The sequence below is a fragment of the Siniperca chuatsi genome, linkage group LG6 (assembly GCF_020085105.1).
Source record: "Siniperca chuatsi isolate FFG_IHB_CAS linkage group LG6, ASM2008510v1, whole genome shotgun sequence".
NCBI classification, from domain to species: Eukaryota; Metazoa; Chordata; class Actinopteri; order Centrarchiformes; family Sinipercidae; genus Siniperca; species Siniperca chuatsi.
The window spans coordinates 12,365,049-12,941,764 of NC_058047.1; the positions used below are offsets into that span (position 1 = coordinate 12,365,049).

The window sequence follows — 576,716 nt, forward strand, 5'->3', positions numbered from 1 at the left end:
GATGTGAATCGATTTTCTTGGTGCAGACAAATATAAGATTCTAGTTTGCTAAAATGATTAAATACTTTCTTTTGGCTTGTTTGGATGTTATGGATATTCATTTATGGATATGAGATGTGAAATATATATTAAATATGTCTTGTGTGAATGTACATACCTACAGTATTTACAGTATGGATGGCCGTGTCTGTGTAGTTATATACAATAATAAAAGAAATAGAGAGGTGGCATATGTGAATGTAAGTGTATGTATGTATGTATGTGTGTGAGCAAGTAGCGTTATGGTTGCAGAAGAGAGGGAGAGAATGTGTGTTTGTGGTGGAGTTAAAAAATTGGGAGAGATACGAGATTGGGTGTCAGTTTTCCTACTATGGTCAGGCCTGATTCTACATAATGTTGAGGAAATCACTCAGAATCCTTTTATGGTGTTACTGTGAGCTTACAGACACACAGAGTGGGTCTGAGTAGGTAAGCTACAAAGAGGAAATGGAGCAGAGCATCTAATTTATACTGTGAACAGAATGGTAGGAAGTGATGCATACAAATTAAATCTGGTCTGTAGTTAAACAATGGATCCAATATTCAGTTTACGATGACAAAGAGAGAGTAATGAAGTTGACATGATGAGATCAGAGGAGGTTAGATTGCAGCTACGAAATCACAAAAGCAGAGGACAGTACGCTTCAAGGTGTCTCTTATGAGTCTGCACTTATTCTTAAGTTGTATCTCCCAAATGCGCCTTTTTTCTCTTAATCGCATGTACAGATTCATGTACACAGAGAAGTGGGAGGGAGAAGAGGAGGGAAAATAAAAATGCAAATAATCACCACCGCTGAGACTATGTTCAGATATATAGATACGCAGTGAGAAAATGTGTTGGGTTATACTTAATAGGTGCTAAAAGACTTTTCATGAAAGAACTGACCATCTACATACAGTTTGTTCACCGGAAGTATTTAATGTTTTCTTCCACCAGTAAATGCTTCCTAGTTTTCAGCTTCTAGCATCTCTCCACAGTAGGGGGACTTATTACTTAGCCCACTGAGTTTGTAAAATATGTCCCATTTTTCTCACTGATGGTATAGCAAGTTATTTACAGTTAGCCATAGCGTCACCCAGCGGCTTATTTCACTCAACAGCAGGAGCATCATCTTCGTCGTAACGCTTGTGGAGGTTCGTGCTAGCTCTCAGATTTCTCTGCTTGTTTTCCTTGTTAAATTTTGCTGAGGTTTTTTTCAGTGTGTTTGGTGAGCTGTTCCTGGCTGAAATTGAGACTGTCCTTCAAGGGCCGGAGCTCTTTTTCTAAAGACTTCAATAAAATGTAATTCTGGAATCAAGAATGGAAAGTTTTAAGTCTGAGGAAGGATTTTATTGGGGCATTGTTTCAGGAAAGATCTAGTGTCAGTCAGTGAGTTATAGCTTTGTGTCTGGCAACTGCAAAATCTGTGGTAGATTGAAGTCAGTCAGATATTTTGTTTTTAAATAGACCTTTAAGTAGAATATCAACAATAGTGGTCTCATGAAATTCAACATTGATGCTATAAGGCTAAAGAGTATTAAGGAAATAAAAACAGAAGGCCTCCCTTTTGTCATGTTTGCCCATTTGTCACAATTTTGGCACTTTGTCTACACTGGCTAAAACGATATAATTTAAAGGGAAAAGTTAGAAAAGAAAAATAGTGTTGGATAATGTGATAAATGAATGTATCCTTTAATACAGCAGAACATACAGTATGTGCATGTGTACTATAGTTATATGTGTAGCTGTGGGCTCATGTTCATCAGAATCATGGTTTGAGGCCATTAAGGTGACAAAAAGTCAAAGTCCAAGTTTGCAAAAATTTGTAATTTGATTATTAGCAGAGACAACAATAGATATTCTATAGGCAAACACTTTTTGCACTACTTATTTTTTTCCCTTCACTTTCCATTTAAGAATGATAATTTTCTTCTTGCAGTACAGGTAGGGTTGTGCCAAGTCACTATAATCTATGGAGCGATTATGGAATTCAGGTGGTGTGGAGATGGCAATCGGGGTTGTTCTGTGTGCATTGTGGATAGATGTCAGATTCAGATAAATCCATATTTATGGGGAGGTATGGTGATATTTTTTCATTTTCTGTTTCCATTCAGTGCAGTACTGTGATGGATGGGATAGATTGATAACAAAAATACTTGAATTTGCTTGTGGATGAACATAATACTAGTGATTCAGTTTGTATCTCAATGAATCAAAAAAATGAAAGATACAGACCATCCTCCCCAGAAATACAGCCATATAGGTCATCTGTGCAAGCAGCTTATTGCGACCCATATTTATGTTTATTATTATCTAGTGGCCGTAGTAATTATGATAGAAGCAAAGGAGAAAGTCGGGTGACATAGTATAAAAAGCGAAAAAAGCTGGCGTAGGGAGGAGGTTGGGGTGGTTGGATGGGTCAAACACAGGACTTTCTCCCAGGAGACCGCTGTTTGTGCCCCATGTGAAACCAAAAGTGAACGGTGACTTATTTACTAACTTCATGTAACTTCATGTAACGTCACTTGACTTACGTAACGTCATGTGACACTTACTTACTTACGTGACTTATGTAACTTAACTTACGTATGTAACATACTTATTTTAACCCAAACCATGATCTATTCCTAAACCTAACCAAGCAGTTTTGGTGCCTAAATCCAACCAAACGTTTCGTAAGTCACGTGACATGACGTAACTTAACTTACTTAACCATAACGATGAATGTCCAGTACGTCTGTCGCTGATACTCTCCAACGGTCATACATGTCGTTTTCTCCAACGATCATATATGTGGTTTTGGGAGTCACTGGAAAACGACCTATTCTGTCGTTTAGATATGAGGATGTGTTGGAAAGATGGTAATATTTTAGAGCAGTTTATTGGGAAGTCTGAGAGTTTTGAAAAGCTGTTAATGGCTTATTATTGTGACTATTGGATTTTATAAATAAAATAATGTATAATCTGTATATAGGCTGATTTTGTGGTTAGTGGTTAGAATTAGGGTTCCTTTTGTATTGGTGTTTTGTAAAATTGCAGTGGCTAATGGCTCAATGCAAATAGCAAACAGGGACAGAGAGACTAGACACCTTTGCCTGGTCCATGTGTGCATGGTGAAACTTTGTGAAGTTAATCTACAAAGGATGATGCCATCAGATATTTTCAGTTCACTTTATCAAAAGCTTTTTGTGCATCAAGTGACGCTCTTTCATATGGAGAAAAAGAAGTTGGTCAGAAACCTTCCCTTTTGTCCATGATGTTTTATAGACCTTGCAATTTGTCTTTGAAAAATATTTGTAATTTACTTTGTGTTTGCCTTCTGATTGTAGTGTGTAAATGCTTCTTTGATGTGCATTGCTGTGATAGGTGGGTGTGCACTGTCATGATGAAGCCAGCTTCTCTGGTGAAACGTTGGTTTAGTGTGCAGCTGTGTTTTCTGAGTTTTGTAGCTTTAATGGCCCGTGTGTCTGCACCACAAATAGTCAAGAGTGCACTTCTTCTGCCCTTTTGTTCTTAACAGGCAACTCAACTTTATATATTTTAGTGTACAGACACAGATTACATGCACAGTATGTTGTTTCTAAGATTTTATCTGTGTTCAAAAAAGACTAATTTATTGTCTCAAACAAGACCCTCTTGAAATCAAGAAAAAATTCTTCTTTAAAATCATTGGTGGGTCAATAACCTATAACCTCCACCGTTGTGTGCTTCATCTTGCCAACTAGCTCTGAGCTGACAAACTAGAGTGGCAACCTGTGGATATTAGCACTTAACCCATAATGCAATTAGTTGCCAAATGGACCAGTCTGGAGTTCAACTAAGCAGAACCTGTCTGTTTGTTCCCAGCAGCTGGACGTTTCATTTAGAGGCAGGGGGGAACAGCAAAGCCACTACAAACAGTGATGCTTTGCAGATTGCTCTGCTGGTGATAACGTCATACTTCTGGTTCTTGTTTGTCTTTGTCTTCTTCTTCGTCTTCTAACTGGAGGCTGGAGGCTAGATAGCCTCCAGCCTCCAGGCTCCAGTTAATATTTTTGTCTTGGTTCAGACAGGGTTTAACAATAAGGAGACAGTATGAGGGAGGCACAGGAGAGAATGATCTGCCAGTGATACGTACAGTGGTCCTGAGAGCTCAATGCACTGCAACCTAAGGAAACACATGCAAATAGACAAAACAAAAGAAAATGAATAAAACATCTTCATCAATTTTACAACACATGTGCAGCATTAGAAAAAAATGCTGCAAAGTGAGAAAACACAACCTAATACAGAAATGCACTGCAAATAGAGAAAGCACAACCAAATAGTGCTGCAAATTCAGACAATACAACCAAGTACAGAAAACAACCAAAAGCTTGGAAAAGCTCAGTTTTCCTTGTACACTAAAACATGAGGCAAGTATTTTCAGATGTATCCACTCTGTAAATCGCTGTGTTTTAGGTGTGAGAAATACCAGCTTAGTGTGGAAGGAAGGTCAAACACAGATAAGATGCAACATTTAGATTTAGCCATCTTAGTGTGAACATGGGCTCAGAGGTCATAACATTCACAAAACATCAACAAAGCATTATATGTGACCTAAGCACTATAAACTTGAAATGGTATCCAATACATTAGATATATGTATATGATAGTAAGAGAAAAACTGTGTTTGCTCTCTAATCTTGGCTTCTTTCTGCACTGCATCTGTTTTCTCTCAAAAGTCTTCACTCACATACCTAGTGTATAAAGTCCAAAGGATTGCTTAAGTGGAATAAATTGTAGCTATTCGGACACCTACCATTTCATTCCTTATCTCAAACCCTTTCATCTGCCACATGGGGAATAGATGAGGGAATATGAGTAGTGCTCTTGTGGGAGGAAAACATCCATACTGCCCTAAAGCTTGGCTGTAGCTTGGTAAAGTCAATTCAGTACTGTGTTGTACTTCAGTGCTTCAGATTGTGTGCTTTATTAAAATTGTCACCATACCTGTTATCCTGTTTTTGGTTGAGTTTTGTATTTTACAGTTTATTGTCATTTTTAATATTAAAATGTTCATGACACAAAATCACACAATTCATGATGTAAAAACTACCTAATTTGTATAAAGTGAGAAATAAATGTCAGGGAATAAAGCAAATGTAGTACAACACATTAACTGACAAGAAAAACTGAACAATTCATTATAGGGTTACTGTATTGGATTACAGAACACTGGATTGTACCTCACAAAAAGAGAAACCCATACTCCCATTACATTTTCACATGAAAGCAACATGTATTCATCATATTCTTTTGCTGGTAGCCTCATCACTGACATCAAGCTGCATAGCAGTGAAACCACATTTTCACCACAAGATTTATTAAGGGTCATTGGTGGGACATTGGACCTTTTTTTAGGCATAGAAGTACAAGAATTTGACCCTAATCCTAATCCTGACCCTGATCCTATCCCAAAAGTGCAGCACACATGCACTGCATATGATGCGCGTTAAAGCACCAGTACTCACTAAGACGGTGTAGTCCCTCATTCGTCCAGGAGTGTTCTATCGTAGAAAAGGTTTCAGTCGTAGTCATCTGGACACTGTTTTCAGAATCAAGACGTTTCGGCTCCCATCCGGAAGTCATTCTCACTTCCGGATGGGAGCCGAAACGTCTTGATTCTGAAAACAGTGTCCAGATGACTACGACTGAAACCTTTTCTACGACCAGTACTCACTGTTTCCTAATTGATGTATGTCAAATGATGTGACACGAAGCAGCAGACCTTAACAACAATTCCAAAACCAGTGAAGGGCAGTATTAACAGGTGTAACATGTTTTTTGCTTTTACAGTGTGTTACAGACAGAGCTGCTAATTTAGATTTATTTCTGCTGCTGAGCCCTGGATAAAGGAAGTTATTATAACTGAGCATGGAATAAATAAAAGCATGACACGTCTCCAGGTCAGCATATGAAAGAAAACACCTAAATCTTGGTAATTTGCCTCAGCTGAAGTTGCACCACTTTTGCTACTTAAGCATCAAATGACAGGTCAGAGATCACACCAAAATTACAGGCCTCTGACTTCAAATTGGTAAAAGGCAACCCAAACTAGAAGTAAGATCTCTCAAAGTGCAAGTGATGGGCATGGGCGGTGGTTCTTGTAACTTTGTGGTATTGTAATGCAAATGTATTGTAGAATGTGGTTAATCACTTCCTCGTAGAAAAGGTTTCAGTCGTAGTCATCTGGACACTGTTTTCAGAATCAAGACGTTTCGGCTCCCATCCGGAAGTCATTCTCAATTGTGAAAAAATTGGAACGGGAACTGGAAATTTAAGCTAATCTGAGTTACATAAGCCCTGCCATCAGGAGGAATCTGCCTGAGTATCTGTTAATAGCTAGTTTCACCTGAAACTGACCTAATAGTTTCAAGATGGCCCAGTGATCAGTAATCAGGCCTATTGTTCTCTGGCTGCATCTACTTCATCACTGTTAAGTGCCTGATTAGCATGTGATAGGCGTGACCAAGGTGATAATACACTCTGATAGACTGGGCAGATTAAATCTCAGACCACCATTTCTGTTCAAAGAGGGGTTCTCTTTCTTCACAAAAATGGCTTCCTTGACGCCCCGTTCAAACCAGCTCTTCTCTCTACTAAGAATCTTCACCTCGCTGTCTTCAAATGTGTGGTTTGTAGCTTTTAAATGCAAATGCACGGCGCTCTGTAATCCTGAGTTAGCGTGTCGTCTGTGCTGATAAAGTCTTTTGTGAAGTGGCTGTTTGGTTTCGCCTATGTACCGTTCTTTGCAGTTTTCCTCACTGCACTGAATGGAGTAGACAACATTAACTAATGTAACTCAGATTAGCTTAAATTTCCAGTTCCCGTCCAATTTTTTCACAAATGAGAATGACTTCCGGATGGGAGCCGAAACGTCTTGATTCTGAAAACAGTGTCCAGATGACTACGACTGAAACCTTTTCTACGATAGAACACTCCTGGACGAATGAGGGACTACACCGTGTTAATCACTTCCCATACTTCTTTCACCACAATTGACAAAATGGAAGATACTGACAATAATAGTCAATATGCTTCCTTTTAATACTCAATGGTGAGTGTGTGTGTATGCATGTGTGTTGGAGTAGAGCAGAGCCAACGGAAACTATTATTCAGTCATTATTGTTAGACCTTTGTGGATAGAAATTAGATAGAGGAATAGACAAACAATATTTTATCCATCCGCCTAGTATCTTGTACAGAGCTTCTCTGTCATAGTGCTGGTTGAATGGCACTTTGCTGGCTGTTGCTGGTCAATAAATAGTTATACTACGCAACTCCACCTAAAACCACAAATTGTCATTTTTACATTTTGGTTTGCGTATGGATTAAACAAACAAGATACATGTTAATGTCATATGTAGAGTTGCTGTCAGGCGTATTTTCGAACTTTGGACAGAGCCAGACTAGCTGTTTCCCCCTGCTTCCAGTCTTTATGCTAAGCTAAGCTAATTGCCTCCCAGATCTAGCTCCTTGCTTAACACACAGACATGAGAGTGGTAAGGCACAGCAAGGCAACTTTATTTATATAGCACATTTCATACACTTAGGCAATTCAAAGTGCTTTACAGAATAAAAAATACAGTAATGGTAAAACAGTTTACAATTAAGAAATGCAAAAGAACTAACAAGAGATCGACAAGATAAAAGTTCTAAAGACATTAAGACTAAAAAAGTGAAAATGAAAAGTTAATTAAAAACACATTAAAAAGCATTTACAAAAAGCACTGGCGAACAGAAATGTTTTAAGGCATGATTTAAAGTATTGTAATGTGGGGGTAGACCAGATTTTATGGAAGTTTATTCCTGGGAACAGTAAGCAGACCAGCACCTGAAGACCTAAGAGGTCTAGTGGGTTCATAACAATGAAGAAGATCATAAATGTATTTTGGTCCTAACCCAATGAGTGCTTTATAGACAAGCAACAGAAGCCAATGCAGTGATCTTAGCACTGGTGTGATGCGGTCCATTTTCTTGGTCCTGGTTAGAACTCTGGCAGCTGCAGTTGTCTAATAGCTTTTTTTTAGATAGACCTGTGAAGACACTGTTATAGTAGTCAAGCCTACTAAAAAAATGCATGAACAAGTTTTTCAATGTCCTGCTTGGACATTAATTCTTTAATTCTGGAGATATTTTTAAGGTGATAGTAGATAGATCTTGCATTTGCGTTGATGTGTCGGTTAAGGTTTAGATCAAAATCCATAATTACACCTACATTTCTGACTTGGATTTTAGCCACTTCACTTCTTTTTAACTCTGGGGATAGACAGGAGCCCTGTATTCTGAGAGCAGAGAGCATGGGATGGGTTACAAGGTTTAAGGAGATCAGACATGTATGAAGGGGTTTGCCCATTTACAATTTTGGAAGTCATTAGAAGCACCTTAAAGTCTGATCTGACATGGAGAGGGAGGCAGTGAAGGGAAGCTAAAATTGGTGTGATATGATCAAATTTTGTAGTTTTAGTTAAGATCCTAGCTGCAGCATTCTGAACCATTTGAAGTCTTTTAGTGTTAGCATGTGGTAGACCTGACAACAAAACGTTACAATAATCAAGTCTGGATGAAACAAAAGCATGAATTAGGATCTCTGCATCAGCTAAGAACAGAAAAGACATCATTTTAGCTATGTTGTGTAGGTGCCCTCCAGTTGTTTGTGCTTGGGCTTTTGTACAGGCCTCACCCCATTCCTCAGTTGATATTTCTACATTTAGGTCCCCCTTCTATGCCTCAAATGTTAATTCTGAGGATACTGTGGAACCCGATGTAAGCCAATTATACATCAATTAAATTAAACCCCTATTATTGCAATTTCTATTCATTAGAGTGTTGTTTAGAAAAGATAAAGCTTCTTATCTGTAAAAACTTTCAGATAAAGTGTTTCCTTGGGATGGTGTGTCTAGCTGATAATTCCTCGAACATCATTAAGATGTCTTGTGATGTGTATTGATAGAGCTTGAGTCCATAGCCATCCACACAGGGGAATCTGTTGAAAAGTAAAACATTATTGTTCTCAACTGTGCTCCCAGTAATACCATAGGAGGTTTGGGCATTTCAGCCCCCATCTATCAAATGCGAGATACAGTATATTAGTGAGAGGCAAATTCTAGGGTACCTTGCGTTCCATATGAACTGAAAAGTTTTCTCATTCTTGAGAATATATAGATAGATGGCACCAGGAGAATGATCTGAAACAAGTAAATAACTTTTGGTAATGTGTTCATTTTTAGTATATTTATCCTTCCATTAAGAGAGACAGGTAAAGACATCCAACGGTCTATAGACTGCGTTACAGACTGACATGTTCATAATTAAAGGTGGGGTATGCTATTCTAATCCAATACACTTCTTTTTGTCAAATTCAGCAAATATCTCCTCACAGTTTGCTAGTTGTCTGTTCAGTGTGTGCACTGAAAAAAGGTGTTTGTACACAGTCCTGGCTCTGTAAATGCTAAACAAACAAAGTGGTTCAAACAGAGCTACACAACACTATTCCAGCCATTCCAGCCATAATTTGTGTGTCAGGTAACGTTAAATGACTTGCCCTCGGACATTCAGCTTACTTTCTAGTTTGCCAAGATATGCTGTTGTTGTGATGTTTGCTATAGTAGCAGGAGAGTTGTGAGTATCGCTGTCTGGAGCTGGTCTGCTGGTTCTGGGAAACATCTCGTCCTCTCTGGCTGTTAGCTTTGCAGCAACAACTGTAGGGACAGTTTGCTAACCCACAACCTAGCTAAGCTAACCCACAACGTTAGTTACATTACTTGCTGCGTCGTTGTTCGCTCTGTATCATGGTATTTGTCATGGTACTGGTTTCTCCAGAATCGCATACCCCACCTTTAATGGATACAATTTTTTCTAGCTGTCGAGCAATATTAATGCCAATTTAAGTTAATTTCTCTGAAAGTTTACATTTAAGGACATGTACACTTGGGTTCTGTTCCTCTTCCTCATTGAGTATCATAATTGAAGATTTTGACGCATTTATTTTATAACCAGAGTGTGGAGGTGGGTATGGGTAGCTGTCAGCTGCAGAGGGAGAGGTGGGGGAGTTGCTCAGGTGAGCAGCATCAAGGAGAGATAATTGGCACAGCTGAACACGGTTAACTAATTATTCTCTCCTTAAATACAGTAGCACGCTGGACACAACGGAGAAGAGAGAAGGAGAGGTGGTCGGAGGAACGACGGATGCAGAGAGAAAGCGTGTATGGACAAAAAGAAAGAAAGAATAAACTGAAAACCTGGTCTCCACGTGGTGTCTCAGGGCCAAGAGGAATTCATGGTTGCACGATTACACTACACAGAGATCTTGCCAAAAAGTCTAATGAGTTCTAATAGAGTAGGGATGGAGGAGTCTAGTCTTTTTAAAAACAAGATGACATCATCTGAAAAGGTGACATTTTGTTATCTATGCTTCCAATCTGAATTCCATGAATTCCTTTGTGCATTCTGAATGCTATAGCCAATGGTTCTATCACCAGGATAAAGAGGAGTGGTGATAAAGGTGAGCCTTGAGTGCAACCCCTGCTAATTTTAAAAACCTTAAATACCACATTGTTAGTTAGCACTTCTGCTGACAATTGTTCATGTAATAAAACTTTACTCCAAACCCAAAACCGGTGATGCTGTTAAATAGATATGGCCATTTGACTCTTGTATCTTCATTCCTGCTAGATTCTCCTTGTTACTGATTTACAGACCTGTGCTTAGCTGAATATATTTGGCAGTCATGGGCCACATCTGCGCTGCATATGTCTATCTGAACAAGTCATTCAGTTATGCAAACTGTGTAAAAGTCAGATTCTTTATAAAACCTAAAACCAGAAAATAAAAAACATCTGCTGAAGGCATGTCCAGCTTTTACCACTTGTTCCACTGTTATGAATCTAATGTCAGTGTCTCAAGTCAACAAAAGCCTTGCAACATTCATTTGCATTAGAAACATTATTGTCATACAGCTTTTTTTCACTGCTTTATGTGAAGAAATTATAGCTATAATAATAAGCATAATATACTGTCTGTATACAACTGCCTGTTGTGATGATATCAAAGCAGTAGACCAGTGATGCTATGGAGGACCTTCAGGCGTGCTTGGACTGACTGGGATGTTTTCAGGACTGCTACCAACATCCTGTACCATCACGCACCAGGATGAGTTATTACAATGACAAAAGCTGGTTCACAGCTAAGAACATCAGCACACACACACACACACACACACACACACACTTATAGTACTCATAATGTAAACTGTTGCACATTAAAATATTTTTTAATATTATTTAATATCTTATTGTCAATTTAATATTTTTTATTTATGATTCTTGACCTGCAGTACTTGCACCAAAATACCAAAGCAAATTCCTTGTATGTGTAAACCTACTTGGCAGTAAAGCTGATTCTGATTCTGAGGTCCTACCAACTTTAATTTTCTATTTTATTTTATTTTATTTTATTTTTTGGCATTTTAAACAGTGTAGCAGTTCATACTTGTATGTGTTCAGTGCAACAAAAAAAACACCTTTCTGCAGCCTTTAGAGACAGCAACATTATCAACATGCTTTCCGCAGCCCCCGGCTCCACCTCACTACCGCAATCACACACACGAACACATGTAAAACAGAACATGAAACAAATGCCCTTGTCCCCAGCATTGCACCACTTACTAAATCTAGTTTAATGCTGTACAACTTGCCTCTGTTGCTCATTCTTCTGCCTAAAATGCTATGTGGTGCCTTTCCAGAGCCCTTCCCCTTTGTCTTCCGGGGTGGAGTGAATTGAGCAAAATGAACAGCGACTGGTGGGGAGAAATTAGTATCTAAGTTGTGGAAAAAGGGAGTGGAGATGATCGGGGTGACTGCTAACAGTCTGCTGTAGGACTTTATTTCCATCAGATAGGACCTGGTGTGTGTGGCATGTTTCCCACCTATTTCTGTGATTATTTACGTTATCATAATTAATCTTGCGAGTGCAGAATGACGGTTTGGATGGAATAGTGCAAACTGAACTGAGAGACAGCTTGGTCCTTGAAAGAACTTATCTGATGGTAAGACACATTTTAATTACTTAGTAAACTTGCATACCTTTTGTCAACAGCAACCTTTTAAAATAACCGCCATGTTTGACACTTCATATCAACATTGGGAATACGATTGAATGAAACCTGGAATTTATCATTTAGCATGTCTAGACTCTAGAGAAAACCAAAAGATTTAGATGCCTATAAGGGCTCCAGTCCACATCAACACCCATCAGTGCTAAATGAATAATACAGTTAATTGGGAATAGGCCTTACTTTAAATCAGAACAGAGGCCTGAGTTTTTTTCTGATTTTTGAGTTAAAGTAAGTGAAGTTTATGATATTGTGCCGCCACACTTCGGTGGCGATGGCACGAATAGCATGCATGCCGGTCTCTTTATTAAAGTGAATTATTGATGAATCACCCTAATGCATAAATCATACATCAATAGCCTAATTTTACGGATGACCCGTGAGGATGAAAATACAGAAACAGAAATCTATGGCAAAAATAGCTTATTGTCAATATTTTAGAGACCCACAAAAATTTCACAAATCAGGTTTTCAGGGGAGCTCATGTTATATTAAGAGGAGCCAAGCTCCCCCTGGCTCCCCAGTAGTTCGCACCCTGCTTGTAATGGATAACCCTCTTGGGCACTACCCCTGGTATTGTAGGATGTGGTTCCTGTGTAGTTCAATGGGTAATACATGACACCAACATTGGCCAGGCTTCATGAATCAACTCCCACTGATGGTGCACATGTTTAAATAAACAGCAGGTTGACCCCTTAGGGAGACGCTTCCTCAGTTCTGAAAGTCAGAGGGGCATATCAGCACATTGTCAGTGTGTTGGCCACTGTCTTATGACCCATGTAGTTGGTGTGCCATAAAATATTGAATCAAACACACACAATAGTAGACTATGTATAGAATATCATTGTATAGTCTATGAAATGTCAAAACATAGTAATACCCATCACAACTTCCCAGAGCCTAAGGTGATGTCTTAAAATGTCTTGTTTTGTTCAAACAACAAGTCCAAAACCTTAAGATATTCAGTTTACAGTGAATTATGACAATGAAAAGCAAATAATCTCATTTGAGAAGATGGAACCAGAGAATGTTTTGCATTTTTTTAATATTTTTGCTTGAAAAATGTCTGAAACGACTGATTATCAAAATAGTTGCAGATTATTTTTCTGCTCTAGACAACATTTACCTGTCTCATGAGTTAGGTTGATATACTGGGTCTTTTATTTGAAAAAATGAATTATCAGAAGATCTATTTAAACCAGCAGGCAGTGAGGGTTCTGTTTTTTGTTTTTTTTGTTTACTTCATTGAGAGCACAATGCCAAACCCACTTAATTAGCAAAGTAGACTAAAGGCAAAGGAATTTGGTTTAGTGACACTGGTGCAGAGAGCCAGATTCCTTTGAGATGATCACGTTCTTCTTGCTTTTTATTATCTCCCATATTTATTGCTCACTTTCATGTGCATTTGTGCCTTTTGCCTTGATGATAAAAAAATGCATGACTTCATTTTTTTATTAAGGGACACTATAAATATATTTGATTAAGTGGTTTGCAATACGAACATGGAAAACAAATCATCATATACAGTACTAATGGACTTAGCAGGTTGTTTTCATTTCATGCAACTACAAGTGCAGTAGCTAATGTTTGTTTTGCAGCAAAAACCTGTAGCCAATCTGTTTAGCATTTGAAAAAATATGAACACACTCAGCATTCTCCAAGCCATACAGTACACACACCTCATGATTACGTTTCTGTGGTTTCCCATTAGTTTCGATAGGAAACCATTGAACTGCCACAGTGAAGCAATTATGAATATAACATATTGATTTTAGACGCTAACAGGCACTTTTGGCTAATGGTACACTCAAAAGGTTTTCAGGGTCACTCAAGAGCTGGCGCCAAGCAACGTCTGTCTCATTCTAGTATTCCCGAAGGGATGGAAGGACCTGATAATAGTGTAATTAGCTTTTAGCAGAAGATCCAAAGGTTTCTTTCAATTCATGTATCTTTATGTTTTCTGCCTTTTGGGAAAATTTGACAGACACAAAAACTGCTGTCGTGGACTTTGGGTATTATGAAAATTGTATTTACAAAATTATACCATTTGAACAATGTGCACTGAACATCACTTAACATAACAATTTTTTTCTTAACTCATGCCCACTTTGTTAATACCAGAATAGAATCAGAGATAAGATCATTGTGCCAAAAGTTTTTTCTTTTCCAGTTTGTTCTTCAGTTTCTTTAAGTTTGACACTAATATTACAGGAAAATATGAGAGCAGTAATAAGTGTAGGAACAAAAAACAGGAGCACATTAAAATGACAGATGGTGGCGCTGAAAAGTCAACTAATGAAATAATGTCTGTGCTGATGAAAATGCTGATTATTTATTTCCCATATTTGATTTCACTTGACTATCCAGCCTGTACCTCCACTTTATTTGAAGCCAGTTTCATACAATCTGACTATGATGGACAGTATATACGGGGACAGACCACTAGGGACAACATCATAGACTGATTGTAACACTATGTGTTAATTTCCTGTTTCCTGGCAGTGTCTCTGCCAGGACTGTTCATATAACTGCATTTCCTGCCAGGATATGCCAGCTCTCTTACTCTCTGTCTATTTCGGTCTCAGTCCATGCTGTTACTGTCTGCATGTGTTTTGTGTGGGTGTTATGTACGTGCTGTTACATTGACTTTATATGGTTTATATGGCCATCCTAAAAATGCACTTACTGTACCCCAATATGCTTTGGATTACAACAAAGACTTTAAAGGATCATTCTGGTTTATTATTTTTATAGTTTTAGCAATCATTCTTATTGGTAACAATAATATTGTACCTACCAAGTAAATTGCTGAGATCTAGGAACATTGCTACATCGGTAAAAAGACGTCAGACAGGGAAAACAAACAGCAAGAGCAGTCAGGTGATCAGACAAGTTTTAAACCCCCAGGTTAGAAAGAGAGAATGACGGGAAACAGTGAAATAATTACAGAAACTGTTCTTGGTAACCATCCATCACAGTTTACAGCCCAATTACCTGGTTCAACTGTGACTTTCTGTAGTTGTACGTGCACAGTTTTCCTGTACAATGAGGAACTATCTCCAACATTTTGGATGCACTTACTTTCAGTTTTACCTCCAAATAAAGTGGTTTAGATAATCTGGCTTCCCTGTTGGCTTGTTTACAACTTGTTTAATCATCTGACTAACTCCTGTTTCTTGCATTGTCAGACATTGTTGTAGCAATATACATAGCCATGTTCCCAGATCTCAGCAAATACTTTGGTGAATACAGTGTAAAACCAATTGAAATGATGGCAAATCTAGAGACTGTGCTGGACTGCCAACCTATAAAGGGTGTTTTCTTTGGATGGATGAGTGAATAGAAACCAATCAGCACCAGCAGTTTTGCAACATACTCATTCTGACTAATGAGTTGGACCATTTAGCATTGAATCCACAAGTGTAAACAAAAATGTACTGCTTCACATAGGCTTTGGCAAAACCAGCCCGAGTCTCACAGTAGCTGGCTAGTTTTTTGTATTGCTCTCTCTCCCTTTGCTCATTTCATTTGGCTTGCATATTTCAATGTATTTTTAATATTTAAGTGTTCTCTGTCTTGCTGCAAGCCAAACTTTTTGAAGAATGTCTTGAAAGTCAACTTTTCTCTTTTTACTTTTGAGGTTGAAGAGAGAAATTGAATTCCACACACTGGTATTGTCTTTCCATCTCTGAGTCATCTGAAATCAACGACCCCACATCAGCTGACCACCATGAATGCCTCAGCCCTGCCACTCGCCAACAACACCCCACTGTGCTACTCTATCAACAGCACTCCATTCAAGTACCACCCCACCATCGCCTCTGCCTATTTCTCATCCATCTTTGCCACTTTGGGTCTTACCTCCAATCTCATCGCCTTTGTGGTTCTCATCAAGTCCTTCCAGCGGTCACATAGCCGCTCACGTGCCTTCCTGATCTTCCTGGGTGGCCTGGTGGTCACTGACTTCATGGGTCTTCTGGTCACAGGCTCCATCGTGATCTCCTTCCATGTTACGCATTTTAATTGGCGCCTGTTAGATCCGACCTGCCACTTCTGCAACTTCATGGGCATGTCCATGGTCTTCTATGGACTGTGCCCACTGCTGCTTGGTGCTGCCATGGCTGTGGAGCGCTTCATTGGCATCAACTGTCCATTTGCACGCTCCACCAGCATGTCCAAGAGACGCACAGTCTCCATGGTGCTGATGGTGTGGTTGATTGCAGGCTGCATAGCTTTGCTTCCCCTAACAGGTGTTGGAAGCTACCACATACAGATGCCCGGCTCCTGGTGTTTTTTTAACATCAGCTCTAAGGGAAATGACCTGGCCTTCTCCCTGCTCTTTTCTCTGGTTGGGTTGATGTGCATCACTGCGTCATTTTTGCTGAACACAGTGAGCATCGTGACCTTGATCAAGGTGTGCTGCGGACAGGACAGGAACCAGCGTCGCAGAGACCACGAAATAGAGATGATGGTTCAGCTCATCCTCATCATGGTCATCGCTTCTACCTGCTGGTGCCCCCTCCTGGTGAGTTTGCACATTTTAAATTAGTAAGCCCTATATGTGTGGATGTGATATGTTAAGCTCTGGTTTTATGAAAAATTATAAAGCCACAATGAAAAGCAAATTCCTGTTTGAGCAGTAGGCCTACATTGTAAGAGTAATCTAAAAGTGTAGAAATATGAATTAGCCAACTTCACACAAAGATAACAATTGCAGTAAGTAGCAGCAAGATTTAGAATTTATTTCATAAATGTTTGAGCAACTTTTTTACTCTGAAATATTTTACAAAAAGTCACTAAATTGATTCTTCTGCTTAGAGGATTGTGGAGGAAGCATTTACACCATATGTGCTGTATTTCTTTTACTCAGTCAAAAAATAACATAACATCTTAAAATTTAAACATTTAAAAGGACAGTTCACCCCAAAATCAAAAACATATATTTTTCCTCTTACCTGTAGTACTATTATCCATATATATATCCTTATATCCATCTACACTCTTAGAATTAAGGGTTTCAAAAGGTTTCTTCCTGAAGGGGTAAGGTAACACCCGGAACCATTTGCTTTTGAAGAACCTTTTTTTTTGAAGAGGAAGAATGGGTTTTTCAAGAGTTCTTTGTAAGACTAAGTGTTCCATTAAGAACCCATTCCATCCAAAGAACGTTTTTTGGAAGAAAGAGTTCTTCAAGACTGTTGAAAGCATGGGTGTTAAAAGATCCTCACCCTCAATTATCGGTGTGACTGCTCACATTTCCCATCATGCCTTGTGCTGGACTGAGTAGTTTGTTAAGTTAGCTGTTTCATGTTCCAAAATGCAAATGTTACTTTTTGTTAGTGTTTGTAATGTGTCTGTTCAGTACATGCAGTGGTTTGTGTGGTTTATGTTGGTATTGTCATTGCTGTGTTGGTTTATAGTTATTATAACGATTAGTGAGGTTCTTACATGAAACTGCTCACAACAAGGTTGTGGATTATCTTGAGTAACTGGATCATGATTTCTGGAAAGAGACATTGCCATTGAGTTTTTCAAATCTATTTTTTTTGGTGCTTTGAATGCCACAAGCCAAGTGCCATCTAGTTCCATTATATTTAAAAAATATCTCAGACATCTCTACGGTTGATACCTCCAAAACTCTGCAACTCACACCAAAACAATCTAGATGGATAAATAGCACTACAAGTAAGAGGAAAAATATAATTTTTTTATTTTGGGGTGAACCGTCCCTTTAAGTCTAATTTAAGGCTGTTTAAGGTTGATACAGTTTGCCTGATGAGACTTTTTCCATCTGAATTCAGTCAATGAGACAAATATTATTATCTCTGCATATTAACTCCTGCACAACAGTTATCTTTTGCCAAAAAAACTTTCATATGCAGTACTCTGGACTTATGTGGATCACCACTCTTTTTCTGAGAACCCTCTAAACCAACTGACAGGAAGTTGCAGAATAAATTGAGCACTCTGATCTATTAGGCCAGCACTCCACGGGAAGGTCTCTGACCCTGTTTCAACTTGTGTGAATGAGTGTGGGCCTCTGTAATTATAGTCTGAGGTCTGTGACAGTGTGTGTGTAGTGACAACACCCATAGGCACATGTGCCTTCTTTGGCTACAGGCAGGAGGGGAATATATGATCATGTATCATTACATTTCACACATTGCCTCCATATGTTTTTTATCATACACAGATCTTGATTCTAATTTGTTAAATACTACAGAGGAAAAAAAATGTGTGATCTGATAGACTAAACTTTGACAAAAAGTATCAATGAAACACCATCACCTGTAAGGTGGCTGATGGGACGTAAAAAATACATTCAGTCATTATATTGCAAAACACTATAAGTAATGGTGTCCACCAAGTTATGGGTTTTTCAGGTATCTGACAGCACTTACCCCAGACCCTATCTATCCAGCTCTTGTTGTTATCAGCGCTGCCCTTCAACAGTTTGAACCATAATGAGGCATCACAAGGTCTGAACCTCTTTTTCTCCACTTCCCCTTTATGTGCTCCTTAGCAATGCAGCTTCCTAAGTAGTTGATCTGAAAGCCTTCTGGTCTTCTCCTGGATGAGAGAGCCCCTTAATCATCACATCTCAGCTTTAGAGCATGGGTGAAATCAGTGCCTTTAAAGGAAAACTCCAGTTTGTTACAACTTGGATGTTACTTTTGTAGCACCAGCTATCAGTGGTGGGGGTGCCAGTTGGGTTGAGAGGGAAAGAGAGAGAGAACAGGAGGAAAGAGAGCATACAGTAGCACAATGCAAATTTCACATTGAATTATAAAATAATAATAATGTAATGGTAGTGGTAATATTAATATTAATAAAATAATAATGATTGGAATAATAATGATAATAATAATAAGACTAATAATAATAATTGTAGTAGTGGGTGTTGAGCAGGAACATGGGGGCAGTAGGTGGTTTGCAATCATAGATCCAGACTCTGCAACTCCAGAGGCAGAAATACCTGCTGAATGAAGGAGAGAGGAGAGAGACAAGAAAGCACAAAACTATGGGAGAGAGAAGATATCGATTTAGGAACATGCATTAATGGGATAAAAATGCATACAGGTGGCGAGGGAGCGGAGGAGAGAGGAGCTCAGTGCATCATGGGAAGTCTCCTAGCAGTCTAGGCCTATAGCAGCATTCTGGGAGCACAGTGTTCTAGTGTGATAATAGGGTACTATGAGCTCTTTAAGATACGATGGTGCCTGACCATTAAGAGCTTTGTATGAGAGGAGAAGGATTTTAAATTCTATTCTGGATTTTACAGGGTGAATATGATCTCTTTTCTTAGTTCTTGTCAGTACAGGTGCCACAGCATTCTGGATCAACTAGAAAGTCTTATGGGATTATTGGGGCAGCCTGATAATAAGGAATTGCAATAAACCAGCCTAGAAGTAACAAATGCATGGACTAGTTTTTCTGCATCATTTTGAGACAGGATGTGCCTGATTTTTGCAATGTTACATAGGTGAAAAAAGGCAGTCCTTGAAGTTTGTTTTATGTGGGAGTTAAAGGACATATCCTAATCAAAGATAACTCCGAGATTCCTTACGGTGGTGCTGGAGGCCAGAGCAATGCAAAGTAACTATATCTTTAGATAATGAGTTTCAGAGGTGTTTGGGGCCAGGTACAATAACTTCAGTTTTGTTAGAGTTGCAAAAAATTGCAGGTCATCCAAGTTTTCATGTCCTTAAGATATGCTTGAAGTTTAGTTAACTGATTAGTGTCATTTGGCTTGATCGATAGATATAATTGGGTATCATTTGTATAACAATGAAAGTTTATAGAGTGTTTCCTAATAATATTGCCTAGAAGAATATATAAGATGAATAGAATCGGTCCAAGCACAGAACCTTGCGGAACTCCGTGACTAACTTTGGCGTGCATGGAGGACTCACTGTCAACATGATCAAACTGAGATCAATCTGATAGATAGACCATATATAAACCAGCTTAGTACGGTTCCTTTAATGCCAATTAAATGTTCCAGTCTCTGTAATAGGATGTGATGGTCAATGGTGTCTACTCCACTACATTTCAGAGGGAAATATTGTACTTTTTACTCTGCTACATTTATTTTAAAACTTTAGTTACTAGTTACTTTGCAGATTCAGATTAATAATACAAAATATAATCAACAAATAAATTATACTTCTCTTCTCTTTGTACAATACTTCCACTAGGAATTGCCAAGGTCAACTCTAAACATAGGGACTTTACATTGCACAAATCAGAGTAAGGAATAGAAAGGTCAAAGCCACCTGAGATGAACACATATTTTTCTGTAGTCCTGTCTAACCTCAGTTGTGTGACACCCTGCACAGATATATATTCTGATGAGTGTGGTGACTGCTGATCCTGTAAGAGATGAAAATGTTTTGTTCTGCATACGAATGGCCACCTGCAATCAGATATTTGACCCCTGGATATACATCATGTGCCAAGTGTCCCAACTAAGGCGAGTAAAAATTAAAACAAAAACATCTAAAGGTTGTGACAATAACACAGCTTCCCTATAGTAACTGCTCACCCCCATCATAACTCTGGGCTGTTGGCCGGCTACCTCAGCATGTCCTAAACATCTGCCAATGAAACTCATGGATGGACTCATTCATACATCACCCATCAATCTCAAAGTATCGTTGGGAGTTTGCCATAAACTATATAAAATAAGTGGACGTAGCCACTGTGACGTCACCCACTGGTTTGTGAACTACCGTTTTGAAACCTCAAGTTTGGCATTTTGGCCGTCACCATTTTGTTTTTTTGGAGCCAGAAGTGACCATATTTGGACAAGAGGGTGGAGCTGGGGAGGAGTGAGGGTTTCTACCTAAAGCAAACGCCATATAATACCTTAAGTTATTAGTTAACACTAGTGCTAGCTAGATAGCTTGGTTAGCAAGGTGCATCCGCAATTTACATTAAAAGTGATATTAATTTGGATGCTAATTTTGAATTACTTACCTGGGAAAAAAACAGCCAACTTCTTCGAGTGTCTTTTAGATCAATCGAAAGCTGAACAAGACATTTTTAGACGACTAAAATGTTACAGTTAGCTAACTTTCATGAACTGAAAACACACTGTGAAAGGGTCAAAGTTCTAAGACGAAGACACAGACAACACCCAAAAACAAGTTCATGGCTATTTTTATATGTACACAATGCTATGGATACGCATTGCTATGCCTCTTTCCTGATTGACAGGTTGCAATGGTAGCGACTTGTCAATCACAAGGTAGCCACACCCTAAAGCATACCCTTTTTTATTGTTTTATTTATTTTATTCTAAATGGAACCATAATTTACAAAATGAACTGAGGTAATAAATCAAGTGAGAAATTAATTTTCTCATAGACTTCTATACAATCAGACTTCTTTTGCAAACAGTGGAGTTGCACCATGCTGGCTGTGCAGGTTTAAGGCACTTCTGCATTGGCTTCACTTTTCAGACCCTGAAGCTACTATGTCCACTTCTTTTATACCGTCTATGGAGCATGCTTCATTGTGCAGCCAGTGTCCCATCTTGCTTTTGCTGCTGCTATGTACACTTCATTCCATTCCTAGTAAGTTAATAAACATTTCACTTAAACAAATGACAATGGGCTGAAACTATTTATTTTCCTTGTGCCTGCTTTCATTCCCTGAAACTAACACAGATGGTTTCTCATCAAAACCCAGATAGCTTAATGATCTGCAGATTGTAGTTTTATTTAGTTACTCAAACATTTCTTTGAAGCAGAGCAGCAGAAATCCTCACAGATAAGAGTTAAACATCAAGAAAGTTGTTCAGGCTCAGTAATTAAACTGCTTCTAAAAGTGGAAGCCACTAACCTAACTTGAACCCTGGAAAACTGTGATTCTTTGGTTGTTTCAGTATCTGCCTCTGAAAAAAAAGCCTAACTAAAACTATGGTTTGCACTTCATGTCAACACTTGCATGCAACAGTTTTAGAACACTATGTAGTGGATCTTGGTAAGTGTTTTCCTTGCACTGCTTGTAAACCACAGGAGAACAGTTTTTGGCACCAGCTGAATTTGGAACAGACACCACAATAAGCCAATTTGTGATTCCTAAAGGAGCTTGTTAGCATGTTTTGCCCCCATAAGAGACTGTTGGGTTAATGTTAATAAGGCTATGCCTCATACAATGCTGCAGCTTAACTAAAGCAGAAAGGGATTATTGTGTTGCAGCAGCCACTGCCTCAGGAGGGCTGTGGCGAAATTAACCTAGCCATTCCCTCAGTGCACTTAACACATGTGTGTCATTTTTTATATTAACCAATTTTATTGTTTCCTTCTCGTTCCTTATTTCTAATCTCTCTTTCCAACTCTTTTCAAATATAATTTGCTGTCTGTTGTAATTGGTGTCTTCCCCTGCAACTATTTGATTTCCTCTCTTTAAACCTCCCATCCCATGTCATCTCATCCCTCCCCCACACTTTTCCTCCATCATTTTTTCCTCTCTTTGCCTCTTCTTTACTTTATCCCTCTGTCTCTATCCTTATCCCCACTTTCATCCCTCCACCAGGTCTTTATTGCACAAACTGTGCTTTCCGGAGGTCCTCTCCAAGTGAAATACCTACTTATATGGATACGCTTTGCCACCTGGAACCAGATCCTGGATCCATGGGTATACATCTTGTTCCGCAGGGCAGTTCTTAAGAGAATCTACCCCAGCGGCAACTGGTCAAGGGGCTCCATCAGGGACACAGTCCGCAGGTTCACACACTCTTCAATTGCGAGCACCCTGGGCTCTTATGGAGCAGAAGAAACGGGGAAATGAAATGTAATAGACACATCTACATTTAAGCCACCACCTCCTTCTCCACGATTGGTTGGATTTTAGTTGTTGTCGCAGCTGATGAGTTTTCATGTGAACTGTGATATGAAGCAGGATTGCATCTGAAAGGAGTGAGTCTTGTTATTTTATTGCATACCATTGAAATGTTTAACAGTATTCGCAATGACACTTTACTTTAGAGCAAAGTATAAAGAGAGAGCAGATTCTGATTGGACACTTAACCTACTAGGGATCAAACCTGTAATGGATAAAGTACAGTCTCTTTAAGTTAGAAATCCCTAAATGCTAAATAAAAACAATGCTAGACATTAGCTGTTCAGTATTACTGATATAAAGATCTGAGAAAGTGTAATTGTTGTCAAATGAAAATTTAAGTTGCCTACTATCTTAGACAGTGTTGTAGCAGTATATTATATTACTATAGAAATGTGTTACTTGTTATGGAATGTTACCACTTTACTGATTACTCACTGCATCTCTGGTGTGGTTAGGCTCTCTTAATTTTTAAACTCTCCCATCTTAAACTGTCAGATCACCCAAATCCAAAAACAAATATTTTCTCACCTATCGCTATTGGTGTCATGAAAATAGTTTTGGCAGGTTTTGAGATATCATAACATTGATATCATTGAAGGTGAAAGGAAATGAATTTGTGCTGCTCAAACTGATGGAAAATTATGTTTAAAACATTCAACTGAAACATGTCTTTAAGTAAGAAAAAGTTTAAGTGCAGAAGGTTAAGTGCGGGTAAGTAAGGGTAAGTGGGAAAATACATATTATGTAATTTGGGTGAATTGATACTTTTAAAAAAACAGGCTTACTTAGTTGTTTTACTTGTCTTTGAATCAAGTGAATGACTGGGGAAGCCAAACAATATTGAAGTCCAATATTTCCATCTGGAGAAGGTATTTTCTTATCTGAACTAGCATATGTGTGCCTACCTCGGTTTAAGATTTGTAGAATATTACCTGTGCAAATATTTCTTAGACCCAGAGTTGCTCAGGAAGTAGGAACATTCAAAACAATGAATGGTTTTCAGGGAAAAATTGGAATAAAAATCAGCTTTGCTAACCAGCACAGACCAATACAGAATCTTAGTATGGGTTCATAATATCGGATTCCCCCTCTCTCACCTCCTGCCTTTCCTCTGATATTTAGATAGATATTTAACTAAAACTTCAAGTTGCTGTCAACTGAGAAGGTGTTTATGACAACAGTGAACAGGGAGTGGGGGATGATTTAGTTGTTGGATAATTCAAATTCAGTTTGATAATTTGGGCAGTGTAATGACAAACATTGTAACTAGTATTGTATAATATTATAATTGTATTATAATATATAATATAATGACACTGAAACTGTGATATTGCTCTACTTGATTACTCAGTCACCCAGCTATTCACACTGATCTTGCACACTGTTTGTTTTGAACATTGTATTATCAGTCAAGGTCACTCAATTACAAAACAAATCACTGAACCAATCACTGATAATGGCTTAGATGTGTCTTGCTTTAACTCCTTAGCAGTATCATCCAGTGAAAATGAAATGTAAATGTTCAATGTTCTTGACAGAAATGGCATGTGATTGTGTATATAAATAAAGGATTAGTAAAATGCAGAAAATCAATAATATTTTAAATATTATTTTCTGTTAAACAAACACACGGCCTTGAAAACTATGATTTCAACCCTTTTACTTACAATTTAAACATCTGAAATGTGCCATATATTTCAGGTCTTCATAAAGAGGTGCAATCATATACAAAGTGTTACAACAAAACATCGATACCAGACAAATACTGATGTAGCTGAAACCGCGTAGCCAGAATGAGTGAAGTCGAGTCAAACTGGATTTTAAAACTTGCCAGTTCAGTGTTTGCTTGCTTACATGTATGCAAAGAAAATGACTTTATATCTTGTTCACATTGTTTGGTCAGCCAGAAAACATAACTGTCAAACTCCAATATGTAGTTTGATGCTTCCTTCATTTTACAGTAAATACTCTCCAATGCAGAGACAGAAAGAGAGAGCATCACATAGAAACTAAGAACAGTGATACTGAAGTGTAAAGACTGCAACAAACTGATCCAGTATATTTACATTCTCTCTTTGAAACAAAAAGTTTCCTGTGAAGTGAGAATTTTAATATTAGTGAGCATGAAGACCTTCATTTTTTTAAGGCAAAATTGATGCTGGGAACTCCAGCCCAGATCTACCACACCAGACAAGACCCAAGGTGTAGGCTGTGCAAAGAGGCCCCTGAGACAATCCAGCACATAACTGCAGGGTGTAAGATGCTGGCAGGAAAAGCATACATGGAGCGCCATAACCAAGTGGCTGGCATAGTGTACAGGAACATCTGCACTGAGTATGGACTGGAAACCCCAAGTCAAAGTGGGAAACACCTCCAAAGGTGGTAGAGAATGACCGAGCCAAGATCCTGTGGGACTTCCAGATTCAGACTGACAGAATGGTAATGGCGAACCAACCAGACATGGTGGTGGACAAACAGCAGAGGAAAGACGCTGTGGTTGACGTGGCAATACCAAGTGATGGCAACATCAGGAAAAAGGAACATGAGAAACTAGAGAAATATCAAGGACTCAGAGAAAAGCTGGAGAAGGCTTGGAAGGTGAAGGCAACAGCACTCGGGGCAGTGACCCCCAAACTGGAGGAGTGGCTACAGCAGATCCCTGGAAGAACACCAGACATCTCAGTCCAGAAAACTGCAGTACTAGGAACAGCAAAGATACTGCGCAGAACACTCAAGCTCCCAGGCCTCTGGTAGAGGACCCGAGCTCGAAGGATGAGACCACCCGCGGAGGGTGAAGGACAAAGGTTTTTTTTATATATATATGTTGATTTTGTTATTGTTGGTTCCAGTTTGACAGTAATGATCATGTGGGAAAATATGAATTGCAGAACAGTGCCAGTTAGCTTATCCCCTTGGCACTCTTTCTCAGATGATTCCATTTTCAGATGTTTGAGTAATGTCTTAAAACAATTTTTTATTTTTTTTTAAGTGCAGATCAGTTACTACCTCAATAGGATAAATATAGTGACAATCTGCTTGCAAACATTTTTATAACTTATAAATCATGCACACAGTTCTCTAGCTTGTATAGGTTATTGGTAATAGAGAAGTAGACTAATATATTGTGAGTTTGAGATGACCCAAAAATGTCTCCTTGTTCCTCTCCTGTTTTTCCCAGTGGGTCTTCATCAGAGGAAAAAGGTTTACTGTAGCTTATCTAACTTCCTTGATTCCTAGATGGCTGGATGATTGTCCACTGTTTTGCAGTTGTGTTTCCTGACACATTGTTTACATATCCTTTACATAATGGTCTATATGTATGCAGAGAGAGCCCTCAAAATATTCCGTAAACTTTTATCTTTAATCAAAATGGGGATAAGTCAGCAATTTTTACTGTCACTGTTTTGCACCCTGAACAAGATCACCAGCTAAATGGCTACACTGTAAAGGTTCATTTCAATCTTTGATTTCAATACAATCGTATTTTTAAAAAACTGCACTGCAATTTTCTGTGTTTTGTGTTTGTCAAAATTCAGAAAAACATTAAGAGTGATGATCTACTTTGACTGTTCAAAGGGTTGAATTAATTGCAGTCCCTCTCGTGGTTTTAATGGAAATTATTAAAAATGTATGCAAGGACTGTGAAGGCAACATTAAAAGCTTCTACAAATTCTTTTTTTCCAGTTGGATGTACCAGAGAACAGAGCTCTTTCTCTCTCGCTGTTATGGATATGGTAAATGTCTAAATTCTACCATTCTTGACGTCTCCAATAGCTCCCCATACATCAAACAAAAACACATCAGGGAAAGCAAAATCTCCCAGAACTGAGTCCAAGGCCTCTGCAAAGTCATCAGGGTTCTTCTTGTCTTTGCCCGCTTCCACGATGGTGGTTGCTGTAGAAGAGATGGGTTGGGACAGATTTGAATCAATCCAGAGTTAACTGTTGATAACTTCTGTCACATGCTGGTAAGTTTTGACTGTGGCTAGTAAGTTTTCTTTCTCAGCAGCCAAATCCAAAACAACAGGCACCAAAAATTTATTTAGAGGTCCTATTCTAGTCTTTTACCTCATAAAATTGGACTATTATATTCAAAAATATCCCCTTTTAAGATTGTAATTTTAAATCAAATGTTACTGTAACATACAGTGCAACCCTCTCAAGAAACATTCACGCTGCTATTCTGTTTAATTCAACAAAAGCAGACAATGACAAATACACTGGTAGTTCTGTTGGACAGGTGTGGGGATTCAGGAGCAGCCTTGATGATGTCAAATTGTGTTTATGAACCTCTGCCATTGTTAATATGGGTCAAAATATTCTTAGACAGGCATTAATATATTTTGGTGGGACACCTAAGTAAAGCTTACGTGTGGGAAACACTGAAAAAGATGAGATGACCATGAATATTATATCTCATAGTATCTTCCAATATCTACTATATCTAGAATATTTTTGCATTAGGGCTTTTAAAAACAACACAGATTAAAATGTGCACAGCCCGTGTCTTCATGTGCAGGAAATAAATATAATCAAACATTTCTCCCTAAAACTGTGTATCTTGATATTATTTTGATGTTTGAATGACATAACAAACCAAATCAGTTAATCAGCAAGCAAAATGAAATGTAATTCTGAAGCTTAATGCACTGTCAGACTATTTAAATCTGCTCTCATTCACAAATCAGTACTTTCTCAGTATGTACATATTTTTCCCAAACAACAGGAGTTTATATGCTAGCCAGATTTCTATGTGCCTGAAGATATCTGAATGAAAGGATGGCTTGGATCCTTGATATATAGCTCAATGTTGTAGTAAACCTTGTCTTGTCTCTCTAAACAAACTGTCTAGTAAATCAAATATTCTCACCATTATTCTAAAAATGACCATCCTTCCTCAATACTTGGATGAAAATATGCAACAACACATATTTTTATAGGCTCAAATCCAAGCAAACAACACATATTTTTATAGGCTCAAATCCAAGCAAACAACAGAGCAGATTGAGACACCATTAATCAATTTCAAATGAGCATTTTATGGCCAAATGTCCTTATCAGGCCACTGGCCTTGGAAGTCTGTGAAAGGGCAAACACATATCACAACTTTAAGTTTGTGTCCAACTGAAATTCCTGATTCTTCCAAGGACCTTCAGCATAGAGAAACCTCTCTCCTGTGCTGACAACACAATAAACTACAATTCTTAATTTTTCAGTTGCGATATTCAGTGGAGATGAATACAAATAGCCCAATAATGATGCTGCCAATTGCTTGTTATTTCTGCTTACACTATTGTTATTGATTCTTGTTGTTGTTTATTCTTAACCTAACTCAATGTCCACTTTTCTATGGTCTTCCTCAACAGGTGGAGTTTGCTCAGTTGAGCATGAAATGACATGCATGACATCTCCATGACATAAGAGCAAACTTCATCCACAGAGGATGACTGTGAGGTTACAGATGAAAGCGTTGGAAAAAGCTAGTAAACTGACCATGAGTGGAAATATTTTTGTCAAACTGCTATCGTTATTGCTTCCTCCACCAGCACTGAATGCTAAAGATCCAGACATACTCTCTGGGGGTTGTCAGACGGCATTTTCAAAAATGCAGGAACTCACCAGCCGAAGTCAAATTAAACGTCAAAAATGTTAAATAACCACACAGTATAAAATCAGAGGAGGAATTTTCATTTAATCCATCCAAGTCTTGAAGTGGGCTGGTCTATCCCAGCATGCCAGAGAGGCAGTGAGGCACCATGGACAGTCTATTACAGCCCACAGTAAACACCACTGACTCCTGGGTTTGTGTGAGAACATCCATTCAGCAATGGCTCGCTTTCCTTAATTCCAAAGGACTCAAAGGTAATGTCTATTTTAAGGACTCAAGTGTTATGTGGGTGGTCTTACCCAGCTCCAGATCTCTGATGCCCATGTAGCTCTCCAGTAGGTCGTCCACTTTCTTGGTGGCCTGTTCTTCAAACTCATTCTGCTGGCAGAGCAAATAGCAAAATACAGACGTGTAATTTAGTGGTGTTCATGCTCTAAATATGGTGATACATACTCCGTGAGAGCATATCTTCTCATGCCAAAACATGTAAGAGCCAAGAATAGCTTGGGCTATTGTTTATCACCTATCATACTGTTATATACATATATCAAAGTTTATAGATGATGAAACCGAGTATTGCTGGTAGGTGTAAACTGTTTGCTTGTCAAGTGTTCTGAATTGGTTGCTTCTTGAAAACCAGTGAACCTTTTTGGCCTCCAGACTTTCTCTAAGTTATATGGTCTGTGGATTCATTTCATAATAGTAATGTGAAACATCCTGCCTTGAAGTGTCAGAAGTAAGAATGCCTTTATTTACAAAGGTCACTTCCGACGAAGCTGAGAGACATTGTTCAGTAATGAACAATGGATATTGTGTGACTATGTGTGTGCATGCATTTATGTGTGACTGGAGTCAACTGGGGGTGTTCAGTTCAGTTAAGGTCATTTTGTGTCCCACATGGGAATCTAAGCTTTTGGCATGACTCAGTACATAAAAGATAAAAAGGATCTAATCAGCTGTAAATGAAGACATTTGTCAGTTATCTGAGTTCATCAGGAAGTTCAGCAGTCAATGTCCAGCATAGCGTGTGAAACTCACCACTTCCTGAACTGTAGCAGCACCCTTGGAGCGCAGACGCAGTGTCTCCCTTCCGTTCACCATCTTGCCCTCATTAGATTTTGGTGCCTTGGTCCTCATTCCAATCATGTCTAACAATACACACACAAACAGGATGATAACCATTAATACAATTAAAGAGTGAAACTGTGGGGTTTATTTAGCTGTGACATGGTGTTTTTTTACACAGCACTTTGTCCCAGTGGTCACCTGTCCTTTCAACTTGGATTTTTTGAAGTTTGAGTTTCTGCAGCTGGCACTCTTTTGTGTCTTTTCAACCATTGTGGTTCTCACTGCTAGCTACCATGTTCTTCCTATTATCATATCCCAAGACACTGCTGTGCTGCCAGAAACCAAAACTCCCCCCAATGCAGTATATTATTCCTGTGAAAGACACATTTAACACACCATAATTCAAATTCCCTTGTTCTGATGTGTACTTTTTGTCTCACAAATGACAAACCATTAAACTATTTTTAACTGGACAGACTGTTACTCATCCTCAGTCAATTTTTATAGAGGTATGTTGCTTGTGAGCAAGAAGTTCCAAATCAAGTTTGTTGTGATGTTGTGTCCCATTTACAGAACAACCAGTAATAAAGCCAATTTAACATGTTTCCGAAGTTCCAGTAAAGGAAGAGTTCTGTAATAGAGTGAATGTGACTCATAGATTTCCAATCCATCTGTCCATTTAATTGATACGCCTAATAACTTTGTTTGTGTTAACAATACAGTTGCTAACTGTGAATCAGCTGAGATCTTGGGAAAACAAAGCCACATCATCATGACCTTTTTAGTCACACTGGCACAGTGGCTCTAGGAATGGCAATGTCAGTCTGTCGGTTGGTCGCTTCACCACTTTGGTCCAGATTGAAATATCTGAGGATGAATCCTAATGACTTTACTGAACCTTTGACTTTTAATATAGCACCACCAGCAGATCAAAGCTTTCTCATCCAATTAAATATCTCAACATCTCTTACATGAATTGGAACAAAAGTTTGTACAGACCTTTGTGTTTCACAGACAATGCATTTTACTGACTTTGATGATCCCATGACTTTTTCTTCTGGTGCCACCATGAAGTTGAAATTTTTGTTTTTGAATGAAATGCCTCGACAACTATTGGATGGATTGCCATGAAATTTGCTACAGACCTTCATGTCCCCCTCAGGATTAAAAAACTTTGGTGATCCTTTCATTTTTCTTCTACTGCCACCAGCTGTACTTTGTGTTTAGTGATAATTAACAAATGTTAGCATGCTAACACGCTAAACTAAGATGGTGCACATGAACATAACTAACATAACTTTGTGAGCATGTTAGTAATTCTGATGTTAGCATTTAGCTCACAGAGGCGCTAGCGTAGCTGTAGCTCATAGTCTTGTTATGACATGTTGATCTGCTTAACTGTGTTACTCAAATAGTTATTTTGAACACACACCACAGGGCCTGTGTGAAAATGAACATCTGTATTCAGTATTACACATCACTGATTCCAAAGGGAAATTAAACCCTTTACTGAGAGATGTCAGAGGTCAGCATCAGCTATGTCACACTAACAGTGTTCGTGGCTGATACTCAGGAAGTACTGTTTGTCCCTCTGTAAGTTACTTTATGTGATCTTAAAAACTGACACTATATATAACTTTTACTTAATCTCAATAGTGTAGAATTAGTGACATCAGACCTAAAGCTTCCACTGATCATTGGACTTGAAGTTTATACGTGCCAGTTGTACACCTGCATTTATAATTGTGGCTTACCTAGATGCCACCTGAATTGCTGTCACTTCAGTCACAAACACTGTAAGATTATGTAGTGCAGCAAGTGTGAAAGTTTAGTTGTAAATAATCATGGCTTAGAGTAAACCCTAGAAAACACACACAACTGAGTGAAAGACACTAAACACTATGTTTTTGCTAAACAACACAACTGAGGACTTGATTATGAGCTTCACAAAGCTGTTTTTAATTCCAAAACCAGGTTGTGGTTTGATAATAGACACAGATAAAAATGTTCAACAAATATACAATATGCGATATTTTAGCTAGACTATATTTCTATTGAGCTTGACAGCTTGATCTTGAACACAGCAGCTAGCAGGAAAAACAAGTTTTATGTTGACATGGATGAGTTTGAACACCTACAGTTCCAACAATTGAGCAAACTCAATCTGCTGATGAAGACTGACTCATACAGTGGAAAGCTCCAGAACAAGGGAGCAAATAAGTGGACTTTGACTTGAGAGTGTTTGTCAACTATTTACGTGTTTCTCAATATCATCAGTAGGCATGGTACCAATATACTAAGAGATACTGATTGTTAACAGGAAGTCAGCCCATTGTCTATGGATTTAGTTTCATGTCTAATAAGTGAGGTTGTGGACAGCTGGGCTCTAGTCTGCTACATCCACTTAGAAACTCCCTTCCTTCTTCTCCATTGTCTAAACCAGATACAATAAAAAGCCATTTATTGTATTTTTGACAGGTAAAACATTTTTTGGTAGGGAAAAGAGAGGACGACCTCATGGTGAAAGGGAATGCTCTGAAAAAAGGTCACAAGTTCAAAGTGCACAAAAATTTGCTCTGTGTAAGAGCAGATTTTGGTAATCAACACAAGGCTGATATAAGTTGATGTCACCTAATATTAAAATTAAATAAACCTCTCAGACCATTACTAATCTTTTCTCAGTGTAACTTGGCATACAAATACATTAATGTAACACTGTAACCCAATGAATTTGTTCACCCATTTTTATTCCTGGCATAACAAATGGCTGAAATGTAAATAAAAAGTGCCTTTCAGGTTCTCTAGCAACAGAGAAAGTACAAGAAATACATTTGGATAAAATATTTACAGTTTCTTTGGCACTGACTGCTATGTGACTGCAAAGCAAATGAAAAATTGACATACTACGCATGCTCTCTCTCTCTCTGTTAGTGTTTTCATCACACTGGACTAAACAGTGCTCACACTGTTACATTGTGGGTACTCCCTTCCCATCTGTGCACAAAAATTCGGTCCACATAATCTTGACCGTTTATTTTTGGTACTTGGTTATGGAGGTTAAAGGTTAAATAATAATAATAATAATAAAACTTTATTTATGGAGCACTTATCAAAACAAAGTACAAAGTGCTTCACAACAAGATAAATAAAATACCACAGTGAATGACGAAATATAAAGAAATAAAACACACAAAAGCAATAAAATAAACAATAAAATAAACAGCAAGTTCAGGTAGAATCAGGATATGCTTTCAGATAAAAATGTGTTTTGAGAAGAGACTTAAACGAAGACTCTGACTCAGACAACCTAATTTTTTCGGGCAAGTTGTTCCAGAGCCTCAGGGCCCTGATGGCAAAAGCTCTGTCCCCCTTAGTTTTCATCCTGGACCCAGGAACAGACAGGAGACCCCTGCCCGAAGATCTCAAACTACGTGAAGGTTCATAAGGGATTACAAGGTCTAAAATATTGTCTGGAGCCAGGCCATGAAGAGCCTTAAAAGTAATCAACAACATCTTATAATCAATCCTAAAACAAACACTAGCAGCTGAGACTTGTAGTCTGCAGTCGTGTCAAAGTTTTTTGATTAAGACAAGTGAACAGGCTGTTACAATAATCAAGGCATGAGGAGATAAAAGCATGTACAACAGTTTCTGCATCACTAAGAATTAAAATAGATTGGATTTTTGCAATATTTCTGAGGTGATAAAAACATGATTGGACAAGCTTAGTGATATGTTGCTCAAAACATAAATTGTTATCAAACAGGACACCAAGATTTCTTGTAACAGGCTTGATATGTTGTGACAGGTTACCAGTAGATGGCAGTATTTGTTTAGTGATGTGTTGGGGCCCAATAATAAGGATTTCAGTTTTATTTGAGTTGAGATGAAGAAAATTTATCAACATCCAATTTTTTATGTCAGTCAGGCAGTCCTGCAGAGAACTCTACTTAAGCATACTAAGATCAGTGGACTTGACAGGGAGGTAAAACTGTGTGTCATCCGCATAACAATGAAAAGAAATACCATGTCTGCGGATTTCATCACCCAAAGGAAGCATGTATAAGGAGAACAGTATTGGTCCCAGAATTGAACCTTGAGGCAAACCGTACTTGATATGGGAAAAGGATAACATGAAGTTATTAATGCTGACACAGAATTTCCTATTGGACAGATAAGATGAGAACCAGTCTAGTGCAGTGCCAGATATACCCACCCAGTGCCTCAGTCTATCTAAAAGAATGGCATGATCAATTGTGTCAAAGGCAGCACTTAAGTCCAACAGCACAAGAATTGAACACATGCCTGCGTCTGCATTCATTAAAAGGTCATTGGTGACTTTGAGAAGGGCTGTCTCACTGCTGTGATGTTGACGAAAGCCAGATTAGAACTTTTCAAAGGTATTATTGTTTTCCACAGCAGCAAGAAGCTGCTTAGATACAAGTTTTTCGAGAATCTTCTAAATAAAAGGTAATTTGGAGATTGGGCAATAGTTATCCAGGAGGGTGGGATCAAGCCCAGGTTTTTTTAGGACTGGTTGGACACTAGCTGTTTTAAAGTAATCAGGGATGCAGCCAGTAGACAGTAAGCTGTTAAAAATAATTTGTAAAAGGGGCGCAATACCATCCATAACTTCCAAAAAAAACTTAATTGGGATTTTGTCCAGAGGGCTGGTGGATACTCTCATGAGCGACATGATGTCTGCGAGTTCAGGCAGCGTAACAGCAGAAAAATTGCTCAAAGAATCCCTGAGCAGGTGATCTACATCTAAAAAGGCAGGATTGGGGGTGATATCAGATCTTATTAACTCCACCTTTCCAGCAAAGTGCAAAAGAAACTTTTCACAATCAGCAGGGGCACAAGGAGAGGCAGGGTTAACTAACTGATCCACAGTCTTAAATAGGAATCTGGGGTTGTGCTGATGGGCAGAAATAAGTGCAGAGAAATGACATGTTCTTGCATCCTTCACCAAAGGCGTAATAACCCTTTCATGGCCACAAAGTGGACCTGGAGACCTGATTTCTTCCATCTGCGTTCTGCTCTTCTGCATTTCTTTTTACAGCTTTGAATACTGTCATTTAACCATGGCTGTTTTCTAGTCTTTGAGTTTGGTCTATTTTTCAGAGGAGCTATGAGATCTAAATGTTGGGGTTAAGAATGCAGTTGTGGGTGAGGTTAGGGTAAGCCTCCATGCAACGATTATCCATACAATGTTCTCACAAGTACAATAATAGTAGTATAAATGTGTGTGTCTGCTCTTGTACTATATTTGTGAGGACCAATTTGAGTTTTAAAATTTGAGAGTGAGGACATTTTGGCCAGCTTTTTAAGGGATTGAGACATTTTTAGCATTAAGGTTGGAATTGGGTTTAGGTTAAGGTTAAGGTAGGCAATTATAGGTTAGGTATGTAGTTGTGAGGTTAGGATTAGGGGTTAGGGAAGGTATTATGTCAAAAAGGGTCCTCATAGAAGTACAAACGTGTGTGTGCGTGTGTGAGTGTGAGTGTGAGTGTGTGTGTGTGTCTGTGGAGGGTGCTTCTAGGTTGTTTCTGTATTCCAAAGGGTTTGCTTCATTTCTGTTCTGCATGTCTTATGCCTGGAGTTGAATTGTAAACCAAAAACAAACCTTAAAATTTTGAAATGCATTGCTGTGCAGTATCCACTTTTGAAGAGCCTCAGTTTCTCCTGTGTTTGCGATGTGATAAAAGAATTAATTGAGAATGAAAAATTATTTCAGAATTTGAAGAGTTGATTTAATGCCCTGCATTTTTTTTTTTTGACAAAAACTGTAACCAAAATGCTTCAGTTTCTCTGTATCATCACAGACTCTATACCGACTCTCTCAGTCTATAAACAAGAACTGAATTTACTTACAACCAAAAAGATTTATTTTGCTTCTATTTTGCTAACACTTTTTCAGACTGTGAATATCTTGTTTTAAAGTTTAGTTTATTTGATTATTGAAATCAAATCCTAACAGAGTCACCTTAGAGCATCTACTGTCACACAAGATCCTTCGGGCTGAGGCTTAACAGCCACTGCCATAATACTGGTCAATGAAATGTAGCTGCTAAGTTTAATAATTCTTCCAGGCAGATAGCCAGTGATCTCTAAAATGTCCCTGTCTCCTCTTCCTGTTTGGCTGATAAGATAAGGAAAAGTACGAGGGAATGCTGAAAGCCATCAACCACTGGGGCCAACTGTGGACAACAAAGGCTTCCTATTTGTAGGAATCAGCTGTTTGTGCTAAACCTTGCAAGGACAGTCCTATCATAAAAAATATACCCTGGGAGCAGTTTTTGGTGCTAATGATATTAAATGTCAGTATTATGAATGACACACACCGACATACACTTCTGCTTCCTATGTGTGCTGCAAGCTTAAGATAGCAATGATGGCCAGCTCCTTATTCCTGTGCTTTCACTTCCTGGTTCTCAGTAAGAGCCCAGCTGGTTTTTATTCTATAATGAATTTAGGAGTGGATTTATACCGAGGAATGCAAGTGATTACAAGGTGCAGGATTCGGATGGGAAGGAATGCATACTGACATTTTTTGTCCAAATGTGTACAAAGACTACTGAGTATTAATGGTATCGGTACACAGATTCAGTGTTGACTAATGCAGTAACACCAGTACATACAGGCATGCAAGGAATAGGGACAGCAGTTTCTTACTCCAGATATCTGTGAAAGTATTTGTCAAATATAGGCTAATGATATTGAGCATCATGCCAAATTCATCCTATCACACCATGTAACATGAAACACATTGTAATGTTTTTTTGGAGTAACCTGCCTACCAAAAGCAGAAATGTACTACAAGGTGAACCCCAACTGTAGATAATATTATGTTTACTTTTAACCACCATTTTTTAGGAGTGTTTGTTCAGAAACTTCCACTCTCCATCTGTTCTACACATGACAGTGAAGCCCAGTCATCAAAAAACATTTTCCACTCACCAAAGGCCTTCTTGGGCCCCACCAAGCGGAGCGTGAAGGGTATGCCTCTCGGTTGCTCTTTTAGCATCTTAGCCACCTCGTAGTGTCGACACCCTACAATGCTCTGGTCATTGATGGCCTCAATGTGGTCACCAACACATACTGTCTTCAGCTGGTCTATGGTGCTGCTTTCCTTTATCCTCTGAAAGAAACAGATTTTTTTTTACTTATTTTACAGAATTTTTTACATGCGTGCAGATTCCCAGTTTGCATACTTCTACAAATTAAGACGACAGACCTTCCTTTCAGAACTGTACATATTTGTTTTAGGAAATAGACAAATCAAACAGAAGTTCTTTGGTCAATATTTTTTTAATTTAGAAATTCCTGTGCAGGTGTTGTCAACCATAGACTGAAATTGCTTGATAATCTACTCATATAAAATGAGCAATATCACAGAGCTTTCTTGGTGATACCTATGTAACCTAAATCCTTGTTTAACAAAATAAGAGTGTAACAAATTAATTTTCTATGTGACAATACTGATGAAGAACAGCCTAGGCTGTTTAAAAATGTAAACCCTCTTTTGAGGGTTTACATTTTTAAACACACAGCCCCAGAGTTTGACTGACCAACTGAAGACTCTTGAGCTATTTCACTGATGTTGTCTTTGTTATTCTTCTGCAATAAAACTCAAAATTTTGCAAAGCTATAGGTAATAAGAAATCTAAGTTTTCTGTCCTTCAGCCTGTTTTGGTCTCCCACTTGTTCACCTTGATGAAAGCATATCCAGCTCCATTGTCTGTGATAGTGAGGCCCAATGCATCTTCCGTCTTTGTCACCTCCACCTCCTTGGTCTCCCCTCTGACGTGAGCGAAGATGAAGTCTTCCAGTCCGATCTGCCCCCCCAGCAGCTTCTGCATGTCCACTTTATGTGAGTTGAGGGTGCAGAACAGGATCTAAGGGGAGGAAATGGACCAACACCCATGCAAAAGTGAAACACTATACCCTGTAATATAAAGTAATCCAATACAACAACACCACAAACTGCAGCTTCAAAATGACCACAGAGTTGAATCACCAGCACATAAAAATGTAACATCATGAGTTTTGTAAAGATATTATTTATCACTGGGATATCGGACTGTTTATGATATGATGTCCACACTCTGTAGTAAACAAGCTTAAGACTCCATTAGGTTTTATTTTTAGCCGTATTACTGTATGAAAAATAATTAGTCGTAAAACTATTAATATTTCCAACATATCTTTAAACTGGACAATTGAAGTGTAACAATTTTTTGTTGTAGAAACAAAAGCCAACTAAAACATGTTCCATTGTCAAGATTATGTAAATGGCAGTTTAGGAAATGGGCACAGAAGGTTGTATTTTAGTAATAATGTGCAAGTTCTCACAAGGGCTCACAGAGGTAAAACAATGACTAGCAGTTATCATCAATACTACAAACTGTCTTTTCATGTGATACCAAATTAAAAGTTTGATTTTAAAAATACATTCACCATTTTAAAGTGGCCCCTAAATCTTTGATAGCACATTGTTAAAAAAAGGACACGATTTTACTTTTAAATAATGTCAGTGACATTGCACAAGAATTTACTTCAACTTCAATTTGCTTTTAGTGAAAACTTCGAGTGGATGTAGTTTTTCAAAACTTATTTCATTCATTTTATAAAAAGTAATTTGCTGGGGATGATCAATCCATATGTTAAAAATAAGTATAATTTTCTGCCTATTTACAGTATATGTGGTTATAGTTTCTTTGGCAATCCTGTGACTTTCCCTGGTGTTTCAATTTCTTCATCAGAATTTCTTTAGCTGTGCTGTATGGAGATTTAACAGCAGAGGGCAGTAGAGCCTAACAATTAGATTTTGCTATTGTGGCATTTTGTACTGAGCCATGAATGTGATAAGTCATTAAGAGCCTTTGCATATTTTAAAATTAATGTTTAAGCCTAAAAGTGACAGTGTCTCAGCACACAGACTATTTGATAATACAGTTCTGTGTTTGTTTTAGGAGTTAAGAGTTTAAATCCCATGATTTAACTCTTAACTCCTGTTTTCAAAGGTTAGTGGTTGAATTCAAATGATAATAAGTAGCTGATAGTAATATACACTTGCAATTAAGACCTTTTCTCCAACATCTAGAAGTTATCAAATCTGACTAATTCTCAGGATCACACCGTCTAATATCAGCCATGTATTAGAGCATATGTGTCTTAAAGAACAGCATTTGCACATTTGATATTGCTGCCTGAACATGTGACTCTCTGATTACATCTCTTCAGACTCTTTATAGTTTAGAACAGAAGATAGTGAAGTCTTTGTTTTTAAAAAATCTGAAGCTGAAACCTGAAATCTGAAGTTAAAGTTCAAGTTTGACTTAATAATCCATAACGGAAATTCAAGATAACCTGAGTAAACTGTTATCTCACTTTGGGACAGCAGTTCCTGTTAGATATTGCTCATGGTAATGCTCTTGGTAAGTGGAACAGTCTGACTGCAGTCCAAGGTCTTCATTGGTCTATTATCCATTCATCTCCAGTCATTTATGGTTGTGATACACAGATAGGAAAAGCCTTCATGGTGGACTTCATAACGCTATTGATATTATATAATGTTGAATATCTATTGTTCTGTTGCCGAGTGTGTTTCCATAATATATTGGAGAACGCTGCAGAACAGCATCATACATGCCCATCCTTACTTAATAATTCAAAGAGGTAAACTTATTTTACAATTTATCATTGTAGCATAATATTGACCTGCACAGACAACAGGCAGCATTTTTTCAATTATGAAATACTGTGATACCAGTTGTGAATACGCTCAATGATGCTTTAGGTTTCATTTACCACAGTTTAGTTCAGTAAACCAATTTCTGCAGACAAAAAGAAAGACACAAAATCGGTTGCCTACACTTAAAGCTTTGCTACAGTCTTTCCACAACTATCAATTTCCGCCTACACATTCTTTGATCACTCTGCTGTTGCATCTACTTCCAGCTGCTCTGGATAAATGTAATCTAAAATACAACAATTAAGTGTAGCCACAGATATCTTTCTCAGACAGCCTGTGGCCTTTGGTTGGGTTGAGTATTAAGAGCAGTATCAGGCTGCAGTGTGGTTTGGCCAGCCCTGACCTACTAAAGGTTTAGTGACTCGACTTCTTCTCAAGGATTCTGGCCTTGTGAAGCAGCTGCCTGCTATAACCTAACCCCACTTTTGATCCCCTAGAGTGCTATGAATTAACTGTTTAGTCCCATAATGTTATAAAACCATTTTGGAAATACTGGTTACCTGTCACTTGTTACAGGGTAATGTTACTTCTAGGAGTATTTTAAATGGGGACTCCACCATTTTTACACACAAAGGTCAGTTTACTAGTCATGTGGAGCACTAGTCAGACTATGAAAACATCTCACATGGCTTTGGAGGAGCTTCATCAAGTCTGAGAAAATAACCCTTGTGATGTCATCGGGGGATTATCTTGGATTGGGTTTGGACGCCACCACATTATGAAAGAAAGCCTGTGTTTCAAACTGAGTCTGAAAGACAGGAAGGGTCTAATTAAATATTTCTAATGTTTGCATTATGGGAAATGTAGGATCCAGCAATTTTGGAGCTTCTCCCATACCTGGGACTATCTCTGCCTCTGCCCCTTTAAAAAGGCTGTTTTCACTTGAGTATTTGACCATTTTGCCTTGGTTTCTGTATGAACTGAAATGAAGCACTGCTGGATTTAGTGCTGATAATCATCCATCAGATTATTCCCAATGAATTAGGCAAAATAGGTACAGTAATTATCTGTAACAGGTTGGAATTTTGAGGATATTTGCATTAATATAACTAAGCACCTATTTTCTATTATTTGAATAACTTTCAAAGCAAGATTTCTATTATCTGGTTTTGTTTTACTCTAATGTCACATCCATTACTGTGACTTGTTGTGTTATATGTGTGGTGTCTCATAACATTTCTATTATTGATCCTCATCAAGGCCCAGATGAGTACAAAGTCTGGCAGACAGTAGTGAGGCTAAATGATCTTCAATAGTGCATCATGGAAAAAAGCCTAGAATGGAAACCTAATACCTACTTGCAGCTGGCCTGCCAGACCAAAAACATGCAAGAAAGGAATACCACAATCATTTTCCACAAAACTGGAAATGCAACTAATTAGCCTAATCATGTTTACATTCATTGTTGGGTTTGTTTTGTACCTCTGAGGGAGAGATGTTGAATACTTCAGCTATCTTGGTGTACAGCTCCTTGACGTTGGTGAATCCGTGGATGCGGCCTGTGGGACTCCCGTGAGCCAGCTGGGTATGGAAGATGAGCCTAGGTCTCGGGTATTCTGGTGGCCCTGTTTGTGGTGGTAAAGGAGGAGGAAGCTGAGGCGCTGTGGGCTCCACAAACCCCTGATTCTGGCTCTGGTTCTGGGCCTTCTGCTCCTCCATGGCCTCGGCCCCTGTTGCCTTGGAGTCCTGCGGGCTCATAGCCTCACCGTTCTGCATCGGGCTCCAGCTCAGGTATGGTCCTCTTCTAGGAGCCCTGATGGTGCACTGTTCTGGCAAAGAGAAAAACTTTGTCCTTCCCCCCGTTTAATCGACCAACCACCCAACCAACCAGCCACCCAGAGCTTAGGGGCGAAGAGCGCAGATGAATTAGTGATGAGAGTAGCCTGGTAACCGTAGCTGGAAGAGGCCAGCCAGACCCTGCTGGGTAGAAACCCAACACCCTTTGAGGTGAGGATTGAATGTGTTACACCTGAGCCTCTGGCAGCTCACGCATAGAGAACACAAACAAAACACATCAGGTAAAGGTTTCTTCATACACATGACATGGTTAAGACTAATCCCCCATATCAGTCTGGCTGCGAGACATGTTGCACACACATGACCCTTCTGAAGTGTGAAAATGCCTGCATATCTACAAAATGATTTCCAGAGTGGGCAGCTTGTAAGATGGCAACAGACAATATCCCAGTGTTACAGGTAAAATGATATCATTGGGTAGGGAGTAAGGTGCCCCCCCCTCGCTGGCCTCATTGAATGAAATAGGCTGTTGGTGGGGTGAATCCTTGGTGATGCACTGACCTTTTTGACTTCACAGACAGCCCACAGATACAGAAGATGACAGTTAAAGCCGATGCAATTTTAAAAAGTCACATAGGTCACTCACTATCCTAAATTCAATTATATAATGGCGCTAATTAATTATGAAAAGTAAACATCCCTGTGAAAAGGAGTCAGAACAAAATGCCTGATATACTAGTGACAAATAATAGAAGCACTGCAAATGTACTATATAATGTATGATGACACACACATTTTCTCTACGTTCTATATCTGAGACAGATAGATTGAAACAGATAAAAGACCTAGATAGCTTCGATAGAGCCAAGGGGATTTCCACTCATCATCCAAACCCGAAGCTTGACTGGATGCCTTGACAGAAAGCCACGATTTGATCAACATAATACCATTTTGTTCTGCCATGATGATCCGTTAGCCTTAACAATTTTATTTGTCGCACTTTGTCCCATGTGATGCATTACTAAGGTGTCAGGACACAAAAAGCTATCTATCTCTCTTTCTGGATCTGGAAATTCCACAAAAATCACATTTTAAAATGCCAGCTGGGAATGTGTCACCAGCATTACAATCCCATTGTAATTCTCCTACAAATATTCTTTCCAGTACAGGTATGCATGGTATGTACTAAAAGAGGGTTTGAGATGCTCAAATACTTGACTGATTTAAATGCCTCAAGTTAAAAATCTTTCCTATTTGAATGGTCATAATATAATGCTTTACTATTGTTAATACATGTTTACATCTCTGCAAAAATGTTATTTCTGACATGTATAATTCTGAGTGATACTGCCATATATTGGGCTTTGTTTGGAAATAGAACATTTTTTGACATGTATACCCCAAAACTTTACATTGCATCATTGTACAGGAGTGCAGCCTGTGATGTGTTTTTTATCCTGCTTCATAAGCATTCCAACACACCTGTGCTCTCACGTGCAAAGCTGCAGCTGTCTGTGCGTCATGGCCTCGTTTTTCCAGGCCAAGGTGTTGCTAGCCTCCCAAGGTCAGTGTTTACTCCAGCAGCTGATAATGAGGATCTCTCTGGTAAAACATTCCTTTTGCAACAGATAATAGGCAGTCTAAGCAAAAAACATCTCACTTTGTCTTCTTGCAGAGACATACATGCTAACCTCTATCTACAGTATATTTCTTTAAAGCAAACAGATCAGTCTGACTTTGGCAACATCAGAGATAACAGACTGGCTCAGATTTCCCAGATGTGTAACTGGCCGTACAAGTACAAATAGATTGTTGAAACTCAGCTAGCATCAGATTCATTGAACAAGAAAAAACCTTCATTTGATCTTGTTAATTTCCTAAGTGACTGTTGCTCACTTCGGAAGGACATGCACCCACCAAGATCTTAGCATAAAGGTCTTCATTGTTCACTGGCTCATAAACAAAACAAAAGGTTGATTTAGCTCACAGTTGTGTCTGGAAGTATGAAAGCCCTATTATACATTTTCTGAAATATTTGAAATGTAATTTGTTTACACGCTTTACATCGATACTTTTCAAAAGGTATACCCTTCTTATGTCATTTGCAGCTACTGATTCAGTATAGGTTGAGGCAAAGCCTTTGCTTGCAAATTTTGTAGATAACCGAAAGACAAAGTCTAATCTGTAGGGATGAATGCATGTAAAACCGAAACTTTCAAATAACAGCTAATCAATTTTAGATGCAAACAATAATGAAACATGCTAGATTCATAACAATAACCTTCAAAAACTTCCTGACTCTGCAGTGATTATGTATAAGAGAAGTACAAAAGAAAGTAATAAGTAAATGAAATGAAAGCTAAAAGAAAGTATTTTACTGTCTCCAATATGCTTATGCTTCTTATGTGACTCAGCTCATTGACTCTGAAAAGATGGTGTATTTTTTTGTTTGTTCAACATTATTTTTCAATAATGTTGAAGTCATTTACAAATATTGACCAAGGGTGAGTAATTCAAGCTTCATGACTCAGACTGTTAATATTAACAGAACGTGAGGTCTTAAAGGCCTGAAAACATTTACTGTGATGATGATTCCTATTTTCTTATTTGTTTTGGTTTGGGGTTTTTTTTACATTTGGAAATACAGTTTTCATTCCGCAGTGATGGTCTAGTGTGCTGAATTTGAAGTTCACTTCAATTTCATGTCTCACTGACTCTCAAGACAGACAGAGCCTCAACGCCATGGTATTGTGCATGGTTTATATTCCCAGACAAATTTGGGAATAATCAAATTACCTCAAACAAACTGACACACCATGAAGCTGGGGCTTTTGTGAGTCATGGGTCCTTGCGTAGTTCCCCACTTTGCCCAATTCTTAATTCAACTGTCATACTGATGAATCAACACAGAAAAGCCTGTTATTGCCTACGCTGCATCAACACCCTCTCATTGCATCATAAACTTCATTATGAAGCGTGATTTCCTCCTCTCTAACTGCTTTGTTTCCTGCCAGAGGAGACGGAAGGGAAGGCTGGCTGGTGTAGACCAGATTGCGTGAGGGTGGTGTGTTTGCTGTGTCATGTGGCAGTACACTGCCTCTTCTGTTCCTGGTGGCGTGGTGGCGCCTGAGCTGCCTGGTGAGAAAAAAAGGCTTTCAGTGCTAAGATTTGTGCGCAACTGCTTCCTGATAATGATTGTTTTTCTTTTCTTTTTTTTTTAAATGTGTTCAAGGTCTCTATCAACAGAGTAGTGAAATACTCTTGAGAAAGCTGTTTTGTAATCAGTGAACTGTTTTAACGGTAACTCTCTGATTTGTCGTGATGTGACGTATCCAGACAAATTCTGGGGCTATTATTGTAAGTGACTAATATAGTCACTCTCCCTAAAAATGTAATTCCTAAAATGTCAGTGTTAAAAAACATGAATGTTCAGAGTACAAACGTTGGAGGAACTGAGAGAAGCAGCATCCACCAGCAATGCCATGATCTGTGTTGTGCATTTTTACTTTTTAAAGGGAGGGCCTCCTCACATGGAGGTCAAGGTACAGGGTCACAGCTACAGAAAACCCTCACACAACTTGCTGTAAAACGTAGCTCAAACTCAAGCTTTTAACATCAAAAGATGCGCCACCCTTCTGGAGCATATTCCATTTTTTTAAACACTTAAGGTAGTCACAATTAACACAGTTGGTCATCCAGTGTGAGTAAAGTGTGACTTAGATGACAATTTAAACTTTGGTCTTGTGGCCTTGGTCTGCTGATTGTACAGTAGGTGTGTGACTTTGCCATTTTTGCTGCAGTTGTTGCCTTTGTGTCCAGTAAGGGGGGAGGGGAGAGGCTTGGCCCTTTATTAGCTGCATGCACAGCGCTGGCCTAAATGAAGTGTTTTGTGCTGTGGCATTAAAATAAAAGCCACCAACTGAGCAACTGACTAGCCTTCTGGGTCGCTGGCCTCCACTTCCCTTCATGAGGTTATGAATGAATGCTCATTGGTTTCTTGGCTCATTATGATTCATGAGATTAAAGAAATTTCACTTTTTAACTTTATGGGAACTGCCAGCTTTTGTAGTTCATCAAACCAAAATACTCAGTACTTGTTCTGCAACTGCTATTTTTAAAGAATTATTATTCTGGTGTAAAAGCCTAAATGTTATTTATCAAAGATAACTGACACTAGCGGTACACCTTATTCAAATGAACATTTGTGCTATTTTCTGTTACTATTAATAATATTAGGGTGTAGCATTACATTTTGGGTATAGGTTTACCCTCATACAATAAAATTCAGCTTTCTGTCTGTGGATGTGAAGCAGTACATAAAAGACCCTAGTTACTGCCCCACCCTGGTATACCAGAACAGTCATTTTCTCTGTAAGATTACCAGTAAGTTGTGTGTTCAGTTCAGTGTGATGTGGCACATGACAAACTGTTGTTGAAACACAATGTGTTTTCCCCATTTTGTTCACACGTTCAATGTCAAATGTTAATTATTGAATGGACCAAACTGACACAATGATAACGCAGGCCCTGCCATTTATAGGTCTCAAGACAACCTGACTCCCATATAAGGTAATGGGCGGTCGGTACAAGCCAACTACCCCGTTCTGATTGGAGAACCGATCTGACATGACCGTTTTTTCCCGAGTCGACCCGACGCTGATTGGTCGGCTGACTTGGTCCGATTTATGCTCATCAGCCGTAGATGAAGTGAGAAAAAAAAAGCAGAAGCCTAACGGTGGGGCTTGTCGTGGAGTTTGGCGTGGAGCGTCGTTTCTGCTCGAACCGACGACCACTGGCTGAGGGAAGAATGCTTGAAAACAAGAGGGAGAGATTGAAAACCTTCCTCAGGAAGATCGACGAGAAGGCCATAGTCAGAATCAAGCATTTCATGAAAGAGAGGTGAGCGGAATGAATGTGGCTTTCGGAACCGCTATCTGTACCGGGAGCGACATCAACAGGGTGGATGCTAACGGTTAGCATTCTTGGATGATAACAACCTGTCCGATACGATTTAATTGTTTGATCTCTTCTTAATGTAGTATTTAACACAGAACCAGGAGATATGTTTTAGGAATTCCTTTTAACTGAAATGTACGTAAATTAAGGGGCGAATACGTCTTTCAGTCAGTGGGTAACGTTAGATCATGCTAGCAGGCTAGTTATCCCCCTGGCTGAAGATGTGTTGGCATTAAAATTAACGTTAACTTAAGCTAACGTTACAGTGACTCAGTCAGTTACACTCACTGACACTGAAATTAAACAGTCATTGTTGGCCTCTGAATTAAAAAGCAGTCAGTAACGTTAGCTGTAGACGGTGGCTGTTGCGAGTATCTTTGCAATATTAGTGTACATAAGCACAAGAATCTACACTGTTTTAGCATAAGATTAACGTTACGTCGTTAGTTTAGCTAACGTTAGTCATTGATTGAGCTGCTGATGAGCTAAGCACCTGACATTGCTGATATAGCATGCTTAAAGACAGACTAGGATAAAACCCTGAGTAAAATGCTTTCCAGTGTTTTACAGTGTAATTACTTGTCAGCAGAATGATGGGAAATATTATCTTGGAAATATTGTTATGGGTTAGGATTGTCAAGTTTAATTTCAGGCTTTTCTGTGAAGCGTTTGTACAGATACAGTGCAGGGGGTTTCATTTCTAATCTAGTTTGTTTTCCTATTGAACCTTTTCCAAGAACACAATGATTGATCCACATTAAGTTAGCCCTATAAAGTGTGGTGTTATATGTGTGTTGTTTGTGGCTAGTAGCTGGCCAATCTATTCCAGTTAGCATAAATAAATAGCATTAAATGTGGTAGAGTGACATAAAGGAAAGCTAGTCCAGATTTGGTAGGTTCTTAATCTCGCCTGTGTCACCTACTCAGAAATCATGACTTTATCCACTGGCCTATGTGGGTCAGATTGCCTTCACTTATTGTCCTTCCATCATCATCATGGATGATCCAGCCTTGTTGAGATGCAGAGCAGACCTGCCTGGCAGAGGTGCATGTATGCACAACCTCACACACTCTTTTAAACATGCACACATATATTGTGTTTCCCTCTACCCCCAGGGAAACACACACACATGCGCTTGTCACACATGGGACTAACAAGCCTATGTTTTCTCAGAAAAGCCTATTTTTAGCTCCCATGAGTCGACCACACACAGGTGGTACATGGTGTTATATAAATGCTCCCTGTTTCTCACTGTTAGAACTCCTTGTCCTCTGAGCTTTGCCTTTCACTTTCCTCCCCATAGATAGCCCCACCAATCAGACTTGGCCTTCTGGTTATCAGCATAGCTATGATGTCTCTGTAGTATGGTATGTGGGGTGGTTATCTGTTTCCACAACACCCGCACACATATATAGATATAGTGTTGCGGCAGTGTCATGGCCTTGGTGAGCCAGGGCTGTGAGCATGTAATCTAACTTATGAAGGTGAAAATGCCACAAAAGGTATTGCAGAGTAGCCAAGTAGTTCAAGGTAGCAAATACACCACACCCCATAACACCTACTTGCTAGCTAGCTCATTGTTAGTCGCTCTGCATACAGGTTTGCAATGTACACAGTGGCAATATATGAATAGCCTTGGTTCAATAGGGAAGAACCTGGTATAGCTGCAAAGTTTGTTGAGATGGAGGAGCCTGGAATAGGCTGGGTGGGGCAGCTTTGCAGGCGTTCTGTTGGCTCTAGGAAGATGTTCCCAGGACAGAGCTTCCTTGCCGCTGTGGGTAGTGAAGACCTTGTAGGTCAAAATTATGAGATGTGCCGCAGGCGTAGAGGAAAAGCCTAAGTTAGAGGATGAAAACTACATCTGCAGGACTGTTTATCACTAAATGAAGGGTTTGTTACTAACCAGCTGGTCACTGTTGAAGTTATGTGTTGCCTCTCTCAGGCTAGTGCTAATGACCACTCCTCTGCCCTTGTCACAGAGCCAAGAAAAAGACTATATTCTTCTTGTCTGTTTCACCTTTGGTACTCACAATAGCCTAGTGAATTCCACCTAATGTAGTTAGATAGTTCTGTCAAATTTCAGACACATGAGGCTTTATGCAATCTTATCTAATAGTGTGAGGCAAAACTTGTCAGTGTTCTGCTCACCTTTGAATAGCAGGACATTTGATATGTTTTTTATTTTACTTTATTCTTTTTCTTTTTTTAAACAGTATCTTGATTTCAAGATAAATCTAGTCCTTTGGAAAGTGGGAACACTGCCTTGGCATCACTGTGTCAAGGTAAACTGCTCATTGAAGGCTGGAGTATTTGTTGGAAAAACAGCCCACCCCCCTAAATGCAATGCACTCTTCTCAGAGAAAAGTTTCACCCTCAGGAGAGTCTGTCTCTACCACCATACTACACTGTATTTCTGCCATCCATACAATGCATTAGCCTTTTTTTTTTGTTGTTGTTTGTTTTTGTTTTTTCAGCTGAAGAATGCCATGGATTTTTTTGTACTTTCCAAGCACAGTGAAAACTCAGTGTGGATACACAATGAGAGAAAAAGGGCAAAACCTCATTTATCCAGACCTGTGTGATAGTTGAATTATTCAATTAATTGACATTTGATTATGTATATTGACTCAGAAGTATAGGTATTTATGGGCAGGAAGTATTGAGCAGGAAGTTACTAATCAATGAAATCACCTGCTGTAGAGTTTGTTTTTTAGATAGTTTACGGCTGAAATACCATGTGTCTTGTACCAGGTGAATGTGAAATTAATTTTGAACTCAAAATGCCTTAGGCACATGTTGTAATTTTGGATATGACTATTCACCCAGACAACCTGCTGTTCTGAGGAGCTGAGATCAACAAAATTCTACTGTAGATTAAATCCAAGCCCCCCTTGTATACAGTAGCGTGGCCTACTTTTGCTTTTACTTTTAACAATTCTAAAGTCAGATGGGATTTTCCAGCCACCACCACACCACGCCAGCAAACCCTACTCACATGCCTGGTTGCTGAAAGTACTCTGAGTAGCCTTTAATAAAGACCCTCTGTCTCTGCCCAGTTAGCACAGATGAAGTGGAGGGAGATGCTGCATGCACAAGGCCACATGACTTCCCACTCAAACACACACACACTTCTGTAACACATGCACACAGACACATTCTCTGTTCCACTTGGCACACATGCGCGCACGCACACACACACACACACACACACACACACACACACACACACACACACACACACACACACATGCAGCAGTTTTCCTGCAGACTGAGCCCTGGCAGGGCACCACAGACTGCATGTTATTTTGCCATGACCGCTGGCTTGCTTCCATGCACCTCCTGACTGCTCTATTGAAGCTCACACACATTATACCCACATACATGCGCAAACACATAATCCCTTTCAGTCCAACCCAGAATAATATTTTGGGTTGTCTTAAATTTTCTCATTTTGGCAATAATTTGTTAGTTTCTGGTTATGAATCAATCAATCTTAGTTGTCATAAAGTAGGTCAAATGTAAACCATGCTGAACAGTGAAATTAGTTTTAATTGTTGTGGCACACTGTGCTAAAGCTAGATTATCACGTATTAGGACTCTCAGATGTTGTGTTGCATGGTTGATTTTGAAGTCAGTGGTTTGGTTTGCAAAAACTTTAATATCTTTACTGTCCCATTTGGCTCAATAAAGCACAGCTGCAACAATATGTTGTTTTGCTTTGGACTAAACAGATTTTCATTGGATGATGGGGAATCAGCAGTTCACATGACAAAAATGATCCACGCCTCTCCAGAAGATGGTGCTCTCACGCTATCTGGTTTCGAGAATTTTCACCTGATCTCAGAGATTACATGGATGTAAAACTTTTTCCAGTCTCACATGTGAACATGGGGGTCATGTTGTTATAGCAGTAATGTTGACTGTGGGAAAGCTTTGACATAAGTATTATATACAGAAGCAATTTTGTCTCCGTAGCACTGAAGATCAGCTGATATATGGCTGACATCAGCAGCAGGACTCCTGGCAACATCTGTCTCATCTCGGGACAGCAAATGAAAGCATCATAACTCTATACCCAGAGGAGTTCTTTCTCTAGTCAGCCCCCACTTGAGTCAAAGTTGGTGTCCATTTAAATATATTCACTACTATTACTTATATAATTACATTGTACTGTACACTTACTTAGCTTTATACTTCATACCCACTTATTTTGATTAGGTGTATTATAGTGTATCATTTCGATTTGCTTGCAGACTTTTTTATTATTATGTATATTTCTATTCTATTAGTACTTCTTCTCCTGTGTGACGTGATAGTGAGCATCTGTAACAAAGAGATTCCCCTCGGGGATCAATAAAGTATTTCTGATTCTGATCTTATAAAAGCCCAGTGTTGATTTGATAAATAACTTGCCGGTGAATTTGAGTTATTTATTAATTATTTAAAAACTATGATCATTGAATAGAAAGAGGCATTTCCTGCCTTGTTTAATACCATAGAAGGTCAAGTGCCAGCCTTGTGCACATACATTTTAATTTGTGCAATTCCATATCTTTAGACTGTCAACCCAACATACCACAGTAACAATTCAGTTTACTAAAGTTTATCGCACAACAAAAATATTGCATCAAAATGTCAGTAACAATTTTTGCATTTTAATACTCAGGTGGTGAAGGTAGTTGTCTAATTTGATGATAAAAAGAGTATTTTAAGTATGAGTGCTTTTTCTGGAACAAAGATGAACGCGACTAGCGGGACAAGTGCCTTGCACCTCCTCATAAGCATTGTGCAAGTCTTATCTATAGATAAAATGGAGAGTGACAAACATAAGGAGGAATGGAAAAGCTCAAAGTATGTACACAGCTAGTGTATGTGGAATTTATTCTGTAAGGTGAATGAATAAGTATCCCCCTTTGTCCATTTAGCAGCATTTTGAAGCAGAAATGTCCTCTGTTCACTTTGTATTAAGTGATTATCTAACTGACCTGACCAAATAAGGGAACCCTAGAACACCCTTTTCCTGCTTAAATGTCACCAGAATGAACTTGATTAAGATGATTGTTGTGTAAGCTATATGTTGTGGAATGTTGTGGAATGTTTGCAATATCTCTGAAGAGGTTTAGGAAGTGACTGTATGCAATTAGGGTTAGCAGGGTTAAATGATACAACAGTGGCCCATTGCCCCGTTGAACCTTTGACATCAGTTGAAAGCCTGCAATCCAACATTGACAGGTTATATTGTTGGTACACAGGACAAATGTGTAGCCTGTTGGGGAGCAAGCATGAGGTTCACTTTCAGACTCAAGAACTCCGAGGCCACATGGCTGTAGCAAGGATCATACCTGTACCATTTTGATTATGGCTAAATCTATTTATAACAGTGTTCATCCTGCAGCTCAGCGGCAAGAGGTTTACAGTGAAAACATGGCAAGTGGTGGTTGGACAGGACAGGTAAGGAGTGATATATGGTGGCTAAATTAGGGCTGATGTCACAAGTGCAGTTGGACTTCATCTGTCTGACTGAATTTCCTGGATGGTGATGTCATAGGTATAGAAATAGACTATTGATGAACAACAGCTCTCAGCTGAGGTTTGTGAATGACACAAACAAGAGTCTGCTACATTTACAGTACACTACATTAATCTATTACCTGTTTCCTCATTATATACATTACCGCTCAAAAGTTTGGAGTCACCTGCCACAAAAGCTTGATTCGTCACAGTCAGATGGCTGAGAGGAATACGCTATATTTTTGAACGGTCTTTCGTGCTTTTAGGTTGTAGAAAGTCCTCTTTACAAAAAGATGTTTTGTATGAAGGGTTTGCAAAAACAGTAATGGTTTTGTACAATACCAATACTTTACAATGGTTCTACCAGACTGACAACTGAAAGGGCAGAAAGAGACAAAAATACCTCTGAGTAACAGTTAAATAAGAAGAAGAAATCAGCAGTCACTGGTAAAAGAAATTGAAAGCTTAGCATTAAAATCTATGCAGATTTAAATAGGAGCAGGTTTCTGTTTCAATGTCAAGTGCACAGTAATGCCCATAACAAGCTGGAATTAACAGGTGTGTTGCTTTAGCAAAGCCATTCCTAAAACTTAAAAATAGAAATAGTAGGTTAGTCTAGGGTTAGCACTTTTGGAAATGGATCATGGAATAGCATCTGAAGTGGACTGAGAAATCACAGTTTAAACCTATTCAGTCTAACTACTGAGTAGACTACAGAGGGGCCAAATAAAAACAGGTGCCCAAAATATTTAGTATATTGAGTATTTGGAGGGGAAAATGGTTACAACCGTATTCTCCCGTCATGCAACACTGTGGGCACATCGACTAAACGTTAATCATTTAATTATTCTAAAACTCTTTCAGAATCAGAAATACTTTATTGATCCCCGAGGGGAAACTTTTTTTTTCCCAAATGTAATGTAATTTTTTACAGCTACAGCCATGTGGCCTCAGAGTTCTTGAGTCTGAAAGTGAACCTCATGCTTGCTCCCCAACAGGCTACACATTTGTCCTGTGTACCAACAATATAACCTGTCAGTGTTTTTTTCAAATGTAATGTAATTTTTTTCAAATGTAAATGATACATTTGTTGTATAATTATACTGTTAAAATAGCCATTATTGAAGGAAATAAGAAAAACATCAATATAACAGGTGACTCCAAATTTTTAAGCAGTAGTGTATTCTGAGTTTTTCTCCATTTTCCCTCCAGTCAAACATGGCCCATTTACATCATCCACAAAGAGTTTGAGCCAACCATTGTCATGCACATTGCACAGGCTGCTTTTAAAGCCATCTCCTTGTTGTTGTTATTGAGAACAGGCTATTGAATGTTGCTGTTAGGCCTTCTAAACTGAGAATAGCCTGGCAATGTTTCTCTCACCCCCCACATTTCCAACATTTACCCCCCAGTGTTATAACTGTTTCCACGACAACACAGGCTGAGACTGCCTCAGAAAGGACAAAGCTTGGGAGGGCAAGGCTTGAACCCCAACCAGTTTTTTTTTGTTACTCTTGTCACCCTCCTCTTGGCTGCTGTGTTTCTGCCAGTGGCACTATCTTCATGTTAAACTCTTTGTTGCTTTAAAGCATTGCAGTAAAACAGACCTTTACACCCTTTCGATTTGGCTGTCAACGCTCAGGGTCTAAGTGCAGAAGGTACAACTGCCATACTCATTTGGCTGCCTTGACCAGTGGTGGCTACAAGCTTTTCAAGATCGTGGAAAACGTGGAGAGAAAACTCTGTTGGTCATGGAGAGAGGGAAAGGCTTGTTGAACCAACAGGGTGCTCTGGCCAATTCTCATTGCTTTGAGGATCTGGGAAGGTAAGGCGAGCAAACATACCCAGTTTCTAATTTCAGCCAGTACTTCTCAAACTCTCAGATAAGGCAGGGCTGACTTGAGCAACATTGAGTAAATGTAGGCTCATTGTTTGGCTATATTTTACTATAGTACTACTTTAAAACTAAGTCTGGCTACTTGTATGTTTTTTCCGTCAGCCTGTGGGAAATAATATTGAGTTTGTAAAACCTTTTAGTCGCACTTCTATCATGTGGTCATCAGTCTCATATCTGTGCTTCAAAGAAATTGTTTTTTATGATCAACAGCCCATTTCCCTGAAAAAGTTGAACTGATTTGTTTTTTCTCAATAGAGCCTCTGTAAATCCAGGAAAACATGCTAGCATTGTAGTGGTTTATAGATCTGAGCTAATGACCATTGAGGCGCTGTGAAGTGATTTTGTCTGGTCTCCTAAGATAACACTAAAACAAATGCAGATAAAGAAATGGATCAAACTGATGTGTTTGTCAGTAATCTCTATTTCTCAGAACATGTCATGATTCATGATATGAGGTTGCTTCCCCCCGAGACAAATTGTAATCTGGAGCGAGTCCAGATAAATATGCCCCTATAACAGGGCTATTCAGTTACACATTCAATTGGGCCAGATTTTAAAACGAGGAAATGTTCATGGGTCAGACATTTTCATTTTTGGTAATGACAGATTTTAAACAAACGCAAATAAATCTAATACAAAATAGCAGGGGTTTGGAGGTAAAATAAACATAATGGCCATTCCAGGCAGGGTTAAACTGAATGTTTTCATTGTCAAATTTACGTTTCAGCGAGACATATTTTCAGTAGAGCACTTCCCTACTTGTGACTGTTAATAGATATTTTGAAAAGCTACTAAGCGTGGTCGGAACTCTCGTGAGAAATGATTGATTTATGAAAGATATGACGGTGGTGGCGGTGTAGCTACATTCGTAAACATCCTGCCCGATCAGTACTGTACATGTGGAACTCTCAACAGAGATGAGATGGAAGCATTAGCTACTTCCATACACTATATATGTAGTTTACTTATTTTGTCATACATCAGATTTATGCATGCTGGGCCACTGAGGTTGCTTCTGGGCCGGATGTGGCCCTCAGGCCACCATTTGAATAGGCCTGCCCTATAAACTTGTGCATGTCCATTTTAATCCGCAGCTACCAAGAATTTGATATGCTTGGTTTGAAATGTCCAGCGTGCTAGGCCCAACATTGATTTTGTCAGGTGGTATGACATAGTGCTCCAACAAGGAAGTAGGTCAGAGGTCAAGGCTTCTGGCTGGCCATTACATACCCATTTCAGATAGGCCCCCTCCTGCTTTATATATACAAAGTGATCATTAAAAAAGATCACTTTTATGCAGTTCATTTTCTAAGTTGTTTTTTTTCCCACATTGTAACCTTTTGGTGATTGATTTGATTGGATTTGTTTTACACTGGTTTTTGTCACGCACCTGATCGGCCTTCATGGCTTCAGCCTTGAACAATTTTATAGGCTATTAAGCTGACTATTAAGCAGTTTCCTCCATCGAGACTTGGCATGAAATGTACTTTTCACAGAAACATGAATGTTTCACTGTTATATTAGATTCTTGGGGGTTTTTTTCTACCCCATGTCCATGTTTCTAAACAGTACAGTTTCAACCTGAAACTGCAGAAACATGATGTTCATAAGGATACAGATAATTGTAGTTTGGGGTCTGTCATCACAGTAATACAGGGACTTACCTGTGACAACATTACCAAGGAATTCAATTTTCTGAACTTCCAGCATCTGTGGGGGAAAAATACAACCTTTAACCTGAGGTTTTGATTTGAACACCGCTTACTAAAACAAGTGCTTGTAGCATCCTGAGTTTTACAGGAAGCAGCTTCAACGTGACCTTTTTACTTGTTAATGGTTACGTTTAGTCTTGAGTAAAACGAGGAAGTTGTTGAGAAATAGTTGATAGTCTCTGAATACTGCCTATATTACCTTGCAGCTTTAACCCCCTGCCTGGTGGAAATAGGTCAGGTGAGCATATTTGAGCACAGACAAACACCTGGTCAATGGTGCAGCGCTGATAATGAAATTGTTCTCACAGTGCGTTGCCTTTGTCTAAACACCAGCCACAGTAGCTTACTTGCCCCAAAGTTTGCTAGCTGCTTTGAATATTTTATTTAAGTATTTATATTTTAGAACTGTATAAGGGTTTACCTGCTAAGTTTCTGGATTAGAGAATTTATATGCTACAGCTACAATTAACCTACCACCAGGGGTTTTACTCAATGGTTAATTACTGAACATTCAAAAACAGACTTAAGCTTTCATGACATTCAAGAATGTTAAAAAAAATCCACAGGAAAACATCTCTTGAATGTTTTTTAAAGCTCTTTTTGTACTGATATGAGTGTTCCTGTCACCATTTTAATAGTCAGTTAAGACTAATTACAGGGTAGGCATCCAGCTGAAGCTGCATTTCATGTTTCTCTTTTTCTCTCTGACCTTTATCCCAATTACTCAGGTGACACACAAGAGAAATTATTCAGTTATGAGACAGGGGTTTCTGACCAGGGTAAAAGAAAGTTGCACAAACTCCTTTATCAAGCATCCAGTTTGAAAAAAAGTTAAATGTCCAAGCAGTCCAACACCCTATGTACTGTAATTAATATTTATTTTATTTATTTATTTATTTTATTTTATTGTGCTGCCAGTTGTTGAGTCGGTGTCACTTTTTTCAAATATCTGACTTCTTTTTAGAGAAGTTCTTAACATACTGAGTGAGTTTAAGGAAGACGTTTGATGTTGTGGCTATCTCCTTGGTATGATTCATTACCTGAGGGGAGACGTGGACAATGCACCACTCCTAGACTGAGCCAGGTGGGCCAGTCTGAGCACCTCACAAGTATTTTACTTTCTCACTCACTTGCCCTACCAAAACAAATCCCATCATGCCAGGATTTTGATATTGGATGTTTGTCAGTGGAAGATTTTATGGGATAGGCCTTGTTTTCTTAAACATGTCAGTTCCTGTGTTGCGCTCTGTTGACTCTGTGAGAGAGAGGGAGAGGGAGAGAGAGTATAAGTTGCTCTGGGGGAGTGGTTGAGTTTGACGTCACCCACTACGGAGTGTCACACCATTCTCAACACAAAGTGGCTTCCTCTTACTAGCACATTCGCACTGCAGCGCAGCAACAGTTTTTTTTTTTCTGGCACGGTGTTGTGAAGGACCCTGACTTAACTAGGACTACAACCTTTGGAGCACACATTCAGAACATTAAGAGGACTATAAAAATCTTTTTTTTCAGGCATTTTGTTATCTTGGTGTCTATTTTTTTTTTTTTAACTTCTCAGCTTTGATGGCATGAGGCCAGTGAGTATATCTTACAGATAATAGCGTTTTGAGTTGAGTTTTTTTTTTTTTTTTTTTTTTTTTATAAGAAAAGGAAATGCCTACTGTAAGTAGGTATATGAGTTTTCGTTCATCAAAGCGATTTAAATTGACCAGGTAAGTTGTCTTTGTTGTTGTTTGTCTTTTAGTAGTTTTGTTAAGTTGAAGTTGTTTTGGGGTTTTTTTTGTTAGTGTTCAGCAGGCTCCTTTAGTCTTTCAATGAATTTGTGTCTTGTTTGTTCTTGGGCAAGGACAGGCCAAGGCCTTTAAAGAGCTCATTGGCTGTTGTAAATCATGCAACTTTCCTTTTTACAGGTTTGTTTTTTTACAGTTTATTGAAATGGCATATTTGCATAGGCTTGTCAGTTTTAGAGCATGAGCCTACGTTGATCAGCTTATAAAACAGCCAGGAGGTGTACGGTGCTGACGCAACATATCAGTAAAACTGTCTGATTTGGAAAAAAGTAACGTCCTAAAGATAAGCCCATTGTCTGCCAAATGTCAGTCCAGTCATCACATAGCCTTTCATTTGAGTAGAAATTAAGTGATTTAGTTAGTAAGACCTCTAAACAGTGATTGATAAATAATCAAATCCCAAACTCAAGTAAAAGTAAAGCCTGATATGTGCTGTTAAAATGCAGAGTATTTAACTATGCTGTTCTTTGGTGCTAGATGATGACACTCTGTAGAGTGCAGGGGATTGTGGCAGGCATCTTGTCACAATCTCTGAATACATGTTTCGATAGAGGTGAAGAGTTTTATCAGTGGGGTGTTTGTTTTTGTTTTTTTGGCTGTGAAATTGCAAATAATGGTGCTGTGTTATGTAATGTCCTTGCTACTCCTCCAATTGTATGTGCACATGAAAATTATATTCATGTAAAATAATATTTTGCATGTTGCTAAATCTGTGTTTTTGTTTTGTTTTTTCCCATATCCAGCAGCTACCCAGTAGAGAGCAGTGGTGGCGGGCTGCCAGCCAAAGTAAAGAAAAGCAGGAGCAGCTTTAGCAATGGCAGCATCAAGAAGGCAGAGTCCAGGAAAGCCTTGAGCTTGGAGGAGTCCCAGCACGAGATCCAGCAACAGCACAAAACCCTCACCAGACAAGTAGCCATCAGGTAAGACTGATGGGGAAAGAGTGGGAGTTATACAAAATTATCTAAAAATAAAGGTTTTTAGGTGTTAGATAGATACTAATAAATATAATCCTTTACACACACATACAGAGGTGCTAAATTATATTCTGATAGGCCAAGAGATGGTTTTACTTTCACATTTAATACCATTTTTAAAATAGTTTTTTAAAATCTAAAAACTAAAATGTAAGTGATTCATCCCACAAACTCTTAAATTCTTATTAGATATTGGGAAAATAATATTTCTCAGTGTTCACTGAATGCTTAAAATCACATATTGAATGTAGTGGAGACTCACTGCTATTCTGAACATGTATCACAAGACCTGACCTAACTCTCAGCTGCTGTTCAGTTGTGACACACACATGACTGCACAGCCGTTGCAGACTGACTGTGTTCTCACATGATTCAAATGTTCGATGTAGATATTGTGATATTGGTTTGTGTGAAGATGAATCTTCATCCCTTCTGCTGCATATGTGACAGTGTGATAACCTAGCCACTTAAAACAATAAAACTTTTGCAGTTTTGGGCTACCAATGTCAGAGAAAACCTAATTACAAAACAAATATGGAACCGTTCTGTTTTACATGAAATGATTTTATCGTCAAATACTCATCCTCCCCTGCCAAGAACGTGATATGTTCATGTAATTTTGTGTTGGGTATGTTACATTTTCAGTTAAAATCATACCATACCATTTTGGACTACACGGTAACACCATCTTGATTGCCATTTAAGGATCGGGCATCTAAGTTCTATGACGCTTTAGTCACTTCTGAGGACTGAAATTGTACTTGTAATTATTTGTACTTATGTTGACACCAGATCACATTTTAAATTCTGATGGCCATTACTTTTTTAACATTCAACTGTTTTCTCATGCTATTGAAACTTATCAACTGTAGCAGGTTTCTTTGGCAACTCGGAGGGGTTTAGAGAGTTGTGATGAAAGTGCATATCCACCATAGTGTTAAAGTGTACAGTCCTGTAGTGTCTCTGTATCTTCTCACATTAACTTTAACCTGCTGAAGCCACAGACTTCCTTTTAAATTGGCATCTGTGCTCTTTGTCTCTGCAGGTCGCAGACATTCGATGCTGACAGCAGAGGCTTTGAGAGGACGGAGGGCACTGGCACACAAAGCGTAAGTCCACTGTAACTTTTAAGTTGAACATTTGAAGAAATAGATTATTATACTTGTCAGGTGGAAGTACAGACATTTGTGATACTTTGATATTAATGTTGTTTGGTGAATGGGTGTGTACCCATTCACCAAACAACATTAATATTATGGCATCAAACTAAACCAGTGAATTGGTTGAAAGCTGCTCTTGAGCCAAGACAGACTCTTTGTCTGCTCATCAAGTGTCTTGATTTTTACTTCTCTCTTTTAGAGTTTCATAAAGCACAACAAGACATTCCACAAGTTGTTTCCAGACATTCCTAAGAGTGAAGACTTGATACATGGTAGGTAAACAAAAATGAAAGAGAGAATGAATGACTTAATGAATGAACCACATAAAACTAAAAGTATTTCTGCTCCTCTCTTCTCCTCTCCCAGCATACATCTGTGCCCTGCAGAAGGAAGTGCCCTACCATGGTCGCCTGTACATCACTGACACCCATGCCTGTTTCTACTCCTCAGTTCTGCTCAAGGACACTAAGGTAGGCTGCAGCTCTGCCCTGGCTTCCTACCCCCTATTGCTTTTTACTTATTATATACACTTTTATTATATTTGTTATATTTTTAATATAATAAATTATATTCATGTTAATGCCTCAGTTTTAATCTATTTCTTATTGTGATTGGTATTTCACCATGTTGAAAATCATAATCTAAAACACAAGCAGACTTTTCCTGACTTTTTCTGTTTATGGATGTGTGCTCTTGCAGGTAGTGATTCCAGTTTCCTGCATCCACATAGTGAAGAAGCAGAACACAGCTTTGCTGGTACCCAACGCCTTGTCGATCCGCACCACAGAAGGAGACAAGGTCAGTTTCTCACCTCCAGCCCCACACAGTCATCTTATTAAACATTTGATAAGGCCATACACTTTTTTAAACTAGAGATGTTTAAAGTCAAATGTAAGCCTTCCTCGACCTTACTGAACTCTGCTATAGATGTAATCTAATCAGTGACTGAGTGTATTTTATGGTTCAGGTTTGCCAGCAGAGCAGATGGCTAATATTCCTGCCTTTTTTTAATTCCTTCTCATTGCTTAGTACCTGTTTGTGTCGCTGCGGAACAGAGAAGCATGTTATCAGCTGCTGCGTTCAGTATGTCCTATAGAGGTGAGTTGCTCAGGTCAAATGTTTTTAGATTTTCAGAAGTTATGCCATGGAAAAAGTGATAAAACTGTAGGGAAAACAGTACATGCCTGTAACACTTGTGCATAATTGCAATCCGGTTATAATCCTGTTGATCCTATATGGAAATAACAGAAAATGGCATTGCTTCATCAAATCCATTCGTCAGAACTAACTTCATGATAATACTGATGATACTTCTCAAAAATACAATTTTTATATGTAAAATCTATCTTTTTCTCTGTTACAGGATGGCAGCACAAATAGTAGCCCGGTCTTCTCCTCAGCTGAGAACAGCTTTGATAAGAGCAAACTTGTGGTAAGAGACCTTTTTTATATTGCAAAATTATGTCTCACATTATTGTCATAGGGCTCAAAGGTAACATTTTTGCAAGGGGCACATAATGTCCCTATTTTCAAATATCTAGGAGCACAGAATTGTGGATATGGCTGACTTATAAGATAGACCAGTTTGTGATGGCATTCCTTGCTCTCTTGTCCCGACAGAACTCCAGTCAGTCCAGTTTGGACGACAGCTTCGACCAATTCGATGGCTCTGAGTCACAATCTTTACAGGACCAGCCTCTGCACAGACCACACAGAGGTGAGACGTCAACACCAGTTGTTAATCCTTGCTAAACAGCAAACCTAGTTAATAAAACAAATGTCACCTGCACCTAGACTCATCATGTATGATAGAGAAATCTAAACAATATTTCTAAGTAACCCATGGTGCATTGTAGTGCCTGAAAGAATGTTTTTTGTGAGTTGAAAGTAATGCTAATCCTCAGCTGACAACAGCCAAGCGTAGATGGGCTACAACTGTTGACAATTTGTTTTGGTGCCGTTCTCTCATTTCTGTTCTAGCCAGTTGACATGGAAGTCCAAGGTCTAATAGCAGGCTAACATTGATTTCTTTTCCCCCAACTCTCTTCCATCTTCAGAGGCAGTGCCTAATGGGAACGCTTTCAGGAGCCTACACATGCAGCGGCGTGATAGCTCATCCTCAGAGGAGCTGTCAGTATCAGGTAAGACACACACACACACACACACACACACACACACACACACACACACACACATATATATGGATTGCCATTTAACATAAGTTACCAGCTAAGTCCTGGAGAACTCTGTCTATGGTTTGCTACTTTATTTATCAAAGTGGCTGGTAGAGTAGACAACTCACTTAGGCAGTTCAGGTGCCTGCAATAAAAAGTGGCAGAGAAACCCATCATTTCCTTTTTAATAAGAATGGCTTTCATGATATTGAAATAATTTTTCTGTTTGCTCATTGTTTCATTTTGCATATCACCCTCTGCAATCATCTACAAAATATGTAACATATCGTGCATAAGTAAAAACGTGCCAGAAAATAAAGGTACAATCTACCAACAGGAGAACCTTGATATTCATATTATCTTTTCTTTTCCAGGTTCAGGTGGATCGTGGGTTTGGAATGTGACAGAAAAGGCCAAGTCCCTGCTGGTTCAGAGAGAGGCCAGCACCCTCAACACTCTACTCTTCATTTACTTGATTTTGTGAGTAGCACTCCGTCTCCATAGTATGTTCTGTCTTCACCTCTCTCCCTCCCTTCTTCCTTTAATCCAATGTCTTATCTTTTTCGTATGTGATAATCTAAATCTGCTTCTCGCTGTCGAAGTCACACTCCTTAAAGGAAAGGCTGAGGAATTTCAGAAACCTGCCCTGGTAGTTACACACTAGGTGATCTTGTAGGATCTCCTTATGTAATAGGAGATTCAAGCTTGCCAACTTTTTGTGTGTTTTTGCAAACCAGTTTTTGATCGCTGACATAACAAACATACAGCATTCCCTTAGGTTTAATTAATGTTAAAATACAGTTTAATACTTTTTCTGCCTTACAATAAGGAGTCCTCCAGTTTGAGGGGTTGTAAACTGTAATGTTTATTTGCAGTGCAGTTTATTGATATGCAAGTGTGATACGCAGTCTTTTTAGTGCCCTCTAAAAGGATATATAAAAATATAGGCGTGAATTAAGTATTTAGCTGTTATTATTTCCTCATGTAGCTGCTATAAGCTGATATCATTGACCTTTATCGCAGTGAATAAATAGGCGGAGAAAAGGTAATAAATGTGACTTGTCATTTTTTTGTGCTACAGGGTTGTGCTGCTGCTGCTGTCTTCCGGCTACATCGGTTTACGTATCGTGGCCCTTGAGGAACAGCTGACGTCCCTAGGGGCATTGCCTGAGTTCACTTTACAGAGCGGGTAAGAAGTCTTTTTCTTTTGATTTCAGTCTTTTATTCTTCATGGCCTTCTTTCTCTGAATATAAACCTACATAAACACCCGTTACAGCGTGGTTGCCACAGAGATTGAAAGGTTTGAGTGCGCAGTTTATATCTACCCAGCACAGGAGCTCTGCCTCACAACTACACTGTGCCATTTAAGACAAATTCAGTAAAGTCAGAGAGAGAGAGGGAGAGAGAGAGGGAGAGAGGTAGTTAACTACATTGATATTCCCTTTTAATTTGGTGTTGCATAATTGGTTTTCTCTTTAAAGGAAACAGGGCAAATTAATTCCTGTAATAGGTGTAGCCTTACTGCCAAGAAACTAAATATTTGAGTATTATTAGGTGTGTATTTAGTTTGGTTTCGAAATGCCGCTCTCAACTGGTTCCCTCTTGTCTTTTTCATAGGTACCACCAAGACACATAACACTCAGCGACTGAAGTAGAGATTGGTTGACTCATGACTGGACGATTATTTCTGCCTCTTTCAGCACAAGACACCGTGGGAGAAATTTCATGTACTCAGACTGTGCTCCCAACATGGCCTCTGCTGTTGGCTAGAGGAAAAATGGCCAACCTGTGCAATTTCAGAGACAACTTGTTAACTTGAAGGGCTATACTTCCTCCTAGTGCAGTAGACAAATGGACATGCCTCGACTTAGTCACTCCGAGCCGAGCCAAAATGCATGCACACACTGCCTGGTTGCAGCGTGTTTGCCGTTCAAACCAAAGCCAAACGGCTCGAACTTAGCAATGTGCCACACTAGCAAAGTTGACGGTCACTTTCCTGACAGAAACTGTTCCACATCTGTGAACTACTTGTTTTGTCCTTCATATTCATACTCTTCTCCCTGAGCATGCAGTCTGAACAGGGCTATACCAATCAGCATTAGCCTGCTCTAGTGCTTATTATTGCACCTCAACACCAGAAACTATGCATAGCCAAAGATGCACACAGTGCACGTCTTTTGCATGAGTGCACGGAGATGACTTTTACATGATTTTCTATCTCTTATTTACCTTTCCATCTGTCAGCGGTATATACAAATCTGTCCTTGTCCTTAAATTCAGTAACTGTCGGGTACTTCTCTTCGAATTATCTTCCAAATCTGCTGTGGGTTGAAATGATGATTGCTGAAATCTCAAAATCAGATCAGCCCATGGAGGCTTGATACTCTCCTGATGGTCTTATCCTTTCTCTCTTTCGCCAACCAGCAATGATTGCAGTATTACTTTCCTCGTCTTTGGCATGATTTAAACCAGTTTAATGATCAATGCTCAGAGGTTATTTTTCTCTGCAGTCTCAACTGGATGAATTAATAAACAATGCACAAATATTTAGTACAATAGGACACGAGGATGTTGTCTCAGAGGCATCGATGTGTTTTTGTGTAAGACTTTTCTATGACTTTCGTCTTCAAAAGCAGATTTGCTGTCTGTTTCAGATGTCTGATGTACTGTCTACCAGGACACATTGTGTTAAAAGTACAAACCTCTCTCTTTGACAGGCCTCTTGAGGACCAAGTGGCATTTGTAGAATTTTCAGGTTATTTTAAAGTAGCACCAATAATGTATTTCTAATGTTCATGCATGTGTCTGCAATATCGACACTTGACTGATACTGTATATGCATTCTCACTCTTTTCACCCGAAGAGGAGAATTTGCAACCATACTTACTGTAAGGTCCAAGTTTTCAACAGCAAAACAGGTGGTCCCAAAAAGAAATTTCATTATGCAAAAAGTTATAATGCATGGCAAAATGTAATTTGTCTTTTGTGTGCTGTTTTTTAAATGGAGCTTGATGTTTGTGGAGAAGAAATTGTGAGCTTGATGTTTGTGGGGAAGAAATTGTGTAAGAAACAATTGTTTGTAAAAACAGACAAAACAGGCATGAGTGGAAGGAACAGCTCAAGCGAGCGAGCGCACTTTAAAAAATGTGTTGTGCCTGTCACAATCCAAGACTCCGTTTTTGGATTCAGAAGAAATGGCAAAGCGAGCGTTCTGTGGTATTGACGGTGCTAAGACCTTTTTATTTTAAATTGTTGTCACTCAGGGGTGGTGGGCACTACCTGCCACGTGGTTTTAGGTTGTCATCTTTTCCTTTGTCTAGTGCTTGTGATGGAGTTCACATTCTATACATCCTGGCTTTGGTGGTTTCTCAAATGTCCCTTTTGAGAAAGAACACTACTTTTCATTGAGATTCACTTGACTTTGCTAAGTGATGTTGTTATATTCAGCTTCTCAGAATGGTTGCTCCCCCCCATGACCCTTTTTAACCTAACCTAACAATGCATATCCACACCACATCTCAATGAGTTAACATCACCCTTGTTGTGGAAGCTCTTCTTGACAAGATGTAGCGAGTGGGTTTACTTTTTCTACATCCTGTTTCAAGATAGACACGTTCTTATGTTTAGCTAAGGTGTTTGTGAACATGCCATATACAGTACTGTCAGTTCTTATAACCCCCCACCAGGGGGCAGCACACACATCCACTGTCCTTGAATGGACTTAATGTAAGAATCTCAATGATGAGGGCAGTATTTGTGTGGTTTTGCACTATTCAAAGTGTTGTAAATAATTTTGTATCAATTGTTAATGTCCTTAATTCTACTATGGTCCCATATATATATTTATTTGCATTCTGTGTAATTCAAAGTAGTCTCTGTGAGATGGCTTTGCTATTGTTCAAAATAAATCAAATGTTGCAAAGTAAATAATGTTTTGTGTATTTGCTGTTACGTTAACTGTTCCTACACAAGATTTGATCAAATGGATGGAAAATTAACTTGACAAGTTTGGGAGTAGCACAGGTCAATTCGAAAGAAATGAAAACAGTCACAAAACACATAACCGTTTGCATTTCACACCAGTGTTTTTGAGGTATTACATATACAGAAAGCAAAATAAAATCTTCATATTCAACAATAAGATCTAGAAATTTTGACAGAAAAAATACAATTGCTGCAGAGTGTTTCCAGTGCTGATTATCCATGGTTTAACATAAACCTGTTAGTTTTGAATGTCTAATTTGATGGATTTAGGGAGCATTAAAATTAAACTGCGAATCAGATTTAAATCTAGACAATAAGACTTTGTTGAATATATTCATTCACCTCTGCCTGCATCTACTGACTGCATACAAAAACTTAGTGAATACTTTAATACTAATTTATACACTATTGCTTTTAATATTATTGTTGTTGTTGTTGTTGTTATTATTATGCCTGTGATCAAGATCATAGGATATTTAGAAGTGAAAAGTCAAAGGCAACTATACTATTTGGAGATTTCTTGAAGACATTTCTCCTGTAATGCAAAAAAGATTCTTCAGTTCTGAGCTGAAGCAATCTGCAGCAAGTCCAGTTGCCGTTGGTTAATATTACAACATCGAAAAGTCCATTTCTTTTGCTTCTTTTTTTATTCTAAAGATGTACTTGCATTCTATCAATGACCTAGAGTATAGTTAAACTTCATCTACTATTAAATCTGCTGCTCCTGAGCTGTTGATTGTGCTCACGATTGGTTATTTGTTCCAAACCCTGCCTCACTCATGTAAATGAGCTCATAGTTGGGTTGGTAAGTCCAGGGTCAATAGAGCCAACTGCTAACCAGTTTTTAAAAACTAGTCAGCCAGACTTTTCATTGTTAGGTGAGTAAGTGAAACCAGATAACTCTGACAGCGCTAGTGTGTGTGAACTCACTTTGTGATACAGGCCTTATCTTTCAGCAGTGGTGTTTTGTGCCTCCTGTTTGTGGCATAAGACCACCATCTAGTGGAGAATCTCTTGTACACAGACATCGCTGTAGAAAACTACACTACATTCAGAATGGACATTTTAATTTTCATCAGTGGCCCCCACCCCGAGGCACACACCACCCAAGGAATTTTACAGGAGGTTCTTGGGTGCAAAATCAATGGTAGCTCGTGTTATTTCATTCAGTGAAATTAAAAGTAGTATTATGATGAAATGTTCCTCACTTTCCATTGTTGTCTATACCTAGAGACAATAAAAATTGCTTTCAAATAGAATAAAAATAATTTAAAAAAAAAAGATCAGTGGCCTAACAAATTATTTTTCTAGTATTGTAGGGTTTGGTGGTCCTGGGTATGATATGGTGTGAGAGTTTTTTTTCTTTTTCTAGGTGATGTATGGTGTCAAATTAGCTGACTTGATGTTTTCTAAATGTTGGGGTCAAGATAAAAAAAATATTGCTGTCAGTGAATCAAAGTTGCAGTAAAACCACACAGTCTATGATTTCTATTTATTCCATTCTAGGTATTCAAAAGCAGCAGTGACATCCATTGCAACAGTCCCCGAGCTAATCAGTGTGTTCAGCTGTCCGGGTTATTGGAAGGAGCAGGTTCTGCAGTGGTCCGCTGGTAAGCACAGAGCTGAAACACACCTGAAAGAAACCAAAGACAGAAGAAGTCTTTATTTTGTCAGAAAGTTAAGTAACACAGTAATCTCCAAATGTAATAATATAGTTTAATTCCTAAATCACATATTCATCATTTAAAATGACCAATAATTGTTGTCAAAGAGAAGCACATGTTTGTTACTATGGAAGTTGTGGATCATTGTTGGTTATGTATCATTGTTACTGAAGACTGAAATTTTCATATAGTGGCTTTACATACTTGAATTACTATAAAACAAGAGAAGGAGGACCAGAAGACATTTTAAAATGTTGCTTATTTGGGAGCCCACTGGTTTAATGCAGAGCCATAGGCACTATCTTAATTCATTTTTGCCTCTGGGCTGCTGTGTAACCATCTAATCCGAGGTACTTTTGCCACTGCACAACATAAAGCGTGATTTTTGATAGGTCCAAGATGCACAATACAGTTATCTGGCACAAGCACTAAAAGTGTGTGTTTACTCACTTCAGAGTATGGAGATCCATGTACAGGTTTTGTTACTGACCAAAGAAATGTGCAATGTTACAATGCACACCTTTGGATACTCTTATCCAGGCTGCTGACAATGATTGCAGTCCCTGTAGTTCACTCACAATAAACATTTTTACAAAATAAATAAACAAAATACATAACTAAATAAATAAATACCTGCTGCAAAAGCCAAAATGATGGCCACCCAGCCGATGATGTAGGACCATGAAAAGCGCCAGTCCAAGAAGCGTTTGCCAAAGAAAGTGACAGTCACTCCGGTGTAAATTGCCAAAGCCAGCAGAGCAAGAAAACCTGAGAATGGAGGGTTAGAATCCACTTAGTAAAACATGAAAAAAGCAGATCAGATACATGTAAGAAACTCCAACCTATATAACATACTTAAAATGCACTCAACAAGAGTTATCTATCAAAGCATGGCACAGCTTTTTAACCTAAACCCTGGGTGTCCACTGACCTAAGACCAGCTGCTGATGTAAGCCCATTGCAAAAAGGTCCCACACAAGTCCAATGCAGGGAAAATGGCAACCATAGTAACACGGTTTTGGAACTGACTGTTGATTTCACTGCAACTACTCTGCAATCTTATAATCACTTTGCCTCGAAGAAGTACAATCAGGTTTTTAATCAGATGAACTGAGCTACATTGATCAAACCTACAGGATAAATTTACAGGACATCTCTGTAACCACCGGGTCACCCTGTAATTCTGTGCGTTACCTGACAGGACCAGGGCGATGCCGCCTGTATGGACCCTCCTGTTCTTGGTTCCATTAGTGAAGGCGCTCAGGCCGAGCACCACGCCGGCGAAGCAGCTCAGCACCGCCAGCAACATAAAGGCCCGTGTGGCATCCCAGAAGGCTGGACACAAAAAGGTCAGGACCACATACACATCAACAGATACTTACACTCAGGCCTGAATTTGCCAGAAATACTGGTATTTTAGTTTGTATGTTTACGTCACAAGAGTTCCTCTGCAGTGTGCAGTTGGGACTTTTTCACTATTTGATTTATTATGGTGAATCTTCTGCTGAATCTTCCTTTAATCTGCTCTTCTTTTCCTTTTTCTTTTCTTTCAAACACTAGTGGTACAATTTTAGTACGTGTTCCTTCCATCAATAAAAAAATTAGGTTGTCATGTGCTTAGACAGCCTAATTCATGTCACTAGTAAATCTATCTACATAATTTTCTGAACAGGTGTAATGTGCTTTGGCTTGCAGAAATCATCAACAAATTGTTGGTTGTTTTCTGGATAGACCAGTTTGCTGACAAATCTACATCATATTGGTCTTTAATTAAAAATGAGCTGTGCTGTCAGTGAGTCTGATATTAATTGATTTCATATTTACTGTGTAATTGCTCAGTAGGACACTGGATTTGATCAGACTGTATAAATTAATGGGTTATGATTAGAACATTCTAAATGAATAACTTAAGCCCAAAACATATTTTTGGAACCTTTGTCTTGTCCAAATGTCACCTCTGAAGTACTCACCTACAGTTATGGTGTGGGCATGGCATTTGTGGTTGATGCAGAACCTCCAAAGCCCCTGATTGGCTGAGCTACCCGAGTATCGATACTGCATCCAGAAGTCTGTTGCCGTAGAAACGATGAGAAGCACGAGGGCAGCCACACCACAGAGCGTGCCTCCTCCCGCCAAAGTATACAGCATCGTGGAGAAGCCGGGGGAAGCGCTGTCCTCCTAAACATTCAGCAACTGTTCAGAGAAGAGAGGACAGGGTGGAGAAGGGGGCATCCTTTAGACCTCATACCCCAGCATTTACTGAGTCAAGTTATCCATGTAAATTGTCAACTACAGAGTACAGATGCTGAACTAAAAATGCATCAAGTTATAATACAGTACACTGATTTGAGAGTCTGCATCAGACACTTTAGCCAAAAATATCCATTATACATTATCATCTATGTTCGCTCAAGATAACAAAGGTCACGTTTCTTTGCCAGTTTCATATTCCAGTATACGACCTTTCTCCCATCCTTCCGTATCCAAATTAGGCACCTCGGTTACTGTAGGCTGGAGTGGTCATGACAGAACTTATTCAGCTTCCTGCATGTGCTACAGATCGAAATCAGTAAAACATCTGTAATGGGAGGTGTCCATGATAGCTCCACTGACCTGCTGCAAACCTGCTGCCTCTCTTTTGGTATCTGAGCCAGTTTTAGGTGCTCGCTGTAGTTTCAGAGCAGACAGAATAGATTAATCACATCTTTTAAACTGATAAACACTCTAAAACTCTAAATGCGCAAGAAGAAACCAATGCACTTTAAAACAGTTTAAAAACAATAGCAAGAGTCAATTTTTTTGGTTGTTAAATATCACCAGATAATCCTTATTAAGCATTTTTTTTTTTAAATAAAGAGAGAGATTTGAAAGGAACATGCCCGCACATTAGACAAGAAAGTGAGTCATTCTTCAGTGATGCTGTCAAATTGGTCATAGCCAGCAAAGCACTTGAGCCAAACCGCTGTATGACAATAAGCTTGCCTATCAGGCAGTTCAGAGCCATTGTTCACTGCTAATTCGCCAATGCACCACAAACTAACCTTTCAACACTGAGCAACTGAACTGTCAGCAGTGTTGCTCTCTGTCACACAGCCAGCAAACCAATGATTTCATACACTGATTACAACTCCCGTACTCCTCACTGCAGCTCTTAACAACCCCCAAATTCCAATTTCACATCCAAATTAGACCTCTACATCTGAAACCCAGATGCGTCTGACAATATTGTTCATATTTGTCAAGCAACATGAACAAACATCAGGGTCCCAGGCCCAGATTGTTAGCTTTCTTTTCCCTGGACAGGTCTCCAAACTTCATCTCTTCTGTCTTTGTCTTTGTAGTTCCAAAAGCAGGGTCTCAGTTTGTGAATTGGCTTTTAAATTTTTGAAGAAAGTAGTATATTCCTGGAAGTACAGTAAAAACAGATTCTATGTAAGTCCAAGTTTTTTTTCTGATACCTCTGGGTTGGTTGGTGTCTCTCCAGGGTTGCTGGCTGTAACAGTGTGCGTATCCTTTTTAAGCCCTGTGCCGCTGGCTCTCATTGTCCACCTCACAAAAGAGGGAATGATCGAGCGCAGCATGTGAGTAATGGTAAATCTCCCCCCCCCCTTGCTCTCTTCTCTGCACTTACCTCCATCCCTCTGTCTCTTTAACCTCTTGCACTTTGTCCATCTCTTTGTGTCCTGCATGACATCTTCTCATTCCTCCCCGTCTATATATATTTTTCCAATTTCTTTCTCCATGTTTTCTCAAAGTAGCTGATCATACCTGGCACCTACAGTAAGTGCATCATGAGATTATTTTCTGCCAAAGGCCACGAACAAATCCCAATCCCCCCAGTATAGCCATGCCAGTGATGGGACTATGCAGGACAGGCATTAGCAGCACTCTTATTCTAAATAAACACAGGCAGTTGCCTGGAACAGATAGTAAGCGTTTGTGCACCCTGCGCCTTGCATGTGTCTACAACCTGTGTGCACAGGCGTGTGTGTGTGGCCCTAAAATGCTTTTTCAGCAATCACTGATAGTACACACAGGGAAATAAATAACACATTTGCATTTTTCATTTTAATTTGTGTCTTCTATTTGGCAAAACAATTTATTAACATTAACGAGCAGTGTGGTGGCACTTTGTATCTTTATTCCATCAGTTAACTTATAGCTCTAAAGTTTAACTTAAAAATCCCTTTATTTATTCAAAAGCAAGAACATGTAGTGTTAGACAGCCACTATTTTATTATTTTAACAGTTTAAACCCCATTGACCCCTTGACAGTTAATTTATTGTTTTGTCATTACACATTTGTGTGTGCACAAACATTGTTTAAAACGATACAGAATATTCCATTGTGAGCCACAGATAATGTAAAATATGATGCATAATAGGATAAGTCATGACATACATTCTCTCCCACGTCCATCAGGTTTCTGCATAGGGGCTCAGTAAAAGTGAAGATAAAATCAGATCCTTATTTGTAAAAGTTAAAGATGTGACCAGATTTGTCATTTCACATTGTGCAGTGAAGAGCATTCCTATCTTTCAAGTGCCTCATTACCATTGTCTTGACTTTAGCCTGCCAACACTTTCTGTCATTTCTTTGGTCGTTGTGTATAGGAGATAGATGTTGTCAGTCTGAGACATTCTGTCCATTTTAAAGTTTACTCTATATCCCTAACATTCCTCAGGACCACCCTGTTCTCATGACTCCTTACTCTCCATCTTTGTTTTAAAAATCTGGGTTGTTTTGGGGGCAACGACTAGATACTATGAACTTACACATCAAGTGCCAGAATCCACAAAAACAGGTTTCTAAAACTTCAGACCCAAAATTGACTTATCCCCATGTTTATCAATTTATCAATTAATCTATTTAGTCTGTTTGGAACACAACATTGATATAAAAGTTTTTGTCTGAGACACATTTACAAATGACTTTGTTCACCACTGAAATTCCAAACTTGATCATAATGTATTTTCAACATTTGTGTAAAGCGCTAATTACTCTCACTTTTTCAATAGTAACAGACATAGTGAAAAACACTTTGGGAATTTATACAAGTGTGCACAAATGCCAATGGGTGATCATTTTCAGTGACATTACACACATTTACAGATGACAAGGCCTATGAGAAAATACCAAAATAAAGCTGCAAATAAATAAATCTCTCAATCAATCCACACATCCAAAAATCTCTACAAATGTTACAAAAAGGCACATTATGATATGCATAACCAAACATGGCTTCTTTCCACAACATAGAGTCCAGCTCACTGCTTCCTATAGAAACAGCAGTGCTATATGTTGCACCAACATCCCCTCTAAAGTGACCTTCATGTTTTGTACCAAGGTCTGACTATGGCTGACTAAAATGTAGTTTGGCATTGTGAGAAAAGAACTAAATAAACTTGAAGGTGTGCTTGCAGTGAACTTACCTCATGCCTTTCAATACAGGCATTATCAGTCATCTTTATATTCTAACTACATGTGTGTAGGCTCCAAAGAGTTCATCTTTATGCTCTACTTACAAAAGCCAAAAGCATTTAGGTATTAAGTGAATACACACACTCACACACACCCTAAATAGGTACTGAACCTCACATGAATTCTGAATAGAAACATTAATGCTCCATCTTTCCTATTTTTATGGCATTTGTAAAATATTCGTATTAGTCTCCTTTAATTTGTTTTACTTTAATTACACTCAAACTGCAAAGCCAAATACAAACACATATTTCCAGAATGCTGCGTTTGCTTGCACACACGCCGACGCATACTCACAAAGACATAAACAGTAGTATGCAAACACACGCACAATCAAGACTGTCATCTTTAAAGTGACCTCAAAAACACATCTGTCACACAATTTATATACACACACATATGCAGACACACACACACAAACACACATACACAGTTAACTCTAAACTGAGCAGCATAAACAGCTTGATGCTCACGGTATGTATGCACATGAACACACACATACACACACCCTGCAGCAGTTAGTGATCCCCTGCTGGGATGTATTCGGACGCTGTGCTCTTGTGCTTCCTGCTGCTGCTGCTGTTGTTAACCAGTGTTTCTCTGGTGAATAACTCAGGGGCCTGGTGCCCAGAGGACGACAGTTCGATCTGCAGAGGAGGAGAGGAAGGTCTGGTCATGGGGGTGCCACCTGCACTGGATCACCTTGTCCCAGTGCTCCCCTGCCACCGTCTGAGGGAGGGGCTTTGTTAGGTCACCTGGGGTCAGAGAAAAGAAACGTTACACAGGAGTGGCACACAGTGGGATCAAACACCAGACATTAAAGGCATTGTGTCACATTAATATAGTGGCCAAATGATCAAATATATCAGAGTATATGACTTTTTCAAAGGTGAAAATCTTGAAACATGAAATAATGGGTCAATATCAAGTAAGTTTAACCTTTTCAAATTGGATTTTATAATAATTTATTTAAATGATTCATCTTTTTTTAACCCTTTGTGTACAGCATGTGTACTTTGTGACACATACATGTACAGTACTTATAACTTAACTTACAGTATAACTAGAAGAGTCCACTCAGTAGAGTGCAGATCTCTGCCAGGCCTGGTATCACCACATGGAGTATGAATAATACGGCAACTTCTAAAGTCATTTCGCGTGTTATCGCAATGCCTTTTTTGCTTTTCGCATGTCATTTCACGACATTTAGTCTCTATTGACTTATATTGTGAAAGTCATTTTATGTGAGAACGTCATAGAGAAAAAAAAATGTCAGGTGATGTCGTATAAAGAGCGATAAAGTCCGCGTAGGGACGAGGTCGGGGTGGATGGATGGGTCACACCTATGGGTCAAACAAACACAGGACTTTCACCCAGGAGACCGCTGTTCGTGTCCCGTGTGAAACCAAAACTCAATGATGACTTTAACTTATGTAACGTATTTAACTGACGTCACGTATGTATTTATCGGTTAAGAGGAGTGAGGAGTCAGCAGTCAATGGCAGTATAAAAAAGAGCAGACAATAAAATTGTTTTTTCAAAAATTGTGAATCACCGCAACCACGAGAGGTCCTTGAGCATACAGTCATAAATGTGCACAAAAAATATTAGGCTGTTGGGTCCAGTAGTATGCGACATTAGCTGCGGACAGGTACGCACACACAAACGACCAAATGCATAATAACTTGTCTTATTTTGTAGTGTTGTTACCTTGAAGGTCACTGATGATAATTTTGTTGTCATAAGAGCCGGTGAGGAGATTATGGGCTCCAGGTGAGAAGCGCACTGAGCGAATGTCACTGCTGTGGGGGCGGTATGTCTGGACTATGCGGCCTCCTCTGATGTCATACAACATGCAGGTACTGTCCTCCTGACCTGTGGCCAGCAGGCGGCCGCTGGGATCCACTGCCACTGAAGCAACTGCACTTCCTGTGTGAGACAAGGTGGTAGTAAGTAAGATGTTTGCTGTGATTGGCTGCCTGCCTACTATTTGTTTTTCTTTACCAAGATTTTAACTCCTAGGGATTTGTTTGTCTCATTGAGGACCCACTGCTAGATTTTTATGCAAACAAGGAACAAGTGATCGGTTTTAGGTACAAATCTGCATCCAGCTTTGGAGGATGTGTGCTCTCTCGAGTGGTTGTTTTAATTAGTTTTTTTTTTGTTTTTTTTCTATGGCTCATTAACTTTGACTAAGACTGATCTGAAGTGTCTAATTTAAAATATGTTTAGTTACTGGTAGCTATGCTGTGTTGCAGAAATCTTTATGAAGCATTAGTGCCTTCTTGTGGGTTAACTGTGATACCACACTAACCTGTAGCAGTGTGGTACAAGTTAATTTGCAGCCGCATGAAGGATCTGCTCTAATGAGAGTCATGATGTGACTCACCTGAGCCGTGCAGAGTTGTGCCCACCACCCTGACACAGCTGGGCACCCGCAGGTCCCAGAACCGGACTGTCTTGTCCTGGGAGCCAGAGGCGATCATCCACCCTCCCCATGTGTACAGAGTCAGAATGTGACCTGTTCAAACAAAATGGTGAAGTCTTAAATACTGTACATGCTATATTTTTACCTTGTTGTACTGACTTGTTGGGTTTACAAGCCCTGTTTATATGATTATAACTATCTTGTGGTACTGTTCCTAAGAGTTCATTGTTTCTCATTAGGGAACAATTTAGAAATAATAATCTTAAAAAATGATCTACCATGTCTGCAACCTGATTTCAAAACATTTTTTCAAGTTTTCTTACAGGAAGAGCTGTTGCTAACGTACCGGTGTGTCCACTCAGGGCATGAAGGCCCTGTCCTCTCTGACAGTCTGTTGTGTAGATGTTGCAGTCTCCAGCCCCGGCACTGATCAAGATGGATCCTCCACTCTCAGGGCCCTCCATGAAAGCCAGGTCCCTGATGGTACCGTCATGCATGCTAAACTCCAGGTCTGGGCCTGAATCAGAGGCGTACATTTGGGGGTGGAAACACTAAGTTACCTCAATATCAAGAGAAAGATTAATTGCCATCTCTCAATTATTCTTCTTGAAACTGTATTTTACTTGTTCTGCATTTTTTAAAGCACAGTTAAGCTTTACAAAATCACTTTGACCACAACAGCAGCAATGTGACAATTTTTCAGTGGTAGAAATATGCTTATAGGTAGGCAGGTGATCATTCAAACATAGGTCATAGTCTGGAAATATAGACATTACTTATCACATACACACTAAAACACAAAATAGTACCTGTGGCATTGCAGCTGTCTGCATTGAAAGGCAAGACTTTGACGTATTTATCATTGGAGCCAGTAGCCAACAGTTGTCCACAGTGGCTCCAGGCTACACAGTAGATTGAGCCCTTGTGATGTTTGTTCCTCCTGAAGCGCACCACTGGCTGCTTGACTGCACCAGAACCACTGATCGAGCCGAGAAAATACAACTTAACTTCAAACATTCTGCTGTAACATGCAAATTAATTTGAAGATACAAAACAGGAATTTAGCAGTTTCTCCCTTTTGATTTCCTTGGTCATGATCAAAATTGCTCACAAGATGCACAAATCCCCAAACTGCCACCATAAGTTAAGTTAAAACACTTTTTTGGCCTGTTACGTTTTCTGTCATTGTTTTCTGTGAATGAGCAAACTTAAGTAACATTTTCTAAGAAGCCATAATTTCTTTTTCTAGCACATAAATGATCATCTTGTAAGAATACCTCATAGTTTGGATGTGTAGGTACCTGTGAATGGTTCCTACCTGGTGGTCAGTGTTTCGGAGTAGGCACAGACTCTCAGGGTTTTTGAGTTGGAGCCGACAGCATAAAGTGCTCCAGAGGGATGGAAGGCCACTGCACGCACTGCCTGTGTGTCCTCGAGCTGGCTCACTTTAACAAACTGTGTTTTGGACTTCCCTGGCTGTACAAGATCAGAGAAATAATTCTGAAGTATGATCTGCATGTACATCAGCATAGATTTTACACAAATACCCTTCAGGCTAACCTTTAGAAAACAGGTCAAATAAATGTGTAGATATTTTATGGCATTTATTTTGACTGGTTTTGACAGTCAAAGGTTTAGGTGGTTACAACAATGCAACGCAATGGACCCACTAATACTAAAATAACTAAGAAAATAATATAATAATAATAATAAAACTTTATTTATAGAGCACTTATCAAAACAAAGTACAAAGTGCTTCACAACAAGATAAATAAAATATCACAGTGAATGACGAAATATAAAGAAATAAAATACACAAAAGCAATAAAAGAGCCAGTTCAGGTAAAATCAGGATATGCTTTCAGATAAAAATGTGTTTTGAGAAAAAGATAAAAAGAATACTTTAAAAGTTTGTTGGCAGTTTGCTGTACCTCTTGTGAGTTACGTGTTGCAGAGCAGCCAGAATCATCTTGTACTGTGGGACAAGACCCTCTGATCCTCTCAGCACTGATAATAAAAATACACACACACACACACACACGCGCGCGCGCACAACTAGAGAGGTTAATTAATTCTATACCAGTGTAATTTATTTTGTACACTCATGACTCGATATAAAGATCAGCATTTTGAAATGCTGCAGGAATTTATGTTACCTGCTTACTGATCAATATTAAATGTTATCATTTTTGCTTAAGGGTTTGAAGCTAGTCAACATCAAATTACTCAAGCATGATTTTGACAAAAAAAAAGAAAAGAAAAAAAAGTATCCTATCAAAAATTAAGCCAAATATGACACTAGTTCTTAGGAGTTGATGTTTTGGTACTGACATGACCAGGAACTCAGCAGGCTCTTACCTCTGACTGGCAGGAACTGGGGACTCGCTGAGGGAAGGCAAGCTGGGGTTCCCGGTCCTTAACGGGGTGCTGCTCACTCCCCCTCCTGGCTTGTCCTTTGGCGGCCTGGTGTCTGGGGTGTGGTGGGTGTTGGTGGTTCTAGGACTGGAAGTGCTGGTGTTCCCTGTCAGTCCGTTCCACTGCCGGCCTAGATGTGTCATCCCCTCATCTCCTCTGTGGTCAATGCCCACATTCATCTCCTCCAACTTCTGAATGGATCTAGACAAAAGCAAGATCTCTTTGTCTGCACAAGGTAGCACTAAGGTTGTGTTTCATTAATTGAACCACTGATGTTGAATCTTTTAATATGACTTCCTTACCTGCTGAGGAAGGTCTCAGTGAGGTTGTTTTGGGCTCCGTCCTGCGGCTTCACCCCTCCCTCCAGCAGCATCTGCTGGTAAAGCTGTCTCTGCTGCTGCTTCTGCTCCAGATGCTGCTGCACACGGAGACGGTGCCTGTGATACTCCTGGATGTGCTCTGTGGAGTCAAGATGCTGGGCAGACACACATGCACGCAGTGAGTCAACATGAAAAAAATAAACACACTGTTTTTGCAGAAGATGTAGAAAACTCTGCAGCAAAATTTCGACAGGATTTGCTTTACCTGAACAGGCCCTGTAACCTGAATGACAGAATATTTATTATTGCCTTTCAGTATTCTCTGCTTCAACGCTTGGCAGTGCTCATTGCCACAACACACACACACACACACCCAATTATAATAGACAAACTCTCTCCCAAGAGCCACTACTGACAACCCTTCAACTCCCAAGGCCTCATCCTCCATCATCCATCGCATAAAAAGTTTTCAAGGACCTCATCATATCCAGTGGGTCTACAGTATATTCCCCTTCATCTCTCTCATCACTTTTCACACACACACACACACACACACACACACACACACACACACACACACACACACAAAACAATCCAATCTCAAGCTACTTTGCGCCTCTAAATGGGACCTGGGATGCATAAAGATGAGCGATGATGGAAGCAGCAGGCCATCTTGGGTGTGAACGCACATCAAACCAGATTATCTGCCTCCAGTGTCCATGACCTCCACCCTCCTCACTGGGACAGGGGGCTGGAGGACGCTAGTGCCCCTTGGACAGGTGTGGTAGAAAACTGGGGAAGGATTTATGAGGCAGTGGTGGTGTGGAGACGAGGTGGTTCAGGGGGTCAGGGGGAATCTATTCTAAATCTCTTAAATCTGGAGTAATGACTATGGAGGGAAGACAGACTGAAAATCTCACTTTGACTTTGACTCAAGTGACCAGACAGACAACCATGGCTATTTCCTTTTACAGTCTTCACAAGAGTCATGAAACCAATTCAGCCTGAGCAACCAAAGGTGAGACACTCCACTCCTACATATCTCTTTGTGCTTATCATTGATCTACTGACTATGTAAGGTCTATAATGTATGTACCATCACCACACATACAAGGCACTGCTTACAGTGTGCAGTTCTTATTACCTCATTTGTTTCTGTGCTGCAGGGTGGCCCACCATCTTTTCCAGGGGTCAGAGGCATGCGTGTGGTGTTGGGTCCATCCAGCCCTTGTGGGTGCTTCCTATAGTCAGGAAAATTTATATTTATTTTGCAATTCAAATTGATTAGAGCTGAAGTAGGAAGTAAAACAATACAATGCAAGTAAAAAAAAATACAGTTCATGCATATTCAACTTGAGGATTTTACTGTATGTAGCAAAAGGAAAGAAATGGTATTAATGTGGGCTGCTCATTTTGTTACAGTGTCATTAAACAACAGCAACAAGATCAAATGCCAACGCACAGCACCTCAAGAAAATGAGACATGAAAAATGTGTTTTTATTTGTTTAAATTTAAAGAATAATTTTGTTGTTTTGCATATTTAATTAATTGTAAGCATGTATAAATTTGCGCACCATACTGCAAGACAAATTCCTGTTAAGGATGATAAACTCTTGAACTTGATCTTAGCGATCTAGCTTTGTACCAGTTGTGCACATTAATTACGTCCAGCAGGTGGAGCCAGAGGGAACCTGGCAACATCGAACAGTCAGACAAACTGCTTAGTTTACAGTACAGGGATTTTTTTTGCTTGCAATGTTTGCTCTCTGTGGGTAGCAGACAGAGGAGAAACTGGCAATAAAGAGAGAGTGATGGCATGACTACGGTCCTGAGGCAGACATGAACCCAGGAGGCTGCAGTAATGGCTCAAGGAGTCATGGAGACTCTAATAAAACAACGTTTAAGCAGTTAAAACATCAGACTTTTCATAAGGAAAAGTAACTTCAGCTGAGTCATTAGGTGAAGGCTTTAGATTATATTGCATCCATCAACACTCAGCTGCAGTTTAATATGCTTTGTGCAGCACTGTAGGAGATGACAGACGAGGCAGTATGTCTCTGTTAAAGCAGGGCTAATGGGATTAATGGAGCTACAGATTGTGTAGATCTACTGCTGGGTAATACCTAAAGTGGCACATGGTAAGGGAGAAAGCTTGGTAAGAAAGCTCAAGGAAAGATTCAAAAAAAACCCAGATGGCATGTATCAATATAAAAAAATAAATGTATTCAATTCTACACAATATAATAATGACACGATGGGATATCAACAGAATAGTCTCAAGTGTAAATCATTTTGTTCTCTTGTCAAACTAATACAGGTGCTAAATATATCCCTTTCCAAGACAGCTGTCAGATTAAGATGCCTTTTTTATGGCTTTGAGTATATTATATTTGTGAGTGTAATATTATTATATTATATAAGAATACTATATTTTATTATGCCATATATTACAGTATTTTTATATACAGTAAGTGCAGCTATTAGCTGACAATATGTGTAGCTCAATTTGCCAGGATCTCTTGATTTGATTAAAGCATGCTGCATATATACATTAATACTGAACAAACTGAGGCTTGAAAATCCTGGTTCACTTATTTAAAACAGAGGTAACATCTGCTAAACTGCAAATCAATCCATATCTCTTATGTGTTTTAAGACTCAGATGACTGAGGTTTGTGAAAGATACATGATTGTCAGAACATAGCAATAATTACGGGAAAGTATGTGAATACTTTTTTTTCTTTTAGAAGACAATACAATGAGTTAATGATACAGAGGAAGATTTGTTTTGCAGTGATACAGGCACATAATAGTTTTGTAAAGCAAGGGTAAGGTATGCTTTGACTTTGACATGTACTGTGCAGTGCTGCAGACATATGTTGTGTTAAACTCCACTTATAGCACTTATACCTTACTTACACCAAAAAGCATTTGTTCTAGGTGTGCTCAAGCTTTGACCCTTACCTCTCAGGTGAATCATCCTGCTGATGCACATTATTCTCCACTAAGCTCCTACTGAGGGCAGACTTCATGTTTGCCTCCATGCCTCTCTTGTCATGGGCTGCCAGACCGTGGGACAGGCCGTCCAAAGCCGGGTTGAGGGATCTGGACATGTAGGTGTCTGCGGAATGAGGCCTCTGGTGGAAGGGTGAGGTAGGGCAGGGGGACAGGCGGTTGATTAATGGAGTGAGGAGGTCGGCGTGGCCGGCCTTGCTGGGCTTCACCAGACGGTCCACGTGGATGTTGAGGGTCTTTTGCTCGAAGGCGCAGGAGAAGGCACCTGGAGAGAGGTTCTGCAGCCAGGAGAGCAGTGACAAATCCAGTTCATCACAGCCATTCCCACAAAGCAAATCCACGCCGAGCAACACCTCACCCTCTGTGATCTCCTCACCAGTTGCTTTACTCTAGAAAACAAAAACAGAAGGGTTTTGAACATCAACCATGACTGAAATTGTTGAGTTTTTTAAAAACATTCAGATAGGATCTAATATGCATTTAAGATTACATTAGAGCTAAAACCAGTCAAACAACGGTTGAACAAACCTTGCATTAAAATGTCTTTCAATGGATTTTCAAGTATCTCTACAGGTTTGGAGAAGTAGTATTAGGTTTTAGTTTTCTTGTAACCCTTTTAACTTTTAGGGTATCATGTTACCTGACAGAACTCGACACAGCACTCATAAAGGATCCCTTTGATCAGCAGATGGAAGAGACGGTTCCCGCTTGCCCTGAAGCCTGCCTCACTCAGCTTCCTGTCTGCAGGGATGAACTCCGCTACCATGGCACAGGCTTCCTCGAAGCAATGGACACGTGCCGTGCTTGGGTTCCAGTCTTTGAACTCTGCGTGGTGGGTGAGGCGTGGCAGGGTGAGGAGGAGACACAGCTTGCTGTAGTCCTCCTTAGTCGGACAGAACTCCTCCAGATTGTGGAGGCACTTGACTGCCACTTGCATGGTGAGCTCCAGCTGTAGTTGACAGAAAATTCAGAGTGGACAAGTGAGTATGTGTTTGTTAAGATGCTTTCTCTGAATCTGAGGTTTGTTTTTTGTAGAACCCCACTGGTATGTGTTTGATGATAAAGGATGATATTGGCTGTTCAAAAAATGTAGCATATCAGATAATGTTCAAAAGGCTTTAAAAACATCACCTGCTGTGAAACCTGCTTCACACTGGCTTAAGGAGCTTCCAACCTACCTGAATATTTTATTTATTTGGGTTGAAGTGGACAGCTCATGTGCCCCATGATAGTCTAATGTTTTTAAGAAATTTTAGAAGAAGCTTCATATCCACAAAAAGCTTTATCATCTCAATTTAATCACAAGCGTCTTCTAATGATCATTGAGCAGCTCCATTGGAGATATTAGGTTGCTATGCTCAAGGGCATTTTGAGTGTATTTGGAGTCCCAGCTAGTGGCCTTTTAGTTGTGAGCTCAATCTAATAACTTCCAGGCTACTGTACCTTTGTTCATCTTATCTAGTGAGACTATTTTCAAATTCATACATACTCATTTCCTAATTACATATTTACATACATTCTGAGGGTCTTCGGCAGCAGACATGGCATTATTTACACACAGAGCTTCCAGAAACTTCTGCTTCAGAATGATGTAGCGGAACCTGGAAACACAAATCTCAGTATTAACTTTATTGGACATTTATAGGAACTGATGACCCGTCATGTAACATTTCCTGGATTTAGTTATTTTTGATAAACTTGCTATTTAATTAGGGAGGATAACTGAGTTTAAAAATGTTCTTCATTTGTGTTGAGTGTTTGGTGGTTGATAAGAAACAGAGGCTGTCAGTAATTTGACATGACCATGCCACTACAGCACTGGGACTTGACCTAATTTAGCTCCTGAGGCTACAAGTCTACTGCTTTACTGGGTATTCCAACACAGTCACCAGTGAAGGGAAACATCATCAATACTGTACTTAATATTATACTTGAAATACTTCATATTATACTTAAAATATAGACAAACAAGCTCGACTCCAGCCGGCAACCTTTGTTGCATGTCACGATGCCCCTCTCTCTCACCCCATTTCCTGTCTGCCTCTTCACTCTCACTCTGTCCAATTAATGTGAAAAAATGCCCCCAAAAATATCAACAAATGTTTTTTTATGATTTTAGATGTCAGGTTAGAATAATCCCCCATTATCTCTCTCACCTTTTCTTGTCAAACGTGTCCATTCCTTCTAGAGGCTGAATGAACTGCATCACCTCCTCCCACTGGCCGTCCAGAATGAGTTGCCTGTTGAAAGCAGCAAAAGAACAATTTAAGAGGCTTCTGAAAACCTTGTTCCCATCACAGTGGTTTAGTCAACCCCAACAATCTGAAATAAGATAACGCTGGCATCAGGCCTGTCAAAAATAATGTAACATAAGAAAACAAAATGGTGAAAACAGGCACCTGAGGAGACTGAGACATGTACAAACAGCTCTGTCCGCTACAAATGTCTATAAAACTGACTGTCTAATCTAAAGTCCAACCTTCCCTTTCAGGACACTATGGTCTTCTCCTATCTGCCACATGAGTCTGCTGTACAGTCATACCTGAGGAAGAGCATGTCATCAGAGTAGAGTCCATTAATGACGCCGCTCTCCTTCTCTAAGGCCAGCATGCTGATGTGCAGCTTCCTGGAGTTCAGGAAGTCCAGCATCACCTTGATCACCTCCGCCTCCTTGATGCTGATTGTCTCCTCTGCCGTCATGATGACAGATCTGTGGTGGCAGTTTAAAGCTGGCTGGAATACAGACTGAGGGAAGAGGAGATGGACATGCTGTTGACAAAGTTGCATCAAAAAAGAAAAATGCTTATGGTTCATATTAACCTGAATTAAAAGAGTTTCATTCTAAAATGACTGTACATATTCACAATTTAAGGGAAATGCTACCTACTTCCATTAAATTACTTGATGTTACACCAAAACAATGTTCAAAATTCATTTGTTGAACCAACAACAACAAGATTTCGTGTTTTTGCTTAAAGACAATCATTTTCAAATTGCGGAAATCTCAGATCATTATTAACATGCAATAAGTTGTCTATGTTTTCAGTTCTGCTGACAAATTGTATGAAAAGGTAAAAACACCAGCTTCTTATTGGATAAAAGAAACATGGTAGGCAAGTTATTTGTTGACCAAAGAATAATAGATAGTAGACATATTAGACTTTTTTTTTATACACAGCACTTAATATACAGCATTATCTGTCCACTGTGTGGACAGAGATGTGTGTGAGAGGAGAGGGTGCCCAGACAGCTTAACAGTTTAAGATCAATGTTAATGATGTAAACACTGACAAATACTCATGCACATTTCTGTTCCACACTGACGCCTACTGGTTTACACACTAAGGACCAATTACAATATATTCCTACAGGAGCTTCTGGTGTACCTGTGCTTCTAAATAGTTTCTTTAAAGTTTAGTGTGCTGTCTGGTATTTTTTCAACTCCTTTGGCACAGCATATCTGAATTGTAGCATTTTTGTAATATTCCTATAGTTTAACAGTATGTTTAAAGTGATCTTATATGGTGCTGCAGGATCCCTAACATTCCTATAGGTGCTTGCAGTGTCTATTCCACAGTAAACATTTAAAAATGACCTTATTTCACAGTAATATTCATATAGGGTGGATATTTTTCCTATGATACTCGTAAGAAATATCTTATGTTATTTAGGGACGGGCTGTAAATAGTTAATCATAGCAGCATCACATAGGCAGCTATAACAAGACATAAAGGGTCTTTCATTTTGCATGATCCACTCCTCGCCCTGTGTATGTAAGTGCAGTAAGAGGCTGAGAGAGCAGTGATTCCTCCGGGTGTCCGTGCTGGAGGCAGAGCAGCCGGTGACACCGCCCTGTCCCTGCCTGCACACAGAAACAACATCCAGCTCTGGTCCTGGATGTGACAGCAGGTCTGCGGCCCAAACCTGACAGTCTCAGCACTTTATCTGCGCTCAGACACACCTTGTTTACTTGAGCATGACAGTCACACACGCACAGCCGTTCAATGGACTGGCACGCAAAACAAAAGAAGCTAACAATGTCACCCATTTTCCCTCTAATGTGCAAGACGTCGTGCAAGACTGCGCCGGTGGTAACAGGCTAACACGCCACCGTGAATCCGTGCCAACCCCTCACCTGTCAGTCTGCGCCAACAACACGCCGCATTAAAGCCGTCCCAATCCGTCTGCAGACTCTGCAGTCTCCAAATGTAACAGTATGTACGAAGAAGAGCACGGGACCCGGTGTTGGGATGTTGAAATCTCAGCCAGCGTCTCCAGAAAGGTCACTTCTACCTTCTTTCTTGTACACAGCTCGCGGTTGCCATGCGGACGCAGCCGCAAACCACCAATCAACTGTGGCGACGACGCCCGATGGTCACACCTACAACACGGCGATGCAACTTTCAGCTGTAGAGGGAAAGTAAAGACCGTCACTAAGTATCGTAAACATTATTGAAAAGAAACTAATAACCTGTGTTTTCTGCTTTCTCTTCCGACATTTAACTACATCAATGGATTTAGTAAACCCCATTAATATGCTAGTACAAATAGTATTTAGCCTGAACGTTAGCATATAGCTAATGGTTGATATCCCAAGTTAATCTGAATTCTGGTCAGTAAAAATCATGAAAAATCACTCTAAAAGGTCTGGATTCATTAGCTGCAAATGCCATAAATCACATCACCCTAAGGTGGTAAATTAATACGAACTCATCAATTGTCTTTATTGTTTTAATGCTGTGGTGGACAATAAAGTTCCTAACTTTACTGTACTCCACATTCCACAATCATTTGATAACAGAAAGGGATGTGAAGCTTTTCTAAGAAACTTACCATTTTAGTCCAACTAGACCCTAGTGCAAAACCATAATCAATGTAGATCCCAATTCATCATACTAAGTACTGCTGTACCTTGGAATAGCTGGCTTGGGCATTAACAGGTTTAAAAAGTACCTTTTTGAACAGTTATTCCTCCACATTAGGTATAGCTTCATCTCCTGCTCTGCCAAACTCAGCTAATGTGGCCTGCTCTTTCCTCAGGATATAGCCATTTTTTCAATTTGTATGTGGATGATACATAATTTTGCATTATAATCTTGTTATCAATAGTGACATTAGTAGCCTGATTACTCTTACCTAATGTTGGATGTCTCATAACTTTCTCCAGCTCAATGAGGATAAGACTGAGGTTATGCAACTGAATGCCTTTAATTTGACACTGATGCCTCACACAAAATCTCTGATATAGTCCCTCTAAAATGTCTATTCTAAAACTGTAAACAACAAAAAAAGAATAAATACTTAAATAAATAACAAATAAATCAAATTAATATTTCCATAAATGTTGCAGGGTTAAAGGTGTGACACCCCATGTTGTCAGACCACAAGACTGTCTTTACGGCTCCATAATAACTTCTATATAAATAATATCAACCCTCCTGACTTTTCTTTCAATTTGCACATGGTGATTGGCATACTCTTTCCTCCTTTGAAATAGACATTTTATTTTTACAATTAATGCACATAAATGCTGAGGCCATGCTTAGTTTTATTTAATGCAAAAAAGAAAAAAAACAAAATGAAACTACATGTTCAGCAATACGTTGAATGACAGCACAGCGTCTGACAAACAAAACAAAGTCATCATAGTGGATAGGTATAAGCTCACATGAACACACTGTACAATATCATTACAGTTTAAATAATCATTTACCTTGGCCTTAAGCAGCCAACAGCTGGTGGACAGAGCTTCTGTGGACAGATCCTTCCAGTAAACAGCAGAGAAACACTTCTTCACTCTGTCATACTAGATTACATTTTCAAAGACATATACATGCTCTCTTTTGGTCATAAATATCCCCCCAGCTGAAAACAATGCACCACGTTCGCAGATTTTGTTTTTGTTGGAAATCGTACCTGCAAATGGTGTTGATTTGACATTCGGGGGCAAAAGGAACATGATACTGACACCAATGAAACTCTGTGGCGAGTCTCTACCCGTATGCAGCAACAAAGATCTTCCCTATTCTGCCTTGCATTATTTTGTGAAATTGGTTTTCCTAATAATTGAAAAAATATATATAAATCTAACAAAATTATTAATTATTTTAGGACATGTTGCATCTGTAGGCAACAGACAAATATTCTGCTAATACACACTCTTCACATAATGTTACGTAAGAGCAACAGTTGAAAGTGACACAACCATAGTAATAGCGTAGCCATTCTAATGAATCAGGCAATACTTGCTGTGATGTATGACTGGCTTTATTAAATAGCAGAGCAATTGATTTTTGAACTAATCAGCAATCTAAACTTTGTATATGCACTATGTTCACTACATTTGGTGTTTGGTGGATGCTTTTACCAGAAGTGCCTTAGAGTATCAAAAGTGCAGACTTTGTTAAGATGAGTAAGCCAGGTGTAAATCTGAAGAATTTAATACTGTCAAGAAAGTACTAGTACAACAGTTTAATTTGAAATCCTGAAATTGATATAAAGAGAAATACTTCTTGGGTGTCATTATGTCTTGGAATTCAGTCATATTCCTGATACCAGTGGGTGAGAGTGTAAGCATACATTATATTAATATACTGCAAAGATCCTACATGGCAGCATTTCTAAATAAAAACAAAATAATACTGAGCTGTTTTATTTGTTCACAAATCCCCTGTAAACCAGCAGCAAAGTGATCTACAACACTGGTTCTCAACCTGCTGAAGCAATGCCTCCTTGTAAAACCCATGTGTAAGCAAACCAGAGGGTTCACTTTTACCCTTAAGGGATGATTTTTATTTTCAATGTTTCAATTAATTTTACTAAATTATTGAAATACATCTTGAGCTTGCAACTACTTTTGTATATTACGGGAAAAAGGATTTTGACACAACAATTACAAACATGACAGCATATTTGCATATTAGAAATATTTTTTTTCACACATCATACATTACAGCTCAAATCATCCGCAGGTGTCCTGACCCACAGGTTGAGAACCAGTGATCTAGAGTAACGTCCTGCATTCTTTAAAATCACTTTCTCAAAAAGGGTTCTGAAAAAGCTGAAACTTCTTGGCTTTGTTGAGCTGAACACACGTGTACCGTGTGGCTAACACTAGCTGTATGCAATTAGTTTTTTGGCCCTTTGTAGTTTTACGTACCTTAATATACAAACTGTTTTACCCACAGAGATGAAGAAAAAAGTGTTCTTCCAAGTACAAAAAAACCCCAAACCCATCTGTATACGCTGTTTTACAATCACCTCATTGCACTCACACGCTAAAACAAAACGCGCATAAGGCCACACATTAACAGGATAATGCAAACACAAATCAATCTGTACATGAATTAAAAACATTCAGTGCTTCAGTGTACCCAATAAAATGTCCTTGCATTCATACTGTCTCTTTTTTGACGTTTGGCACATAGGAAACAACACTCACACATGCCTTCATAAACTGACTCAAACATGACAATCTCTAAAAACACAGAAGTGATAAGCATTTGATAAGCAACATCATTCTTCAACAGTGGCATACATTCCAGTTGTTCATAATCTTTGAATCCTATCATATCCAGTCCAGAGTAAGTAGGAAAAACAAGGATAGGAATGCAATGAGAGGAAAAACGAACAAACATAAAAAAGACAAATATGCATTCATCTAACTGGCATTGCAGGTGCTTGAATCTTCATGGATATGTACAGTGAAGTGCAAATTGAAATGGGTATGTTCCATTTGAGGGGGAAATGGTGGTGTTTGCCGTATCAAGTTCTATTAGGACTGGGCAGGCACTACTTTTTTAGGGGTGGCTGGCTTCTTGGTTTGCCAGAGATGGTTGTGGATCGTCACCGCGTCCACGCTGGCCGACATGGTCTTGGCTGGTATCTGGCTGAACTGCTTCTTGTCCGAGTTATACTTGTAGAGGCCGTCGATCATCTTGCGTGTGATGCTCTTGGGGCCGATGCCTGTCAGCTTGTTGATCTCCTCTGTCTCGGGGCAGTAAGTGTAGAGAGAGCGGAACTGGCAGCCGGCATCTCGGAACAAAACCAAGAAGTTGTTGGCCTCCGATTTCTCCATTTGCTGTAAAGGTCAGAGGAGAAAAGCTCATTAGATACAGTATGAAGGTCATGTATACTAAAGGTTTTGGTTATATTTGGCTCATTCTTTGGACTCTTAAGCATAAATTTAGCTATTTAAAAGTGTGTCTGTCCTGTGACTTAGATTGGCTTAAATGCTAAAATGTTTTTTATAAAATATAGATATTTCTTTGACTAGCCATTCTTGTGACAAATCAAACCTTTATTCATACAAACAGTTAAAAAAAAAATGTAAATCACTGTGATGGATGTTTTGAAATTAAACCCCTTTTATTTACTTCGATGACAGAGAACCAGGCCAGAATCTGTTCCCTGGTTAATGCAAACTCAGAGGCTCAATTTTTTACCTTTTGTCTTGATAAATTCAGTATAATTGTACATTTCATCATTACAACAACACATTCCTATCATACTACTCTGCTGTTTTTCCTTTTAATTTAAATACTATTTTCATTCACAAATTAATTCCACTTATTCTACTTTGCTGGGGGGGGTTTTTCCAGTCAATGTTCAGCCAAGGTAAATTACATTTCCTGCAGAATTTTACATTAAATGTCTTGCAGCCTCAACTTCATTGGGGAGCTTTTATTGTGAAACTCCACCATTACTTGAATACCTGCTTTTATTTGAGAATTTACAGTATATATATTTTTGGGATGTATGTGCCTTTATTTCATACCAGTAAAAACTGACGGTAAAATCGGAAGAGAGACAAAGGTCCCATGTCAGCTTTTAATCCATAATGTTGAAGGTATGTGGCGTGCATCATCAATAGAGCCACCAGGACACCCCGACCCATGCGAGTGAATAAAACAATATCTTAAAAGCTCCATGCTGTTACCTCCAGGATCTTGTTCTTTTGCCCCTCATTAACCTTGCCTGCGAGGCAGCAGTGGGCCAGAGCGTTCTGGATGATGTGCTTGTTAGATTTGGCACTGGGCTCCTTGTATAGCTTTGGCCCTGAATGAGAACAGAAGAGTGAACATCAGGATAAGACTGTTGTCATGGCAACTCCTTCAGTTATGTCAAAGAAAAGACTTCCCTCCTTATTTTTACTCTTTCTTTTGATAAATCATGTATGAAGCTGTCTCCTAGTAGCATATCCATGTGTCAGTGGGTAGACTGCCAAAGGAATGTGAGCTATGAATGCAGCATTTAGATGACAAAAAACATGTTCACGCAGCTGATATATTTGGTTTACATTTTACATCTACTGAGGTGGTACAGCCTACCAAGAAGGCAGTGAGACAAGACGATGACTTATCTTTGGACAAAAATTAAAAACAATATTAATAAAATGATTAAAACACTGGTTTCAGTATTAGAATATTAGCTGCACTGGATACAAAAATGACCCATGATGGTCTAAATTAAACACTTCAGAAACTGATAACTAGGTTTATAATGTTATTCCATAACATTAGCTCATGTTACCATTTACCTTTATGATGTTAATATCACGTTTCTTCTCCAAAGAATTTAGGCTGTACTAAAACTGTCGCTGGCAGCTAGTTTTAACTTTTGCACTGACAACGTATGCTGCAGAAGATATGTGCTAAGTTGTCCTACCGGTGTACTCTGTGTTGGATGTAACTGAGGAGGTTGTGGATCCATTTTCCCAGTCCTTTTCTCCATTCCTGCTGCTGGAGCGACTCGGGGACAGGAAGCCATCTGCAGAATCTGGCCTAGAACACACATATACACGCAGAGTATTAGATCACCTTTCTGCATGGGCGCTGCTTCACAACACTCGACAAATTAAACTGTAGACAGGGCAGGTAACCACTGTACTATTATACAAGCCAACTAGATATTTTGAAATACAGTGCCATCTCCAAAAATGAATCCTTCCAGCCATTACAAAACAGCAGCATTAGGATGGTGGCTGGTGTCATTTCCCCATAACTGTGTGAAACAGTGTGTACTATTTCAGCGCACAGTTTGGACTTGGTTTGGGTGTGTGTTGTACATCCTTACAGTAACTAGCAAAGTAGCAAAGCTTGCAAGCACAGGCAGTGAGTGCAGTGATGTGAAGCAGTCTGGCACATTTATGGTCAATAAAAGAGGTCAATCAATTATAGTGCAGCACTTGGCATTTACTTGGACTGCAACTGCATTAGGTGTCCCCTCTACACATTGGCATTCTCTTTTGAGAATTGATTTCCAAATATACAGAGTGAATACCGCTTATTCCATAGGGATTTTGATGCATTTATAATATACACTATTCTGTGAAAACCAATGAGCACAGGAAATATACAGTAAGAGCAACTAAAGCCAAACTTAACTCAAACGTGCTTGTAGTGCTTTATTTCTGAATGTAAACTGCCCACGTTAGCAAGTCATTTTAGCTTTCTTTAATTTCTCAAAAAGGCAAAATCTTCCAAAAAGGATATAAAAGTCTAATTTTGATTAAATATATCTTCCCATGATATGATGATATGAACTGATATTAAGTGACTATCTTGAATATCTTAAGAAACAATATCAGGTTAAATGACTTGATAAGATGGATGTGTTATGCAGGGTGTGTTCTACATAACTGGTCTGTGATGTAGTGACTCTGAACAAAAGTAAACAATTTTCTTGTGTTGATGTTTTATCGGGTGTGAAAAAGCCAAAGCAGGAGTGTAAATTGGTGAGGAAGGCACAGCAGAAAGGTAAATGGAAGAAGAGAAGCGGTTGTTTTGTGGTGGAGATGCTGCTAAAAGCGTAGCATTAGACCAGTGCTTTGAAGTTAATCATAAGGAAATATGTTGCTTTTCCCATAAGTGCTCGATCAATCCATAATAAAACCCAGTGTGGGGACAGGGTTTCAGTGCAGGATTGAGCTCAGGACAGCATGAAGTGCCATAAGGTTTAACTGCCAAGCAGAAACTAACCTTCTCCTTCTCAGTTTAGGAGAGCTCAGAAAGTAGAAGAGACTGCCAGAGGCTAAACTAGTACTTCTGACAGGTGTGAAACAGCAGGAAAGAAAGTATTACAATAAAGAAGATATACAGGAGAAATGTTAGACCTGAGAACTGGAGTAAGTCTGGAGAGCTTGGCTTAAAAAAACAAAACAACAAAAGGTCAGAAAATATCACCATTACTGCACATGATGAACAGTTAAAGACTTTTTAAAGTTAAGTTAAACATTTACTCCAAAGTCAAAGTTTTCATATTTTCAGGTTTCACATGAATCTGTATGACCAGAGAATTCAACCTAATTTTGTGCAGATGTTTTCATGTATTTTTCAAGATTTATATTTACAGTTTATAACATGAATTTAGTTAATGCTTGTTTTATATTATTTTTATTTGTGTGGTGTTTAATCACCTATATTGAACAGAAAACTCTGTATTTCTGTGCTTCTCTCCCTCTGTTTTGTCTGTTCAGACTGAAAGCAGAGGAGGAGCGCACCAGTGTGCATATACTCTATATATTATGCGTGGATTTAATGCTCATTTACTGTGGCTTAGTAACTGTAATTCTTAAAGCAAGTGAACCAGGTTAAAATGATTAATTATTCCCAACATTAGCAGTGTGTGTATTTTTGTTCCTATTTTTGATCATCCAGCAAACAACAAACTGGCATGAATGCACAGAGGTTTTCACATTTATCATATTTTACTGAACATATCCCACTGCTTTATTCCTGAACAAATCAGAGTTATGTATCCGAAAGTATGAAATCTTGTAAAAAAATAAATAAATCCCACCCTTTTTATTGCATTTCACATGACATGTTACACCAGAGTTATAAACATCTCACCTCGGCGCTCTCTTCTCAGAGTGAACACTGTCGCTGTCTCCCAGGTTGAGGGAAGCGAGGGACAAGCTGGAGACTGAAAAGACACGTTGGCGTGAACCTGGATGTGAGACGAGATGTGGCACAGCACGACACAGTTACACCGACACCACAAACAACAACACCAGGCTGTCCGCTATGTTTTGTACCAACCCTCTCACAGAGCAATGCAGGTGTGTTATGACTAAAATGAACTCTCACATCCAGTAATACACACAAAATTCATATGGACACACCCTATAATACAAATATGTATTAATACACATTATATAATACTTCATTTAATTGACATGTTAAAAAAAATACAAACACACACTAGTATTGCATTGCTCCTTCAGTATATCATGTTAAATTTCAATTTCTACTGTATAATTTTAGATACAACACAAAAACATTGTTGCTTGTTATTATTTCCTGTTAGATATAATGTCGATAAGGCTATGAATATATACATTTATATAATGTAATATCAATGCCAATATTAATACAAATATTACAATTCACCCAGTTGAAAGCTAAACTTGACCAAATTAGATAAATATTTTTGTATTTTACTATATAAAAACAAGAATAACTTATTTGAGGAGATGTCAGGAATGTGATACGTAAAACATTCCTGAGTGGCACAAAGCAAAGTGGCAGCAGGACACAGATTCGACAGATGGAATGAGCTTGACCTCTCTCAGTGGGGGTCATCTCCATGGTTACCTGTGGCAGCTTTGACAGGGGTTTTGGGGGAGTCCATGCTGTCGCGATGCATGGACTTGGGGCGACCCCGCCTCTGCTTGGCCCCACTAACTGGTCGAGGTTTAATGACGGTGTCCATGTCCTCCATCAGTTTTAGCTGCTTCCTCCTGAGATATTCCTGCTTGATGAACTCCCTCCTGGCCTTGTCTTCCTCCTTCCTGGTGCGCTCCTCCTCTGCTTTCAGTCTGAACAGACAAAACGGAGGGAGAGAAGCAGAGAAATACTGAATGAGTTTTCTGTTCAATATAGGTGATTAAACACCACACAAATAAAAATAATATAAAACAAGCATTAACTAAATTCATGTTATAAACTGTAAATATAAATCTTGAAAAATACATGAAAACATCTGGCACTGCGGTCACACTTTCTTTACTTTCTGATGCAAATGAACTTGATAATTTTCTGGACAGTAGTGGAGTGATCTAACATATATGTCTTTTTTAAGATTTAAAACAGCAAAAATAAAAAATAAATCAAGTGACTTTTAGAATAAGTCTTCAATATTTCTAATGGTGGATATTCATTTAATAACAATCTGCGTAAATAAATTAACTTTTGCCAGAATAAAGAACAGACCACACAACACTGCGTTCTGCGCTCTTAAAATGTGTATGGACTTATTTTCCAGATGTATTAACATACCGAGCATCCTCTTTCTTCTGCTCCAACTCAGCCTCCAGCTGCATCTTCCTCTGCTGGCTCTCCTTTTCCCTTCTCATCCTTTTCTCCAACAGTGCAGCCCTCTTCTGAGCCATGTTCTCATCGGCCTTTCCATCCGCCTGAGTCACGAGGGAAACAGAGTCAGTCACCTCACACTGTTCGAGGTAAAGTGTGTTCTAAGCAGAATGAAAATCCAGTAACATTTAGTGAATATTATTCATTAATGTTTTGTAGCTGCTGTTCATTGAGCAAAGCTGACCTTCCACGGTTGTGACACAGATCAAGAGCCAGAGCTGAGTGTTATTATAGTGCGATACTCCTTAAATTTTTTCATTCATTTAATCTGATATAACAGAAGGAGATAATCGAAAACCTGAGCTGTTATTGTGAAAGGTTGACTCTCCTTTGTGTAATTAAATATAGTAAAAAGGCTGGCAGAGGCAACAGAGTAGAGAGCGTACATTCCTCTGTATTCACTTTTATTATGCAATTTTATGTTATTATTCTGTTCTTCATATTCTTTGTATTATGGGACTACAATGAAACCTTAAACAAATCATTATTTAATGGATATTTGTGGCCACATGTCACTGCAGTTAAGATAGTTTGCATGAAACATTGACTATAGCAAGAGAGCAGGAGACTATTGAAAACATGATTTGTCAAATGTCAGAGGTCAGACCTTATACACACTCCGAATTAGGGCTTTTACGATTGCAATATGATTCACAATAAGTGGGAATGATCATTTTTGCATCACACTTTTCATTTACACTGAAAAAACTATTAAAAATCGTGATGATGTGACATTTGTTGGTGTCTGTACCAAACAAACATGTTTTCTTACATCTGGAGAACAAGATTTGTTGGCCAGGGCATCTTTGTAGCACCACAGTACTTCATTATAATGCTGTTTTGTCACACATTTTAATTTTATCAAAAAAGTGCAGCTTCTGTGATTTGGATATTACACTTGGCCTTATTGCTATTTTGATAATATTTCGATTAACTGTGCATCCCTACTCCGAATGTATTGTAAATATAAAATCATGCTTTTATACCACTACAATAACAAATTTAATTTGAATTCAGTTGTTTCCAATATAGGCACACCAAGCTGCTAATTGCAGTACAAACTGGTTTCATCTGGAGGTTTATTTCATGTGAACATCCTTTGCTCATCTCTCAGCATCCACCCTCACAATCTATTCAACCTTTCTCCAACCCCACATTTCCACAGCTGTGCCTGAATTATTCACAGCAGCCCCAGTTTTATGACCTATATTGAAGCCCAGACTGCAGCTAGCAAGCTATCTTACAGCCCATAAATGGGAAGATGACGCTGTTGACTGGGCACATTTCCTGAACCATTCATCATCTTATGTTAGGAACAAACATGGCTGCCCCAGGTTCAAATGTAATTGCCCTTTTTCCAGAACTCTGCCACTGCATTTTAAAGCTTCCAGTTGCGCTACATGGATGCGACCCGGACTCTGCATGCTATGGTTTTTGTGATTTATGCTGCTTTTTCTTTGTTCTTATGGTTTTTATGATTGATGATCTTATTGCCTGTGTTGTTACTCTGCACTGTTTACTTAATGACTCCGCACTTGAGTTCCACTGAGTCAAAACAAATTTCCCATTGGGGACAAGTACATCTTATCTTATCTAAAGAAACATTGAGTGGTAAATTTACATTACGCATTTGGGCTTTCTGCAAATCCACTTTTTATTTATTATGAGAAAGTGCTCATATATAGACAATGGTCACATGAATGAACGTCAAAATGAATGAAGGAGTTTCAGTTATTGTTTGTGTTATATGGTGACAGTTCTTTGAATTAACAGCCTACCTTGAAGAAGAAACCACGACACATCTTCTGTTCGTAATCCGAGCCTTCCACATTACCCTGCTGCATCTCCAAATCATCACAAAGTGTCAGATCCTCCAGTGGCTTGATGACTGACAGAGGAACCTCAATCAAGCTGCTCTTGACTTGGCCTGAGGCTTCTGACTGGGGAAGAATCTCTGTAGGTGTCAGCGTGAAGGTCTCTACCACAGGGTGGGCCAGAACCTCAGGAAATGATGACTCTATGGTAGGTTTGAGATCTGCAACTGACTGAACTTTCTGGTCATCTGTTTCCACGTCAGTGATCTTGGATTGGCTGTGAACCTCTGTTTCCTGGGTTTGGCATTCGAATATTTGTTCTCTTTTGTTCTGCAGGTTGGGGGAGCTGGGGGGTGAGTTGGCTACACATATACTAGCAAACTCCCTCTCTGGGGAAAGGAGTGACTCCGTCTCCTTGTTTTTATCTCCATCTGAGGCTACTGTTGCTGGATTGGCGGTTGCTGGTTTCTCCCCCATGTAAACGAAGGAACTTGCCAAGGGGTGGCAGGGAGAAAATCGGCGTAGCCTGGGGATGCTATCGACAGATTGCGGGGCAGTTAGGACTCGATTGTAAGGGGCCAGCTTTAGCTCGCTGGGACGAGTGGTGCGAGGATTACGTGAGTGGAAGGAGGCAGATTTGCGTTTGATGCTGGTTGGAGAGCGGTGGGTGGAACGAGGGGAGTCGGCAGGAGAAGAGGGTCCTGAGGATCGGGTAACAGCCCCTGCTCGACTGTGTTTTTGTGGTGATGGGTCTGTATGTGGAGGAGGGATGACCCACGCCTGCTGATGTTGTTGCTCCCTCATGGCCATGATCACTTCTTGCTGCTGAGCAAGTCGCTGCATCTCAGTCTGAAGGAAGGCTAATGAATGGTTAAGTTTCTCAATAGAACGTGTATACTCGGTGAGATCTACCTCAGTTAGCTGAGCATGGCTTTGCCCACCTTCCTCTCCTGCACCAGGTGACTTTGTCCAACAGGAGCCTGTGCTGCTTTGCTCTGCCCCATCAGGTGTGTCTGCCTTGCTCCTCCCAAATTTGAAGGTGGGACTTGTGCTTGCTGCCTTGCCTTCTCCCTCGATTTTCCCTCCTTCCTCTCCACTGGCGGCCCCATCTCCTTTTCTCTTCACCACATTGAGAAACGCTGAGTGACCCATCTTTTGCCGATGCCTTGTAAAAGCAGCCTCCACTTTCTTCTTTTGTGCTTCGATGGCTTTACGTTTCTCTTCCAGCCTCATCCTCAGCTGTACCATCTCTGTAGCCATGACCTGAGCGGGGTCATTGGGTGGAAGTTGTACAGGTGTGGACGATGCTTGAGCAGTGAGGGGTGGTGTGGTTTGTTGATGGATGGGGCTGTGCTCAGGGGTCGGGGCCCAGGAGACAGATAATGGGAGGCCAAACTCAGAGCCCTCAGGAGTGGTCTTAAGGGAGCTGCTGCTACACCTCCCTGAGTCTGGCGCTGATGGAATGTGCTTCCTCATCTTCTGTTCGGCAAAGCTGGTCATCTTCATTCCTGAGGGGGATTTGCTCTGACTACTTGGGCAGGGGCTTGGCGTGTCCATATCCAGGTCCATGTTCACAGAGCAGTCTTTCAAAGAGGAATCCTCATCCAGCATGTCTTCTGTTTGGATATGGATACCAGTGTCCACCTCGGTGGTGTCTGTGGTGCTCAGAGGCCCTTGGGAGTCCAACTCTGACACAGGCTCCAAGCCAACACCACAAGTGGTCCCGTGATCCTGACTGTGCAGGAAGAAACCATTGTTGATCCGCTCCGCTGGGGGCTTATTCGGGCTGTGGATTATCTGGAGGGCTTCCTCCACGGAGGGAGTTGTTGCCATGACACTTCCATGTCCGTTGGGGTACGCTCGCCTGCCAGGCTCCATACCAGCCAGGCTGTCTGGGCAGCCCTCCTCCTCAATGCCGACACTCTGACCGTTCACTGGCTGGAAGGACAGGTTACGCTTCATTCCACGGGGCAGGTGGTGGACCCTGAAGCCAGAACCATCATCAGTGCTGACGGACCTGACCATGCCACGTGTGGAGGAAAGAGAGGCTGGAGCAGAGTCCTCTTTGTCAAAGGGGATGTCAAAAGACACCCCATAAGGCCCAGACCTTAATAGAAAAAAAAAAACTCTAATTAAATTTTCAGATATTTTTTTGTATTTCTAACAAATTTTAAATGGTTACTTGATGATTGGGGATTGGATATTTTCAATGAGCAGCACACGAACAGGACAGCTATATTACCAACCTTTTCTCTTTGGGCCAGGTGCCGAGGTTGCCATCGACAAAGGACATTGAGGTTGACCTCTTGATCTCTCCTGAATGACACAAGTAAGCAAAGTAAAAAACAAAACAGAAGTTGTTGTACCTACAAGTTTGTAGATTACAAGTAATCCTATTTTGATATTCATATCTAATACTACAATTCTAGTATAAAAAAGAAACATTAATAAAAATCACCTGAGTTTCGAGGCTGGGGTCGGAGGGGCAAACTAGAGAATAAGAGAGAGAAAATGTCAGACATGTTATACATTGTAATATACAGTCTATTTTCATTGTCCTTTTTAACTTTAATTTGTCCAGCTGATCTTATTTGGCTTAATTTGTCCCATATATTCATACCTGCAAGCTGCCCACCAACCAGTGTAAACTATTAGCCAATGAGCAGATCCACTCAACTGGAATGGAAATGCCTTGCTCATGCACTTTTGGAAGTACACATATCACATGAAAGTCATGTTTCATGTTGAAAATACCATCATTTGGACTAGCGTACCTGGGTCTTTCAGGACTTGGGGGTCTTTCCATGAAGCTCCTCTTGGTTGCCTTGGAGATGGGGATGGCTGGCATATTCTTCAACAAGGATGAGGGCTCTGAGGTGACAACAGAGATAAACGATCAACCTGTACTTAATACATACATAATACTGTACATCAATTTCACCATAATTACTTTGCTTTGTGTATGTTTCGGATAAAATACACCTACGGGTACCTCTAGGACTACCATTACTTCTAGCACTTACCACCACTTCTTTCTGCACATGACACTACAGTTGCTATTGCTACTTTGAAAGCTATCGGAAATTCAGAATTTAAGACCTGCCTGTGCCTTCGTTGTCCAGCATTCTTGGTTTCACAAAAGATGGCTTGACCACCTCAAACCACCAAAACAGCTCTGCCATGAACACCAGGTAGTTATTCTGTGGAAATATTCAAACAAGTCTAAGATTAAAAACATGGGATTGGGTAACATATAATCACTCAGTACAACAATACCTTAAAAAAAATGTCTGTTACAGTGAACAAATTCTGTGTGTCCTCTTGTCACTTTATCCACAATACCACCTGCCATAAACTCGCATTGTACTTATTTCTCCAGCAGGTGTCTCTGTTAACCCTTACAGAGAACCTGAGGTGATGAGTATTACTTGTCTTCCAGTCTGCATATAAATAATTCACCAATCTTGCTCTATTTCACAGAGTATCCTCTTAAGAGAACGATGTTTCATAGTTCAACCTTCAAAGGAGTAATTTACAAGGGGATCTATATTCATCATCCTATTCACCGACGCATTTTCCAAAAATGAGTGACTTTTAAGTAAAATAAAGAAGAAGAAGACTTATTAAGAGTCAGACTTTTCATACCGCAAGAATATATTAGCTAAGCTAATGTAACCAACATCATGGCTTTTCAGATGCTACATAAGCTAATCTTCCACTTACATAACAATGTCAATAGTACCTAGGGTAGTAAAGAGGAGTGATTAAGGCATTAACCTAATTTATAAAATAGAGGTCAGCTATTTTTTTCTGTTCTCAATTACCAGTATACAATCCACCAGTCAACCTGAATTAGATCGCGTAAAAATGTGGGAGGGTGTTTGCCACTGCTGTGCCAGGTCCATGTCTGAATCAGGTCAACATACAGTGGGAGGTCAAACTGCTTGAGGACACTGCACTGCAAAAATATCCATCTGTGGACTAGTGCAAATGCATCTATTAGAGCTGCACTGTATTACAAAGGTAAAACATGTAGCCTTTATCAGATATTACTCAAAACACCACATGGTTCAACCAGTATGGCTGACACTGTAGAAAAATCCATTCAGTCTCTTTTCAGTCCAAACACTGCATTTTTAATGAGTCAAGATTTGTGCCATCATAAGTGAAATAAAAACTTTAAAATGAGTGTCATTATCTTGAAACAAAGCAAAGAATAAGTCAAATTCCTTCAATCAAAAACAATTTATTTTGCATTGTAAACTGAATCCAGGCTGATTTTTTCCACTTTCACATATTTCAAGAATCAATATTTAATCAATTATTATGCCAAGTTGGGTGTTTTTTGCACTGAGAATGCCGGCACTCACTTACAAACGCACACGTGCACGAACGCATATGCAAAATGAGTGCGGTGAAGCAGGGACGACCTTGAGGAAACACGCCCCCTCCCGCCCTCAGTCCGTGGTCTCCAGACAAAGACAATGCTGCATGGCCCAGCTCTAAAGATACCTGATTCACCTCATCAGCAACATTTTGCTCTACCAAGCACACACCAGCGAACACACACACACACACACACACACACACACATCAGACATACACCCCTTAAGCCCCCCAACTACAGCTCGAAAGCACACCAGGAGGGGCAGAGGCAATTAAACACCAGTAGCAGTGGATTCCCTAGAGTGTTACTGCAGCATTTTACGTTTTTTTGGAGTCCTTTGTGTTTTTACCTCATGCTAAAAAGCAAAGCTGCAACCGTGTGAAAAGGTGTGTCGCTATGACAGAATCTAGGCGTGAGAAGCTGTAGTGCACATGGTTACCAAAGCAATTAAAGTAAGGCAGAAAAAAATTTAATTATCAACTTTACATGCAAACTGAACAATTGCTTCCTACAGCTAGAGTTTTTCATCAATCAGTCAATTAAAAACGTTAATCTTTTCCATCATCTTTTTCAACCTATGTTTTGAGTTACATTTACCCTTCTTATAACTCTGGGGTTAAATTGCACTTTAGCATAGAATTACTAACAAACAGCTAGGTAAATACCAAAGTGCTGGTTACCTTCAGGTGTGTTCAGCACGTGAAGCATTCCTCAATGGGTTAAGACGAGCAGAAGAAATAAAAAAGAAGGAAAGAAAGAAAAAGGGAGAGACAAAGATCTTCCATCGTCCACTCAGCTGAGACTGGTGGCAGAAAGCCCAACCTGACTTCTCTCTTCCCATCTGCCCATCTGACTACTACTGACACACCAGGTGTGAGTGTTATCACTAATACCACCAGTCAGCAGTCGCACACACTCACACAGATCCTCAAACAACCAACCGCTGCACCACCACTATGCCTGTCTCCCCACTGACTGGAATTACTACCTCTGCCAGGTCTGCAGTGTTGCCAGATCTGTCTGTTTGGAGATTTGAGTGTGTCACTCTCAGGATGATGGGGGTGGAGGGAGTTAATCCACTCTACAGGGATGGGCACAAACAGCCCCTCCTGCATGTACTACACATGCATACACTCACACATGAATAGTGTAACATTTAAATGCACTGGCAATGTATAGGGTGTGCATGCATAAAAATGGCCACTGCAGGTCACACATGAACACCCTACAAATGTCTTTATCCAGCTCAGCAAGACACTAGGCCTACACACACACTGAGCATTCACTGGGCATTAATGTCAACAATCATTGGGCCAGAAGGTTGATTAAAGGATCTAGGTCCTGCAGCCAGCCAGCCAGACTCACTCCAATCTGGAAAACCCACCCTCTTGATTTACCGCCAAGTTTATGAGGCTGCCCTGACTTGCCCGTAGAAAAACCTGGGCTTGCGTTGTATTTCTAAAAGTAGAAAACGAAATCTAAAGAAGAATGAGCTTTCATGCTCAAATGTCTAAACGTGGCCACACACAGACATCAGACACCAACACTTAAGTTAAGAACGTCAGTACAAACACTGATGAAAGGATCACTACTTGAATGTGATCCTTGCACTCTTTACCTGCTGGTGGTCTAGGAACTGAGGCTTATCCTAGTGCAACACTCACTGCAAATCACTCTGTCAGCTGATGAATCAAATGCAATGTAATTCAGTATCTTTAAATCAAGCACCATAAACCCAGTCTGTTTAAGATATTTATAAACTTTAAAAAACATATATCCTTTGTTGCTGATTTCAAATGATGACAAATGATCAACCAACTTAAAGCCATGTTGAAGAGGCAGCTTATGAATGTTAATTGCATTCCTCAGGGCAACCTCAACATGTCTGCTACAAACCTCCCGGTAAAGAAGAAGAAGCAAACGCTGGCAAAAACCCAAAGCTGGCGAACTTAATTTCTCCTTTTTGGATCCACAGATGGTAATTTGGATGTGCTGTGAATTAATTAAATGAAGAGCCAGTAAATAGGAGTGGGCTGACGTGATTTACTATCCTGGTGTCCAGTAGGAAAGAATAGCCCTAAGTAATGAGTGCATTCTATGGCTTTGGGGGTTGGGTACTAAAGGCTAGTCTATTGTCTCTATAAGAGACTTACTGAATATAATGTGGACTGATCCCGTCTTCACCAAACATACAAAATTTTGTGTTTTATACTGAATTTCACCCCGAGTCTTTTGTTTCCTTGAGAGGGAAGGGAACAGACCCTTAACTCTGGTGATTTTATGTGCAGTGCTCTACATATTCAGCCACAAAGAAGCTCATGGAATCTGCCATGGAGATGTGTGTGTGTATGTGTGTGTTTGTGCAGGCATGAAACACTCACTCAGCTGTCAAATGTTCAGGCTGTGAAGCTTCATGCTCAATTCCAATTTTCTGCACATATAGACTGATTTCTTTGGATGACTGATAATAAATATTAAAGTAACCCACACCAGCTACAGTCCAGCCCTCAAGTTTAAACTGAAGTGAGGTATCTCCTTTTATACTTGTCAGGTTTTGTCTTTCTTTCCATTACTGTGTCTTGATGTCCTCCATGTTAATGCTGCTCAGCCAAGCTGTCAAATTTATGACCTTTATCTCATTGGTCTCAAGATTTACTTAATTTTAACTTGCAACACTTAACAGCTTATGTATTGACATTAGAGCTGAGACAATTAGTCTATTAGTTTTCGACACAAAATTTATCAGCAACATTTTGGATAATAAATTAATTATTTTTCAAGCAAAAATACCAAACATTCCCTTGTTCCAGTTTCTCAGAGGTGAGGATTTGTTACTTTTCCTTATTATACACGATAGTTAACTGAATATTTATGATTTTTAGACTGTTGGTTGGACAAAACAAGACATTTGAATATGTTATATATAAGCATAATTGAGAAATTGGAGAAAATGAAAAACATCAGATCTAAATTGCATCTGGTGGAAGGATTAGCACAGCAACACTTTCAGTTAATTATGATATGTGCCTCCCTGTTTGTCTGTGTGCATGCTTCAGTGATGGGCATGTCTAAACACATCATCAAGTTCCCATCTGATGCTGTCCCTCTTTCTCTCTTTCCCCACCTCGGTCTCTGTCATCTCCTCTCCAACCGTTTCAGACTCTCTGTTGGTGTAAGTGTTATCGCTCCTCCCCGTCTCTTCTCTCCTGTTTCCATTTTCATCCGCGTCAACACCTCTCTCACTTCACTTCCCCTCTAATGTCTCGGCTCAATCTCTATAATAAGGTCTCCATTAGTATGACGGGCCACGATGTACAGCTACTGAGGGTGTGACTGCTTGGAAACTGGGTCAAGGTTACTGAGTCTAACTGGTTCTGTGTGCAGTTCTGGCTGCACTGATGCTCTCAGGCAATCACTCTGCCCTGCTAGGATTTTTTTTTTAATCCCTCATGAAATCAGTGTCAGCGAAATACTGCTACTGGCTGGTTCACATGACTCAATTTTTTTCTTTTTTGATGCTGTGTGTTTAGTAGATGTGTGTGAGCTTTGGGCAACTTGTGAGTGTGAGATAATGTTTTCATGTTATCCATCACGTTATCCATCTCACAAGAGCTGTATCCCTGATTTATAATATTTTATATACTGTATATTACTAGAATATTAGTACAAATACTGTATCTATTACTGTTGATAGAACCTGCATTGGTCTATTTTCACATGCATGTCTCTATTTCATAACTGAATCAAGTGAAATTCTTCTCCTTTGTGTCTTTCTTTTAGCTTCATTTGGAAACAAGAAATATTATTTGCCAGAGCAAAAACCAATTCCATTTATATATTGAAATATTATTTCTATTACTATTACAAAAGTATTTTATCAGTGTCTAGGAAGTCCATGTCATCAATGCAACTCAGCTGACAAATGTATTTAATTTAGTGTGTTTTTTTTAAGTTTAAAGTGCCTTGAAAGCTGGTGTTGAATCAGATTAGACAGTCTACTGATGTTTGTCCTTTTAGTGACCTGTGTTAAGTCTGTGCGGAGAACAACAGTTCTATGTCAGAGAACATGCTGAGGCAAAGTCAATGTCATCCAGACACATCAACTTTTTTACTGCTTATGCAGTTCTCAGGCAAAACATCAGGGATGGACACATCAGGGACAAACACAAACACACAGCACGGACGGAAAGTTACACCAAACCACCAGACAAATTGTAGTACACTGTCTTTGTGGTGGCCATTCTGCCTTTTGTGTGGCAGAATACTGGGAGTCACTGTTTTGGGATGTTGTGAGAATTGTGGACTCCAGTAGCCACTGTGGCTATTTGATGAAAAGGTTTTTTGCGCCGACAAAAATACACATATGAACACAACTAGAAAACAAAAATAGAACTGGATATGTTTGAGAGGCAACATAGACCTTTTACAGAAATACAGTATTAGTCATGCACACCCACACAATGCATAAATGTCTCATTTCCAATAAATCCTGTAGCACAACACTGGCTTTGAGCAAGAAGAGCTGTTAACAACCAATAGCAGCCCTGAGCAAGTAACACAACCTGAAGCTGAAACTACATGAACAGTAGAACTAGGAAAAAGTTGCGTATTACTAGTCAGGGAGAGACAGAGAGAGAAAGAAAATGACTGATTGAGAAAGGTCGGAAAACAGAGAGACAAAGTATGACAGGAGAAAATTAGAAAAATCACATGTAGTCAAAAGCACAAAAGGAACAAAAAGAAAAAAGAAAGAAAGACAAGGAAAGAGTGTGTGAGGAAAGAATGAAAAAACACATGCAGACATGTTGGGAGAGCAGGGTGATTGCAGCTCTCCAGAATTGTGGTTGGTGAAGACAGATAGTTTGGATTGAATGGTTTTTCCACAGCATGACTCACCACACTGGCTTACAGAGCTGCTCATTTCTCCTGTTTCATGCCTTTCTCTCTGGATAGTACCACACCATATGGTTTTCTAATCTGTTTTGTTGAAAAACTCATGAATGAATTAACACATACAGGAAGTGTATCAGTTTATGGAAACAATCATTAACTTAAGTATAACTCGACATTTTGATTTGTCTGTAATTTTGTAAATGCGCAAACTAAGATCTGACATTACTCCTAGGTTTTTTTAAAAAAGAACCACCAATTTCTACAAGGTCACATTTTTTCAGATGGTGGTTTTTCTACTAACTAACATTCTTCCTGCTGGCAAACTCTGGACACATTTTAAAGGCTAAGTTTCAACAAGTCAGTAGTGCAGCAGTTAAAATTCTGACAGATATTTATCCAAGACTGTAACGACTATTACACCCTTACTGTAACTTTAGAGTGGAGAATTGGTTTGCAGCGAGAAGATTTGGACATCAACCAAACAGGATCAGTATCACAATACAACCATCAAGTCACTCCAGAGATTTCTATTCTGTGACATGTAGCATATTTTTGACTGAAAGTCTTTAAAATTGTCATTGACCTTAATTTATGAGACCAATTTCTAAAAACCATCAAGCTTCTTTACGCACACTCTCATAAAGGACAATTAAAAATTATTTCACTTACAAATAATATCTATACATTTGGAAAAATAAAATAACTGTTGCTCATTAAATAATTCTAAAATAGAGGCTCCAGTCTGTGCAAGTTTTAATATTTTGTTAGTCAAAGACTAAAAATAACTTACTGACAAAACTTTACAAGTACCATAAATGGTTTGATACAGAAGTGAGGGTCAAAGTATTTAATTTGTAAGAGCAAATATCTCATTTTGGAAATGAAACTCTGAACCTTGGTGTTGAATGCAGCCAGGTTTGAGCAGTACCTTGATGGTGGAGGAGGCATAGAGCATGTCCTCCAGGCTGAAGTGGCAGCAGCTGTTCAGGTTGTCTTTGCAGAAGTCCTGTATGAGCTGCAGGTTGTACAGCCGATCAGCCAGCGTCATGTTCACCTTCAGGCAGACATCTAGGAGGGCAGAGGGAGCCATCAGGTGTCAGGGTCAGGTTCTGGTTGTAATACACACTTCAGTGGTTTTCAGCGTACTGAGATGAGTGCAGTGTGTACAAGTACAAGTACGTGTGGGTGGAGCTGTGTGTTCATACATTTAAAGAGTAAACAGTGTTGAGTAAGGCCCACTATCAACACCTTTCAGCAAAGTGATTTGATTATGTTGCATCTTTTGTTTGTGACTGATCTTTGATCTATTGAATAAAGCATTCAGGGGCAGGGGACACATTGACACAAATCTATCCCCACTGTACTTATAGGTCTTTGAAAATAAAAATAATAATATCTTTTCAAATTTTTTCTGAAAATTTGTGAGGAATAAAAATAAACAACATATGTAAAAAGAGAGAATCACTGTGCTCAGAGCTCAGCTATTTTCTTTTTTGGTTTGACTTTTTTTTAAGCATGAAGTTGAAATGTGTTCTGAAAACAGATGTTTACCATTTCAGTTTCAATGGGCAGAAACAGTTTAAGGACCAGAAACTTTTCAAAGTTGGAAACATTCAGCATTTTCAGCATATTTTCTTCTGACTTATTTATTTTGGTCAACAGAGCTCTTAAACTCCTGCTGATAAATTATGGTCACCTTGTGCTATGTTGCAGGACATGCAGGCATCCTGCCCCAATCCAACACACACGACTCGACTTCAGCCCACACTAACTGTAAGCTCCTTACCGTCCAATGATAGCAGTTGAGGGCAGTAGAAGTGCAGCAGAGCACCCAGGGCTGAGCCGTCCGTGCTGTCTTTCAGCAGGTTGTCCACTGGGGGGATCCAGGGAACCGGCTGGGTTGAGGCCTGCTCCTTCCTGTAGCGAGCCTGCATAACATAAAATACATACCTATAAACCATATTGCATTGTGCAACATTAAGCTGCCTACATCTACAGTACCTATTGAGCCAGACTTGTCCTATTGTTTATTTTTTCATTAATTACAGCTGCAAAATTAGTTATGTATAATGGTGCAACCATAACAGCAGCTGTATCTTTATTGTCTCTTTAAAGCAACAACAAACACTTTACAACACATCAAGGCTTCATTAGTTTTAATCGTGTATGAAGGTAACTGAATGACTCTGGAGCCTTACAGAGTATGTAGTAAAATGTTCTAATTGTTTGAAAGAAACATGTTATGGTAAGCCCACTGAGAGGGAATAAAACCCACTATGGTAAATATAACCCACTATGGTATAATATCAGTGCTGCACAAATACAAATGAAGCGACTCACTGATTATTTTTCCAGATGTTGTGATCTTCGTTAGGCTTAGTGGTATAATGCCACATAATTATTCCCTACACGTTGAGAGCATTCTAAATGAAAAACTTGCCATTTCAATGTGCAGCCTAATGGCATGAATATATAAATGACTTTCCACTAAAACACACACAATGTTTGAGGTGAAAAGAGACAATGTTACAAGAGGATCTACAGTGAGAGCTGGCACAGGGACTCTGAAACTGTTTCATGCCAAATGCTCCCAGACGTCCCATCTCTGAAATAAAATTCTAATAAAGTTAATCTTTCTTCATTTTTTTTTGGCTAATCCCTTGGGACCCATTCAGTGATTCCCCATGAGGGTTAGTTAGGACCTTCACATTAGCAAATACAAGGAAGCCTGTTAGAGAATCTGAGTTTAAATACGCATGTCCCTAATGTCTGTATGTCATGGATTTCAATCAACTTAACAACTTTATACTAAACTGCAGTTCATAGAGACTGTAGAGAATAAAGAACTGAACTGATTTATAATGTAATTCACACGCTACGGTTTTATCTTAATGGCAAATAATTACAGCTACAGTTTCAGAATTTAATTTCATATTTTTGCTGTACAATAAATCACATGGATACAGCACAAGGGAACACTTGTTAATCAAAACAGGGTCAGAGAAAGAAAAGCTGTGTTTATGTAACAGTGAAATCACAGGTTGAAACACATGTGTGATAAAATTATGGCAATCAAGACAGAGAGAGGCAGGAGGGAGCAGAGACGGTCACTATGGATACATAGATGAAAGAGCATAGGACTGATTAGTTGACTTACAGGCACAAGCTTCATGTACCACTTGGTTGGAGACTGCAGCAGCACAGCAAAAGAAAAAAACAACAACAAAAGACATACCTGTTAGTGAGATTAGTTAGTAATGCGATTAGTAATACAAGGAAAGACATGACAGCTGTGAGATCAAAGGGAGAGAACCTGCGTGTAATTGAGAGTGCAAGAGAAGCAGCCCACACAACCCAAATAACCCTGAAATTGTGTTTAGTGTAATGCGGTGTTGAGTTTTGAGCGTGTATCTTAGTCTTTTGGTGCTCATATGTCTAGAGAATAAGAATTTAGCTATGGCCAGTCCAAATATAGGGGATCACAATTTCTCTCAAATAAAATGGCGCAACTGAATAATGAACAATAACAGAAGAAACATTTCAAACCCCATACGAAACAAATGCGTGACAAGAAATTGGATCATTAGACCTACATGCAGTCTGTATTGAAGCCTAAATGGAAATGACACTAGTGTAAGATTTAGGCAACTCACACCATCCACCAGAGACAACTGTTGCATTTTGGTAGTCACAGTAGCTTGACTGAGCCAGTGTCAGAGTGGAATCTAAACCTGTATGCACAAACTGCATCAAAACAGGAGAAGCAACAAACAAAAAAACGGCGAGGCCTTTTCTGCCAGTTGTCAGTTCACAGTTTCAGTTGTTAGAAAAATACTTCTGAACAATAATTTAAAAAAATCCGAAATGAGCTGCAATTTTTAAGTGAAAATGAAAGAAAATCTGTTTAATGTATACAGGTTTGATTCCTCTAACGGCTAATGTGCCCATCAATAGGCACGCATCCTTCTTTACTGTCTTCGAAGATACACTGTGTTAGAGTGTTCAGTGTCCCTAAATCCCCAAAGTTCATCTAAGTTCACTGCTGATGTGTTGAAACATAACTGTGAATTTTGCTGAGTTTGAAAAAAACAAAAACTTAGTTGAGATGAATCTTAGAATCAAGGGGAACTGTGTGGCACAAACAAAATCAGGAAATGCATCTTATTTTTGCTAAACAGAAGAGCATCAGCTAAATACCTACAGTAGCTAAAAGAAACCAAATAACAATCCCACTGCATAAATGTAACCAAACTGTCAGCTATCCACTGACTGTAAGCTGATTCCAAAAGAGGAGAGGCTTGCCTCAGTTAATAGCTAATTCCCACACTACCTAGAAGCATCAAAGAACCAAATGTGAGTGCCACTCAGAGTTGCTGGCAAGTGCTCAACTTCAAAGGCGAGCCATGACTTGTGAGAAAATACAGCCACTTTGTCCCGAAAACCCCCGAAAGAAATAACAAAGACAGCAAGAGGATGAATAGATCAGTTGTAGCTTTCTTGGATTTTCCTGATTTGATTAACAGTTAGCTGTAGTGCACTGAAATTCAGTGACATTACAAAGGGTATTTGTAGGCAGAGAGGGAGACAGACAACAAACTCTGCCCTTACTTCACCTCTCCAGGCCAAGCGGCTAAAAATCTGCAGTCCCCAATACATGACCTCACAAAGTCAATGCAGACTCACAGGCCAAGTTGAACATTTGTTTGGCAGGAGGAGAGCATGGCATGAGACAGAGGCCAAAAGTCAAAATTTAGTGAAAAAAGATAGATCTATCTGTCTATCTAGACTTATCTAATGAAATTCTGCTTCAATCCATATTTGTTGGCATTTAGCCTTTCAAAAACAACATTTAAGCCTAAGAGCACGATTATTTATCATCATTTTATGCCCTTATTGGATTAGCCTGCTGCCTATATGTATTTATGTTGACAAAACTGACGAGTTATAGGCTATTTATTAAAGAAAGTTGATTTTAAAAAAGAGACTCATTTAATCCTATGAATCACTTTATTCAAATCAAGGATTTTGTTCGAGGATTTCTTTTTTTTAGGATGCTGACGTCCTAAAATATGACGACAGACATTTGAAGCTTCATTCGAAAACCTCAGTAGAAGCTTCAAATGTAAAAAATGACATTCGGTACAGCCCTACTTCTACGTCATATGGTGTCTGCGAACCACATTCAATACATTAGGTATCTTGTTTTTACCTGTTTAAAATGACATTAAATATCCTAATGGATACCAATGCGGGACTAATATCCAAACAAAAAAAGTTTAGGTCATCAAAAACATTTATGATAACAGCTCAACAGATACCTATAAAACAAATTTTGCAACCCTGTTGATTTCAAACTGTATTTTTATTCCAATCCAACTGTTTCGGCTTATGAAGGATCTTTCAACATTTTTATTTATATCCACAGACATTAACAATGAGTAAGCAGGGGGTGAGTTTGGAGTTTTAATAAAGGGTGCTCTGATGAAGCAAATGGCTACTAATGCCCACAAAATCGCCCATTAAGGGGTCAACCTGAACTTTCAATGACAGGTTATTCTGAATACACAACTCCCAACCATGCTGCCCCAGTTTGAGAATAAGATGGAGGAGATGAAGACTGTCTGCATCTAATGTAATGATCTAAGACTGTGGGCTAAGCAGGGTCAAACAGAGTCTGTAAAAGTCTGTAAAATCCGTTATAACCACCAATCAAACCCCTGGGGAGAGGTAAGGCCCTCGTCCATCATCTCCTTACAAAAGAGCACACACACACACGCACACAGACACACGTATTATACTCATATGTTTGTACACATACATGCACCCCACCCATCTCCACTTCAATCATCCTGCGACTCTCCCTCTTCCCATCAAAGTTCATCCTCTGAAGCCAGACATGTCCAGTTGAGCTGCAGCTCAGTTTTTGCAACTTAAAAGGTCGCCCCCCTCCACCCACCCTCACCCCTGGGTACAGTACAGTAGGTTAAAATAAAAACACTGTTGCCCTGTTGAGCTCTACAGGGTTGTCCTAGGAGGGTACGTATCTGTCTTGGTCAGACTGAGACAGAGGCTGCCTGCGTGACTCACACTGCAGTCATACAGCAAAGACAGAAGGGGGGATTTCTGGGGAGGTGGGGAGTGATCGAGGGATAGAGGGAGGATATATGGAGCTGCTACATATCAACAAAAAAAACACTAGTGCGCTACTTTTTGCATATTAGTGCAGTTTGAATTATTTTGTTTTCTTCTTCTGTAAAATTGTCACCTCCCACAAATGCTAATACATTCCCCACCTTGTTCTGACTGACTGATTGGGTGGTTCTAACTAAGTGTTTTGAAGCAGACAATGCTTAGGCTTTGATTGATCTGATTGAAAAATAGACTAAAATGAGTGATTTTCTCTGACACAGAGGAGTCATAAGCAATACAGAAGACCAAAATGTTATTTCTCGCAGAAAATACTGCAATTTTTTTGCCTGTTTGGCAACTGAAGAAATATATACTTTTAGTCTGAATGCAGAAGCAGAGGAGGGACAGAGAGAGTCAGAGAACAATCTGGCGGTTTTATGACCACCCAGTACAAATTATACTCATAATAGCCATTTTATAAGTGATACACACATAAAAATTGTATACACTGAAACATTGAAAGGCAGAAGACAAAAAAAAAACTAGGATGGAGGCAAAAGTCATTATTAAATTGAAAAAGCCAAGATGCTGACTGTGCCTTCGTCTGCCAACACAGCAAGCAGTTGTTATGCAACGTCTCCTGTCTGAGGCAGCAATACCTTGAAGTTCAAGACTGTCCTGACTGAACAACATGCAGAGTGGTTTTAAAAGGGGCCAATACAATTCATTATTTCATTATTAAGTCTTCAGTTGGCTCAGATTTCACAACTACAGTGAAATGCACAATACTGTTCTTTCTGATATCTGTAAAAATGACTTGAAATGAAAACATAGAAATTTTAAAACAGACAGAAGCACAATATCTCTGTTTAAGCAGCACCAAGCAGACTTACTGACTGATTTAAGTGTACATTAATTCATCTGAAAGCGTAGATCCGCATCATCCAATGACTTTAATCACAGTTCAGACCGGAAGAATGTCACCCATAAGCAAGAGAGAGAGACGGTCACCATGAGGACTCACAAACACTCTCTCACAACACACACACACACACACACACACACACACACACATACATATGCGTTGGGCTGCCCTAAGGTTAGGAATGATGCTACTGAAGTGCCAACTCTCAGGCTTGGGGTTGGGGCCCAAACAAACGGATGTGTTAACACATCATCAGTCACTTATTTTTGATGCAACTTCACCAGTTAAACGTGTGTGTGTGTGTGTGTGTGTGTGTGTGTGTGTGTGTGTGTGTGTGTGTGTGTTCATGAGGGATAACTGAGGCATGCAGTGCTGCGTCTGCACACTGACTGGTCAGATCAGCATCAAACACAGTGGGAGTCTGCACAACTCTGGGACTGGGATGGGAACCACACACACACGTACTCACACACACACTCACACATGGCATTTCTCCATTTCAACTCTCTGCAGGCTAAACCACATGGGACAGGGTTGCAATATTTTCCCTTAGGTAGACTGTCTAACTCTCTAAACATTTCTACAAAGGAGCATCACTGACAGTGTTGTGTCATACTGTGTTGCCTGACATAACCTGTGACAGAGAGGAACCTAGGAAAGGAGGCATGACCCAGCAGAAAGTATGAAGATGGGTCTGAGGAGGAGAAGATGGAGAGTCTAGAGTGGAGGAGTGGAGTAGAGATCAAGGGCAGTTGAAATGTAGAAATGAGAAATTAATGAGAGAAGAGATAGGAGACTACTGGTGATGAAGGTGAACTGAAATTTCTCATGGTCATCTAACTAGTTGAGGGGATTCATAACGTTCAGGGATCACTGACACCTGCATTATTCAAAAACACACAAACTGAAAAACTGCTGGTGGTGCATAATAAATGATATGAAGGTGAGAAGCAGAATCAAAGCATGAATGATGAGGCTGGAGGTGGAGACATGAGTGTGACATCATCCACCTGCTCCTCCCCCTCCTCCCTCTTCTCTGATCATCACTCTGTTGTGTCAGGCTGATGGGTAGTGGTTGCCATGCCAACTCTGACCCTCACTGCCAGACCACAATACCAAATGTAGCTTGACTGGTATCTCACACACTCACACATACAGACGTTACAGTTGGAAAATGTGTTATATTTTTATCGCTACTGTTATATGAATTTCCACATAAACACATCATAAATGGCTGCAATATTGGAGCGGCTAAGATCCATGAAGCCATAAGCATCTTGCTGTACTCTGTTGGAGTACTCTGTATAAATACTCCGTTAGGGTACAGTATTGTATTGTACAGGTCCATTCCTCCTGTAAAATGTTTCAAACTGATTCTTCAAAAGAAAAGTTCCGCAAAATTGACAGACACAGATTTAGACCTTTAGACTTTTATTGAGCAGTAAGTTGGCATTTAGGCTAAGTCAAACATCTCTGCATACTTTCTGTGTGCAGCTGCTTCACAGTGAAAGCCCCCCAGTCACTACAAATCTAATCAAAGCATGGGAATTATTTGAATTAGCCTGGAACGCTGACATGTAGCTTGATAAAAGCTGGTCTAAATCTGTATTTGTTTTTTGTTTTTGTGACAGTTAGATTTTATTAGAAAATCTTTTTTATGTCAACAACAGCACATGAGAACAGCAACATTATTGCCAGGAACCATGATATCTATATCACAAACAATATATATTATGGACAGAAAGTCTACATAATTTGCATATAATTATCCATGATTGGTAAAGCTTACAGCAAAAATAAGAAGGTGACTGAAATTTTAACGAGGGAGAATGAGAGAGGCAAACCAAACAGCTATATTTATTATTCCAACAAATATATTACCCAGTTTCTCCATCTTGCGATGTATAAATCATTTATAAATTTTGTGGCTAAGTCAGTCTTTCAATCGCTAAATCTGAATTTGTAATTATATTGGTGTCAGAACGAGATATTACTGAATGCATATTGAATATATATAGAATATTATTATTGTTATTTGCTGTTAAAGCTGAAAATAAGTGAAAATGAAAATGAAATGAAAAAAAGTAGAGATCATTACACAGCAAACACAGTCTATCTATATGGTCTATATCTGCAGCACACCAAGCAAGACACAGAAAAATTGCATACTTAAATCTTTGTTTTATGTCATATTACCAATGAAATATCACAGCACCCAGCACTTATGCACTCTCACAGACACATGCTTTAATGTGGTATTTTTTGAGATTTAAATTGATTTATTTTCACCAGTGAGTGAATACATTATTCAGTGGATCAGTGAATGATTTATTGCAAATGCAACTGGTTACTCCAGTTACTCAAATACATAAAATATACACAGATAAACAGACACACACACACACACACACACACAGCCACACCAGTTAGTTATATAACAGATCTAGACTGCAGGCAGGACCCTGAACATGGGTGACCTCACACTAAATGACTGCTGGCCTAATTAACCAGAGAGCCCTAATCTGCTGGTTATGGCACAAATGAAGTGAGTGAAGCTTGTACAGTTGTCAGGGTAGATAAACTCGTTATGATGTTGAAGATGTAGCCTGGCCTTCTCTCTCTTTCTCATTTAACAAATACAGACTGAGCTTCATCTAAAGCTCAGACTTATGTGAGTGAGATTTTCTTCGATGGTAGCTGGGTTTTAAGAGCTTAAGATCTGTCGAGGAAACCGGTCCCAGATATTAAAGCGACACAGAGGTCTGGGATAAATATTTGTCAATCAAAAGGAGAATGTTGTGGTAAATCCATTAAGTGGAGCCAAGGATTTCACTTAGCTTGTTTGAAACTGTCCATCAGACTGGTGACAACTGTATGTTCATGTGTAGTGTTAAAGCTGGAAGAGAAGAGAAAAATAGCTGAGAGAGAAGAGAAAAACCCACCCGAGGACTCCCAGCAGGCTCGGCGCTCTGCGTCTCCCTCTTCCTCTGCTCCTGAGCCACGGTGTCTTTCAGATACTCATTTACCTGAAAGAGAGAGGACAAACAAGATTAATATTCACTGAGCTGGCAGCAGCATCAATGAGCAAAATTCAATATATGTAACAGACTATGACTAATATTTCATCTTCAGCTCATATTGCTCTCATATAAAAAGTAATAGCCTCAAATGCAAAATCTAATTTGCTTTGTTACTTAAAGTGAGGCTCCATAGTTAATTGTGCAAAAGTTGATATTGAAATTTAATTTCCACAGTAATAACATTAGTGTATGGGCAATGCTGAATTATTTAATTTTATTTGGTTATAAATTATACAATAATTATGCTTGCACTGTGACCACAACAATCCTTTATTTTTTATCATTACTTTAGCATTATGGTTTAAAGAATAAAACTATTTCATTGTGCTTTTGTGTTCTGTTTCTTCCATAAAGGAACAAGTCTGTGATTAAAGGCATACATTTTAGTTTTTGGATTTTCTGATCAGTTGAAATTTGAATCTAATCAGACTGAAGTCAAGTCGAGTGGAGTTAAATTTAATCAGATCTAATCTCACTGAATCCTGCACTTTGGACGACTTACAGTATGTCTCCTCAAGTTCATATGGCTCAACTTAGAGCAGGATTCAGCTGTTAAGCTGGTAAATTTTGGACCTTTAGAACACAAAGGGACTCTAGCAGAGAGCCATATGTCTGACCAGTAGGACTCCATGACCACACCTGTTAGCTATTGTGTGTGTGTGTGTGTGTGGGTGTGTGTAAAGCTCAGAGCTGGCAGCAGCCCAGTGTTCCTGATAAAAGAATGTAAACAGACTGGGGCCTGTAGCACTGTATGGACGAGCCAGAGCCATCTGAACATGCAGGCCATGTAGCAAACCACTTAAAGGCTAACTTAAAGGCTAACTTTAACTTATTTTCTGATGTGTAGTATGTACTGTAGTAATACATTTTATGGAATGTTTATGAAGATTTGTTTCCTTGTACCTCCTACAGAGACTTTACACACAGCATATGTAACTTGGACTAAACCCAAATATTAAATATTAGTTTGTGCACATAAGAATGTGTTTTGTTCATTAAAGTGATAGACCACCCAAAAAACATTCACCATCTACAAGATGGAAGGGTGGCTGTAAAAAGTTGTTTAATTTTGTCAACATTTGGCTGCAGAACATTCACTGCTACAGACTGTCTCTGTACTGCACAATCGTGCTCTGATGACAAGGTGACAAGATTCTGCCAAAAACTTTGTCTTTAAACATTTGATTGGTGAAAATATGACTGTTTAGAACACAGTAAGCATACAGATAAAACAGCTGACGTGTATTAGAATACAGGTCTATAGACATTCTTGATACTTCTTTCAGCCATGAAAACTTTTCAACTTTGGAATCTATTGTAGATGACTGAATTAAAGCTGACCACAACTGCTATACTAAAATAATTTAATTTGTGTTTCAGTGGACATTTTTATTTTCTTAGGGTCGTAATATAGCCTGAAAACCAGACGAATCTGCCGAGATCATGTTTCATTTGCTCTGGCAGGTATGTCTGGCCCCTCTCCCATTCAAACAGATTTGCACCCGTCGGGCCAATCACAGCCGTTTATCTAATAAGGGGTGGGTTTGATACGATGACTGACAGAGTAGCTTTACTGTTCCAGATTTGAAGTCACACTTTTCGCTGCTCTGATTGGTTGATACAGCGCAAGGCATCAGGCTCACAAAACTCAGTTAAAACTGTCAAACTAGGCAGTGCTGATCAAATATGAATCAAGATTATGTTATTGCATTGCATATTTCCCACCTCAAATGTTTTCAGAAACACATTTTAGTGTACCGTTTAGCTGTAATTTGTGACCAGGCCGCCATCTTTTTCCTGCTTGAAAGTGGACCAAGCACCGACCCAACTTGCATGTGTCGCTCAGCACGTTTCGTTGCTCTGATTGGTTGTAGGTCTTTCCAAATGCGTTCAGATGAATTTTGGTCTGTGCCTGTTGATAATGCCCCTTGGAAATCGAAAAAGAACTGAGAGGTTCCAGACTAATACACATTTGCGAATTAGTCTGGCTATGCCAGGATATTCCTAATACATAACAATTCTCTGATTGGTTGAAATAACAGTAAATGCTAGTTCATGGTAATGTATAAGGATATGGATGCAAAATATTCCTTAACAGCAGCCACTAAACAATATTATTAGTACTAACCTTTAAAGCCCTTGTCAGAAGTGCAAGAAGACTATAACAACAAAAGGGGACAATACAACAAACTTATTTCACCACCTAAAGCAGAAGCACCCGGTTGAGTACGAGGAGAGCCAAAAACCCTGCTAGGAGATTTTGTCATATTGTCAAGAATATCATTATCGCAGAAATACCCTGAAATATCGTGATATTATTTTAGGGGCCATATCGCCCAACCCTAGTTGAAACATAAATGTGTGTTTTAACTGTAGAGTTCAGAGGGGAGGGCCAGTAGCCATGAGGAGCTGGCATTCAGTGCCTTGTGTCATAGCTAATGAGAACAGCCACCTCTTACATGCGATACTCTACTGCATATAAGATGTGGATGATGTTAAATTACGCCATCATTAAAGAAGAAAGCACAAAGATTTCATGTGACTTAACCATATTCTCATGTTTCTGTTTCCTTCATTTCTGTTAGCTTGCACATACAGAGAGTCATGAACATGCTTTACATGACAATCTTTGTATCAACTCTTAAAAGGTTATAAAGGCAGTGAAAGTAGCAAAGAATTGGACAATCCCACCTTTATTATACCCAGGAGGATGTTTTCTTGTGTGCTGTGAGTTCACCTGTACACGTCATATGGTACAACCTCAGGGCATGAAGACAAAGTGCTGTTCATGTAACAGATTTGATGGTATTTAGGTCAGTGTTTTTGACTGTAATATCTTGCAACCCCACTGAGTACTGGTGAAATGCCCCTGAGCCAGGGTATCTACAGTGTACAGTATGAGCACTAGCCTGAGTCATGTTATGACCTTTGCTTCCACATGACTGCTTTTTGTGACAAAATAAAATTTTCAAACATTGACTCATTGGGCGGCTTACAGAGATCCAAATGACCATGCTATGAGAACCTTGTTGGTGGTATAGTTGTTGTTTGCTAACAGAATCATGTTTTTTTTTTTTACTTTGTTAAAATGAAGATCTGCTGAAATAGTAGATTCACATTTACCTGAATATGGACACAACACCCTGGTATCATATATCAACTTCAGGATAAAAAGGCTAGTGGAACATAGGCTGATTTAAATTGGGGCAGAACTTCATCTGTCAATAGTGTAAAAAAAAACCCACACAATTTACACAGACATACACACTCAAATATACCATTACCTACCTTGTTGATCCAGGTGGTGACTGCGTCCTCTGTGTCATAAGGTGTTTCCACCTCAGGGTCGCAGGATGAATACTGACGAATGCAGGTCATCACCTTCTCCACGCTCATCGTCTCCACTGTGTACGCCATCATCAGAGTGTCGATCATTGCCAGGTGAGCACTCTGGAAGAGAAAACAGTACAGAGAAAGATTTAGAGGGTGAAAACAAGTACCCAACTGCAATGGTCAACACCATGGCCAGGTGTATCATAAGAGAGTGTGAGATGAGAAAATAAGCCCAGTTTGTTTCCTTGGCACTGCATCAAAGACGACAGGGAAACAGCAAAATATTTGTAAAGGCCTGCAAAGAGTCTTATAACTCTGTTTTCATCTGTCAAAAATTGCCAGAGGAGTTGTCCCAGTTTTTACCAATTTTTACAAAAATTTAATTGAAAGTTAAATTTGAAGTAAAAACGAATCACCACATTAGCATAATACTGCAGGTGAGTGGGGAGCAAGGCAGTGATATATAGGATTGGACCAGGACTCCAAATCCTCCACTGTACTGTACATCTGAAACTCTGTCTTCAATCAGATATTCCCTTGTGACTGTTGCCCTGGAAACAAGTACATTCATCCCTGGTTACAAGACCCAGTTTGCTCACAGTGACTGCTAGCCTTTGAGAAGCCAGAATAAGACATCTTCCTGACAACAGAGTCCAATTAATAGAATTGGTGTCCATTATAAGATGCTCTACTTATCAATTATCACTGACTGGAGGGTTTTATTTTGAAAAGCTTCAACTATAAATCCATTTTTGGACAGATAATCATGAAGTTTATACAATGTCACAACAGTATGTAACTGTGAACTTTTTTAACCAACCTACGTGGTCTACGTTTCATTGTGTAAGACTGTGGATGATTCAGTTTTGTGCTATCAATCAGTTTGTAAAAGTATGTCAGTTAATTTAAGACAAATGTCAGACTCCAATACAATATATTTGCTGCATGTTGTATGACTACTAAAAGGAACTGTTTAGCAATATCATGTTTCAATCTCTTTTCTGACATTTAAAGGAAACAAGGAACAGAACAAGGAAAGGTGTGGTTACCAGTTCTACGCTGAACTGAAATATAGCAATAAGTGTATGAGAACGTATGCCATACCTTAACTACCTCTAACCATGGACGGACCAGTCATTTATTAATTACGGTGTAGGCATCTTCTGAACATAATAGCATAACATTAATAGGTTTTTTCAACATGTTTACATGGAGACATTCTGTATTAACCTATTCATAAAAATAAGTTGCAAAAGAAACCAACCTCAACTTACAGTAGCTTGTGTAGCATTCCACATGTTACTCATCAGGCAAATCAAGCCAATCTTTCCACAGTATCAACAATCTAAAACAACTTAAATGGTAATTCCAGTATTTTTAAACCTGGGCCCTATTTTTACATATTTTGGGATCTAAATGACTAATTGGTACATACATTTTTGGAATTGGTCCAGTAGATTGCCTCAGCCAAAACAGGCTGCAATGGCTGCAATGAGCGCAATTGCCCAAAGGATTACATAGGGCCCAGGTTTAAAAATACCGGAATTACCCTTTAAGGAATTGTGTTACAGGTATGAGACAAGTTACACGTGTTGGTGTGTTTGCCCTAAGGTAAAATAAAAAATAAAAGTATAATAAAAATCTAACTGGAGTCATAGTTTAGTTCCCCAGCATCACTCTCTTTACAAGGAGCAACATGTTTTTTTATTATTATGAAATACACATTACAAAGACGATGTCAGTGTCTGTTCCACAATATTGAGGGAGAAAGATAAACTGTGAAACAAATAAGTGAAACAAAAAGAATGATTTTGATTAAAATAGAAGCAACAAGGAATTTACAGGCAATTCAATTGTGAGCAAAATTTCTATTTGTCTGTTGCATTAAATAGTATTAGGTAGGAGTTAGAAGTATTAGGGCACTCAAACCCATATATCTTTTGTGGTTCAGTCTGTATATTTATTTGTATGTATACAGATTTAAAGCAAGGTGAGCGAGTTAGTTTGCCTGGAACGTGCGTGTTATTAACAATAATTGGAGACTATATTCAAGAAGAATGGCATTGGTGGTTCGTTTACATGTGTACATTCTCTGTCAAAGCAAGAAAATATGCTACGTTCTCATACTGCAGCGAAAAGTCATAGGGAGGAAGTTGTGGTGTTGGATGAGTGTACAACGCATGGCTTTGACACCTGAGACAGGTGTTCACTCCTACCAACAATCAACCTTTGCTTCCTTTAACTACAACTGATCTTTTGTGTCCAGGATCTTTCCCCAAACTTAACTTTCCAATACATGACCACAGTTTCTACAATCATAGACTTGCTCAGTGGCTAGACAGGTCCCTATTGTACCAGTGTAAAATATAACTGATGAGCTTTTGCTTGGCCCCTTTCTGTCTGCAGATACTGTATATATATATATATATGATCAAAGATATATGATATCTTTGTTTGTTTCTAAATTTACTTTTGAAGACTGATACCTAATTAGCCCATGCTAACTAGACTAATAGAGAGGTACAGAGTTGTGCAACAGCTGGAAAAACCATGACACCAACATCGATGCTGAGATTTTCTTTCCCCAAAATATAGCAAGATATGGTGATATTTGGCAAGACCGGCTGTCAAGTTAACAACTATAAGTGCATGTTTAACTCTGAAATTAATTTGCTGTGTGACATTGCGTTAGCTTAATGCTTAATTTCTCATCTGCCAACCCAGCAGCAAACCAATCCCATTTAATAATACACTGTCAAGATGTTTCCTATTGGCCTTCATTTAGCCTGTACAAACATTGTAAAACATTATCCCAGAGACACACAAACAACCAAATGAACACACATACACATCCTGTTATCGGTTTGCAGAGCACAGTTACAAATCAGCCCTGTACTCCCACAACAAACGATCAACTCCAGGCAAGACCAATTTTAAAAAGGCCAAGGGATTCCTCGTCATTCCTCAAAGGCCTCTTTTCCCTCCTGTTTCATCCCCTCTGCTGAGCAATTTGAGGATATTGACTTGGATCTGCTGTGGTCTGATGGGATAAAATGACAACAAGGAGAACTAATCTTGTTTACTAGACCACAGACCTGCAGTCTCTAATCATATTGAATAACACCAGGCCACTGTTTGGGAGGAAGAGGCTAGTGTAAGAACACATCCAGGATTTGGGTGTTTTTGACACTGGGATCATGCTTACTTTATGGGATCATGCTTTACTAATGTGACAAAGCAACTTCTTTCAGCACTTACAAGTCAGAGATGTTAGCAATTAGCGGCAGTTTGGATAAATTGTATAAACTTTTTTGACACAATACTTAGAGTGTGAAACTCACAGTTTCATTCCCCCTGAGCAAACTCCACCAGTTTAAAAATGTCTTATTAATTAATTAAATGGATGAAGAGAGCAGGGGGAGAAGGTATGTCCCTAAACATCTAATTATGTTTACCTACATTAAATTACTAGAAATCCAGAAACAATGTACAATTTAGAGCATCATTTATGAAAGTATTGCTAGTATTTTTTAGTGTTTAAAACAAATATCAACAAACCGCTTAAAACCTGCTTTAGTATTTGGAACTGCTTTGAATCATGGGGAATGGAGTTTGAATGACACATATTTTCCTATTCCAGTTGACAAAAAACTGTCACGGTCAACATTTCAATTGTGATATTTTAACATCAATTTTGCGGTCTCTTGACACAGCCTCACAGAAGCATCATGGTGTTGAAGAACTCAAAAGGCATCTATGGATCATACTAAAGTGTGTAATGAGTTTAACTCTTGAGATCAGAAAGGAAAAGTGTTTGAGCTGCACTCAAGTTGTTGACTTGCACTTCAAAGTGCTGCAGAGACATTGCAACAAACATGGGTTTCGGAAGGCTGATGGAGAGGCTGACATTTATGCATGTCCATTTTTATGCTCCAAATTTACAAAACTTTACATTATTCAGCATTGCAACCTTGGACTTTATAGCAAGACAGAAAGTCTTAAGGCTAAAATGGCACCTGAGACACTAAAACTCCTCACTAATAAGATCTATAATAGCAGTGGTGCCATAAAAATCAATATCAAGGCTTCCAACATGATGTGTTACTGATGTGTCGTAATAAAGAGTCTGTAAGTAAACAATCTGCAATATCATCATATGACTTGAAAAGGTCATATGACACTAATAAACTCATAACATCAGTTTATCAGTTGACCCTATAATATAGCTCCTATGTTTCCTTGTTGCATCAAAATAGATGTAACCGTCTAATTCTGCTTGAATAAATGTGGAAAATGCCTCTTTAAAGGTCCTCTGCACTCAGTGCTCACGAAGCATATATATGTAACAGGTAGTGTGCTGCAAATGGAATGAGTTCTGAGTAAGAGTTGCTGTACTGTGTAACGCTCACAGAAATGGACAGTCAGTGAAGGATCAGCTGACCAAGTGTAAATGTCAGAGGAAAGCAGGAAGGAAGAAGAAAGGCTTCAGCAACTGGATGGATGCAGAGCAGTAGTGGTGGTGAGATGGAGAAAGGGGGTAGAAGAAGAGAGGGAGGAAGAATGGAAAGCAGCAAAGAGGTAGATTCTTCACTGCCAAAAGAAAGGGTTAACATTCCTCATTAGAGTAGACCTGCCTGTCATTTGCAATACAGCTGTTTTCTCTGTAATATCCCATGCCGTCATGTTTTCTAACCTTTAGGTTTGCTGAGCACATATGCTTTCCTTCAGAATCCTTTTACTTCATATACATTCAGTTGCATATATCCATACCTTGGAGCTGCCCAGAGTGACCTCTGTCTTCTACTGTTGGCCACTGAGAAGCTCCACAGGAGCATTCAGAAATCAAATGCCTTGCTTAAGGGTATCTAGACGGCTGCAAGAGGGGAAAATGTTGCTAATTCACTCCATTTGATTATTTTCCCAGGATTCAAAATGGTGACTTTCTGATTATAAAACTGCTTCTCTAACCTGTAGTTTCTCCTTCCCCTAGATACTGCCTTTATCATGCTGACTATGAGTATACTAATGTTTAGTTATTTTAATAACTTAGTGATTAAAATAACTAAACATTAGTATAGTTATGAACCATTCTGTAGACACAAAGACAAACACACACACACATTTTTTGCTTTCTCATCTAAGCTGATTATGTCTATAAATCTTGTTTTGATTTCTCATGAGGTAAGAAGATGCTCCTTCATGGTCAATATCCTGTTTTTATTATACCGCTACATTGCTGGCTCTCTGTATTTCCACCCGGGGAGATATTGTTCATCTTTAATAAGGCTTCTTGGTGAAAGAGGAGACATGAAAATCCACCGTAGAAGCCTGATTTAACATGGCACAAAGGAAGTGCAAAAACAAACCGCAGCGTGGGAACGGAAAATGACCATAAACTGAACAAACCTAAATCACCAAATTTCTTAACTGCAGTCTCTTGGACCTCCTCAGGACTGAGGAAACACACACACACACACACACACACACACACACACACACACACACACACACACACATCATTGTACTTCTATCTTTGTGAGGACCATCATTGACAGAATGCATTCCCTAGCACCTTACCCTAACCTTAACCATCACAAGTAAATGCCTAACCCTTAAAACCAAATCTTAACCTTCAAACAGCCCTTTGAAGTTGTGAGGACTGGCCAAAATGTCCTCACTTTCCAAAAATGTCCTCACTCTGTAGGTAAAAAACGTGTTTCAGTCCTCACTATGTAGCAAGTACAAGTACTCACACACACACACACACACACACACACAGAGTGATTCAACATTAGCTCAGGGGTGATGTAATATTGAAATGCAGTCTGCTTTTAGTATTACAGCTCTCCTGTCCAGGCCCAGAGACTAAAAAGATGTCTAAAAATTGAATATGTCTTAGCTTCAGGTAACTTCACGCCAACTCAGCTGGACATGGAAAAGCTCTCAGCTGTAACTCTCTCTGGTCTCTATTGCTGGTCAGCACAACTACTGTAAAGTTAAAGGAAAATACAGTACCTCTGAAATCTATAAATATTTATTCTTTGATTTAGTGAAAAAGAAAGAGATGATAACATAGTGCAAAGTTCAAGAGCTGATCTTTTAATAGTTTGTTTCATCTTTACTGGTTGCTGGATGGATTGGGTTTTTTATACATGGCAACATAACATAACAATTCAGATAATCACAGGAAGGTATTTGATAGCCAACACAGAACACTGTTCTGTGGCATCTTACTTAAGAATAATCCATAACATTTTTTTAAAATTAACCTTTATTTTACCATTAGTCTGTAGAGATTGAGGTAACTCTCCTTCAAGAGAATGAAAGCCAAAATAGCAGTACAGTTTACTGACAATACAAACAGCTCAATAAGAAATGCTGTAAAAACAAACAAACAGAGAAACCTCTATTTTATGAACTTGCGTGTGCCAGCTACAGCAGAAAATGCTTAAGTTTAAATCTTTCAAAAGTACAACTAAATTTTTTAGGTTTTTCTTAAAGATTTAAGAAACCTAGAGGTGAAATTCAAACTGAATTGAACTGAACCATTTAACTGACTGAATCATGACTGTTCCCAGAGAACACAGTTAACCAATCCCCAGTCACACAGGTAATGCTGCATTTCCCCTAAACTGTTTGAATGACAGAGAACTGCATTTTGAATTTGGACAAATTCTCCCACAATTATCAAAAATCCTTTTGGAAATATAAAACCTTCCCTTTTTCTGTCTTTTTTGCTCCCATAAACCATTGCACACATGGCCATGCACACTTTTGGATGCACAAAATACCAACTGTGAGGTCTGGCATCAGTTGTGGGAATGGAGCTTTTAAGCAGCATACCTTCCTCCTCCATATGCTCCAAACCCAACCTAGCAATTATATGGAAACCTCAAAGCTAACCTTAGAGCACTATCTGGGGACAGGATCGTGGCTACCAGCCAGTGTCGACCTACCCTGGAGATATGGCTGCACTCCAAATCCTTCCATCATGTTTGAAAAGGCCCTCTGGTTGATACTGAGTGTTTTACTTAATTTTAAGGGAAATACCACTCACGTTACATAAACGTGCTGGGCATTTACCTGGTGTTCAGACTAAATCTCTGTGAAGATGCAGATCGGATTTCAAAGACCCACAGAAGTGACCACAGAAGGAAATTTGCTATGAGCTAAATCTGGTACAATGCATAATTCCTCATTATTTCTAAAAGTTATGTATTCTCATATAGTGTCTTTGTTAAAAAAAAATAATAAAAAAACTTTCTTTTCTCTTTATGTCATAGTCTCCATTTCATACTATATGAGATCTCACTGCAAGCACCCTAAAACTGGGTCTTCAACAAAGCAGAGTGCAGTGCTGCAGATTTTCTGCGACGCCAGATTATACGAGTTACCAGTTCAGGATCATGGTTCTCTGTCTGGCTGCACACTGACTGTGCTAAACATGTACTTAAGAGAGAATTGTATTCTATGAACAATTTTATGCAACAATCAAAGCCAATACAGCGAATGTATTGCTCTCTCCAACACTAGTTGTCTTGCACTGAAAAAGACATCATTGTTAATTGGTTAGTTAGTTAGTATTTACCGCAGTAAGCAAAAAAATCTGTGTTTGGTTGGGTTACTTCTTCAGGCTGAGCCACAAGGCACTCACCTGCAATCTCGCCTCCCAGGCCTGGCTCTAAATGAGACCGAAGATGCTGATCCATGCATGCAGTAGATGTCTTTGAATCATTCTTAGTCTGGAGTCCTGGTGGGTCAACTTGCCTTGGGTAAAACTACAAGAAGCTGTTTCCTCTGAAAACAAAGCTCCCAGGGGCACACAATCTCTTTCACTACAATAGACAGTTTTTACTTACAGCCTTTTGAAAATTAGACTGACAAATTAATTATCAAGGTTTTTTTCAGTGCAAAAGACGAAACACATATAAGTACTGAGTTGAAAAACAATCACTGGCTACTGACCTGTGTTGTATCAGCTGATATGGAACATTAGCTTAAGCATATTTTCCTCTCTGCACAGTTCAAAGGCCTCTAGACAAATGTGCTCCTGTGTGCAGGGTTGAGAGTAGAGGAGCATCCCTACGATGGTTCTGAACCCTCAGCAAGTGGACTCAGCATTACTAGTTTTTCTTTGCAGATAAAAAAACCCTATATATTAAATTAAAAACACAAACAAAAAAACATATTAGCCTAAAACACAATCTAACTCTAGCCAGAAGAGAAAGATGCTCAGGACATCACATGATGTGCTCGCTGCCTACCCATCCATATCGTGCTGCCTGGGAGCCGCTGGCATTGAGCATAACACACTGGCTATGACTTTGCGGAAGCCCATGAGGACAGAAAGTACATGGATGGGCTTCCCTTTCAGCTCTTCTTTGTTCACAAGATCAAGGACAGAATAAGGACAGAGGAAGCTAGTTTGATGTTGAGAAGTATTTTCTCTGCCTGGCACTCAGGTTAGCTCTCTGTACTTCACCTTATGTCTGTGTGGATGTGCGTCTTTGTGTGTGAGGCAGTGTCTTAGAAATGCTGTCTGCCTGCTTCTAAGAATCCAGCACTTCAGGATTCTTTGCCGATACAGTCCATAGCTGCACATACACACTGCACATACAAGCATACATTGTGCATACGACATATGCAAGCATAAGCACCCCCACTTTTGCACCCACCTACACACACACCTACACACACACACACACACACACACACACACACAACTGCCTACTGGAGTGTAACCATGGAAACGGACCGCCTGCCCAATAGGGGTTGTGATGGAGGCAGCAGAAGAGAGGGAGACTAACAGGAGGAAGTGTATTCACCTCTATTCATCCATGCTATACATGAGTTGATGAATCAGTCTGTCACACAGTAAAACTGAAATGACAAACACTTTTTTATCATTATAGAATGTTAAATATCAATATATTCATCTTTATATATTAAAAAGTATATGTAGTGTAGTTTAGATATATGTTTACATATCCAACACATACTATTACAACTGTTTGATGAATATAGACTGATGCTTACATTCATCTTGATGTGGGTGGAAATCTTAAAACTGTGTAGTGTGAGTGTAGGACAATGCTTTTGTTACACATAAAAGCATAATCACTGCTTCATATAATAATGTGTTATTACATTATCTAACCAAGAGTATTAAAATATCAATTTTTTGTGAATTTAGATTTATTTATGGCACATTGTTCTTGTTGATAGCTTTCTATAGTCTCGACCGTAACACAAAATGATGTTAGTGTATGTTAACAGAACAATATCATGTCTATGGGTGGAGACTTTGTAGTGTTATACTTTTTTTTTTTGCCCTTTACAATATTTCAGTGTTTCTTTTCATAAAGCCTACAACTGTATTTTTGATATTTTTTTATATATTTTTAAAATATTTTATGTCTTTGTACTCCTACTCTTTGGGATTAACGTACCTTTGATTGAGTTTTCATTGTATACTACTTGAATTGTTAATCGTTTTGAGATGCTTGGATTGCTGGGTTTGATAATAACCACACCTGCCATCACAGAATTGGTGTATATCTGCATATACGGGTGTTGTAACCTTTTTAACAATATTTTAACCTGACAAAGATCCAACTGGGATCACAATGTTGTCTATTTAGACAAATGTATGGTTTGTAGTCAGTTTGCAGGCATTACTCTTTTTCACCTCTGCCTTTTTTGCAGCATATTTCATTAAGAAACTTCTATTAACTTTGTTCCTTGGTTCCTTGTTGTTTTAGCAGTATTAAAAAAATACCTATGTAGGGGCACATCCGCCAAGTCATAACATCATAACAACAGTAACAATAACTGCTGCATAATCAGTTGCAAGAGGGACTGGTTGATGATGGTCTTATCGGGAGCTGCTGCAGTGCTTGTGTACACATGTTCTGTTTTGTGACGCAGCTAATGTGACAGTCCTGTGTTGTAATATGTCAGCAACAATTAACCAGGTCATACTCCTTTTTTGGCATGGTCCTCACCAGGGCCCAAATTAACAAGTAAATGTTTTGGAGTTCAAATAACTTAAGACATCTTTTGTGTGAATCCGACCAGTGAATTAAATGTACTATAATTGGGAAACAACTGAGTAGAGAGCCAGCATTAGAGTTGCTTCCACATCACAATAGTGCTGTAATTAATTTGCCATAAGGCTTACAATACATTCAAAAAATCCACAAATTGACAGTAAGTTGACAATTGTAAATGCTTTCACTCACTAAAGCAGCATGGTTTCAACAGGAACTACAGAATAAATCTGTTCATGTACACATTAGAACTGCATTTGCCATTAAGGTTGGATTTGAAAGCATTCTCTAACATAAGTGCTACAACAAACCTGTCTGTTTTATGGCCCTTCTGACATACAGTCACAGACACAGCATCCATATAGCACAATAAAGCAACTCAGAAACCATATAAGGTGATATGCCTCTTACTCTCACAGCATACAGTTCACGGCATACAGCCATGATAGAGTCTGATTTATACAGTACATTAAAAACCCTTGGCAGCAACGTGACCTATTTACTACAGCTTTATTAAATATTAAAGCTATGACATTCAAGGTTCGGCAGCTTGGAAGAACATCGATCTTTACCACGATGAGTTTTGAGATTATTCTAGTAGGGCATATATGTTTTTGGCATCTAATACATCCCCAAGTTACTATCCTGTGGATGATCTACAGGCTTTTCCACAGGAAATCATTAAGCACAGCTTCAGATCCTGACGCATTTCGTAACGTGATCAATGTATTTAGTAGATGATGGCTTAAACAATAGCCACACTTATTACATTATTGGTATTTGATGTGTGAAATAGTGCCTCTGTTCTTTCTTCTTAAATATTTATGCTTTATTTCAGAAAAATGTATTATTTTAATTTGATATGATGTTAGCAGATGTGGTCTTTATTCCAAGTGAGGTCACCCAAATCTATTCTGTGAAATCCTGCTATGATTTCCTGAGAAAAGGCTGGATTTACTCTCTTGTACTTAAAGTATTAGGGGACGGACAAAATTTCATGAATACTTATACCATCTACTGAACTCTAAAACGACAATCCTGCATTTTTGTAATGGTAATTTGAACCTGGGGAAGGGAAAGTGCAGTGCTTGTCCCTTTCTCATAATCAACACTGAGGTGCCCTTGAGCAAGGCAGTTAACCATCAGTGCACCAGTGGGGCTGCTCTGTATCCAGCAGATTATATAAATGTGGATAAATAAAGAATAAATAAGGTACAATACTAAATGCCAACCACTGTTTCTATACATTAGCCACCTTCTCTGTACACCAGCCTTGCTGCAGGGATGCAAGGAGCACTTCTGTGCCACTCTACAGTGTGCAGTTAGGTCTTTAGATACCTACATGCACTACACAACACACTTACACACATGCTCAAGTGTGGACACACATGCAGGCACAAACACACAGAATGTATTTTCATTCATCATCTAGATTCCTTGGCTTTTTTGGATATTGACGTCATTCTCATCCCACTTAGTGTAACGTCTCCGTAGCAACAGGGTTAGACAGTATGTCGATTCAACAAGCAAAGATATTGGTCTTTAATTCAGTAATGTTTATCAGCTGGTTATGTTGTCTAACTTCGAGATTACATTTTCTCCCTGACCACAGCTGCACAGAAACAAGCTGAAGAAACTGACATGCAATTCATTTTCTTGAGCGATTTTACTGTACGCAGTTATTTGATTGTTCATTGGATGTTTTGGAAATGAGTTTCCACTCAATCACCACGAACAAAGCTGAGCACACAGCACTGACACAATTGAGAACTAGTATTATCAAACTTGGCAATTAAAGCCTTTTGATAATGAATTTTAGCAATTATCATGCTCGCAGTGGTGCTTCACGTGGGCTGTAATGTGTAATGCTAGAATCATATTTTCAGATCCTCTGCCCACCTCCACATTTCTCCCCTTATTCTCTGTGAGCACTACAGGTGGAGGAGAGTGTCAGTGATGCAGAATGTGTGTAGGCGGCCGAGTGGGCGGTAACTGCGATTTGGATCCCGCGTCTTCACATGTGGGAATCCGTCACATGGTCGAAGACAGAAGGATGAGTATGCAGAATGGTGACAGAAAGGGAGAAGGTCAGTTTGGCAACCTAGTAAAAATGTCAATAAATGTGCTTGGTTATAACGTGTCAGAAAAGACATGAGCAGCATGTCAAACATCCTCGAACATCCACTAAATTTGTTTATTCTGAAAATTATTGTACCTTATGCAAACTGCTGAGTTATGCTAAATGCTTAACTTAAAATTAAGCAGCATTTAATGACATTGCTGGTGCGCTTATCCAGAGCAGCTTACAGTTAGAACTGTAAGTAGGTGCTCAGTCTCCTGCTCTTTTTCTGCTTCAGGAGTAAAACTAGTGCTGTTTTCCTTTTAGGGAAACTTGTCAAGCCATCAAATAACCCTCTTTAACTCTTCCAGAAGAAATGTTTTTTTTCCTGTGCCTGTTCTTCTTGCAGACTCTCCACACCCCCAGAGCTCAGTCTGGACAGCTTCTGGTCACCTTGTCAACCCTTTGTTAGATGTTGAAGCAATTTCTAAATAATAGGTGATCCCCCATCTGAGCTGTCATTCCACCGTGCAGCAGGTAATCCACATGAGCTGTCTTAAGTGTGCCAATATTAAGCAGTGTTGCATCTTTTTTTGCTTTCCTAAAGCTCATTAAAATTGATTTTCATCAGTTAGGTTACTACAATTAAACCTTCAGCATTTATCTGATCGTGATGCTGTAGATCTCATGCTATATGATGTGAGTGAAGATAAATTAAATTTTTCAGCAGTGACCTGTAAAATGTGTGAAATATCTTCAATGGCGTTGACAGCTACAGATAAAGTGGTGGGGGGAGCAGAGTAAGAAAAGAAAATGGAAGAAGGAAGGGAAGATGGCAAGGCAATTGAGGAGGAATGCGCAATGGAAGGGAAGTTGACTGAAAAGGGTAAAGGGAAGGGAGAATGGGGATGATGGATAATAGAAGAAAAGATGAATGGAGGAATGCTAGAAGTGGAGGAATGAGTAAGGACAGAAGAAGGAAAGTGTTTGGGAAATGTTAAGGATTGAAGGGCAAGGTGGGTGGAAAGGGAGACAGATGAAAGATGAAAGACAGATGGAGGCAAAGAACGAATGATGTTAGGGTGATGGCGAAGGGGAAGAGTAAAAGGATGGAGGCAGGATATATAGATGAAAGATGGAACAATGGAGGACAGAGAGAAGAAGGAAAGTGAAATGGCAGGAGGTAGTTTCACACTCCTCTAGCAGTTCATTTTCACATTCACACCAACCTGCTCAGTCATGCGCGCACACACACACACACACACACACACACACACACACACACACACACACACACACACACACACACACACACACACACACACACACACAAACACACATTGTCACTTTCTGGCAAACCATTCAGTCATGAACTGTGCCAGGTTACAATCAAGTGTAAAACCCTTATTCTGTACTAGAAAATAAACTATAAAACACAGAGAAAATAAGTTTAAAAAAATCAGTAATCCTGCAAACCAGATAGTAATAGAACGAGAATCCCTCAGGTTCATGGCACAAGCTGTGGGTGCTGTTGTGTTAAAAAGCTAGAAAACATGGCGAAATCACACATAAGCCCACACACACATACACAAAATTACACTTACATACAACATCAAATTCCACTTAGTTTAGCTTTAAATTACATAATCTAAATTTAATTTTGTGAGATTGTTGTGAGCAGCAAAGAAGTGCTTGAAATGTAAAACCCAACAAAACTTAAATAACTTTTGAATTAGCATAGAAGGGAAATTAAAAACAGCAAGAATCTACAAACAGACTGCATGGCAAACTGTGTGCTAATCGTGTCTGAATTGAAATTCACTGAAGCAATAAAGCCTCCTATTGAGACTTTGCCCCCAAATAATGAAGATCCCTCATTCTCACTCAATAGGATGCCTGCAAAGTCATATGTGTAGTGAGCTCCAACACAGACATCTAGAGATTAGCTATAAAGATGGTGAGAGATGACAGAGACATGCAGAGCAATGGATGCCTTGAGGTCTAATTCAGCTTGTACTGTTGTTTTTTGTTGGTTTGAATCCCCAGGCAGTCTTTCAAAATCTATATGGGAAAAGTGAAGAAGTAACACCCCTTCTGTCTTATTGTACCTTTTCACTAGTTTGCCATTGTTGCTGTGTTGGTTTGATGCACTTGTATATTGGGTTGTAGTGGTTATGTATTATCTTTTTAAATAAATGTGTATTATAAAAATTGTTGCTCTTATCCGCAGTTATTGGCCATTAAAAGACAATGCGTATTCTTTACTACTACAGTGATTTTTTTAAAGACTGCTGTCCGGCAAATGCAAATAAAAGGTTATAAAGGTTTATTAAATTCAATTTCTATTTCTATTTATTCAGCTCAGATATCTGTGCTAACGTAGAAAAGGTTTCAGTCGTAGTCATCTGGACACTGTTTTCAGAATCAAGACGTTTCGGCTCTTAATTGTATCAATTGAGAATGACTTCCGGATGGGAGCCGAAACGTCTTGATTCTGAAAACAGTGTCCAGATGACTACGACTGAAACCTTTTCTACGATAGAACACTCCTGGACGAATGAGGGACTACACCGTCATATCTGTGCTAACTTTTCAAAATGAAATCCCTTGACTAAAATCAACACTCAAAATAGAGAGTTGGATAAGTTCCTAGATGTGATGACCACTATGACATAATAATAACTCGATGCTCACAAGGCAGGAAGTCGAGTGTTTTTGCTTACAAGCCATTATTATTATTGCATATCCCAACCACAATCTTGTCACCACCCCTGAGATTAAAAAAAAAAGGATTAAAAAAATCTCTCTTACCATTTGCAGAGGCCTCTTTCGAAGGTCCCTCTCAGTGACCAGTCTCTCCTGGTCGGTGATGTAGAGTCCACGCTGAGCCAGCGCCTGAATGACAGCATCGTGGCCCAGCAGGGGCTTGGCAGCGTCACTCTTCAGGATGAGGCTGCCGGCCCTGCAGTAAAGGTCTGCAGACAGCAGGAGGCTGGCCACAGGAGGCTTCAGGTGCTCCTGCTCATACTGGTCTGTGTAGAAAGGGTCCTTTAAGTCTGCCGGGATGCTGTCTGTATGATGGAGGAGAAAAAGTAAGATTTTGGATAAGAGAGATTAAAGAGATAAAGAGATTGCACTTTAGATATTAACATGATGGCAACTAAGACCACCACAGTAGCATGTTTCTAATTTCCTACATCAACAAATCACTGAGAAGTGTAAAATAAAGGGGTAGAAATACTGTAAGTAACAAAAAAGAAAAAATCTGATGCTATTAGAAGATAAAGGCAGGAAAACAGGATGAGCATTTTCCATTCATGTTCTAAAATATGGAAAACAGAATAACTTTGTCATATTCACCCATTTCTCACAAGGAATTGAATTCTGTAGCAGAATTATGGAATAAAAAAGTGAAAAATCTGGTAAACTTGAGATGAGCTGCTGTATACTGTTTGACAGAGTTTGTCTTTACTGAAGAGTTTCCCACTCTTGTGCACCGATTCTCTACCATTACTTTTCATTGCCATGCTTTGACAATGTCTTGACATGGGTATGTGTGGATAGACCTCAGCGTTGCTATAGCAACTGCAGGAAGAGTGGAACCCGATCGATTCAACTAGTCTGTATCTCTGCAGCTCCCTGGGAACACCCCTCTCACTGCCTGCCTTATAAAAGAGAGAGCCTGCATGTGTGTGTGTGCCCATCACCTCAAGCAAGTCCACTGCAAGGGGATAGTCCACAAATAATTTAAAAACATTGCTTTTTTTATTGCTTTTGTCACCTTTCTTGCCAGTGTTTGCTGAGCTGGGAAGCATTTTTATAAACCATTTCTTGAAAAAGAAAGTATGGCTACTGTACAGAAAATATCAGTGAGAACCAAGCCAATGCAAGTCCTTCTTTTTCCACAACAGATTAAACAATACACTCATGATTAATTGGTTTTAAATGAGATGCTGCTTTTGTGTGAAAGCATTAAAATACATCTGCACACACTCCAGATGCAGAGCTCATCACTGTGTCAGCAGCAGGAGAATATATGTAAATTTTGATGACTGCCTGTGTGCATGCAGGCAAAAGTGTGGCATGTGGTGACAGCCTTAGACTCCCCGTCACTGCTGCCCATCCTCCAACACACCCACCCACCGACACAATCAATGAATCACCTGCTTAGACTGACCATTATCAGCAAGGTCATCTACAGATGGACGCTGTGTTATTATGGAACCTAAATGCAGACAGCAGCAGTAGCAGCTATCTCAGTTATATGCTTTTCCTGTACGTACTATGTTCATGTTATTGATCCCAACAAAGAAATTAATCTTTTCTCTAGCCCTCCCCCTTCATCCTCCACAGGGAGGTCAGAGGTCAGGCTGAGCTACAGAGCAACACCCCTGAAGCTGGTAGTATGTCAGCATCTTGCTCAGGTAACAATTACAGCTTATATTTAATTATTTATATTTCGTGTTATTTTTCAACATGCAGGCTTTTCTGAAGTCTCAATTGTGTCTTGTGTATCCCACTATTTTCTGTCCCTGGTTCCTGTTGTTACTGTAATGCACCTGCTTATTAAAGAAGAAGAGTTTACTGAGCTTAAATATCCCATTTGATCAAACATTATATAGAAATTGTACTCCACTCGTTGTGTATCTTCCAATATTTAATTACATTTGTAGTATTTTAGCTTTTACTTATGCATGGGAAGTGTGTGAAACCTTGCTTCGCATTCACAATATTCCAATCTTCAACTGTTGACAAGAAAGCAGAACCACTGCTGTTTGGAGTTTGATGCACTGAAAAAGTGCACTTGTTAAGGGAATGCGGAGAGAATTACACGCATTTACTTTCACCCCAACATTTTATCGAGCATTCAGACAGGACAGCGTCTGGTCACAACGAATCTTCTCTGAGCTCTGCTTATGAACCAGAGTTGTATCGTACATTAAACACTGGTATCGGTTTGTGCTGTCTGTTTGATAGTATTTTTTAACAGCAGATGATCTGCTGCATAGGCTACGTCTTGCATCTACTAGATTGCATATTCTTCATGCACTCCTGCAATGGTGTAATGAGGCAGATGCATGTGAAGTATTCAGAGCAGTGTAGGCAGGGATCTGGAGATGAGCCTACTCTCTCTTTCTTGCACTCTCCCTACCTCCCTCACTCTCTCTTTCTCTCTCTGGAGGGCTGTATTTTTGGAATCAGCCCATTTCTATCAGTCCTCATTGAAAATACACAGAGGATCAGCAAGGAATCTCATGTTTGCAGGGCTTATACAACACAGTGGAAGGAATAATGTGCTCTGCTCTGTGGCTACAGCAGTAGCAGAATACCGTTTTGTGTGCACTGTTCAGACAAAATGAGCTGTATTGGTTATTTTAGAGCTGATCTGTTTAAGCCCATGTAAACATTACAGAAATAGCAGTGGAATACCTACAATAATACAGATCAAAATGAGTAAAAGAATGGGAAAGAACCGAACACAGAAGAAGAATCTAAAATACAGTTGTATTGTATTTGGTTTATTTTAGGTCTTGAAAATTGAAAAGCAAAGTCTCCCTGTTCTTTATTTCACTTTGTGCAGCAACTCCCTGATAAGAATGTTTTTTGGGTGGCCTAACTAAACAGATGTTTTTGTGTTGTTGTTATCTTTTGTCTGTAATTCTTCCTTTCAAAAGGTCTGGTTGGAGATATAGAATGCAATCATAAACCAAAGAAAAGACTCCCCACAATGTATTCAATGTAATACTATTTTCCCACCAACAGGGTGTTTGCCACAGGGGCCAAGCATCTCAAATGTATTCTCTACCTGTGGGAAGGTTTTTGAATGAAGTGATTCTGTTCTTGAGGTAAGTCTGGTCAAACAAATTCTGATAGCAAAAGATGAATAAGGCGTCAAAATGATTCAGGCACAGATAATGAATATTTCATAGCTCCCACTTACACTTTCAAAACCCAGTGTAGAATTGAAACGTGATCTGCCTCAGACACAAAATCCTGAGCTGAGATTTTCTAAAACTCAGCTTTAGAACAAAATCGTTGTGAATGGAGCAAAGCCTAATTCATGTCATGTAAGCCCAAGCTGATGCTCTTTTTTTATCTTTTAGTGGAGCATATTTAGTTTCTGGTATATTAAATCAAACTTATAACTCTGATTCAGGTAAACGTTTACATTACGGTAACATTTAGTTACTATAATGTAAACATTAAGTTCATATCTAGTGGTGTGATTCACATGCCTCAGGATCCAATATGTGTCACATGGGAAATAAAAGCAAAATTGGGACACAATCAGTGTTGGGAAACTCAGCCATAGTTTGAACATAGCGACAGTAGCCTCAGTGTGACACATAGGTATTGTCTTTGAGCTACTTTAGATGTTATGAAAGCATTTATTGAGATTTTGAAGAATTAAATATTTCATTGTACTTAATGTGAAATTAGGTTTTGTCTCTTAAATAAATACATAGAAAATTGTAAATTACTTTTAATTTACTCAGAAGTGGCTTAAATTCATGATTGTGGTGAAATACTTTTGAATCACTTGCTGGAAATGTGGGTAGCATCTTTTCCTTTTGGCCAGGAGCCATGCATTACAACTTTAACTATAGCTCTAGAACTATGCATGGTAGAAGCATGCTGCCAATCATACAAGTTTTTCCACGTTAATGGTCCAGAAGAAAAGTGATCTTGTTCTGCCTCCCATTCAGTGATGCCACCTTATCAGCCCTGGCTGCGTCACCTAGTGTAGCATAAGTGTCATGTGGGTATGTCAAGTGGGATATTTGTCCAGGGCTTTAAGAGACTGTCCAGTAAAAGAACTGCACACTTGCTGGAATTTCAAAACACTCCCAGTTCCCACTCATAGTTTGTGCATTTTGAACTGCTTATGAGTAAAAAACGATGCCATAACAACATGACAGACATCACTATTTAGCACATTTCTATTCTGAAGGTTAAGAAGTCTCAAGTGTTAGATGGTGATGTATTACCTCTTCACCAGACACTTCTGTTGAATCCCTGCTGCTTGCATTCTGAAAAATGTGACTTTAATGTGTGCGTCTGTGACATACCACCATAGCACAAAGTCAAAATGATATAAATGGGGTTGTGAGAGAGATGTTGGTGGAAGGAGATGAGTTACTGTTACTGTAAATCCATGTTGTTGTAATTCCTACTGATGGACAACAGAGGGTGATAAAAGTTATACTACATTACACAAAACACTTTTAATTCCAGCATGAGCAGCCTAAATCCATCAATTCTGAGCAATAAATGTGATTCACATGAATCCCAGTCAAAATTGAAGAAATGGCAGTTTGTGGACATCCACAAACAACACATTTGGTAATTTATAAAAGAGCACATCCATCGAAGTTCAAATTGATACAATACTGCGTACATTTTACATGTTAAGTACAAAAAAGGCTGCATGTGAATGTACAGTAAAACTTCATAAAAGCAGAATTTTTGATAATTCAGAATGTAACAAATTAATTTTGAGTGGTTTCTCAGCAGCAGTGCTTTGCAGTAAAGTCAAACAAAAACAACTAGATGTGGTGGCAAGAACAGGATATTTCATCAGCACCACACTGATCCTTTTGAATCAATTTTGAACCCTAGGATGATCTTGTGCGAGGTGAGCCTCTGAGTCACCGTGTTACAACCCTCCTATCTGTCTGTATTATTCATACTAGCCGAATAATCAGACTGAATTGCCATTTTGTTTTCACTGCACTGCTTGAAAATGTGGGTGTCGATTCAGAGGTACATAAACAACATTCCTTCTCTCTCTAAGATGAAAGCAGGTTTAAAAATCGATTAAAAACATATAAATGTGTTCATCATGTTAGTTCATTTTTTAATACTACTAAAAAGAATGTATTGGCGGTGTAAACCCACTTCTGACTACTTTTTCATAGCGAAACCGATTTTACCCTTTGATACGATATTCTGAGGTAAATCCAGAATAGCATATATGTCATATATAAGAATCAAGAGTGACAACAACTAAGGCAAGATAAAGGTCCATGAGGATAAGCATTAACTAATAAGTACTGTAGATTTTTGTTTTATGATGGTTACAGACTGTAGCCTACAAACCTTTTCACTGACCTCATATTACTGTTAACTAGTAGTCTACACCCTTTGTGTGATATATACCCTGCTGACAATGTATAATAAATCCCACATGTGATGCCTCTCTTTCTAAATTTGGATGCAGTAGCCTACCCTGCAGGTGACATCATTTGGGACACCTTTATACCTCCATGTTTTTACATTGAATACTCCCTTTCAATTAAGTAGGACAACATATTTATTGATCACTAGGATCCAGCACAGGAAACTGGTTGTATCTGTCCTTATGGGATAGTATTTATTGTCTATTTATAGGCAATTCATTTAAGATGGTCTGCAATGGGCAACAGCAACAGAACACAATGGTGTTTGTGAATCAAACATATTTTACTCTGATGGAAAATCACTGTGCTATTTCTGCAGGGAAACAGAGAATACTGCCTCGGGTAATCAATGATGAGTCCATAGTAAATATCTATAGTCTATGACTTCTCTACAGTATACGGCAGATAAGGATTAGTTTTGAGTATTGTTTTGGTGCCATAGCCTTTTAAAGCGTACTACAGGCACATTTATTGCATCAGGTTAAAATCAGGACAAACATGCATTTGAAAAACAAAAATATTCATGCAGAGTGCTAACTATACCGAGGTACAGTAATGCACCTACCTGTCCCGTATGCTTTGGCCACCAACCATGTGAGGCTGCAACAGATTTTGGCTCGGGAGAAGTCATAGTGCTCAAAAGACTTTATTGCTGGAGCAACGAAGGTCTTCTTAACATCCCTTACGTCCTGAACTTCACCCATATTCCTCCCTGAATTGTGTTCTTGAACCCTATGAAGCAACACAACGCGAAAGCATCCCACTACTGGAATTTGGTGGAAAACAATAAATAAACGGCTGAAAAATGATAAGATGCGGTGTCTTTCCGGAGACTATTCACACGTTCTTTCAGTCATAAAATGCTAGATTGGCTGCGGTTTATCGTCTTATTCAGTCTCGTTGACACAATGAGTCGCTAGTCTTGGTGTTTTTCATCCATTCTGCTGTCTACCAGTTGAAATGGGCTTCGTCGGACCAAGCTGGGAAGGTTTCGTTGGATTTCAGAGGAAAAACTGCTCTTTAGCTGGAATGAAAACAGAACTATTTCCATTATTTGGGTTCGTTGGAAGCAGACGGCTTCTCCCTTTCATGTCCATGTATTTTTGTATGGATAACCTATGTGTTTAGCATTCCCTCCTCTATTCAATCTCTTGGTGCGGTTTTCCTGCCGCACTGTGGCTCTCCAAGCCCTGCACCTTTGTTGCGCAATGCGCATGCGCGGATGGTGCATTCAAATGCTGTCGGAAATGTTATCACATTTGTTTGAGGGGTATGTTGCTTTGGCCCTGCATTGTATTTTCCTGCTATAAGTTTAAAATGTTATATTCTTGAAGACTGCACCGTATCTCTGTGACATATGACAGCAGGCCAATTTAAACCTCACCATCCAATATCCTTATATCATGTGACTGCACGACTTAGGTTTAATGTTTGTGTTTTCGATGAGCATTTGAATGCATGAAAATAGGACAGCTTGCATGCAGTTAGCGACAAGACATAAAGCTAAAGGCTTTTAATTACACAAATCCACGTTGTCAACTTGACAGACTGACCTCGTTTTAAGTAACTGACACTGTACTTATTCCATAAGTTTAATTACCTTGTGGGCTGCCCCGTTCAATTATCCAGCCACACCCAAACCCACAATGTAAGGCATTTCAGTTTCTATGAAGCTAAAATGTTTAATCATTTTTAGCATATTTAGTCAAAAAAACCGTCAAGAAGGTATGTTATAAAGAAGCCTAATGATCACGAGGCATAGCAGAAAACCGCTGTTCTATGAACCACATTTCCCGACGTGCAAAGCAACATTTCGTCATTAGTTTGCGTCGGTGATTGTTTTGAACCGTTGAAGGAAGACGCGAGGAGGTATGTGTAATGCTTTTAATTTATATGAAACATTTATTTAAGATACTCCCCGGCAAGTATGAGTCTGTTATGCCCGAACTGTGGTTTAAAAAGCTATATCATAATACACGAAAATGCGAAAGCTTTATTTGCCAGGAGTTATATTTGTTTGTGTGAAACTGTAACTTCGTTACTATACGACAATGTCGGTTTGCAGAAGGAATACGCAGTTAAGTGCTGTAACGTTACAAGCTCAAGCCCGAGTTTCCACCATCTTGAGAAGTTGCTTTTACCATTAAAACGAAGACCCCTAAATCCTTGACATTAACATAATGTTTACATCTGTTTTTTCTGATGTTCACAGGTTAACAGTCGATAAAAATGTTTATGCCAAGAGCCCTGAAAGTGAAGAGACCTGCCCAAGGCTCAGGCCAAGTTTTGAATAAGAAAAGCAAGGTCGGTCAGGAGGAGAGAAAAGATGAAGGTAACGTTAGTTCAGCGACATCTGTTCAGAAGGAGGAAACACATGAAGACACCAAAACACAGGATGAGACAATACAAGCAGGCGGAGGCTCTGCAGGTTTGACAGAGAGCTTACTGAGTGAAGATGGACATAAGTCTGCTTCAAGTGAGGATGAGGAAGAGGAGGAGCCTGTCAAATCATTCAAAAAGAGCCAGAGATGGCCGGAGCCAGGAGAGCCTGTTTGTGTGATGTGTGGTCGCTATGGGGAGTACATTTGTGACAGCACTGACAATGATGTTTGCAGTCTTGAGTGCAAAGCCAACCATTTGGCCCAAATGGGGATAGGAACTGGGGCAGGTGTGTTTAACCTTAAGGACAAAAATGGAGATGAAAGGACTCAACCTCAACAGCCAGCAGTTGACACTGGTGTAGTGGGTGAAAGTGAGGCAGGCTATTCCTACAGGGAAGATCGGTTCATATCAGGCTTAACAGATGAGCAGGTGCAGCGGATTAAACAGGAGCTGGGCATTGAAACCCAGGGGAGCAATGTCAGGAGACCCATCATTGAGTTTGAACACTGTGGCTTCCCTGCCAAGCTGAGTGGCAACCTGAAAAAAGCCGGCTATGAGGCACCCACACCGGTCCAGATGCAGATGGTGCCTGTTGGTCTCAGCGGCAGGGATGTGATTGCCAGCGCTGACACAGGCTCAGGGAAGACTGTAGCCTTCCTGCTGCCAGTGGTAGTGAGGGCACTGGAGGTACAGTAATGCGGATAACATCAGATTCATTCATTTCAATTTATTTAAATTCACACCTTGAAACTGCCTATTTATACCCAAAGAATGGTACTTTTTAATCTATAGGAAACCTCCATCGGAACTGTATTCTATAGGAAATTTAATCTAGAGTAAACAAATACAAACAAACACCGGCAACCTGAAGTCCACCATTTTATTTTTATTTTAAAAGCCTGATTTCACCTTTACATGTTTGCTGATTGTAAAGGTAAAGGCTTGTGTGACACAATATATAAGGTACAGGTATGTTGGCCATCACATAACCTTAAGCTGGTTTGAATTAATGTATTTATACACCTTGTAAAAACCAAATACAGTTACAGTCTAGCAGCTAAGGTTCTTGTTAGCAATGAGAATCCATTGATCACTTAGGCTCACTGATGTTGGATGGAATGTAAATGAATTTGCACACCATCAACATGATTGAGGTGGACAGTATAAATAAAAGAAGAGATGCTTTTATCAGAAAAGCCTGGAGTTTTAATGCTTATAATTTCATCAAGTGCTTTTTGTTGCATGGTACATTTCTGTCCTGGTATAGGACAACTCCAGGAGAAGGACATATTTGTGGAAAAAGATCAGGTTTTTGCACCATGAGCCTTTTGACTCTCTTGCCGTTTGAAAACATTTGTTGGAGCAGATGTACTAGCTATATTGAGAGCTGTGTTGTAACCAATGCCATGCAAAGTTCCACCAAAATATTGCATTGACTTTTTTTGTCCTCTTCATTTATTTCAGCTGTTTTATTCTTTTTTTAACTTACAGACGTATAACAATAGACTTTTCTTAAGTTCCTTAATTACCAATATTAGAAGCGACCAACAGTAAGGAAAACACAGGTCATGTCAATTTATTCTTTTGGAAATCAAAAGGAACTTACAAAGTTTAGATAATTATCATCATTATTATGCAGGAGAGTGTCTGCATTTTAAGTGGATAAACAACAGAAAAGATTGGATTCAGACTACTTTTGTAGCAAGCATCTCCCCTGCTGCAGTATCCTTTAGCAAGACACTAAACCGCCACCAACTAACAGAGGAGTTGTCCTGTAGCTGGCCATGATATTCCTGTGCCCTTGTTCTCAAGGGGAACAACTTAATCTCACAAAAATAAATTATTTGTAGTATTTAAATATTCTTCACAAAATGTCTCTAGAAGACACAGACTCTATAACATTACTTGCTAACTAATGGCTTTTAGGCTTGCATGTGTATTGAGATGTTGTACGTTTTTGTTTTTTTTAGAAACCAGCACACAGTGTGGGTAGCCCTGTGGCTCTCATCCTGACCCCCACCAGGGAGCTGGCCATTCAGATAGAGAGACAGGCCAAGGAGCTGGTGATAGGCCTCCCCAACATGAGAACCGCGCTGCTGGTGGGCGGCATGCCGCTTCCCCCACAACTCCACCGCCTCAAAAGCAGCATCAAAGTACAGTCTCTGTTTTTACAGTCATTTCATCCTCCCCCTTTCCACATCATCATGTTCTTCTTCTGTTAATCCCCTGTAGATAGTCATTGCCACCCCTGGGCGACTCCTTGAGATCTTGAAGCAGAAGGCAGTGCAGCTGGACAAAGTGAAGGTTGTGGTGGTTGATGAGGTATGACAAACACAGTGCAATTCAGATTTGCTGGAAATTCAGCACTTAAAGGGTTTCCAATGTTGAAAAAAACTTGGAATTTTGTGGCGTTGAGAACAAAAACAGACTAAAAGGTTAAATGAATGAATTTCATTAAAAGTACCTGTACTTTTAAAAATGTATCTACCAAAGACAATAATGTTTCAGCTCTTACAAGTTCTCTACATCCAATGATCAATGCTTAACATCCTCCAGAAAACCTTCATTTTTGTTGTGATAAAGCAGACGTTTTGAAATTATTTCACTGATTTAAATTTGACATTAGGATGAGCAAACAATGAGGATTTTATGATATCTAATTTTGACTAAAGTCATGTCATATCCCAAAAACATGCTGTAAAATTGAGGATTTTACCAAACAGCATAATAATAGTTGATAATGTAAGTGGGGTCAAGTATTCAATTATGTGCTATGTAATGTGTAGAAATCATAGTTTTGAAGTGGAGAAAGTCCATTTGTGGTGTATCCTGTAGGTCGACACTATGTTGAAGATGGGCTTCCAGCAGCAGGTGCTGGAGGTTTTGGAGCAAGTCTCGGAAGAACACCAGACTCTGCTGGCCTCGGCCACCATCCCAACAGGGACGGAGGAGCTGGCTGCCCGACTGGTTTGTGACCCCGTCCGCATTGTCATTGGAGAGAAGAACCAGCCCTGTGCCAATATAAGGCAGATCCTGCTATGGGTAGAGGAACCCTCCAAGAAGAAGAAGCTGTTTGAGATTCTCAATGTAGGTTATAGACTTGAGGTTTTGATTTTTAACAGTGATTTTAACAGTCTCCTTTTTGTCAGCAAGTCTGGTTCTCACTTAAAGTCTCAAAAGAGTTTGGGTGGTGTATCACTTTAAGCTCACTTCCACTGCCATTATAGGCTTTCTTTAAGAGGTCAGCAGTTTTCTTAGTTTTTGTGTAAGACCAGGTCTAATTGTACTCTGGAGAATCAGAAAGTGCTTTGGTAGGGACAAACACAGAAAGTGGGTTATTATCTCAATTTTAGTTTATAGTGAATTTACCACTCAGTCTCAATACGCACTGGTACCAGCTTGGTATTTTATTAACTGCCTGTTTAAAGGTGGTAAGTGCTTAAGCTCCAAGGACCAGTCTCCCCACTACACCATATTTAGAAAGCCATTGCTGCAGCCCTGGACCCCGTCTGGAGGAAATGGGTGGGCCCTGAGCCATGGCCCCACTCCAGGAATCCCAGCAATGGCTTGCACCATTTATACAGGGCAGGGCAGGAAGAGTCTGCTTTAGTTAACCCAGTGAAGAAGTGTTGTTAGACCATTGTGAGAGTAACAGGAGCCACTTCTCCGTGGTGGTTGTGATGTCGATCTTTTTTTAAACAAAGTTATTTATGACTTGTGTTATTTAATGGCTACGGTCTCTGAACAGGGAGAAGTGGTGGGTCTTGCCGGAGTACTGTGGAATTTGAGAGCTGTTAGAATGGGAATTGGATGGGACACCCCAAGAAAACCAAAACATTGGAGTGGACATAAGTCAGAAATCACCCAAAACAGTCGTTTCACATGTTGCAGCTCTTACAGCATTGTACATGAAAATTCGCTCAAACTAAAGTCAGAAAATCATAGCATGTTCTCACAAACTGGAGCTAGAACAATAGACCTAGAGCTGACAAAAGCCCCATCATTATCACTTTACCTACCCTGCTGCACTAGGCAGAAACAAGTCAATGTGGGAAATAACTATTTGGATTTGAGAAGAAAGGACAGATGCAAACAGTCTATGCTGTTCCTGCTCTGTCCAGGTATGAATGGCAAGAAATACATTGGGACCGGGTAATAGGGGACATTTTCACTCATCTGTAAGAGTACATGCTGTCATACTTAAGCTCTGTTACATCTGCTGGTAGACATTTTTTAGTTGCAGCAAACCAAAAATAGCCAAATAGGTGAATGTGATCTTTTTTTAAGCACATCAGCCAGCCCTGCTATGGTACTTTTTTCCTCGAAATTGAGTGTTGCTGGCTGGAGAGTCATGACTGCCATCTGCTGGAGGATTTTAGATTTGTTTAACTTTAGCTTTATAACATAATCATAAATCAAAGTTTAAAACTCAAATAGTCAGTATACATAGTAGCTCATTCTGTATATAGAGTTACTGAAATATCTGTATGTAGAAATATAGAAATGCAAATGTAAAAAATAAAATCTCACCTTGCTCTTATGTTTCCCTTGTGGCTTTTCAGGACAGTAAGCTGTACCAGCCTCCAGTGGTGGTGTTTGTAGACTGTAAACTGGGGGCTGATCTGCTGTGCGAGGCGGTCGCCAAGGTGACAGACCTCAATACTGTGGCAATCCACTCTGACAAGAGCCAGTGGGAACGCAACCGCATCCTCAGGGTGAGGCCAGTGGCAGCCAGAACATGCACAGTCAAGTGAATAAATAGCAGTTCTCCAATGTTTGGTGTCCAAGAGACCACTGACACCAAGAGCTGAGACTTAACAGTTTTTTATCAGTATATTGAATGTAGAAGAATGCTGTCAAAACCAGAACTACTGTAGGTAAAACAAACCCTAAAAGACAAGAAAAAAGAAAAGTGGAGAAGTAAAACCATAATAGATGTAATTTGACAAGACCCAAAATGATCAAGATTTATTATGGATGACTGGATTTTCCTCTTAAATCTCCCTGTTAAGTTTCTTTGAATTTAGAAGGGGAAAAAAATTATTCCTCACTGCATGGCAATACTGCATATATGTTCTGTCTCTGCTTGTTCCAACACGTCATTGAAGCTATTTATACTGACACTGAGGGAATATTCAAGCTGGTCTAATTTTTATATGGCAGCACCATTACATCAGATGGAAATATACTAGGTGTCTTTTTCATAATTTTATGGTAATTTTGCAGTGATTCAATGTATATTGGGTATTTTTGGGATCTCCACTATAATGTCAAATACATTTCTGAGGTTTGATTGTTTATAAAGACTGACCAACCATTAGATCCAGCAGGGTTTATAGTTCAATTTGTTAAATCCTGTAGCATAAATATTGTTTTCTTAAACATTTAAGTCCTAAATATGCTAATGTTTATGTGACTAATGTGTGTAATGCTAAACATGTCTAACAGTGTAATATTTGCTCTGTTGCGTCCTCAGGGTCTTCTGGAAGGAGACTTTGAAGTGGTGATCAGTACAGGTGTGCTAGGCAGAGGACTGGACCTAGTCAACGTCAGACTGGTGGTTAACTTTGACATGCCAAACACAATGGATGAATATGTCCATCAGGTTAGTAATACCCAGAGTAGAAAAGTGGTTGAACTTCAGAGTGTATGTGTGCCTTTTTTTTCTTTTTTTTAGAGCAACATTGTTGGCACTTCCCAATAATAAAGATTCATTAATTAGTAATTACTAATTAGTACATTAATAATGAGTAATAGTTATTGAATCCCATTTTTCAAACTTAAGTAAATATCTACTACTTTTGTCAGTCACAGCTAAGTTAGGGAATTCATTGTATACAAATGGTTGGTTAGGCAAATTATTATATTTTTCCCTTCATTTCTTCCCATCCAGGTGGGCAGGGCAGGTCGGCTGGGACACAGAGGAACAGCCATCACCTTTCTCAACAATAACAACAAGCGGCTGTTCCTGGAGGTGGTGAACCGGGTCAAACCCACAGGGTCCATCCTTCCCCCTCAGCTCCTCAACTCACCTCACCTCCATGAACAGCAGAGGAGGGAAAGACAGAAAGCCAAGCTGGAAACTGACGATGTGCTGGTCACTAAGAACAATCTATTGGACATCATAAGAAAACACGACCGTCGCAAAAAGTAGCAAGTTCTTCCGAATATTGCCTGCAATGGTGCTGTCTATTTATTGAGTAAATGTTTAGTTTGTATATTGTTTTATCAAAAAAATAAATGTAATGTTGATATTCTGAATAAATGTGTTGCGTTATTAATGTTAGACAATTAATTAAAATAGAGGAATTATCCTCTCTAATTCTTCAACCCAGGTCCTCCAACTGAGGGACAATCTTTCTTGTCACTGCTTTGGTGCACTTTGGTCCAGTAAAAAAAAAATAATACTGCTTTAAATTCCATTGTTTTTATTAAGTTTTTGGACAGCAGGTCTTGATATCAAAAATACTCCTCAAATGGGTGGCTCTTGGTCAAGCCTAATGTTGATACAAAAAGTGCCCTTAAGTGCCATGATCTTTGGGGTTCATGATCAGCTTTGCCACTGGGGGCCAAGAGAAAACAAAACTTTTTCAACTTAAAGAAGTATCATATCACATACTCTACAAAGTCCAATAAGTCTGTGATTGCCTTAAATTTTTCTAACCTCAAATTGAGTGTAAAAGTTCATCCTTGACAAGAAAACAACTTAACCCAAGATCCACTTACTATCTTTTCCTTGAGCTTTTTCAACTTCCTCAGCAGATTAAATTTGAGATATTTTGTTTTTGTTTAAACTATGGAGTGTACGTCACTTTTTGTAACGGAAGAGAAAACATAAGTAGCACAATTTCTTCAATGGGATACAACCTTAGAGCTGGTTACACTACGTAACAGTTGATTCTGTGCATCTACTACAAAGTAGGATACTCTTGATTGTGCTGCCACCTAGCGTCAGTCTCAGGAATCTACATGTCTCGGCCATGACGTGGCGCAACGATTTCCGAGAATTCAGCCAATCAGCTATCACTGGCGGAGACGGTTTGAAATTGAAGCGGGCGAAGGCGGAAGAGACGATAATAAACAAAAGTAGCTCCGTTCACTTGGACACAACTCATTTTATTCAAATGGATTTATATTCACTTTTAACTAACATAACGAGCTATACTAACGTCTCTCTTACATATGTTTCATGTCGTTTATTGTAGGTAACGTTAGACCAACCTGAGTGGAGTTGCCGTTTGCTAGCTAACCCGTAAGCTCATTTTAACGTTTTTGTTTTTAGCAGCCGACTGCCATGTCGTTATTCAGCGTACAAGCGAGGAAGCATACAGCTTATTATGACCATCTAATGTCAACATCAACATCCAGGACTCCGCTAGGCAAAAGTGAGATAACATCCGGAGACTCTGCGTGTGAAAACAGCAGGTCATCTGATAAAAGCCGACACGTAAACAGGACGTATGTCCTCTCTGCGCTGTCAAAAAGCGGCAGCGGGCAGCAGACTCCTTACCGTGGCCGACTCACTCTGCAGAGGAGGTCAAGAAGGAAGACCGGGGTTGAAACAGCGGAGAAAACGATGGTTGAAAGCAGCCAGAATACTACACCAGTTCCGGAAAAGAGACTGACCCTGCAGCGCAGGACCAGGACTCCCTCAATGGATAAAAGCGCACACGGGGTCAGCGGCACTAGCCTGCAGCCAATGCCGAAAGTTCTCAGTGAGCCAAACGGCAGGGCACCTGGTTTATTCAGGACTACGAGTTTAAGAGAAACTGCTGCTAGTGTGGATACCCAGGTGAGGCCGGCGCACAGCAAGACGCCCTCCTCTTCTTCTTCCTCCTCCACAAGTAGGTACCTAGAGGACCAGGCCCAAACCTTTAAAACCCCTACTAAAAAGACCCCGTTTGAGAAAATCGCCGCCAAGAGAGACGTGTTCGAGAGACTGGCAGGGAAAGAAGCCCCTAAATCAGTGGCAGTCAAATCTGCAAGTCTAGAGAGGCCCAAATCCCGAGCACAGCGAGCGGAAGACACAAAACCTGTCCCAGTTCCTCGGGTCAGCAAGGCGTCCGCAAGTATTCACAAGCTAAACGCCGCGCTGCAGGTGAGGAAGACATCCACCTCAAGCCAAAAGGGAGGCGTGACCCAGGCCAGGACCTCCACTCCTGCTCCAGCACCTACTGAGCAGTCCTTGTCCCGCCCCAGTGAGGCTTTGAAGCAGCAGGATTCATTTAAGATGGAAAACAGTGCAGTGACTGTTGCAGTCCGTGTACGCCCTTTCAGTGCCAGGTTTGTGATGCAATATTTGCCCTAATTGACGGGTAAATTGTGCAGGAGTAGATGATGTCTGTTAGCAAGGATCTGGATCTCCAAAAGTTACTCCTGAGCCGTCTGAGTGTCATCTGCCTAATTCAAACAAACATCAATATATACCAATAATGAGAAACCAAAATTTGATCAGATCCTGTGTGATTAAACTATTCTTTAATTCGTCTGGAAGCAGGGCAATAAAGTGTATCCTGAACATGCAAAGACAATGAATTTTATAATTTAAACATTCAAACATTGTCTGCATGAAATGATTCTGTTTACCCCAGCAGAGCTGAACCATTAGTCAATTAGTCAGCTTCTCAATTGTGAAATTTGTCAAATGTCTTTCTGGTAGACAATATCAGTTTCTGAAATGATGTTTGTAAATATTTCTGCTCTGTTACAGGGAGAAGGCAGAGGAGGCATTGCAGGTCATCTTCATGAACGGTCAGGAGACAGTTGTCCAGCATCCGGACTCCAAACAGAGCTACTCCTTCACCTATGACTTCTCCCTCTGCTCAGTGGATGAGTGTGACCCCACCTTTGTCAGCCAGCAGATGGTGTACGAGACACTGGCCAAACCTCTGCTGCTGAGGGCCTTCGAAGGATTCAACACCTGTCTGTTTGCTTATGGCCAAACAGGCTCAGGGAAGTCGTACACGTGAGTATTTTTGGTTTTAGTTTATTACACTCAACCTTGCACCGCTGAAATTCTTCACCTCTGCTCTATTTTTTGCTCTTAAAAAAACCTACTGTGTAAAGTGTATGTATATTGGGATGTGTATTTTAAATCAGTTAACCATCAATTTGATTTGTTTGAAATTATTGTTGTCTAGGATGATGGGCTTTGGAGAAGAGGAAGGGGTAATCCCACGATTCTGCCAAGAGCTTTTTTCTAGACTGGCATCTATGGAAAATGAAGAGGTAAAATCTCTCTTACAAAGATTTATCCCTGGTTAAATGTTTCTAACCTATTTTATTGTCTTTTACTCCTTTTTCAGTTAATTAATTGTTAGAGAATGTCTTAAGGCTGCAGATTTTCTGCAGAAAACACTCCAATGTGAACATTTATTTTTTCTTGTTGCATAACTCATCAGGTTATCCTTTTTGGGTTGTTACATTTCAGGTCAAATGTCATGTAGAGATGAGCTACTTTGAAGTGTACAATGAGAAGATCCATGACCTGCTGGTGACCAGAGATGAGCCAAACCACAGGAGGATGCCCGTAAGTAGTTTGCAACTGGCTGAAATACACTCCTGGCAAATTTTTATTGTAAACTTGTAATTTTTTAATTGCCACTATGTCACATTACCCATCCTAATTTTAAGGTTTTATTGAAAAATTGTATTTTGCTTTTAGTGAAATTGGCTGCTGCATTTTCAGATAAACAAGGTACTTTCGTCAGAGAACGGAAGGTTCTTGGAGTTTCTTGTAATTGTCTATGAAGATAGCATGGGACATCTCCCGATAATTGCAAATTTTAGAGATGCTGATGCACCCTTGCTCATAATGCCATTGGGACATATTTTATGGTCATTGGTAGGGATGAATAATCTGAGATTATGTACAGCCAAGATAAAATCCTGTTGATTTGTGTTTCCAGCTGAGGGTGAGGGAGCATCCAGTCCATGGTCCCTATGTTGCTGATCTCTCTGCGTAAGAAACCTTTTTATTTCTTTTGCTATATTACTCTTCAATAAAGGCCAAAGGAGCATTCTTGAATGGTGTGATTTGCAGAATTGCTCACTTTGTTTTTTCTTCACAGGAATATTGTGAGCTCTTACAATGACATTCAGGTAGGTTGAAAGATATTTTCTTCTTTTAGATCATCAAGGCCATGATTAAATACAAACATCAACGTTTGAATGAATATTAATGTCTTGAAAGTGCAGTGCAGGCACACCATGGAGATAAGTGCTGAGCATCAAAGATATATCCAAAGTGTAGCGTAGAAAACAATAATGCTGCTTATAACCACAAGAGAGATTTCACACTTAAGAGATTCAGTCATAATACACAGTTACCTTCTTTAGGGTTGGCTGAAGCTGGGTAACAAGCAGAGAGCCACGGCAGCTACAGGAATGAATGACAAGAGCTCCAGATCTCACTCTGTCTTCACCCTGGTTATGACCCAGACTCAGGTATGGCCTATCAACTTCCCCCCAAACAAACACAAAAGGAACATCCCCTAATAAATTCTTAAATATTTATTAAAAGATACTGTGCCACAAGATATGGCACCAAGTTTGCTTTTGCAAGTATTTAATAATTTGGAGAGTGTATAAATTTAATGAAGTTAATTCTGAAATGACACACTAATAAACTTGGGGGGGTCATGTCTTTCAGCTCAATGTTAATCAGTTGTTCCAATCAGTTTTCATCAGTTTTTCTGTGTGTGCTTGTGTACAGACTGAGTTTGTGGAGGGCGAGGAACATGATCACAGTATCACCAGCAGGATCAACCTGGTGGACCTGGCAGGCAGCGAACGCTGTAACTCGGCCCAGACAAGTGGAGACCGACTCAGGGTACACGCACACACGCACACCCCATGCTATTCTTGGTTAGTGCTGTTCAAACGTGAAAATTAGCTTTTCTCCATTTTATATCATTGTTAATTGAATATCTATATCATTGTTAATTGAGTATCTTTGTTTTTTTCCCCTTTTGCTCAGATAGTATAATCAAACACCATATGATATGATGTGATGGCATGGATAATATATTAGGTCTTTTGTCGTTATAAGACTTCACTTTGGGGCCTGCAATTTGTGATGGCCATATTTCATTTTGACATTTTGAAACCTACACAATAACTTGCAAAATGGGCTACATGAATCAATAACAATCAATGAATCATTAGTTGTATCCTCAGTTGATTTTTTTTTTTAGACTGAGATTTCGAAAAGATCTGGTTGTATTCGGACCCATTTGCTCATTAATTGCTCCTCTATTTATCATGCAGAGGATGATTTTTGCATTTTTATAAAATAAAAATATGTAATTATTCAAAACAAGAAATACCAATTTTACTGTGTCATTATAGGAGGGCGCTAGCATCAACAAATCCCTGTTTACCCTCGGAAAGGTCATCTCTGCCCTGTCAGAACAGGCACTGACCAGAAAGAAGGTCTTCATACCATACAGAGAGTCTGTCCTGACATGGTGAGACATCAGAATGCTTGTACACTGTATCTGTTGTAGAAATCAATTTTTATTTTTGCAAGCTCTATTAGTTTTTTAATAAAAAACATAAACAAAACTGGTACACAATTTCATGCAGTGTATCAGAGTTGTGTGTGATTATATGCACATCTAAGACTTCTATGAGCAAGAAAATTGATGCATATACAGATATTCACAGTACTAAAATGGAAAATAGAATAGATTAACTGGTTAAAGATGGGGTGCATATAGAATTTGTATAACTGAAAAGACAATATTGACAAAATATTTTTTACATTTTCTCTAACCCACATTTTAGAGAAGTTGAGCAGATCTCATTTCCAATTTAGAAGGATGATCCTGACCAAGTCACATTTCTTTCTTTCTCAGGCTGTTAAAAGAGAGCCTCGGTGGTAACTCCAAGACGGCCATGATCGCCACACTGAGCCCAGCAGACAGCAATGTGGAGGAAAGCCTAAGCACTCTCCGCTATGCCCAGCAGGCCCGCACCATCATTAATGTGGCAAAAGTCAATGAAGACACCAGTGCCAAGCTCATCAGAGGTCAGACACTCAAAATATCCACAGTCAAAAATCTATGTTGGACTTAATTGAGCTCTGGCCTATTTTTATTGTGTTATAACGGCAATAAACTTTTAAACCTGTTTTTTTTAAAGACCCTGCTTATCTATCTAAACCTAAATAGTAGTAAAAAAAAATGTACATGCCTTAATCCCCCCACTTACCTGTAGCTGGGTTTTCAGTGATTTAAGTACATACACTTAGCACGCTCTTACTGTGGATGTTGTCAGTTGTGAGGTACATGTGGCCGAGGTGAGTCCTTGGATACATTGAGTGTAAAAAAAAAAAAAAAAACCCAACAACAAATAAAATGATTTTGTCTCTGTGACATCAGCTGAGGGGAAAGTGGAGCAAACACCTTGCTTCCTCGAGAAAACTATTTTGATTTTAAAGATTTTTTTTTCCACTGTGCTCATGCATATATAGCAGTATTATGTTCTTTGTGAACCTGAACATCTGCCATCCTACACAAACAAGACCACGCATGTATGTCCTTATTCACAAGGAAAACCAAAGATTGCTTTTCTATACTGAGCAGTGTTGTTACCTTAGCATCACAGGTGTGAACAGTATTTGTGCACTGGGAGAACCTCCATAGTACAAAATCATGTTTTGAAGCAACAGATCATATTTCTTAACAATATCTATCCTCAATTAATTACATGCATACACACAAACTCATTAGAACTGTTATTCACTGTCTTGGTTGTCTGTCTGTCTTTCCATTACTTCCATCTTCATTGGCCTCTCTTTGTATCAGTCTCACTGTCTCTGTCTGTATGTTTCTCTTTATATGTGAATCTCTATCTTTCTATTTGTGTCTTGCTCTTGATCTCCTTTGCTCTCTGTCTCTCCCACATACCCTCCTGTCTGCCCATCTATCCATCACCACCTTATTCACTACCCACTTCAATTAATGCCTGGCCCTAACCTTGCCTCCAGGCCATATTTATGCACTGTCAGCTGCACATGATGGCTAAGTGTCATGCAAGTATTATTTTTCATAAGATGATCATGCTGCTATTTGACGTTTTTAGCAGTAAGGGGAGCTCTTGCTGTTGATTTCTCTCACATCGCCTGTCAGTGTGTGATTTGACTCAAACATTACAAATCAGGTCAATGTTGCTCAGTAAATTGTCTTCAATAAGTGACATTGTTGGGCAGTTCACTGACAAAATCTGAATATTTCTGTAGACTCTGTAACTCCCTGCTATTTCATATTGACTGGTATTCATTTAAGTGTATGTTTGGTCTAAACTTCTATATATATTTCAGGTTTACAAAGCATTTTGGACAAACTTTGTGTGTTTTCAGAGTTGAAGGCTGAGGTGGAGAAGCTGCGAGCAGCCCAGATGAGCTCCCAGGGCATTGAACCAGAGAGGGTCAGGCTGTTCCAACAGGAGATTGCCGCCCTGAAGAACACACTCTGCCAGCAAGAGAGAGAAATGGTTGAGGCTAACCGGTCAGTATTACTGCAATAATTCTAACTTTTTCATTCTATTTATCTGACACAACAGACCCAGATATTATCAGTCTCCTTTTTGAAGTCACAAAGTGATTCTTCATATTCTTTGTTATATATTGTATGTGCAGATATTTCTGTCTTGGACACACTGTTGCATAGACTTAAACATCAACCATTTAAAATGTGAAGATGGAATGGTACTAAAATCTAATTCTTACTTATTATATATATGTGAGGGGAAAAAGCGTCATGTTCAAATATTTTCCCTTTTTAAGTTTAGTCAATGGCAAGGTTTATAAGTGGTTAAGTAGGGGATACATCTGAGAGCAACATGGCAGAATTTGATCTTAGGTGATTTGATTTTTTGTTATATTTTATCTTATTTTCTGGCAGGGCATGGAGAGAGAAACTGGAGCAAGCTGAAATCCGCAAACGTGAAGAGACCAAAGAGTTGCAGGTAATTTGTTTGAGCATATTTCCATTCTATTTTTTTACCTTCCTACATACAGTACTTTTGATTTTACTGTGTCAAGGCTCTCATCCACTGTGTCCAACAGTACAAAAATCTCTTCACCGCACCCACCCTAAATGGTCAAAGTAACAAACCCGGAAACAAGCTGTAATACATATTCATGTGTATGTACACTAATAATAATGTGTGAAAGAAGTGTTTGGAAACTTTCTCTGTGTTTTCAGAAAGCATTCAAAGTGGACAATCGTCTTCCGAATCTGGTGAACCTGAACGAGGATCCTCAGCTGTCTGAGATGCTTCTCTACATGATCAAAGAGGGTCGAACCACAGCGGGCAAACTCAAGTCTGAGTCCAGCCATGACATCCAGCTGACAGGAGCCCTCATCGCTGACCAACACTGGTAAAACAAATCGCTGGAGGGGTTTGAAAATGCTAGTGGCAGGAGTGATTGCACTTTATATAATAATAAATAGTATGTAGTCTGTTTGCAGTCTTGTATGTGTTCTTATCGAACAGAGGTGCACCACTGCAGTGAGATGTCGTTTTAATACTTGACATATAGTTTATTAATCGTGATTATTGTTGTTAATGATTTGTGGAACAATGTCTTCTTCTTTTTTTTCTTTTTTTTTTTTTTGGCTTTCTGATCTGTCTTGCTATCTTTCTAATCTAGCTATCAGCTATTATCTATTTTATTTTTTTAGCTACAGCAGGCATTCAACATGAAAGCTATATCTGTGTATTTTTTCGGTTTGTTTTAGTGTTATTACCAACATCCAGGGTACTGTCAGCATCACTCCCATGGAAAACGCCAAAACCTTTGTTAATGGAAACCTCATATCTGAATCCACTGTCCTACACCATGTAAGTAGACCAGAAAGAACTCCTAACAAATGAAGTTTAGCATTATACTTTGGAGTAAATCATAGTAGATATAATATAACATATAAGATTTGTGCAATGGCTTTCTTTAGGCTAATTTATCCATTTTATTAATCAATTTAACTCTTCTCATCTCTGTGGTTATGGTTTCCAGGGCGACAGGGTGATTCTTGGTGGAGACCACTACTTCCGCTTCAACCATCCAGCAGAGGTGCAATCTGGGACGCGGGTGTCATGCTGGACAGGTGCAGGCGATGGCCACAAAGACTTTGAATTCGCCAAAAATGAGCTACTCGCAGCTCAGAGAGCTCAGTGAGTGCAAAAGACCAAATAAAAAAGCCAGGTCTTTTTAAAATGTTTTTTCAGGGCAACATTTATTTGCGCAGACTAATAATAAAAATCAAAACTCTCTTAAGCCATATTTGTGTGTCCCAGGCTGGAGGCAGAAATTGAAGAAGCCCATTTGAAGGCGAAAGAGGAGATGATGCAGGGAATCCAGATGGCAAAAGAGGTGGCCCAGAAGGAGCTATCTGACCAGAGGGTGCTTTATGAGGACAAGATCCGAGCCCTGGAGAGAGAGCTGGTACACAAAACTTTCACTTCTTGCTTTTTAATGAAAAGATGAAACATTCTGCTTTCTCTCCGTGGTCTGGTTACCTGGTATTTCTCTTCCATTTATAGTCATTTTAGGGGATCGTGACTATTAAGATGTCCATTCGATGTCCAATGCACTCTTTGTACTGTATTGGTGATGTGTTGACATTGTACAAATCTTTAGCTGTAGTGCTATTGCAGTTATTGGAAGTCAGTTTGCATAAAGGTGTTATTGAAACTGGCAGAGCTATGATCACAAATTGAATCAGTAGTAAGTATATTTTCTTAAACCTTGTGTACTATATTGCATTATTACAGAACCATCAAATAGTTTGTCATGTATAATCTTTTGCTTTTCCTTACAACCTGTCAATTTATGCAACCAATACCAAGTAATGCCAAAATATAATTTATTCAGAACGGGCAGAATAAGTGGAAGCGTCAACAGGAGTTAGACCAGCAGAGGGTGGCCAGCCAGATGGCAGAGCTGAAAATGGCCAAGCTGGAGCTGGAGCAGGAGGTGGACACCCACAAGAAACGCCTCCGCCTGCAAATGGAGGCCCAGGTCAGGACCTAGAACAACACCTGGGAATGTTAAATTTCCTTCTCACTTTAATGACGTTGACTATTTTAGGTTCCTGGAAAGGTTTTGTTCTGTCAGAAAAAATAGAAAATTACTCCCACACAAACAAAGTTGGCTCTGCTTTATTCTGCTGTCAATGTCTATCTGCCTTTTCAAAATATTTGAATATTAACATTTTTACAGGTCTCTTTTATTGCCCTCACCCTTTTCCCCTGGAAGAGACTGTGTATAGTCAAATGACTTGGTCTAAAATCATTGATACAGAGTAGTGGGCAGTAGAGTAGTAGTATCTAAGAGAAGAGAAGTAGGACATTTTAAAGATATCTTATTTCAGTCAGTTTTCTGCATTTTTACCCTTTCTTGATTCTCAGAAGTCAGTCTACAGGAAATCTGGATTGTTCCTATAACCATAAATGACATCATCTCCCTCATTTGCTCATTCTCATGATTTCTGATGATCTAAAATGAACTTGAGAAGCTTAAGCAAATATGCTGACGCTGGGTTTTATGTTTAACTGATGGGCCATTTTGGATTGTTTTGAGTCATGGAGGAGCTTGGCTTTAGGCATCGTGTCTTGGCCTGCTGGTTTTTAATATTGTGTACATTACCACGATACACTCCAGGTGATGGAGGAACATCGTGTGCGTCAAGCGAGGATTGTTGAGGCCCTGGAGGCAGAGAAGAGAAAGATCAGCAAAGAGCTTGAGGAGATGCAGAAGAAAAGAGCCTTAAGAGAAAACCACACTCCCCGAAATGGTGAGAGCTTTCAAGTCACTATTACTAATTTATTGTGAGGTGATATACAACTCTCATATGGATGGTGATTATTCTGCAGTACCACGATACAATGTATAGAAAGAATTTAAATCTCACTTAATTGCATACTTATTATGTACTGGATAAAATAAATATTCAATATTTTCAATGGCACCAAACAGTACAATGTATTTTTGTATTGTACTCTTGTATTATTTTTTTTACTCTTCTCCTCCCCTGTACAGACATGTCCCTATAATACCTTATATGTGTCACTCACTCTGGCCAATGAGAGCAGAGGCGTCAAGGATTTCTTATTACTTCCTAGCCACATTTATAGATGTTTTTGTTCCAGAGTCTGACTATAATGCTATCTTGTATTTCCATTTCATTTAGTGTTGGTATAAAGGGAGCTAGGCATCCTGTTTCCTCATGAGCAGCATATTGGCAGTGATAAAATCAAAATCAGCAACGTAAGGTGATATGCATCTAGAAGCTGAGAATTTAGGGGCCCCTCTACCTTCACCAACAGAGTATAGAGAATTGATTCAGAGACTGACTGACTGACATTTTAGAGTCACGGGTGAAATGTCTTTGAATAATGTCCTTGAAAATCAAAAGTTACAGTAGGAGTAGTATTACTTTTGGTACTGGGTAACCTGTCTAACATTATTCAAACAGTTCTTATAAGGTGAATCACTTCCATCCAGTGCTATCAAAGCAGGCTGAAATAAAGACCATCTAAGCCAGATGCTCCTTGACTCGGGGCTGTGGTGAAGTTAATGTGTTTCATTTCTGTATTGCAGTCTCTCCACAGTGGGGTGCCATGAAGTTGTCTCTGATGATTGAGGAAGCCAATAAGATCAGTGCTAAACTGAAGAAAAACACAGTCTTCAGCAGGTATGAAAAGACAAGATTGGGCCACAGTTTACATATGATATGATTTATAAGACAGGTTACAAACCCATCAAGAATTAATAAACCTATAGAGGTGTCACATTCATTTTAAGATTTATTTGCATTGTGATTGCCTTCATTGCTCTCATTTTCAACAATTCAGTGAAACCAAAACATCAGCTGCAGGCTTTATTTGGAAGCAGGTATCATCGTCATTAACATAAGCCAAATATCATTTGACTCTCCTCTGTTGTAGACATGAAAGCTCTGACGATAACAACCTGGAGCAGGGTGGTCTGCTACAGGTGCGGGTTCAAAACACAAAGCTGGGGATCTCCACTTTCTGGAGCCTGGACAAGTTCCAAAACAACATCGCTGCCATGAGGGAATTCGAGCAGGTCTGCCTTAAATCAGTTCTGCCTTTCAAGTCATACATTTAATAAGTGCATGTCTTGTTGAAGTATCTGACACTATTAAAGTCGTATTCTAATTAAAATTTAAATTAGAGTAAAAGAGAGCTGATTCCTGATGTGGAAACAACCTGGACTTTTGTAATGATGGTTTTCACCAAATTATAAATAAACATACACTCAGTGCCTCAGTGGTGAGAACCCTCACCTTATAGGAAGATCCCTGTGTGGTTTAGCAGTTTCCTCCACCTGTCTAAGGACACTCCAAACTTCCATTACGTGTGAATGTCTTCTGTCCAGAGTGTTTCCGAGTCTTGTAGCCAATTTTGTCTCAAGTTACCTCTGATCTTTATTTAGAATAAGGCATGCAGAGAATATATGGCTGGATAGACTGTTTTTATGGAATTGTATTGGTTGGATATCGTGTATAGAATTAGATTGATTTTGGATGTAATAAAATCATAAACATTTATACCCTTAAGGATCTCATACCAAGGATCTCATGATGAAGAATTTGCAATGAGTAGACTCATGATCAAGCTGATAAACTATCTCATAAACTATAGGTACCAACAAAATGCTTGGAAATTCATAGGAAGCTTGAACATACTTGCTTATTTAATTTGACTACATGACATTACATTTTTATTTGATCAGTGCACTAATAAGCTGATGTATGATGCCTGTTGAGTGAAGCATATTTAACCAGCCAGCCTGTCTGTTCTTCATTCTGCATATTCAGAGTCTGACATCAGCTCAAGTGCAATTGCCAATTTCCCAGGCGTTTGACCTTATTTACAGTCCAGAATGGGTTGTTTTATGCCTGACAGAGGGATGCTGCCTCACTTTGCTTTGCTTTTCTCATTAAGTTGAGTAAATGAGACTGTGTATGTCAGCAGTAGTTTACTCTCCGCAGGGGGATTCCACCTCTAAAGATGACGATGTGTTTTATGACCCTGATGATGAGTGGGAGCAAGATATATCGGCCTCCTCTGCTTCCACCTCCTCCTTCTCACGCCGAAGGTAATTATCCAGCTCTTTCTCTCTCCTTCTATCCATCAATCCCTCTTTCCAGCACCTGACATTTACATTAGATTTCAGGGCCTTAATTGGTATTCTTATCCAATTACTTGAAATATGTAAGTAGGCAAGTCGGACGTGCAGGACAGTCTCTCTGCAAGTGTCCACCTTACTGTTGTTTACAGTGCCAGGGCTTGGCATGGACAATGCTTTTGCCTTACAGTGTGTGGGTCTTAAACCCGTAGCCCTCATGCTCAACTGAACTCACAGCCTCTTGCACTCTTTTAATGTGAACAATGTGTCAGACAAATAGATGTATATGGAAAGTTGAAAAGAATGTGGATGGAACATGGAAATCATTTTTTGGTTGTTTTCACAAAGTTCTCCTAGTTTCCACCAATGTGATTTATAACCTGGCACATATTTTTGACATTCAACACATCCTTCTGTCTTTCATGAAAAGTTGATGTGAAGTTGCTGCCCTCAGAATATTTCCCTCTTAATTCTTTTTCCTCTGTTTATTAATTTCATTTCCATGAAGGCCAGGCGAAGGGTTTTAGAAAATGAAAGGTCACTAAGGGTCTCTGTTTTTCTCATTCTGCAACCCAAACACACATGCGCACGCACACACACACACACACACAAACACAGCACTTATGGTACTTGCAGAGCCCCCAACATTTTCCCCTCACATTGTTGTTAATCTTGTCAAGCATGTTTATGGTGCTCCTGGTGGTGCCTGAACTACCAGTAGACCCAGCCAAATGAAACATGGCACAGACTGTGTGGTTCCTTCATCCCTTCTCTCTCTGACTCTGTTAGACCCATGCCTAAGCCTTATGGCCACAGTCATAGCTGTTTACTGACCTTCCCTCCTCTAGGTTGTTCATAATAATGAAAACATATTCTGATATTCTGCTGTTGAACTCATTTAACCCTTTTATACATGAGTTGAACATGCATCTTTGCAAAATAACACCAAACCCATATCCAAATGTACCATTACACACTTACAATCAGATTACCTTAACCATGTCCAGAGATAGTTAGAGAAGCACTGTCCACAATGATAGGGGTAAATGTAGTGTGTCCCTACATTTATAACAGCAAATAAATTATAGCAGTCAGGTTTTTAAGCCCGACGCTGTAATAAACAGCCTTTGAGAACACACCAGATTCATTCTAAGTACACAGGGGCACCAAGTCATTCTGAATGAGAGCGTCAACATGCCCAATATTTATACATGTAAATATAAAATGTTGGCAGGGTACTCACAGGGTTTTGCTTCTCGTTTGTTTGGCATCAGGAGCAGGAGCTTTTTGAAGAGCAGGAGAATCTCAGGGCGTCTCTATGAGATCCGGGTCCATCCGATTCAGAGCCTCCACAACGGCTCCTCACAGTCTGCTGGTAAGGCATTGAACAAAATTACTTGAATATTTTCAGCTTTCTGATTGACTCTAGCCATTTTCATGTCACACTTAATTTTTTTTAACAAGTGTTTGGATCTAATTTAGTCCAGTACTGGGGAAATTGAGATGGGAAAATGTATAGTGTCAGCACTCAACATACAGTATTTACCTGTAACCTTTTGCTGTTAAGCTTTGGTGAGCACCCACAGTACACAGAAACCTGTTTTTGATGTTTGGAGGGGCAGAAGGGTACAAGTTGTTTTATCTGCACAAAAAAAACCTTTAGATTAAAAGTTGGGGAAATAATTGCAATGATGAAGTGTTACTGCTGTTAAATAAAGATTGGGTGATTTTGCGACAAATGAATTTTTACCATGACACGGTGTTGTAATAATGAGTTCTCCACACACCCCAACTTTTCACTGTGTCTGTCCCAGGCTTGATGGGTGTGGTCAAACCACCCTCCACCCATTCCAGCGGCACAGACTCTGCCACTCCTGGCATCTGCAAAGAGTTGATTGGCCAGTCAGTGGCCCTTCTGCGTGGTTGTAGTGGGACAGAAGAGAGCATGGCAGACAGGCTGGCCTCTGATTTACAACTGGTGTATGTGGCGGTCCAGACTATATCTGACCTATACGACAGTCTGGATGATGATAGCCAGGAAAATGGTGAGATTCAACCTAAAATTCAATCTTTTATGAGTGAGAAGATGAGCAGCTAATGGGGACCCAAATAAATAAATAAGCTGTTGATTTTGTTTCAATATTTAATTTGTTAGTATTCAAAGTTGATAGTTAACTATAGACTAGTAACAGAAAAATAATACCCAATGTAATTTTTTTTCTAGCTATGTAATTGTCTGACACTGCGCAAAAAAACAAATAAGTTGTTCATGGTTTTGGGATGAGATTGGAGATTCTTCCATTTATTCAGTTTCAGTAAAATTTACATATTTGTAAAGAACAAACTAAGTGTCTAACTAATTTGCAGACTATTCTAAAAGGCCTTTGAATACCTTCTTTCTTTTTCTGATTTACTGTGTAGGTGAACCAAACTGTTATTATGGCTTTTTCTCCTGCAGTGTTTGTGTGTAACTTGGTGGCCCAGACTCAGCTGGTCAAGGCCACCACAGCCATAGAGAGTGCAGTGTTTGTTACCATGCAGTGGTTGGCCAGTGTTAAACCCTCCTCCGGCCTGCTCTACACCGTTGCTGAGGAACTCAAGAGCCAAGTCAAGAAGATGGGAGGATTCTTCCAGCTGCTCATTCAGGTAAACACAAACAATTACCACATTGCATTACAGGCCATGCAGCAACATTATATTGTGCTTTTCGTGGCATTTGCAATATAGAAATGAGGTGAAAAGAGTGCAAAATCTGAGCTGAATTCTTTTTGTCAATTTAGTGTATTTTGGACAGGGGGTGGATAATCAAAATGCAGAACATTAATTGACGTGTCTTAGCTCTGAGCTGTTTGAGCTGTGTCTATGGAAATGGCCAAGCGGAGGGAATTCTCAACCTTGAGCTCCAAACAGAACATGAATATATGGAAAATAAATCTAAATTCCTTACCAGCCCTAGCACCTAAACACACAATTTTCCTCTCTCACTCCTCATTTTTCACACTCTCTAGCATTTTTCATTTATTTTCTGACCCTTCAAACTATGGTGACCATTTTGTTGGCTTGCTTGCATTGATTTACTCTTATATAAATTTTAATTCAACCTGTTTGTGCTTACTTAAAGTTGACTGATAATGGAAATGTTCTACCCATCCAGGGTTGTGAATCTGAGATCACATCAATGGTGACTGAGGCACGGAGGAAGAGCAGTCAATGCCTGGATGCAGCATTGCTTGCACTTGGCCACCTGGCGGCAATGACAGGCATGCCGCTGAATCCTGTGGAGCGGGGTGCCCAGGCCACAGGCAAGGTAACACCACCATTAATACCGCAGCAGCTACTATGTCTGTCAAAGCTCTGGAGTCCACTATAATCAAGCCCCCACTCCACAATACTGGAGAATGGAATATTAGCTGTGTGGATCTCAGAGCACGGAGGATATTAGAGGATGGGGAATTATTGAATAAAGATATGGCATGTTTGGTTTGTTGATGTGCAAGTGCAGTGGTATCTCATTATGCTGTGTAAATGCATGGTAAGTAAATGTTTAGAATTGTCAGTCTTTTAACGGTGCACAGCATTTAGTGTGAAGGGGGCGGTGAAGGAGTGGACATAATAAGATTATATTATATTGTGTTCTCTTCTGTTCAGGTTTGTTCAGCACAGTGATTAGCATATATCTACACATATTTTTATACTTTTATAAGTTTTTACTTTTACCCTTTTCTCAAAAAAACTGAAAACAACCACAGGGTATATCATAAGCAGTGATAACCTGCATGGCTAAACTGACAAGTTTATTTTTACACTGTAAAATGTACCGCTTAATATGTATCTTCACAATTATTTAAAAAATCAAAATAAAAAAAATAAAATGTATGGAATCCGTATCAAGATTATGTTATTTTAAAAGAAAATACTATCAGCTGATATATGAAAATATGATTTATGTAATTATATGATTACATCTTTTCAGCAATCACTTGGCATATGTCTGCTGAAGGGGATCAATAAGGGCATCCGCTCTCTCTTAGAGGAGAGCCTCACCATCACCAGAGAAATGCTGAGAGAGGCTCAGCTAGCCTACCCCAGGGACCCAGTAAGAGATCTTAACCTGGTTGTCATTTTTTTTTTTTTTTTTGAAGATTGATATTAATCCTATCACACAAGTTGTCATGGTTATATAATTAGATTTTGTGTTGAGAATTTACTTTCCGCAAAGGTGTAGGTAAATATTCTTAAAATGAGGTGTCATCATTGATAATCCATCTCTGCTTACAGGTCCTGCAAAGCCTAAAATCCAAGACGCTTGACTTAGCCCGTGCTCTGCAGAACTACATGTATTGCCATATCACGGTGAGTTTCAACAGCACAACCAACTGCAAACTACTAGTTACAGTAACATTGTAAAAAGGCTTCTAATTTCTGCACATCTTTTGAAGGTTTTATTAAAGTTTTAGGAAATGAAATCTTGATATTTGCAATTACATGGGTGATAATTGGCCCCCTAGAAATGTCATCAACTCCTCCTCAGCACTTTCCTTCCATACTTTCTCTTTTTTTATTTCCTGATGCCAACATGTGATCTGAACAGCCATGAATTTTGCAAAATCAATTCAAATATGGACCACTATGTTGTATTATGGTATTCCTTTTGATGTGGGGTTGAGAGGTTTATTATAGAGGTAGTCAGACTTCACAGAAAGTTGACATGATGAAGCTGTAGTGTGACATAAATACTTCTTCCAACAAACAACAGGAATTATTAACTTAAAGGATTCAAAAGGCTTGGAATTCAATTAATGAGAAAACCACACTACAACACCACACATTTTATTGTCAGAACTGTAGTTTGTGTGGATGTAACTCACCTTAAATATATATTACCCTTTACTGGTTCATGATATTTCATGTTCTGTTTTGCAGAGAATTTAATTCTAGATAAAAATTCTGAACGTTGGCATTAAAAATGGTCAAAATTAAAAGAATTTGATTAATGGCATTAGCTATCAGCTATCTGCAGCTTCATTACAAAAACTACTGGCATTTGTTTGGGTAAACTGTGGCTGACAGACAGTATACATGCTCAGGAAAGCTTCCCTGGATATGTAAAGGTTAAAAACAGTCTTCCATCTTGACACAGGCTTAAATGTTACAGATTAATACCCACACCCACAGCAGCCCTGTTAAAGATGCCACTCAGCCTTTATTGCTCCTGTAAAGCTCAATGCTCTGTAGGCTTATCTTGCTGCAGTTGTCCCTTGGCCATAGTTCAGGTAATGAATGTGTTGAATGAAGTGGCATCAGTCACAGCTAACAGGCTTGTTTGCTGTTATCTTAGCCACACAAAAAAGCAGTTTTTTTTTTTTTTTTTTTTTTTTGTTAAAACCAATCATTGACACATCTAGGCACAGGGGCATTTTGCTGCTCACAGTGTTATTGTAGTCAAATAAACCTGAGTTATAGCCTGAGGCAACTACTTTCATGTAACCAAGGACTGCACATGTGCATGATTGTGGATGTACACACATTTATAAATGTGTACTATAGCAGACATTGTCATTTATTGAACCAAAAAAGTTTTTTTTTATATAGTTTGCGGCTCTTCAGAAAAGGGTGATGATTCAAAAGTTGGTATTCATGCTAAAGAATTAGATTTTCAAGGAGTTATGGAATTGTCATTACAGTTACTGGTCAAAATGCAAGTATATGAATGTGCATATGTTATTTAGGGAAAACGTGGGGACAAAAACAACTTAAACCTGATAATTAATAATTACACACAGGAATTAGTATTTGCAGTAGTTAAAGAAGTTAAATGTAGGTTAAAATAGCTTGTGTACAGAACTGTGTGCTGGAGTAAATGGCATGGCACAACAACATTTTCTGCTGTACAGTAGTGAAGAGTAACACTCCCTCAAGCAGTTACTATTGAAGTGTGTTTGAGCAAAGATCTCAACTGCCCTACCGCACAGACCTGCTCTGTGGTTAACAATTGAGTGATTTTTTTAATAAATAGTTTGTTGTCCGGTGGTATGATCTTGTATATTTGTTAGTGATGTAATTGTTGATTGTGTTACATTTAGTACTGTTTATTTGCCCTGTCTTGTATTCATTTTTTGGGTGTGTTCATGTTTTCAAACAGGAGAGGGAGACTGACCCAGAGGAGGTGGAGGAGGGGGAGGAGGAGGGGGAGACCTCAGCTTCCCATTTACAGAGACTGAGGACTACAGCAACTAAGCTGTTCCAGCTGAACCAGGCCATCAGACAGCTGCATTCCTCTCTGTTTACCGCCCTGCGAGGTGAAGCTTCTGATATAACAAGCCTAGATGTTTAGCTGAAACTCTTACCCAGTGTAACTTACATTGTACAGCAACAGTATATATATCCCTTGGTCAAAAGCACTAGAAGAAACAGTATGTCAAGAGCCGAAGCCAATTGTTCTTGCTTTATTTCTTTCACTATTTCAATTCATACGGATGATTTTCTAAATGCTCAGTTATAGTATAATACACCCAAGAGGCCATTTCAGGAAAAAGCTGATTCGTAAAACTTCACTAATACATCATTGTGTTAAAGAAAATGTATGTTACCATATTTTACTTTCATCACTAAAAACAAAATCATCAAAAATGTTGTTCTTGCATCAAGTATGTAGTTCTTTACCAACTGAACAACAACTGAAAAACCTCATTTAATGTTTTGTCAGAGTATCAGTATGCATGATATAGCTTTTTTTTAAAAATTATCATTGCTGTAATACCTGTGTTGATTTTTGGGGGGGATAAATGCGGTAGAGTATAAGATAAATACTGTAAGTATAAGTTTTTGAGATTTGATGGTTGGTTAGTTGGCAAAGTGGCTGGCAGCATGGACAAAACCACCCTCAGCCAAAATGAACCAGATTATTGTTGTTTTAGGTGTGACTTTTTCTATCTCACTGTCATCCTCCTTCCAGGAAAAGACAGAGACTCCAACCTCAGCAGCTGCAGAGAGCTGATCTCCTCCTCTGCCAAGGCTGTAGATGAGCTGATCACTAGTCTGTCCAAGGAAGGATCATTGACGCTGTCCCTGCAGCTTCCCAGTCCTCAGAGCGTCATGACTGTACGAGACGAGCTCCACTCTGCCCTGCAGTCCCTGTCCTCCTCCTGGAGCCAACAGGGGGCAGGAGAGAGCAGAAGCTCTTCTGCTTCAGATAAGAGCACAGCGGAAATCTTAACTAAAGAGAGTGCTACCACTCACAGTGCTGTTAGAAATCGAGTCGTGAGCAAGATAGTATACCACTTCCCTCCAGGTGAATCGTCCAAAGGCAGCCCACACTGGGTGTGATGTGCTTTTATACTATGTGTTATTCTTTGTGCTCACATCATGTACAATGTACTGTAAAAATGAACTGCTGATATCGAGAAAACTTTGAAGTGAGCCTCCTTCAAGTGGGTCGTGCGGCAGACACTGCACAGACTTCTTTAGTGTTGCCATTCAAGTTAATTATTTTTTTGTTATATTCACATAGAACCGAATGTGAGCACGAGCTGTAGATTTTCATGGACTATTTTTCGGATTACAAAGAATATAATAAATGCGGCAGACAAATGAATTCAATATGTGGACGCTTCAAAACTACAGCAATAATTCCTATCATCATGTCATTTCTGATATGGTGTAAAAAGCGCTGCTGTCAAGGTGTGCTGTAGGTTCTTTCAAGTCTAGTAATAATTGGCTACTAAGAGCTTTAAAGGTATTTTGGATACAAGTACTGGGACAAAGACTTCAGTCACCAGAATGTGTAGTCATTCATGATGGATAAACACAATTAGGAATTAGGAGTAATTGGCTGTTAGGAGAATGTTCACTTATGCTGTACCAGTCCCTCTCTGTTGTACTATATTTTTCAGAGGCCACTAAATTATTCTTTGTTGCATTTTTTTATTAATTCATACATGCAAGATTTCAATATGCAGCAGCTCAGGTAGTGTTTTATAAAAAAAAATAATGAAAGGCTTTCTCCACATTCTCCATATATGATTTCTTTCTTGTATGATTGCATATTTTGTTCTCATATTTGCATGAAGTTTTGCTCTTGTATGTTGTATAACACGTACTGCAATTTGCACTCAGGAGAGACTTGTCTACACAGTGTTGCTTCTTAATACAAGTACTTTCACAAAGCAGTGTTTTATGTCTTTTGTATCACTTTGTAAACATTTTATATGTCAAAATAATAACTACTTGTACTGCAATAAATTCTTGTGGCTTGTTTTGACAAGGACCCAAACCTTTCATATTGCAGGTCACTATTCAGTAGTCAGGTGAAGTCAGGTGTCCTGGTGAAGACTGCACCTGTAATGAGAATATTTTTTATTAGTTGTGAATTGGCACTGGAATACAATACAGTCTACATTGTAAGTGGGGAAATGTTTAACATGTTCATCAAAACATTCATATACACATTCCTTAATTGGGCTATCTTGTACTGCATTAAATACTACAATTATTTGACAAGAATCCACAGATTTACACATACATTTTGTTCTTGGAAGATATTATTTGTATGTCTCTATTGTAAGGCCAGTGACATTGTGAAGGTGGAGCTTAACTCCTCCCTCTAAGGGTTAGTCTATATGACCCTAGGTCACTAAACTGGACATTGATCATTACATCTCTGCCATAATTGAATAATTGTGCAATATCCGTGTAATACTCATGTGCAATATTTAGCTTTGTTCCTATTTATTATTCATACCTCCATTACTGCTGTTGCAATACTACTTATATTATTACATTGCATTATTATACTGGTAAACCCACTTGGTACTTCACACTTATTTTATTTTATACTTATACCCACTTGGTACTTAATTTATTTTCTGACCTGTTTTTATAGTTTTTATAGTGTATTATATATTTTTTTGCTAGTACTTTCTCCTGTGTACACTGACATAAAGGCGAGGTTCTGTAACAAAGAGTTTCCCTTCGGGGATCAATAAAGTATTTCTGATTCTGATTGTAGGTGGACAGTTAAACCTGTAAATTAATATTTTATACATTCATCTCACTGTTGATTTATAGGAAGTTAATTATTGTATTACTAATATTGGTCGGGGACTGCCTGGTGGTCCCTGTACTCTAAGAGAACTACTGCATCAGACTAAACGATCCGAAACTTTTGGGAACTATTACGTCATGAGCTCCCAGTTAATACACTTGCGGCTGCATCCATTAACTTGATTAATGGATTCACATTCATTGGTGCAAGTCTCTAGCTTGACTAGACACCCTGGAACCCACTCAAGGGCCCCTGAAGGTGCATGAACCCTACTTTTGGTAACCCTTTGCTCTGCTCGCTGCAGGTTACACCCACTCCTCCCTGCAGCCTCCCTTCATGCTCTCTGGAGCCAGCTAACCACCAGGGTTCGTTCTGTACTTTAGTGACGGACTGATAGAGTACAGCTGAGAAGAAATACTATGATAAACTTTACACTTAGTGGAATTTAAAAAACAAACAAAAACAAAAAACGTCGCTTTAAGGAGTGGTTGCATGCTGCGTTCACAGACACGACGCGATTGGAATGAGAAGACGCGCAAAAAAGTTTTAAGACGAATGATTCAGGTAAAACAACCGATTCGTTTTTCTTTTTATGTTTGAACATAATAAAAAAGCATAGTACGATGAAACCGCATTCCATTCTCAGCTAATACAGATGTTTTTTTTCAGGATGCACTGGTTATTGTTCCCCAAATTAGGCCTGCTTGTAAGTACTTTGTATTTAAGTTTTCACTGCTGTAGGATATTTTAGACAAACACATGTCGACTTTTAAATAGGCAGTTTTTCCGGTGTTGTGTAAAACGCCTATATCTCAATAGCTTCCATTTTCCTAAATCATTTCTCCTAAATCACTGTTCCGTATTTTGCACTTATTCTGTATTATTTTATTCCTGGACTAAATTCCAAGATTGTCCTGTTCCATAATAGGCTAGTCATTTGTTAGTTGTTAAATACTGGCTTTTGATTGGCTAGAAAGTTGATTAAGATTAAGGATGGTCAACGTTCAGTGTACTAAATTAGTGCGCGATGTAAAATTACAGGCAATTAAGTTCTCTTTCATGCTACATCGCTCACTGTTGAAATGAATCATGGATTAAACTTTATACAAACATTTATTAGTAGATAACCATGTGAACGTCTGTCTATTTTTCAACGTTTGATGTAGGATAGCGAAAATACATGGTGAGGTGTTCATTTAGGGCTACGGAAGGAAATGCAGGTGTTCTTCGCCCCTTGTGTTATTTTTCGTTAATCAGGACATCTGTTGTGTATTGCGTTATCTTATTAGTAAAGAAGACTATGTTGTGTCACTGCATACATTCAGCAATGAGCTAAACTTAAACTTATGTTTCAGGTTTGTTTTCACAACTATATCTCAGGTGAGTCACTTTCTATTTCTCTTTTCAGTTAAACACCATTTAATTTAAGACTGTCGGACCAAGGTGGTGGTGGGACCAAGTAGCTAACGTTAACCTAGCTAGTCTGCCTGACCTAGCAAGTAACCTTAACCACCAACTAGTAAACTAAAGGTTTCACTAAAGCTAAGAGGCTAACTAGCGTTAATGCTAAAGTGCTTTAAAGCGTTGTCATCGAAATTACGCACTTTCTCATGTAACTAATGGTATCTAGCTGAACTTTGATTCATAGGTCAGCTAAATCTGAATTTTAAAACAGAAAAAATAAACTCCAAGAAAAATTCAAGTTTATTTTATTTGTAGCTCACTAACATGCATGTGCATACACACACATTTGACAGAGACATTTGTGTAAGAAGCCTTGGCAAAGTCAAAGATGGATTCCTCAGTGGGTTGCCTGAGTGTTTGACAGGTGCCAGTGTTAAACAGCATCTCACTTGCCTGTGTGGAAAAATATTTTCCTTGATATAGACATATGTAGACAATCAAGTTCAATAATCATTCAGGTTGTGCTGCTAAGTGAAAGCACCGGTCTGCTTGTACTGCACCTACATTCCTGTGGAAGGGTGCCCATTGTATGAAGAAGTTCTCTCCCTCTCCCGTGCAATGGTACTCCTAATTGTGTACACACTCTGGCGCACATGTGGCAGAGTGACCTTCCCCTTCCCTGTGTTCCTACTGCATGAATTAGCTCACTCTTTGTCTGCAAGTAATGTTTCCTGATTAATACATATAGTGTTATAACAAAGCCTTTAGTATTAGTATAAAGTTTGTATTTCGCTGAACAGAGTCTGGGAAGTTTTGTGATAAACTCTTTCTGTCTAATTAAGAGACAGAAAAGACGCTCTTCCCAGGAGTCATATATGGACCAATAGGGAGCATCCCAACAACCCGCCAGGAGGACACAACTGAGCCTGTTCAGTTGCTTCATGAACCAACTTGGTTTTACGTGTACTTTGTTTTAATATTACAGTAAAATCTATATTGCATTGGACTCTGTTCAACTGAAGTGTTTTATTGAAGAAGAATTAAACAGTGTGTGAGAGGACCTGAAGACATCTGGCCGAGCTGAAGGTTTTTTCTCCCACACCTGTCATAGGTGAGCAGAAAGGGATGGTATATTTACATCATCATTTGGCTTGGCTGAGGTGGACTAGTGTGTGTATCGATAAAAACAAAATGCGACAAAGTACAACGAAAACAGACTTACTGACGCACATGAAGCACGTGACCAAAGCATCACCACTGCTCCACTGATGAGACGAGAAATGGTGGCAGACAAAAACATACACAGATCTGTGTTCACTGATGAGGAGACTGTAATGTTCCTCAAATTAACACATGAAATAAACTTAAATGCTATAGTTTGTTCGAAGTCTGACCAATGCCCTCTTCTACAGTGGTTCACTGGTACTGGAGAATTAGCACCACCAACTGTTTATCTTGATGCGCCCAACTCTTAATATTTGCATAACAGTAGTGGATGGAAATGCAGATTACTTCACAGTTTCTTTTGCAGATTTTCTGGAAATTCTATTAAAATTTGCACTAGATTTGGATGGAGATTCGACTTGAGTGTGTGACAGGTGCAACAACAGCGTGTTACTTGTTTGTCATAGGTGAACAGAAAGGCTTGGAACATTTGGTGGCTGGCTGTAAGTTCTGAATGAAAACCTGACGTGAGCTTTCTCTAGATGTCACTAGTATCATTTGCATGGTAAAATATTTTACTTGGAAAATGTAGCAATCTGTCTAACATGTTCTGACATTATTATTGTCATTTTATTTTAAGTTAAACTGTGGCGCTGCTCTGCCACTGGTTGTAATACAGATGCTAAAAGCATTGGTTATAGCATGAAGCCCCAGATATGATCTGAACATGATTAAAATGTCCTTGGGGTATCAGAATCAAATCAAAACACCATCAGCCATTTCAGCCTGAATTTTGCTGTCTGGTAGGGATCTCTCCACTAATTTCTTCTTTTGTCTTTGTTGAACAGCCTTTACACTGGAAACCAGAACCTTGACATACGATGAGTCCTACTATGAGTATGTGCCTGATCGCCTGCAGTGGAACAGTGCAGGAGAGCTGTGTAACCAGCGCTCTGGGGCCTTAGCCAATGTCTCCAACTCAGTAGAGAACCAGGAGCTAACCAGCTTTTTAAAATCCTTGAACATCTCTCAGCCTGTGTGGATTGCCAGGAAAGTCATGACACATCTGACAAGTAGGTTCAGTGTGCAATTTGTGACACTTTATATTAATAAATTAGCACCCTGTCTTTTTAAATAATAGGCTCATTTTATGTCCTAGACACCTTTCCACCCACTCACTGACTTAACAAAAAGGGTAATAGAATACAAAATGGGCCTGACGATGCTGCCATACAACACTCTTAACCACAGTGAATAATGTTACCCCAATGTTTACAGTAGGAATAGGACCACAAAGTGGAATTTTATAATTAGATTCCATCATTTGTGAGAGCTGTGCCAGGATTTTTCCTTCATAGTAATGCCTCTTTCTTCTCTCTGTGTGGGGTGAAACCAAAGGTTCCTCCGAGACCCTGATTCTGGAGTTCACCGGGCGCTCGGATAGGAAGTATGCCCGTCTCCTGCACAAGTTCCCCTCCATGGGCTCAGTGACCGTTTGCACCCGTCTCCGCTTCGATCCAAATTGCTTTGGAATTTCCACCATATTCTCTTATTCCATCCAGTCATATATTAATGAGTTCCAGCTTCGCGCGAACCTGATCCAGGGCAAGCCTGTGCAGCTGGCTCTGCTGGTCCATGGCATTCACGGACCTTACCAAGAAGCCTTCGACCACGACGACTCCTGGCACTCGGTGTGTGTTTCTTGGAGCCAGAATGGTGGACGCTGGGCACTATTTACTCATGGCCTTGTGGTCTCTAGGGGCGATGGCCTAAACAGTTCTGACAGCATTGGACGTGACGGGCTTTTCATTATTGGGCAGGAGCAGGACACCTTTGGGGGCTCATTTAAGAAAGATGAGTCATTCTCAGGGAGCATCACAGAGCTGCACATATGGGATCGAGTACTGTACAGCAGCGAAATCCACATAATGGAAAAGGAGTGTTCACCCATTTCCTCTGGGCTGGTTTTCAAGTGGAGTGGAGCAGCCATGGAAATAGAGTCCTCCCTTACGAAGCTGTGGAGAGACAGCCCATGTCAAGGTACATTTGTTAGGATGCAGCATGAGGACAGGGGAAGAAGCCAAAGGGTTACCAGAATCTAAATCAAGCTAATTTAATCACCAAGTAGAGGGAAGTTCAGGAATTTGTTTACACCATAAAAGACAGGTGAGACGCCAATATATCCACAAGGTCCAATGGTATAGTTAAGCATTACTTTCAGATGCTGTTTACAATTTAGCTAACTTGGCACTAGGACTGGCTGGGGTTGCTATGCAGACAAAAAACAATCACATAGAGACCATTTGAGAGTCATTTTGGACTACTCACTTTTTACTAACATGCCAAGATCTGAGCTGGCCTGATGTGGTACTCCACCCATCTGGCAAGCAGGGTAAAATAACTGCTATGAATAAATTGCAGATACAGCTAGACCCAGATCTGCTCTGTCTCTGCTTCATCTTCCTCTACACCCATGCTCCTCTCATCTCTCTGATCAGGCCCAGTCATTATGTAATTTACATAGATTTTGGTTGCAGCTAAAAGATGGTCTTCAATTCTTGAAATAACATGCTTTAAGTACTAGTCTTAAACAGTGGGAAAGCATCACTGAAACAACTAATCTAATTGAAACAGGGAAACCGTTAAATAGTTCAATCAAAATATATATTGAACTCTATGAGCTCAAAGTGTGAAATTACATGACTGCAAGAACATTTTATTGCAAAAGACCAAGATAAGAATTTTCTTCCAGACTAACTTAAGAACATTTCTGATCTATAGCTACAACACCCCAGTCTTTGAAAAGACAGGTGAACTGCTAAGAAATAAAAGTAATTTTATTATATTATGTTATAAATTCTTCAACCTGACCCTCACATTTATTTTGGAGCTTCTCTCCAGCACATAAATGCACCAAACTGGTAGCTTTTCAAATCAGTCTGCACTTTCAACTGGATAAGCAAGAATTGAATAAAAAACATAATTTAAAAAACAAAACAAAAGAACAATAATTGTGTTTACTATGATAAATTATCCATATCACACAAGTTTATTGTATATGCAAGCAGAGGCTGCTATGTAAATTATGTTTTATAATTGCTTCACACTACCCCACTTATTGTGCACTGTGCAGCTGTATTATGCAGGAAAATATAAAAATCATTTTAGGGCTCGGTATTGGCAGATACTCATAATTGAATGATTCAGATTGCGATTAGCAAAAAAACTTGATCAGGATTTGTGCCATGCGTTAGCAAGGTTACATACACACAGTAAACAAACACACTTATATGCACGCAAGCGTGCACATACACATGCACACACACTCTTTTCCTTTTCTTTAAGCACTACTGGAAGTTTAATGACACTGAAGGAAAGCGGAAATCTCTCTCTCTCTCTTGCTCTCACCCTCCAATGAATAGCAGAGATGGTGACCAAGTTGTAGTAAGCAAATGGTAGGGCTCCTAATGGTTCTTGTAAATTTTTTGTGACTCACGTCATTCTGAATCCCACCCTTCAAAACACTTCTCCCATTCTGACATCATGCTCCCCAGTGACCAATGAGAGTCCAAAACACTGAACTGGAACTGAACACGCAGAAAGGATAGTGTGCTTGCACTCCTTCAGTGATTTTCAGTTACAGTGTGGGAATCTTTTAAAGATTAACTTATAGACTCTTAACTTACAGGGTATGTGTACAGTAGCTGTTGAAGGACTGGCTGTTGCCAGGATTGATCCTTCGATTTTTCAGTTATAGGACTTTAACCAACATGGCAGTGCTTGGTGCTCTGTCAAACTCCTCAAGTTTTCCCTTCCTCTTTCTCATCAGACCAGTTCAGACATACACATATACGCCACACTAGTCCTGCAACTGATCTGCCATAGATTCAATCATTGTAACAGCTAGTCTTCTGATCAGAAGCAATTTCTACCAAAGTGTCCTCGACCAAGACCCACATTCTGTTATCTGTTCATCTGTAAATGTCAGCCTGATGCTTACAACCACACCAAGGCTTTTAACTAAAAATAACACCTTTTACTTGACAGTGACATAGATCTTTCTATAACCATGACCACGATTGTTTTTATAACTTTAACCAAGTGTTATCATTGCTGAAACTTTACTGTATGTTATTTGCCATGACCACAAGCTTTTCCTAAAAATCTTTAACTGAGATAAGATGAGCCTTAATTGATCTTAATTGATACAATAATATCCAATATAATATAGTATAGTATAATGTAGTATATGATAAATAATAAATATATTATAATATATAACAGAATATATAAATCAGTCCAACAGAGAAACAGGGGCTGGCTGGTCAGAGTGATTGCAATAGTCTTTGACAGCAGTGGGCACAAATCTAATGCTGTTTTGCAGCTAGGTGGGATGATCCGGTGGCTGTGAACACGTGAAGTTTATTACACTTTATAAGTGGTGCTGTGAAGTGTTGACATGACATCATATCTTGGAGATCTTGTGGCTAATGAAACCCCCCTGATTCACCTGCCTTGAATTACATGTTGATGAGCTGTTTTCATTTTTTTCAGTGAACAAGTGTAGCATCATCCACACTACTGTGACTGGACATGACATTCAGTCTTGATGTGTCCTGCTTTGATTTTCAAGAATTTAACACTAAGAATAACCTTCACCATTTCCTTCACTAGGAAACTTCACTGTCTTAACAAATTCGTTCTTGGATTCCCTCCTGGATGGAAATTCTTTGCAGAATCAAACGTTATCCTTTGAGTTGTTCCACAGCCCTCAGTCTGATGAGGATTGTGGCATCTTTGACCCTGTTATTGGCAGCTGGGGCCAAGCCAAGTGTCAATCATTCAGAGGGGCTGTCTGCCAGTTTAAGAAAGGTACCAGTAATAATAATGTAAATGAATTTTTATGCATTTTATTCTTGATGTAATGATTTGGTCTGCTGTATCTAATCCTGACCGACCATGAAAATAGAGCATTACCTGAACATTGCCATGCAATCCATTACAATAGTCCTGTAATAAATACTACCTTTTCATAATTTAAAATTTTTAGTCGTCTACACTGTGTCAACATAGCAAAGAATGTTGGATCTATGGAAATTTCTAAAGCTGTGTGTGGTCTTACTATAATAGATTGCATTATATTGTATTATATTTGTCTCTGTTTCTGTCTGCAGAAGTGCTGGGTGCTATGACTTTACCAAAGACACCATTCTTCAGTAGATTGAGCAAGGATCCTCTGACCAAACCTGTGAGTTGGACAGTTAAGCTGTCTGTAGCACATCATCACTAGTGGTACAGTACTATAAATGAACAAGAACTCATCTTGGTGATATTGGTGCAGAGGCAGCTCAGCAACACACTGCACACTGATATAGTAAAAAGATAAAAGAATTTCACAACTTTGCATTATGAAGTTTAATTTAGGCTGTGTAGTGGAGGAAATGTTGGCCATGTTTAAGGTAGAATTAAAGCCTTTCAATCAAACTCAGATGTACATGTCTAATACTAGACATGCAATTATTGGCATGCCATAAAGGTATTAAAAAATCATCTTGTTACAATTTTAGAAGAATAATAACTTATTCTGAGGAACTTCCCCAACACTGGATATTTGTCAGGACTAACTTACTGGGTCAAAGTCCTATAGAATTATTTGTACTTGGTGAAGGGAAGTGATTGTGATCCTGAGGTGTGTAGACAAGGAATTAGTGAATTAGTAGCATTGCCTTGCTACCACCTTTCCCCAGGTAAATAAAGTTCAAAATCTTTATCCATCCTTCTTTTCCTCAGGTGATGGAGAAGCTGAGCATTAACACCTCCAGGGACAGAGATCTGACCTTGCTACAGCAGCTGACCCAGGCTGTTCTGCATACGTTGGAGAACGGTGGCCCGAACCTCCTCACCTCCAGTGATGTCCTCTACTTTACCCAGATGATTGAGATGGACCTGACTGCACTGGCTAGCACTCACTCTGCTGGAGCTGACGCAGCAGAGCTCATGGTGTCCATTGCTACCAACTACGTAAAGGTGGCAAGTTTGATGCTGGAGCCCCACATGGCTTCACAGTGGATGGGCCTGACAGAGGATGGGGTGAGGGGGTGACATGTGTTTATCTGTTCCCCCCCCAAAACAGTTTGATTTTTTTTTTATTTACCCCCCCCCAAAAAAAATAACAGTGTACCCTGGGAAGTAGTTATTATTATATTATAAAGTATTTCTGATTCTGATTGTAGCCAAGCAAACTGTGGAAACCTTCTCTAACCAGTCAGAAAAACAAACCAAAGATGTTTCTGGGTTGTATGGAAGAACCCTATTTGTAACTCAGATTCAACCCAACATTTGCTTATATCTTAGCAAGGTCTCCTCCCATGTTTATGTTGCATATTTGGTCCCACTTTAAAGGATGAGGTAAAATAATTGTCTCAACTTTCTTAAGCCAGGAAAGTCGTCCTTTCTCCTCTATGAAGCTGACTTTTTGTTGTTGGGTCTGTATTTCTTATACAGGTCAGCATGGGGCCATTTACTATTGTCAAGAGCATTGACAGTCTCACTGAAACTCTTGCAGACATGTTATCTGCTGAGGGGAGAGGCTTCACTCTTTCTACAAAGAACATAGGTAATAACAGCATCTTCAAAGAAAAAATTGATTATCCTTCAGTGCTTAGTTCGAAGTACAGGCAGCACAGTTTCAGTGGTGATCAAAGTTGATGGAGAAGTTGCTGAAAGATGAAAAAAGGATTTTACAGCAGACCATTATATTCACAAAACTGTCTACAACACATTTCACTTGAAGAAAAAAGGCCAGCATTCTTGTGATGTGGAGATTGCAACAATCAGTATTGCAATTTCTACTTTTTTCTTGTTTGCTTATATTTAGGCTATTCTGACTTTTTTTAGTTATATCGCACTCCATCTCCTTGTTTTTTGCAGTGGTTACGTGTTCAGAATTTAGGGAATGAATTTTAATGCATTGATAAGTCTACCATATATAATGTTATTGACCAACAGATAATAAAACAGGTAAATAAAAATGTTCTTGCATTTCTACTTATTATTAGTATAATTGTTAATCTGCCTCTATTGTCTGGATGTCCTCTGCTGTCTTTGTTGCAGATGTGTACATGAAGTGGCAGAAGCTGTCTGAAGAGAGCTGTAGTCAAGTCTTCAAGCCATCTGCGGTCAGCTCTCACACAGCCAGCAGCAGCGGTCAAGATGGGTTGCTTATCCCTGACATTGAGCTTCAGAGGATACACACACTGGGTAGGAAACACACACACACACACACACACACACACACACACACACACACACACACACACACACACACACACACACACATACACACGGAAATTGTGCCCATGCATGCAGATTTGTAGATGTACAACTGCTATGTACACACATATTACACGTGTACACGTTACATAATTTAGTACGTAGACGACATGCACGTGATCACATAAACATCTTCCTACTGCTGCAAATTACACAGTGTGGTTCTAGGTATGAATCTTGCCATGCTGCTGAATACATGCGTGTCTGTTCATTCTTTGGTGATTAAATTGAGATTTAAAAAAACCTGATTATAGCGTATTGTTATGGTAATCTTAATAATGTGTTTTAGTTGCCTAACCATAACTATACCATAGCCATACTGTAGTTGCCTTATGCATATTTTGTAGATAAAATATAAAACAAGCGTTAGCTGAAATGTTCTGCCTGGCGATAGGGTTGTTTAATTAAGGTACTGTAGCTACACTATGTGGCATGATGAGGCATGCATATTTGTGCAGCACCAGGTCATTCTTAAAAACAAACTAATAGATATAATGAACATGCCATTTTTGCTACTGTCTTATGGCTAAAGGATTTTAATCAACTTCAAAATAAAGTCCTTATACTGTTACTGTAACTCAGGAAAGTCTGTAGTCACATTTAAATTGTATTTGATACTTATTTGAAAATTAAAATAAAATAATAACTGAATCACTTGATTCTGTTAATTGTGTTAATATCAAAAATACTACAGGGTACAATACAGTATATGGTTAAATCATGTTAAACAAGACACAGTTTTTGCTGTAGAGGTTTTGCTATGAGAGTTTGTCCAAATGCCTCCAGAATATGGGGACTACAAAATAAAATGAAAATATAAAACAATTGGCAGACATTTTGGAAACAGAACTTCGAGCAGATGGGTAAATAAAACTCCTTGTAACTGAACAATGTGTTTGCATTAGGCAGCTATCGGGTGTGAATGTGTGCAAGTGGTGTGACATTGTGAAATTGAAGTGATGACTCAGCGAAGTATTTTGTATCACTAAAGGATAAAAATAAATCTGCTCTTCTCCTTTTGCTCTAATCAGGATATGAGGATGTGATGTTTATTCATACCCACTACAGCCATCTGAGTGAGATTGTGTCTGGAGCACAGGAGCCTCCATTGAGTCACCAAGATAAAGTAAAAAGGTTGGCTGTAGTTTGTCTGTTATCTTCTCTTATGTCAACCCACAGACACTCACAGAAACAAACAAGCTAAGTGTCAGTAGCACATTTTATTTGAATCTCAGCCTTACTTTAGGGGCTTACTTCTCACTAAACAAAGCACCGCCACCATAGAATTTGGAAGCATTTTACCAAATGTCACATTGCTTTTAACACTTGCCACATTTAAAGTTAGTCTGGAGAATTGTCACTGCCTCTAGCCATTCAGCTACAGAAATGAAAATTTGCATTCAAATTGCAACACTGTTGAACTATGAACACATTATGACAAGATTGTACTGATTGACAGATCACCAAAGCTCTGTAAACAACCTTTTCATACATTCCTTTATTCTCTAATAATAGATTAAAGTTAAACCATATACAAAACTCAATCAAAAAGTGAACTTGTCTGAATTGATTTCAACCAAATAAGGTGTGCTTGCACTTTACTTTCATCATTTTGAGAGAGTAGGGATCATTCAGTAGTTTGGATTTTAAGCTTTTCATGTATTTATGATCTTTAAGTTGTAAGACAGATGTAAGTGGTAACCATTGTCTGCCATCCCAGAATTCTCCCAGGTCACCTGGTTTCTGCTGTCATATCAGCCACTGTCCGTGATGCCTCCCAGGCCCAAACCATCCCCGTGGCCGTCGAGTACACCCTTTCTTCATCACACGTGGTATAGTCCATTGTTCAGGAGGGGTGATTATTAAACCCACACTATCAGCTATATATATTTGGACATCATGACTGATTGGTCAAGGTTAGACCAAATCCATGATGGTCTGTAGCAGCCACACAACCTGTTGACAGCCGAGTGATAAAAAGGCATTTTGTAAAAAGCAACCATTCTTTGGGAATAGCAGTTGAGTTATAGTTAAGTTGTTGCCCAAATGCAGTATGTCACTGCACACAAATTTTCATCTCTTATCAAGCAGCACATGGTTTTTATCCATGTTGCTTTTGGCTGGTTAGATTCCATGGTAATATATTAAGAGAGAAATGAACAGAGAAGAAAAACAAGTGCAAACATGTGTTTTGTTTATAGGTGGAGTATTCACAACGTGTTACTCCTGTTTGTGCCTTTTGGAATTTCAGCTTGATGTAAGTTTGACCAACAACACAGTCACATAAACAGCCCTGATAAATGAAGACTATTGGGTAAATTATTTTTTTAGGGCTTTCGATGCTGTGTATCTTAATCTTGAACACAACAATCAAATATCATATAATATAATATAATATGACGTGTTTCATTACAAAATTAGATATCCTTAGACAGATGGATATGAAACCCTTATATATGTAATTCTTCATGTTTAATAATAAATGTATCTGCTCTCTGAAACTAATTGATGAGTGTGTGTCTGTGCTTGTGTATTGTGCTGTATAGGCAAAATCATACCGATAGCTGGTCCAGTGATGGTTGCAGGGTAACTGTTGCTGGCTCTGGTGTCACTTCCTGTCTTTGTAACCACACTACCAACTTTGCAGTGCTGATGAATTACCTGGAGTCGAAGGTAACTCATGAGATGTGTTATGATGTAGTGAATTAAATCACACATACTGAATTAGAGGTTGCATGATGTAAAATGGAAACCCTCAAATTTAAACTGTGGTCAAGGTTATGAGTGGTATGGTGACATTTTAGAACTTGTGTCCTATTACACACATTATGTGATAGTTGTTTTTTCATTCTTGTGACAAATTATTACAGCAATTTACATCTAAATCTAAATGTTGCTGTTGTGAAATCTAAATCCATGTCATGATCTTTGGTCTCTAAAATTGTGGATAGGATTTGTTGTACACTATACCGGTGTGCCTATCCATTTGAAAAGTGCATTGGTAGAACTGTTCGTTCTGTCTATCCAAAGTATATAAAAGATAGTAAAACAAACAAAAAACAAGACCATCAGCAGTACTTGACATTTTTAAATTGTATTTTTTTGGCATTTAGCTGTTGCACAAATTCAGCTATGAGGTAGGAATTCAGTGTCTTTGAGAAGGCATCAGATGGATCAAACCTGTGATATTTTGACAATATTCTCCTCTCTCTCTTTTTCTCTCTCTTCCTCACACAACTACCTTTCCCCTCTGTCCCAGTGGAGTCCTGAGGAAGAGCTTATTTTGACCAAGCTGACGTTCATTGGCTCTGGAGCGTCTCTGTGTGCGCTCGTGGTGACCTTGATGCTGTTCACTGTGCTGGAGTGAGTAACTGATTTTCCTGTCCCGCATACGTATGATGACAACATACAGTAACTGCCTGGTTTCTGTCTCTTTGAGCCAATGCACACAATTCCTCCTCAGCCTCTTTTTGTCTTGCTAAATACATGTTACATATTTACAGTAACACAAAAGTTTAATTAAAATCTATAGTGTTTCTGAAGATACTAATAGCTTAGAAATTGGGTTGATATTTGGATTATTTCTGTAAGAACATGACAATTGTTGAGTATTTTCAAAGAATTTTATTCTTGTCAGGGAAGAGAAGCTCTCAAAATCAATTAAACTGCTATCAGTAATAATAACAATGTGACACTACTAACAACATTTGGGCATACTTATGTGGAATCAGATCAACTGTTAGAGTCAGTTCAAGGTAAGGGCTTCCCATTGGCCAATGTAGGACTTTCCAATTAGTTTATTCACTTGGGAAATTTGGCTCTCAGTTGATCCGCCAATCTAACTCCATCAATAAAATTTTAATCCAGAAATGAGTTCTTGCTGTCACCCATCATGTGAATACATTACATTTTGTTTGTATTTGTAAACCACTTGTGAAGTTTATAGTATTTTTTAAACATAGGTACTGTATGCTGAAATTAACCATGCACCCTACCAATTTAGATGATGTCTAAAATCATGTTTTATAAGGTATATAGGTTTGCTGATAACAAAGTCAAGATTCCACTGTCAGATCTCCTCATGGGATTTTATGTGACATTCTCTACACTAAAAAGAGAGAGATAACTTATTGGCACTGTATTGCTCGTTCTCCGTTCTTAAGGCTGCTATGAGTATTGACTAGTGCTAATCCAGTAATTACTGTGGTCTAAATGTGAGTCCACTCTGAAGGTTTATGGCAGCATCCTGCAGCCGTTAATTAACATAAGGGTCACTGAGGGATCACAATCAGCTGGAGAGGAGCTGCCCTGACGATTTATGACTGTCCTGAAATCAGAGAGTGCAGCCATGCATTTCACGCACATGCATCACACACACAACACACACACACACACAGATTAGAAGTACACATGTCCATAGATGCATACATAATCACACCATGAAATTATGGTGGTCACAAGCAGTCATGCAGATATGAAATTAGTCTAAATAGGCTGAATCCATCAGGAGGTAATGAGAGGCTCTTCAGTTCATTTACCTCTCTAAAGCAGATTAAGCTGTCTGTTTCATTTATGTTATGTAAAACCCTGAAATGGAAATATTGAACCTATTGATGCCATTTAAAGACAGAATATGTTTGTTTCCAGAGTTACTGTAATGTGAGACTATCTGATACATGAGCCATACATACACTACCTTTCAGTATAATATTGATCAGATATCAGCCCAACAATGAAACATACTGAAAAACAAATTGAAACAGTAGTTGCAAATTGTAAGTTTAAGTGTGACATGTTAAAATCTCTTAGACACATCTCACCCTCAAACCAAAAATAGTATGAAAGGAATAAATGACAAACTACATAAATCTGTTATGATACAGCAACACAATCAACAGGGTGGCAGTAGAATCCATAAACTGATTCAAAGCACTCAAAGCTAATCAGAGTCAGGTCATTTTATAGCCTTGGATATTACTGATTTTTAGTCACTCAACAGAAATATTGATCAATTAGCCCGTCCATTAGTCCAACACTGTGGTCATCGATTGCTATGAAGTTTGGTACAGATGGTCATGGTTGCCAGAGGATGAATCCTATTTTGTGATCCCCTCACTTTTGCAGGGCTAGCAGCCACCAGCACTACAAAATGAACACTTGTCTATTAATTCAGTGTATGACAGGATACTAACTAACTGAATTATTGTCAGCCTCAGCTTTGCTTTGAGAGTGTTACATGCAAAATGTCCACATGCATGTTAACATGCTAATAATACTCAGCTCAAGGCATAGCTGAGAATAAATACAGCTATAATTTTATTAGATAACATCGTGGCCTTTCCTTTTCCATTTTTCATTCATCCATCATTTTGTTTTAATTGTTTTCAACCTCAGTTGGTTGCTTGCATTTGTTGTTTACATTTTTGTTATCACTGTGTTGTAATACTGTCACTAACCCTAACCATATCTCATTTTAAGACAAGATCTGTCAAAAAATTTTAAGTTATCCTTGCCTCTGTCCATAGTATCCCCAAATCTGACAGGACGTCCATCCATAAGAACCTGTTCATTGCTCTGATCTGTGCCCAGGTGATTCTGCTCTGCAGCGGCTCAGCCATTCACAACAAGGTACTGGCAGACAACTAAAACATCTGATTTTATTTACCAATACATGGGTTTTAATGTTATACCAAGGGGCAGACAGGGGACAAATTAAGGTGAATTACCAACAGTAACTGTTGATGCATACAGTATGTTGGATTTTGTCAGTCTGTGCATGAAAAATAGATCGTCAGTTGAAGTTGGAAGTTTAAAATGGGAGCAACTTCACAACTTATTTTGTTTAGATACAAGTAAGCACATTTTTTTAAAAAAAAATATTAAAACAACAATTAGTAGAAATATTTTCATAATAAAATAAACTCAAGTAATATAAATCAAGACTTCAAAAACAATTTTAAATATTATAATCCTCTCAATACCCATTTTTTTCACTATCCATGGCATGTGCAGCACAAGCTTTCTTTGGCTAGATAATGAAATTTGAAATGGCTTTTATGCTATTGTGTACCTTCCTATACATTGAAATGTTAACCCACAGCACTGTGTTTTTAATAACTACCTTAATGAGACCTGAAATCCAAATCCATACTGGGGTTCCTAGTAAAACAAATGCTTTTGCATTGGATGTTACATGAATGGCCACTAATGTCGTATCCATCAGCTAAAACACATGGTTCAGTCTCTCAGTAGTCACCCAATGGCCTGTAGTTGGTTTGACCCCTGGTCCTTTGACCCCAGGTCATGTCAGGGTGGGCTTTACCCCTGGGGGCAGGTGGTCGCTTGTTGAAATTTCATCAAATGGTTTCATATGTGTATATATAGGCTGACTGACCATCAAAAAGGCAATTTTTCAGATTTAACAATGTTTTTAACACATGGTTTGGGCCAATCCAGAGCTATTTACAATGAATTAATGAATTAATATGGATGACCTCAGTGTTTTGCAAAGGATGCTTCAATGGGATATATTGATGTTGCTTGACATATTTGGTAGTTGCAGGGACTTAATCTGCAATATAATAGATATTGTATGGTCATTCTTTCATTATACCAATGATATTGGTTCTATTTGATATTAACATTTTTTCTACTCTCCTACCATTGTCCTCTTTATCCTATATATATTCATCTAATGATGATGTCACATTAGAATAAACATACTGTAAAATCTGTTACATAATGAATAAGATTTGGAGATGGAAATTTCCTTAACATAGAATCCATTTCCTAAAAGCATCCATCAACAAACAGTAATTTCTACATTTGGTGTTGTAAGTGATGTAAATGGGGTACTAGTGACCACTGCCACCTCATTCATCACCCACGATCATGAGCTGCCCTTAAACAATCCATCAGCAACATATAGTTATTTAACCTCTGACATTTTGTATTTGTGTGTGTGTTTCAAGACAGAAGCCACGCCTATCTTTTTTTTGGCAATTGAAAGTGAAATGCTTCCCATCCACTCTGCTCTAAATTGTTCTTCTAGTGTGTGTGTGTGTGTGTGTGTGTGTGTGTATATATATATATATATATATATATATATATATATATATATATATATATATATGTGTGTGTATACATATATATATATATATATATATATATATATATATATCCAGGATGAAACATCCAAGATCCACAAGTACATCAAAGATAAGGCCCCAACAGATGATGTGCTCAGTGAATGTCTCAGGCAATGGGGAACAGAGGAAGAGGTGCTGGAGGAGGGACCATTATGGGAGGACAAACCCCTACATGGGATGTACCACCGGAACATAACTGAAGTGGCTGATATCAAGAAATCCTACCAATGGCTAGAGCAGGCCGGACTGAAGTACAGCACAGAGGCACTCATCATGGCTGCGCAGGAGCAGGCCCTGAGCACCAGAGCAATAGAGGCCCAGATCTACCACACCAGACAAGACCCAACGTGTAGGCTGTGCAAAGAGGCCCCTGAGACAATCCAGAAAGCATACATGGAACGCCATAACCAAGTGGCTGGCATTGTGTACAGGAAAATCTGCACGGAGTATGGACTGGAAACCCCAAGGTCAAGACGTGCCCGTGCCCGTGCCCGTGGTCATCGGAGCACTTGGGGCAGTGACCCCCAAACTGGAGGAGTGGCTACAGCAGATCCCTGGAAGAACACCAGACATCTCAGTCCAGAAAACTGCAGTACTAGGAACAGCAAAGATACTGCGCAGAACACTCAAGCTCCCAGGCCTCTGGTAGAGGACCCGAGCTCGAAGGATGAGACCACCCGCGGGGGTGAAGGTTTAAGTTTTATATATAGTAGTGTCAGACGAGTAATTTGTGACATCTATAGAGTTGATTCTCATTTGTTTGTGGAACACGTCCTTTTATTTCTGAAAACCTAATTATTTTCAGTTTCAAAATATACATGTATAGATCTTAGATGTGTATTTGCATATATTAAAGTGACCCTTGCAAATGATGTGAATATTGGTAAATCCAGAGTAATGTGCAATAAACCAATCCTCCCTTATATGCACTACCAAAAAGGAGACTAGTTGCTTGGTATGTTTGTGAAATGGCAAGTGTAGGTTAATTCTACTTACTTTACTGTTAAGGCGTGTGCTTCAGGAGCCGAACCTGAATGCTTGAAATGTAACATGTATCTGTCTACATGACTGTATTGGTGTGTTTGTAGGTGGCGTGTACACTTGTGGCGGCACTGCTTCATCTTTTCTTCATGGCAGCATTTAGCTGGATGCTGGTGGAGGGTCTGCTGCTCTGGAGCAAAGTGGTCGCAGTAAACCTAAGCGAGGACCGACACATGAAATATTACTATCTCATCGGCTGGGGTACAACGTCTTAACAATAGCCAAATCACTCTCTTCACATGTGCAGTGAATGTCCATCTATGTCTTGCTACTTTTATTCCTCTCCTTTATTCTCCTCCTGTTTTCCTTTTTTCCCCTCCCTCCCTCCAGGTCTGCCGGTGCTGATAGTCACCATCACGCTGGCATCAGCCTCAGGCAAATACTCAGCCGACGGCTACTGTTGGCTCAGTGTCCAGAATGGCATTATCTGGGGCTTTGCTGGGCCTGTCATCTTCATCATCATGGTCAGAAAATGAAATCCTAATCATATCATATAGTCTGTTCAGGCTGAACTGGTTAAAACACAAAATACAAGGTGCATTCAGCCATTGTGTACTTTTAATTCTGTCCTGTAGAGCTCCACATTAGGTTTGAATATGGAAACTATTATCAACAAGAAATGGTATGATGTATCCTATCGATGTTGCATAAGTTTCTCTATTTGTTTACTCTTTCCTTTCCTCTCCCATAATCTCCTACCCATAGACATGTCAACATGTATTTCTCTCCTCCTCATCTTTTTTTCACTGTTTTGATTTGTATTTTCTTTACTCTCTCATCTCAGTGCACCCCTTCTCTGCTCATCTCTCCGTCACTTTGCCATTGCCACCTCTCATATCTGTATCCTCCCTTTTTTTCAGGTGAATATCATGGTACTGACCAGGGTGGTGGTCATCACCATCTCTACAGCCAAGAGAAGGTCCATCATGTTGGCCATGGGCACCAGTCCTGTGGAACAAACATATGAGCAAATCAGGTACAAACCACAAGGAGGCGCCATTTGTCCTCTTTTTTAAGATTATTCACCTGGGCCCCAGGCCTTCGAACAGACAAGCTGTAGTCACTAGGCGTCAAATAAAAAGTAGCTGGAAGATTTTATATTGGATTTGTCATTTTAAAACCGCATGCCTCATTTATCAAACAAGATAGGATTTTGAATGGTTGTGGCTTCAAGCGTCAACCACTCGTAATGCTTTAAATATCTCAGGTCTTAGTGTTGTAATATCTTTCAGTGTTGACAAGATACAAAAATTATTCAGATGTGAGTTTTTTGATGTGTTATTGGCTTTTTCAAATTTAAAACGTCTTAATGACCTGTCATTTAATTTAGTTCCAATGTTTTGGCACAGTATTATTTCTGAAACATTGCATAAATATCGTAGAATTCATCAAAACTGTTTTATCTGTCTCATCCTTATACAGATTTTCTTGCAGTAGTAGGAATGTTTGATTTGAAAAACATTATTACTGTCAGTAATAGAAATAGGGGCAGTGGCAGTTGTAGTGGTGCATATTATTATTATGAAGATGATTATTATTACATTTTAGGAGGGAAGTCTCTGAGAATGAGTTGAAGATGTATAATATCAATGTAAAATATCTCTTAGCAGCTGCAGTCCAAAATTAGCAGCACTTTTACTGTCCTTCAAGGAAACCATATTGATCAAGCCCTAATTCGAATATTGATATTCCAAAATGTTCTCTAAAATATTTGGATTGAAGAATTTATGATCCCTTGCAATGGTGGGATGCAAGCATATATATATATTATTTTACATTTTATATATATTATTTAATCATCAATTACTTGTTGCTGCCTAGGGCTGAATGATAATGAAAAATAATATAACAATATAAAACCACATATTTTTTATATGTAACATGTAACTTCTGTAGCTCCATATGAATTCACATAATACACTTGTTTGATTGCTTTATATATATTATTTAATCATCAATTACTTGTTGCTGCCTAGGGCTGAATGATAATGAAAAATAATATAACAATATAAAACCACATATAACAATATAAAACCACATATTTTTTATATGTAACATGTAACTTCTGTAGCTCCATATGAATTCACATAATACACTTGTTTGATTGCTTTATTTTTTCTTTGTCTGTCTGTGGAATGATTGAGAAGGATTGTGGTTAGTCATTTAAAGTGCAGGCAGAGTTAGCATGCAAAACCAGTAATCAAAATGTAATTCAATCAGCCTAAGTTATTTATCAGATAGACTAGACCTTGGCCATGGCTAAACTTGTTACATTGCGTTCTTTGTGACTATTGCACTGCAATGTCTATGCAGAAACAATACCAAGCCCTATCACTACTGTCTTTATCATTGTCTTTCGCTTCCTTGTTTTGGCACTAGTGTAAGCTCATCAGTATGAAACGCTGCTGCGTGTGATCCAGTAGATTTCCCCCAGTAGGCTTGTATATGTATATCCTATCAGTGAAAATCATGTTAAAGTGTATGATGTTTTTTCACTACCTTAGCCCACCGGGGCTCACAGTAGGTGCTTTATGAAAGTTTTCAAAGCAGGCCTTGAACCATTTGGCACCCCTGGGTGGCAGCCGTCGCGGAAACTCAAACACATTCCTCCGCTGAATAAACTAGGGCTCGCCGCCCACCATGTCACACACACACACAAACACACACACACACAGCTGGTGCGGTTTGGCGGTCACCTGAGCGGGAAGATAATTCCACTCTAAACAGAATTAAGGCGGATTTAAGGTGGGAAGTTGTCACCCCATGAGCCTTCCCAGCCGCACAGTGTTGTATATGGAACAACCAGCCTGCCAAAGCCGCTCAGTTTTGTCCAAAAAGAACTGAAAAGTTGAGAAACCCAGAACTGAGCTCAGGACAGTCAGGGAGGAAGGAGAATTTTAGGGAATACTTCAATTAATTTTATCTGGTGTGGTGTAAGTTCAGCTCAGTCAGCCAGTCAATCAGTTCAGAGTCTTTATGGTGTGTGCTTGATTCTAATTTTATGTGTTCGTGTTTGTATGTTTGCCAATATGCATGTGCATATGCTTACATTTCTATGCTGTGAATTGTTTCTGTGTGTGTGCATGTGTGACCACAGGGCTGCAGTGAAAGCAGTGTTGGTGTTGCTGCCTATCCTCGGATTAACATGGCTGTGTGGCGTCTTGGTGCCTTTCTCCATTGTCATGGCCTACATCTTCATCCTCCTCAACTCCCTGCAGGTACACACACACACAGATTGAGTGTAAATCTTGAAACGTAAGTAATATTCACATTAAAAAAAAAAAAAAACGAGGGAGTTCTGTGCCCCTTTCAAAAATTTTAAAACCTCTACAAAGACAAAAAATAAGTTTAACAGTCATATGAAGGCAAAATTATTTTAGCCAATTATTTGAAAGATTGACTTTTTGGTCATACAAGGTCTTTACCTGATTACAGAGAAATGCAAGAATCAATAGAAAAGAAAAAATAATAGCATATATTTAAGGGCACAATCTGTGATCCAAATGTAAACATACCGGTGGCCCAACTACTAAAATTAAAAAAATGCAGTATGTAAGGGATAATGCACAGTGAGACGGTCATTATTGCAAAATGAACCCCGACAGGGTGATTCTAGACCTGCAGCACCCTGTTGGGATTAATTTTACAATAATGACTGGCTCGCTGTACATTATCCCGCTTATTACACAGATACTTACTAAAGAAATCAATAATTTGACACCAAATATTGATTTAAAAATGATTTTAAAATGTTTTTTTGCCACAGGACTTCTTTCTGTGGATTGATATGATTGGACTCCAGAGTCAGTCATGATCAGAACTGCGTCCATAGCAACAGTCTGTTAGTCAAAGCAGCTCTCTGCTCTTCAGAAATAACAGACTGTAGAATACCAATCAGTAATTGACCAATCAGAATTGAGTATTCAGCAAAGCCGTGTAACAATGGAACTTATCATTATTGATTTATTTTAATACAAAGTCTAACTATAGGGAAACTAGAGAAAGCAGTATATATATGTATATAATAATAATTATTATTTTTTTACAAATGTTAATATACTTGTGATTTATATTGTAAAAAATGACTAACTGGGCTTTTGAAATACATGAATCATCCAAGCATGCATCACTCTCTCTCAGATGTAGCACTACTGATAACAGAAATACAACTTGAATTTTGCTACCTGGACATTCTTCAAAACAACCATTCATCTGAAAATATTTAAGACAAAATATTTCCACAGCTAAAACTTGTGAGCAACTTAAAAAAACTTCCATAGTTTATAGACTTAACAACTGCTTTTTTTGTCTTCAATGAGAAACAGAAAGGTTTTCCATTATACATTGTAATTCTGCCCTTCTCTCGTGGTTAGGGTACACAGACTGTCAAGGTTTTTATTTGTCAGTGACAAGGCTGAGGCAGAAAAGGGGAAAAAAAGAGCCTTGGTCTGGCTTGTGTTAAGCAGGTGCTTCATTTTAACAAGGAAAGTCGATTTGTATTGTTTTTTTGATTATTTCTGCTTAATGTATTCAGAGGTCAGCATTATTTTTGTTTGTGGCTTATCAGCGTTGATTTTATGCTTTTAGTGCTGAAATTCAATGGGTCGTTTTGTCACAAGTAGTATATTTGTGGGCATCACAGCTCCATTTGAAAATGGTTACAACTTTGAGAAATATTGGCTTTCACATGGAAAAAGAGTAATACCTGTGTAGTCTAATTTCCCACAGCACTGCAGTGATGAGGGAGAAGAAGAGGGTGAAATCATGCAATTCTCTGGCTGTGGCAGGCGGCCTCACATTACCCCAGCAGGTCGAGATCCACCGTTGCGATTTGTAGTCGTCTTTTAATCAGCTGTATCTTTAATTGAGCTGTATATTTAACAAGAAAATCAATAGAGGTTTTAGCTGCAGTCTGATCATTAAGCGAGGCCCCTTGGTTGCCATAAATAGTTTCTGTTTCCCTCTCATATCGAATTATATTTTTTCCATGTCGACAGTAATTAATACAGAAGGTTTTTCTGGGCTCTTATTATATGACTTCACTGCTTCACATGTTAACACATCATATGGATTTCTATTCTGTTTCATATATCTGTCTGTCTGTGAGTCTCTGTTCATTCAGCTGTCCACCTGTCTGTCAGCAGTCTTTGTGTTTGTTTATCTGCCTACCTCTCTTGGTCTGTTATTGGTCTTGGTCTGTTCATCTGTCTTTCTGCCAATCTGTTTGACTCTCTTGACTTAATTGTAACAGCGGAAAACAGGTGTGTTGATTAATCATTATCTTTTCTTATCCTGTTAGTCACATCACTTGCCTCGTCCCTTTTTTAAAAAAATATGCCAATTACAGTATCGGACAACAATACAGCAAAATGCAGATGATGTGCTTATATAAGATACAATTGTATTTGTGGAGATGTGTCAAGTCTGGTGATTTCTGTTTGGTTATGTGGTTTTATTTTGAAAAACAGTCATCCAACCAATAATAATATGCACAGTTATTGTCTCTGTTTTAGGCTATAACAAAATTATACATTTCCATTATTTTGCTGGTGGCATTTATTTTGTTTTACTGATGTAATACATAGAAGTGACATTCAGTAGTGATGCCACTATTGCCAAAACCTTGAGTGTAGCAAAAGTTTGCAACTGATGCCTCCTTTTTAAGACCTGGTCCTCAAACATCTCTTCTCAGCAACATTTCTTCTCAGAAACATTAACAACCCAATTTTAAGAAAATACCTCTTTTGCATGCTACTCTCCTGTTGTTGTACTGCTTATTCCATCTTTTGGTAATGCATGCTGCACAAAGGAAGAAAATGCCAATAAATTCCTCAAATAGGTAAAATATCCCAGATTATTTAACATGTGTTTTGTGTGTGTGTCGGTTTGTGTGGGTTGTCTGGATTTCTGCGTAGCTGTAGGAAGCCCCTGGTAATAACCAGCTGCTCTGGCATAATACAGCCATGTAGTATGTCTTTAATAAGCCTCAACAGGTCAGGACACAACAGGAACCCTACCAGGCACCAAGCTGCTCCAATGACACACTCTGTTGACCCCACTGCTCTCTGGTCTGTGTAGGGTGTAGTGACACTTAAAGTGGTAATCCTCAAGATCCTGTGTGTGACTGACGTTCTCCTTTGATTTTATGTAGCTATGACATTTCTGTAGGTAGGATTCTTTTCTTTGCCTGTTCAGCCATGATTGGTGACAGGGGGGCTTCTAATTACAACTACACAAGATCCTTTTCAACTTTTTCTTAACATAGTGGAAGTGTAAAACACACATTTTTAGGATTTCTCCCATGAAAAGATCTACCAGACACCATGCCAAATAGAAGGAAAAATATATAATCAAAATGGGTTAGAATATAAACTTTTTTGTTGCTTTAGTAGGTCATTTTGTTTAGCAGCTAGAGGAAGCCTACTGACTTTGGTGATAATAATAATAATAATAATAATAATAATACACATAATTATAGAGCACTTATCAAACTAAGTACAAAGTGCTTCACACAGAGAGAAATAAAATACCACAGTGAATGATAAAATACATAAAAACACATAAAATCCCCTGACTTTTCCTCTAGCACCACCTTGAGGTTGATATTTGTGGTTCAGTGTGAAATATCTTGACAAGTATTTGATGGATTGCAATGAAATTGGCTACAGATAGTCAAGGTCCCTAGAAGATAAATTCTAATGATTTTGGTGATCCTCTGACATTTGCTATAGCGGCACCAGTAGGTTGACGTTTTTGGTTAGAGTGAAATGTCTCAACAACTATGGGATTGATTGCTGTATAATTTGGTACAGAGATTCATGGCCCCCTCAGGATCCTACTGAATTTGGTGATACCCTGACTTTCCCCTAGCGCCACGATGAGGTTGACATTTTAGTTTTTTATTGAAATATCTCTTTTGGATGGATTGCAGTGAATTCATGGTCCCCACAGGATGAATTGTAAAAACATTGATCCCTTAACCTTCCATCTAGCTAGTTTCATCCATCTAGTTTGTCCAATACTTAGGTTGACATGACATTCCCATCAGCCTCAGCGGTAAGGCTAAGTGCTAATTAGCAAATGTTAGCATGCTAACACACTAAACTGAGATGGTGATGAACTAGACTAAGATACCTATTAAACATCAACATGCTATCATTATCATTATGAGCATGTTAGCATGCTGATGTGAGCATTTAGGTCAAAGCATTGATGGGCTTAAGTACAGCGTCACATGGCTGTAGACTCTTAGTCTTGTTGGAACATGGGCCATTTTTTCCTTATCCTTAATGATCCAATACGTTAATTAGACCCTGCATTACAATAGACCACTGTTGTCCTGAAAAAGACAGTCTTGCCCTCTTCAATGCCATTGATCCATTTGGGACGGAGAGCACAGTTGAACATACTGTAGTCTCACCATAATGGCTACTCATAAAGATGATGAAATGTGTGAAACCTTAACAATAATGCATGCAAATCCTGAGCTGGTAGGCAGGAGATAAAAATAAATAAAAACGCTCAAGTTTTTTAGGAAATCGTTTTTTATTTGCAGCTGTTATATTTTCAATGGGCCAAGCCAAAGCAACATAAAGCTTAAGCGGCAAGCCTTTACTGTTAAATCAATAAAACAGATAATGTTGACAAGCCTTTTTCATTGTACTCCCTCATGCCCTCCCTGCTCCTCTTTCCCTCCATTCAGACAACACTGTCTGAAGTGTCTCTACTGTTGCTGTTATTTCTCTAAATAGACCTGAGCAGGCCCTTTTGAGCAAACATACTGTAGACCTGGCATAAATGGATGTCTGCTGCACTGACCTTAGCAACCAGTGCTTTTGATTTTTATTTGTGCTTCATTAATTGATGGCAGATGATGCTCAGTTTGAGTGAAAGTAGTATCCAGAACATATATGGATCTATTACACTTTACCACTTCATCACTGATATGTAGATGTTGTTTAAGTTGTTTAATGTTTGGCTGTGACAAAACAAGAAGTCAAAAGAGCATTTTGACATTTACTTTTTTCATAGTCTGCTGGTCATTTTGAAGCACCTTATTTGTGCGTCTGTAGTTCATGCAGCTAGAGAGATATGTTGTTGTTATTTTGATGTTTTAGTATTTTCACCAAACTCAGTTTTGATCGAGGCAATAACGTTGAACAGTCAAACAACACTGTGTTTATCATGAAGGGGTGAAATATTGATTTCACAGATTTTGTCAAAAACAACCATGCATCTTTGAAATGAATGTTGTCATGTCACGCTTCATTTCAACCAAGAACATCAAAAATACAAAATTGTATTAATGTAGTTTGCATTGGACAGCTACAACAAGGTGCATACAGAGTTTTGAGTGGATATGCTGTTCCCCTGAGTCGATTCCAACTTCCTACTCTGAGCCAGTAGTTTTTATAACAATCTTCACTATAAATACAGGCATGTCTCATCTGCTTCCTTATCAAGCTAGAAATAAATAGCATGGAGTGGTGTTTGTGTGTGTGTGCATGTGTAAGAGAGAGAAGGGGGACAGGGGGCTCTTTGGGTAGCCCATAAATCGCTCCACCCTTTGTCATCCAATCTCTGGGCAATGTCATTCAAAACCCCCGCACTATCCATTACCTGGGTATAATAGGCTCCTGGCCATGCAGTGTCCATCTTATTATTAGCCCATAACTTTAAACTATCAATAACTTTGAGCTGTAGAGGGAGGCAGTGGGGGAAAGAGAAAGAAGGAGAGGGAGAAAACAAAGTAGAGAGGTGAAGGAAGTTAAGGAGTTGGAAAGAAAATGTTAGGGTAACAATCGTCGACCGCAAGTTGTTGAGAGCACAAGTGAGTCCCTGTGGTTTTGTTTTGGTAACTTTGCAGGCAAGGTATTTGTCAAGAATGTATGCTTTTATTTCTGTTATGTCGGTTTGCTGCCTGTGGAGGGCAACCCTGTCCCTTGTCATTACAGTGTGGAAATAGAGAGAAATCAATGAACAAATTTATCCGAGCCATTTCATTCTTATCGCTTTAAGGTTTTTTATATCACAGGAACTGATGACGACAATGTTTTTGCTTTTCTTATGAAATGAACAGACTGGTGAGTGGTAATAAGATTTTACAGGCATTCAGTAAAGCTTTAGAAGTGAAATTTATCATTTCACTCAGGGTTAACTCTTACTTTAGAAACGAAATACTGTAAATGTCTATGAATAATGCAGTAATTGTATATTAGTTTAGTAGTTGATAATTTCAAAAGAAAGTGGTACAAAGTTTTGACCGCACTCTCTGATGTCACCAGCTTGAAGTGGAATAGCTCTCTTTCAGGTTTATATAGGACCTTTTCAGACAAACAAGTACATTCTGTCAATCTGTGTAATTATTTTACACCCCATCTGAAAGTCCCACCTCTTAAAATGTACTTTCATTTATTAATAACAACATTGCATTACAGTTTGTTGCATATTGCATCTGTGCATTCTTTGCATTTCCATGAGGTTGTCTGTAGTCACAAATTCAATTTGGGGGTTAAATAATGCAACGATTCACATCAGAACATCCAAAGCCGTATTAGACACCCAATAATGCACAGAAAAATTACCTGAGGCATAGTTTTAATACAGCTTAAGGCTTCAAAATGAATATTGTTTCCGTTGAAACAAATACAGCACCCTCTTACTTCCATAAACACCCTCACACACTTGGCTGGTGGAGCATGACATCAGAGTGTATCCAAGATATAGATATGATCAATAGAGTGTTGCTCTACTTATTGATTTTTGCCATATGGGAGATTTGTTGTGTGGGTAAGCAATGCTTTACATCATCTGAAGTGATTGTTTGAGAAGGGGTGGTTTTTCTTTTTTGTCGGTCCTGTAGCTCAATTACTACAAAATTGTATTTATACTACTGGAGCTAGTGGTTCTATTCCCAGTTTAGCTTAATGCATAAAGCATGGCACTACAAGATAAAGGTAAGCTCAGGCTGAGTTTATCAGTCTTTTATTAAATATTACATTAAAGCCAGTTATATTAACTATCACTAACCGAAGCTGGAAAAAGCTATCTGTAAAATCTGAGATAAAATTAGATCTTTGCATTTAGTTCGTCATTGAATTTCATTGACTGTGTTTATTTTATATGGGTTGGGTGATTATTTAATATTATTGTTAATTGAGTTACAGTGGACTTGTATTATGATGATCATATTGTGATATTGTTTGATTTCCAATCAATCATTGATTTGGACCACATTGTAGTTGTGTTGCTGAAGTTTTAGTTTTGCATGTGAGACTTTTTTTTTTGTGATGTGGTGGGTCACCCTGCTTTAAAGAGCTCCTGACCAACCTAATCTTCACAGTCAGATCTTGAGTAACTAAAAAGAATTGTTGGCCCACTTGCTCTTTCAGAGGCTTTTCTACTAAATAGAAATTGGGGGAAACTTCAGTCAGTTTTGACATGAAACTAGTTAACTTATCAGTATCAGCCTTCTGCAACCCATAACCATTCCCACTTCGAAGATCTGCCCCCTCATGTATGCATTCTAGATCTCACTGCGTTCCTCCATACGTGAGGGGTAGAGCGAGGGGAGACTGTCCACTATCGCGGATACTTTGTCTGACTGACTCGTGGTTAGAAATGCTTTGCCGAAGCAACGGTGCAAAACGCAATGTTAGAGATCTTTATATGTTATTATGAGAAGTGTAAAACAGTCTAGGTAATTAATGTGAAACACTGGATACACATGATATTAGACCACGCTCAGACCCATCTCCATTGTTAAGGAATTGTTCTGCCCCTGCAGAGGTAAAACAGAGGTGGTCTGCACATTGAATTTTACAAATGTTTCAAGCAGCAAGGGCTTTTCAAGATCAGTCTTGATTCCAAAACATTTTCACATGTATAAGAACAAGTCAGTGATCTGTACATGTTTCACGAATCAGATGTAGGATTTTTTAAGTAACATTTTTTAAGTAACAGAGAATTCTGTTACTTAAAAAATGGTTTTTGCAAACAGAGTAAAAATAACACAACATCTATGAATGAGGCCTGATGGTTTTTACGGGGAGCTCTTATTTAGGTGTTTAGGCCTTAACAGGTGGTAGGCAAGAGTAAAAACTTTCCTATATACTATAAGTGGGAGAAAGTGTGCCCTTAATATTACCTTGAGTCAACCTGTAGTTTTGAGGCTCTTGTAAAAGCCAGAGTAAAGCCATCTCCATACTTGTTGTTGAACTAGAAAACTAAATAAATCACATGTAAGTGGATCCATATTGGGGTCTCTGTTTTGCCTAACACTATCACTTATTAATCAGGTGTGATTTGCTGTTGCTGCTGTCTCGTAGCAGTATGGTTCATGCGTCCTAAAAAGCTGGTGCATCAAAAATATTCCCCCTACAAATTATAATTTCAACCTTTGCTTTAACTCTAACCCCATACTGTCAAATATAGAATTAGAGAGCATTCACTGTTAAATTGGCCAGGTAAGAATAAAAAAATTCTGAGAGCAAACAGAGAACAAACCAGTGGATGAAAAGCAATTTTAGCTGGCTTGTTCTAAGCATAAGCCAAAAGCCTCCAAGAGGTGATGGTGGGGTTTGCGTGTCTGTGTCCATGTGTGATCCTGTTCTTCCAGTCTTGTGAAGACCAGCTTGAATTGTTTATGTAATGCCCTCATAAGTATTGTAAATGTGTGTGTGTGTGTGTGTGTGTGTGTGTGTGTGTGTGTGTGTGTGTGTGTGTAACCACTTGTCACCATTACCCACAACCCCCTACAGACCAAGGAGTTAGAAGTTATTTTAATTTCTCATTTGGCAGAAGAACAAAAACAGCAGAACTTGGATCCAGTTTCCCAGTCAGTCATCTCCAGTCCACTCATCTGGTCCTGCACAACCGGCCCATTCAAAGCCAATTTCTTCCTTTCCCGCTTCCCCTCCCTATTTCTTTTTTCCTGCTGTACCATGTTGTAACTGAGGCTCGCCCGATTTTTGAGGATTGATAGTAATAATACTTCTGTAAATGAGCTACAGTAGCTGATATTTTGCCAATGTTTAGTATTTTTTAATGTGATTTATTTAATGCTCAGAAATTACAAGGATTCCCCCACTATGTCATTGCTGACAGGGTAGAAAAGCCAGTGAAACAGCATTAAGACCATAATGGACATGAAAACTCCACACTGAGACACAGCAATGTTATTTTTGAAGCGGTTTTTTTGTGTGTCATTTTTTAAAATGATTTTAAGGTAAACAGTTGCTTCAACAAGGTAAACCAATACAACAATTCAATGACAGGAGGAATATGCTTACTGCCAGTAAGCAAGAGATGAAACAAAAAACATAAAACAAGAAACAATAAAATGAAAGAATGACAGGCAGGTTTTAACGTATAAGGAATATAATTTTGATGTGAAAATCCACTAGGATTTTGTACATTGGTAATTTTGGTGTATTCACTGATATAGGTGATTATAGTAAGTAAAGTTACCACACAAGGAGAAAAGATTATTTTTCATTTAAATGCCCAATATCAGCAAACTTTATATCAGTATAACCTTGGTTGTAACCCAGTCCTTGCTGCCTACTCACACACTGTACAGGCATACATACACATACAAGAACGCGTGCAGGAGCATACTCACGCACACATGGCAAACCTCTCACCGCTCAGATTAAGGAGGGAAATGTTTTTCATTTTTGATTGTTTGAGAAAGCAGGAACTATATTCCCTTGACGTCCTCATTCAGAGTCGGCTGTATCTCACATCACACGCAATTTAAAACAACAGCCATCTCTCCCAGTGGAGTAGAGTTTACTGGATATACTGGGACAGTAAGCAATAATATGCTGGATAATATGCTCTTGTCTGGGGGATGTCTATCAAAAGTAAAGACACATTTTAGCTGTTTTCTGTTGACATCATGTTGTCAAAGGTGATTAATACTCTGACAAACTGATTAATAGGACAATTTTCAATCTTTCAAATACAATGTTTATGTACTATATAAATACTTATATACATACATAAATAAATAATATATATATACACACTCACACAGTATATACGCTTCATACACCAATAATGACTTCTGAAAAGTTTTTAGTTTTTCAAAATTGAAAATTCCAGAACTTGAACTAAATTAGCTCATTCATCTTTCTTATACTACACAAATTAATTAATAGTAGCCCATAGTTACACACCAAACACTTATATTTCTTCTATATTTTAAAATACATAATTTAATAAGGTTATTGCAATTAAGATTTGTCAACAAGATTTTCACGGGTTTGCTTAAGGAATTAAAACTGTGCAATGGTGATGAAGTTAATGTAGTCATAGGTAAAATCATGGAGATTTATTTATAAATCCATATTTTAATTAGTGTCTTGGATAATTATGAGGTGGGGTTGAAAAACAAACAAATAAATGCACGACATGATTGTTTGCATTCCCATTGCCTGGGAAAATAACTTTCCCTTTGAAAAAGAGTCCACTGTTTGCGTTGCATCCTCAATTACCAACTGCAGCATTAAAACAATATTCAAACGGGATACCAAGGTCAGCGCTGACTCCCACCACGCTTCTCTGAGATGGCACTTATAATGAGGATGTAGCACAACTTTTTTAAGTAGTGTATTTATAGTGTGTTTTGTCTTAACTTGTACTTATTTTTTCCCTTTTGTCTCTTTTCATCTATTGCTGTATTTTTGCTGTATATATTGTTGTTTTTTTAAGTTTGAACATTAACAGTAAAGCTCTGTTTCATTTCATAATGCTGTATGTTCAGCTATTTGTAGGGAGGATTTCTTACAGAAGTATTAATTAAAAATATTTGCATCTAGGTTTGTACGGAACAGCCCTCGTAAAAATGGTCACCTAAGTACCCTTGGAATTAATTGAAAAGGAGTCAGTGAAAGAAGCTGTAAAAAATCTATATTCTCTTCTACTGTAAATATTAAGTCTGGGAGTGACGAGCTGGACAAGCAAAATTGAGCAAGGAGCGGCGGTAATTCAGATGAGGAAGGACTGATTTTTAGGGGGGATGAAATACTATCAGAGAGATCAGTTTTTATAAACTGGCCTAGGAAAATAAAGTGGTGAGAATAATAGGCTTCCTGTCAAAAGAGGCGAGAGAATTCCTGTCATTGCTCACGCCGGCACCCCTAAGACCTCTCCTTGTGTTAAATCTGCTGGCATTTATTTGCCTTAGAATTACCTGCCAGCTCAATTTAGTAATAGCCTGTGTCATAAGAAAGCAAACCATCCCCTTTGCCCGTGCCCTACAATACCTGTATGTCTGCACTTGTGTGTGTGTGTGTGTGTGTGGGTGTACGTGTGTGTGTGAGGGAGAGAGAGATGGAGAAAAAGAGAGAGAGTGTATTCTCATTTGCACATTTGTATTTGTATTTTCTTCTGTGCTTTGATGCATTTAGTGATGTGTGTGTCTATGGTTTTATGTTTGTGTGTGTGTGTGTGTGTGTGTGTGTGTGTGTGTGTGTGTGTGCGGTGTTATCCCATCAGTTGACTCCCAACTTCATGACCTCACTCCTCCACATCCCTTTCTCCCACCTCATCCAATCCACACAGCCGACAGTGTCAGGAAAAACTCTGACACCCGAAATTACCCATGTCGAAACAATGACCATTCTATTTATAAGTTCACTGCCTTGCCTTTTGTATTGGCTGACATCACTTCACATGTGCACACACACACAAACACACACACACAAAGCAGTGATGGCTAGTGGTGACTAGGTTTGGGATAGTCCTGGTTTCCCTTACCCTGCCACGTTGCAGCAGATCTGTAGATTTGCCCAGCTTTGAAGTATACTTTGCGGGTAATTAGTGAGAACTGGGTCAGCACAGGGCAAGAAAGCAAAACCCTGTTGTTCTTCTAGTGGGTGGCAGGGAGGTGGTTGGATGGGGTGGAGCAGGGAGGTGAGGGTGTCGGGAGGTTAAAAGGCTGTCAAATATTGGTTCCAGTTTACATATGAGCCATTTTCTTTTTGCTGCATTAAGGTTAAAGCAAATAAACTCTGCTCTGCTACGTCTCTCTTCTTTTTTTAAATAATTTCAATAGATGGAAAATATGATTGTGTTGTGCTGCTTTTTATCAAGTTAGGAGATAGTTAATTGTCTTGCTAGCTGGTTTATAAAATGATAGAGGCAGTGCAGTTTAATTAAACACGGGGCCACCCTAAAAACAAATAAAAGCAGCTGAATTGATCCCCATTAAGGTCTACTGTTGTTAAATCCCATATTACTCCGTTTTTATGATTTTTATTGTCAAATCTACTGCTGTTCAAGGTTAAATTAATATTAGATGGTTTATAACAAATATACTTGAGACAAATTAATATTTATTCAATTAATTTGAAAACTTAGTTTAGACTATTATAAACTAATAACTTTTTTTTAGACTGGCCACTTGGATCAGTTGTCTCTACTTCTAAAGAGAAGTGGGTTATAAGTGTTGATGTGCATATAGAAATTTAATGTCTGGAATTGTCAAGGACTGTCACACAATTTGATTTGATATTTAGTTGCTATGAAAATACTTTGGACCTGCTTAAAACAAAGCTGGCAATACAAGTGAGATGATATTGCTGACTAATCAAAAAAAATTGATTTCTTTTTACTTTTATGCCTGTTTATGAATGAAAAGGTACAACGTTGGAGAGGTTAAGTGGTGCAAGATGTGAAATATCATCCTTTGTTTAGAGGCTGCTGTCAAGAGCATCAAGCATAAATTAAGCTTATATCCTCATGTACAGAATAGTCAAAATACTAAATCCTGATTGACTGATAGTTTTCCAAATGATTGATGAGTGTACAGTACATCACAACCAAACCCAATCATGGGTAAGTAACTCCATTTGAAAATGACAAGGGCCCCTTTAAAACTTTGATTTACAGTACTAGCGTTAGACTATAATCAAGACAACTACCTGTAAACATGGGCAGGTCATTAAGAGACCATTTAGCACAATGTAAATTCCATGCAGAGAGGATTTATGGGCAGTATGTGGAGGTGTCTTGGGAGCAGGGCGGCTACCTGTGTATTTTACTACCATTATAGCATTGTGTGAAAGTAAACAAAACAGTGGCGATGGGAGCTGGGGAACAACAGCTCTGGCAGCAGGACACTGATTGGGATGTTGATGTTGATTGTCCCCAATGGCCTCTTGCCCTTCCTGCTGTGGCCTCTGGCTTGTCACCGACAGATACCCTGGGTCATTTCCTATGCGCGTCAATGCACACAGATATACACTCTTCCCGGTGAGTGTTTACAGCCACATGCTGATTCCTATTAATCTGCTTCTTGTCGGGACAGGGTGGAGGGAGGGTCCTGGTGGGCTTGTGTTGGAATGGGAGGCCGCTGATGGTGGGTAAACCATTCACACACAACCTGAAAGCCCTGTCTGACAGATTGCACCAGGCCTGGGCTTCTTTTTACACTGAGCAGATGTGGTCTCCCACTTGTTTTCCTTAGTAATTATCCCTCATTAAGTGAAAGCATGTGCCAATCAAACAGCTTGAGAGCGAGAGCAGGGCCTGGGCCAGGGCAGAGAGAGAGGGAGGGAGGCAGAGAGACCTATAGCCTCATCTCAACAGTTTTTTAACAAAGTGTCATTTCAGAGTCATTACTAGATTAAAGGCAAGTCTTGCTGTGGTGCGAGAAAGTTGCTGCAGCACTGGCATTATTATGGCTCATTTGACTTTCTAGTGGTTACAAATTTGATTATCACATTTAACACTTGCCATGTTCAATTATAGCTTAATGCCATGTAGACTTTTACATTCATTCATTCATTTTACATCCATCATTCGTCATTCACTGCATTACTATCAATCATTTCATCACCATTGTTTATTTTTTGGAAATTGTGAGGTATTCAGAAATAGTGAATATGTTCAGATAAAATTTTATCATATTCACAGTATTACACTTAATTGACATTGAAGAGCATTTTTTTCTTTTTTTAAATATTTAAAGCTTAATTAAATGTATTTTAACTTCCTGTGATGTGAAAGTGAAAAACAACAGTCAAGTCTTCAGTCAACCTAGCCTTCAATGACTTTGGGTTTATTGTTAAACTTAAACACAAGTTTTTTGTTTATTGGTCTGTCTATCTGCCATTATATTAGTTTAAGTTTTTTGGTTTTTACACCTGGTTAAAGATTAAAATCATAGGCAGCCACTCTCAGCTCACAAGCTCACAAATGTCAATTGTACATTAATAGTCAAGCATAATATGGTGGAGAAATCAAATATCTCACAAGAGACATATTTTTCTTGTGAATTTGCAAAAAAGTTAAAATAAAAAAAGGCTAAATGCAAGTGAATAAAAAAAAAACAGACTAACATCGGACTGAAATTCGACATGTGGTAATAAATAGGATTGCACTGGGATGCCCATGTTTCTCTGTTTCTGTTTAGTCAAAGAACTTGATAAGGTGATGTAGTATCATGACCAGGGCTGGGTATCAGTACTCGATACCTTTTAAGGTACGCAGCCCTAATCATGACTCATTGCTGAGTCTTTGTGCCCTCTAGTGGTCACACAAAAACTAATGCAGCTTTAAGTCCACCACAACTTCCCTCATACATTCTCTATCCCATATGTAAATGTGATCTTAATTGTGAACTGTGACTGGAAATATGGGGAAAACAATTCCTGAAAACCTCTTTATGCAACTTGTCAGATTTGAGTGAAAACCTGTGAGTTACAGATTTTAAATTACCCGATAGAAATGATGGATGAAAGATTTCTTCTTTTTTTTTTTTTAAATCCATATGTCCCACCATGCATTTCAGACAGTGACAAAAACACAAGTGATCCTCACAACAAAAGGGGGCTGGGAGAAAAGAGACAAGTCTCCTCCAAAAAATAAAAGAGAGAGAAAAGCAAAAAAACGAAGATATATGAAGTCTTCATGTCAATGAACTACCATTCATTTTCACTTTGAAGTCCTGCGAACCGTAGTGAAGTGTGATTGCATGTGACAGTCGCCGAGTCTGCCGGTTTATCATGATGGATACACCCTGCCACCATGGTGGCACACATGTATGCACATGCGCACACTCATGTACGCACACACATACACAAATACATAGATATGGATACACACAGAAGTGGGTTTATGCAGGCATGTGTCTGTACACAAACAGACACAGAACCACACATACGATCCAAATATTACACTCACACAGAAAAAAGGTTATTTCAGATCCTCTTTTAAATTGTACATTTTCGTAAATGTCAGGACTTCATTTTTCATTCAGTATAGTTTTCTGAGCTACATTTTACATTTTAGTTTAAAAGTTTTGTGAATTATTTAAATTCATTTTGATTCTAGAAACCTTTTTGTTTTACTTGTACCTAATTTTGGGGGAAAAAAGAGAACAAAAAATTTACAGCACTGGACATTTTTAATTTTGCCTCAAGAAGTTTTGAAGATAAAACATATGGTTTGGGTATTATTTCGACTTTTTCAAAGCTACAATACAGAAGCAGATAGACAGTGACACTAGAGGTGCATAGAGCTGCTGCATTGTGAGGGTACTAAGCGATAAAAGGGGTTGTTTTGCAATTTCTTATTTCTGTTTTCTGCTTGCAGTTATCTAGTCTATAAAAAACAACAACTTTGTGACAGGTACACGCACTGAATTAAAAACATGATATTACCGCTCACATTTAGAAATAATTTGTATATGTGCATCATTTCTTCATATCCAAATAATGTATCTCTAGTCATTTACATTCCTAACAAATACAAGGTCACAGATATAGCACAATAATGTATTACAACACACACCCATTGACAATTCACACCACTAAATAAGTTAAAGATTCTCTCTCACACACACACTCACCTACACACTTCTTGATCTTGACACTTCATTAACCTCAGCTCGGCTCACCTCAGCTGGGAAACAGGAGAACAAACGCATCCCATAATGGTACCTGGAGCAATCTTTTTCCTGTTTTGTGCCCAAAAGCAACTTGTTCAGACTTTGCATATTGCATCAATTTGTCATTGTTAGTCAAGGGCACTGCAACACAGTCTTGTCAGCAGTGCAATTTTAGGTATTGTGTTCAAACGTTACTGTGTATGTGTAAGGTGTGTGTGCTTATGTGTGCACATGTATCTGTCAGGTGATTTTAAATTTGTTTTTATGCCTACGAATGTATACATATGAATGACTGGACACACTGCACACCGGCTCAAAAAGAATAGACCAAGGGTAAAACAATCCATTGTTCCCTGAGCAAAGCGTACACTCTTTATACAAAAAAACATCATTCCACAGGTTAGACACACTTGCATAGAAAAATGGTAAGCTGAGACGTGTGTACAGGCAGCACAGGGGCAAATGTGTTACCCACCACCACCACAGAAACCTGAGTTTGATTCCTGGAAACTGGATTCCTAAAAACACAATTAGTGTTTGCAGGTGGGTCTTAGGGGGATAGTGTGTGTTATGCCTTCCCAGTAACGCTCCTCACTGCCAGTTGAAAGAAACGTGGTTGGCAATACCATATGTCACAAAGGTAGCACATGTCTGTCTACAGCCTTCTGCCAGAGTGTTAGTGGCAGGCTAGCAGCTGTCTGTTAATGTAGAAATACCCTTACATTCCCAAATTAATAACCTCACATCAAAAGCATTATCACCTTAATCTCATTTGTCCTTGTCCCCTCGACCTGCTCCTCCTCATACAGTTTTGATGCTACATTGGATGTTGCTTCAGCATGGCTTGTTCAGCCTTTGCCGGCCACCTGCGGTTGCCCATGCCACTGTGTACTGTAGTGCAAAATAACATTAAAAAATAAATTATGTAATTTGTGCACACTTATTATTAATTGAGGGTGCAAATCGATAATTGCATATTACATTTTATGAAAACATATCTGGTATTTGCTGGACTGCAGCGCTTTAAATGGTAGGAAACAATTGAAAGATTTCATAGGTTCTTAGGTGTCAGGTGATATATGTGCTGATGATACTAGGAACTGATTTTGCTGGAGAAAGAGCCACTGTTTTTTCTCAGAACTGTGTGTACCTGTTGTATATTTTGATGGATGCATATGAGTCCATGAATTTGTGTGAGTCTGTGTGCAGTTGCTGTATAATGTATATACATTATGTTTTGTTTATGTATGCATGCTAGTGTGTGCATTTCTGAAAAAGTATGGCTCTTCACATATGTGTGTTGCCTTTGCATATGCAACTGTGTGTCTTGGCAAACATACATGTGTAGGTGTATTTGTATGTGTGTAATTTTAGGTGTGTGTGTCTGAATGTGTGCTTGTGTATGTGTGTGTTTCTTTCATAGCCCATATTTGGGAACAAATGTTGGACTTTCCCACCAGTTGATGTGGGGAGAATTACCTGCTTGGGGATAGTGTCATTGTACCCAGTTTAAATTCAGTGCATTCATGATTTAAAATGAATTCTTTCTTAACATAGTTTAGGTTAAGGCTTCTGTATGCTGCAAATTAAATTCAAGGTATAAGTGTGAATCAGACTGGAAGTGTTTGTGGATGGAATAATATTTATATATATCTGATTGTTGCATTGTACTACATTTGTATACATATCTATGTGTATACACTGATATGGTATCCACATCTATGTGTATGTAAATGTCAGTGTCAGTAACTTGAGCACCTTATGTACAACGTAACAGTGCGTGTGTGTACGCATGTGTGTGTCCATGTGTACAGTTACTATAAACCAAACCCAGTCCCCAGCTGCTGTTTCCCAGGACTTGTTCTCTTCCAACATTTTTTTCCTCTCTGTCAGTGGAAAACTATGCGATTAGAAAACACCCAGTGCGATTGACAGCAGGATCACATACAATTTGACAAGGGGGCGCCACAGAAAGGCCCGTTGGATACCTAAGTATTTTTAATTAAACAGCTCTCTGCACTGGCAGCGTGCTTTCCCTCACCAGTTCAAAGACTCCTGCTTTGACCCATGTGTTAAAAGTTTGTATCAGTTTTCCATGGCTGTGTTTTGCTTGGCGCCTAAGACACGCAACCCTAAATTGTCTTGTTTAAAAGCTAGTTTGTTTACAGTCCCCCCCCCCCAATTACATTACCACATGTGTGCAGTGTGATCAGGTTCAGGATATAGTTACCCACTCCCAACAGATCCAGTTTGTGTAAACGCCTCAGAATTTAGTTAATTTTAAAGAATTATTTTTAAAATCACGTGTATTAGCGAATGGAAAGATCCGCTACAGAAGTCCATCACCCCCCATCATTCTGGTTTATTTAAACATTAAAACAAGTAAAATAGAGTGCTCATCTGTTACTTGGGCGCTTCATCAATAACATTTGTCCATCTGATGTAAAATCGATATGACATACACTGACACAATGCCAGAGCAATGGCAAATGTGCCATCATTTGTCATCGACTGGCAATAAAGATATGTCAGAATTGATTTTAGCCCCTTTACCCAGCCTCAACCCCCCCCGATGCTCTTTTGCAGTAGCGGTAATAGAAAAAAAATAAATGAATGTTATTATGACTGAGACATGGTCAGCCTTGCCAAACTCAATTAATACTGGAGCAAGGGGCTGTAATGATTTGAGGGCATGCGTGTTATGTTTTCAGTGGAATGCCCTGCCAGAGATGTTAAAAAAGAAGATGGATGGATGGTTGGGTGGGTCTATTCTCTGGGGGGAATGTTTTGTTTTGGCGTCCGCTCACTGTAGATGTTTTTAACAGACTTGCAAACTCTTACCTGATTTTATTTATTTATTTTACTTTTCTTCTTTATTCCATTTCTGGGTTAGCTGCCAGAGTGTTTTGTGCTCATGAGCTATGAACAAAAAATTCTCACTAACCTTGGATTGATAGAGTTTATGGATCCTTAAATTATGTTTAAACTGGAGGGAATGCCCAGTGTGTGTGTTTGTGTTTTGTCGTTGGGGGGGTGGGGGGGAGTGTTATGTTTAACCTGTATGATCTTGTTTTATTTTAATTACATTTTTTTAATGTAATTTATTTTTTATTATATTTTATATTATAGAAATTCTCTTTATGAGGGGCTTTAGAGCTCATTATATTTGTTATTTATTTAAAAAACAGATGATACAGTAGTATTTTGTAATATTAAATAATTGTGATAAACTGGATTAAAACATCAATAATACAAATATCAGGATGAAAGTCAGATTGTACATATGGCAGTTGCAACACAAATACTGGAAAGAGCTCCAAGAGTGAGCTTTACAAATTATTACTTGTGTGCATTGTGTACAACATATGTGTTTATGGACATTTCTGGTGCTGCTTTTTTTCACTTGTACAGTTATTGTACAGTTTCATGTGGCTCTACAGTATATGTGTGTGCGCGCGCTCCACTCGGTGTCCGCTGTGTGTATGTTTGTGTGTCAGATTTGCCATTGTGGTTTGTTGCCGTTGGGTTGTGTGTACCCATGTTGTGCCGGTGGTAGCGAGCAACATCTGTTTCGGGGTTGTTGTTCCTCTTGGCTGCTTTTCAATTGGATTTCCTCAAGCAGGGCCAAAAGCTGTCACCTCTGCCAGGCTCTGTTAGCAATCACCGCCGGCCCCTATATTAAGTAGGTGGTTCAGGGCTAAGCTAATAACTCTCCCTCCTCTCCTGAGCCATCACACACCAGGACTGGTGTTGCTGCCGGCCTCAGTGTGTGCCTGTTTGTGTGTGTGTGTGTACACTCTGTTTTCCTCTGTAGCTATACACCCTGTAGAGGCAGGCTGGCTTGGGGGTCCCCTCCTCAATGTGACAGCCCAAAGCCCAACTGACTGGATGTGTGTGTGTGGGAAAGAAACAGGGAGAGTCCTAATAGCTCTTCTTAAAGAATGACTGATCCTCTTTCCCAAATAATGTACAACAGGATGGAAAGAGGAAGAAAACTTTGACCCCTACCCCACCCTCACACACAGACTATAAACTCTAATGCGTCATTTTGAAGAGAACCGAATAAAGAATTGAATTATACTAGATGGATTATGGCCTGTGCATTATGGCCTGTGCATTGTAAAACGCGTAGAAAATAAAATGCAGCCAATTCCAGTTTGTCAGGATTGTATGTATTTGCTTGCAATTTTACCAGCAATGTAAACTTTTGAATGCACAAACATTAGGATTCAAATTAAACATAAAGCAAATATAAAGTTGTAGTTTGACCATAGAAATTCCTCTCTTTGACGATTTAGTAGTTGGCAGACTGCACAAGCAAACTTGTAATTGAGAATGTGGTGATCAGTTTTTAAACTCCATTGATAGGCCTTGTACAGTATGCCATCAGATGCTTCACTGTTTATTTGCACACAAATAATAAACACAGCAGAGCTTTTTTTGCATGGGTTTATTATACACTAATGTTGAAAGACCTTGGCTGCACTTAGGCATTATTATGCATGTTCATATTTACTTGAACAGTATGGTATTGCTTCAGTTGTAGAAAAAAAAATCATTTTTTTTTCTTGAATGTTTATATGGTCAATAACGTTGCTGTCACCAGGATTAAAACCTATTAGACTAAATAAAAAGTTACATCGAGTTCCTCTATGTTTGGTTTGTATTTTGTTTTTCCACTGAAAACATAATGTCTTGCCTCCTGCTTCAGTTTACCTCATCAAACTGACAGAGTGGCAGCCTGTCTACCTACCTGTCTGTCTGCCTTCATGTCTTATTGCCAGCTTCTCTGGCCAGCTGGAGCAGTTACACAGAGCTGGATTTGAACTGAGGACCTGCAGAGTATCAACTCCCTGTTTCACAGCTTTGACAGACACTTTGATTTGACATGCCATGAGCAGTTAAAGTGAAAGTTATGTATACATGTTAATTAAACTGTTTATGCGTGGAGGGGTCAGAGACATTAGCAAGCCCCTGCGCAGAAGTGTGAATTTCTTTTCTTTTTCCCCCATCACAGCGTTATAACCTCTTCTGTCTCTCATTTCCGTAATGATTACCAGGTGCGAGGGCAGATTTTTTCCTCCCCTTTTTTGCCAAGTGGGGATGCAGATAGCTCTATTTGTGAAAAGTGTCTCTGTGTGTTTGAATTTAGGTTGAGATATTTGACGTCGGGTCCAACTTGTTCAAATAGTTCTCATTTTTGGCATTGGGTGACACTGAAGCCTGGAATTCTCTAAAAGGATGTGGAGGTTGTGGTCTTCAGCTACTTAAGAGAAAGCTGTCGGTCTGATTGAAGGATGTCATTTGTGAAAAGTATATCTATTTAGATTTTTGATGTAGGGTTAGACAAGTATAACTCATTTTTGACATTGAGAAATGGCAGTGCCTGAAGTTCTCCTAAAAACTATGTGGAACATGTGGTTTACAATTACTGAAAGTAACCAAATACAGCTTTCTCGTTTATGAAAGGTTTCTGTATGTTTTTTTATTTAGTTATGGAACGCTGAGATGGGGTGAAACTTTTTCAAGCAGCCATAACGTTTTACTTTCTGCCATACCAATGGAGTACATTCTTTTGAATCATGGTTTTTAGTTTTAGTGCTTGTCCTAGAGCAACCAAATTTATGCAGTGTTGACATAATAACTTGCCTAAATGACTAATTTCTGACATTGTATGTTTGTAAAGGCTGAATTAATTTTGCCTAAGAGACAATGTAAAGCTTGAGCTTTTTAAAGACCATGCCTGTGCTTTTGAATGTTTTCGCCCATTTACTACAAATCATATATAGATGTCCATTACTGCAAACCATATTGTACTGCTAACCAAATCATATTGAAGATGGGCCGATGATGAAATTTAAGTCACACAGACTCTCACAGCTACGTAGACAAGTAAACTTTGAGCTTTAACCATAAAGGTGGCCAATCACCAAACACTGAAGGCCTGTCTGCAATGCAGGACAGTCACCAAATTCAACATACTGTAACTTGTTTTGAGATCCATATGTGGAAATAAGTGTATTGCTGGCAAAAGCAAGTACCAAACGAGCACAGGCGTAGGGGCTCAAGGGGTGAGGGGGCCCCATAGCCAGAGCCCCTGTGTACATTCCTTGTTTGAGAGTCAAAGGGCTCAGTCTTTGTGAAAAATTAAATAAAATAGTCCGTTACTATCCTGCACTACTGGATTGACATTGTAGACATCTTATTAGATGTGGCCATAGATGGCTACAGGCCTAACACTAGTGTAACATTTCTTTTGATTAGTGAATCTCATGACATTATGACATTGTGTTAGTGATGGGAGTGACTGCCAATATAGACTTAAAGGATAATTCCGGTTTATATCAACGAGTCGTGCTAACTTTGCTCTCGTCACCTCCATTGTAGAGATGTTTTTTAATTATTAATTAACTGAAAAACAAAAAAAGCGGTATTACACTAATGTCATTATACCTCTTTGTTAACTTTATCCTCCCCTCATACAAAAGGGATCGCTAAGCTGACAGCAGCAATATATTCCAGCAATTTTCATATCTTTACATTGAAAATTTGTTTCCCAAGGACAATGTCATAAATTTGTTGTTTTCTGAGATTTTTACCTGCCATTGCTGCACTCCCATTTGGAGTGATGGAGATGGGGAAATAGGGTGTGCTGAAAGGTAAGGGAGGGGGGTAAATACAGAGGCATTGCTCACTGAGAATTTGTTATCATTTGTAACACAAAAAGAAAGGTGGAGCGACTACTCTCGATGAGCATTTGTTTGTGTTGGTACTGCAGTAGAGTGTCAGGGGGAACATGTATAAAGCAGGGCAGGTGAACTTCTCAAATGAGAAGTAAAATTTCTGCTCAATGTCACAAAATAATGAGGAGATATGCCATTTTTACATAGTGCTGCTACAGTGAGCTCATTGTCAAAATAAGGACTATATACAGTACGTGCTGTGGAAGCTTGGGGCTGCTGTATGGGATTTAACAGAGATTTATCAATGTTCACAGCTGAGCTTGTTGTGGAGGTTTGTGTGATTGCTGGACATATGCAAGGATCAATTCTGTTAGCCCTGACACTCTTTTTCTGCCATAGTATCATTGCCAGGAACCAACCAACAATGGGGTAAATTTGCCCATCCAGAATTTCTGAGTATCTATCTATTGCTGTCTCTTTATTTTTCTCTCTAACTCTGGTGACACAGGACTAGTTATATGTGGAGGTCTAATGTAATGAATTAATTAAAGCAAGTTATGTTCTTGATTTTATTAATTTTTTTGTGGCAGATTAAAATAACCTTTAGTGTTTTGTAGTTTTTATGAAAAGCACATTGCATTTCATAGTACACGAAATGTGCTTAAAAATAATAACTTTACATTAGTGATGAAAATAAAATATCATATGCTGCCCATTATATGTTGGTTGTTACCTGCCACTGACATAGACCATAATAAATACAACATAATTGTAGCTAAAAGGTCACAGGCTCAATCTTGGCAGTCTCCTTGTACAATTAAATAACTTAAAATGTGAACTGCCTCCAATCAGTTCTGCTCTCTGGCAACTGATTCAGTTAAGTGAAAATGGAAATTCAAACTGCATTTTATCTAATAATACAAGAGCTGTCCGTCTAAATAGACAGCCTGTAAGAACCTCTTTATTTGTCAAAGATCTCTTGCTTTTGACATTTGAGGAAAATAAGTTTAAAAAAAATTAATAAATTAACTTAAGTTTTTCACATACATTGAACCTATAAAGTACTTACACAAACACTGGATTAAAGCTTTTATTACAAATATTAGCAGTGGTTGATGGATCACCTTAAACATTTAATGCACTCAGTTGATGCTTTTAGGAAGAGTGAGTTACAAGGACAGCAGAGGTAAAACATGGTAAATTTCTAAAAGGAGGTTGTCAACATCACAAACAGCCAGTAGTAAACGATGGTTAAAACCACAGCATCCTGGTTTAATTGAATTGACTCAGAATTCTTGTAAGTAACTCGATCTCTGACTTTGATTTGTTCTTTCTGCTTTCTCAGACAACGCTCTCTATCTGATAAGAATGAACACCCTTGTTAATTTAAACAAATTCTGTTTTCTGTCTTGCATTGCAGCATAGTACATCTCCCCGGGGTGATAATGTTTTTGGTCAAGCAGTGTTTGTTGGCTTTAACTTTTTAAACATACAATTGTTCCTTAATTAGCTGGATGCTAATTAATTTATGCTCCCCTGTTTGATGTATAGTATAGCAATACTTTGAAAGCAACTGTGTTCATTCTTTGCATAAATTTGTAGCATTTGCCGCTGAGTTCAAAAGAAACAGGACGGGGTTTAGAAAAGCACACATGCATTTAAATAATGCGCCCCATTTTTCTTCTCTGTTTGTTTTTAGTGGAAATATTAATGAATTAACATTTTAAACAATCTATCATTATTGTTGTGCTGCCACTTATTTTTAACTTAATTATATTTTAATAGATCATTTTTCCTAATGTGCACAGTATGTTCTCACCACTTTGTTCGCTACACAACAAAAGATTAATTACAAATAAGAGGAACGATCAAAAACATGATAATCAAATTGCAACAGTAAGTTGGAAATTGCAATTCTAATGCAATACAATAGGGTATGTGTTGCAAATTAACCACCCACTGTCTGTTATTGTATGTGTGCTTGTGTACATGCGTGTGTGTGTGTGCGAAAAGAATATTTGACAACAGTATGTTTACCCACATGATAAACTCTATATACAATACTTGTGCTTTTAAATAATTGTCAATGAGCATCATAGGTTGTGATTGTAATTACATTAATTAAAAAATGAAAGTCATATTTTACCTTACAGTGGCCTTACTCCAGCTTTCTAAGTACACTCTTATAATATTGGCACTCTATGAGTAGCACTGCATTGATCAGGATGCCTTTGTTACACATTGTTGGTGATGTGTACTTCAAGTAGTTTTCTGTCACTTTAAACTCTTCAATGGAATACTTTTATCATTAAATTATTACAGTCAGATTATATCAAATACAAAAATGACAAAGGAGCCCGCTTCCTTGACGGCAGCTAGGATTTTGTCCTAGTTTGTTTGATATCATGGAGGTCTGCTTGCTGAAATAATAAACTATGTGAAACATTTTATAAGGCCCATGTATGGCAGAGCAAAGCTGATTAGTAAAAGGGGAATCAAATCATGTATGACCTCAGTTAGCTTATTTTGGTAATCAGGAGGAATTGGTGAAAAAAGGTCAGAACTTGTCATGTTTTGAAAGTGTCTAGGACAGCTTCCCATCTTTGCAGCCCTACATTGTCAACATTGCATTTTAACAGTAGAGGAGTAAGCTAACAGTTGGGAATTGGAGCAAAGATAATAACATGCCAGTAAAAAAATATTTTGTCACCTTGCACACATACTTCAATAATAACACAGCTTCGTCCTTGATAGTTTTAGCTTTTGTAGCCTTTGCAGCCACAACATTTTGTTACATGGTGATTGTTCATTTGTAGTACCATCCAGTGGAAGTGGGCAGTTATGTAAGTATGAATCAGAAGATTAAGTTTTTAAAGCCAGAAATCTAAGCTCTAGTTGTACTTGTGTAATCCCTGGTGTTGGTAAACAACCTTGTCAGTCCCCTCGTGGCTATATTGTGCTTAAATTAATCACATTCTGTACTGTATGAAGTTGTAGCCAACATGCAATTGAAAGTAAGAACTGAAAATATAGAGATAAAATTGCAGGTCTCAGATCTCAGCTTGAGATCCCTTGTTATGCCTGTTGTCTTCAGCATGTCAGAGACCAGCAGAATTGTCAGTTTAAAGAGGATGGATGTCCTAAGGTGTCACATGACAGCCAGACAGGGCAATTCAGTCCCTGGAGGACAGGAGAGCAGCCAGTATGAGGTGAATGGGCAGTAGCTTGGGCTAGAGGTTGTCATTGTCGGCCATCGTCGGCCTGTCACTCTGAATGGGCCCCCATATCATGTTGTCAATGGTGATGCATCGAGATCTCCCTCTGGCAAAAATTGGATGCTCCAAACTCAACTTGATTGATGTATTGACCAGGTTGTGCCTGCCTGTCCTCAGGATCTGTCCTTACCTTCGTTTAAAGACGAAGCAACACAGACACACTCTGAGTGGTGAAAGAGGAGAGATGTACTTTTAAAAAAAATGTTTTGTGTTAGCTAGACCTACATCTATGTACTGTTGGTTTATCAAAGAATCGACTATCTATCAGCCTTGAAATTTGTAGAATTTTACCTGCCTTTTCATTTTTCTTGGTACATCTTTTTGTGGCACAGTTCAATCGTTGCTCTGAGAATGTTGTTTTCACTGTTTCCATTGAGGCAACTGCATTACATTATGGCCCGAAGGCGAATGCACAGCTTGTACATTCAATGGATGCCACAATGGATTGGAATGAAAATATCTGTTTTTCTGTGACCAAAAGCGCAGCCTTTATGCATCCAAGGGCATGGCATTCTTGTGACCTGGGTACTAGCCGTGGAGTTTTGTGAACATGAAATACCTTCTTTTATATGTCTTTTTTTTCCCATTATGCTCCCTCTGTCTCTCTCTTTCTACGCTTTCCTCCAATGGTTTTTCCTTGATAGTCTCGTCTGGCCTGAGTTACTCTTTATGTGCGTATGTGCGTGTGTGTGTGTGTGTGTGTGTGTGTGTGTGTGTGTGTGTGTATGTATGTCTTTTAATATGTGTTTGTGTTCATATTGTCTTTGTTTCCTCATATGGCTTCATGGCTATTTGTATCTGTTTCATATGTTTGTGAATTCATTGACTTTGTGTGTCTGTATACGTGTGTGAGCTTGAACTCTGTGTGTTATGTGTGTGTTTGGTATTCAATCATATATATGTGTGTTTCTGTGTTGAAGAACACAGACTGAACACAGACACTTGAGATTTTCTATTTCGATAAAGCTGTGTGGAACCTTGGGTTTGAGCCTTTGATGGCTTAGTGGGGGCTGGAATGAGGAGCACAAGTATTGTAGAGGAAACAAACGCAAGCTGAGCCTTACGGAGGTGGCCCAGTTTGGAGAAGTTGTACTCTTTCAAGTCCTTCTTCTTCTCATTACTTTTCACTACAGTCTACTTGAGCTCTGCGTAGACAGAGTACGAATCAACCTAACCCGTGCGTGTCACTCCACTCATTACTTTTTATCTTTTGTTTTTTACTAGAAGATAAGAGAGAAAACAACTGTAACAACTTTGTCCTCATCCTCTTTCTCTCTCTCTCTCTCTCTCTCTTTCTTTCTCTCTCTCTTTCTTTGTCTGTTTGCAGGGCCTGTTCATCTTCCTGATATATGGGGTGTACAACACAGAGGTAAGTCTGCATTGTGTCTCAAGGCTGTCGGAGTGAATGAGAGAAATGACAAGTTTCTGATGGGCTCCCTGCTTAAAAGCTGTGTGGGTGGGGTGTGAGAGTGTGAGTGTGTATGTGTATGTGTGTGTGAACGTGTGTCTGTGGATGGGAGGAGGGATGGGAAGGAGGGGAGGGGACATCGTTTCCACGCGAGCGTCCCACTGCCCTTCATGCTTGGACTAACTTATATGCATCCGAGTCCGACCATTAAACACTGACACGCCGCGGTTCTCAGCCACTCATTCCTCACCCACATTGGCTAATATTTCACTGCCTCTTTAAGTTTTTAAACTCACGGCCCTCCATTTAGTATCCTGACAAAGCTGCTGGCCAGGGCTTCGCAGGGTCCCAAGCACTAACCATAGTAGGACAAAATAAGAAAAACAATATGCAACCAGCAATATGCAATGAAGGAGTGAGGACATATCGTATTGAGATGCTGCTTTATTACCATTTAGATACGCCATAGCTGTGTGGGGGGTGGAGAGTAAGTGAATGGCGAGAGACAGAGATATGATTTAATGGATGAGATTCAATTCATGAAAATCACTCTTGGTCAAATGTGGCTTTTAGTCTATGTAAATAGGGTCAACTTTAGATGTGCATAGGTAATATTGCATCTGAGCCTTCTTAAAATACAGCACTTACCTAAACTTTAAGGTGAAAGTGAAAATCTGAAAAGTATTTGCCTTGTAGCACAGTTAACAATTCAAGATGCAGTTTTCTGGAAACACATGCAATATGGTAAATAGTAAATATGGACTGTTACTATCGCAGCAAAATAAAAATTGTGTAAATACAGTATGCCAAAGTTATTCTAACAAACTGTCTCCTCTGTGAGTAGAATGAATCATGGTTGACAAGTCTTAATCTCACCTCATCTTTTCATTTGCCTCTTGTTACTTTGATTGAATGTACAAGGTCATCATCACCATATACAAGCAGCTTTTTTGAAGAGCTGGGTAACATATAACTATGTTACCCAGCTCTTCAAAGATAATGGTCAGTATTATATAAACCCACCCATCTCCTGTCTATTTCTTATGTTTTGTCTCCAGACAGACTTCTTTATTTTAACCTCCCGTCCTTATCACCTCTGTCTGCCTGACCATCCAAGAGGACATCTCATTTTCATTTCCTGTCCTTTTTTATTTCCCTTTTCTCTTTCCTTTCTTCATCCATGTCTTCTCCAGAGCCTGAAGAGCTGTCTCTGAGTCATAGGCGATGCACCAACAATGCATAGCCAGGGAGGACTGACCCTTCACACTGTAAAATAAATCAACACTGCATTCTTGCTTAAAGTGGCTTCTTTTTTTTTTTTTTTTTTTTTTTTAGTGCTTTGGAATTCATTTTCTTACACTCAAGTTGTCCTTGACCCTGGGGTCTTCACAATTTGTGAGCAGCTCATGTACATGTTCCGGTTTTCATAAGGACCACACTTCTTTGTTAACGTTTGAGAAAAATTCTGTAATCTTGTCATTATGTGAATAATGGCAAGATTACAGAATTTTTCTCACACACACTCTTTCTTCCTGTGAACACTCTCCACCTTTCCGGGGGACTCCTTTTGTTCTTCCTTACCCTGTTTGTCTTTTGTTTTGTATCTTTAACTTGTCTAACAAGTGAAACAGTGCGCTGGCTTCAGGTTTCACCCTCCCTGGCACCAAAAAGAGAATATTTGCTTAATAGAAAAATCATAGAAACTCTGAATAGGAATGATCAAAAGTTTTATTTTTTGTTTCTTCCCGTAATCAGAGTTTCAGGGAGAGGCCAATGTGAGACAGGGAGGTTCCTGCTTTGTCTGTATTCATTTAAGCTAACCAGCCTTGATGACAGGGAGATGGCAATCCCTCCTTTGATTACATTATCACACACATTAGGCTTCTCTGTGTTACCAAGTATATAGAGTGAAGAAAAAACTTTGCAAAGTTGCTGTTAGTTGTTAACTGGTAAAACAAATTAGTCTTTAACCATCATAGTGTGAAGGAATTTTACTTTGATATGCTAAAGAAAGGTGTTGAATTAACTAGTGCCTCAAAGTCAGAAAATGCTCCATTCATGAGGCTGGTTTCCAGGCTCAATAATTACAAATATGGCATGGAAGACAGACTGTGTCTGCTGCTATTACACTCAAAATGCAGCGTTTTAATTGCTAATTACTTGACAATAGCTTTCCATTATTCATTGCAATTAGCTTTTCCTTGGTGGTCACCTTGTAATCCCACGCTTTGATGACCTTTTATTTCCGTCAGCTCCAAGGATGTCGGCAGGTGTTGTCGGGCGCAATGCTTTTATATGGTAATCGCTTAGTGCCCATTTACATGGGGAACCACGCTTTGCATCATTGCGAAACCTTGAGTATGCGCAAAACCCCTTAAACACATAACGATCGTCTAAAACAATGCCCTTCCCCTCATTGTCAAATGATTAATTAAGTTGTGTCATGTAATTGCCTCGGCACGCCAGCTGCTTTTGATATCAATGAAATCCCCAGGACTTACTTCCCCCATTAAATTGTGTTAAGACGGTGTGTCTCCAACATCTGCACCGTGTCGAAGGCCTTCTACAGATCTTGTCAGAAATAATAGGAGGGTTTTGGAAACATGATGCTGTTGATTCTGCCCTGTCACAAGGCTTGGGCTCTCTTCATTATGTGGCCCTTCAACGTTGGTATGTATGCAAAACATCCTCTGTATACACACGCTGTCTCTGAGACTGTGTGTGTGTGTGTGTGTGTTCAGTGTGGTGTCATAATTTATAACACGCTGCGACTTAATGAAGCCATAAGCCATAATGCATATTCACTAACGTGGTGGGCTGGGCTAGGACGGGCTGTAGTGATGAGTGCCCAGCCGCTACAGATTTACAGTGAGCGCTGACACTGTGCACAGGCACATGCACGTGCACACACACACACACACACACACACACAAGTGCCAGAGGCTTTCCATAGAAGACTTCAGCCTATTTAACTGAGCTACTAACACACTGAGTAATTCCTGCTGTTTTTTCATTTAGATCTTTTTTAACTAAACAGATAATTATCCTGTTACATCTTGTTTACAGTAACAAATTGTTCATAGTCAAGATAATATGAAAATGTTCCAATACTGAATTAATAATAATATAATTTTTTCCTCATTTTTTAATTAAATAAAATTTCAACATTACATTGTATTAGTAATTAAAAACATAACTAAAATAACAAATCCTCAGTTATTATCAGGAATCATAACTTTCTAATAGGGAATATGTTCACTCATAGCTGCTGCTGTGGGACAAAATATACATTTTTGTATATTCCCATATTTTTATTTTATTTTATTTTGGATTTAGATTATTTTCTACCAAAGGTATGTCTAGTAACACATATTTCATTGCACTAAACTAAATGTATTAACCTATGTTGTGATCAGTAAAACTGTTATACCGTGAAGCATAAAGTCGCAAGCAGATCATTTTTAATAGGGATGTTTTAAATTCCTTTTTTTTTTGTACATTTTCATAGGTTATTTATAGAGTTTATAGAATTTTATTCATTGGATTAAGGACAGACTAAATTGTGGGATTATTGTCTTGTGTCATGTGATATGAAGTACATAATATATACAAGAAACATTTGTTGATGTTATTAATCAGTCAAGTATTTGGATGGGTTCAATAACAGATTTATTTTTGATCGATTTAAATTGATAAAAATGATCAATTTATAAGAAACATTGATACATAAAATCCACCAGTTAAATATAATCAAAGGTCATCCAAATTATTACTGGTCTCTAAGCAAACGTCTTGGAATTAACTTCCATAGTATTACAAAATGATTCATTGTTTATCTGGTTTTAAAATTAAATTCTCCAAAAGTGTTGTTATTTTTTTTTCAAGGAGTTAATTATAAATTAGGTTGGGGGTTTGTAAAATTACAACTAATATACTGAAATTGTATGATGTATACTGTATATCTCTAAAATCCATGAAATTCTTGTCTTGTCTTGTCTTGTATGTGTTAAATGAAGGCGTGCAGTACACTGTTTCATCCGGAGTGTAAAAATGTAATCTGTTCTGCTAGGGCGGTCCCTTCTCCTCCAATAGCTCCATTTGTTGGTCCCGGCGCTCTATGCTGACAGATGATAGCTGGAAGTCGTCTCCTTAGTTTGCCAGCTATATGTGTCACTTTCAAGTCCCATTAGCCACTGGGACATACTGGAACACCCTCTCATACGTACATGCGCGCACACACACACACACACACACACACACACACACACACACAAACACACACACACCTCCCCAATCGCTGTCAGTGCCCTCAAACTAACACTCAGATTTGCTTTATCCCTTCCACATTCCTCCTTTCTCCATTTTACACTTTGGGTGCTCATAGGAGTTTGCTGTGAAAGATTTTTTGTTTTGATTCATTGTAAGTGTTACATTGAGCGCTGTGTCAGATACACTTATCTCTATCTCTCCCATTCTCTCTCTCTTTCTTTCAGGTTCGGAGCACGGTCAACAGGATCAAGGAGAGGAGAAAAGCGCTAAATTTTTCAGTATGTAATCCTCTATGTTCCTGTGAACAAGTGTGTGTGTGTATCTGAAACACACCGGTGCAACAGACTCAATTTTCCTTACAGCTTTTGCTTCTCATGATAAAAAAAAAAATCACCACTCCAGCAATGAAAGCTGGCCACAAAGCAACACTCTATATCTGCTAGCCTCTCACTAGTCGACAGTCCATGTTAGATGCCCTTATACATCAAACATAGACCCTCCGTAATAGCTCCCCCCCTTCCTCACTCTGCCCATTGCTGCACCTTCATCCCAGCAATGTCAAGCTCCATGGTGGGTTACAAGTTTCTAATCCAGGACAAGCCGTCCCCTGACATTAAAGTGTCAGGCCAGTATTTATACCTTGTTGGATGCTGCTGTTTGGCTGAAGCGTTGAGATGCTGTGTGTGTGTGTGTGTGTGTGTGTGTGTGTGTGTGTGTGTGTATGTGCCTGTGCAGGATCATAGCCCACGCAAAGCACTTTAAAAGTACTTAATAGTCTCTACCACACACAAACAGGCATATACCACACACGCATACGTACAATTATAGACCTGATCACCTAACAAACACCCACTCTCACCATTCCACCCTCCTTAGCCCCCGCCATCTCACACGCACACACACACACACAAAATGTGTCTTGTCCCCTATGAGTAATCACATTAACTCCACTCCTCTGTTGCCGGCAACATTTTGTCCTGCCCCTCCCACTGCACCCTGAGCCACACACATGTACCCCCCAATATCCCCCACCCTCGCGCACTGCAGGTCATTGAAGAAGGAATGAAACCATTTCTGACGGCAGATTGATTTGTAAAATATCACGGTGCCTACTTCCTTTTGACCCCCCACCTCAGAGATGGACACTGTTAGGAAGGGAAGAAATGAAATATATAAATAGATAAATTAAAGTGTGCGTGTCTGTGTGTTGGGCGGGTGGGGGGGCCCCCTGGGGCCCCTTGCCACCAGGTGCAGTCTGATATATTGGCTGCTCATGTTATCAGTGAGGGCCCCCCATCTACCGTCATTTTTACTGCTTCCTCTCCCCTCTGGTGGTGGCAATTTTCTAATCTTGCCGGGTTCCGCTACCAGAATGCGTTTTTTAGCCATCACTGCTGCCTGACAGTTTTTAGCTAATGCTATTTTGTGCTATAAATCCTGCTTGAAATACTGTATCTACCTGTCCTTTGGTTAGATAGGAGACATTTGGCTCTAGATGACCGCACATGCCCCTATATATCCCCTTGCTGTAAAACATAGGATTTGGTATTGTGCCTTGCCGGCTGAGGGATGAAGAGGCTTTGGTGGCGTTACTTCAAATGGGGTTATTTGAAGACAAATGGCACTTGTCGGAGACAGAGGGGTTTATATGTTGTATTATTTGCAAGGATTGAAGAGTTAACCCAATGGCACAAAACATGAAAATCATTTAAATATTGTGGAACAATTGAACTATATATTGCTCTTGACATGACATACCTTTGACTTTGACAACCTTTCATATAAATTCCAACAAACCTAATCACACACTATTCCCTCTTAAATTCTATACTTCTGTTGACCTCTTTAGCCCACTTCCTTGTAGTAGCTCTCTACATGGGCCTGGGTCGCACACAGCTCCAGTGGGTGGGGTTTTATACACACATACACACACTTTGACCAGTGTAGCCTGCCTGTTTGATACCAAGTACCTCCTGACCCACCCTGACCTCCCTCTTGTGCACACAGAGCCAGATTGCTTTGTGAAATAAAGCTGTCAGTTGCAGGGCCCAAATAAAAAACAACCCCCCCTCAATACTCCATGCCCCTGACACCACTGAAATATAGATATAAATTGGAAGTGGATTAGTTTTTATCTTAATTCAAGTTTTGACAACATATAGGAAACTAGGAGTTGGTTGGAATCAGTCTTGGTGCAGTCGAGTTAGTTAGGTTGTTAGGCTTCTTTGGTAAAAGAGGTAAAAGGTACATTAAAAGCCATTTACCCCTGGTTGGAGTGACTTACAATGACGTGTAGCAGTGCACGTATCTATCTCTTTCCACTTATGCGTGTGTGTGTCATAAGCAGTGAAGCTGGACATCAACAAAACACAAAAGCAGCCAGAATGGCAGGCCCCAAGTGTTAGCCATGTGAGGCATTCCTGCCTGATAGAGGCACAGTATGAAATATAAGAGGCCCTGGAGCCTGTTGAAGCCCCTCAGTCTGTTTGAGAGCTGTGCAAACAAATGGGTTTTCTGTGATTTCCGTTTATTTTGGTCTGGCTGGAAGGTGCATGTGTGAAACAAGGAGGTCTCTGAGTTCTAAATTAATAGAGCAGCTGCTCAGGTTTGGTGCTGGAATTGTGGGAAGGACAATACAGTAGTATACAATAGCCCATGACATCTTTTCATGTTCACTACTAATTGTGACTGCTTAATGAATGTATACTGTTGGTAATCAGAGAAAAACCTTTATAAAAAAACACAAGTGAAAATGTAAAAAGCCACCATTAATCCTTCTAATTGATTAGGAGTTCTTCAGTGCACAATATATTCTCCTATGTTCTCTTTCAATACACAATGTTGACTTTAAACTGAATTTATTTTTTTGATAAACTATGTTTAATGCAAACACAATTTGAATTTATTTTCCATTTACTTATAAAAACCTATTAAAACACAAGAGTGAATACTGGAATAGATATAGAAGAGAGAGTCATAATTAGGCTGATACTACAAAAAATGTGCATCACTTGCATCACCAATGATCAACTAGGAACGTATGGATGAACTTGATGTCTTTGTTCTTATCAGGTAACAGGAAAGTTGACCAGTGACTGTGTATTCCTTTAACAGGTATAAAACCCTACAGTGATCTCCTGCAGGCGACACTGTCTTCTCATTTCTTACAGAACTGTGCCAGTTCCCGACCATCCAGCTCAGTTACCAGCTCTCGTCCTGTGAGTTTCCCACTAGGCACTACCCCAAGCCAGGAGGAGGAGGCCACCACCATCTACACTTACAGCAACACCCCAGGCCTGGGGAATGAGGAAGAGAAGACCAGAGGTGAGCTGTGAGACCTATACCATACCATACAACCATAATGCATGTCAGGCTCTACTCTGTGGGGGTCATGACTTTAGGAAAGTTTTTAGTTATTAAAAATATAATTTTAGATATTACAGTCAATATACAAAATACACTGAAACAATGACACCCCCTGGTTTACATTAATACTGTAGACCTTTCACACAATGGACATTTTGACTCATCAAACACAGGTAGTAACACAAACCATGGCTGCATTCCTATCATGTGTGCAGTGCTAAGATACTGGTGTTGAGATTATTCACTCACTCACTGGCATGGCTTAGTGGCACACATAAATGATACAGAATCATCATTAATGTTATTATTTACACCTGTGCTTTTCCTGCTTTGGCAAGTAAATAAGTTTACTGAGGAAAAAGCTAGAGTAAGACCCAGAAATGTCATTGTCATTTTAAACTTGAAGGTGCAGTAAAAAGCCAAAGCCACCGAAACTATAAAATGCTAATGATAGGTCTATGCAACATTATACTGAGCCTTTGTATCTGCTGAAATCAGATTCACTACATGTCTGCCTCACTGTAATATCCTCTTGCTCAGGTTTATCTCAACAATACAAAAAGCATTCAGAGTTTGGTAAAAGATGGGTCCACAAAAATGCTGAAACATGTGTTTTCTCACATATTAACTTGTAGCATAGTAAGAATATTTAATGGAAACCTTAGATTATGCAATGAAATTATGTCACACTGGTACCTTCTCCTGATTTAGATTCGTATTGTGAGTGTATACTGTACAGGACAGCAGCTATCTATAGTGTGACATAGTGAGTAAGTCGACGAGAAACCTAGTTGAACAATCTTAAACCTGTTGAAAATGTCTTCCCTTGGTGCCATCCGGTAATAGTATTAAAGACACATTGGCAGACAGCTATGCACCCTGGTATTCTCAGACTTTGATTCTACACTCTATACTTGGCCTATGTAAGTTATGGGCCAAAAATCCACAACCCAGAAAAACTTAACTGAGCAACATTCATGGAATGAAATGGTGCCAGCTTGGAACGCTGTATCCAGTATTCACAATGCATCCAGGCTTCTACCCTACCTGTGATAAACAATTCAAAATAGCTGCCACTGGAATCAATCTACTTCTAGACTTCTAGCTAACTTTTGATTACAGTTACAGTTGGGGCTTTGGCGGTTTAACTATATTACTACTGGAATTCACTTTTCCCACACAGTTTTTCCTAGTTGATCACAGGATTTGAACCAGCTGTCTTTGGAGCTGAACATAATAGCAAGTCACAAGATTGCTTGCTAATTTGATTTCTCTGCTGGCCTTGCTTCTCAAAAAGCACAACCAATCCACCGTCACTTAAAAAGAACAAGGAAGGCCACCCATCTACTGATATTTTTTAAATTAGAATGAAAGATGAAATCTTAATATATATGAATACATGAAATATTTTGTGGGTTGTGTACCTTTTTCCCTTAATGAACTCTCTCTGTTGAACAGGGCAGCACCTGTCAAGTCAATTTTTTTAATATAGCCCAATATCACAAATCACAATTTGCCTCAAGGGGCTTTACAATTTGTACAGCATACACCATCCTCTGTCCTTAGACCCTGTAGCCTTGCTCTTTGAAATTTTCAGTTTAGAAGTCATAGTTTTACCTGTGAAGGATTTTAATTTCACTGTACAGTTTAGTACCTCAAATGCAGCTAAGCCTTTTCACTGATTCATTCAATGGCATTAACAAGTGATGAGAGCTTGTGTGTGTACAGTATGTGGGTGGCAGACTAGGTAGGTGTACCTTTCTTCTTTCTTTCTTTTTATATGCACTCAGTTGCAGTTTATTAGGAACACCTAGCTAAAACTAATACAGTCTAATACAGCCCTGCAGCAAATTGTGTCTTAATTGAGGTTATAATGTTGGATTTAAAAAAAAATCTTTTAGAGAGGTGTTGCATCAACTTAATGGTGTTGCATCAACTTTTGGAGGCTGTAGTTAGTTTGTAGTGCTGTCAATTGTATTGCGTTATACTGAGAGGTGTTTGTAATATTTAGTCGAACTTCATTGATAGAAATTAATGGTCAAAATATTAGAAACACTACAGCCTTCAAAACGATCAGAAAGTTTAATTAAGTTTTAGCTACATATACTATATATACGTTTATTCCCCCACTGTTCCCCCACTGGTAAATCTGCAAGGCATTACTGCAAGGCACTCTGAAGCAGAGAGTAGCGGCTGGCCTGTTGAGTGAAATCAGACATCAGAGATCTGCTTTTAAACTTAAACACTAACCAGACACCCTGGCTTCAGTCTAGCTGCCTGACCCATGCTGCACTCAGCAGAGTTAAGAGTCATTTGGTTGTGGAAAAGATTGGAGACACCAGTTTCAAAGCAGGAAAAGAAAGAGGGAGAGGTCGATCCCTGGTTTCATTCTGTAATTTAAAGCCGATCTTAGTGTCACTTGTTCTGTTGCCCTAGTTGATGCAGCATTTACAGTGTTCAAGATATTTTATTTTTTAACTTGGATGTATTTATTTGCAAAAGTGATAAAAACAGAAAAAACAGACTTTTATGAGAATTTTATGAAAATATCTTTGCTTAAATTACAACTATGAAAAAAGTATTTCACTGACAATAACAGAAACGACTGGGAAGATAGTGTTTAGGTTATGACCCCCCCATTCATGTTTAGTTCCTATGCTGATCCCTGAGAATGATCCCTACAATGTCACTAGAATGTTTGAAGGAAAAAACAGATGAGTAAATCTGCACTTTTTCAGCCTTTTAAACACATTGTTCTTGTCTTGTTTTTGTCATTTTTGCTGTTAACACTTTATTGTATTCATTGACAATGAGATAGAGCAATTGAATCTAACTTAACGCACAGTAACTCCATCTGGTAAATACTATGTGGGTCATGGTTTATGACTTGTACAATAATGATATTCACATTTGAATAGTACATGTGCTGTGTGTTATTCCTCCTTTTTGCCGCGCTGTGCACCTCTCAGACTGTGATTTACAGCGTTTCCTTTGCAGGTGATTTGCATGGTTCTTGACACTATTACTATCTCTTTCATTCACTCAGCGCGCAGTAGTTAAATCCATCCCTACATCGCATTTACATGACTAAACCTCCTATGCAGCCTGACAAATCAAACTCAGCAGCAGAAATCATGTTTTTGATGTAACACAACTGCAGAAATAATTGATTGTCAAATGATATTATTCAGCCCATTTGTTGCCCCTCCAATCTGCTCAAGACTCAATGCTGCAACATGCAAATGCGATCGGCTCTGTGTGATTGAGTGCTGGGAATGGGTTGGCAGCTGTGTACTCATACACTATAAACTAATGCTACTGTATGCGTATTATCCTGCATCAGGGCACACACAGGCAAACACTGTAACTAGTCATCATGACTAACCCAACTCACTGGACTATAATCTTAAACTACATGAAAGGTGATTAAATATTTGCTTTCATACTGGGCTATTTTTCATGCGATGCTGTAAAGAGGTGATACAGCAGTTGACCAATTTGTCTGGAGGGCAAGTGGACAGTTTGATTATTTTTGATTAAATGATTAACTTTTTCATACAGTATCTCTAAAATATAAAAGTCTAGACTTTAGCAAGCAGTAAGCAATACATTAAATCTTATGCTGTATCTGTCATTTTTGGTCAAATAGAATTTCTATAGTTTTGTAAAAAAAAAAAAAAAAAAAAAAAAAAAAAAAAAAAAAAGCTAATCAAGCCAAACTATGTTAGGGCCAGAATGAGCTGAATCTTGCTTTTTTATTTCGACTGTATGCTCAACATATAGTACAATATATCTTTTCACCATAAAGCACAAACAACAAACAAACAGATGGGCCCCATTTTTCCTACCAATAACCACAGCAAATGATAGTGGTAGCTTGCATGCACAAGGTCGACTTCTTCTTGGTAGGGGTGTGTGTGTAGGGGGTGTGTGTCCTGCTTTTGATACCTTTATGCCTTTTCTATCTTTCTGTTTACTCAAGTTGGTTGGCACAAATGTCCAAGGCAGACAATGGGTTATGTTGAGGGTATGGTGAAAAATTTGAACAAAGTAAAGGAAATATTTGCTGTGAGCATAAGAGAAGGACAAGTGCATAATGAAGGAATAAAAGAGGAATGGGGATGAAGTGGGGGGTCAAATGAAAGGGAAGGGTTGTGTGGGTGTTTGTGTATGTGCATGAGTGTTACATTCCTGATGAGATGGCCCCACACAATGGCTAAGTTGAAGGTTGCGAGCCCTTTTAAGCAGGAATAATATGCTGAGTCACCAATGTTACTTCATTTCATGTTCTTGCTTTGTTAAAGCCTTCTTCTCAGCGAGCAAAGATGGCCAAGCAGTTATCTTTCTTTTATGGTTCATGTTTTGAATTCACTGAGTTTTACTGTGGGGTCTCTTATTCTTCAAACAGTGTTTGACTAGTCTGTAGGTATTATTTTATGTGTAATGAAATTTAGGGATGTCATTCTGTCCAATTTGTGTCAGTATTTGATGGTGCAATGGTGATGACACTTGTCTTTAATGTCTTCTTAGTATCATAGTGTTTCTAAATGTGAGGGTTACAATAATGTTAGAGATTTTAGTCAGGATTTTATGATGATGATAATAATAATAATAATAATACACTTTATTTGTATAGTACCTTTCATACAAGAAATACAGCTCACAGTGCTTTACAAAATATGAAAATACAATATATAGAATGCATAACATAAGATGGAAAATAAAACCCACTGATTGATAATAATAAAATAAAGTTTAAAAAATAGAATACATAGAATGCCTAAAATCAAGTAAAATACAGCATTTTAAAAGAAGTGCAGCAGTGCAAAAAGAGTTTCCGGCCTGTATCAGGAAAGTCATAGCTAGTTAAAGGCTAAAGTGAAGAGTGTTTAGCTTTCTTTTAAAAATATTTAGCGAGCTGGCTTCCCTGATATGTATGGGTAGTGTATGATGTAAGATTTAAAATTTTTAAGCACCTACAGATTTAGCATTAGACAGACTGATTGATTGATCAGTTGGTTTGTCTGTCCCCAGTGCGCAGTATCATGCAATCTTCACAAGTTCATTGTAGCAAACTTGATTTCTGGTGTCATTTCCAGTTTACGTAACTCAACTTGTAGGAACCATATGCCTGCACATTGCTGACATCTGACACCCCTTCCCCTTCCGCTAACATGTGTTCCTCAACATCTCTCGCAATTAGGGGCCTTGTAGATAAAGTAGTGTGGCGGTATATTGCATGCATCTTCTGCAGATTACACACAGATCCTTTGCTGACACCACCATGGAGTTGACTCCCCCTTACCTCCCTCCACACACCATCACTTGTCATGCATGTTTAGCCCAGTTCATTGACATGCAACAGGATCCCCTGCTCCAAAAAATACAAAAAAAGAAATATTCCCCTGTGTAATGACAGCATGTTTTCAGCAATTTCATCTGGGTGCTTGCTGTTGAATCAGTTTCTCTATTTGAAAGTCCACTTCTGTAGAACACGCACTATGAATCGGACTTGCCATACTGACAAAGTCAAATGTCACAATAGTTTCACATCACTATAAATCAAGGGAAAGTGATAATGTTTAAGGGATAGATATTGGTGTTGCGAGAAGGTTATATTTTTTTATATTTATGCACAAAACTGGTCATTGAATGCACAATTTGTCACTTTAACTGCATGCCACCTTTACCAGCAGGACAGTACAATTCATATATTACAATACTATGATAACTAAAACCCTAAATTATATGTTGTCTCATATCACAGTGTCAATATCAACAATGTATCACCATGCTTTAAGGGTGATTGTTGAAATATTAGACTGTTTTGTTGAGTAATAGTTGTGTACAAATGCTTGAAAGCAGCTGTTAGGTGACTGCTGCTTGACCTTTCTGTTTCTTTTCTGTATGATTTTTGCTCATTAGAATGTGCATGTGTAAATTTTTTATTGTGGCACAAATGTATTATGATTTCAAATATCCTTGATTGTCACTCAGTGTGTACTAAATGCATAAATGTGTGATTGAACTTGTATGTCTTGCCTCGAGTTAAGTGACGATATATCTGTGTACTATGTGCACCTACTGTGATTTGTAATTACAATATTATTCATTTCTAAGACAAATGTTTCTATGTATGTATGTTTAATGAAGTACTATCCTACATCCTACTCTTTCATCTAACCAAAGGATTACTGTATTTATACATAAACCAAATGTCTGTGTGGTCTGAGGTCTGTTTTGAACATTGCAAGAATTGTTTGATAGTGGTATAGAACTAATTGCGTTTTATATTAGTTTCAACTGGTGTAACAGGCCACTGGTATTTGGAGACACCAAACATGCTTTAGGAAGAAGAATAATAAGAATGTATTGCTGTGGGAATCGATATCACATTAATAATTACCATAGCAGAATCACAGACACTAGAGGCGAGGTGTGCCTGTGTGTCTGTGCATGACACATGAATTTGGCCTCTGAGCGGCAGCTTGTGTTCAGTGTCTCTCTGATGCAAAGTGATGTGTACTAATTCTACATCTGCTCAAACCAAACAGGGCTCCTAAGTTCAGCCAAGTCCCAAAAAAAAATCACTTCCACATAACTTATCATCCCCTACCCTCTCTCTGTGCACAAATTAAATTTGATGCATTTTCCCTGCATCCTTTTTGCATTTGAGTGATGGACAAATAAGTGGATATGACTTTGGGGTTTTGTGTGCGTGTGTATGTGTTTGAGTGTGGATTGAGATTTGGTTTGTTGGCTTGGCTGTTTAGAGAATATGTGGCCCTGAAATGGGCTCTTGTCATGTGGGCTGAAGCTTTGAGGACTTGATTGTAGCCTCAGTGTAAATACCCAAACAAACAGGCAACGGTCAATGTGCAGTCAGTTGCCATGTATTTACATTCCTCTTCCTCTCTCCCACTTGGTTTCTCTTACTCGCTCTCTTCCTCTTGCATCTGATTTGTTCATTTGTAGTTTCTCGCTAGCTTTTCTTTCTTCCTTCTTTTGCCCCCTCTCTCTCTGACACACACTCCTTCCATTCCCATTCCTTCTCTTAGTTTGCAAACAATATTTGTGGTTCAAAGTGTCATGGCTAAATTGGGATCAGGACTTTGTGACAGGAATTAAGAATTCAATTGTCAGTTAAATGATTGTCTACAATTTCTCACTGTTGTGTGAAAAATCTCAAAAACATTATTAGATCATTTGAAACATTTAAACGACTGCATTTTCTGCACTTGTACTAGATTCTGGCATTTCATATTCATCACACCCAATGAAACAAATCCAAAGATGAAATATTGAGCCCATTTGTTTGTTCTTAAGTGGCTTTAAGCGCAACTGTTTATGCATATTCGCTCAGCCGCTACAAAGCATACCAGGCTTCCCGAATTTGTTTTCCGCAGCTGTTCTGCATAACAACACCACGCTATCACGCACAGGCGAAAGTCTGGTGAAGGGAATCTATTCATAATTCAAAGAAACAACAAGGCACAAGCTGTGGCGTTGTCAGATATAACAAATTGAGGAGGAAAAGAGTTGAATTTGTATCTGCTTACAGAGGTTGACTGCATTATACATACTGCAGGTGCCGCTGAATGCAGTGGTAATAGAATATATGATGGATGGCAAAGCTACATGAGCTCCCATTCCTCTGGGTTATTCATCTATTTATCTGCTTATTTATTTATTCCTTCACCCAGAGAGACCCTCACAAACTCAGGATTTGCCTAAGGTGCAATAGTACTTAAAACAGCATTGGTCAGTATGGAAATAGGGCTGCACTCTCTGAGGTCTGGAAGTCCTCTGTTGAGCGTGTGTCAGGTGTACTGATGTCTGTGCTGATGTTCATTGGGGGTGTTGGTGTTTTAAGGGGGCATGCAGTTTGTTGAATCTTGATAGTTCCACTTTCAACTAAACCAGAGAATAAAACCATGACACATTTTGTCCATAGGAGCTTCTTAGTACATACGTGCAAACCTGTCCAGACAAATTTCAACACGTTTTGCTCCCCTCAGCTATCCTACTGTCTAAAATAAACTATTTCCAAACGTTTCAAAAATTAAAGATCCACTTTGTGAAATGAAATTGAAACCAAACAAGATTAAATCAACCTCTGGCACTTAAAAAAAGTGTATGATATATTTGAAGAAAACTGGATTGTTGCAATTCATTTGTAACAGTCAGCCACCCAACATGAAACCAAACCTACAGGTCCTCCTGTGACAGAGGTAGCAACCACCACATCTTTGATCACAAACAACCATCTGCTAACTGCCTTTCATGTTTAACCCTGTCACTGCTCTCCTATCAAGGGTGTCACTCAAGGACCTGCATGTGCCCTGGGGCAGGTCACCTCCCCTGGGCCAAACTGTCTCACAGTTTACCTCTCATCATCACACCCCTCTCCAGCAGAGAGGGGACACTACACTCTATCTTAGTAAATATGCATTGTATAAAGCTGCACTACACATTATTTTTATATAAAAATACATGAGCCTAAATTACGAATTTTGCTAATTCTGTCCTTCCTTCCTTCCTTCCTGTCCTGCATGTGTTCACTGTGTATTTTCATATACACACCCCTGAATTTTTCTGCAAGTGTCAGTACTAAAGCATTCACCACTACTACCATCGTGCAGCTGCCAACAGCACCTCTAAACCAATATCAGCACCTCCACCCCCTCCCCCCAGAACATTTTTCCATCGTCCTCATCTCAACAGCCCATGGCAACGACATAACCGGCAGCTTACGACGAAGCAAAGTGGGGAAAAAGAAGGGGGTAAGGGGGGGGGAGTCAGGCCGTAGATCAGGGCAGGGAGGATGGCGGCGCGACCAGGAGGTGACAGGGGAATAACATCCCTTTCTCCTCAATCGACAGGGACCATAACTCCTGCCTCTCTAGGGACAGATTGAGAAAGGCAATAGCCCAAGGGGCTGTGAAGCACGGATGCTTAGGAGAATTGAAAGTTAAAAGAAAAACGCAGTTTGCTGAGCCACTGCCACTGATTCAGCTGACAGCACCGCTCTTTGCCACTGGAATTTTCTTATTTCTTATAATTTTCTTTTTTTTTTTTTAAGACGGCAGTAGAAAGGCCCAAGTGGCACACTGTCCATATAGATTATCAAACAATAAATCTCCAGGGATTGTCGTGTAGTATTTTCCCCATTTTTGTAGAGTGTTCTGCCCTTACTGAAGTTGGTGGGAGAATGTGCACATCTTTCTTTTTCAGTGACCTGAGGTGTTGGCCTCAGTTGGTCTACAGTAAGTTGTTTTCTGGTGGGAGAGGTTGATGAGATAAAAATTGTTTCTATAGAGATTAACTTTCACCTTTGACTTCATTGCCACTAGTTTGCATTAAACTGGCACAGTTGGCCAATAACACCACAGCACTGTTTTCACACAGGCAGTAACTGAATCTATTTTAGTGCCAGACATTTGTGTCGCGTTGGGTGTGGCAATCCTGATGTGGGTGGGCTATGAATATTCCATGGACAGTTTTCAAATTTTACTAATGCATTACCACCTTTAACAGTCAACAGGCAAACATATCACTTTACATTAAATAGGTAGTAGTAAACTCATTTCTGATACAGTCCCACCAGGGCTGTGAGGTTGTAAGAACACTATAACTACACACACTATAAAACCTCCAGGGGGCCCTGTTACCCAGAATGCAGGTGTATGCCTACAGTGCTGGTGTAATGTAATACAGTTTTCTCTATTTGGTTTACCTTATAACCACAAATGATAAAAACGGGAAAAAGAGGGGAAATAAATATAGATATCGTCAGTTAATTACTGTATGTTGTGGGTGTGTGCTGCAGAATACCTTATATAGTGACCGGTGAGTTATAGTACATGTAATTGTTTAATAATAGTATAACATGGCAAATCACACTGTTTAACTGCTTTGTGATTATACAGTGAGTGCTGTGTCAACAAAGACATCACAGCTCCTCTCTCCCTCTCTCTCCCCATTTCATCTTGTTTGTTTCAAACTCTATTACTCTTCTCACTCTGTCTGTTGTCTCACTTTTCTTATTTCTCTTTCTGCTCCCTAACAATTCCCTCCTCTCTCAGCTTCAGTCTCTCTCTTCTTTCTCTTTCTTCCCTTTTCCTTTCTCTCTCTCTACCATCCATCTCTCTCTCTCTTTATCTGTTTCCATACTCTGTCACTCCTTCTACTCCTCCACAGCCACATTCCCCTGTTCGGAGTGGGTGGGAGGGGTGGAGAGCAGGCGGGCAGCAGCTTTTATAGCCTGATCAATTTTACAGTGGCTTATTGAATAGCTTTTAATGCCCTTCTTTATTTTCAGTTGTAACCCGCAGAGTGTCTGCCGCTCCGGGGCCGATGTGGTGGCTTGCCAGAGAGAGAGAGACAATAAATTTTAATACATCGTTTCTGGAAAATTACACATGTTTAATCATTTATTTTTATTGGCTCATCATGATAACATTATCCCAGTGGGTGAGGGTGGGCAAAAGAGCGGCTCATAAAAGAAAAGAGGTTGAATTAGTTATGGCATTTTAAAGAGTGAAGTTGACAAAATGAAATGGTGGCATAACCAACTTCCTTAGTCTAATATACATTGTATGGGTTGGCACTGTAACTGTTATATACATGGACAATTTGATGCAATAACCAAACTCTGGTAAATCAGTTCATCTGTTTGTTGAGACAAAAAGAGAAGATTAAAGGTAAACTATGACTTAAAAAGGAAAAAGACTTAAGTAATATTATTTAAAATTATGCACAGACCAAGTCATATTATGTACATGATTTCTAATGGAGCTGCATTGTAAGAAAGCACATTTGTCAATTTTCTCAAGGATGTTCAAACATGGTGTACTCTTTAATGGTCAGATATCTGGAGATATCTAGATCTATCTCTACATTCTATCTCTACTTTCCTGAAGTCGAAATAAATGTAAGCTAAAGTAATCAGCCTCCAGCGGCAAGAGATAATTGAAATGACATTCCATGTACAGCAAAGATGGTGGAGTTGATTAGAAAAGTTTTTTGGAAGCCTTTTAATTTTGCTATCAGCCTTTCCAAAACCTGAAAATGTTGCACCTAGTAAAATGTGTTACTACTAAGTTTATGCAGTCTATTTTAAAGCATAAAAATACAAATAGATGTAGAATGCATTTCCTCCAGTGCTCTTTATATCTTGTTACATACTTCTTTAAGTAATCCCCCTTTTTTCCATTTTTCTTTCTCCTCTTCCTTTCCCCTGCCTCTCTTTTGGTCAGTTTCTTATCTATTTAGTCTTTGTCGAACAGAAATATATTGTCTGGATATTTTGTTATACATTTTTTAATGTTATGTGTTGTTTAAAAAATCATTTCTAATAAGAGTTTCTAATAAGATAAGAATTTGACTATTGACTTATAAATAAAAAAAATAAATCAAACAAATGTGAAATGCATTTTGATTAAATAATGTTAATGCTAATGTATCTGAAATACTAATGTATATCTTTAGTTTGATCTACTTTATACTCACATCCACTGTGATTTCACAGCTAGAGTTCAAGAAAGGTGAAATTTGAATGTGTGTGCACTAAGATTTATCGTCTGCATATAAAAAAAATATCAGGATCATTAAGTCCAACTCTACTGCCATCAAGCTGATGAAAGCTGGCAAACACACAGACTTCATAATGCCTTGTGTGTGTGTGTATAAGGGATGTGATAAGGTAGATTGACTTCTAATATAAACGGTAGAGGTGTCTACTGACATCCGTATAGCAGTGCCCTTTGTGTCCCTGCCTGGCAACCTCATTCTCTGTGTGTGTGTGTGTGTGTGTGTGTGTGTGCAAACATACAAGATGTGTAAGTCTTTGTGTTTGAAAGATTGCAATGTTGTATGTTCTCAATCTTGTTTCTGTGATCTTGTATGTTTGCAAATACTGTATTAAAGCTGGTCAGTGTGTTTGTGATGGTCTGTGAGTGTAAGACAATGAGTTTGGGTAAGTGAGGGAGAAAGTCAGTGGACCTGCGTGTGTGTGTGTGTATACACAAATTTCTCTCTCTCTTATACACACACACCACACATAGAACGCACACACTAGGGCAGGTTAGTCCTCCTCCACACTGGCACCTGCTCTGCTGAAGGTGAAAGAAGTGCTCACTTGAGCTCATTGAAAAGTAGATGTGACAGTAAATTTTTCAGGCCCTTGTGAGATGGGAGATCTTGTTATAGCAGTCAGGATGGGGGTCAGGGCAGTGGCTGCTTGATGATTGAGGAAAAGAGAAGTAAATTCATTCTGCTTCGGGCACTTTGTCAAGTGCCAGTAGCTTACTGTTGAGAGCCACTCACCCATCACCGTGTTACGGCCCCAGAGGTCACCTCCACCGCCATAAATCTGCCTCGCCTGCTAAACCTACTGCCTTCCCCTGGCTGAGCACGAGCAGGGAGAGGGGCTGCAGCTGCTGCTGCTGCTCCTCATAGTCACTCAAATGAAGAAAAAAAAAGGCAGAGAGGAGAATATAGATTCTCCTTTTGATGCTGCTGATGGTGTAAGAGCAGGACACTGGGTGTGCTGTGCCACAGGGGGGATGTGTACATTTGGACTAATGGTTGTGTGTGATTGCATATATATACATTTTGCTATTGGGAGTCATTGTGTTTAGAGGAGGATTTTTGCAGCTTTTCAATGTAAATCCAAGGCATTGTGCCTAAGTTTTTTTTAGATCGCCTAAAAATAATAATGATTTTAAAAGAGAATTGGGCACAAACATCATGGGGGCAGGAAAATGTAACAAGAGAAGGCTGATATTGCAAACTCAACACTTGTAGTTGCTTTTCACATGTTTTGCAGAAAAACAACTAAAATTAATAATCATCTATCATAGTAATTCCTGCATACCTCACTCTTCCCTGCAGAACATGCTCATCAGACCACACAAGCCAAAAATCCACAGGAGAGTGCAGAGAGAAAAGGTGAGAAAAAGAGGTATTGCAGAAGATAGAAGCAGACCAGGGAGATGAGAGAGAAAGAAAGCCAAGAGATCTGCAAATGAAATAAAGTATCAAGAGAGGGCAGGAAAAGTCTACATACTATTGGAGTGCTAAATTTTATCATTCGACTGAACAAAATAATATTGAAAACTTAAGCAGTACAGTCAGTGTCTCTCCCACACTATTACCTAGAGTGGTAATGTTCTGCATCATACAGTTATATCCAAGTAAATGGCTGCCTTAAAGGTCCAGTGTGTAACATTTAGGAGGAGCTATTGGCAGAAATACACCAATTAAAACATACTTCCAGTATGTTTTAATTGGTGTATAATCACCTGAAAATAATAATTGTGTTTTCATTACCTTAGAATAAGCTGTTTTTATCTACAGAGGGAGCGGGTCCCCTTCCATGGAGGTTGCCATATTGCACCGCTATGTTTCTACAGTAGCCCAGAACGGACAAACCAAATACTGGCTTGAGATAGGGCTGTTCACAAGTTTCAAACTCCAATTTCACTGCTAGATGCCACCAAATCCTACATACTGGACCTTTAAAGCAAGGTAAATGAAACTGCATTAATCAGTTTTGAAATATTACAATATTCTTTGTTAGTAGCAGCACTCTCAAATGTACACTGCAGCTGTGCTCATTTACATAGTGTTTGAAAATGCAATGCTAAATCAAAAAACCTGCATGAATGCAAAAGGTTGCAGCCATGATAGTAATTAATAAGTCAACCTCTTATTGTTTGTGTCCAAAAAACATGTAGTTACTCATAAGAAAAAAATATGTTCCTTGCTATAAAACACATGGAACATTAGGCCACAGTAGTGCCACATTTTTTAAACGGTGTTGATTTCATTTTGGGCTGAAGTCCACCAACACTGGTTGATGTTGAGCCATTTTTTTTTCTGATGAAATGTAAGATTGGTGGTTAGATTTCTTCAGCTGTTTTTTAAAAAAAAGCTTAGTTTAGCACTGCCAACATGCTCTCTAGACCTCATCAGAAGTAGTTCCAAGATAGAAGGAAGCGCAAATCTACTTTTTATACTTAACGAGGACCAAAAAAAGAAAACAAATCATATCACAACTGTTAAGTGAAACACTAATCTATGGTAGAAGTCTTTTGAAACATCAGGGCTCATGAACCCTTTATAGAAAGATCTCCCTCAAGAAGTCTTTTTGGGTCACTTTGGCTGCAGCAATTAGAATCCCAAAGGTTCAGTGAAATTTTGTCACTTTTTGGAGTGTAGGTAGGACTTCAGTTTCTATGCTTAGCCCTGTATTCTTTCATAGAGTCACACCAAAACAGACACCAACCATACACAAAACCAGAGGGGATCCTGTTCTCTTTTTCTAAATTGATAATTGGTATATCATGAAATTATTGATATCTTTTGCCATATGCTAACATTTTTCTAGGATGGTGGTAGAGGACTAAAGTCAGAAGAAGGAAAAAGGATCTGGTTTGGGTGTCTGTGTGTATATATGTGAGTGTGTTGTTTTTTGTACACATGCTTGTCCATATGTGTACAGATTGTGAGTGATACGCTTCTTTTTGAAGTGTGCCATCGTGCACCATAATTACACCTGCCATAACTATGTGTGTGCATATGTATTCAACTACCCATGTGTGTATGTGTGAGTGTGTATGTGTGTGCACACGCCTTTCAAGCTAGTTGTGTATGTGCGCCAGCCTGCTTTCAATATAGCCTCTTATTAGGTAGTGATTATCCTGCCTGCATCTGGCTTCTTTCAGCCTTTGACTGGAAGTTGGAGAGGCCAGGGGCACCCTGGGAAGAAAGGAGTGAAAACTTCCTGAACCCAGCTTTCCCCCCCCCCAACTCCAGTGTACCCCTCATCCTCTCAAGGAACCACCTTATATCCAAAGTGGTGTTTTTAAACAATTGATAATATGAACAATAGAAATTCTGAATTGGGCGGAGAAATGTGTAGGTTGCTAGTTAACAGTTTACAGACTTTCCACTGTATCTTCTCATGGCTCTAAAATGCTGTTAAATGTTATGTTTATCAAAGAGATATTGGATGGCACCACTATACTATAGTATCTCAGCAACCATCATACACAATGGCTGCATTTGTGTGGGGTCATTGCATTTACATAGTCAAGTCAAGTGTCAACCACAAGCTAGTGGGGAAGTGCATTAAAGTGCCTTTCCTCTAATGCAATCTGAATTAAATGAAATCGCTGACTGTATTGAGGTGAAAAGGTCAACCCACAGATTCTCTCAAGAAATAAAATGTAAAAACATAATTATTATTTTATTTATTTTTTTATTAAACATTACCCTAGCCTAGCCTCCAAAAACACAGACGACTGCGTTTGGCACTAATCCTTAGCCTGCCCCTTCAACACAGACACACGTATGCACACAATTTCCTGTTCCTCTACTGTACTTGTACTCCTACCGATACTAAACAGACATAGCACCATTGGTAGATGCAGACTGCAAAAATAGATCAGATCTAAAAATAAATAAATAAATAAATAAAACTCTGTAAAGCAGAAAAGGGACAAGGAAAATAAGAAGACAAAAGAGAAGAAGAATAAATAGATAGTAGACAGGGAGAAAACACTGTGGCAGGATCCCGAGGGTCTGGCTGGGGACTTTGTAAGAGCCCATACATCAGCTGTAACCCAATGGGCTTCCAAAGAGGCACAACAGAGAAACACAATAGACTGGACAGATGGTCCCAAACAAATTGCAGTGGGTTTGATGCTATTAAAAGCTGTTTACCTCATGCCAGACGCCAGCAAGTGTAGTGCATTGTGTGATCATTTCGGAACGACTGAATGTATGTGTATGTGTGTTTGATTACCAGCTTCTGGTGTTTCAATAAACCCTCTGGTGTGGTTTTAGCCACCAAATGACCATTTGTAGTTTGAGTAAGGTGTGTGTGTGTGTGTGTTTTTCTCATAATTAAGATAAAATTCTAAGACTACATGTGATGGTGAAACACAAACAGTATGATGATTGATTTGCACACAGTGGATGCCAGCTAACTCCGTAGGCCATGACGAACTTTTGGCTGATAACCAGACAAATATAAAACAGATCCCCCCACCCCTCTTTTCTGCTACTCCCTCCCTCCTATCCTCTCCTCCTTCCTCTCCCCTTCATCTGCTCTCCTAAAGAGCGGCTTTGACACCTCAGAATGATGAACTCCTTCGATGCACTGACCTTTCTCCTTCGGACTAGTCATCCGCCCTCCTGCCCTCGTCCATGTAGATGAGACAGAGACAGATGAAGATATTTTGCAATGTGTGTGCATGTGTGGGTGTCAGTGGGGATGGTGGGCGGGGGTGTCATGTAGTGACACAGTGAAATTAGTTTTGGTGTTGGTGGATGGCGGCCGACCCACCTTCAGATCAGCAGTCAACCACCGAGATTAATCCAGACACAGGAGGCCTGTTGGAGAGCAGTCATGACAGGCCCTCAACGAGAGGAGAGAGACAGGCAGGTAGACAGACAGATGGGGCGGATGGGTTCATGACAATGATATACCTACTGAGATTGTGTCCATATATCTATGTGTGTAACTTCCAGGTTTAACATACAGATTGTTGGACTGCTAGATACATGAATAATGCAAAGGCCAAGTTTCTTTACCATGACATGTAAAGATAGTCCAAATATAGTTTAGTTCCTGAACTCAATTCAACTCAGTTGGAATCATTAACCAATTTATGTAGGTCTGGTGTTGTTTTATTGGATGATTTCCCTAGTTGGAAAAACAATCAACCCAGTCGAAGCCTTTGCAAATGGGACATTACCAATCTGTGTCAGACAGGTCAGTTTAATCACTTCTTAGTTATTGTTTATAATTGAACTGCATGTAAATATAGAATAAATACAAATGTTCATGATCTCATTCTAATTCTGAGTTTATCATATAATAGCAAAATGGCAACAGACTGCTGGCTGGCTAACATAGCTAATATTACAATCCTGCTTCTGTTTTAAACCTCCTATTTTTCCTCAGATATCATTTCCTTAGATATCTGCTCTTTGTGAGATAACCCTAGAAACATGAGAAACTAGCTGATTCAGGGTGGAAGGACTAACTATATCTAATAAAATTGCTAGTTAAGTTGCAAATGTTACTCAGCGAGCTAGCCAGAATTTTAAACTCAGTGTAATTGATAACACACTAGCTAGTCAAGCAGGAATACTCAATTGATGCCATTTGCGTTAAGATTTGCACCCACTATTCTTAAACATAATATACAAAAAGTTCAATGCAGCAATCAGTGGTACTTCCATGTTCATTGTGAATACACTTCCATACATCAGCCTAATACGTAGAACTACATAACTATAATTGTGTCTCATAGTAGTCTATTTATGGCAGGGTGTTACATTGTTGTAATTTAAATATTGTCTGTTTCATGGTCGTTCGTGTGTTAATAGTTTTTGGTATGTACGTGTGTTGAGCAGAAATATGAGACAATGCAAATGTAAGTGTTATAGAAATGTTTTTCATTGACTATGTAATAGCAAGGTGGCATTGTGATTAGAGATATTGCCCCATTGGATCCAAGCAGTAACCCTGGTGTCCGTCAGCAGTCATCTTGCCTTTTGAAGTGTCCTTGAACAACCCTTGCAGTACCTGCTCAGTCACTGTAAAACAATCCAGATGAGAGCATCAGCTAAGTGCCTGAAATGTAAAATGAGAAGTTGATGAATATGGTATCATTAGCCACACTTGTCTTGCCTTCTTCGTTTTCTGCTTTAATTGGCTTCAATTTATAATCCTACACCTTTGGGCCATTCTTTGTAATTCTGTCTTGTTTCATTCTATAATTGGTTCAGATCTTACAGGTCACATAGAGGGAAGAAATCCTTGGATCCTTTTTATTCCATTTAACATGACTCATAATTCACATGGACACTAAAATACCTTTCATTTTGTTAGTTATTTAATTAGTTTTTCTCTGTTTGTGCCATTTGGAGTAACTGGCACCTGCACACACATATCTTGGTAGGATGGTCTGTGTTCATTTTGAGGTATTGATTGATTAGCTTAATGTAATCTTGTTTTTCAACATGGATCCTGAATAAAGACTTTTGAAAGAGTACTCTTCATTTTTACTAAATGCTTCAACGACAGATGATATACCGTATAGGAGAAGAAGAATGACACAAAGTAGTTAAATTGCTAAAACTAGCCCTTCCCTTGCCCACCTCCTGGAAATTAACATACAACATTGTAGTGATAAGTTGTTGTCCATTTCCAAGTAATTTATGCATTTAATTGATGCTCTTATCCAAGTGCATGTGTGTTTGTGGAGGCATACAGCACATGCAAATTAATCGGTAAGACCACATCTAGCCTCTGTTGAATTTTGCTCTTGGATGGCGGCTGTATCTTTATTCAGTTCAAATATGAAATTGAAAAATTACACCCAAAATGTTGTATTGTATTTTTCAGGGTAAAATTTTCATTCAATTCTGTCATATTAACTTCAAATATGTATGCATGTCTGTATTTGGTTACTTTTCAGTGGGTGTATGTCTCTGTGTATGTCTGTTTACAGGTCAGCTGTCCATTCCTTGTGTTCCAGAGAGACTAGAAAATCCCTTGAGCCAAACCTCCAAAGGCACTCATCTGCATAGAAAGGTAACTGACTCTATATATACACACACACACACACACACACACACACACAGCAGGATGTGTCAGTCACTCCAGTGGGACTTTGAGCTTTGGGTAACAGGGCAGTTCAGGGGGTCAACAGCAGCATTTGATCTTTAACCTTAGGACAAAAACCCTGAACTGAAGTCAGGGGCTGAGCGATTACTGTGTTAGGTTAACATGGAGATAATACAGTTCAGTTTGATCCTCTGATTATTTTAATTTCTAGAACTTATAACAAATACTTGTGATTCTCCCCTATTAATGCTGTAGTAAATCAATAAAAAACATGATAAACCTTTGTATTAAAGCTAAAAAATATTAGCCTTAAAAAAATTGTATTTAAGTTAAAAGTAATTAAGTAATTAATGAAAAATATGTAGCCATACACTTCTTAACACTTATTCAGTAAAGTGAAGTTTTACCCTCCACCACATTCCTGCATTTCCTGCTACACAATGATAACTGGCATGAACAGGGTATTAAACTAATTCAGAATTATTGATGCTGATTATTTTAGTCATCTTTAGCCCATTTCATTAGAATTTTATATTGTTAAATTATATAAATACCATTGAAACTATTTAGTTAGATAAATATCATTAGTTGCTTTTCAGTTATTAAACAACCAACATCAGATAACTTTTTTCTTTTCCCCAAAATGATCTCTTATGTAAAACAAAACTACTTACTCACTCTCTCTCTCTCTCTCTCTCTCTCTCTCTCACACACCCTAACATATGCTCACCAATGCTTGACTGACTGCCTTTCCACTGAAATATATGAAGCCTCCAACTCCCCGATCATAGTCTCTGCATATCCTCGTCCCCCTGGTGGCCAGCATTAGAACCACATCACCACATATCATGTTAACAAGTTACTTTCATTTATGTTAAATTTAAAGTCTTTTGTATCCCAAATTGTAGAACATCTGATTTCTAGATTTACATAATGAATAATTGATAATGAATAAACTTTATAATGTAGGATGTTGCTAAAATAACTGTAAATAAGAGAGAGCACTTTATATGAATTACATTTGCTTTGAGAAGATATAGTTTGTACATATTTCCTTTGTTTATCCAGGAAAGAGTAACTGAGCATCCTTTGTGCTTTAAATTCATACACTAAGAGCTTAAGTACCTTGATCAACGGCACATGAGTGGTTATTCATAACAGGAGGTGACAGTGTTAATCACTTTAACGGCATGATGTGTAATGTTGGAAAAGGTGGACACCTGTAGTTATTGGTATTGTGTTGATTGTTTGAGCAGCCATGTTCATTTAATGTCACAACTTAAAACTGGTGTTTGAAAAGAGATACCCAACTTCTCATTCAGGATCTTTTATTTAAAGGGTTGTTTTAGTTTATTTTTTCTGTCCTGATGTAACCATCCTGAGCTCCGAATTATAAGTGAAAGTGGGATAAATGTCTAAAATGAAAAACCGCAGTGTTCAGAGTCTAAGATTGAAAACCACTGCTCATGTGTACCTTCTCCTCCTTGATAACACACTAAATTATTAAAATTATTAATAATTATCACACAACCGGCAAATTTTCTACCATATTAAGAAAAAAAGACAAATTGATTAAAAAAAGAATGATAACAAGTTCATTTGAATCTAAAAGAAGAGGCAAAATAGCCTCTGCTATTATCTAAACAAAATAGCAGATTTAGCATTTCTGCTTTGAGACGAATATAAACAGACTCCAAGATCAAATTACTTTTTCAGGCTTCCACTTTCTCTTTCTCTCTGCCTCTTTCACCCTTGGCGAACTGCTACCACACAACAACTTCCAACTGTCCTACCTCCGATGTGATCGAAGCTGACTTTGCTCTCCACCCAGCTTTGTTTTTCTTCGCAGCTGTGGGTGGTCCGTGTCTCTCGCTCCCGCTCTCTTTCACTCTATCTCTTTCTCTCACTCATTGTCAAGTTCACAGCGTCTGTTTCTCTTTGAGCGCTACGGGACCCAGGCATGGTCCGAAACTCAAAACCAGAGTATACACAATTAAGTTCACACCAGAGGTTATTGGGTGGAAGTGTGGTCTCATTCCACAAAATGTGCGAGTCAGTCAAAGGATAGGAGAGTGTGACTGTTTATGTGTGGCTGGTTAGTTAGTCAAGGTTAACTACATGATGGGAGGTGGAGATGGTGTGTGTGTTCTCGGGGCGGCCCTCTGGTTTCAGCACAGGCAAGAGTCAGAGACTCTGTACTGGTTGGCTGTTGCCATTGGAGACTTTGCCTTGACAGGTTGTGCTGTCCAATCACAATCAAAGATAAGGTTTTAGTAAGTGTGGTGATTGTTTTCAGCTGTGTTTGATTAATGATGTGATTCATGATGGTAAATTGTTGTCAAGCATTTTGTGCCTTATGTACTTAGCTTATGTAGCTTTTCCCCTGCTGCGATGTTGGGAAAGTTATGAACAATTTTGTATTGTCACCTTATCAGAATAAAAGCATAATATTTTTTCAGCCACCTGAGTGGTTTGCTCATCCATGAGTAATGCAGCTGTGTTTTTTTTATAAATATGACAGACATCCTGAGCTAAGATTTGTTTGTATAGAGTTTAGGATACTTTGTGTTTCAGAAAGTTTCAGTGATGAACATTAGAGAATAATTTTCCATAACATTATGATTTGGAAGCAAGTAAAAAGTAATGACAAAGAACACTATGGAAGATATTTCTTAATGTATCTTCCAATTGAATCTACTTTTGAACCCCAGGAAATTATTATTATATTTCTTTCAATCCTTATAATAATTTATTATACTTTAAAAAAAATACAAATTGGAAACATAGCATTTTGTAAACAAACCAAAATTGTGAAAGAATCCATAGGCTCTTGAGGTCTGTTGCATAAAATAGAAAAACAATATTCCAGGTTTTGCCCTGCTGAACTCACCCCAGTTAACCTTTCCAGCCTGTTGAGTGTTTCAGTGTTGGACCAGTTAGCCATAGCTCCCTCTGAGTACCATTCACACGCTATTGGGAGTCCCATGACAGGCCAGCTGGAACTTTCAATCCACCCCCCCAAACACACATACAGACACAAATCCTCCATGGAGCCACCACTGGCCAGCCAGCCTGTCAGTCATTCAATGGGAGGGTTATGAACGTGTGTGTGTGTGTGTGTGTGTGTGTGTGTGTGTGTGTGTGTGTGTGTGTGTGTGTGTGTGTGTGTTGGGGGGCTTCCTGTTTTGGCCGGTGTGCTTCAGTCCTTCCTGGCAGAGGGACTGCTGGTGTCATGTCTGTCAGCTATGGGACTAGCAAGACACATAAAATATACACTATTTTGCAGCTGATATCTGGTACCTTTTATCAATTTTTCATGTCAAAAACTTATTCTTTCTTATTATATTCCTGCCAGTATGGAAAATTCTCTAGAACACCATGTAGAATAGAGCATGGGGCTGAAACGCTCTCCTTAGAAATCCAGACTAATGAAATTTCTTTCAGGTAGGTTAGCAGCTCTTTAAACTAGGGTGAGGTTTTATTGTATTTTTTTTACAGACTGTTGATTAAAATGACCCCATTCCACACTGGAGTGATTTCTCTGGACAGACAATAAAACCACATCTCTCCACCTGTGGCCAGCAAGGAATTTCTATCATATCAGAGGTGGACAAAATCAACTTCCTGTTTTCCAATTTGAAGTAAAAGCTAACAGCTGTGCACTCCTACACTCCGTCAGATCAGTCTGTCATTGACTTTCAGATGTCACTCACAAACCCAAACATTCAAACACAGTGGACTCATTAACAACAGTACAACAACAATAACATTACAACATCAACCTATACGTGGGATGTGATGTCACTGCTCCTTGTGTCTTAATCCAAAGATCAGTCCAATATCAGGTTTTGCCATTATCAGTCTACAGCATCAGCAAGCAAGCATTCAACAGATGTTGTTAGATATGATGTTATAGTAGATAAAAAGCTTTGAAAATACCTACCAGAACATCTTAAACTATTTAAATCATCATGAGAAATACTCTCAATATGGTAATTTGAAGCTTTTTGTATACTTGTACATCGGGGTACAATGTACAATGTGTAGTTTTAATCAAAAGTAATCTTACTTTCACTTGAGAGGGGTAATCTTGTACCCTTTCCACTCCTACTCTCTCACATACAAATGCACATTAACATATGCACAATGTATACCTCAAGCACACACACACACATACTCACTCAGGCCTCTTCATGAGAGGTGGGTGTGTCTTGGGGGGAGCACCAGTCATGTTCCATTAATCCAAAGCAACCAGTGGTGATTGATCAATTAGCCCTGCTTAAAGCTGGGGCTCAGGCTGATCAATAGCACTGATCACCAGCCAAAGGTTTTTCATTAAGACCTGGTGCTCTGCATGAGTAGACCCAATTAGCATATACCAAATGGGCTGTGAGGAATGCAAATACTAGAGTGAAAACACACACACACATGCCACATAGCTTTGCCCTCTATCTAGTGTATATGTATGGATGAAGGAGAAAGGAATATATACAATCACATAGTTATGGTTTGTGTCATTTACTACTTTAACACAAAATACTACATTGTGATCACACACATTTCTGTTATCTTTGAAAGCCATATGCAGTCAATTGAAGAGAATCTATTCTATTATATGTAGAAAGTGCTGTTGTATTAGACTGGATTATATTGCACCATCACCACAAACTGCTTTCTCAAAAACACTTTTGAGAAAAAGAGAATCAACAATTCTCTTGACATGGCTTTAACTTAAATTGCACATTGTAAATGCAATTGTAACATTTGTTGCAGGGCTACTGTACTAAATTCTGTTGGATTACACAGTTATTGTGTCCACCCTCTTCATGTAGCAAAAATAATGAGTTTAATTTTATTTTTGATTAAATGTAGGGTTGTGTTCTTAAATGAGGTGTTCTTCCTTTTGAAAAAGTTACAAAAACATTACCTCTAGCATTACATGAACCCCCATTGTACAACACTGTGGAGTTATCTGGTATTTCAAAAGGTGATTTCAAATTGGTAAAATATTTAATGGTCAAACATTTATCTTATTGTATGATCTATAATATAGCAAAGACTTGTTTGTAAGAATTGTTTAAAAGGCATTTTTTATAAACAACTGAATACCTTCAAAACTGTGTCAGTGTATTAACAGCAGAATTGATGCTTCCAGCTGATACTTCCACATTGTTTAGTATATACTGCTAGCTATTTGTTTCCAATTGATTATGAGTGGACTACTGGCAAATTAGACTGTCCTGTAACCATAATGTCACAAACAGCACTCATAAACTTGCGTGTTTCTCAAAGACACTTTGAGCAAACTCTTCCTTAATACTTTCTTATCATTGTAGGATCCTAGATAAGAATGACCGGGAAAATAATGTCCCCCCAAAAAAACCCATATATGAGTCATATTGCCTCCAAATAGTCTTTATGGTACCATGATGAGCATGTCTGGTAGTATTTCCCATTCAGCCCACTCATTGTCAGCCTTTTTGTTAGTTACCTGAAAAACAGCGGATGTTGCTGCAACATAGCAGCCTTTCTGATCCACGACCCCATCAAACCCACGGGATCATCCGTAGCTTAAAATACAAAAACACCGGCCAGCTACCACTGACAAACTCACCTTTCTCACCCTTTCCTAACCCTCAGTGGGGCAGAGAGCCATTGTTTCATTTAAACAATCCTCATTGAATTAAAAACTGGCTGCATGCTTTGTTCAGTGAGGCCGATGCGTACTGCTGTCATGGGTCCTATCGTTAATGTGCTATCACTGCACCTCACATCCTTCGCAGACACAGGCAGTGCTGAGCTTATTTCCTCCATCTGTAGGTGAATGTGTGTACACATATGTATCTTTCTGTGTGTGTGAGAGAGACTAACACTATACAAGTGTGTTGGTAGATGGGGTGAATGAGTGAGAGAGGAGGTTGGAGGGTGGGTCATTGTGTGTGTGTATGTGTGATAGTCAGCGTTAAATCGCTCAACAGAGAAGAGAGCATATAAGCATTGTGGCATGAGGTGCTTTTGGTCACCAGGTCTCTGTGGTGGAAACACCACAGAGACCACATACACACACCCACACAGTAAGTAATTTCTCTAGCTCAAATCTATATGTAATCTAATCTATGACAGACTGTGACAAAAAGCCAAAGTCAGAGATGATATATCAATAGATGAGAGCACTTGAGTCAAACATATCACCTCAATTTGGTTTTTAGCCATAGGAAATGTTTTCCAGTCAAACCCATACCCTTTTGAATGTTAATTAGTATTTCTTGTATCTGTATGATTCCATCAGATTTTGGGTGGCCAAAAGGTTGGCCTAATGGTTTGAGAGAGTACAATTAATGTAACGTCACAGGAATCAATATCCTCACCACCAAGACTGTCTGGCTTGATATCATCTTTAAATGTCCTTGAGCATGACACCACAAACCCTAGCTGCTCACTTTTTAAGGTTAGGGTTTGGATAAGGGTTAGGGATAGAGAGAGAATGTCTTCGAGTGGAGATGCCCATGGTAACACAAACACACACGTGTGTGTGTGTGTGTGTGTGCTTGTATCTCTGTGTGTTTTAGCGGAAAGGATGGGAGTTGGTCGTAGAGATACTGAGTCAGGCAGGAAGAGATCATCCCGGTGTTACCATGGCTGGGGTTGAGTCCTCTGGCTCCCCAGGCCCATACATAGTACACACGTGGGTTATTGCTCATACGCTCACACACACACACACACACACACACACACACACACACACATAAAAATGAATGTTTCCTCCTGGCCTCTCACCTCTTGACTTTTTACCTTCTCAGTATTGGTTGGCTTCATTTTCATGGTCTAAAAATTGAACCTTTTTAACTGCAATCACAATACCTCATTGTGTGTTTATGAAAGCGTCAGATAAACACCTAAAATGTAAAATGTGTCCACAAGTGTCCACCCTGCCTGCCAAGCTACATACATAAACATGTACACACACACTCTTTGTGACCATTTGCGCTAATGTCCAACGAGTTCGATGAGTTTTTTGCAGGGATTGCATGGCAGCAGAATGATATTTCCGTGGGTGGGTGGGTGGGTGGGTGGGATGGATGGACGGATGACACCCGTATCCATCCCCACTGGGGAGAGGAAGTCCCTATCAGAACACAACAGGAAAGAGACAGAGCAAAAACAAGCGCATGTCTTTTTGGACATTAAATCACTTCCTGTAGGGCACTGGGCTGCCTCCCCCACCACCCTCAGCCTCCACCTCTCAGCCTGGTTTAACCACTCCTTTGGTTGGTTTCAGACAGAGAAATTGATCAAGCCTCTTCATCTGTGTGCATAAAAAGTGTGCGTGTTTCTGTGGGTATGTCTCTAAGGTATTGCAGTGATGAGTGAAATAACTCATTAATAATGGAGAGAAGAGGCTTGAGACTCTGTCTAGAGCAACTGTATTTTTATCCTTTAACAATACAAAACACCTTTGCTTCAAAAGTAGAATCTTTTGCCTTACGGCCACAGCCCATATATGAAATGCTGTGCAGCTTGCCAATCTGATTTATAGCTGTGACTTGCAGATGTGATGAGTATCGTAGGATGCAAGTGCCATATAAATCCTTGCACCCTGACAGATCACAAGCCCTGAGTTTGGACCTGGTGCTTTGATCTTCATCCAAGAACAAAAACAAAGAGACAAAAAGGTTTATCTGTGGCTGGTGCAGGAAAAGGCCTTTTTAATGGGGACAGGAAAAGACAGTGACCACAGTTTTCATTCAAAACACAAACACTAACCTCACTTGGCCTAGCTTGTCATTTTTTCAGGTTGTCTGTGATACTGGATGACTCATTGCAGACATGAGACATATTTATTAATCTTATATGTATATTGAAAATGCAGCTCGCATAATGCTGTCCTCATCCAGGGCACAGCTGTAAAAAAATATGACTTCCTTCCTGTAGGCAATTTCCTGTTTATGTCTGACGGGTCAATAGAGGGGGATAGTGGTCGCTACCACCATCCACTGTCATCCTTCCCCAGAAATGACCTCAGTCCTTATGATGCAGGATGCTATATAGCCCAGTGTTATTATTTTGAGCAAAATACATCTTTCTTCTTTGCTAGTTTTTAAATTTTCTCAGTTCTTCTCTCCATCACTAAATGAAATAATTGAACACTGTTCATCTTCCTCTGCCCCCCCTCCATGCACAGAAAGAGATATAGCCACAAAATAAACTCTTCTTGTGCTTTTCCTTCTTCCAACATGCCAAAATGGATAACTGCAAAACAGCCTCTTTTGTCCACAAAACACAAAAAGGAGATATAACATTATTTGAGTTTTCTACTTTCCGCAAGACTTAAGAGCTCCCCCAGTCTCCCCCAAAAAATGTCTCAATTGCACACACATGGATCTTCCTGAGGCGCCCTGTTTGTTTCATTTTCTGCTGATTTGCCTAAAATGGGCAGCGGCCGCTGCTGTGAATGTTTAATTTAAGAGCTCATGTTCCCCTCTGTACGATATGTGGTGGTTGGGAGTATGGACCGGCTTGACGAGGGGGGTCCGATGGTTGGGTTGGGGGGGGGGTGCTGCTGGAGACCCCCAGGTCTCTGGGCACAGTCATTAAGATGGCTCCTTGGTTTGGAGATGAGAAAGCATGCTCGGCACTCTGGGCTCATTGAAGATTCTCCCCTGCCTACTTGGAACATCCATTATTTATGAGTTTTTACAAATTTCAACTGACATTTTTATCAGTTGTGGATGTCTGTTTCTGATTTGGCTACACTGGGTGTGTCTGTCCTCCCTCCAACAAGATGGAAATACTGGTCAAATACAACTGCTTGGTATTATAAAGCAAGAATTTTACAGTTGGGTGCAGGTTTCTTATTACTTTTACATGTGTGCTTGCTTTTTTGACAGTGGTTTCAGAGTGGATAGGAAATAAGTGAACGGTGACATATTAGGTGGTGACACAAAGAATAGGCTATTAATCACCCCTGCTTTAAAAGTAATATTTTTGATAACGCCGAAATCAATTAGTCTTTGGAACATAAAACATCTTCTCTCATTGCCAAATCCACTGCAAAATAACACCAAACTCTACAGCTTTATGTGACTTTAAGTTTTTCAGCTCATTGTTTTTTTAGCTAGCATGTAGACTGCACAGTTGAGTCCAACTAATCTCAACAAATCAAGTATTGGTTTTTAGCTTTCCAGTCACTAGTTAATTAATAAATATACTAGTTACTTAGTGATTGATTCTACAAAGTTATTTTTAACATATTACACTGAAAAAAGCAGGAAAATGCACAATGAAGGCGGAATGCAACAAAGAAAACATTATTGTTATGAATAAATATGCATGTGTACATGAATGACCAGCCCAGGAAGTAGTCTCTCTGCTGCCTACCACCCCGACCTCGTTCGTCTGTGGCTGAGCCAGTATTGATCCGATCGCTGCCCTGTGCTTTGGTGTTCAGCCTCAGGCTGCGCACAGCCTCACCTCACCTTACATCACTCACCTCACATTAGACTCTGAGCGTGATATGCACTGTTAGGCTCTGGAACACTCCCAGAGAGAGAACTTGTCAAATGAGCTCTATCAAAAGACCACCCACTTGCTGTCAATCTTTCATCGGGTGCTGGAGGTCAGTTCAACAATGCTGTGCCATGTATTATACGTTTTAGTTTTTGAGAGTTGTATTTGGAAATTGTTGTTATTGTCATCAGAACCTTGATTAGACCGAGAAAATTAATATTCTTTGTTTTTTCTATCTCTGTATTTTTTCACCAACTCTGATCTTGTGTGAAAATAGTTAAAGAATGTCAAGTCAATGTTATTTATATAGCCCAATATTGCAAATCACAAATTTGCCTCAAGGGGCTTTACAACCTGTACAGTATACGATACCTTCTCTTCTAAGACCCACTTAGACTGGACAACCTTTTTTTAACCTTTAATTATCTCGCCTCGCATTTTATTTTCCATTGACAACCTTTTTTTACATTCATACTGACAGTCTTTGAGCAGCTTCACTACAGCAGGGGTTTTAAATGCTTTGCTCAAGGGCACCTTTACAGTGATTGTCTAACCCAGCAGATAGTGTTTGTCTCTCCCCTTACCTTACCCACTTATTTTATAGCTGGTAGTAATATGGTATTCATGGATGACAAATACACTATCCTGACACTATTCCCCTGACTTTGAAAAGGCTAATGTAGCTTAAAGTGATTTTAAAGATTTAAAGTGACTTTTTGACATAAGTAGGTATATGTTACTCAACAGTGGTGGGGATTGGAGGTCTCCCTGCCAGCTGGTGGCTTTTTGCCAGACAAAAATAAACATCAGCAAAAACAGCCATACTAACAGTAACATTTTAGGCCAAAATGAAAGACCATCCAGATACAAAAGTCATGAAGTCTTTCATGAATTTATGATGTTCTCAGACATTACTTAAGGACGTCTCTGAGGATGCAGTGGAGCCCATACACGTATCTCACACCTGTTGAAAAATATATTAACCAATAAGCTATCAGCTAACTGCTCATCTTTGTCCCACACACTGCTGTCCCCAGCTGAGTTCTGAATGGGCAGTGAGACCGAAAGAATTCTGCCTTAAAATGTTTCATTTTAAATGACGGTGCCGAAATGAAGGAAAACTACTTTTCCAGTTTAACACTAGATGCTGCGTTATATTCTGTAGTTTTGAGGGGTGGAGAGTTTAAGATGGTAGCTTTAAATAAAGCTGGAAGGCCATTGAAACAGTGAGTTGGGAATCTGAAAAACATAGAGTATACACTGCCATTTAGGCCTGGGCCATGGTCTTGTGGTGTGGGTGCCACTGCCTCAGCAAGCAGGACCAAGCATTATAATACCGTAAAACTTAAATTAATAGCCCAGGCTTTTATTTGCTTCAATCTGTGAACTCATCCTGCCTGTATTTGGGACAGGCATCTATATGGGATAGGACTTTAAAAACTTGCTTGGCAAAGATGGAAAATACTAATTGATTTAAAATTGTTTATTTAAACCAGTATGAATATTACTTTTATTGAATTTCCACAATGTAGCAGTATTAGCTAGGTAAATGACCCCCCAACAAGAAAGCACAGAATTGTGATGATCAAATGCTTACATGATTAACAATTTAATAGAGGTGATAGGGATCATTAGTGATCCAGTGGAGTTAATCCAGACCTTGTCAGGTCTAGCTTGGTCAACACCAGCTTAACAAACCCAGAACTCAAGGTGATGAGATGCAGCCTTTTCCCTGTTAACTCCTGGCCTCTCTGAAACAGAGCCACAGCTCCAAACAGATGCTATGGGGATGTTCCCCAAAGATCTTCCCTGGGACCCCTACTCTCCTTTTTCATAGCTATGTTTAAGTCTGTGATGTTCATTTATAGGAGTCTCTATTACAGTGTTATTGCCGCCTCTGGCAAAGGACCCAGCCTCTTAAGAGTCCTCAGTAGCTTACAGAAACTGTTGCTGTCCCAAAGGAGGGACAGCAGACTAAATAATCAGTTTCCCATCACAGTGACAATCTGTGAGCAGCTGTTTGCATCTGAAGGCCTGCCAGCAAATGTCTGTGGCACTCTGAAACAGAGAAGGAAAAAAAGGAGGCATGGAGGAAGGGAAAGATGAAAGGAAAGCTTATTTTTGCTTGATTCAGTCCTCTTAAGGATTCTGTTATTGATCTCACCAACAGACCTGCAGATGTATGTGTAGAGACATGTGTACTAATACTTACATCCATCTGTGGACACACATGTACACATTAGCAGAGGCACACATTGATACACACTAAATTGAAGCTGAATCAATTGATTTTGTCATAGGTATGGAATGCAGTACACTCAATGATATACAGTATTTGATTTATGATGCAGGTATATTACTTTATTTGTGTTGCAGCAATTATGTAGCACTTTACAGTAAGAAACAAAAAAGCTTGCAAACAAACACTGATGTTAAAGGCACTTTGGGAGTAAAGACAGTTCAATGAAAACTTTAACAATAAGGCCAGTCTGTAAAAAGTGTGTTTTCAAATACTATACATCACATCCTTAGGCATCTAGTTAAAATGTACGGGGCCTTGATGGAAAGCATTCAGTCTTTAGTAAAAGTGTATGCTCACTTAAATGTATTTCTGTAGATAAATAGCTACATAAATCCACATATGTGAGTATAGTACATGTTTGCTGTGTGTGTGTGTGTGATTGGTGATGGTCCTGTTCTGTGTTGGTTCCTCAGCTCTTCCGTACTTGGTCACAGCTCAAGGCTGCAGGTGATCCTGTGAAATTAACAATGTTCTGGTTTTGTGTGATAGGATCTGAGGCTACCACCCTGCTACAGTTAATGCTGTTGGCTATACATTTTATGTCCATCAATTTTAGTATCAATGAGTACACACGGACCTCGGAAAATATTACGACCCTTTAACTTGTTTACATTTTACAAGAATAAAAGTCAGAGATTATTTTGTTTTAGTGTTACATTAAGTCTGTATTGCAAGTGAATGTGTCTGAATATATTCAGAAACCTGTGTGTGTGTGTTTACACTATATATTAATCACATCAGCGGGACACAACTTAGCTGGCCCGTCTGCCTGTGCAGAGAGCAGCTGTGCACACGGCCCTTGGATCAGGTTGTGGGTTGCCAGGTTGCGGTAACAAATGGGTTGAAATTGTATGTAGTGTGTGGATTGTGTGTAGATAGTGTTTCATAGATGATCTGGCAACTTGGGTGATGTCAGACAAACATACAAAAGTTGGATCCGTGTATTCATAAAAAAAGTTTGAGGGCCATGCAAATTACGTGAGTTTCCCGGGAGAAACAACAAAACAGGGAGGCCTTGAAATATGAGAGAAACCCGGGAAAAACGGGAGTGTTGGCAGGTATGTGTCTAATAACCTGTAGTCTTTACCAGGAGAAGGTGATGAGAGCGGAGGTGAATTTTATGTTTCCTGCAGTAAAACCAGCAGTTTCTTAGTAACGAACAGAAGCAGAACTGCGTTATTAGTATGAGCATGAGCAAAACTACAATCTCAAAACCATTGACCGTTTGAAAATAGTCACATATCCTAACAATTCTGTGGTGGAGGTTTTGCTGGCCATTGTTCAAGTGTTAAAGTTTAACAATAAGTATAAGTAACTACCCAGGGGCTGTCAAATGAATAAATAAATTAATAATAACTGTACATTGTAATGGCACGCAGTGGCTCAAGCATTGACATTGCCTATCTAATCTGTCGTCAGTTCCTCAACACATGAAACATCACTACCATGTAGCTACCAAATATTCCCTCCCCTTCTTGCTTTAATTTAATAGTTTTTTATCATTATCTCTGCATCCAAAAATTCTTTGAGGTTAATCCCAAAATGTAACTATTCTCAGGATTCTGCAGCTGAGATGCCACAGACTTCTTTCTTTGACGTTCCCACAGAGCACTCTTTGTGACACTGTCGAATCAAAGGTCAAGATTCCACATGCAGTCAAGCAGTCACCTTCGCCACTTGGCTGAGGTCTGGCAAGATTAATTCTTTGTGTCTTGCTGTCTCGCTATGTGCAAGGTTCATCTTTCTTACAATGGAGCCAAGCAAACACAAGAGAAACGTGTGTGCCTGAAAGTGTGTGTGTTTGTGTGTGTGTTTTTAAAAGACATTGGTGCAACCGTTTTAACAGGGCGACTCTGTTTGAATTAGAGGTTCTAACCCCCCGCTTGCTAAATGGATTTCTGAAGTGGCTGTAGTTGGAGGCTTTCAATCGGATGCAACCTTGAGTCCTTTTTTATGTGAGCTCTGTAGGATTTAAGTGCCGGTATAACATGAGCACGACTGAATGCATGCTCCTCATTTTTTGAAATTGAAAAATCTCCAAAGGCTCTCCCCATTGTGCGGGCAATTAATGGAATGCTGGCAGCGAGGTTCAGGTGCTTAAAAGTTGTATTTTTTCTCTCTCTCTAGCTCTCTTTTTAATGACTAATAAAGGATAATCATCGTGGAAAAAAACATCATACTGCTGTAGGCTTCCTCTTTATGCACAATGATGTATAATGCATGCTTTGAAATGAAACGGCAGCGGCCTTCGAACCATTCCATCTCCAAACCTTAGTGTATTTGTTTTGCATGCCACAGTGAGGCTTTTGCATAACAATAGTGAGTGTTCCCATTAACAATGCCTGCCTATTAATTTGATCTTTACATTTTTAAAGTTTGTCCATCAGGCTGCCAAACAATGGGTCCCCCAGTCACTGTTTGGTCTAAGTGATTAGAAAGTTGGCTAATTGCCTCTCTGAAGAGTTGTGCTGTTTCTTTTTAGCCTTTTGTGTTCTTCATCTGTGAGCCTCTACCAGTGTTAACACTCAAAACAGATTAATAAACCATGTTATTCATCAATAAAATTCAATAAAACGTATTTTCCCCTTGGTTTCCCAAATCATTTTCAGACAACCATTAACATGTAGTGAGTATGTTGATATATAAGGCAAAATATAAATAAAATGCCACTGATGGTTAATTTTACATCAGTGCTTGTTTTATGAAGTAAGGACCCAACACACTCTGATATCAGTTTGAAATAATTGCCAAATCTGATATTATGACTAAATGGTTGCTTGGAAAAAACTTTTAAATAATGGCAAACAATTAAGATTGCATATACTGTTAATTATGTTTTCAGATTTTATAATCTATCATAAAGTCACTGATTGGTGTGGTAGGTTATCCTTACTCGTGGCGCTGGGCGGGTGTTCATTTTATTTACACTGGTTGTGCTTTTCTCAGGCCTCTTGGGCCTCCGGTCCTGCCTGAAACTGGACTGAATACCAAACTGGCTTATTCCAGTGTTCAGTTGCACCTTTTCTTGCAATCTTGGAACACTTCCAAAAGCTTTTGTTTTTTCTTTTGCCCTCAATCTCTTTCTCTTTGACTGTGCTTTGACAATGCAGGGAAACATACAAGCGCATCTTGGTAAACACGAGTGATGTGGTTCCAGAGTTTAAAAGCTTCACATAACACTGGCAGACACAACTTGGGGCTGTTTGTGTGATGGAAAGGAAAACTTGTTTAGAAATTGACAGCACTGCATCTGTGTGTGTGTGTGTGTGTGTGTGTGTGTGTGTGTGTGTGTGTGTGTGTGTTTGAGAGCAAGAAAAACTGTGTGTATGTGTGTTTATGTTGCTTTTGGCAAGTTATTCATTTGTTTTTTCTCTTTTTTTCTTGCTCACTGTGTGGTTATCTTTTGAGTTGGTCGGTTTGGAGCTGATGTCCACCTTTGGGGATGCGCATAGCATGCATTTCTGAGTATTTTCACCTGAGGCTGCACTTGTTAGAGTCTGTGGATAAATGTATATACATTATTTATACAAATTCAGGGCGAGTGAAAGCAGGTTTAACACATTTACAGACAGGAGGCCAGGCACTGCAAGCCAAGCTCAGAGTTCAGCTGTGCGTCGGGGATCGAGCTGGCCTCTTGCCCTGGCTGTGACCACCATCTTTAATGCTGTACGAGAACACTGCTAACATTATCATTAACACCCCATGATCATGAGCCCTCATGTCATTTGCTTTATGGAGAAAAAATGAAAAAGTATAGATTGTCAAAAGTTTGGTTTGTAATTTGTAAAAAAGTTCAAAACCTGCTGTATATATGGGATTACAGAAACAATGTCAGCAGTTTTTGCTGCACAGATCAAGTTCGCAGAGACTCCTCCAATATTATTACACTAATTAAATAGGTAACCTTTTAACAACTTGTTTATTTCAGAAGGGCCAAATATACATTTTACCCTCAACATGTATGTATTGGATACTAAACAAAACATTAGAAGACATTAAATGTACCTGAGAGAGAGAAAAGGAGAGGGACAGACAGATCCTGTGTTACAGGTAGTTGCAGGTTGCTCCTTAAATATGAATTGCTTTTGATATAAAATTGTTTTCAATATTAGGCTTGAACTGAAGACCTTAATTCAGGTTAATTAATTAATTCAACAATAATTGAAGGTTTGATTTTAACACTTTATATAATTCTTGGAAATATGTTGCTATTTCATCAATTTGATTTAAAACAACCTGTTGCAAATATTACAACACTGAAACAAATGATGAAAATTCAGGTGAAAACTGTATGCAGATATGAGAGTCAAAAGATCAATGCCATATACAGTAAGACAATCTTTATTCTACTGAAACACTGACTGGCTAAAAAAAACTCTTACTGAATCATGAAGGAAATGTAAAACAGGGTAACATTAAAAACAGGACACTATGATTAAAGACATTGAAGTGTCATTCCACCAATTACAGGGGCAGTCTTTTAAAGAGGAAGGGATGTTTGGTCTTGTGACCAAATTCAATGACAAAAGGTGCTTCAATAAAACCTATAAAGACACAATAATTACAAATACTGTGTACTGTAATTTAACTTTCTCCTAATATGAAGTGGGAAATCTTCTCCCACATCTATCAGTGTATTTTATGACCACAGTCTTGTGTTATTACAGTGTAAATAAATATTTTTCTCCCAATTTGACTTGACACTCCCCACTTACCCATCCTCTTCTCCCATCCAGGAGCCTCCACCCTCGGAGGTGGATGCCTTGCCGGCTGGTTGTAGTCTTCATGTTCCCATGGAGCTGGAGTTTACAGCTTCCTGTTTCCCTTGCAGCCCTGCACCTCAGAAAAGCTATGGCCTCGTCTACGTTGACTGACTGGCTGGTGACGGTGATTGCAGTTTCATATTGTTAATTTTTTATTTTTTATTTGGTGTAATGTTTTCTTTGTATTATAGCTCCTTTTTTCTCAACTCTTCAATTTTCTGTCACGTATGATCATTGTAGAGACGCAGGAATATTTGGTACATCTGTGTCCCTGAGTGTTGCATACCTTAATACTGGTTGTAAGTATTTTCAGTGATGAGGACTCATTCTGTCTTTAACACTTATTTTAAGATGCGCTGGATAATAATGTAAGATAAATGCCTCAAATATAATTTTAATCTAAACTAATTACTAGTTTTCACTAAAAGTTTATTGTTTTTTGCATTTGGTATATTTGTATGTTTTAATGGTATATTTTCTTTCATGGCTTCACTTGCTGTACATTTTGCTTGTGTTACTGTATATTGTCCAGTAGTACTGCAGTGTGTTACATGAACTGAGAAATGGGGCGTACTTGTGACCCATTAGGGTAAGATACATATCATGTAACTGCGATGCCGCTGGTTTGATTCAGGTGGACACTTTTATCACATGTCATCCCACTCTCTCTCCTCTGTTACTGTCAAACTATCAAATAAACGCCAGGATGGCATGAGGGGAAAAAAGGTGAAGTTTAACTGCTGAGTGATATTGTACAGCATTTCATCTGATTTCTTGATTCTGCCCATGTACAGAAGAAGGAATATGTTCACAGACAAAACAAAAATGCAACTCCTTTTCATAACCTTCCCTGTTAATGCTCAGTACAACTCTCCCATTGTTCACTGTCACTCTGTTGTCAACTATCAAATAAAGGCCAGAATGGGATAAAGATCATGAGAAAAAGAGGAAGAGCAAAGTAATATTTTTCAGCATGAAGTTTTTGATTCTGCCCATGAATTTTGTACAGAAGAGAACGCAAAAAAATTAAATAAAATACAACAAAACCCCTTTTCCTGACATTTATAATCCCAAACTGATGCTGGTTACAACAAGACAAAATGTGTTTAAAGAACAATGTCACTAAGACACAAATAAGATTTGAGAAATGGAGTACCTATTTTTTATATTTTCTGTCTACAACATATATTTAAGAAAAAATAAAAATCTAATATAATGTGTTTTCCCCTACATGCCAACATCGACAGGAATTGAACATTTTCTCTATAAAATAATACATGTCTAAATCTGCATATCACTTGGGAATTAATCTCACAATCCTACATGTTGTTTTATTATAATGTTATTCAAGAGATGTTGGAATAGCTATTCATATTCTCCCACTAAAAAACACATTTAATAGAAGTGGACAGTGTTATTGTGAGCAGGAACCGAGAATCTGGTGTTATAAGCATAATAATTATTTATTGAAATATGAGCAAAAATTCAATTAGCCTCAGAGAGATGCTCCCCATGACAGGGATATGGTTGGGGCAGTCAGAATGTCAGCAGGAGGGGCAAAAGTCATAGACAAGCGGGAGGGAAATAGCATTTTGATGCATTGGGTATCCATGTGTTGACCGTATTACATGAGCATGTGAATGCACAGAGGTAGTCATTGTTTAAGTCCTTGTTAAAGCATTTATCTTACATACAAGTCTGTCTTGACAGTTACTTTTAAGCTTCAGATTGGTTTGTTGTAAAGCTGAATTTCAGACCATTTCCTTTAACTTCTGACAGCTGAGGTGACAGAAAACTGTTTCTCCAAGCTTTTACTAAACTTCAGCTCCAAACAAACTCCTGTTGGGGATGGAGCAGGACTGCAGCAGTTTTGTCAAGCATGCAGTAAAAAATGGGACTTCTGCAATGACCACATTCGTGTGCATGACTGTATTGCCTGCATGTGGTAATCCAAGGAAGCTGCAGAACCTAAACACAGAATTTGAGGAAGTGGGTGATAAAAGATTGTCTGATCAATAGACACAATTAATGAGGTTGTTAGAAAATGGAGTTCGGGACCAGGGACTGCTTAATGGGATTGGGACATGGGATTTAAGTGAATTTTCTGTACATTAAACATGCCATTGAAAGATTTTTGATCGTTCTATGACTTAATTAACAAAACATCGACAGGTAAACAAATTAACACCACAGGTTATTGTGGGAGGCAAGTGTTGGGACATTTTGAAAAAACAGTTACAACAACTACTCCACATGAAAATAATTTAGGGTGCCATGTTTTAAGAAAAAATGTTTAAAAACAAGCCAGTTTTGTTCATTTTGGATACAATACTAGAAGTCACAGCTCACAGGAGGAAAGATGCTGTCTTTGGTACAAGAGCAAACTGGACAGAACAATGATGCAGGTTGAAAAACGGATGTGGCACAAACATCTTTCACACCTATTCACTATTAAACTGCATTAAATACAATACTCTTTTCAATGTACAGACTTGCATAAACATTTAAAAGACAAAAAAATTGCGGTGATCTTTTTCTTTTTGAAAGCCCATTATTTTGCTCCAGACCTGCATCTCTGAACTACTTGTGGAAACAAAACAAGAACATGCTATAGTAAACAAATTTATTCTGGCGCAGACACCTCACGTCATGTAACACATAGATGGAAACCCAGAGACGCAATAAATTATCTTCATTATTAAGCGTAACCAGTGACATACTGTACATCAAAAAGGTAAAAGCACTGTAAATAAAAAAGTCTACAAAAAGGTTGAAAGTGAAACAGAACCCTTATACAGAAATGCTTAAGAAACAAATGTTTGAATGCCAGCAGACACAGATAGAAATTAATATTTTAAGTGTGATTCCTTTTTGATTTTAGTGTCTCACGACATAATTTAAGTACTGCTCAAAACAAATAAAAAATAAAACACTGTACACACATCAAAGAAAGCAAACCAGGGAACCTTTTTTTTCTCCATTTCGTTGATTTCGTTTTTTAGGAAATCATTGCTTTGCAATTTATGCTTCATCACAGTTCTCTCCCATATGACCACATGAATGTAAACACCTGTTGAATTATTCTTTTTAAAATTTTTACAACATTAATACTTTATATATATATTTGTACATATTTCCATTCACATCTGCACGGTTAGCTAGCATGGTAATGAAATAAGGCAAGACTCATAACTGTGACATCACAAATCTTTTTTTTTTCTCTTATAATACTGATTATTAAGGTTTTTGTAATTTCCTTCTTCTGTTCTGCAGCAGGCTTTGGTCTTTCCGGACAAAGGCAGGGTCGATCCTTCTCCATCTCCAGAATCACACTTTGTTTTGTTCCAGTTGTAATGAAATAATAAAAAGGAAGGGTGTTTTTTTTTTGCAGGAAAAAAGGGCTATAAATACAATTGTTTCAGCTGACATAATTAATTGAATTTATTTAACACTGGTCTTTCTGAGGTACATAGTTTAAGATGATTCGGGGAGGTGGAATAAGAAAGGGGAACCACAAGGTGACCATGAGGAGCAAATGAATTCCATTACAAGAGAAAAGGAACATATTTTTCTTCTTATTGGCCTATTTATCATTTTGTTCATTGAAGAATGTTCCTTTTTTAGACCTTTATTTTTTTACCGTTAGTTCTCCCTTTTCAGTCAGGTAAAGCTGCCGTGGCAGACATCTTATGTGAGTTCAAAGAACAGATGTGACAGTAGGTAAGAGTCTCTGGCCTGGTCGACTGCTTGTCCGTTTGTCTTTACAGTACCAACAACGGCTAAAAGCCAGTTTCAGTGAGAGAGCACACTTGTTGACCGAAATAAGCCACAGCTCTCGTCACAAAGCTGTCTGAAAGATGGGCTGTGTTGCTCAGCTTCCTTTCTCAGCACAAAAAGCCTCTCACAGTGTCACCAGCGCTAAAACATTCGAGGGTTGTTAATGCTTTAAGTTGCAGCCTGCCAGTCTTGATAGTCTGTGCTAGTGCAGATGATTACATCCCATCTCGAAGTGTCAAATGCAGTGTTTGTTTCAAGTGTCATTTCCCTTTTCAGTATTGTCTTTGTGTGTTTGAGGAGAAGCAGCTCTTATTTCAGACTCTTTTTTTTTTTTTTTTTAGAATAAAGGGATCCATTTGTTATTTGTGTGTGCACATTACACAGTCAAGTCTGAGCTGGAGCTTCAGTTTGGTGAAAGCATTATTTGGAGTTTTTTGGCTGCAGCAAAACACTCAGGATGTCTGCACAGCTGCATTATGGGTAGCGAAGTTGACTCCTAAGCTCTCTTGGCGTGTAGCATTTCAATGAGCAGGTTGTTGCAGGGCACGTCACCATTCAGGTGTTTGTAGTAAAGGTATTCTTCGGCCTGCAGGCTGATGGCTCGGATCTCCGGCAGCCGGAGGAGCAGCTGGCCAAACTTGTCTGTTTGCTGCGGGTAGTTACACATGACGTAGTCCAGCAGCGCTGCGTTGACCTGCTCCTGGACGCTTTCTACCAGGTGGAAGTTCTCCAGGTTCTTCACATCTACAGAAGGAAGCAAAAAAAAAAGTTAGATAAGATGACAAGTCTGTCGACAACAATAGAATTCAATCAGTATGGTTAGTTGCTGATTTGACTGCTTTCTTCAACACATGATTTCCTGCCATCTAACATGTCTGGTAGAAACTAGTGTTAGGACTGTCTGATAGGTTCATGTTGATTGCAGAAAGGTAGTTGTGTGCACAACCAGTCCTGTTTAGGCCACATGCATAATAATAGATTCATTGAGGGGAAAAAAAGATCAATATCAATCTAATATTTAAATATCAGATGCCTTTGTGCCTCATGTTATCTAAAATTGCAACTCTTAATTGCAACTATAACTCAAGTTTTATAGTGTCACAGTATCCTTAATGTGGAGACTAATACAGGGGCCATAATGGTTCATATTTCACAGACAAAAAGGTTAGAATTAATTTGTATTCTCATTTGTCAGGGGACTGTGCTACAACTTGACATCTTTGGTTGTGGCTTATTTTTTACTTTAAAGAGGACTTCAAAATGCACCATGCATGCATGATGAAATATCCCTCCCTCCTCTTCTTTTTTTCCTCTGAATCGTCTCTTGAGACTGCGATGTAGAGGGAATCAGGTAAAGGCAAGAAAAGGTTCTCCTCTTGAGAGATTCATTCCCCAGGAGTCAATGAATTATGTAGGGCAGAGTTACAGTCATATTAGCGCCAGAGCTGCTCCTTAACCTAGCGCCTTCACCATCCTTTTATAACAAAACACAATGTGTTGTAATTATTAGGGGTAAAAATTTTGTTTTTTAGAAAGCATCAATCTTGTGAAAAACAGTAATCACTTTAACTGCAGGGTGCAATGAAAGCACTGGAATTCATCTTTGTGGGAAGTCTTTTTTTCACTATTCATCCAAAATCCTACCTTTATGCGCAGCTATAAGCACTTTTCCTTGACAATAATAAGCTCACTGGGGGTTTGAGCAGATTATTGCAAGACAAGACAAAAATTTGCTAAATGGATAATGGTGGGCCAGAGCGCTGTGTGTACTTGTCATTGATTATGAAGCGCAGGGCTGCAGAATATTTAATCAGATAGTAGTTCTGTGTGTGTGTGTGTGTGTGTGTGATCTTTTATTAATCTGTTTGACCCCAGGTCGAGTGTGCTCACAGCGGGCTAATGTGGAATGACAGAGTCCCTGTGTCTAGTTGACATCTCCGGACCAACACGTACACACTAAAATATACCATCTTTCACACCAAATCTCAGACACATACACTGACACTAATCCATGGAAATACACGTAATATTTCTTTCACTCTCACACAGTATCCCCTTCCCACACACACAATCACGCACACATACACCCCATCCACCCACCCAGAGCATTAGAAGGAAGGAGGGGGAGATAAATCAGCAGCTAATGAGGTCTAGAGAATGAGAAGCAGGTCCTTCAAGGCACTTCCATCTATGATGCACTCTACCATGCTATTACAATCTGTAGGTGTGTGTGTGTGTGTGTGTGTGTGTGTGTGTGTGTGTGTGTGTCTGTGTGTCTGTTCTTGTGTTGCCTGTGTATGTATGAGCTGGTGTGTAGCTTGTGCATGCTCACCCTGACCTCTGGGTGACACGGCGGGGGCTACATAAGGCCAAGAGGAGGTCAGGAAAAGGGGGAGGGGGTGTGGTCTGTGACAAAGGAGGCTCCAAACAAACATGTGCTTTTTCCTGCTGCCACTCAGCTGTCTGACCCCCTATCAAACTCAAACTGACTTTCACGCCACCAACACCTCTGAGAAGCATTACTATAGCCTTACATAAGCTAACCCAGTAGAGTGTGGGCTTTAGGCTTTAACACACAGACGTCCTACGCAGGTCAACAAGAAAAATAATAGACTTGTTTTCATCTGCACATTAAACAAATGTAGCAACAACATGGAAATAAAAGTTTCTGAGGTCTGAGAACAGTTTTTAGGCTTATTGCTAATTCGGGCTATAGCCAGGATTTCAGAAGAGTCCACAACCCTCCACTGTTTTAAAAATGTATTCAGATTTTTAATTTTCTATTTATTAAGTTAACTGCTCAGCTATATGTTCTGTAAATTCTATTTCCTAAACGCTGTTTCAAAGCCATCTCCACACTGCCAAGAAAAAAGTTCTGGTGAGGAAATACCTGTCCTTTATAGTGCTGGTGTGGTAGAAAAGCTTACTGGGTATCAAACCTAAATACATCCTGAATACCGACTGAAAAGTGTTCATAGCACCGTAGTGCTGGTGACACTATGCCAAGTGTCAAGTATTAAAAGTTGGCATTCAATGCTTGGTCAGATTCTTAGACTTGTTAAATTATTCTTTTATTAGATATTTTCTGTTTTCCATTAGAACACTTTTCAGATGTTAGACTGTATTTGGTTTATGCAATTTTTTATTTACCACCTGCATTGAGCAGTTTGATATATTTTGTTAAATGAAATAAACAATAGGGTCATAACATGTTTTTATTCCCCAAAGTAAGGTGGTGTTAAGGGTCAGATATCAATGCCCAGCTGTAGATCTTTATTAAATACAATTTTATTGACCCAAAGGTAGTAAAATTTAAGTATATCAAGTCTAAACCTACTGGAATCATTATTTAAAATACCCATGATGTAGAAGTTATTATTTGTAAAACATAAACCTTGCAGGTTTCCCAGAAAAAATACAGTAGACATGACCTCAGTGTCCTCAGTGCTAGCTACAGCCCTGGTGCTGACTGATAAATTACTTTTTGGAATACAATATCTGTTGGTGTGAGGAATAATTTCTGCCATAAAATGATTATAGTTTTGTTGATAGCCATATTGTACAACCACTGAATATTGGACATAGATTAAAGGGAAAAATCTTCAAATTCAAAGCCAAACAAAAAGTCTGAAAATTGATTAGATTGTGTTAGGGGAAGTAAATTTAGAATGTGAAACTACAAAATTGTGTCTAGTACAGTATCTATTAAGGATAATAAGGTATATTTTTAGGCATGAAAATTATTTAATCTGTCAAATTGTTAAGTATAATGTAATACAAGTAAGGACAAGTGTTTTCTGCAGTACAGACCCCGTTGAAAACAAACATCTCATGCTGCTTAATAATCAATTCAGGGATGTCAGAGCCTCTTCTGAGTTTGATTTGGTTAATTCTGCAGCAACATAACAAGGTGAGCCCAGATCACAGCAAAAACATGTGAGGTGTTGCCATGGTTTCTCCGAAAGATGTGTCTGTGTTTGTGTGTGTCCGCATGAGTGTGTATGCATGTGGAGAGGAGTTTGATTGGTGCATGTGTGTATGTTTGGGGGGGGGAACTACAGAGAATTAGTACCCAATGTCTCTGTCAAGCTAATTAGGGGAAAGTGAGGCAAAAAGACAGCATTTTAATTGCTAATTATTACCAGAGCCCCTTTTGAAAAAATAATGAATGAGGGCTTCCAAAAAAGAGAAAAAGGAAAAAACTACAAATGACAATAGTTTCATATCTACTTCTGTTTGCAAAACCAGTGGGCAAGTGAAAAACTAGACAAAAACCACTCCGGTCTGAAATGTTTCTTGATTTTGTTGCTAATCAAATCAGACAAGTGGATTGATTCTAATTTACTGATCATTCAAATGCAGGAGAGGGAAGATGAAGGAATGAAAAGGGTTAGGGGAAAATAAAAAAAACAAAAAAATCAACAATTGATCAGTGATTCCCAGATAGTGTCAGGTCGGAGCATTAAGTGTGCTAAGCGATCTCTCCTCTTCCTTCAATGCCCCCTTCTCTCTCTATCTCATTGTTCAGTCACTGTGGGACTAATTATCAACTTTTTTCACATAAAAAAGCCACAGTTCGTTTCAGCGCCGTGTCTGAATACTCAAATGGAAACCCCGAGGTCCCGTGGAATACATTGTTTCATTTGACGGGCGATCATGCTGAAGCCAGCGACCTAATGCAAAAGCACACACACAAATACACACATATAGACATTCATTCTTTCTTTCACAGAACCCCTGAAATCACTGCTGTGCTTTTTAATTAGACTAGATCTGCTCTGTGCTATGAGTGTGTGTGTGTGTGTCCCTACATGCGCTTTTCTTTGCTCTTCCACCGCCCCTTACAATCAACCTGCTCCAGGGACACACACACACACTCACTGCACATTTACTCTTGCAAATACTCGCTCCATTACTTAACTCTGATCTCAATAATGCCTTACAGAGTGGACACTGTGATCAGAAAAAACTCAAAATAAAAAACATCACTTCGTGTCAAAGTTCACCATTCTCTGCAAAAGCAAACAGGCATGTTTATGGTTGTAAGAAGCCAAAGAAGTAGAAAAATACTGCACTAAACAGTAAGGCAACCTGGTAATAGATCCTAGTTGGGAAAGACCTGACACTTCCATACATCCATGGTATATGCCAAAATGTAATAAAAAAGGAAGAAAGAAAAAAAAGATCAGAAAGGCAGATTATGTGTTATGCACATAAATGATGATTTGCCACATGAGAAGTTAAGCTGTATTTGCTCTGTATTTAATCGCTTAAAACACCTTTTGTTAACACAAAAATGTGTTAAAGTTAGGGTAAAGTCGTGTTTACTGAAAAAAACAGAAAAAATCTCTAGCGTAAGAGACTCTTTCGGTGTAAGTTGGGAATTCACCTGACATGTCAGACAAACTCCTCCACACCTTTATTTTCCATCATGCTATTTCCTCATCAAACTATCACCCATTTCCAGTCATGTCTTCATGACACTGCTATTAGGGTAACAGTTGTACTGTACATGGCAAAATAACACCATGCTCTCTCACATTACACTTTTAGTGCCCCAATTAATAAACCTCTCAGTCACATGCTGCCAATTCACTCTGCCTTTCAAACTTCACAACATGTGTTTCCTGCTGGGTCCAAAAACAACACATAAAACTCTCAGGTCATAACTCTTGAGTCAAGTGTTGTCAGTAAACTTGGCCAATTAAACGTGAGTGGAGGACAAACTGGTCACTTCCTGTATAGGCGGGAATTAGGGGCTTCCAATAGGGACTTTCACAGTCGCATATACAAGCCTATCAAAGCTGTAGCACCTTTTACTACGGCAGCGGTGCTTCAAAGAGCGAGCAGTTGTACCCATGTCCAGGCCAAGTCCTCTTTATTGCACCTACTGGATTGTTATCAAGTCAACACTGCTACTTTATTCATTATTAATCTCCCTCGCAGCTTGGCTCCAATCAGAGACAGGGGCGTTGAAAGAAGAGAACCCAATAACCTTTGACTCTGGGTAGGTTGAAAGGACCAAGTGAGGACTAAGGACTGCCTACAATAAGTATGTAAGCTACGTGTTCATTGGGAGAATGTGGCTGTGTGTTTGTGTACGAGTGGTGTTAAAAAACAGGGCAGCAAGGGCAATCAAAGCAAATAAGGTTCACGGGGCAAGGGGCAATGACCGCATGGTTAGCAGTATCACTTAAGTAGGCTATTATCTGAGTTATGGTGCACTGTCCTGATATGTAAGCTGGGCTTTGTATTGGAGAAAAGCAACCTCCTTTACCCCACATTTTACCCTCACACCGCCATAAAGCCATGAAGTACACAAACACACACAGTACAGCTACATACACACTCACCTCAGCTCCCGTCAATACTCCACTGACAGCATTTCACGTGGAAGTGTGTGTGTGTTTTTTTTCCTCTACAGGAGGTTCTGCTTCCCCATTAGAGTATTTCAGTCCTCATCTATCTATGCTTGCCAGCAAACAAGTTTCCCTGGTCCCTGGAGCTCTCAGCTTCCTTGTTTTCCTCCAAGTCCCATTTGGGGAATTCCCTACCTCCAATACGACGCCTCCACGTGAGAGGCAGAGTAAAAAAACAGGAGGGGGGTAAATCTGGAGTTGTGTGCTCCTTAACATTTAATGGGGGTTCTTGAGAGACTTGATACACCAAAGGTTAACAGGATAACTAGCATCATAACTATCCTATCACAGTATACAAACGGAGCATGTATAAGTAGAGGTTATCTATTGTCAGTTTTATCATCTGAATTTAGATAGAACTACAGACAAGCACTGCTACATGCTGCAAAACATGACTGTTTGGGGGCTAAGGCGGGGATATTCTCAAAAAAGACTACAGTAGTACATATGACGTGTTGACAAAAGTGTTTATTATAGCCTTTTCGAACAGCCACACTTGAAGGCGGGGTAAAAAGCTAGTGGTCATAGAGAGGAGCATGATGCAATCAGTATTTAAATACAGACATAATGGTGCACACTTTCAGACAGTCTCTCCTGACAGGGCATTTGTGGTGCTGCACTCATTTGCATACGAAAAGTGACCCTTTCTCACATCTGTCTACCTGGCCAATCATTGCATGAAGTGGGTGTGCTTGTCGGATTGTCATTTTCAGAAAGTTCCAAAAATTGTCAGATACAGTGCCGTTATTCTGACGTCCAAAGGTGTGGGGGTTAGAGGTTTCAGATGCTGTTCGACCATCCAACAAGCACTTTGGTTGGAGCATTCTGGTGCCCTTAGGCTATAAAATGGGGTTACTGTTTGTCTGAGTCCTCAGAGCACCTGTCGGCCATAGCTGATCTTGAATCTTCTTTTCTTCTGTATCTAATGGAGTGAAAGGATCTCAGGAAGTATCCTTTACACTCATTAACGTTTTTACTAATTTAACAAAGGCCTCATTAAGCACTGAGCAGTGACCCTTCATCTTGAAAAGTGACCCTTTATTTCATCAGCAAACAGTAACATACCATAGCTACATGCCCTCAAGCTAACATAGAGCCCAATGTCCAGAGGGCAAATATCCTCTGCGCTAACTATGCATAATAGCAACTTTCTCACAGTACCTGGCTCTGGAAACAGGCCACCAATGGGGACAGGTTATTGTGAGCGTGTCAGAATAAAGCATGAAGGCTCAATTTGCCTGCCGACTCATCAAACCCTCCCTTTAGCCACTCAGGGGGCCAAACGCCATGCGGCTATGAAAGTGAATTAAGCAGGTACGGTCCCAGTTGGGGATATATTAAGTCAAATCTAAACCTCTGCCGACAACATTGCTATTGTTGTTAAGCTAAACAGGTAGCGGCTGGTTCAGTTCTGTTGCCCAAGGACGGGTTGGCGGGCTCGGTAGGGCAATGGAGAGAGGTCGAGAGATATTGAGAGGAATGGAAAAGTGCCTTAGGTCCGATAAAATAAACAAAAGAAAAGGTGCTCCGAGCAGGAAGGAGAGAAGCTTCTCTCATTGCCTATGCTGGCTGGAAGGTACAGGGGATTTATCCTGAGGTGAAGGGGAAAACAAATTTACACCCTGTATCAGTTTGCCTTGTCTGTGGCTGTTATTATGGACTTTGAGGGCTTCAACAGATGGGCACAGCCAGGGAGGATAATATCAGTGGGAATAAGTATTAAAGGGATAGTTCAGACTTTTTGACTGTCTTACTAAGTAATGTATTACTCTACCTTTTTTTCTTTAACATATGATGGTGATAGTTATTTGCTGTCATATTGATGCAAGGACATTAGAGCTGCAACAATTAGTCTATTAATGTCAATCATCACAAATATAATCAGTAAAAATGTTAATAATTGATTCCTAAGTTAAGTAATTTATAAAGCAGAACAGCCAAATAGTTTTCTGGTTCCAGCTTCTCACATGTGAGGATTTGCTGCTCTTCTGTTTTATATGGTTCCAAATATCTGAATATCTTTTGCTTTTGGACAAAACAAGTCATTTAAAGATGTAAACTTGGGCTCTGGGGACTTGTGATAGCCATTTTTTTTTTACTTTTTTGTCATAGGCTAAACAATTAATCAGTTAATCAAAAAACTAGCTTGATTAATTAGTAATGAAAATAATCCTTACTTACAATCTTAATGGACATTAATTTAGGATGCACATCTTCTGGTTGGAGATAACCCAGTGAGCTGACAGTTTGTGAGGCTAAAATGAACAGCCGAAAATGGGGACAAAACTATTTTTCATCTCAAAACAACACTTGCTTTGCTTGTTAAATAGTTAAATGATTTTTTTTAGTTCTGTATTGTGGTTTAAAATATTTTTGTCAACTGGCCCCATTTGCTGCTGTTCATTTCTGACAAGCTGCAGACTCGCTGGGATAAAAATCATATTGCTGGTGGAAAAAATCACATTGTCTCAGCATTATGAAAATCCATTTGCCAGAGGGATACTGAGAGACTTGAATCAGCAATGAACCTAGTGCTTAGCCCTCTGTGGTCCCTCTAGTCCTCCCCCCTCCACTTCTTTTTGCCCCCTTCTTTAGTCCCACTGGAGGCGGAACCAAATGCCTTTCAATGAGCCGACCTCGGACGGTCCCTGCTCTCTCACCTTCCTAATGCCGTCTGGATTGTACGGACAGTTAACCCCCCCCCCCCCAAAAAAAAAAAAAAAAAAACCCAGCTCCCAGCCATATGGCTACATGCTGCATGCCAGGGCTACATGCTGCTAATGATGCTAACACTTGACTGACGGGCTCAAATCTAATAGACAATGATCCAGAAAAAAAGTCACTGTGTTTGGTATAATCTGAGGAAATGATCTATGGAGCAGTGAATGGAAAAAAATAAAATTATAATGAATTAGAAATCAATATGGTTGTACCCGTGAGGTGACTCTTCTAGACTTTACCTCTCACTTCATTTGTACCTGTCAGCAACAATAGAAGCAGGCGCAGCATATAATGTGTGTGTGTCGTTGCTGTCTGTATCAATGCATGCATGTGAACCTCGTTTACATTCAGTGCACTTTTGCACCCTTTGGCTAATTACACACAGGGTTTGTTTGGTGGTAGAAGGAGGGTGTGGGGAGTGGAGGGGCATGTCTACCTTTCTTGTTTATGATAAAGTGACAGAAAATCATTTGGGGGTCAAGTACCCTCCTCCAACCCTCCACTGCCCCGAAAACTCCTGCAGCAGTACAGAAGGTGCCTGGTGTGGGAAGCCTCCCCTTTAATGAGACCATTAAAGGGCCCGTCTCCCCGTCAATAGATTTCTCTCATTCTTTCTCTGACAAATTTGAATTAATAATTCAGTGCCAAGCGCCTGGGGATGTATATTTTCAGCTTGAAGGACAGTTAATCCATAGCGTCACCCCCCCCCAATTCCTTCCTCTCTCCTGCACTCTCGTTTTACATCTACCCAACTCTCTCCCTCCTTTGCTTGGTTCTCATTTGATGATGGAAGCCAGCAGGTAGAGTGTGGACTAAAGAAAGAGTGTGCTGCATGTTTTCCACACATTCTTTTAACTTCTTTGTTCTCTGTGTGATTTTCGTCCCCTGTCCTGTGACAAGTGGAGTCAACTTAAGTGCAAATTGGGGTTTAATTTATTCAAAGTATTGGATGGCGGTGGCTGTTCTATCCTCCTCCTCAGGGGTAATGTAAGATGACATGTTTGCACACTGCCTCTCAAAGCTGGACTTGATTTAGAGTACTGAGGTTTTACTGGATGTTTCTACTGCGCCAAATGTTAGGACTTTCAAATGCACAATACAAGGAAATTAGAGGAAATGAGTCATTTTGAGGATAAACCACAAAGACGCTTGCTTAATAAAAAAATATATTGTGGAGTGTGTTTGTCTGTGGTTGTGGGTTTCTGTTTGTGTTTTGCATCCACTGTGGTTAAAGAGTGTTACCAATTTTATTGGGAGAATTTTGAGAGACAATGTGGGCCGTGTCAGTGTGTGCTCTTGTGTCCTCCATTACACATTTAGCGCAATTTCTTAAAAAGTAAAATTTCCAAAAACAGCAGAACATGAAGAGAAAGAGCAAGTACAGATCCTGGACATTTACAATTGATGGGATGGTAACTGAATCACTTAGAAAAGAAACCAGTTTGTGCCCAAACTGTTTAACAGTGTACAGAACAATATCAGCTGAAATGGCTGGGAAAATTAACACTTGCATGCCTTAAAAATCAATAATGTACTAGTGTAATCAGTGTCAAACTAGCACATCATCTTTAAGGTGGCTGCTGTCCTTTTACATTCTGGATATGTGTGTTCCCTCCATGACAACTTGGCATGAACAGAAGTATCAACTGATATTTTGGGATTTGACAAACTATTTACAAAGCAAATCTTTTCTGATGCAGTTGTAAGATTTTATATATTAAGTTTGTGGAGTTTGCAGTACATTTGTCAGACAAAGGCATCTCATCACTAAGCACTGTAAGAATTTACTGTACAGTGTAATGCCAACAGTAGCTATGGATATCAGTGCCAGGTGGCACTCAAGTACAACTTTATGCTCTAAGGCTGCTTGCACTGGCCAAGAGCTGGCATGACAAATGTATGTCAGTGCCCAGGAATATTCCTTTACATTACACAACATTATTCTCTGATGATATATATGTGCATACTGTAGGTTTGTGTGCGTGAAGAAAAGGTTGATTAATGCCCTCTTGTGTTTCAACATATGTTGGCTCCCTGACCCTTGTTTGTAACATTTGCCAGCAGCTCTAAAGGTTTCCATTGCACTACCATGTTGTTTTTTAAATGTAATACAAGGAATAGTTAAGCTCAACATGTGTGTGTCTTTGTGTAAGACAGTGGACTCACAGGGCTTTGTCGCTTAAAATATCCTTCAGGACAAGAACGAAAGAGACAAGAAAGGAGCTGTGATGGTTCAGGAGTGGGGGTGTGGGGGTCACAGAGTGGGTGGGGACTCAACGTAGAGAGAGAGAGAGAGAGTGAGAAAGGGTGGGAGAACAAGAGACAGCGAGCCAGAGCACCTGTTGGATCATCTGTGCTTTAAAACGTTTAATCACTGTCTCTGGTTACGCACACACGTACACACGCCACAGCATGCACACACACATCACCTTAAAGCTCCAGTGTTCTCTGCCCTGCCAGAAGTATCTTGTAACCACATTGTCCAAAGACACGCACACACACACACACACACACACATACACACACAGAAGCTCAAAGAGCAAAGGGAAGAGGGTGTATAATCTTATAGCAGCCACCTGACTACCATATAGCTTACCACCAGCATAGTTTAAACACATGCCTCTGCACTGTACACATTCACACAGGAACACAATGGCTGACAATCCACATGCCAGGCAGTACTGTGATGCCAGTGAGCTCCATCTGTAATATCAGGACGGTAGGTGAATGTAGAGGATTATTTTTACTTCTACTCTAATTGTCAGTGTTTTTTCCTGTATAGGCTCACACGCTAGCAAGGGTAAAGTTAGGAAGAAATCAGCGACAAATGAAGAGTTTCATTCTAAAAACAAGAAAAATTTTCAGCACTTTGAAACTACAAAGTAATTTTTTTTTCAATTACAGTAGTATCCTAAATAGGCATTAAGTCTTTTCAAATAGCTTAGTGCATCACCCCTTTTATCTTGCTCAACCATTACATTCCATACTTTACTCTTTTACATTTTGCGTATAGTAATGATTGTCCAATGAGTAACACTAATGACACAGCATGAGCTATAGCGGCCATAAATGTCTTATCATAAAAATTTGTCTTTGATACAGAAACACAGCACTAATACAATAGATACAACTGAGACATTGACTGAAGGAGTGAAGGGCTACCATTCACATTTACTACTTTACAAATCATTGACAAGGCAGGTGTGTAAAGCCGGGGGTCCATCATCTTATTGCATTTATATTTTTGAACAATTTTGACCTGCGACACACCTACAGTGAGGGGCCACACCACCACCCTTTGGCTAGATCCTATGGTGTGTGTGTTTATCTGTGTGTGTTACATCACTATGTATATTTACTTGATATATATATATATATATATATATACACACACAATGTATCTGTGCGTGTATGTACCGTAAGTGTGCATGTGTGTGTTTCTGTGAGGGCTTCCTAGAGTGCATGAGAGCAAGAAAAAGAAAGAAAAAGCAACCAAGAAAGAGGAATCACTGGTTGAGAGAGCTCCATCGGGAGGGTTGTGTAAATCTTTGTATGTAATGTTTAAGTAAGATCGAGGCAGGCGGTCTGATCAATACGCTGCATGACTGTGGAAGTTGTTCTTTCCCTACTGTCATGCAACACTGCAAACCACATATACACAGACACACAGTCCTTATCTTGAAGCACTGTTGTAAATCTACAGCTTGTGAGTGAAACATTGATGCTCTTTCGATTGCTAGAATCAGTCCAGATGTGTTGACAGTTCTTTCTTAGTTTACATTGCTCTTGAGATTATGCTTTTTGACTCAAGAAAATTATCGCAATGTTTGAAATAGCTGTTGACATGTTGCCTCTGACATAAATATACAGTATTGTCTACCATGACTGAACTTAATAGCAGGTTGAACAGATTTTAAAGCCAGTTGTGTCAATGAGATAACAGCAAGGTTAGGCGATGCAGAATAAAAGTAAATAAGTCCTCTAAACAAATTATTAAGCCGCATGAAATCACAGGCAGGGAATAGATGATTTCCAGTCAACAAATCATTCAAATCAAGAGTGGGATTTTCTGCAGCACTCCAATGTATGCAAAATTTGTTCTCTGAGTCTGTTTTCCTCGACTAATGTGAGCCTGTTCTCCGCAGGGCCCTGGATAGCCCAGGCCTGTCCTACCCCAAACAGACATCCCTCAGCCTTTAATTGGAGAGGAGAAGCAACCTAGCTATCGCAGCACTGGGACCTGAGCTGTGGCCACTGAGAATGCATTAGCATTAGCATTGCAGCGGACCGACCTGTACATAATGATAACCTCAAGCTCTGGCCACTGGGAGCAGCCCCTATTCACGCACACATGCACACACACACAAATGCACACCGGTACACACTCCCTGCCCCCGTCTTCCCCTGTACATGCAGTCACGTAAACAAGCAAGTGTAATGCAGCCCCAGCGGTGGGCTGCTTGACGACTGGGGAGGAGGGGGGAGATCAGTTGCCGCCGTTCGGCTGAAAGGTGTGTGTAATGAACTTCAGTTCCATTGATCGGTACTGAGAGTACAGGACCGGGGGCTGTTTGTCCCAGAAGGGCTGCCATACCGCTGCTCAGTAGCCCCTCATAAATGTTTGAGAGGCCTCAGCCTCTCTAGATCCACACTACCTGTGTTACAACACACACACACATCCAGGTTGATGCTGATGATGGATGGATGGCTGGTCGGTGGTGGTGGTTGATGACATTTAGGTGGTGTACTGTATGTGTGTTTTAGTGGCAGAGAATAGGGAGTGTTCAAAGAGATTCAAGAAAAGTGCAGATGTTTGGCACTTTGTATAGGCCTATGTGGAAATAACTATTCAGCGGGAGAATTTTAGATAAAAACTTCCCTGCTGTCTTACATTCACACTTTCAAGTCTCTGTCCAGGCACAGAGACTGATATTTGCAAGCATATGCTAATTTGTTTGGCGAGCTATACCTCCTATGTACCCCTAAGCTCCTAGGCCCTCAACTGCCCCCTGGATCCCCCTATATGCTGTACACATGATTGATATTACTGCAGATATCACTTAGAAAGCACCTGACGTGCCGGGTGGACCATCCGCGCCTCCTTTTGACTGCTAAGTACCAGCTGGCGGGAGGTCTTCTGCGTTATGCAGTCGGTAATAAAAGTAGAACATTGATTTTCTGTAGCAGCTTGTAACTGTTAATGTTGAGACATCAATAGCCAAAGCAAAGCGCTGGTGCCTTAATAGGAGACTGAGAATATGGAGGGCGCGAGCAGAGGCTGACTCTAAATCACAGAATCTATCCCTGCCGATCGATAGGACAGTAACTGCAAGTGTCCCTCTGCTTTCCTAATGTTTTATAATAAACTGACAGCCTGTAATAAGGCCAAAGGAGAGGGAGAATGAGAGGGAGGGAGGAGGGGAGAGATGGAGGGCAACAGTTTCTTTATAGCTTGCCCGTCTTAAATCACCCCACATGGGAGTGCAGGAGAGGAGCAGAGGAGGAGGTAGAATGGAGGAAAAGGTTTATTCTTTAGTAACAGAAAAACTTTTACAGGAGCATTTGTCTGGTTGTACTCACTGCTGCAGTAGTTAGTGAGTGTATTGATGGAGGGGAGCAGAAGTTTAGAGGATATATCCTGTATTGCTTTGGCGGGGCAGTGAGTTAAAGTGTGTATTAAATCCTACTGCCAACGTGCAAATGTCCCCATATTCAGGCAGGAGTGCAGGTCTGGGCTGCATATGTTATGGCTGTTACTGGGTGTGGACAGTGTTGAAATTCGTAAAGAGATTACTACTCTTGTAACACTACCGGTAGATGGTGAGAGAATTTGCTACTGCATTACCACTCTGTAATAATAATCACACTGCAGGAGCGCTCCGTTGTGATAAAAGTTTGCCTACGCTCTGTATCTACCAGATCCCCCATAAAGAACAACAGTGATGTGGCTTTTTTGTCTTATCACTTAGTCATCACTTAAGTGTTCAATACTGGGGTCTGTCAATTTACAAATCCTCATTTCTACCCCCCCATCCGCAATTATGTTGCTTTACTCTTCTGATAACTGGCCTTGTTTGGAACCAGATAATGAACAGTGTCAACATAATCACCATGTAAATCCTTGTAAGAATGCGATATGGCCTAAAAGGAGAAGAAAAGAAAGAAAGCTTGAGCTGTAAATTGGAGAGATTGGCGATAATGTGGGAAATGTCAAAATCCATCAGGAAATTGTAACGTATCTAAGGTGAGATGTAAGGCTGAGGCTAAAGGAGGAGTCAGGTCAAGGGTGAGAGGCAATGATCCTCTATATTCCCGCCACCACCACAACTCACCGCAACTGCTGCTTAATGACAACAGCCTGCAGTATTGCGAGGTAATAGTGGCGGGCTGGAGACCTGGAGCTTTTATTGCTTGATAAAGTCTGAAAGCCTTTTAGGCAGCCTCATTACATGGAATTCCCTACAAAGTGGTGGCCAGCATCAGGAGCTGACTGCACACCATGCTAGATTTCTTAGGCTAAAATTGACAGAAAATAGGCAGAAGTATTAGGTTCATTGCTTTAGGGCACACTCCCACCTCCTCCTGATGAGATGAAAGAAAATGAAAGGAAAGTCGGGACACTCAAACATGATTAGACAAAGTTTGGGCACGTTTTTTGTGTTTGTTTCCCGTGTCACAATGATGCCTGAAGGAAGCTGATGGGGGGTAAAGAGAGTCCAATACTTTTCAATCAACACGTGTTTGCCGAGCACTTCACCAAGTTTCAAAACAGAGTGATGAAAAAGCACTAGATGCAGTCACTCTGTGCATGGATTGCACTTGATGAATCTTATACATACATTTATAGTTGTAGCCCTACTGTAATCACTTCTACTGTATTTTCCATTACTACTGTCATTGCACCAATCCAGTCACCGAGTCTGCATGCCTGTTCCGTATCTGGGTCTTTTCTCATGAACCTCTAGTGTGACAAAAATGACATCTGAATTGTAACACTTCACATGTGAAACTGCATATGAGCTGAAACATTTCACATGTGAAATGTCTGCAAACCACATGTACTTGTACATGTAGCCAAAGGGTGGTGATGTGGCCCTTAGTCTAGGTGTGTCGCAGGTCAAAATTGTTCAAAAATATAAATGCAATAAAATGGACCACCGGCTTTACACACCTGCCTTGTCAATCATTTGTAAAGTACATCTACTTCAAGTTCACTTTCTTCACATGTGACTTTGTCTCAGATGGAAACAGTACTTTACATCTAATAAAGTCCTAATAAGGGACCTTTTTTGCCAAACCCAAATACAGCACGCATACACTGTCCTCACTTGTAAGGGTTGGTGCAATGTCTCCACAACAAGTCTTAACTCTAAAATACATGTGTTATTTATGGGGACCTCATTTATGTCCCCAGATGGGATGTGAACCCCCACAATGTGAGCAGATTTTGTCCCCACAGCGTAATCACATGTACTACCTAGTATCAATCTTGGAAGATGCAGGGGTGGGTAGTCTTTTTGTTTACACCTGTAATTTCTGCTGTTTTTTACAATACAGGTTAAATTGATTAAGTTACATTTTGTTATTTTAGCTTTGTTCCTGTTAAGCACTGCTGCCTAAAATGTGGAAAACACATGCTTTACTGGCTGATCCTGATGTTTCCTGGTCCCTCTTGAAAACAAGAAAAGACAGTCACATTTCATGTTGAGTCAAGGCTTCCCACAGGCCACAGCGTAACAACCCATACACACACTAACTGTACCTTTATACATGTATTGATCAGGTCAAAGGTACAAATGATGACTCCATTCTGTTGACTTACAGCTCAGCAAAAAGCTTGGGTCCCACACAGCAAAAAGTCCCTATTATGTTGCTTTTAATTAAGTTGTGACAGGTTGTTCCAGTTATATGCTACATTATTTGGCCCCTACATTGGTCTCAACTGGTATAAATATTGAACCGTCGCTGCCTCTTGATGTTAATCAATCCCTGACCGAATTCTAAATGATTCGGTTCATTTCAGGAAATGAATATTTGCCAGGCTTTATGGGGGGAGGGGAAGTGGTATGCATGAATTAGCCAGCTCCCTTGCTCGCTGGCCAGGGATCAGGGCATTGATTCTGAGCAGCCTCTGCTGTTGCTTAATTAGGACGTACCTGTCTGGGAATTATGTGGGGTTATTTTCTCTCATTGTGTGGAGAGACAAATATGATAGAGAGAGAGGGAATACTTGTCTTTTTTTTATCAAGGTTAATCATGTTTGTTGTGTTTGTGTTGTTGTCAGCAGATTGGTGTCTGACCTCGCGGTGCACGAAACAGAAAAAGTCTGCCTTCAGTGTGTGGCATGCTAAACATGCTAATGAGAGACGCATCCTAGCATAGGAGTCTGGGGGGTGTGAGGGTTGAGAAGTGTAGGAAGGGAAGGGTAAATGGAGAGGTAGATTAAAGCAAGGAAGAAAGATGGGGGAAAAAAATCAATGTTGAGTTTTTACTGAAATGTTTTTATGACACAATTTCACTGGTTGTCAATAGAATTCAACCTATTTCCATATTTTTATGGAAATTATGTCTATAAGATATTATATGAACACATAAATAATAACTCATTCCAAAGTCACTTGTTACAGAAAAAATATGTATTTAGAGACTGGTGAAATTATCGCAACCCTATATTATACTTGTTTTCAGTTGTTTTAAGAAGAAAGGTCAGATGGCGACTCAACATTAGTTTGTGACTGTAGTTAAGACATTTTAAGGAAGGAAAGGGGTGGAGGAAAAGTTGAGGGAGGGAGGAAAAGAGATAAATGGCAGTTCTGATGTGGGTGAAGATAAATGAGGAGCGACCGAGGTGGATTTGAGGATGGAGTTGTGATAGATCGAGACATATAAAGATGGATGTGAAAGAAAGAGAGAGAAAGGGCAGAGCAATGAGAGAAGAGACAATACAGAGGGGCTGGATGGATAGTGAGGGATGGAGGGTGGGAGGGATGGATAGGTGGGTGTCTCTAAACTCCAACCTCAGAGCCTGACTAATCACTTGACAGATAGCTAATATGGTGCTGAGGCAGCTCTTGAATCACTGGCTGTCTTGGTTTCTTATGAATGGACAACACTACTGATTTCCGATCACTGACTTGGAATAAAGAACAGCCAACATTGCGCATCATTTCATCATGTTTTGAATATTTATTTCATTGTGTTAATTGGCTTTATGTTGTGAAGATAGATATGTTTTGTGTTCTAGTCTAGTTTTGAGATGAAGTTACTGGTTTGACTTTTAAACGACTTTAATTTTAACCTAACCAACAATTTTCAGGTACCAACTTTGCCCTATAGGCTGAGAAGAAAAGGTGGATAATTTTCTATCCTTGTGTTTAAAGGCTTACAAGAGTGGCAACTATTATTCTATTAATTATTCTATTGTCTCCAAACATTAATTGCTTCTAACTTAAAAAATGTGAATATTTGCAGGTTTTCTTTGTCTTTTATGATATTAAACTAAATACCTTTGGGTTTTGGACTGTTGGCCGGGCAAAGCAAGCTATTTGAATATGTCAACAGAACCATTGTTTACTTTTTTACAAGATGTTTTGGACCAAATGATTAATCAATTAATTAATAAAATAATCAACAGAATAACCAATGAAAATAATCATCTGTTGCAGCCTTACTTGTTACTGAAATGATATAGTTCTGCTGGAATAGGCAGATGAAATAAACACGCATGACATGGATCACTGTATTTCCAGAGTCTGAGACTAAAGATGGAATCACTTACAGTACTGTAATCCACAAGATTCATGTATAGTACAGTTTTTTTAACCTGTTTAAATGTTTTAACATTTAAAGCAACATAAGGGGAAACACTTTAAGTATTAAGTTTACATAGTTAATAGAACTACAAATGTGACTTCTTTAAATAAACCTTCACTGCAGAGGAATCAAACACGAGCCTAAATTCTCCACATTTTATCAGCCTTTTCACTGGCTTTTTCCTTCTAAAAGCTTCAATATGGGAGCATTATTTAGGGCTATGTCCACAAATCTGCTCTCTCTCCGCTGGGAGCATTTACCACCCTGCGCTGGTCTGGCAGCTACTCTGGTTCTCCTCTTGGCTGACAAGGACTGGCAGTGCCTGTCTTACCCAATTACAGCTGATGGGGTCTGACCTGTAGAGCTGGGTTAACTGGTTGCTGGCTGAACACTCTCTGACCTCTGTCACTGCATCTGCTTTGCCAGTATGGAAACTGTCTGTGTGGTGGCATACATTGGCATACATCTGTATGAGTTTTGGTGAAAGTTAATCAATAAAGCTTGTTATTTTTTCTTTTTCCATTGTCAGTGGTACGTTTAAAGCAGGTTTCAAGCAGCAATATTGCAGAAAACACACACTACTCCTTGTTTCTTGAAATGAAATGTCTTTCCTTCATAACTTCATACGTGGGAGCTGCCTAGTCAACAAACTGGAGAGAAGAGAGTCTTTCCTCAGACTGAATTTGAACTTGTGACCTATTTCTCACCTCCATGCTTCCATGTCACCTGGTCATATATACAACACCCTGTCAGCCTTTCTATTAGACCTTTAAGCCTTTTAAAGGAAATCAAAGGCCCAATAACAGTGTTCTGACACCATACAACAACTAGTAGTAATCCTTTACTGAACTCTGACCCAGGCAGCACTCACTTTCTCTCTCTGCCGATTTGTGTGTCGCTTACTCAATGCCCCAACACCCACAATCATTGCTCGAAGTCTTACAAACACTTAAGAGATCAATGCTCTTAGAGTGATAATCTCCTCCTTGATAGAGGGTGAAAGCCTTCACGTAAGACAAGCAAAGAGTGACAGGGGACAGAGAGAGAGAGCGACAGAAAGAGACAGATAAAGAGAGAGACAGAGAGAAAATATAAAAATAAAAGAATAAAGTTTAAAAAAGGATGTCTAACCCTGAGAACAAACACACAGATCAGGACAAGTGTCTCCTCTCAGCTGGAGTGACATCTATATCCCTGTCTTTATCGACACTTGGCTTAACTAAGAGCTCTTCTGGCAGGGAGGAGGTGACTGATTGTCCATCCACACAAATAGAGAGAGCGATGGAGAGAGAGAGGGTCGAGATAGAGGGTCGAGATAGAGGGAGAAATACTGAGAAAAATCAAGACACAAACAGAATGGTAAGGAAAGAAAAAGAGGCAGGGAGAAAGAGGGAGAAATACAGACTCCACTGTGACCTCCATGACTCACATTGGAGAGCAGTAGTTGTAGTAGTGGTACTAGCAATGCTATCAGCACAGTCATAGTATAAGCGATACAACCATATTGCCAGACAGGAGCATCCATATTGGATGATTCTGCAAAACCATATATTATGTTCAGTTACATAAACTATGGTATGATCATTCTTATGCCAGAGTAAGCATGGTTATAAATGGCTAAGTATGTTTGAAATTAGGAAAATTAAACATTAATTTAAGGTTAGAGAAAGATCACGGTTACATTTAATTAAGAGGCGAACATTAGGTTTATGAGGGGACGCAAAGTCTCCTCCTACAGTACATGCCCACCCAACACTCTGACCTCTACACCTTTGCTTTCTGCCTTTCTGCCTACATAAAGGGCACATACTTCCTGCAGTGGTACGGTATGTTGGCATACTGGGCTCAAGTGATAATCCTAGTAGCAATGATTAAAGTATTAGTAGTAGTTGTAGGAGTTGAGGCAGCAGTAGTAATAGTGATAGTAGTATTACTATTTCCTCAGACATGTTCAAGCAGTATCTGTGATAGGAGTAGCAGTGTCATAGTAAGTAAGGCAATAGCAGTAAAGTAGAGCCAACAGTAGTTCCCAGTATTAAACCTGTGTCATAATGAATATACTCTATTTAAATTAGCCCCAGCTGAGAGTACAGTGACCAGTGTTAGAGCTAATAAAGAGGGAGAGTCTAATCTTTTGGTGCAGCAGTCAGTGCAGAGCTACTTTCATGCCTCATTTCACTACAATTCTTATTAATTGGCTCTGCTTGTAGTTCAAAAGCAGCTGTGTGAGCATACACACAGATGCATGAATACACACCTGCTTTCTTATTGCCACACACATTATGCACTTTCCCTCAGGTAAATGTATGTATCTCAGCTTCTAACAGCCAATCACACACACACACACTCACACACACACACATATCTCTGTTCAGCTGTGTGTGATATTAATCAGATCAATTCTAAATCTCCTGGCTTTACATTACTCAAGCGCCTCCCAATCCCGTATCCTCCCCCTCCACCACCTCCACCAACACTGATCCCCTCAGCCATCTCTACAGCGTCTGTGTCGGGCTTCTTTTGCAGGAGGCCTGGGCACGCCGGAGAACAGGCACTGCCGGGGGCGATACATATCCCTCAGGTGAGCCTTTCATTATGGATGATGTTTCTGCCAAATTATTTAGACCCTGAGCTTGAGCAACACCCCCGCCCCATAAAAAAACCCCACACAAACAAACGCACGCATGCACACAGACAGACACACTCCAAAGCCCCACTGCAATCCTCCCCATCCCACCCTCTTTCTTCGCTGTACCACAAACACCACTAACACAAACATTAATCCTGCCTGATCACCTCAGTGTGTGTGTGTGTGTGTATGTCTACTGTATGTGTGTGCGCGCTTTTTTCTAGCAGTTCATTAGTCCCTCTTTCTTTGTTTAGAGGAGGTAAAGAAGTGAAAGCGTGACCCTTGTGGATTACAGATGATGGAGGGAGGGTAGCTAAGGATGAGGTAAATATTCATCATATGTATGCCACTGTTGCTCTCAGTGCTATAGAGAGGCCAGGTTGAGGAAAGCTACCTTAACATCAATGGCTTCAGTAACGCAGGATGTTAAAATAGATTTGGTCAAGTGTGTGTGTGTGTCTGTGTGTATTCCTCAGAGGCCATTTGTTGCAGACTTGTTAGGAAAGAGACAGAGATGACAGTCTCCTGGCAATGGCTGACCTCGGCTTAGAGAGTGGAGAGCAGCTTTGGGATCTGAACACACACACACACACACACACACATCAATGTACCCCTTCCTTTCGTCCCTTAACTCATTTGACTACTTATCCCTCCACTTCCCTCCACTTCCCAAATCCCATGCTCCCTCTCTGTTCACAGCCTCAGCTCGCTCCCACCTGTCCCCCCCAAATGCTTCACGGTACCTGCCTCCCATTCTCTCCCACTTCATCATCCTCCTATCTCCTCCTTCTCATCCTTTACTTCCTCTCTTCTCCCTTCCTCAGTTGATTTCTATCCCTTCCAACTCCCTCCTTTCCTTTCCAACCCTCCAAAAGAGAGGGAGAAAAAAAAACCTAAAAAAAAAAATCACTCCCCTTCCCTTCCAACTCCCCATCCTCACTGTCTTGTGCACCTACTTTCACCCAACCAGCTCACCTTTTGGCTTGTTTCTATGTCCCAAAGCTAAATAAAATGCCTTTATTCCTTCTCATTTGGAGGTTTTGCATATCTTAATCATGCATATTTTATATACGTATTGCTTCTAATACTGTTGATCCAGAAAATTCTATCACTGCAGCACCCATTGTACACCATTAGAGAGATCAACAGCTAAATTCCAAAAAATGTTAACTGTCAATATTTTACATTCCCGTCTCACATTGATGTAGCCCCTCTTGCAACAATAGTTTGCAGAAGAGGCACAGAAGGATCAGGTGAGTGTGACTTGCTGCTGGTACTGCTGACGATTATTTTTTAACTTATGAGACAGCTAATATAGTTAGAAAACAAGTTTGGCTATAGTGAATGTCTCAAGCAAAACAATATATGAACCTAAACTTATTGAACATTTATTTACAGTTGTTTTGCATGAAAGGAAACTTGCATAGTTGTGTGGAAAGGCTTGCCTTCTCCCTTTCTTTGTTGGAAGAGGACCATACCTCGCCTCTTTCCTTCCTCCCTCACTTTCTCTTTTGTCCCTTCCAGACCACTGGTCCCTTCCTTCCTCCCCTCCCACCTCCTCTCCTCCTCCTTCCTTTCCTCCTTTCCACCCCCTCCCTCTCCCGCCTATAGATCTTTTACCAGTACCAGTAACCTGTTTTGCCACCCCTCTTCTTCCTTCCATTTCCTTTTTCTCCTATCCTTCCTGCTTCTCTCTGTCACCTGCATCACCTTGTTCCTCATCCTCTACTCTTACCTCAGGAGCAGCGACTTTTTTGGGAGTAGGAACAACTGCCCAGGAACCAAATTGGAACTACATAGGTTCCTCAAAAGGCAGGTGAAATTCCTAAATTTCCTAAATTTGTTCCTTGGTTCCTGGAAAAGTTCCTGAGGCCATTAGGTCTTTGGTGACCTGCTAAGGCATAAGAGGACCATGAACAACTATTTCCTCTTTTATTGCAGCCCCCCCTCAAATCTTCCCGCTTCATGGCTTTCAGAGACTCACCCAGGCTGAATAGGACCAGGAACTTGAGGCAGACGAACTCCCGTTGGTCCAGCTGCAGGGAGCGTAGCTTGGCCACCAGCTCCTGGGCGTGGCTCAACAGGTTGTTGAGGGTGGCTCCCGCCTGTGAAGCAATCACTGCATAGTCCACCTGGAATAAGCAGGGAGAGAGGGATGTAAAGAGATGTCAACACCAAAATGAGTCAGATTGGAGTTTAAGCACAAACAGAGCTGCTCTGAAGGCAGAAATACCCCTTTGGTTATTTCAGCCAATAAAAATATATCTATATATATCTACGTATACTACACATGACTCTACCCTGAACACATCCCCACCATGAGCTTCACTTAATGATTATTTTACTCCTGTGCCTGCTCTACTCCACACTCAACATGGAGTCAAACTGCTTTGGTCTGTCTGTCAGAGTGTGAAACACTGGTGGATGTCTAAAAATTAGCTGCAGGCAGTAGGTTTTTGCAGTTTAACAGCTTTTTTTATGACAACATGCTATTGGTGTATGGCGAGAGCATGGGAGTTCACCTCCAACTGGCTAGACCTGCCAGATCTGACTTCTCTCTCTCTGTTCTCTGTTATACAACAAAACAAAAACATGCATGCTGAGACACTACAAAATAGACAAGATAGATAGATAGATAGATAGATAGATAGATAGATAGATAGATAGATAGATAGATAGATAGATAGATAGATAGATAGATAGATAGATAGATAGATAGATTTCTCATAAACCCATCTTTCTTGGGCCCGACCCATTTGTCCAAACACATACAAACACGCACACTCATACATTCCTTTTTTTAGGTGCACTTCATATCTGCAGCTGCAGCACATTTGTCTGGGAGGCAAGTCCTTAGCTGCCACTCAAAGTAAGCAGGACTATTAAATTTTTATATTTATTGACAATTCATTACCATAATTGACTGTGCTAGGGTGTCCAGGGGAAGGTAGATGTTGGTGTGCGCAGTTCCTAAAGCTCAGGGAAGAAGAGGGTCCCTGCTGTGAGCCCCCATTTGCAATTAAAAACACCCTTGGATTTGGAATTTATTTATCGTGTAAATAGGATGATTTGGAGCATGTTTTTCATCTGTCTGAAGAAGGGAAAGTTAAGTAATTGTTAAATGTTTTTCCTCTCTTCTCCTGTCTTCTTGCTTTCTTTCTCTTGTGCTACACTACTGTACCTCTCTCCCAATTTATTGTTAACTCCTTTGTCCCTCTCTCTTTCCCTCTTCCCACCTTCGAGAAGGTAAGAGTTATGACTTGGCGGGAAGCAGACACTGCCCCCCTTCCAAGGTGTCAATCAATTTACATAAAATCAACTGTGCATGAAATAACTTCATTGAAGGATTGGACTGTTGATGGTGATGCCTTGGGTTATTGCCTTCTAGCCTTAAGTAAAAAGAGAGAGGAAAAAAAACGCTATAATGTCACTATAGCAGACTTCGCACTAACCCTGGTGACCTGCATATCAGTCAATCAATCAATACTACTTTATTATCCCTCCTGGAGAGACATAGAGAGTAAATATATGAATAAACCTTAAATCTGAATCATGAATACGATTAACAATCTTAGCAGAACATTAAAGATGAATATGGAAGGTGAGATCTGTTTGATGCGTAGAGGGCTTTGATGTGTGTGTGGAAGATGAGGATGGAAAAAGTACCTTGTATGAAAGCACAGAAATCTGCGACTGGCCAAGGAACGTTGAATTTTGCATTTCTTCATCATTTGAATTTCATCTACACCAGGAGCGCTGTGCTATCAAAATATCAGGATTTTCATATCGAGAACTGGCTGCCAAGCTGCGAGGCCTTGCTTAATCATTCAACAGTTCTGTCCAATCTTTGTCATTTCATGTTTCCATGCATTTGTACAAGTTACACTGTTCATTTGATTCTATGACAGTATAAAGAAGAAGCATACTAAAATACACTCATGGCCATTTATCACTGCTATTGGTGACATGACGACATGGAGAAGTTCAGAGAAAGACAGAAAATAAGAAAAAGACAGAAGTGAGTAAGTGAGGAACAAAGAGCAAGACAGAAACTGAATGACAGGCTATAACAGTAAATCTGCTGGTGCCATGGATTTCTTTTCAAAGGTCAGTATGAGTGCAGCGTGATTCAAAGCAAAGGGGAGAAACATCTGTCCAAATTTCTATTTGAACAAATCTTCTGTCCTTATGTCACATTTTTCTAAAAAGAACTGAAAATATCTGCCGACGTGAGGACATTTTGGACAAGTTGTTCCCAAACTTTATCAACTTAAACTTCTTTTAATGTGTAAGTGGCCTGATCTGCCTTATTGACATTTTTCAAGAATATTAACATGAGAACACACTGAGTCATGACTTTTCTTACTGGGCCTGTAAGTTACTGTCAATGTGGTATAGCCACATTGTCAAATTGTCAAAATACATGGATACACATTTTGACACACACAGTAGCAGAAAATAGACTAGGGTGCAATGCAACGAGTGGACTTTTTCTTTACAGGTTCAATCCTCCTCTCTGAGCTTTAGCAAGAATGACCCTAAGAAATGCAGAAAATCACATGCTGTGACTACACAGGTAAACGAAAAAGGTTCAACAAAAAACTAATTTAATCAGAAACAATCTTGGATCCCATCAGCTATCGTCTGACGACGATTTGAATGCCGATAAATTAAAAAAGCTCTCTAGGGTTCTGAGATTGATAATAAACTACGACGATAGCCGATGGGTTCCGAGATTGCATTTCGGCCAATGCGTTCCTCCTCTTTTGCTCTCGACATGGACTGTTAACCTGCATGCAAACAAAGCCCGCTCAAACGTGATTAGTCAATACTACTCGGACTACAAACGGAAACCAGAACGCTTCCGATACCAAAATCTTGTTCCTTGCCTACAGATTCTGCATTCATATGCAGATATCTGTTTATAAAGATTATATCACAAATAACTCCCATGACAGAGTGACCGTGACAGTCTTAGATGGTCCAAGTTTTGACTTTAATGATTTTTTGATTACATGAATACAGTGAAAGAGCAGGCAGCACATGTGTTTTACACAAGAACACTGAAGTTGGCTTCACACTCATCGAGTTATTATGATATCCTATAAACCAATATGATGAGCATATTGTAACAATTAAGTTATTAGCACATTACAGACTAATGTGGCCAATGCTCAGCGCAGTATGTTGGCCCCAACAGTCATTATGTGATTTGTTGTGTGCGTGTAGCATTTGCTTTGGGTGTTGCTACTGTGTTCTAAATATCCCTGGTGTTATCGCTGTGCTGTCACCCCTGGCCAGGCAGAGAATAATAGGAAATAATGAACTGTTTCAGAGGCTCACACTCACACACACACTTTTCGCCATTGCCCCCCCTCCCCAACACCAGCTGTTCATTAACCAAAGTATGCAAACGAAACTGCCGTCCTGTGCCTCCCCTGATTATCAGCCCCCCCCCACTCCTCCTCCTCACCGCTCTAATCTCTCCACACTGCCTCTCTTCTTCTCTACGCTTCATCATCTCCTCCTCGATACCTCCACATTTCTTCTCCTTCTTGTTCCCAACCACCTTTTTTTGCCCTTGTCCTATCTATTCTTTCTCATTTGCTTCTTTTCCATGTTCTCCTTCTTCATGCCAGCACCTTCGTTACCTCCATCAGTTCTTCCTTATTACCGCCTTCTTTTTCTCCTTCCTCACTCCGTCATCCTTTCTTCCTTCTCTTTTCTCACCATCCTTCTGTCCATCCCTTTCCTTTCCTTTCCTTTCCTTTCCTGCCCTCACTGTCTATCCATACTTCTCCTTTTCTGTTCTCCCCCCTCCTCCATCATTTTTCCCACTCTCCAGCACCTGTTACCCCAATACTTCTCATTCTCTTTGGTTCATCTTCCTTCCTTTCTTTTTTCTCTTCACCTGTTCACTTTATCATCACCTCCCTTCTGCATCAAGTTAATCTAGATTGGCTTGGTGATACTGCCAGACTGCAACCAATTTAAGTGTATACTTGTATAATTTACTTGTTTAAACCAAGTAGACATTTCTCCCAATGCTTCCACTATGATAGTATTATTTACCACAGTTTGTACTACTCACCATTAGTACTACTGCTTCACCTATTCTGAAAATCTACCCCTGACCTTGTCTTCATTCAGAATCATGGAATTAAAGCAGACATGTATACAGTGCACTTGCCTTGCTTCAATATTTATACCAGCATCTATTGTTGTAAAACATTCTGTTGAAGACCAATGTGTCGGAGAGCCAGCCAATCGATAATTTATGACTTCTCGTCTCACCGACAGCCATGCCACTGGTCAGAGGCATTTTCATGATGAGCAGTTTCATGTCTTTGTGTGTGCATGAGATGATAAAAAATCGCAGAGCGCTGAAGAAGTCTTCGCTACGTGCTCTGGGTTTGTGTGTTCACTGTTTGACTGTTTTATGAGTGTGTGTATGAAGCAAAAACAGAATCATAGTACCCTGACGCGTTAAGGACCTCCATTTAGGCCTCAGGCATCAGCTCCCTTCAACTTCCTCAAAGGCCCCAGTAAAGCAAAATAACGCACTTAGCCACATTCTTTATCTGTCCACTCACTCACTATGCTGCAGCATGCGTAACCGAGTGTTTTATTTATTTGCTGTCGGAGTCTTCATGCACTGAGAAAAAAAAAATGCAAAATTGATTATTCTGGTGACATTAGTCTATATCTATAAGCATAATCTATTTTTAATGAAGCGGTGACTCCTGCGTGGCTAAGTGATCAATAAGGCTTTAAGGGAAATGTTGAGGATGTGTTGCAGAGTCCCTTGAGGAGTGAGTGATGCATGGTTGACAAGGTTTTGGAGGAAAAAGGAAAGGGTGCAGGTAGCTGGAAGTTTCCAGTGTGGGGTTTAACCAACTCACCTGCTGGCCAGTGACCAATAGGATAGAGCCCTCCTTGGCATGCACCACCTGCCGGAAGACGTGGTCGAGGATGAGGAGTTCACTCCAGCAGTTCTGCAGCAGCTTCATCTGGTCGTCCACCTGGTAAGAGAAACACATCAGGTCAACTACTTGACTTTCTTCCCCTACAAAGCTGTAACAACAGTCTATGTTGGAGTGATTGAAAATCTAATCCATAGCTATATGTACTGTCATCAGTGCAGATTGTATGTCTTTCACTGTCCCCTTTGAGTGTGTTAGGGCCAATTGTTCCTGTAGAGGGTAAAGTTTGTCAGTATAGACGGGTTTCCGATATCACTGTGAGTTGTGCAAGCATGTAGGGGTTAGAAACCAAACCAAATGACTGAAAGCTCATGAGGAGATCGACATGAGGAGCTGTTTTTGTGCCTTAAACTGCACAAAAGTAATGTGTGGAAAATGTTCAATATCCCAAGAAGGACACCTCCCTGTTAGCTCAAAATGTTAAATACATATTAGCATTGAGCAGTCTGGTCAGAGTCCTGGATTTTAATAAGAAACTATAAGTAAGTAAGTAAAAGTTTGTTTTGAAGTAGCACAAGTCACACTGTTAATGTGTGTGTATGGCTGTTTAATAAATACTGCAATAGTTTGTCTGGCTCTAATGATCAGTGCGCTGGTGACCAGTTTGACATGAATGTAGGACGAGTGCTGCTCCCACTACCACAAACTAGTCTATATGTACTTGGTTACAATGCAAACTGTTGATTTGTCCCAAGCTCAAAAGTCCCCTGTACTTTTTCTGAAGCTTTCTCATGTGAACCTTTCCATACTCAGTTAAGCACTTTGCTACGTGCCTGATTAAACAATGTTGCCAGGTTTATCTGTTTGCCCATTGCCAGCAGTTTCTGAGTGATTCCACAGATGATAATGATTAAGTAGCAATTTTTTTCCCCTCCTGAATGCCAGCGGCTGGCTCCCAGGGACCTGCCAGGTGAGCTGGGTAAGCTGAAGCAGGTTAATCGGTGGTTCTCTACACCAAAACAACCCCCTCCATTGTAACTGTTAGTCTCTTCCCATGGCTGGCTGTGTTAATCATTACTCCACATAGCCAGACTCACACAAAAAAAGGCCACATTTAGAAGGAAGGAATGAGGAAAATGTATGAGAGGTTCTTTCTTTTTCCTCCTTTCCCCCCCTTTTTCTATCAACAAACATTGTCCTCTTTGTGGTATCATTGGGAATAATGTGTCTTCCTGGGCACACTGCGGTTGTGCGGTGATGTGAAGTACTTTGTTGCTTTGAGTCTGTGAGAACCATCTGTGACGTTCATCGCCAATATCACTTGCAGGGTGAAGAATGTGGATCGATGTTAAAACTTTGCGACACAAGCAGCTGTCGTATAAACACTGTTGAAAGGAATTTATTTTTTTGCTGTCTGGAAATTGTACAGGGATCCATTTGTTGAAATGTACAATGACCTTGGATACTAATTTGATGTCAACAACTGTTGCGCTAACAAACACCAAACACTTTATTACCTTATATGAAATGGCTAGTGGTTGTGGGCAAGTCTGAAGTCTATTGCTTGCTGATTAGGATTGTTATGACTGGTGATTGGGGGCTGGTGTCAAACAGTGTCTGTTTACCTTCAAGGCAGACATGCAGACATAACAATAGCCAAATCATACACACGGTTGGAGGACATGAACACTTGGTTATCTATGGTTGTCTTTGGCGACAGCTGCCATTTGGTTCTTCTGATTTAGGTAACTCTTAAGTTTTATGTTGTATGAGAATCAACTATACAACCCAGCCAGTACTATCTGTTAATATTGGCTTTATTTCCTATTTTTGGGGGTCCTACAGACCCTTCTGTTGTATGAGTAAAAATAATACAGTTCATTAGGCTTATTAAAGTTTAGTGGCTCCCCGACCCTTATGCCTCTATCATGCCTACACTGAAATAATCTGTTCGCAAAATATAATCGATAAATAGTATGGTGAAATCATGCAGCAAAAAATCCTAAAAATATCCAATCTTGGAATGCTTTACATCTAGCATTTGACTTTTATCACTGAAAGTCAAATGCCAAAATACAACAAAGCTTCTGTGACCTTTTCTAACGTTTTTGACAGTTGGACAGTTTGACATGGACTCTTTTTGTCTCCCTCCTCCTCCCTATACATCTATTTTTTGTGGATCTGCACTTAAGGCGTCTCAAGCACAGAATGAAAAAATTCAAATGCCTTCATTAAAACCATCAGTAAGCAAGAAAGGCAGTCAAAGGAGGGAGTTCTCTATGCTGTGCCCCAATCCTCTTCTCTTCGTTTCTCCATCTACCCTGGAAGCACGTGTAACAGTGTGTATGTGTGTGTGCGGACGGATGGGTACATGTAAGGCCCAGGCTCTTCAAAGGACCCCCCCTGCATGTCAGCGGTGTTGGCAAGTGTCGGGGTCCTCATCAAAGGGCTGTCCTCACTCTGCCTGCCTGGAAGCTCGTCTCTGACAAGAGGCCTGGGTCATCAAAGGGGGGCAGCTCAGAGGGGATGACAGCGGGTGATAGCAGCCTAGACGAGGGCTGGGGACACCCGCCTGGAAGTGGGGGACTGGTGACAGACAGACAGGCGTGAGGGCAGGCCAGGGGTTGGGGTTCAGTTTGCTGAACTTTTAAGTGCCAGCGACACGAGCTGTTTCCCTGACAAGCTCTTCCTTTGCTCTGTCAAATGAGCAACGCTCATGGCGCCTGATCTTACAAGATCTGCTGCCTGCTCTCTCAGATAATATGAACTTTCTGACATGGAGTCGACGACCGTTTCTCTTGTGTTTTCATGCAAGCAAGTTTTGAATACTATCTATGCGCAGAGAAAATTCAGCTACTACTGTCAGAAAAACAATGGCTGATTGCCAGTGATTATAGCCTTTCTCAATTTGATTTAACGGTATTCACAATGTGACACTACAAAGTTCAAATGAGCTGTTTTTGAACTCACCAGAAGCAATAAAACAGGTGATTTATTTAGTCGGTTAATTTTTATCTCATGATATGGTCATGGAAAATTTAGATAACACTGCCAATTGAAGATTTACTGTTTCTAGCAATGTCGACTCAGTAGGAAACAAACTTGTTGTGTTGTTGTTCCTTGAGTGTTTCTCACTTCTTCATTTTGCTCCAGTAAGTGATACACAATATGCTTGTTATTACTGCTATCACTGTTTGCTATTTTATTACTAACATAATGAATTCTGATATAAGATCACTCAATGTTATTTATTAACAGGGGAATCTAGCTGTAGCAGCTTAGACTCACAACATTTTGTAGAATTTGCTCACAGGTCAGATTGGTGGATATGTAGTTTATTTCAGTTCTATGCCAAAGAATATATATTTATTTTTTAATATTGGCTGAGGTGGCTTTTATTAGCTAATTTGATTCAAAATACATTAGGCACCATACATTATACTTACATACCACACTATATCTGCAACTCACTATTGGACAGGAATGTTATACATGGTCCAGATTGTTATTTTTTTTCTTTTCGTTTAGTAACAGTCTTTCTCCCCAGCACAATGGTTGCCTCTAACACACAAACTAAACCAGCATAAAGTTTATTCATCAAGTGCAGCCTAATTATTTAGTTTCTATAAATGTCACTGGGTGGATAACCCAATTTGCTGAATAGAAATCTTTAGAAATATAATTCTGTAAGTGAATTACTTTGAAGGTTTTCCCTCTGATTTTAATTTCCAGGAGCAGCAAGCTCAAGGTTAGGAAATTGGTTATACTAGCTGGTACAGTAAATACTTTTCATAGCCTCATATTTTTAGTTTTTCTATGTTCACGGCAAACCAACCTAATGCGCTGCTGATGAACATAAATTGTTCTCTTTGTCAAACTAGAGTCTTGTTCTTAAAATACTTACCCATGACAAAACCTCACTCTGAAATTTTTTTTTAAGTAAAGGTTAGCTAGCCATGATCTGACCTGAGAATGACAATCGTTTTGTAGTTGAAAAACATAATTTTGCATTAGGAATCACAATGTACCAATTTAGTTACAGAGTATAAATTCACAGCAGAATTTTCAGCAACATAAGTGAAGGACTTTTCTACTTTTGCTTCCACTGTACGCATTTGGACAATCCCAAGTCCCTACCTGTCCTTGGATGGAGCAAAACTCATTATAAGGATTTAGCTTCTAAAGTTCACCCAGATGCAGAAAACACGCTCCCCAGAAATTGCTTTAAACTGGCCTCAAAATCCACATTTAAGGCTACTTTTCAAGGTGTGATCTATTTAATATTTTAATATCATCACCAGTGTTTGGTTAAAAAAATGAGAGAAATTCCAAGCAGGAACTTCTTCTTGCAGCAGGCAGCAATGAAAAATACATATCCTCCAAGAAACCAATTTAACACCTTTATGATCGTTCAGGCGAGTGGGATCAATGCCAGGATCAATCGCTTAGCCCATAGCTTTTGTTCAAAACCACTGCCTAAGATTAATGGGATTTTCCAGCGAGAGAGGTAGAAAAAGAGAGAGAGAGTGTGGGTGAGAGGGGGAATGAAAGTGCCAGACAGGGAATGAGAGAATGAGAAAAGACTTGGGGGAAATTGAGAAAATAAAACATAGTGATTAAGAGCAGATATTCCCTCCATTTCTGGGCAAATGTAAATTAATTGGAAATGGAGCATTCAGATGCTCGCTGACAAAAGTAATGTTTATTCATAGCCCCCTGCTAAGAGTAGAGCAATTATCATGGTATGTTGAGTCAAAACAGGCCAATGTAGTAGAATCTTTTCCCCCCTTTCTTGTGGCCGGGTTTTGGTCTACTGCCACGAGCATTGTTAAGCTTCGTACGGTACGGCAGGCTTTAACGAGAGTACACAGCTGGATCTGATTTTAATAAGTAGTTCCATTTTTGATGTGGCCTAATGAACAGATTAATGGAATCTCCTTCTGTGGAGCCTTAATGAATGGAGAGAATCATGCTATTTTTTTAACACAGGAGGGAAAACACACACACACACACACACACACACACACACACACACACACAAAGACTATGAGTTTATCTGCCTCAAACGACTTGTACATAAACAATAGCTGTGCTTCTATCTTTCCGTCTCTCTCTGCTGGACAAGAATCAATGCTGTCTCGGAATACTACAGGTGAGGTTTGAAGCTGACATCAATGCTTGTGCATCTCTAGCAGCCATCCTTTGGTGCAGTCCTGTCTTGGCATCTGTTCGCCTTGAGCCAAAAAGGCCCTGTATTCACCTGGGAACAGGCATGAATTCACCTAGAACAGTGCCTGTTGTTCTTAGAGTGTTGCGAACACTTAATTATGTCGTGCTTGAATGTACTGTAGCTCATTTCCAGTTCAGTTTGGTCACTTAGTCCCCATCGGCAACAATAGGATTTTGTTGGTCATCAATGTACCACAAATCATGGATTAGTTGATAGTTTTTCCAGTGGAAGCACATGCAACCCTGCTGACCTTGGATCAAATCTTACTAACAGTCTGTTTATTTCTTTATTACCCTTCCTATTGTCTTAACAAAGATCACATTACAAGGGAGGCAAAAGGGTCGCAGGTCACCATTGACTCAGTATCTTGTTTTAAATGAAACAGCAATGCCTGTAGATTCCCACTGCAACTCATTTTTGGCAGCCATGACTTTCAAAAGCCACAAACAGAGTTACATTCATCAGAAAAAACAACGAATGACAAAATCCCCAGGATGTTCCAGCTATGTGACCTGATTGGAGGGGAGTGGTGGCCTTTGGGTGTTCATGTTCCAAACTATGTCCTGCTCTTCTCTAGGCAGAAGTAGATGAGAATTATTAGACCCCCTCATCCAGCTCTTGTTTATCATGGCATACAGTTCTTGTGGGCCTCGATTCTATGGCTGGTGGGGTGATAAGAATGCTGGGAAAATGAGCAGGTGGCAGGTGGTGCGACTAGTCAAGGGGGAGGGGGACTGAAGAGAGGAATGATAATACTAGAGATAATATACTGAGCAACCAGCTTCAGCAAAGCTGAATTTGCCAACAAACAGACAACAGACATGGTTGAAGATTAAAGCTACCAGAAACTGTTATTTACCTGTTACCTTCCATTTTGCCTGACATTGTAGCTGACTTTTAGGATGCAAATTTTTAGTGCACTCACAATGACTCAACATGATCAGCAAATTATCAGAAATCCATTCATTCTCCATAGAGCTGAGCAGCCAGGGAAACTCACTTCAACTGTGTGGACAGTAAAAACTGGCCAAAACTAAACTTATTATTCTCCTACAATTGTGATTTTATTTCATAAATCAATCATTTCAAATGTCGTTTAAACTGCGAATAAAAGATAGCAATTATAGTAGTGCTTATAGATGATGCTTGGAAAATGGTTAACTTCTGTCCTTCATTCGGTCAGTTGAGGTAAAACTTAGCATTTGTACCATCAAGTTTTCATGCAATGGTGGTTGCACAAAAAATTGAGGTTACCTTCAGAGACATAGTGGATGTTTTTGTTTGTGTGTGAAAGGAGGAAATATAGCCACTAAAAAAACAGCCCTCTCTGCATTTCTTATGCTATGTTTTACTGACTTTCATGAGGTCTTTAACCAAATAGACCTAATACACTTTTATATTCTGTAGTATTAGAAAAATTCTCGTAAGACATTGGGAAAGAAACTAAGCCATTAATTCACTGTGTCACAGTCACAGTGGTCAGTTTAGTCTCTTAAATGTAGTATGAGCCAGATTGATAAATGGATTGAAACATCAGGCATTCAAAGATACATTAATGCATATCTCTCTTAAAGACAATACGCTAGCAGACTTAACATCAGCTTGATTTTACTCACTGTGATTTGTACAGTGAATGTATGCTATGTCTCTATGTATGTGACACTATATGTATGTCATTGTGTGCATGCTCATCATCATTTCATGTCACTGGCAGCTGTTTGTTGGTTGCATGTATCTCTAATCCAGCATATCAGGTAGTGGAGAATGCCTGTGGGTTTATCTCCGACTGAGTGCACAGAAACCCTAGACTATTATTATGTCCCTAAACAGCCATAGAGATGCCACAGGCCATCTGTGAGCTCAGAAAATATCACCATTGTCACAAGAAGGCCTTGTGTCTGCAGGAAAGTTGTTTTCCAACTTCAAGAAGAAATATTTTGCTCTCAGCAATTATGTGTCAGTTTCTAAAACTCCAGAAACATTTACATGTACTGTCCATTAGGAGTAAACAAGTGGATAATGTGTGCAGCTTAGCTTCTATTATGTTTTAAAGACCTGAAACCCAACTGACACCTGGTTACATGACCTTTGAAGTGTCTAAGTACAACTAATTCTGTATCTATAGACTAAGAAATAGTACTAGGTCTTGATTTGTCTTCATTTGGAACTAAGAACCTGCGTCCCCATACACTGATTTCATCTTTTTGACATTAGAAGATGACCCAAATGATATTTAAAACTCAACAGTATAAATCTTCAGGGTTTTTTTTCTCACTTAATTGAAGTATGTGAAAAGAAAATGAGTTAAGACTTAAATACTAAACGGTGGTGGCTGCATGCCCTTGAATAAACCACAAGTTATCTGGCTTTTCTATTCTTAGTTGATGGTTGTGATGTATTGTCTTGTCTTGTTGATATGTGAATGTTAGCAGTGTCCTTTAGTGTTTCTTTTAGTATCAAAGAATAACTCCATCAAGTATATTATTTTAGCATTATGTGACACATTGGTTGGACTCGTGACTACATTTACATTTGCTGCTGTATAGTAATTACGTTACTGACAATAAGCAGCAATTGTCTACAACCTCTTCTTCTCTGAACAGCATTAGACAAGGTGTTTTGAGTGTGTATGTGCCAGTGCATATGAACTCACTGTGTGTTGGACTGAGAGCAGAAACTGCTCTGTGAGAGTGAATGAATGCTGTATTGTGTGTGTGTCAGAAAGAATGCTAGTGTGTGTCTAAGTGTGTGTCCATGTGTGCGTGTGCCCAAGTCTGATCAATATTGCAGCGACACTGAGATTGATCGGTTCCCACGGTGACCGCATTAACAGGTTCTGGAGGCTGACCTTTGACCCTGAGAACACTCTGCTTTCGATTGGCCATGCTTTCTCCCTGTCCCCATCTTCACATCTTCTCAGCTGTCTACACATCCTGACATTCTTCTTCTTGTCCCAAGAACTCCAGCCAGTGATTGGACATGTCCTCTTTCTCTCCTTGCCCCCCTATCTGTCCTTTCATCCTATACAGCATCCTTCTGTCCAGAGCTTTGTCGAGAGGAACCGAGATGTGGGCCTAATAAGGTCTTCCTGCTCTGCCTGGGCCTTGCTTCAACACACCAGTGATATAAGGCCACAACAGATACAGGAAATGCAGTAGCTGTCTGTGGCAGCAAACCAGTGTAGCAATATATGTGCTTAATAAATATGTAAATAGATAATAAATAAATAACAAAGATGCAGAAGAATCTTGCATGGATCATGGCAAGTAAGGTTAAGTTGTTAGCTTAAGTCAGCTGAGCACACATACACACAAACACACACACAGACCTATGAGAATCCACAAGAAGCGCGGCACTACATTCATGAGGCAGAAAAAACAAAGTATCTCTGTGGGTCTGTGTGTTGCAGCGGGAGGAATGTCTTGTTTTCTCAAGGACGCTGACGATGGCAACAAACCCTCTTCTCTGTCTGATATTAGCGCAGGGATTTGAGGATGAACCAAGCAAGCCCAAACTTTCCTATTCCGTTTTTACTTGATGCATAAGCATATGAAAGATAGAAAAATCAATAAGGCAAGAGAACGGACCAGTGAGAGGCCAGACATGAATTTCAATTGATATATTTTCATGCATGCAATGTTTATTGTTGTCTGCTATAGCTAGTCTGTTTACTAGATATGTACAAAATCTAAAATTTTCAGGTAAAGTCTGGCAGCTTATTATTATAATCATATATGAAATTACTGAGAAAGTTCATCTCAATCATCCAGGTGGTACAGGTGGTCTAAAGTGAGTTAGGCTCAACTTTATTCAGAGATCATGTGTGAGGCACTACAGAAAAAAGAAAGAGAACTCCAGATAAAAAGGAGGTTATGAGAAAGAAATGTATGTACAGTTGCCTCATTTCTGAAGAACGTTAATCCATGAGTGCATGGCTTAAAGGAAAGGAGTTTTTTTTTCTTTTTGAGAGCTACTGTTTTCAGGATACCTCAGAAGTGGACTACCTAACCACCGCCACATACACACACACACACACACACTCATACTCGCACACGCACATGGAATCTCAGGGCTTAGAGCTAAGAAGCTATCAACTAATTATCAAAAACACAGAGAGGCTCTAATCAATTATTCACATGAACATTAGACCGCTAATACACATGCAGCCCAGGGAACAGCATCTCCCAAAAGTAACCCTTCCTCCTTCACTCCAACACACACACACGCACACACAGAAGCAATCATGTCAAGACCTGCATACTTACACAGAGACACACATACAAATGCTTAACAGTAATATCTATACCTGCATACTTACACACACACACTTACGTACACACACGTGCAGACTCCTGCTTCCTTCCCGCCACTCCACTCTCTTCTTTGCAGACAGAGAAAATGCATGCCATCCAAATGTAAAATGAGTTGTGGGAGTAGACTGTCTATAACGTTCCTGGCTGGGAGGTACTGATCATAGAACTCCTATTGATCCATCACCTCCCACCTCCCACCTCCCACCCCCCACAGACTCCCCAAGCACACACAAACACACACCCAGAGCGTAATCTACCAGGCGATTCCTGGGTATTAAGCCCCAGCCATTGAATTTTCATGCCGTGCAATCATTATTTGAGTTAATGCTGCAATTTATGACTTGGTGTTTGTGTGCTGAGTGTGAAAGGTAGGTGGAGGGGATGCAATATAAGGAGGTGAGGAAGTGAGTGTGTATGTATGTAGGTATGGATATGACTAGGTGCAGATTTCTGTGTGTGTGAATGTGTGTGTTGGTTAAAATTGGGGTTTTGCATTCACTTTATTATATGGTCATGACTCTGTCAGATATGAGTGAGAAAGGGGATTTATGTGCGCGCATATGTGGATATGTGTGTTTTTGCACAACTGGGTGTGTTTGTGTCTGTGTGACTTTCATTGACAGACAGTGGAAAATGACCCCATAATCCTTGTCTGGCTGTCTGTGCCTTAAGAGGAAGGGAAGACAAGAAAAAGAGGAGACAAAGAAGACACCAGGCTAAAAGCTTACCCCTTTTGTATTATTTAGAACAGTAGAGACATTCCTCCTTAACTCTCTCTCTCTCTCACACACACACACACACACACACACACACACACACACACACACACAAACTTACACACACAGACGCAGACACATATACTGTATGCAATATACCTTAACGCAGCTTAGACGACCAAAGCTGTTTTAAAATGCAGAGACTGATGCAGGGATGGTTTCTGTCTGAGAGGGCGGGAGACACAGATTCCCATTAGCGTTTTACGCGCTGGGATGGGTGTTTTTTCTTCTTTTTTGTTTTGATGGGGGGTTGTGAGGGGGTTTAGGTGGTGGGTTTTAGAGCAGACAGCTGTGAATCTACATCCAAACGTGGCACAGCTCCAGAGATCACTGGGATTACAGCCCTTGATGCACAAATTAAATATCTGAATTAACTAATTGAGCATTTCCGGAGCTCCTGTGATATGTAAACAGTCGAAGTACAAGGAAGAGGAGGCATCAAAACCACAACGCTGCAGAACAGATGGAGCCCTGCTCCTCCCTGAAGTGCATCTCCAGGCCTCGCCTGACAGAAACTGCCATGAATGCATCTGTATTAGGAGAAAGATGTCTCTCTATAGCACTGCTGCGGCAGTATGAGGTCTGGTTGTGCTGCTGCTGATGGGAAGTGCAGTGCAACATGTGGCGTATGAAGTATTGGCCTAAGGGAAGGTGAGACTGCGGCTTGCCACCTGAAAATCTTGTCTTTTTTGATTTTTGTTCAGCATCCCTGGTTCATTTCTAGAGGTTTAACGGTGTTGTCAACACCCTTCTCAGCACGTCCCTTTTCAACATATTTGGTTTATTGCTCGTCATTGTTTCAGCTTGCTTGAAAAGCCTCTTTTTATCCCCCTCTGAGAGGGCGCAATCCTAAAAGAACGTAGGACTGTAATGCCTATTATTAGTGCCATGCCTTTATTTCACATGTGTGGAATCATTTACCCGTGGCTCGTGCCAGGTTTGCAGTTATGGCGTTTTGGGAGAAATGGAGAAAGAAATTGACAGATTGAAAGTTGAGGAAGAGGGAATGGTGTGAGAGTAATAAAAAGTCCTGATGTAGTGTAAAATGAAATAAGGAGAGCAAGAGCAAAATTAAAACCAGCAAAGAAAGGAACGCTTATAATAGGGACAGGGAACAGGTTTCTTTGTCCTACTTTACTGGTGAGGCTGAAGCAATTTTCTCGACTTGGTCATTGTTTGGCATGTGGCTCCATTGAAATTTCTCGCTTGTCGTCAAAACACAACCACAATGTCTAGTGTTACTCCTATGAACTGCATGCATCAGTCATCACTGTGCAAATTCAATCACCCGCCTTCCCATAATATATAAAATATAAATACCCCTCCACTCTTTAAGTGTAAAACTAGCCGGCAAGCTGTCGACTCTGCTCCACCACTGTCTTATCTATTGTCTCCTGGACCCCCAACCCCCCCATGTTTCCCCACTCCCTGTCCAGAATAGACAAGCCATAAATAAGCATCAAAAATAGACGTTGGGGGACAACTGTTGACAGCCCAGTGACGAAAGCGGCAGACACAGGGACAACCTCTAGGCAGGCTGGATTACACACAGATAATTGAGGCCACGCAACATCAGAACATAAGAAGCTAGCACTTTTTTTTTTACTTGCTTGAAAAGTCAGTTGAAGCATTGTGTTTCAGTGTGTAGTTTGGGGAACAAAATCATTGCCTGAAAAAATTTGCCATTCATTAAGGGATAGTTCACCCCAAAGTCAAAAATACACATTTTCCCACTTACCTGTAGTGCTGTTTATCCATCTAGATTGTTTTGGTGTGAGATGGCAAGTTTTGGAAATATCGGCCGTAGAGATGTCTGCCTTCTCTCGAATATAATGGAACTAGATGGCACTCTGCTTGTGGTGCTCAAAGCCACCCCTAAAATCATACATACAAATCAACAGCAATGTCTCTTTCCAGAAATAATGACCTGGTTATTCAAGATAATCCACAGACCTTGGTGTGGTTTTATGCAGGAACTATTTTTTTTTTACCGAACTACACCCGCCAACCGAATCAGCGCGCAGAAGAAAGCGTGCATCTACTGTGGAGATTAGTTTATAGCTAACCGATACTGCTAGCTCACCTAGCACCACAGAGCTAGCTAACGTTACAGCTCAGCCGAGGAGGACGCCATTAATGTTAACATCCTGCACTGTCACGAACATGAGCCTCTCGTCCGTGAGTAGATGCATGTTACATGATTCAGTTGGCGGGTGTAGTTCAGTAGAAAAAAAAAGTTCCTACATGAAGCTGCTCACAACAAGGTCTGTGGATTATCTTGAGTAACCGGGTCATGATTTCTGGAAAGAGAATGTATTTTTTTTTGGTGCTTTGAGCACCACAAGCCGAGTGCCATGTAGTCCCATTATATTCAAAAAATCTCTATGCTGATAACTCACACCAAAACAATCTAGATGGATAAATAGCACTACAGGTAAGAGAAAAGCTATGTATTTTTGATTTTGGTGTGAACTATCCCTTTAAGATACACAAGATTTGGCCTATGAATGTTTAATATTATTATTAACATATTATAACATGACATTTTCTTCCAGTAATGCTTCCTCACTAAACAACGCTAAACCTCCACTCAACATGTTTACCTAATTTGAATTAGAGGAGCTGCTTGCTCACTTTGTCCAGTGACGTTTTAGTGACAGTTTTCAATTATATTATTCAAACTGAGTAATATGGGGCTTATGAGGTGTCTACTATTCTAGCAAAAAATACTATAATTTTCCATTATGTAAATTGTATATGAATAGATGTCTCATCCAAACGTCTTAGGTTTCTTATTTCAAAGTGAAACCCTTTGACTGGATGCACTTTTTGCAGCTATTTGTGCATTGATGCTTTCCAAACGGTGTCTTTTACAAAGATGAAATGCAGGCAAGCGTAAAAGAGGAAGATAAATTAGCTGACAAGTTTGCATAGTTTTGTGTGGTGAGTTTAGTTTAGAGGTTGAGGGTCGGTGTAAGGCTGCAGCAGCCACACCTTGGCCCCTCTGACCTCCAGGAAACCCTATAGCCAGGAGCTATTTAGAAGCAAAATGCCGGCACTTCTCTCTGTATATTTACCACTCCTCTGACAACATATTGCCACCCTCAGCCACCAAGCCCGCCTGCAGATAACAATACTTTTTTACGAGGATCACTTCTAATTTGTCCTTTTCTGCTGCAAACTGTGAGCACCACTTTTTTGGCTTGCAGAATTTCTGATGGGAGGCACTTTGGAAAGGTTCCTGCATAAACTGTAGATTTAACATGGCTCATAACTATAAGCACAGCAGAGAGGAGAGGGGAGGGAGAAAGTTGTCTTGTACTTTGGTGGCGTGTCTAAAGTGTTTGCACGCTGTTGAGTTGATTTGTTAGCGGCCAGGCCAACTAAATCAAACCCCCATATCCACTTTGTTTACCCATTTTCTTTGTCTCTCATTCCCACTTCCTCTCTGCCTTTCAATCGCTCTCTCTCTCTGCCTGCTGATTTGACTGACTGTTGCCAACTTGTGAAACAACAACCGTGTTAGTTTGGGGCCACCAAGGCTAACAACACAGCCTAGTCACCTGCATCACCATCTTAACAAGCAGCATGACCTGCCAATAAAAAAGGCTTTTACCCTGATCGTCCTCAAACAAGACTTAAACACAACCTGCTCTTTCTCCCGCCGAATGCCCAAAGTGCTCGCAAATGCGAATAAGTCTGTTAACTTGCTTGAAAATGAAAAAATACAGAAGAGGTGGAGGCAATTTTTGTTTTTCTTTGCTACTTCATCAGCAGGAATGGGTTTGAAGAGGAGGGTGAGATGGAGAATGGCAGAGATTGAAGATAAAAAACAAACATCTCTTCTACATGTTTAGCGGGGTGGTGCAGACACTTGATCCATGCAACAATGTCATGTCAGTGTCCATAAGCAAGTGTACGCCCCTACCTGTTATACTACCTGTATATTGAGTGAGAATTTCAGTTAATTGTTGAAACAGTGAAAAAAATAAAGGAAAAAAATTCCTTGAGTGAGGATGAAGTACAAGGAAGAGGAAATGTTATTGAGGACAGTTGAGTCTATCATTGCCTGGAGCTCTGTAAACTTGTACTTCATGACAGCCTTTCATCCCTCATCAAAGCAACAAGTAGATGAGCAGACTTTGCGCATGCTAAAACCTCCCCACCCCCGTCGTCTCCTTATAGCTGCCGCTCCTCTGGGACGGGCGACCTTAAATCTTCTCTTTTAACAAGTTTCCTGTTCTTCCTTCCGGCCTCCTGCAGTCCCCTGGGGTTGGACCTACAGGACTATTCCAGTATTTGGAAAGGCTGTATCTTAGGCTTAGTCTACAACCATCAGGGGACGTGAGGAGGACATTGGAAAATTAGATTTTTGTAAGATCAGTGGTCGCCTGCAGTCAAACAGCCAAAGCATGGCAGATGCTATTGGAAAATGCAGACTTTGGCTATGCCAGGAAATAAATACTGATGTAGAGAAAAAAATATTACACCATAAGAGCTTCACACGAAACACATGTCTGCAATTGCTATCTTGTCATGTTGCACTCAGTGGAATAAGGACTTTTTCTAATACCACTATCCCTCTGAGACACATACAGTATGCATCATGTACGTTTCACCTGTGGGGGTAGTGCTTCATCGTTTCAGTGCATTGCTAAGGTACACTTCAACAGGAAGAACACATTCCGACGGTCCAACCTGTAGCCTTCCAGACACAGAACAGCCTCTGTTATGTCTGATTTATGCTCTTTTTTTGACTGACCACACACTGTGTCAGAACAGATCAAATCAAAACAGATCAAAAAATCGAATTTCTTCCATTTTGTATTGGTAGTATTGAAAAAAAATCAGGAGGGCTGTTATACAGCATTTATAAAAAAGAGAGAGTGATGCCTTCTGCAATGGTCAATAATTTATGAATGAAAAGAGGCCTTTGTGAACCCCCACCACCCTCTCCCTCCCCGCAACCCCCAAACTCCTGCTCCTACCCAGTGCTACTGATCAAACAGATATTGTTACCACTAAAATAGCAACTTAAAAAAAACACCCAGGCGGCCATAAGACCTGCCTGCAGCCTGGGAGAAAGACTGACAGCAGAGGGGAGGGGTTGAGAAAGAAAGAAAGAAAGACAGAATGATCCCAAATTAAGTGAAAATTTAGACAAGTCTCCTGACTACAGCAACAAAAAATTGTGCAGGAACAGTACAGGAGGGGGACAAAACTGTATGTGTATTTGTGCATGTGTGTGCTGTGGTGGTGGGGGGCGTGTCATCTATCACTGGACAAATGCTGGGCTGTGGGGGTGTTGGTGGAGGGGGTCGACCAGAATGGTGCTGCTCCTCAAATGAAATAATATATCTTTGAAAAGCCTACGCCCTGCGCCAGGCCCCGGGCCCATATATCAAGCCCAAGAGCGTCTGGTGGATCCGCTCCAGGCCCATTAACCTTCCACCTGTTCCCCCCTTACACCACCACCCCACCCAACCCAAGCTACCGGTCCTCCTTTCAACCCCCCCCCCCGCCAAACACACACACACACACCCTTCCCTGTTGTCCTTCACCATGCCCCCTCTCCTCCTCCTCCTCTTGCCCTTGGTCGTTGCCTCTCGCAGCTCCTTGTTCATCCCCCCCCACCTTCTTCTCTTCCTCATTTCCCTCTTTCTGTCCTTCTCTGGCTGTCCTTCATTATCTCCTTTTCTCTCTCTGTCTCTTTCTATCTCTCTTTATCTCTCATGATCAACCCTTTGTATCTCCCTCCCTCTTGGCTGCAATATCTCTCTCTGTCTCTAACTCCATCTTTGACTCTGTCCTCTCTTTCTCTAATGGTCACTTTCTCACTCTAAATCATCCACTCCGTCTCTCTTTCTCTCTTTGCCTCTCAGTTTCAATCTCATGCCACAGTCTTTGCTCTTCTCGTTCTCTCTGTACTCCTTCTGTAACTCATTTAAACTCCCCGTCTCCTACATCCCTTTCTGTCCTCGTCCTTCTCTAAGCATTCTTTCTTCCCAACAAAGGTAAAGCAAGCACACTATGGGGAGTGTATGTGTGTTTGGGGGGGGGGCAGCCTGCCGAATAATTCAAATGCAATGGACCAGGGACACAGTTACAAATCTCTGCCAACTGCATGCGGCCGCCAACCCCATCACACTTGCAGTTTGTCAGGATTGGGGTGTCAGGAGGGGAGGTTGTTGCGGTGGGGACCGTTGACCTCTATGACAAGACACACATTGCAGCCTGAGGCTCTGAATCTGTGTGTGTGGATGTGGTATAGATATACCACTTCCCAGGGTTCACAGATCACGCCTAAAACGACTTATTAATTTCCATGCAGTTATGGGGTATGAAGAAAAAAAGAAAAGGTGCAATCAGCAGTCAAAGCAGGGCAGGGGCAATACACCCCCCTCCCTCTCAGACACACACATATACACACACAAACATGCAGACACACACTTGGTTGCACCTTGAAAATTAAACTGCTCCTGGATAGGTCATGGGAAATAAGATGTGTGTGTCTGTTTGAGGAGGATAACTACAGTAAGACTGCAAAAAAAAAGACCCTCCAGTCTGAACTGGGCAGGCGGGTGGTGTATAAGTATAATTTCACCAAAGTCAATTCATGTAATATTTATGGATGTAGATGGAGGGGAGGTGAGAAGGGGGGGAAATTATGCAGCAGGGCTGAGTAGGGGGCGCATCAGAGGACCTTACATTATTCACTCAGGTAAATCTATAAGTGGAGAATATTCAGGTGTGAGATGTGAACATCAGCCCCCCTCTTGCCCCACCCCAGGCATCTGTCACAATGCGTGATTGACTGACGTGCAGCCGCTTAGAGGAGTCGAATAAACTGGCGGAGAAGAGTCAGTGTTGTAAATAATTCTACTGCTTAAAATGCTTCTTTTTTTTTTTTTTTAGGTTGTTGCAGGATACTGTGAATTTTGTGAGTTTTTAAGACCTTTTGAAATTTGAGTTGGATGAGACTTATCTGACTGCTGGACAGGGATGGTGCACAGAAAAGAAATGTTTCAACCCTTGAAAATGTATTTATATGTTGGATATGTTTATTTGAATTTGTGCCATATCAAAGCAAATTCAGCTTGACCGAACAAAACTGAATATTTCAAACTAATTGTCTTATTACATCATTTTCTAAAACAACACAGTCGCAGTAGGGTAGCTTATTTTATTAGTTTGGGGTTAATAAACTTATGTTTTGCTGAAAAGTAACAAAAAATATTTTGAAATGTGTTTAAAAATGTCTAAAAAATATAAATAATTAACATATAAATTTTATATAATTACATTTTTTTGAAAAATGTAAAAAAATATAAAGAAACCTTTTCAATGGAAGATTTTTTTCTCCATATTTTCCATATTCAAATAATAAATCAACAGTGTAGTTTTACTAAATGTTTTGACAGTTTGAATTTCTTTCTATTTAAAAAAATGTGCTGATCAGCATTCCTATTTCAGTGCCCTTGAGCAAGAAGACACTGTAGTCCTATCAAATTAGTATTATTGTTATTTTGCATGTCTGCCTTTATATAATAAGAAATAATAGTTGACAGCTGAAAGGAAATGTAAAGATAGAGAGGTGGAGATGATATGCAACAAGGTTGGATGCGAACCGTGGACGTTGCACTTACATGGTGAGCATCTTAAGCCTCTAGGCCACCAGGACGTTAGCCTTATCAAATTAAGGATGATGTGAGTTAAACAGTCAGTTTTTTTATTGCAATAAAATATTATTTTGCCTTTGATCTGCTTAAGTGTAAACACCAGTTAAATAATACCTGTCTTGTTCCATGTTTACATGCATTACCTCATCCCTTTCCTGCCCTTTTGCCCTTCCTGTTGATTTTCTTTAACTCTCATCTCTCTTTTTCTCTTTGCTTTGATCTTCTGTCTTTTAGTATCCTCCTCTCCTTTCCTCCATCACATCACCTTTTATATTTTCTCCCTTACCTCCTCCTCTTTGTTATTCCCTCTCCTTTCCGTCCCTCTCCTCCGCTCTCTCCACATTCCTCCTCTACTCGTCTCCTCTCTCATCTCCCCTCTTTGTTTCACCTCTGTTCTCCTCGCCTGTCCTTTCCTCTCCCCGGCCATCTGTTTATCCAATATGGCCGTCCCATCTCAGCTGGGAGCTTTCCCAGGGAACAAGACTTCTAATACAGTTCCTCCTCAACTTAATGGCCCTCAGTTCTGCTTTTGCCATTCCCGCTACATGCAGAGAGACAAAACAGAAAAAAATGAAAGAGACAGAGAAGCACAAAAACCTGTCTGAATCTCCCCAAAAACTGTCCCAGGATGACTAAAATAAACAGTGAAGCCACATTTCAAAACGTCACGGCTATTTTACTCCCTGCTACACTTTTATCATGTGGACGGACTAAATATAGGTATAAAGTTACACAGCATTTTACTCCAGACAGATTCTTAACAACATGTAATCTTTAGCATATAACTAAAGTAACAAGATCACGACAAGAATCACACAAAATAGTTTTATTGCTGTTGTTAACAGTTGGTATTTAGACAATCTGATCTATTCCGGAGTAATTTTTGAAGCTGCAGTTTTATTTTTAGGCAACTATTCTATTCTAGTGTCCCTGCCACAGAACTTAATCTTGCAAACACTGTTCCTGTTTTATGTGTTGGCATGAGCTGTAATTTTTTCCAGACTGTTTAACATTTCTATTGTTTCTGTGATGCACCTGCGGTAACAAAAACAATTTGCTTTCTTTAGAATTTCGTCAGTTGGTTAAAACTCAACAAAACAGTGTTTTCAAACCTCATTTGTTGACAGTAGGTTGACACATACTGTTAACTGGCACTTGGCAGTCCTCCCAAAAACTTTAAACAATGCTAATTTCTGTGAATAAGTGAGCATTCATATACCATGGTGGATCAAATTTTTGCTACATCATCATCACAGCCATCATCAGAACAGAGGAGCAAGGGTTTCTTTCTGAGCACACCATTTTGCACTGATTGCAGTTTTAAGACATGTTCTTTCTGGGAAAAGGTTGAGGCTGTAAATGTAGAGATGCATCAAAAATAAAAAACTAACTGACTAGGTAATCCACATGTCTATTACATCCATGTCTGACTGAATCCGACAAGATTATATCTCTTTTCTAGGTGTTGTTGAAAGGCATTCTAGGAAATGTAGTAAGTCACATTTAATCACCTTAAAGGGGATACAGAAAAAAGAAAGATTGTTTATCAGAAAATAACTCCTGAAAAATACAGGACATTGATACATTATATGAGTGTAACACATCTGAAGGTGTATTTCTAAAACTGTATAACTGTAATATGGCTGAACTGTAGCAGCCTTAATACATTGGATTACTTAAAAGTCTTTTCTGAGGTCATCATTTCCATGACTTTATCAACCTCTGTATGTTGTGTTGACAAGGCACACAAAAGTGCTCGCTGTCCCAACACCAGACACATCCTTTTTATTAAAGGGTCTAGAGAGGAAAGGGGGCAGGGTGGTGTCGTGAAAAGGGAGTAGAGTTAGGAAGGTAAGATATAAACATAATGAATCATCAATAGTCCCGAATGCCCTGCTAAATTCTCCCTCTCATTGTGTTTGTGGTGGGAGTCAGGTCAGTCATCCCAATGCTGGAACAATGAAGGAGAGGGTAGCATTGGACCAGCTACAATATGAGTCACCCTCATGCACTCACACACACACAGAGTGTAAATACACATGCGAACACTCGCAGTCAAGCAGTTGTCCACTCTCATATTCAGCACAAACAAAAACATTAGAAGAGGTGTTTTTAAGAAAGCTGTGTTTACAGTTTTCACAAAGAAAGCATGACATACTTTTTTTCTAATTTCAAAGGTTCAAGTATTTAAATTTTGTCACCAGTAGCTTATTTTAAAAGTTTGATAATTTACCTTTGTTGTGTGCTATAAAAGCGTTTGTAAGACAAACTCTCACTTACCTAATTCTCTGTAATTATAATTATCTCTTGGAAGGGCAGTTTTTTGTAAAATATGTCAATTTACTTGTCTCTTTACTTTCATTTTTGTTTGTTTTGCTTTTTTTTAATTCACTGAGTTTTGACTAAGCTCTTGATTTTTTTCTAAACTCATGTCTACATTATTATTAGTTTTTATGTAATGCAGATCTTGGTTTACATTTTGTCAGACAGTATGACACATTTTTGTACTTTGATGGCATAGGCTTTGTAGGGAAGAGGTGAGGACTGAGGCTAGTATCTGTGTATCTGTGCCACTCTCAGATACTCTGAGATGTACAGTACGAACCTTTACGCATCACTGAACTATGAAGTTCAATGCATTTATGAATCTTCGTTATGAAGTGAAGCGCCCCTTCTCCCTCCCCTGTCTATCCTGCCTCATTTATTTCTGCTTCAGGTAGAGAATTCCTACATTTCCCAGAATGCCTTTCGACAAGTGAGCCCTTACAATTAGTTTTGGCTTTCCTTTTTTATTTTCTAATCAAGAAAACTCTCAAAACACAGCATCCATTTGGCTGCATAAAATCTGTTTCACTGAGGCTATTGTCAATAGAGAAGCTGCTATCTGGAGCATTTAATACCACCAAACAGCAACATTCATGCAGGAAGAAGTCAAGACCAAAGCCAGTAGCTGCCTTTAAAAAGCATTTTTCACTGGATTTGTCCTTTAACGGACAAAAGTGCCTTAGCGGTTGGCACCAGGGTAGGTGGAGGGGTTCATGGCAGGACAAGGGGAGGATGGCGAAGGGAGGGGCGGCAGAGTACCAGCCCTGTGCTAGCAAATGTCATTGAGAGACAAACATGTGTTTCCCCTCCTTCTCAAATACTGGGATATACTCGACACACACGCTCATATACTGGATTAAGCACTGATATACTTTCATATACATTATACAAACTATGAAACAAATCCACACCCAAATAAATACCCATTTCCACATATTTTCAGAAACAGAACTCAAATACATGCTGAAAAATATGTATGTCATTTTAAAATACAGTTGTACCCACTTGTATATTAACATATACACTGACCCTACAAAACATTTCCTACAAAATATATGAGGTCAAGAATTATCATTTTCCCAAAGACATCGGTATATTTTTAAATATTATTAATTAAATAAAAAACCCACTTCTGCAATATTTTTGGGGGAAATAAATAACAGTTTAAAACATCCCAGGGTCATTAAACAACAATCTAATCTTTCAAAAAAATCACTCACATTAAACAACTGACCTAAATCTGCACCTGTAACAACATTAATGTGTTGAAAAACACATACTCAAACTCTGTGATTAGTAACTCATATTAAGGGCTGAATAGACTTAGCACACACACATTGAATAAATAATAGGCTTATGTACAAATATATCAAGACAGACATAAACATATAGACATAAACACACACACACACACACACAAATACACACACACACGCACCTGTTTTCAGCTCGCTCAAACTTTTATTAAAATAACCCCAAGTGATCATGACCTCAACCCTGCCAAAACCTTCCCTCATCACGACACTTTGTCACTGATTTCAAAACCAGTGCACCAGACCTGACTTTCTGTAATTGTCAATGTGTTAAACCAATCAAAACTGGGGTAGGTTGGTGGTAAGAGCCCACCCCAACTTCTCAGATCCAAGGTGTTAGAAATAAACATCCCTCACGTCATGCCTCATTCCCAGAAAGAGGGGGTGAAAGAGAGAGGCAGCGTGCCGCATTGGAAAAGAATGGGGAGAACTCTTTAGAAGGTGCTCCTAATGCCTAAATATTTATGAGTCCTGTGACCGAGGCCAACTTATGAAAACTAAATCTTTAAACACTTTTTTTTGGCAGACGCATCGCACACACCCTCCCAGCTTGGCTCTATTACCAGAGAAATTCTTTTGTTCTAACGGAGCTAATAATAGAAAGAAGGGCTGTGCGTTATGTGTGAGTGGTGTCTGTGTCTTAATGTGGGTATGTGTGTGTGTGTGAGAGAGATGAAAGTGTATTTAAAGCTTTCTACAGCACCACACTACTCCTGTGACAAACCTTTAATTCTACTCTGTTTTCTGTCTCTCTGGTCCCAGACTCGACCTCACATCTAATAGTCAGATCTCTATTCGCAAGAGATGTCAAAGGTCATGTGGATTCAAAAACATGATATCTTTAATTGAACTAGCAATTATAAGTTAAAACAATGGGACACACACTATTTGTAGTGTATACATTTTTAGCATCTACGGAAATCAATCCCTAAACATTGGCAATGTTTGTCATGCTTGAGCAGTACAAGACCATTAGCATTCATGTATTCTATGTATTAACACACACACACACACAAAGACAAAAGCAAGCATATTCACAGAGAGATAATGTGGAGAGGGCAGAGGTCGTGGGTGGGTTTTTTCTGCATAATTTATTGTTGAACTGCAGAAGCAAAAACATATTAACAACACATTGACACACACACACTGCACAGTAGACACACTCTCCAATTATGATTAATAAACAAATCAAAGCAGTAAAACCCTCTAAAACAAACAATTAGAGGGAGATCATTTTAAAACCAAATGTGTATCACCACAATATCCACAATACCTGTAAAAATGTGTTCGATATTAGCATCAGACAATCGAAAAAGCGAATCGAAAAATCTGTTTGGCTAGCTCATTGTTTGCTTATTCTCCTCACCATCACCAACACTAAACCTTGCTCAGCAGTCCTCTCAGTAGTTATTATTGTGAAACAAGCAAGGAAGAGAGGATTGTGGGTTGTGTGGGAAAAACTGTCAGAGCCACAGCTAGCACATTATTTTTGAATCCCCCTTGTGCTTTAGATGGCTCTTTAAAAACAGGGCAAGGGGGGTTCAGTTCAATTATCTCCCTCACTTAAGTGAAATGTGTCCCCACCTCCCCTAAACCAATGGGGCCCGTGCAACAGCAGCGGGAGAGGTTTTATGAGGGGGTTTGCGGGTGCAGGAAGAGGTTTCTCCTGCATTGAGTTCAGGTCATTTTCTACCTTTGTAACAGGCACCCAGCTCAATTACTATTAAGCAGTAATATGGGTAGTCATTAGGCAAACATAATGACATTTCATTCAGCAGCAAATCAGGGAGTGACAAACACAAGTGGGTGAGATAATTAAATTAGGATGAGGGTGTGAGAAATAGAGAGGCTTCACAGTGAAGCAGATATGATCATTCAAAGTTAATGTGCAAACCACACACAATTACTAGCGGTGGCCACACCCTACGGCGAGCCTGTGTATATGAGTGAAGTACTGTGCACCCCAGTTGAATGCAAATACAGATCTCGAAAATGTCAATAGCGGGGACATGGCGCGTGCTAAATGTCAACATGTGTTTTTCAAGGACTCTTGTCTGTGTTGTAATTGGCTCTGTTTTAAATATTACATTTATTTCATGTGTTATTTTCCCCTTTGAAAACAAAATAATATTAAATATTTGGAGGGAATTTTGCAACAGGGCCCATGAATATGCAGCTGAGCCTTTGGCGATGCGGTGTGAAACCAACAGACAAAGGAGTCAGACAACAGGAAGAAAAACAGGTGAAGCACAGACTAATCAAACGCCTTTCATGTCGCTCCGAACATAAACCTTCATTCAGAGCAAATAAAGCTGCGATCGCACAAACACACACCAGAAACTCTCCCTTGGGCTCTGTGATGAATAAGCGGGAATTATTACATTTTTACAGTGAGGGGTTGGTGGATGGTTACTATTGGTCAGTTGGGATTGACTGTGTAAATAAATTACCTTGTGCCTTGCTGAACACTCACAGTGTTTACCAGGCTCAAATTTTCTTGTTTTAATAGACTTGGCAGATTACATATACCTAGTGAAAATGCTGTTAAAGAATGTCCATAAATAACTAAAGGTTAAAAACAATCTTAATTAAACTGAAAATAAATTGATTAATTAATTAAACTATTAAAAGGGAAAAGCTATACGATTTGTTGCTATTGTATACTCTGTGTGATATGGTCAGCTCTCTGTATTTTGTTTGACCATTACGCTAATAAGCAATATCTCATATCATCACCCAGTGTGTGCCCACTTAGATCTGAGGAATATTTCAAGGGGAGATGGGTGGTATTCAGTTCACATAAAACCCTTAGACCAGCACCCTGTTAGTATGAAAAGTGCCTGAAGCTCATCGTCAAAGTTTTCACAACCCATAGCCAAAATGTGTCACACACAGGGTAAATACGGCTGGCTGCTGAATTTTGATCAGGCAGTGGGACAGCCAGCGGTGGCAGCTATGAGCAGACACCCCTCACCCCCAACAGGCCTGTGTACTCTGCATTAGTGTTGAGCCAGTGCATAAAAGAGGAAGATTAAAGGCCTGCTGAAGATAAAAGATTGAGCAGATGATGTTCTTGAACTGTGTAAAGTACTGTCAATTATGGATGACAACATGGTGAAAGATTCAGCATTGAAACAAAACGCAGGATAATTTATTAAACGTCTCCAGAGTAACTGCAAATAGAATTAAAGCTTAAATAGTAGTAGTAGTATGCTATCATAACCGATAAAAATGATGGCCAAAACCATGAAAATAAGGTTGCAAAAAATAACGTGTATAATTTTTTCCTCACATTCAAACAAAATCCCTCTCATGCACACCTACCTTGAGTTCACGGAAGAAGATGCTGCTGCGTGCCCACTCCACAATGGAGAAGAGTGTTTGGTCGGCCATCTTGCACATGAGGCCGAAGGTGTTGAGCTTCTCGTGTTTGCCTCGGCTGGCCTGCTCCTGCTGCAGGTAGGCCAGGATCTTGGCCTGAACCTGCGGCTCATCTGGCTCACACTTAAGCAGCTCTACGATCAGGTGAGGGAAGCTGGGCGGCGAGCCTGACTGATAGGCATCGACGTAGGCGTAGCCCATGATGGACTCCGGTGAGCTGGTGTACGGGTCAGGGTACTCGGACTTGATGGTGCGCGTGCCCTGGAAGTGTCCGTAGGCCGCCTGGTAGCCCTGCAGGCTGCCGGCGTGTGGTGGCATTGCCATGCTGACCGGCGAAGTGACAAATGGGCTGCGGTCGTAGTCTGTGGGGGGCAGGGCGGTGGCATGATGATGGTGGTGGTGGTGGTGGTGACCAGTGTGGTGGCCGGGGTGGTGGCTCAGTGGAAGGCCCTTGGATGCGGCCGAGTGGATGTTCTGGATGGCTGAGGTGATGGTGAGGTCAGTGGGCACAGCTTGCATCACCTGAGTCATGGCCTCAATCTTCAGGCCGTTGGCTCGGATCAGCGCCTTCTTTTGCTGCTTGAGGGCCCGGTCACGTTTGTACATTGGGCCGAACTTGTTGCGACCGCCACGCATTCGGTCCGCCCGCACAGCTGACAGACAGACGGAAAGAGAGATGAAAAAGGAGACAAGAAGGGAAAAGGACAATATTAGCTCTACAGTATGTAAATCTTTGTCTTGCATGTTACTCATTCTTGAAAGTGTTCATGCGATCATGTACAATAACCACCTTTTGAAACATCCACACTTAAATTAAGCAATAAAACTATTATTTAAAGCGATTCATCTTGAATGAGAAATTCACCATGTATACAAACAAAGAGTTTCATAACCTGAAAAATTTAAAAATAGTTTGTCGAGGACAGCAGGTGTCTGACTTTGGCTGAAAAAAAAAATGCTAAAAACACTTTTACAGACTAAATCTTCTATTTTTTAGCTATACTATATATTTATCCATGTATGTACATGGATATAAGCATGGTGTTATGGAAGTGAACTCCTCATTTGTAACTTGTATGTAGGGCAAAGGTTTTCTTGTGGTGATTGCGCTTGTCATTTACCTATTGACTCCTAAACCCCACAGGTCTAAAAGATAGTGTTGTTACTCATTGACCAGAGACACAAACTTCTATGAGCCACTCTGCTAAATGATCATTATACAGCTGGCTATTTCTGTGTACCATTCAGCTAGATATTGGTATAGACTTTAGAAAGAAAAAAAAGTTTTCTTTCTAAAATACATCTTTTAAAATAATATCTGAATATGCAATATCTAAAAGCTTCAAAATGTCACTGTCCATTAGCAAAAACTTTTTTCTTTACAAACCCCAAAGGCTGAAAAGGCTGACAATAAGCAAATTGGGGTTTTTTTTTCTGATGAACCAAACATACCCATGATGCCCCCTGCCTCCCCCCTCAGTGCAGGATCCTGTGGTGAGGATCACAACGAGTCTCTGCCGTGGGTATTTCTAATGAACGAGCCGGGCACACAGTGGACTGCTACGAGGGCCATGTGTGATCTGGCCGACTGCTGCCATGGGGAAGCTGCCCTGCTGTCTCCCAGTCGGGGGGCGCTGGTGTTAATTATTCATACTTAATTACTTCTTACTTTGACAAGGCTCGACGAGCCCAGCGTGCAACGAGCTAACGGATGTCTGGGAGACCACCCAACAGAAAAATACTCACTAATGCTGATACTGTAGAATATTTCAGACTTATTTTCATTGTATTCAATAAGATCTTGCCTCCCTCTTTAAAATATTATATTTAGACAGATAGATATTGTAACTGTATATAAAAATAAACGCACATATATTTCCCCCGATCATACACAGTGAATAGTCAAATAACAGCCTGGGTCCATCCAGCTCATGATGTCTTGACGGATGAATGAAAGAACAGAAGAAGAAAATTGAAGGGGGTGTGGAGAGGGCGGGGTGGGGTGTGGAGAGGGCGGGGTGGGGGTGGGGTGGGGTGGGGGTGCACACCCACACAAACACACACACACACACACACACACACACACACACTCCAAGCTGCCTTGGGAGTGATTTTAATGACCTCCGTCACAAAAGTGTCTGTCACTGATCTGAGCAAGAGGAGCCGAGAGTGGAGACACACACACACACACACGCACACTCACACCCACATGCTGACTCTTTCTCATACATTCTTAAAGAAAACACACACACACACGCGCTAACATGGAAAGCATCAGACACTGGTCCAGATCACAGAGAGAGATGGTAGCAGGCCAGACATTCTGCCACCTTGGAGAGCCAGCAACGGCTAAAATGCTATGCAATTTATGCACAGTGATTTTACACACACAGACACTCACACCTACATGCTCATGACCATTTCCCAACATGCTTGAGGTCAACTCCAGTGCCCACTCACCCATTATCATGACTGTTAAAAATTGATCACACATCAAAGGTAAAAAAAGAAGAAATCAGGAGCCGTCAAATGTATCCATTTTACATTATTGTAGGGCGACTTTAAATATTAATGATTTCTCCACAACAGCGTAATTAATGAGCTGAGAAACTAATAGTTGGCCCGACTGGGAAAACAAAATTAGGCCCTGACTGCCTTCTTGCCTACCTCGGACCCAGGGACCCACATCACATCATGAATATGAGGGTTGGGGGGTGTAGGTCTCACCATCACCAAACACACACACACACACACACACACACACAGATTCTTTCTAATTAAACAAGGTGATTTGCATGCATGTAACACAGATTAATATTGAAGGGGGTGGGGGAAAGTGTATGTGTGTGTGTTGGGGGAAAAGATGAATGTGTGTGTTTGACTGAGGCAGAGAGATGTTAATGGGTTAGATGCTGCAGCATTGAGCTTATGATGACAAAGTTATCACATGACCCCATGACTTTAGAGTGTTAAAATTATGTCAAAAAAATTAAGCAAGAAAAAAGTAAACACAGTCAGTTTAGTTAAGTGTACTGCCTTTAAGGTAGTAATTTGTGAATGTTTTCATGCAAAAAATGTTTTATATGTTATGAAAACAGCAGTAATTGAAACCCATTTTTTAAATAAAAGCTTGTAGAGTTTCTGTTACAAACTTAAACTCACTGGTAGGTCTTTCTGCGGTGCCAAGAAAGTGATGTGTTTGATGTTTGTGGTTTGTTTGGAATAAACAACACAAATTGAATAGTTAGCATGACAGTGACAGCCACCACTGCTGAACGGGCAGCCTACAGAAATTCAAACTTCATCAACAGAAAATGCAAGAAAAAAGACTACAGTGCTGCACACACAGTTTGATTGACAGGAGTTGTCTGGAAAGTGCAGCTATGAGCACTTAGCTTAGCGCTAGAGGCCAAAAAGAAAAAAAAAATCTGGTAAACTGTAAATGGAAAAAATAAGGAGAATACAAGAAGAAAAATTATATATGAAGAGAAAAGGTACTCACAAGGAACTTCTATTATCTATCTGTGTGAAAAGGATCTGAGTTGGGGGATATTGTGGGTTAGCAGTGAGGCTTTGGGGTTAAAGCCAGGCTGAAAGGCTAAAAGGTTGTCGCTGTCTTCCACTCTGAATTCCCCTGGCTTACTGTCTGAGAGCACGTCCACACAAAAACACACTCGGGCACACACACATCCCTAAAATCACAACTGACCAAACCAAAACCCTGTTCCTCTTTCCCAAAAGTATCCAGTACCCCGTGGACACACCATCTCAAACATATACAAACACAAACAAGTACACACACACACACACACACACACACACACACACACACACACACACAGCATCCTTCACACACACAATTTCTATGCACACATAACCCCTAACACACTCAAACACATCACACACACACACAGCCCTCAGCGCTTATATCCTCTGATTTATGGTTGTTTAATATACAGGAATATTAAGCGCGCGTAGGTGAGGATCCCTGTCGGCCGCTGGCATATTAATGGGTCCCGCGGAGCCTTGCTGACACCCTGTTTGTCATGTCGGGGCCCCGGCCCCTGCTCCGGGTGCACCCTATCCCATGCACACACATGAATACCTATGATACCTATGCATAAGTAATGGGACAGCTCCCTGGCTTCCACTGCAGGTACAGGAAGGCTGATGGAAGACAAATCAGAGCAAGACAGATGGAGACAGGGAGGAGATAAAAAGTGGAGGGAGAGGGAGAGAGATACAGAGAGGAATATACAAACACTCAGCTAGTGTTTCTAATTTGTGCTGAATGGCTCTATAGAGGTTTTGCATTTGTAATTAATGAATTTAGATTTGATGATGGATTAACTGCATAAAAAAATGGTTAAAAATAAAAAGTGCTGGAAAAAGTGATACCTGAGGAAGCCTATGTGAGTCTGTTCAGTAATGTTGTAAGTGAGAGCGAAAAGTCCAATAAAAGTTAATGAAAAGAAAAATGAGAGTCAGATTTGTTTCCAAAAAAGGCCACTTTAAATCAGTATATTGTCATGTCTGGTTAAAATCAAGACAGTGCTGGCTGGTCAGCTTCGAATCAAGCTGCGATTTAACACAAAAAATATTATTTGACATTCAAAGGAACCAGACAGTAAAATAATCAGCATTTTATCTCTCGACAAAAGTTGTATGCTGTTGTTTTTGTTAAAACGTTGTAATCATTACCATTTTTCATGTGGCAATTTTATTTTCAAAGAATATTTTTTAAAAGTATGTAATTTCTGCTTCATTAAATAGCACACAGTGGAAATAGAGTGTTTTCAAACTCACAGAATCACATATACCACTATTACGCTCTTTATTTAAAATGATACATAAGTGAAGGAAATATTAAGCAGCTCAGTGAAGCATATGATGGCAGGCAACTTCTAGCAAGCATAAAAAGAAAATCATACCAGTGGGAGCTGTTCAGATACGGCACGCTTCATCAGCTTTAGTGAATGACGTGCTAATGGATCAGACCTTTTTTTCTCTTAATGAGTCAACATTGGCTGAGATGCTACAGTGCATACCAAGAAGAAATGATTTTTACAGCATGGTAGCATGTGCGTTTGTGTGGTTAAATGAGTGTGTGACTGCCAGGCTCCATCATCGTTTTGTGTGCCTTTTTTTCCTTCAATACTGTTTGACACAATGACCTGCCTGCCCCTGACAGTAACTGGAGAAGATAAATTAACAGGTTAAACAAGCTTTTTATAGACAAATGTCAATATACAACACACATTTTTTTTAAATATATTTAACTTTCAAGATAAACAATAGGATTTGTAAAATTAGACAAATGTTAGCAACTGATGGCATGTAGTTTAAGTGATTTTAGGTTAAAGATCACACTCATATCCAGATTAACTTGAGTGTTCGTTTTTGGGATTAAATCTGTGACTACCTAAACAGAGTCTCTACACCTACCACTCTGCACTTCACTCTCACAGCTGATGCAACAACAAGAAAGACGTTCTTTTATTTTGGAAAACATGTCTTAAATGTTACACTGGGTCAGAAGTAAGTAATTCACCTGTGGCAGAAGCACACAGAGGAGAATATGATATGCCTCTGCAGCGTTTTCCTTCGTTGTGCAAAGACAGACGTCACAGAGGTTGAACTATTTTTATTTTGTTATCAGCTTAAGATAATATGACTGATCTCTTAGTGTTGAGATGGGGTGATAGACACAACACTGTTTGTGTCACTCAGATATGTGCCCATCTGCCATTTCACCTTGTTTCACTGCCTTCCCTCAACTTTGAAACATTACCAACGCACACAAACACAGACTTCTTTCCTGCTACCACCCTCACAGCAAACTTAAAAACTGTACAGACTGTCCCATTGGTTGGCAGACTTATCAGCAAACATGAAGGACACTGCACAACATCACAAAGGCAAAAGTACAGTACAGTTGAAAAATACAGAAAAAATATAGTTTGAGTAAACTGTAAAGTTTTCCTCACATTTATTGTCTACATTTGGTTTCTACTCGATATCCTGAATTCACATGTTGCTGCAAGCTGATCTGTGATGGAATGAAAAGATTGCAATAACAAAGCACATGACCCCAAACCTTCTTTCTTCTTTCACCACTATTGTACACATTTTTTTTTAGATCAAATGACAGCTTCTCCCTCTTGCTTGTGACCTTCTGAACACCTTTTTGGGCTTCTCATGAATATATTTATGTGTTTACCAGGGAGAGCTGTATGTGTGTATATATAGTGTGTGTATGTGTATGTGTGTGTGTGTGTGAGGGGTGTCAGCCTTTTTGTATGGGATGTTATTACTGGTTGTGGCAGGAGTCGCCCACTGGAGCTTCTGGCCCCTGACAGAGTGCTGCAGGGCCCGTCTTGCCCCCGAGCTGAAAGCTACCGCCAGCAAAACAAATCAAACGCTACCCCCTCCCCGCCCGTGTCAGCTGGAAAATGACAGGCCGGGACATTCTGCCCAGCGGCCATTCACAATTAACAGCAATTAATTACACCACACATGGCAGGTAAAGGGAGAAGAAGCCTCCGGAAAGATTTTAGTTAGGCTGTCTTTGCTTTACTTTCACCCTCCCAGGGTCTTATTTCTTTAACACATTCACTTTTCTCAATTGTATGTGATCATTTCAGGAGCTGAGGGATTTTTAATTTGGTTTAAATTACAAATGTGTGAAGAATTTTGTTTCAATATTAGACTGAAACTGTATAAATAACAACACTGACTCTTATTCAAAGACTGCACAAAGTGAAACAATTTGCAGTATGTTTTTAAAGGACAACATTTTAACTTAACCTCTCGGTTAACAAAATAATAACTATTACCTTTCGCTTTTTTAAATCCTCTATTTTACACTTATTGAAAGATGACCTTCAGGTCGCTTTATTCAATCCAAAATTAGTGATTTCAGAATAAAACTTGTCAACTAGTGTGGAAAAATAGTTGATTTTAAATATTATCTTTAAACATTGGAAGAATGTTTCTTGCCTTGCCGTCCTGTCACTTCTGGATAGCCGTGTTTGAACAAGCTTCTGAGCCACGTTCAAATTAAACAAAGAGGCCTCGAAAGGGCCGGCCAAAAGTATCATCATTACCATTCTCGCCCTGCCGCCAAGTTTAATATTTTATCTATTACTCTGTCTGGCAAGTTTAAGTGCATAGCAGCTACCAGATACCCCCCAACTACCCCTGACCCCATCTAAAATACTAATAAGCAATGCTGGATTTCAACGCTTTGGTAGAAATGAAAGGTTTTACTTCACAAAATTCTAGGTATACTTTTTCAAGAACAGATATTACTGACATGTTCATTGTTAAATGTTTAAATAAATATAATCTTCTCCTTTCATACAGGCAATCATTATGTCAGAGCAGGTATTAACCTTTTTTAAATGGTGGACATCTCAATTTGGAAGGAAACTATTCACATGCAAATTGATCTTGGAAGAATATTTCCACTCTGAGTTTCCAAAAAAGTTAATGTGCTATGATTAACTGTAATCAATTGTGAATGGAAAAATACTAGCTCTGTCATTTTACTAGAACTTTGGTAGAAGTTTTTAAAACACCTCTGTGGAAGTCCAGAAGCAGTCAACATCCAATTTTAGCTGCTCCATGTTATAATTTTTCTCCCCCCAACTTTAAGTAACAGTAATTGCAAACAGGCATCATCATAGCTTGAAAAATATATGATGCAGCACACAGAATGCAATAACACTGCCTGGATCTGCTTTTCCACTCCTGCAGATGTGTACTGTAAGTTCTAGATCATATTTTAGTGAGCAGTGTTTACTACGAAACCCCAGAATAGACCAAATCTGTGGTAAACTATTCATGAAATTGCACAGAAAAAACAGCTCTGTATGTGCACTATAAAAGAGATAAATATTCTCCTAGATTAAAAAATAATTTTTAAAAACTACTCATACTCTCAACAGTATCTAAAATAGTAGTACCTAGCTCTACCTCAACCACCTACAAAGGTAAAATGGTACATACATTAATGCATCAGAAATAATATTATATTATATAATATAATATATAATGGTATATCAATAACTAGTGACATTTTTCTGCATTATGAATACTTTGACTTTTGATACTTTAAGTACATTGTGCTAATAATACATACATACACAGATACTTTTACTTGAGCAAAGGACCTGAATACTTCCTCCACCACTGGTTATTGGACAGCCACATGTTCACTACTAATAACAGCCTTCTGTTCTGTCTGAGAGCCATTGAAATCCCAGTGGCCAGTCCGTTATAATCACTGGTTGTTTGGACTTGATAACCCTGCAACAACTGTGTCCTGTTTATCTGTTTTGAAGAATCCCAAACGTTTGACAGCTACACATTATCTACCAGCCATTGTTGCACTTTAAAACACTTTTGAACATCTCTCCCTGGGTTATATCTCATTGTAACCTCATATTTAAGATGGAAACATGTTGAATTACACATGCAAAACACCGGCACAACTTGTGATTTCAATTCATTCTCCCATAAGCCAAACACTTGAACTGTAAAAATGTAAACATGTTGCTGTACCTTCTAGCTTCATGCCGACGGTGAGGCACTTTTGGAAGCGGCAGTATGGGCAGCGCTTCCTCTGGGTCTTGTCAATCTGGCAGCTCTGGTTCTCTATACATGTGTAGCGTTTGTTGTTCTGGACGGTGCGCTTGAAGAAGCCCTACGGAGAGAACCAATTAAGACGTCAACCCGCTTGACCCCAGCACTGCGATGGTAATTGGCCCATTCACACTCCCAGACAGTTGGAGAGGGACAGGCTTAATACACACACACACACACACACACACACACACTGAAGTTTTGTGTTGTGATGCTTTACAGACACAGAATATAAAGCAGGGCATGAATACACACTTTTTTTTACAAATGAAAGAAATTTCAGTCTTTCTAAAAGTTTTTTTTTGTGATGTTGAAAAAGTCACACAAGGAAATTATTCATAAAATTGCATTTACATCATAAGTTGTACATCATTTTATTCAACTTTGAACAAATAAGCAAAACATAAATTCTCTACATACCTGCCTCACTTTGTGTTTTCACTGCATAATATACTACTTTATTATTCTCAATATTCGCTATTCATTTAAAGACTCAGGGAAAGCATCTTTTCAGGTCTCCACTTAATTATTGAAAAATATGAGCACAGGAGTCCAAAAGATCCAATAAATTATATCCATAATTCACAGTTCCGGGATTACAGAGATTCATACCTGCAACATGGAATTAATTATAGGCAGCAGCAGTGAAAATCAAATGAAGGGAAGATGGTATTAACGTATTCTAGATCCATAACCTAGGAGGAGAATCCTTAAACCAGGTCTTTAAAAAAATAAAAATAAAAAAGAACGTGCTGCTGTCAATATCTCACCAAACACAAATTTAATTGACAATCTGCATTGCCTGATCCGTCCAAAAAAATAATAAAAAAATCCACTGCACTCGGTTTTGGATTATCGACTTCTCAGTGCTAAAAAATCCATGCTTCAAAGAGAACTTTTTCTCCAATTTTCCATTTAGTGCACAGCGTGTGCTATAAATATCTGAACCAAACTGGACTCTAGCATGCTTTAAAAACCACACAATATCACGTCTGGAGATTAAGCGGACAACATATCACTGAAAAGCTTTAATTTGACTGGCCGTTCTAACCAAGAAAAGGCACTCGTCTCAGGCTCATTTTTATTTGTAAAGGGATTGCTGCAAGCAACTTTTGCCTCCTTCTGTTGCCATTAAAAAATAGCAGCCAACGTTTCTCATTTACCCAAAAAAGTGTCACAAATGAACATAAAACCTGAAATCATCACAATAATATGAAATCGTAAGTTGTAAAGTAGGTACAAGATATTCATAAAAGTTATGTCCAATTTTAATTAGATAAATTATCTGAGTAACTGGGTATTCCTGACCTTGGCATTTTATCCTAAGAAACTGCACAAAAACGGAAACCAGGAAACTGATTTTATGTCCATCAAAGAAACAGGAAAAATATAATTCACATTTCCACTTTATCTCCTCTGACCCCTGTCTCCCATACTCTTTACTTGCTCTGTGTCCTCTCTTACTAAACAACAATCTCTTTGACCTCAACTTTCTTTGCTCATATTTATTTTCCCTTATCTTCTGCAGATCTTAAATATATTTTGTCCTGTGCACTATGGCTCTGACCCTTGACCTTCTTATTAGTTGCTTCGTAATGTCAGTATTTTAGGATTGTAAAGTTATTCTGCTGTTGGTCTCTCAGCTCAGTCTCAGTCTCCCAAAATCAAGCATGTTGTGACTGAGTTTGTTTACAAGGACCATGAAGTCCATTTCAGCTTGTTGTTGTTATTCCAACAGGTATGATGTTTTACCATGTTTACTTTATATGGGCTGGTGTGTAGTATGAACTAACACTGTCTGTGCGTGTGTGTTTGTACATTTGTTGAGTGCGTATGCATGTGTGTTTGGGGAGGTTGTAGGATTATGAGGAGGTTAAAGAATCTTTACTTCTGTGAGTCAATCTTTCCTCTGTCTGTTCCTCAGCCCAAAACTAGCAACACAACCAAAGCTAAAAAAAAATCTGATCCTGATAACAATGCATCCTACTCACAACTGCGTTTTTGGGGTTGAAGGGTATAGACACGGGTGGGGTGAGAGGGTGCAAGGAGGGGGTAGAGGGTAGTTGCAAATAAAGGAGGATTCCATCTAAAAACTCACTATAAATGACACCACAAAGTTGAAAAATGTGAATCTTACTCTGGTAGCACATAACATAAACTGAAACAGAGGTGTTTTCATTTTAATAGAAAACTGAGAATAAAATTGAACTGCTGGCTTTTTCCAGTTTTTACACAGCTGTGTCCATTACACTGGAGATGGATTGCACTGCCTGGCTGATGGCAGATATTTAATGCCAATATGAGCCTGTAACATGTCAACAAACTGATATATCAGTCCAGCCCTGACAATCGTACTTTTACTGAATAGATTCCCCACATTTTAGAGATAATCAGTGATAAGCTTCAGGTAATTATCAATATTATTCATGTTTCAGCAAGGATATGCAACACTTTATAAAAGACCTCTTCATCTACATCCTGAATGCACACACACTCACACACACACATGCGCACACAACAGAGCGTTTCAACTAAACTGGGAAACATGTTTGTGGATTAGCTCTCCAACACGAGCTTGTGCTAGGGCTGAAAAGCAGCAGAGATGCCACTGACGTCTCCCTTCAAGCAAGTGCTTAGCATCTCAAGGTCATAATATGGGATCAAATCTATAACATCTGCTTTGAATAATGACCACATAGGCAAGAAATGTACGCTGCGGCATCAATACTGTGAGCTGCAATTTTACACTGAATAGTGTAAACACAGAGACATTTGTCTTAGCTTTATTTTGTGCTGACAGCTTTACTGGGCTAACAAAAAACTTGGGGAATGCCTATTAGCTCAGTGTTGAGGAGAACAGTGGAAATAGGTAGAAAGGGACAAATAGGTTGTTGATAGAGCTCAAATTAATAGCAGCAACCGTTTGCTTTGCAGTAGCCTCATTATTAACCTGTGTGAAACATTTTGCAACCAGACAATGTTGCTGTTCTCTTAATGAACTTGTGATGAGAGTTTTAGACAGTAGGATACAGGCTTGTACAAACAGAGACAGTATTATTGTGTACTTTGCTTCCTGGGTTAAATCCTCCTCCCCCACCTCTCGTTTTGTGGTTGCGAAAATTACAAAAACCCTTTGCATGCTTTTAAACCCATTTGAAAGCCGTTTACAAAATCCTCTGACATTCACAGGAAAAGTTTGTTATATCAATTGTCATAACAATATTTGACCTCTGGCCTCTTTACCTTTGGTTTTCCTGTAATGTTAATAATGAGGAACTGAATCTTTACTGTACAGTTACACTTGTTGCAAGTCACTCTGGACAAGAATGTCGGCTAAATGCCTAGCCTGCGAAAATGTAACTGCAAAAAATGCATCTCCACAGATGCACAGAGAGGTTAATACACTGACATACCTAATACTGACAGGCTTTGATGCACTACAGAACCCTTATAATAATACCATTAATTAGGCAACTATACATAATTGAGTCCTCACTACCAAAAACAATTTTAGACACTATATTTTAGATATCAAAGCAGATTTGGGAAGGTCACCATAGCACACAACAGACACACGATATTGGCAATATTATTGTAACAGTGTAATGGTTTTCCACTGGGGAGTGGAGAATGAGGGCACTAACCTTGCAGCTCTCGCAGGTCAGGAGTCCGTAGTGATACCCTGAAACCTTGTCTCCGCACACGGGACACATCTCGTCAAGGTCTTCGTCATATGAGTAGTCCATCATTTTTAACTGGTGTGCTACGGATGAGACACGGACACACAGTGAGAAGTCATTTTCAGTGCTGAGCAATCTCTTTTCCAAAAGCCCACTTTCATCCATCAAGATGAACCACGGGGAACCACGCGACGCAAATGAATGATAAGTTCTGGTGGACCTATCGAGGTTTAATTTGAGGAGGGGAAGACGACGAATAGTCTATTTTGGAATGAGTTGAAAGGACACAACATTTATTCTCTTCTCTTCTACCTTCGTTGCAGACAGGAGCCCCCCCAAAAAGCGCATAAAAGTGAGCCTCATAAATATGCATGCAACTAAGTCGTGAAATCGCTGGGGGAAATGGAGAGATATTAGAGTTAAGGATTGGAGGAAAAAATGTTACCGCCCACAGACAAATGAAGACACACAGAGAAACCTTTATCTCTGCAGGCGACGAGAAAAAAAAAATCCAAACCCAACTTAAACCAACATCATTTTTTCCTCTCGAAGAATAACTCGCAATGCTACACACTTTGCTTTCGTTTCTTTTATATGTTTTGGTGGTGTAAAAGCAGAGGCAACATTTTATGTGCCTTTCTGCATGCGCTGGAAAAAATAATCCATTTTACCAAGTCGTCAATATAAATTGAGAAGATAATTGATCTTGTTTCCAAAGCAGCTGCAGTGATTATTAAGAATGAGGTGTAAACAAAGACAAAGCGGGAAATGTAGTTACTACCAATTACTGCAATTTAAAATCAATTTGCAAATGAGTGGGATTTCACAACATAGCGTGGCACATGTTTCCCATTTGTTTTTATTAAGATGTAGGACTCAATATACTACACGATTCGAATATTATTGTGATGTATTTGTTGTAGCCCCCTTTGCCTTGCGTATTAGAAATACTTGCATTGATAAGACTGTGTGTGACAGCGCTAAGAAAACAGACAGGCTGGCATTTACAACAGTTACAAAAGCATTTATGGTTCTAATCATAAAAAGCAGCCAGGATCAAACAGGAAAACCTCACTGGATGTGGCTGTAAAAGTGGAAATATTTTGTCAACTAGACGCCTTCCAAGGCCTTCACATATACTACTGCTCTACTTCAAAAACCACTCATCTGCTCACTGAGACCTTTTAATTAGACATGATTTCTGGTTTGTTAACGCGTTGCCCTTCTGGGATCCGCGCTGCATATTACAGCTGAAGCAACAAGTTCCACCGAGCTGCCGGGTTTTCCACAGAAGCTGTAGCAAACTACAAAGCAAACTCCATTTCCGAACTTTCTTCTGCTTTAAAGCGCATAAAGGAGATGATTTGTAGGGCCTGTTCTCATAACGCACGACAGCTGCAGCTTTGGACTCATTTTATTAAAGAAAATAAACATTATCGGGTCATTGGTTGCAGTTATGCAGTGGATGAGGCCGTGGTAGATAAAAATAAATCAGTACCTCTAGCCGGAAATGGTCCTAACAACACCAATAAGTATTTTCAGAAAAAAAGTTTGTCTTTCAGGGTTTTAGTTAGATGTCTTCTCCCTTAAAATTGTACAATGCTTCTGTGTAAACCACGAGTTCACATTTTAAGGAATTGTAACATAAACATCATTTTTTTATGTAAAGATGTGGGTAAATTGAGCTTAGTTGAACCCTGCACCACTACTTCATAAACAAGCTGAGGTTTGTGCATGCATTGCTTTAGACGGTGCAGAAACACATCGGTCAGTCTCTCACCTGCACCTCGACGGCCACTTGCTCATGCAATTTCCAAAAAGCTACGACATTTGTCAAAAACGCTGATGATTCTAAGAGAAAACCTCTGTCAGTCCGAGCTTGTTTTTAGCGTTGCGTAAACGTAGATAACGGCCTCTCTAACAAGCCACTCATTGTCTTGTGAGTAGCTATATGTTATCAGCGTCTCATAAACCGAGACCGGGCTAATTGATTGCCCGTTTATATTCCTGTGAAATGACGTGAGGGGAAGGGGGGTATACGCGAGTGTATCTTGGCAGAAGAGTCAATCCCTCTTTAAATTTCCGTTGCTTTATGTGTACTTTGTATAAACAGATCAAGACAAAAATATTTTAACGTATGCCGCAGGGAATTTTAATGAATATGCCCAATCTGAAAACTTTTTTTTTCCTCAATCAAAGCTGCACATAAACCATAAGAAATCATAAACCTAATTCCTGCTCATTAAAAGATCTGAAGCATTTATGCCCTAAAAGTTTGGCATCATTAGTGAGATGTAAAAAAAATAATAAAAATTCAAAAACGATAATAAAATTAAGAATCATCAAAGCGATATTTGGTGCCCCTTTTTAATTTAGTTCAACCTGATTTTAAAATTGCATTCAACTTTTAGGCCAAAAATTTTATAAATTACAAAACATCATTTTGTTAAGAACATAGCAAAATATGAATTAGTTTGGATTTATTTGTCACACAATTGCGACCATTTTACAAAGTCTATAAAATATAAATTTGACCAGACTTAATAGGCTTCTTAGACTAAAGTTTACTGGTCCGAGGTCAGTCACTAAATGAAATCTCTAGAATTATGCTCTACTGTTTTTTTCTTTTTGATAAATTGGCAACAACCCTGTCTTAACTACTCTTTGTATACAGACAAAATCACGAGTCAGTTCTGCATATTAGTTAGTACACAGATGTCCTCTGCTCTGTCTCACCGTTTTTACGCACCAGGCGCCCCGCACACTTCCAGCATGAGTGACAGCTGGGTATCACGAGTCAAACCTGAGAAAACTGTGCTCTGCATTCATACTTTCTAATTATATATCAGAGTTAAGATTGAGAGAAAATAACAAAAACATATCCCCAAACCATAATAATAGAAATTCCAAAAATCTCTGTAAACTAATGACCTTCATATGTCTAATAACTGAACCCGTTCATCATTCAATAATAGCCTATAATAACAGTCACCAGTTATTGGCCTACATTGGACGCAGAAATGTGTTGGATATAAGTGCGTTCAAAAGTTTGGTGACACTGAGGACTTCCAGCCCGATAACGCTCCGTAAATCTACTTAAGTGGAAGCTTATGAATCTGCTTTCCAGTCTTAAGAGATGGAAATGAATGACAGTTCTTACCTTGCATGTTCCTTGGCATGTGCCCCTGTTCCCCATACGATCGAGAGAGTCCCAGGGATTCAGTGTCGACTTTGGGCAGCATGTCAGCGCCGCCGGCCTGAGCTGGAGACTCCGCACCGCTCGGCGGGACACCTGGACCTGAGAGGCAGACGTTCCCTCAAACACGCCTCAAAGTGTCCAAAATGTCTTTTTAGCTCTTTATTTCTTACTTTCTGCCTCTCTCTGTCTTCCAGTTATCAGACCATGCTCTGAATATGAAGCCTGATTCAAACGATTCAGACTGTCTCCAAACGGCCGGGTTGCATAGCCGGTGCGTGCTCTGATTTAACTTCACTAATTTAATTTCTCATAAACATCATTTACGCACAGAACCGCAATAATAACGCAGACCACGTACAAGTGATTCCCTCGATACTTTTCGAACAGTTGCGCGCCGAGTTAGGAAATCAGTCTTTTACTCAAACGAGAAAACTGCACAACGTCCGGACTAAAAGACGATGGTAAGTTTCCCTTTAGCTTTTCCAAAAGTCTTTTTAGCGCGTCACCCATTAAAGTGGGACTGTCAGTGTTACTTTCAGCCTTTAGAAGACGAGTACGCGCTGCCGGGGCCGCCCTCTCCTGTGCGTAAAGTCGGATTCGGTGTGTCGGTCGGACTGTCTGGAGATGTGGAGACCTCTCCTCCTCCTCCTCCTCGCGGCTTTGTTTACTCCGCTCTCTCCAATCCTGGGCGCATGCGGTCCTCTGACATCATCTTACACCGGTCCAATCAGGCGAGGAGACCGGGAAACATCGCCTCAAACCCTCCAGTTCCATCTCTCCAAAATCTCAGCTGTTTAATCCCGTTAATGATGGACTTTAAAAGCGGAGGGAGAACAAGGAAATCAAACGAGGTGATGCAACTGCATGTGAGAGCAGACTCCCCATGAGCGCACGGAGCGCAAAGGCAGCGGCAAGGTATGTGGGTTGGAGCGTGTTTATAACAGGAGCTTATTGTAGCAAACGCACGCACGCGGGTACGCAAGCTCATATAATGTTAATGTTTTTTTTTTTGGTTAAAACTCTTAATTTTTACTTATCTGTTGCATATATTTTATTTCAATATTTAGTTAACCTCAATAATCAGTGTTGGCATCCTGTTTTCTGCTTCTACGGTATCTAGGTTCCCCTGATCATTAAAAAGTCATATGATATGATCAAATAAAATGTAATAACGTTTCTTTCTTTCTGTCTTTCTTTATTTCTTTCTAACAGGACCAACTCATTTTATAATGCAGGTGAAGGACATAGTAAATTCTGCATGAGACCCATATAAATTTAAAAAATAAAGTAAAATAACCTTTGCAGCATTAGCTGGTTTGTGTTTTTTTTTTTTTCAAATTTTGTGGAAAACGTGAGCAGCGTCGGCCTCGGGCTTAAAACGGCCTTTATTTTCGGATCAAATCAACCCCCTTACACAATAAATTATACCTTTGCTTCTGAATTATTTTCAGTAATTGGCTGAGCAGGGATCAATTAGTGATCTGACGTCAGGCTCAGGCTATTTAGCCTGTTACAAGTAAAATACATCAAGACAAAAAATAATGATGCGTCTACGTCCCCATGAAGCCCCCTCTCCACGCTCTTCGTTCACACAGACACAGTGTATCATTATCATCTGTCTGAGCCGGTGAGGACGAGCAGGGGGAGACACGGAAAAGTCACGGGACAGACCGCCAGACACACCTGAAGGGTCGCAGAGGGCGAGCTCCACACACACACACACACACACACACACACACACACACACACAGAGACACTTGTACACACAATCGCGTCCAGTAGTTAAAAATAACTATATGGTCCCTTTAAAACGAGCACAACGAATTACACATTTTAAGATTTTAATATCGACCTATAAGATAATGGTATTATTGTAATATAGGAGGAAAAATACACCACCAAGCACACAAGGGGAACATAAACCTGCAGACCCTAAAATGACTTTTCTACTAGACTTTGTATTCATCACATTGTTACTCAATGGACTTTCTCTTTTTTATTCTTCCTATAATTTGTAAGCGCAAAAATACAGTTATGAGTGGAATATTTACTAAATCATTTTTTTTCAGTTGCTTTCTCTGGAATAGTCTCACCTGCCTTTATTGAAACAAAAGTGTAAAACCACAGGCTTTGCCTAACATAGACACAGCATGACCTGTTGCATTTAATTTCTACAGCATCAGTTCAAATGCAATTCATTACAAATGAATATGCTTTATGTGTGCACAACACATTCACATGCTTTCTAAAAGTGTATATGACTAAGGCCACAAGACATTGTAACTTAAATCCAATAGAAATAAATATTTCAGTTAACTTTGTGCTGCAAATACAGTATCATCAACTGCAGCTGGTTTACATAAAAGGCAATACACGGTCAGCACACACAAAACAGGCCAACCTGCTCCGATCAGGTCCTCTGAGATGCTAACCTGATCCTGTTGTCATAGTTTTTCCCTCTTTTTTTTCTTTCCCCAAACTGCTCGCCACTCCCAACACACACACTGTGTCCAACTACTGCTTCTTTACTGAAAATGTCTCCTTACTGAAAATGTCACATTTCACCGCTGTTGAACAAGTTCCTTCACACATTTACCTGGAGTCTTTCTTTCTTGCAGCAAAAGGGTGACACTACATTATAATAACACAGTTTAATTAAATAAATAAACTTGCTGTGAACTTTGATTTTTAAAATAATTGAATTATCCTATTGTTTAATTCAGTATCAATAATTACCCAACCTCCCTTCACATATACACACAGATACAGTTTTTTTTCTAATCATTATTTGGTGATCAACACATCACCACAATGTTGACAGGGTGCAGGAGGTTCCACCAATCAGCAACATACTCATAATGCTGGTCTGTGATTGGTTAAAGCTGTGTGTGTGTGTGTGTGGGGGGTGGGGTGGGCGGGGCCTCAACACTGAGAGGACAAGCAGGGGCAGGAGGCTGAGAGGGGGGATGCAGGTTAGGTTATAAAATGACACAGAGACTGATAAGACCTTCTCTCTGGCAAGATAGCACTGCTGGAATGATTAACCTGTATGGAGAGAGAGAGAGAGAGAGAGAGAGAGAGAGAGAGAGAGAGAGAGATAGAGATAGTGGGTGCTGTGATGAAATGTAATGAGGGACACAGAGGAAGAAGGAAAGGTTAAAAAACAGGTCAAAAGGTTTGAGCACAAAAAGACAGACAACAGACAAACTGTATGGAGAGCACAATGTTTGTTGATTATTCACAACTACAATTACATCAGGGAGTAAAAGACAGACAGACAGAGAGAGAGAGAGAGAGAGAGAGGGACACCTAGGAACTTAAGTGGAACTTTATTGACATTGAGGCAGTTTATAGTTTAAGGTGGTAAAAGTCTCATCAAAAGAGAGGCGAAGTCATGCTGACTCCATGATTTAAACTTTGGACTAATCCTCGGCCACGTTTCCCTTCCAAGTTTGTATTTATCTGATTGGCACACACACAGAAACACACACACACACACACACACACACACACTGACTACACTTTCAGCAAAAACATTGTTGGCTGTAAAAAATAATTTGTTTACATGCACAAAGTGCTTAAAGCACAAAAATCACTGTCTATCATTGTTAATGTAATGAGAAACTTCTGTGCGTTATTGTCTGTGTGTGTGTGTGTGTGTGTGTGTGTCAAGTTGTATGTGTGTATATTAATATGTGGATGCCCATGTGCAGCATTTCCATGCTGGTCTGTTTGTGAGTGTCTGTGTGTGTGCACATTTGTGTTCATGAATGAGTGTATGTCTGCATGTATGACTGATCTGTTCTGATCAAATAACAATAGCCTTGGAATTGGTACACACACACTAACATCATTAAATTATAATCAACACATGCACGCTATTCATAACCAGGAAATCACCCCTCCACACCCGACCCCCTCCACACACACTCACACACAAAAAGACCTGAAAACACATGCACATGCATACCCCCCTCCCCCAACTCTGTTTTTCTGTATTGAAGATGTAATGTAAACAGTCATTTGCTCTAAAAATACTGCAGGACCACGCGTACAGAGCAACGACTCATAAAACAAAACAAAGAAGGTGGCTGATGTAAACAAAGCACAAAAAAAATGAAAGGAAGCAGCACAGTTCTTCTGCTGTAGTTTAACCTGTAAGAAGTAGATGTAGATTAAAGGAGTGAAACAAAAAGTATAACACCCCCTCTAAAATATAGTGAACTAAAAGTATATAATAATTTTGGCCACTTGGGGGCCATGCAACAAGCTGTAAACACAACACTGATATATTGTCACCTTATAAAGTTGTTATGGCAAATGTGTTGAGAAACAATTTCTCATTAACACATACAGCAAACTCAGAGCAACATTATCATTCATTTTGAGTCGTGTTTCTGGCCACCTGACCAATGGAAGTCCAATGTTCAATCTCCTTTTAGCTCTGTTTTGCTCTCCACCAACTCCTGAGGGAAATATTTGTCTCTTAACCTGCTAAATGCTACTCGCTAACTGTGTCTGCCTGCTGTTTGGTGCTAGGCAGGTAGCATACCATGGGTCTATCAGAGCCTTTTTGCTGAGAACAGCTGCCTGCTGTGGCTGGAAGCAAGGTAGATGACAGCAGAGTTTGCAGCAAGTAAAAACAAAGAAAAAGACATGAAAGACACTTGGGAACTACAGCGTTGGATAAATCGTATTAGCTCTGGTTGATCTTTTGAAAGGATGACATTTTGCCATCAGCTGATAAAGTATGGGACAGACATACAGCCCAATTACTCTGCTGAACCAAAGGCTCAGTTGGTCAAACCTCTGCTCTGTCGCTTCCTGCTCTCCATGACCACTTTTACTGTGTTGCAATACGGCCAAACACAGAATTTTATTTGTCGTAAAATAGTAATTCTATTGAGGCTCCTACTTGTCACCTGTTAACCAAAGTGAACAGCAATTCCTCCGACCAGTGATCAAATTACTATTTTATAATGCAAAGTTGTCTGACAACATAAACATAAGTACAGATCAATGACAACACCTCTAGAGTGTGATCAACTATACTTACATTAAAAATGAGTGATCAATTAGAGGTGACAAAAAGTTGTCTTGTTAATATTACTGCTACCCAGTACCCCATGCTGTCTGTGCTGGCATTTAGATTGATCTACTTTAAATAGCATTTTCAGAAATCTTAGCTTTTGGTTGAGAAAACTGACTTTGTGTGGACAGATGGTCAAAATGGAAAGGAAAATATGCATTTTCAAATTTAGCAAAATGTGAGCATCGTAATTTCTGCGTGATGCTCTTGCCTCTTGTCTGATTATCACTCTCACCTAATTCCTCAACATATCTCGCATCCCTTTGACTTTCTATTGTGCCCCAGGTCAACTGCAGTTACCTGCTGGTCTCCAGTTCTTAGGATGTGGACAGTCACTGGGTTATTAAAGGAAACTGAGTCTGTCAACAGCAGGTGTTGACATTTGGGCTTAGGAGATAAACCTCACAAGGGATCAAACAAAAACTGTCCCTCTTGACTGAGGAAAAGAGTCTGCGTTTGTGTGTTTGTGTGTGTGTGTGTGTGTGCATGCATGTTTGTGTAAAGAGGTTTCAGTGTTGCAAGTTTGCTGCTGACAAACTAAAGTGGAAGGGTGCTGATATTGTCTGTGAGGTTTGATTATTTCCATGTCAAACGGCTGAGAAAACATAAAACATAAAAGTGAGGTGAGCTGGAAACACATTTTAATGATTTATACCCCTACAAAAGTAAAAACAGGGATATAAATATATAAATGATAAACCTGTAGACAGAATATTTTCAAGCTTGTCTGGTAAATGTGTGTTTCTCAGAAACACAGATATGAGAGAATTTTCGATACAAACACTTCCGAACCAACAAACTTTTACTGAATGTGTTGCATTTACATATTGAGAAATCATTACCATGTCAGTTCTGACACAGTAGTTGAAAGAAATGAGAATATCACTGAGAAGATAAGCCTCTGATGACTTGTGCTCTTCATTTTACATTTTGCGCCCACGGTTATATTTAGCAAAAATATTGTCGATTCCTTTAGGAGACACAACTGAAAGAAGGGGCTGTTCTTCCACTTCTTCCATGCCTCAGTGAGACATCAGGGAGGGTGAGATGGGATAAATAGCAACGTGCTCTTTCCTATATGAAGAGAGAGGTTTTATGGGAAATGTGGTTAAAAATCATTAATGTCAACCCTTGAGACACAGAGTAGCAATTATGTCTTTTAGTCTCATTTGTTTATGGTACTTGCAGAAAGGTATCATAATTAATTTGACAATGATGTATTAATCTTTAAAATATGCTACACATAGCAGCTGTAACGCTGGCTAATGGAGTGGAGTGGTGCAGGCAGGAGATAAGAGGTTAATAAAAATACTGTGGGCTACTGTGACATAGAGCAGATCAAGGCTTGGCTCTTCCACATGTCTGATGAAATGTCAATCACATTGGAGTGAGCGATGTTAAACGGGATGGTAAAGAAAAAGTGGAAGGAGAAAGGAGAGCATCAGAAGGAGGGAGTGAACAGAGGGCTACCCTGTTAATGTTTCTGACAGAAGGGGGGGAGAGGATGAAAGAAGAAGATCTACACTGAGTTAAATGTCCCACTAACATCTCTGACAGAAGGTGGGGGAAGGGTAGAATGTAAGGGAAAAGCAGCGGCAAGAGGAGAGATGGGAAGCTGCCACAGGTTAAAAGACCACTGACTTGTCCAACACAGGGAGGGAGAGGATGCAGATTTAGACTCAGTCACTTTATTTTCCAAGTGCAATAAATGTGCAGGGATTTTCCAGCTGTGCTGAATACTCAACCCAATCAAACAGACAAGAATGCTGATATTGGACGATTCTGCAAAACCCTAGATTATGTTCAGTGACAACTATAAAAAAAATCCTCTTTTTTTTTTTTTACAATATTTGAGCACGGCAACTATGGTATGTATGGTTAAGGTTGGGAAATAATCGTTATGGAAAATAAATCATGGTCAAGATCAATGATTAGTTTTAGGCAATTAAAACACTTGTTTAAGATTAGGGAAAGACTGTGGGGAATGTCTTTTGGAGAATGGTGTTTCATCTCCCCAGTAGTATTCCAGAGACTTTGAAATCAATGCCAAAGTGCATTGAAGCTATTTGGCAGCTTGCGGTGGCACTTACACTTTTGTGAAGGTATGTTACATAATCAAATGGAAATGAAACTCCAACAAATGATATCAAAACATTGGAAAATACACATGACTACAAGTTGGATTATTCTCTAATTGTCATTTCTGAACTGAGGCACCTAGATAAGGGAATGACAGATATTTGTGAATTGTATCTGATGGCTGATTGAACTATTTAATTAACTAATGACATGAATTGGGAATGGCCCCACTATGTCAGTGTCAAATGATGGTCTCTTTCTAGTTTTGTCTTGCTGATAAGATGCTTTTGTCATGGAAAACCTAGTTTGTAGTTAACTTTTTGTGCTTCAATTGCATGCATTTTACAAAGTTTGAAACCAGGTTGTCACACAAAGAGCAGAGAGACAATGCAAGACAAGACTATATGAGTACAGAAGGGAAAGAAACAATTAAGGTCAGAGATGTTAAATATGGAAAATAAGAGAGGGTTGAGAGGGAAGTGTGAGAAAGCACACACACACATACAATTCACTCTAGTATAAACATTATGCCCAGAGAATGTCCAGGAATATATGCTGCGGTAACTGTGACTCACACAACCTAACCACTTCTCGTCTCACACACACACACACACACACACACACACACACACACACACACACACACACACACACACACACACACACACACACACACACTTCGGCATGTCCAAGATGATAATTAATCTCCCTGCTTCTTGGGTCTTTTCCAGGCACTTTTTTAGGAACAGAGGTATAATTGTTATATCTACTGTCAGATTGCTGCAGCTCTGACCCTTGTCTTCCTTTCTGCTTGTTTCTTTAATGTGGGCCATTTAGAAGTGACTACTGTTGGAGAGACTGTAAATTAATTTGTAAAGGAGCATTAGGCCAATGCCTAACATACCAGAAAACCAGAAAATGAGGATACGAAAGCATTTTTCCTATTCACAATACAAATACCAGACACTACAGTCCATTTCAGGTTATGCCCTTCCGTAAAAGGAATGCATGCTGAGACCCGAGAGCTGTTGTGTCACTTTTGACCATATGTTTTCCATAATCCGTGTGATGGTGCTTTGAATACCGCGTATACACACAAATACATTTACATGCATGCATGCAAACGCATGTATATACATACACACAGTCATCCTCTCTGACGTGCTTTTTCTGTCCCTCTCTCTTGCTTTCTAAACAAACACACACATGCGCACACACACACATACACAAGCACTGAGCGACTGCTAGATCCATTAACAGGTCATGTAACAGTCATTGTTCATTGCTTCATATAAGCTTCTATTTTCAACAGCCAGCAGGAGGAACAATATTACTTGCCAACACTGTCAGGTGTTGAGGTTGCAACAAAAAACAAACAAACCATAGGGTGAGGTCTCAATGGAAGTATAGTATTTATGTGTGTGTGCATGTGTGTGTGTGTGTGTGTGTGTGTGAGAGAGTCTGTGTTTATGTTGTCATGCGTTAATATCGTTATCAGCCGCTTTCACTCTCTTATCTGTGGATGCTTGTTAACAGGAGCTAGCATAAGCATCGTCAAGTAAAATTCAAAGGATAGCCTGCTCGATGGTGGAGGTTCCCATAAGTAAGTACAGCTGCAGAAGGAATTTCAGCTCATGGCATTGTTCTCCTCAGACAAACGTGTAGTTCTTAACATGCATGTTTAAGTGTGGCTCTTCACAGCGGATGTTTGGCCAGGGCACAACTGAAAAAATCAGAGGACGTCTGTTGGTGCTAAATGTGATGGGCTAATTATCTGTCACAGAGTGATTTAAGGATGTACAGGTTGATATTCTAAACATGAATACATAAGGAGGAGTGTTTTGTTTGACTAGTTATCCAGGTCAGTACTGTCTTTATTCAAAGTCATATATCTTTTCTGAATTTAGCTTCTTGAATTAGCTTGAATTGCCAGCTGAGAAAATATTAGTATGGGATTTAAACAGCTATTGCTGCAGCAACTAGCCAGCTGTGCTCATGTGTGAAAATGAACAGAGATTCAAGTGTTCTACATTTTATATTCTGTTAAATCTTTAAATTCATGAGTTGACTGCTTAAATGCTCTCCATAAATAGCTTTGAGGAGAAACACCAACAGAAGTGCCTGTCAGATGGTTAAACAGCGCCTGAAGGCCCCTCCCCCCACACCTTTCTGACGTTGGGAATTGGGTGCCTGCAGCTGACAATTTCTGTAAGTTTCCAAAATTGTCATGAAACTTGAAATCATACTGACATGACTGACCCACAGCTACAATGAATTGTTCATTTCTCATCTGACAGTAAGTTTTATCAGACCAGAATGCAATACGCAATGCTGCCACAGGATAAGTTGCTGACTGAGTAAAGTAGTGGTCACACCGCAAAGTGACATTGGTTCATCAGCGCGCAACACATGAGGCCGGAAGCTAGGTGACATAGTGACTACTCACAGGGCTGGTGAACTTACAGTAGTTCCCGGAGCTACTCTCAATTTTGTCTTTACTGTTCTGTTTACTTTGTTTACCCTGGCATTTGGTTCACCATTGCACAACATTTCGTTCAGTAAAAATGTATTGAAGAGGGAAAATAAAGCTCACTGGGCTAACAAGCTTGTTAATGGTCAGTTAGCAAACTCATTAGCTTGTTAACTTAGCTCGGTTGCTAACGGGATAATGAGTTCACACACACGTTCACGTCAAAAGACGTATTTGTACCATCAACTCCTGTCTCGTAAGTGTCTGCAAACTATCGCTCTTTTGTGGAACAGTTTTGGTTAAATAAAAGTGAAATTTCCTAGTTTTAAATCCTTGTGTGTCCATACCAAGGCTGAGTCTAACTTTTCTTCAACTGAAAAAATAAAACTTGGTTTCCAGTGCAATGATTAACATGATAAGATATATAATGGAATAGTAATGGAACAAACATCACAGAGAAATGATATATAAAAGATAATCTTTGGATGGATTTTTCTATCAACCCCATTGTTCCCATTCCCTATACAGGCTTGGTGATTTGAATACAACAAGGACAAAATCTTCTCACTGGGACAGTTCGGTCATTAATGACAAAGGTGCACTTACACACACAAACACACACACCTGACTCTATACAATCTTTTCTCTATTCACAGCACTGTTAATCTAGGTGAATCCTGGGAGATTGTTTGGGGTTTTAACTGCTCTTCTGTCTGAGACACACACACACACACACACACACACACACACACACACACACACACACACACACACACACACACACACATTTACACACACACACTCACGGCGACCCTGGGGTCAGTGTGCGGTTGGCTGTGACAGTCTGGGTAGTGAAAAAGTGTGTGAGAGAGTATGGACTGCTCTTACTCTCTCTGCCTGTAAAACACACACACACACACACACACACACACACACACACACACACACACACACACACACACACACACACACACAGACAAATAGTAGTGGCTGGTTGTCTGTGGTCGCGGAGCGGTCAGTTGTGACAGACACATCGTATCCCCTCTGGCTGACCCTTTGCCCACTAACACACACACACACACACACACACACACACACACACACACACAGACACACACACACACGCATATACATATGCACATACACACACAACTGCGCTCAATGGACCATTCCCTTCTCCCTTTACCCAACCCCTGTCCCTTTCGACAAACTTGCCATACCATTCACCACTGCGCTAATGGCACAGAACAGCTAAAAGGCTATTTAAGAAACACACACCTCCACCTCTGCCACAATGCATAACGTTAAGATGTCACCTCCAATATATTCACATTTACATTTCAAGCATTAGCATTTGCAATCCTCCGAATCAATGAGAGCTACTGTACGTAGAATCTAGTGAGTTATTATTATCACGTTTTGCTGTGAATTTTAAATGTCTTCTTAGGTTTTCAAGGGTATTTTATGGCAACTGCATATCAGGTATTAAACGAAAAATTAGACGAAGACAACTATTGTATTAGCAACCTTGCAAGGCCATTTACTTTTCAGATTAACTTTTCAAACACATCTTAACATGATGAACCATTTAGCTATCTCTAGCACAGCTATAACATTAGTATAAAATCATATGTGGAAGATATGGGTTTGGGTTTTGGTGTCTGTCCTTTAAGATCTGGAGAACCAAGAGTTTCTTTCGAAATCCTCCATTTTGCATATTTTAGCAATATATGGGGTGAAATCCCTCCAGAAATACTAGGTTCGGATTCTGAGACTATTTCTACACTATGCCATCTAATTTTTAAAGCAAAGCAAAGCAAAATCTCTTCTTTATCTTATTTTCATTTGCAAACATCACTTCTGTGCATCACAGTCAACATATGGTAAGAAGTGGGACAGACACAGCCTGGCTGACCAAATCACTATTTTATGATTGTGACATCATCTGACAAAATCAACATAGAGTTTGATGACAACAGTTGTGTGACTGGCATTGTTGACATTTAAACTGAGTGATCACAAAGAAAGTTAGAAGCAACTAAAGAAAGTCTAATCTTCCTAACTTTACTGCCACACAGTCCCAGACTCTCACTGGGCTTACATCATCGTTTTGCAAAAGCTCAGTTTTCCCTGTGCACAGTATAACCCAAAGATTCATACACACTGGAGACTGTTTCTGAAAAGCTCAATTTTGGGGTGAAAAAAACACCATTTTTGTCTGGCCTGAGGGCTGAAATAGAGAGATTACAAATTTAACTGGCTTAATGTGAAGAACTCTGAGTGAACCAGTTTAATGTCAAACTGATCACATCTTTTTGCAAATTATATGCACAGAACAGTGTTGTTCTCTGACTTTTTCCTGAAATAAGAAAATATACTGCAGAAAGTGCGCACAATAATCTTATAGCACAGTGAAAGGAACAAACTGATGATAATTATTTATTCATATATATTGCAAAGATATCTGTGTTTGAACTTTTCCTTTGAGCTGATGCATTCTTAAACAGCTCATAATGACTGAGCTAATGCAAAAAAAGATAAAGGAGTTTAAGGATTACAGTCATATTGCCCTGACAATCACCACCAAGACAAATCCTCCCTGCACATTTACTCTTCTTGTGATGTGAACATTTCTGACCTAAGTCCTCCACTGCTGCCCAGATTGAAGGGCTAACACCTGCAATTAATGTGCTGCTATTCAATTAGGGCAACTATTTTGCTGTGTCATTCAGAGAACGGCTAATAAAGCTTAATTGCAGCGCAGAGATATACAAAGTCAGGCAGGTGAAGAGGCAGAGAGAGCTGCTTTATGGTTTCAAAGGAGGGGGTGGGTGGTCATTGTTCTCCCATGATAAAGCCCCACTCCAGCCTCTCTGTGTGTGTATATTTACTTACCTCTCTGTAGAGGTCTGAAGGTATAATTTTTGGTGACGTGTGTGTGTGTGTTTGCTTACTTCTAAGTGAGAGGCTGAAGAAGTGGGTGATGTGCAGGTCACTTGTTCATTATGACAGCTCATGTGTGTGTCTGTTGCTGTGTGTGCTTAGACTTAATGGAGAGTAAATACAAAGATCCTAACCATTAACTGTGCCATAATGTTTGGTCGTGGAGATGCTAGGAAACATTATCTATGGCCGGTTCCTCTCTTTGACTGAAGGAATTTGATCCTGGAAATGTATGTTCTTTTGTTCTTTTCTTTTAATCCTCCACAGCTGAAACGAGAGGTCACATGGGAGCATATAGTGTTAGAGGTAGCAGGTTGCACTTTAATTAAATATAATCCATGACTGATGGATGGAGTTGTAGGAATTCTGTCAAAATCTAATTTAAAAACTATTTCCATGGTTTTTGTAATATTATACATTTTGGATTTTTTTGTTTGTGGATTATTTTACCATCTGCAGGGGCAATGTTACACAATGTTACACAACAATAATGTTAAAAGTTACAGAAATAAGAAGATCCATTTAAGTTATATTTAAATCTTCACATTTTTAGGTTAGGCCATATCAAAAGTTTACCCAATTCCGCACCTTCCGCAGGATCAGGTCCCCGAAATTTATAAAGGAATATTTTGGCTAATAGTTAAATCATCTTTTGACTGTAGAATTTTTTCATTCAGAAATCCTTTTTCAACAAGTTAGGGAAGGATGTAAGAAAGCTTTCTAACTTAGAGTAACCATAGCTGAAGTAATTTAAGAGCATAACTACAGAAACAGAAAGTCAAAGGTCCAGGATCAAACATTTGCTGTCAAACACAAACAAATACAACACGTGTTATCACATTCACATTAAGGCCCTTTTTTAATCACACTTAATAAAAGTCCCAGAAGAAACATACATTATTTATACACCTGCACAGACATTGGAGAAGTTACTCTTAACTATTCAACAACACTGCCTCAGAGTCTCATACCATCAAGGGCGCTCCCTTCTGGGGTTTTTTGGAGCCAGCTTCTTGGTGACCGAAGAATCACTTCAGTCTTTTATTTCCCTGGCAGCAACTACCCTTAACACCTTTTGAAACAACACAAGAGCCATTTGAAAGAAGTGACAATTTTATGTTTTCAAAATAAACAACGCTGTCTCCTAGAAATTATGTTTGTATCTTACTAAATTGTATTTCTAATTATGTTAGGGACAACGTAATCGCTGCGTGGATTATGTTCAGAGACAGCGTATCTTTTAGTGAATGAAAAAGTACAGTTATGTACCCCACTGGAGTTGCAAGGCGGTGGTTGGGGTGGATAGCAGGTATGTGGTTGGGTTGGATAGTGGGTTTACAAAATGCAGGACTATGACACCAGAACCCTGGGTTTGCGCCCAGACTGCTGTGGTTAAGTTTAGGCAACAAAAGCACTTTGGTCAATGTCAGGAAAAGATTTTGGTTAAATGTCAAACCATAAAAAAGGTGAATAATGTTGTAGTCACAACCAGTGGATATTGTATTGCAAGACTGCCTATTCTGGCGGAAAACAAATGAAATACATTGTCAGTGAACATTTTACTGATACGTTCAGTATCAACATTTTTGCGACTTCTCAGGTATATGCCCCGATGGCGTTAGCCCCGGGGTGCTAAAAGCCTGTGGCCCCCAGCTATGTGGAGTCCTTCAACATGTCTTCAACATGAACCTGAGCCTGAGTCTTCAAAGGGTCCCCATTCTGTGGAAGACATCTTGCCTCGTTCCTGTGCCGAAGATGACGCATCCCAGTGGCTCCAAGGACTACAGACCGGTGGCACTGACCTCCCACAGAATGTAGACCCTGGAGAGACTAGTGCTGGACCAGCCCATGGTCAGACCCCTCCTGGACCCCCTTCAGTTCGCCTACCAGCCCCAGCTGGGAGTTGAGGACGCCATCATCTTCCTGCTTAACCGCATCCACACCCACCTGGACAGGCCGGCAAGCACGGTGAGGACCATGTTTTTTGACTTCTCCAGTGCTTTCAACACCAGCCCTGTTGGGTGAGAAGCTGGCAGCAATGCAGGTGGATGCCCCCCTTGTGTCCTGGATTGTGGACTACCTGACTGGCAGACCACAGCACGTGCGCCTGCAGCACTGTGTGTCGGACAGCGTGGTCAGCAACACTGGGGTCCCTCAGGGGACTGTCCTCTCTCCCTTCCTCTTCACCATCTACACCATGGACTTCAGCTACCACACAGAGTCCTGACACCTTCAGAAGTTTTCTGATGACTCTGCTGTGGTGGGATGTATCAGCGGTGGTGATGAGACGGAGTACAGGGCTGTGGTGGGTAACTTTGTTTCATGGTGTGAGCAGAACCATCTGCAGCTCAATGCGACAAAGTCTAAGGAGCTGATTGTGGATCTACGGAGGGCCAAGGCACCAGCGACCCCGGTTTCTATCCAGGGGATCAGTGTGGATATTCTGGAGGACTACAAGTACCTGGGAGTACACTTGGATAACAAACTGGACTCGACCAAGAACACTCAGCTGTTTACAGGAAGGGCCCGAGCCGCCTCTATTTTCTGAGGAGGCTGAGGTCCTTCAACATCTGCTGGACAATGCTGAAGATGTTTTATGAGTCTGTGGTGGCCAGTGCTATCCTGTATGCTGTTGCATGCTGGGGCAGCAGGTTGAAGGTAGCGGACGCCAACAGACTCAACAAACTGATCCATAAGGCCAGTGACATTGTGGGGGTGGAGCTGGACTCTCTGGCGGTGGTGTCAGAGAGGAGGATGCTGGCCAAACTACACGCCATCTTGGACAGTGTCTCCCACCCACTCCATGACGTGCTGGTCAAGCAAAGGAGCACCTTTAGCGGAAGACTCATCCCACCAAAAAGCACCACAGAGCGCCACAGGAAGTCATTCCTGCCTGTGGCCATCAAACTCTTTAACTCCTCCCTCTAAGGGTTAGTCTGTATGACCCTAGGTCACTAAACTGGACATTGATCATTACATCTCTGCCATAACCGAATAATTGTGCAATATTCTGTGTACTACTCCCGTGCAATATTAGTTTTCCAATGTTATTTTTTCTTATTTATTGTTATTGATATTATATACCTCTATTACTCTCGACAGTACATGCACCTCTGCTTATTACTTATTACTTAATTTATTACATTGTATTATTATACTGTATTATCATCATCAACCGGTAAACCCACTTGGTACTTCACACTTAGTTTATCTTATACTTATACCCACCTGATACTTAATTTATTTTCTGACCTGTTTTTATAGTGTTTTATAGTGTGTCATATTGTTTGCTAGTACTTTCTCCTGTGTGCACTGACGTAAAGGCAAGCTACTGTAACAAAGAGTTTCCCTACGGGGATCAATAAAGTATTTCTGATTCTGATATTAATTAACAACATTTCCTCATTATGTTAATAGAAAGTGTAAATCCGTCTGCATTACATTTCCTTCAAAACTTATTTGTTGTTGCAAATTAGTTGTATATAAACGTAATTTCTAGGAGACAAAATAAATTAGTAAGTATTGTAAAATTGTAGTGTAAAATTTACAATAAAACCAATTATTGGTATTTCTGACGCACAATAAGTCCTTTAAACAATCAACTTACACAGTGATAATGCCTCTCTGGACTGGATCCCCAGATTTGGAGATGTTACATGATACTTTACTAAAATATATAATTTTCTCCATATTTCTGCTTTCTGGTCTGGCAGCAGCTGATTGCAGCATTAGAAGAAGCCCCATGACCAGTTTGATCCCTGTAATGTCAGTGTCCAAGCAACAGCCATACTGTATGCCTTGCAGAACTGTCTTTGATCATCTTACTGAATCCTCACCTGCTCACTCTGGACAAGACTGTCAGCTAAATGCCTGAGATGAAAAATATTACGTTCCTCGCTGAAACTAATGCAATCATTTTACAGTGTTAGCTGACATGAGGAATGGAGAAAGGAGGTTGGCCAGCAAGTTTTCTGACAGAAGTTTGGACAGAAGGAGAGTTGAGATGTGAGTTCATTTTATCTGGATCGAGTCCCTTCTGCATTGAATCATTTAGTAAGCCAGACGGTCAGTCAGTCAGCCAGTTGGTGAGGCAGCCACTGAGTTCACAGTTTGTCTGTCAGTTGATTAGCCAGTCTAGCCGTCAAGATTCAGTCATTCAGCCAACCAGACAATGAGTCGGGGAGATGACCAGTTAGCCATTGGACCAGTTGGCCAGGCAGCTGGTAAATCAGCTTGTCTACCAACTGGCCAATGAGTTAGTTAGCCATCTTGCTCTAACTGGTTGTCAGAGCATTTGTATATTTTCAGACCTATACAGGCAGATATGTGTGCCTGTGTGTGTGTGCTAGAGAGACAGAAAGAGACTAAGCAAGTGGTACATTTAATGTATAAACTGCACAGCATATATAGTACGTACAGTACAGTATGTGCATGTGTATCTTGTGGACCACCCATAGGCCTAAAGCGTCTCTGGGTGAGGCCTGGACCTGGATTAATTATGGTTCCTGTATGAGGTGGTTTTGTGGCAGGTTGGGGGGGTTGTTACACCTGTGAACTCCGTCACTGCAAACCTCAAGCCAGCTCCCTGACATGGGGTGGTAGGTATGTTGGCCAGGGTGAAAATGACTCCCAGCTTTCTCCCCTTCAGGCCCAAGGGGGAAATCTCACACATATGGTTCATATACTCATTTGTGAAGAAACATCAAGAAAGAAATCCAGATATGTTTTAAGGAATGAGAAAATCCAAGCTTTCCAGCTGGATAGGGAAGTGAGAACAATTTTCTGAGAAATGCAGGCTGAGTCCCCTGCTGCGGAGATATATAGGAGCTGCCCTTTACTGGGACCCCAGCAGAAATAAATGGCGCTTCAATCTCATCTCCCCGGCAGTGGGTCTCCGGGCGTTACCAGGGGTTTGAGGCGTTTTACCTCGTGCCCATGCCGATAAATCTGTCACCTGGTGGAATCCGTCTCCGGGCCCCCAGTTGGAGGGAACAAATTGTGGCTTTGGGTTGGAGGGTGGGTGGAGGCAGGAGGAAGAGGAAAGGATGGGAAAGAGAGAAAGAGAGTGAAAGAAAGAGAGGGAGAGAGAAGTGACCTGTCAGCCCAGCCCATTCATCATCTGGACAAAATGGTCGCCTTCGTCCTTTTCCGCTGACCAGCCAAAACATCCTGTGGTAAGCAAGTTTTAAGGTGTCGTGTAAGTGTGTGTCGTAGGGTTTCTTTTTCTCTTGTTTGCTACCTTTCTTTGACCTCATCACTATTACTAACATATCCCTGTTTTCCTTTTCTTGAATGAAAAAAAGATTACAGAATCTCCATTCTTCCTCTGTTTTCATCTCGCACAGTGCGGCTAGGTCGGCTATTGCATCTTTTCCCATGGCATCAGAATTTAAGCACACACTGGTTGGAAATAAGATGAGGTCATTGAAGGTTGGCACTAATACAGAGTCAGAAAAGTCGTGTGTGGTATTTATAGAATGCGGGGAGACTGCTTCGCGGGTCGTTCTTAATTATTATTTTTTTATATACAGCAGCAGGCCCCATCATCTGACATCGTACAGTTGTGTGTAGCTATTACAAGTTGGCATGCTGTGGACCACATTAATGAGGACCTCCAGTTGGAGTGGTCAGGTAGAGTTGGGCCTGTGGCGGCCAGGAAGCTGACAGCTTCGTCCTCTGGAGAAAATGGTGAGCCAGTTTGGGTTTGGCAAGACTGTGTGTGTGTGCGTGTGTGTGTGGGAATTGTTCATACTGTATGTTCACAGACACAGAGAGATACAAAATAATGTACATAAATGCAAACCTGGATGCACTTTCACAAGTCTATGCAAATATAAAGCTGCAGTAGTCACAGGTAGCTGCACACACAGGCACAACACAGATGAAGAGAAAAAAGCAAAAAACAGGCCCGTTTTCTGACACACAGTAGGTGATTTGTAAATTTTTAACACTGATTCATTTTGTTCACCCGTGACTAGTGAACAGGCTCATGAACCCCTCCCCCGACCCCATTGCTATATTTTGCTAACAATTTTGCCCTCATTCCCCCTCGAATTGCCTACTGCTGACACACACAAACAAATCCAAGGGGACTAAATGAAACACCAAAATTTCAAACCCTTCACAGTTAAGCTTGTCAAAGGTCTCATTATGTCTAAAATAATTGAATCAAATCTGACCATGTTTTAAGGTAAAAGTGTTCATACCTGTTACGAATGGCAACAGTTGAAGGCAGAACAAAAAGCCTGCTCTCAAAGAGCGAAACAAGGCACAATGAACTGTACAAATGGGGATAAGGGGTTAGACTGTCTCTCAGACAGTCTCTCCTCAAAGGCACCCATGGTGTTGCACTCTATTGTACACACTAAAAGTGATGAAAGCAGTTGTGTGAAGAATGAAAAGAAAGACCTTGGGCCTATTTTGCATGAAGTCGACATGCTTGTCGGATTGTCTGTGTCCGAAAATTACAAAAATTGTCAAATGCAGCCCCCCCAATTCTGATTTCAAGACCCCATTTACACATAGTCACTTACGCGTCTTGGGCGTAAGTGACTATCCAAGAAGCATTTGAGATTGATTGAAATCTGATTACTCAAACCACCTCACTGAATGGTCTGTGAGGGTGGTGTGGGTGAAAGAGCACTGTGAGTTAGAGACTGTAAATAAAAAACTTTGTTCTTGCATGTAGTTCATAACACATAACACCATGGAAACACCACTTTTTAAGATACTTTAAGTATTTGTGCTTTAGTGCTTAAAAGGTGTCTTACTGTTTCCCCAACTAAACACAAATATTTTTAGAAAAACACTTTTACTTAAGCTTCTGTATTTTATATAGTCTATTTCTACTGTTTATTCTACTGTTCGTCCTGCAAAATGTACGGTAAAGCGTCTAAAATATAGAAGCTTTACAAATACAGGATGTCTGCATAAGCCTTACGCAAACCATCTGAATCACATACACTTCCAAACAATATGCCATTTATCTCCATATTCATGTACAGTGTGTGATGACTGATGGGCTTCAGTGATGGCCTGTCAATATGCAGCATGGGCAGGAAATAAAGAGACCCCCCCCTTTCCCCAATAGGCAGCAACATAAAGAGAGGTGGGGTGGTCGTGAGGGTGGGGTGAGCAGATAGATCATAGTAACAGCCAATAATAAATGGATCATGCTTCTATGTTTTTAAAGCCAATGGCAGCTGTATTGAATGGGAAACCTTGTGTGGGGGAGAAAATAGAGGTTTATTGATCAGAGACAGCATGTTGGGAGAAGTGGTTGGGGGGTTTGAGGCCTGTCGACCTCCAGGAAAATGATGTTCTCTCTGAGTTTTCTATTTCATAGACAACCAAACCCCCACCCCGCCACACACACTTCAGTCACTCATCCCCCGGTACCATTTGCTCCCAGCACACACACACACTTTTTTTGAATAGATGGGTGGATAATGAGGAGGTCTTTAGGCTGTGGCCACGTAGAGACGTGGCAGCGCTCGTTTAAGATGTTTGTTTGTGTTAAAGGTGAGGTCAAATGGGGATATTTTTGCACCCATCTTTGTTATTTTTCTTGTGGTCATTCAGAGTGTGGCAGAGTTTGGCTGTAAGTGAAAACTTCCACAGTGAAAAAGGGAATTGTTATCTGGCTTCAGAAAGGAGCACCACTCTCCACCATTGCTCACTGTGCAGAAAATCACCACTTCCTGAAAAGTTGATAAAATTTCCAAAAACCTTTTGTTTTGGAAGTTTATCAACTTTTCAGGAAGTGAATACTCAGATACGGTACAACCAGCATAGCTCACTCCAAAAATGCTAGCTGCATACCTGGCTAATCAACCAGTTTTTGGTCAATGTGGCTAATTATCAACTCAAATTAATTCAGTGAAAATCTGATCCTAATTCATCTTATAAAGATACTTGGCTTATTTAACTGTTGTGGTATCATGGACACGTGTGTACTTTTGGTCAAAGTACTTGATCAAAACTGTAACTGGGGCAGACAAACTACATTCAAGTATAACACTTTCTCTCCTACATGATTTGATTAAATAAATGTTAGGCGCCACTCTCCCTCCATAAAACATTTGACACACTGATGGTGTGGTGGTGATTTGATTTGCAGAAATGTACGTATTTATTTTCTCAGTTGCCCTTGCCAAGCTCAAATTCCGAAAAGGATTTTCTCTCATTTGTCTCTCCTTTCTTTTCCTGGTATTATTTTTCGTTCTTTTTCTCTCTCTCGTTTGCTCCAAAACCCCAGTCGCATGCAGACTGGGTCGCCGACCAATTTAAACAGCGAGGTTTTCGGCAGCTAAACGCCGGCTAGCAGGAGTGCTGTGGTCTCTGCAGTACTTTGTCTGTGGCCACACAATTAAGGATTTAGGTGTGGCGATAGGAAGAATGTGGAAATCGGATCCTGGCAGCCCACACCCTAGTAACTCTGTTTCTTTCTTTCCTTTTTCCTTTTTCTTTTACTCCACCACGTTCCTCCTGTCCTTTCTTGTCTTTGTAAGTCATCTCTCTCTTGCTTTTTCCTCTCCCTCTCTTTATCTTTGCCCAATCCCTTTCTGTATGTCACTTCCTCCTTCCTCTCCTCACCCTCCTGTCTCTCTCTTGTTCCCCTTTTCTTCCCAAATGTCTTTTCCTCTCCCTGTTTTTCCTCTCCTCATCCCCCACTCTTGTTTCAGCATGTCTTTCTCTTTCTTTCTACCATCACAATCCCCCAGTTTTACTCTTTCACCCTTTTTCTGTTGCAGCTGCACATTGAACCCACGACTCCGCTCAGCTGTCTGGAACGAGCTGGTTTTCCTCTTTTCTTACACTTCCTCTCCCCACAGAGACTGAACCTGGAGAGAGAAAGAGGAAGGTAGATGTAGTGGGAGAGATAAAAGGGAGAGTTGGAAGTAAAGGTAGGGTGTGTACATTTTAGATTGAGAAAAGGATGTAGAAGTAGATAATGCACTGCAGAAAATGACAAACTTAGTAACAGATTTCATCCTGCATCTAGACTTATCAAGTTTATTTAAAAATAGTTTTAGCTGAATCATCTCACTATGCTTGCAGGTAACTGGTTTCAATAAATGTAAATTTTTCCTGGGCTGATTGATTGCAGGTTGTTTCAGTGCATTTGCTCAGAAATTAAAGTCAGGGAATTTTAAGAGAGGTTTTTTCTTTCAAGGTTTAATTTCTTATATCCTGAACTAAGACTGCCAAGTCTGGCTGCAACATAAAATTGCTTGCCAAACTTGTCATTTTTTTGCCATGTGAATGGAAGGGAGTGAATATTTATATACTGTATTTGTGTAAAAGTCTGTCTCTCTGATTGTCTGTACCCTATCTTAGCAAATACACGCACACACAGACACACTTTAACATGCCATCCGTAACCTGTGCAACAGCAATGGGAACATGTCCATCAAACAGAACCTCATTGGGGACTTCATGTTACAGGATTTTTTCCCCCACATTGTGTTCGCCACATGGTCACCCTGTGTTTAAACGGATGTATGTTGCTTATTTAAACTTATGAGAGTTTGAAAAGGAAAAATTAGATGCTAAGATTGCACACAAAAGACATACATGCATGTACTCATAGATACATGAGGAAACAACAACATACAGTATAGTGTCTTGGAGAAATGGACCACCATCTTTCATTCACCCTATTACCCCAAATGGAGTTTTGATGATGGCGGTAGAGAGTTGTATAGTTTTTGTACAAAGTCTCCCATAGGTGATCAATTGGTGATCTTGCCACAGGAAATGAAATCACATTTTCTTGCTCACCAAACCATTCAGTGACCCCTCGTGCTGTGTATGGCAGCATCCATATTCATTATGTTTCTCCACTCATTCATACAAAAATATAACATATAACAATATAGACACATATAGTGCCACACATACACGCATATTTTAAATACTGTATTTGTGTAAATGTATTTCTCTGTTACCATCTGTACTCATATACATACATACACAAACATGCACAAATACGCAGACGCACACAGATGTAACATGAAGGCTCAAAGGAACTTGAACTGCACCTCCCAAATTCATCACTGATAAAATGGTGCCTGGAAGAAGCATTTCCAAAGAAAATTCCAGCATGGACCAAACAATCTGCTTCAGTTATGACTTATCAAACCCACAACAAGACCATTCTGCCTTTTGGCCCATAAACTTTCCCCATTATCCCCCAGACTGTCACCAACTTATGATCCATGCTTCATAAAACCCCTTCATTCATCACCCCCAATTAAATCAATTATCATTCCTGGGATCGGATCCCGACAAATCACAGCGGTCGATGGGCAGGTAGACTTGGGCCAGTGGGGGCATTCGGACAGGCAAAATGAGACAGCGGACAGATAGAGTCATCCTTCATGCTAAGTGGGATTGTCCTGACGCAGACTGAGATAGACCCTGAGGTGTAATGGACCTCTTTGCCTTGACTTCCTCTGGCCTCAGCGACAGTATAAGGTGGAGAGCAGACCTGGGTCAAACAGCGGCTGAATAGTTTTGATCCAAAATGAAAATACTTGCCATTTTTCAAATTACGAAACGATTTATGGCACAAATCTTAAAATTAAAAAAATCTTAAAGCTGCAGTATTTTTTCATATTTGATAGCAAAGTAAACAGGACTAATTCATAATACTCTTTGTCTATGTGCCTGCTGCCTAAGTGTCTCATCCTCCTGACACTGGCATTTCAAAGATGTTGGGAATGTTTTGTGTGTAAACAATTTTTTGTGACAACTGAAGTGATGCCAGCAGTCTCAGAGCAGGGAAATCATTGCAATAACAATGGCTAAACAATAAAAAAGAGGAAGGAGGTTTCTTGCGAACTGGAAGGAGGTTTCTTGCGAACTGGAATAAAACATGTCCAGCAGATAAAACTGTGGTTTTTGGTGAAAAAAAAGGTACTACGAATGTATTTAAAATAGAGCACTTAAGCACAACAAAGTATCGCTTCTGACTTTAATTGTAATATTTCAGACTTTAAATGACTATAATTAATTAATTAGTATTTAACAATCACTTTAAAGTTCTTGTACTCCAGAAAGTCTTATGGACAGATGCATCAGATCATAAACTCTGACTGTGAAAGAACCAAAAAATCCTGCACAATGTCGATCAATTGTACTCACTTTATTAACGACGTTTCGGTCCTCAGACCTTCATCAGGTACAACTCTTTAATTTTAATTAGTATTAAAAGAAATTTTCAAAGAAAAATAACGAAACATTACCAAAGGTTTTCAACAAACATTCTGTGATAGACACATATTTGTAAAAAGGTGCGAATGATTTAAAATCATGATACATACACAATATGTACAGTATAGTATGGTAAAGGTCAGGTAACTGAAAGACTTGTTAATGTTAGGGAAAGTTTGTGTTTGTGGTTAAATACTGAAAAAGTCAACACTGACTGGAGGAAAAGCCTGGTCTATCCATTCCTGCCATCCACTTTGTACACCTAGCAATTCACAAATCCAGCCAACCTCCTTTAAAAACAAATGTATGGACATTTGTTTTTACTGCAGTGTAAAAAAGTCAAAGTATATTTCCTACGCTGTAACAAAATGTTGCCTGTTAACACATATTGCTATTGAAAATAATGTAATCCAGGGGGCATTATATTTCTTTCAAATTATTATATAACTTCAACTTTGACTCATTTTAGATAATATCTTCACAAACTCTATTAGATTAATATTGTGCAAATATATAAGAGCTCATCCACTTGTTATCTTGATATCTTAATAACAATATCAGTAAAACACATTGTAATTAAAAGCACAATGTCCATCTAATTATTTAGAGACTGATTGGGTATATGGTCATGGTATATCAGACAGCTTTACTTTGAGTAATTTACTTACCTGCTGAAGATGGTCATTGTTCCATCCTAGTGCAAGACCTATGTGCTACATTTGACACTGTAGAACATAATATATTAATTAATTGGTTTCATAATTTCACTGGAATAAGCATCTTGGCCAATGAGTTGTTTAAATCCTTTTGTGCAAACATGAATTTCTTTACGCAGTAGTGACCTTCATCTCCTCCTCTACCAGTACCTCATGGGTCAATTATAGGCCCATTTTTTTCTATATACAAGCTCCTGCTTGGTCACTTAACAAATATATCTTTCAATTTTTATGTTGATGATATGCAGCTATATCTTCCACTCATTCCTGTTGATAGTGACAGCCTGGTTGCTCTAAAGGATTGATCTGAGGAAATGTTGCATTTGTTATAATATTATTTAGCTCAATGAGGTTAAGATGTATTTCATTTTATTACCGTACATGTGAGCTTATATCTGAAGAAAAAACATTCAAATTCTGAATTTGCAACAAGGGTAAAGGTGCTGCTATACCTCCTAAACGAATAATGCACCAACCCACTTAACATAGCAACTTCTGTATAGTTTTTTTTTTACATTTCAGTTAAATCACATGTTTAATCTGACTATTAATGAACATTTTATTGTCTTGTTTTCATTACCTAAGCACTTTCTAATTTTTATTATACCAAAGGGAAATAGTATACACTGTAGGCAACTTTTGTGCTGCTGTTGTGATACACATGCTAATGTTTCAGCACAGTAACTTTTTAACTTTTGACCATTTAGATGGTCATATTCACCATCAACCACAACAACACTTTCAGAGAGAAAAGGACAGAAGGTCCACAACTGTTTATACAGTCAATTGCACAGGACCTCAGGACCTGAATAATAATAACAAGATAGCCCCTGAGTACTGAGTATCCCTCAGAAAGAGTGCCTGGCTTACTGTCACATATGACAATAACTGGTGGATGGCAAAGGGCATTACAATGAATGAAGACCATTAAGATGTTCAAGCTGAGTTCTTGCATCTGCATACATTTTACATTTCCATCCAAAACAAGGAAGAATATACTTTGTTGATATTTTGGTTAAATTGATTGAATGGTGTCAAATTTCCATTTGTCTTATTTTTGAATTTATGTTTTTAGCAGTTTGATATGAGAACAAGTGGTTCACACGCATCAAATTTACCATATTGAAAATTGGAACTTTCTGTGGATGTATAGTTTTCATCCAATAACAGCAATTTGTTCCAGAAATAACCGGAGGGAATGGTGGGAGGACAAAGAATGCAGACCTTGGTCTTAAAATGCTTTCATGGGAAGAAGGGACAGGGGAACAGACAGACAGAAAGAGACAGGGAGATGAGAACACACGGGGATTTCCTGAGCCGATGGTATCAATACGTTTAACATGTCCTCTATGTTTTACTATAGCACCACTGGGTTCCCACCCTCCTTCCCCACATAAAACACATCATCGAGTCCTTTCTTTCCTCGGCAGCTTGCAAAGATGTTGACGGATGCTGGTTCGGACTCAAGGATGGGGATGGTTGCCAAAAGCTAAGTCTTATCTTCTCCTTAACCTGCGTCATGTTTGAGGAGAGGAGAAAAGAAACACCACAATGACCCGGGGGGGGGGGGGCTACAACATGTAAGGTCATTTTTTATTGCAATAACATTTTATCCAGAGCAAGCAGGGAAAATAGTTCAGTGCGTTGCCCTAACAAGGTTTTTGACTGATGCTGAAAAATATTGAAATAGTATGAGGGTTGTTACCAAAGTCATATCTGTTTCTCCAACTGATAGTTTGGTCTACTGATTATGATTTGTACTATACTATAGTACAACTATTCTGTGGTCAATAGATATTCATAATTGCATTGCATTGTAATGGAAAACAGAGACAGTTTACGTCTTGTTGTCTTTCTGTCAAACCATGGCAGTTTCCAAGAGGCACACATATATCTTTGCAGGTGCTGCATAGTAAATATCTGCACCAAACAGTGAAAAAATACCTGTACACTGCGTGGTCATTCCATTCTTTTTTTATTCTACAGACATGTTTTGACTAGAGATGGTATTTTCAGGTGGCCTTCATAACTTTTTAGTGGTATGAAGGATGGACATATCTTGGGGTGTCCTCTTATTTATGTGACCTCTTATTTCCTGAATGCCTACCGCCATGTATTTAATTAAAACAGTCCTTATTTTTTTCAGGGTGTAACATGCATGTTTTAATGTCACATCATAATTCTTTTAGATATCTCTTTTTGCAAGTACAACAATGAAAAAAACATGTTGCTACACTGCACTTAATTATTCAGTCAAACAAGATTACAACACAGTGGTATATCACAGAGAAATCAATTTTAAAAAACACGAACAAAATGCAAATTTAACACATAAATCTTCCAAATATCCAAAGCATTTCTCTTCTCTGCCACAAACACCTGTTTCAATACCAGGCAATGTTAATACTTTTCCAGGGTAAAACTCTCTGATGAATTTTATAGTACATCATGCCCTCTCGCAGACATGTTAACAACTAGGAAATGGTTTTCATGGATTTTTTTTCTTCAGTCAAAATATTTTTATATTGTAAAAACAATTAACAGTATTGATTTGTAATTATTTTCTGCCCATTGGTTGTAACGAGTTTCTTATGAGGGGGGAAGAGAAGAAAAGAGAAACTGAAAACAAGAGAGAAAAAAGAGAGAAAGAAAAGGGAGGGAGAGTGAGGTTGAGGCCTGTGGTGGATTGTGGGCTGGGGCTGCTGCTGCCTCAGCATAGTCAGCCGACCGGTCTAGCCTGAGGTGATATGTTTTCCTCAGGAAATATCTGTGGAGGCTAGTGGGTCTAGTACTGGGAGCCCTGCCGGCTGTGTGCAGCCAGGGAGTGTGGGGGGTGAGGGGAGCAGGGCTGAGGGCTTAGAGCAGCCCCAGGAAAGGAGTCTTTTCCTGGGGTAGAGACAGGAGTGAGGCAGGCTGAAACCATTGGCTGAAACACAGAGCTCCAACATGACGGGGCTTTGACAATGCTTTCATTCAAGGTGTATATATAGGTGCTTAGTGGTGTAAATAAATTAGACAAAAGCAGCACTTAAATTCTTTTGAATGTATTTTCCTGTTTACATTTTTGGCCAGCATTGCCTTTTTTTAAAATAATGTTCTGTGATTTACCACAAAACCACAATGTTAGACATTTTCAGATTAAATACATGCATCTACAGTATGCAAGTATGTTTTTCCAGAATGAAAAAAAAGGGTACAGATTTTTTTCTCATGTTCATACATTTTGACATTGAACAACTGTGTTTTAACATGTGGGGTCATAAAACTCACTCAACACATCAATGTATAAAAAATTATGCAGTGATATTTTATGAAATGCAAGTTATTTGCATATTTTGAGCATTCTGTCAAATATTGCGTACTGTAGTTATATGCAGCTTGATCCTGAGCAAAGAAGAATCTTTTCAACACAGAAAAGAACAGTGCTTGCAATGCTTGGCTAATTCCCAATCAAAAGAAATAAACCTTAAACCCTTCAGATGTGAGGATGTGCAGGTTACCATGTCCATGCCTGTTTAAATTAAGTGTTTGTGATGCCACATGACTAGCAATCTGCATTTTATGTGCAGATTTTTAGTCTTTGAAATGTGTAATTTTCTATTTCCATTTTTCACCACTGGAAAAAGTTTCTCCTTTTACAATATAAATAATTACAGCAAATTAAAAGGAAGGTAACTGAAACTCTTGGTTGACAAAATGATAATCCCATTACAGAGTGGATTTAAATTTAGAGACACTGAACAATAAATGTCTGACAATGATTTGTTTTCATTTCAAATGATGTGAAACACACTGCTCCTGGTGTAGTTAAAAATATTTATTTTAATCTGATGAGTGTCTAGACTATTCAGCATTATCTTGTACTGTTCTTTGCCTGTATGCCATGATATCAGTGTTTTCCAAGAAGTATTTGAATGGTTTATTAACTACTTCCCCTTTGCAATACAGACCTAATAATTAATATGTGAAGGATATGGAGGAGAAAGGCTCCAGACTGGGGAAGAAAACTCATGTTCAGCTCTCCACAGTCTACAAAAGCCCCCTGCAGCAAGTTAATCTGTTAATTGTGTGTATGTTTATGTAGATACAGGTATGTATGGATGACAGTGTGTAAGTTTGTTAATGTTTGGGAATGGTGTGCATTGTGTGTTGGTATATACACATGTACGTTTGTGTGTGTTTACTGTGAGTGTACTTAGAACATATGGGCTCATGTCAGTTAAAAATCTGTGTGACTATGTATAATTATCATGTCTGTGTTTGTGTGAGTGTGTGTCCTGTAATTCATCCCCTGTACAAATTCTAGTAGAAGACTTCCAGGATCCCCATTTGTTGATCACAGAGGGATAGGATAGGAGATTATGCCTGGATTTCCATGTTTCAAACTTCATCAATCAGCCAGCACCAAAATAGGATGCATATGGAACTTGCTCACACATAGGCACATACATACAGTCACAACCACACACAAGCATACATATGTAGAAATATCCACAAATGGAGCGTACAGTATACATTGCTAAGGAAGCATTCTGTTTGCATTTTGAATTCTGGGATATAATCATATAAGAGTATAAGAACCATATGAGGAGTTGAACATATCCCCAGAGTTACTCTTGAAGGAAAGTAGGTGACAAGTACTTTGTTGTGAGGAACTTCAGTATTATAGCCAAGAATCTGTCTGTTTTAAAAAGTAAATGATGACATTTCAGAAAATAATTTTCTCGCAGTTGACAGTGTCTTGGAGACGATGTTAGTTAGTGTGCTTCAATTTGACATACATAAAACATGGACACGTTGTTTGAAAACACTATATTTTAGAGACATTGAAACTTTAGGTAAAGATTTTGCGTTTTTAAAAAGTGCTTTAACATTTGTGAATCACTAACACACTAAATATACATTATTTTTTGTTACATTAGTTACAATGAACATATTAAGCCACTAACGACATGCCTGAAAGCCAGTGATGGAAAGTGGATGGAATTACTGTACTTAGGTACAATTTTGAGGTACTTGTACTTTACTTGAGTATTTAAATTTTATGCTACTTTGCATTACTTTACATGCATTAATGGGATACGTATGCAGATGGGGCGGGAGAGGAGCTCAGTGCATCATGGTAAGTCTCCCGGCAGTCTTGGCCTATAGCAGCATAACTAAGGGACTCACCCAAGCCTGCCCTAACTATAAGCTTTATAGAGAGGATCTTGATAACTGAAGACTCTGGCTCACATTCTACTTTTGGAGACTCTAGGACCACAAGTAGCCCTGCATTCTGGGAGCGCAGTGTTCTAGTCGGGTAATAAGGTTTAACATCAGAAAATTGCAGGTCATCCAGGTTTTTATGTCCTTAAGGCATGCTTGAAATTTAGCTAACTGATTAGTTTAATCTGGCTTGATCAATAGATATAATTGGGTATAATTTGCATAACAATGAAAGTTTATGGAGCGTTTCCTAATAATATTGCCTAAAGGAAGAATATATAATATGAATAGAATCGGTCCAAGCACAGAACCTTGTGGAACTCTGTGACTAATTTTGGCATGCACGGAGGGTTAACATGTACAAACTGAGATTGATCTGATAGATAGGATTTAGACCAGCTTAGTGTGGTTCCTTTAATGCCAATTAAATGTTCCAGTCTCTGTAATAGGATGTGATGGTCAATGGTGTCGGATGCAGCGCTAAGATCTAACAAGACAAGTACAGAGACAAGTCCATTGTCCGATGCAATTAAAAGTAATTTGTAATTTTCACCAGCGCTGTCTCTGTGCTATGATGCATTCTAAATCCTGACTCAAAATCCTCAAATAAACTATTGTTATTTATAAAGTCACACAACTGATTGGCGACTGCTTTCTCAAGGATCACAGAGAGAAAGGGAAGGTTAGATATAGGTCTATAGTTGGCTAAACCCCTGGATCAAGAGTGGGCTTTTTAAGAAGAGGTTTAATTACAGCTAATTTAAAAGACTGTGGTACGTAGCCTGTTAATAAAGACAGATTGATCATATCCAGTAAAGAAGTGCTAAGGGTAAAACCTCTTTAAGCAGCCTAGTTGGAATGGGGTCTAAGAGACAGGTTGATGGCTTAGATGAAGAGATCGTTGAAGTTAGTTGAAGAAGGCTGATAGGAGAAAAGTAGTTTAAATATATATCAGGTTTTACAGCTGTTTCTAAGGTTCCTGTTGTTTACAGTAATTATACGAAGAACTCAATTATATCTCAATATCCTCACTGGTTGCCACGCACTTCCTGGTTTCTAGGTGTTGCTAATGAGGAAAACAAGCAAAGTTTTCCTCGTTGACGGGTGGTTGTTTACTGTGAGATGGGTTTTGAAGCCAAAGCAGGTGAATGACTCAGTGGTTGGATAATCTTCTTGTGCTGCTCGAACAATGCAACCAGCCAGTAAATAGGAAACCATCAGGAACATGGTGAAAGAAAGAGACGTGTTGCTGTGTCTGAAAATGTGGAGGTAGTGTACTAGTGTATTTATGTCTTGTGTGTGTCTTGTGTGTGGGTGCAAGTGAGCATAATTAAAGATTTTATATATTTGCTTTTTTTTGGTATGCGGATCAGTTTGGATACAAATGTGTGACTCTTGGCATTAAATTGAATTTATGTGTGCATTTGTAACTGCCAGCAATCATGCACAAAAATGTTAATCAGTTATTGTGTTTGGAAATGATTTATTTAGACATTTTCTTGTGTCTCTTGTGTCTTTGAGTGAGTGTGCATGCCTAAGTATGTACTAACACGTAGGAAACAAATTACACCTTCATTATTTGTTTGTGCATGTGTCTATATGTGTGTATGTGTTGCTGGTCCAGTTCCTCCGCACTATCTTAGGAAGAGATAGAATGTCCAGGTCCAGTCTTGATCGATGTGCTCCTGTGTTCAGAGGAAGCAACAAGTGTGTGAATGTGTGTTTTTGTGTGTGTGTGTGTGTGTGGAGGGAAAGGGGGGCAGTTATTTTGGAACTGTCCAGACGGAAATGGGACCGAACTCAAGGAGGATGCAGATAGGGTTGTCAACTCACACACACAGACACTCACACACACACTTTTACAAGTGCTACCACATACACCAAAAAAAAATTATGAAGCTACACTGTGGTTGGGTCGTTTTGTTACTGTGCAAACAATAACCCCACACACACACACACACACACACACACACACACACACACACACACACATGTGGCTGAAATAAAATCGGGCTGCAGGCCAACAATGAAGTGATAATGAAAGATCAAGGAAATGTTTTAGGTTACAGCTCAGAACAATTCCCCCCCCCCCCCCACACACACACACACATGCACACATTTACTCTGACAAGGTTTCTTATTCGTAGCTCTTTTACACACAAGTCCCATGTTTGATGCAGGATAATGACGCAGTATTCAAGTTTTACCTGTTTATACTAGACTGCTTGCCACTGGTTAATCCTGGGTTCCCAAACTTTTGTTGGTCTCTCCTTTTGCGGAGACATTTTTTGCAACCTCATGAATTATACTAAATAATATTAATATACTGTATTTGCTAAACAGTTGTTAACTTTCATTTTATGAAACCATTTAAAAGTTAATGCAAATCAAGTTTAGTGATAGTTCAATCAGGAAGACACTCCTCAGTAGTCCTCAGTAATACTGCTAAGTATAAGCTACTTCTCGTTCAAGACTGATCTGCTCCAACAGGTCCCCCCTCCATGCCTGCTCATGGCCACAAAAAGGCCAAGAAATCATGTCATTTTCAGGCTCCTCAGCCTAAGAGAAGAAATGTCTCTTCTTCTACTCGTTCTCTTGCTCACCCAGCCTCATTTGCTACCCCAGCCACTCTGCTGCAGATAACACCCTGTTCGCCATTATACAGTCTCTGGCTGGTTCCAAGCAATCGACGCACGCCTTCAGTCCCTGGAAAATGCTTCAGCCTCTGCCTCATCATCAGCGACTTTCGTCACCACCCAGGCCTCCATGATGCAGCCTGCCTCCGTGTTCAACCAGCCCATCCATTGCTGGCCATATTCCCTCATTTATTTTGGTCATTGCTGACTAAGTTGGCATATCATGTTGCTGGTCATTACTGACCATATTCATTTAGTTCGTGGTCATTGCTGCCCTCATTTTGTTTTCTGGCCAATGGTAGTCATCCACTACCTTAACCATAATGGAAAAAAACACATTTTCTTGATTTTATCAGCAATACTTTTGTGACTAATCCAATCTGCTGCTGCCTGATAAGGTAAGGAACAATATTTTATTTTGGGGGGATATTCCTGTACAGCTCCCTACCCCGTGAAAATGATGATGTCACGATGAGGTCTAATCGCCAAACAATCACTTATTTCTTCAACTTTTCCTATTGTCAAATAAATAAATTTAATTACTCTTTAAGCCTCTCTTTCAATTAAGTCTCTTGAACTTACATTCTACAATCAAGTATCTGAGTATACTGAGCAGACCAGAGTAGACAGGCAATATACCAGGGTTAATACCATAATTATCCATTATATAATGTAGAAATTGAATACTAAACTGTCATGGTACAGCGTACCACTTCTAGTGTCTGTTTGTCCCCTGTTAGTTCTCCCTCTGTGTTTGTCTGTGTGTGTGTGTGGCTGGCAGGGTGTGGCCTCCCAGGAACCTCCAATCAAGAACTGACAAACCTGCTACACTCTTGCTGTTACTCACCTGATCTCCATCCACTAATCAACACCTGACAGTATATATACCTTCCATCCAGTCTTCGCCAGATTGTCTGTTTACCTATGTGGTATACTCTTAGGCCTCTAACCGTGATCAGTGATAGATTATATTGTTTGTATATCTGAGATTCTGACTAACCCTGTGAATTCTTGTGTCCAGGCTCACCTCAGCCACCATCTCCTCACCACGGACTCTCCACCGCTTCACCTCAGCCTGTTGTTCTCATTCCGCCTGCCTGCTCTCACCAACCACTCGCCGGCCAGCCATCTTTCCCCTCCACACACCTAGTGTCTACTCGTGGTTACAATAAATTTAAACTAATCATTTCAACTCTTTGTCAGTCGTGCTTTTGGGTCCAGAATCTCCGTGCGCCTTAACACTAAACACTTGTTCACTCCTTGCTATCACAGCTGCAACCTGCATTAATCCCAGGTCAGGAAGCTGCGTAATGTATGTTGTGCAATTCAGACTGACTGTAACCATTATCCTGCGTCACAGTCTCAGTCTGAAAGGGTCAACTGAGACACACACACACACACACACAAGCATGTACACGTATAATCTCTGTCCTTTCCATGGGTGCACACCTTGCCTTTTTGCGCACATAGCCACACACACACACACAGTTGTACATGCTCAGACAGGATCTACTTAGTCTCTCTCTATTTCCTCTCAACCCAAACACTTATATATGAATTTCTGAATTTGTCCAACTGACAAAAAACATACAGTCGATATTTTAAAACTGAAAACCTGCTGCTTTGGTGAATCAGAACTAAAAGATAAGAGGTTAAAAAAAGGGGGAAACGCCCGTCATAAAACAGGAAAGATGCAAAATATCCAGTATCATTTTCTATGTAGGTGGCTGGTATTCTTAGTTCATTCATGTGTTCTTTTTTTATTTGCCTTGAAAGAGGGGGTCATAAATCTCTACAAGAAAAGTCAAACTGGAGGCGTTTTTCCTCCAAAAATACTCTCGGTTTCCCTTGTCACGGGTAAGAGGGCTTCACGTGTGGTCTCACCTTAAAGAAAAGAGTTAATATCACAGCTGGAAGGTGGCGAACCTTGTGGTTAGTGCCCAAACAGAAACAAAATCTCACTTTTCCCCAATAAAGAGGAAAAAGAGATCCTATGTACTTCATTCTCTTGGACATATCAAAGATATGTTTTTGCTAACAGCTTTTGTGGAGAGACACAACTTTTTATATGGATCTTGTATCTCTAAAAAGGCAGCCATGGAGAGTGTTTGCTTGCCGGCAAACCTCCCCTCTCTTTGTCCTTTGAGAATCCCCCCCACCAGCATCTCTTCATATCCAGTCCAGCGTCATAAGTGGTGGTCGAACCACAATGTTTTCTCAGGGCGGTTGGTTACACTGTTCTCCTCCCGCGGTTGCTAGACCATGGCAGGGGAAGAAGCTTGTTCAACATGTTTCCCGTTTAAAAAAAATGTCTGCTCCCTCCCTCCTTCTCCAATACCACCCAAGTGTTGGGGAGGCTCCTACGCCAAGTGGGGATAGGCAAAATGTGCGCAAAATGAATCTTGTGACATCACATGATTTAGACTGCTTCAAATACAGACTGCCGATGTATGTTGAGTGCCCCAAAAAGTAATTCACCTCAAACAGTGGTGGTCCATAATCTGGGATGCATTAGAAATATCCAACCACAGAAGCAGAACTTTGTTCCACAAGACTTCAGAGAGGTACAAGCATTTAAATACACAGAAGAGAGAAGGTTCTTCAGAGAATACTCTAAAGCTTATTTCTGCTGCTGTAGTTGGGTTGTTTTTCCAAGGGTTTGACTGATGTAAAATATCTTTCCTTTTGACTAAGTCAGTGTTTTCAATTTAATTACTGTATTTTCTAAGGATGTTGTGTCTCCTCTGATCTAGTATACACTGTTACAGAACCAGTTTTATCTCACATAGGATTTTAGGCTTAACTGCTACCCCTACATAGCAGTGTACTGCATATTGCATGTACTCATTTGGCTAATCAGACCCATAGAGGCTATTTTAATCACTGAAATGTGATTTCAATTATTTATTATAAAACATGGGTTGGCTTTGCCACAGTACTCCATAATCTAACACAGCCCCTGCTGCCTCACCTGCTCAGTGCACATCAATAGCAGATTCCACACTGACTGCTATGTCCACCAATTTTCAGCCCTTTCCTGTTATCATTTGATGATGTTGGCTGGTTCCACTGGTGTTCTTTGGGACCAACATGGATTTGCCAAGGCCAGTCAAATGTGGATATCAGTTTGTGGTTTGCTTGTGGTACTATGTAAGTTCAATCAGACGTTTGTCCCTTCTGGACAATAGCCTTGGAAGGTGGCCTGCATTTTTGCAAGAAGTCATGGTCATTCTGTAGTGTTGGCGTCATGGCAGAAGTAAAAGTATTCAGCTTTGCTCCTGTAGTAACGGTGTGTGGGTTCAACTTTTGGACCCCATCTGAAATTTGCTCTTCATGCTCGTCCCTCTAAAGCAGGGGTGTCCAAAGTTTTTTTGGTGAGGGCCAAATACAGAAAAATAAGCAAAGGCCCGGGCCACACACAAGAGGTGACATATTGACACATGATTACTGTGTGTATTTCTAACTCACCTATAATGTGAAGAACATTGCTCTCAGTGGGAGCAGTGATGCTGTCCTTTGGATTGAAGGATGGCTGGGATGTCAGGAGAAAGTTTGGTGGTTGAGACACGAAGGACTTCACAGAGATGGCTATCAGTCATTCTGGATCTCAGTCTACTTTTGTTCTGATTTAACAGAGAAAATGTTTGTTCACATATGTATGTTGAGCCGAACAGGCTCATCATTCTTTTTGCGTGGCGTCTCATCAGAGGAAACTTGGCATGATCCAAACTCTGATAGAAGTCAGGGAGGGAGAGAAGCTGATGTTGACTCTTCAGAGAATCATCACATTGCATTTCAATCAGTTCTAACTGCAGACTCTCCTCCACTTCTTCTGCATCCACCAGGAAGGGGGTCGAGAACAGCTTGATTTGTTTTTCAATGACAGAAAAATCTTGAAAACGCTGGTTGAATTCTGTCACGAGAGATGTAATTACAGAAGCATATTTCTCCTTTTTAGCAGAAAGGTCTGCCTTTGGAAAAGCAGACTTGATTTCAGACAGCGCAGGGAAGTGTGCAGCATTAAAGCTTCGTAGTTGTGTCTCAAACAGGCGGAGCTTTACACAGAAGGCTTTCATGTGCGCATACAGGTGTGACACCAGCTGTTCTTTGCCTTGTAGGTTCTTGTTCAGTGTATTCAGATGATGAGTGAGATCAACTAAAAATGCCAGGTCTGCCAGCCACAGAGGGTCACTCAGTTTATGAAGAGGTCGGCCCTTCTCTTTCAAAAACTTGTCGATTTCTGATCTCAGCGAATAAAACCGCTGCAGCAAAGAGCCGCGGCTGAGCCAGCACACATCACAGTGGTAGAGTACATCCCCGTATTCAGCATCCACGTCAGATAAGAAAGCTTGAAATTCCCTGTGGTACAGTCCTCTAGCTCGAATTATGTTGACAGTTTTTACAACAGTGTTCATCACATCGCCCAGCTGGACAGTCTTGGCACACAGTGCTTCTTGGTGGATTATACAGTGCATCCTAACAGCCTCACCTCCGCTCTCTTTTACCTTGACGCACACCATGGATGCCATTCCTTTGCGCTCACACGTCATGGCCGGAGCCCCATCCGTTGTTACTCCACAGAGCTTGTCCCATTTAAGCCCCATCTTTTCAACTGCCTCTGACACAGCTTCAAAAATATTTCCACCCGTCGTTGTGCCTTTTAGGCTCATCATATCAAGCAGCTCCTCCGTACAGCAAAAATTATCATCGACTCCCCGCAAAAAAATTAAAAGCTGTGTGGTGTCTGTGGCGTCTGTGCTCTCATCGCATGCTATCGAGTAAAAATCAAAAGCACAAGCTTTCTCTCTCAGCTGAAGTTTCAGGTTAGCTGACAAGTCCTCGATTCTCCGCACCACTGTATTTCTGGATAAGCTCACGTTGTTGAAATCCTGCACTTTTTCCGGGCACATTACTTCTGTGACTTTGATGAGGCACTGCTTTATGAAATCACCGTCTGAGAACGGTTTGCCATGCTGGGCAATAAGTTGTGCGACTTCATAGCTTGCTGCTGTGGCGTTTTCCTGTATTTTGTTAGCACGAAAAAAAAACTGTTGTTGAGCTTGCAGGCTAGCTGCCATTTGCTTGAATTTCTGTGCTCGTTCGGCACCTGTGTACGATGCGTAGCTCTGATGCTTGGTCTCATAGTGCCGACGGACATTATACCGCAGTTGGCCCGCGGGCCGTAGTTTGGACACCCCTGCTCTAAAGCTTCTCACTGCTGCTGCTGACTCTGTGGATGATGGGTTAGGATTTTGACGGAAGTCCATCCTGATTAGCTAAACAAACACATGAACATTTCAGTGCACTGCTCTCCAAGGCTGAGTGGGAAAGCTTATAGAGCCTAATACGGTGCACCACCTTTGTTCATAGCACTAACGTTACAAAGTGTGATCTTCATTCTCTGCTACACCTCAGTGATACAGGCTATGAAGTGATGCAGACATTAAAGATACTACCCTCCTCCCCGATCAAATCTGTCACAGTGGTTGTTACAGTCTTGGCCACAATGAGACTGATCTTCACCAAAACTCAATGGATCTGCGTGACAAACATGCCGATTCATCCACAAAATCACCAGGCTTTGCCATCAACAAACTCATTGAGCATATCACCTCACTATTCCCTGTGGTGCACAACACTAATAGTAAATGTGTAGATGTGTGTACATACCTAAATAAATGACAAGTACACATAAATATTTTATCCAGGTTAAGATTAGCAAGATCTAAACAAGTGTCAACAGGCGGTACTTGTTTAAATTAATTAAAACAATCACTGACAAATTAAATGTAACCTGCGCTGAAAAAAGTTGGTTTGTCCATTTAATGCCAACAATTACCCATAGAATTAAATCATTTTTGAGGTGGAAGCCACCAATGCTAAAGCTGTCCTTATGCACAGAATACCTACACTAACCGGTCATGTTCAGGTATCTTTTGTCAGTTCATCAACATTTAAACTGCGGTAACCACCAACTCCACTGTCATTAAAAGAGCCTCTTTCTATTTATTAAGAGTTCCTGTGACCTCCACACCACAGCTCAGGAGACGTTGGTAGGTTCCACTTATTTGGATGAAGGAAGTCAATTAATTCATAAATACTTTAGCACTTTTACAGTAAGGCGAGGGGAAGATGGCTATTGATTGATCCCACTAACACAGCAGCCTTCCCCCTCACTCCATGTGGAGTACCTTAATGAATCAGGGGCTTTTCTTAACCAAGAATATTGCAATCAGAAAACAGAAGAAAACATAATGATTTTTACCCTCAGTTAAGTGGGGAAGGACTTGGAATATGAATTGGCTTGCTGTAAGGAGGATGTCAGGGGCCGGTAATTGGTATCTGATGAGCATTAGTGATGGTAACTATCTGTTATTTCAGTGTAAAACAAAGGCATGAGAAGAAATGATGGAAGATGAGGACAGAATTTGACCCTTTTCTTTGAAAAGATGTGAATTTTGAAGTTATACATTTTTTAAGAGCACATATAACAAAATGGACGGGTGTTTCGTGGAAAAGAAAAGAGAAGCTGGATGGCTCTAGATCCTCTGTTCTGACCTTTGAGCAAATTTGGTGAAACAGCAGAAAAAAATGACCTCATTTTTATAGCACTAAGACGGTCACATCTATGGCGACCCAAACAGACCTGAGTATCATAGAACTCAACACTTCACTGAAGTAATTTTCATTTGCCGGTCACAAACAAAAAGTGATAGTGTAGAATCTGTAAAAGAATATCTTCAGAAGTTAAAAAAAAATGTTTTTCATCATAGTTCTTCTTTCTGCTGGAAAACAACCACCATATTTTATAGCTGCTTGACAGGGAAAATAGTAATTGAATGGATTAATCTTTTAGCTCAGCTGAGAGAAACCCCTTCCAATGAAACAGCTTTCCTATCAGGAAAGTCCATGCTCATTGGGCTATTACCCCTACTTAGGGTTATGAATTACCGGCAGCCCATCAGCCAAGCAATATCTCAATAGAATAAAATATTAATGCACTTTGAAGCCAATTTTATGCCATTTAAAAACCCATGCAGATAAGTGGACGTGTGAAACACTTCTAAGGCTGACTAATGTGGGAAATATTGAGCTAAGTAATTGCAGCTGTTTCATCAATGAGCTCAGTAAAGTAGATCATTACAGTGAACTGTGATTAACACAGAAATTGTATGGTAGTGTGGAGAGGCATATAGGGAAATGGAATCAAACAAGTGTACTACATAATTTACATAGCACACATTACTGTTGATTAAAAAATGATTAGAAGATACTGATTGAACATGAAGTACTGATGGTGACTTTAAATTTGTCAGTGCTGCCTGAGGAAGAGCAATAAGCAAATGTGTTGCTTTTGCTGCATTTAATAGAGATGATAATAGAGAGTTTTGGTTCACAGCTATAAGGGAAGCAAAACACACTTCCAATGAAGGTTAAAGACAATGAGATGACCTCTGAAACAGTGAAAACAGAATCGAACAACAAATTAAATGATAGTAATTGGAAATCAAAAAAAGATAAGACTACACAAACAAACACTCCATATTTACTATAATGCACTATATTTACCCTCACTGTAGATGAAAAGTAAAAAGATTAAAATATATAACATGAACAGTTAGCCCAACAGTAAATTAACAGTTACTCAGAATGTTGTATTAGCAACACGTTAGCCTCAGGCAGCTAGCATAATGACTAACTTTGTTGACAGTTACTGATCGTAGGTATACTTAAGTAACAAATCAACAATCAAAAAACAACATTTAGGGAGAAGATAAAACATATCTGTCAATATTTGCTTGGTCACAGATCTGACAAAAATGTTTATGTAACCATAGGTGTTTTCGGACCAGAGGAACTTTTTCATAGTTCTAAGAACAGTTGGAGGACACTCCCCCCTTTTTATTATGTCCACAATGCAAAAACTGGGAACGATCGTAGTTCTTAGAACGCCATTTTGAAGGACTTTTTTAGCTCTTACTTCAGAGTAGGTACTCTGCCAGCACAAGAGGAACCTTGAGTGACGTAAGTGTACGGTGATTGGTCGAACACGAGCCAATGCAGCACTGGCAACTGCCATTTTTTAAAAACCCGCGTAAAACGTCAGGACACACAACTGAAACCAACTGCTAGTGGCAGAATAGTAATAGTATCACTGTTTTATAAAGTCACTACATATATGACTATAGATTGTACAGTAGATGTGTAATAATGAAGACCTTTTCTTCAGTAGCCACCATTTGAAAATCCTTTTACTGTAAAAGAGTGGTTTATTACACTAAATGTAACCAAATTATTGTCTATGGCAATGGCTGCACATGTCGATTCAGTGGCTGGTAGGTCCTTCAGACTTCCTACATTTTTGTTTTAAATTTTCCGGTTTTATTGCTGAAACATCATTGAATGATGTCTGATTGGATTTGATTTAAATGGCTAAGCTAAAATTGTTCAAATTGACTGGATCAGGAGATTTTGACTATGGCAACGGCTGCGCATGTAAATGCATTATACAACTGCAAGGAACTACCTCTTCAAACACAACCCACAAAAGGTGGAGGTTCATATGCCTCAGTTTTATATGCAGATTTGATAAAGTTTGTGTACACATTTGTAAAACATACAGTTGGGATGAAAGATTATGAAAATGAGCAAGGGAAGAAATGGTCCTTGATTTAAGAATCTGTGTGTGTTTATGAGACAACTAGGGGCCATTTGTTCCCCTCAGGGCCCCTGGAGCAATCAGTCCATCAACGGAGGTGGAGCATGGCTAATTTCCCACCCTCTTCCCTCGCCTCAATCGTTCCTAAGACGGATGCTTTGGGTAATAAGGCTAATCAATACACTTCTTCACAGTCCTCCCCAACAAATCCCAAGACGTTATCAGCCATTTGTCATCAAAAACATCACTTGCTCTTATCAGACATCCCCATCTTGTTTACATGGTGGTGTTGCCCGCCTTACACACACTCTCACACACACTCACACACACAAATAAGCATAAGGGGGAGCACATGCAAACATGCAATAATGCTACTATATACAGCAGGAACACATAGATACACCTTCTTGTACACACACAAACCACATATTAACGCTCACACACATTCGAACACAGACAGTGACCAACTGCTACCTACAGTACATGCTCATACATACATATACAAACACACCATGCTGCAAAATTACATACAAAACTGTACACTTTGCAAGCACGCAAACAGACACCAAACATACACACATACACACACACACACACACACACACACACACACACATACACCTCCCAGGCAGTGATGAATAGACACATGGGTGCTCTGTGACAGGTTACACATGCACAGCGATGTCAGGATCTATACGGAGAAATTAATCAACAATGACAACAGTGTCAGTGGCTCCCCTCTCCCAGCCCACAGCTCAACATGCTGTAATTTGCCCTGTATGATTACCCCAGGGTCCTGGGGGCAACTGGCACCCCCGTCTTAATTAATTAAGCATTGTGCCGGCAGGGAGGTATCTCAGGAGTGCTGTGCAGAGGCACACGCACACTGTCTTTACTTGAAGTCACCTGTATAAGAAAAGTTCTGTTGTTACATCTTTAGACAGTGACTGAACTATGGATGCTGTTGTACTGTATCTTTTTATTAAATAAATCAACTGCCAATAAATTCAACTGTTTATTAATATATATAAAAAAATTGTAGTTAATGAGAATCATAATGAATTTGTGTAGCATGGCAGTTAAGTTCCACGGTGAATAGGCTAATGAAGTCAAAAACTTTGTAAATATATAATTAGTTCACAATCCCAACCAGCATAACCCTCTGCAGGCGAGAGCTAGAGGGAGGTGATGCCATCCACTTTATCAGAGAGTTACCTGAGTTTTGGACAGCTTCCCTCCCTGGCAGGTAGAGGTAAAAAGCGGCTCTCCCTTTGATTTTTTTATTCCCTGAAGGCACGGACGCTGATTGGCTGTGGGGGTGGTCCATTCCCAAGAGGAGAGAGCTGGGAGGAGGTAGCAGGTTGACAGCGTACCATGTGACACCATTGTTTGCCTTCAATAATGATCAGGGGACTCCAAATGATATGGAAGCCTTTGATGGATGACTAATTTATCAGTAGCTGTCTTAGCCTAATGATGGTTAATGATGCCACTGGTGGCTCGGCCAGGGTTAACTGTCGAATGGAAGGTGATGTGTACGGTTTTAAACATTTTGGTCCTTTTAGCTTTTGGGCAGTAAATTGAGTAGAAACATAACAACATGGGACAAAAACTACTTTGCAATACATTCCTTGGAATTTAAAGTACGATGTTCAACGTATTACAGTTGAAGCTGCTGCATGTTGCGTTAGTCTCTTAGTAGCTGTAAAAAAAGGTTTTTTTCTCCTTCTGAATCAAACTGTGCATGAATAAAGTTTTGTTGCATCGAGAAAACATTCAGTGAAAACTTTCCATACAGGATTTATTTAGATTTGAACTAATATTCACCCTAATGAACCCTGGAGCAGTAGTATTTATACACAATATATCTGTTGACACCATAATCATAATACAAAACAACAATACAGCCATAACTATCTTTCATTGTTAGTAATGTGAGCCAGGGAGCACATGTGGTTATAAGAAAAAGAAAACAATGGCTACTTTCAACATAAGGACTTGCTGTCTCTGTGGTGTGGAGACCATACCTTTCATCATAAAGTTGTTCCAAGGCCTCTCTGCCATTGTTCTTTTAGCTATTCCTCTCTGGTTGTGGACCCCACTGGAAAACAGGTGAGGCAAAACAATCACGCAACCTCCCATCACTCTCTCCACATTCAACAATAACACTCTGACTGTATCTTTCAGTAGTAAACACAGTCCTCACATGCAGACCCCGGGTGAACGTTGCTCCGGAAACAAATACATTGTCGGAGACCGAGTGGGGAAATAAAAGACAGAGGCCAAAGCGTATTGGAAATCAGAAAACAGCCCTCTCCTCCCTTTGAAAGAGTCCTGGCGATGAAAATATGTAATATAAATAAAGCTGTGGACGCTTTGAAAGCCAAAGCCTTCCTTCCTGGCCCAGTCCTCTGTGGGGGGAAACGCCCACTACTGAGCCCTTGCTCTTAAATTCCCAAAGACCACTCTGTCATCAGGGTCCCAACTGCTGCTTTCAAACACGCGATGGCCAGACTCACTTCCCCGCCTTGCTCTCACTGTCTGCCCAGCTCTTAGTCACTTTCGCCCCCTCACCCCTTTTATGTCTATCCCCCTCCCTGGACAGGATCTTTCCTCATAGTTGCGTTGGCTTAGATACCCCCAAACAAGCTCCAATTATTTCACCCGTGACATGTTTGTGGCGAGTGAGTGTCACGGCTCTAAACTCCATTTTTGCTTTAAAGTGCTTCTGATATTGGAACCTGACTGGCGGATGCAAGGAAAGACATAATGACAGATGACTCGCTGATTGGCGACAACTATAAAACAGCTCATTAAAGCAAAAACCACACTGTAGGTTTGTTTTGAAACTGACTTCGGCTCCTTAGCATGCTGTTGTATCACTTAACTCACTGAGAGCTTTCATGTTTGCTGCAGGAAACACCCGCTGTCTTGTCAGTGTTTCTTGGGATTCCCAGTTTACAGTAATTTTTATGTACCATGGCTAAATCAATAAAGAAAAGAAAATGTGTCATCACCTGAAACGTAAACTCCAGCAATCAAAGAGATGGACATCCCCATCTCTCTACTGTCAACTATCAATAAAGGCATACAAAATGATTAAAAAGCCACAGAAGCCACCATCAGTTCAGCAATGCACTTACAGACCATTATTAAATGGACTTTCAGTTGAATAATGTTTGTAACATTCAAGGAAAATCTAAAGGAATGCCATTTGCAACAAATCCATTTTGTTTGTGCAATATTGTGTTGTATTGAAAAAACAACAGGGCACCTTTAAGCAGCATCATGGAGAAGATGTTTACTGAGAAAACCCGGTGCACACATTTACACTCATGCACATACACTAGACAGCACAACAGTGGGGGAAGTGGAGGGTTTATGAGTATTTATGTGCAATATTGCCCAAAAAACTCTAGGATCATACATCAAATTCAGCCCAGGACACAAACTGGGCCCTGTGGTGACCCTCAGTGGCAGGGTCCCTAATGACATCCACCAGCTTGGCTCAAACAGGGCAGTGGTTTCCACTGAGGACAGGCCTTTTTGATCTATCTGCTGAGCTGGTGGAGCGCATGGGTCAGGGTGAGAGACCTGCTGGTCAGCCCACCGGTCAGACCTGCGATGAACTCCGGTTAATTGCAACTGACTCCATGTTCTATCTTTTCGGTTTTTTGGTCATTTCAACAAGCAGGTTTTTCTTTTTCTCCCCTTATATTTTGCTGCTTCTAGCTCAGAGGTGGTCTGGAAGCAGAGGTTTTTAACTTCAAACAGGTTCAAGTAATTTATTTTGTCCACATAGTATTTCAGTTAGGAAAACATACTATATGTTGCATGAAAGAGAACATTTTGCATTTTATGTATATGAATTATTTATTTTATTATTTATTATTGCAGTTATTTTGCATAAACAAAATTGTCGTAATTGTGAAATTAGCAAAAATTAACCATCCTGAATTTTTCACTGATAGGCAACTTGAAGAAAGGTCAGTGCAATTAGGTCAGTGCATCTCCGTGAGCAGATAAGGTGCTTACTCAAAGTGCATTTCTTAATAAATGACAAGGTGTTTCTTTAACCACATTATCCAGAAGATACTCACTATAGGGAGGCAGTGAAACTTCTGCTTGAACCAGATGACTTAATCTGTTTTTCACTTTTTGACAATGTAACATTTTCTCCATTATTTCTATTTGGATGTAAAATATTATATTTTACATGATTCACACTTACTGTGCACTAAATAGTAGTTATGATTGCCATAACATTTATTATGTCTGCAATTTTCATTAAACGTCATGATTCACTTGTTTATGAACCTGTATACATTGCTCCTGTTTTTGTATTTTCATATTATTCTGGCTGGTTTTATCAGACAGACCAACAAAAAAGAAAAAGAAAAAAAAAGACAATAACTCGAAAGCCCTTTATAGCTTCCTGCAAGAAGAAACCATTAAAGTGGAGCACATTGTCTGGGGGTCAGGCTGAAAATGTGTTAGGAAGCGCATAGTAATCAAGTGAAAGAAAAAAAAAACGCTTCGTGAGAAACAGACGTAAATAATGGACCAGGAAACAGGACATCAAAGCTTCTGAGTCGGGCCCCCGTTTGTTTTCATACTCACCCAGGTCTCGCAATAAAACACACAAGCGTCGCACTTCAGACGGAGGGGGGTGACGCAAGGAAGTGTTGAAAGCGGTTACGTCCCATCCTGAGGATCCCGTGCCACTATCCCCATGTTAGGGAAAGGCGTCAGGTACAGCACTGTTTACCAGGAAAAGGGACAAGCCGCACGAAAACCTTCACATCTGAGGGGACTCTCAGTGGCCAGGGGCCATCTTGTTAAACACAGACTGTGTGTTTTCCTTATCTCTTAATGCTATGGTAGGTACAAAACACAATGTGTGCTTTAAATGGCACAGAGAGATCAAACTTAAAACACAGGACTGCAGTGTATGTGTCTTTGCGTGCCTTCAAAAGGGCGAGGTTGCGTCATTGGGTTTCTAAGAATTGGCACAGGATGAGTTTACAGCCAAGACAACAAAACACAATACAAAACACACAGTTGTGAGATACGTACGTACTGCATTCCATTTTTTTGTCTCAGTCTTTGTGAAACAAACACATGAACACGTCAGGCTGTTTTATTACAGTCCCCCTCCATCCCCACCCCAAATAGAAATACATGAGATAAATGCCACTCATCTTAATAAATTATTATTTCCAGGATTTATTGTTCATCTGCTGGCAGATATGCACATGTTTCAGGAAAAGTTCTGACTTCCCCTGTCTTTAATATCTTATTGTTAATTTTAGAATTATGATTCTTGACCTTTAGTACTTGCTTTATCTTTCTTTATATTTCTACTATGTTTATTGTTGTGCACCAAAATACCAAAGCAAATTCCCTGTATGTGTAAACCTACTTGGCAATAAAGCTGATTCTGAGCTCTTGGCATTCAACTCTCCTTCTCATTAAAATGGGATTCATCTGTTAGGGAAGTGAGAGGGTGGCTGTGTGTTAAAGTCACAGCACCTGTGTGGGGATGTTTTATGTAACACAGCAATACAGTAACTATGAACATTTTATCATTATACTCTTCTGAGTATAATGAGCGGTTCATCTTTTTGGAGGTCAAATGCTAAATGTGGGCATCCTTGCTGGTTGGTCAGTAGCTAAATCCCCAAGGTTTTGCGTACATGTCTCTGCTCTTTCTGCAGACACTCCCTCTCTCTTCCTCCATCTTCACCTGTCTTTAAATAATTCCTATGTGATTAATAAGACTTTGCTAAAAAATCAGCTCAACAAAATGTTGACAATCTGTGTCAAGTTATCATGTATATAAAATTATATTCAGAGCTTTTCAGCTTTATTGGAGGATAAAAGGAGACAGAGGATATATCTGGGTGAGAAAGAGTGACACATAACTGTGGTCAACAGGTGAAATCAAACTCTCAGCAGTGCAAATGCATAATATTTACTACAGTTAATTAATAAATCTATCAGCACTTTTTCTCCAAGGTTGCAAAACAAAGTGCAAGACATTAAGTAAAATGATAATAGTACTTAACGTAAAGGTTAGGATTAAACAACAAAGCAATAAAAGCTGAGACTAGATAAGATAAAAAGTTACAAAAAGTAAATAAAATAAACAAGTTGCCTGTATAAAGGTGTATTTGTCCATTTTTATAGCACAGATAGGTGGCTCAGTTGGCTCTGCCACTGGCATCATTCCCCTCCTGAATGATCTGACCTTATAGTGAGGTAATATAGCAGTGTCCAGTAAATGTCTTTGCACTGAATTCCACTTCTCTGAGTGTGTATGTAATCTCCAAAATCAATAGCATTTTGGCCCCTACTTGACTCTGACCTCAGTCTTTTAATAGTGTTTTGATATGCAGGCAAATTAATTCACCTTAATGGAGTACAGGGGGTCAATGGACTTTGATCCCATTTGGGCTAAAGGCTGGAAGGATTCCATTTAACTTGCTGAGGTCCTGAATGGTGTGTGTGTGTATGTGTGTGCAAGTGTCAAATTGTGCAAGGCAAACTCACTCCTCTTCCCAGGACCCCTGAATGATCCTCCTGGGTTCAATCCACAGAAACGAATAGTTATATTATGCACAATTTCAAGATAGGACCTGTAACGTAGTTTAATTTTTTTTCCATTACTATGTCATCCTGTTATATAAATGTGTAAATATCCATCTTAAGCAGCTGAATTTGTCTACCTCAACTACTTCTATCACTCCCCACAAATAAGCAATACAGGCTGAACAGGCGAGCAAGCTGGATATCATAGGGAACCTATTGACATCCAAATAAATTCAAGTTTGGGTAAGCTTTTCAGACTGTGCAGTGAATCTGAACCTCGCCTCTCCAGTCCATTCGTATTGATTCCATTCTCTCAGCCTTTTCCAATAAAGCTGGGTTCATGAGTTCATTATTACAAGAATGGAGGTGTAATTGGCTTTCAGGCATATGAGAGGCTATTTGCACTAATCTATCTGGTGGAGAGATGTTAATGGCCACTTTGAATGGCACAGTGTGAGCCAACGTTGCTCTGTGATCCTGTGGTTTTGGAGCTATCAAGTCAGTCAATAAGCACATAAAACAGATGTACACCCGACCAGTCCTGGGATCTGGTCGGGTGTACAGTAGTTTTAAATTTGAGAAATTATGTGATATACTGTACAGAAGCAGCTTTAGCAGGATACATTTCTAAACAAAAATGACTTTACTCTGATATAAGAAACCCATTTTTTATTTTCAGGTTCTGTGCCAGTTGTTTTTTCATGAGGTTTAAAATAATACCGTCAAATTTCCAGATATCTATAAGGTAAAAACTTACATTTCAGCATGGCAGAAAGATGTAAGATAGAAATATTGATTCTTGAGAATAAAACACATTTTGTCTTATCAGCATTCAGTACAAGTTGGAGGTAGAATGTCAGAAGAATGTTAAAAGCAGACTGTAAGCTAGGCATGGCTTGAGTTGGAGAAGAGCCATGTGAATACAAGATTGTATCATCTGCATAAAAATGTACATTATAAGTCTCTGCTGGAGTATTATATTGTTTATGCAAATTGTAAATAATAAGGGAACAAGCACAGAACCTTTGTTATTAAAAGGGAGGCTGATGTGAGACCATCAGTACAGATCGACTGTGTTTTATCAGAAACAAGTTCGGAGCATGATTATCCAAACTAAGACAGCGTAATTTGTTTAGTAAAATGTATTGGTCAACAGTAGCTAAAGAAAGGTCAACAAATAGTGCAATAGTGTATTAACACTGTCAATGTGTTTCGTTCAGCACTTCATGGCTCATGACAATAGAAAGAATAGAAATCATTTTGGGTTTTATTCCAACAGATTAAAAGTAGGGCTGGGCGATATGGCTTATAAATAATATCTCAATATTTTTAGGCTATGCCACGATAGACGATATATATCTCAATAAACACCTTTTCTCTAAAATATGATACCGTAAATTCTCAAATAGCACAAACATATGATGATCTTGTAGAATATGATGCATTACTGTAGATTAAACTACCCAACAGTATATAAAGTAGTTAAAATGAGCTCAGTGTTAAACATCTACAGCAGTAAAATGCAACATACACATTTTTGAAACAGTAATATTAATCATCATTAAAGTGGTCATAATATGCTTTTTGGCTTTTTTCCCTTTCCTTTATTGTGTCATATATCTGTCTCTGGTTTGCTGTATTCGTCAGTGCAAGGGGAAATTTCCTTTGTATTGTCTTCCAAAGGACGATGAATTGAAGAGTGGTTCAAATTTATTTTTAATGCTATTGCTCAGGACTACAACCCCAACCTTTTTTTGTGCTCACTTCATTTTACCGAGAACTGCTTCGTGAACCGGCAACAGTTCAATTTGGCCAATCTGGAGATTCAGAATCACAACCTGTAAGTATGCTTTATTAGTTGTGGATTCTATTTACAATAAACAAGGCAACCTTTTCCAAGTGTTACGTTACGTTACTGAGATGTGAGGGCACCAAACCACTTTAGGTCTCAGCTAATTTGGTAGTGTTAGCTACCGTTATTGTGTTCAAGTGGTTTTGCTAATCAGCTCTAGGCCCACCTTTACCTAAAACTGTGTGGAAATATGCCAATGGTTTTTCGATCATAAGATGTAGAACAGTGTTTCAAGTGTGGAGGTGAATTTATGATTACAAGCTGTTATGTTATGTTATGTTATGTTAAGTCGGCAATCCACTTACTGTATTTTTGGCTAACTTGCTGTTAAGTTGCTAAGTTGATAACACCCCCAGTGTTTTTCTACCGGCTCTGAGTTGTTCTACTTTCATAGGACTGCCGACAATAGTTTGGCTGAATCCCAGCAAAAGATGAATGAAGTACATCTACGGCTGTTTAAGTTTCTTTATTATGTGGAGGTTGTTGTCATAACCAATAGTGTATTTGGTCCCTAGTTACACAACCGGGGCTGTATTTGTCAAGCAAAAGGATATTATGTGCATGTGTGTATATTTGTTTACATGCTACATGTGTTGTCTGCTGATTTCACTGGGGATAACAATGTTAATGTTGCAGAGTCTTTTCATGTGATTTAAAAGTTGTTTTAATTACTTGATATGTCTAGTTGAACCGGCTTTGTTTTGGATCACACTACCTTGCTTGTCAGGACCCGCTCTACTCTGCTTCTGATTGGCTAGTAGTCCTTATCTAGGTACTGCGCATGTGCAACTCCCAACAAAGATCAAATAGAAGTGAGATGCCTCACTCGACTCGGTAGTTAAAATGGAGCGTTAAAGACACAGGTTGAAAAGAAGTACTGCAGCAATGTGCAGTATGATAAAAAAATATGGCATTTTTAGAAAATTAAATCATGTAAACCTATTCTGGTACAATCCCAAAATAAAATTATGAACCTGAAAATGGACATAATATGACCACTGTAACATCATATATAATAGTAAAACACTGACAGGGACCATTTTACTGCGCATTTGCAGTAAAATGTATTTGCAGAACTTTTACTCGTAGTGGAGTTTTCACAGTGGGGTTGGTATTAGTACTTTGTTGTAATGGACCTGAATACTTCTTCCACCTCTGGTTAGCACACCCACAGCCTAACTGCACCGGCCAAGCCTTCCCCTCTAAGGTAGGTGGCCGTGTGGGTAACTAGGCGTGTTGTTGTGAAAGTGAGCCTTTCCCTTACGTTAATTTAGTCAGCCATAAAGTGTGTAGATGAGCTCAGGTTGCAGTATAATAACTACTGAAAGGTTGTGTTTGCTGCCACAGAAAATAAATAAAAAGTCCTTGTTTATGTAACGGTGCTACTCTTCACAGCAGAGTTTACAGAGACTGGAGAGCTAAGGTTAACTAGTTACCAGCTTCGAATCAGGCCAAAGTCAATTAAAATAGCCTAAAACCGGAAGTCTCTCAAATACATTTTTGAGCTGCGGAGCTGGATTAGAGTAATCAGAGCGATCAGATGATTGATTGCGTTTTCTCTTGTCATAATAAAGTTGGCTGCTAACTAGCTAGCTGTTCACAGTCTGGACCAGCTGCTGCGAAGAGTAGAAGACGCCTAGTAATGTTACATAAACAGGGACTTTGGATTTCTTTTCTGTGCTAGGAAACACAACACACAGCCTTTCACTATTATACTGCAACATGCTATCTACACACTTTATGACTACTAAACTAACGTAACTACCTCTCAGTGGAGACCAGTGGAAACAAGAAGTTGAAATTAACAAATGTAAGCTTGTTTTGTTTGTTTATTCTGATTTAACGTAAATTCTATATTTTCAGGGAGATTGATTTTCTTCTCCCAATCAAGATGGAAATTTCTTAAGATGTTATGAACAGATTTGGCTGAAATCTGTTTACCCTTGGACCAAGGATCTGTTCATTTATAGTACTTTGGTGATACAGACCTGGGATATGTTTCATTGGAAATCTTTCTTATCAAAATTATTACATAGTGAAACAATCAGAAACATCCGGCTTTGGCCGCTCAAGTTGACTGCTACAGAACACAACATACTGAAATAATCATGCTTTAAGTGTGATAGTGGTTGCAGGAGAAAGTGTTGAGGTCTCTACTGAGTGCTCTTTAGTCATACTCATACCTCTGCAAAGCCAGAGCCAAAGCCAGGATCTGAGCTCACACATTTGTAAAGTAAAAAAAAAAAAGCATGAATCCATGGAATAGTAAGAAACTTCGAAATAAATGTCCACCAAACGGCAGGTGTTATGTTCAATAAGTGTCTCAACAACCACCTCCTGTTAACTTCTATTCTATTCCCAGTGCAGACACAGTGTGGGCTTTTGCAAGACAGATGCAAGCTGGTGACTGCAGAGGCCAGTCAGCACTGCTCTACTTTCCACTTCTAACAGGCAAGATGGAGTCAATGAGAAAGATTCCTGGCTTTCCAGCAGAGGGGTATTTTTATGGCTGTAGGGTGGGTAGGCTGGGTGTTTGGGGCAATGGGAGGAGGAGGAGGAGCAATGGATAGGTGGATGAGAGCCGGCAGAGGGAGGCCCAGGCGGTTGTGGAGACTTCCTATGATGAAAAGTTCAGTGGCACCTGTAAATCTGAGCAGCTGGAAGAAGTACGGGAGTGGGGGAGGAAGAGGAAGGAGTTTAGCTGCTCAGCCAGCTCTCCACTGCCCCTGCTGCTTAGCCACCACACAGACATGCACGCACACACACACACACACACACACACACACACACACACACACACACACACACACACACACACACACACACACATTTCTGTTATTATTCTTATACAGAATCTAATTTTATTTCTAATCAGAGCCATGAACTCAACTCAAAATCCTTAACTAACCCTTGAAAACTCAGACCCATCCAAAATACTTCAACATACTTCACTTAACAAAAATGTCAGCTATACGAAGGTCTAAAACTTAAACTCTTTCTCACAAGGGTAGCGAAAGTACACACACACAAACACACATGTCAGCATGTACATCAGCGTTTCCTCAATAACATTTTATAGCACTGGTGACTGGTATGTTTATGGCAATTTTGCTCACTGGCCAAAATAAGTGGCTTTTCCAAATTCAGGTCAGTAGCAATACACAACTACATTTGTAGTTTCTTTCTCTCTTTTGATAAAACAGTGGAAAAAGATAAATACCCTGACCACTAAGTCAGAAGCAAGCACCCATCCATGAAGCTCAGTTCAGATAGAGCCCAGACTCCCTAAAAATGATCTTCATATTGGACAATTTTGCATTTCACAATTCACGACCAATGTCGACATTGCCAATGCAGAATGTTGTGTGACGTTTATTCGGCGCAAAGAAAGGTAAACATGTGGTGGTGATAGGGTTAAATTTTTAACTGTATTAACAACAAATTAAAGATAATAGAAGGAACTAATTTTTTTTTAAAATAATTTCCCTGTTGTTCCCTGCAGAACACAGAACACACTGTTGAAGTAGTAACGCTGCCACCGTAATAAAATTGTTGATATATTTCAATCAGCACCTCACACATACACTAGGACAACACTTCATGTGAATGCAGGTGCAGATACATGTGTGTGTAATTCAGCTGTGTGTGTGTGTGTGTGTGTCTCTCTCTCTCTCTCTGTGTGTGTGTGTGTGTGTGTGTGTGCTACCAGTGTGGATTTACTGCCCACCCCTCTAGGGCAGTTGGGTGGTGGTGCGGGGCAAAAAGACCTGGTCAAGGCTGCTTCCTCCTCCTGCAACCCAAAAGGATACAGCCTGCTGACAGATACCTGCTCTGAGCTGACAGAACACTTCCTACTCCAAAATATGTTCATGTTACATTTAGCTGACAAACTGTATCCAGAGTGACTTAACAAATGCAAAGACAGTCGCTGTCGTTGCTGCATAGAACCTGTGAAATTTCACCTTTTTTCAGTTTGAATAACTTGAGATTAACCTCAATAATTTCCTTCAACTGGAAACACAATCTAACAAAAAATCAGGTCACATTAATTTCAAGTTCACACCAAATTCAGTGGACCCACACTCACCAATCACACACAAGCACTATCTCACAAAACTTCAGGGTTTCCATGTCGAAAACGATGAACTAAGTTTAGCCAATAGCGTAAATTGGATTAGCTATACACTGGCTAGGAGTCCATTCGCTTTACTAATGAATGCTAACAAAATACACTCAATTAGCTAAGAAGCTAACATACACACGTGAACAACTGTGCAACAAACTTCGAGTAGAAATATATCCATTTGCTCACAAAAAATATGTAGGATGAGTATCTATATGAAGACTGTCGAGTAGATAATCTAAGACTAACTACACACTAACTAACTAAGTCACATACTGTATATGCCTTAATCTTAACACCATTTTTATTACAATGCATGGTATTTTTTAACCTGGTTACATAATCATAAAAAATAAATAAATAAATAAATATATGTTAATTGTCCCACTGTATTTGATTAAATGTATATCATATACTATATGATACACTAATGATTCAACCCATACAGAATTCATGAAAGACTTTAGAAAACCTTCTGGTAATAACTGATAATTAGTCCTGCCTTTATATGTTATTTAATTAGGTACTGAGTTAAAGTATTTATTTCTCTTCTTTGAAAAGCAAAATCTCAAATCACTGCTTGAATCAACTGCCATTTTCTTGATATTTTGACAATTGAATTGGTGAAAAAACTGCATTGGTAAAAAATTGAATTATTACTGACAAACTGGAAAAATGTTTCACTTAGCTTAGGACAAACAAAACTTAAGCCTGAATATGGGACTACAGTATTTGCAGCCACCCCATAAAATCTGGCAGCTTGTTGTATTTCTAGCTGCTATATTTAATCCCTGGATTGTCCTCCATATACAGACCAAGTGGAGGTCCAGAGTTAAAACACATTCTGAAGATGCACCCGAGAACAATAGACCCGCTACATTTTCAGGTATCAGTTGCAAGAAAACAATCCCTCTTGGCCTTTTTCATTTTATGGCACCAGCCCACAAAGTATCCTGAAGTTGTCACTTATGATTATCTTTAGTATTTGTTCCCCCTCCTGCTTCTCCTGTGTTTTATTTTGTGGTGGTTCAGACTACAAGCTCTTGGTAATGCAATCCCCCCACTGCGCACTTCAGTGTCATGATGCCTCATGTCTGTCAAGAGATCTCTGGTCGCTGTCACAGGAGCACATTGTTATTTTGGAAGTAGCATGTGTTTGTCTAACCGAGGCTCAGGTTTCCTGGCCCTCCAGTGTCACTCCACTCACTTTGGTCTGCAAAGAAGCCATGACGGATGGTGACCCCAGCAGCCGCCACGTAAACCCCTCCTCCACAACCCTCTCCACACATTCCCATTCTTATTTATGAGGGCCAAGACGAACAAGAGAGGTGTGTAGCGCTGGTAGCTGCGGTTAAGTGGTCAGATTTCAGTTACTTGGATGAGGCTAATTTAAGTTGGAGCAGGTGTCCAGGTTAAATATTGCTTATGTGACTGCAGGTTTTCCTGATCTAATAAAACGATGTGGACTGTTTTCACATGTGGGCCAAAATGGTGAAGATTCTGCTTCTTAGTTCAATTTAAGCATCCATCACAAGTCTAAGTCTCTAAAATTTAGACTGCAAGAACCTTTATACTGGAATTCTTATACTAATAAAATAAAGTAATAACTTCCTAATGTATTGTTAACAGTAGGGTATCTAGTTTTTATTTTCCATAGTGTACTTTGACCCCTGGGAAGGAAATTGAGTCTGATTGGTCAAGATGGAATCTTTACTCTGTAAGTGAACATAAATCTCCCAAGTTATGCTTCATTTGATAATTGATAGAGCAAGTTAATTGCCTTGATCAAAGGTCAGGTGATTTAGTATTCTGAGGTTAGGTTGTAGGATTTGAATTGGACACGTCAAATGTTTATAAGATGAAAACCTAATGCAGTCATGGGACTCTGGCCAATTAAGAACATTAAGAATGTTTATTCTAATCGACAGTTATATCGGTTGCAGACATCCACATTAAGCCTGATGAATATTCATGAATCTCCTCTCTGAGCCTATCGAGCGCATATTAATTTCAGAAACGCGTGTCTGGAGTCCAGAGATGTGATCACATTTCCCACTAGCATCAATCCTAATATGCAGATGAATGCTCTTTACAACCTAGCACGGGCCACGGAGGTACATTTGATATTTCATTCATGTGAACGACTGTGGAAAAAAAGAAAGGAAAAGGAAATGGCTAAAACAAACAAAAATACCCACAATGCCCCAGTGTGAACTCTCCGGAGGTTGTGCATAATTACCCTGCGGAGCACCTTACCTGCACACCTCTCACCGCCTGTCAGCACTGCATACAGACACACAAAGGACCACAGGCCCACATAGACACACACAGACACACACACACACACACACACACACACACACACACACACACACACACACACACAGACTCTTTTCCTCTCACATACACAGTCACATAACCCTCCCTTCTCTTTTCTCTCTCTCACACACATACACACTCACTAACACACACACACCAACACATCAGCGCAAGACCAGCGCATCAGCAAAGAGCAGTGCGGCTCTGCGGCCGACCACTGCGTCCACAGGGGAGAAATCTTCAGCTCATTTCTGACCCGGGCTGCCGAGGTGTTAATTGCCCTCTTGAGTTGGCAGAATTTTCAGGGTAAAAGGTGCTATCCTTGATGGATCAGCACTGTTGCCACCAGTGACTGATTCTTTCAACTTGGACCTGTACTGTGCATATCCTATATCTCATTAAAACAATGTGCAGGATGGGGAAAGAGGGGGCGTTAGGGGGGCACATGTGTGTAGATGGACCCATTCATTTGCAAGTGCACACATAAGCCACATTTTTATCCAACTGTGAAGAACATTAAAAAACAACTTAGAAATGTGAACATTGAAACATGAGTTAAAGTGTGTTTCCATCAGCAATGGCTCAGTTAACCCAAACGGCTAACAGACAGGGAGCCGAGGAAGATATTTTCACAACTACATGACAGGGCCCATAGAGACAAACCTGTACCCTTAACCTACCTACTGTTCATTGTTGTTTAGTGTGTTTTGCACTCTGTCCTCTTTAGATATCTACTACAGTATACAAAGCAGACTACCTGCAGTGAATTTTCATGCCTTGACCCCTAGAAACTAACCAGTGATCGTATGCTGCTACACTGCTTGACCCGAGGTTTTTTTGCGTCTCAAATATTGTAGTTTTCAACAGATTGATTTAATGCAAATATGTTTAGCAGTATGCACCTGGTTAGCACAATATTATGTACTGTAAAATTACAGGGGCCTGAAGCTTGTGTGTTTTAAGTCTTTTAATACAGACACAAATGATAGAACATTTTTAATTGTGTAATTAATGTTTCCTGACTATGTTAAAGGTTTACCTGAATAATATTTATAAACACAACAGAAAAAACAGTCTGTATTTCCAATTCTGATCAGTTGGAAAACACACAAAATTAAGATTTTTCTATGTATTAAACCCTTCAGTTATGTATAAGAAACACACGCACACACACAAGCTTTTTCTTTCTAGCACAGCTCTAAACCAGGTTTTAGTTTGAGTCAGGTTAATCAATCCAAAATGTAAATGGAAACTTCTGTTCACATAATGTGGAACAGCTTTATTCTCTGTTCTTCCATTATGGATTGAGACATAAGTGCCTATTTATGATAGTGTTTCCAAAGGAAATCCACATTCTGGACTAATTAAACTCAAAGTAATTCCAACCTCAAGTTTATGGACATTTCAGTAATGCAATGAGGAATATTGATTAGTAAAGTGTGAATGTGGCCTTGTAACAGCGCAGGGAGGCTTTGGACAGGGAGGCTTTGGTAAAGATGCTAATTCACTTGAAAGGAAGCAAGTGTACTATATGTGTGTGTGTGTGTGTGAGTGTGTGTGTGTGTGCATGCTTTAATATATTATGTAATAGAAGTAAAAACATACATCTGTACCCAAAGTTTAGCAAATATAAAGTATCTCACTTTGTCAACCAAGAACTAAAGTTCTTTAATGATAATTTATTTCACAAGCATTTTTTTAACAGTCACTTTGCTTCAAACAGCAGGCATCACAATTTGCACAAAACATGATATCCTTGAGCGTGTGTGTGTGTGTGTCAAAATGTATTTAACTGTGTTTAGCAGCCAGTATGATGATATGTTTGCATTTGTGCATTTGAACATGAATATATTCTTGTGTGTGCACGCGTATGTGTATGCACAGATGTAGCGTTTGATTAACTCATTCACACCATGTGTCCATGTCAGCATAACTGAAAAGGAAATCACTGAGCCCATGAACAACTATATCTGAGACACACACCACACACTCAGTGTTACCCAGTCCACACTGGAAAGTAGTCTAATAATAGCCAACACATTACATGATGTGCCTGCCTTTGTCTTGAACACTTGAATGGTTTATATCCATCCAAACTTTATCTTTGTTTTCTTTTTCATAGAAAAAATAAAATATGTTCAAACCTTTACAGGCATTATGTCCTCATACCTGAATGACAAAAAAGGATTGTTTGTCAAGGCATTCCAAAATGACTCATGAGCGTTTTGATCTTCCGCCCGTATGGTTAAGTTATGGTTAAGTTTAGAGAGATTGCTGTCATGCTTAAGAGAGAACAATTCATCTTTTTGAGAACACTGGGTTGTCAACGTGTACAGCCTCATTTAGATGATCAAATGATAATTTGATGTAACATGTGATGTTATCTGCTTCCAGCTCCATACATATGAGGTCAATGCAACAAGGACCAGCAACTAGACTACTTAAATTAATGTCAGTTAATTCTTCTTTTCCTTTCAGGGGTCGCCACAGTGAATCATGTGCCTCCATCTAACCCTGTCCTCTGCATCTTCTTCACTCACACCAATTAACTTCATGTCCTCTCTCACTACATCCATAAATCTCCTCTTTGGTCTTCCTCTAGACCTCCTGCCTGGCAGCTCCAACCTCAGCATCCTTCTACCAATATATTCACAGTCTCTCCTCTGAACATGTCCAAACCACCTCAATCTGGCCTCTCTGACTTTATCTCCGAAACATCTAACATGAGCTGTCCCTCTGATGTCCTGATCCTGTCCGTCCTCGTCACTTCCAAAGAGAACCTCAACATCTTAAGCTCTGCTACCTCCAGCTCTGCCTCTTGTCTTTTCTTCAGTGCCACTGTCTCTAAGCTGTACAACATCGCTGGTCTCACCACCGTCTTGAACATCTTTCCTTTCATTCTTGCTGATACTCTTTTATCACACAACACACCTGACACTTTTCTCCACCCGTTCTAACCTGCTTACACTCGCCTCTTCACCTCTTTTCCACAGTCTCCATTGCCCTGAACCGTTGACCCTAAGTACTTAAAGTCCTGCACCTTCTTCACCTCTGCTCCCTGTAACCTCACCGTTCCACCTGGGTCCCTCTCATTGGCACACATGTATTCTGTCTTACTGCAGCTAAGCTTCATTCCTCTTTTTTCCAGAGCAGACCTCCATCTCTCTAGATTTGCCTCCACCTGCTCCCTGCGCTCACTATAAATCACAATGTCAGTTAATTGATCTTACTTTTATAGATAAATTCTGTCAGATGTCAGGCTCAAAGAGCAGCAGCCCCAGGACCCTTGAGCACTTGACCAGGGTGGACATAGATGGGTCATCCATTTGAATGGGTGTATCCAAACGTGTGACATTTGCCACATTTGGTGTGCAGCATTGGAAATGTTTTTATTTCAAGCTCTTGTTCATCCATTGCTAAGAATACAGCCACATGGACCTTACACATGTCCAACACATTTGCACAACGCACCCACACACAAACAGATGTTATCATGCATACATGTATAAACACAAAACCGACATATGTACAAATAAAGAGACAGACCGATGCACAGATGTCTGTGTTCACACGCACAGACACATGCACACAGGATTAACATAATAATTTGTATGGGCTGTATTATGCACAATTCTTGCCCAAGCCATTCAATATTCTAGAAGAAAACCCAGCATCTTTGAAAACCACACATATATTTTCAGATAAATTTAATTATTGCTTCAATAAAAAACACATCCTTCAAATTTTGAGCTTCAGTTTAACCCCACATTTTATAAAAACACACTGAAACCAATGAGTGACATTTAATTTAGTTGGAAATGAGAATAAAATCCAGCTGTAAACCATCCCAAATGTTTGCAAAAATTCTTTCAAAGGACTGATGTCAAATAAAAACCTTTCCTGACTTTTGCTTTTTCCACCTGAAGCCTCTTCCCAGTTTGACAGGAATCCCATCCTGAACCAAATACAGAATTATTTGGTAACATAACTGGCTTTAACTTCTCTGAAATAACTTAATCATTTAGTTTAACATGAGTGAAATGATACCATTACATACTTTTTCCGACACAGATTGTCTTTTGCCCTCTAAAGGAGGAAGCATGTGCTTTTCATACTCTACAGCAAACATGATAATTACATTAACATAATAATTGTACTCAGCTGCATAAATTAACAAAGAAGAGTTCTTAGTTATTATTAGTTATTATCACATGAATTGGGTTAGATGACACCACAGTAGTTTAATTTGGACTGTTTATAAGACTTTAATATGTTTTTCATCACTATCCATAGGAGCCAAACTCACTCACACACACACACACACACACACACACACACACACACACACACACACACAGAATACATATGTACACACTCACATACAAGCGTGAGAAAAAGACAGAGAATGATAATGTGAATGCAGGTAGATGGCAGCCTCTCTCTCACACACACAGTAGGGGGCCTGTGTGAACCGGGGCAGATATATGGCTTCAGGTCCACTCCCAGGCTCTGTGGGCTTTGGGGACTTCAGTTACTGGTTTCCAGGCCTTGTGTCTCCCCTGTTACCGGTAAAAATAAGGAAGAGTCCAGTAAAACACCTGTTCTACACATCTAGTGAGCAGCGGCACTGCACGGGTCAGATATTACAATGTATGTACATGTTGAGAGAAGTCTACCTGGGTCTATGGACAAATTTGCTTGTCCCTCTAATATTGGTGTAGATCTGTATGTGAAAAAGTGGTTACCTGTTTCATATGTTTTCAGACTTTTCCAAAAATTTAAATAGAATAATTATCAGCAACATTTTAATTTGATTAAAGTGCTGCTCTGGCAGATGTATTTGTTTACATATTGTAACTGTGATTCAATCAGCCAGTTCATGACATTATCTGTGTTACTGTAAACTCTTGGTGTCTGATAGCTCTTTTCTGTGAAAAATCTTCATGTGGATTGGAACCAATACATTTAAAGCTTACGCACTGGAACAAATAGGATATGAAACACGCACGACATATAGCAGCACTCTGAAATGTGTTTGTGTCACAAAAAAGTGCTTAAATGTAAAGAAAATGTGACACAGGGAGGAAAAAAAAGTAAAATTTAAAAAGTCTTGGAATATATAAAAGAAATATAAAAAATGTGGTTGTAAAATAAAACCAACCTTTTTAAAGGCTTCAGTAAAAACACCTGCCGTATAAGAGATAAAAACATTATAACATAAAGCCGTTGTACAACCAAAAATAAACACATAATCTGTTAAGTTTACATTTTAGGTGCCTTCAGAAGTCCCTGCTACCTAATAAACATCTCAGCACAGTGAAGAATGTGTTTACAGACTCATTATGGGATGAGTGTTAAACTGACTTATGTATAGTAACAATGGCATTCCTGCAATTCAGACTGCTTTAAATACACTTGAGCATGGCAAACTGTTTAAGATCAAAATAGAAGAAGACAGAGAGGGAGGGGATTTGGGACAAACTATGTACTGTGACTTAAGAGAGAAGCTGAAACTGTTTGTTATCATTGGACACACATCTTAAATGTACATAGTTTGTTGAGAAATCCAAGAGAACTGCAGTAGTGTGTTTATTCAAAACATTACTGTGACTCTAAAACTGGCCATCATCACGTTGACTTGAATTTTCAAATAGAAGAACCTTCTTTATCCAAAAAACATCCAACCCCACTATTTTAACCTTGAGACACATTCAAAGCCATTTTTTTCTGATTTTGTGGCAATTGATACACAGGTTATTAGATTTACACTGATTATGACAATACAGAAAGTTAAGAGCTCAGATCATTAGTGCTCTAGTTGTAGTGTAATTTAGTTAAGTAGATTTTCTTCTAATTTAAGAAACATGCATGTGATTAACACAGTGAAAATGAAATCACAAAACATATGGAAACTGATGTTAGTGAGACTGATAACCTCCTTGTCCTTTACCAACACAATACTGCCATCTTATGACAAACAGACCACATTCACAACATAATGTACACTGGACAATTTTATTCAAGCAGTTCCTTTTAAAATCAAACACATGCACACATACATACATGCTCAGGCAAAGATGCTTTCCTCTCAAGGAAGCATTTTATTTATAGTTATTGTGACTGAGGTCAGAGGTCAGACTGCAGCAGCATTTAAGTATTTCTCTATAGCTTTAAACAGGATTTTAGGGATCCAAATTTCCTTTCCAGTGTTTATTTTATTCAGAAATAAATGTATGTAATTGTAATGTCGACATTCATTTTATGTCTAAGGTTCAACTTTTACATTTAATGTAGTGCAGTGATGATTTTTACAGTAATTTCTTCTTCTAATTGAACTGGTGGAGAGAGACAAAAGGTGCACAACATTTAAGTTGCACTCCATGCTACTTTAGTTTTAGAAGAAATCATGTAAAAACCTTTATGTTATATGTCAAGGATGTGACATAATTTTGATTATGAATTTACAAAATATAAAAAAAAATTTTAGTCTTGTTTTATATACAATGCATTATCTCACTTTTATTTATACAACTCATTGCTTTGTTCAAAATTATGGCATTACACTCTTACATTTAAAACATATTCTTTTTTAGTAACTATAAATGTAGGCCATCAAAACTTTCATCATTTTAATCTAATTGCAAAATGCCTTGAAAATCTACATTAAATCTAAATTATATTACCAAAGGAATAATGGTATGGTAAACGGTGGTAAATGCACCAGATTAGTGTATTTAGCTAAACACTTAGTAACTCTAGGCATTAAAATAAGGCAGAGGGTGACCTTCAAACCAGTTGAAATTATTACAAGTTAAAAGTAATTCCATATTCCTGTTTATTTTTACATCAGAGTGGTGTTAAATTACTGAAGGGGCTTATATCTGCAGATTGAATGGACATGATGACCTTTCATATGAAACTAATCCTTTGGTGCAATAGGCCATAATTCTGCCATTTTAAAATATTCCACTTGTTACAGCATGACCTTTACTGTAGTGAGCTTATCACTGCTTCAAATTTCAAAGTGGAGTCTCCTATGTATTTCCCTGGATCCCGCAGCTAACAAAAGGGTCTCTTCCTCAAATATAATCCTCAGAGGGGGGTCAGCTGGGCCCTTCTATATTTATTTGATCACATTTGGAACTCACTGGTGCAATGCGGGCCATTAGCGAAGGCCATGTGTCATTCCAACTGACTACAAACACACACACACACACACACACACACACACACACACACACACACACACACACACATACACTTACATTGATCTGAGTGTACCCCTCCTCTCTTGTCCTCTCCTACCTTGTTCCATAATCCTTTCCATGAAAGCTCAGTAGCTCTCAGAACATTGCTGTTCTGTGGCAAATTTTCTCTGGATTTTGTGTTATTGAAATTTGAAGTTCTGTGGATGCAGCACCATTCTTGTTATTTGCCATGGTGGCTATTGATGCTCATCACTCTGTAGGTTGACTTCTGGTACTATTGTGATTTAAGCCTTGTAAAGCAGGTAAAAAAGTGGCATAGCATGGTTTGATTAGACATTGCACACTTTGGTGCAAATAGGCCGTTTCAGCATTTTTTGATCTGGCCCCTATTGGCAGGATGACATTGTTTGTCAGTGCCTTCTAAAACTTTTAAAAATCACTTTTGAACAATAACTGTTTTATGATGTGAAAATGATGTGGTTGAGGTTTGGTTAGGTCGAGGCACAAAAACAACTTTGGGTTAAAATAAGTACATTGTTATGGTTAGGGAAACATCATGATTTGAGATAGAATGGCTACTACTATTATTGCAGAATGACTTTGTTAAGGTTAGGGGACCTTCGTTTTCATGGTTACACTTGGTTAAGGGTATGGAATGATGCTTACAATTTTAACTGTTGGTGTGAAACAGGAAATGAACAGCTGACCCATCCAGTTTGGCTGGCTAAACATTCTGGCTACCAGTGTATATACACTGTGAGAAATGGTGGTTGGTAGACTGGATAACAGAAAAACACTGGACTTAGAGATCTGAAACTAGGATACCAGGGAATGGGACTGTGGCAACTGAGTGAGACCAGGATGCATGGAAACAAACTGCTGACTAGCTGGGAAACAGAAAAAAAGGCTAGCTGACAGAGATGCAGGGGCCGGTTAGGAAAGGCTAGCTACTGTAGGAAGCTCTTGGTAACTAGCTTCCTGCCTGTGTCCCGGTGAGTAGAGTTGCAGGTGGAAAGCTAGTCAGGTGGAAGGATAGCTGGTGGGAGAGCAAGTAGAAGGCTAGCCATCAAACAGCCGAGCTGCTGAAGCTACGTCATGGTGCAAGGTGGCTCCAGTGAAGCACTGGATGACACCAAACAAAAACTGAAGAGCACCTAACAACAACTGCAAGATACCAAGCAGACACTGGGAGATGCTGAGTGAGAACTTGATGTGGCCATGCCTACGGAAAATCGACCTGTATGTCATGTGAGTATCCCACAAGTATAACCACAACATTTGAGTTTAGAGGCCTAAAATGACCCAAACTGAGACAAAATATTGAATAGCACACACAAACAGTGAGTCCCAAATAATATCTGTTGTCATATTGTAAAATCTGAAGCAGAGCCTAAAAGTTTGGGACAGATAGTGTTATTTCTTTCGGCTGTCAGAATTTGATTTTTGCTGATCCAAACTCCTGTTGCATCCTATTTCCTTACCCGAGACATATTTTACAAAAATGGTCTTGCTTTGTGTCTATTTACAGAAAATACTCACATACACACATACATTTTATGTCTCATGGTCAAGTCACTGGTGAGGCATAAACCTAAACCCTCTGTCTCAGGTCAGTTGTTAAACAATGACTCAGCTAGCAAGTAGAAAAAATATTCCCCAGCCCCAGTCCGAGGCATAGTGTTTACTGTCACAATTCAGGTAAAGTAAAAGCAGGGACGCACTGAGGAGTTGAAGTGATTCCTAGGAGTTTATTGCACAGCTACCACACATCACCTATATTATTGCAAATTCTAGATTTTCAGGACACATAAGTACACTAAGTACTCAAGCACATACAGGCCACACTCCTATACCAATTGTCCCCAGGCACTGTGAACCTTTAGCTGTTACTAGAAAGTATTATTCAATCAGGCCAACACACTAACACAGGGACACGACACACACATACAAACACAAATGGCAACAAATGAGAAAAGTGACACAGCTGGCCCTGAGTTGCAGGTCGCTGACAGGTCAGCCACTCACTGGACCGTCCTCCTCTTCACGCTCATCTCCTTGTCCCTTTCATCAAATCCTACCATTTTTATTTGCACTGTGATTAAATGTAGATTTGCAGTAATAAAAAAGACAGGTCATGGGGTGATAAAAAACACGAATGAAGGTGTGATTTGAAAAAATATCAAGGGGCTCATAAAAACATCATTGTCAGCGGCTGCTAATCCACATCTTCGTGTATTATGACTCACTATTTTTACTTAAGTATTATATTTACTTTACATTTTCTGTAATTTAGAAGTTCAAACTGTAACATTTTCCAAACTGTTCCAGTATAAGTAATCAAGCAATCAGCACCAGCTCTCCTACACTCCTGCAACTCATCCTCTGAGCTTATTCTCAATCCTCTCACCCCCATCCCTCTTTTCTCCAAAGAGACTGTTCCTCTCTGCCAGCTGGGTCCTAAGGGAGCTTGGCCACCCATTGGGGACCCATTAGGGGGGGTGGGTTGGGTGGGAGAGCAGGGAGAGAGACGGCGGTAGGTCAAATCGCTTTGTGGCCGAGGAGGGCTATCATTTACTGTAATTCAGGTCCTGTCAGGCTGAAGGAGAGGGAAGGTGAAGTGCCGTGGCTGGCTCTCATCTGTCTCTCCCCCCACCCCCACCTATCATAGACAATGGCTTGCTGACTGGTGACTGGTGAGTGGGAGGATGGGTACTGTATTTTGTTGTAGCTGAGCATTGTTCTATGTCATTATATATTTTATACATTTTCGAGGCACTTCATTGACTGACTTCCTTCCAATGAGTGAGCAGGTAGGGGTTCAGTGACTTGCTTAAGGATACTTTGACAAGACACGCGACTGCTAATGGAATCAAATCACTTATATGATGCTTTTATTAGCAGCAATGAACAAGCAAAACCTTAACAGTACGCTTCAGTACTAACAGACACAGATTGGGTTTTGGGGTGATCAAACCTGGGACCTCTCAGTTACAGAACAGTTTCCCAGACCTGAGAGGCTTTCCGCCATCACTCCTCCAGTCTATGTCCCAGTTTGGTATTTAAGAAAATAAATCTGTACAGCAAATTTTCATCATGAATAAATGTAAGCAGCAGTATTAATAGTTGTATTAATATCTGTGAAAATGATTCTAATTTATTGCAGTAACTACCTGAAGTTTATTGTTTGATATATGGCCACATATATCTCTATAGACCTGTGGAAGAAATTAGGTCTACTATAAATCTGGGCTAGCTGGGAAACGTATGCACCTGTATGTATATGCAGTGCAGAGTATTTTTAGTTAGGTATATAGACTGAAATATTTGTTTTATGTATGATACAGTACAGATTATTTGAAATTATTGTTACTCAGAAGTATATCAAATTATGAATTCTTCATAAAATGTGTGTTTTTAGTACTGTTTGTAACATAGTAATTGCATTGATAGACATGTATATATTTGTATACAAAAAAACAACGATAAAAGAAAGAAACTAAAGTGCAGGTACACTTGAGATGTAGGCTATAGTTTCAAAGCAAAACAAAGAGTATCCAATATCACTGGATTAAACAATAAAACATCAAGTAGTCCAAACACAAGGTTTAAGCACAAATGTATCAATTTCCAAAGACAAAATGTATATTTTCATACAATTGCTAACCACATAAATAATTCATCTCTCTCTTTTCCCTTCTTTATAATTAACTAACTTCCTTGCCTGCTCAAATTTCCCAAAGGGATCATTAAAGGGCATTTCTATTTTGGTCTTTAAATTTCAAAACTATCATGAGCTTGTTCTGCTATCATATGCTTTATGGGAGAATCTGTGATTGTTTTTCAGATGGGGGATTTCACATTAGGTAATAAAACTCAATTAAAATAAAAAATGATGATCTAGCTTCCAAGTAAAGAACATTATGTCTTACTATCAAAGTTATGAGTCATCATAAGACCTTTGCTTGCAAAACAATCTCTGACTGATTCATGTCGGGCTGCAATATTTTCCAAAATTGGATTTATTCCCATTGGACTGAAGACCTTGGACTCTGAGAGGTAAGCTGCTATGATGAAATTTGTCACTAGAGGACAGTATCTTCCTCTTTAATAACATTCACCAGACCAAAGGAAACGCCCTTACAGTTAGAGGCCATTGGACCACTTTCGTTTCTTGCACATTGGATATTTCCACTGAAAAAATGAGAGAAACAGGCTTGCCTAAAACTGGCCTCTCCACATAGATTATACTTTATCTTGGAGTGGGTTAGAATGAGACAGCAGGGACTTAATGCGTGTTCATGGATACTTCAACTGGTTCTTATTAGCGGTTATAAAACAATTGAAATCAAAATTGCATGAAAGGTTTCCAGGCGCTGTGCCATTATGCTGATATTCAGGTCATTGTCTATAATTGCACAAAATCAGGGTGTGCCACTGTCAGAAAATAAATGTTGTCAGTAAATGTTGTTGTAGTAACACCCAATATGTTATTTGTTGGATGAAGGTAATATGAAACTATTGGCTTCGCAGGTTTTCCTTTATGAATGCAGAGACATCTGATTATCCTTTTGTGCTACTAAACTAGAATGAGCATCAACATGAAAAGCTGGCTTTGATGTCACAAGAAACAAAGAGGGTGCTTTACTGTAGGTATGTTGGTTATAAAAAATGGTAAACCATGTACATTTAGACACATACAGACCATGGATGGGCAATTATGTTGAAAGATCAACGCAAAGTAACACATACTACCAACACAAGAATATGAAGGCTGCATCAAATTACTGTTCAAATCTCATCTCAGTTGACCTGATTTTGAAACGGGCCTAATTTCTGAATGCAAGATGGCATTAATAAGCTGTCTGTGGATTCCACAAGGGGGTGATGTTGGTCTCAGTTTGGAAATTTGTGACATCCCCCCCCCCAAATCATCACTTCATTAAATACAGCCTCACACAACTGTCACACCAAATCAGTTACTGTCAGCATTTAAAGAGTCACACAGTGACAGATGAGAGCATGGCCTTTGTCTGAATCCCACCATTTTAGAAAAAAAATTCTAGCTAACAAATCACTCCTGCTGCATCCTCGTCTACCTGTTTTGTCAGTCGTCAAGCAAGTAAGGTTTGTAGATAAACCAACACGTTCCTGGCCCAAAAATAAGCCCTCTATGTCTCCGGCTTTGAAATGGGATCTTAAAAACAAGAGCTTGGCCCAGCCACACTCTCTAATTAAGAGAGGCCCACAGATGCCTGTATGCTCCCACACACGTACACACACACACACACACACACACGCACAAACCACACATCCACAAACACACACACAAATTACAGAAAGACCGGAGAGATCAAAGGAAAGAACACAGTACAGTAGTTTGTGTATTTACAACACCCCTTCCAAAAGAATGACAAGCAGCAAGTGTTCTTTTTTTTAATGGTGAACTGATGTGGCTTGTGCACTAAATGCCATGAATGCTGCCTCTCCCAGATATTATTGGCACATCCATTGGTTTCTGCGTGTGTGAATGAGCTGGCTGTCATTTTCTATCTATGCGCTTTTTCAGTAATGTGTCACATGATCAGCAAGGCAGCCCTAGCCAGCCTTTATCATGCTAATGTTTTTCAATTTCCCCCCACAAAGAGCATACATAGCTCATACAAAAGATGGCTTCAGACAGGCCCGTAACTCTCCGTCTGTCTCTGTCTCTGTCTCTGTCTCTCAAACACACTTGCACTACACACACTCTGACAGAGTCCCATTTCAGTGGCCAGATACAGTCATTTCTTGTCTGATGCACACACTGACGCATTGAGATTCATGCACAGACTACATGAGACACACACTTGCGGGCTCGCATGTACACAAACACGACCCTGCATGCGTTTACACACTCACAGAGAAAAACACACTAATGCATACGCTTGTACTCATCCTCACAGCTGGTCGCCTCTCTGAATGCAAGCAAGTGGATCTTATCACTAGTACTTATGTACACACACACACACACACACACACACACACAAAAGTATAGCACAAAAAGGCCTCTCCATATCCAATTCGGTCACTACCAACCTTTTCTTTCTTTCCTTTGTTCTTTCTTCCTCTCTTTTTTTCTCTCCTTTTTTCTATCTCGAATGCTCTCTCTCCTCTCTCAGCTGGCTGTCCTTGTTCAACCCCCAAATAACCACATCCTGTCAGCATGTTAACAAAGAAACCCAATCAAGAGATAAATGTCTTTTTTTGTCTTTTTATTCTGTCTATTTCCCTCATTTTCTTCCCCCCTCCTTCAAACAAACATTTACCCATTTATTCTAACTTGGATTTGTTCTTTCCACCATGAGTACACAGCTGATATATTAAAACATTATCTCTGCAATTAGCACTGTGCGCGGCTCACTTGCAAAAGCACTGAACCAACTAAGTGAGGTTTGGGAATCTGCTAGTATTGGGAATAGAGTACAATCATATGCATGTTCTGCATGAGTGAAGCAGTGATATGTTTGCATTTCATGTTGATTTTAGAATCGTTTAAAGTCTTGATTAGTATTTAATGTGTTGTATTACAAAGATATAAAGAGATACCCACCCTTTGGTAATTTATCTCTTCTATTTACCAAATGATTGATAAGACTAAATTAAACAGGATAGCAACTACTTAACACTCTCAGTTACTCAATTCAGGTAATGTATTTGTTTTAAAATAGCCATATAGTTAAATTATGTTTTTTCATTGTGCATATCGTGCAATCTGTCAGATTGGTAAGGTGAAGGACAGTTGTCCTGTGAGCACACAGTTTTCTCACAGTCGACCTAGCTGCAGGCTATTATTGTCTAATAACAGACACACACAACACGCAGATGCACACATACATATGCCGAATCCCCCTCCCCCTTTGAATAAATCACCACATGAAGCATATAATTCTCCATGTAGGGGCCGTTTAAGGGGGCATTATGGCCCATTTTAAAATCTCATTAGCAGGGCAGCTGCACTTTGCACCCCAAGCTGGTGATTGGAGCTCTCTTTTTGTTTTGGTTGTTGTACTGGGGGCCCAAGCAGGAACCTCATCCCCCACCCACCTCCTTCCCCACAATCCATCCTCAAAAAGACACAGTGGCACGATTAATGGCAAACACCCGGGCAAAGAGACCACTGACACCGCATCTTTTGATTTTTCCCCTCAGATGTGATGTTTTATAATCAGTTTGAAGAGCAAAAAGCATGTTTGCTTGACTTGCAATGCTTAAATTAGATTTGTCAGCATTGTCATGTAACAAAAAATTCATCTTAAATTCACCTGAGACAACTGTCATCATAGCACAGTACAGCAAGACATGACAATAGGAGACAAATAGATAACCTAATTATTAAGTACACATAACGTAACGTAATGGGTAAAAACAAAAGCAGATATGATGTTTTTTTGTTATTGTTAGGGTGCAGATAGCATATGTAAATAACTACCTGGTTAATTACATTCATGTTGTTGTAATTCAGGCTTCAGTTGTTGTTCCATCTGTGAGGATTCCCGTAGTGCAGTAGCAGCAGTTGCTGCTATGCCAACTGTTTGTGATCTGTTATTTTGGGGGTTTTGTTCATTAAGGTATGTGCCTACTGAATTAAAGTTGCACCCATAATGTTACTAAAAGCAACCCCTCTGGTATTATAAGAATAAACTTATGCAGTTTTCTCACACAGCTAAATAGCAAAAGGAGGACATTTTCCAGGGGAAAGAGGATACTGAATGCAGTCATTTTGTAATCATCAATTTCTGCAAGATTCAACTTTCTGTTTTTCTTTGTTCCAAAAAAAGATGTTGAAACAGAAACATTCTCAATGAGGTGTTGACAGACTGGTATTCATTTTGTTTCGAAATGGGTTTTGTTACGAAAGACTATAGATTATTCACCAGATAAAAAAGCCTACTCTTACAAAATAATTTATAGCAATACATGATGATAGGTAAAACTAAATACTCCTTAAAAGATTATAGGCTGCTTTATTCTTTGACACACCATGACTGCCTGTATCCTCTCTACAATGGAGAAACATTCCTAATTAAATAATGATTCCTTTTGCTTTTGTTTTTCCAAAATAGTTATACACAATAAACAGCTACACTCTTCAACTATAACTGTAACTATTACTCTGCTGTTATGTTTGGCTGTTTTTATACCATGTCACCAGTTTCCAGCTGGACACCGTTTTTTTCAAGCAATGCTAGAACTCGATAAGAAAAGAAGGTGTGTGAAAATGATAATTTCACACCTTGTCTCAGAGCATTCAGCCAGTTCCCTTTACGTGTATTTTTGTAGAAAAATAAATCTCAGAGAAAGAACTTTGTACTCCCTGAAGCTTGCTTTTGTACGATAGGAGCTTTGTATAGCCACAGACAAACTCTGGGAGCGTACAAGTGTGGTAAGGGTAAACATGCTAGGTGGTTGGTACACACCTTTGGGCATATTTCTGGCACTCTGTCCGTACAATATGCAATGATGGGTGAGGTAAAAGTGCCAGTGTTAGCAGGAAAAAAAACGAAAAAAACCCCTCACTGTCGAAATAATTCAGTGTAGTGTAGAATTTAGCAGGAACTATTTTTAAACTGGGAAAAACCTCACAGCCTGTACTTTAAGAGAGGGTCATGCAAGGCAAGATGGAGAGGTGCCATGAATGAGGTTCTGGCCGATGTGGAGCTGTCATTTTGTCTCTTTTTCTCCCTCTGTTTTCTTTCCTCACTTCCTCCAGTTTGTTTCAGGGACTGCTGGTGTCTTTCTACACTCCCTTCCATCTCCCCCAATTGCGCATGTGTGAATTTATTGCTCATGAGGTAGCCAAAACTGATGAGCTATAATCCTTCAAATAAAAAAACTTATGTATAAAATTGCACTTTGATTTGCACTCTTCAGGAGTAAATGATAATGTTTTCAGCAAGTTGGCAGTCACAAAATACTGTACACTCTTTACTAAATCAGTCAATTTTTGGCAAAAATGGATTTACAAATGAGACATGTACTGTTTGCTCACTGGCATTCTGAGTCAATATTGCTTTAGTGGTTGCTACTGTGTGTCAACACTACGACTCTGGTACTCTTATAATCATTCAGTGTGCTGAGACCTTGAAACAAATGATTTATTCTGAGTTAAATTCATGTGTCAGTGTCATGCAACGGCAGAACGCTGACAGATTCTTTGGCAAAAATACTCTTGTTTCTTTAAAAACAAAAACTAATTGTTTTTGCCCTTGTTTCAGAATTGTTCAATAGAAACAAAACAAAAATGTAACTTGACATCTGACAGGTGGAGGTGCACTTAGCTGGTTAGTGTAATTTTAAAATAATAAAGTGGGTATTTGTTTTTAATATTCCTTCATGACATTTGAGGTTTAAAATAACTAAATAAAGAATATAACGGTTTCCTTTCCAAACACTTTTTTTCATTAAACATGCTTATACTCTCTGTGACTTTATTTTTACACACATCTCATAAACCACGTAGGATGTGTGTCTCCTTTCCCCAGTAATTTGCTGCATGTCCTTGCCATGTTGAATGTAAAAAGAGAGAGAACAAGGAGAACATCAGATATCAGCACAGCTGCGTCCTCTCTACACCAGATCCAGGCAGATCCACTGATAGATGTGAGGCTGATGGAAAGAGTATACGCCCCAGACAGGATATTAGAATGGACGTTTCCTTCTTCCGTACACCACAGGCAGGGCCCTCTCCCACTTGTCTTCTCTGTAGAAAGACACAGAGAAAAGATAAAGACGTGAGCAGAGCTGACAGGCTGCTGGAGCCACGGTCTCCTTCGCTGTTTACATCTTGAGCCGGTTTCTGATTTGATCCAGAGAGAATGATTGTGATGGGGGCTTTTTTTGGTATGCGGACAACAGATGGCAAGGGATGATGCAGATCTCTATGTCCGAGGTGGTAGTAAGCTATTTGATAGTGGAGAACAGTATTTGTCTTGTTTTAATTTAACCTTTATTCAGCCATGTAGCCCAAGTGAGATAAGAAACATTTTTATTCTAGGAGACAGAGTCAAGAGAGCCACATCATGATGCATTTATGGTTGTAGAAAAAGAACAAGATACATAATGAAAAAGCAAATTTCAAACAAAGCCATGTGAGAGGAAAAATGAAAAGCAAAATTCCCAACACAGGGCAAGGGTTAAGGGCTTCACTTTTCTTGGAGTGCCCAACATTTACGGACATTGTTTATCTAAGATTCATACACATTGTTTATCTAAGATTTGTACACACTGTTTATCTAAGATTCATGCACAGACGGCTGGATTTGCTAAGGCTGCTATGCGAGTTTTTTTTGCAGTGCAGATGTGACTCATTCTGCCACACGTGCACTATATGAACAGAAAGACCAGGTCAGACTCACTGTTTGTGTGCCATTTTAGCAAGTATTTGCAAAGAGCTCTCTGTGTTTTGGCAATAATTTAACCCAAAATTAGTTGTTGAAATGATAACTGATTTGTTTTTTCCAAATGTACATTCATCTTATATGCTAACCATCAGTCACAATCAACTGCAGCTTTACATTGTGAAAACATCATCAACATACTGTTGGCATTTGTCCTTTTAATAAACTGAAACAACAACATATTTCAACCTAATTAGGCAGCTATTTTGTGACTAGTCTTTTGTGACTAGACTCTTTCTTTTTCAATATTTTGTTGGGTGGGTTATTTCTCCAGACCTCTTCACCCCTGTATTAATCCATGTAGTAGAACATAAAACATGACAGCAATGTCTAACAATGTATATAAGCATAACAGCGTAAGACATTTGAAAATTTGAGAACAAAGTCAAAATTTGTACCCGAAGTTTGTGGCATTGGTGAGAGAGGCTGCATGTTTCTATAACCATGTGTAACCTTTCTGACGAAGCATTGAAGAAACCAGTTCAACAATATGATGAACTTTGCATGACCATCAACCCCACTTTAACTGGAAGCAACTGTATTTAGTTAGAAGTGTGTTTGTGCATTCCAGTGCATTCATGCATCTGAATTAGTGTTTATGCATGCTTGTGGATGGGCATTCCATATGTGTGAGCATGTGAGCATGCACGCACGTGTATTCCATCACACATGACCTACTGTACCTAAATACCAAGCACAGCACTCTCGACAGTGGTACTTCTTGTGACACCATAAGCTTTACATTGCACTTTGAATACATGTTTAACCACAACAGTATATAAATGAGTGACTAATTTACAGTCACCACCACTACAACCTACATCTTCTTCACCTACTAAGACCAAGATGTCCTTATGAACCAGACCGATCGACACTGTGACCATGTTTTATCCACAAGAGCTTTATTCTAACATGACCTCATTAACATGTAAAAGTGGATCCATATGTGCTCGTCGTGCCTGTGCATGTGAACTGACACATAATTTACATAGTTAACAAGCAGCGTGAATAAAACATGTGAACCATAACGAGACAGGCAACATCCTGCAACATATGTCCTGATCGGACGAAGGCTCAGCCCTCTCCACCCCACCTCATTTAGGCCTTGAGCAGAACACCTCAATGCCTCCAGTACAAGAGCTGAAACCAGATGTATGTTTTTTTTTTACTGTATGATAAAAATTATTTAAACCCTCCATTTGTGGGGGCATTTGCTGTTACATTTTATGGCACTTTGTGTGGTGGTGGTAGTATATCAGGGATGGTTTTAGCTCGCTGTAAATCTGGAGTTGAGCTACACAGGATGGGGCTAGCCAGGAGAAAATATACATATGGGATTACTATCTGTTGGATATGGCACAGTGCATAAGTATAAACAGGGTGGACTTATGTTAGACGGGAGTGTGAATTGATAGTAGAGCACAGTCGCAACTGGCCTCTTCTTTCTCCGTCTTTCTCTTGTTCTCTCTTTATCCCTTACCCTCAAATGCTATGTATGTGAATTGGTAATTGCCTGATACACTGGGAGTTTAATGAGAAAATGTCTGGCAAAAGCAATCACCAGTTCCAGGCTATTTGCTTTCAGCACAGATTATTTCAGTGACTGAGTGCACAAAATTGGATCATTATGGAGTGGGTTTTATAATGCGAGAATGACAGAGAGCATTAGAACAAGTAGGTCATGATGCTTTCTTATTTAACTATTTCATCCATTTTACATTCATCAGTCCGGGTTAGTCCGAGTCCTTCCCGCAGGTTAAGGTAAGACATCGGCAGACAATTTAAGAGACATTTTCAAAGGTGATGAATAGAGAAGGTGAAAGAAAGTGAGAGAGGGAAAAGGGAGGCAGTATAAAAGGAATAGATTGGCAAAATGTTATTATTATTGTGAATTTGTTAAATCTTTGTATGTGCTGATAGTTCCACTGAGATCAAGATTTTCCTTCAAAAACAGCAGCAGCAGTTTTCTTTGGAGACTGACAGGCAGCACAGCATTTCAAATCAAGTAATAGACAATCTAAAAGTGAGGTGAGGAGAAGGAAGAAACAAGTAGTAAGAAAAAAAGGAGCGAGACAGGTTTACAAATGGGATGATATTTGTTTTGAGCTGGTAATGACGATGACAGTGATGAATATCAGATGGCTGGCTGCCATATCAAATGGCTGTCAGTGGCTGGCTGTGGTTGTACTGGGCAACTTCTAGGTGAGAATGTATGTTACACTTAGTGTAAAGCAGGTCATTTCTGAAATAAAGCCGTACATGTACAGGTAATTGTTATGGGTTGATACAAGTTTTTCACCCTGACTTAAAAACCCCACTCCTCTATCCTCGTTCTCTCTGTAACATCCCTAAAATCAAGCAAACATAAAGACTCCCTCAGGTGTGGTTCTAAAAGCCAAGACATTTATGTGATTGGTACAGTATGGTTTCCTATTTCCTATATACGGTACTTTGAACGTATGGGCCAAACTGAGTAGACAAAGCCAGTCTATCCAATGCCAGCAGGGCTGTACATAAACTCCAAACTCCGTCGATCTTTCCATCCAGAGAAGTGCTGGAAACGTTCCCAGAGTTACGGTAGGCTGAGGCCGCTACTGATGACTTCACCCTGAGACGACCTAATTGGGGAACTGTCATGACATTACAGCTAAATCCCCCTTAAATAAAGCTTTGACTTTGAATCGTGCTGTGAATTATGGACTCGAGGAAAACGCCTATTGGGATTTTTTTGATTAATAGTGTCAGAGGACGTAAAAAAAAAATGGGGCAAGGGGTCTGCGGACAGAGAAATGGCGGATCTGTGAATGGGTAATCACATCTGCAATCCTAGGTCCTGCCACCTAATACTCACGGCAGGGTCCAAGGTAAACACAGCTGTGAAATGTCCTGAGCGACTGTACAAATAATAAATCTGTATGGGTGCAGTGGGTGGCTGCTGGGCTGTTTCTCCTTCAGCCCTCTGTCTGTCTGTCTGTCTGTCTGTCTGTCTCCGCGCTCATAATCAGCAGTAGAATGCAGTGACTGTGTACGAATGAAAGACGGCAGCAAATCAAGATGGATGTCAAGAAGAATGACAACATGCATGCTTTGGAGCTACTGTAGAGTTGACTTCATCCATCCACATTTACTCTCAATTTGGACAACCTGTTTTGTTTGGAGTACTGTGCTGCTTAGAAGTGTGTGAAATATTATGAGACAGAATTCATTCATGTGAAGGAAATACAATGTCCTATTTTTAAATCAGTATACTGCAGAATTGGTAGAGGTAATTTGTTTCGTGGATGTAAGTACCAAGGCACATTACATCAAATGTTACATCCCCTCAGGATTTTTTTTCTTTTTTTTTTTTTTTTTTTTCTGAAATCAAATTCAGATTTTTCAAGCAGAAATGATTGCAAGCAAATGTGACCCAGACTTTACTGGTGCATGAAAAACAAGCAAAATACAGTTGTGATATATTTGATGCTGGGAGAGAAATAAATTTTTTGACTTGTCACACTAGTCTGTTTTCAGAACTTTAGCCAAGAAAATTCCTCTTGTCACTCTTAATGTTATTAATTTTCCTGCCTAAAGAATTACAGTGTAGATTTAGATAGTTGTGTGTCAAACAATGTTTAAAGCCAGCCAGACCCTTGTAACACAGGGGTCAACTATCAGGGGTCAAAATGTAAATGTTCAAAAATACACGTTTTTCCTCTTACCTGTAGTGTTATTTATCCATCTAGATTGTTTTGGTGTGCGTTTTGCTGATATCGGCTATTTTCTTTCTACCGAACTACATCCGCCAACCGTATCACTACACAGAAGCATGCAGCGATACCGCAAACTCACCTCTGAGCTAGCTAATGTTACAGCTTAGCCTAGGAGGACTTACTTGGTTGATTTGACAGTACCAAAGAGTTGGGTTTTTAATTCACAATGGATTTTTTAAAAACTAAATTCAAAAGAACAATTAGGAAATGTCTTTGAATGGAAGTCTACACATCTGCCTAAGTTTCAAAGTTCTTCAAGTAATTATGTAAATTCAGACCAATCGGACGAGCTGTTCCTGTTCTGTATGTATAAAACTAAGCAGTTACTTGAAAAAAGATACATTTAGTTTTTTACAACGAGGGCGTTATTGTAGTATTTTTTGGCCAACCTTCCTATCACTTGCAATAAAAATTAACTTATTCATTGCTGACATCTGGGGAATGCCTCCTCCTCAAAAATGTGTTAATTTGTTTCTCTCATTCCAATTGGCACTTATATGATCAGGTTTTTAATAGGACCTGACAATAATCTACCCTGCCAAAAAATTTCAACACAAACTTGCAGACTGTCACCCTAGTAAATAAGTCAGGCAATGCATAAGGTCTACTGCAAAGGCAAGTCTTTGCCTTTAAGTCATTGTGTCATCTCTTTGGCACCAAAGTGTGGAGATCTCCTGGAGGGGATTCAGAGCAGGTGTAGGAACATTGACTTTGTCATCCCTTTTACTTTTGTTCTTCTTGTCAAGAGGTGTTGAATACTCTCTGTATGTGTCTCTGGGAGTGAGAGCAGTGGAGGAAGCCAGGGAGTTTTTCCCACTCCGACATCACAGACACCCAAAGCACCTACCGGACACATCAGTGCTGTCCATGTCAATAATGTCAGACGCAAATATTGTCTGACTGGCCAAGACGAGATTCAGTTTGACCAAATTCTAGGGTGATTATACTACACTTCATCTCTTAAATATGCAGATATATTCCCATGCCTTGAGATAGTGCCATCTGGATCTCGCCAATATCCACCAAAGTTTCTGACACTGAATAGTTTTTAATAGAAACAGCTTGCACCAACAATGAAAGCTGAAGCAGCATCCATGGTTGTCCATAGCTGCGACTTGTCAAACCAGGGCCTAAATATCCTTACAATGTCCTGATAACAAACAGTTTCCCATTCTATTAGGATTTTATGTTTCTGTGCTTCCAGTGCTTGATGGGTAATACTGTCTCTAAGAGTTCGAGACAAGGCAGAAGCTCAGCTCCTCCTTGCACTTCCTTCCAATATGACCAGTCCAGCACCACAGCAATATCTTCAGGGCACTACCACACTTCTTACTATTATTTTTTATTGCCAGGACTGAACACTCTTGTCAAAACAAACACTCCATTTTAATTGAGTTTCACATGTTAAACCTATGCCTAAGGATGTTTTCAAACCAAAGGGGATTTTTTTTTTTCTGGACACGTGGCCACTGATGCAGAAGCTAGTCTTGAACTCTGGTGTGGTCCTTTAGTTGACAGTAGTTTCACAGTGCTTTTGTTTAAATATTACAACATTCATGATAGGATATGAGTGCTAATATAATGGAAACTTGGAGAGGAGATATAATCTAACATAAGTAGGGTTGTTGTAATAAGGTCAACTTCATGAAAGTCAGCAAAGCACAAAACAATTCTCTTATATCAGCCTGTGGTTTTTCCATTTCAGAAATATGCCTTCTCTGAAGCTGCTGCCGCAGATTAAATCACTTAAGATGGAGTGACATACAGTATGTGTGAGTGCTGGCGTTGGTGGAGTTGTTCATCAACACAAGTATTGATTTTGGCCATATAAATGAAAGTATGTAGATTCTTAAAGTCTTCAAATATAGGGTCACTGCTGCTGATTTCCACCACAATACCAAGGAGACATTTTGTCAGTCATGGCCACTATCAACATTTTGCTGTGCCTTGTACTTTCATACTTGGTTATGAAGACGTGTGTGTGTGTGTGGGGGGGGGCACTGTTGTGTTGATTGAGTCACATCCAGCAGTGCTGCTGTGGGTGCAAAACAGCCTCCGGTATTAGCATGTATAAACAGGCTTATAAATGGAGCACTATTTGGCTGTTCATTTTCATCCTCTTAACAGTAAACAAGGCGGAACAGGCCCTGACACCCTCAAATAAATGGAGACCAACGCACGCAAATTCAGCTGCAGTGGAGAACCGAGGAGGGTTGTTTGAGTTAAGGTCAATCCTGTTTAGATTGCATTGGTCGTAGGCTGATTTTTTTGCGTTTTGTTTGTTGAGCTTTTCTGCAAGGCAAATAATGTATTCATGTATTCTGAAATCTGATGTAATGAATGTGACTGTGTTTGCTTGTGTTGTAGGGCTGTTTTTTATGGTGAAGTGTGCGTGTTTGGAGTGGGGGTGGGGGGGGTGGGGGGATACAAAGGATTCAGCACAGTGGATGCACTCACATATAAATAGAGATGCATTCTGGCAGAGGCTCATAGGTGAAAATATACAATGTACTGTATATCTAAAATTATGGGGACATATGTGGATAGGATTGTTTCTGTCATACATAAGTGTTAGTATTCAAGTATTCAGAGTATCTATTTTTTGTTATGTATTAAATCATCTGAGCTTTGGCTGGGGTCAAACCAAGGATTTTGCTCAAGAAACTGACAGCTGTTCCAAGTGTAAGTTGAACTTACATTAGCCATATCAAGGCTGTTATCATGAGTGGCTGTTAAGAAAGTCGAGCATCTAACAACCTCACAAGCAAGTAAATGTTGGACTTAGATTCGTCAGGTGATACTCAGTGCCTGCTGGATCTATGATTCAATAATCAGACAAAAGTACAGGTAAAGACTTTTTTTAAAAACTTTTTTTGTCTTCTACTGACCATTCTCAGAAAATAGCTGCACAATCATACCTGCTTATGACACAATATGGAGAACCCTCAAAATGTGTATCCTGTAACAGATGTTGTTAAAACAGTTAAGTATGATGCTTGAAGTCTAGTAAAATTATTGTCATGAAAACTTTGACAAAGTAAGTAACATGAACAATTAGTAGCCTGTACCATTGTTGGATTATGAATAAAGAAGTTAGTCTAAATCATTTAGATTCACATTTAAATGTTATAATATACATAGTAGCTGGACTGTAATATATATAGTAACAGTAGTAATACAAAGGCTGAATTGCAGACAGAGACAAAGCAGCATTTTTACAAGCCATTTGACAGATACATCTGACACTTTTCAGCGATACAAATTTATAGCATGTTTCTATTAGACAAGGTGTCTTGGTTTGAATTATGCCACCAGGATAATGGTGATAGTCAAAATGGTGGACAGGTTATATATGAGATCTCCATTCATTAAACACTATCAGTCGTTTCTGAAGAACCCATTTAGATGAGCGCACCGGAGACAATGCAGCATGTCATTGTTATAGGCCCCATCTTGGCTTTTTAGTGCTTTGCTAAAACAAAGACAGGCTTAAGAGCATGGATTGAAATGGTAAACCAGAGTCAAATACATTTGTTTCTCTAACACGGCACAGTCTCCGCGCTCCCTGCGGCGACCTGCTCTGAGTTATTTATGATGTCGAAATTAATCTCACTTAGCGCGTCGTGCTCTCGAAGAGGGGCCCTCCTTCTGAGTCGGCCGCCGAGCGAGGGATGAGTGAGAGATTGAGGAGAGGAGAGAGAGCGCAGAGCCACCGAGGATTTATTCAAATCCTCCCTCATAGATTAGCAATCGCAGCTTGACAAGCCGCCCTGTAAGTTATTATTTATTACATTTTTTGAAAATCGAAGCTGTTTCTTACCAACATGTCAGAGACAGGGGGTAATCCGTTTGGAATTTACGAGTGATGAGACAGGAGACAAACTTGCCGGCGTGTCACAGAGTACCAAGGATGCAGGAAGTAAAATATGCAAATCAGGTCTGCAGGCTTTAAAGCAGCTGTCTACTCGATTGCTGCTCTCTGGCATTGTTTGCCTGTGATGGATGGAGGCTTTCATTGTAGGGGCCCATTAGGAGTACAAATATTGTGATTTATGATTACACATGATCTTCAGTTGTGAATTGATGTGAGGCTATTTAAATGCATGGTGTGGTATTGTTCAGAACTGTATATGTGGATGTAAATATAGACTAATATTTAAAAAAAATACTTCAGTTCAATACTCACTGGTGTCTGCATGTCCAACAAAGATTAAACTTGGGTAGTGATAGTAAAACTCCAAGTAAATTAAAGTGTTCATGAAAAATGCAAAAAGAGCAACTTGTGACCAGGACCAGCATCAAATTGAACGGCATAGTCTTTTCTCTCTTGACTAAGACTTAATCTATTAAGATAATCTTTCTGCTCAAACAAACAGAATGTGACAAGGACTATCTGAGAGAATAAACACAGCTCCTTTGTTGCAGCTTCCTCACTGGGACAGTGTTTTAAGCATACAAACAAAGCGTGCCAGTGAATACCAGTCACCACTGGCACCTCTTACTGCAAATGCTGATTGTAATAGAATAAGTGGGGTTCAGTTGCTTATACTGTGCAGATAAACATAGAAAAACTCATGATAAAAACTCTGCAAGCTCACAGAGACACCTAATTAACATAATATATGTTAAATAATGTTTGCCAATGCACATACGGTAAAATATATACTCAAGAAGAGCTTTTGTTGAACTTTAACTTGATTCATAGTAAAACTGATGTGGTATAAATTTACATAAATAAACGTAAAAGGTTGCTTATTACATAAACATGAAATCGAAAACTTGGAAGTTCCTTAAAATATCATGCAGGAATCATCAGGATACATCATATGATGCATCATATTCTCTAAATGGCAAATTCCTGATTCATATGGTATGATGAGTTTCCTTAATTAAAACACTCAAAAAGCAACTGACTATACAAAGCAAAGCAACTTGATTGCAGAATTAAGAAAAAAAGTATTTTGTTGTTCTACCCATACTTATGTGGCAATTGAGGCCAAAAAAATGAAAAGCAAGCACATTACATTTGCAAGTGGTTAGTTTCCGGATTACTGATTAATATCACAGTGATAAAATGATGATAGTCACTAAATCACTTCAGGTTAATTTCAATTAAATACAGCTAAATTAATTTTGTGTCAAGGTAGGTTGAAAATCTTTTTCATAGCCAAGCTCACCCTAAACAGTTTCAATAAACCAACTTGTTCATTATAGCTGGGACCCTCACAGAATATGCTGGCATCATTTGGAGGTCTTAGCTCTGTGACATTTATAAATATTTGACAACAGATGAGTGGGCTCTGTGGGACGCCACTCCAAGCACCACTGACAAGTCTGCTAATAAAGCAAAGGCCATCGGTGGCTCCTGTGTTGAGGACCGTACTCAATATCCAGTGGCCGAGATAGCAGTTAAAACATGCACACCCCTGCTGATGCACACACTTGTGGACACCCTTGGCTCGCACAAACTCAGCCACACACATATCTACACCAACACACACATAAATGCATGTGCACTGCTCTGCATGTCGGTATACACCATCAACATGTGAGGAGAGCTACTGAGAAACTGTTCAGAGTGTGTGAGCCAGTCAACACAATAGCAAATGAAAAAGCAATTAGATGCTTTGTGACCAATTGTGATTTCAATAACAATACTGTGTGTGAGGAATGCTGCGCCTCCAAATGATCTCCTTGCATTTGCTGCTACACTTGAGGCAAATCGTAGCAAATAAAGTATCATTCTGATGGTCACGCCGTGGATAGGCAGAATCCCCACTTACTGGATGAATAATGCAATACGTGTGTGTGTGTGAGTGTGTGTGTGTATCAATCTTCTTCCCAGGCAGCTGTTAACCTCCCAGGTTTGAATGAAAAACAGGTGGTGGGGCCAAACACATGCTCTTGGCTCAGAGGAAACACCAAAACAGTGTAATAGCAGACATGTTGCTAATACCGCACTAAACATTGCCTGATGAGGTGATTAAGTGTGTTTTGGGTACTATATATTGTCATGTTACACATGAGTGAAAATCTAGTAGTCCTACTGTATGCAGCAGTTGCATGCGAAAGCCTGGTTTTCTCCTTTTGAGTTGCTGTCTTCTCTGCTTCACTTTACCCAGCAAGTATTTTGACATTGAATAAATAGTTGTTGAAACAAGCTGATAGTTATACAACACCCTGCTCATATGTTGACGCTTGTGTAAATATAGCAACAGAATAAAAATTGCAGCGACATCTGCTGTCATCCATAACTTCTCATTTTATCATGAAAGTAGGGCCTAAATAGCTTGATGGTATTTGTTCCAAACAGTTTTTGCAATTCTTTTATTTCCCCCTCTTCTTTTCGGTCTCTTCATATGCGATTACTCTTCCTTTGTTCTTGCTCACTTCTCTCCTTTTCCTTCCTTTCATTCCTCCATCCCCCTCTCTTTCTGTCCATCTGTATATGTTGCTCTCTCTATGTTGGCACGTGCATCGCTGTTCCCCTGTTGGTTCTTGGCCAGCTCCCCCACTCTTCTGTTCTCGCTCTTGTTCACCCACCCCCACTTTCCTCCTCCTCTTCTTCTTCTTCCTATTTTACATGTGTGCCAGGGTCCAGGGGGCTCGGCACAGTGTACAGCCCAGTGGCCTAAAAGTGAATACTTACGTAATTGCCAACTGTCTCCAATCATTAGGGGCAGCCCTTAAAAAAGACATGCTTCGCCGACAGCTGCGTCCCCTCGCCTTTGCCAGCCTTTCAGATCGCATTTGCTTTAAAGGGCTCGTCCGCATTACATTTAACCCCAGAGCACTGTGTGCACTGTGGACAACCAGGGAAAAAGATAGAGGATGCACAATTTATACAAAGTTCTACAACAAGTATGTATGAAAACAGACTATAGATTCTCTCAGAGTGTGACATGCACTAAAGTTAATTGTGTTTATGTCTAACATTAACGGATTTTGTGACCCGGCCTCATAAACACTGGGCCCATCACTGCACAGTAATTACAACAGCATGTGTTGAAAAAGTATATAGCAGTGAACACAGTACCACAACAATATGTCACATTGCATCTTTCAACCTCTAATAATCACAATGCGAGGTCTATTCTTTTCATAACATGGAACATCTTTATTGCCATCCATTTACATGTTATGGAGTTACTGCAATGAGTGAGCAGGTAGGACATTAGCCAGTGACCTCTGACCTTTCATGTACAACAATGCTTTTTCAACCAGCAGGCCAACCATTGCGGGGCATTATGTATCTACAAAGAGGCATAAAGACAAGCGCTGTTGCTTCTCCCAGTCCCGCATGAAGTCTCAATTAAAGACACAGATATAATGTGAGAAATTAAGGTTGAGATGTGTTCAGAAGAGACTAATTTGTTTATATTAACTACTGACAGTTCCCTGCCAGTTCCTGCTGAGAGACAAACGTACATTTTATTATTTCGCGCTTTCAGAGAGACCTCTCACAGCATGGTTAGTGACAGCTGGGTCAGGTCCCTATGTATCGGGGACACAGCTGCCCTGCAGACATGTGCTCACACACACACACACACACACACACACACACACACACACACACACACACACACACACACACACACACACACACACACACTCCCATGCACCAGGCAAACAGGAACAGGAAAGCAGAGCATCTGAACAGCCTCGGAGCAGAAGCATATGACCACATTTCTGTTGTCTGACAAAAACCATGTATCTGCAAAAAGATATTTCAGCAAAGAACAAAAGAGTGCTTATTTTCCCATTGATCCCCATGTGTTTTAGATACATTTTACTGTACTAGATGTTTCAAAGGAGAGGTTTCAAAGGACCATATATGGCAATGACATTTTTTGATTTAGGAGAGAAAATCATCCTTTTTTTGTGATATATTCAAAACATGACCTGCTTTGTCTCTCAATTTATCCACAATTATCAGTATTTCTAAATTTGTGTTTGCCTCCTTGGCTGCCAAACATGTCAGCATTTTTCAAACTGTTGCCCAAGGAAAAGTTTTTACTCAAAATGAATCAACTTGTGTCAATCACAACAATAGGCCCCATACTAACTAACACGAGAAACTCTCATAAGTTGCTGTTCTGACTGATCATGGACCAGGCCAGAGGTTCTGACTGATTCATGTTGTGGTCAGGTGTAACTAATTAAACAGCTGAAACCAGCAAAATACAGTGTAATTTCACTGGTTTATTGTTGCCTCTTATAAGCATATACAATACTATAGCATTTATGCATATACTATAGATCTACGTATACTATACCAGACCTAATTGTGCACTGTGTTTGCACTGTGCCCATGCAGCAGGAAGATTATGCAAAGCCCACCATCATTTAAAAAAAAAAAAAGGTTTTGGGTTACTGGAATTTCATTAACCAATGAAACTGCAAGGCTTTATGTTATAACACTTGCCATGACTGATTGACAAAATGCAAGAATGTCTCTTATTAGATGGCTAATTAAAAAATGTTCTTATTAGACACTGTGACTGTGATAATGTAAACATAGGGGAAAACCAAATGAAGCAAAATGCCAAAATAGGATTGTCCCTGCAGTTGGGTCAGAGGTTAAGCCTGACACTAGCAACAAGTCCTCCAAATTAAATGACAAAATATGTTGTCTAGAAAGCTTAGTCTCTTGTTTTCACCATCATTCCAAGTGGTCAAGATAATGTATTATATACCAGTTTTGCTGAATTATAAAACATATAACAATTCAAAGTACAGCTAGTCAAGGTTGAAACAAGATCTAATGGATGTTTAAAACATTAGGGTAACAATTTTAACATTTGAATTTGTGTTCACTTCAAATTAAGTGGTTTAGTTTGAAACTTAGTCAAAACTCAACTACTGATTTTCTTTTCTAGGTAGATTTAAATTTTTTCCTCCTCACAAATTCCAAAGGGAGGCAAATAAGGCAAGAGAAGCTGAGATGGCTGAACTTCAGCATAAAATCTAAAACATAAATTGAGGTTTTAATACAGGTATGGCTAAGACTCATACTAAAATAATCTTGATTAAAATTACAAGGTCTTCAAATTTTACAGTCCATTGCCCATTTAGCTTGGAATGTGGATAAAAATACAACATTATCATGTTTCAGTGTTTCAAAAACATAGGAAAATAGATGAGACCCATCAGTCATAATAGTCTGAGAGAGAAACTGAAAGCTAGTGGAACAGAGGATAACCCAGAAGTGTTATCTTCTGGGACAGATGTACTGTACTTTTTTTAAGCTTGCATCTTAAGCCATTTTGTTTTCCTTGTTGTAGGTTATATGTATTTTTTCTCTATAGTGCAAAATGGAGTGAGCTCGAACTATTTCCAAAAAGTACCTGCTGATGAAAATCCCTCTTGCTTTGCTGAAACTGAAGGAATTTGGGTTTTTCAGGCGAAACAAGTGATGCGCGAGTCAGGCTGACGGCTTGTCTAAACGGTCCCCTAACAGAAGCTCAGAGGGCCATGAATCAACCATGAAGGATAATCAAATCAAATGCAAATGTGGTTTGTGTGATTTTTTTTCTGTTGCTGGTGCTTGATGCCCTGAGGGGCCCTGTCAGTTGTAAGGGGAGGGGCCGTACATAATGAGGGGTCACGCTTGAGGGGCCCTTTGTAAACATGGTGAGTGGGAGCCCTTTTCTTGGGGACAAGATTGTGGAATTAGTCCAAGACAAAGGGTGGTGTGAGCACCCTCATCCCCATTGCACACACACACACACACACACACACACACACACACACACACACACTAACCACCTCCTATCACCTTTGTCCTTCTCATTCTCCATCCTTGTACAACCCCCTTTCATTCTTGAGACTATGTGTGTGTGTGTGTGTGTGTGTGTGTGTGTGAAGCATGTAGCGAGGGGCCCATGGGAGGTGAGTGGGGGCTCTCTGGTCTTTGGGGTGAAAACTCCATTTTGGTATCACGTTACTGTAAATCTGGGGAATGGGCCCATGGCCAACAGGTATATAGCCATCTGTTTTTGTGTTATTAACAACAACAACAACAAAAAATCAGAACGTGATGATGTCTCAGGTACATTTTGAGAGGACCGTCCATCTTTAATCTTTAAAGAAACTTGGCAGATCACATGTAATGTGTTTTCATCTTATAGCTTTCAACTTCCAAAGTTGACATCGTAACTCTTCATCCTTAGTTCTTAATTGACAGTTCTTATTGAAATGTGCCTGTAACCGAACTGAAATTAAAGGTCAAATAGACATGTAGTGTCAAAATGTGACCCATCAGTTTTGGTACCTGTGCAGCTTGTGCTTAATGTTTCACTAAAGGTTTGTGCTATCATGTTTTGCCTGGGCCATCTTCTTATTCCAAATGTTAAAATATGTTTTAAATGTAAGCTACAACTAAATCCAAATTGTAGAAATTTTCAGTAACAATTTGTAGGTGAAAGCATAAAATGCTGTAGCTGTAGTAAACATATTTGTGAATGAACTTACATAACTTGTTCTTTTTCTTCTTCAAAATGGAATTAAGGTTTGTTTATAGTAATAATGTCCTAAAGGTTACTTTAAGGTGTGATGTTGTGTGTCAAAAAGTGTGTACGGAGCATTCCTCATTTCAGCCTTAGAATGGAAACCACAAATACACGAGGTATAGTCTCTGATATGATGCTATTTTCTATTCATGAGAAATATTTTGTAAAATAAAGGATGTCTAAAATTTTTAAATGTGAAAAGCAGCAATTTCATAAGAGAGGGAGCCACACTGGGAAATGAGCCTCACCATTTACAAACCACAAACCAACCTTCCAGCCAGCTCGAGTTACTGTTGCTTCTTTTTGGTAGAACATGAGTGGGTTGTGCTGTGACACACCTGCTGAGATGAGACATCACTGGAGATCATATCAGAGGTTAGTGTTTATCTGAACCATTTAAGGAATTAGGTAAGACAGCAGTGACCAACATGATCTGATGGGATGGCGTATAAATAGCATGCCGTACATTTGCGTGTCATGTCTACACATTTTAAGCTTTTCGCGTGTCATTTAACGCTGTTAGAGATGGCGTTAGAGTTTTGGACATGCAGGAAAAGATGAAGTCAGGTGGTATTTGTCAGGTGACATACATGGTATGTCGTGGTAATAATAATTATAATGTGGTTATCGTTGTGAAATGGTCGCAGTTTGGTTAGGTTTAGGAAAAGATCATGGTTTGGGTTAAAATAAGTATGTTAGTTACATCAGTTAAGTTATGTTACATACATGATGTAAGTTAAATACATTATGTAAGTTAACTTGCACGTAAGTTAAAATAAGTCAATGTTGACTTTTGGTTTCACATGGGACATGAACTGCGGTCTCCTGAGTGGGTCTCCATCCATCCTCCCCAACCTCCTGCCTATGCAGACTTTCTCACTCTTTATATTACGTCACCTGGCATTTTTTTCTCCATGACATTCACTTGTAAAATGACACGCTATCTATGCATAATATAAGTCAGTACAGACTAAGTGGCGTGAAATGACACGCGGAAAGCAAAAAATGCATTGTGATAACACAAAATGAATCAAGACATTGGCGTGCTAGTCATACGCCATTTGGTGATACCAGGCTGACATGAGACATGAGTAGTGTTGTGCTTTAAGAAACATGGGATTGATGATTCACATTGGTTTTCACACAGACACACATTACTTGTCTCATACAATAAATGCATAGAGAAGGTTGGGAGGGCAAATGGCCCAGGCATGATCTATTGTACAATTTAAAACATGACTAAAATTTGCAAATAAAAAAATACAGAAACTCCTTCTTATATATCATAAATCATCAAGATAATGACAAGGATTCAGAAAGAAAGCTTTATTCACATACATTTTTAAAAACCATTAAACACACAATAAAGCTGAGGCTTATTTCCACTGTAGTCCACCCTCAGACATTTTATAGCTTTTGGAAATCACATCTAAGGGTGCTTGTGGCATCCATAGTAACAGTTTGGGTAGAGTGTGTCATGCCCCCCAAGCAGAGGAAACCAGACAATATGTGAAAAATAGCTTTGAGCCTCCCACCTGTCTCCTAAACATCACGGCAGGACAGTAATTTTAAGTGGGCAGGGTGATACAAAGTCAACAACAGGTTTCCTAAAACAGCTGAAGCGAACTGAATACCACAGTTGGAAAAGTTGAGGCAAGATACTGTGCAGTCACTGGATCGTAAATTTGGCATCAGACTGCCACACTGCCACCGCTGTGAATATAGACATTGTTACTACAATGTTAATGGCCTTAATCTTTCATAAAAATTGCATGTGCATTTAAATGTACTATTTTTTCTTCAATAACATTAACCTGCACACTTCTGAGTATGAAAATATGTGTAAATCTACACAAGGATACAACTGAATGACATTTTCCTCCCAGTGTTGTTTTTTACATGTCCTTGAGTTGTAGAACAGGCGCCTTTGTGAAGCTAAAAGCAATGCAACCAAATTATTTTGAATCCATCTAATATTTAGAGGGACCATGGCTCATTTGGTTTATATAGCTAAACAAAAGCAGACTTTAACAACGTAGCTCGGGTGATTCACATGCAAAACAGAAGGCCCTCTTTCAGAGCCATGTGGAAGAAGGCTTGTATGTAATTACAGAAAAGGGGTCTCAATAGCATCGTAATTGGAGGCAACGCCCCGGTCCAGAAAGGGGCTATGGGGCTCTAAACATGTTGAGAGGTTTATTGCAATGAGGTCCTCAGTCTACTACTCTTTAAAAACCACAATGGAGGAGAGTGGGAAACAATGGTAGGTTAACATGATTGTGCTTGTGTGTTTGACTAGGCCTGGGAGCTCTCTGTTGTCTTTTCTGCTGCACTCCCAGTGAGGGGGAAGTGAGGCATACTGATGACGAAAGCTACGGGTGCTTGGGAGCATAAAGGGGCTGGTTAATCACAGCCCTAAACTACAGGAAGTGTCTATTCAATGAGGCCTCAGGCAGCCAAGCAACGATTCAATATGGGCACTGGGGTGGACTGGGGTTTAGCAGCGGGAAGATGGCAGCAGAGGAGGAATTGAGTTATGACATATTTACAGCGCACAGGCTTTTGGGGTTGTTGTAACAGCTGACTTGTTTGAATTGCTACCATATTTGTTTAGGCTACCTACTAGCATTACAAATTTTTGACTCTTACCAGCTTGTTTACAGTAGATAAATATAATGACCAAATGCAGTATCTGACATGGCAGCGATAGAAATACATTCAAAAATGCAAAATACAGTTTCACCTTCTTCTTGCTGTGTTAATCCATCTTTATACCGCTGATCCATTTATATATCTTCTGACTTTGAACACAACAGGGCAGAAATGCATTTTTCTGCTCTCACCCTTGACATTTAAACATAATACCTGTTCTTTTCATCTTTGCGTGCCACCGCAATAAAAAAACATGAAGACAGCAGAAGCCATTTAAGGCAAATGTTTATTATCTAGTTTGGACGTGCACCCATCCTGGCTAACTGCTAAACAGATTCTCTGAGCTGAAAACATATTAAAATATCTTTCTGATTCCGCCGACTTGCACCAGAATTTGTGAGCCTGAAAATAATGAATTGCCTATGCCTCGCGTACACAAATGCATCTCTAATGAGTAGTGTCCTACTTGTTCAATTCATTACAGAATTTCTGACGCTTTCATCTTGTGCACATGCCTCTGTGTATGACTACAAACCTTGTGTGTCACATAAGTTGTCCATGCTTTGTGTGTGTGTTAGTGGGGGGGGTACACATCCGTATTATCTCTTGCTGCTCATCCGGCTGAGAAGCTGGCCTTAATTACAACTGTCTGCCTGAGTCACTAGCATGCTCCCCTACCCACACAAATAGACAGCAACAACAGGCAGCATCTCAAAGGAAAGCCAAGAGTGGTTTTGCCTCGTAGCCGGAGGGCAACTTCTCCCTGCCAATGAGATACAAAGGTACTGTGGGCCCACATCCAAATGGATCCCTAGACCCTTTTCTCTTGGGCCTTGTTGACTTCCAATTGCTGTGCAGGGGCTGGAGTTTGGATGATCTAAATCCATTGTTTATTTTTTTGGCCTCTTGATTAACTGGTTTTGTTCTCCCATCTCTTTCTAGTCTTTTAAAATCAGCTATATCAAATCAACTTTGAGCTTTGAAATGGTGGCTGAGAGACTGGTTTGCAATTAGGCTGTACGTTTTCAGAGAATGTACCTCTATCTAATTCAGACAGTGATCATCCCAGAGGCGTTTGTGCTATATCTTGTCTGGCTGCTTTGATAGAGTCTTCATGTGTAGGCAATTTTTTTTCTTAACTCCCTCCCACTGCTTGAAACTGTCGACTCAAATGAAAAACTTAACATGGGAACTGACGGGGCTTCCATTAAACATCTGGAAAGACCAGGCACAGCCCAGCTTGGGTGGAAAGCGGGTTGAGACTATAAATAAATTCCATACATTTTCTGTGGCTGGAGCCTACCCCAGCATGCAAAGAATTTCATTTGATGTTTCCATAAAGTTATAACAAGGCTTGGATTTCAACCAAGAAATCTTGTTGGTTTCTCACTATTGACAGTCTTCCTCAAGCTCAATGTTTTAGTAGCTGGCATTGGTCCACTTACAGCCAATAAGACCACCATAAAATGGCAAACCAAAGTCATGTGTTGATAAATGTATATAGAATAACATGTATAGTCAAAGATGGTTTGCTAAAATGTAGCTCTCTTCGAGCAAGCTTTATCATTTGCTAGAAATGTTTTAATATATATCCATTTATTTCAGAGCTGAGTTTTGACAAACTATTTCTTCATTTCTGATTATTTTGCATATAGCCAGCACCAGAATGAACTATACTCCTGTGTAGGTCAGTTCTCTGATTTTTGAGGACAGTCTTCATTCACTGATTTTCTTGCACTTACTTTATCAACCACATTATAGATGCTCTTTATGAACGTTGTCCGTGCACCTTGTCCGTCATTACGTATCATGTCACCTTGTCAGGTGCATCACTAGTGCACTATTTCAGGTTTCTTCATGGTTTTAATTATGCATGTAGTCAAGACCACTTTAGTCCAAGTCAACTCTAGGACCAACTCAAGACTGAGACTGAGAGTTCTGTTCATGACTATTAGATTTGAAATATTTGCTGGTTTCCAAATATAAAAATAATGGGAAAGTAATGTGAAGTCCAATGCCCCCAAAACCATTATTTGCAAACACTGCTAAAAAGAGAGCAAAACAGACATATGTGAACAGATTCACCAGAGAGACAGAGCCAAAGCACAGCAATAGTGCACTTGAGTTCTTCACATTAGGAATACGATTCTGAACACAAAATAGCATTACCAATGCCACCGTTCAGCAAGCCCAGCACCTAGAGCTACTGATGCTGTGTTACTGCATTGGATGGAGTTCGTTCAGTCAGTCACCTGGTGTGAGGCGGCGGCTGTCTTTGCTCACCCGGCCGCTCCTCTGCTCCTCTCTCACTGCATTAACAGCAGGGAGTCGACTCCCAAAGCCTGGAAAAGACACACTCCATTAAGTCTCCTACAGGACCCAGACACTGCTCAGAAACATGACGAGGAACAAAGACAGATAACCCAGCCCAGAGGAAATACACTACACTGATGGTGTGTGTATAGTGGTGTTTATATACAGTATAAATGCAATACTCAATTATCACTTTAGATGAGACAGAGTGTGCAGATGCCTGTGTCAATATATTGAACCGTCAATAGACTTACAGTAAAAAGAAAGAATCTGACATGGTATGTATGACATGTTGATGGACAGACAGAAAGAGAAGGTATGAGAGTGCAAGAGTGTGTGTGCATGTCGAGACTAAAAGACAGAGGACATGCATTAATGCATGTGTTGAGAGGAAAAGAAAAGAAGCCATGCATGTCTGCTTTTGTGTGTATTTCTGCATGTTTGCTTCCATGTACAAAGTTCCATGTGAAAGCACATTCTGTAATTGTGAATTCCAACAGAAAATAGTTTACATAAGATCAAGACTTATTGAAGACATGTTACATTTAAATTTGCATGTGTAACATTATAACAAACACTCACAGCCAGTTACAACAATATCTGAAATAACTACAGTATGAGGAAATCCAAAGATATTTTACATCAGCACAGAGGAATTGGTTGCTTATTTTTGGCTTCTCAGAGTGAAGAGATGAGATTTATCCTCTAATTCTGACTGAAGGCTTGACGTCACCCATCTCTGTAGCTAATTGCATTATTGTGGTCTGTGTGCTTTCGAGTGTTGGCTGTGTATTTTTTTTTAAGTTAAATAAAATACACACCATTTCGTTATCACCAGATTTCTGTGATGTTGACAAAACAGACATTGTTGTTGATGTTCTCTAAAAAATGTTCCTTTCTTATCCATTTAATATGAAAATTTGATCTAACATATATAAATCCCTCCACCACCACTTCCACTTTCCTTGGTGTGTTTTGAACTTGTATTGTCATGCAGGAGTAAACGCAGCATCTTCATAATGACCAGAGTTGTGTGGATATTGATTTGTGCTATTTTACAGGAGGGACAGAGGCAGAATCAACCTCTTCCTCATCACATGCGATGCATCAAAATAATTGGCAGTACCCAATTATCCTGTGATCCGTGTACAGGAGATCTGATGAGCTGCCTGAAAATGAATCTGTAATCAGGAAGCCTCGGGTATGAATCACAGATGTGACACTAACAGGTCAGAACGATTGGATAAAATAGGACAGTGCAACTGGAAGAATGGCAAAAATATATAAAAAAAATGATGGGCAATTGTTTCCATACTCTTTTAAAATGCCACATCAAAACTCAGCACAGAAAAATAATTCACTGACAACAACTGTAAGCTTACATGACTTAATCTGTAGTGCAACAGCAGTTACTTAACAGTCAATTACAACTGTGACCATTCATGCTCAAGACTCTACAAAGCCATGGAGCCATGGTTATACAAGAATCACATCATCGTCAATTTAGTTGAGTAAGCCAGCAGTATGGACCTAGGAAGGACTAATGATAATAGTCGTAATTTTCCAGCAACACTGAAAATAAGACAAGTGATGTGACTTCAATAGATTACTTGGACTCAAAGAGAGTGTCTTGTTCAAGGACACTTTAGCAGGGTATATCCTTTCTACCAAGTGACCTTTACTGGTAGATTAGAGTTTTAGTTGTGCAAACATTTCTCTAATGTAGTTGAACTGGTTTAGTTAACTGGCTAAGTTATGATAAAAAGGGACATATTCATTTGAGAATGTGAGCAGGGTAAGCTAACAAGAGAACACAACAAACAATGGCTATGTGTCTTGATAAATCATTTAAGGTCAACTGGAAATCAAACCACTGGCCATATCAATTTGTGGTGCCAACTACATTTGACCTAGATGAGCCAAAGTGTGTTTTCTGACCTATTCCAGTGATGGACAGTCAAAAAATCGGCATAAAGAAAGAATGTCTAAAGTCAAAACCCACAAATGACATGAAACATCATGAAAAATGTTCAAGCACTTCATGGGCGAAGGACACGGTGATAGGTCAAGCTTGAGACAAAGCACTCAGAATGAATGCCTTCCAACCATGAAATGTCGTTGCTGTCAATCAGTGGGTGAACAAGATTTAAGTTGGCACCAGCCATGTCACAAGGTGGCTTCTGTCTATGTGGAGTTTTCATCATGCTGCTTCAAACGGGAACAAATAGTGAACACTGTGACAGACTATATGGTTCAAATAACAATCGCTCAAATTGTGTTGGTCTCTACATGACAAACTAAATATATGAGATGGTGTTGAAGGACTCACATCAATATGATATGTCTTTTTGTATGTAAGCAATTAACATGAGGTTGTTCTCCAGAGTGACTTCTCAGTGCTTGAACAGGTGTGGGGTTCTATTGCCGAAATAAACTGGAGCTGAGGATGGAAGATAAACATGTGACCTTGTGATTATGGAAACGCTTCTATACCAATTAAGCTATGCTGACACACTGTCATGCTTTCATCACACACTGGCGAATTAGCATTTGTAAATCATTCTTAGTGGATGGTGTGACCTACTTGGAGGACTGGATGGGTGGAGTTTTTGCATCAGGATAGTCTGATGGTATATGTGTCAGTAGGATCAGAAATTGGGTACAGAATAAAAATGGCCTTGAACGTTGATAAAAATGGCTGTTTCTCATGCTTCTGTGTCTTCAATGGAAATCTCTATCCATCTTGTGCTCAAGTAAAATAAGGTAAAGTAGTAAACAAGAGACAACAAGGTCATTTAAAATTCTTGCTGCTTATTTTACATCATAACCAGTAGACTCAGCTCTTCAAGAAATAATTCATGTCCTGTGCTCCCTTCTGAATCCCACCCTTCTCCCCCAAATGTTCCTTCTCTACTTTCTCCTGTCTTGAACTAAAAAATACACCTGTCTTTATTTAAAGCTTATTTTCTTACATACCACTCCCTTATTATAAATTAACATTCTAGCAACAGAGATATGTAGTTAAATCTATTGTCTGGCTGCTCTGACTCTGACAGTCCTCAGTAGTGGTTGTGCTGGAGAGCTAGAAATAAAGCTCATTCCAGTGTAGCAACCAAAGTTGCTCTAGTTAAGAGCCTCAACTACAGGCTTTAAATCTAAATGCATAATACAGTAATTAACTCTAATACATATAATGCATACAAATATCTATTGAGATCACCACTGTGTGACCCTCAATTCGAAAACATTGAATTTTCTTCCAGCGCATTATAAAAACCCATTTGAGATGAATGACAAACTCTGAGTTGCAGCACCAGGGAGGCAGAGGCTACATCGGCTTATGCTCGAGTGAGCATGTAGGCCATACGCCATGGATGCACCACACACCCTGAGGTGAGTGGAGCAGAGCGTTTTTTTTTTATATACATGTCAAGCAAGCTTCACTGCATCCTTGTGACACAACCCCTGCCTCAGAGAGGAGTCAGCCCTGTGCTGAATAAAATAGGCCTGATATCAGCACAGAATATAGTAAATTGTTAAAGGATGAAGATAAACTGGGGGGTGAAGGTGTTTGTGCTGATATGATTTCATTTCAACAAATTTAATTTAATTTTTAAGTATGCAATGTGTTGGTAAATAGCCCTGTAATACATTATACATTACATAATTACAATCATGTGAGTTGTAATTTTGAAATTACTTTTATTATTAATTTTATCAGAATTTTGTTGTTTTCTGAAACATATTTGTGGTATCATTCAAGGACATCTTGACACTTTAAGTGTAGATTAGTGGATGAATGGTGTGAGGTCAAATGAAATGTGATCCATCATTTTAATTATAGTCAAACTTCAATTAAAATCCTTTTTTGCAAAAAAGTATATTTCCTTCCAGCATCTGCTATGTTACTCTGTGACTCAAATCATGCGATAACAAACACAGTGCAGAGGTTGCAGTTTTGACAGTCATTTACCATCACCACAACTGATGAAAGACAAACAGCTAATGCTGACTAGACCCCCCTCCTTTGTATATTGCAGGATGAACACACACACACACACTCACACACACAGTGTACAGGAGATGCCAATGACTCAGCAGGTGTTGAACTAATATTAACAATAAACAATGTCTGGTGGGAATCAGTGCTAAAGTTGATAAGCTAGTTGTAACTAAGATGATTACTACCTTCCACATTCCAAGGTGAAGACAAACTTAATAGCACAATATAGTTGTGTTATAGTTGTATAATGTTGAATCTTGTGAAGGGACAGACCACTTGAAAAAGGTACATTACCAATGCTGTGTGGGCTTGTTGATAAAGGGGGAAAAAAGTATTGGACAGACATAGTAGGATATACAGTATGACATGCTCAAGTCAGTAACGCACCACAGAAGTTTGTCTGTCCTGTCAGCATGGGAAACACCCATCCAAAGTCTTGAAACTTAGATGCTGTTTGCAAAATTATGTCAAAAATGGTTTTATTCTCTTTTGAAAAATGGAAAAATATGCACAATAGCTACAGTATCATTATTGTTTATAGTCCTTTACAGAAAGAGTGAGGAGAACTCAAATTTCAGTTCAACTTTAACTAAGAGTAACCATGGTGCAAGGTTCAGGACCCCAGCTCTTAAAAGTGGACATCTCAACTTGAAATAAACCTTATTAAATGTAATGTAACAATAATGTGGGCTATGGAGTGCTAGAAAATGAAGTAAAGTCTTTGTAAGACAGGAAGAATATTTTAACCAGTTTGGAGTACCACAAGTGTATCAGAGTAGGTAGAAGTACCTTCACCAATGCAGTACCCACAGCGCCAACAATCGAATTAAACATACTGAGGGAGATGTGGTTTACTCTGTTGCTAGGTGATGTGACCTATCACATCTTTGGGAATGGGCAAGCCAATCCTGTTTCCTCATTAAAAATTCTGTGGCGAGATTAGATGTGAAATTTGAATATGAACAAGGATTTCTGGGCTAATTATAACCCCTCATCCTGCTGCTTTGTCAGCATTAAGAAACATTGAATCAAAAAAACTCTGGGATGAGGGGAAGAGGAGTAGGAAGAAAGGAGCGAGGGGGGAGGAGTCAAGAGATCAATCCCTAGTTTGGGATTACGTGCGCTCAGATAACATCCTCCACCCCACCCACTGCTTCCTTTCAGGGTGAGTGTTTCAAGGCTGCACTGAGTGATTCCCTAACCCATTTACACACACACACACACACACACACACACACACACACAAAGCACCTTCACTCATACGCTGCACCCCCCATCTGCATAATGCCGCTGGCCAAGTTTACACCTAGCTCTGCCGCCACGGTCTCCAAATGCGATTAGCGCTTATCTGAAGGAAGACCAAACTACCTTCATCATCGGGTTCATCATCGTCACATCCATATTCATGCTGTTCAAATCCCCTCTGGAGTAAAACTAAAGGGATTCAAGCACCTGAGAACACGGAGCGCTTAGCGGAGGAGGGAGGATTGCAGATTTCTCTATTGAGGTCACAGCGCCGTATAAAAGAGGCATTTGAAGAGTTTTGTTCCACAAAGAGATATCCACCACGGCAAGAAAATGACAACTCTTCTAATACAGTGATTGACTGCACATATTAGGGTACCTTTAAAATGACAGGAGGCGATGTAACACCTTTGCTTTGACAAAATAATAGTAATTTGACAGACACAGTCAGTATTTTTTAAATATTTAACAATAGACTTAAAAATTCACTACTTTCTGAAATGGAATGCCTTGTTTGCAGGATTTCAGATTTTTTGTAGCTTTCTGCCAATGGTGACGTGAATTATTTTCCTATGGTGCAGTGGAAACAGAGAAGGTTGCTGGTAGTTGAAGTTGCAGGGCTCCACAATGATAAAAGCCTCTTACGCATGGAACCTGTAACAGTGTTGGGTTTAACTTACTCGAGTGAGGAAGTTGTTTTAAGCCTTCACAAATACAGTAGGTCTCAATATGTTATCTTCTGTGCAATAATGCCACCTTGGGAGCTTAGTAAAACCAGCATATAAGACACAAATTTATAGATTACATTTCAAGACTATTTCACATTCTGCCATGAGACTGGGTTGGTGTTCTACCTGCACGTTAACAAGCTTTATGCAACTTAAAAAGAATCTTATTTTTGAGCTGTCAAATGGCTCAAAAATTCAACAATCTAGTCAGAAAATCAACCCTTGTTCCCACAGAGACAAAGCTATTAGGGATAGGTTTAGCTTAGTTTAGGAGCTAAACCAGGCTAAACACCTACAGCACCTGACATATCTATGTACTGGTCTGGGTGCACAGATATTAAGATGATGCAGATCTTCTCATCTGATTCTTAATTCTTAAATTTTTATTTTAATTGGCATTTTTAACTTCTCCTTCAAGTCAAGTGTTTTCTTATGTTTATGTCCCCTAAAATGTCAGACCTTGACTTTACTGACTTGTATCTGTGCAAATTTGTGACCAAAGAGGTGTTTTCACATTCCTCTACTGAACGGGGAGATGTCTGTACACTTTCCTAAAATCTGAGATTCAAACGAGCAAGCTAGATTTGGGACATCATACATTTCGAAAGCCAATTGCAATGCCACCAGCAAAGAAACCTGAAACCTCCAGCACAGAGTGGACTTGTTAGAACAGAGTGAGAGTTTGCACTAAGTTAGCATAATTACAGTTTTGACAGCAAACATGGTAGAGTGTGCAATTTTTGGATGTAAACTGGACCCTGGAGCTTCCTTCCACTATCTACTAACGTTACATAATAACAATGTGTACACACTGTAACATTGTAGCAGCACAACCACTAATGCTGTGTACGCCACTGGCAGTTACAAGCTAACAAACAACATAAACAAATAGAAGATGCTAACTACACTTACCATTCTGATACATCTGATCGTCACCTGGGTCTGACTGAGGCTCAAACATTTATGGCTGAATCCCTCTGATGTTTCCTCGAACTCTAACCATCTCAACGCGCACGACTCTCTCACCATGGATGTATGTCTCTCACTCACATCCATGCTCTCACTGGCACCGGTCAACCTAACACGCAGCGGTGATGTGCGCATTCAGAAATCCAGAATTTCTCAATGAGGGAGAAAGAGCAGATGTGCTTCAAGCCCCTTTTCAGAGTTTTATTTTTATGTGGGATAACCACATTAAACAAAATATTAATCATAGCAGATTATTTTTACATACTTTAAAATGTGTTTGGAGGGGAACTTTAAGCAGAATGTTTCATTTTTGATGTGGTGTTTTCTAAAAGTTGAGTTCCAGCTAAAAACAAATGACGAGACTGTCAAAATAAGCAATGTCAAACTTCTCTACCTATACAAAGATGTTTTTTATGTGGCTACTGAAATGAATGCTTAGGGAAACAAATTTAAGGTAAAATTGTAATTTTACTCATGATATGTAACATTTAACTGTTAAAACCAGAAGAAAAAAATGTATGTCCCTTATTGTTGATGTTGAAGCCACAAGTAAAAATGTGGTAAAAATAAAGGTTTCTCTTTTACTCTTCTTCCTTTTTCTTGCACTGTATATCCAATGCCTCCTTGATTCTCCATTAGTCTTCCTATGTCATGGCTACAGCTCATCTACCCTACTGTAACGAATGTTTCCCATCATCAGCCACATAGGCCTACCTTCAAAACCACGGCCTCAACGGTTTCTTACCACTTCCACCTCCTTGTTCACTGTGTGTGTATGTGTGTGTGTGTTTGTGTCTGTGTGTGTGTGAGGACTGTATACAGCACACAGCTGCCAAAAAGGCAGTCGAAACCTTGATAGCATCATCACACAGGAAAGAAGCTCGTGAGCTAGACACTAGCTGGCGCTGTTAATGTGTGGAGGAAAGGGGAGAAGTGGGGTTAAGTGCTAATCTGTCTCTTTGTGGATAAAGCAGATGTTCAGAAAGCATGGGAACTCTTCAAACTTCTTCACTGTGGCTTCTTTGTGGAGGTCAGCATAGCAGTGTGTCCTTATCCAAAGTTTGTTACCACTAGTAATTAGCTAAGATGGAAGCACAGTATGTGTAACCAAATGTTCACACATAGGCTTTAGGCAGCTACCAAAGAGAAGATAAAGTTACAGTTACAGAGTCTAGAATTAAAAAACATCCACCCTAAACATTTTCACACTGTATAAAATAGCTTTCAGTGACATACCTTGCATCTATGGGCCCATTTCTTGTTTGGTGTTCCATTCATCCAACCCGTTCTCATTCCCAGGTCGTCAAATACCAATGCTTTGTCACTCCCTTTGGCATCTCATACTGACGCACAAGGTGCCTTTTAGCATCTGTATCAGACGCACAGAGCAACTGCTCTGGCCGTCCATTCACTCCCCGGCTGTGAGCATCAGTCCCAATGGTGAGGACCCACTGCCAGGAAGTATTTTCCTCACTGATAAGGTTTTGATAGGTAATGATATCCTAAACATTTCTCAACAAAAAAACACGAAAGTGTCCTTGATAATTCAGCAGTACAATAGGTTAATGTTATGGCCATCACTTTTAATTATTTCTCTTTCGATTCTGACAAATAAAGTTTTTTGTCAGTTTTGGCTAGCTGAAGGCTAGGCTACATTACGGGTTGATTCATCTTATTCTTGCAGATAATTCACCAACAATGCAATGTCATGTCAAGATATCTCTAGTGTAACCAGATTGGTGTTTTAAAGTCAACATTTTTTCAACATTCTAAATCATCAGTGGCGGATGTCAAATTTTGTGGTGTCAGTCCTTAGAGAAGTCGATTGATATACTGGAATAATGCAGGTGGTCCAGGCTGCACTAGTGCTATGTAAATTAAACTATAATAACGCATCAGCTTTTTATGAGGTTATCGTACCTTTTGCGTGAAAAAAAAGCAAAGTAAATATAAACCACAGTTGTCAAGTAAATGTAAATGGCAAGAAACACTTGTACAATATTTATCCTCTGAAATGTAATAGACTAAAATTGTTAAAATAGGATTATTTAATTAGTTAAGTATCAGTACCATAAAAATGTGCCTTAGAAAAATACAATAGTACAATGTACAATGCTGTCCACCTCTAGTGTGAGGGTCTACTTTTCCTTGAACAATTCAAACATAAACCTTTGCAATGCTGGAAGGCTAGATACATACACTGCACCTAATTGTTATATGCCTAGAGTTTGCTTCACAGTATTTACATTATGCAAATATATGCTAATCTGTATATTTCTGTGCTGCTTCTTTATTTGACTCCATAATGAAAATGTCCCTTCTAAACCAAAGTCATCTTGACTTCTATCAAGTTTTAATAATTGTTCCCAAGGCAATAGATGCATATCTTTCCACTATCTAGTTTACCAATCAGCTTATCTAATATGCTGCAAGTGAACTTTGTTCACACCCCGCATGTGCTATCCCTGTCCCCACCATACCTCTCCTCCCCTTTTCCCTTGCTCCACTCCTTTCATCACTTCACATCCACAGGGGAGATGTAAAGCTTTTGGAGTAAATCAAGGCTTTCTCCTTCATAAACGCCTGTGCAATTAACTTCCTCCTCCTTCTCCCACTGATTTACGGCAGCCATGTTGGAGACTAGAGTCAGCCTGGCCCTCTGGGTTTCAAAAGAGAGGGCTAGTTGGATCTCTCTCTCGCTCGCTCTCTCTCTCCCTCACACACACACACACACACACACATTTTCAACCACAAACAGTGTATGCACACAGGCAGACTCATTCACATCTGTTTCTCTGAAAAGCAAATGAGTGAAAAGGATGAAAAGAAAAGAGCAGTGAGTGAAACGATGACGCATAATAGCAGAATTATTGGAAATGCAGTGCAAATTCATCTGACACAAGCCTTCTTAAAAAGGTGTAGATTCAAAGTCATAAAACAAGTAGTATATAGAGCCTTCGAGTTTATATTTATATCTAAAAACAAATGTATTATTAATGACACATTAACCACACGGTAAAAATAATTCAACCCTAAATAAACATTGTTAAAAAAAGTGACTGTTTCCTTTTATCTTAATGTAACATAAAAACAAATCTGCAAGTTTTAGTCAAATCCTTTCATACAACAAACTGTTCTGGTAAAGTAGTGCCATATGGGAGTGATGGTACACACAATTTGGAAAAAACCAACCACGTCATTCTCCAAGTGGTTGGTACAAGTTGGAAAATCAGGGTTTATTGGTTGACCCAGAATTTTCCCACACATACAATCCTGGCCCCTCCCTTTGAGGAAACAACTGCCTTCCACATACTTTGTGTGTCTTCATTCCTCTCAAAATCTCACTCTAGCAATGACATGTGAACATGGATGATGATAAAATGCAACAAGTTCAGCATGAATGAGAAAAAATATCCATCTACGTCGCATAAATGTTGCACAACACAGCTGCTGTACAGAACACCTGCAGTTTGGTGGTTTTCTTTCTTGAATTGGAACCTGGGTTTCATGAACTCTGAAGCTTTGCACTACATTGAAAACCCACTGTATGAGCTCTGTAATGGGAAAATAGTGTGGTTGCGTTTCTTCTTTACTGTAAAACATCTATTTTGTAGTCGCAACAGCTGCAATAAACTGTCTCTGCTGCTCCCATAATGCATGAATGCAGATGAGTGGAAGATGTAATGTAGAAATTCCTGATACAACAAATTGCATTAAGGAATTCAGTGTTCAAGGGATTAGTGATTAAAACGGCATCATAAACACAGAAAATGTCAATCTGAATTTGTTGTACATTTAGGTCTCAAGTGACACTTATCTTAAGTAATGTATACTAGAGTAATAAATACCTACTGATTGTAGTTTTTATAGAGTTTAAAATAACATACAGGGCACTCGGATGGAAAGGGGTCAGAGATATAACCCTGTAAACATCATGTTTTGGCCCTGTAAGAGGCACAGCAGAGTGTCCTGCTGAAGTGTCTTTGTGCAAAACACAGTAAAATCCTACCTACTCACTCAAAGTAAGCAGCTTCGGATAAGAGTGTCAGCTAAATGGCTTAGAAGTTAAAAGAAACACTGACATAGTGAAGTCAGATTTAGTTTCAGAATCTTAATCACAGTTAAATGTTGGAGTAGAAGTAGACTGTGACAGGTTAAGAGGCTGACTCTAAAGTACCTTCAAAAATTAGAGCGAGGGGGAAAAAAAGAGATTTTAAAGGCATAGTTCACCAAAACTGAATTTTCATTATATACTCAGGTAAAGTTTGCAGGATTTCAGAACAGTCTTTTTGTGTTCCCCTACTTGATTAATCATCTTTTTACAGCTACCGAAGAAGAATACAATGCTCCTAATTGTAAAGATAGTTCTGCAAATAAATGTGGAGTATGTGCCCAGAAATCCAATAATTATGCATTCCCTATATTTCCCCTAAGTCTGATATAGACATATGGGTATTAACTTGCTGTGTTTGCTGGTTCTATGAAGTTAAATGGAGTTTCAGTTGACAAGAAGGTGAGCAGACAATGACAGAATTTTCATTTTGCATTTAGTATTTCTTTAAAGGCAGTTTTTTTGCTTGAATCCTTTTTAGTGCTGCTTTTAGACAAGCTGCTAAATTTAGCATGGAAACATCCATGATTTTAATAATTTATTCCCAAACTGGCCTGTAAGGATCAACTCTCACATCCTTAAAGAGCTTTGTACTGTAGATACAACCACAGATCTCCCAGTTTGTCATAATATGACTCCCAGAATGTTCTATTTGTGACTCTGTATATTTACTTGAATGCATTTCAGACGTATAGGCGCGGGCCCCTCCCAAAACCTACCCACATTTCCAAGCCCTCTGCACCTCCAATACACACATGCTCACACACACACACATGCCCCTGCAAAGCCCCGGCCCTGCCCTTGTCTGCTGGCTGCCTCACTGCACACTGGCTCCATTCTTCCAGGCCACAGATTGAGAGGGGCTGGTGTGTCTGTGTGTGCATTTGTGTGTGTGTTTAAACTAAATCTTGAATCTTGTATTGGTGCATACAGTGTGCTGGAAAGCCTGTGTATACTTGTGTGAGTCTGTGCATCAAAGGCTACAGTTGTGTGTGTTTCATGTTTTTTTGGAGTGATTATGCTGTTAACATGTGTGCAGAAGGCACAGACTGCAGATGGGTTTAATGCATGTGGGAGGCTAATGTGGGCATGAGAGTTTGCATGTGACAGCAAGAGGGAGGGAGACAGACGGATACAGCATGTCAGGATGTGTGCAGGAGTATTCAGGCAGATGACCCCCTACTCTCCACCCCCCATGCTAAGGCCTGTACACAATGTTCTCACAGAGGATGCTTGTCATCTCCTGGCACAGGATTTCAGAATGGATGTAACTGGTCAGGGTCAATCTCAAATTATGTTTTCACTTATGGCTGAATGATGGCAAAAATAATATAATAACAACAATATAACAACTTTATTAGTCCCCAAGGGAGGAACTTGCGTATGGGTAGGGATAGTGGCAATGTACACAATATAAAACTAAAACTAAAATGACATTATTGAAAAACACATTTAAAGATAGACCTTTATAGCATCACACATGTATGTACTCACCTTCACTGTCACCCACACCCACGGTCACAGTGACAGAAACACTTAATTTAAGAATCAAGAATATTTAATCACCTGTTGATAGCACCGTGACCACAGTTTTTAGGTACTACATGTAACATTTTGTGTTTCTCAAACTTAAGAAAACATTGTCCAAAGAAACATGTTGCTTCGTGTCACAAAGACGATGTTGTTACTCCTCCTTGCTGCTTCTTGGTATTTCTTAGATAAAGAAGAAATGTAAAAAACAGATAACAAACCCTTGATATAGGCAAAACAAATTCTGACAGCAAGGTAACTTGAATTATTATTATAACTACACAGTGAAATTATAATGATGGAAATAGAAAAAGTTGAGTTTCTGTTTGTGTTTTGTGCGACAAACCAATTTTTTTTTGTGGTGTAAGGCACTTCAGCTCTTTTACAGCAGAGTCTGATGCTTGTTTTTTTGTCCCAACTTAACGTGGTAATCATTTTTGATCATAAATGCAACAGAAACTAAGAGTTCAAGATTTGAGCACAGATGTAAAGCAGCTATTTATTAAGATGCATTTTAGTTCATGGGGGAAAATATAGTAAGGAGTAAAACTGCATATACGCAGTCAGACACAATCACTGAGTGATATAACCATTGAAGTAGTTTATCATCAAAACTAAACCGCACCGCGTGATGCAGCACGGCATGGTGCTGAAACCCTGAACCTGAAAGCTACCTTTGCTTTCCACTTCTTGCACCACATGGGCACTAAATCACAGAGACAGGAACATAACAGCAGCTTACCTTTGTGTCAGCCCAAGGCACAGGGAGCGTTTTCTCCCTCCACACATCTTCACTTTGTAGCCCATGCCAAACACTGTCACCCCAAATCTCCTACTAACCTGCCTCCTTATGGCAGCAGTCCTCAGAAGGCGACCGCGGTGGCATGGCAGAGCCACATGGCGCCATCTGCTTCAGCAGGGCACGTGGTGGAGGAGCCTCCTCCCAGCCTCACCCACTATCCTCTTTACCTCCTTCATCCAAATCCTTCATCCTAAAATTCCTCTTGATAATTTCAAGGAATGAGAAGTCCCTCTGCTCCTGGATTTATGAACTCCTGCGGTAGCCATGGCAACCATGAGCAACTTTGTATTTGAGGAGGGGAATAAGGGGGGTGAGTGGGGTGTTTGGGTGGGGAGGGTGGTAGTAAGATGTGTGTGTGTGCGTGTGTTTCATGTTCTTATGTCCCGGCGGGGACTTTAACCTGAATGCACACTAACCCATGGGGACTTTGAGGTCCCAACGGGTAGAGACTTTTTGAGGGTTAAGACTTGGGTGTTTGTGTGTGTGGAGGGGGGGCAGAGAATGAAGAGGCATTGTTGTATTGGTATTCATGGTGTCAGCAAACCAGAGTAATTGCTGGGTCTTTATAAAGGGGAAGAGGTAAAAGCTTGTCTGGGGGGTGCAACTCTAAATACTCCCAGAACATGACTGGAGGGAATAAATACTCACTCTGTTTATATTGCCTGAAATTATTTTTATAATTTTTTTTGGCACAACAACGAAGGAAGGGTCAATTCAATTTGTCTGGGAGCAAAATGAGACATGGCATTGCATCATGCTAAAATGTATCCTCACTTACACTTAGTATCCCTTCACCATGCTTTTAGGTGCAAAGATAGAAGTTAGCCAGCTTTTTACAATCACCCTACGCTAACACCTCTGTATCATATGCCACATGTAAAACCTAGAAACATAATGTATGTGATCTGTTTACTGTCTCCCCGACGGTGTATCTGTAGCTCACTCCAGGATGTATATATCTGCTTTCAGCCTCTTATCAGGCGCTTGCAGTGTTCCCTGTAAAGCACAGACTCAACCACTATAGAGACGTACTCGCTGTGAAAAGACAGTGAGAGAGAGAGAGAGAGAGAGAAAGGGAGAGGGAGGGTGGAAAAAAACTCCTGACACCTCAGACTCTACTTCACAGCCAGTGAAGGAAGAAAGTGAGCGAGCCGCTAAGCCTTCCCTCCCCGCCTGCAAGGTGGAGATATTACCGTTCAAATTTGGACAGATGCGAGGACCCAACTGTGGTGTGTGTTTGTGTGTATGCAAGGTTAAGGTCTTCAACTGTCACTGAGGTTTCCTAATGTAATAAATGTCTATTACTGGTCGATTTGTTTGAAGTTTTTTTCTACTCACAGTCTAAAACAACAGTGATTTTAACATTGATTCAAAGAAAATCTGAAAACATGTCCTATGTCCTAAATTTTGGGAAGCATGTCAATTTTTGTGTGGTTGTGGTTGAGGTAACTGTTTTCATCTATCTCCAGGAGAGTTGGATGATTGCTGGGAATAATGGACGTATGCTGGGTTTTATGTATCCCAAATGGTCAATTTAGAGAGCCTGTAAACGGTTTTGTTATGGTCATATTTCTAAATGCACAGCAGGATTATTTCTGAGTGTGAGCTTTGAAAGGCTCTATGATTGAGCTGCTAGGGGGAACAAAACAAACATACTGCAAGAGACAGGGGCCCTATTGGGTGGAATACTGTGTACTTAGAGAACAGCAAGACAATAATAGCATAATCAAACATGACATGATCTTATTGCCCTCCAAATGTCAACTGCTTATAGCAAACATCCAGGACCTCTGACTCAGAGAGTAGCCAAGCAAAGGAGAAAAAACATTACAGTGTGCGCAAGGCTGAAAAAGCTTCTAAAATAAATACTCAAAAAAAAAAGAAGCAAAACAGCTGCAGTCAGCATATGAACTGACACAAAATGGATAACTAGGAGGAAGTCTGAGTGACTTGTCCAAACCCTAGTCTCATGTCTTATGCACTTTCATGTTGCATTATATTTAATTATAGATCATGTCGGGGCAGCCCTTAACAGGGCCTGCTTGCCTCACAGGTACAAACAGTTGAATAATTCAATAGTCGGCATGTAGGATAGGATGTGGTGTGAGTGCAGCAGGAGAGTAAGCTTACTGTTTTTCAACCCTTAGCTCCATCTTGCTGCGGGACAAAATGGAGATTCAGTGAAGTTAAATGGCATAAACCAGGCAGGACACCTTTTAGATATCCAACAGAAAAATACCAATGTTATAGTTTACGAGAGACTGAGAGCAGCTGGCTGCTGCTGTTTTATTTTTAATGCAAATTATCCGAAAATCAATTGTAATGCAGAACAAACAATAGAGCATTAAACCGTGTCCACGTTTTTACATTGCACAGTTTCTTACAGGTTGACAGTTGACGACTATCATGTTCAACCAAACCCATTACTGTTATCTTTCTTTTGTCCTGTGTGCCCAATATATTTTTACACATTATCCATTATGAGAAAATAAATTGCAGTTTTGCAGCTATAAATAAAGAGATCTTATTGTGGTTACAAGGAGGGAGAGAGAATACACTCATTTTTGAATTTCTGTTTATAGCAGAAATTAATGGACACTGGAATGACCTGAATGGAATGGCAAATCAGGTGGCACACAGAAGTGTTGTAATCCGTGTGCTTCCTCTATATTTCACGAAAGACTGAATATTACTAAAAACTAACATTTTATAATGTTCATTGCACTACTGTTCTGCCCAGTACAATTCATTATTGTACATATTCATCAGTATACTTCGGTTTATAGTAATGCCATCTGTATATAATGTTCATAGTACCACTTGTAAAATATTTTCATAATACTGCTCTATCCTGCATTTATGCACACACTTTATATCCTGCACTTGCTTATTGCACTTCTGGTTAGACCTAAACTGCATTTCGTTGCCTTGTACTTGTACATATGTAATGACAATAAAGTTGAATCTAATTTAATCTTATAAAGATAAAGGCAGATAATTATGCATAAGAAATACTATCCATTTAGGACGGGAAAGATGGATTGTAATAAAAATCCAGTGTTTTGCACAGTGACCAATGGACAGGTTTGATAGCATTTATTGAGTTCCTTTTTAAATGAATAAAAAGAATATAATTAATAATTAAGGTATAATTTGCACTGGTATTTCTGCACAGAGTGCCAAAATGAGGCTGGACAGAAAGCTCCTTCTTTTAGTTTTATAAAACATGGCCAGCCTTATTGGGTTTGTTAGGATCCTCAGTGGTGATGACAGAGCTACTCTTTGTGGAGTCCTGCGCTTGAAGTAAAGTATCAACTGTAGTGTTTTCATCTTTTGATTGAATCCCAATCTTATTGCTATGAGTTGCCTAGAGATTGTTCTGAATTGCAAATTGTGATAAATATTATAGTCTCATGAATTGTAAAACATTTAGCACTGTGTCTGTGCTAAAGGCATTTAATAGATTGTCTGACTTTTTGACATTTGAGGCACAGTTATTGAGACAAACCAGAAATCCAATATGACAGTTGACCCCAGTCTTGATTTTGTGTTCAGTGCATCATGTCTTCAATACACAACCTGTATGTGGCTGGTGCAGATACATATTGATGCAAATTATGCACAGATATTAATTCTATAGCAACAGATAGGCACCAACATGACTTTAGAAAGGGCTCGCATGTGACAACTTTTCATGCTCAGATGGTGTCAGAGAGTATTGGGGGTTTTTTGGGGACTTTTTGCCTTTATTTGATAGGAACAGCTGAAGAGAGACAGGAAATGTGGGAGAGAGAGAGGGAGAATGGCATGCAGCAAAGGGTGCCACAATATATGTAAGGGATAAAGTGCCATTTTTCTCCTGCTCCTCTGACACAGCAGACGTAGTCAACACTGTAGCAATACTATAGTGTTACAATTTTACAGTACAGGCACTTGGAAAAATAGGCCACAGACACAATATCAGAATAAAGAGGATGCTTGTAGTAGCATTTTAATATTTCCAGCTGCTGTCTCCGCTGACTGTGTTGAAAGGAGGCTTTGGATGCACAGCAGGAGTCAGGAGTGGTGGGAATGTGTTCCGCACTCCTCAGTGGTTCCTGCTGAAACTTTAGAATGAAAAGGAAAACTTTGGATATTCGTGCCATCGTCTTTCCCCAACAAAGTAAGCTGTTCATTTCTGCAGTCAGTGACAGGAAAGAAGTGTGACTTTGCCTATGGTATGTGGGATATAACTCCACTCTAGGTGTTTAAATACAGGTCAGACATTGGCAGTAAGACTTTTATGGGAATTTAATACCACATGTGAGCTTCAAAAATCGGATATGTCTACACTTTAGGCATTCAAATCAGATTTTGGTCAAGCCAAAGATAATCTGAATTAGCCTGATTTGAATGTGTTTAAATTTAGACTTTAAATGGAATGTAGTTGGGTTTGATAAAATTCCAGACCAAGGGGCATCATTTAGATAATAAAATGTATAAAAAATGAAAAATAAAATATGTGTGGTTTCAGCATGTGTGTGAGAAAATAGAGATGGTTTATGGGACAGATAGTAAAGAGGAAGACATGTAGATGAGGGGGGTGGAGTGACAGATAGAGAAAGAAGAGAGAGAGAGGAGTGGATGCAATGAACAGGAAGCATGCGGAATGAATTCCCAGAGATGGCCACGCATGGCTGGGCTGAACTGGCCTGGATCCGGGAGGTGGAGGCTGGGTGGGGGGCTGAGAGGCTCCTGCATGTCCAGCTGGACAAAAAGAGAGAGACAGAAAGACAACAGAGAGAAAGAGAGAGAGAGGCCCCCGGGCGTCGACAGGTGTAGCTCTCCACTCCAGCTGAGGCCTCACAGCTGACCTGGATCTCTGGACATTTCTCTCTATGTCTGTCTCTCTCTTGCTCTCTCTCTCTCTCTCTCTCTCTCTCTCTCCCCCTGTCAAAACACATGCTTTAACTCTGAGGGTTACACACACGACAAGCTACGGTATGTTACACCATGTTCACTTTTCTTCATTTAACACGGCAGCTCTCCCAACCAGGCTGCAGCCACAATTCATCACACAATTGCCTGGAGTTAAAAACTAGCACCCTTTGTCAAAAACTAGTGTCCCTTCACACATCCATCCTGCATCTTATTGCAGATACTTATTATTACTTGACTGATATGCAGTAGAAGTGTGCAGTAGAGTTCACTGACTCAAGGCAGTTAGTTTCCATAAGCAGGAAGTGAGTAAAAGTTTTTTTTCATCAAAGCAATTCCTCTAAGGATCAAACACAATGCAGCAGCAAGCATCCACAGTAATAAAAAGTGGGTCTTCTACAATGGTTAGATCTGCATGTCTCACTCATGAAAGCAACTATCACAGTAAAAAAAGAGAGACTTGTTTTAATTTTTGCCTTGGTTGACAATGGTGAGCAACAGGAAATAAGGGATGACATGAAAAACACCTCCGGCTGGATTCACACCCAGGGCATTGTAATTAAACAACTTGGACCTCCAGACAGGACACCAGAGAATCACTAAATGTAATCAGTGTGTAGGAATTTTACTTGATGCAATTGCTGCTGAAACATAAACCTTATAGAGAATAAGACACTCATTGTGCAAGGCTTAATAGAGGCCCCCTAAACTAACTTAATATCTCTGTATTTCTCACAACACTGGTATTGTTGGTGGTGGTTTGTCTCTGAACCCTCCCATAGACGCTGTTGCTTCCTACCACAAAGAGAAAAGAGCTTCCCCAGTCAACGTTTGTCTCTTTGGCTTTACTGAGAGGATAATATGTTGTAAGTGACTTTTTCCACTCGCTCAAAGCTTCAGCTCTTTTTGCAAAGGAACAAAAGTGACCTCTTCCTTGTTTTGTGATGGAAAAGAATCCCAACATTTCCCACTACATCTGACCAATAAAACAAAATGTAACATGCAAAGTAGAAGCTGCCGACCTCCTGAGCAGTGATTTTAATCATTTATGGTTGATTATTAGATTTACTTCCTAAAATCAATGTGATAATGATTAGGTGATGCTAACACATAACACATTTAAGAAATACTGGTGTGGTGGTTAAAGAGACTGTCATATATTATATAGTGCATAAAACCCCTTCCTGGTCCTCATCTTGTGCAGTATCATAGTAATATTATATTTTAATATAAAGAATTATTACCTCAAAAACATCTTTTTACCAATTAGTGTTTCTATCATCATCCAGACCTTTTTGTCATGTTATTTGAAACATCAACACGTATAAAAGTAGAATTAATTTAATTTGCCTCACTGGCTCGTTTCGTGAGGCGACTCTTAACATGATGAGTAAATGAGTATTCTAATATGACAAGTTAAAATGATAAGGTCAGTGCTGCTGAACAAAGAGGGGCCATTTTCTATCATTTGACAAAGGACTAGATTACACTCATGTTAAATAAACAATGAATTAGAGCGAGTGAACAAGAACAGATTGATTTGCTGTTAGCAGAATGGCAATTAATCTTACACTGCAAATGAGGGTACAGCGAAAAAAAATACAAAGAATGAAAAAATACAATGAGCGCCATTGTGAAAGCAGCATTGTTTCATGTCAGTGTCAAATGTAGTAAATGTAATGTACTGTACTTATTACATGCTTTGTCTTTCCCTGCCCAACAGGGATTTCATACTTTGTTGTCTTAACTTATTTTTGTTTCCTTAAAAGAAATACGACAATCCGCAAATTGGATTATTTCATTTGTTTCTTATGCAGGTTTTTGTGAGAATAACAACATTGAAACGAGGCAGATAAGATCATTAGCACAATGTCACTCAATGTAAGATATTTTTTAAACAGGGCTACTTACTTTGGAAAATTATTTAAAGAAAAATCAAGATGTCAGAGTTCACTTCTAGATTAAATTAATTATTCACATATTTAATTTATTTGTCTTTGTAAGTTTTGTTTTTTGTTGTACCATTTATGATACCTGAAAGCAAAGGCATTCCTCATGAGGAAATCTGTACACACTTCTGTGAACATTTGGCACCAAACTGTACAACTTTTAGTACTTCAGGGACAGGCATTTTTGTCTTAGCTGTGATATTTGACTATTTGGGCAAACATGCAAGTGCATGCATCCCTGAATGCTCCCACCCCACCAACACACACACTCACATCCCCTAAACCGAGCCTCTCCTTCTCAACACACACCCATCCATCCATCCAACCACACACACACACACACACACACACACACACACACACACACACACACACACACAAATACACTCAAGTGGATATTATCAGCGGTGCTCAGCTGAGGCTCCAGGCCTGTCCGGTCCCCATGGCGTAGCAGTGACCAGGGGAGGAAAAGCTTATCTCGGCCCCAGGCCCCTCCCTCAGCCTATTGCCTTGGCTCCAGGAGCTGGGAGGCAGATGCCATGCGGGCCCCCAGTGTGGCATGTTTCTGTGGCCAAAGCATATAGCGTTTAATGCTTAAGGGACAGGCTTTTGAACCAGACAGTCCATCTTGTCTGTGTGTTTGTGTGGAAATGTGGGTGTTTGTGCAAGCCACACAGCAGATGGAGGTAAAGGCTTTTAGTATGACCAACTCCCTCTGGCCCACCTGGACCAGATCAGAGCATTTGGTACTCACACACAAACACACACATACACACACACAAGCTTCCGCACAAGGACTTAAACTGGCTGTACTCCCTGGATAATAATAAATGGGACTGAATTATAACCAGGTGTAGTGTTATTCCAGGAATATTTGCTTCCTTTAAATTCATATGGACATGATCAGTGGGATGTGGTGTTAAATCATGTGATGATGGAGATGAGCATAATGAAGATGATGACTACAGAGATAAATCGGGTGATACTGTATGAGACAGTGAGGGCACTTATTAAACCTAAATTCATACTGTTTTTTGCACTGATTTCAGTTAATACCAATTATGTCGGGAGTAGTTGGGAGAATCAACCACCTCCTCACATCCAGCATGTTCTCACAGTCACACTGCACCATAATCTCCATTCATAACAAACTATTTCCTCATTGAAATGGTGAGTATTTCATAGAACGACAAAGGCGAGAACAGGTGTTTTTGGAATGTGCAGCGGAAAAACTCCAAATGAATTTTAAAGAGTGAGGTTAACAGCTTCGAAAAGCTCCTTTCGTCTCAGCGAATTATGCTAAGTGTTCACAAAACATTGGTCTAAATATAGAACTGGAACTGCAGATTAGCTTGCACATTGATAGGTCTATAAGACAGCGGCACGGAGCTGTCTTCCCTCTTTGACTGGCACGGCTTTGAACCCCACTGCTCAAATTCACTCCACAGTGGATAAAAATCTGCAAGTGTGTGTCTGCCTATTAGCCTGTCTGTGTATCTTCGTACACGGACCAAAGGTGAATGGTTTTTCTGTGTTCGGAGCAAATCCTGTGTTTAAATGTTTGCTTGAAATCGCTGACATATAAGGCATACAGGGCACTGCGGTAGAATGAAAATGACGCTACTGGAGTTTATTTTAGAGCGAGAGCACCTTCCCCTTGGCTGTTAAAATGCATTAAAGAAAGAGTGACGTTTCTACTCTTGGGGCTAACTACATCATACAGGCTCGCAACCCCCGGAAACATCGAATGGTTAGACTTGCTCAAGTCCTGTTTCAGCGAAGACAACCATGCTCTAATATTGGAGTCTTGCCTTTGATGTGTAATCACACATGCGCATGTCTACCACTCACACAGGCACAATACATTTGCTGAGATAAAGTGACTGCAGTATATGACCCATTTTGCAGAGGCAGGGTTTTGCTTTCATAACGATGGGGTGTGAGTGAGCGCGTGTGTGTTTGAATGCATAACCAGTATCTTACACCGGAATGATGCAGCACGACAGGCTTTTAAATCTTGAAAAGGAAGTGCTGGGCTGGTTTCGGGTAAAAATGCTGCTGTCACACGTCCAGTCATAATGCCGTTAGCCATACTCCCCTGGGGCGACAGGCAAGCCAGTACTGAAAGTACTCACAAGTGGCAAGAAATGGGGAAGTATTATCTTGAGTCAAAAAATTCAAAAATCTAGTTTAGGGCACGTGTTGTGAAATACATTTCATGTTCCTTAAGTGTGGCGACAAGCCTCGAAACCCCTGTACATCCTCCTCAAGCAGTTAATAATCATTGTTTCACGGTGTTGGAGGAGCGAGGCGGAGATAATGTTTTGTGTCGAGATAACGCGTTGCCTTATTCCTGCCGCCTCCTGTTAACGCACAAGACAAATGGAATGGGCGCATCGCCTTGGAGCCATCCAAATGAGGGTGTCTGCTGTGAAGTGAAGTGAAGTGAAGTGAAGGAGGAAGAGGGAGGGGGGCAAGTGCCACAAAAATCGGGGAGCGGCTGCTCGACCCTTGCGGCGCATCACGGCAGCAGTCAAGTGAATGTGAAAACAAGAGAAAGCTTTGCGGAATATTGATTTAATGCCGCAGCCTGAGCAGGGGAAGATGCGCGCTCCAGATTACATGCGCTCTATTTCCCACCCATACAGAACCTTGAGTTCCTCAGCCTCCACACTCCAGAGAACCAGGGAGAGACGGAGATGGAATGTTCTTTTATGTGCCCTCTGTGAAGTCCAACTGTGTAGAAAATCAATGTGGAAACACAAAAGAGGGTAGAAAAGCATAAATATGTAAAACATATCATGCTCCCTTTGTTTCTATACATGTAAAAGAGAATATCAAAAGATCTTCTTGCTGTAACCTCCCACCACAGCACCTATAGGCTGTATCCCTTCCTTTCAATTAGCTCCCTGTCTCCTAAATAATGAATTAGCTTCGGAACTTATTAGGATCAAAAGATTATTTTAAAGGTTGGTTTAGGTCTTAGCACCACTAACCACAGTATGGTAGGAAAGCACCAGGACAACATGAAGTCACAGCATTTCAGAGATTTAAGGTGACTGTTGGGTCTTATAGTAGTGTCATTTTAGTGTCAAAGATGTTTTTCTTGCTTTGTGGAGGGTGATTTTTTATCAGCTTTTATCATCAGCATGTGAAAATGGCATGATCTTGTTCCTTGCATTACATTTGATGATTGCTTTGTTAGGTGTCTTATTAATACAATTCCTGATCCACCTGCATCAGTTCATAATCAAATTATCCAAGAAGACAATACAACAAATCAAACAATATGAGCCAGAAATTAGATGATTTATTTCTGTTCTTGTAATCGTGTATATCATGGCAGTTGTGTATCTATTACATGCCATTAAAATCAGATACAGGTATGTGTTGTGCAGTAAAACACTTGAAATGTTATCAGTGCAATATTAATTGAAAAACAAACCACTGGTCAACTGACTGACAAGATATTATTATCATCTGGCCAATGTCATCTGGCTCCATTGCTGTCTTTTTAGATGTTGCTTCAAAACGTTTTCAGTCTTTATTTTGTAATTTTTACTCTGCATCATAATGCTGAAATCGATCAAAGATCAAATCTTGCCTCACTTAGATTAAAGTGTCCACATCTTCAACTTGCCAGCCACTCGAAGTTGATGTGTAGACTCATCAGACATTTTCATTCATTCCTCCTTTTTAAAGAGAGGAAACAGAATGTGTGCATTTCTCCTCGCTGCCCTCCGTGTAACTCTGTGCGTCGATGACAAAAAAACAGAAGATCTTGGGAACAATTTGTTGCCCCCCCTCCTCCCCCGGCTGCAGAAAATTATGAACAGTGAGCTGCACTCACATTCTTGCGCACAGCCAAATGAGGAGGCGCCTCCGCTCCCGTTCTGGGCCAATGGCGCACAGAGCAGCCTTATCATACTTATCCCCGGCTGGCCAATGGCGCACCTCTACCCGGCTCACATGACGCCTTTCTGTGCGCTCCCACTCCTCTCAGCGCTCAATCCCGGCGAGTGCAGGCATCACTGAAGACCTGACACCGGCGGAATCGGACGTCCACTGTCCTCAGCAGAATTAACCAGGTGTTATCTTATGCAAACTTTATCGCCATCAGATGAAGCTGACCATCCTTTCGATGAGAATGACCCTGCTTCGCCGGAGGAACAGACTTTTTTCCGTCTCCAAACGACCGGAGAGGCGCAGGGGCGAGACAATAACGCCCAGAAGTTATTGAAATGAATCGTAAGTAGGCGACGTTATATTTTTTTCCTCTTCTAATCGCTTATTTATCGCTAAAATTCCGGAAAGTAGTAGTTTTATTTATTATGTAGTCGACTTAAGTTTAAAATGTGTATTTATGACTGCATGAGTCACTTTTACGGCGTATGTTTTCTGTCCTTTTTGTTTAGGCTACATTCAAAGGAGAATTAAACATTTAAAAACGCTTTATATGCTTTTATCGCTAAACATAATTGGCTTTACTTGATGCTTGAATGATCTCGGAGTTAATTTTGCCCTGTCGACATTCTATGTGAGTCTTTTCTTTGTGGATGTGTGGCTGTCTTCGCGTAGCGCCATAGCATGAAATATAGATAAAAAGCACACGGTAAACCCGCTGACCCCAGCCAGGCAGGCTGTGCAAGCGGTCCACACGGCTCAATGGGGACAATTAGGGGAGGAGGGGGGGTACGAGAGAGAAAAAAATACTTGAAGCGCACTAAAACAGGGCTGCACTTCACTTCAAACCGCTAGACGGGATAAGGGTGGATCTTCAATAACCTTATGTGACATTTCCAATGCTGGATTTGGCAAAAAAAACAAAACAAAAAAACGACACTTAAGTTTAGACTCAGGTCAGGCTCAGAGAAAGAGAGTTAAACTGAAATGCTTATTTTTTTCCCCCAGAAATTAGTTGCTCCACCAAACAAGCATTTATGTCAAATTCCAGTGAATTTGACAGACACACTATGAGGTCATGTCATTCACTGAAGCCTTTCATTGACTGGAAATCAGGGGGTAGTGGGGTCAGGGGAGGAGGGAGGGAGGGGGTGCATATATGTACATGTGGGAGTCAAAGCAAAAATGGGTGCCCTCTGATTTTCTGTGATTTCTGCACAATCAGAGGGAAAGAGCAGGGGACTGGGGCCATTTGATGTTTTGAAAGGCTTCAGATGGCTTTAATTAGGACCTATAAAATCTGTCTGCCCCATTCTCTGAGGCCGCGCTTTGGAGGATCGAGAAGGGAGGGGAAATGAAAAGAAAAAGCAAACCGATACAGAAAGTCACTTTGGCGAAGGATTGTCAAATCAAAATTTTATAATCCTCCTCTTTTCTTCTTGTTGCTCCCTCCCTCACCTCCCACCCTCCCTTCCTTGATGCTGGTGGTATGTAGGCAGCCCTCTTATTCCCTCTTTGTTTGGCTGCTGTGTTATCTACACTCACCCCCCCAATCCTCCCACCACCCTCAACCTAACTGCCGCCTACAGTCGGCCCGAGCCCAGACACCTGAACGCTAGACATAATGATCAAGAGAAGTTCCAGTCTGTCTGGAGCACAGCCAGTTGTTTTAGTTTTTCTTCTTCTTCTCCTTCTCTTTTTTTTTTTGTCCCTATGCTGGCCTGGCTGGCCCTCCCGGTGCCTCTGCCTCTTTGCCATTTCTCCATCCACAATCAAGACACGCTATGTTGTTTGTGAGTTTGTATGTGTGTCTGTGTGTGTGTGTGGTACAGGGTTGCAGTTTAATCACTACTGCTACTGTTGCTGCCGCTGTGTAGCTTATATGGATCTTGGATGGAGTGTGGGTGACTCACACAGCTGCAATACACACACTCATGAGGAAACATCAAAGACTTATTCTGTCTGTGTGTGTGTGTGTGTGTGTGTGTGTGTGAGAGAGTGTGATATTTCAGCTATGCTGTTCTGGCGAGCATCTGTAAGAATATAGGTATGGCGTACCACGCCTGTAGTTATTTTATTTTTCTATTTTGTTTAAAAAGCTGGGGTTTATGTGCTGTGCTACTTGGCTCTTTTTAAAAGCATTTACATTAATTGCACTAGGATACATCACTGTTCGGAATTTTTCTGTACCACATACAGGAGGCTCTGAAGCTTCATGTTTTCCCTGTTTTAAGTTTTTCCAGTGTGATGATATTAAACCTGAGTCTTGATCTTGGCGTTCAAAAGGATTAGGGTCAATAAAACAACATTACCCCATTATTAATGAATGGGAGTTGAATCTTTTGAGCTTCAAAAATAAACATAAAACATATTTCCTGCTTGAAGATTCCATTTTTACTGTACTGGAGGTTGTAAATGAGGCCCTCAGCTGCAGTCTGTCGCACCTCGACTCTGACGGTGGGTGTCTTTGAGTTGGGGCGTAAGTCGAGGTGGCTTCTGAAGTCGAGCAAAAGGAAATACAAAACACTAATTAGAGGTGGGAGTTGCTAAAAATGCTTCGATATGTGTATTTCTCTGACAGACAAATTCATCTTCAAGAGTGTCTTCCTTTTGAGGAGTACATGTCTTTGTTTTCTCGATGTGTGTTGGTTAGGGATTACATCATTTGGCTGCTGCTGGGTTAGCTAGATAATAAACTAGCTTGCTTTATGGAAAATGGCTGGTTGGACTGGAGTCTTTGTTCGACATCTTTGCTTGACAACACAGTGAATAACAGAACACGTTGAGTTGTATATAATGTTTTTCTGTTTCTAGTCCAATGAGCCTAATCATTTTTATTGTGTATTCTGGGTTGTTTTTTTTTTTTTCTCAACGATGTCCATTTTTGATGAACTTGTTTGTTAGAAGATTATCCCCTAACAACAGGAATGGGCTCTATTTGTGCCCTCAGCCATATAATCTTCTCAGATATGATGTTTTGAAGAACAAGTGTTGTTAGAATTTACACAGAGCTTCGGCCGAAATCCTGCCACTTGCTTGTGTGTGTTTTTTGAAAGCTGACTGTGTGTATCGTGGCATCAAGGAGATTGAGGATGTCTCTTCCTCTGCCACCACCCTTTTAAGGGGGAAGTAATAAAAAGCTCAATGGGTGCAACAAGCTGTTCATCCCTCCTACACTTTGAGGCTTTCTACCTGGAGATGAATAGGAGGCCCCTCCATAACGAAGGGGGAGAAGAGAACATTTTATTGAAGGCTGAGGCTGTGGGGGGATGCACCATAGCTTATAGACACTTGGTGTGAAATAGTCCAGTTGTACCAGTTTATAGGATAGCACTGTCTACTGAGTTTGACATGAGAATTATTGTTATTTTAGGTTCTATGAAGGCATCATTTTCTAAATCACTAATCTGTCAACATATTTGAGTACAAATGATGTAAATCTATTAAGGTTTAAGTAGGTCAAAAGGGTGTTATGTAAACATTACCAAATTGTCCTGTTAAATCCTGCTTGAAGTAAAATATTGTCTTCATAGCATGATAACACAACATCCATGATAATGACATTGGACAATCACAAAGCCACAGATTAGGTTTTTCGGTAACCAGATTTATGCGTGAAGAAGTGAAGTCATGGTCAGGAATGTAAATGGTGGAGTCATTCAATTACCACCGTGCCCTTTCCTGGGAAAAGTCCCCAGCCGTGAAGAGGTTAATTGTTTTTGAATCTCCATCCAAGGGGAGAAAATGTACGAACGGGAGGGATAATTGAGCTGCTGATAGTTGAGTGGATTATGGATTACTGCGCCTTTCCAAAGGAGAAAAGAAAAGGAGGTGAACGAGAGACGAAGGAGAGAAGGAAAGTGAAGGAAGGGGTGCATGAAAGGCACATGTTGTGCGATGCAGCCGCAGGGGTTGTCTGGCCTTCTGAGGAAGAGGGAGTACTCCAATTCTTTTTAGCCTGCGAGGTGACCCTTGACCCCTCGCATGCTCCTCCCTGCTCCAGGTGCAAGCCCTCACTGCTGGCAGCTCACACACAGACACACAGTGCAAGCTAATTTATCACACACTCTGCAAGCACCGGAGGGAAACGTATGAAAACACAGATCCTTTTCACATTTTCACCCCCCTGCTTCTTTTTCTTAATGCCATTCTATTGTCAGGGGTTAAAGATCCGACCCTGCTTGTTGGGGTGGGGGTGAGTTGTGACAATATCACAACCTATCACTCGCCTTTTTTTTTTTTTTTCTTCCTCCTGAAATATTTTCTCACCAAGAAAATGGATGACTGTCATTAAATGGGGGGAAAAAAGAAGATCTGACATGGTGCAATAATCACAGGAGTGTTAATCAGAGGGATGTCATGTATAATTACTACAGTGTTTGATAACACCACAGCGAACCACCTCAGGCCATTAGCGAAAGTTTCCCGATTCTATTAATGGGCGTTAATAAAATTCAAGAAAACCCGGATGGAACGAGCCCTCTGCATGGCCCAGTGGTTAAAGCACTGTAAGGTTAATGAACCAATTTAAATACTTTCTGCTGCCATCTGGGTGGAGTGACGAGGCAGATGCTCCCTACTCTGTACTGTTACGTTGTGCTGTTCAGCACAGAGGAATGCGTCGGGTCCACAGAGGTCCCTGAGCCCATTTTACATTAAGCATGTGGTCAAAAACAATCATGGCTGAACTGAAAATCGATGCTGCTAAAAGGTCCTGTAGAAATACACTAAGCATCGACCAGACTGCTTTTGTAGTATGTGTTTAATATCATTTAACCCTGTTGCAAATGGGTGAATAATGAGTGCTTGTCTTTTGGTGGATGTTAAATGTAGTTATCAAATTTTACTACCTCTTTAGGTCACCAGCCTTAGCTATTGTTCTTCATAAAAAGTGACGCTTAAGTGTGGATTATATCATGACCCCTCCCGGTTTTATACAAAAAAAAATGTCAGGGAAAGGGGGAAGTCAACTGTGCCTCAGGCAATAAGAAACTCGACAGGGGCGATCCACAAGAATAACCATAGACGATGCTGGAGACTGGGGGGGGGGAAATTAGTGTATATCCACCTCTCTGCCATCCTCATCTGGGTGATCACATTACAAATAGAGCATTCTCGAAGCGCTCTTTTAGCAGAGGAACACAATGAGGTCTGTCGGCAATCAATAAAGCAGTGTGAAAGCAAAGGGATATACTTAAAAAAAGCAAAGGGATATACTTAAAAAAAAAAATCAAAGGCACTGGCTGGCATGGCCATCATCTCGGCCTGTCTGCTGGAATCAGATAAGGGAGCGGGGCCTTGCAGAATAGGTTGTTCGGCCCCAGGGCTGCTTGACTTGAAGGATATCCTTCCTACTGGCACCCATTGCAGACAGATTTCATCTGCAAATGTGCAAAACCAAAACGTTTCTGTATCTATCTGGTCCCTCTCTGATACTGTACATGTGGAAGAATAGCTGGATTACCCAACGGATAGATGGGTAAAATGGAGCATAATATGTAATCCCTATGGGGAGAAAATACACAGCTATTTCTCTAACCCCTCTGTTGTCCTCCATGGATGATGGCTTTTACCTCATGCTTCACTTACATGATTTAAAGAAAAAAATCACCCTGGTTTTGGTTTGACAATGTGTCAGACTGGTGCGAGTGTTCGTCTCAGATTAGCTCTTTGTGCCGTGAGAAGAGAGGAAAGACGGAGTAGGGGGGTCAGGGATGGGGGAACAATACTGCTGCGATCCCAGTTGAAAGAAATAATTTGCACAATTTTATGAAAGCTGTATTTGTCCGGTCGGATGGTTCTATCAAAGCCTAACAGCTACGGTGGAACGTGATTTAAATGACGGGTGAGCAACAAAGCTGGCAAGATGTCGGGTTAGAGTCATTTCTCAGCTGAACGCTCTCCAGGTAAATGCAGATAATGCGCTCTCGAGTTTTTCTTTCTCTTTCTTAAAGAAGTCTAATTTCTACAGATGGTTCTGAGCTGACACCAGCGCTGCCAGAGCTTCTGCTCACAGAGCTAAGCTTGTACAAGATTTATGTGGGGAAGATGAAAAGCCATCATGGCTACAATTTTTATGCTTGTATATTCATCCCTGGAAAAACTAGCTTAGAAAAGCACTGAGCTTCTTGTTCTTCTTTTAAAACTTTAAATACCAGGGTGGTAAACTTGCAAAGGATGAGAGTTCAGGTAAGTCCACAGAAGATGCAATAAGAGGATGAATGCGATTTCTCAGACTGAAACCTGCTGTTCACTTGCAGTGCAGATAACAGAAGATCTGCCTCTACCCATATCTGTTGTTGTCTTCAGTTTCAGAACCCCCTACAGTATTTCCTGGTGACTCACTTCTTTCCGAGCCATTTATGCTTGAAAACTTCCTAAGGATGAACCACACATATTGTGGGCTTTATCGTCGATGAGGGACCATTGGGCATAATGAAGTTCTGTTTCCCAGCATGAGTTTGGGAGTCTCATGATTACAAATGCTCCTCTCATTGTCTCCCATCATCTCCTGCCTAATTGAAGACAATATAACGAGACAATGGGGTCTAGCTCATCATTCTGCATCAATGGCATGCTCTATGGAACGTGCCAGTCTGTTAAAAGTGGGGTGGTGGTGGTGGGAGGGGTGTGTGTGTGTAGATACTTGAATGCACTCGAGCTTGTTTAATTTGGACCAAGAAGATGGACAATTAAACTACAGCTCCCGGGGGGGGCTGCTTCTCCACTTCATGGCCGCCCACCCTTGTATACGCTCCTGGATGTGTCTGGGTCATGCGTTGGGGGGTGGAGTGGAGTTTGTAGGCGGGAAGGGGATTGGGTGGGGGTATGCCTCTGAAGGGGTTGTCTCAGATGATTAGGATAGCCAAGTGGGGAGAGTCCCTCAGTGCCTGGCCTCCTTCACCTCCCTAATATGCTCTGAATAAGTCCCCCTCCGCTGTGCGTTTGTTGTGGGGTTTTGGCGGGAGGTGAGGGGGATTATGTCTGGCCATGGTTTAGGAGTGTTTGTCATCTGCCCCCTCGAGGCCTGCACCAGCTCCTTTGTCTGAGTGTCAGGCGTCGGTACAATGTCAAATCACACAATGTGCCTATGCAATCAGGGCATCGGGGGTTAGGAACTGACACAGGATTTCATGTCTGGATTTTTCTTTTTTCAATAACTTAATTTTATGGTAGCGAATGAATACAGCCAACTTACTTCATGCACTGTGTTTTTGTAGTAATTGCGTATTTATGCGTATTTTTTTAATCCTGACCCTAAGTCACTTATATACTATTTTTAGAACTATTTTAAAACATCACATTTCTCTGCCCATTTTGTCGTTACACTATGTATTTTTTTGCATTTCCGTAAGTTACTTTGCATGACATAAATGTGACGTAGTTTGTTATTCTCAGAATATTATCACGTAGAAGCACATTTTGTTTTTTGAGTAAACAATTGGTTTTGTTTTGAGCCTCTCAAAATCCAAACAAGAGCTCTGCCTGATGTTCAACAGTCATGCAGAGAAAAATCAATCATAGAAGAGGAAGCAATGCTCATTTCTCTACAGAGGCATCAATAAACCAGAATGCTTTGCAGCCACAGCTTGCATCTTTGCTAATCTATGATTGCTAGTGTGCGAAATCCATCAAACTCTTTAACAGCTTTTTTTCTAATTTGAACAATGTGGCACTATGGCATTGTTTGTTCCCCAGTTTCACAGTGCTATCACTTATGCATCTTGAGACATGCGGGATACCACAAAAGAAGAAATATATTTGCAACACTTGATAGCTAAATAACACTTGAAATTCAGTAAGCAAGTGATACAGTGGTGATACAGAATTGTAACAGTATGGTAGAACTGACCTTAAATCAAGAAATCAAGGGTTAATACTTTATCTGTGTGTGTATCTATATATATATATATATATATATATATATATATATATATATATATATATATATATATATATATATATAAATTCAGTTTAATGGTCTCAAAGGTGTTTCTGTGGTTTCACACAGTGCATCCACAGAGATCCATTCATCTCCACACAATGGCTAACAAAGAGGGCACTGAGCCCCAGCCAAATATCACAAGTTACATTGAAAACAAACACAACGGTCTTGCTGCATACTGAGGAGAAAAAAACCTCCCCAATGACTATTACCAGTTCTGGAGGATTTAGGCGCTGTGGGAGAAATGGCTTTGCATTCAAGTCACTTGGCCATTTGGAGCACCAGGAAATGACACATTCCTCCTTCCCGGTAACAAAATAAACACAAATATAGCTTCCTACTATTTCTGCACGTCTGCAATATGAGTGTTAATTACTTTGCTAGAAATTGTAAAATTGATTTTAAGGTCTTGATTTCACTGCACTTAGGGGATCATTTTATCAAATCAGGCTTCAAATACTATGGACTTTGGGATTTAAATGAAAGGTTTCTTTAACAGCACACCAGCATTCCTCCATAATAACTAGTTATAGAAAATAGTATGAACTGTTATACATAGTTAAGTGTTTTGAATCTGTAGAATAATTGATTTAATTACATCTATACAGGGACAAAGCCTTTCCAGTGCAACAACATTTTTGAAAAGGTTAGCAAAAATTTAACAAAAGTTTTTTTCTAAGATTGGGTGCCCTGAATTATAGTGACCTATGGGAACACTTTACTTTTTCAGTCTCGGCTTTTCTCAAGTTGAACTTGCTGCTAATTCTGACTCACAAAGGTACACTGCAGTGACTAATCTTGTCACAATATGCAGTTGCTTATAATGTTTCCAAGGGCGTACCTTCCTACTTTGTAAATGAGTAAATATACCAGGTAGATGAGTTTTGATGACACCCAACAAGCTATTTTTGATCTCTTAAGCCTTCACACGCTCTTATGAATGGCAGTTTTAGGTGTTTCTCTTACAGCTGTGTTCAGAGCCTCAGAGGCTTTTTAACTAAATATTTCAGAAAATGAAAATATCAGAAGTTCACTTATCCTGCCTCGCCTGCTTGTGGAAGTGTTTTTTTTTTTGTTTTGTTTTTTTTAGCTTCTAAGTATTTTCCACTTCATTTGACTGTGCCTGAAGGTATATTAAAACCATTTTCATAAAGACTTTTGAATAAGCCCTTGAGATGTTTTTTATAGCTGGGGTTTTAAGGAGTGTAGATAGACACATCAATAGCTGTTTGTGTGTGTTGAGGGTGAGGGAGCAAGTAATTACAGTTGTGTGTGTAATTGAGTTTTCCTGGATTCTGGGTAAAAGTCTCATCTGACCAATGGAAAGGTGTTCTTTGGGGTTTTTTTAGCCTGGTATTACAGTGTAGAAGAGGGAGAATACTTGTGGTATCAAAGCAGTTTCAATCTCATTGGGATTTTGGTGGATATTAAATGCTTCCAAAATGAGTTGCACAGCTTCAAACAACCCAGAGTCCTCAAAGGGTAAAAAAATAATGGAATCGAACTGAATTTTGCTTACACGGAAACACAAAAATGTAAAGACTCCAATATTTTTCTTTGTTACATCTTTTTGAGGTGTGGAAGAGGTTGTAGGAGGTTAGGGTTAATACACTGGCAAATATATCGGTCTATGCCAATCATCTATCAAATGGAGTCAGACTTTTTTCTGTTGGTACAAGAAAGCAAATCTGGTGCGGATGATCTCTGTGTGGGCAGGAAACCTTGAAGGTTTGCATCATGTCTGCCACATTCTCCCCGAGGGTATTCTAGCCTCCTTACATGCAGAAACTCATGCACGCAAGCTCCCGTTTTTCTGCACAGCGCAGCAGGAGTCTGTCTTCATCTGTCCTATTGATTGATGAAGCAGACACAGTGGGGTGTCCGAGAGAGGCAGAAGTCTAGATCAAGGCTGCGTGCTGCATCACTGGCAGTCACACCACACATTCTCTCACTCACACACACACACACACACACACACACACACACACACACACACACACATTGACAATCACACACTCCTTCGCTGTCTCTGTCATGTTCTCTCTGTGTCTGTCACAGCAGACACTGTAGACACAGGCAGCCATGACACCCAAGTGTACATACATGCATACTGAGAGACATGACACACACAGCAGTGCTGACACACACGTCATCATAGCTCACAAATACACCATATCACACTTACACACACGCACACACACACACACTCGGAATGAATTAGCATGGCTTGGCTGTGCGGGCGACTAAGTTGGACAGGCATTTTCTATAAACATAATGTTTGTAGATTAGTTGGGGTTAATGATCCGATTGCCTCGGAGCTGCCACGGCGTGTGTGTGTGTGTGTGTGTGTGCATGTGTGTTTTTGGCTAAGAGGAAAAGGCACTGCATTACAGTGCTGTCTACCTCACTTCCAAATGAGACATGCCCCAGGCACCATTACAAGAGCAGTATTTATGCTATTAGGGAGCTGGGTTTGCCGCACTAGCAGTGGTACTAGAATGAAACAGCTAAAATTATGTCTTGACTAACCTCAATGGGCAGGTCCAGTATTTTCTTTGCATAAATGAGAAATTACAAGTTGTGTACTTAAAGGCTATTTTTGCAAATAGCCTGTTGGAATATCATGCACATTATTTCTGCGCCATGTAAATGTAAAAGCCAAAGGAATAGAGCTGTTTTTTTGTTTTTTTAAAGTGTTTGTTCTTTCAGAGCAGAAATAAAAATCTAGAGTCAGTTTTTTTTTCTCTTCTCCATCTTTACTTTGGTGTTTAGCTTCCTAGTCCAAACAGAAATAGTCCTTTGCAAACAACTTTCTTCAACTCTGTCAACTGGAGTCGGTGGGTTCAGTGAGGGTGTAGTCCCTCCAAACTCACCTCCCCCCCTCCCCACAAACACATTCTGAGATGCCCCTCTCATATAATGCTGAATAGACAGAAAAGTACAGGAATGAGAGGAGAGAAATAATTATTGAAAAATGACTGTAAGACCCCCCCCCTACATATTTTTCTCCTATTCCTCCCTCCCTTCATCCATTGTTCCGTCCCTTCCACTCCTCCGACGTTCCTGTTGAGGCATGCCTCCGTCCCCGCCAACCAGCATCGTCCGGGGCAGGGCGAGGGGGCAAGAAGGGGGGGGCAGGCAAACAAAGGAGCACTGTTGCTGCCTCACTGGGGTTTTGGGGAGGGTCAACAACAGGCTGGAGGGGTGCGGGTGGAGGGGTACAGATGGAGCGAGAGTTTGACTGAGGAGGTTTATCATTAAGAATAGAGATTAAAATGAATGGGAGGGGAGCAGGGTTGTCTGTTCTGTTCACAGTAATAAAGAGGACAAGCAGTGCTACTCATTTTTATACACACACACACACACACACACACACACACACACACATAGTTTGCACACTCTGAGCAATTCTTTAGTGTGTGTGTGAGAGATAGGAGAGGGATGGGGATGGTTCATTGTTTCCTGGCCATTGTACAATATTTGCTTAACCCTCGTGCTTTATCTGTGCAGCTGTAATGCTACAAATGAGATGGGCGAAAAGTGTGTGCGCGATGGCGGCTGTCACCACTGTTAGCAGTTTCATCAGTGCGCTGTAAGACACCCCCTACACACAAACCTTGTCAATGTACGAATCCATATGGCCACAATAAAATCATTCTTTGAACAGCACAATTACATGTGAACTTAGTCTCCGCAAAAAAAAATTTGAACGATGAAACAGACACAGTGACAAGCCAACGCAGGTATCTAAATGGCAATCATGTAGCCAAATGATAATAATCATCATCCTTTGGCTCTTCTTTGCCACGTGTTGGTCAATTCCCTGACCCCAACTTGAACCTTATTCCTCCTTACTTTTAAGCAATCTTGTTCTAATCTGCTACTACAACACTGGCTGTTGTCGCTCTGGATATCTCAGCAATGCTCAGGTTTTCAACTGTGATTTTAAAATAGTTACTTGGGATGAAATACAACATAACATAATATATCTTGACTGTCATGTAAGCACATGCTTCTTTTAGGTCATGAACCGCACTGATTTGGAATCTCTACACATATCTTGTTCATGTATTCTGTCTACACGCCGAGTAAGAAACTGTTTCAAAAGATAACTGAATTTTAACTGGAATCCCACAAGACCCAACTCCATGAATGAAGTATTTTATTTATTTATTTTTCTTGATATGGGGTGCTGGGAGAGATATCTCCATTCCACTCAAAACTGTTTGTTAATGTTGTTTCCCTTTTCTGTCCTCTTCCGTTTCAGGTCATGAAAGGAGCTGGCATGAGAAGAAGAAACAGAATGAGCGCTAGCAGCGTTATCCTTCACCGCAGAGAGAAGGAAGGGAAGCAGAACACAACAAGAAAAAGACAAAAGTGATGAAAGAGAGGTGAGAGAATTCGGTTTGTCCCGGCGGGGTTATACATTGTCTTATTTTTTTATTTATTTTTTTTGTCTGTCCTCTTTTGCCCTTCCACCTGATTGCCCGAGTCAGCTGTGAACCAGGGGTGGGTTTGGTGTTTGCATGCGTGTATGTGTGTGTTTTTGTTATGTGTTTGACTTTGTCTGTTTGTTTTTTGTGTGTGTCCCTGGCGTCAAGCCACAGCCGGCAGGTGAAGAACGACCATCCTGTCTGAGTCACCTGCTGCATTCTCAATTTCTCTGTTGTCTTTATCTCTTTATCTTTTTCTCTGTTTTCCATTCACATTCATTTCTCTGTACTGAAGAGGAACCCAGCAGCAATTCTCATTTCTTTTGTATGTTGATACATTTCTTGATTTGTATGATTAGGTCTAGATGGAGAAATGACACAAAGTAGGACTGGTTAACAGGGACTGTATTTTAAAAAAAAATTTTTTTATCATGCCTGTGGCTAACCAATGGATGACACCGTTTGTTACATTGTCCTGATGTCATTCACATTTGATAAGAACACAGCTACAGAGGAACAGTCTGAAATTAGATGTATTTGCACATTTTAATAATTTAATTCAATAATTCTGATTCTTGATAAATTCAGTTTCCTTTTAATATTAAATTGTCAAAATACATCACTTTGCAGTAAGGAACCAAAATACTAAACCTTTATATTTCATGTATTCTTTTGTCATGAGTACTGAATATTGATCCAAAAAGTAAGCAAAAGTAAACATACTGACCTGTATTATGGTGTATTATATTTTTTTTGCTTAGTACTTCTATTCCTGTGTGCACTGACGTGATAGTGAGCTGCTGTAGCAAAAGAGTTTCCCCTCAGGGATCAATAAAGTATTTCTGATTCTGAGAACAGCATAGCCAAATGGCAAAACACAGGAGTGAAACTGGGAAAAGAGCCACCTTATTGTCTTAACTGTGTTTCAGCAGTTCCCAAAGTGAGCAGTCTCTCAGAGAGTCACTGTCTCTGATTTACTGCTGCTTTCAGCCTCACACACATTTTCTACCATGCAGGCATGGCCAGAATGGCTGCCACTGTACACAGAGAGGGGGATGGTTAAAGAGAGTCAGTGAGAGGAAAAGAAAATGTTGTTTTTCTCAGTCCTTGTCATCCTCCCTGCTGATGAGACACTCTTCAACCTCACCCTTCCACCCAGAGGTTAAAGTTTTTTTAGTCCAGTCCAGGGTGTCTTACTTATAGACATGGAAGATCCAGTGCACTTCATGCAGGAGATTACTATCATTCCTACTTCCCCCCCGATCCTTCCATTAAGTATAGCTCCTTTTATATTGTATTATTGTTATTATTATAATATTGTAGGCTCTATAAATGGTAATGTGTTTTTTCTTTCTCTTCGGTGATTTGGTTTTTCTGTTTGTTTGTTTTTATTTGCTATTTATGAAAGCTGACTTATTAAAGGTGCCACTCTTTCTTTGTTCCTTCCTTCTTTCCTTAGAACACCAAATGTAAACGCTTCAATGAATTGGATATAGGTTAAAATACAAAATGCAAAACAAATGAGCGTGTAGGGTTCAATGTTCAAGACACTTTTCCAGAAACTCCGGCTGTTAGGGAAATTAATCTGTGACTCTTCTATTACATGACATAATACTTACTGCCTTGCTGGCGTGCCATGCCAGTACAAATGTCCTTTTCCATCACTCTTTTTCCACTGTCCAGCTCTCTGAGCGATACTAACAATATGAATTTATGAACTACTCCTCACAATGACTTTGCAGAAGACAGACAAATTCAATTCAGCTTATTTCAGTTCAACTCATTTCATATCAGCCCAGTCCAGTCAAACTCAATTCTTTCCTCTAGCTCTTCATGTCTTGCACCCTCACTCACTTATTTTCAGTTTGCCTGAACCGTGAAATCTTGAAGTCTCACATTTTCAACTCCCTGTCTTTCTTGAGCGGACCACGGGTTCATAGCTGCTCACCCCGGCCCCCCCTTTTTCTTGGGTTTATGTTCATGCAACTAGTCTGTATCTTTATTTACATCCTTCAATTCCAGCCTTTCTTTTTTCCATCTCACACTGCCGTTGCATGGCCCAGTCTTTCTGCCATCCACAACCAAAAAAAAAAGGGCATTGCACCATTTTAAAAGACAGGAGATGATGACGAAAGAGATTAGGAGGGTTGTGGGGGTGTAAAGTGATGGTTTAACAGACTGGGAAACTATCCTCCAAGGGATTCTCCAATGCCAATAATAATCGGTTTTAATTATTACAATTCTTCACATTTCAAATCTCTTTCCAAATCCCCCCAGTTGGACAAGACAAAGTTGTTTTTAAATGGAAGTGGTTTTGAAGTTGTTTGAGGAAGAAATGCCTTCTCTTTCTTCTTTCATCATTCTTGTGATGGATGTGCTATATATCAACCAACTGGGATTAGTGCAGTCACAAGTTGTACAACTACACACAACCCCATTGTTTTTGGAACTGGTCAAATGATGCAAGCGTAGTCTGGGGAAGAAAGAAAGGAAAATGGTGGAGGATGTTGTAAGCAAGTATCCAGACATGCCACTGCTCTTTCTTCTCCCCCCCCCCCCTTTTCCTCTCAAGTGTGTCTGTCCTCTCCTCCGGTAGGTCTTTCAAGAGCAGCCGAGTCTGTCTAAGCTGGCTTTAAAAGCTGCAGGGCTCAAGAAGCGCCATGGTTCTCTTTTGGTGTCCATTTGTGTATGCGGAGGCAGGGTTGCAAGGCTGAAGCCACAGTGTGTCACATTTCATATTTCAAAAAACGCATATGGGAAAATGACAGGCAAATGAGTCACTCCGTCAAGTCATATTGATTCACTGCAGGACTCGGGGACAGAGCAAGTAATTGTCAGTTTCACGCTCATGCAAAATAACCAGCAAATGATGGATGATGGTTTACAATGGTGGGTGGGGGGCATACTAAGTTTGGGAACGGGCATAAAAGCCTGACGGACAAGTGTCGAAAATGGCAACATTTGTGTCCACACAAAGGAAAGCGTAGAACAACAGAGTGCTCCTCTATCAAAGCCTTTTCCCCCCCTCAGCAAAGACACCCATCAGCCACCAGAGGATTAAAGATTAGAATGAGAGCTTTTATTGAGTTTGAAGCCACAGCAGTTTCAAAATGGATGGATGGATGAAAGATTGATGGGCATGAGGGGGCAGAGATAGAAAAATTAAAACTGAGAAAGAAGGTGGTGGGCACACAAGATTTCAAAGACAGTAGGAATCAACAAGAAAGGGAAAGGAATGTTGGTGAAGATTTCAAAGTGAGCATGAGAACATTATCTCATAATATCATTATTATCTATGAGAGAGAACCAAAAAGGGGAGAGATATTATAGAACTGGTAAATGGACAATGGGGGGGGGGCCAATGGAGCAGTGTCTCTTTATAAGGCCATAAAATACTGCACTTCCTGGCCTCTGTCTAATTGCTGGAGGGATAGGATGGGATGGGGAGTCTCGACTCTACCTGCCTACTAAGTTAGGCCTCTAAATCTTCATTGCTTGGCCTTTGGGGCTTTCTTTTGGATTGCTATGCCAGCAAACATGTATGCAGAGAGAGAGCAACTCAAGTAAGGTCTACATTTGAATTTTCTTTATTGTTCTTTTGTTTGAAATTAAAGTTGAGAAAGAGCGATCAATGCAAAGAAAGACCAGAAGGGATAGGGGAAAGTTCTGTACTTTAATGATCCCCTTAGAGTCATCTTGCCAGAAAATAAAGGTAAATGGAGAATGAGGAGTAAAAATATAATGTACTTTAGGCTATTCCTAACAATAACTACTTGAAAATAAGGCTGAGAAAGAACACACAGAAATAAAGTGACAGCGAGAGAGAGAGGACTTTATTGACTCAGCGGGAAACGACCGTAGAAATGGCTACGCTTCCCCAAGGAGCTGTTCGCTGAACTCTTCAAAATGTGAAAAGTAACGCTTGCCATCATTGGAAAAGAAAACATTTTCATTTCTTAAACTGCTTGTCTAAGGGACCTTGCCCCAACCTCTAACCCTCAAATAAGCACAGTAACTAACCAAGCCTTCAGAGGCAGAGAAAAACTTCATTTCTTTTATAATGTGGAAAGGGGGAACTATGCCCTACATACCTGCAGATGTACTTGAATGGAAGAGCCATTAATATCAATATTTGTTTTGAAATGAGACAGCATCACTTTGAGAACGGTGATTTGTGAAATGTTTGGGAGCATGAATCATAAAAGATAGCAGATGAAAAAGTCCTTGCCTTTAACGACATTGACGACATTTTTCAAATGCTCAGATTGAAATGACAACACAAATGCCATGTAGTCACTTGTAATACATGTTTAAATAATTTTTAATCGTGTAATTTCTATAACATTAAAAGTCTACTCTTATTTTCATGAGTAAAATTTTAAGCTATGCTTTAACATTGTTCTGCACCACCAAGCCCACGCATCTTGTGGGTTTCCATCCAGTCACCCTATATGCTGTATATTCAAAATGATTGGTAATTTCAGGAATTGTGATTTTGTTTTTCAAAATGTAAATCTCAGTGTTAATTTTTATCTTTTGTCAGTGACTTATTCAGAGTCAATGATCTGTGCACCTAACTCTTGTTTATTTTGATGGCAGGGGTACGGGGGTGTATTGTGTCTCAACTTGCCACGCTACAGGAACTGTATAACAGTTGCCTTTTTTGTGCTGGGTTTTATCAGTGGGTGAGAGAATGAAAAGGAGTCAGAGGCAGCTCCCTAAGCTTTCCATAATGTGTCCCGTGAGGAGACAAAGGCCTGCATTCACTGCTGGGTGTTAATAAGATCTATCATTAGTTTTACCAATACATACACATTTTTATTTATTTATTTATTTATTTATTTATTTATATATTTATATATTTATATTTTTATATATATATATATATATATATATATATATATATATATATATAAAACACTGCAGTAGGGTACATATTCCTGTACCCATTCTCTTTTTCTACATACACGTCACACATCCATAAATCTTCGTCTGCGTGCCAGAGGAGTGAAAGAGGCAGCCAGACTCGACTTGAATGGAAGAAAGGCAGAGGAGTGGACCCCCCGCCACTTTTCCATCACAGCAGAATTCACTCAGCCTCACAAGGCTGGGGCATCCATATTCAGCTATACCTCGTCTCTGTATGTATGTGTGTGCTCCTCCATATATGGCTGCAACTTTAAGTAGCTGATTCTACAACAAACTAATGATAAAGTATGCACAGAACACTGCAACTGATGTTTATATGTACCTCTATTGGTCATTTGTGATGAAGAATCTTTAGGTTAAGATGCAAAAGCCATTGGAAAAACTCAATTTAAAGGTAGTGCTGCATTTTAATCATTAGTATTATATCCTTGTTAGATGAATGGTGGTTTATTTCCATAAAATTGCAGTGTATAAGTGCAACCATTGTCCAGAGGACTGATGGCTTTTATGCCTGTGTTATTGTTATACTATATTTATTTTACTTTCTGCCCCAAAAAGGTTTTGTGCTGTAAAATATTTTGTGCAATAAAGCATAGCTGCAGACTGACCACACACACACACACACACACACACACACACGGTTAAATGCAGTTAAAAGGCCAAAGTAGGCTGCCAGCCATCTTGATGACAGAACTCCTTGTTTACAGTAATAATACCAATGTCTCAGAATTAATGTGGTATTGACTTATTGATGATGAAACGCTACACATGGTACATTTACTTAACAAGACAGGAGTAAAATTAGGTGCAAGAAGGAGGGTGGTTGGGTTTCCTGTGTGTGTGTGTGTGTGTGTGTGTGTGTGTGTAGGTACTCAGGGGAGGACGATGGCACTGCTGTTTAGGTCCTAAGTAGATGATGGACCGTAGCTTGTATTCCCATTCCCTCTCATTAGCTCAGCCCCCCGAGAATATATGAGGTTACTTACCTTCCCTTGCTCTGAGTTCCCGGCCAAGCATCGGCTCAGGGTCATTAGCCTCGCTGCTTGGAACAAATGGCCTTCGATAGCATCTCAGCTAAAATAAAACAGGAGCAGATTAACCCCTTGATTCATGGATGATAGCATATTGAAAACATTAGGAAGGAAGGAGTAGACAAGGGTGTTGACCATTTTGTTTCATTTTTAGCCTTTTCCATCTTAAATTAGGTCTTTCGTGCTAGTGTCCTTTTGTTTTTTTGCAGCAGATTTTTAAGAGTCCTCCTGTTTTCGGGGCCTTGGAATCTCATTGCACTTCAGCTAAACATCACAGTTGTTTGCCTGAAAACAAAAACCGCAGAGAGAGAAGTGGGCAGAGGATCAAAGCCAGGGGAGGATTTGTCTGGCAGATAGTCGCTGGGGTCCTGCCTGTGTAGACTCTCTCTCTCTGTCGCTCTCTCTCTCTCTCTCTCTGTCTCTCTGTCTCTCTATGTGTACACCACTAGGTTCCTCCCTCACACTGCCAGCTTGAAAATTATAGATCATGAAAAAGAACAGTGCAGTCACAACAACCTCCTCCCCTGGAGCAGACGCCTCCTTATGACACGGGTGTACGGGGGTGTACACGCACTGAGGGATGCGTTGCCTTGTCTTTTCCTCTCTTTCATCTAAGTGCCTGGCTTTGTGCAGGTTCTGATATTCTTGGTATTTCATCCCACCTCTTTTGATATGGTGAACAATTCACCAACTTGATTTTAACATCCTGCAGATTTTGTTATCAAAGTCTGGGATCATTTACAAGTCTTAGAGTACATGAGGAGATAATCCAACGATAAATAATATGAAATCAGATTGTCTTTGCAACCTCAGTGAAAATAACTCCCCACAGTACTGAATAGGTTTGTTTCCATCTAAAGTCAATGTGTTCACCAAAAAGTTCTTTCCATAAGGCCTCGGTGAGGTTTGTGGCCTGTTGGTGGGGGGATGGGGGGTGGCTCAGATGTCTGTTTTGGGCAGAAAGACACGCCCAGAGGATGGATATAATTAAGACTAGTGACTTTTTTTTTTTCTTTTGTGAGAAAGGAGGGTGTTTGGGTAACTGCTCTGGGTGGTCTAGCTCTACATGTCAGTACTAGTTTTATTACAAACAGGCACAATATGGTAAGAACACAAACATATCCTGACAAAGCAGATCAGTGTATATAGTATGTTCAGACATAAAAGGTAAAGAAATGAAAACAGCCATGTCACTTGTTTCCTGGTCTGGTACCCCTGTTGGTTGTTTGGAAAGGGCGCAGCAGATTTAAAAAAAAAAAAAAAAAAAAGAACAAAAAAAGCAGAATTGATCAAAGACAGTTGGCAGACATACCTGACATTCATAGAGGTACATTTACAAATGTTTCCTTTACTTTACAAAGAACAACCTGTAAGTCAGTGCCCTCTGCATTTCATCACAGAACCAGCTTTAGCAACTTTTAGGCCATATTATCTGGAAGCCTTCATCTAAGCATTTTATAATTTTATGCTGGTCTTTATTCAAACACTGAACTGCAGCCATCTGATCCAAAAAGGCTTACATATGTTTATATATATATATATATATATATATATATATATAGGGAAAACAAATCATGATTCAATACTCTCTTAACAGCACAGTTTGTCTTGGTTATTTGTTAGACGTCAAGTTAAACACATCAAACCAGCGTACACACTCTCTTTTCTGACACATTTGGAAACAAACTAATTTATATAAGGCTTCCTTTACTTTGTGGAAAAAGAACAAAAACTGCAAGGCCAGTCAATCCCACAACAAGGGCTTTTCAAGCACTCAATCCTGATTAATAGCATCTTCTCGTTAACACATAAACACCCTGTGTACCATCAAACGTCCGTTAATTTCCAACTTCTTTTTTTCCATTTGCGTGTATTGGCTCATTTAGCTGGCAGAGAGAACACAGATCTTTATTGTTGCATTTTGTTTTGAGGAGGCCTAAATACGTGGGTGGTCCTGTTTTTTTTTTTTTTTAATTTATTTATTTTTAATGTACTGAGCAGCACATGAATCTGTTAATGAGAGCGTAAATTGGTGACTCCGTGCCAGGACCTTAATGATGGAGGTGCCCTCCCTGGTCTCGGAAAGTTTGCTTACTGGAGCAGAGAAAGAGAGAGGGATGGGAGTGGGAGAGCGAAAAAACAATGAGAGAGAAATGGAGAGGTGGGAGAGAAATGATGCAGGGGGTGGTTAAGAAAACATAGCGATTGTAGGAAGGAACATACCATAGAAAAGAGTGGTAGCTGAAGGATACATTAGCGTTTGCAAGATAGAAATAGTAAATTGCATGTATATTCTGGCAGATGCAGGCAATTGAACAGAGCTTTAGAAAGAAACGAGGGGGGCAGTTCTTAGGCGGCATAAAAGGTTTCATTTCTCCTTCAGCTGTGGCAAGCAGCTTTCCTGTGCTGCCCTGTTTCACTGTATTTAACATCAAAGTGAAGAATGAACAATTGAGGCAATTTTTCATCTGGCCAAGGTCAATCATTGTTCTTTCTCTATGAATTTAGATCTGGCTGAGAGGAATTCAGAGGAACCATATTTCACAGGCAAGTCTATTTTAGCAAGCCACCTTTCAGCAACCTTTTGGACAGATTATTTCTTCTTTTTGCGTGTTTTCATTTGCAACTATGTCTCCAGCTTGTAAATATAAATTCCAGGAATTTTCAGGTCCATTTATTACAGCTGTAGTGTTATTTTTTAGCATGGGTTTCATTAGAGCTGTGTCTAGACTGATTTTAAATAATACATGGGACTCTCTGCATGTAGTATGAAAGAAAATGAAGATTGAAATCAGCATAAAAGATTACTACTACATATAATAAAATATCAATGTTGAAGTTGGCCTTGTAACTTTGTAGTTTAGGATCGGGGACCAGGTCCTGGATCGGATTTAAAATCCCAAACTCCACTCCTGATGTTTACACAAACCAAAAATGGAACTGGTTAGGACATTCATAGCATGCTTAAACACAGCACATTTAGACTTGTAGATATCTTTAGTAAGAAGCTCTTGCACATGCCACATCTTAGTATGAACACTCGCTAGAGTTTCTGCCAAGGACCAAATGGTTCTTGAACCAAAGAAATAAAACGGACTCTGAGGGACTTCTTAAAACTACAAACAGCAGGGTGCTCAAAGAAATCATTAATACGGCTAAAAAAACATTGATGAATATGTCTTCCACAGGAACTTTAGTATGCTTATTGACCACAAATGAACCTGCAGCTTTCACAGTACACCGTGTGACTCATTATTAGTCACAATGGGAGACCAAATGGCACTCTAATCAAAGAAAACATCAGGGGAGGCAGGGAATAACCATGACTGACTAACGGAAAAACTGATGTGATTTGATACTAGAACTACTACTAATAATATGTGTGTATATATTTTTTATTTCTTTTTTTCCCCTTGAATGTTGTACAGTGCCCCCACATCCCATTTTAATCGGGGTACTTGCTTTCCTGATGCTCCAATCGGGATGTTTTTTGTACTGTAAATTAGACTTAATCTGCATTTTGATTTTCCAAAGGTTTAAAAGTGATCTTTTGGAAATGGGGCACAAAAGTAGAATTATTATCAGGACCGTGAGCAGGTTATACACTATTCACTTTAGAGCTCTTGCCCGGGTAGAGAAGAATAGTGGCAGGGAAAGTGAAGTGTAAGGCCCCGATCAGACAGAGCGCTTTTTGCAGGTCGCAAAACCCGAGACGCACCGCACTGCATTTTTTTGTTGAAGCCCACCATTGAAAAAAAGCATAGTATTTTTTTAATTGTTACTAGGCAACCACCGAATTGCCTGTCCTTAGCCTAACCGTGCTTTCAAAGAACAGACAGACTTTATACACATGGGCAATGTTACGTTCTTCTCCACGCTGATACCCTTATAATACTTTTCTTTTGACATCTCATTGAAAAGGAGTTAAATAAATGTTTGTTAGTTTGCTACTTATGTTTGTATGCTCAATATCTTTTCTTTTCTCTCCCCCCTGCTACATCTGCAGGTTGTACAGATTTTTTTTTCTCCCTTTCCATCTGGTCAACTTAAGATGTTATATTCAGAAATTCTTTTTGATAATTCATTCTGTCTCAGTGCACATCACTCACAGCCTTATCATGCTGTGGGCATGTCAGACACCCAGCTCTATATAATGCATTATAGTCAGTGCTGTCATTATCCCAAAATTCTTTGTGTTTAGGGCACCACATAAAAGCACATCAGTGACATTTTAGCTTTATTAGAAGAGACTTAACAGCCATTGCAACACACATTCACTGTGCATGTTTATCAAGATCTGATTTTACAAACTGCAAAGTGGCTTCAAAGGCTGATTCCATATGTTTGTGTTAGCGGGGCTCTTGTTCTTGAGGCATCACTGTTTTTTTGTTGTTTTTTTTTAAACCACCTAGCCTACATCCAAACTTTTTTTTAAAAGTTGAATCATGTGTTAATGTATACAGACGACAGCTCCTTGTCATTGTTTCTGAAGACCACCCAGAGTGTATATAGGAATTGGTTTGTGAGTGGGCTTGTTGTACATATAAAATCATGTGAGTTCTTCATAGGGGATGAAGTGCAGACTTATTACAGCTAATACTGTTACACACATCAGTCAGTGCTGCTGAATAATTTAAGTGCACATCACAGTGTGTGTGTGTGTGTGTGTGAGAGAGAGAGAGAGTGTCTGTGTATGACATTTTAATAACAGGGTTTACCAAACAACACCTGAATTTATCCTGTGCTTTCTTCTCCTCTGTTTGCTTTCTGCCCAGGTCCAGACACGAAGGAGGCACGCACGGGCACACACACACACATACAATGGCACCTAGAGTCTGTCTGCGGTCTACCACCACTCTGCCACACACACGCACACACGCCTGTTACGGTAAGAATCAGAGACCACCGAGTTAGGGGGATAATAATGGTGTAAATGTGAGAAAACAAACTCATTATCCTCTGCTGTTTTCTTCTGAGTAATTTAAAGACAAATTGACTACTTCCAAAATGCTCTAAATTCAGTAATTTATTTTTTATTTTTTGCTGAATTCAGTAATTTAACATCACAGGATACACTCTGAAAAGTAGTTTCTTGGTGCTATTAAATGGCTATGAAAATAATATCAAATTTGGATGTCTCATTTTGGAACAAATCTTAATATATGCAATGTCATTTTATATAAGGAGTACTTGTATGTCTGCTGTCATGCATGCCATTTGTAGTGTGTCTGTATGTGTGCATGTAGAAAGCCTGCTTCATTTTTTTCTATTTCCATCAGTCAAAACCAATCTCCACAAGTCAAGTTTAACAGCCGCACCACATATCCCACAAACCCCCATATCCAACCCCTTACCCACCCCGTGCCCCTCCCAGGCTTCCCAGCATCCTGCTTCGCCCTCCATCCCAAAAAAAACATGCATGCTGAAATTACAGTGTGTGAAGCGTCATTGTGGGAAACCCTTCCCTCCCTTCCACCCGCTGTATATGCCCTTCTTGTTACTCCTTATCTTTTTCTCATTCCGCTACTGTTTTGGATGGGTTCGGGTGGGATTTATTTTGATGTTCATTAAACTGTCAAGCAGCTGCCCATGTTAATTTGCATCTACAGTTACACTGACTAAAGTTCAGACTGAGGTTAACAAGGTATTAATGCAGTTCTAAATAAGATTGGCCTCTTTGTATTGATTCGTTTTTTATTTGTTGGCCTTCGCAGATTATAATTTAGGATGATAATTTATCCTTTAATGACCAGTGAACCTCTACGTTTGTGTGTGTGTGTGTGTGTCTGTATGTGTGTTTTATCAACTGTTTTGAACACAATAGCTCATAAGTAAACAACAAATATAATTAATTTGCATTGAACTGTCCAGTTTCCAGGTTATCAAGTTAAGGTATGCAAAAAAACAAAACATAACACAACTGTTCTACATTGACTAATGGCCTAAATTTCCTGTAACCATACAAATCAATACTTATGAGTTTGGCTACTATTACTAATGCATATAACTCAGTAGTATTTCATTTTTATGCACACTTCAGGTTTAAACCCCTGATGTTTGGCAGGTACATACAAGAATTTGGTAGTCATCATGAGCAGCGGTTGCCAGAAAAGACTAAAGTGTGCCACCTACGAAGTCTTAAACAGAAAATCCAGTGAAAAGCATTTTATGATAAAACGATGATCTTTGAAAAGTACAGTGTATAAATATTACATGGCAGTACAGATGTGAGCAAAATAAATAAATACATAAATGAAAGAAGAAATGCTAGGACCCGTCCTCTTGGTTTCTAGCTTCAGGTTAACTGACGGCACCTCCCTCACAGCAACCATCAGTTTGGCTTTGCCTGCACGGGGCTAGCTTAGTTAACAGTGAGCCGAGGTGCGGCATGACAGTGTGTGTGTGTGTGTGTGTGTGTGTGTGTGTGTGTGTGTGTGTGTGTGCGCTGGCTATTAAAGCACTTGAGAATCAGAGGAAAGGACTCGCACTGCTAATGGATATGTCTATTGATGTTCCCATTTAGCAGCCCACTGTAAACGATAGGGCAATGATTGTGTTGAAGACGGATGGAGGTGGAGGAGGAGTGGAGAGCGGTTTGGCTGGGCGATGATAATGACAAGGAAGGTTATTATTTGGCACCCTGCGGAGTCACTCTCTGTGTGTGAGAGAGAGAGAGAGGCACTCTTCCTCCATCTCTCTCGCTCCTGTCGCTCGCCCTGCCTATTGGCTATTATTCTCTTCTCGCTTTTTCTCTCTCTCTCGTGACATTACTCACTGCTGCTAGTTTACAACCAATTGTGGCTGTCTCTCTCTCACATCCACATCTATTTCTCTTTTCTCAATGGCCCTCACTTTTTTAAAATATACAGTGCAGATATATTTAGTGATGGTAGATAAAATAGCAGAAAAAGAAGTTGAAGATAGAATAATGCAGCAGACGTGGCAAACTAGTTTCTCGTTATAAAATTTTTAGGATAGCAGGTTGCCCTTGAAATATTGATTTACTCACCAGTAGATATTTTTTCCCAGGTGTGTGTGTGTGTCCTGTCAGTTCCAGTCAGTTTGTGTGTGATGAATATGAATACAGTCAGCCTGCCTGCAGGTTTTGGCAGGAGACCACCTCCAGCTGGACTCAGACCCCTACTCAAGTGTGTCTGTGTGTTTTGTGAGCGTGGTTGTACACGTCAGCCTGCATCTGTCAGCGCCGTGACAACCTGAGGATGAAATAACGAAAAATATACAACACAATACGCCGCTTGACACGCGATGCATCCAAAGCCTCTCAACACAGAGGAAAGCATACAGATCCAACATCAGTGGGAATCAAACCACTTGTTCTACTTATTGAGATGTACAAAGAACCTTTACAGAGTGAAATGTATTGAAATTGGATGGAAAAGCATGTTTGAAACTGATATTGCTAGTTTTGGTAAATGCTTGCAAATGTTAAGAGGTTTTATGTTCATGTTTGAGTGCATGCAAAATCCTGCCTTCCTCACTTCCTTTCCCCCAATTACTGTAATCAGCCCCATTCTTTCCACTCCAGCTTGTCAGTCCTTGTGCGTGTGTGTGTGTGTTTTCTTGTTGACTGTATATTGTTTGCTAGAAGATTAATAGTGTTTAATTTTGTAAATATCTTGTCAGTGTAGTAAAAGTCCATCTATCATTCTGTGTGTCTGTGTGTGTGTGTGTGTGTGTGTCTGTAATCGCAGGGCAACAGATAAAGGGGGCGACGCCATTCCAGCTGTGAGGAGACGGAAGAAGTCAACACACACACACACACACACACACACACACACACACACACACACACACACACACACACACAGCCGGAGGCGTGTGAGCAGGTGAGCATTAAGTCAGGCAGCTAAACAGATCACGTCGCGGTATGATATCTGCAGACAGGCAGACAGAGGAGGCCGGTCTGTACCTGCAGGCAGAGAGCAACAACTCACAGCACCCTCGCCAGGAATTTCCTCCCCTTCCTGAGAGAGAGAGAGAGAGGGGGAGAGAGAAATAGTGAAGGAGAGACGGACATAAACTGGAGTTTCCACTGAAGTGTTTTTATGCAAACCAAGTAGTAAAGCCTGATTAGAAAACGTAGCTGGCAAATTTTCTTTTTCCTGATTTCTTTCAAATACCTTCAGTGTCACAAAATATTTTAACTTTGACATGAAGCAGATAGTTTTGGTGCTGATTTAAAAAATAAAATAAAAATGTGATTAGAAGCAGTAGAGACACATTTACTAATGTAATAATGGGAGGCCTGTATTTCAGCCCAGCATCTCATTAAAAGATTTCAGAAGAGGCTTTGGTCATTCGGATTTTTTGTCGGTTAAATTTTTGTGCATTGCGACTACCCAGAATTCGTACACATGTTGTTTCTCCCATATAAAGTGCTTCAAAAACGTAGTACTTTTGTGTTTTTAAAACACTTTTATTACCAAAATTAGCTGACAATAAAGGATGATAACATCATTACTTAGTTAGTCAATGTCTTAATATTTATTTTCTTGTAGAAGGTTAAATAATTGCCCGATTTTAGATTTCAGCTCATTTGTAGTGAGTTTTACAGTGACATGTGCAGTTTAATCCCTGAAAATGTTTTCTTTTTAGCATTTAGTTTTCATATTCAACCAGTTTTATGATTAAAAAAACTTTGTCTCATAGATGTAATTTTTTAGTTTCATCCATAATTTTTTCAAGCAAAAATTTGCTTTTTTCTCACTTAAGAGGACAGTGAAATGGAAGCGTGGAGAAAAAAATACTGCTGTGTGGACAAAAAGTAGCACAAAAACTGTCCCAATATGCCTCCTCCTTTGGTTGACCACATTTTTAGCCCAATATTCTCCCTTAACCTCAGCTGATGAAAGGATATCCAATGACGTAAAAAAAAGTATGGCACATTCACACGCTACTGTAATATCGAGTACAGATGGGTCTTTTGTTATTTTGGAGTAATTCGATCACCTCCTGTATAATTTGTCTTTCTGGAATTACTAGGGTGTTTTGACAGGGTTCACAGTACTAATTGTGAAACTTTGTGAAACAGTATCCGTTACACAAACTTGTTTTGCTAGTTTGCTTTTGTTAGCGCTCCTTGGAGCAGCGCTGACATTTTTCTTTACAAGTTTTTATAGCTTTATAGCTTTCTTTCATTCACAATCTGCTCAGCATATGTGGCCTTTATCTGTGGCGTCGTGTATCACATTCATAGTAATTCCCCTTTTGGAGATGTCCATTACAGTTGTGGTTTTCCATTAAACAGCTTCACTGAACAGACTATGGGTTATGTTGTTGCTCAAGAGAACCTCAACAGTAGTTACTAATTAAAGGAGAGCTATCAGTTCACATCTCCCGCACAGAGTTTCTCCCAACTGGTTCAGCAATTTACCACAAGTCACAAACTTGCTTCTCATCTCTTCCATCTACCCTTGTCATTGAATTGAAGTTGTTTCACTCATTGGGCAGATCGTCCATGTTCTGTGATCTCCATTATTTCTTTGCTGTGGTTTTTTTCTTGTGTTTTTCAGAGCTCTTTATATTTAGCCAGAAAAATGCCTCCTGAATTTTTTACAAGTCACAACTCCCCACACAAACTACCACATCCACTTATCTAAAGATGATTCAGTGGTTAAATGTCAGAGCTGTCCGTGCCATTAAGGCCAACATGTTTGAAGGAAGGACACCCTTGCCTGCCCCCCCCCCTTGTCTCTTCTTATTCCTGTCACTCTCTCCCTTCTCCTTCCCCTCTCCCCTTACCTCCCTCATCATCTACCCCCACCCCACCCAACCCAGGCTGGTTTGAGGGCTGATGTGCAGACCTTGTCATTCAGATTAGGGCCACATTGTCAGCTCAGGGCCCTTCTCTCTCCAGTTGCAAGTCTCGGATCTTTCTTCCCACTGTCACCCTCATCCTGCGGCCAGAGAAGACCTTATAAAGCAACATTTCTTCTCATCCACTTCTGTCAATTCCAACACTGTCACTCAAATCACTGTTCGGGAGAGTGGAGAGAAGCAGAGTTAGAGGTGTCCCTCGCAGCAAGGACTGTGCTTTTTGGTCCGAGCTTGGGTAACGTGTCAGCGGATACCAAACTGTTTTTTGACAGAGGTGTTTTGAGTTGTGATTATTTTTTTTATTTTTACTCACAACTCACAAGCTTTTCAGAGTAACACGTTAACTTAGATATACAGGAAATGACAAAGTAGAAGCAGCTCTTGTGATCCAAAGGAGAGAAGAGAAGCAGCATACTCTTCGTTGTCACGCATGTAGTAGAAATTCAAGTCTTCACAAATCTTCAAGAGTAATACTGATTTTGTTTTGCTTAATAGTAGAGACTATCAGAGTCATAGTGTTATTTTTAACTCTATGTTTTCTGTGTGAAATGAGTATTTGGCAGGACATGAGATATCCACCACATCATCTTAGTCACCCCTTATCCTGCTCTGTAAAAGAGTCCCAGCACCATATTTATCATCCAACCACATCTTGACTCACTGCCACTGTTTTATTGTCACATCATATCTAATTGCTACAGCAGCTCTGTGGTATTTGATTTTTGTGCTTCTCACAAACTATGCGCTTTTTTTCTCTCATGATGAGCAACAATGATTCAGCAGTGCGTAATAAAACCTTTCATGGAAGATGGCGGACAGTTCCTTTACTGGTATTAGTGCAAGAAGAAAGAAAAACACCCTGGTCTTCAGCCACAGTGCCACATCATAGCAAAACAACAGATGCTATTGATCTGGGTGAGTCGACAGTTTCATACCTGATGTCTTCCTCATCTTCCACCATGCATGAAGCCCTCAAGGCATACTGATTCCTCTCTAAAGGCCGTGCCGCTGTGCTTCAATACAGCATATGGTGACTAGCTGCAACCTCAACCCAGGTGCTGTGTTTACTAAGACTGCTATGAGTCAGGAGTTTCAAGATGACTTCCCTCTTCTAACTGCTACTAACTGCAGTGAAATAAAATGTGCTCACATACACTGACACTGTCTTTGGTCATAATGACCATGTGTCATGCAAGTTAAGAAGTTAATAGTACATACAGCACTCGATGACAGGATATAAGAAGAGGTGGGGCAAAGCCAGTTCTGCTTCTTTTTTTACAAGGGCTGTATATTTATTTATATATATATATATATATATATATATATAATCTCAGCATGTTTATTCCTTCATATTAATCCTTTTCTCTGTCTCTTATCCTGAGGTACAGCATGTGAATGACCAATACCAGGTGCAAAGAATGTGGACAAAAAGCAGAATTAGGTATTCATGATGTATGCATGTATATATATTTATCGGCAGCAACTCTAGAAGACCACAAATGTAAATAGATAACGACTAATATTCGTATATTATCTGATGAGCCTAGATGGAAAAGATAGCATCATCAAAGTACGGTAAAACATTCATGACTTTTTCAGTGACCTTCCCGCACAGAGAATGACAGAGGGATTTAGTGAGAGAGAGTAAGAGTTAGAAGCCTCTCTGCCCACAGAGAAGACTTGCTCCTTCTGCTTCTCTAAGCAGACTGTCATCCCTGGTCACCATCAGGTCTGTGCTCGCCCCAGTGAACATTCAACGCTGTCGGTGAGTTTCAGCTAAATTGAAAAAACCATCGACCGTTGATTGTACCCTGTGGCCAGCCTTTGTTTCTCAGTGTCTCAAAAAAGGACAAAGAGGTAAAAAACCCATGCAGAAACCTGCACTCAGGCATGGCCAATGACTCCTTGAACAATCACATGAAGCACTGCCTCCATCCTCCACAAACAAACAAACAAACAAAAAATACTTCCAGCTTCCAAACCACAGCAAAGGTCACAATCAACATTCATTGCTGTCGGTGGGTTTAACTGTGTGGAAGAGCTCACTGAACGATGAATGCAACTGTGTCCCAGATTTCATCTGAACGTCAAAAGGAATAACGTCACGATATGCTGATGATGGCATTATTTATTTTTCTGCCTGTCTCCCTTTGCCTCCCACCAACAACAGGCACACACAGGCGGTGTGAATTGACAGGCAGTTCAGATTGCATCTCGATCACGCTTGCTGGGGTGGAGGGGTCCGACTCTGGCTACAGCAGCAGAGGAAGAGGAAAAAAGATGCAAGTGATAGTTGGAAGAAAATGACCTTTAAAGAAAAATACACAGAGAATATATGGCTTGCATTGCATCTAGGGTCTGATAAATGATTTAGTTGTAAATATTACATGAAAAATAAATAGCAAGAATATGTTGAATATGAACAGATGCATTCCAAGATGGTAAGTGATCTTTTTAGATAAAAAAGGAATTGTTCAAGATAAGACCATCAGCTAAACCACTAAAATGTAAATCTAAATATGTTAGAATACCATCATTTTTAAAATGTTTGTCAGTTTGGGAGAACAGATAATTTAACAGCTTTCAAATGGTCATTTTGGAACAAAGCTGTTTATATGTGGAATAAAATATGTACATGCTTTTCATTCATGTTAGAGTCTGGCAAACCATTCAAGAACCATTAAGTTGTAGAACTTGACTATGTATTTGTTATAATACCGCATGCTATTTGATTTGTTTGTTTATTAAATAAATTGTCCCCAGTTCAGCCCTCAGTGATGTGGTCTTTCTTTCCTTTGTTTCGTTAGAGGAGATGCGAAAGTGATGAGGTTGAATGTAACACAGTCAACATCCTGTCCTTTAAACATTCAGAAAAGTAAAAGGACAATCTGCTGTAGATTAATGCTAGTGATCAAAGCAGCACGCCACTTTTCCAGTAACAGTTTTGATCTATCAATACTTTGGACTTTTTGTCTCGGGTGAATGTGATGGCTCGCACCCACCTAAAAATTTACTGGAAGAAAAAATAAGTTGAACAACTGCTGAATAAAAAAAACAAAAAAACATTATGCTATTTTATATGCTATTTACATTGATTCTTTACATGTACAGTATTTCTTCATATAAATGATTTCTTACCAGAGAATAATATAAAGTATATACACATATACTGTAAATTATTTACACACTGTAAATAATTGAAATACTGTAGCGCATGTGGTCCTATACATTTTGTCTAAAATGATTGTGGAAACCTTTTTATAGAAATGTTTTTTGGTTCAACAGATTATTGACCAAACTACATACATACATACAGCACATACAGAAAATAGCGTACAGTTATGACAGAAATGCACACACAACCCCAACAAGCTGTCTGAGCAGTCGGCAAGGTTAAAATAAAAAAGAACTGACAACCTCTACAAACTTATGACTTAACATGCAAATATCAACAAAAATGCAAACAAATCATATTATGTTTTTCACTATTAATGTCACCTCTTTAATTGCCTGAATTCACTTAGGCCTCAATTTAGACTAGAGTACTATCTAATGATAAGATTCATATTTCACGTTAAATGGCATTTCATTTCTGTTAAAATCTAAGATGAGGGATGTAATGTAAATAAAATGAATATGAAATTGTTTTAGTTAAAGCCAGCTGCTTATCCAACTTGCCTAATTGAGAACACATTTTGCAAATCACAATTTGAGACACTATAATTCCAGTAAATCAAACTTGAATCATTTGTATTTTCATAAGCTAAATATATTTTATACTATGTCTATACTGTTATCCTTAGTTGTGTGTTAGCTAAGCTCATTTGTCTTTTTCCACTACAAATGATTACAGTTACACAGTAAAGTTTTTGCCTTCATGTTTACCCGCTGGTGTAGTTTGGCTCAGTCTGTAAATGATCAGTGTGCTGATGATACCCATCCGTAATTAGTTACTGACTGACTTTCACAGTGCTAGGAGACTTATATACTTGTTTCTGCCGGCTTCTGCCCTATCTAGTCGGGAAAGTACCTGTACAGTATTTGAGTGAAAAACTGAACAGTGCAGATTCTGTATCATAACCACTGCTTGACCAGCAGAAATGTGCTGCTGCAACTGGAAAACCACTCTTTACATGGACTTTTAGTTTCATTTATGCACCACCTGGGTCCAAACTGTAATTTTAAGCTTTCAAAATAGCCCTGCAATATAGTATTGGAGATATACAGTATCACCAATATTTTAAATGTGTTTTTATATACCGCTATTTTATTACACACTATTTATTCTGCACATTTAAGACCATTCCAAATTGTGAAATGTGTGCATGGGAGAGCAAATATTCAGATGAGATTTGCAGCCCTGCTCAGTCAAGTATTTGAATGTCTCACCGAGCCATGGGGCTGACATTAGACAAGAGTGCGGGAGTACATTCACATTCATGATGTTTATTGTATAAACCACCTTGATGCTTGTAAGAAAATATTGGCTAACCACTAGCAAGAAGCTGCAGGTATATGAAACTCAATGAGTCATGATAACAGTAATTGAAGACCGTTGGACGTCATCATTTAAGCAAGAAAAAAAAATCTACACGCTCTTGCAAAGCAAAGGGCTTTATGGCACATTAAAGCCTAAACTGTGTTTTTTGTAGGACTGAAGCAACTGAATCCCTTTTACAGATGTTAAAATAAACTTGTGAAAGGTTGTGAAAATGAAATTGAGTTTTGAATATCTTGTTAAATAAGAGTATTAGACTGAAACAAAACAAACAGCTTGAAAAAAACAAACAGCCAGTTTGCAATATTAACACCAAACACTAATTTTAATGAGGCGTAGCGGATGAAGACCAGTTACTGCGTGAAGAGAACTCTAGACTGAAGAACAAAATGAATGACTTTCTTTGTCCACTAGAGGGACACCAAAGAACATGACATGAAAAGGATCAAAGAGTCATCCAGCTCAGGTTTGTTATTTGTATTTTACTACATTTACATAAATGCAAAATAATGGGACAAGGAAATATAGCAGTAACAGTAGAAGTTAATGATCATAATGAAAAAAAGAGCACTCAATTACATGTATGCAGAAATGATTGTATGTGAACATGACTGACACGTTTTAACAAGAAACAAAGTAGATCACAATGAAGGGGCTTTATTTTTAGATCTACGAAAACCTGAAAACTAAAAAACGGTGTCTACACACCTAATCATTGTACTATTAATGGTTTTATAGTTTAATTATTATAGGTAATTATTTTCATGAAATTAATTTCATAGTTAAAAGTAAATGCTACAGATCAGGTGATTTACTCCCTTGATGATCTCATGCTTTGATTTTTATCAACCTGGGGATTTGGATGTAAAGCAATTTATCTCTAAAATACAAAATTATGTTTTCAGTTAGTATTAATGCCTTTTGTGTGAAATAAAGAATATATGCAGCTTCCAGATAATTGATCAAGTGTATTACCCTGAGGAGATAATGAATGGTTTTGAAGCTCACTTGCCCTGAACATTAATATGTAGACCATGAGATAACTTTTCAAGAAAAAAGTGTATTCAATTTGGGATTTCTTTGACCGATGAATATCCCTTTTTCATTGATTTTACTAGCCAACAAAATTGTGTAGATTATGACACTAAATTACAGCTGTAACCTGAACTTAACACAAACTAGTTCTGCTACTAACTTGGACAGTCCACTGATCTTAACATGGTGCTGATGTACTACAGACAAACTTAAGCACCCACTTTCTACATATCTCATTATAATGACACTTCTAAAAGAATTGTATAAACACAAACCTCTATTACTATTGGATGCTATCGTATTATCGGCTCGCCTGCATTGCATTTTTTTTTACAATAACAAAATGGCACAACACATGAAATGGAAATCCAGCCATGTAAACAAATCACATTTTACACATTAAGTTTCAAAAATATACACTACAAAAATATCGTGTTTAACTACCAGGTTTCCTTTGCTATTATGCATCAACCTGTTTATGTGCAATGTGACACAAGCTAATTTAATTCGTACTACAGCAGTTGAGAAGTGTCCTACTGGGAACAATGTTTTTGGAAATTAAATTTGTCAAGCTTATTTGTTGTGAGTTCTGAGAGACCTGCAGTCTCACACTTTCATGTTCATTCACCCACTTGTTTTCCTTCTCTATACACAGTTCTATTATTCCACCATTAAGTTTTTTGTGGAACCATTATTTTAGTCACCTCTGGGCAGATTAAAAGCAATGTAATGAGGATCTCCAATCCACATAAAGCATACATACAAAAAGAAATGAAAATCAGGCAGCTTTGACAGATTTTTAAAAGTGGAAACGTTAAGTACACTTTAAAATTGAAAACAAGCAACATGATCTTAACTGACTGAAGTTGGATGTAAATATCAAAGGATCAAATGATTTAAATATTAGCAGAAAATGTCACGTTTGACAAACTGTATATTGCTGAGGGATGGAGAGATCAGAGTTCATTTATAGCAGAAAGACAATTAAATGCCAGGTAATAGCTCAAGGGATCTTGATATTGTAAACCCCATCCAACTTTTGAGTGCAAAATTATTCAAAGAAGGATTGATTTGGACCCTGAACTAGTGGTATTTCCCCCTCTGTGCGGTGCATTTTGCTGCTGTTCATACCCTGGAGGTCACTACTGCCTGATGTCTGCTGGTCTGAGCTGTCTCTCACCCTCGGCCAGGAAGATCTGCATGGCCCTGTAGAGCAGGTGGATGCCTAACTCCCGTTTCCTCTTCACCTGCCAGTTGGACACCACGCCATAAAAATCCCCTCGCTTCTGATTGGTGAGCATCTTCAACCCTGGGACAATTTGAGGATTAAGTAGGTTATTGACATGCTGAACTGGCATAAGATCAATGTTCTCTGAGTTTGTTGTTTCATTTGTGTTTATTTATGGATGTTCCCTGAATAAACAGCCATGCCTCATACAGTCCAATGTTAAACGTGTGGTAAAACTGCAGTCTATCAAAATATATAACTTATAAACTTAATAAAATAACATGTCAAGGGTATTCATGAAATTACAGGTACTCAGGTTTCACGTTTGATTTCTTAAAAATAGTGAAAAGGTGAGATTATAAGCAACAGTCAAAACTTAATAAAACAAGGCAATTGTGCTACATATACAGTATATACATATATCCATTAACATAACATTTAAGGAACACAGCTGACACAGTCTGTCAAATAGCTATAAGATAACGCATTGCTTGATTGTACTTTTCCTGATTATGGGGCAAAATATCAATAACACAAACACATTTCAAAATGGATAAGCATATTCTTTGAGTGCACACACAAACACACTCTTTACAGCCACATCCCTTGTACTCACCAATGGCCTCCACCATGCAGGCCTCTCTTGTGTAAGCCTCCACTGGAATGACATTCTGGAAACAATGCAGAGAGATGACGCCCTGCTCAGCGTTCCACACCTGAAGGATGTGCTGCACTTTGGGGCACAATTTCTGTCCCACAGAGAAGAAAGAGACAGTGTTACACATGCAGATTTTACATCTCATTTATTACAAAGTAATTAACTAAGACTGATCAGTGCGCGCTGCCTTACCTTGGAGGTCTTGTCTCCTTTGTAGTACTCTAAAGCCTCATACAGGTGGCTGTAGGGGCGGGAGCGTTTTCCTTTGCCCACATAAAATACAGCGTGGATAAATGTCTGGAAACACTCCTGTGGAGTCATGGTGTGACTGCGGAATGGGAGGTTTTTCGTCACTCTGGCAGAAAAGAAAAACAGACATCCATTTAATTATATTTTGAGGGTGAAAGGTGTTTATCTGTTTTACAGAGGTGTGGGTAGTTAAGACTCGATGAGGAAACAAGTCAGTCCTAAAGACAAGCTGGGAATTGAACAGTCAGCTTAATGTTGAAGACACAGTTATTACTGTTGATTTTACAGATTGTTTGTCCACGTGTCCACTAATCTATAAAATCAGCCAATGAACTTGTTTTGTTAGTTTTAGGTAGTTTTAGCTCTGTTAACTATATAACAAGTAATATGATAATGGAGCCTAATAGACAAAAACACACATGGAGGTGAGTTCATTCCGCTCTCCTTACTGAGACACCGTTGCAAATTTGGCAAATGTTTTCCTTGATTTTTCAGCTTTTTTGATAATCCCAGTGACATTTATGAATGGCAACTGATAAACCTAGCTACTTTCTCTGATTTGTGGGCAACATATCAATGTACAAACTCCCAAAGTAAATCCCAAAATGACAAATCAACATGGCTGATTCTTACGTGTCTAAACTAAAAATGTCTGATAACGGCTGCTTTTTATACACAGCATAGCCTCCTGTCCTGATTACAAGCAGTGGGCTGTAGAAATGACTTTCATGCAAAAAAAGAACGAAATCATCTTGTCACATTAGGCAAATTTTTGGCAGTCCATATCATCTTTCCTTAGCGAGCTTGCAACATTGCCCAGAAGAAAGCAAAGAAAAACACAAATCAACATGAGAGACCGCAGACCTTGGGTCGAGCAGCAGGTAGTTGAAGCTGGACTTGATGATACCCTCCCTCCACTTTCTGTTTTGATCTGGTTGGTCAAACTGCTGGCACAAAGCCTGCTCGTCAACCTGGCATTTAGGTAGCTCGAAGGTCCGCAGGGCCCGACACAATTCTGGACTATAACCTAAATCTACAGAAATAAAATTAGAGAACACAAGAAAATGACTTGCTGTGTGTCAGTGACAGTGAATCTAAGCCAAATGATAAAAAGTGTATTAATATGCCTCATTTGTTCAGTGGTTCTAATCTAATCCACCCACAAAGTGATGCCTACTTCAATCCCCCAAACAGTGGTGGTGAGCTTCAACACAAATAATGAGTTTAATTTTCCATTTTCATGCTTCTTTATAAGAGTGATTTTATGGTCAACTAAAGGCCACAAATATTTCACTACTTCACAGGACAAACATCCATTTAAATATTAACATAATTATGAATTTATTATAAAAAAACATTTTTATGTTCCATTTATCTTCTCACACACTCCCCATCGCACCCCAAAACTGCTCACCACCCAAACCACATGTTTAGAAATACTATCATTACCTAATAATAACTGAAGTTAGGTAAAAAGGTAACCAACAATTTTAACTTATGGGCACAAGCATTACCCGTTTGTGGCTGGTCTAACTGCTTCCGGTGATGTAGTGATTGGGAGTTTGACTCCTGCAACAGGCGGCACAACCTTTGCATGTAAGTGGGCCTGGTACGGCTGCTGATAGGGCCTGGGCTCTCCCCCAGCTCTACTAGCTTCAATCTTAGCTCCTTGTCAGTGATCCCTTTGGTCTCCGGCAACAAACTGTCATTTTCCTCCTTCTGTAGCACCATCTGGGGCTTCTGGTTCTCTTTTCCTCTGTTCTTCATTATGTCAGTCTGCATGGAGCTCCAGTCATAAAGGATGGTCTCCTCACTGCTTCTAGTACTCATGCTGGAGCTGAGTGAGGTGTTTGCTGTAGGCGGGACATGGGTCTCAATCAGCTTGTGGCCCTGTTCCATATCAGTGTAGAGGTACTCCACTGGTTCGTCCAGATCCTGAATGAGTGGACGCCCTCCAGGGGTGTAAGACAGGTTAGCCAGGTGCTGTGGCCTGCAGCACTTCGACAACCGGCTCATGCTGTACCTGGGAGTGCATCCAGTGCCTGGAGTGCAAGAAATGTCGGAGTCTTCCCTGGACCTCCTTGGGGAAAAATAGCTGGAGCTGGATGAAGATGACACAGAGTCTGGCTGAGAGGCACAGTCCTCAGTGATCCAGACATCTTTGTATTTTAGGCTGTCTCCTTTGTCCTTACCAGCGGTATCATTTACATTTCTCTTTAATGTTGCTTCATCTGTACTTGTCAGATCATCAGTCAGAAAATCCCTGCCTTCAGCAAGATTATGGCCTTGCATGGCCAGTATAATCTCTGCAAGGTGTCTTTCATAAGCATCCATTGAAGAGTCCTGGTTTTTCTCCAGTACGACTGTGTCAGACAAAGTCTGTGATTCAGCAACAGAGTCCGTTACGCCCTTGGAGAGTATGAGAGTGTCAGCTTGGCTATTGCTAACACTTGAACCATCTCTGAGGGTGTTGGACTGTGTGTCCTGGCAATCAGTAGGCAAGGAGTCTCCTCCTGTGCTACTCCCTGAATAGGACGGTGTATAACAAGGTGCATGTGGGGAACTGTAAAAGACTTCACTGCTCTGAGACCTGGGTGTCTGGCGGCGTGTTCGAACTGGTGTGGGGAGGGTCTCTTCAAACAGAGAAGACATGAAGAGGAGGCTGTCCGGGGTTCTGCTTGTTCTCACTGAGCAGCGACTCAATCTCGAGCGAGTCCTGCCTGTTACAAAAGGACTTGGTGTGAATGTATTGTTTTCCTGTAATGCTTCAGCTACATCATCCAATGGGGTGTCTGCCACTGGCTGGTCAAGACCACCTTCACTTGAAGTGTCCACTACAGGACCACTACAAGCCTCAAATACATCAATGTTTGGGTGTTTTACTTCAGATAGGGCCAGTTTATCAAGCATACCGGGTAAATGCTTTATAGTTTCAGATTTTGAATCTATCTGGGGTTCTGTTTGGACAGATGGAAGATTCTCATCTCGCCTTGTAAATTCAGAATCAGAGTCTGTAGAAATCTGAATCTTTTTGTCAGCCCTAGCAGTAACCTTGTCTACCATGGGGAGTAAAAGATGTCTGGGGCGTAGAGAAGCATCCAGAGCACTGGTGTAATGATCGCTCTCACAGCTACTATAATGACTACTACCAGTCCCACTGCTACTGCTGCCAACATGGGAATGGGCTGGCTGTTCTGGTATATTCACCTGTGCCTCTTTTATATGTTCACCCTCCTGTTCATCATCACTCTCCTCCAAAGCACAGTGACTGATGACTGTTTTCTCCATGTCCTCTTCTGTGCTCTCCCTGCAAAAAACATAAACGTGATCCGGTGATGTGACGTCGATGCCCTGCTTGTGTAAAACAGTGGCCATGCGTTCTGAATCCAGGAAGTCAGAGTACTCAGAAAGGTCAAACGGTAAGTTGCTGGTGCACTGACTGCCATCAATAGCAGGCTGCTGTTTGGGAGATTCAGGACTAAAAACAGGGAAATATTCATCTACATCTCTGAAGCTCACACTCTTACGGCCTGCTCGCCTAGAGGGAAAAGCTGGGAGAGTGTCTCTTCTGGAAGGGGAGATTCTGCCATCAGTTGTAGCAAGATGTTCATTTGCTTTTGATGTGAACACAATGTCATATGTAAATAAATCATCCTCCTTAAGAATCGGCATAGCAACTGCAGGTCCAACTGCAGACATGCGAGTGCTTGATAGTATGGAGGGACCTTCAGATGCCCAATGTGAGGAGGAATTGTTCCAGTCCTGGCGGTGAGGCCTCTTAGTGTCTATATCAGAAAGTCTGTTATATGATATTCCTCTGCAACTTGGCCTTCCATTACTGTTAGACATGTTGAAAAATGATGAGCGCCTTGTGCTGCTCAATGGGGCCTCACCAAAGTCACTTATCATAGAAGAGTGGGAACTAAAGCTGCAGTCTGATTCAGGATAGCTGGACATGTCTGTTTGGTCTGAATACACAGCTGTGGAGAACAAAAAGAGACATATAAATTAACACAGTACCTACAAAGGTGAAAAATTCCCACTAGTTAGCCAAATTCTAGAAAAATATTTAGCTGCAACTCATCTGCTCTAGTCTATATACGCAGCCAGACAGTTTGGAAGATGGTCAGTGTTTATTTTATATTTAGCTGGGAAAATAGTGAGTTGTTACTGGCAAATTTTGGAGTAAATTAAGCACTGATGACAGGTATTGACAAAGTATTTTGTACCTTGGTTCCCTGCATCGTTAAGACACAATATCATAGATCAATTCTGGTAGAGTCCCCATGTTGAAATACTACAAGATATTCTATTAGATATGTGTTTTTGAAAATTCAAGGGATTTAAGGAAGTTAACACTTGAGATTGTTGTACAATCACTGTAATAATTGTAGTGTTACTATATTATGACAATCTGCTTGCAGCCAAGCACAATGTTAAGCACTTAACTAGCTAAATAAATATTACTGTAATATAATGTGGCGCAATGCCATTTCTAATGCTACTGGATAAATATAATTTTCTTCAAGTTTTCCAGTTATGAAATAACACAAGTTGGACAAATTAACTTTGCATTCAAGTGGTATTTTTCAGATTATGTTTTGTAAGAAACCCCCAACAAGACAAAGCCTTCAAAGAGACTTTCTTACAGTATTGGAATTGAGGCAAGTCGTCCTCCTCTGTGTCCACAGAGCTGGCCTGGTACTCCTGAAGGAGCTGGGCACATTTTCGATTCTCCTGTTGCTCTGCAAGCTGCCCTGGTGTATTCCCTTCCTACAGCACATAAATTAAGTAGATAACAACGTAAACCAAACTGAACCAAACATTGAAAGCCACACATGAGTAGATATCTTTTTACGATTCAGGTATTTTGTCTCTATTAATTCAGCTGCAATACAGAGCCACCGCAAGAACTTTATAATCACGGCGAATAATAGATTATGCTAAATGTTTATGTGCAAGTATCTGTGTTTAACTATGTGAACTGAATCCCAGTGTTAGCTGTCTGAAACTTGATCCATGCACTTTCCCTATGGAAAATGATTAATACCACTAAAAACAACTCTTACATTATCTTTACTGTTTGGGTTCCCTCCATTCATCAAGAGCAGCTTCAGATTTTGATAACATCCCCACAGTGCAGAAATGTGAAGAGGAGTCAGGCCCTCTGATGACCTGGGGGAAATACAAGAAAACAAAACTTTACATTACATACCCAAGAAAACATTACATTATCATTACACTCAAAGAATTTCAACAGTGTCTCGCGTCTATATTTTAACATATTTCCAAATGGAAGAGGATATTGGTGAGAACATAATGCAGAAAGTCACTGCAGGCTTTATACGATGCAAAACGTCTGAGGAAGACTGCTTAAAAATCTACACAACTTTCATTTACAACAGTATTTCAAAAGTAATTTCAAATAAATGTGTTCTGCAGTTGTACAGATGGAAAATGTGAAGAGGAAAATTATCTAACAAGATCACATGGTGATTTTTCTTTTCACTGTGTTTTAACCATACCTATTATTGGGGTCTGCTCCATATTGCAGCAATATTTTCAAGCAGCGTGTGTTTTTCTCAGTCTCTTTGCCAGCAGCCAAGTGTATTGCAGCCACCCCTTTATTACCCACCAGGTCAGGGCATGCACCTTGTGAAAGAAGCAGCTGCACAGTTCTACCAAGGCAGAGAGATCTGTTAACATCTGAGATATATTGTATTGTAGCATACAGTTTTATTGTATTGAAAACAAAAGTATGATGTCCTGCAAAATGTCGCAGTCAGGATAAAGGCAGGACAAAAAGCATACACACTTATACAATAGCTCTGTAAGCACTAAGCATTTGGTAAATGTATTAAACTGTGTTAGTTCAATAATAATAATTGCTGAAGCTGTAGGCCTAGATGCTGTTGTCTTTCAGTCAACATTACAGAGGGTCTTCTTGTGTTTTTATTTACTTTTCATGGACACATATGCAGCTCCTGTGTTTGACACAGAAACACTGAAGACTCAACATATTGACTAAGATTAAGGGGGTATCATATCAGTCAATAGATCCGAGCATTACAAGGATCACCAAATTGATAGTCACTGTAGGGATATCAGTATCAGAATAAAATACTACTCCCTGTATGTAATGTCTCCATATTTATCTGTACTTTGGAGATGATGAAGACAAATGACAATTAAACCTGTAATATTAGTGAACAGGAAGTCAAATCAAGTTGATTTTATTTTACCTCAGGGAGCTTTATCTGTACAACATAGGATAGCCTCTAGATTTAGACTTAACTAAGGTCTCACTGGTGTCGGGTGCATCAGTGAAAAGCTTCAGAACCATGTTATATGGCAAAGATTAAAAATCTTAAAGATCATGGGGACATTATATATAACATAGGCTACAAACTGCACTGTTAAAGGGAAACAGTGGTCACAAACCCCTGGACCCCTAATGCTGACGGGTAATTAATAAAAAATGCAAAAAACAATGATAATCGAACAGGAATACGCACTTGATTTAAAGCTCTGTGGTTTTGAGGATAAACTAAATATATACGAAGGAAGTGATTAACGTTACAATTAGGACTGGAAACAAACTTCAAACACATTCATCAAACACACTCAATTTACTTCCTTTAGTGCATCAGGATAATAACTTGGGTTAATCTAAGATCGTATAAGACAACAAAAATTTAGGTCAGAGCTGTCGCATCTTGTTAACAAAAGACATGTCTGAACAAAACAAAGAGAAAGGGGGCTGAGCATCACCTGGGTTCTCCATCGTTCACAGCTTTACACAGTTGACTTTCGAGCCTCGTCGTCTTTTGATCCATTACCAGTGTTATCCGTTTACAAATTATCTATGGTCGTGTATCAGCATCTTCTGAATTAGCCCATTGCCGAAACCCGTGCAGCAAGCTGTGGATAACTTTTAATCGAGGCTAGCTAGCTAAGCTAATAGCGACTGAGACCTGCAGAAACCTATTCAGTGCATGCACACATCAAACTACGTTTTAAAATACAGTTAGCCAACAGCCAGTGTGTATTATCCTTAGTTTTGTCCCTTAATACTTAATACTAGAGATTATTGTTTTCAAACTCTAAAGACCAGTTGTTTTTCCACGGAATATTAGTTTTCGATGAGCTACATGACTAGTTTGATTAAATTTCCCTCCAAGCACACAGACCCTCCTCCTCGCTGGCAGCAGGCGGAAGTCCCGCTCAAAGGTGTCGCTGATTGGAGAATGCTTTCATTTCAGCCAATCAGATGAGACCTTAGTTGAAAAGGGGGTGCACATTTTAATCGATACTTACCAGAGACAGTTTCTGTATATTCTGGTGCTTATCACCTCTTTCTACCTAATGTCTGAATACAATATTTGTGGTCTTCTGTTAAAGAATGATTCCGCTATTTAGTATTATACCCTGACTTCACTAAAAAGATTTCAGTGCACCACTTAATTTTAGATGTAGCCTAATTCATAGCTATAAATCACATCGTGCACTTATTTTAGTCAGTCTTAATCTATAGTAGCATATGAAAGATTCACACCTGTGCATTATGTTTCAGTAAGAAGATATTAACAAGCATCTTTAACACTGCGCAATTAGAATAATAGCGAGGGAGGGTGACAGAAAATCAATTGTGACTAGTATTACCCTTTTACAATATCCAGTTTGGCTATGTGTAAAGTGAAAGAGAGTCCTGAATAGAGATACAAAAGTGGCAAGGCACTCTCTCAAGTAGGATGATTGAGATGAGAAGGATTGGGATATTTGACGAGGATGTGCCCACTAAGCTTTTGTAAGAACAAATGAAAATAAAATGGAAATGTGTGTGAGTTAAAAGGCTATGGGAGGCTAGAAAAAGATGAAGAAAATGTAATTTGTTTGGCTGAGAGGTATTCACCTTTGGACAACTGGTAGACTATACAATAACTTGCATCCTTCAAGTACTGTTTTCTTATCCATGGCAGAGCATATGGCGTCTTGAAACATGCTTTATTCAAAATATTACAAAAATAATCATAACCTTATTTTCATATAAATAAACTCAATGTTTAAAGTCATGGCTTTATGCAATAATAACACAACGAGGTTATCTGAACAAGAAGAAATTATGTAAAATGGCAGTGATCTCGAAGTGCGACTATACAGCTCCTAAATTCCACCCAGAAAGTACAGTGTGAAGAATAGCACAGTTATTCCAAGGTCAGGACAAATTCTCCAAAGGCTGTCATCTCAGACAGAGCAGAGGGAGAGGAGAATAAAGGCCATTAGGAGGAGCAGCAGGCTGGGGTGGATAGATCCAGTGTGGTTGGGCGGGGGCAGTTCGCAGTTCTCGTAGGGTTCTAGGCAGGCAGCATAAGCCATGACATGGGCAATGTAGTTCTGCTCCTGCACCCCGTGGAAAAGGTGTGACATGGGACCTTTGGCAAAGATGGCTACATCCTCTATGCCGTGGGTCTCTGAATCAAGAGGGACAGGAGCTTGCTGATGGTAATCATTATCCGCTGAGGAAGAATGGGACAAAACAGCATTATATTAGCTATATCTGGGTTTTCTGACACATAGACAAACTGCTAACCTACAGTTTCTACATACAGAGGGGTTATTAAAATAAGATGAACATCTGACAATATGATGAAATCCAATACAGCTAAAAGCCAACTGAGTCAAGTCTTTGACACAGTATCAACAAAAATGGAATATTATAAGCTTTATAGTTGTAGTATTCATTGAAGAGCTATTGTATTATTACATTATTTTGTAAAAAAGGTAGACAGTCTTTACAAGTTACAAGTTTTTGGATGGACTGGCTCATTGGTCAGATTATCTAACACTTATTGATTATAGGATGATAATGTCATAGTATTTTATAGTAGAGTATTATACATTATATGTTATGATATGCTTATAAATCATAAGCACTATAACTGGTATTATATTATAAGTTATAATATAATAGCAATTATAATGTTGGTATTAAAGAAGTCTTCTGTTTTCATTTGTGGCAGGGAAAAATATCTATAACATTTGCTGTGATCTCCTTCATACCTCAAAATGTTCTTATCTAAAATACTACATACTCATTACAGACAAACAATATTTGGTTAATTTCATATAGAGGATGCAATTGATAAAGGTGCTACATTGTCAACGAAACTCTAGAGTTAAATGCTGTACTGAACCAACATTTGTTTGGAGCTATAACTAATTTCTTAAATATGACTGAGCAGGTGGGGGGTTCATTGTCTTGCTCAAAGTCAGTTTCTGTGGCATTCGTGTGACACTGAACACCCAGATTCAGTTCTTCTTTGTGCCTCTACAGTAGGTATCCTGTTACACCACAAGATGGAGCTACTATATTACTTCTCTTCTCTAGAGAGATCATCAATGTACACGTACATGAAATTGTCTCATTCATATCTGAGCGAGTTCCATTGACACTCTGGTATCCTGGTCCATTTCCATACACAGCAGTGGTGAAGTGCTTGTTGTCCGCAGCTAGTGAGTGAGACACCCCTGTAAATGACAGGACAAATTGGTAACTACGGGTTTGTTCAAACTTGGAACATCATGTGATATTCACTTTTTATTATAAAACCTCCCCCCGTTCAGCTCTTATCAAATTCTAAGAGTGCATTTTACCTAAAACAGAGTTTCCTCTGGCAGAATATCCTCCGAAGGCAAAGACATGGGAGTGGTCAGCAGTGACCACAGACAGGGTGTCCAGCTCGCTGGTGAGTTCAGCTGCTCGCCCGATCGCCCGGTCAAACTCAACAGCCTCATGGAGAGCTCTTTTGGCCATGCCTGCATGGTGGCCATGGTCAATTCTCCCACTTAAAGTCCAAAAGAAAGTAATTGACTAATAAGCATCAGTAGTATATCCCTCATATTAATTGAAAATTAGTCTTAATGTTTTTATAATTCTCATTCATTTGTATTTACTGTAACATAAATTCTTTAGTACATTCAAATCTCATTTTTGATTTGGACAAAAAAACTTGTGCAACTCATGCAACTCCAATAATATGGCCACAACTAAAAATCCAAAATAATATATCCACTATTTGAAAGGTGAGACCCCAAAATAATCACTGGTGTTGAAATTAACTGATGTTAAATTAAATCATTACTTTAGTTAAGTTTTGAACTTTCAATGGTTTGAAGTTAGAGTCTTTCAATGTTTAACAATTGATTTATGACGTGAAAGGGGCGGTTACACTGACAGTAGATTACGTGGTTGTCCGCTGTCTGAGAAAAACCTACAGAAAACAATTACACTTATCTTCCACAAAGAGGAAATATCCCTTTGGGTTCTTGCTGAGAATCTTAATTGCTTTCTCCATCATCTCCGTAAGGGAGGGGTCCATGGACGGATCACGTTCCAACTCGTAGCGGCAGTCTTTGAGCTCAAAGAGACCTAAATGCAGAGAGAAACAGCAGGCCTCAGTTTGAATAACTAAGAAACACCTGGCAATTTTTAAGATGTTCCCATGCTCTTAGAATAGAGTGTGTTAGTGCCACGATGTGATTAAATGTGTACAATTTAAGTTTTTCTGCCAAACTAATTTTTTTTAAATGCTTGCGTTATCGCTCTAAATTGCAAATTGAGGGAGTAAAAGGAAAGATAATCTCATGCTTTTAATTGTTTGATTCACCCTGTTTGGCCAAGGACAGTTCAGGCAGAGTCATTAATGCACCAAATATTCAGTGGTGTCTTGAATGATTGATTATCAAAATTGACACAGATTCATTTTCTGTCCTCATACCACATGTGCAGTAACTGCTGAATTGAAAAATTCTTCTTACCCATCAGGAAGTCTGTATTTGCAGGATTGACAGCATCAAAATCAGCTTTGTTCCAAACATATTTAGCATTCTGTAGGCAATGAATAAAAACAAACAAATTAATTGGAAGTTTTTGGAAGGGTGGGTTGAGGGACTCCTTGGACTGTAAACTTGTTTTATAACTCATTAAAAAAAAATTAAGAAGTTGCAGCCAGAGGGTAAATGGCATTCATTCACACTTAAACTCAAACACTTCATCTACATTTACCTTTTTATTCTTTAGCCACTCCACAACAAGATTTTGTCCATCATTTCGGCTTCCATTATGAGTTGGATACTCTAGGTCTTCCATGGTTCTGGGAAACATGTACTGACGACCTCCACCAAGAATGACCTGGATCGAGAGACATGGTGACAGTTTATATATATTTCATACTCAAGCTCTATAAATTTTAAGCTTTTAGCAGATTCTCTAATCCAGAGTGATGTCCCTACTATGTCCCTATACTATCCCTTTGGTTTACTCTGCATGTGTGTGAAACACTTTATCTACAGGTTGAAGGATTTATTAGCACAGCAGTCCTGAACATTGTTTGGGATGTTAGATTAGACACATTGTATTGCAAGGTAATCATCAAATCCCATGTTGTCTGGTAATGATCAAATTGTTGATTTAAGATTAAGTTAATTTTACAATATGTCAATGGAGATTCTCTGTCATCCAAGTTATATAAAAACAAGAAGTAGAAAGTCAAAAAAAACTAGACTTGCTGTTTGGTCTTGAAGACATTTAACTGCTATCTGAGGCATAATTTTCTGACTAAAGAGACTGTACATACTCAGATGTATAGCCACAGGTAGGAATTCCACTGAATGAGTGCTCTAGCGTTTTGCTACATAAATACCTTCATATTAAAGCTTACATTTATTTCTGTGTTGTGAACCAGCTGGTAAGCAATGTCACGGCAGCCATTTTGGATAGCCTCAGAGGTGAGGTCAGAGTCAGCATACCAGCCTCGGCTGGCAGTGTGAGCGTAGTTTGCACCAGGAGAGGCATGCTGCACTCTGGTTGTGGTGACAATTCCCACTGATTTTCCTGAAACACACAGAGCAGCTTTGGTCACAATGCGGACATCATTTTTGTACTGTACACATTGACATGGATGACACATTAACACTTGTGACACTTATGACACATTAAAGAAAAGTTATCTACCACCAAAAACAAGATTGAAATTTGTTTCAAACTATATTAAAGTGTACAGAGTAATACTGATTAACAAGACCTCATGTAAACAGTGTCAGATATACAGTTAGTCTAAGTCTAAATGAAACCACTGTAAAGTAAAGCTGTGTGAACCTGAACCTGCCTGCTTTCTTGGCGCGGTGCAAAACTGATGTGACTTCGTTCCCATAGGTAGCACTACAGTTGTTTCTTGGGGTGGCGGCAGTGACACCCAGGGTACCGTAGTTGGCCTTCACACCACATAAGTAAGCTGTGGCTGTGCCAGCACTGTCTGGCATCTGCTGGTCCACATTGTACGTCTGCAGGGGCCAAATATAATCACACTCATTAACATGAACATTGATCATCTCAGGCATTTAGCAGTTATATAGTTATATAGTCTTATGCACAGTGACTTACACTGAAAGTTACAGTAGAATTACATTATATTCTCGGACTGGATGGGCCTGTACATGTGGCCTCAACTCATACAAGCAATACACTTTATTAACATTAACAAGTTAAATTTAGTTGTTGTCGGGTCTGTGTAATAAAAGAACTGTCATTTTAATTGGGGTGGGAGAGCAGGTTCCAATTCTGTTTTAATTTCACAATCAATGTGCATACTGACTCCAACCAGAACTAAAATTATTTTACTTGCCTACACTTGACAAACAAATGCTATGACCTGTCCATTTTGGGCTATCATCACATAAGATGGTGGAGTGATATAATCTTCACTTTATTAATGCTGACAACACTGTCTGCACTTCAGAATTCATTGACATTTTATGAAATCTGATGAGTTCGGCAGAAGTGCAAAAATCAGACCCAAGATAAATTGATAGCTACTTGTGTCACTGTGGCATGATTATAATGACAGCCAACCAAACATCAAAATACAGCCTGCTCATATTAAAATCAAATATTAAAATCTGAACAGTTATATAAGTATATTGTCAGCTTATTAGTATATGAAAGTTGAAGCAGCTCAATCAGGTATTGTATTTGGCAAATGATAGCATTATTAAAGTATACAAAGTATATCTGAAGAACATGGGAGCTTCATGCCTATGACACTGTGCCTTACAATAATGATTGGGCAGTGTACACATGACACTGAGTCAGTGCATGTGATTATTTTCTGAGTACCATAAATGCATGTGTGCTATCTTCATTCAAACAGTTTAAACACACATTCCTCTGTAGCAGTCTGAATGTGCTGGTCCGAGTGGGCTGACCTTAGACAGTGCCAGGTGAGGGAAGGTATCCATAACCAGACTAGTCTCCTCCCCAGATTTTCCTGCCAACTGGCCTTTGAGGATCCGCGCAGCAGTCACTGTCGGTACCCCCATACCTGGAAGCAGGTGGAAACACACCCGAGTGTTAGATAACACTGGCCAGGCAGGCACAGGGCTGCCTTTGTGCTCTGTGAACCTCATAAGGCTCAGCTGATGTGAGAGTTTAAAGGGCGGTAATCTGAGTTATTTACAATCACAAATGGTGGACAATATGCAAAGCAAATATTGCAACATTCCACATTTTTCTCTTCTACAAACTTGATTATACTTTTTTATATTTCATGAAAAATCCAGGGGATCTTGTCCTTGTCAGAGCTTGTCCTGTCTTTGAGAATTCACACTCCATTGATGCATATTGCTGATTCAGATCGAATGAAGCATTAGCAAAATTTCTTTCTGCACCATAATTATGTGTGACATGTAAACCATGGCATGTCATCATTGTTCCCTGGGTATATGATTTCAAAGGAGTCATTGTCAGATTAAATATATCTTTGAAAGTCTCAAAATTCATGCTGACAAGTCAAATATACTATGTTTCAACATAAATCTGCAAAATGCTTTGACATTAAATTACTGTCAGTTGCTAAAGTTTAAGGCGGAATATGTCATTCCTCCTTAGGAAGGTAGGTGTCATTAATGCCAAGAACTTTGTTTTCATAAACTTGTCACTTATTGGGTGATTACTGATCAATCCCAAACACTAACAAAATCTTAAATGTGCTGCCATCAGCATGTTTGTGAGTTGGGGTGGAGACAACTGTAACCATAAATCAAAAAATCGTCAACACATTGGTAATTTGTCAGTTGGAGTTGCCAAATACTGATCTTGGATCAAGGAGTAAACAGGAATTCAACAGCAAGTGATTACTTTATCTGTGTGTGAGGTCATAGCTAAATTACATATCAGAAAATATCAGCCCATTTTATTTGGCTTCGTTACATGGGATATACAATTTGTTTTCTTTTTTTCTTTTGCCATTTGCTCCATTTTTTATTTTTTTTTGCTAATTCTTTTGTTTACATACACACAGTGTAATTACAAAAACAAAACTTTTAATCAGAAATAACTTTTGGTAACCACTCATCCTACCAGTTTAGAGATTTTAGAATTAAGGGGAATTTCTAACTTCAGCTATGCATCGTGGACTTATTTGAACTCTTTGCAATGATTTACCTTTTTTGGTGTTCAGATCAGTTAAGGACACATGAGGAAATAGCTACACATGCAGTGTATACAGTGGTTTAGCCTTAGTTCATTTTGTTATGCTTGGCTTTCCAAGCAGTAGTAACTGCTGGTGATCAGATGTCAACATTAATCTCCTTCTACCCATGAACATGTGCTTTTTGGGGTCACATAGTGCATTTGGTTTGCATTTCATTCTCTCTCTCTCTCAGTCTCTCTCTCGGTGAACTACACCACAATGATGATGAGACTAACAATTTCAAGCGCCAATGGTTTCTTCTCACATGAACAAATGAACTCAACTAAAAGGAGAAAATGCTCCTCAATTCAAAGAAACTATTTAAACTGTGGCAGACTTACCGTCCCCCAGGAAGAGGATGAGGTTCTTGGCTTGGTGGAGATTAGGCTGAATATTCAGGGCAGTGTGAAGAGCCTGCTTCCCTTTGTTGTTCCAGTAGCTGGCATGGAGCTCTTCCTCTATAAGCAAGAAAAAGTGTGTCCACAACCAGAAGCGGCTTATTTAATGTACTTTTACATTTTAAATGTATGTGAGCCATCCAGGTGATATTTTTTATTTTGCAATAGCAAGTGTACAAACACCAATTCTTACATCACTGCCAATTACAATGGGAAATAAAATGAGCAAAGTTATAAAGGCCAGGTGCCCTTACTAGCAAAGGAGAGGCTGATTATGTGTCCTTGCTCAGTCACTGTGTTTCTTATCTATTCTATATAAAAGTGGTTTATAAGCTTTCATCAAGAGACAAAAAGGACTCTACCAGCCTATTATTCTTGTCACGTATATTTTTCTTTCTTGAACTGAAAGTTCATATGATTCAGTACTGCCAGTATGGCATGTCTTTGTCCAAGTCCAATGTGACATTTGAAAGTAAGCAGTCCTAGTTTCTGCAGATACCAAATGTTTGTCCACCATCAGCAATTTGAAACAGCTCATTACCTGGAACAGACAATGTCCACTGCACTGAAATGAAAATCAATAATCCAGTAAAAATGAGCTTATGTTTGCTGGCCATGGCATTGACTATACTGTATGTGAATTTAAAGTACAGGTCAGGAGCACACTGAGCTCCCTTTATAGCTGCAGCCAAGGAGCAAAGGGCACATGGAAGAACTAAGTTAACAAATAAAATTGCACGTTGGCATCTGAAAACATTTCCTGAATGCAGTGTGTGGATGAGGTGGCATGTGACAGGTGCTGTTTACTGTGTTGACTCACCTGAAAGTATTACAGCGTGGACAGAAAATATATTGGGAATAACTTCACTTCTGGTGTAGACAGATACGGTAGAAGAATTTGGACTTCCTATTCAAATGGAGGCACATTTTGAGAGGATTTCTCACAACAGACCACTCAGATGAAGTCCCTTTGTGCATTACAGTCACAACATTTCTTTCAAACCAAAATGATCTTACATTTCTTTGCTCACTGAATCTCAACAATTAGTTTGTTGTTCTCAGTACACTTGGCTGGAAATGATCTTAATGACTGCAGTTTTACAAATCACTACAGCTCATATTTAAGCAGGCCAGAATTCAGCCAACGCCCGCTTTGTTAAAACAGTTTTCTAACAGAGCAGCCGTTTATTTGAATTTGTGGCATAATTAATTGATAACATGTGAGTCTCTGTGTGTACAGGTGGGTGTGACTGTACATCAGTGTGATGTTTTTCAGCAGTGTGGTTAAAAAGCCTCAGCACTCTTGCACTGACTGGCCTTGTGGTTCAGAAAGACCATCACAAGGTCACAGTTTTTTGTCAGTATCAGCATTTGGACATATAACAGCAAAGGATTTTATGAAAAAAGCAAGACCTCTGAAAGACAGAATTGACTGGCTATGGACAAATAAAAGTAAGGATACATTAATTCTCAACAAAATAATGAAAGTATATGACAATGCAGCAATACATTAGTTCATAGATTCTGTTGCAAGGATACACAGAATGAACTTGACTTTCTCTAAAAGGTTGATGCCATGGAATTTGCTATATTGATTGCTTGTTGTGTGACACTGTTACAGAAAGGTCACAGGGTTGATCCTGCTGTGTGATTGAAGCATCACTAAAGTGAATGAATTGATGTAAAAATGCACTTGATGTTTTTCTTGATGTCTGTGTTGTATTTTTCTATCAATCTTACTTATTCTGTTGATGCCATGGTTAGCTGATTGCTTTTTGCATGATGTATGTATGTATGTCATGTGGCAATTTGCTGTATTTCCAGGGTTTCCAATGTATTTGGATTTTGGAAACTACCAATGTGTTAGTACATCTCCCATGTGTGCTTGCATGACATATACTAGAGTTGTTTTTTAATGCTTACATTAGACCTAACTGTGCCAAGCCATCTGCAGTTTTTTCTTAATATTTCTTTCTATAGAAATCAACAAGCTCTTTCCAGAAAATGTCCCAAATATCATCTTTCTAGGGAAGTCTTTATGAACCTATGGTGCCCATAAAATAAGGTGTTACCTAGAAGAAATTGCTATCAAATGAATTGGAGAATGGACTCAACAACAAGTGATTGTGCTCATCCTTATTTAAGTAACATCTGTAAAAACACAGTATAAAAATACATTGAGAACATTTGCTTACAAAATACATTCATGTACAATTCAAATAGATTACATATCAAGTGACAGACAATCTGACAGAAAACAGATTTACTATTTGGAACCAATGAGGTCAAGATAGGCTACAAACTAAATAAAAAACTTAAAAGCTACAAATTTTCCACACCTGAAAGAGGAACATCTTTATGATTTCGTGTAAGTTCTGGTGTCGCAGCTTGGCATGGCCCGTAGTTCAGGTTTCTGTTACCGTAATATAGTCATTCATTCCATCTGGACAATGACTCTCTGAGTGTTCACAAGCTGAACAGGAGCCCTTATCCTGCTTGCTTGTTTCAAGTTATTCTGGCTAAAGCCTGAATGTGTAACTAGAAAATTGCAGCTCCTTGCAAATGTCTGATAGCTATGAACGAGCAGAGTTTGTATTTAACTTTAGAAAATGACTAACATGAAAGAACTAGTTAGTGCAAGTTAGTAGTCATGTTGCAAGTACAAGTTTGAAATAGTCTTCATGAAGTAAATGCTGATGGCGTGTTTCTTAACCGCTTGTGCATGTTTGCATATTTGCATGTGTTGTAGCCTGCAATGCCTGCCTGTTTGTTAGTTTGTATTTGAATAAGAGCTACTACGTGCATGTTTAAGCCTACATTTTAGGTTACAAGCTCATGTGATTGTAAGTGTGTGCATGTGAGTATATTTCTGTTAACACATACAGTGTGTTTATCCCTGCATTCTGACTTGCCAGCCTGTGTGCATACAGTGAATGTGTGTGCATGTACTCTATGAATGTTTAGCGTATTAAGTGTCTGTATTGCTGTATGCATACAATGTATTTGGGTAAGTGTGTGTGTGTTGATGTGTGTGTGTTTTGGCGTCATCTGAGTAACCAGAGGAGGCCAAGAAGGCCAAACAGGAGGCTCGAGGGTGTGTTCACACAGCTGCTCGAGGTGTGGATGTGGGGGTGAGGAGGGCAGTTCGTGTAGGGCTCTAAGCAGGCAGCGTAGGCCATGACGTGTGCCACGTAGTTCTGCTCTTTCACCCCATGGAACAGGTGAGCCATTGGGCCTTTGGCGTAGATGGCCACATCCTCCCCCCCGTGTGTCTCAGCATCCAATGGGACGGCAGCCTGCTGCATGTACTCCTCATCATCTGGGGAGAAATGAGAAGAGTGTAGAATGTAACCCAACTCTGTTTGGGCAACTATCTGCTTAAGCAACTGTTCAGATTAACTTTATTCTTCACTGTGACTGTGTCACCTGCAACCCAGTAGACTATTTACTGAGACATTATAAATATCACTGTTTGCTCACAGCACTGGACCATACAAATAATGAGCACTTTACTAAAACACTTTACCCTGCCTTTGCCACCTTGACATTAAGTGCCTTTAAGCATTACTATTACAAGAGATTGCACTGGATTGCCTTTGTTTGTCAGTTCAAATAACACCCACTCCAGAGAGCATCTTTGGATAGCTGTAAAATTACATTCACCTCATTGATGTTTTTGTGACTGCTTTGCCCATAAAATGGTCTCTTCTTCTGTAATTTACCTAATTAAATTTAATTACAACATTTTGAAAAACCCAGAAGGTAATTTATATCCTTTTGATAGAATTATAGCATTTACTTGCTGACTTTTCTTAAGTGAAGTGTACTGACAGATTACATAACTTTTTCCTCCCCAAAAACAAACATACAATGATGGAAAACAAGTAGGACAGTAAAGTATTCCTGAAGTTATGATGCAAAACGACTGCAATCTTTGCTGTACTCAAAAGAGTATTGCAGTATTGTGGATTGATTGTTGCAAAAACCTGTTGGAAACCTTTATTCTCTTTGGCTGATCATACCTATACTTCTCTAACAATAGTGTTTTGGCCTCATAACCTTCATCAGAATATAGATGCTGACTTTTTCAGTGCTTCATATTTCTCCATATGGACACACAAAATTTTACAAATTAATCCCTCACTTGTAATTGCATGTTTACTTAAGGTGCCAGATGAGTGTGCGCTTTTGAGACAGAACTACTGGTTCCAAAAAAATAAAGTGACGCCAGTCCATTCAAAAAGACAAAATTTGGGGTTTTAAAAGGTCATTCATCCCTGGATAGAAGTATTTCCACATTCAAGTATACACACTCATGCAATGACTAAAGCGAATGGTGCAGAACAAGAGGAGGAGGAACTGGATCAGTGCTGTCCAGTGTTCCACAAAGAAATACAAATAGCTTTTTTTAAGTACAGCTACATGTACACAGTGAGACCTGTGCAGAGAACAGAACAGAAAACAGCACAGTGAATGCCATAAACATCATATTTCATCTTTGCTTTCCAGAGAAAAATACAGGCATGAGTCAGCCATAACCACATCAGTTCACGTTGTCTGTACACACATCAGCACAGACGAGTGTTGCATCTGAAAGACATTAGTTTGTACTTACAGTAATCCACCATTGTGATGTTCCCTCTGGTTCCATTTATATGGACATAACCGGGGCCGTTGGCATACAGGATGCTGGTGAAAGGCATTTTGTCATCGGCTTTCTTTGGTGCCAGACCTGAATGACAAATAATGGCAGAGAAGGTGGGTAATAAAACTCTGGTCACAGTATTTTTTCACTTAGAGGCAAAATGAGCACACAGACTCACATGTATTCTCATGTGTATTTTATGAGACAAAAAACAAAATTGAAGCTTTTAACATGTAAGTTACATAACCACAATCTTAAATATTATGTAATCACCTCCATATATGAGTGTCTAAAAACACTCATTCTAGGCTAGTTACACTATTTTCCACAAATGGTTCAATTTTCATGGCAATTTCAATCTGGTTTGCATTCAAGTTTTTCTGCTTTGAACCATACCAAAGATGGGATTCCCTCGGGGTGTGCTACCACCAAAGGTGAAGACGTGGGAGTGGTCAGCAGTGACCACAGTGAGAGTATCAGATTCCCTGGTTAGACGTGCAGCGCGCTGAATGGCTCGGTCGAACATCACAGCTTCTGTCAGTGCCAGTTTGGCAATGCCGTCATGGTGGCCATGATCAATCCTTCCTCGTAACAGAACAGCACAAAACAAGTGAATTAGACTGGGCCCAAAACATCTCACTAGTACAAAAAACAATGAAGTTAATAAACTAGATTTGGGAACAAAGACCACCCCTTGAACACATCCTATTTCCGCACAGAAGTATTTAAGCACACCCTATCCATTCACTTCCCTTTCGACTCAGTTTTTACATCCCTCCCCCCAAACTCTTCTTATTCCCTTGTCTCTTTTGTTTGAATACAGGAACCACCGGGGGCTCTATCCGAATCAGAGCACATGAAGAGACGGCTCCCTTACTCAGAGTCTCGACTGCCCTGGTTCCCTCCTGTCTTCCCACCACCAACTCCTCCCTTCATCCGTCCGTCCACAACCCCAATTTCTCACCTGTTCACCACTCACCCTTCCTCCTCTCATCTCTTCATCCCTTGACCCTCACCCCTCACCCCCCATCCCTTCATCCCTCATCCCTCCCTCCGGACCCTCAATCCATCCCTCCTACCTCATCTTGACTTTCCTCCATGCACAATACACAACAAAATCCATATCTTTACTGGCGTGGTCTTTGCTAGTGAGTTGTTTTGTTAGTTTCAGCAGTAGCTAAAAGAAAAATGCCTATTTGATTATGCTATTTGTTGTTTTTTCATTATATTCTTCAATAATAGGTGTTGGGTGCTGTAGGATACATTTTACATTGACAGCCATGTATTCTTCAAATCTACATCAGTTTAGAAATCTAATTTTAAGGGTCACAGAAGTCACTCAAGGTATAAATGACCATCATGACCATAATTCTTCATGATGCTGATAAAGACATGCTTGATGAGATTTTAAATTAGAGGACTGTTGACATAGTACTCATCTTCCACAAACAGGAAGTATCCTTTGGGATTCTTGCTGAGGATTTGTATGGCCTTCTCGGTCATCTCCACAATGGAGGGGTCACGTGTGCTGTTCCGGAAAACCTCAAATCTCATGTCCTTTGGCTCAAACAGACCTGGAACCACCGAAAAGAAGAAAAGAATATTTTAAAGGTGGAGTAATTAAAAACAAAAAAAAAAACAAACAAAGACTTTGGCACTGTAAGGTGGTAATAATGAGTTAAATCTAAACTGACAGAGCTAAAGAACAGAGTGAGAGAAAACACAAGAATAAAGGCCAAGTGTAAGAGATAAGAGGAAAATAATTTAACTGAACAATAGCAAACTACAGAGACTTACATAGTTATATAGCTAACAAGCCTTGCTAACATTCTCAGTTAAAATCCAAGCTACTTCCAAGATTATGAATGCCATTTATTCATAATCAATTACAAATGACTGCATATACAATTTATATTTATCTTTTGAGAAGTTGATAACAGTGGTTCTGCTTAGACATTCAATATGTTCAGACAAGCCATTCAATTGATCAAAAACATCCTCTGATCATGCTAATAATGCTCAGAACAAAACTTAATTGCTGCCATTTGGAAGCCTGGTTTGTTTTCCTGTGAACTCTAAATGTAGGAACACTTCTAAATGTAGTGAAAGTTTCCAGACAGTACACATCGATTTGTAACACATACATTAAAGCGATATAACTGTGAAATATAACAATTCTGTTGCATCTGTATCACTGTTACACACATCATTAAAGCAAGGAACTCGCCCTTTGGTTATCCCTGTAGTTGGGGGTGATGATACCAGCTATCTGGAATTGATATTGCACCGTCGTGACTACTCTACATGGCTGTAAAGATGAAAGCTGACCATGCTGGAATCCTAAGCCACTGAGAAGGTTTCATAACTTAGATAAAAAGTTTATCTGTCAACACCTGAGTAACGTAGACACAGAGGTACAAATATTGTGCATGTACATGATGTGTGTGTTGCGCATGCAGTCTTCTTCATTATGTTTTTTTCTGCCTGTATATCAGTCTTGTGTACCATGTGTATGGTGTCAGTGTGTGTTTTATATACTGCAATAAATATATACTGCATCTGTCTGTGTTAACACATCTATACCCACCCATGAGCCGGTCAGTAGTTTTTACATTTATCTCGTCAAACTCCTTCCTGTGCCAAACGTAGTGTGACTTCTTGTTCTGAAAAACAAACCAGAGGACACTTGAATCTGTGACTCATATCTTAACATATATGGAAATATCCAATGGCAGTATTAAATTATATAATCCTACTGGTTTAGCCTTCAGCCACACATCAATGAGGTTCTTCTTGTCTTTGCGGTCCCCCTTGCGAGAGTTGGAGGTAGGGTACTCGGGGTCTGGGGTGCCTTTTGGTGTCATGTACATCCTCCCTCCCCCCAGAATCACCTTTGAGGGACACCAGACAGAATGGAATCATTATATTAACAGTAGCCTATGATGGTAATTATACTGAAGAATTATACTGCCCTAACAATAGAGCGCTGTGGTTTTTACAGAACTGCTGGTTTTCTAATCAACCAAGTTATCTTCATTAACCTTACATCTCATGTGCAAATAATTGTTTGATTATATGGCTAGAATTCAAACCAGTAAGGCTCTATGAGTCGTGAGGATAAAGATGGAAAAGGAAAATGACGAGGAAGAGTACAGTATGCTCATATATAAGGCTAATTATCTGTGTAAATTAGATGTGTGGATCATTGGTGTGACCTAAGTAAGTAATTATCTGTTCTGGATGTCCATGTCCTAGACAATATATGGTCCAATATGTTTTCTGAGGCATAAAACTAAATGTTCATGGCATAAATATTCAGCCAGAAATCATATCAATGTGGGAAACTACCAGTATAACATAAAACATTTTTTACAACTCAAACTTTTCACTCAAATATATATATATTTTTAACAATGTTAAATTTTTATATCTCGCAAATCAGTGGGATACTACCTACTGTAACAAATACAATTAGTCATATTCTAATAAAAAAAAACTAATTTACTTCTGAGCAATATACTGTAAGGTTACATTACAGTACATGCAGACTTTTTCCTGCTGCTGCTCCTTATCCATCTGAAAACAAAACAATCATCAAAAGACATACTGCAGTTGTAGATAAGCACTATACTCTGTTTCACTTGTTCAGTGAGCCATATAAGATTAGTACAGTAAGTTACAGTACAGTATTTTTTTTAATGAATTTGATCCAATTAATCAAATATACATTTTTTTGTATAAAACAAAAATGTGCCAAACAGAATTGTTCTTACATACATCAATGTCAACATTGGTGACAAGTTGGGTTGCAATGTCAACACAGCCCTGTCTGCGGGCATTGAAAGGAAGATCTGCGTCACTGTACCAACTGCGGCTGACAGAGTGGGCATAAGCAGCAGCCGGGGAGGCATGCTGGACACGGGTGGTGGTCACTACACCAACTGATTTACCTGGACAATGCAGAGACACACCCAAATCAAAAGTAAAACACAATGTGGAAGATTTTTTGGTACAAATAAACAACTAAGAAATGACAACGGGATGTTAATTATGCACATTGGAGCTTTACTTATTCACTTATTTATACTTATAATGACACAGAGATGCATAAAGACTATAGTTAGGTACAAAAACACATTGCAAACATAACTCATCAACATACATTTTGCTGCTGCACATAGTGAGTATAATATTTCTTATAATGGACACTAACGATCCCTCACACATGAATCCTAAACCTGAATCACGATCAAATTAATGTCGACATGACAGGTTGCTCAATGTTTTTTTGCACCATGCACATGCTTATCAGATGATTGTTTTATTCCTCATATTTTCTTTCAAGGTCATTGCATACCTTGAGATAAGAATGCAATTCAAACCATTTGACCTTTCCATTACACAGCACACCCACTACTTAGCCAAGCTATTTTGTATCTTTACCTTGTGCTTTAGCACGTCGTAGTACTGAGTAGACCTCGTTACCAAAGGTGGTGTTACACTCGTAGGCCACTGCGTTAGCGCTCAGCCCTACTGTCTTAGCGTTGGCCTTCACCCCACAGTGGTAGGCTGTAGCCGTACTAGCGCTGTCTGCTACCTGCTTATCCACACTGTAGGTCTGTGGAGCAGAAACACAAACTCCATTAAAGACAGATTAAAACATATTTAAAGTAGTATTTCCCTTTATATACTATAGGTTAGACACCAAGACAGTGAATACTCAGACTCACTCACACTCTCACTCACACTTAAGGTACAATAATTGAGGGATTATAGTTATCTGACTTTAAATCTGTTTTCACTGTTTCCACCACAATGTCAGCATTTTCGGTTAAAGTGTTGATTTTAGCGAAATCCCTTGAAACTCTTTTCACACAAAGGTAAGTCGGAGCAGGATGGTATGAGGCAAGATGCAACATGTTAAGAGAACAAAGCATGTGAAAAATGGACACACACACTAAGCTACTAACCCACCAATTCTATATACTGGGGTAATTATCTGCAGTGCATCTCTCTCTCTCTCTCTCTCTCTCTCTCTCTCTCTCTATTTCTCTCTCTCTTGCTGTCTGTCTCTGTCTCTTTTTTCTCCCTCTCTCTCCATGTGTCACACTGTACTGATTTACCAAGCAACCACACATACATACACATGTACGCGCATGAATAAGTGTATTAGCATGGGGTACCTCTCTCTCTCTCTCTCTCCCTCTCACACACACACACACACACAAACACACACACACCTTACAACAACAGAGCTCATCCTTAGAATCCATCTGGTCCCCCTCCCATTCAGACAGATTTCCACCCGTCTTGGATCTGGTCGGGCCAATCACAACTGTTTATCTAATATGGTGCAGGTTTAATACGATGACTGTACAGAGGAACTGGACCTTATTGGCCATTGAGGCATTTTTGTAAACAACCGAGATGGCTGCCACTGTCGCGTCAGTATTAAACAAACTGGACGGTACATTTTCTCTAAAAGAAGAACAACTGCACTTAAAGCTTTTGTTGATAAGAAAGATGTGTTTACCGTACTTCTGACAAGATTTGGCAAGTTTAATTTACCAGCTATGCTACGTCACACGTTTCATTGCTCTAATAGGTTGTATAAGTCTATCCAACTGCGTCCAGAGACATTTTGGTCTGCGCCCGTTGATAACCCTTGGAAATCGAAAATGAACTGAGAGGTTCCATACCAAGTCTGGCGATGGATAACAACACAACACATCCAATGCTTTTAAGGAGATGTCGTAGTAAAAAGCTATCACTCTGAATGGCCATGATAAATGTTAAACTGTAATCAGGCCAGGAACATGTACAGGTATTTACTGGTAAATGATGAATATACTTATATCCCAAATGATTATTGAAAATAATATTTTCAGGCACTAACTGTGGAGAAACAAATTGGTTGAAAAAAATCTAGCGGTGAAGCTTTAAATGGTGCATGTAGTGAATGAAAAATGTCCTCATCAGGACAGTACAGACAAGAGCATTGATTACAAAATAGTCTTCTTTCTGAGTAATGGGAAATAATTCATAAAACACAGTTTAAGTTATATTATGAAACCATGCTGGCTCTTTCAAATCAGAAATTGTATTGTAGTCCACACTAATTGGATGAATAATGACCGATGAACTACAGGTCAGCAGTATCGTGTTGTCACCTTTGACAGGGCCACATATGGGAAGGTGTCCATGGCCAGCATTGTCTCCTCCCCTGATCCGCCCTCCATCTGACCTCGCAGGATTCGAGCTGCCGACACTGTGGACACGCCCATCCCTGGGAGACAATGATTGACAGGAGAAGGTTCCCTGATATGGTCCGTCTATATTTTTTTAGCCTCACAATCTCAGTCTACTGACATATTGAATGACATATTAAAGAAACAATGATTTAGAAATCTATATTCTGAAAGTATTCACATTATGTGAAGGTGTTGCTGTTCTGACCCCACAGAGCCCAGAATACTGTTCTATGTCCAAAAGGTGAACATTTCAAAAATCCAGCCCAGAAATATTAAAATGTGTTTGTTTGAAAAGCACAGACTATAACTTTCAGACTGAGGAAAAAAATTGGATTCAGTAATTTTCTAAGTAAACAAAGCCATAGCATGTCAAGGCCATTAACATCAACTGAATCCACAAATGGACAGAACATTTAAGGCAGTGGTTTTCTAGGAGAACCACATTTTCAAACAAAATCATCACACAGAGGAACACTGACTCTTCAAGGCAAGTATTCAGATCATTATTGGTAGAACATATAAACATACATAAAGATACTGCTATGTCACTATTTGGCATATATTACCTAAAACATACTTTTTCTGAAACAATTAGGGGACCTGCTTTATCTATTCCTGTGGTCCATCCATTTTGGATTTCACCCCTGACTTTGAAAACCATGCTTTACAAAGCCCATGTCACTGTGATGTACTCAACCCTCCCTTGAACATCACGGTCATAAAACTGAGGACATGCTCTGGGTAGGGCATTACTGGAGATATGCACAAAGAAAACTCAGCCTCGACCACCCAGAAATGGGACTCAGTAGGTTAGTGATTTAAAGCAGATATTCTAGTAGTTAACAGGAAAAACACTCTTAAATCTCTGCGCCTTTAAACAGCTTCCCTTGCAAATATTATTCTCATGCCTCACCAGCTGTAATATATACCACACAAGTGACAAGTAATGTGAGACAATTTTCCAATCAAATCCAATCCAGATGGAAACTTTCCCCAGCTGGCAATAGTCATCTTTGGTAGACAGTACAGTCACTGAATGCCACACTACACTGCTAAAGGAGGAGACATGTAGGAGTGGATCTCCAGGGCGACAGCCACCCCATGCAGTAATTTGAATTGCCACCTCAAAGGCACTTTGTGAAGTTTTTGACCACTGGTAATGTTATGGAGAAATGTTTTTACGAGTAGGTCCCTGTTTTGTTTGAATCGTGCACACGCATGGTGCCAACAAACGTAGCAATGTGCCAACAAAGGCAGTGAAGAAGAAGACTGCTAGCAAGAAAACATGGATGTAAACAATGCACAATACAAAATATCTAAAAAATCAGGTTTGCAAATGTTTTGTGATTAAGAAAATGCACTCAACACATATGTTAGACCTCAGGGACACACACAATGTGTTTTGGTTAGCAACACTGATTGTGAACATAACTTTTGTTTGTTTACAAGAAAACTCATCAACTTTTCTTTCCCCCCATCCCCTGGAAAACTTGTCATTCCACCTCCTGAGCTCCCAAAATACAATGCGATGTTCAACAAGATGTCATACTTAAACAACAAAATACGTGCAGTTCATGACAGTCAGTGCCTTTCAACATTAGCATTATTTTGGAGTCGTGTTTCTTGCCACCTATCGAATGTAAATCCAATATTCACTCTCACTCTAGCTCAGTTTTGGTCCACTAACTCCTGAAGGAAATATCTGGCTCTTTAGCTGCTAAATGCTCCACCATATGTTCACAAGGTAGTTGCTGACTTTACTAACCAAAACAATGAGCTGAAAGACACTAAATAGTTTCGTAGAACCACCGTCAGTCACTACGAGTGACCCCTTTCACATTTTACCATAACTAATTTTGTCATTTGATCCATTGTTAACATAACATATTTATACATGCAACTTAAGAAAAATCCCCTTCATGATTTAAGGAAACCAGTGTTAGCTGTTGGTAGGAGATGAGATGTGAACGCCTGTCAGTGTTACACTACTTCTGCCTTCATTACTCACACGACTCCAAGAGTTTGCTTGTCAAACCCACATAAACATTATCAATTTAAAGGATTTGAACAAATTACTAAAGCTGTCAAAAGTTTTATTATGGCCACTGGCTCATCAGCACTTACAAATCTAGACACACGCCTGCACTACCACTCACACACAGTCTGCTGTTCAAACCACTTTCCCTCAGTCCATTCTGAGCACAGCAAACATACTATAACTGAACACACTTGAGCATTGTCTTGCATTGCATATTGAGCTGTATTTTTCACTGAGACTGAAAGCTTTTTCTGTTGCTGAAATAGATTCCATCATGACCTACCGTCGCCGAGGAACAGGATGATGTTCTTGGCCTGGTGGTCCCGGGGGCGGAGTTTCAGCGCAGCATCCAGTGTTTCCCTGGCCTGAGCATCCCAATAGGCTGGTTCCTTCTCAAGTTCATACAATGCTGCTCCATGGAAATACACACATTGATAGAGAATGAAATGGGTGTGTGGGGAGTGTGGATGGATATGAGCGGATCTCAGAAATTTTGCAGGAGAATCAGGTATGTGTGTGATATTAACTGCTTAGTATGTGTGGGTGTGTGCTGTTTGCATCTGTGGAATGGTAAAGCTCCAGTACAGAGCAGCTACAAGTGAATTCTGTGTGAATGTGTCTATGGGTGCCTGCACACTCATGCATCTTTCTCTGCCTTTTTCTGACACTTTGAATTATATTTGGTCTTGGGTTAGACAAGAGAAGAGGTTTCTCAAGAGGTGTCAAAAATGCCAAAAACAGCCAAGAAGACACTTTGGTTTCTGTCTGTTCATGCCCACTGAGAGTCTTACAGTGAAGGAAGTCAAAAAGGAACATTCCTCTGGTCACACACCAAAACAACGGAAAGACAAACAGTCCATCCCACATTTTACATAAACAGGTAGACACAGGCAAAAATATACTCACACACGCTTTTGTGCATCTACAGTAACACAGACTCTCCATTACACCTACACACCTGAGTTTATGCTCATGAACCAAGTTCTCAAGCAGTCTGTCCTTACACACTCACCCTTTCCCAGGTTGAGGTTACCTGCTTGAGTCTGCCTGCGCGTCCATTTGTCTGCCCACAAAGTGTTACTAATATCCCAACAGCAGGCAGCAATAATAACTCTGTCGTCTCCTCACCTTGGCTCTGCGTAGCGGCCCGGCCCACAGCCAACAGTATGGGGCCCAGAAGGATGAGCAGGAGATTGGGGGCCCTGCAATGTGGCGTCTGCATCTCTAATCCGAGCGACCTGGAGGCTGGAGAGGTTGACACAGCCGGCTTTCAGAGCAGCACACCGAGACCGAAAGACAGAGGCACTGGCAGAGAGTGTGTGTGGCTGCTAAGACCTCCGGCCCTGCCTTTTTAAAGCCCCACTGGGTGTGTAGTAAGGAAGGGCCAACGCCAGCTCACAGGCTTAGAGCCACAAAAGAGGGAAGAGAAAATGTGAGAGAAGGAGGAAGTGCCAGAGGAGAGAGAGAAAAAGAGACAGAAAAGCTGGGACCACACAAGAACACTGTAGCATCCCAGCCCCTCTACTCACTTTGCTTCCTGAAAATGCACCACCCCCATTTTATTGTTTTAAAAGGTTGCTTGAATTTTGTTCTCCCTCTTTTCCCTGGCTCCCCGACTCTGAAGTATGTATGATAGAATTGAATGGTCCTTTGATGTGGTAAATGTATAATGGGTCTTTTTATGCAGCAGTCCCTCTAACAGGGAGAGAAAAAATGGCTACCCAATTTGTGTTGGCATCCATCATGATGCAAATCATAACCGTGTCTTTTTCCATTTCTTTCCCCCCATCCCCTGGAAAAACAGACCAAGGGAGGAAAGGGAACGAGGTCCAACCTATTCTTGAGAATATCATGATTGAGTCTTGATGTGCTCTGCTTTTCATGTCAGGAAAATGGTCATATTTCCATTCCCCATTCCTCTGAATTTTTGCATTTAAAAGACCCCAATATTTTCTCTCTCTCACCGAGTCAACTTGGCTGGTTTTTCCGTGGGAAGTGAAGCGGGGTTAGCATTTTTCTTCTGTGAGGTAGTGGAGACTGCCTGCAGAATGAAAATGTCTGTCTTCAACGCAAACACAACAGTTAATGTGTGAAATTAAATGAGTTGAACTTTGTTCCACACGGCCAGAAGAATCAAATTCCCGGCGAACGGCCCTCGCCTCATGAACCCGCAAGGCTGAATCTCGTTACAATTCAGAGCTCTGGAAGACCTCTGCATTCTGCCAACCGCTCACCCGTTGCCAACAGGGGTTTGCAGTTAGTCACATGTGCCTAATCAAGACTGCAATAAAATCATAGCAGCAATCTGGGTAAAGAGGCCTCACATGATGTGGCCCACACCACATGAACTGGAAATACCAGCGGCAGTGTACAAAGAGCAGAAAAACTTGTGGAGGCATGTATGTCTGTCCATTTGTTATGGGTTTACCCCTGAGAGAAAGTCTAGCTTATGTTGGGAAAGTCAAATTAGTTTCCTGCAAGACAAGTGTAAACACCTGGTGGCTGTTTTAGGTCTCAGCGTGGATCATCCATCCACCAAGAGGTGCTTAGTTTGTTTTGTTGGCTGATTATATGGCAACCTTGAATGCTTGTGGGAATGCAGTGAACCCCTGGGAATTTAGAAGACAAATGTAAACAAAGCAACTGTTTAAGGAATATAATCCCAAATGTATATTTTATATACATTTCAGTAATAGAATCAATTTCTGCTATGAACATTCAGTATCTTAAATTAAAATCATACTATTGATCCAGTCTTATATTCAGAGGTAATACATATTTCTAACTTGATCTACTATGTATTAAAAACCACAATCACTTGTTTACATTTGTACTACACCTCCTATCTAACTTTGTTGTTGACAGCAAAAACGCATTTCATCTTTTTATTCCCCCAAGCACAGCAGTCATGAGCACTAGTAACTGGAGAGCAAATGTAAACGGGATATTTATAGTGCAGCAGATGGTGACTTGTGTACACTATTGAGATCCCGAAGTAGAGGAAGCCGTACAGTGGGGGGCTCTTCATCAGATTTTCTGTTCTATCCGATCAAAAAAAGCACCTGTTCATTAGTCTCAAAATTCTAAAGGATCCCTGGAGCCTGGTAAAGAATAAGCATTATTTATAATGAGCTACCAACTGTTACTAAAACAGTTTATTTTAAATCTACATCTATTGCTTAAATAGGTGTCATATCTCTTTCAAATGGTGAATATTTCACTGTGGAAGGAAACTCTGTTGCAGCTACAGGATCTTTTTTTTTGTTGTCTGCTCTGTCAAGAGTTTGCTTTTCTCAGGTGATGTTGTTTTGTTTAATTAAAATTTTTAAAAGCTCATAAGAGAATCATCAACAAATGGTGAAAGAGGCTGCACATGACCTAAGCTGATGGAGTTCATTGAATTAAATTTGCTCAGTCCAAGTTCTACACCACCTCCCTTTCTGAACAGCATACCAGAATATAAGACATCAATGAACAGTAGTCCAACTCTAGTAACTACAGTTTATTTGGAGGGAGACTTCAGATACAATTTCCTTGCAGTTCCTTACTGAAAATCTGTTTAGTCTATATCTACTTTCAATTGGCATTCTGGTGTGTAAGGTGTAAGGCAGAAACATGTAATGATGCCATTAAGGAAAAATATCCTACCAACACCCCCCCACCCCCAAAAACCCCACTTTAAATAATGGAAGAATTGTGCATCCTGGTGGACTATAGGGTTTAAGATGATGACCATGTAAATGCAATGTCCTTGGTATCTACTGTCCACTGTCTCAAACAAAGCAAAATAATAATAATTCCTCCCAAAATGGAAGAACATCCATTTACAGGGAAGTGCCTTGGGATTCATGATTCTTCTTATGAAGAAGTTCCTTTCAGGAATTGCCCTGTATAGTTGTATATGTAAAGAACCTAAAACAGACCTTTTTAAAGTGTAAAATAAAGACATAAATATACACTGGTTTTACACACTCTTCACACACACAAGCACTCCCCCGTTCCAGCATCAGGATTCTGAGTCAGACTCCCCTAAAAGTAAATTACAAATGTTATACTCCCCTCTGCTTCCCTCCTTTCTGCTCTTGACATGCAGGGCTCCTTTAACCTATAGATTTCTGTAAATTACAGTGGTTAGCCCGACTTTGTGTCTAGATTACAACTCATGGAGGGAAATGTTTAGGTTCAGGTTGTCAAAGTGAGCATATACATGTGGGTGGCTACAGACCACACAACCACGATTTCAAAGAAACAGCTAAATCCTTTTCCCTGACTTTTTAAAGATGACTTTTAAAAGGAATTTTTGAGATAGGGGAGAGAGAGTTTGGGCCAAGGATATCGATGGTGAAAGTTGTAGATGCTTGAGATGGAAAGAAATCCAGTAGGGAAAGAAAAGACTGAAGAGACAGAGAGACTGCTAGATCTAAAAGAGAATAAAAACAGAGACAGCACTGGTGGAACAATTAAACTAAGTCTGCAATAATGCCTGTGATCTATTTTGGCCTTGTCACAAATATGTCCCCCCCTTCCCTCAAACACACTCCTAGAGTGACATCCACAAGACAGATGAAGAATATATCTAGATCAGTTTAAGGATGTACCATAAATGATGTAACCCCTTTTTTATGTGAAGCGCTGGTGACTGAGCTCCCATCTCAGAACAGTTGGAAGGCCAATCATAAAAGGTTTTACTGCTGGCATGCAACTCAATTGGGGGACAATTAGAAGTGAAGTACAGAGAGAACCATGTCCCGCCTCAAGACAGCTCACAGCAGCTAGGACAAGCGATTGCTACCTCAACATCAAACAGTCTGACAGCTTTAAGAAGTGGTCTCATAAAGGAAATATGGAGTTTACCCTAATCAAGCTATTGTGTGTGTGTGTGTGTGTGTGTGTGTGTGTGTGTGTGTGTGTGTGTGTGTGTGTGTGTGTGTTGTATATAACTTCTGGCTCACACTGAAAGGTTCTTCCATGTGTCCTTTGCTCCTTGGCTGCAGCTATAAAGGGACCTGAGTGTGCTCCTGACCTGTACTTTTTTGTGTGTGTGTGTGCGTGTCTGCGCGTATGTGTGTGAAACGGTGAGAGAGTAAATTAAAGAGACTGGTTTAGCAAGAAGCAGAGCACATGCGAGCATGAGAGAGATCGAAAGAAAAGTCTCTATGTGTATGAGACCGACTGTGTGTTTGTGTGTGTGTGTGAATTCAAACATGCCTGCCTGCCTCTCTGTGATGTGTTATAATTGTCCATGGTTTGTTGTGTCTGGCTTCAGACCTAAAAGTTGTGACATGGAAAAAAGTAAATTGCAGTAAACATATATCCTGGCATATAGCTCCAGTTTTACTGTGTGCATTGAAGAATATAATTGCATTTGACATCATGTCATAAAAAAATGCTTTCATGGGAACATGGTGCCCACATCAAATATTTGCTCATGGCTGTTGGTTTGCTAACCTTCACCCTTTTTCTCATTCTCTTAGCAACATCACATATACAAAATTCTGACTCACCTGCGCAGCCATATCCAGCAAGAAGTAAGCTTATCAACAGTATCATCTCGCCTCTTTAGCTGTCAGACTTATTTCTCTTTTCCCAACATTGTTATTCTCTCCACTTTCCTCTTGTTGCTTTTCTTCTTTGTCTTCCGCCTCCTGTTTTCTTGGGTCTCCAAATGCCTCACGACTACAAATCGCTTCTTATATCTCCTTCTGCAACAATGCTGTGCGAAGTTTCTCACCTCTGAGGTATGCAGAGAAGTAATAAATGACTGATAGAAGACAAAAAGTTATTTTCCTCCCACCACTACTGTTTTGTAGCCTTGGCTTGCATCTTTTGTTTGAGACAGAGGCAGAAGAGGAGGGGGAAACACACTTATTTGGACACACACACACAAATTTGCACCACCAGCAGCACTCACCTTTTTACAAGTTTGCGTCAGAAATATCCATCAAATCAGAGAGCAGGCCCATTTCCCTCCCCACGCTGCCCATCTTTTTCCTCCACAATGCATCAAATCAAAGTGTTTTTCTCTCTCAGTCCTTTGTGGACACATGTCTGTCAGCAGCTCATACAGGTTGAGGCTTTGTAGTTTGTTGCAGGAAACGTCAGAATTGGTTTCAGAGGAGTCAAAGTGGGACAAAGGGTTTAAGGAATGCAGGGAAATAAAAAGACAGGCATGCGAAAATAAACTTGTACTAATGAGCTAAATGTTGAGTGAAAACCAGGATTATGCGGGAAACCATTCAGGATGGTCGAGCGTGGTCTGATGGGAGAAAACAAGACTTTTAATCAACACACACAACCGTGGTTTACCTGCCTCACATTCCTCGCCTCCCACTCAACTAAGCACTCTGCTTACCCTGGATCTCCTCCACATCAAAGAGCCCTCATTACAGAAGCCATCACACATGCACAGAAATATTTGGGGAGGGAGAAAGAGAGAGCTGGGAGGGAGAAAGAGAGGTGGGAGGACTGAGGGGGCGAGGGAGAGAAACCACAGTCCTACTGCATACAGAAGTATCATTCAAAACAAATCAATACCAGCTGCTATTTGCCTCACCTGGCAAGACCTTGGACAAGACTAGGCAGAAACACATGAAACACAAGTTTGTAATTTAGCCTGAGTTAATGTAAATGAAGGCCAAGAAGATGAATGTTAATAAATCAAGGAGTTAAATCAGTGTCTTGCTCTTCTTCCTCATGGCTTTTGTTTTCCCTTCTGAAAGGATGCCAAAGAGAGTTCCCCTCTCCTACATGGCCACCCAGGCGTGATGCTCGTGTATGTGGGAGGAACATTGTGTCAGGTGGTGAGGTCGAGGGACTCCGCGGCTGGCGCTTGAGGTCAGACGTAGGTTTATTTTCCTAGGCAGGCCTCTGTCCAAAAACATCCTCTGTAGCGTCCTCAGTGTCCGCCAGGTGCTGACCAGACTGGGCCTGTTAGCAGCGCAAGGAGAAGTGCTGTGAGGCGGACAGCTTCGTTCATTCAACTCGTTTGGAGCTATTCATTTACAATATTGGCACTCAGGTCACACACTCATGCATGGATAACCACTAAGGCATGGGCTTGACATTTCTTGGGGACCACATTGGACCACCCAGGGGACTGCATGTACTGTAGATAAATCTGTAATTCACAGGGTTTTAAGTAAACCATGAGCTTCATCAGCCTGTATGCACTGCAACAACATTAACCTTTTTCTTGGTCTCTGGCACAGTCTTCACTTGCATTTTCACAATAGATGAGTAAGCTCCCAAGTTACAAATGAAAAGTTTAGTGAAGAGGTTCACTGATCCAGAAGAAACATTACTGAGGCGACATGGATGTCCCAGCATTATTTTTGTCTGTTTTATATATGTTTGTTGTATGTATGTCTTTATCTGCTACTCTCAGCACCCATTACACACCCGATGAGTCCCAGAAAGGGTATCACTCTCTCTGAGGACCTAAAATTTGTATTCATGTTAGCAGTTTGGCTCTTGGGATGAACTTTTGTACAGACATTAATGGTCCTCAAAGGATGACTTTGGTGATCCCCTGAATTTTCCTCTATCACCTCCTTGAGGTTCACATTTTCAGTTTTGAGTGAAATGTCTCAGCGACCGCTGGATGGATTGCTGTGAAATTTTGGTACACACATTGATGTCCACATCAGGATGAATTGCAATAACTTCATTGACTTTTCATCTAACACCATCATCAGTCAGTTTTTTTATTTGTCCAATACTTTTGTAAAGACATTCCCTCCCTTCATCCTTAGCTGCAGTTCATGTTTAGTGCTAATTATCAAACATTAGCATGCTAAGATTCTAAACTAGAATGTTTTAGCATTTAACTTGAAGCACCACTGTACCTAGCCTTACAGAGCCACTAGCATTTCTGTAAACTCTTAGTCTTGTGTTATGAATCTTTTATGGGAGCTTTGCTTCTTTCTGAAATATGAATTGATGTAGATGAATGAGCACAAAGGTTTTCAACATCTTGCTCAAGAGCACTTCACAAAAACTGTGCTTTTTTCTGTGGAAAAAAGTCCCTCATACCTAAAAATCCCAAGCAACCAGACCAATTCTCCAGATGCTTGTTGGGGTAACATACGACTGGGTGACAACAACATCCAGGCTCGGAAAAAGGTTTGAGGAACCACCAGAGTATTTTGTGTGAAGCCGCTGTTTGAAGCTGTGTCTTTGACATGTGTTTGTGACATGAAGATGTGAATAATTAATCTGAATGCATGTAAAAGCTGGCAAACAAGGAAATACATTTTAACTTTAATTGACTGTGGAGCGTCCCATTGGAATACATATTGTTTCAATCATTTATTTTCAACTTTTCTCATAAACACATTGCCAAAACTTAATAAAAGCCATTTTGCAATGATTTGACCTTGGTGTGTAAAGGCCATGATTCATCTCAATTGGTGAATTTCATGAATCCCATCAAGGAATGAAAACCACCTTGATCATGACCCTTCTGTTTCTGCACATTTACATATTACTGTCATTTTGCTTTTAAGCATTTTTTTGTTGTGTTCCTTGTTCACCAATGTCAATGTCTCATCTCAGTAGTTGTGTAACTAAGTAAGAGTTTGTTGTCCCTGAGGAAAAATTTCTGTCTGTCAAGTTCCTGCAGTATATATATATAACTGGTGTTACTGGAAATGTTTTGAATGCAACACTTTCAAATCAGTCAAGAAAAATTCCCACACACTGGATGGATGTATCTCATTTTGACACTTATCCCCATTAATCACATTTTAAAAAGTTGTGTTTTGTTTGATGCACCACAGAAACAACAAAAACAAATTCAACAGTTTAGTGACTCACAGATGCTGCAGAGAAAAAGAGGAAGACTCAGCACAACTATGTTAATTTGTATTTATACCATTTGTAATGATGTGTAGAAGGTGTACCACAAACTCTGAGGTACATGGTCAAAGATGTTCTAGCAACACAAATACCATGGGACTGATTTTTACTGGAGATTCACTGGCATATAGGACATTACATTTACACAATTACAATTCTCTTTTGTTGTTTTTTTTATCAAGTAAGCCCTTAACAGAAGGCAAAATGGAGGCGAGACATTGTACAAGTGAGGCTCAGGTAAGGATGAAAGGAAAATAGCAGCAGCATAGCAAGTGAGGAATGTTTTACCAGTCTTATCTTTTGTCAGGGAGCTTTTTATGATATGTGCAGAAATGTAGACAAGCTTGTGAACCAGCCTGTCAGCAGCTACCAATAAGGCCCCCCTTAAAGGCCCAATCCACCTCCAATTCAAGGTATATTCAGATAAACTATTTAAAATACAGATGGAAAATCTGAAATTAGTGTGTTTTCTTGTTGATGATAAACCTAAATATATGTATGTTTCACAATGTTGGCTCACTTTTAACTGAACTAGATCACCTTGGTAACCTTAACCTGCTTACACTAACCTGCAGTCAGCTTACTGGAAGAATTGAGTCATCATTTCTACAGGCTCCCAAAATCCAAAAAAGTGCTGCGTTTACAATAAACTGACAGCTACAGTTGTATGTTAGCAGCACTTGTGTATACCTGTCAGGATTCGTTGACAGTGATTGATTCACAACATTGCAGCTTGTTTTGCACCCTCGTCCATGAGGAGGTGTTTTGAGTAGAATTTGTTTTTATTTAGTCGATGAATTGATGATTTAAAGCAATATACACACTATGCAGTCATTATGAAATATTTCAGTCAGAACGACCTTACATCACTCATTCATGTATTTCCACTACTCACTCTAGACTATTTAAATTGTTGAAAAAGGTTGACCATATGTATTGATTGTTTTTCCTTGAGATTTATGTTTTTCGTACATGATCCCTAAAAATGTTCATAAAATAAATAAACTAAAATATATTACTTGAATGTTCATTTCTACTGCTTCAGTGACCTAATTTCCGCAGGGGGAAGTCACCCTTGATCTCTTATGTGGCATGTGATTGGCTTCTAATTATAATGCACACCTTACAGAAGCTAACAGAAGCAGTTAAAAACTAGCTTTGCGAGACTGCTTATCCAAGTTTGACAGATTTGGAATTAGCAAAGAGACACTGAGTGAGCTGAACTTCGAGCTTTGTGTCTCTCAATCTGTTTTATGGGGATAACTTTGTATTTTGTGCTTCGTTTTTTGAGTAACCTTTGTTTACATTTGGATCACAGACTGTGACTTTAAGAAATGAAATGCAACAAAGCTTTGAAGATGAATAAGTTGGAGCATTGTTTTTAAGTGGAATAATTAGACAGAGGCATGTGTGAGAGAAAGCACAGGTCATAAGAAAGTTGTAAAAAGATTACTCTGAGTAAATCTGTATTAAAGTGAATGTAATATGATATATACAGTAAAGTACTAGCCAGCAGAGTTCCTCATCATACTGGCGGTATGCATTTTTTCCCACTGTGTTGGTATAGACAGACCAATGACTAATGTAATTATAAATGTTGTAACTACTGAGTGTGTGTTAAACAGTTTTCAGCACAAGTGATGTTGTATCATTTGTTCTTTTTGGATCTATTGTTCCTTTATTCTCTGTACTCCCACAGCAGTTGCAGCCTATTCCTTTCAACTAATAGTAAATTAATTGTTTTACAAAGGTAGTCTCTCAAAGGTCTTGCCTCTAAGCGTTCTTTGCACCTTCCAGTGGCTGAAAAGGGAATTTAACATATCTTTACAGCAAGGAAGTCTACCTTGCAGCACACAGCTGCACATGTTTCTGACACTCTGTTTTAATCTCTTACCCGAGGCAATCAACCGACAGAGATAACGCTCCTGTGAACTGTATCTAAGCCTTATTAAATAATCAATGCTTCTTAACAGCAAGCCCAGATATGAGTAACACAAGCATCATACAGAACACTTCAAGGCTAATATGACAGTCATAATGAAATGTCCCTTTATCTATATCAGCAGTGAAATCTTAGGGAATTCCATTCTTAAGCTACGATTCTTAGCAATTATATCACTTTACTCATGTAGTGTAATCAGTTGATCAAATGGTACGAGAAAGGCTTAAAATAGAGCATTGGTCTCAAAAACAGTGTAAGGTCATGTGTTTTAGGCATGTGAGGAGACTACAAGAGCACAAGAGAAAAAAAAAGGTGAGGTGTAATGGATCAAAGTCCTCTGGTTGAGTGGAGCTGCAGAGCTATGAGGCTGCATATCGCCAGGCATCAGCTGATTAGACAACTGCTGTAATAATGTCAGTGTTTATTGTAAATAAAGTGAATTACAGTATTAATTCTGGCAGAACTGCCGCTGAGGCAGATGGCATGATCAAAAGACCCAGAGTGAGATTGTGTGTGCGGTCTGTGTGTTTGTGTGTGTCACAGTCACAGACATTATGATGAGGGCATGTCTGGGGGGCCCGCATCTGTTGACATTTTCCATCTGCCAGTCGGACTCTAGCTGCCTTCAATTAACCCCTAACAAAAACCACAAGGGGCTTTACTGGGAAAGCAATCAAGCATGGGGCAAATATTGTTTCTGAAAAATTCTTAGTATTTTTTTCATAGAGTAAATCGATGCATGGAATTACACAGGATCTGGGCAATTCAGGAAGAGCATACAAAATTGATTTTAGTGCATGCTCACTATGTGAAATCCATGCATATGTGGCACCTTAATACCCACAAAAAACATATGAACATTGAAAATACACCAACAAGAAATACATGAGTTATTCAGATAGTAGTATTCATAATTCATACAAGTAGCCTACAAACATAAGTGTGAATGCAGAATTTTGCCACTTCACCTTTACTCATCCTAAATGCTGTATCATTTGCTTCTATAGGTCTATATTTTCAATTACATGAGTTATGAATACAAAACACGTATTCAACACAGAGATTCAAAACTGTGGCTTTCAGGCTTAGTTTGTTTGATCTAATTGTTTAATATGTCAGTTCTTCAAAGCTGTCTTTAAAATGTATCTGTGAAGCTGTTGTTGGAAGAACAAATCCTTTAAACCAGTGCTATCTATTGCTCCAAACTCGACCGTTCCAGTTGGTGGCGGTAATGCGCCAATGATTTGGTTTGCCAACCGCCAAGGAAGGAAGGAAAAGAAGGAACAAAAGAAGAAGATGGAACCAGTAGTTTCTAGAACAAATGTTTCCGGCCGGTGGTATTTTGAGTGAAGACGCGTGCAAATTTTGGTTGATTCGCGCGCTAACAACCATCTGTTTTGTACTTTTTCGGCTTTATCGTGGAAAGTAACATGGCTGATCCAGGTAGGTAATAGGTTTTGTATATACGTTTACATTTTCAGATGTATGGCTCATTTAGCTTACTCTGGAAATCAGAGTAACGATGTGGTTTAACAAAGTGGTGCTAACGTCAAGGCTAACGGACCAAACAACTTTTTAATAATGGATGCTGCCTTTAAATGGTATCTTCCACCTCACAAGAGAAACTTTCACATCTTAAATAAACTGTGCTGTATTTATTTCTTCATGAATGTGTACATCTATAGTGCTGTAGTATAACTACACAGCAATATACGCAGTAACGTTAGCTGAAATGTTTATGTGTCACAGACAGAAATTTAGCTAACGTTGGTTAACGTTAAGTTAGGCTACTACTCATAGAAAGTTTTAGTTTTTTTTGTCGACTGTGGCAATAGAAGTATTTAGCAAAACTCCAGACATGTTTTGTATGCGTTATGCGTTAATTGAAATTAAAGGAAAGCCTAACCGGTCATTTAACTAATGTACATATTATTCTAGTTAATCTTGTTATTGGACATTCATGCGTGCATGTATACAAACACTTACTTCAAACACTAAAAAACTCTTATTATCTCACAGGTCCTAATAAGGACAACATCAGAGCTGGATGCAAGAAATGTGGATATCGTAAGTAAAGCTTTGACTCACCAGTTCCATCGCAAGTAAAAAATTTATAAATAAATTAAAAATGTGTGTGTATGTGTTGCTATTAGTCCCTTTATTTACCTGGGTAAAGGTGGGCTTGTTAGAGCATGTTGTAAAGCTTCAGTGAGGATCTTTTGCAGCTTTTACTATCAGATTTAATCTAGAAATATTGATGTAATAGTGAATAGTAAAATGAAACAGTGGAGCAATATTCACTGGACACTGATTCATATTCCCTTATAGCAGTTGGAAGGGTTAGAGTTCTAATTTAAAAATGTAAACAATGAAATTGTCCTGCATTGTCATAATTGTTCATCCATTCTCTCTTGATCATTCATTTTTCAGCGGGCCACTTGACCTTTGAGTGCAGAAACTTTGTCAGAGTTGACCCCCAGAAAGACATTGTTCTGGATGTAAGCAGCACCAGCAGTGAGGAGAGTGAAGAGGACGTTGCTGCAGCTCAGCGCAATGAGAAGGTTGGGCGAAGTGGCCAGCATCGCAGAGGTAAAAAAATATGCTCCTCTTAAGCTTTAATAATTATATATATAAAAGGCAATAAGATAATCATTATAAGGATAATCATTGAAAGAGTTTCCCCTCAGGGATCAATACAGTATTTCTGATTCTGATTAATGATGAAAATATGAATTTGGGGGAAAAAAACAAAATACTGTAAAATAGTACAAACATAATGCAGGGAAATATCCTTGTTAAATAGAATTGGAAGAACTAATTTAAAGATTCAGCAAGCAGTTTTTCACACAGGTGGCAATGAGATATTGTGAGAAGAAGGCATTAGAAAACCTTATACATCAGTACTCAGAAGTCATGTAACTTAATGTTATTAAACTCCACAAACACACAAATATTTGCCAATCTAGCTGAACTGTGATGCTTTGTACCAAAGGAGCAAGAGAGAAGAAATACTGATGTCTCTAGTTGCCTCTACTTACTCTACTTACTTACTTACTTGTCTCTACTTTAACTTATATGTTAAATCAGTGGGTTGACAGTTAGTGTGGATGGGACATTTTCCCACACACAGCCTTACTTTGTGAGTTAGGCTAAGTAGGGTCTTGCCTAGTATGTCTTCAAAAGACAAGGTAAATCCTGCTGCCTTTGGAACTCACCAGGTGGGTTTTGGTGATTGCACAAAGATGAGCCCCAGAAGTGCAAGTGGTTGAAGTCTCAATGATGCTACAATTAGACATACTTTTTTTCTAGATTTAACAGATGTTGTGTTACTTTCTGTTTCAATTTATGAGCAGATACTATTCCAGTAAAAAAAAGTGTCTTGACTGTTCTGTCTACAATTCTGTGCAGGTTCCCATGATGATGACGATGATAGAAAAAAGAGACACAAACAGAAGAAGAGCAGAGACAGAATGTCAAGAAAGAGGTATGTTTTTTTCTTACCGTGCAGTTTTTCTGTTCTTTTGTACACATGTAAATTCTTTTTAGTAATTTAATTTGGGCAACAAAACAAATTAGTGTTCAAAATCAGATTTTGTTGCTTTTATTTTACAAGTTTGTGGCCTTTCAGTGATTTGTTTTTTGCTTTTTTACTCCCTAGATCTGCTTCGTCATCGAGTGATGAGAAGACCACAAAGAAGAAAAAGAAACGCAGCAGGTCCTGCTCCTCATCTGACGAAGAGGAGAGGAGGAAGAAAAAGAAACTGAAAAGTCACAAGAAGAAAAGCAAAAAGAACAAAAAGGAACATGGGAAGAATCACAAGAAGAAACAGAAGAAGAGAAAACACGAATCTTCTTCCTCTTCTTCTTCTTCTTCCAGCTCCAGTGAATATTCAGACAGTGACTAAGACAACTGAACTGTGCAGTGCTTGGAGGTCCAACATATTTATTCTCCTGTTCTGTTTTGCGGACATTGTGTAAATAAAGCACCACATCTTGTCCCATTACTGAGACAGTGGTTTAAATGATTAACTCGTTCAGAAAACACTGTAGAGTACACATCCTGCAAATGAAAAAAATCTGTTTGTGGTTCTCTGAAGCATTTTGGAAAACATGTACAAAGCCAGGGAACATGTTCTGATATAGTGTTTGTTTCTCCTTCTAGACCCACTGTCAATTCATATTTGACACTGTTTGTTGCGTGCAGAGTGATCTTAACGTGGCACATGGTACATTCTCTTGTCATGCATATTACTTAACATCAGTGTAAAGTTTTCAAGTCCAATCAAGAAATTAAATTCAGGGGGGAAAAGCTTACATATTTGTAGTGTGAATAAGTTTCTGGATGCTGTTTTTTATTATTATTTTTTTTTTTAAAAACATTTTAAAAGATCAGATGTGAATGCTAAACATGATTTTCCCTGAAATCTTTGGTTGACTGGGAATAATGGCTAAGGCTCACAATGACTATAAATACTTGTGGCTGATGTATTGGCCAATATTAACAACAGTCAGCCCTTTTCTTTATCAGTGCTGACATGTCGGCAGCAGTTGAACTATTGTCTAATATCAGTAGACAAAAAAGGTTTGTCTTCTTTTAGGATATATGCTTAAATGTGTATACTGTACTTTTGCTGGGATGGCTTTAAAGTACAAGGGAACTCTGGAGGTTCCTGGTAAGACAATGTGGTGGCATTTTAACCACCCACACCTTGTTGAAACCATCTGGACAAATCAAGAGTTCATTCAAAAGCATGTATGTGTAACATTTGGGAACTGTCATTAACTGAGCCTCTATATACAGCTTTGTTTATTCCCTGTGCACAATATCTTTTTGGGGCCTCACCATTTAGTGATATTTTATTGTAATAAATATATATTTGTATCAAACTATCTCAACTGTCTCAGTTTAGGTTTTGAAATAATGTTTAATTACATCAATACAAGATGTGACATGGCAGAAAATCAGAGTCATGATCATGATGCCAGAGAGACCTGCTGACATGGTAATGAAGCAGATAGATTTTGTATTTCCTGTAGAGGGCAGCAACACACTTTAAATGTGTCAAAACCTGACTGAAATCATACTAACGGATGAAGAATCTCAATCTTTAAATTATAGATTACAAGGAAATGTGTGTCTGAGGCAAATATACACCACATTTCTGCTATGTAGCAGAAAACATTTCTTCTGTATGTATGTAAGTGTGAAACGCTCTCTGGAGAATCAAAGTGGTGTATTTGTATCCAAAGGAAACATTTCAGCATTTTGGTCAAACATTTACATGGTAACATGATTTAGTCAGTTATTCAATTGCACATGCCACAAATTTTATAGACGAATCTAGTGTTCATTCCTAATATTTCTGCTTAGAGCCAGGGTTTAGTACTCTTGGGGTGTGAGGTACAGAAGCCGGTTCACTGTCTTGTACAAACCATTAAAAGTTGCTATAGTATCTGCGTAGATTATTGGTTTGACACACTACCAATCTGAGCAGGCCGTCAGCAGATAAACTGTAAAATGGTCAAAATTAGAAGTTTAAAGGAAGTAACACTGGAAAAAGAATTGCCCAAGATACTCATAAAGTAAAATAGAATTGATTTGCATCAGGTATTTGATTGTAGGAAAAGTCAAAGATAACCCCCCCCATTTTAACATATTTTTACATAATTTACATAACTCTTAAAGGTGGGGTATGCGATTCTGGAGAAATCCAATACCATGACCAATACCATGATAGAGAGCAAACAACGAGACAGCAAGTAATATAACTAACATTAGCTAGGTTGTGGGTTAGCAAACTGTCCCTACAGTTGCTGCTGTGAAGCTAACAGCCAGAGAGGACAAGACGGTTTCCCAGAGCCAGCAAACCAGCTCCAGACAGCGATACTCACAACTCTCCTGCTACTATAGCTAACATCACAACAACAGCATATCTTGGCAAACTAGAAAGTAAGCTGAATGTCCATTGACAAGAAATTGTACGTTAGTTGACACACAAATCATGGCTGGAATAGTGTTGTGTGGAGCTACTTTGTTTATTTCCCATTTACAGAGCCAGGGCTGTGTACAAACAGAGTACACAGAGTTTTTTTCAGCACAAACACTGAACAGACAGTATCTGTCTTTGCTCCACCTTGTGGTCACGGTGTGAACATTCAGAGACTGAGCTGAAGTTGCTGCCATCATCTTTACTGATAATGCACAATGGAGACAGACAGACTGAGACATATAGGAGTGTTACAAAACTTCCTGACACTTGCTTGATTTGCCAGATAGTCATGAATAGACAGAAGTTGCTGAGTAACAACACTCTTTGGCTCGACTCCTTAATGGCAGCGGCACCTGTGTCAAACATCAATCTCACTTGCTCCAGTAAACCTTCTGGGGGAATTTGATAAACACAGGGAGTCGTGTATATCACGTCCTCACAGGGCGATCCAATCCACGTACACATTGCCTACTGGCACATGAATAAATATACACACAGACACATGCAAGACACATATGCATAAACATGTCAAAAAACACACTCACATAAACAATTAGATTCAGAACAGCAAACTTTCCTGTCGCAACATGTAGGAGAGGAACGCCACAAAGCTCTGCGCAGTTTTCAGAGAGTATCAGAGGCAGAGCAGCTCAGTGTGAATCAGGGAGGACAAATTGTCAACAGCAGGCCGGGGCTGGACCACCTCCTCTGGGGACCCTGGTGCTTGTGGCCTAGGCAGGTAGGCGACTGTGGGTTGAGGCACCATGGTGGCCCACAGGCAGGTGCAGCAAACCGTATGAAGCATCAATTTACTGTGATTATTGCTTCCATCCTACTACCTGCATGCTGTCAGTATCAGCCCCCGCTAAGACATGAAACTGCAAAAAGACCCATAGAGCCATACAAACCTTATAAACCAAGGGTCCTTAAGAAGCCCTTGGGTTTTGTTCGATCTGAGCCGTGTGACAGATGTTTATAATAGCGCCATTAATTTCATTTTGCCTTGGGGAAGGGTATATCTTTTTAAACATCTGCAGCATCCTGACAGCTATGTGCACGGCTGCTGATCAGAGCCCGGCATTATGACAAGACATATCCTGCTCCTTTATCTTTTTGAGGTCCAGAGGGTAGATTCATCAAATTTGTCACAAACCCCAAACAAAAACATTCTGACTCTGCTGACAGCTAGCTGAGACAGTCGGGAAAGTGTGATGTCTGATTCCTGCGGGAAATGATGGTCCATGTCCTCACTCAGTGTCTGATCATTTCAGAGAAAAATCTTCACAGGAAATTGTTTGTTTGGAGAAGATCTCAATAGGTAGCAAAAACAAACACTTGCCCCCACCCTAGCTCAATAAAGGAAAGGGTGCCATCTACAGACACTCAAACCTCTTTAAATGAATAGTTCAACATTTTGGGAAATACACTTTTTTTGTTTTCTTACAGAGAGTTAGATGAGAAGATCAATACCTTTCTCATATTCTAAATATGAAGCTACAGCCAGGATATAGTTAGCTTAGCATAGCTCTGTTCGAAGGTAACAAATCCGCCTACCAGCACGTCTAAAGCTCACAAATTAACATGTATCAACATTTATCTCATTTGTTTAATCCGTGCAAAACTCAAAGTGTAAAAACGACAAATTGTGCTTTTCCTTATTTCTTTAGTGACTTCCTGGAGTCTTGTCATCACCGTGAGGTTGCCATGTGACCAGCGGAGACTCCAGCAAGTCACTGCTCCTGTACTGCAAAGAAATAGTCAAATAGCTTCATATTTCATGGACATACATGAAAGTGGTTTTGATCTCCTCATCTAACTTTTCGGCAGGAAAGCTAATATGCCAACTTGTTCGCGACCGACACATCACTACATGTTACAAACAGACAGACCATTTGAGTGTGATCATAGAGCAATCCACAGTAATGAGTACTAAGCACCAAAGATAAATAAAATAAAATAACTATTGAGTACTGTTGCATTAAGATTAAAATAAAAAGGTCATTATAATAACAAATCACTGTGAATTACACTTAAGTGTTCATTATTTTTATTCGGAAATAACAGTACTATTATATGCCTGCTGTTCAACATATTTATACTGTGCATATGCTTATTAATATACTACTACGATTAAGGCTGTAGCAAAGTGTTGACAAAAGAAACTTGGAGAGTGGGAAACTACATAATTACCCAGATGGTAAGAGGACAACTCGGTACAGAGGAGCAAATGAAGTCGAAGGAGCGCTGCCATGTGCAGCCACACTGAGCAAACCATATGCTGTTTGTATAAGACAACAACTAGGTTTGCCTGTTTTCATCAGCTCACTGGCTTTTATTGAGCCTGTTGAGCTGAAAGCAAATGGGACTCTACTGAGCCATTTAAATGAAAATGAGATGGTCAATGTCATCTTTTAGAGAGTTTAGCTGCAGAAGAACAGCGATTCAGTCTCCATGTAAACATCTTTGAGGCATTGATCTCAAACGTAGAAGAAATCATTTTGGCAAAATGGCTGACCAGAATGACTGTACCACAGGGGTAAATGATCTCTCATTAACATAAGGTGTGTTTTTCAATTTGTTTATATAACTTTAGTAGCTAAGTTTCAGGCTTGTGTGGGCGCCCTGGTAGCCTCTGCACTGATGTCTGTTTTTAACCTTTCTAGGGGATTTGAGCACACATGCTCTTTTTTTCCAGCAACGCCCTGCTTCACATTTACACAGTTACATTCATCCAACCTGGGAGCGGCCCAGTACAACCACAGTCTCCTACTGAAGCCAGTGCACAGCTCCACTGGAGATGCAGTTAAATGCTTGGCTCAAAGGCACGTCAGTGGTATAGCTGTTGAAGGAGGACAGAGCATAACTCGTTCTGTTTTATCATTCAGCCTGGGAATTCAAACCTGCAACCTTTTAGACATGAGCCTGCTTCTCTTAACCTTAAGGCCACCACCACTACACAGCAAAACATAATATCTTCCCAGAAATAAAATGAAAATCCCTTATGCTGCACTTTGGTGGGAACAACCCAAGCTGAGAGATGGCGCCGGTTTTGCGTCTGTAACCACTGTTGAAATATTATTTCAGAGGCAAGCCGTCCCCGCATCTTGGAGCACGGTGAGCAGAGCACTTGAAAAACGCATTAGGGCCAAGGGGCAAGTTGGAGGCTATACATTTGCTACCAATTTAGTTCCTGCATCTTAGATTTCGTTCTTCTCTTCCTCTCCTGGCCCCGAAACCAGGCCTAATGTAGTGAATGACCTCTAGGATAAATAGACAGCAGGCTACATGACCCCTGCCATCAAAAACGGAGGCTGTAATAAATACTACATAGCCTTACAGGAAGCATGTTCAACATTCTCCCAAAACCTGCAGAGAAAGAAAACGAGGGGGCGAACGGGGTGAGTCTCTGTTCACCGCTCTCTCTTTGGTCAAAAGCTTTTTTCCTGAGGTCTGTTATTACCGGCCTAGTTCCTGGGTTCCCATTCAGAGTGGAGCTTGTTCATATAAACCTTGAGGTTTTGAGGCATCCCTGGACTGACTGGGTGGCTTTCACCAGGGAATTAGCACAGGGTCGCATTGGATCACGATCAGTAGGCCCTCTACGGCTAACCTGTGTTGGACCGGGCTGCTTGTGGAGGTGGTGGTGGTGAGGACAAGTTTCCTGGCTCTGGAATATGGGTCAGTCAGAACCCAGGATGTGTAGGCCTTGATCCTGTAAATCATGGATCCTTCTGATGCTTTTCTACTTACTGTATAATTTCTAAATCATTTTATTTAACCACATTTTTCCAGATTAGTCTTGATGAGATTGGGAATCCTCTACTGTATGGCCCAGCTTTATTTTTATAGCTAGAGGAAGTAGTGTATAAAGTAGTTTCAGCCACATACTGTACAGTATGAAGACAGTTGTAAAGATAGAACAATTTGAGGTCAAAGAGGACTTACAAAACCAGACAAATTGTATTAATAGTGAAGGTTACTGATGTAATCTTAAAAAGAAAGCAAGGTGAATGTAATCTTGATGTGTATGGTGCTTTAAAAATCCACTTAGGGGATAAAGCTGAAGGAGCTAATATTCAGAGTGTTTTGCTCATGAAACAGCTTGGTGTACCATTTAATGTTTTTGTTTAATCATGTATTTTTTTAAACACCACATTAAAGGGAATATATAGTATCTTTCTGTTGAGTTCACAACAGAAAGATTCCATTTTCTTTCTTAAAGTACTATGTGTACTCGGGGATCATCAAGGAAAAGAATTCAACAGTGCAGAAGGGGACTTCATCCTGTCCCATCAGAGCAAAATCAGCTGTTACTTGGTTTGCCAGGATTGTAGATCTTTCCCATATGTTTTTGCTAAATATTCACATGACCATAATGTGACTATTGGCACAAATAACATGTCACTTCAGCAGTCTGAGCTTCTCCAAATGGACTTTATCTGCCTTTTCTTTGATAAAATTATTTTGTCACTGCACCAGCAATCTTTTATGGCAGATTCATAGGTTATTCACCCTAGTACCCTAGGTGACTTTATTTTATATTTTTGATATTTTTTACTCACTCCACACTGCCCTTCTAGTATGAAAGCTTTTAACTCTAAATGCCACAGAACACCATCCAAGTCCAGTCACACCTGTTGTGCAGGTGCACGATATCCATCGCAAACTTGCTGCCTTTCTTGCTGGCTACTCATGTCAGTGGTTGTTTCATTCCTCTGCATTCCCATTATTATTGCCTTTTCTTTTCTTTTCCCTTTCATGGAAGCATTTAGAGAAAACCAAGTTTGTGAATATATTCACTCAGGTTTTAGTCAGCATCTCAGCACTGAGAAGACCCCATTCAACTGTAAGTGTAATTTGCACAAACCGTTTGGATGGGGTCTATTGAACACACACACATGCTGTTGCTGTTGACTTCTGTTTTTTCTTCCTCCTTTTCTGACCCAATCCATCCGTCCCACTGAGGTCCAGAAGGTGGCAGGAGTGGCACTGCTGACAACACACCAGCAGAAAACAAATTACAACCCACCCAACAGCTTCAGCACCACAGAGCCCTTCCTCTCTGCTCCTCGAATGACGATAGACGTTTTTTACATGTCCCCAACATCAGACACATGTGGCTTTTTCAAAGACGAACGACATGGTGTCATCTCTGCGTCGGGCACATCTGCTCACTCTTACTCTGGTTTTAGTGTTCTTTCCACTGCACATTTATATGGAAAGTGTTGTGTGCCTTTGTTCTGTTCTGTGGGGGGTTTCTGTCCCTTTGTCTGAAAGAAACATCAAGAGGGGCACATGATGGCTTGAACATGATCGAGATGGTTATTTTTTGTTCTCTTACATTGTCACTAGTCACTCTTTTCTTTTGATGGAAAACGTCATAATAAGACAGAAAAAAGAAAACTGGCACAGATGTCATCACTTTTTTTGACAGATGTTGACAAATGTTTTCACAGTCTGTTCCTTACTTCAAGTAATGTTGAAGGTGTTTAGTCTTAGTTTAGTATTAACTGTTGGACATACAGTTTTCAAAGGCTTTTACAAAGAATACATAATTTTTAGCACATCCCACGTATGTTCTCAGCACATCATGGTCTATTTTTATGTATTTGGTTTTTTCTTTTCTTTGCAAATTCCATTATGTTCTGGCTGGGGTGCTCTACTGGTCAGCTGGATACAGGGTTCAGTGCCTTGCTTAGCGGCACCTTAACTGTGGTTTTTAATTGAGTAGAACATGTTACTTGTTTGCCACTGACAGTTTCCCTGCTGGTACAGTGATACAAACCAGAAATCCTCTTGTCACAGTGTTTCTACTCTGTAGCAGTTCTTTAGAGCAGATGGAAATTACGTGCCTTGCCCAAGGCCATCTTTGCAGTGGGCATTTTACAGTTTTTAAACCAGTAGCTCTTCCACTTGGAAATTGTTATAAGATATGTTCAGTAATGCTGAGTTATACCACAGTTACTTTCACAGTAACAGTCACTTTTGTTTGGAATTGCAGTTGACCTCATTTGAGCTTTTTGTTGTATTAAGTGAGAAAGGTTATATACAGTTAGGATTATTCCATTTTTTAGGTGGTTGAGGAAACACATTTGGGTAAAAGCAAAGTGAGACAAACTTTTAACTTCCCCTCTTTTCCCATCCCCAGAAGAGTGCCCTCTGGTGGTGTTAGATGTTAAAACCCTTTATTCAGTCTCTGAGGAGCACTCTGAGGAAAGCCATTGTGAGAAAGAAATATAGACGAATAGATATTATGTTCAGTAATGCTCTCTTTTTGCCTTTTGCAAAGTCAACCTCGCACTTCATACAAACTATAAATGATACAAAATCATGCCATTACTGTTGCTCAAGAGCAATATTCATGAATGGAAAAAGATATAAGCCTGACCATTTACCTCAAGGTAGAGGGTGTTGTGATATCTACACTACGTGGAGCAGCATTTTATGGTCTGCTTTTTCTTGCTCTTTCATGACTGTACCAAATAGTTTCTTCTAAAGTGCGGTATCTGGCCCATAAACTGCCAAAAGTTCCCAAGGCAAAATGAGCAGACGTCTGTAATTGTCTAGGTGGTCGGGTGTGTGTATGTGTTTGTAAGATTGGAAAAGAGAAAAAAAAAGGAGATGGTAAAGGAAGGAGGAGGAGGAGGAGGAGGAGGAGGAGGAGGAGGAAAAACCTATTAGGCAGTGGGAGAAAAGTAAGTCCTGTGTGGGTGTGTTTTAGCAAACGTTTTATGCTAACGTTTTATTCAAAGGATCAGTTATTCATTCAGGCCTGTGATGAGCTTAGCTTTCAATTCTGAACATCAATGCAGCTTTATATTCTGGCAATTAATAGGAAAATTCTTTTTTTCCTTTGCAATATCACAGAGAGCAGCTCTGTTGAAATATCCTTGTGGTTCACACAGAGAAAGCTGGTTTATCTTCAACTTCAGGGGGCTTCCTCTGTCAACAATGGCACTGTTAGAAAAGAGCACAACTCTAGTATTACCTGAACCTGGAGGTGTCTCACTGTTTTTATATGGGTTTAAGGGAAAACAAGGACATACAGTGTTATTAATGCAAAACATTCAGAATCAAGCAGAGCCAACATTGTAGTCAGACTTACAGGTCTGGACCTGCAGTTTCCGTCCACCCTGCACCATCTAAAATAAGCAAGTAATAGCTGATGAGAAAACACACAGTAGCTGTTCTGGTGTTTTCAACCATATCACATGATCTTCCTTAGCAGGTGCAGTTTGCCCAGCTGTCAATGAATTGTAAATGTTCAAATTTACATTCATCTGAACACTTACAGGACTTCTCGTCAAATGTTGGCTTAAAAGTTGAGATTGAAAGTTCATTATTGACCTTTGAACCAGTAGTTTACAAAACAATATCTCCACAAGGTACATTTAGTAGCTTTTCCAGAGCTTTCAATCTGCAAACTTTGTTTCTGGGTAAACTCCGTCTGCTGAGGAAGATCGTGTGCTACAATCGAAACCTCCAGAACAGCTACTGTACTAAAAGGACCTCATGGTGAGGTTGACTGTTGACTGTTTTCAAGGTCAAGAATGGACTTTCACTCAAGGTAATAGCTGCCTCGATTATGAAATTTCCATCACATATAGGCTGCAGTATTTTCAGCAGGTGCTGTTTTTATGTGTTTTATTGTTCTTTCTTTTTGACTTTTTACATTTTAAACCTTTCAGAGTTTTGTGAACTGAAGTATATTTTCTGCATACTGGGAAAAGCAGAGTTATTGTTGTTGAAATAAATTCAGAAAAGTTTTAAAAGCTAACATTTGGTTTTTCACAGTCACAAGCGGAATTGTTTTTCTATTTGGTTATTTAACATCCAGAGGTTATTGTGACTCACTGATATTCCTGGAGAAGGAGTCATCTTGAAGGTTTAGAGTTTAGATAAATACTGTATTTTCCAACAAGTCCTCCAATGACAAAATGCAATGTTTGTAATTGCTCTTCGGAACGACACAAGAAGTTTTCAGATCTGATGCGTATGTCAGCATGACAATGTCAAAAACAAAAACAAATCAACGCTGCAAAAATAAAACTGTTTTGTGATCTTACATAGCTATGGTTGAGGTGTGGTTAGGTGACTTTGTGAGGTTATCGTAGATCATGGTTTGGGTTAAAATAACTACATTGTTAAGATTAGGGGACTATCGTCATCATGGTTACAATAATAACCACATGGTTAAGGTTAGTGAACAGTGGTGGTCATAGTAAAAAGGACTGTTGACTCCCGTGTCAAAGTCCAACATTTTGTTGACCCATCCAAAAACCCTGGTATCATCCCTCTTTGGACTTTGTGGACAAGAGTCATAATTCCTACAGCCGCTAGAGGGCTTTGACATGTAAACATATGTTGTTTTTGAAAGTTGCAGCTGTGTTCAAAAATCCAGACCTGGTGACCTGCTAGAACAGGATGCATTTAATCATGCAATACCCTCTATTAAGATATCATTTTAACCTTAAAGGTCCAGTGTGTAGGATTTAGTGGTATCTAGCGGTGAAATTGTAGTTTGCAACCATTTGAATACCACTCGCCTCACACTCCTGTTCCAAGCGTGAAGGAGAAACTACGGAAATTCGCAAAAACGCGAACAGCCCTTTCTAGAGCTGTTAACACTAACAATGGTTATACCAGACTTATTTAGTTAAGAAATAGCTAATTTGCCATTCTGTGTCAGCATAGCTACTGGAAAGGCCTTAGCTTACTCTTTCTTGAGAGCTTTTATACACCCTTGATTGAGGCTTTTGAAATAGGAAGCAGGATGACTGAATGCAGCCAAGCACTTGCATTCAATACTTGTGTGAGGTTTCTAATTGCCAGTGAATAGCTTTCACCAACTTGTTTCTTAAGTCAGAGCTAGAGTATTGTCATTTTTCATTCATGACTTCAAACAGACCAGTTGTAAAAATTGGTAAGGAGCATAGCCACAGAGACGGTGGTAACCAGAGATGTTTTCTCAGTAATTCCCTCTTGGATTTGAGTATAACCACGCCTGCAGAGCATGGGAAAGGCAGTTCACAGCAACAGTGAGAATGGGAAAAGGAGAGTGAGAGAGACAGAGATAATAAAGTGAGCTGGGAGAAAAAAGCATGAAAGACATAAAGGACTGGAACGACAGAATGAGAGCAAGACAGCAGATGATAAAGAATGAGAAAGAGATTATGCAGTCATTGATAGACATGGAGTGACTGGGGGGAAAGTACTAGAGAGATGATTTAATTCACTTCATAAAGTTCTGCTTCCAGGTTCAACATGTGGAAAGATTCACATATGATTCACAAAACTCAAAAACAATTAACTTGATCCGACATTAATACAAAATATTTGGAAACGATTACCACTTTTGGTGCTTTTTATATTGTTTATATTATTTGGACTGATTAGAGAATCACACTAAACTGCATATATGTGAGGAAATGGTTCTCAGTTGTTGGCAAAAACGTTTATGGTATCAGCAAATGAATAACAAAAAAGATGTGTCAGTCATTGCCACTGAGTGTTTACGTAGGTATACTTATGGTATGTTGCACAGGTAAGAATGGTGCAATTGAAACATTAGACAGCTACATGGATCCACATTTAAATCTGGGTCTATTGTTTTTTTCCCCAAAGCAAAAAGGCGTGTGGTTTGTTTATGATGAGAATTCAACATGGACCGCAACAGGATATGTCAAAATATGGTCAAACAACACTATGGATACCCATTCAGTAAAGTATGTGGCTTTGAAATCTTATAAAATTATAAATACAGAAGTTGTTGATATGTTCCTGTCCAGTGTCATCATTAATAATTCATGTGCTTGCATTGCACTTGGAGCTAATCAGACACACAGTCTGAAGCTCTAAGTGTAGAAAAGTCCCAGGAGGTGTACAGCATTATCATTTCATAAATTTATTTATTAAAAATAAACAATGAGAATATTGAATACTTGTTGTAGCAGACCTGCAGTGGGATGACCAACTTATTTTCTAGGTGTTAGAAAAAATAACTGAAGTTGAACTAAATCTTCTCAGCTTCTACAGTTAAAATTAAAACATACACTATTCAAATTATTTTAGTTTTTGTATTGTTGTTTTAGGTAAGGAATTTTGGCTTTATAATTTTTTTTTTCAATTTGTATAATCTTTGTATAATTGCAATTAAATGTATGACTGCAAAGGATAAGTGGGTGTAGCTAATGGATGGATGGATGGATGTATGATTGCGCTCATACATACTATAATACTTACATTAAAAAATGACTGATACAGTACATGATACACAAAATACCCTTTTAGAACTTCTATAGATGTAACATTGAAGATTTCCATTCCTACTAAAAATACCATAGTTTGACGTGAGACGTATTAAAATCAGCCACGCTGTCACCAAATGGGATTGATCCAGTTATAGTCCAGCTAGAGCTTGGACAGTATTTCTTCTAGGAGTAATTAGAGGCTTACTGGTAATACTTAATGACTATCATAAAAACATGAAACGTGTGTCTTATTTATGTTACGCTTTTACCGATAAAAAATATCCACTTCCAGCTGCCAAGTGTCATGTTTTTTTCTTCCTCCTCTGCGGTGATTAAAGGGAAAACCACTGTGAATTGAATGTGAACCAAAAAACCATCAAATGATTCAGCTCCTGCCTTTTCCACTTCATGTGTCACCTGTCAGGAAAACTGAGAGAAAAGAATAACCCAAGTATCAGATTACCAGAAGCAGTGTGCAGAGGGGAAAAATATATATACAAACACTTCCTTACCTGACATTAATCTTCAATGACTCTTGGTGCTAATAGCTATCAAACTATTGCACTAACATGTTCAGGTGCCAGTTCAGTGCGGATGTGGAGAGCATGTGGGTGGACTACTACTAAAAGGCTTCCAAGCACTTAAATGACCCACTTTGAGAAATGTAGTGTAGTTTACCATTGATTAAATGGTTACAATTGGAGGACATTGAGAACAAAAGACAGGGTCAGTGGAGATAAGTGAAAAAACCTGAACCTAACCTACCAGCTGTGAGTTTCACAAAGTTCAGTAATTACAAATCTCAATGCCCTGATCATGACAGATTAAAGAGGATAAATTGTATCATAAAAATAACACTTGATTGAATCAACTCGATTTTGCAATGCATCAATTTATTTCACCCTGGTAGCATTTTTTTTACTTTTTTTTTGAGGAAAATCCCATTTGTCAAACTAAACCAAAGCTACAAGAACTTGTATTTTAAGCATTCAGAAGAACATACACATTGCGGGTATTTTATACATTTTTAATGTTTAACTTGGACTACTTTTGGACCAACAAAATCATAAATAAACATTCTAAGTTGGCCGTCTGGCTAATACTTTGAAACAAGTTTTAGACATTCCTGTTGGGGAATAAAATGTACAGAAAGTCTAACTGAATGGTTAACTGAATATATGAAATATGAAAAGTAATTTAAAAAAAACCTTGTTTACTGGCAGAGACCTTGTTTTTGGTTTCTGGTCACACTTCTCCAAGAGTGGTGACCTCAGTATTTCTAAAATCTTGGCTCAGCCCTGCTGCAACCAGAGTTACAGAGACATTGAGAGGATGAGAGTAATTTGATAAATAAAGGCATAGGGAGTTTGAGTCATTTAAGTAATTCCTGAAAGATTTATTTTTTATCTTTGATGGAAGATGTTGAGTGACGTTGCTGTTCAGACTAGTGTCGGAGGGTTGTTTCACATTTGTGCATATGCTACCAGAGTGAAGACTTTCGATATCTTCAGCTTTTAGGGGTAAGGGTTCAATTCCCACCAGGGTTGCTCATTCACTGTTTGGATAAAAGCACCCACCAAATGGACTTGTATTATGTTTAGCACAACACATCAGCAACCAATGAGATATACTGTATTTCTCTACTGGACTCATTTAACTGCTATAAATTTGGAAGGTGGGTGGGCAGCTACAGGTATTTGTCAGGTCGGTCTGACTGTACTATAGTATCCACACAAGTTTGTGTGTGTGCAGGGGGTGTACTGTAGCCAAGGTCATTCATCAGTTCAGGGTGGGCCTGGTGCTGAAAGGGCCAGTGTTGAACTGCTTTGATTGATCTGCACAGGAGATTGGCCATGGCCTGAAGAGGGGCATGTTGCTCTCTGCTCTGGCTCTGGCCAATTATATAGGATTTGCAGTACAAAATACAGCCTGCTTTTCTATTCCTGTGAAAAAGCGAGGCCTGCAAATCCAGCATCACTTTTACTCCATGTCCAGTCATTTTTCATTTGATTCTTGTTGATTGTTACATAGGTAGATTAGTGCTATTGGATAATGCTGGTTGTACTGTTGATGGCTTTTCCTTGATACTCCTAATACAAAATTGGATTGCACTGGAATGTCATATTCTTCAGAATTGTCTTATGTCACAACCAAAAACTGTTTCATATACATGACAAAAAATGCTGTTCTCCTTATTTTGGGCTGAAAATAACCACACTGCACTCAAGATAATCACAACATTGTGTATGTTTATCAGTTAATTTAATTTGAAATTATTAAATTTATGTGCAATTTTCTCCATTGTTCAGACTCATTTTTGAAAACAAGTTTTGAGAATATGTGACAAAACAACAAAAGCTGTGTACCAGTTTGCAAAACAGGAAATGCATGCTGAAATATTGTATTGTCTTCACAAAAATAATTAAATAAAAAAAAATCATAAAATGGTGTCTAAAAGAAAGAAACTGAGTCAAAGCAATCAAAATACTGTATTATCTCATAATATCCAGCCTTTATATTTGGGAAGTTGATTTGTGTGCTCTGCTTTGAAAATGAATCCTCAATTATGGCCAGTTTACTAAACTGGGAATATCTCTACAACATAAATGAAATTACACTTATTCTGCTACATTTAAATGCTCAAACTTTGACTCAGACTGAATGAAACATATGAAAACAAGACTAAGACTATATAGAGTCTCCATGCTAGCAGCTCTGTGAGGCTGTTCTCATGCTTAATTTAGCATGTTAGCATGCTAACATTTGCTAATTAGCAATAGACGTAAAGCTGAGGTTGATGGAAATGTCATTCATGTAGGTATTTGAAAATAAACCAAATTGAAATGGCAATGTATCCAAAAGTTTTTTAGACATTTTAGTCAAAACCACAAATGTCAACCTGCTGGTGGCGCTAGAGGAAAAGTCAGGGAATTCATCATCACGTCATTAGGATTGATCCTCTGGGGACTATGAATGACTGCACTAAATTTCATGGCAATCCATACAGTAGTTGTCGAGATATTACGCAAAGTGGTGGACTAACTGACCCATAGGCCGACATTGCCATCACTAGAGGCATGCTGCTAGCATAATCCTAATAATAATACCATCTGCCCCGTGTCACTTCATTCCGTGTATTTGAATGGGAGGATGGTGTGGGGAAGTGAACACCTTGACTTTGAAATGTGGAGTAGTGGTGCTAAGTCTTGCTTCCGCAGGCTTTATCAACTGCATTTACATTTTCAGTGCTTTGGTTTTTTGTATGGCAGCTGTTGTTTATGTAATGTCTGATTAACAATATGAACTGACGTGATTCTCCTTCTCCATTCTGGTCCTGTCACCATAAACTCAGGAACTGCACCACAGTACAAGAAAGCGTGAGAAATGGGATAAAAGGGGGGAGGCAAGGTTGAATAATAGGACTGGGGTAAAAGATGGCTGCTGTGTGTGTCCAAATGTGTGACTCTCTGCAGAACCAGGTTGACTTTCACCCTGCTGCGCTGACATTGCGCTGAATGTCTGAGCTCTGAGGGTCACTGCCAGAATGGACACACTCCTACACACTCCATTCCTCCTCTTGACGGTTGCCCTTTAGGCCACACCGGACGACAACAAAAGTAACAAAACAACAACACAGTAAGTGAATTATATTTTGGGTGGAGGTTGATCTACAAGCAGAATATATTGTGAGACGTCAGTGTTTGGAAAAGGTCACAGTAATTGGAAACCAAAGCAGTTAACCTTGAGTTTTATCCATATTCCTGTCTTCCCAAAATCAATTTAATCAATTTTAAATTGATGATGTCACTATTTTGACCACAGCAACAGTTTGATCTTCAGGAGTCATGCTGCCAACTCACACTTTAAAGAGAATTTTGTACTCAGTGAGGGGCACTTGAATCAAAAGATTAAACCTGTTTCCTTTGGACCCCCAGTTTGACAGATTGAAGTAGATTTCAAAGCGGCTGGGTGAGGAAATCATTTCCCTTTGGCGAGACTGAGCAAATTGAAAACCTGCATTACTTGGTTACCATTTGACAGAATCTCTGATCTCAGTTTAGGTGGTGGGTACTGTTGTGACCTCTTATCCAGTCAGTCAACGGCATACAAAAAAAGTTCAAACAGAAGACATGAAGAACTGATCTGTAATTACAGAATGGTGCTTCCTGTTGAGACAAAGTCACTCCACCTTTGAAATCAGCATTGTTATTCAGAGTTCTTTATGACTGAGCGGTGCAACACCTAAATTTAAGGTTGGCGAGCAATATTGTCAAAATTTTGCCAGCACTTTTAAAATGTATGTAAATATACCCAAAGTATCAAAGTTGATTGTGATATAGTGATCAAATAAAGTTCATGTTGTAAGTAAATATATAGTATATATTTGTGTATTTACATGTGTTTGTGAAAAAAAAATTGAAATGTGCTTTTCATTTGATTGGGATTTGATCATATTTAGAGGTAAGTAAACAGCAAAAGTTACACTCAAAAGTCCTGAGCCACCATATAGATAGAGCTCTGATGAAGACATTTAATTAAATATGAAGTCAGCTATCTGCCATTTTTTACCTGTATACACCTAAATAATCCAGGAGTCTGTTTGCAATTCAGGCAGACTGTGGCTCCTTATTTTAAATCAGCGTCCTTTGTGCTATCTGCCCAACATGGTCTCTGACATTAGCAGAAAATTCACAATGGTTCTTATCCAACCCAAAGATAACAGAGCTTGTGATCTGCCCATTTCAAACAAAGACAGCTGAGTCATATTTGAGGAAATCGTGACTGATAGAAGGACAGGAGGAGAACAGGGAACATAACAGTTAAACACTGACTGTAACCCCAAACAATGACTTCATCATAGGAAGGAGGTGGTGGACTGTTGCCAGTCTGTGACAATCAATGCCAAATAGTCTAATTCAATTTAAAATTATTTTCAAAGCAAGGAAATTTAACTTACAGACAAAACTTTGATTAAAACAGATAAACAAATCATCCTACTGTATATACCATTACAGTCAACTATCAGTTATTAAACGCAAAGAGGAGGTAAGTAATTTCCCACTTAACTGACTGTCCTTACTCAAGATAACCTCAAAGCAACACGTAAGTTGTCTACTGGCCTCTAACATGACACACTGGGCTGGTCAGATCCTTAGAGTTGACTCAGGTTTCAATACTGAATGGTCATCACGCATAGCTAAATATAATTTCAGCATAAAATGAAGGTGTGTAAAGTAATTTATAGTCATGAATAATAGTTACAATAGCCACATATCAGTAACAATAAGATTGCAATTGGTTTCAAATACACATTTTTAGAGGAAACCTACTCAACAGTAAACCTAAATCATGTATATGGGGATCAAATTTTGGTAGGAATATTGTATCTGAAGATTGACCATGAACAATCAAACAACAAATTAGGCCCAGAAATGCAAGATACATCACCAATAGCTATTTTTAAGATGCTTGTGTTTTACAGTGTTTTATCTTGAAGGTCTTATAAGTAAAACCCTACTTTGGCCCAGACTGTAGTGACTATAGTTGGCTCAAAGTCTTTTCACAAGCATCTGGGCTGAAGTCCAAGGCAAAAGCACCCCTCCTCTGCAAAGGCAATTTTTATGCGGAGGTGTTTTTAACAAAGCTCTTAGATTTTTTTTTTTTTTTTTTTTTACACAAGGTTATGATCTTTAATTACCTTTCCTGGATGGGTGCTCCATGATTTTTGGTTTCCAAACAGTAACAGGCGTGTTCATTTATGCATTTGTATACTGATGAATTAATTGCAACAGTCTCTCCCACGCTCCCTCAACCTTTTAAATTAAGCTGCTGTTTACTGTATCAGTGTGATGGAAAACTGGTACTTCCTGCTGCACATACTTACCTGATTTTAAGATAAAATAAGATAATGAGCAATTTCTTTCAGTGATGTTTTTGGCTTTACCAAGAAATCAAAGTATTTGATTACATGGTGATGTTGAAGTTATGATGGCAAAAAAAAACCCAACAACAACAACAAAACATTAAAGAAATGCTGTTTACTGAAATACTTAAACTGTTAGCTATTACATGCTTACAAACATTTAGAAAGTCTGGTGGCATCACAAACTTATTTACCAGGATCTATAAATCCGCCTTGGAAAATCCAGGGTCCTCAGACTTCAGATGATGCACATGATATCCCTCTATAATTCTGATCCTAGGAGAACCAAACTGTTCATAGTTACTGGCAACTTCAGGCATAATGTCATACTACTTTTTGGTGAATGAGTGATGGATGTGCAATTTCTATTTTCCATTTATGAAAAATGAAGGCAGTAGTGGCATCTATAGAGGAAGTAGCATGCATTTGTGGTCCAACTTTTGGTTTACTTAGTCAAAAGGTGACAATTAACTTAAGGAGATGATTGATTAATTGACGCCCCCATGTGCTGTGCAGGAGAGCTTCTTGATAAAGGGAACTTAATGATCTGCCAACATTCTTACGTTGGTATGGAGTATCCTCACGGTTTAGAAACCTAATCTGGTACTGGGTGAAGGTACCCCTTTGCCTGCCCATACCAACTCTACAACTCCCGCCCCCATTCTCATTAACCTGGGGCCTCTATGTTCATTATAAAGTCAACATCTGTCCAGCTTTCCGCCTTCACTGCCAAAGAAGAAAGGCTTTTCCATTACTGGCTTGGGAAAGTGAACAATTATCTGGGCATCAGTAGTATACATAGTTGTGTAATGTAAGAGATTCTTAAGGCTTTGGGAACTTTTTCTATTCAGTGTATACTGTATGTCTGTGTCACTTTGTTACAATCCTGGGATCTTAGGAATCATTCATCAAATCAAAATGTTACGTTTTTGGACTAAAGCTCTCTCCTTCTTTGAAGGTATTCTGTATCCTTACCCTCGGCCCTTTGGGTTTATCCTCTTTCCTTATCCTACTACAGGTAGTAGGATAAGAAGCCAACATGCTAAAGATGACCAGGGATTTCCATCTTGGTAAGGAGATGACACCGACGCCCTTGTGAAATCCACTTGTGTGATAAGTGACATCATTGTTTATTTTATGATGTCAGTCTGGCGGATGTAGTTATATGGGATCACACTCGTCAAGTGTTCACTGTCTAAGTATAGCAGTGTATTACCATGACTGTCATCTGGAAACGATGGGTGATTCCCAAATGCTATCCCACTATTAGCAGCATCAAATTAGCCTGCTAGCTCTTAGCCAAACATAAATCCCCACATGAACACCCCAAGTTGAGAATGAGAAGGCAAACTATTCTTCAATATGTCTGTACAGCACCCCAGTGTCCATGCCTGGAGATTTATTACAGGTCTCATTTGCTTTTCAACCTCTCCAGGACTCCTAGTAAATCGCCAGGCAAAGATTTGACTTAACAACTAATGATCCAACATGAAAAGAGACGGAGGAATTATGTCATTTGAAACTGGCTCAAAGTTGTTGAATGGGAAGCCTCAGTGGCCCACTAAAGCTTAGGAGGGCGAGAGAAATGCAGCAGCCAAAAGGCAGATGGGCAGGCCTGCAGTGTGTCAGCTTCTGTACTTCCTGAACTATGGGAAACCCCTTCACACAGTGAAACATCAAACAACAAACATCCTGAGGATTCCCTGCTAGCATTTACCTGCCCAGCACTTTGCTGCTTCAGGGAGCTGGTTTTATTGTGAGATCCCATGTTAAAACTACTACACTGGTTTCTATTTTTGGGGGCCCCATACTGGGCTGGGTATTGCGATGTTGCAACCAAAATAACTCAATAAACTTTTAGTGGGAAAGTTTAATACCTATGCGGCTCTTGTGTGGTCTCCTTTTCTTGATAAAGGCCTCATTTTCCACTCAAGCTCTGGAAACTCAAGCTCTACCGTAACTTCACTGGAGTTATTTGGTCTTGCATAGAGGCCTGGGGCCAAGTTTCTGGAGAGAGCCTGCTACTGGACAATCCCTCTGCTGGCAGATGTCCTAACTAGGCTAAGAAAAGGTCCTCCAAGGCCTCAATATGGTATTGTGATACTGTGGTTTCACAATTCAAGTCATAAAATAAACATGAAATTTAAGTGAAAATGCTGAAATCGCATTTGATTCACCTTTGCATGGTCTTTTGCAAGCAAAATCTTCTTTTTATTACGTCTTGTTTCCAGTTAAACTGCATCAGGATTTTTTGTGCATACATATCAAACTTGTGATGAATGCATGATGTGTACATGAGTTTGCAGAATTCCACATTTGAGGGCTAAAAGTGGTTTACCTGCTTGTACTCTTGTTTTGCAAATGATAAGACTTTTCCCATACACATCACTGAGCATGAGAAATTAAAATAGAAGAACAAAGGTAAAGTTGTTAGGTAAATAAGTATATTTAAAGTTCCACATCACACAAAAGCCACTAAAAGGCACCAGAGGAAAATTGTTGAATACACACTGTATTCTGTGGGATCTCATTTTGATTACAGAGCCATTGATTTATAAAGCAAAGACATACCGGCGAGATGCAGAGATACAGACTTGTAACACTGTTTATTTTGACATATAATCTGTCAGACGTGTCTTTACCTGCTTAATATAACAGCAGATTAGAGAGAGAAGTTGGTCTCTTACCATCAGATAAAAAGAACACTTATCATCAATCACATCTTGCTGCCACCCACACAGAGGACAAACTTGCTCTTTGTACTATTTCTCTGACAGGTATAATTACATTACAGTGCATTTATCTATCACAAAATAAATGGGAAATATAGCATGTTGATTGCAAGTTAATTGTTATTTCTTGTGCATGAAAAGGTGGCCAAAAATTGCCTTAGGACATAAATGATCTTGATGGTAAGCTTATGATGGAAGAACTTTACTTGGCAAGATAATACAAAGTAAGTTTTTCCTTATAGCATCTTTCATACACAAAGGAAATTTACATAAGATATGAAAAACTTCAACAATCAACATAAAAAAACACACAATCATGGCAGCCCAGCTTCACCCCACATCATGAGCATGCCACTGCAGCATCTCGGATAATGATCCTCCCCCATGCTGCCTGGTACTCCACACTGATTCAACTTATGATGGTCTGAAAAACTCAAAATCACACCTCTAGATGATGGCTATCCCTGCTTAATATGCTAGTTGATCAGTGTCCCATTGACCACAATGAGAACAGGCAATATCTCCCTCCCTGTTTTGTGCTGGACTACTGCAGGGACCATCATGTACTACGTAATGCTTTGGATGCTTTTGTGAGTGCTCTCCTTAGTGGTTTTCACAGAAATTTGCCTGATAGGATGAGAAGTCACCTGCATGATAAAAACAGTAGATAACATGCCAAACAACTTAAAACTGGACACAGATTTTGTGCTTAGTGTATTCCAACACTTCAAGCTGCTTCTAAGTGGCAAAAATCTCTTTGAGCAGACCAACAAGCACAATGGTATTGGGCCACCAACGGCATTTCCGATTGATAGCAAAGTGACCCTCAGACATGCGTAGCCCCGGGAGGAACCCGGGGCCGCAAGGTGCATTAGAAGTGTCGCTGATCAATGGCACATTAGTTCTTCACTGACGCACAAGCCAAGTGATCCACCGCTATGAGTTGCCACAGTTTAGTTTCATGGGGAGGCCACAGTTCAGCAACAGAGGGTTGAGCCTGGGAGTGGTTTACACATGCAGAGGTGGATCTATTTGCCTCATGAAAGACAACTATGCCCCTTGTGGTTCTCTCTGAACTGAGACAAAAATACACAATCCAAAACCAGGAGAACAAACTCCACAACTCGTAGTACAGTGATGAAAAGCATCTCGGCAGTATAAACTGATTAGAACATGTCAGATCTGTATAACTTGCAAAGGGGGACAAAATGGGATGCTTTAAGCAGCAGTGTGTACATAGACTAAAACCTGATGTATGAGAAAGCTCTCTTCTACTCCACTCTACTCTACCCCTCTGTGTCACATCTGCACCCGTAAAAGGGTTTCCTGTCTGTAGCCTTGTGTCATTGTCCGCAACACCTTATTCACACAGACATCTAATGGTGAGGGCTGCCCCCAATCGTCGATGATTCAATCATCATCTTATGTCGAGAAGGCCCCAAGTTACATTTTCTCTGTCGAATGACTGCACATTTTTTAGTTACGTCATTGTACACAGAGTAATGCAGAATAACAGCATGGCAGGCTGTAAAGTTTTACAAACCAGGTCTTGTCTCAAAATGACTACAAAACTAACTACTAACTAACTAACAGAGACGGGTGATGGAAACGGAGGGCAGAGCAGCACATTTCTGGTCGCTGCCCCAACGCTCTCTGCTCTGGTGCTGAATGTTAGCTGAAGTTTGCTAAACAACTTTTGAGCCAAACTCTGGTACAACCCTCTCTACTGCTGTCCAGTTTGATTAACTCTTTGGCTGACAGAGCTGTCATGAGCCAGGCAGGAGAGATGCTCCGTGATGCGCTAGCAAACTGAAGTATGACCAGGATGCACAATTTTTATTTCTCCAACGCCGCAATTTTTATTTCTCCAACGAGTTTAGACAAAATCCCCTCTTTTTAGTAGTTTTCATAACGTTTATTGCAGTGATATGTAGGCTATCCATTTCATTGACATATTACTGTCATGTTACTGATATAGTGTCAACATTGTTTGATATAATTCTACCACTAATTTATGGTATAAATGGTATTGAAGAATAATTCAACTACACTGCACTGAACTGTTATACAATGCCATGTGCGCTCAGTTGTCCCACTCTGTATCCATAGCAGGAGATATTTGAGTCAAAGCAAAATAGTCAAATGCTAGAGCAGACCTGTACCTCATACATTCCGCCCATCAGCATGCATTTGTTTTGATTGCCTTCAACAAAATAAAATAAAGTAAAATACAGGCCACATTCTATTTTAGATCTGGTAACTTTTCCATTTGTGAAGCTAATGTTTGCCACAACCTTGATTTGCAAAACAGCCCTGTAAACTTCAACCTTTATAGACCACAAGCAAACTGTAGGCTGTATTATTTACATTGATGAGGCATTTGTTGCAGTTTCCTTAGCTAGTTCTTTACTTTTGATGACAACAGCATAAACATTGGTTGTTCCTGTGCTATTTAATGTCAAGATCTTCCCAGTGATTCTGTCGAAAGCTCTCCACAGTAAATTTGACTGCTGCCCACAATTTCTCTGCTCTGCTGCAGCCTGTGGGGGGTATTGATTGGCTACACAAAAAGACCAGTATTTCCACTCTTGTTATCGTCAAAGCTTTCAGATTCCAGGCATACCCAGGTGATTGTCAGGCTTCATAAAATCAATGGCTCTTTCATCTATATACCTGGATATGGCCAAGCATATGGAATAAGAAGGAATAGTGAAATTATTTCCAGGGAAAGACGATTGCTGACATGCCAAAGTTGTTTGCCCCAAAGCGCTCAAAGGGGTAAAATCTTGGCTTCGTACTGGACCTGTGCTTATGTTGCAATAATTACTATACATATATTCATAAAGTGCTTTGTATTTTGGAGGCTATATGCTTTGAGTCACAGACTTATTGGATGGCTCTTAGTACTGCAGCCTGGGGGTTCAGGTTGCCAAGGAAATTAGCATTCCCTCCTATAAAACCTTTTGGTATGAAATATGCACCCAAAAGCACCCTAGATTACCTCATCTGAAGAGGGAGTGCATACACACAGACACACACACACACATTGCATTAAAAGTAGACAAGTAAAACTTGACAAAACATATTTAAAAGATACAGTATGTGAAAATTTCTACGTGACAACCCACTCCCACTCAAAAACCCTCAAACTAAGGCTATTGCGACATTATAGATCACTGGTGACTGCTGATGCACTAACTGCAACACTGTATTCCAGTTGCATCATATCCTTTTATCACCACAGAAACGGGAAAGTGTAGGGATTGTTTACACTTCAGAATGATGGAGCCTATGATTAAGTTTGATTTACCTGAATTCATTACTTCAAGGAAGGCTGTTTGGAGTGAAGCCATCCCCAGGATCTTGAATGGTAGCTGTTTAAATAGGTGAATCACCCAACATGAAAAAGGGGTGAGGTGAGTAATCAGAGGAAAATAGTTAACAGGAAGAGAGATCTCAAGGTTTTTGTGTTCACTTGCACATGTTCAGACTGGTATTACAGTAAACAATGCAAATGTATGCGTGGAGCAGACTTGTGATGTGAAGACGACAGGGGTACCTCTTGGAGGAGAGGTGGAGGGGATCTGGTCACAGTGTGTGACAGATCATAGACATTCATGAAGTTATGGCTAAGGCTCATAGATTATTGTTTATAATTGACATGAAATGTTTTCATAGTGTAACTCAAGAAAAGTTACCTTTTCTAAAGTTATCTAAAATTTAAAAAAAGTTAATTATTTGAACACAAGGGCCTGTTGAAGCAAAAGTAGGTGTGATGATACATATACTCTACTCAATAGACTAGGTGATGTCATCTACAGTATGTGCAACAGATGACTACAGTATGTACACAGAGGATCCTTTATAGCTCTAACTGATGACCCTCCTTGGACAACTGCCTCCTGTCTGTCAGATGTTGCAATGCTGGGCATTTCTGAAACTTTCAGTCTGTGGGCTGAGAGAGAGTATAGCAGTACCTCAAAAAAAAGGAAAAAAAAACATTTACACTTTTCTAAGTGTGTTTAACTAACAAGCCACTCGTTATCACTCATCTGTCTGCTCCATAAAGTTATGTTTTGTTGTTAGTAGGGTTCGTCCATAATTGGAGATGGAACCTTTTCTTGCACCTTTTTCACATGCCCAAAGAGAGTGAACTTCTGCACATGAAAACTTAGTTAGCCTCCTTGATTAAATTAGTTGTTGCATGACTGAGTCACAATGTTCCACATCAGTCAGACCCAACACAAAGAAAAGTGCCAAAACCACACAGTCGAAAGGCAGGGTTTACACGACCTCTGATATGAGTAGCCATAGATATTCCCAGCACGCACCTCTTCACAAAAGGAAATGGGGGAAAGAATCCCAGCTTTTGCTTGAGGACCACAAGGCACTGGGTACAAAACAAGGCGACCAATAAAAATGAATGCCAAAAAGGAAGGAAAAAGGGGGAAAATGTGGAGAATGGGGAAAAATACCCATTAACATGTTGCCCCAGACTGAGAGAAAGTAGCATTGTTTGGATCTTTTTGTTTGCAACAGCAGGGGTAGGCTTCCAGTGAGGACTGAGGCACATCACGTGCGTCGCTTCAACCACTGAAAGAGCAAAAAGAGAGCCAAAACTCGGCCTGAACGGCACTAGAAGTCTTTGAAGTCAAATAAAGCCACCTCATCGATCACTGATTCAAAGGCCTTTTTCTCTTTTCCTTTCTCCCTCTTTCTCTCTCTTTCTCTTTTCACTCTTTGGAAGCTTTTGTTTATTGTACAAATGAACCTGTTTTAAGGCTCCTTCACTTTCCTTGAAAAAAAAAGTCAAAACACAAATTCTCAGATGGACTGGATTACATGAATCTGGCATTTCAATGTGAAGGCACGGCTAACAATTTACACAAACTCTAAAATAATTGCACTGACCCAATGCATTACTTCAATATTGAACTTCAGTTTATAAAACCACAGTCAGATATGACTTCACACCCCCATGTGTGACACCTCCAGTTGCCAATATAGTCTTGTTTACATGGTAGTTTATTGGACTGAGGACAGTGGTTTGACTTTGAAAATTTATTTGTCAACTTTTCAAACAGGTGCATTAAATGTGTTTTGTATGCATGGAGTAAAACTGACCTGATGGTTTATGAAACTGCGTTCCAATCTACAAATCAGACTCTCCTAAAGCTGTTTAGAGTGTATTTTTAAATAGCTTTTACTCAAATTCTAAAAATCTCAGTGAGATTCAGGCATATCATATTACACCCAAGTATTTAGGACACCGTATTTTTATGAGGACAACTTACTGGATATGTGAGCCAAGCCTTTTTGTATATTTTTAGTAACAAGGAAACAATTAAGTGTTCTGACGGCATTAAAAGTAGGTTTAACGTGGAAAGGTGTAAGTTGTGAGGAAAGGTGGTAGGTGGGAATGTTGGAGCACTTTAATAATGTGTGATTTACTAAACTATCCTACGATAATGGAGCCCAGCTGCACTACTGCAGGAGCATTACAACCTGTTGATAGGAAGTCAAAGAATGAGAGTTATAAGTATAACTGCAGTTCTTTTAATTTCTGATGACATAGATATCCCATCATGTAAACGTCCAGGTGAAGTTTCTCTGTAAACAACGTCACATGTCACCTGGGTGACCTGAGTAGGCTAAATGCCTCATCTATAAAAGTCCAGTACACCCAGATCTTTTCTTTGAAATCTTTTTGTGAAGATTCTGAGTGATGGCCAAACTATGGCAGTCATCCAAAATTCATAGAACCATAGTTATATTTGTAACGATTTCACTACTTCTGACAGCCAGAGGCAATGCTGGATTATCTGGATGACTTATATCAATATAGTCACGAGGAATGTGTGTTCACCCCGTCAACAGCTCTGTGAGGGTGATGGTAAGATGACTGCTGCCACAGGGTCACACGATGTCTACACAAATATCTGCCTGGGGAACCGCTACCAGGGCAACGCAGGAGGTGATACTGAAGTGGCCTCCAACACGAGAGGCACTGAGAATAATCTTGGCAGCATGAAGAATAGTTCCAACATGCTATTTAGAAAGTCGCTGAAGAAAGAACAGCCTCTCTTATATTGTTGTGACATACGAATAATGCATCAGACCACCAAATGCTGGCTCTCAGTTAGAGCATGACCTCAGGGGCTGCACAATGCACAGCAGGTGTGATTTCACCCCTTGTCCATCAGGTTTAGGTGCTACCAAGCTCAAAAGCTAATTTACAAAAGAGGAAGAAGGGGAGGTTTGGCCACAAAGTGACTCCTGTCCCAATTAGTAAATAGTCCTGATTGACGGATGGAGTTCATCCACACACCTAGCTTTCAGTGACAGCCACTTCAAATCAGTTTGCCCCAGAGGCTTGAATGGAAGCTGGCATTGGCCGTCCGGTACTTAGGATAAGTTTGAAGAGGGGACAGTTTGGGTTGTAGCCATACTGTAGTGCACCCTTCAGAAAACAGCTAACAAGACTGTGAGAGAACACAGTTAATATCAGTGTCACAGAACTATTGCTGACCCAGTGATCATGAAAGTTTGGAAAGGAAATGTTACCTTAGTATCTTTTATAGAAGTGGCACGTGGTGATCGTCACCCAGGTCACACACATCTCCAAGAACACATCTGGTGGAAGGACTGAGGTAAAACTGCTGTACACTACCTTTTAAAGCCACTGCCACCTTCAACATAAGATGGAAGTAACTGGAGATGTCATCTTAAAAAAATCTAATTGGACATCTTCCATCATGGAGCCGATGCAAAAATTGTGTGACTCGTGTGTGCTGACAAGGTGGGGGCAACACATGTTGACATCTACATTAATAACCCTTAGTTTAAAAAATCTGGCATGTTGTATAAGATGATTTTTTGAGGAGCCCAGGAAGAAAAGAGTACTCTGGTAAGAATGAATGAATTGAACAAATGTAAGGCAATTCAAAGCTAGAATCGACCCACTTAGAGCTCTTAGATTATTGCTGCAGGGCTGGACTCACAGTTCTTAGGGACTGAAGGAAAATTCATTCATTTTGCCATTGAGAGGAAGGACGGGGACATTGGTCCATGATTTAATACTTTCCATACTTCCTCTTTTAGAATACTCCCACAGCGATGCCACCAAAGATTTGACCATTTTTAGAAAGGAAAAAGTGGCACCTGAAACGTACAATAAGCCAATCGGATGCAGTGGCTTAAATTCATTTGCAGTGGCTTTGCCTTCAGGAACCGCTCCTTAGCCCTTTGTCGATGATCTTGACTGGGCTGTTCACAGTTAATTGCTTAAGTCATGTTTTGGTAAACCTGAACCTCTAATCGCTCTTGCTCACTCGCTCTCTCCGTTTCCACCCCTCCGCTCTGTTTCTATTTCCCCCTGCTTGTGGCTTCTCGCTCTCTTTCACTCTCTTCCCCTCTTCAGTGTTACTGCAGTTATTGTGAGTGCTCCCCCACCCTCCCCCATTTCCGCTGGTGCAAGTTGTTGGTAAGAGAGCTCAGCCAAGGGTCACTGGTGTACTCTTGCTAGCGCCATCCCTGTGCACCTCATTTACTCTCTCATCTTTTGCCGCAATCATCCTCAAAGATCTGAGTTGATTTCACCCTCAATCACCAGCAGCCGAGCTACTAAGGACACACACCGTCCTCCTGCTTGTGCAACACATCGTACAGGTGACCAAACCCCTGATCATTTTTAGACTAGAATGATTCCAACACCCAGTCTTCTCAAGTGTTCACAGGGAGCCACATCAAACCTCTCATGTCAAAGACATGACAGAAGAAAGTAATAGTTGTAGAACTCTAAGACCAAAATTAGGATTAGATTTTCATGGGAAACCGCTTAAGGTTAGAGCCCTTTAGAACTTTTGTGTCAATTCATCCTTGGAGAGACCAGGTGCTGACACAATGGTTTGGACAGAAAACTCTCATACAGACCTCTATCTACGTACTGTATGTCCATGTGACAATTATTTTATCAGTTACTGCACCATATCTAGCATGAGCACGATGTCCTTGCATTGTTTAAAGATAGCAGACAGTAATGACAATCTAAAATATGCACTTAAGATAGAGTACATTTCTATACTTGGACAGGAAACTCTTTAACTAGAAAAAAAAGTTGTATTTTATATAGACTTTGTTATGCACTCATATAAATTTATATAATGACACATGTTTAGGTATAACAGAGGGCAGGCCTCAATCACATGAGAAATGTTAAAATGTTGCTTTTAATGAGTTTAACAAAAAGGCTTTCCAAAAAGATGCCACTGCGAGACTTGGGTAAACATTGTTTGGCACTGCAGATTATGGTTTGATTTAGTCTAATCTGCTGCCAGATGGCCGGGGATCACTATATGGGTAAATACAATGAAATCCGGAAAGTTTAGACAACCACTGAGAAATGTTTAAAGGTCAGTTTCACATACTTTTCCAAGACTGACAATTTACCTGAGGCTATCATAGTTGTCCTTGCTGTAAATATCAGCCATCTGGTGCATTGAACAAAATGCTTGCGGAGGAGGAGAAGAGAATAAAGTTTCCTTTCATTTGTGAAATGAAAGGTTTCATTTCCATAACTGATGCTGATTGCTTAAAAGTCAAAGCTAACAGGCCCCATGTCAATGGACAATTCTGGCATAACCATTTGAATTTGCTTGTTTGTTCCATTTTCCCCACATATGAGATATTTAGGTTCTTAAAAAATAAACATTTATGAAAAAAGATCAAAACGTCTGCACACTTCTCTTATTGTCTAAGCTTTCAGTCACAAAAACCTTCGTCAAAACATGAGTCACTGAAGATACACACAGAACATGTACAGTACATGCCCATTCCTTTATTTGATTGTTCCTCGCTCCTTGTTTGACCCAGAAATCGTTCCAGTATGCTATCATGAAGGCCGTACCAATGCTCTTATTTCCGTTCTGAGGAGCAAGGAGGGATCTCTGAGGAGACATGAGCGAGGATACACGAGACCAGCCTTTGTGGAAGTCTTTTACCAAACTGACACACCCCTTTATTGGAAATGTGTTAGTGATTGGACGATGCACCTGATCAGATCTGATCTGAAACTGCATCATCACATCACTGCAGTTTTGTACCGAAGTGGACAGAACGATAACAAAACCAACTCAAGTATAACACACAGGTTTTAGATTTTCTGTTTTCTAATTCATCATCTAGTTGAAAATAATGGATCTGTGTTTTGTGTGTGTAGGGCAAAAACATAAGAACCATAACTGTCTTCAGTCATCAGAAAGATTTTTCCGTTCACGATCGGTGATTTCCCCTTTAAATCTCTATCATAAATAATGTTATATTCAGGGAGAGGAGAGAGTTTATTGTCTTTCAGCAATAAACATAGAAACATTTAATTGTCTATCATCATTTCAATTTAGTCACATGTGAGTATGCGTCCCACACAAACTTGTTTAATGTGAGATATTTACACAATGTCCACTTTCTCTGAAACATTTGGGCTAGTAAATAATTTTTCTCAAATTATAAGACATTCTAATCGTAACCTGTATTATTAAATAATGAATTTACAAACAGAATAACAATAAATACAGACACAAATAATTACTAATTAAAAAAGCCCATTCTGCCAGTAGAAATGGCTCACGTGCATTCAGCATCTGAGCGGTGAAGTCCACTGAGTTCGACTGATCTGTACACAGTATGAATGCAGAATAATGCAGGTTTTTAATAAATGTGCAGATGTTTGTCAGTTTATTGTAGGGGGAAACATAAAGAGAGACTTTCAAAAAAATAAACAGCTGCGGTGGCAGAGGTTACTGTGCACCCCTCTTTTATTTGGACAGTGCATATAAATGCAAATACAAACTTCAAACCAACAAAAGTCACCACAGAGCTGTTGAATCTGACTGACAGCTGATCCAGCTGTACAGACGTCATCATAAATGCACGTTGCTTCAGATGACACTTCAGAGAAAAGGATATCTCATTTCTCTAAAAACTTGTTTCCTCATTTCCTCTCTCCTTGCATCTTTTCCTTGCATCTTTCCTCACGTCTTCAGTGGGAGGGACTAAGACACGAGGATAAGACAGAAGTGAGGGAAACGAGGATGCAATTAAGGGAACTGGCATGTACCCATAGTCTTTCACAAGGAGGAGAGGTCATCAACAAAATATAAAGGTGTGAAAAATGCCCCAAACACTAATGATAAGCAACAAAGTAATACAAAAACATAAGCTATAATATAAATCAAAGCAGAATGTCCTGAAAGAAATATCAGGTGTCAAACCGTCATAAATAACAGATCATCCATTGTCACTACAGAACAGGGAGATACATCAAAGAGTATAAGCATAAATGTATAACTTTCACATAAAGTTTATTTATTTATTTATTTATTGCAAAATTGTCCCATTGACACTCATTTTAGGCTTCTGGTAGTTTTTATCACTGTTTCCTTGCATCCAGCAGACCAGCACCTTTTTGTTTTGTGGTAATGTACGGTAGTTTTGTGAAAGTTTAACATTTACAAATGGTCCACTTGCTGAAGAGGACCATGGGAAACAGGAATAACTAAGTAAGTGAAACATGAGTTTAGTGTTTTTAGCACAGATATATGTCCCCAAGTTACGAACGAAATGGTGGAACGAACCTCCACTCTCATTTCAAACTGAAGTTTCTATAAAAACAGTACAGATTGCTACTAAATGCCAGTGCTTTGATGTGCATGTTAGCAATATTCATAATCAGTAATAGACATTTGAAACTGTCCTTATCTTGCAGAAAGTCATGCATAATCACAAAAGATCACAATCACAAAACACTTTGCTGAGTCGAATAATTTTGTTCAGTTCAGTTCAAAGATTTGTAGTCAACTAGTTACTATGTAGTTTGGTTACTTTTTTCCCTAAGCTAAACAGTCACAGCACCTTTCAAATGCACTTCAGAACGTATGTCAGTAAATGCCGTGCCTTGCCGTTCATAAGGCCACAATGTTCAGTGCTGATTCTGTAGTCTTTAGTTCAGTATTTTAGCTCACATTTAGTTCAGTCCAAAGCTAGGCCTATGCAAGTACTGTTTATATGGTAAATAGCTCAGTAGGGTATTTTCAGATTATGATTATTTCTGTGGCTTTGGCAGTCTGTTAATAAGGAAGGGAGCTCCACTGCTAAAGGCCACTCATTCGGTCAGTGACAATGATGGTTCACTATAGTCACTACACTTTAATGATTTATTGATAAAGATTTATCCGTACATGTACTGAACACCTCTAAATCCACAGCCAGCCTGTCCACCCTGTGTCTGACTTTGCACAACTGGATGGTCTGAATTTGAAAATTGAAGTTATTGGATCCAGTTCTGGAGAGGCTAGTGGTCTGCCTCACTTGAGTTTGCCCTCTCCTGCATTTGTGAGAGAAATGCCAACAGAAGCCCAAAACCTTCACAATGGTTTCATCTGGGGCTCCAGTTTCTTCTGGTCTCTTCTGTAGAGGTTCCATGCATTGACTGCCACTGTGACAGTGTGCCACCAAATGTACATATACCATCTTCAGGATTTGAAGCTGAACTGACAGCATATCAAGGAGGTCAAGGCCTCCCATGAACTTGTTGTATGTTCAACAATGGCTGGTCACTGTGTCTTTAGGATTTCCGATCCCAGCGTCTCACATTTCACAGAAGAAAGTAGGTTCACAGCTTTATTGTCACACCATCTTACAATGATGTTGTTATCCTGGTTTACTCTAAAATCCACTGACCCTCTTCCCTTTTTCTTCAAATCTTTTTCATCCATCATGTTGCAGTCATTTACCCTATTCATTCGGACTGTGCATATAGTGGATTCCTTTTTCTTTTAGGTGTTCCACCAGTAGAACTGATGTAGTTGTCTGCAAAAACCTTGTAATTTTTTCCTGTTGGAAGGGTTGCACCAACATCTCCAGTAACACCAACATCAGATTTCTCGTTGTCTGGATTTTCTGCACCTTGACAAACATCAAAATCATAAAGAAAGCCACTTTGTCTAGCACGTCCCTACACTCGGAACCCCCATTTGTGAGGTATTGCTGGCATATAGACACATGAAACACAATGAGATTTTCCCTTGAATGGCACCATAATTTCATCAACTGATCAACTAATTTCACCAATCCTCATCACCTTCATCTTCCACTAACTGCTCCATGTCACTTGAATTACTATCCATAATCATGCTGATGACGTTTTCAACACCTTACTTCTTTGCCATCTAAAAATACACACAAAAAACTAATGATTGTGAATTTCTTCTCTGTATTGTTCAATATGACATACAGATTATGGTAGTCAAGGAATTGTTTTAGTGAAAATCAATGAGAAAAAGACAATTATTAGCAGATTAGCCAGTGCAAGTGATTTTCATGAGATCAGATTCCTTATATAAAAAACACATGTAAATATCTCAATTTCCACGATATATCTTAAGATGACATTTCAATCTTTGATCAGTTTAATTAAATAATCAAAACAGTGTACTTGGCATTGTGGTAGGCAAAATGCAGATTGCATGAAATGCATTACAATGATGATTGAGGGATTTATTACCTTATATACCTGCTATATCATACTTGATATACACACATTTTCAACACAATTTTACTATAAGATAAGAAATATTAAGTAATTATAAGTTGCTACAATACTGTAAATATTCAGATTGAAATATTGGTAACAATATCATGGAGCCCCCAGAAGGTCACGGCTAGAATTTTTTTGAAGACTTTTGCATTCCCTCGCAATATGTTTTGCGTTACCTCGTAATACATTTCTTCTTCTGTTCCTTCTGAGCCATATGTCTATTTGTAATGGAAGGTAGTGTGGAGATTCTCAAGTCAATGCATTAAGCATTGTTTATGGACACCTCACCTTATATTATGTCCATTACAAATAAGTTATCAGATGGAACATTATCAAGCTCTGTGTATAAGGGACATCAATTATTGCTCCACACTTATCGCAACAGGCTTTCTACCAAAACCGGTTTCAGCATTAAAGGCTACTTTAATCTGTTTTGTGCAAAGAACAGAGAACCCTGTGAAAAAACGCAAAAAGCTTGCTCTCAGAAACTCATGTAGCAAATATAATACAAGTGGCGTTTAAACAAAAGCAGTGATATTGATCGTCTTGTTATACATCTGTTCTGAAATGGTTAAAGTAATATTACAGTAGTTTTAACAACTGTACGTTTGTATACTTGTATACTTTGTATACTGTAAGTAAAATGTTGTTATAGGACTCCTCTCACTACCTGGCCTACAGTCACAATTTGTAAGGATACGCTTACCTCCACTGTACTTTATCTGTGTCTGGGCTGTCTGTGACACAACTTTGTTTAAAAGAAACAAAAGGGGTGGATGTGTGTGTGTGTGTGTGTGTGTGTGTGTGTGTGTGTGTGTATGTGTATGTGTGTGTGTGTGTGTTTGAGAGAGAGAGAGAGAGAGAGAGAGAGAGAGAGAGAAAGAGTGTTGAGGAGTAATCAGTGTACCAGTTGTACCGTAATGGCTTACATCTGTTTGAAGCAGACTTCAAAACATGAACCCCTCAAAAATCATCCACTAATGTGAGTAACTGATGTTCTACCTACAGCCACTTCTGGCATAAAGTCTGTGGTGTTCTTGTGATTTGGTATATATATATATGTGTATATATATATATATATATATATATATATATATATATATATATATATATATATATACACACACACAAGTTTCCACTTTTATCAATTGTTGCATACTTATGCAAAAGCCAATGTCGACAAAAGTGTGTGTGTGTGGCCACTGGACCTTACTGCTATCTCCATCTTCTATTTTCTGTCTGTGGGGATACACTTGCTTCAGCCATGATTTCATGCTAACTGGCAGGAAATCAAACAGTTTCGATACCATCTGTAATTGTTGCTTTAACACTGCAGAAGAGATTAGGGTATTTTTGATAAGATTACGGTACGTGCGTTATCCTGCATCTCTTTTGGCCGACCTGGCAATTCTGAAAACAGGTTTGATGAGGAGCTCTTAAAGTTGATTAAGAAAAAAAAAATCTGGTATAGATTACTCAAAAACAAGTCAGACACAAACACACACATACAGCCACATAAAAACACCCATGCACACACTCACGTAGCACTCAAGCATGTACACATTTCAGTGATACTAAACAGCGCTGTGAAAGATGGCAAAAAGAAGACTTTTTTATTCTTTTATTTCTGCAGCCAATGTCCTTTCATTTATGATAACATGTTGACAGGCACCTGTTTGTATTACCAGTAGCTTCAATTAAAAATAAATAAATCATACATGTAGATGGCGTTTATGAGCAACCCATTACATCAAGATATTTATGTCCGTCTCCATCGGCTTTGAGCGTCACCATCATCCGATGGAAGCAACTTGATGTTTCAATCAGTAATTCACACCTCTGTACCTTCCAAAAATGCAGTCACACCATCCAAAAGTCATTAAACCAAACCAGAATCTTGGCGGCAGCAGCACAACTGTTAAACATTACACTTGCTCGAGGAAAACTGTTTATGCCCTTACAGGGTGAAATACAGTCCAGCATGACATCTAAGGATGCACTCCAGGTTTCAGTCAACAAACTGTAAAACTTTGTGTAGCTACAAACGTGTGTGAAATTTCAGCAGGGATGTTTCATGTACTACTTTGTGAAGGTGTTGAGGGAAGGTCACCATTAAATGGAAGCTCTTCAGTATGGATCATTTTGCATTTGCATTTCGTCATGGTTATAAGTAGACATTTGGGTGTTCTGCACCCAGCCTGCCCACAAATAGGAACAATAGTTTGTCTAGATGGATGCCAACACATGCAAAACCAATCGGCAAGGATAATTAGAGTTATTGTTCTTTCCTTCACACCTCCTCACACAGCAATGTGATTGGGCTGCAGTAATCATTTCTGGACGCTCTGTTAAGGAAATGTAGCAGTAGTCTGGCACTGGGCTATATACACAAACATACATGCATGAACTCTTAAATTTACATCACTGATTCCTGTATAAGGTGAAATTACCCATCTATTTTAGCAATTATATGACTAAATTCAAAAAGTAGTAAAATACAGATATAATACTGGCATATCCACTTCTGACATTTTTTTCTATTTCATACACACACTCACACACACTACTCCAAGGCTCATCGACTTTGTTTTTTTACAATTTTCACCAAAATATAAATATGTTTTGTTAAATTAGTAGATGGGTTTAAACTCATTTTCAAAAGTTTTAATGTTTCCTGCTGCAAGAAGACATTGTTTAGCACAGTTTTCTGTCAATGAGGTCCTCTTATGGCAGGCACAACTCAGACCTCAGCTTCCAGTCTCACAAAGTAAAGAGAAAAATGGCAAGAAAAGGCCAATGAGCTGCTGATGTGCCGGTGTCCCTTAAGATATGAAAAAAATAGGTTAAACTGTAGGGTCTTTGTGTTTTAATAGTCTATGTTAATGTTTGAAAAAATGCATACATTCGTTGATATGTACTTTCCAGATAAAAAAATAAGGAAAACTAGCCCTTGGAGACTCAGGCATCACATATCCACATGCATCCATCCTTTGTTCGCATTAATGAAGCAGGTGGGTGGCAGCAGCTGATACAATGCAATACAATAAAATACAAACAACTTTATTACTCCCACTGGGGGTAATTTATTTGGAGCAGCTTGTTGTACACAAAACACAGTAACATACAAACAAACAAACAAATGATACAAGGGAAGTAAATGTGGAGTAGAATCTATAAATAGTATTGATAAATAAACTTGATAAGATCAAATAAAACATTCACAAACAATGATAATGGTAAAAAATAAACTACTATTTAGAATAGCGGTTAGTTTTACAAGCAGGTAAAAACATAACACACCCTGATGGCAACAGAGAAAATTCACTTGCAAGAATATAAACGGAAGAATCTAAATTACTTGCTGCTTCAGATCTCTTTGTTTCACTCTGGTAATCTTAGAACAGACCCACTCCGGTAATCTAAGAACAGCCTTAACAATGCTGTTCAGGCTGTTTCTGTTTTTTACTGTGAGGCTGTAAAACCAGCAGATAAAAGGAAAAACTCAGGAGACCCTCGATAAAAGATTGATTGATAAAAGATTGATTGATTGATAAAAAAAACTACAGAAGATGACAGGACTGACAGAAAAGGAATTTAGTTTGCGGAGAAGGTGAATTCTCTGTTGCCCCCACTTCACAATACTCGACTTAGTGTTTACATCAAATTTACAGACCGTCCTCCCCAAAAATACATCTGTGTAGGTTGTCTGTGCAAGCAGCTTATTACGAACCATATTTACGTTTATTGTTAGGTGGCGAACACTCTAGTGGCCGTAACAATTATGACGGGAGCAAAAGAGGAAGTCAGGTGAGGTAGCATAAAGAGCGTCAAAGTCCATGTAAGGAGGAGGCCGGGTTGGACTGATTAGTCAAACACAGGACTTTCACACAGGAGACTGCTGTTTGTGTCCTGTGTGAAACCAAAAGTCAAAGTTGACTTATTTTAACTTAGGTACCTAAATTAAGTTGACATTAGTCATGTGACGTACTTTAACTTATGTACATAACTTAACTTACATAACTAACTTACTTATTTTAACCCACACCATGATCTTTTCCTAAACCTAACCAAACTGCAACCGTTTCACAATGTTAACCACGTGTTTATTATTGTTACCATGACATCGCTGGTACTCTCCAACGTTTATATGTGTTGTTTTGGGAGTCATTGGCAAAAAACCTATTCTATCGTTTAGGTGTTAGGACGTGTTGCAAATTTAATGTGACCATTGAAAAAAGTACTTTGTATGATGTAACAGTTTCCACACTTTCATTATGTATGATGCACTCCTTGGCTACATCTCTGTTACGTCTAAAATCAATAATCAGTTCCTTGGTTTTAGACACATTTAAATCCAAGAAGTTTTTATCACACCAAGACATAATTTCAGTGAGAGCATTCCCATGGTCTGATTCTGAATCTTGGAGAAGGGACAGCAACACAGTGACTTCAGAAAATTTGACCAAATAGCTGTCCTCCTGAGTGCTGCTGTATCCGTATTATGTACATAATAAAGTGTAAGGGCAAAAGGACTTGTGTGACCTTGTGGCGAGCCTGTGAACGTAGCTACAGAGTCTGAGAATCGACCATTTCCAGAAACCCTTTGCTCTCTGTCAGTCAAGAAGTCCAAGATCCATAATCAAATTAAAATCACATAGCAACCTTTCTATTAAAAGATGTGGCTGCATCTTATTGAATGCCAATGAAACGTCCACAAACAAAAGCCTGGCATGGGCTTGCAGCTCTTCTAAGTGTTTATATAAGTTATTGAGTATTAAAAGCTTTGTATCCTCCACACCTCTCCCTGCCTGGTAAGCAAATTGCAGTGGATCAAGTTTTCCATCCACAGTTCAAAGTTCTTCATTATTAATTATGTTAGCATCATTTATTCCCACACTGTCACTGTTTCTCTGAGTGATTGAGGACATAGATTTGCTTCCCCTCATGCTGCCCACAGATCACTGCTACTGTACTTATGTTCCACCTTACCCTTATATATTAATTTAGCTTTTCTTATCTCATTCCTTACTTCTTCAGTAATTTCTTTCTTTTCCTGACTATTGACTGACTATTCCCTGCATAAAAAATGTTTTTCTTCTTGTTTATGACATTTTTTAGTTCTTTAGTGACCCGTGGTTTGTTATTTGGGAAGACTGTAATGTTTTTACAGGGAATGTTGGTATCCACACAGAAGGATATGTAGGAAGAAACAGTTTGTGTCAGTTCATTTAAATCAGGGCATGAACTATAGAATACACCCCAATCTGTACAATCAAACAAGCTTGTAAGCTGGCAATACTGTTTTCCACCCAGCATTTCACTGTTTTTACAGTTTGCTCTCATCGCTTACAGATGGGCTAGTACACTGGCAGAAGAAGTACACTATTGTGGTAGGATGCTCCAAAGGGGGGCATAGGCAGGGATCTGAAAGCACCAGGCCAAGCCATAGCATAAGTCAATAGTGGAGTTCTTCTTAGTAGTTGCACAGGTGAAATACTGTTCATATGTTTTCAGTGACTTATCTACCTGGCAGTGATTAAAATCTCCTAAAATGAATTTTGGAGCGAGCGGTTGTGGTGGTGGGAGATTAATGCCTGGACAACAATGACCCGAAATGCACACTGACCCTTATCATACACAAACACACACAGGCTCTGCTCTCACACCAACAGCCCTAGCAGACGTCACTGTGACGGCATCCCACTGTCCCATTTGTCAGTGCAAGGCATCGTGGGAATGATTTATGTTCTCTGAGGGCAACACATTTTCTGAATCTTTTGCCTTTTACAAATTGGTGCAAAAGGTAGGAGGTTCATCTGACACTTTTTAATATGAAGTTTTATATTGTGAGATTTAGATTGTGAGTTTGCAATCTATCCTATCCCTGACTCACCAAGCTCTTCAATGCTGCCCTTGCAGCCATTTACCTCAGCAGTCTCTAGGGGGGTTCTCTGGATGGCAATGCCTTGGATTTATACTGGGGACTCGACTATTATTCATCCTTGCTCATTCCAGATAGGCGGCCTTTTAAAGGTTAATTGCACTGGCTAATTGCTCTCCCTCCCTCTTGCTAACGAGGGCGCACTCCTCAATGATGTCATTGAGTGGCCGAACCAAAATACCTCTCCAACTCTTCTCTCCTCCTACTTTGGCGTTGGCTCCTCTCTTCACAAGGGCACAGCAATGTCTAATCTGTTTTGCTGTGGAGATGCAGGCTTTGGCAAAAACCGAAAAAAGAGTTTTTCCTCTACTAGTTTAGCTTAATGGATTATGTTAAAAAAGATCCCAATGACATTTGAAACAGCTAGTACCATAACTCACAATGTCAAAGAAAAGAATAATGTGCACATCATCATCTGCAACTCCAACCGCACAAAAATACAGTTAGTGCCAATAGGAAATTTGCAGCTATAAAGGTATAATGAAGCATTTTTAATCAGTGAAGCATCAGTCAGTGAGCGATTACTTCAGGTTTTTATTCTTTAATCCCTGGTTTTTATTCTTTAATCCCTGCTTCTATCATTGATGATGATAAAATGATAAATGAAAAATGAAATACCTGTTTTACTATCAATAGCATAAGGAACACAAGCTGATAAAATAAAACTTATACAACAATTTTTTCCTTCTAATAATCACTTTTGTTAATGAAGATTTGTCTTAAGTATCTGATATAAACAACACCATTAACAAAATGCATCTTGTTTTAAATTTCTTCTGACATAAATTGTGAAACTTGGCCTGTTTACCAGTTAAAAGCAATATCTTATACCTGAGCTGGACACACATCCAGCAGACTTTCAGAATCACCTAGTAATACCAATACAGAATTTCAAGGTCTATGCTTCTTAAAACACATTTATGCTTCTCTGAAATACACTGATGTACTCTGCCCAAATACCAACTGTGTCCCATATTTGTAGCTTCTTACATAGCCCACCATCATCCATTAATTCTTGTCTACTCAAATAGAGCTCAACATACCTTCACAAGTTTCAAAGCCCAAATCTACTATTACAATAAGGGTTGGGGAAAATGTATTTACAACAACAACAAAACAATGCCATTTATTGCACCCATTTAAATCCTTTATTTTAAATCCCCATTTCCCAATGTCATATCATTTCCATGGTCTCAGTACCCCAACAAGGCTGTAGACCAGCTACCCTGTGTCTACCTCCACTTTACATCCTGGAGGCAAAAAAAAAGTACTTAGTAAACTCCTCTGCTAGTACATTAATGTGCCAAGAAAATAAACGTGCTCAGCAAAAACCTTCCTGAGGAAAAAAATAGAAAAAAATGCCATCTAATATTAAACTTGCACAGCTCCACGAGACCTGTTATGCAGGTGCTTCATGGGAAATGAGTATGCAGTATCCATTGATGATGGTCATAAAGAAGAGTGAACCCTGATGGGCTTCTCCGCTTGAGGATGATGTTATCCTCCATTACTACTCACCGCACTTATTGCACTGTGCCTTCCCGGTGTCAGGCAGCGGGGTGGCCTAGTGCCTTGGAGTTCACGTTTGCTCTCTACTAATGTCAACGAGTCCATCAACAGCCACGTGTCCATTTCAAGTGTCCAAGCAACCTATTAATTTAGAGACTTATTGGATTAGAGTATCAGCTAAATGCCCAAGATGTAAATGGATGGAGGCGGGTTAGATTGCCACAGGTCAGCTGACAATGTTCTGCAGGTCAACCAAACAGTACATTTAGAATAAAAGGATACATTTTTTTACAAGCAGTTTCTACTCTGCATCACAACTGGACTTGATTGTCTCTCACCACTAAAGACTTACCGGATACAGTGTTTGAACTAAACTGTGGCTTTGACTCTAGCTGTTGCTTTTTTGTACAAAGTAACAATGATGTTCTAATGCATTCAGTCACTCAGAATAAGAACATCACAGCTACAAGGCTACCACGTAGTCTAACTAGCACGGGAGAACGTGATCCTCTTCAGTCTTACACTGGGATGTATGTGCATTTTGTTCTCAACTCAAAGTACATGATCTATAAAGGTGTTCTAACTTAGCGAGCTATATTGGAAATAAACAGTTCTGCATGTGATGAGGTGTTCAGTGGCATTTGCAAATTTAAATGGAGAGGGTCTGCTTTGCGGAGGGTTAGCATGTCATTGAGATCTGACAGAGTAGTGCATTGTTGATGTATGAATGAGAATGTTTAAACAGCTGTGTATGGGTTACACAGACAGTTACTGTTCACTGTCTTCAGCAAAGTTTTGCTGTCTAGAACGAAATTTGAGTTTGACGTCTTAAACAAGTGGGAATATACAACATGGCTGACTAATACCCCAGCAGACCACCGTCATCGGCTAAGCTGTGCGTCACAATAATAGGTTCATCAAATCAAAGTGTCTGTTTCTTGTAACTCGTAAACTTACTGAACATCTACTCTTGGTTTTATGTACTTTCACATCACTTTAAAATAAATTCAGTCTCAAGGTCATAACAACGTATTCATGTAGTATACTAAGTTCAAAAACTGATTATTTACAACTTTAAACTTGTGGCCAATCTTTTTTCTGTCTAGGTACTTTGGGTAATTATATTAAGAGTGTAGCTGCTTTTGCAAAGCTACACTTCTCAGAAACTGTGAGTGTTTGACTCTGAAACAATAAACACTTTTACATTTCAGCAGATCATAATGATGACCGAGCACACTGACACTGATGTTGTATTTAACAAATGTTAAACTGGAGTGTAATATTAGGTGAGACAATTGCCCTTTGCTAGAGTCATTTCATAATGGCAGTTTGAGTGATAGAGCTTCAGACCTATAATCAACTAATCAACTTTGAGCATGACATTATCATGTATCAGCCTGACTGCAAATCAAAGTAAACAACAAAAACGTCCTAGTTGGACCTTTACATCAACGTCAGATATGGAATCTGCAGCATTACACGTAATGAAAAGTACCTCCGCGATAGACAAAACAATAATTAACTTCACAGCTGCAAATGACACACACAATCAAGACATCTATTAAACGTGACAGTGGCGATATTATTGTACAAGCAGTCTCCATGTTTTACCAGCGGACCCTCCCAGTAAAACCAACATGATCAAACAACAGAAAGGGGTCATGTGGACATGTTCCAAAACATTGTTAGCACCGGCCTGCCACTGTTTCAAAGCTCTCCGAGATTAGATTGGGCAGGTAACTCCATGGAAACACATGAATCGGTTTAAGGGCCGTGAGGTTAGAAAAAGGTAACGTTGCAATTGAAAACCCGATGTGACCAAAAGTTAAGACCTGAGGTTTTTTCCCAGGGAGGGAACAGGATGGGAATGGCAGAGATGGCCTATTATTGCTATAAATCCCCCAAAACACAGCATAGGAAATGATTTATGTGCATAAATCTGCCTAGTGGGGAAAAGATGGCGGATCACATTACTGTTTCTGTGTTTGTGCATCTGGGGTTCACGGGTGGTGCGTAACAGATCCCAGTGTACACACCTAAAATTTTGCGTGGGTTGGCAGAGACATCTCTCACATCATCAGATCGTTTGTCCTGCATATACAGTGATTAGTGGAAGCTCCCTAAGTTTGGAGAAAAAGACACCATTTTTTGATGCAACATTTCACGTCTGTTCCGACATAATATAATACAGTTGACAGGTGTTTAAGAAAGGAGTAGACTTGAAAGGGGCTCAGCGTTGTTATGTAATGTCCTTTCAGATTTGGATAAGGGGTTGCCTGAGGCTATAAACATTAAGTGGACAACTAAACTTTAGTTGTGAGTCTTATAATAAGTAGATTAAGAAAACATATATGAAAATGTATGTTAATTGAAGCTTTTCAATGGCTAATTATGCATGCTCCTTTTAACCAGTGCTCCATTTCCATTCACTTATTTGCAAAGAGGAAGTCCCCTAGTGTGTGACTAAGATTATACCATTCAATCTAAAATCTGAAGTGAAGCTAATTCACACGGATGGTGTTTTCAAAGAGAAGCGACATGGAGTGCACCTGTGCATCACATGATTTTGTCACCATGCTTGTGATGGTAAGTAAAAAAGGAGTTCCCTTTGATGCATTTTGCAGTTATTCATAATGCCCATCGCCATCATGTCCATCACTGATCTTTTGTTTTTACACAATTTTCTCTCCAGCGTTTCAGCGTACAAAACTGTCAGATGCAGAAGCTGTGACTCAGATCTTACCCCCCCCCCCTTCCTTGTCTCCCGCCACACTACGAATGCTTTGTTTGAAGTGGAGTGATTTCTGGGTAGTATGGTGAAGGCAAACATCCTCCCTGGAAAATATATAGCCCTAATATATAGCCCTAATTCCATGGTTTGTGTATGACTCTAGCCATGACTTACATGAAAGTCATGGCTAGAGTCATACACAAACCATGGAATTATTAGGGTGCTATATGCCATAATGCAAGAAGTGAATATTTAAACTAGAGACTGAAATAAGTCAAAAACTGGAGTACATGGCATGCATGTATTTCAGAGGGTGGAAGCAGTTTCCCCAAATACAGTGCTGCTAAATTTCCTCACATTTGTTGAAACAGCACAAGGAAAAGGACAATAAGTCTCTCAGCAGGTCAGAAGAGGTCTGCACCCAAGCTGCAAACAATAGAAGATTCACTTTAAAACATATGACAGTGACAAAGTAAAATGAAATAACAAACAGGATCATTGCATTTAACTCACTGAATGATCAGTTAAGGTTGAAATTATGATTAAATCAGAGCGGTCACTATTTCCAAGTGACAGAAACATCCTTTGTCCTCGTAGGACAAAGAGGTACAGGGAAAGTGCAGCTACAGCATGCTGATATGTTTCTGACACCAAATTTTTAAAAAGTGACATGCATTCTTTGTTGGTTAGCTTATTGTGTTTGAGTACTCAATAACTATGATCTCATAAATGTGTGTCATACATGTCAGACTACTGAATTATGTACAGATCAATGTTATTTGTGAAACCTGAGTCCGCTCTCTGTTTTAAATAGAGTGAACGAAACTAAATACATAAAAGGCAAAGACATTATGAACTTTAAAGACATCCATTGCCACAAATTAGTAGGATTTTATCAACCAAGAGGACATTCTGCTAAATTTCATCCAATATGGTCTCCCTCTCAGTGAAATTCATGATGATGATTAATCTGCAGTTAATGGATGTAATTTAGTGATGAAAAGAACCAGCTGAGGTCATTATTCAGCTTCTATGGTGGAAGACAGCCTCTCCACAGATCCCCATGGCTATGTGACACTATCCTTCCATCCTATTCTCTTTTCATTTCTTATTGCCCTCCTTTTCTTCACTCCCACTGAGGACTTCCCTGCTGATCGGTGTATTTACGTGCCACTTTGCTTTGGTGAGACACAGTAGGGAAAAATAGAGTCGTCAATGGATTGTGATCAGATGTAAATCCCTCAGGAGGAGATAAACCATTCACAGAAAAAACAAGAAAACCAAGACACTGGAAGATGTGTTCATAATGGGCTTCTTTGGAAAGGAAGAAATTCTTAGATACAGAAATATGTCTTTGTAATTTGGTGCACGTGTAGATAAAACAATTATGTCACCTTAGAGCTGAAAAGCTTTGGAAATACTACATACATTGAATATTATTTTAAGCAAAGATAATGAATTTAGCCATCTATTTTGATTTTAGAGATACTGAGTCTAGGTGGGCCTATACAGTGTGACACTACCCCAAAGTAAATAACTAAAGAATTCAGTCTGTTAAACTGATCATCAGTAAATCTGTCATTCTGTAAACCAAAGTCTTATCTTAATCTTTTAAACTAATGCTGTGCAGTAATTTACTCCCAGTCACTATGTAATATTAAATGTGGAGCAAAATTTCAACCTTGCAGTGATAATTACTCACAGTTTTCTCCCTTGAGATCATCACAGCACAAATATACAAACAATACACAAAAACCCAACCCAGACAACCGTTTCTCACTGTTGCTAACCAGCATCCACAAAAGAAAAAGAAAGAAAAATTTCTACTGTGCAACCCAAAGCATCTCCTCTGTTTGTGTCACCAAGCCAACCCCTGATTGGATATCCTCTCAAGTAGTGATCCTATCAAGTAGTGATCGCTGGTGGGGTTGTTTCAACACATCCCACACTGGAAATATTCAGAGGCTATTTACAAAGACCATTACTATTTAGCAAACCTAGAATGAGCTCAGAGGAACTGATGGAAGGAGGGAAAGCAAATCAGCGCCTGGGTAGAAAATAGTGACTCACTCCTGCAGTGTAGTAACACAGCATTAAGATGATCCATCGACACAAACAAATAGAATGACTTAACCTGTTTAGGGGGAAAGTGCAGTCAAGGAGAAACATGACATGGCAAATCTGTAACAATGTCTGGAATGTGTTTACTACGCAAAATCAAATAATCTAATTTCTAGTAATAATATTAGGAGCAGGGACAGCATATGTGGTCTACTTCTCTGTGCAATCATCTGGCAACTGCTTTCCAATTAATTGACTCAATGCAAATATTTGCATGAATATCTGTCTAGAAAAAATTATATGATATGTTTATGATTTAAAATTAAATCCTTTTAAATATGACTAGATTTTTAGATTAATTACTGTGCTGTAAAATGACTGAGAGAATGAAGGTTTGTATGTCCTGCTGTAAGGCAAACATTTTGATTAATAATAACTCTAAATACTTTTTAGCACAACCATGTGTCCTTGTCCCAGTGACATGAGCTTTAATTAATGACTTCACATGCTGTGCTTGATAGCTGCCAAAGGTTATTATTTCCAGGCCCTAGGTAAATGTGTCAGTTTGACATAAATTATTCTGACAGTCTTAAACTTCAACTATCAGTTATCTGACGACACCTGTGACTGCACCAGGCTGAACCTGCGCCTCCTCCCAAAAATGACGTGGTCTAGCCTCACAGAGACAAAACTGAATGCTCCATTTAGGTACTCCTCGTTAACTCATGAAGTCAAATTTCAAATTTAATGTTTTCAACAGGCCAATGTTTTTTTTTCGGTGGTCTAGTTAGAGCGAAACAGGGCTGGGCCTACTGCACCATGTGACTCTGAAGGCTCCAGCCCCTAAATTCAGCAGCTAAAATCAGCAATGCTGATATCGAAATATATGTTAATACAATATGAAATTTGAAAATAGTTACTGTCCTGTGAAAACCATTATTCTTGAAAACAACAACTTTTCATGAGCTACAAAAACAGCCCTGTCAGCTTTGTGTGAATGCATTTTTCAGATAATCCAATGGGCTTTTAAATGGTTTACTTAACCCATAAAGGAACACTTTGTCCATCATTTTATCAACAACAAATTTGAAGACACGTGGTTTTCACTGGACAGCAATTAAAAGTTGAGACAGAGTTTATGAGGGGCTACCTGCATCATTTCACTGTCCACTAATATTATAGCATATTTATTCTTATTTGAGCAAACATTGAACTGAACCACTTTTTGCATCATCCATCAAAACCCTTCTCGCTATTTCTTAACAGTACAAATCAGCTATTGGTGTTTCCTTATTTAAGTGCAAAATATAGGTCAGAACATAAAATAATAATAAAAAAAACCTCAGTCTCAGACATTGAACTTTACATATGATCTGAGAAACAATGAAAACCCTCCCTTTCCTGGCTGGAAAGGACGTTGTGTCAGCAAGATGGACTCAGACTTCAAGGTTTCCCAAGTGTGAGAGGAAGAAAAGAGGAAATGAAGAGATTTTTCAGGGCTGTTGTCTCATCTCACATTACATGAGAGAGTATGAGGAGACTGTAATGCAGTTTCTGCTACATTTAATGATAACCGTCTAATCTTGTTGTATATCCACATTTTGTACTCAGGCCATCTGATGCTCTTATCCAGATGGACTTATAATGAGTAAGCAGGTAATCTGCAATTGTCTTGCTAAAGGGTAATTCTACAATGCAAAGGAAAAAACTAAATCGGTAACTCACTTTTACACTGTCGCCGGTCACACGTTTCTGTGCATTTGCACCCAAATTTGATCTTTGGTTAGGAACCTGCAGCCTCCATACAACATATTCAGGTCTTTCTAGTACATCACAGCAGAAGTGTGGAACTGAAACCACGAGAACTTTCTCATTTTACCATACCCACCAAGTCAATACTAACACTGGCACACACCAGGAGCTCCAATACAATGAGTTCACACAACACCAAATCACAGCCGTGGCTCGCTGGTCTTTGATGTCTCATTAAGGCGACTGCGAGGGAAAACAAGTTGAATAGTGAGGGAGAGAAAGGAGAGAAAAATAACATTTAGTCTTTACA

The 576,716-nt window shown here is 39.5% G+C and overlaps 15 protein-coding genes and 5 long non-coding RNA genes across 39 annotated transcripts; 9 read left to right on the plus strand and 11 right to left on the minus strand.

The window, feature by feature from the left end:
• Nucleotides 1-8,817: 8,817 nt before the first annotated feature.
• Nucleotides 8,818-10,352, minus strand: LOC122877970. 2 transcript variants are annotated; one of them, XR_006378382.1, is made up of 3 exons: nt 9,604-9,648; nt 9,156-9,228; nt 8,818-9,026 (listed from the first exon to the last, which is right to left on the minus strand). It is a non-coding gene; the product is annotated as an uncharacterized LOC122877970 (long non-coding RNA). The 2 variants fall into 2 exon arrangements; XR_006378381.1 differs by lacking the exon at nt 9,604-9,648 and adding an exon at nt 10,282-10,352 and having other exon boundaries at nt 8,821-9,026.
• Nucleotides 10,353-11,744: 1,392 nt separating this feature from the next.
• tbxa2r (thromboxane A2 receptor) lies at nt 11,745-24,593 on the plus strand. Of its 2 annotated transcripts, XM_044200212.1 has the most exons (4): nt 11,745-12,086; nt 15,793-16,677; nt 20,489-20,622; nt 22,692-22,822. In XM_044200212.1, exons 2-4 carry the CDS (start codon nt 15,883-15,885, stop codon nt 22,735-22,737), a joined length of 975 nt encoding a protein of 324 aa, XP_044056147.1. In that variant the 5' UTR covers nt 11,745-12,086; nt 15,793-15,882; the 3' UTR covers nt 22,738-22,822. The 2 variants fall into 2 exon arrangements, with proteins under 2 accessions (XP_044056147.1, XP_044056146.1); XM_044200211.1 differs by lacking the exon at nt 20,489-20,622 and having other exon boundaries at nt 11,785-12,086; nt 22,692-24,593.
• Nucleotides 24,594-26,342: 1,749 nt separating this feature from the next.
• gipc3 (GIPC PDZ domain containing family, member 3) lies at nt 26,343-42,800 on the minus strand. 4 transcript variants are annotated; one of them, XM_044200360.1, is made up of 7 exons: nt 42,652-42,800; nt 40,855-41,196; nt 37,388-37,573; nt 36,636-36,816; nt 29,646-29,755; nt 28,907-28,988; nt 26,343-26,894 (listed from the first exon to the last, which is right to left on the minus strand). In XM_044200360.1, the coding sequence occupies exons 2-7, from the start codon at nt 41,146-41,148 to the stop codon at nt 26,743-26,745; spliced, it is 1,005 nt and encodes a 334-aa protein (XP_044056295.1). In that variant the 5' UTR covers nt 41,149-41,196; nt 42,652-42,800; the 3' UTR covers nt 26,343-26,742. The 4 variants fall into 4 exon arrangements, with proteins under 4 accessions (XP_044056295.1, XP_044056296.1, XP_044056297.1 ...); XM_044200361.1 differs by having other exon boundaries at nt 40,855-41,201; XM_044200362.1 differs by lacking the exon at nt 42,652-42,800 and having other exon boundaries at nt 28,907-28,985; nt 40,855-42,150.
• A 3,051-nt stretch (nt 42,801-45,851) lies between these two features.
• Nucleotides 45,852-65,272, plus strand: si:zfos-943e10.1 (GRAM domain-containing protein 2B). 3 transcript variants are annotated; one of them, XM_044200697.1, is made up of 13 exons: nt 45,852-46,068; nt 57,780-57,956; nt 59,056-59,119; nt 59,370-59,442; nt 59,537-59,640; nt 59,870-59,968; nt 60,200-60,268; nt 60,534-60,602; nt 60,791-60,887; nt 61,228-61,311; nt 61,719-61,824; nt 62,426-62,533; nt 62,963-65,272. In XM_044200697.1, exons 1-13 carry the CDS (start codon nt 45,977-45,979, stop codon nt 62,979-62,981), a joined length of 1,161 nt encoding a protein of 386 aa, XP_044056632.1. In that variant the 5' UTR covers nt 45,852-45,976; the 3' UTR covers nt 62,982-65,272. The 3 variants fall into 3 exon arrangements, with proteins under 3 accessions (XP_044056632.1, XP_044056633.1, XP_044056634.1); XM_044200698.1 differs by lacking the exon at nt 45,852-46,068 and adding an exon at nt 53,171-53,462; XM_044200699.1 differs by lacking the exon at nt 45,852-46,068 and adding an exon at nt 56,549-56,958.
• Nucleotides 65,273-66,807: 1,535 nt separating this feature from the next.
• lim2.2 (lens intrinsic membrane protein 2.2) lies at nt 66,808-70,959 on the minus strand. The gene is given in 6 exon segments (XM_044200700.1): nt 66,808-66,962; nt 67,627-67,761; nt 68,188-68,328; nt 68,964-69,186; nt 70,452-70,589; nt 70,592-70,959. Coding segments are annotated over 6 exon segments (747 nt in total). The 5' UTR covers nt 70,631-70,959; the 3' UTR covers nt 66,808-66,891.
• A 247-nt stretch (nt 70,960-71,206) lies between these two features.
• LOC122878202 (WD repeat-containing protein 47-like) lies at nt 71,207-83,468 on the minus strand. The gene is made up of 15 exons (XM_044200695.1): nt 83,197-83,468; nt 82,811-82,894; nt 82,171-82,255; nt 81,295-81,603; nt 80,604-81,043; nt 78,783-78,879; nt 77,621-77,793; nt 77,262-77,519; nt 76,835-76,910; nt 76,222-76,379; nt 75,713-75,882; nt 75,250-75,420; nt 74,865-74,996; nt 74,186-74,404; nt 71,207-73,230 (listed from the first exon to the last, which is right to left on the minus strand). Exons 1-15 carry the CDS (start codon nt 83,466-83,468, stop codon nt 73,088-73,090), a joined length of 2,787 nt encoding a protein of 928 aa, XP_044056630.1. The 3' UTR covers nt 71,207-73,087.
• LOC122878206 lies at nt 74,875-83,575 on the plus strand. The gene is made up of 8 exons (XR_006378429.1): nt 74,875-75,012; nt 75,218-75,412; nt 77,275-77,553; nt 77,731-77,816; nt 77,955-78,656; nt 78,805-78,868; nt 81,343-81,592; nt 83,146-83,575. It is a non-coding gene; the product is annotated as an uncharacterized LOC122878206 (long non-coding RNA).
• Nucleotides 83,576-86,182: 2,607 nt separating this feature from the next.
• On the minus strand, nt 86,183-140,089 carry camsap2a (calmodulin regulated spectrin-associated protein family, member 2a). Of its 4 annotated transcripts, none has more exons than XM_044200691.1 (18): nt 139,442-140,089; nt 133,508-133,767; nt 118,544-118,705; nt 115,118-115,201; nt 108,279-108,311; nt 106,908-107,049; nt 106,050-106,189; nt 98,945-99,041; nt 98,616-98,712; nt 98,300-98,331; nt 98,088-98,157; nt 95,806-97,948; nt 93,935-94,071; nt 93,251-93,474; nt 92,507-92,579; nt 90,321-90,436; nt 89,593-89,711; nt 86,183-88,734 (listed from the first exon to the last, which is right to left on the minus strand). In XM_044200691.1, the coding sequence occupies exons 1-18, from the start codon at nt 139,578-139,580 to the stop codon at nt 88,429-88,431; spliced, it is 4,374 nt and encodes a 1,457-aa protein (XP_044056626.1). In that variant the 5' UTR covers nt 139,581-140,089; the 3' UTR covers nt 86,183-88,428. The 4 variants fall into 4 exon arrangements, with proteins under 4 accessions (XP_044056626.1, XP_044056625.1, XP_044056628.1 ...); XM_044200690.1 differs by having other exon boundaries at nt 92,507-92,603; nt 139,442-140,088; XM_044200693.1 differs by lacking the exon at nt 108,279-108,311 and having other exon boundaries at nt 139,442-140,088.
• A 360-nt stretch (nt 140,090-140,449) lies between these two features.
• ddx59 (DEAD (Asp-Glu-Ala-Asp) box polypeptide 59) lies at nt 140,450-147,519 on the plus strand. Its single transcript, XM_044200696.1, has 8 exons — nt 140,450-140,745; nt 141,089-141,945; nt 143,229-143,411; nt 143,491-143,580; nt 144,094-144,345; nt 145,821-145,973; nt 146,735-146,863; nt 147,152-147,519. The coding sequence occupies exons 2-8, from the start codon at nt 141,106-141,108 to the stop codon at nt 147,410-147,412; spliced, it is 1,908 nt and encodes a 635-aa protein (XP_044056631.1). The 5' UTR covers nt 140,450-140,745; nt 141,089-141,105; the 3' UTR covers nt 147,413-147,519.
• Nucleotides 147,520-148,305: 786 nt separating this feature from the next.
• On the plus strand, nt 148,306-168,686 carry kif14 (kinesin family member 14). 2 transcript variants are annotated; one of them, XM_044200688.1, is made up of 29 exons: nt 148,306-149,541; nt 149,969-150,223; nt 150,399-150,486; nt 150,689-150,787; nt 151,167-151,219; nt 151,329-151,359; nt 151,597-151,704; nt 151,973-152,089; nt 152,608-152,726; nt 153,117-153,289; nt 154,622-154,769; nt 155,166-155,229; nt 155,469-155,644; nt 156,006-156,108; nt 156,281-156,438; nt 156,562-156,709; nt 157,139-157,285; nt 157,928-158,060; nt 158,867-158,960; nt 159,214-159,355; nt 160,284-160,390; nt 161,695-161,795; nt 162,235-162,465; nt 162,879-163,066; nt 163,575-163,727; nt 164,394-164,516; nt 164,699-164,773; nt 166,563-166,719; nt 167,376-168,686. In XM_044200688.1, the coding sequence occupies exons 1-29, from the start codon at nt 148,553-148,555 to the stop codon at nt 167,744-167,746; spliced, it is 4,851 nt and encodes a 1,616-aa protein (XP_044056623.1). In that variant the 5' UTR covers nt 148,306-148,552; the 3' UTR covers nt 167,747-168,686. The 2 variants fall into 2 exon arrangements, with proteins under 2 accessions (XP_044056623.1, XP_044056624.1); XM_044200689.1 differs by having other exon boundaries at nt 166,605-166,719.
• Nucleotides 168,687-169,658: 972 nt separating this feature from the next.
• On the plus strand, nt 169,659-262,801 carry LOC122877640 (adhesion G-protein coupled receptor D2). 5 transcript variants are annotated; one of them, XM_044199458.1, is made up of 26 exons: nt 169,659-170,027; nt 170,133-170,169; nt 170,819-170,843; nt 172,499-172,534; nt 172,880-173,104; nt 173,430-174,071; nt 176,706-176,903; nt 177,206-177,279; nt 177,822-178,121; nt 178,536-178,647; nt 179,145-179,291; nt 180,395-180,497; nt 181,084-181,195; nt 181,565-181,620; nt 181,910-182,036; nt 182,623-182,726; nt 184,889-184,991; nt 187,600-187,753; nt 187,883-188,016; nt 188,413-188,528; nt 190,650-190,770; nt 217,736-217,777; nt 222,310-222,363; nt 225,229-225,409; nt 243,982-244,064; nt 260,643-262,801. In XM_044199458.1, exons 2-26 carry the CDS (start codon nt 170,134-170,136, stop codon nt 260,778-260,780), a joined length of 3,423 nt encoding a protein of 1,140 aa, XP_044055393.1. In that variant the 5' UTR covers nt 169,659-170,027; nt 170,133; the 3' UTR covers nt 260,781-262,801. The 5 variants fall into 5 exon arrangements, with proteins under 5 accessions (XP_044055393.1, XP_044055394.1, XP_044055398.1 ...); XM_044199459.1 differs by lacking the exon at nt 222,310-222,363 and having other exon boundaries at nt 225,256-225,409; XM_044199463.1 differs by lacking the exons at nt 243,982-244,064; nt 260,643-262,801 and having other exon boundaries at nt 225,216-225,351.
• Nucleotides 262,109-334,128, minus strand: nr5a2 (nuclear receptor subfamily 5, group A, member 2). Its single transcript, XM_044199464.1, has 7 exons — nt 333,455-334,128; nt 330,259-330,377; nt 326,534-326,675; nt 317,912-318,621; nt 292,931-293,050; nt 288,013-288,160; nt 262,109-265,190 (listed from the first exon to the last, which is right to left on the minus strand). Exons 1-7 carry the CDS (start codon nt 333,534-333,536, stop codon nt 264,943-264,945), a joined length of 1,569 nt encoding a protein of 522 aa, XP_044055399.1. The 5' UTR covers nt 333,537-334,128; the 3' UTR covers nt 262,109-264,942.
• Nucleotides 334,129-365,329: 31,201 nt separating this feature from the next.
• Nucleotides 365,330-367,043, plus strand: LOC122878089. Its single transcript, XR_006378406.1, has 2 exons — nt 365,330-366,729; nt 366,873-367,043. It is a non-coding gene; the product is annotated as an uncharacterized LOC122878089 (long non-coding RNA).
• A 2,165-nt stretch (nt 367,044-369,208) lies between these two features.
• On the minus strand, nt 369,209-371,012 carry LOC122878088 (general transcription factor II-I repeat domain-containing protein 2-like). The gene is made up of 2 exons (XM_044200428.1): nt 370,955-371,012; nt 369,209-370,272 (listed from the first exon to the last, which is right to left on the minus strand). Exon 2 carries the CDS (start codon nt 370,264-370,266, stop codon nt 369,343-369,345), a length of 924 nt encoding a protein of 307 aa, XP_044056363.1. The 5' UTR covers nt 370,267-370,272; nt 370,955-371,012; the 3' UTR covers nt 369,209-369,342.
• Nucleotides 371,013-405,720: 34,708 nt separating this feature from the next.
• On the minus strand, nt 405,721-414,711 carry LOC122877656. The gene is made up of 2 exons (XR_006378300.1): nt 414,612-414,711; nt 405,721-406,342 (listed from the first exon to the last, which is right to left on the minus strand). It is a non-coding gene; the product is annotated as an uncharacterized LOC122877656 (long non-coding RNA).
• A 35,228-nt stretch (nt 414,712-449,939) lies between these two features.
• On the plus strand, nt 449,940-481,366 carry LOC122877563. 2 transcript variants are annotated; one of them, XR_006378281.1, is made up of 5 exons: nt 449,940-450,769; nt 462,637-462,760; nt 473,538-473,650; nt 476,475-479,514; nt 479,988-481,366. It is a non-coding gene; the product is annotated as an uncharacterized LOC122877563 (long non-coding RNA). The 2 variants fall into 2 exon arrangements; XR_006378280.1 differs by having other exon boundaries at nt 450,425-450,769; nt 476,475-481,366.
• Nucleotides 481,367-483,559: 2,193 nt separating this feature from the next.
• Nucleotides 483,560-494,116, minus strand: ankle1 (ankyrin repeat and LEM domain containing 1). Its single transcript, XM_044199282.1, has 9 exons — nt 493,039-494,116; nt 491,793-491,945; nt 491,337-491,442; nt 490,917-491,040; nt 487,782-490,247; nt 487,132-487,300; nt 486,211-486,373; nt 485,977-486,109; nt 483,560-485,441 (listed from the first exon to the last, which is right to left on the minus strand). The coding sequence occupies exons 1-9, from the start codon at nt 493,101-493,103 to the stop codon at nt 485,275-485,277; spliced, it is 3,546 nt and encodes a 1,181-aa protein (XP_044055217.1). The 5' UTR covers nt 493,104-494,116; the 3' UTR covers nt 483,560-485,274.
• Nucleotides 494,117-494,254: 138 nt separating this feature from the next.
• On the minus strand, nt 494,255-501,881 carry alpi.2 (alkaline phosphatase, intestinal, tandem duplicate 2). The gene is made up of 11 exons (XM_044199287.1): nt 501,735-501,881; nt 501,137-501,253; nt 499,531-499,646; nt 498,435-498,609; nt 497,988-498,160; nt 497,333-497,458; nt 497,086-497,155; nt 496,562-496,696; nt 495,922-496,113; nt 495,679-495,795; nt 494,255-494,783 (listed from the first exon to the last, which is right to left on the minus strand). Exons 1-11 carry the CDS (start codon nt 501,808-501,810, stop codon nt 494,512-494,514), a joined length of 1,569 nt encoding a protein of 522 aa, XP_044055222.1. The 5' UTR covers nt 501,811-501,881; the 3' UTR covers nt 494,255-494,511.
• A 1,433-nt stretch (nt 501,882-503,314) lies between these two features.
• alpi.1 (alkaline phosphatase, intestinal, tandem duplicate 1) lies at nt 503,315-520,057 on the minus strand. Of its 4 annotated transcripts, none has more exons than XM_044199283.1 (12): nt 519,632-519,927; nt 515,256-515,372; nt 514,411-514,536; nt 512,009-512,124; nt 510,282-510,456; nt 509,616-509,788; nt 508,595-508,729; nt 508,426-508,501; nt 507,278-507,412; nt 506,235-506,426; nt 505,809-505,925; nt 503,315-504,512 (listed from the first exon to the last, which is right to left on the minus strand). In XM_044199283.1, the coding sequence occupies exons 1-12, from the start codon at nt 519,675-519,677 to the stop codon at nt 504,238-504,240; spliced, it is 1,683 nt and encodes a 560-aa protein (XP_044055218.1). In that variant the 5' UTR covers nt 519,678-519,927; the 3' UTR covers nt 503,315-504,237. The 4 variants fall into 4 exon arrangements, with proteins under 4 accessions (XP_044055218.1, XP_044055219.1, XP_044055221.1 ...); XM_044199284.1 differs by lacking the exon at nt 519,632-519,927 and adding an exon at nt 516,092-516,240; XM_044199286.1 differs by lacking the exons at nt 515,256-515,372; nt 519,632-519,927 and adding an exon at nt 520,039-520,057.
• Nucleotides 520,058-526,211: 6,154 nt separating this feature from the next.
• srek1ip1 (SREK1-interacting protein 1) lies at nt 526,212-529,815 on the plus strand. The gene is made up of 5 exons (XM_044200269.1): nt 526,212-526,368; nt 526,945-526,992; nt 527,356-527,514; nt 528,334-528,409; nt 528,584-529,815. Exons 1-5 carry the CDS (start codon nt 526,356-526,358, stop codon nt 528,828-528,830), a joined length of 543 nt encoding a protein of 180 aa, XP_044056204.1. The 5' UTR covers nt 526,212-526,355; the 3' UTR covers nt 528,831-529,815.
• The last annotated feature ends 46,901 nt before the right edge of the window (nt 529,816-576,716 follow it).

Excerpts from the sequence above, each read along its gene's own strand:
- tbxa2r (XM_044200211.1), top strand. The coding sequence starts at position 15,883 with ATGAATGCCTCAGCCCTGCCACTCGCCAACAACACCCCACTGTGCTAC. Across the intron at positions 16,678-22,691 it reads CCTGCTGGTGCCCCCTCCTG|GTCTTTATTGCACAAACTGT; the intron begins GTGAGTTTGCAC and ends TCCCTCCACCAG.
- gipc3 (XM_044200360.1), bottom strand. The coding sequence starts at position 41,148 with ATGCAGAACGGTGAGGCTATGAGCCCGCAGGACTCCAAGGCAACAGGG. Across the intron at positions 36,817-37,387 it reads CTGGATATGCTTTCATCAAG|AGGATAAAGGAAAGCAGCAC; the intron begins GTGAACAAGTGG and ends TGTTTCTTTCAG. Across the intron at positions 29,756-36,635 it reads GGGGCCCAAGAAGGCCTTTG|ACATGATTGGAATGAGGACC; the intron begins GTGAGTGGAAAA and ends GTGTATTGTTAG.
- si:zfos-943e10.1 (XM_044200697.1), top strand. The coding sequence starts at position 45,977 with ATGCTTGAAAACAAGAGGGAGAGATTGAAAACCTTCCTCAGGAAGATC. Across the intron at positions 60,603-60,790 it reads TTGATAAGAGCAAACTTGTG|AACTCCAGTCAGTCCAGTTT; the intron begins GTAAGAGACCTT and ends TTGTCCCGACAG. Across the intron at positions 60,888-61,227 it reads TCTGCACAGACCACACAGAG|AGGCAGTGCCTAATGGGAAC; the intron begins GTGAGACGTCAA and ends TTCCATCTTCAG.
- LOC122878202 (XM_044200695.1), bottom strand. The coding sequence starts at position 83,468 with ATGAACCATAAGCATTTTTCTTTTTTGATGCAACTTTGTCAACAGCAT. Across the intron at positions 82,256-82,810 it reads GACACGTTTGACAAGAAAAG|GTTCCGCTACATCATTCTGA; the intron begins GTGAGAGAGATA and ends TTGTGTTTCCAG. Across the intron at positions 74,405-74,864 it reads CACAACTCTGCACGGCTCAG|GAAGTGCAGTTGCTTCAGTG; the intron begins GTGAGTCACATC and ends TGTCTCACACAG.
- camsap2a (XM_044200690.1), bottom strand. The coding sequence starts at position 139,580 with ATGGGTGAAGTTCAGGACGTAAGGGATGTTAAGAAGACCTTCGTTGCT. Across the intron at positions 118,706-133,507 it reads GAAAGAGGCCTCTGCAAATG|AGTGCTCACCTGGCAATGAT; the intron begins GTAAGAGAGATT and ends TTTCTCTTCCAG. Across the intron at positions 98,332-98,615 it reads CCAAGTCCTGAAAGACCCAG|TTTGCCCCTCCGACCCCAGC; the intron begins GTACGCTAGTCC and ends CTTATTCTCTAG.
- ddx59 (XM_044200696.1), top strand. The coding sequence starts at position 141,106 with ATGTTTATGCCAAGAGCCCTGAAAGTGAAGAGACCTGCCCAAGGCTCA. Across the intron at positions 143,412-143,490 it reads GCCTCAAAAGCAGCATCAAA|ATAGTCATTGCCACCCCTGG; the intron begins GTACAGTCTCTG and ends AATCCCCTGTAG. Across the intron at positions 146,864-147,151 it reads TGGATGAATATGTCCATCAG|GTGGGCAGGGCAGGTCGGCT; the intron begins GTTAGTAATACC and ends CTTCCCATCCAG.
- kif14 (XM_044200688.1), top strand. The coding sequence starts at position 148,553 with ATGTCGTTATTCAGCGTACAAGCGAGGAAGCATACAGCTTATTATGAC. Across the intron at positions 152,727-153,116 it reads AGAGAGTCTGTCCTGACATG|GCTGTTAAAAGAGAGCCTCG; the intron begins GTGAGACATCAG and ends TTTCTTTCTCAG. Across the intron at positions 163,728-164,393 it reads GTGCCCAGGCCACAGGCAAG|CAATCACTTGGCATATGTCT; the intron begins GTAACACCACCA and ends ACATCTTTTCAG.
- LOC122877640 (XM_044199458.1), top strand. The coding sequence starts at position 170,134 with ATGCACTGGTTATTGTTCCCCAAATTAGGCCTGCTT. Across the intron at positions 174,072-176,705 it reads GAGAGACAGCCCATGTCAAG|GAAACTTCACTGTCTTAACA; the intron begins GTACATTTGTTA and ends TTCCTTCACTAG. Across the intron at positions 177,280-177,821 it reads AGGATCCTCTGACCAAACCT|GTGATGGAGAAGCTGAGCAT; the intron begins GTGAGTTGGACA and ends TCTTTTCCTCAG.
- nr5a2 (XM_044199464.1), bottom strand. The coding sequence starts at position 333,536 with ATGCTGCCCAAAGTCGACACTGAATCCCTGGGACTCTCTCGATCGTAT. Across the intron at positions 288,161-292,930 it reads TATTGGTCACTGGCCAGCAG|GTGGACTATGCAGTGATTGC; the intron begins GTGAGTTGGTTA and ends TGCTTATTCCAG. Across the intron at positions 265,191-288,012 it reads CCTGGTCCTATTCAGCCTGG|ATGTGAAGAACCTGGAGAAC; the intron begins GTGAGTCTCTGA and ends TTCCTTCTGTAG.
- LOC122878088 (XM_044200428.1), bottom strand. The coding sequence starts at position 370,266 with ATGAACACTGTTGTAAAAACTGTCAACATAATTCGAGCTAGAGGACTG.
- ankle1 (XM_044199282.1), bottom strand. The coding sequence starts at position 493,103 with ATGGATCAAAAGACGACGAGGCTCGAAAGTCAACTGTGTAAAGCTGTG. Across the intron at positions 490,248-490,916 it reads CTTGCCTCAATTCCAATACT|CTGTGTATTCAGACCAAACA; the intron begins GTAAGAAAGTCT and ends TGTTCTCCACAG. Across the intron at positions 487,301-487,781 it reads GTTAGACCAGCCACAAACGG|ATTTAGGTTATAGTCCAGAA; the intron begins GTAATGCTTGTG and ends TTATTTCTGTAG.
- alpi.2 (XM_044199287.1), bottom strand. The coding sequence starts at position 501,810 with ATGGCCAGCAAACATAAGCTCATTTTTACTGGATTATTGATTTTCATT. Across the intron at positions 498,161-498,434 it reads GCACCGCGCCAAGAAAGCAG|GAAAATCAGTGGGAATTGTC; the intron begins GCAGGTTCAGGT and ends TGTGTGTTTCAG. Across the intron at positions 497,156-497,332 it reads AGTGGCTAAAGAATAAAAAG|AATGCTAAATATGTTTGGAA; the intron begins GTAAATGTAGAT and ends CATTGCCTACAG.
- alpi.1 (XM_044199283.1), bottom strand. The coding sequence starts at position 519,677 with ATGATACTGTTGATAAGCTTACTTCTTGCTGGATATGGCTGCGCAG. Across the intron at positions 510,457-512,008 it reads CATATGTGGCCCTGTCAAAG|ACCTACAGTGTGGATAAGCA; the intron begins GTGACAACACGA and ends TCTGCTCCACAG. Across the intron at positions 507,413-508,425 it reads AACTACTGACCGGCTCATGG|GTCTGTTTGAGCCAAAGGAC; the intron begins GTGGGTATAGAT and ends CGGTGGTTCCAG.
- srek1ip1 (XM_044200269.1), top strand. Across the intron at positions 527,515-528,333 it reads AAGTGGCCAGCATCGCAGAG|GTTCCCATGATGATGACGAT; the intron begins GTAAAAAAATAT and ends AATTCTGTGCAG. Across the intron at positions 528,410-528,583 it reads GACAGAATGTCAAGAAAGAG|ATCTGCTTCGTCATCGAGTG; the intron begins GTATGTTTTTTT and ends TTTACTCCCTAG.